The sequence below is a fragment of the Lissotriton vulgaris genome, unplaced genomic scaffold, assembly GCF_964263255.1.
Source record: "Lissotriton vulgaris unplaced genomic scaffold, aLisVul1.2 SCAFFOLD_1218, whole genome shotgun sequence".
Lineage (NCBI taxonomy): Eukaryota > Metazoa > Chordata > Amphibia > Caudata > Salamandridae > Lissotriton > Lissotriton vulgaris.
The window spans coordinates 155,433-714,135 of NW_028251336.1; the positions used below are offsets into that span (position 1 = coordinate 155,433).

At 46.6% G+C, this 558,703-nt stretch overlaps 1 protein-coding gene across 4 annotated transcripts; it reads right to left on the bottom strand.

Annotated features, from left to right (window-relative positions):
- Window positions 1–19,045: 19,045 nt before the first annotated feature.
- On the bottom strand, window positions 19,046–487,044 carry RANBP9 (RAN binding protein 9). Of its 4 annotated transcripts, none has more exons than XM_086950773.1 (15): window positions 485,362–487,044; window positions 463,961–463,996; window positions 462,207–462,318; window positions 306,493–306,545; window positions 241,244–241,411; window positions 189,216–189,238; window positions 131,707–131,891; window positions 129,571–129,683; window positions 123,386–123,494; window positions 119,306–119,496; window positions 88,607–88,757; window positions 83,524–83,645; window positions 48,976–49,127; window positions 35,519–35,630; window positions 19,046–20,201 (listed from the first exon to the last, which is right to left on the bottom strand). In XM_086950773.1, exons 1-15 carry the CDS (start codon window positions 485,732–485,734, stop codon window positions 20,071–20,073), a joined length of 2,031 nt encoding a protein of 676 aa, XP_086806899.1. In that variant the 5' UTR covers window positions 485,735–487,044; the 3' UTR covers window positions 19,046–20,070. The 4 variants fall into 4 exon arrangements, with proteins under 4 accessions (XP_086806899.1, XP_086806900.1, XP_086806902.1 ...); XM_086950774.1 differs by having other exon boundaries at window positions 83,524–83,642; window positions 485,362–485,874; XM_086950776.1 differs by lacking the exon at window positions 463,961–463,996 and having other exon boundaries at window positions 83,524–83,642; window positions 485,362–487,036.
- Between the last annotated feature and the right edge of the window lie 71,659 nt (window positions 487,045–558,703).

Sequence of the window (558,703 nt, forward strand, 5' to 3'; positions counted from 1 at the left end):
GGGGCTGGGCCGGCCCTGATTTGACTCACGCAACGCACTTTGCTACGACAGTAGCCTTGACCGCCCGACCTGAGCACGGAAGGTCCACGTTGGTGATACTGGCACAGATCATTGGTGAGCACAAAGACACGTGGCGGCAGAGTTCCTACACCGCCACGAGGGCTGGTTGAGCAGACAAAAAACGCCACGGGAGTGACGACTGTGAACTGGGAAGCGCGGCGAGGGGGCACTGCGGACAAGGACCCCGGCATCGGCGGAGAGCAGTGCTCGGGGCCCGGGGAGGAGTGAGCTGCTGTTGCTGGGACATTGCATTGTTCACTGACTGAGTACACCCCGGCAGGGACCGTGCTGGTGCCATTTTGTCTTGCCTTCCCTTCCCTGAAGGGACTGGGTGACTACTGCCTACTGGTATCACTAGCTCGCACCCGGGCTGAGAGGGGGGGGGGGGGGGGAGGCACGGCATTGACTTTACACGCTCTGCTCTCCTGGGCGCTGGTGCTGTGGGACGGGTGGTCCCTGACACTTCTGGTGCGGCATACCCTCTGAAGATCTACAAGTCAGATATATCGCAGGCGGCGAGGCCTCTGAGGGCTTCCTGGACAGAGGGGAGGAGATCGTTGGACTGATCAGTGGGGGACATTACTCCGTCTGCGGTCCCGGAGATCCCATAGTGACTCGTTATCTGGAGACTTCGGTGAGTGAGGGTCTCCCTGGCTGAGTGCTGCCCACCAATCCTCCGCGATGTCCAACACACTGCGCAAGGGGCGTCCAGGGAAGGATGGTGCCTCTAAATCCTCGCAGCAACCGCATCTCCAGGGGCCAGTGGCTCGTCGAGGCAGTCGGACGACGAGGCACCTGCGACCAAGGACTTTATGTCTGAACTCTTTGCCTCCATCAAGGAAGACATTTCTGAACTCCGCGCACAATTGGCATTGGACCTCCGGGAGGTGCGGAGAGATGTGGATGGAATTGGCGAGAGGGTGGCGACACTAGAGGACCATGATCTGAGCGTAGCTAACGATGTGCACCAGCTGCAGCAAGATATCATCCGTCTCCCAGAACAGAACTTGGATTTGCAGACCCACACGGAGGACTTGGAAAATCGGTCCCGAAGGAACAACATCCGCATCCGAGCAGTGCCGTGGGATGGTGAGGCGGGGGACCTACGTGGCTACGTTCAGGCACTGTTTTTGCAGATTCTGGACAAGGAGGATGTGCAGGAAATTAAGATGGACAGAGTACATAGAGTGGGGCTGCCCAGGCGAGGAGGCCCCCCCCCCCCCCCCCCCCCCTGACATCCTCGCTTGTGTGCACGATTTCCAAGTGAAGGAACGCATCCTACGTAAAGCCAGAGCTATCACATCACTGCAATTCAGGGACCATCGTCCGCAGCTATACCAGGATCTGGCCGCTTCAACGCTGCAGAAGAGAAGGGAGTTCCGCCCAGTGACCTCCTACCTGCGGGAACGCAACATCCCCTACTCCTGGGGTCACCCCTTCCGGATCATCTTCCGATGGCAGAATCGGCTGGCACAGATTCGCTCGCTCCAGGTGGCGAAGGACCTCTTGGGGCTGAACGACGTCGAGCCCTCTCAGGGGGCGAGCACATCCCCATCGCGGAGACGCCGTCGCTCTTCCTCCTGGCACAGAGTAGGAGCATCCCCGGACCGGCGGCGGCCGGACCGCAACACTAGCCTGCAGGAAAGAGGTAACGCAGTGGCTTCGGTGGCCTCGGCGACTTTGGCAGATTCTCAACAAAGTTCCGGAGCGGCATGACACCTGCCCTGAGGGCGGATCGGCGCCGGAGGGGCATCGGCCCTTCGGTCCTGGGGGTATGGATGTACTTTGGGAGGAGACACCCCGGACCATGGCTTTGGGGGGTCACTGAGTTGGTGCTCCTGCCCCGACTCCAGTTCGAAGGGTCATCTGCGAACTGTGGCCTGCTGGAACTGATGATTATCATTTTCAAATTTAGTGTTTTGAGTTTTTTCTTCCTGTTGTTTTCTACTTTGCTGGGGGGGTCGGGAGTTGGGGGGCTTGGGGCAAAGGGTGCGGGGGGGTTCCATGGTGGTGACGAGGGGGATTTGGTAAATGTTTGGCTGGTGTTGTGTGCGAATGTTCCAGATGGCCGTGGTCCGGGAGGGGTCCTTGCCAAGGCAGTTACAAGCTGGTGGAGGTCTGGGGGATGTCTGGGGAGAAGCATGGTTGGCCCACTGACATTGGCCCCGACGGGAGGGCACCTGAGCACGGGGGTGGGGAATCAAGAGATGGCTGCTGAGAGTTCTAGGGTTTTACTGTCCTATGCCAGTTAGCATAGGGACTTGGAATGTCAAGGGCATGAATTCACCACAGAAGAGGCAAAAGGTATGGAAATATGTAACTGACCATCAGCTGGACATTGTGGGATTACAAGAAACTCATTTAGCACGGAAGGATGAGTTACGCTTGCGGCATAGGGCATTTCCCATTATATATAGATCTTCTGCCACCACGAAACAAAGAGGAGTAGCCCTCATGTTCCGCGCGGCACTGCATTTCCAACCTGTAGAGGTGCGCAATGATAAGGATGGCCGATGGCTGATAGTGAAGGGGCTCGTTCAGGGGCGGCTGTGCACCTTTGTGGTAGTGTATCTCCCCAACTCTGGTCAAAATACATTTCTACAAAGCTTGCTACAAAAAGTTGGGGATTTTGCGGAAGGGCACCTGTTTCTGTTGGGGGACTTTAATTTGGTGTGGGATAAAGGGTTGGATAGCTCTGGGGGTCACAGGGCTGACACGGGGGTGTTTTCTACTTCATCACAGCAGGTGGTAGGGGAGCTGGGGCTGATTGATGGGTGGCGGTTTTTTCATCCTACCTCAAGGGACTACACTTTTTTCTCCCATGTACACCACTCCTACTCCCGACTAGATCACATTTTCATCGGCCAGGCTCTTCGAGGAGATGTCCTGGATGCCACCATTCTTCCACTACGAGTCTCAGATCACAGTTTGCTGGTGCTTAACCTCCGCTGGTCATCTGGTGCAGGTCAGCGGAAGTGGTACTTCCTGGCCTCGGTGATCAGGGATGATACCTCCAATAAGGCGCTGCGAGTTGCCATTAGGAATTTTTTTTAGCTTAACCCCCCGTCGGATACAACAGTCTCTAACACTTGGGACGCCTTTAAGGCATCAATCAGGGGCACGTGTCTAGGCCTCAATGCGCAGCTCAACAGATTGCAACGGAAGGACCGCGAGGCCTTAGAGGCTGAGGTGGTCGTCCTCGAGCAGGCCCACAAGCTTAACCCTTCGAGAGTGAACCTCCGACCATTAACAGCGGTGAGGGGGAAGCTGAGGGCTCACTACAACAACAGGGCCGAACTCACGCTCTTGAGACTGGGGCGACAATCCTACTCCTGTGGGAACAAGGTGGGTAGGCACCTGGCGCGCCAGTTGCGCGATAGGAGGGAACGCGAATATATAGGGGGAATTAGAGATGCAGCGGGCGTACTGCAGCATCGAGATGAAACGAAGGCGGACATTTTTGACGCTACTATGCTGACCTTTACACAGGGGATAGTCTTGGAGCGGAAGCCCAAAGGGAATATTTGCGGCGCCTGCCCCTACCCCAGATATCTAAAGAGTGGAATGAATTGTTGGAGGCACCGATCACTAGGGAGGAGGTCCTTGACGCTATTAAAAATTTGAAACTACACAAGGCTCCGGGGCCAGATGGATATACCGCTGTATTCTACAAATCGTACGCTACCGAGATATGTGATTTCCTAGTGACCCTTTTTAACGACATGGCGGTGTCCGGATCTTCTACGGGTTCCCTGGCGGAGGCAGTGATCACAGTACTGCCGAAGCCTGGGAAGGATCTCGCGCACTGTGCCTCGTTCCGCCCCATAGCGTTGCTCGACATTGACGCTAAACTATACTCAGCAATCTTGGCGCACAGGATACAAGATCTAATGCCGGCGATCATACACCCTGATCAATCCGGATTCATCAAAGGGCGCCAGACCCACGATAACACTCGTAGGGTGGTTCATTTAATTGAAAAGGCGGACAGGTTCCGCATCCCGGCAGTCCTTGTGGGTCTGGACGCAGAAAAGGCCTTCGACCGGGTTGATTGGGGCTTCCTGTTTAACACACTGACGGCCTTTGGGTTTTCCGAAAAATTTATCACCATGGTGAGGGCGAATTTTTGGAGCCCCAGGTCGCGTGTGGTGGTGAATGGACAGATGTCGGCATTTTTTCCGCACTCTAGGGGCACCAGGCAGGGCTGCCCCCTTTCCCCCCTACTGTTCACGCTAAGCATCGAGCCTTTGGCGATGGCGGTGAGAGAACATGAGGGGGTTCGAGGCTTACCATTCTCAGGTGAACAACATAAGATCACGCTATTCGCGGACGATGTTCTATTTTCTGTAGCGGATCCAGAACGTTCATTGCCTTGCATTAGGGAGCTCTTGCTGGAATACGAAGAGGTGGCTGGCTTCAGGGTGAACTATAGCAAATCATATATTTTGAATCTGACCCTCTCGCAGACAGAGGTGGACCACGTCCGGCCGCTAACGCCTTTGGCATGGGCCGCTGGCTCAATTGTCTACCTGGGAGTTCACTTGACCCCAACGGTGGGCAAACTGTTCTCGGCCAACTTCCCACCTCTTCTGGCGAAGACCCGAGCTGAATTGGAGAGGTGGAAACCCAAATTTTTGTCATGGTTGGGCAGGATTCATGCAATTAAGATGGTCCTTCTTCCTAAATATTTGTACTTATTCCAGGCTTTGCCCATTCCGCTAGATAGTGGTTATTTTCGTCAGCTCAAGACACAGATTCTGAGATTTGTTTGGCAAGGAGGCCGGGCCTGTCTGTCATTCGCGGTTCTGCGCCGGCCTAGATCAGAGGGAGGGGTGGGGCTTCCGGACCTGCAGCTTTACTACAAGGCAGCCCAACTGAGGGTTCTGGTGGAGTGGTCGCAGCAATTGTCAGAAAAACATTGACTGCACATGGACCGGAGCGTGGCTGGAAGGTCAATATGGGACCTGGCCTGGAAGCCAAAGAAGGACCGACCACTGAATGTTTACATCAGTACCCCCACGGGTACCACATTGAAGGTTTGGGACACCTTGGCCATGGATGAGAGTTGGACAACGTTCCCCTCGCCATTTACTCCCTTACACTTCAATCCGGCTTTTCCACCGGCGCTTAGGGAGGGGGCTTTTGATGCGTGGAGGGAAGGTGGCTGTAGGGCCTTGACCCATCTGTTTCATGGAACGGACCCCCTTACCTTTGCTAACTGTGTGCGGGACTATCGGGTACCTCTCTCCGATCGATATCGTCATGTACAGTTGTTGCACTGGGCCACATCGCCAGGAATACTGGAGGCGGCTACGAGACCTCCAACGCCGTTCGAAGGGTTTTTGCTGCGGACGTCTGCCATGAAGGGCGTTATCTCCTTCCTATATCAACTGTTGCTTAAATCAGCAGTGTCGCCTAGGCCACGCTATATTGAACAATGGGAGGAGCTGGTGGGGAGAGATATCACCGATATTGAATGGTCGGCGCTTTGGCGGGATATGACCAAATTTAATCACTCGCTTCATCTGAGAGAAGCTCATCTCAAGACCCTCACACAATGGTTGTGCCCAACCAGACTCCACCGCATATTCCCAGCGACTTCCGATAAATGCTGGCGGGGATGTGGATTCTTAGGGGACTTTCGCCATATCTGGTGGGACTGCCCAGTGATCCGGCCTTATTGGGAGGAAATTCTCTCCCATATCAAGGACATTCTTCAATATCCTATAGAGGATTCCATAGCCTCAGTATTGTTGGGCCTTCGAGACCCTGGCCTTGAACATCAAACCCAAGCTGACAAAAAAATTCTGTGGCTTTGCCTAAGGGCGGCCAAACTTACGTTGGCCGCGACATGGAAGCGGAGGGAGGCACCAGCAATCTCTCTGTGGCACGCAAGACTATGGAAGCTTCTAAGCTTGGAAAGAATGGCAGACATTTTCCTCGGTAATTTCAGGAACTTTAAGCTCATATGGGGACCCTTGGTTGCCTTCCTCTCGAAGGGGTTACCATCAGCTGTTTGTCCGGCCTCCCTGCGATCTCTACATCTCTTTCAAGTCTAGGGTGGCCCTATGAATGAGTGTGGTATGTGAGTGTCACCACCATGGGGGGGAGGGGGGGGAGGGAGGAGGGAGGAAGGGGAGTTATACTTTTTTGGTTTATGGGTTCCTGAGGTGCACGATACTGTCAGCTGGCACGTCCGACTTAGCCACACAGGACTGTGGGCCTGATCGCTTTTGAACTTATTTATCTGCATTGTGTGGCACCGATGGTGGGTTGCCTGAGCTCGTGATTTACAAATCCTTGATTATACTCCGTGCTGTCGGACTGGACTTAATTCTGCACTGTGTGGTCACCATCCTCTAGACTTTGAATTATGCCTCCTGCGTGGGGAAATGTGCGGCACCTCAGTGCTCATTCTTGTGTTCCTTCTTGTTCTCTGCAAAATAAAAATTTTACCAAAAAAAAGTGTAATTTTTAACAAGGCGCTTCACCGTAGTACATCACCAGAATGATATCACATGTTAGGTGATACTTATTAAGTGAACGTTTTTAAGCATAAAAACTTACTTGAAACATTCAGCCACCCACTTACAACAACAAAATGAATGAACTAAGAGGGCATGTCAGTTGCCATGTGCACTGGGTGGTGGACTGTGTCAGACTCTGGCTAGTTGTCCCACAGGGATTGTAGGAACTGCATCTGTGGCCACGAAAGGACTGGGGAGCCTGTTGGCCTTGGGTGGCTGGGAAGGAGTGAACACAGCTTTGTAGCCCCTAACGTAGCCACGGAAGAGGCAACATGCAGTGTAGGGATGGCAGGGGGCCATGAAGAGGCCCAAAGACCTGGCACGAGTCTGGCTGTCCTTATAGTGCTCCAGAGCTGATTCTGCATTATAGCAAAAAAAGGAAGGCGCCATCAATGGGCATGTCCATGAAGGAAGACAGGACATCCCCTGAAAAGTCAGTGGAGTTCATCCAGGTGTTGCATCTAAGTGTCACTGACGAAACAATCGCTCTATCACTATGCAGTCAATAGTGAACTATGCTGCATATCTGCCATGCGAAATAACCTGAGACAGTTTGGCTCAGGCCTCCTTTGAGAGCACTAGCAGCACTTGCGCAACAGATTCCAAAACTGTGGTGGTGTATTGGCCCAAGAGGCAGGCTCAGTGTGGGAGTGGGACCAAGAATGACACTTCACGCGCTCGCCAATTAATTGGTTTGGCGCAGTGAAGTCGAAGACTCCTTATCTTTTTTGTGAGATTTCCCAGAGAACAAATTCAAGTGTGATGGGCATCTGGATTGACTACACGAACAGGCTTGGGACCTGGAGCATCCTGAAGAAGACCAGCTTCGGACAACGAGGAGCTTCGGGGAGTGAGTGAGTGAATGAATGGATGAATAAAACCGCTACTCAGAGAAGGGTGTCCTGGCGCTGAAAGTCTCAATCAGACCGTATGCTGCTCCACAGGGCAGGAGACCCGGGTTAGTTCCAGAAAAGCCAGGTTTTGAGCATTTTCCTGAAGGTGGTTACATCGGACAATTGCCCGAGTGTCAGAGGTAAGAGATTCCAGGCACGTGCACCCTGCACCTGGAAGGAGCAGCTTCCTGTGCGGGCGCGGCAGATCTTAGGCATGGAAGCCAGATTCAGTGTAGAAGACCTCAAGGTTTTAGGAGGCACATTATATGTGACTCTCCTTCTGAGGTACTGTGAACCGGTTCCCTGCAGGGCCTTGAAGACAAGAACTAAGGCCTTTAAACAAACTCTCTATTTTACAGGAAGCCAATGTGAAGAGGCGAGATGAAATGTGAGTCCTGGATTTGAGCAGGACCAGCCGTGCAGCTGCGTTCAGAACCATCTGTAAGCAGTTAAGCAGATATTCGGAAAGACCTAGATACAAGACGTTGACATAGTCCAGTCTGGAGACAATCAGAGCTTGAACAACAGTCTTCCTATGATCAAGAGGTAGGAGGGGGAGGAATTTCCTCATCATCCGTAAGAGGCCAAAACAGGAACCAGCAACTGACTGGACCTGCTCTTTCATTGACAAGGCGTTATCTATCTTAACCCAGATTTTTGACCATACTAACAGAGGAGAGGGGTGGTGACATATCTGATGGCCACCACCGTTTCCACTTATCCGTGGGTGGAGAGCCGAACAAGATGACCGCAGATTTCTCAGGGTTACATTTAAGCTGGTTCAACCTCAGCCAGGAAAAAACCTTCGAATGACATAGGTTGATCTTTTAACCTTCGAAGTCTTTTCCCTTGTCGCAAGTGAACAGAATCTGCATGTCATCTGCGTAAGAGATCCCTTTAGCGCCGTACGCTTCTGCGAGAGCCAGGGGAGACATGTAAAGGTTGAAAAGAGTGGGACTCAGTATGGAGTCTTGAGGGACCCATACCAGTACTCACATACCCACTCACTCTGCCACAGAGGAAGTGGCAGTCCCCAGGGCCCGTGCATAATTATAAACCACTGCCCCTGGGATTTGGCCCCCTTGGGGCTTCCTAAAACAGATGCGCGTGAACCAGCGTGACTCCCTCCCATGCCCGCCCAATTTCCACCCGCAAATTCGGGGCAAAATTGAATTAAAAAAAAAAAGCTTTTAACCCCTGGCAGAGTTCCTTTGGGACTCTCCCACCATATCTAACAAAACATAGCGTGTATTTGTAAAGCACATGTTCACCTGGAGGTATGTTGGCGTTGAATAACAGATGTTTATTGTTACCAAACTCAATGATACTCATTTTATTGACCGCAGATGGATCTAAGGCCGAGTGGACCCGCTGTGATTTGAACCTGTGACCATGAGATCGAACACAGTCCCTGCAGTTGAAGCATTAATCCACTGAGCCACCAGACCCATGGGATCCGTTTTTTCCTACCCTGCCTCCTTTACTTTCTATTTTTAAATTTTTTGTGAGACTCATCTTCAAGACGAGTCCCAAGATAGCGGCCAACCCTTCCTGGTTGAAGTGTTGGCACCCAATCAAAGTTCAGCAAGGAGACTGTGGATCTGCGAATTCACTGAAAGGATCCGCCTCCCCAGAAATCTATAAATTTTAACCTTAAATAGCTCTAAAACTACTGAATGAATTTACACCAAATCACAAAAGCACGCTTTCTGCCTAATTTGGTTTAATTCCGTTCAGCGGTTCGGGCTGTAGTTGTGTTCAAAATCCCTATGGGAAAACGCATTTTGGGACCTCCTTTTTTCTTGGTGGATCACCCCAAAACTTTCAACACGCAGCTGAACTCACTAAAGTAACAGTTTTGCAAAAATGTGTGTGAAGATTCGTTAAGTGGTGTCAAAATTATTGGCAAAAAAAAATGCTCTTCCTATGGGGAAAAACAACAACAAAAAAATATATTTAAAGAGAGATTTGTTGCTCAGCACTATTGGAAGTGTGAGTAAATAAAGGATTGTGACATTGAACTGATATATACATTTATGATGGCAGAAAAAGAGCTCAGTGGGAGAAAGCTGCCTTGGACGTATTTTGTGGTGCAACAGTGAATGTTAGAGCACGCCAATAAAGAACAGGAGCTGCAAGAACAACACAGGTGGTCATTAGAGAAAGCTCAAATTGCGGAATCAATAAAATGGTGGGAGAAGACATCGCTGACGAGATATTTCGAATTCAAAAGGATACCACTTGGTTGCGTATTTTTGTGATGCTCACATTTGAAGATATGGATGCTGATCTGTTTGAGGAATGGAAATCTCATAGGGAAGGTTGCTCCTTTAGACTCATGGAAAGATGTTTAACTCATGCAAGGCGTTGTATGTAAGAGCAAACAGCAATTGTAGATCTACTCATGAAAGTGGAAGAGGCCGCTAAAGAACCGGAGGAAGTTAAGACACTCAAGAAAATGGAGGAACGTGTTGAGAAACATGAGGAGGAGGCGTGTATGCGCAAGGCTCACAAATTCAACAGGGATAATTTGGATTACCAATTTGGGTGGATCTACGCTTTTAGAAAAAAAAATACAAGCCTTTCAGAGCCAAAGCGAGATTAAATACAATGGGTTGCAAAACAATGGAGGTCATTGATACAGAAGAGAGCTCTGAACCAGGGTCCTCTGTGGATGAAGGACCTAGAGAGAAACTGGATTTTTAGGGAGGAGATGAGGCTTCTGAGGATGGTGACTTCCCAGCGAGGCAGGGGCAGAATCACGACGAGGCAATGGAAAATAAGGAGGGGTCAAGTGATAAGGAAAGGTGAAAGAGACGAAAGAACCACAGGATTGACGTTTCTTAATGGAATAGAAGGGGATTAGACTAACACTTAACATCTCAGGCATTCCCTTCACACCAGCCCAACTAAAGATTCTGAATTATGGTCTGAGTTTCTGCCCCTCAGTAGGACCAGATTGTGTCAATTTGAGGATAGAGGCCAACAAATTTGTCAGGAAACTAAAATTGCATAAACATTTTGTAATGAAAGGCCCCGAGAAAACGTCAACACTGGATGTCCTGCAGCAACCTCTGTGCACTTTTCTATTGTATGCATTCCAGATATATTAGAGATGAATAGCCTGGATATGGGAGGCTTGACCAGTGGCCCTGGGGGGGGGGGTCATCAAATGTTGGTTATATCCCCACACTCAATTAGATGAGGTTCACAACAGATTGTACTATTGATAGTGGACTGAAACCTGGAAGTAGATTGATACCGCGACTGCCAATTGGGAATCTGGTAGATGTGTTGCATGAACTTTTAATAGATCCCATCAACAAATTCCGAGTAGTAGAACGACGTAGGGACCAGAATAACTTTACAGCAAAAAATTGCTGTGAGTTACATGCATTGAGGAAGAATACATCTATAATCCTCAAGTCCTCAGATAAAGGAGGCAATGTTATTTTAAACACCAGCCAATATACTAGAGAGATGTACAGGCAGCTGAGGGTGAAGGACCACCATCAAGGACTTAAAAGCAACCCCATCCATGATCATCAGAGGGAATATCATGCCAAGCTCAGTGGATGGGCTGAACAGGAGCTATCACATGAAGAACATCTATACTTGATCATCCCAGGACACCTGTCATCTACTGTCTCCTGAAGGTGCACAGGACCTTTGAAATCCTCTGGGAAGGGCGAATGTGATAATGATGGGGTCTTTATTAGAGAGCAGTTCCAGGTTCTTGGATCTATTTCTACGCCATTATCTCACCAAACATGCATCGTACATACAGGATACCAATGATTTTTTATGTAAAGTCAACAATATTCCCTGGCGGACTGGGTACATAATTGTAACTATGGATGTGTGGTCTTTGTATACATCCATCTCCCATTATTATGGCTTAGAGGCATGCCATAAATTTTTTAGATCTAAATTGCTGGCACTTCTACAACATACCACAATGCTCCTCATGATGCTCTTGTTTGGTCTAACCCACAATGTCTTTCTTTTTTTTGGGGGGGGAAATATTTTTATTTGCATTTTCAAACAGTGCGATACATTGTTCAGCAAAGATACAGAGTAAATTGAGCACAGTAGTCCTTCAGCAGAAACCATTATGATTATGTCACAAGTATAATTACATCTCAATCCATCAATCGCAACATGGGCTGTTAGTAAGTGCATTATGTCCAACGCTTCAATCGGAATCAGAGCTGGAACTACCATCATGTGAGGGTGGCTCACAAATGTCCCCTCTATATTTATTCTATGCCCCCCAAATCCTACTCCATTTTTTGGGAATACCTCTATTGCAAAACACTGTCCATTCTGAAATCATCGCTGCATCCATATCATGTTTCCAAGCCGCTAGCGTAGGTGTCTCCATCCCACCCCATTTCTGCACTATATTCCTCTTTGCCATCAGCATACCCAATGTCATCCAATCCTGTCCTGAACGTGTGAGGTAATTGGGTTCCCATATATTCAAAAGGCAATGTCTAGGGTCTGGCAGTATGGAAACTTCTTCCGATTGAGACATGGTTCGCATCACTTGAACCCAGTAGTTTGCAATTCTCGGGCAGTCCCGTATTGTGTGATAGAAGGTCCCCCCCTTCACCACATCCCAGCAGGCAGCATGGGTGTGCTATTCTTTTCATCTTATGCAGTGTGTCTCTAGTGTAATATGATCTATGTAATATGCGTAGTTGCACCAAGCGGAGACGCGAGGAGATGCCCACTTCTTTCGGAGACGCAATCGCCTCTTGCCACTCCGAGTCATCAATGTCCCCACAATCATGCCACCATTTGTCCTGTAAGCAATGTCTTTCTCCTCCAGAAGCAAGGCACAGCGATGGGGGCAGCATTGGCCCCCATGTATGCGAACATCTATATCGGCTCGAGGAAGAAAAAAGTTGCAAGGATGGAATGTACTGCGCACCACACCAGTAAGATCGCGATGTGGGGGCTCTTCCTTGACGATCGTTTTATCCTGTGGGATGGAGGCATCGTTGATTTAATATGTTGCAACTCTAAATACTAATCCTTACAACATACAGTTGACTGTTAAATGGAGCACAGGTGAAATTTATTTTTTGCATGTTAAACTATAAGTGGTAGGTGATTTCATCCAAACTAATGATTTTTGGAAAAAAAGACGGCCTGTAATTCCATTCTGCATGGCAATGGTGGCCATCCGCGCTCCTTGAAATTGAGTATACCCTACAGTCAGCTTCTTAGGGTACATAGGATTTGCTCTTTGGATGAATCATTTGAAACAGAAGCCAAGTTGATGATTGCACGGTTCTCTGATAGAGGATATCCAGCCAGTCTGCCCAAAGAAGCTAAACAGAGGGTTCTTAAGAAAAATATGGAGCAATTGCTGTTCATGAACTCTCAGGTTATATCCACAACTACACCGGAGGTCAAGAGTAACCAGGATCAAATGATGCGTTTTTTTCACGAGCTACAACTTGTAATATAGGTCTATTAGTTCCCATATCAAGCTTAACTGGCACATCTTGAAACATGACGAACATTTGAAAGATACAATAGGACAGTACCCCAAGATTATGTATCGTAAGGCACCTTCCTTGGGAGATATGTTAAAAAGATATATGTTATCAGGAACAAGAGTGGTTGACCAGGCCAACTTATGGGTTTAAGAATTGTGCCCTTTGTACAGAGTATAAGACATTTGAAGGCACACTATACAAGATCAAGGAAACAATTACATGTGATATAGAGTTTGTTTGTCTATGTACTGGAATGTGGTTGTGGAATGTGTTAAGTTGGTAGTACCATTAACAGGCAGAGATCAAGGATTTTGCCACACAATAGGGCCATCAAGCATCAGGACCAAGCATATTCCATCGATAAACACTTTTGGCCGTGCACCAAGGCAATTTAAAATCTTTGCAATATTATGGTATTAGGCACATTAAGATCCACTCACAGAGGCAACAGGGAATTTGAGCTACGTCAATGCAAATCACGAATGATTATTTTCTTGGGCAGCCGAAAACCTTGGGAACAGACCTATATGGGCACATTACAATCTCTGTTTATTTTTTGCCTGAGTATTTTATTGGAAGAGCATTGTAGGACCCTCTGTGATCTGGGCACATGGAGATAATGGTCTAGTATAAACCATTTTTAATTTGCACATTTCCTAGTATTGAGCAACATTTGCACATAAATATTTTGGTATGTATGTTGGAAGGGACACTAACAAGCCTGTGACACAGTATCTTGCAATATAACTTCAGACATGACCAATTCAGCCAGTGTTTAGTTGCAAGCTCTGCGATATAGGATTGTTTATTTTGATTCTTCTCTTACCCCTAGTATGTGCAGCATGGATTTTTATGCAATATTTTTGCAATATTGACTTTTATGAATTGAGAATATTATACTTCGAAGCATGTGCGCATGCATTTTAGTAACATCTGAATGTCTTTATGATTAAGGGAGGCCGTGGTTCGCGAAGGAGCGCTACGCGTAGCTACGCAAAGTGCACTACGTGAGCTACGTGTAGCACTACGTGAGCTACGTGTAGCACTACGCGAACTGCGTAGTAGCATGTTCGCACTGTGCAAGATGTCATTTTCAATGATTGCACAGTGCGGACAAGCATCAGGCACTGTGCAATCATTGAAAACGGCATCTTGCACCGTGCGAGCTATACTTTTCGGCCGCTGGAGTAGATTTTTACTCGAGCTGCAGCTTTCTCAAAGCGGACTGGTAGTTTCTCTTCGCGAGCATGCGCGACCACTCGCAATGAGAAACCTGACCTCTCCACGTTGAGAATCTCGCCGGGAGGTTTATTTTCCATGCTCACGATCGCCAACTTGATGTTGCTGATCGCGAACAAGGAAAAAGTCTTGCGAGGATGTAATTTTGCTTGCTCACGGTCGCCAACTTGACGTTGAGGACCGCGAGCAAGCAATAATTGACCGCTGCACTATGCTACGCTGCACTACGCTACGCATGTTTGCACTGTGCTATGTGCAATTCACGTAGTGCGAAGTTGCACAAATTACGCAAGTGTAGCGTAGTGCTTTGCCCCAGGGTTATTTATGATTATAAAAGTGTACAATGGTTTTGTACTTCCATTTTATATGTATATATGAGTGTGAGAAGTTTACATCTACTTGCTCATGCAATACTGATGAATTGACAGAAACGCACTCGCATTAACACTTTAGTAACAATTAAAGAGAAATGAAACAGTATTGTGTTTACAAATGGCATTTGCCCTTTATAATAACTGTGGTTCAGTAGAGGGACAGGTATGAGCATCATCTGACAAGTATACGATTATCATGGTAAGCAGGGTTTGATGCATTTGCACTTTATCTATACACATGTGATTGCACCTTATTTATGTCTTAGATTATGCATTTATACTTTAGAATGTGGGAATGTGAATATAAGAACAGTATCCGACAAGCATCAGCACTTTATGCGTAGTAATAAGAGATATTGCGGTATATCACCCTTAGACAAGCTCTTGCAATTTATGAGGTTCAGTGCAATAATATTGTGATGTTATTATGAGAGTAGCTGGTTATCACATAGAGATACGCGTAATTGGTTGTACCAGCGTTTAGAGCGCCTGTGCTGAAGACACCCGTTTTACACCATCAATATTGAAATTGAGAAACAATAATTGTGATATTGATATATTGGTATGTGCAATGAAATAAGTGTGTACAAAACCTGCAGGAATAGTGATATGTCTGATCAACAAAATTGGTGCCTACAAGGATGTCCATTTGTCCAACATACTGAATAAGCAGATGCAAAATTTAAATGTACACTGAAATTTGAAAAGAAGTGTTTAATACATTTGAAATGGTCACAAATACCTTAGTTGAAAACAGGATTTGACTATGGAGATTTTGCTACTGCATGCAACAAGTAACATTTTCAATATTGCTGCTTATGTGAGATATTCTATTAAGATAGGTGGTCTAGTTGCTGTGGACAGGAAGTGAGTAAGGAGGATGTGACGGTCCTCTTTTCCTTTTTAAACATAATGATTGTGGGTCATGGGGATACCTGGTTGAAGGCGTAAGCCGAAACGTGTTGCCATTCCATACTCTGTGTTGCTACTAAATGAAAATTACAAAATAAATATTGAATGAGCACCTGAACTTTGAGTGGCACCTTTGTTGGAGTTGTAATTACGGTAAAGTGCGGGCGAATCATCCAAAAGTGGTGGTTTCATGAAGAAATATAGTTGTGTGTGTATATATATATATATATATATATATATACACACACACTAAATAACTAAAGGGTGGTAAGGTGGGTTTAGGAGTGGTTGGTGGTAAAGAGTGGTAAGGGTAATTTTAGGGTTTAGGGGTTAATAGTGGAGTGGAAGAAAGGTTGGTAAGGATAATTCTAGGGTTTAGGAGTGGGTAGTCGTGAAGGGTGGTGTGGGTAATTTCATGGTTTAGGGGTGTGTACTGGTAAGGGTAATTTTAGGGTTTAGGGATGGGCAATGGTAAAGTTGGTAAGGATAATTTTAGGGTTTAGGGATGGGCAATGGTAAAGGCAATTTTAGGGTTTAAAGGTGGGTAGTGGAAAGACAGGTTAGTAGTAAAATGTAAACAAAAAAAGAAAAGGGAGTTACGCTCAATAAAATAACTGTGTGTGTGTATATATATATATATATACTTATATATATATATATATATATATACATACATATATATACATACATATATATATAAAAAACTCCAATTACGTTATTTTCAAAACAAAAGAACTGAGCCCAAATCCATAGTGCGTGGTGAAATTAATTTATTTCAGTCATCGGCAAATCCTTGCCCGACGCCTTTTGGAGCTAGGCTCCCTTGTCACGGGTCAACTCCGTTTGTTTCAATAAAGTATGAATACACATGAAAAAAGTGAAAAAATATATATATATATTTACCCTAAATATACTTACCATGAATGCTTGGTAAAGGAATATGCTTGGTAAAGTCATTTATGCCACATTACCCACTAAACATGCATAGAGACATGAGGCAGATGGGACATTGAGATACTGCTTATACAGGCTCTATCGCCAGCAGTCTACAACATGTATTATTTTCTATTGGGTTCCTAATAATCCAGTTCATGAGGGGTTTATTAAGAACATGGGTGTTTGAAAAAAAAACAATACATGGTCTTCCTTACAGGACGGGTCCAAAGCAAACTAGGAAAGATAGATTTTTATTTTTTCTTACAAAAAAGCACATTTAGCTTTCTGTTCATTGTGAAAGAAGCACATATTATGAAAACAAAACAATATGCATACCCATAGTCAAGCAGCAAATTGGCCAGGGATGTTTGTTGGCATGCTATAAAGTTAAAAGCATGCTCTCTTGACTGGATAAATGACCTACAAATCTTAGTAGTTTTTAAAACACAACAGCTTCTGGAATCCCAATGGAAGCAATGCTGTGGCAGCTAGTGAAGCACACCCTGAAAAAGGTAACCACTAAACAAAATATACACTTTTAAGCATAAAAATGTGTCTCAAACACAGGCAAAACCAAAATAGCTTCTAGAAAAAGTGACTGAAAAATTCACAAAACGTGTTACAGAAGCCATAGAGAGAACGGTGGATTGGGGGAATGCAAGGAGAGACCGCTTTAAAACATGCAGTCTCAATAAGTGCTTCACAACAAACGAAAAAAAGTTCCCAAAAAGTGAGCAGTCATGGAAGAATAAAAGAAGCCAATCAGGGAGGTGGGAAAAAGGCTATGCTTCGTTGGAGGGACTTACTCAAGCTAGACAACCTTAAACAAATAAAGCCAGTGAGCAGAAAGCATGTAAATGTGAGAATGCATTTCCAGGTCAGCTTCTAGCCAGCCCCCAATATGTCTCTGCAACCAGACGGCTGTGCTGTCAGGTAGGCTTCAGCCTATAAGGCTATGAGAATGTGTTCAACTCAACCACAATCACCGGTTTGGATTCAAACTGGCAAGAAACACCAAAACTGCACTCACCAACAAGTGAGAGAAAAGCTACTTCTCTCCTTGGATGAAGCCTACAAAATAGTCATGATCCTCCTAGACTTGTCACACTGCATCAAATCACTCCACATTAGCCACAGCCAAAAAGTCAGTTGAATATTCTACTGCCCTAATCCCATGCCTCAAAGATATATCCCTTCTCGTGGCCCACATTCATCCTTTGGCAGACCTCCTTGGCAGCAACATGCAAACTTCCAAAAACTCCCACTTTGAAAATGGACTGTAGAATCCAACAAATATTTACATTTATCTGGACCCGTCTTCCACTGTTTAATGAATGGAAATATTGAGTACAATGAGCAATTGCTCACCTGGCCAACAGTCTGCTGAACTGCCACACAACCCCACCAAAAATGAGGAACTTGGGAATTCTCTTTAACACCAACTTTGCCATTGCTATACTACATCAACACTGTGACAAACATTGTGAACATTCAGCTCTCACGTCTCTTAATATGTCTCCCACTTCTCAAAACTGTACAATAAATTGAGCAAACTAGATGCCTCATCATCGAAAGTATCAACTGCTGTGAACTCATTTACTTTAATCTCCCCACAAAAGGTATTGCCATGCACTACAAAAACTAGCAGCGAGTATGTATTGGATCACCTTTTCAATAGTTATGTTAAAAGTTAGGAAAGCATCATCCGGCGATGGTTATCTGGTTTGCACATCATCTTTATATATTGGGGTTATCTTTGCTAAAGTGAAGACAACACTGCCAAATACCGTGTCCCTTTGTATCTTTGCTTTATGAAAAGTTGGCCATATGCTACACTATACTGATGTTAAACACTTGTACGTAGATCTACTGCCATTTCCCTTTAATATACTGTCGAAGTAAGAATGTATAGTTTGTACACCTTATTTCCTTTCATCAATTGGTGGCACTGCTCTCAATACTAGAACTTCACTCTATCTCAAACGTTTAGATGTCAATGCCTTAAAAGAGCAAAATTGTGAATGTTGATTTATTATCTGACTGGTCACGTGATGAAGAGTCAAGCAAATGCTTCGTCTTGGTTGGCCTATATGGCTTTGTAGTGTAATGCTTTTGAAAGGTGAGGGAAATAGGTTATATGTTATTTCACAAAACTATTGTTTCAGTGTCTGAGGCACCACAAACTCTTATTTTGATCTGTTGTGGATACAACATCCAGTGTTTCAGAATTTGTAAAATATTGTCTTATAGCCTTGTATAATGTGCAGACCAGACTTTATTGTGATCCCCAAGTAAACACAGAGTTGAGCTATCCAATGTATTGGCCAATTTAAGGAGAATGTCAAGGAACTACTTTAATATCGTAAAATACCCAAATGGACTAAATATCCGAAAATAAGGATTTTCACATAACTTGAAATGAGGTACTTACTCTAGAACACAAAGCTGCAACAAAATAATAACAGAACTGTATTATGCTTGGAACCATGACCCAACAACAACATGACACTGAGTAAACATTTATGCTTTTCATAATAACAAATATCTGTTTTAAGGACAATGGGGATAACAACAAACTTTTCATCAGGCTTCAGTGCCGCTAGAAGTAAATCTTTAATGGCTGGTTAATTATGGTATCATTACATTTTTATTGCAATATAGTACTCATTGAAGCACTTTTAAAAATGCAAGGTGTACAAAGATTAAATTAAGACACTGTAAATTGACTAAATATTTGGTTTTTATATAAATAAAGGTCATAAATCACACATTGTGTTGACATGTAATACTGTTATAATACAACAGTCAAACTGACAGGTACAACAGACGTAGTCTGCTGTTTAACAGGAAACAATAGTTGAAAAGACCATGTTAAAAACATAACTAGTGTGAATGACAGGTATGGGGATTGTAAGTAGCAATGAACGTTGTCACTCAGCTCCTGAGTAGTTCAAGTTTTACAGTACACATTTAGAAAAAAAGATTTCTTCCCAGCAACAATACATATCCAAATTGTCTGATGTTTTGTTTATACGGGAATGCAAATTACACTGACTGAACAATGTAATAATGATAGGATGGAAACTTGTCCAGCTTGAAGTTTACGTCACCCACATGCTAACAGAACACTTACACACACTTTTTATATACCACTTCCAGATCATGGAAGGGTTGTTTTGCTTGGTTTTTGTACTGTTTTTGTTTCCTGCAAGACTACAAGGTATGTTTTGGTTGTTTCAGTAATTTAGTTCACCTCTTCTACTAGGAACATTGTTCAGAGGGAAATGGTTTCAAATATTCAGATCAATAAAGGCAGTTTATTTCCATTCATATGTGCTAAATTCACAAAACAAATGCCTTCTTTTGCCCACCATAACAATTTGCATTACTTTCTAGGTATCGAACAATTCCTCCTATCACTGGAAAGGTGGAAAATCATTTGCATCATGCTGTAAACTAGGAAGCAGTAGTAAAGTGACTGCAAAGACCTGTCAACCCCAGTACATAACAAATAATTAAAATAAAAAAAAATCCAAATTCCAATCAGCAGAGCTGGTCTACGTGTTCAATCTCTGTACTGAAAATCCAATGCCACAAGCTGAGCTTTCTGGATGCATAGCTAGTGCAGATAGTCGTCTACTGTGGCAAAAGCACAGGAACCACTGCCTGATCGGGCCATCAGTCCAAGACATTGTGTTGCTTGTCCCATTGCCAGGGCAAGAGGAGGCTGCTTTGGCAGATTGTGGGTCTCTGCAAAAAATGATAAAGAAAAACACCAAAATCGGTTACACAGTGGTGTGCATAAAACTATGAAAATACGCATTTATGGGAAAACAATCACTATACTTAGCCAATTTACACAAAGTACCATAACAAACATGTCCAACGGATTAACTGACTTAAGAACCATTTAATAGGAGTGTGGCCCTCCCTTTGAAAAAGCCAACAAATATGATACAAATGGAGGAGAAAGCGTAGGCTCTAATTATAAAGTACAAGTGCTGTAAAAATGTAGAGCGCTCTTAAAGCATAAGGCATAAAGTGCTGTTAAAGTATAAGATAGATTCAAAGTAGAACAATATTAAGTAGCCCATTTTGGAAACTGAATACTAAAATAAAATGTCAGAAAGATATGGATTGTACTACATCGTAACATGGACAGACTGCATAATGTGAGATGCCAACTTAAAAAATAAAATTTCACAACCCTTTCCCCAGCAGAGAACAATGTGTGGCAATATTTATATATAATTATAACATTTATCAACTTGTAGCTAACGAATAGCAGTACCAAGTATTTTACTGGAACCTTTTAAAAGGAGTAGTTTTTTTTCTGTAACTCCAGTTCTGTAGTAGGGGTATCTCTGTTATAGTCATAATCTAGTGAATAGTCCCGCCCATGTGCGTGGACCCCGGAGCAATCAAAAATAATCTCTCAAAGTGTCGAAAAAATGCAGAACTGCACAGACACTTAAGAGAGAATTTAAAGACATATAATGCAGCCTATAAACAGGCTACACTTTCCAGTACTTCAACTAGAAATTCCACCAAAAAATCCACAAACAGCAAAGCCTGTCCAGATTTCCCTTGCCTTCAGCAAAAACCCCTCTGGAATGATAGAGAGGAAGACATGGACAGACAAGCCCCATAGGCTGCCATTATGTGGCTCAGAACAGGATACTGTGCCTTTAAGAGAACTTTCCAGAACTTCACAGTATCCCAGAATGCCCTGCAGGTCCCTTTTACTTTCAGTTCTTTTTGAAGGCGTAACACGCCAGACCTGTAGCATTCCTTACATGAATATCTCTCCACCGGCGAACGAGGGTGGGCGCTTATGACTATAACAGAGATACCCCTACTACAGAACTGGAGTTACAGAAAAGAAACTACTCCTTCTGTAGTAGGGGATCTCTGTGTATAGTCATAATCTAGTGAATAGAATGGCAAGCCCATCCCCACACCAAAGCGGCGGTGGAGAAAAGAAACCAACACCACTATTGTGCGAACAAATTCCGCAGCGAAGCCTGTCCAACCTGAGCATCCGCCCTGGCATCAGTGTCCAGACAGTAATGCTTAGCAAAGGTATGAACCGACTTCCAAGTGGCGGCCTTACAAATTTCTGCAATCGGCACATTACGGAGCAAGGCTGTCGTGGCCTCCTTGCCCCTGGTGGAATGAGCCTTAGGCCTACCTCCTAAGGTCTTATTAGCTTTCTGGCAACACAGTTGTATGCAGGACACAATCCACCTAGAGATGGACTGCTTAGAGGTCGCAAGACCCGTCCTGACCGATCCATAATTGATAAACAATTGGTCTGACCTACGAATACCTTTGGTCTTATCCAGATAAAATTTCAACACCCTCCTAACATCCAGGGAATGTAAAGACCTTTCCGCTGGAGATGAAGGGTTCTGAAATAACGTAGGCAAAGTTATTGTCTGGTTGACAAGAAAATCAGAAATAACCTTGGGAAGAAATTTAGGGTGAGTACGCATAACAACCTTAGCAGCATGAAATACAGTATAAGGTTCATTACAACACAACGCCTGAATTTCACTCACCCTGCGGGCCGATGTAATGGCCACGAGGAACGCCGCCTTCCAGGACAGGTGCTGCAACTAAGCCTTATGAATGGAATCAAAAGGCTCCTTCATCAAACTGGACAGCACCACATTCAATTCCCATGAAGGCGAAGGAAGCCTGACAGGCGGGAACACTTTCTTCAAGCCTTCCAAAAAGTATTTGATCACAGGGATCTGGAAGAAGGAAGTCTGTGAAGGGCCTTTCCTGTAGGCAGTCAATGCAGCGAGATGAACCTTAATCGAATGAACATTAAGGCCAGACCGCGCCAAATGCAGAAGGTAAGGAAGGATGACATCTTCCTTGCACGTCGTTGGGTCAAAGTTCCTGGACACACACCAGATACAAAACCTCTTCCACTTGTAAGCATAAGAAGTCCGAGTGGAAGGTCTCTTAGACTCCTTCAGTATGTCCATGCAATCTTCGGGCAGATTCAAATGGCCATATTGCACTATCTCAGGAGCCATGCCGCCAAACTCAAGGAGGAGAGGTTGGGGTGCAACATCTGCCCCCCGAACTTCGTGAGAAGGTCCGGCCTGCACGGCAGCCGTATGTGTGGAAGGAGAGACCGGTGTAGAAGGTCCGTGAACCACCACTGTCTGGGCCATTCCGGGGCAATCAGGATCATCCGTGCCCTGGACCGGGACAGCTTGATTAGCACCGCTGGAATCAGGGGAATGGGCGGAAAAGCGTAAACAAAGCTGTTCAACCAGTTGATCCAGAGTGCATTCCCCAGCGTCCCTTGCTGGTAGTACCTGGAGGCGAAGTTTCGGCATTTGCTGTTTTCGGCGGTGGCGAACAGATCTACGTCTGGAGTCCCCCACCTTTCGAAGACTTCTCCTAGTACGTCGTCGTTTATGACCCATTCGTGGTTTTCCTGAATCAGTCTGCTCAGTGCGTCTGCCTGAACATTCTGCACACCTGGTAGATGGGTAGCTGTTATCTTCAATCCTCTTGCCAGAAGCCAGCGCCAGATCGTCTGCGCCTCCCGAGACAGGGTGCGCGATCTCGACCCCCCCTGCTTGTTGAGGTAATACATCGTGGTCGTATTGTCCGTCTGTACAAGCAGAGAGTTGGTCTGGAAGGACGGATGAAAGGCCTTCAGTGCCAAGCGAACAGCTCTGAGTTCCAGGAAATTGATGTGATTAGTGGACTCCATCGGAGACCACGTTCCTTGAATCTGTAAGTCTCCCGAATGCGCTCCCCAGCCTTGGAGAGAAGCATCCGTCATGATAGTCTGAGTAGGAATGTCCTTGTGGAAGGGAACCCCTCTGAGGAGATTCTCAGCTGAACACCACCATTCCAGAGACTGAAGAGCATGCAGAGACAGTCGTATCTTGTCGTCCCAAGATCCTTTCCTCTGGTCCCATTGGTCCTCCAAGCACTCCTGCAGAGGTCTCATGTGTAGTCGTGCATGAGGCGTGAGGAAGATACAAGAGGCCATCGACCCCAGTAGAGAAGACACCGTCCTCACTGTTGTAGATGGAGCGGTCATAAGAGCCTGAGCCTTCCGAAGGATCGATTGCCGTTGCTCCTCCGAAGGAGACACGCTTGCTGACAGCGTATTGATGGTGGCTCCCAAGTATTGAATGCAGTGGACCGGGATCGGGACAGACTTTGACATGTTGATGTGCAACCCCAACTTGTTCAAGAGAACGCACGTCATCTGGAAGTCTGCCTGAGCTTCCGAGAAGGAGGAGGCCTTGATCAACCAATCGTCCAGGTACGGGTAGACAAACACCTTGTTCTTCCTGAGGTGTGCCGCTACCACTGCCATGCACTTCGAGAATGTCCTGGGCGCAGATTTCAGCCCGAATGGCAGCACTGTGTATTGATAATGGTTGGTGCCTACTTGAAATCGCAGAAACTTCCTGTGTTTGTACGCGATGGGCACGTGGAAGTACGCATCCTGTAGGTCTATGGCACAAAGCCAGTCCCCCTGTTGCAACTGAGGAAATATCTGATGCAACGACAGCATGCAAAACTTTTCTCTGCAAATCCACTTGTTTGCCTGCCGCAAGTCCAGAATGGGCCTGAACTTGTTCTTGTCCTTCTTGCGAACCAGGAAGAACCGGGAGTACAGACCTCTTCCTCTTTGAGACAGAGGTACGTCTTCTATCCTTAACAGGATATCGGCCTCCGCGTGGAGCTCGCGCAGTTGATACTGCGAGCTGACCGGAGGGATCGCTGGAGGAGGGCTGAAGAACCGAAGACTGTATCCATTGCAAACAATATTTAGCACGTACTTGTCCAGAGTAATTTTTTCTCCACTCTGCCAGAAAAAATTGAACGCTTCCCCCCACCGGAGCGGGTAACGGATGAAGGGGAAGTAACCGCTCAGGGTCGAGACCCGGCCGGGCCCTTGTTCGCGGTAGAGGACTGTTGTCCCCCTCTACCCTTCTGACGTTTCTGGAAGGGTCTCCGGAACTGCTGCTGTTGTTGCTGCTGCTGTCCCGAAGACTGCCCCCGTCCTCTTCCTTGTGGGCCGTAGCGCCTCTGGAAAGGCCTGAAGGATTTCTTCTCTTTGGGCTTCTCCAAGCCCACAGCAGTCAGGGTCTCCGCCTCCGCCTTCATGCGGGCCATCGCATCATCTGCGTGTTTTCTGAACAGGGTCTCCCCGGAAAAGGGCAGATTGGCCACCCGCTGCTGTGCCTCCGGCTTGAGTGACGTGAGCCGTAGCCAGGCATGCCGCCGCTGATTGATTCCATGGCAGTAACCATGTGCGGCCAACAGGGAGGCGTCCGCCGCTGCACTGATCACATGGTTAGATACCAGCATCCCTTCCTTGAGGATCTCCTGGAAGTCCTCCCTCTTGTCTCTCGGTAGCAGTTCCACGAACTGTTGTAGGAAGTCCCACAGCGCCCGGTCGTAGCGGTCCAGCAGACCTGTATCGCTGGCAGCCTTCATGGCTGCGGAAGCGGTCCCACACGCTTTACTTCCCGCCGAGTCGATCCATCAACTCTCTTTATCTGGCGGCACGGTGGATGACGGGGAGGTAGAATACAATTTCCTGGCCGCCGTCACTATCTCTGAATTCGGTACCGGATCCATTCTCAGAAAGGCAGGGTCCGAATCCGGGGCCCTGTACTTCTTTAGAAGCCGGGACGGAGTGGCCTTCACCACCGCTGGCGTGAGGAACAGCTCCTCCGCAGGTTCCTTCAATCCAGGTACCAGAGGCAGAAGAGGACGAGACAAGTGCTTTTTGTGAAGAGTCTCGAATATCACGGACGTCGTAGGTGTTGGCGCCGTCACCGTGATACCCAACTTCGCAGCCCCCCACAGGAGTACTTCCTGGAATGTGGCAATGTCGTCCACTGGAGAAATCCTGGTCTCAGGGGAGTCCGATAAGGTCGGCGAGTAGGAATGGGTCCTGGAAGAGTCCGTGCGGGACCTGGACCCCCGCCTCCTATGGCGACGCCTTGATCTGGTGGAGGATCTATGACGACTCCTTGATCTACCTCTCCGTCGGGAGCGTGAACGGGACCTCCTCGGCAGAGGACGATCCACCGGGTCCACAGGAACGGGTGACTTGGTTTTGGACGGAGCCTTCGTTCTAGGTGTACCCTTGGGAGGCAACGGAAACTTAGGTAATGAAGTCGACCTCGGTGGAACCGGAGGTGGCTTCTAAGGCAACCCTGACCCAGGCTGCGGTGAAGGCAACGGAAGCGGAGTAGGTGTCCTCGGAGGGGGACCCCTCGGTAACGGAGGGGGGGGGGGGAGTCACCTTCCCCGACGGGGTATACACCTCGGAATACACCGAGTGAGGCGAACCCCCTTCTCTTCCAGCCTTGGACGCAGGCGAACCTCCCACAGTGTCAGGTCTCTTTCCACCTCTTTTCGGCGTCGAAGAACGGCGACCAGACGGCGAGCGTCGGCCCCTGGACGTTGAGCGTCTCTTCCTCGGCGTCGAACACCTTCGCCTCGACAGCGACCTTTTGCGCCTCGACGGCGAATTCCTGTGCCTCGACGGCGATCTCCTGTGCCTCGACGGCGACCTCCCGTGCCTCGGCGGCGACCTCCCGTGCCTCGACGGCGACCTCCCGTGCCTCGACGGCGACCTCCCGTGCCTCGACGGCGACCTCCCGTGCCTCGACGGCGACCTCCCGTGCCTCGACGGCGACCTTGACGGCGGGGACCTCATCGACGACGTCCGCCTCCTCTTCACCGACGGCGAACGGCGGTATCGCTGCGACGAGGACGACGATTAAACAGTCACCGGGGACTTCGAAGGTCTTGTGACATCCCTCGACGCCGAGCATCGTCGTCGTTTTGTCTCCGACGATGGGGAACTGACCGCAGTCATTCCTCTCGACGCCATAGTGGGCGCAATGGACCCAGGCGGAGAATGGAGACGTTTGCTGGTCTTCCTGCCCCTGGGGAGCCCCCAGAGGCCTCAGCATGGGCCGAAGAAGCCCCTTCAGACCCACCTTGTGCCTTCAGTCTTCTTTCCTCGAGACCCTGAAGTCTGATCTTCTTCCTTTCCCTCAGGGTCCTTCCAGAGAAGCCTTGGCAGATAACACACTCCTCTGGAACATGGGAAGCTGGAAGGCAAAGGATACACACCTCATGGTGGTCCGACCTGGCCTTTTTCCTGGAGCACTCCGGGCATTTGTCGAATAATGCAGGCATATTCGACAAAAAACAGAGTGAGAAACCAAGAAGAAAAGCCCCACAGTACAATAAAGTACTAAATCTGTTAAAAATTGTGAAAAAACACCAAATAAGTCCCAAAAAGGGGGAGCTCAATGCTCCAGGGTCCTGCTAGCAGGAGCCGGAAAAAAGAACTGAAAGTAAAAGGGACCTGCAGGGCATTCTGGGATACTGTGAAGTTCTGGAAAGTTCTCTTAAAGGCACAGTATCCTGTTCTGAGCCACATAATGGCAGCCTATGGGGCTTGTCTGTCCATGTCTTCCTCTCTATCATTCCAGAGGGGTTTTTGCTGAAGGCAAGGGAAATCTGGACAGGCTTTGCTGTTTGTGGATTTTTTGGTGGAATTTCTAGTTTAAGTACTGGACAGTGTAGCCTGTTTATAGGCTGCATTATATGTCTTTAAATTCTCTCTTAAGTGTCTGTGCAGTTCTGCATTTTTTCGACACTTTGAGATATTATTTTTGATTGCTCCGGGGTCCACGCACATGGGCGGGACTATTCACTAGATTATGACTATACACAGAGATCCCCTACTACAGAAACAAAGTTCTTGCTGTTTGAAAAAGATGCTTCATATTTGGTATATATATTTTTTTGGGTGGGCAAAATAACTTTGTCAAATATATTATGACATGGGGGCGTGGCTACAGCAGCCAACATGGCGGATGCAGCTTAGCTGAGCTCCGTCCCGCTGCTGCAATCATCCGCCGCTTTATCCTTCCTCCCCCTCGCCTAGCAGCAATCTGACCCTGTGGGGTGTAGCAGAGGGGTATTGCCGGCATCGGTGGGATTCCCGGTCCAACTACGGGCCCGGAATGCAGATTCCCAGCCGAGTGAAGTTTGCGGCCTGCAGCAACGAGGGACGCCGGGACCTCGAGTTCGGAGGCATCCGGCAAGGCGTGTGCGCGGCAGAGGCCTCGCTGGCTCGGCTCAGGCGGTGCGGCTGAGTGACTGGAGATCGCGGCAGGGAGCCCACAGGGAGCCCACATGTGTGTGACACTGCCTGGCCAGGACTTGCTTAGCAGACTGCTGGAAGCGGGGGCGGCCGGTTACCAGGAGGGACGCGGACGCGGCGATCCCCCCCCCCCCCCGACCATCGGAGACTGCCGATTGAGGTGCGGAGAGGCGAGCAGACTCCCTAGCGGCCACGTCGGACCTGGGCTGACGGGTGAGCCTTTGACTGCCGGGAGACGTGGCGGGGGGTGCCCTGGGCCGGACCTGATTACTAGCTCATGTTGGAGGGCAGCTGGGCCCTGCTGGCGCCTTGTACCCAGGGCGTCCTCCTGAACTCAGGCTGCCCCATTGACACTGGGACTTACTAATGCCGAGTTGGACTACATAGGAGCTACGGCCTCCTAGCAAACGGCGTGGACCAGAGGTTGTGGGTGCTTCCACGGCATGGTACTAGAAGAGCTTGGAAATGAAACTGCAGACTGGGCCCTGATTACGGATAGGCCGACACTCGGCACCAAGTGGTCAGTGCTTTACGTGTAGCAGGTCTCGGAAGGCGATATCTGGAGGAGGGCAGGGCCCGAGCGGCGAAAACGCGCGGCCGCACAAGTCACAGGACGCCTCCCGCCGACGACCGAACATGACCAGAGGCAGGAACGGGAGTGGCGCCTCAAAGCAAGGTACCATTGATAAATTCACTGGCCCGAGTGGGAATTCCGGGGCCGTTGGGAGCCAGCAGACCCAGGGTCCAGACAATGCAGCTCTATTGGCTGCGATCACCCAGTCCAGGGACCCACTGGACGCCAAGATAAGGGCTGTGGGAGCGGATGTTACTCTGCTGCGGCAGGACTAATGGAATGCGGTGGCCCGTATTATAGACGCGGAGGCTCGAATCACTGGAGTGGAGGAGGACATGGTGACACTCAAAAAGAAAGTAGCCAATATGGAGGGTATTCAGAGGGGCCTGGCACTCCGGGCCGAGGATGCCGAGGGACGAGCTCGGCGCAATAACCTACGCTTTGTTGGCTTTCCGGAGGACTGCGAAAAGGGTAATATGGAGGCGTTCCTCACGGAGTGGCTGGAGAGCTGGCTCCCGCCGGAGTCCCTGTCCCGCTGCTTTGTCACCGAGCGGACCCACAGAGCACTGACCCAAAAACCTCCAGTTGGCGAGAGCCCACGGCCGGTCATAGCTATGCTCCTTAACTACCATGATCGCGACACGGTACTGAAACAGGCCCGGCTGAAGGAACCTCTAATGTATGACAATCAGCGGATCATATTTCCGGATTATACGAAATTGGTACAGCAGCAACGGCAGTCCTTCACGGCAGCCAAGGCCCGCCTGAGAAACCTCAAAATACAGTATGCTCTACTTTATCCGGCTCGTCTGCGAGTGGTCTTCCAGTCACGTACTCAATTTTTCAACTCTCCTGAGGAAGTGTTTGCTTGGACTGATGAAACGGTGCGGATACGACCACATACCCCGCCGGCCAGAGACTCGGGCTCATCATTCTCGACGGCGCTGCCGCGGACCCCCAGGCGCTCACGGAGCAGAAGCAACTGGAGGGCTCGTTCTTCGAAACGCTCCCCTTCCAAGGGAGGGACCTTGGGCGACGCTCCGACATTGAATGCTCCGAAGGTGGATCCATGACAAGTAAGGAACTCTGGCTTGCCTCTCGGTGTTGTGTCCTGCACCGGGGTTCTAGGCACTTGACTGATGTTGCTGATCCAGCTGGAGATGAGGTATGCCTTCGGGGCACCATTGTGCTGGGACTCACTGCAGACTGATTAGCAAGGGATGCTGCAAAAGGTGGGGAGGGATGAACTAAGAGGCGGGCACATGCCTCAAGTTAAGAGTGTTTTGATCTCCTAGAAGACTATTAGGGGTGTTTTGGGGTTGTTGATGGGGCTCCGTTGGCATGGACACCCCAAGGCCTCCCGTTGGGGGCTGGGGACGCTCTATCCCGCGACAGGTACTTCAATGTTGATGAGGTATGGGGTGGGGGGTGGACGGGGGTCTGGAGACCAGTTGGGGTTCTGTGTGTTGAGTGGGGTGGACTTGGGGCGGGAGGAGCAGGGGGGTGCTGGGTTGGGAGGGTGGGGGAGTGATGAGTGGCTGTGCACAAGGTTGTCTCGACCGATGTTATTGGCGTGTCCTGGCCCGGAATGTCCGTTGCAACTTGCTTACTACCCGTACACCTTGATGGCGGTTGATAACCCTGAGCAGAGGCCCACTGGGGCCACAATGAAAGTGATGAGTTGGAATGTAAGGGGTATGCTCGATAAGATCAAGCGGGGAGCGGTATTACGGCTGGGGAAGAGAGAGAGAGTGGATGTCCTCTTACTTCAAGAAACGCACTTGCTGGGTAACAAAACGCTAGGCCTGCAGCGTTATGGCTATGATCAGGTCTATCATACGGGATTTGTAAGGGGATCTCAAGGAGTAGCAGTCCTAATACACCGTAGGCTTTCCTTCACACACACAAAGCAATGGAATGACCCGCAAGGCAGATATGTGTTCAAACAAGGAATGATAGGCACTGAGACACTGATTGTTGGAAGCGTCTATGTCCCACCCCCACTCCAATGGGCATTGATTGAGAAATTGTTTGATGTGTGGGCTGAAATTCCGGAGGGGATGGCTGTCATTGGAGGGGACTGGAATGATGTTATGTGCAGCGCGATGGACAGGTGCTGCCCCAGGGGTGTTCCCATAATCGATACCCCCACCAGACTGGGCGATATGGCACGTGGCATGGGTTGGGTGGACACATGGAGTTATCTTCATACACACGAACGGGAATACACCTATGTTTCGTTGGTCCACCACTCGTTCTCGAGGCTGGACTACGTCTTCGTCCCTACGGCCGCGGCGTGGAGAGTCACCTCGGCAACCATCCTGCCGCGAGGTCTCTCGGACCACTCTCCGGTTACGATAGACATTACTTTGGACAAGAAGAGACAGCCATTTCGGTGGCGCCTCTCGACCTGGAATCTGCAGCGTGGGGCCTATCAACAGCAAATGGGAACGGCTATTGCCCACTACTGGGAGGATATTATAGGCACAGTGCGGGATGCGAGGACAGTTTGGGAGGCCCTTAAACCCACCTTGCTCGGCGTAGATATAGCCTGGTGTGCGGCAGCGCGCCGACAGCGGAAAGAAGAGCTGATAAAGGCGGCTGCAACAGTGGAACAGTTAGAGACTCAGAGCAGGTTGGAGTGTCAGGGAGAGGAGGTGGGGCAGTTACTCTTGGCGCAGCAATCGTACGCATCCCTACTGTTGGATGAGGCTCAGCAAATCTGGCTAGCTACAAGGAGTAGGATATATCAATGGGGTGACAAGTCCTGTACTATGCTTCACCGGCTCTGTCAGAACGCACCTTATGCGGGTACACTGCCGGGCCTTAAAGATGACACAGGGGCCTCAATCTCGGACCCGAAGGAGTTAGCGGATAGCTTTGCCAGATACCTTGCAGCCCAATACGCCCCCCAGGACTCTCTCCAGGTTCCAGATATAGACAAATTTGTAGCCGACCTTCCACCCCGTGCACTGCCGGATGCTATACGGGAACTATGGGAGGCTCCCTTATCAGACGAGGAATTGGGCACAGCCTTGGGAGAGCTCAATACTGGTAAAGCGCCCGGACCGAATGGGTTCCCGAGTGAATTTTTTAAAAGATACCATCTTCAACTGGGGCCTCACTACGGGTTGGCCTTGGAGGCGGCGAGGGAGGATGGCCTCTTGCCGGCGGACTGGAGGCATGCCGAGATAGTGGTGTTTTGCAAACCTGGGCGGCCCCCAGACCGCCACGAGTCCTATCGCCCGATCTCTCTCTTAAATGTTGAGGCCAAAATCTTGGCCAAGGCCCTTGCGAACAAGCTACTCCTGTATATCACAGACCTAGTCCATCCGGACCAGGCCGGCTTTATGCCTAAAAGGGCGACAAGACAACATTAGGCACGCGCAAGCAGCGATAGAGATGATGGTTAGAACGGGAGATTAGGCGGCGCTACTCCTTGCAGATATTGATAAGGCCTTTGACTCTGAGCTGGGCCTATCTGTTCACGTTTCTCCCACGGCTGAATTTTGGGCCACATTTTCTGTCGTATATTCGACTGTTGTACACAGACTTAACGGCCACAGTGAGAGTGGCCGGGGAGACATCGAGGACCTTTCCAATAGGGAGGGGTACCAGGCAGGGGTGCCCTCTGTCGCCGTACCTGTTCGCCCTGGCGATGGAGCCATTGGCAGCATGGGTCAGAATAGACGCGCAGCTACGGGGCTTTGAATGGGACGCCGGGCCATCAGACAGAATCGTGTTATTTGCGGATGACGTTCTGTTCTTCCTCACGAATGTGAACCGATCAGGACCTCGAGTCCTCGAAATCATGAGAATCTTTGGAGAGGTGTCTGGGTTGTATTTAAATTTGCAGAAGTCCACGTTATGGACGCTGGGAGATCGCTCCGGGATTGGGGCGTGGGCCTCGGTGCTGCAGGTGGCGACTGAGGGCCTCAAGTATTTAGGAGTGTTTTTGACCATCTCGCCGACCATCGCCTGGGAAAGCAATATCGTTCCAGCGTCGACTAGAGTCCAGCAGGAGATGAAGTGCTGATCCCGTATGCCCCTTAATATCTATTCAGAAAAGGGGGTAGTGATGGTGATGAGTATCTGAATTAAACACAACACTCATACCCAGTCAACAGATCAGGGCTTGATCCATCACCGTTTTTTAGCTCACTGCACCATCCCAGCTCAGAACCTGGCTACATGCAAATTAATCTGTCCCTGGCCCAGTGCATCATGGGAACAGGGCAGACCAAACTACCAAGCCAATTCTTTTACTGGGAAGGAAACAAGCTTCCGGGGACCGGTTTCTGGCATTACAGCCGTCTTCGGCCCGGCTTGCTTGAAACCTGATGGTGCAATGAGCAAGGGACTCACATCTGAGTATACCCTTCCACGCTTATGGTGGACAAAACGATTCAGAAAAGGGGGTGGTGATGGACAGAGTATCTGAATTAAACAGAACACTCGTACCCAGTCAACAGATCAGGGCTTGATCCATCACCGTCTTTTAGCTCACTGCACCATCCCAGCTCAGAACCTGGCTACATGCAAATTAGCCTGTCCCTGGCCCAGTGCATCATGGGAACAGGGCAGACCAAACTACCAAGCCAATTCTTTTACTGGGAAGGAAACAAGCTTCCGGGGACCGGTTTCATCACCACCCCCTTTTCTGAATCGTTTTTGGCCACTATAGGTGTGGCAGGGTATACTCAGACATGAGTCCCTTGCTCACTGCACCATCAGGATTCAAGCAAGTCGGGCCGACGATGGCTGAAATGCCAGAAACCGGTCCCCGGAAGCTTGTTTCCTTCCCAGTATAAGAATTGGCTTGGTAGTTTGGTTTGCCCTGTTCCCATCATGCACTGGGACAGGAACAGACTAATTTGCATGTAGCCAGGTTCTGAGCTGGGATGGTGCAGTGAGCTAAAAAACGGTGATGGATCAAGCCCTGATCTATGGACTGGGTAAGAGTGGTCTGCTTAATTCAGACACTCTGTTCATCACCACCCCCTTTTCTGAATCGTTTTTGGCCACTATAGGTGTGGCAGGGTATACTCAGACATGAGTCCCTTGCTCACTGCACCATCAGGATTCAAGCAAGCCGGGCCGACGACGGCTGAAATGCCAGAAACCGGTCCCCGGAAGCTTGTTTCCTTCCCAGTATAAGAATTGGCTTGGTAGTTTGGTTTGCCCTGTTCTCATCATGCACTGGGACAGGAACAGACTAATTTGCATGTAGCCAGGTTCTGAGCTGGGATGGTGCAGTGAGCTAAAAAACGGTGATGGATCAAGCCCTGATCTATGGACTGGGTAAGAGTGGTCTGCTTAATTCAGACACTCTGTTCATCACCACCCCCTTTTCTGAATCCTTAATATCTATGGCAGGTCTGCTATCTTCAAGATGGTTGCCCTTCCTCGCCTGCTCAACTACAGAGCCACCCGTACCCGATCCAGTCGCAGTGGTTTAAACAAGTTAACACCACTTTAAGCTTCTTTTTTTGGGCCGGCGGGACGTCGAGAGTGGCGTTGCGCACATGCTTCCTGTCTACCTATTGTGGGGGCTTGGCGACATCAGACATACTGTCATACTATCAGGCGGCACATCTTGTGGTCCTCAATGATTGGTGGTATGGCGACCGGGGAGACATGGCGACCGGGGAGACCCGGCCTATGCCCTGGAGAGATATTTGATGGACCCGAACACTACCCACACGATCTTGTACTCAGCACGGTTAAGAAAGGGGCTGCCGAGCGCCACGCAGATAGTTTTTCAGGTCTGGAGACAGGCACTGCGTTGCATGGGTTGGTGGGGAATACTGACAAGGGAGACCCCACTTTGGCACAATGGGCAGCTGCCGGCGCTGGCGTCACTGCGGGGTTTCGCTGGATGGGACTCGATAGGAATCTCCACGCTGGGTCATGTTATGAAGGGCACGGTACTGAAGTCATTTCAGGAACTCAGCGAAGAATTCAGTATGCCCCGCACGCAATTCTTTAGATACTTACAATTTAGGCATGCCCTCGCGCCCAGGTTGGTAGGCCTAACTGCCCTGCCGCAGTTCAGCCCGATAGAGGCAAAGGTGTTTATGGGAGATCTAGAGGACAAGAAATATCTTGCATATACCAGACTATAGTTACACATTGCTCTTCCGACTTGCAGGCCCTGCGGGACCAGTGGGTGCAAGATATTGGGGACCTGGATGAAGACGACTGGCGCGAAGCCCTTGAGTCCCCCAGAGGGGCTGCCATAGCGGTCCGATTACGCCCAATACAATTTAAGTACCTGCACCGCGCCTACTATACCAGAGAGATTGTGGAAGGCGGGCCTGATTGACTCCCCAGTATGCTTGCGATGTGGAAGTGAGAGGAGAGACCTGCTGCACACAGTGTGGGGTTGTGGTGGCCTGGAGAGGTTTTGGGCTGGAATATGGACCGGTTTGTCGGAAGTACTAGGCTGGGACCTCCCCCGTACTCCAAAGCTGGGGTTGTTGCACGTCTTGGAAGGGGTGGGAGGCAATATCTATAAGAGACATTTGCTCCTACGGGGCCTCACAGTCGCGAAAAGAGACATTGCACAGACCTGGAAGGACCCCAGGGCTCCTACAGTGGTTAGATGGAAAAAGGGCCAAGACTTTTGCATGGGGCTGGAACGTCCGGTGTTCGAAGCTAGAGGCTGCCCCCGGAAACACTACAAGATATGGAAAAGGTGGGCGGACTACAGGGGCCTGTGGCTTGAGCCCCCAGCACCCGAAGGAACTGTGGAGGAGCAGTTGTGATGGACATATGGAGGCCATAATGTACACACTGTTTTGTATAGGATTACTCAATGCGGAATTGGTGAGACGTTGTGCACAGGGGAGGGCGGAAGGGGGGATGGTGGGGTGGGAAGGGAGTTTCTTTTCATAACTATGCATCGCTATTCATTGATGTAATGTACTTGCTACAGCCTCTCCGGGATTCGGGGTGCTGTGTCTTCTGTGCGATTCATAAATAAAAAAGTGTTCTAAAAAATATATATATATTAGGACATCAGCTGTACCAAAGACAAATGAAAGTAGACTGTGAAGTTTAAGACACATAGTATAATAACCATTAGCTGCTGCGACCAGAAGAAAGGTATTTTGAGGGAAGGTCACTGGAATTAAAGACACACATAGGGACGTTATTTGAGATTGAAGCAGTTTGTACTATTAGAAAGTGTTAAATGTTTTTCTTGTAGGTAACAACTTTCCTGAGCAAATAATATTTTACCACTATAGATCAATCAACAGCAAGAAAATCAGCATGATGGGCAGCAAAGTACACTGGGCAACTTACCTAGTATTGCACTGTTCAGTGTTGAGCACACAGGTTCTCTCTGTATTGCTTCAAGCTGGAATCCAACTGGGCTGTTCCAAGGATCAGAGTACGCAAGTAAACTGAATGCATCCTTTTTGTCAGAGATTTGAGAACAAAGAGAAGGAGGCAAGAATGAGAAAATGTAAAATGTTAAGGATCTAAAATATTTCAGATTTGACTTAAAGTCTTTAAAATACATACATAGCATTAGGCTGAAACAAGCATCAATTACGGGTTAGGAAATCAAGCATAGATCCTAAATGTATTTAACTACTGTATAGTCACATGCGTAAATTGCAAGTAACACTTGGAGCATACATATACCCGGGGCTTTCGTAAATTTACTAAACAATTGTAAATATAGGCAATACCTGTTCATCACAGATTGATCTATGAACTGAGCTAAAAGAAGAAAGATGGCTCAGGACCTCAGACAGCACTTAAAAAGTAGTCACTATTCAAGTTTTCAGGCTGATTTCAACGAGACATATATGCAATTAAAAGTAGACAGAACCTGAAACGCACACCTTGACCACACTCACTAATCACTCCTCCTTTGATATACTGAAGGCCAGAAACTATTTCTCTCGGGTCACAGCAACGTATGTAAATATAACAATAGGTCAGTACAGCTGCCAAAGAGCATGTTAAAACTGATACATCTGTTTTCCTCAGCATGTGCTTTTAATGCACTTAGAATCCGACCCGACCCTTAAGTTTACATTTAAGAAAATGCTGGTTAATTTTGATACAGCATTAAAAGAGCGGAATGGGACACAACCCACGGCAGTGTATGGGGTCTCTTCACCAAATCATGCATTTTTGGTGAAAAAAAAAATGGCATGAAAGATATGGGCAGATTGTTTAGGTTGAACCTAGGCAGTGTGCATGCGCTGCTCTGTGAGGCATGGTGTATTCCCTCTGTGGACTTTGGCCATGCCCATTGCTTGTAATTCGTTCCTTGTATTGCCCATTATAAAATCTTTCTGTTCTATGGTCCCTTTGCCCCGCCTTTTGGCTGTTTGTTTCCGCCCTGGCGACTGACCCAGTTACATGGATCAGTTCACTTTTAACCACTTACGCACGTTTTCTACACAACTTTTTTATTTTGCCTCAGCTCGCGTGCCTTCTCTCCACCACCTCCAGCACATTGCTGCCTTTCATGGTTGTGTCAGCACCCAATGTCGGCCAGTGCGCATCTGTGGGACTAATGAGGGGAAAGAGTAACCAGTGCCACTTGTTTCTTTCTTTGAATTGCTCTCACCCAGTTTGCGATCTTGTACACATTCATTGCCAGCGTCCTCGAACAAGGCGGTGGGCGGACGTTTTGAAAGGGGCCTCCATTACGGTAAGCGGTGTGCTGTATGTGCTTGGAGCATGCGGCGCTCTGCACCTTTATTCCACAGTTGTTTCAGTTTACACGCACATTTGTCTTTGAAACCTTGTAAGGTTATAGCAATGCGCACTAAATGTCTGCAGCCCCTCTCCTCCCTTTCAGAATCTATTTCTCTGTCTTTGTTTCTCCCACGCCGTCTGTCCTGCGTGGCACTTAAAGTATGTGCATAATACAATTCACAGGAACCCCTGAAGGTCCACAGTGCCAAGAACCATGGGGACATATTGCCCCAAACTAACCCCCGAGCACACAGGCCGCAGTATGGTCTATCTTGTATTCTGCTGGCTCGGGCTGCAACACGCATGCTTTTCACCCAACCAATTTCTGGGACTTTAATTGTAGTCCAATACAGCAATGGTTTCCCCTGCCCGTTTCGCTTTCCCAATGCGGTTTACAACCCCATGCCCTCCCTCGTTGCTGCTTCACTCATCCTCCCCCGTGTCCATCCCTCTTCCCACCACCTATACCCCTTTGCCCCCCCAAAGTCATTGCTTGTTTTGGTTACGTCTAATTTGATCCATAACAGTTTCTGTGCATGTGTCGGTTACCTGGCTCTTGCCAGGTGGGTACTGTTCAACCATGCAGGCGAACAGTATCTTGGCAGTCAGGAATGGAAAGTGAGGAATTGGAATGGCCACTTGTGAATTATGAAAACAAGGAAGGGCCATGTGGGATGAGCAGAATACAACGTGTCCTTGCCGATACCTGTCAAGGCCCGTTCAGTTAAGCCACTGATTCAATTAGTTAAGAGGACAGACTTGCGAATCTCTGAATAACCAATGGGGAGTGCTTTCTGAACGCTGGCCTCTGTGTTTTACAATTGTGAGTATGTTCGTAAGGCCTTAACACCGGAACAAGATAATTTAAAAGGCACACACAGATCTATGTATTTTTGTTTTGCTCAGACTCATGGGTTTCCCATATTTAATTCATAAACAGGTCTGTTCTCATTCGGATAAGATCAACTTCACAGAGAGATTATGCGCTGCCTGAGATCCAGTGTTTGGTGGGTTTGACCCTTTGACTACTGCTTGTGAGGGATTCGCAAAGTAGTGGGGTCCCTGCAGAGGTCCTAAAGGAAATGAACATTTATCATAAAATACCACATGGTATCTTTCATGATTGTAGTATGGGTCATCTTCTTGGGAGGTCGCTAGCATTATCTCTTCAGAGGAAAAAGCTGCCACAAACGGTGCTGAAGCAGACCTTACTTAACTCTACTTGCCTCATAAGCATATCATAGGTCAAAGTATTGAGTTTGCCTCGCTACTTACAACCTTCACTCTCACATCAGTTAGCCTCCTTCTGAGTTCACAAGGTGACTGACAGATCTCCATGTTGTGCCACACACTATGCTATATTAAGCCATGCCATAATTTGATATTCGATTTTCAAGTCATGCACATGAAGGTATAGGAGTGGTTGCATTACATGGTTTTGTAACTTTATGGCTCGTTGGTAAAATATTTATTTCACTAAAACATTTCTTCCATATAAAGAGCAAAAGATCAACCTCTGCTTCATCATGTTTTGCTTTTCCTGCTCTCCGTTCCCTGGTTTGAATCACCTTGCGACCTTCCAGCTTTTTTTTCCCCAGCGATTCACTACCAACTGCTTATAGGGGAGAGTAGTTGGCCTAACGGCTAGGGCGGTCAACCTCTATTCTGGGGAAGTGGGTTCGAGTCTTGGCAATGACGCTGGACATCCTGTGATTCTGGGCAAATCACTTAATCTCCTCGTGCCTAACAAAAACGAATGTGTCCTCATGAAATGCAAATGGTGCTATGTGAAGCGCACTGATACCCGATCCGGGTCAAGTTCGCGCTATATAAAACTCTTTAAAAAGTAAAAAAATTGCTTTTCCTGCTGCCCACTCCAGCACTGCCTACGAGACTTAGAAACAACAAATGAATACTGGGGCCAGGGGTGTTACCGACCATGCGACAACTACAGGATGCATTTATTTCGTATGTGTGGTTGGCTAGAAACCCTTAGTGTCACACTCCATTGGTCATGTGTTCCACCCAGTATTCAATTGTCGTTTCTAAGTCTTGTGTGCCTGTTTCTGTTTTCTCTATATAAGTGGTCCTGATGAGGCGCAGATGACCCTTAAGGCGACGCAGGCGCGAAACATGTAGACCCATGACTTTGATACCTGGGGAAAGTATGCCGCAAGAACAAGATTTTTTAATATTAAATCTGCTAAGGGTATACAAATAAGACATCCACTGCATGTCTACTCTTTTTAACTCAATTATCACTTGGCACGCACTTCTTCACCCTCATTGGACCCTGACCCCAAACACCTGCATGCACCATCCGGTTGTCCTAAAAGATCTCCAATCAAGAGACCCTTCGGGGGACCCTAGGGAATTGCAGCGCTGGCCATACGAGGAGCACGCGCCTGATGATAGACAATACACCTGAAGCGGAAGCCGGGAGATAGACTTAGTATTACTTGCTTGCGATTACTGCTTGTATTATACTGCTATTTTTAAAAATCGCCGTTTTTTAACGCCTCACGCTAATCTTCCTGAGCTTGTGCAAACGCTCCCCTGACTTCACTTACCAAGGGATCGCTTCCCTCCTATGACTCCTGACCTCCTCCCCGGGCCGATTCACGGGCCCAGCAGGTCTCAGACTCCCCTCCTCCCCAGGCGCAGACAGCGGCCGCCATCTTGGGTGAGGGATAGGACAGCGCGCTAGTGCTCAGGCCGATTTGGGGCCAGAGCACTATAAAATGGATCTCACTTCCCGTCCGCCCAGCGGGCGCGCCAGAGGCAAGCCCGTCCGGGCTCCGCCGGACTCAGGGCGAGAACCTATGCCTGATCTTACCGATAGCCCCATTCTCTACTCCAGAAGTGAGCTCCTTGCCTTGAGACCACGCAAGAATAGACATTGTCACTATGTGTATAAATATGAGCACACATACACGCCCTGCGATCTGGGCGGCGCAGACCCGTCGGGAACGACGCATCATCTCCCAGCCACTAGGGACCTTCGCATGGCTTTACTTAATTGTAGGTCCCTCCCGAAACACTCTTGAGCTTAACTTTCTGCTACAGGATCATGACCTGGACATCCTGTTTCTCACAGAAACATGGCTATCCACCAACTCTGAGGCCGACATAGTTTGCGCCCTGCCCACAGGATACCTTATCCACTCGCAGATCAGACCCTCGGGTAAACGAGGTGGATTGGCCATTCTGTATAAAAACCACTTAACTTGCAGGATGAAGGACGGCGGAATTTCAGATTTCGAAAATTGCCACTTCCATTTCCAGCTTTCTGCCACCACCTCCTTCACAGGCCTCCTGGTATATCGTCCCCCAGGGAACTCTGGTCACTTTACCAGCTCTCTCCTAGAAACAGTCACCGTCCTAGCCTCTTCCGCGCCAAACTTCACCATTTTAGGTGATCTGAACCTCCATTTCAACGAACCCTCAGATAAAGTAGCCACTGACTTGCTCCTTGATCTCTCATCTTATGAGATCCACCTCATGAACACAGGAGCCACACACTACAAAGGTCACCTTCTAGACCCGATACTCTCCAATATCAGGTCACTTCAAACCAGTCCCCCGTCTCCCCTCCCCTTGACAGACCACTTTCTCCTGACCTTCACTTAGCAGGTCGAACTCAAAACGGTACACACGCTCAGTACTCCCACTCTTGACAGAATGTGGTCTAAACTCTCAGTGGAGAAGTGGACTGACATCCTAGAACACTCCCACCCACCCCCCGCTTCGGACCCTGTTGTTGCTGACACCAATTTCAAAAACTGGCTCTCCAAATCATTGGACTTAGTCCTACCAAAAAAAACCCTGAGTAAAAAGCAGGTCAGAATTGGTTCTGCACCCTGGTTCACTCCCGAGCTCAGAATCCTAAGGCAAGGCTGCAAGAGGCTTGAGCATATCTGGAGAAAAAACGGGGACATGGCCAACAAAGATACTTACCGCAAATCTATCAGAGCGTACAAAGTAGCCCTCAGAAAGGCCAAAACAACATTCTATGATCACAGAATTAAAAACGCCTCTAACTCAACGAGAGAAACCTACAAGATAGTGAAAGAACTTTTGAAGATCCCTGAGCCCCCGTTACCCCAAGACTCCTTAGGTTCTAAATGCAACGAACTAGCCACCTATTTCGACCAGAAAATAAAAAATATAATTTCCACCCTTCCTCAAACGAAGAGCCCCTCTCGCCATGAGACTTTGCCCCTAGACTGGATTTCTCAGCTGAATGCCTTCAATTTAATCTCTGAGGCGGATTTCCTTAAAATCTTATCCAGCATTAAAAGTGGCTCCCCCAGCGACCTTGTTCTGATGCGTTTCCTGAAACAGATAGCTGCCTCCATTTCCACCCCGGCAACTGAGCTCATCAACCTTTCCCTTTCCCAGGGCACTGTGCCTCCCAGCTGGAAAGGGGCCATTGTCAAGGCCCTTTTAAAGAAACCCCATCTCGACCCTCGAGAGCTGGCTAACTTTAGACCTATCTCCCTTCTCCCTGGACTGCGTAAAATCGCAGAAAAAGTGGTGAACCACCAACTTTCCCACTTCTTGGAGTCCAATGATCGGTTGCGTGTTTCCCAAACCGGATTCCGCCCAGGCCAGGGCACCGACACTGCTCTCCTCCCCGTCAACGAGGAGGCTAGGCGCATTCTGGATTCAGGAGGATCAGTGGCAGTGATCCTCCTTGACCTGAGTTGATACGGTTAACCACTGTATCCTTATCCAGCGCCTGGCCGCAGCCGGAATACGAGGGTCCGTTCTGGCCTGGCTTTCATCCCACCTCTCTAACCACACCTTTCAAGTCTGGGAAGGCAACTCTCAATCTGCCTTAATCCCCCTCAAGTGTGGGGTGCCACAGGGCTCTTCCTTGAGCCCCACATTGTTCAATGTGTACATGGCCCCCCTGGAGGATGTGGTTATCCCTTTTGGGATCAAAATAGTTAGCTACCCCGACGATACCCAACTGGTCGTTTCACTTTCTCAACTTAGCCAATGTCCTGACAATTTCCACCAATGCCTGACAAATATCCATGCTTGGATGTGTGACTCCTCACTCAAGCTTAATGGATCAAAAACAGAAATTATGATTTTAGACCAAAAATCTCCCTCTCTACCCTCTTCCATCTGGCCGGCCTGTCTAGGGGACCCACCCACCACAAAAAAGGAAATCAAAAGCCTGGGGGTTTGGCTTGAGCAGGACCTTTCGCTCAAGACACAAGCAAAAAAGACTGCAGGTATTTGCTCCGGTCTTCTCCGCTCCGCTCGCAAAATCCTCCCCCTCCTCCCGCAGCATTCTAGAAGGCTACTGATTAAGGGTCTAGTTCTCTCTAGACTAGACTTCAGCAATGCAATCTTCCTGGGTGCCCCGGAAGCCACAATCAACAAGCTTTAACAAACCCAAAATGCCGCTGCTAGGCTCTTAATGGGTATCCCCCTCAGGTCATCAGCCAAACCTGCTCTCAAAGCGCTTCATTGGCTCCCTGTGCGAGAGAGGATCATCTTCAAATCACTATGCATTGCTCACAAAATCCTGTAAGGTAAAGGACCCCCGATTATGAGAAGCCTAGTCACCTCCTACAAACCCAATAGACCCTGGCGGTCTGACAACGGGTTTCTGGCCACAGTGCCTAGAGTCAAGAAATCTCGCACCGGCGGCCGACGTTTATTGGTGAAGGCGGCCTCCCACTGGAACTCGCTGCCACTGCAACTACGTGCGGAATCCAAGCATCTCCGCTTTCGGAAATCATTGAAAACCTTCCTCTTCCTCAAATAATTTTGCTCCCCGCCCTTCCACAGAGTCTTGCTCTATCTTAGCGCTGGGATGCCTCATGGTAACCACGCGCTCTACAAAAACGCCATACAATACAATACAATACAATACGATGATGAAGCATGACACCCCTTGGGGTGTGTGAGGGCAACAGAGGACAAAATGCGTCTTTTTCACTTCTATGATGGGTCCCTTTCACCTACGATACCTTTTTGTTTTTTATTCTCCTTCTGTTTCTTTTTAAATATAAGGGTGACTATTTGCATCCTTATGCATGGGTGACTGTTTGCACCCTGCATTTAGGAACAGTGTCCTTTGTTGGTTTCGATATTGACACAAGGAGCATGGACACTGGACCTTATTTAACTCCTGGGTCCCCCCTCTCTCTTCTTTTTGAGAATTATGCACGGCGGTTCAGCAGAGGACCCTAATAGTTCCTCTTTTTTTCTTTTTTCCGCTTTCTACAGGCATACAAGGCACGATTCTACTAACAGTGGATATTGTTTTTGGAGTCCGCCTCGGTAATTTGCTGTGGCGGTACTTTGTCATTTAACTCCACTTGTATTTGACTAGATGAATGAGGAAGGAGGCATTAGGGAATGCACAGTTTGCAACCCTAGTGATACATTTTCTTAGCCCCGCTCTAACACCTCTTTAGTGACTATATATAGTGTCTTTTTAGTAACAGGATCAATGTACTCCTAAAATCACGCACTAACATTACCCACCTATTCTGTATAAACAATACGGGACTTTGCCTAGGAATAGTTTATAGTGAATTGCTTCTACGAATCCCCGTTTATGGAGCCATGTATGTTGGCGCGCGAGCAAGGCTAACAATGTTGTGCCGGTTAATCTATTTTGTGTCCATCACTGAGGACATACAGCCCGATTTGTGAAACAAAATTGCGCTCGCAAAGGGCCAGGGCGAGTGCGATTTTTGCATTTGGATTCATCATCCCAAATGCAAAAATCGCTATTAGCGAAATCGCATATTTGCGAGGAATTGGATTTAAGGAATCTCTAATAGAGATTCCTTAAATGCAATTCATCAACCAATTGCAATTCGCAATATTTGGTCGCTATTTACCACGAAGTCTGACTTCGTGGTAAATTGCGAAAAAATTGAAAAAAGCACTTTAGTGCATTTTTCTCTTTTGCATGTTACACACACACACATGTCCTTTGGCACCCTTGAAATCGCTATTCTATTTGCGATTAGCTAATTGCTAATTGCAAATAAGGAATACTCCCCATTCATTCCTATGGGCCTTTAGGCCCATAGGAATGAATGGGGAGTATTCCTTATTTGCGATTAGCAATTTGCTAATCGCAAATAGGAATGTGTAGGAATCTCATTTTATTTTGCGATTCCTACATGAATCCCGTTTTGCGAGTCTGTAATAGCGATTCCTCATGAATCGCTATTAAAGACTCGCAAAACGGGTCTTTGATGAACCTGGCTGATAGTGGTGAACTTAAGATTTGGCCATAATGCTAAGAGGCCATACCATTACCCGTAGCGCAGGTCATGGAGAATAGTTTCCCTACAATTGCACATGCGCATTGGAGCCCTGCTCTCGCACATGCTCTCCGACATCCCGGAAAGAGGTTACGCCCAGACTTGTGACAAAACTTTATTGATACCAGCGTCCTTGTCAATTTTTACTTACTACTGGCTGACACATGGATGGGGTAGGTGAAAAGGAGGCAACACTCCGGGGATCACGTGAGTTTATTCAAAACCCTGAGCAGGGACTGGGATAGTGCGGTACAGGTACTCCATGCTCTGTTTTTATGGTTGTACATTCCTGTTTACTTTTCAGTGTTCTTTTGACCGGTATTGTGCGGGCATCCAGTGCTCTCGCCTGATGAGATACCTCTCAGCAATGCGAGGTAAGCACTCTGGAAGGCCCAATTGTCTTTTTGGCACCGACTGATTAATGAGGCCTACCTTACACTACAGTATCAGGGGCGCTAGTTTTGTGGACATCTATGGGGCCATGAGTGTTACCGACAACGCAACGACTACATGATACACTTATTTCGTATGTGTGGTTGGCTAGAAACCCTTAGTGTCACACTCCATTGGTCATGCGTTCCACCTAGTATTCAATTGTCGTTTCTAAGTCTTGTGAGCCTGTTTCTGTTTTCTCTTTATAAGTGATGTGCACACAGCGGTGGCACATGATGTGGCATCAAGTTGTTACTGATTTTCATACCTGTGGTTTATTATGTTTTTCTTTCCTAGGTATCAATCAGGAGCGGTATCCACCATGCAACTGTAGCCAGACTATAGGTATACAGGTTCACTGCCCGCCCTGATTGATTTAGAGGGTTTTTAACGTTTACTTAACGTGCACTCAAATTTTATTTCTTTGGTCCTGATGAAGCGCCGACAGCCATTAAGGCGACGCAGACGCGAAACATGTAGACCCATGACTTTCTTGATACCTAGGGAAAGTATGCCGCAGGGACAAGATATTTTTAATAGTAAATCTGCTAAGGGTATACAAATAAGACATCAGCTGCATGTCTACCCTTTTTAACTCAATTATCACTTGGCACGCACTTCTTCACCCTCATTGGACCCTGACCCCACACACCCGCATGCACCATCCGGCTGTCCTAAAAGATCTCCGATAAGGAGACCCTTAGGGTAACCCGTAGGGAATTTAAGCACTGGCCCTACGAGGAGCACACGCCCGATGATGAAGCATGACACCGCTTGGGGTGTAAGAGGGCAACAGAGGACAAAATGTGTCTTTTTCACTTCTTTGGTGGGTCCCTTTCACCTAGGATACCTTTTTGTTTTGTATTCTCTTTCTGTTTCTTTTTAAATGTACCCTTATGCATGGGTGACTGTTTGCACCCTGCATTTAGGAACAGTATCCTTTGTTGGTTTCGATATTGACACAAGGAGCATGGACACTGGACCTTAATTAGCTCCTGGGACCCCCCCCCCCCCCCCCCCTCTCTTCTTTTTGGGACAAAATCACAGTCATCGTCTTTGGTCTAAAGTTCAAGCAGCAGTCATGATTTTTTGTGAGTAAGCAGTTGAAACAAAAAATATCAATTATTTGGAAGTATGAACTCCTACAACGTAAGCAGCAAAATCCAACAAGCACCGGCAAAACCAATAGGTCTGGCACTGGCAAGCCTATGCACCAAAAAAGTAAAATAAGTAAAAATCCTGCCACTTAAATATGGCCATTGTATGCTTGCAATAGGAAAATGCATGTAAAAAAAAACAATAAATTGTGCAGCTGTTTTACTAGTGGTGTTTTTTTTAACTGACCTTTCAGTTGTGCCATGCATTTTACTATTCTTTTTTTAAGGAGAAAAGAATAAATCACCACCCAAAAAAGTCCTCAGTTCGCAAGCAGCTAAGCTACAGTTAGTGTCGCTTAAACACTTAATAACATACTTTAAAAAGGAGTGTAGGCAAAATAAATAACCAGTACCTAAAGTGAATATAAAAAATAAATAAAATAACAATGCACATTTGAACTAGCTTTGTCATTGAAAAAAAGGAATTACTTTCAAGAGGATGTGATGTGGACAGGCTTTGAGCAGTTACTGAAAGTGAAGGGAAGCACTGGGTAATGTGGGCTGACCCATGGCCAATGCTTACTATAGATTATTCTTTGTTTTAAAAAGACAATAGTACGGCGGGGCAGCAAATGCTGATTTGAAGGGCAGACCTAACAAAAACAAGCGACCAAAGAACGTGAATATTGTGATATCTACAATCTAAAATGAACTAATATTTTAATGAGCTTAACAATATTGCTATTTCTGAAGTTAGTGACAGTTAAGTTGGTACCCAAACTGCTTTATGGGGTTATGGCCTATTGGTATCAATTAAAACGATTCTAAGATCAGGTACAGTGTAAATGTATTAAAAATATATACCGTTTTAGTCAGTCAATACATTTGGAACACCTCTGGCACTGGGTTTTCCCTGAATATCCCTGTTGGCTGATGAAGCCTTTGTTGTGTATAAGGCAAATAGAACCAATGGCAAATCTTTGAAGAGACTCAGTCTACGAGACAGAGAGCTAATGGAAATATGCTCCACAGGCAAACATTTGATCACTTGTTAGAGGAATGAAGCATTCGCAAACATACAGCCCAGATGTAAATATATTGGGATGATCATGTTAGTCTTGAATAGAAGTGTGCCATCTATGATGGCAAATCATTAAAATGATTCAGTGCACAAACCAATCTATGAACCCCACGGGGCCAACACAAAAGGGATGTGTTTCTGCACATCCATTTTCTATAACTTCACACAAGTGATTTTAGACTTTTATGGAGAAGGTACAACTTATTCTTACTGTAGAATACTTAGATTTAAAAAAATAAAATCTTCACATCTAATGGTTAAAGATCTGCGGATTGAATGTAAAAAATGGTTAACTAATATATTTTTCTGCCCTTAAAAACATACAGCCCTGAATGGTGTTAAATGCCCTCGATATGCAAGTTGTGTTTTGGCACCTAACGTTTTGAACTGAAAGACAACCTAGCTTGATAGGAAAGTATGAGAGGGGTACGCAATGGGCAAACTAAACAAAGAAAGAAGGAATAGGTCACTTTGGCTGTAATAAATTCTAATAACAATAAGGATCCTTTTGGAAGATTCGTGATAAGATACAGTCTTAGTGAGCAACAGATTTAGTTTTTTGGATCGATAGGGTCTGAGATGGCACTTAACAGATTTTTGGAATAACCGAATCACTTGATTCTTCAAAATAATTATTTTAAAATAAGTGGCTGTCTCAGTGAGGAACAGTGTTTGAGTACTCTGCATTGACAGTTCTTGAAACTGTCCCTGAGGAAATGTGTGCTCCTTATAATATAGTAACTGAGAATAGTAACTCTCAGGTTGGTGGAATTTGATTCACAAGTATATTTTAAGAATGTTGTTTTTTTACATTCCATTAGTTTGTATTAACGTTTGCAAGTCAAAATACATGGGCTATTATTAAAAAAAGATTACTAAAATAGCTTTCCCAATGTAATGCCAAATGACAAAAATGTCTCAAGAGTACTGCCAAATATGTAGGACCTGTTTTCTTAAAATTGACTTAATTAAGTTTCAGGTTATTATAAAACCGAGTTGATGTATTTAGAGTCAAGAATTTCTCTATTGAGGTAAGCGAAGCACCCGAGAGATCACATTTATATTTTGTGAATTATAAACAATCGATTACCACCTTTCTTTTGACGGTTTAAAAAAATATTATTGAAAGCAATATTTAAATCCTGCCTGGAGTGTTAGGATAACTGTAAATGAGAAAAAATATATTTTTTATTTAACTATAGTGCACCATACTACAGAAGAAGAGACATGATAGAAATGTGTCTTGCTGTTTTTAAATTCACACTAACACTTGATTTATGGCCATCGTTTCCATCGTTCAGCAGGGTGTTCAGCATGGATCCAAGCGGGCGGGATCTATTCTAGACTTTAAGGACAAATTCAGACAACATAAATTAATCCCTCGAAGATTATTACATTTATTTTGCGTGTGGTAACTCTCAATCTACTATGGATCCAACATTGCTGGACCTATTTTGGTCACCCCTGTATTACGAACGTAAGTTTTTTTTTTAGCTTCAGGCACAACAATCCATATACCAGGCAAAAACACAGCCAAGAAACAAAACATGGCCAGCACAATTTGCTCAAAAACTACTATGGTGAATTCCAACAACCACTGGAGAAAGCAGAACATCTGTGATCATGTTCGATTTTAAGGCTATGTTTGGGAAGATAAAACACACATTTGTTACATACAACAGAAAAAACTAATACCTGGCCAAAACCTGTAACACTAAATTGCAACAAGATAGTAGGTGTGGAATGGTCAGTTTGGAGTTTTTTAAAAATCCTTTTTGACAAGGCAATTTTCTGTCATAGCTAAATTAGTTGGGCTACGCTGGAAGAATATTATAAATAAGCACATGAATAGTGAAAAAATGGCCATGTAATTATTAATTATTTGTATTAACACAGCTATTCAGCGGCTCTGAGGCCCTGATCCACCTCTTCGCAAACTACTCTAGCAGAGGTTTTTGGGCTATCCTTCACTAAAACCAGAATACACCTCTCTGAAATAAATCTTCACTGATCTTGTCAATCCGCAGAGGACACAGTGACCATTTTATGGCCATTCTGGTTTATTGAATGGTAATAATCAGAAACAGTGCAAAGATCTCATTAACATATCTAGAAACATTTAAGCACCTTTAACATTTTTTTATTGGCAGAGTTTTTGCCACACTCTTTTCTTAGCTGTTCACTCATGGCCTGTAGCTCTCTTCCATAGTGGATCATTCGTTCGATCGCCGCTTGGCTTCCTCCACAAAGCTGGCGTCTCAACTGGCTGGAGTCTACTTCTGCAAAAGTAAGATTTTTTTCATCAGTAATAAAACTTTTAATAAAGAGTAAAACGGTATGATGCATTGGCAACCCAATGTCACCAACCCAATGATCTACCCTACAGGACGTTTTGCCTAAACGTAAGTTGCAGAATTTCCAGAAGTCACAAAACAATATAAACTAGCAATATGCTGAGAATAAATATCACTTTATTTTCTTTTTCAAAGCAACTAATAGCTATATGTAGGTGTGGTTTTGCCCATCTTTATACCAGTGAGTAATGACACTCATTGCAGTATGGCAAAAAAGAAAAGAGTTCTATCCAATACTTTGGTACTCGTACTCCATCCAACAATGGTGTGAAGGAATATGCTACTTACCAGTATGCATCTGTTCTTGGCATGTAGGGCTGCTGACATTCATATCTGTGCATAGATCGCCGCCTAGTGTTGGGTCCGGATGATTGCACGTTGTTGTCCTGGAAGAGTCTTCGAAGTATCACGAGATAGGTGGCTCCTCCCTTGGATTACAGTGCGCATGGGCATCCTCTCCATCCTCAGATTGTTTTTCGCCATTGTGGCAGAGATGGTGTATAGTACAGTAAGAGATGTCCATGCGAAGAGTGAATGCTGCGGCTGCGACAGGCACCGGGGAGGTGGGTGGGCGATATGAATGTCAGCAGCCCTACATGCCAAGAACAGATGCATACTGGTAAGTAGCATATTCCGTTCGAGGCATGTGGGCTGCTGAATTCATATCTGTGCATAGAATGTATAGCGGTATCTCCCTTAGCGGTGGCTACCTGTGTCAGTCGCAGCAGTCTGGAAGAGAGTTTTGAGAACAGCCTGTCCTACAGCAGCTTGCTGTTTTGAATGTACATCTACACAATAGTGTTTTGTAAATGTATGTGTGGTTGTCCATGTGGCTGCTTTACAAATTTTGTGTAAAGGAATATTACCCAGGAAAACCATGGATGCCCCTAGCTTGCGTGTGGAATGCGCCCTAGGGGGAACTGTTAAGGTGCGTTTGGCTTTTAAATAACATATTTGGATGCATTTAACGATCCATTTGGCTATACCTGATTTTGAAATAGGGTTTCCTTTGTGTTGCGGTGAGAAAGCAACAAACAACTGTTTTGTCTTTCGAAATGCCTTAGTTCTGTCTATATAGTATAGCAGAGCTCTTTTGACATCTAGAGTATGCAGGGCCTTTTCAGCTACTGTCTGTGGATTTTGAAAGAACACTGGCAGGTCTATGGTTAGATTTATGTGGAAATGGGATACCACCTTTGGCATGAATTTAGGGTTTGTTCTGAGAACTATCCTATTTGCGTGTATTTGGATGAATGGCTCTTGAATAGTTAGTGCTTGCAGCTCGCTAACTCTTCGAAGCGAAGTGATGGCAATAAGGAAAGCTACCTTCCAAGTAAGAAATTGTATTTCGCATGAGTGTAGTGGTTCGAAAGGTGGTCCCATAAGTCTGGTTAAAACAACGTTCAGATTCCAGACTGGTGAAGGTGGGTGTCTTGGAGGAATTACGCATTTTAGTCCTTCCATAAACACCTTAATTGCTGGCACCCTAAATAGTGAAAGGTGTTGCCTGTTTTGAAGATATGCTGCTAACGCAGCTAAATGTATTCTGATGGATGAATAGGCTAAATTGCAGCGTTGTAGATGCAAGAGATAGCAAATGATGTTTTGAGTTGAAGCATCAAGTGGGTTTATATCATTTTTACTGCAGTAAATGACGAAACGTTTCCACTTAGCTGCATATCACGCCCTGGTAGTGGGTTTTCTTGCCTCCTTGATAATGTTCATACAGTCTGGAGGCAAGTTCAGGTATCCAAACTCTAGGATTTCAGGAGCCAGATCGCCAGGTTCAGCTGTTGCGGATCTGGATGTTGGATTTCTCCATGGCTCTGAGTTAGGAGATCTGGGGTGAGTCTCAGTCTTTGATGAGGCACCACTGACAGTTCTAGGAACGTTGTGTACCATGGTTGCCTCGCCCATGTGGGAGCAACTAGGATTAGCGTCAGTGAATGTTGACGTAGTTTGCGTGCCACTAGCGGTATTAATGGAGCTGGGGGAAAAGCGTACGCAAATTTGCCTGACCAGTTCATCCATATCGCATTGCCTTGCGACTGTGGATGTGGGAACCTGGTGGCAAAGTACTGGCATTTAGCGTTTTCGCTTGTGGCAAACATATCTATCTCCGGGTGTCCCCACTTCCGAAAGAATGGTTGGAGCACTTTGGGGTGAATCTCCCATTCGTGCATTTGTTGACTGTGCCTGCTGAGCAGGTCGGCTACTTGATTGTCCTTGCCGGGGAGGTGCTCTGTCATGAGAAACACGTTCCTCTGAATGGCCCATTTCCACATTGCTTGAGCTAGGTGTGACAGCTGTGGTGAGTGTGTTTCTCCCTGTTTTTGAATATAATACATAGCTGTCATGTTGTCCGTCCGGATCAACACAGTTTTGTTGCATAAGTGTGTCTTGAACGATTTTAGGGCTAGACAAATTGCCATCAACTCCAGAAGGTTTATGTGCATCTTCTTTTGTTGTACAGTTCAGAGTTCCCGGACTGTGTAATTTAGGACATGGGCTCCCCAACCTAGTAGGGATGCGTCCGCGGTTAACACTATTTGTGGGACAGGCTCTTGGAACAGTCGATCTTTGCAAAGGTTTTGTGGATTCCACCAATGCAGAGAGTTGTATGCACGACTGGTCACCAACACTAGGTCCTGTAATTGCCCCTGAGCCGGATTCCACTGCCTTGCTAGGCACTCTTGGCGCGGACGCATATGTAGCCTGGCATGAGGGACTATGAATATGCATGAGGCCATCATGCCTATTAGTTGCATAAACACTCGAGCTGGTAATGAGTGTTGTGGTCTGAACTTTTGTCCGAACTTTGTCTGAACTTTGTCTGAACTTTTGCATCTCGTTGATCCGTGCTGCGTTGGGATGTGCTTTTGCTGCCAGTGTATCTATTGTTGCTCCTAGGTACTGTTGGACATGGGAGGGTTGCAGATGCGATTTTGGGTAGTTCAACGAGAAGCCCAAACTGTGCAGGAGATGGATGGTTTTTGACATGTGGTTGGCACACTGCTTGGCCAATGGCGAGTGTATTAGCCAATCGTCCAGATGTGGGTACACATGGAGGTGTTGCCTTCTGAGATGTGCTGCCACTGTAGCTAGACATTTGGTGAAGACGCGTGGAGCTGTTGTGACACCAAATGGTAGGACTTTGAACTGGTAGTGCTGTCCTTGAATGGTGAACCCGAGATACTTTCTGTGAGAAGGGTGTATTGGTATATGAAAGTATGCGTCTTTAAGGTCCAGAGTTGCTAGGAAGTCTCCCTTGCGAAGCAATGGTAAGACTTGCTGGAGAGTGAGCATATGAAAATGCTCCGACAAAATGTACAGGTTGAGGGGCCTGAGGTCCAATATTGGTCTGAGAGACCCGTCCTTCTTTGGAATTAGGAAGTATAGGGAGTATACTCCTGTTCCCGGATGTTGTAGTGGGACTGGTTCTATGGCCCCCTTTTGCAGCATACGGACGACCTCTTGCTGTAGCATTGTTATATGTTCCTGTGACATTGGACGGTGCACGGGTGGTATGTTGGGAGGTGTTGAAGTGAGTTCGAGGCAATAGCCATGTTGGATAATTTGCCTGACCCACTTGTCTGTAGTGATATTTAACCAGACTGGCAGAAAATGTGGTCGTCTTTCCCCGACCGGTGTTATATGGTCTGGGGGTAGTGCCAAGAAGTCACTGTTTGGTGTTAGTGGAGGATCTATTTGCATTGCCTCCATGACCCCTTCCTTTGGTGTTATTGCCCCTGTATCCACCCCTGTTGGTGTTTTTGTTGTACGTGGATTGCGTGTTGGTTTTGTAGGTGGAGGATTGCTGTAATGTATTACTTCTGGCTCCTCCTCTATAATTGGAGCGACGAAAGGAGCCCCGGTGTTGTTGGGACTGGAGAGCTCCCATGGACTTCGCTGTTTCCGCATCCTTTTTCATTTTGTCCAGAATTGAATCAACTGCTGGAACAAATAAAAAGTCTGGGTTGATGGGCTGATTAAGAATAGTGGATTGGACTTAATTCTTAAACCAGGATATGCGAAGCCATGCGTGGCGCCTTAGCAGCACACTTGTATTGATGGATCTGGCAGCTGTATCAGCCGCGTCTAGGGCACATTTAATTGAGGCATTGGTAATGAGCTTCCCTTCTTGTATTAGTTCATCTGCCTGCTGTTTATAAGGGTCAGGTAAGTGTTGGAGAATTTCTTCTAAGCTGTCATAATGTGCCCTGTCATATCTGGCCAGCAAGGCCTGTGTATTGGCAATTCTCCAAGAGTTTGCTGCTTGAGCTGCTACTCTTTTGCCTGATGCCTCGAAGATACTAAGCACACAACAAAACTCTCACGAAAATACTTTAAGTTGCACAATTTACACAAATGCCCGAGGGGCACGAAAAACCATATACTATGAAGGTGGAATGCGAAATTACTAGCAGGTAAGTACTGGACTAATAGGCTTTGGAATCGCTAGGACTACGTTACTGAACCTTCAGATTACTAGTAGGAGGCCTAGGGGACTCGGGTGCAGAGTGTGCACTCTCACGCGGGATGCGGGACAAAGTCTATGGAGGCTAGTAAAGGCAAAGTTAGTGTTCTTGGGCGAACCCGATAAGGTAGGTTGAACACGAAAGTGGATCTGGACCCTTGGATAGTGAGGCTATGCTGGGGCACCGAAATGCCGAAGTTACCTAGCCCAGGGGCTGCGGCTGCATAGGTCTGAAAAGACGTCGGGAATCCTCGTTGACGAACCAGGAGCCTGAAAGGAGGAGTTGCTGGCAGGCGACCAGTGAAGATTGTTCGGTGGATCCAAGCCTGGATCGAAGATGGAAGGCACCTGAAAGCAGAGGGGATCAAGTTCTTAACCACTAGCCAGTGATCAGATGGGCACCAGGATGGCACCGGATGGTAGTCACCTCGACCAGGTGAGTGGGCGACGCTGGGCTCTGCAGTCTCACGGACCAGGAGGCGTTGTCGGCGACCAGGATGGAGGTGCGAGCTGTCCCACGAAGGTTGATGCGGTCGACGTCGCTGGACCCAGGATTGGGGCAACAAGTCTTGGCAAATTCAAGCCCACGGGGTGGACCCAAAATGGCGTCTGGAGTGGACCAGGAGGGTCCGGGGTGCTCCTCTTTTGGAAGGGAGCAAGAGCCAGTCTGGAGCAACCAGACCAGCAGCGTTGTTGTCGTCGGGAAGTGTTGGACAGGCCACGTGAAAGGCTTGCTCCCGCCCGCACGACCAGGCCCGAGCCTGGCTCTTCAGGTGTTACACGCAACAACCACCCGTTTCCCGTCTCTTATGGGACCCCTGCCCCTGGACATCTCCCCATCATGGGCCGATTCCCTACCGGCCCTCTCGCCCGGCCTGGGCGCCATCTTGGACACAGCACCACGTGGCCGCGTGGCCTCCGATCGACCCTAACCCTGGGCCTGGCCAGGCCCCGACATCCCGGCACCACCATCCACCCAGGAGGTGAGCGGACTACTTGGCAGGTCAATGGGAGAAAGAGGTGTCGATGGCTCTCCCCCGCCAGGTGCCGATCGCCCCAGCTCCCCGAGGCGCTGGCTCCACCCCCCTGCTGGGTGTCTGGACTCCCTCATCCTGGACCTCCCGACCTCCAAGTGCGAGAGTCCGGACATCAAAGGGCGCCAGACCTATAACTGGGGCAGCTCCAGAGCAGGAAGGGAGTTGTATCCTGGAGTCGAGAGACGCAGTGAAGAACTCATCCTTGACGGACTACTGGCGCCGCCGTAGCCCTGCCTTGCGAACTATCGACCTGCCTGCTGGCGCTGCCGCAACCTTCTGAAACCTTCATCGTCGTCGGGACCTGCTGGCGTGGCCGCGGACCGTTTGTAACCACCACCTTCATCGGGACCTGCTGGCTCCGCCGCGGCCCGATCATCTAGAACGCAGAGCTCGAGGATTGTGAGCTATTTCATCTACCAGATTGGTAACGAGACTGTCCCGCTACCCTTTTCCCAACCAAGAGACTAGCATAGAGGGGACCCCTGAGTCCAGACCTCCTTGTACCATTTCACCGTACTTGAAGAATTGCTTATAAAGTAACGTTGAACCTTATCCTTGTTCGGTGTACATCTGTGGGGGGGAAGTTACTTGTCTGTACGATCGCTGGAGACGGCTCTCCCCGGAGACCTCTCCCCTTGTCCTCGGCCGACCCTCCCGGTCCGTCTAACATTGGTGGCCAGCGGCGCGATCCGAATCTACGCGTAATCGTACAGAGAGTAGCTCACCCCACGACAAAACCACAATGTCAACCAAAGAAAGCGGATCCACCGAGAAATTCCAGATGGAGAAATTGGAAGAATACAGCCATCGTGAGTTGAAACAATTCTGCATTGAACTAGGTATTGCTACCACCGGTCTGAGTACTAAAGACGATTTCAAGCACGCCATTGAGTCATGGGCAGAAACCGGGGCTGTCAGACCCCCGGACCAAAATGTCGCAGCAGCAGAGAAAAACACCACGGCTCCCGAGGAGCAAAGAACGGGTCTCTCGCAAGATGAGATCCAAGAACGAGAAAGAAACTGACTACACGAGCTAGAAATGGCCCGGCTCAAAATGGATGGCGAACTCAAATTAGCCGAACAAAAACTGAACCTGGAACACCTGCGGCTCCGGGAAGAACGGGAAGAGAAACAGAGACAAAGAGAGCTCGCAGAGAAGAGACTGGCGTATGAACACGAGCGCAAACTAGCTGAGATAGACTTACGCAAGCAGAACAAAGAATTAGGGGTGCCCGAGCAACCGCGCACCCCGGGGGCAACAGAAAAGAAGGTACACATCCCCAAGGATGTCGTTCGAGAATATTTCCGAGATGACGACATACAGCAGTGGTTCAAGGCCTATGAGATCGCTATGACCTCCCACCGGATCGATCGCAGCGACTGGGGAGCCGGTCTATGGGGGAGGTTCGTCAATGAGGGCCGCGATGCCCTGCTGCAGCTTCCCGACCATCTGATGACCTCCTATGACCACATGAAAGCTACCCTCCTCACCCGCTATGGGCTCACACCCGAAATGTACCGCCAGAGGTTCCGAGACTGCACCCGGATCCCGGGTACAACTTGGGTGGAATACGTGAACTATTTCAGCCGAGCCTTCGAGGGTTGGATCAAGGGAAGCAACGTAACGACCTACGAGCAACTCTTCAATCTCATGGTATGGGAGCATCTATCAAACAACTGCTTCGTCGAGCTCAGGCAGCACCTCCTCGACAGCAAATTGACTGATCCGCGGCAGCTCGCCGCCGAGGCTGACCGGTGGGAAATTACCCGAGTGGGCCGAAATGGGTCACATGAACAGATCCGGAACAACCACGGTCAGCACCGTCCCCGAGGAGGAGGAGGGGGCCAGGGGCGAGGAAGAGACAACGCCCCGGCCGCTCCCGCTACCAGCACCCCACCCCCGGCCAACCGGGGCAACACCCCGGCGCGGCCGGGATACAGAGCCAATGTCACATGTCACCGATGCCAGCGAGTCGGCCACTACGCAAACGACCCGAATTGTCCACAGAGCCAGACTCCGAGACCCCGCCAGATGGCTGCCGCCGCCCTGGGGGAAGAACAAATCTCCGAAGAACACGAGGAATGTGAGCAAGAACACCAAGAATGGGAACCCGCCGCCATGGTTCTAGCGTGCCTAGGGGGAAAAGACATGGTCCCGCGGGTCCCCCTACCCGCCAACACCCGGAAGTACAGTCAGTGGGTGAACATTAATGGACGCCGGGCCGAAGCCCTACGTGACACCGGGGCCAGTGTAACGGCCGTCCGCTGTCACCTGGTGACCCCAGAACAGATCCTGCCGAACGTTCTCTGCCCTGTCCGTTCAGCCGACAATTCGGAGAGTCTATGTCGGATGGCCTGCGTCCCCTTCGAGTGGGGAGGAGTCTCCGGCATGTTGAAAGTGACGGTCCGAGATGATGCCCCCGTAGACTGTCTCCTGGGAAATGATCTTGAGAGTTCCCCGTGGGCCGCCGTAGAGAGGAGAGAGCACCTGGGGATGTTGGGCAGCCCGGACTGGGCGTGCGTAACCACCCGGTCCATGGCTGCCCGTGCCACCCCCCGACCCGAAGAACATGAATGGCCGGCACCTCCTCCCCCGGTCGCTCCAGTAGAAGACACCGACCGTGCCGTCCCCCCAGAGCAAACTCCCGAGGGACTCGTTCAGCCTCAGGACCTTCCCGGCCTGGCTCAGTGGCGTCAGGAGGGGGGGCCCACCCAGGAACAGTTTCGCCACGAGCAGAAGACCTGTCCCTCCCTCGAGGGACTCCGCCAACAAGCCCTCGCCCAGAGTGCAGGGGATACCTCCGGAACCCATTGGGTCTATTGGGACAATGACCTGTTGTACAGCGAACAGAGAATCGCAGAGTTAGGGGCCAGTCGAGTGCTAGTGGTGCCCCTACGTTTTAGAGACTTCTTGCTAAACCTGGCCCACGATGTCCCCCTGGCTGGCCACCTGGGTCAGGACAAAACCTACTGTCGCCTGGTGACCCACTTTTTCTGGCCCAAGATGAGGAACGACGTACTCCAGCACTGCCGGTCTTGCCCCACGTGCCAGGCCAGCGGGAAGAGCGGCCGCAAGCTTAAAGCACCTCTGCAACCTTTCCCGGTGGTCACCACCCCGTTCGAGAGGGTGGGGATAGACATTGTGGGGCCCCTGGACCCCCGTACAGCACAAGGGCATCGGTTCATCCTGGTACTGGTGGACCACGCCACTCGCTACCCCGAGGCTGTTCCCCTGCGAACTGTGACCGCCCCGGTAGTCGGCCGGGCCTTGATGGGGATCTTCTCCCGGGTGGGCTTCCCCCGAGAAGTCGTCAGCGACCGGGGCACAAACTTTATTTCAAAATACATGAAGTCCCTCTGGCAACAGTGTGGGGTCACCTACCGATTCACGACCCCCTATCACCCTCAAGGAAACGGACTGGTTGAGCGGTTCAACCGCACGCTCAAAGGGATGATTGGGGGGTTGGAAGAGCCCCTCCGTCGCCAGTGGGATGTGCTACTGCCGTGCCTCCTCTTTGCCTACCGAGAAGTCCCCCAGAAGTCCCTCGGCTTCAGCCCGTTCGAACTCTTGTATGGACACCCTGTGCGCGGGCCGCTCAGCCTAGTCAAAGAAGGCTGGGAAATGCCCCCTCTAAAGAACCCTCCAGATGTTTTCAAGTACCTCCTAACCCTCCGCAACCAGACCAGACGGTTCCGAGAGATGGCAAAAGCAAACTTGGAGGCCAGTCAGGAAGACATGAAACGGTGGTACGATCAAAATGCCTCCTCCATCGAATTTGAACCCGGCCAACAAGTGTGGGTAATGTCTCCCACCGAGCCATGCGCCCTGCAAGACAAATGGACGGGGCCCTTCAAAGTAGTCGAGCGCAAGAGCCCTGTCACCTATCTCATCGATATGGAATCTTCACGGAACCCTCTCCGGGTCCTCCACGCCAATAGACTGAAACCCCACTTTGTGCGCTCAGAGCTCAGCCTCCTGATGGCAACAGACAGCGGAGCCGAGGAGGACCCCGAACCACTTCCTGACCTCCTACGGACTGGGGAGAAGGACGGCTCCGTGGACGGGGTCCGACTCTCGGAGGCCCTAAACCCCGGAACAGCGCCAAGGCTGCCGAGACCTCCTGCTGCAGTTCGCCACCCTGTTCTCCCTCACCCCAGGGGTCACCCCCTGGTGCTTACACGACGTGGACACTGGAGAGAGTCCCCCTGTCCGCCATTGGGCCTACCGCGTACCAGATCGGGTACGGGCCTGCATCCAAGAGGAGGTGGCCAAGATGCTCACGCTCGGGGTCATCGAGCCCTCAGACAGCCCCTGGGCCAGCCCAGTGGTACTGGTCCCCAAAGCGGCCGCCCCCGGCACCACGCCCGAGCTCCGGTTCTGCGTCGACTACCGGGGCTTGAATGCGGTCACCAGAACAGACGCACACCCCATTCCCCGAGCAGATGAACTAATCGACCGCCTGGGAGCTGCCCGCTACCTCAGCATCTTCGACCTGACAGCGGGCTACTGGCAGATCGGTCTCACACCCCGGGCCCAAGAACGATCTGCCTTCTCCACCCCTGATGGCCACTACCACTTCAAGGTCATGCCATTCGGCATGAAGAATGCCCCAGCAACATTTCAGCGGCTAGTAAACCAGGTCCTGGCGGGACTCGAAGAATTCAGCGCCGCCTACCTGGACGATATCGCTGTGTACAGCCACCACTGGTCCGACCACCTCCACCACCTCCACCACCTCCGAGAGGTGCTACAGGCCCTCCAACGAGCTGGCCTCACGATCAAGGCCAGCAAATGCCAAATTGGCCAGGGGTCCGTGACCTATCTCGGGCACCAGGTGGGAAGCGGTCTGGTGGCCCCTCTGCAACTCAAGATCGCTGCCATCCAGGCTTGGCAGCCCCCCATCACCCAGACCGAGGTCCGCGCCTTCTTGGGACTCACAGGCTACTACCGGCGGTTCGTGAGGGACTATGGCAGCATTGTGGGGCCCCTCACGGAACTCACATCCAAAAACCAACCAAAGAAGGTCAACTGGACCCCCGACTGTCAAGCGGCCTTCGAGAAGCTGAAGGCCGCCATGTGCTCCGCCCCAGTGCTCCAGGCCCCCGACTACAGTCAGGAATTTATCGTCCAAACGGACGCCTCCGACCATGGCATTGGGGCAGTCCTTTCCCAGCTGAACCCCGAAGGACTTGACCAGCCAGTGGCTTTCATCAGCAGACGGCTCCTGGCCCGAGAACAACGCTGGAGCACCATCGAGAGGGAGGCCTTCGCCGTGGTGTGGGCCCTCAAAAAGCTCCGGCCTTATCTCTTCGGCACCCACTTCCGGGTACAGACCGATCATCGGCCCCTGCAGTGGCTAATGCAGATGCGGGGGGAAAACCCGAAACTCTTGCGTTGGTCCATCTCCCTGCAGGGGATGGACTTCACTGTGGAACATCGACCCGGGCAAGACCACGCCAACGCAGATGGCCTGTCACGCTTTTTCCGCCTCGACGAAGAGAGTCCCCAAGAGGATGGGTGACTCTCCCCGCCTTCAGCTGGGGGGGACGCATGTTGGACAGGCCACGTGAAAGGCTTGCTCCCGCCCGCACGACCAGGCCTGAGCCTGGCTCTTCAGGTGTTACACGCAACAACCACCCGTTTCCCGTCTCTTATGGGACCCCTGTCCCTGGACATCTCCCCATCATGGGCCAATTCCCTACCGGCCCTCTCGCCCGGCCTGGGCGCCATCTTGGACACAGCACCACGAGGCCGCGTGGCCTCCGATCGACCTTCTGAAACCTTCATCGTCGTCGGGACCTGCTGGCGTGGCCGCGAACCGTTTGTAACCACCACCTTCATCGGGCCCTGCTGGCTCTGCCGCGGACCGTCGCTACCTTCAACCATCCCGGGACCTGCTGGCTCCGCCGCGGCCCGATCATCTAGAACGCCGAGCTCGAGGATTGTGAGCTATTTCATCTACCAGATTGGTAACGAGACTGTCCCGCTACCCTTTTCCCAACCAAGAGACTAGCATAGAGGGGACCCCTGAGTCCAGACCTCCTTGTACCATTTCACCGTACTTGAAGAATTGCTTATAAAGTAACGTTGAACCTTATCCTTGTGTGGTGTACATCTGTGGGGGGGAAGTTACTTGTCTGTACGATCGCTGGAGACGGCTCTCCCCGGAGACCTCTCCCCTTGTCCTCGGCCGACCCTCCCGGTCCGTCTAACAGGAAGGCCACAAGCCAGCGGGCTAGTAGCCAGACAACGCGGTGAGCAGCCAAAAAGCAGAAGGGCCCCACGCAGATCTCGTGGATGCTGGGAGGCTGGACTTCGGTGCTGGAGCTGCTCAGGGTCGGGGCTTCTCGGACCCCAAAGCACTCACCAGAGGATCCCTCGGCGGTCGTGCTGGATAGAAGTCGTGCAGTTCTGATGATGGCCGGTCCCTCGAGGTCTCGTCACACCTACGGTTCTCAGCTTAGCTGTAGAGGTAGGTAGAGGTCAGAGGTGCCAGGGAAGCCGGGTCTCGTCGAGCTGGTCAGTCGGATTCCGGAGGAAGGACGTGCAGCAAACCGCAGAGTTCTTAGATGGTGCCTGCGGATGCAGGGTGACTACTCCTTAGTCACAAGGGAGAAATCTTGAGAAGAGTCGAGAGTTCCTTTCGCAGAAAGTAGTTTCTTGATTCAAAGATGATCTAATTTGGAAGGGTCCCCGCTCCTGCCTTTATCCTAAAGAAAGGGGTGGGTACGCGACTAGGTCCTGCCCTAGGGGTGGGACCAGGAAGGGGGGTGGTTACACCCCTCTCCCATGCCGGACTTTCCCCAGGCCAGGGGCTGGTGTGCCCCTGGAACTGGTTCTAGCCGGCAGATGCGTAGTGAGCACCGGGGTGCCACTTGCAGTCACCTTCCTGTAAAGCCCTGCCTACCCAAGATACACAAAACCCTGTCTGGGATGGTGCTAGCACCGCCCCTGACAGGAAACCCTTTGTCCAAGCTCCCCTCGCTGGAAGGACTCCCAGCTGCAGGGGGTCAGACTCGTGTCTGTGGTGGCAGCATCCATTTTGTGATGCTGAGGCTTGAGTTAACTTTAACCGGGGTTCACAGTTACACACATGTCGTGTCCCTCTAGAAGGGTGGAATGCTAACCCCGTCGCCAGTATTGGCGAGGGGTTAGTATTCCAATTCGTATGACACCTTACTCGACATGTTTTGATAAAGCGATACCAAAGATAGCATTTAACCGCGAGGATTATAATACACTTAAGAGTATATGGTATGCGTTATCATGGAACAGCTATTAGGACTTGGTTCCGCAAGCTGCAAACGGGCTCAGCTCATGCCAGAGCACCATCTCACACGATTCCAAGCACTCTGCCTTCAGGATTGTCAAGGCCTGCCATAGGAGTGACTGATAGGAATCTGTGTGTCCATTTTTAGGGTTAGATATAGGTATACTATATCTAAAGCAAAGGGTGATTACGCCACCTTGCCCCAGCTGTCGTGCAGCCAGTTGTGTCAGATTTAGATGGCCATCCAGGGGTGGCATAATACATGCTTCAGCCCCTGGTAGGCCCTGGGTACACCTATGCCCTGAGTTACAGGGTCTGATAAGGTGGCCCAGTACCAATTGGATAATGCACCTAAGGTACACGTGTCAATTTAGTGAGAGAACAGCAGGGCTGTGGGTCTGATTGGCAGGCCCACAGCCAGAGAAAGTCGTAAACCAGTGAAACAAAAGGAAAAAATCTGGGTGATCATAGGATTGCAGACCCTACTCTCCTACACTCATCCCACAGACTAGCCGGCCATTGCATCTGGTTTCCACACAGTGCCAACTGTCCGATTCCAATGTTTGTTACCTACATGTCACAGCGCGAGCCATGACATCAGTGTCCACGCGCTACACACCCGCATGGACAAGATACTACACATGAGACTAGAATTGATGCAAACTTTGACACTACGTCGATACTATTGAACTGTTCAAATTATAGGCTGATTAACACTGTAAAAAGAGCTAGGATTTCTAGATCCAGAAATGCAATTTTTTTATTACCAAGTAAAAAATTCTGTACAATATGTAAATAATTTATCAATAGTATACACATTTTTAAAACAGACATACTGTTGTTGCACCTGAAGGGAATACATGTTAAAATTTTGGAGCTCTTACGAGCATTGTTCCCTAATAGCATCTTTGCTTGTGGAAGGCCTAAGTGTACAACTTGGGAAGAAAAGAATATTAAGGCTATGTTACACTTATGCAATTTTAAAAACATAAAAGTATGTTTTTTCAGTTGATCAAGTAGGAATAGATCTATTAATATTAATGTTGACTTATTTTGCATAAAGGGACAAATAGTTCTGACTCCCCTTCCACCTTTTCACACCCTGTATTTTTTTTAAATGGTTAACAATAATGCCAGACCCCGTTCATGGGGACAAAAGGGGAGACCGGGGCTTCATGGTATGAACTATGGAGCTTAAGGTTGTTTGCCACTGGTGTCCTGTGTCTGCCCTACTATGGACCTGCAAACTGCTGCAAGTGCAACACTTTAAACACCTGATTCTCAGGGAAGTGATCATATGGCTTTCAGAGAGATATCATGGGTGACACGAGGACCAACGCTGCTGGTTAGCCCAGCAGGCACTTATCTTCAGCAGCTACGTCATCAAAGGCTTGATGCAGATGGGCGCTCAGCAGCAGCATTTGCAGACTCCATAAGTTATTCAGTAGGTGTGAGTCTTCTGCACTTGTGGCTTCTGGCCAAACCATAACTTCTGCGACCAGAAATTCTCCATTCCTGCATTGGGCAGTATCAACACCTGTCTCTGGGGTACCAGCGGGATGCAGGATAACATGCTGATGCTTTGGTCCAGTTCACAACAAGAACTGCTCAGGAGTTCAGTGGACTCCACAACACAAGTCACTTCTGGCTTTTCTACTTCTCTCAGTAAGCTTCTTCAGGGTGTTCCGCATTCCAGAAACACACTGGGATTCTCATCCTAGGCAGTTTCTCTACCTGTAAGGCCATGCACCCTTTTTTACCTCTCTCAGCAGACAGGCAGGCTTCAAGGTGATGCACAGAAGAACAATAGTTACTTTACCTGTAATCTGTGGTTCTCCAGTATTGGTGTCTTTCATAGATTTGGTAGGTTGCAGTCCTATAGAATATAGGGCTGTCTCCCAGGGCACTGGGTGTGTGCTGTGCTATCCAGCTATTGTTCCAATAAACACAATGATATTCAATATTTGCTGCAAAATTTCATTTATTCTTTCAATATCTCCTTATTCAATGTTCCAATCACATTTTGTTTTCCTTGTATGTCATCCTGAAAAAATGCTTTCTTGTTGTACATCACAAGTATATTCCTCTCTCCAATGCATTTCGGCGACATTTTCGCCTTCATCAGGGAAACATTCTTAGCTGCAATCGTTATCGCTGGACGCTCCTTTCTGTGTCTTCTGTTCGGCGATTACGCTTAATCGCCGAACAGAAGATGCCATGATGGTGGTGGACGACCTACTGGAGGGAACATTTTGAAAAGACCTTTAAAGAATTGTTGTATAATTCCTGAAGAATAAAGAGAAGTGGTCCCATCTTGTCGGTATCTTGAAATCGCTGCCAGGAAAACCTTTAGGGTTGCATGAGACAATCCCGATTTTGCCAGATGTAAGAAAAAAGGTAAGATTTGCTCTGGCTTAGCCAAAAAAGGATGAATTCCAGCCGAACGACACCAGATACAAAAACGTTTCCATTTGAGACTGTACGTCTTTATAGGAGCAGGTGCTCTTTCTTGTACTTCCTTGCAATCTGCAGGAATGTTTAGGTGGGCGAACTCAAGGTATTCAGGCGTCAGGCCGCTAACCTCAGAGATGTCGGGTCCGGATGGCAAATCTGACCGTCCTGGATGGAGAGTAGGTTCGGAGTTGGACGCAACTGAATTGGCTCGGACTCCGATAGGAGGAGCTCAGTGAACCAATATTGGCGAGGCCATCTGGGGGCAATAAGAATCAGCCGACACTGTTCTTTCTTCATTTTCCGCAGGACTCTGGGAACTAACGGTATCGGTGGAAAAGCGTAAGCATATATTTGAGACCAGTTGATAGAAAACACATTCCCCTGAGAGTCTTTGTGGGGATGCCAACTTGCAAAGAACCGGCATTTGCTGTTCTTCTTGGTCGCAAAGAGGTCCAGATCTGGATGACCCCACTGCCGAAAGATCCAATCCACCATCTGTTGATGAAGCTCCCACCCGTGAGTGGACACTGTTGTCCTGCTGAGAGTGTCTGCAAGAACGTTCTCTGTTCCCGGTACATGAACCGCCAGAAGATTGATTCTGTGTCGTATTGCCCATGCCCATAGCTCCTGGGCTTCCTGAGACAAAAGAGCTGATCTTGTCCCTCCCTGTTTGTTGACATAGTACATACTTGTTGTATTGTCCGTGCAAACCAATACAGTGGCTCCTTGAATGATTGCTCGAAATGATTTGAGGGCAAGGAAGATGGCTCTCAGCTCCAACAGATTGATGTGCCAACGTTTCAGCTGAGGGCTCAATTTGCCGCCGATTGTCAGCCCCTGAAGATAAGCTCCCCAGCCTTCGAGGGATGGGTCTGTGGTGATCGTAAAGTTTGGTGCGTCCTGAAGGAACACGCAGCCCTGTTGCAGATTCCTTCTTTGTATCCACCAGAGAAGGGAACCCCAAATGCGAGGGGTGATCTGGATGAGGTCCTCGAATGAACCCGAGATCTACAGCCATTGTAAGGGGAGTTCTTCTTGAAGAGGCCACATTCTGAGACGGCAATTCGGTATCAACGGAATGCAAGACGATACCATCCCCAGAAAGGATTTGAACCGTCGGACTGAAAATGACTTTTTTGAAAGTAGATTCCGAGCCATGTCCTGTGTTCCGACTTGTCTTTCGTCCGACACAAAGGCTTGGAGCAGCTGGGTGTCTAGGGTCGCTCCCAAGAAAGCTCGTCTTCGGGATGGCACCAACTGGGACTTGCAGACATTGATGGAAAGGCCCAGAGATTGAAAGAGCTAGACACTGCTGTAAATGGTTGTCTGTGTCTGTGTAAGAACTGTCCTTGAAAAGGCAGTCCAAATATGGAAATATTTGTATTCCCTCCAGCCGGAGGTGTGCTGCTACCGGAGCCAGGACCTTTGTAAATACCCTGGGTGCGAGCGCAGCCCAAAGGGAAGGACCTTGAATTGATAATCCCTGCCAGCCACTCTGAATCGCAGGAACTTTCTGTGTCGAGGTAAGATGGGGATGTGGAAATGCGCATCTTGGAGATCCAAGGTAGCCATGTAGTCTCCAGCCGATAGAAGATGCAGTATTTCCTGTAGCGACAACATTCTGAACGTTCGCTTCTTCAGATATTTGTTTAGAGCACGGAGATCCAGAATGGGACGCCATTCTCCGGACTTCTTTACCAGAAAAAATCTGGAGTAGAATCCTGTTCCCCTCAGAGTTTGAGGAACCTTCTCGATTGCTCCTTTCTTCACCGTCAAATTGATTTGGGCAAACAGCTCCTTTAGATGAGCTGGAGATGGTCCCTTTGGGGAAACATTTGGAGGAAACTGTTCGAATTCGAGGGCATGGCCCTTGGCCACAATGTCCAGGACCCACCTGTCCGATGTTATCAATGACCATTTTGAGTAGAATTTTGATATTTGTCGTCCAATTTTTACATGAGATTGGGACAGTAGCGGTGGCAGGTGATGAGGCTCATTATCGTTTATCCTTTCCGCGGGAGGCCGGTTTCCTCTTGTTCTGGGAATATTTATTGTTTCGTTGACCTTAGTATTGATAACGCTGAGTTTGGTAGCGTTGATTCCCCTGCCTGTAGGAGGCCTGTTGCGCATATCCGCCTCTGTTAGAGGACGATCCACGTCCTCTTGCACCTCGAAAGGGCGGCTTACGAAATTGCAGGGTGCCCAAGGATTTAGCAGTTTCTGTATCCTTTTTGATTGTCTGCAGGGCTTCTTCCACTTGTGGACCAAACAGAAACTCTCAGTCATAAGGCATATCCAATACCTTTGTTTGCACTTCTTGCTGGAACGAAGTGGAGTGCAGCCAACCTTGCCTACGCAGGACAGCAGCACCTGCCAATTGCCTGAAACCAGTTGAGGCCACACCAACAGCAGAATCAATCATCTCAGCAGAGATCCTTTCACCTTCCTGCAGGATTTTTTGCGCTTCAGACTTAGAAGGTTCTGGAAGTAGGTTTATGTATGGTGAGATATACGACCACATTTGCTGGTCATATCTGCCCATGATTGCCAATGAGTTAGCAGCTCAGACTGTGGTAGCTGCCATCGTTGATACACGGTTACCAATGGCATCCAGGCGCCTGCAGTCTCTATCCGGTGGGGCTGCGATTGGAGATGAAGGGTTCCTAGATTTCTTTTGTGCAGCTTGAACGATGACTGAATCCAGTTTCGGTTGTCCTATAAGGCAAGCAGGGGACTTTTCAGGAGCATTATACTTTTTACCAATCCTTGGCAGGACCGGAGGTATGGAAGCTGGGGTAGACATGACTTTAATACCCTCCTTCAAGATGAAATCTATGATAGGTATAGACTTTTGATTGCTTCCTTGGCTGGTCTTTAAAATCATATAGGAAGTATTCCTGTTATGTATGCTCCTTGTGAATGTGGAAGCGCTTTGTAGCCCGCTCCATTAGAAGGTGGAATCCACCCACATCCACTGGAGGTGAATCCGAAGTAGCCGGTGGTGAAGGAAAAGGAGTTTGAACCTGGTAATCATCCCACTCCAACATCAAGGACCTGTCATCGACTTCTCCTTCTTCGCCCGAAGAATGTTGTTCGTCCGGCTGATTGGACGATGCAGGTGGAGGAGATCTTGGAGGTTAGAAGTGAGGTATAGGCGCCTCTACCACAGGTGTAGGAGGTACAGAGCCTGTTGACTCCGATGGCGGAAAACGCCTGTAATAGTCATCCAGCATGCATTGAAGGTTGGTAAGCAATGCTATTGGCACCTGAGCTGATGGGACATTTCAGAAAAAGAACTAGGGGAGTTAGAGGGAAAATAGCTTGGCTCGCCCTCCAGTCATTAAAGTCAGAAAAAAGGTTTCTGTTTCCAGATACCCAAGAGCCTAGCTAAAGGAAAGGACAGCCACTGTCCAATGTGGTTGGCTGTTGGAAGTAGTGTCTAATGTGTAACAAAGGAAAAATTGTTCCTTTTTTAGGTGTCCCCTCACTCACCGGGGTTGCCCCACGGTGACATGCTTCATCATTGGGGCCATCCCAGTCCTCTACGGGCTGGGGCGTGCTGCGACTTGCGGAGTTACGTAGGAGCACTTAAATGGACTATGTGTGGTGCATGTGTATTTGTGGGGAGTGGACTATGTGATGAGATTAAAAATTACCTGCCCAGTAGGTTACTAATACACTTTATTCTGGCCTCTAGGTGGTAGTATTAAAAACGGGGTAGGGAGATAGGCTATCCTAAACTTAATGTGTCCAGATGTTCCTATCCACTCCTAAGTCGACATGTTTCGTGCATACCCCAAGCACTTCTTCGGGACTACACAGGGACCAGCCCTGTGTTCGCCACTCCTTACTCTATCAGTGAGAGATTTTTAAAAAGGGTTTTAAACTGCAGCAAACTCTATTAAGTGCATGCATTTATACCTGCGTATTTTGTTCCCAAAAACACGTGGTTCTTTCTTTTGAGACCTAACTGGGCCCCATGGAGTCGGAGGGGTATCGGTATCCTCGCAACTTTGTGCTCCGGTTACCTCCTGTTTTTAGGCACCTACTGTTTCTCCCTCCGGTCCGGATGTTGAAGCATGTCACCGTGGGGCAACCCCGGTGAGTGAGGGGACACCTAAAAAAGGAACAATTTTTCCTTTGTTACACATTAGACACTACTTCCAACAGCCAACCACATTGGACAGTGGCTGTCCTTTCCTTTAGCTAGGCTCTTGGGTATCTGGAAACAGAAACCTTTTTTCTGACTCTGATGGGACATTTGTCACAGGCGATGTGACTTGCTCAGGCGAATGCTGATCTTCTTGGTCGTCATCCTGATACTTAATGTTTAATTCGGAAGGACTTGTCGCCGTTCCAAATGTTTCCTCAATGACAGAGTCCTCTTCACTGTCATCAGAATCCAGTAACTTCTCTGGAACCTGTAGGGGTATTTTTTGCGGTGAAATATGCAGAGGAGATAAAGGTTTTAAGGTAGAACTGCGTCTCTGAAGTAAAGACGCTTTTGGTGTCAACAGAAAAGCCGTAGACATCGACCACACTTGTAAAGTGGTACAGGAAGATAGCTGTGGTGTCGACGGGGGCCCCGCCAAAGGGCTCGTTGACCTGATTTTGGTGGTAAACGACGACGAGGTAGTCGTCGACGGTAGAGTTATCGTCGTCGCCGATGGTGTCTTTGTCGACGATGGTGTCTTTGTCGACGGAGTGGTAGTCATAGACGAGCTCGTCGACAATGGTTTCTTTGTAGACTGAAAAACAAGCGTCGGCGATGATGTCGTCTACGGTATCGTCGACGGGATCTTAAGTTTAGCTGTCGACGAGGCGCCGACGACGGCAGAAGATGAAGACTCTGCCGTCGACGAGATAGGTCTAACAGTAATAAAGAGCATCGTCGGCGATCAAGATGCTGTCGACATATTCATCTCAGGTTTAGGAGAGGAAAAAGTTACAGTGGACGTAGCGTCGACGGAGGTCTTCGTCGACGAAAGAGTTGACAACGGCATCGTCGACGACAGGGTCTGTTTCTGAGGTAAAGTCTTCTCAGAAGATGTTTGAGGTAATTTCTTTGTAGATTTTCTCGGGGGCCTAGATGCCTTAATCGGGGGGAGTAGCCTTAGATGTGGAGTGCTCAGACCCCTTAGTAGGTTGTTGCTTCCTCACATCCTTTGTCCCAGGAGAAGATAAAACCTCATCAGCAGCTCTCTTCCTAGAGGCTGAATTAGACCCAGAGGCAATACTGCCTACCTCAGAAGCAGGATAGTCCGTATCCTTGAGCTTTTGTAGCCACAAAAGCAGGCGGCCCTCTTTGTCCCTGAGGGTCTTCTGAGGGAAGGTCCTACAAATCTTGCAGTCCTTCCCTTGATGTTCAGGATACAGGCAGATGCACTTCTTGTGGGGATCTTCTTTAAACAGACTGAGCTTACCACAAGAGTCACAAGGCCTGAATAAAGATTTCTTGGAAGAAAACATCTTCAAAACTAGATTCCACAAGGAAAATAGAGAAGTACTGAGCAGAGCTCAGGGAGACTCCCTTCACACGACGTGCGGTAGAAAATCTGAGAGCCTGAGCCTCTGGGGAGAACCTTCTGGTGGGTGCGGTCGCCTGATTGGCTGCAGTTTGGTCTATACAAAATGACTAGGATAGTCATGAGTGTAGAAGTTTTTTCTCCTGTAGCTTGGGCTACTTTACTTCCTGGTTGGGAATTACTGTTTTTTACTATGTTATTATGACATATTATTGCTTTTTTATGTACCGTGGGACTGCCACTCCGACGACGGGGAATGATTCAGGCATGTGAATCTATGAAAGACACCCCTAATACTGGAGAATCTCAACTCCTTCAGCAAGAAGGGAAGACTTCATGTGATACCCCCATACCTCCGGAAGACTGGTTGTCATGCAGACATCAGTCCTGTTCACACAGCAGTCCTACGAATAATCTGCAGAACACTCATTACCTTGTCATGAAGAACAAAGTGGGATGGTTTGGAACCAACTGTTATACTCATTATCCTGACAGGGAATGCAATGTTTTTGTCTAAGATTTTAGAATGGCTTGGGTTGCATCTCTTTCAATTTATTTTTCTGGCTCCAGCTTAGATGAACAAGTTGCTTACCTTTGGTAAAACTCTTTCTGGTGGAGGATACATTATCTCACCGCAGATTCCTCACCTTAGAATTCTCCCAGGGCACCAAACGTGATCCGGAAAGCTTTCGAAAGCAATGCCTCTGTTTGCTGCCTCCATACCACCCCAAAAGTGACTACGCTGAGACATATATACATGCCAACCCTACATCAGTTTCATGATTCTCCCTTACCTCATCCTCTGGCACAGAAAGTGAACAACTGGTAGCAATAGTATGCAGTTTCCTAACTTGGGACCTTTTCAGATGTTAAAAAAAGAGACAACTCCACGGAACAGGGAGGTGGGAAGGCAGTGAGGAATCTATAGTGACAGTATCCACCAAAAAGAGTGTTACCGAAGGAAAGTAACTCATTGTTTTGAGGGATACTTCTAACCTAAGATTCCTCACCATACAATAGACACCAAAGCAGTACCTCCAGAGGTAGAAGGTGTTGAGTGGACCCAGATCAAAAAATCGAGCAGGATGAGTAGGTGAAATGTCCTTCATGCCAGGCACATGTTGCAGCCTGGCAGATATTAAGGACAGGTACTCCACATGCCAAAGCAGTGGTAACGGTCTTAGCACTGGCAGAATGGGCAGTCAGACCTTCCAGCAGCTGCTTCTTAGCCTGTGCATAGGAGACCTAAACGCAGATAGCAGATGTGATCTTAATCCAGCCCAACAGGGTCCTCTTTTGTACAACCTTCCCTTTCTTTGCCCCCGAGAACCCAACAAAAAGCTGGTCATCCACACAGTGTTCCCTAGTATGATCAATTAAAAAAAAGCTTAATCCCCTTTTGGGAACAGCCAATGAAGATTCTCCTTCTCTTTCGAGTGTTTGATAGCAATGACTGCCACTGTGAAGGTGACATGTTTCCTGTTCCTGTTTGCTTACGTCTGATTCCTGGACAGGGAGAGGAACGGTTGGAAATGAGGAGAAAGGCAGGCAAGTGGAGCCAGGGACACTTCCAAGAAAGAACCACAATCGTTCTAATCCCGTTAACCCCTCTGCAACAATCACAGACATCCCTCATGCTTAGTTCCCGTTTAGTCCCTGGCAGCCGGCATCAGGCACCAGCCATACAACTTCTGAGAAATCCTGACTCGGTGACCGGCCAAAAGTCTTGGGTGCTCTGGCAAGACCCACATGTGTGTAAGGACCCAGGGTGCGGCAGTGGGTGGCAAACGCGGGGAAGCGGCAAGCAGTCACTGCAACCCGGCTAATCAAGAGCTGGTGGGACCAATCAGAGGGCACACCTGGAGGAGTAGGCAGTTGGGCGAGTCCACCCAGATCAGCAGACCCTCTGCATTCTTCTCCCCGGGTGAACACACAGCGGGACAACAGTCTATTGGTTACAGACCATAGTCAACACCCTGGTCTGACTTTCTTTTCACTGCCAGAACTTGCACAAGTTATCACACTCTTAATGGCAGTGCAAAAGGGGGTGGTGATGGACGGAGCATCTGAATCAAACACTCTCACCCAGTCAAAAGATCTGGGTTAAATCATCACCGTTCTTTAGCCCACTCTGCCACCCCAAATCGGTCCTCGGAAGCTTGTTTCCGGTCCAGGGAAGACATGGCTTGGCAGTTCGGGCTGGACTGTTCCCACGAGGCACAGGGTCAGACTGATTTGCATATAGCCATGTCTGAACTGGGGTGGCAGAGTGGGCTAAAGAACGGTAATGTATTAAACCCAGATCTTTTGACTGGGTGTGAGTGTTTGATTGATTCAGATGCTCCGTCCATTACCACCCCCTTTTGTACCGCTTTTGGCCGCCATAAGTGTGGCAGGGTATACTCCGACGTGAGTCCCTTGCTCACTTTGCCACTGGATTCAAGCAAGCCGGGCTGAAGACGGCTGGAATGCCAGAAACCGGTCCTCGGAAGCTTGTTTCCGGTCCAGGGAAGACATGGCTTGGCAGTTCGGGCTGGACTGTTCCCACGAGAAACAGGGTCAGACTGATTTGCATATAGCCATGTCTGAACTGGGGTGGCAGAATGGGCTAAAGAACGGTGATGGATTAAACCCAGATCTTTTGACTGGGTGCGAGTGTTTGATTGATTCAGATGCTCCGTCCATTACCACCCCCTTTTGTAACACTCTTAATGGAAGCATTAACAAAAAGAAGCGGGTTACTCAGTCAAAATTAGCCACCGATGGGAGCGAAGGGAAAGGTCACTCATCCCAGGAGCCCCCCAGAACTTCCGTGAGCGGCTGCAAGATAGGCCAGGCCCACTTACCTTCACCCTCAAAAGACTCCAAAAGTCCCTGAAGCAGGCTGCATCTCTGAGAAGCAATCCCACAAAAGTAAAGGCGAACCCACATGCGGAGGTAGATGAAGATGTGAAAAAACAACATGGTGGACAACAGAAAGTCCGCAACTATAATGTATAACTGCGAAGGACAACAAGTCCGGAACATAAGAGCATGGACAATTCACCACAAGACGTCACCCAAAGTAGTCGTAACCCCAAAAAGAGACCTATAGAATGTGGCAGAGCCAATAGATTTGAACCAATGGGTCGCAGGGGTGGCAAGATGACGGAGAAGGGGAGAGCGGGGGTGGGAAAAAACATGACTAGATCAAACACCGTACCCAGGCACAGGGTTTGAAAAGATACATGACATACAAGCAGACAAATCCAGAGAATGGGCGGAGTAGAGCAATGAAAACAGAATGCAGCATTCTGTGTTGGAGTAAAGTGAAAATGTCACCCTGCAGAAGGGTCAAGCCACCCGGAGGGAGGAGAGTATAGAAAGCTCAAGCTGAAAAGGTCCTCGCAGAAAAAGGACGGGCGGCGTTAAGGAATCTGCGGCTAGACTGTGTCTCTACCAGGTACACCGTTACCGAAGGTAAGTAACTCGTTCATCTGATAGAGACATCTAGTCGCAAGTTCCTTAACTTAGACTAGCTACCAAAGCCATACCCATAGAGGAGGCAGGTCTGCGACTGAGCCCCATGAAGTTCCTGAGGGAACATAACCGTCAACAAGGTGACGAAACACGGTGGGGACCGCAAGCCTGAGCAGCCACACCAGACCCTGAAGCTCAGAAAAGAGCAGAAACCCTTGGGAGGCAAAGGCACCACAAGCCGTCCAAGAACAGCATGAAACTCCAGAGGTATACCGGGTGGGAGAACTACATATATATCGGTGTAAAAAGGAAAGGTCATGACTTCGGAAAGAAGTGGAACTGAACCTAGGGTCTGATGGATCCGCAGGATCCAGCGTGCTGACTGCAAAGTAAACCCCAAGAGAGGGCAATTGGTATGACAGAGTCAGCACATACCGGCCAATATGCACAACAGTGGAAGAAGCACTGTTGAAACCTGCACCATCTAAAATACGTGGGACAGCATTGGCAGGATGCCAACCCATGGCCAGAAAGTGCCGGCAGGACTAGAAATAGAAGACACACCAGTACATAGTCAGTCTGTGACAAGACATGTGAAAGGGCTGACGGCAACCAGCAGAAGCGTCCAAAATAGGAATACAGTAAGAACGATAGTCAAGTGGAAGACCGGAACATACATACGAATACTGTGTGGGCGCTAGAACAACACAAAGTATAGGAAAGACCCTCCTGTAGGGTAGCGTGGACAGCCTAGATGCAAGAGACGGAATAGCAAGAAGGTAACCGGCAAAAATGGGCACCAGGCAAGCTGGACACCCACATAAGAGCTCATAGTACGAGCAGACCGGGTCAAAGTTCATGGACACCGCATAAAAATTTTTGCCTGCACGAGTCTGCTGTGTAAGAGCAAAGAACAGATATATAGAAAGAAGAAAAACGCTTTAAAAAATCAAGCGTAACCCAATAAAAGACAAGGGCACACAAAAAGTTATGTGGAAGCAGAAAGGGACAGGACAACGTCCAGGCCTGTAAGCGACTGGGAAGAACAATGGACCCCCGCAAGACAGATGAGGAGATGTAATCACACACAATAGTGTAAACAGTCAGGACCAACCAAAAGGTCCAGGGACCCAAGAAGCGAGTATCCTGAAGAGAACACTCCCCTTGAGAATGTTATAGTATGAACCCAAAGCAGAAGTGTGGGAAACACCTGTGTGGAAGCAGCAGGGAATGCGGAAAAACTCCAGTTGGGAAAGTACCCAAAAAATGAGGGCATAAGGCAATGTACAACAGAGATGTACATGGCAAAGCAGCGACCATGAAAGACAAGCCCAGTAAGGGCTGACCATAGAAGCAACAACGCAAACACCCTATGATAGCAAAGATACCAAGGTGCACTCCAAGTTTGCGCCAACAGTGAAAAGCGTGCAGCACAGCAGCTTTTCCATGGCTCAAAAATAGGACAGGGAGTCAGTCGTGAAAGAACTGCACCTGAACTGAACAGAACAAGTGCCCCAAGAGACAGTGGCTGGCAAATGAAGAGCACCCATCATGGACAAGAGGATCACTGCAATGCTGAAAAAAGACCCATCAAGGCAGGCGAGGCAGAGACTGCACGGTAAGGAACCCAAACCGAGGCTTAGAAGTACTACAGACAACTGGAACCAACTGGAACGGAAAGTGCAGTAGAGCGATGCTAACATTAGAATTGCAGAACAGCAGAAAAAGAAGACAGCCTGACCCACAGAAGGATGTCTGTGAGAAAGACTTCATTGGAGCACACCAAAGCTAAGGCAGCTACCCAATAGCCAGCAAATACCCCACATAGGGGAAGCCTCTTGGGCAAAGCACACATTCAGAGGACTGAAAGGAAGACAGAACCAGCCATTTGGCGGTACTGAACAAATACTGAGATGGTGAAAAAACCGCCTACACTATCCGGTACTATGCAAGAACACTGGACATTTTTGAAAATTAAACCAACAAGGCAACATCGCCTATGCAGAAGAAAAAGATACAATAAAGCATAAAGTCGTGCCGCAAGAGTTACGGTAGTCCAGACATGAGGCGGGAGACCGCTGAATCTACGTGGCTTTCAAAAAGGTCCGCCCCCCCCCCCCCCCCCTCTTTCAGGAGAGAAACAACCCTCTCTGAGGTCAGACAATGCCTGCTGCAAAGGAAGGTGGTCACACCTCCTCCAGCAGGATGGCTAGTGATTTAGCATATCAAGGCCAGGGGTTTCAAAGCCCCTGCCGCCTTTGATAAGCAACCCTTGCTTCCTCCAGACCTGGGAGAGGCCAACCTCAGCCCTGAGGCCCATTTGGCACCAGGATGGGTGGGAAATTAGCTTTGCAGTAGGCGTGTTGCACCACCAGGCTAGTCACGTCCCCTAAGGTGGGCTACCTGATGTGCTCCATGAAACTAGCATTCCACCACCTTGTTTTTGGTGGAATTAGGAACTATGGAACAGGCTTATTGTAGGAAAGTGCCCCTTTTTGACATGGTCACTCCCACTTTTTGCCAGGAATCCTAGGCAATTTTGAATGTAAGTGTCCTGGGTCCCTGCTAACCAGGACCCTAGTCCCAGATCGCTTTCCCAAAATTGTACAATTGTTCCACCAATTGGCAAGAAATTTGAAACCCCTGTAAGTCCCTAGTAAATGGTACCCAAGGTACCTAGAGCATGGCTACCAAGAGGGTCCCTAAGGGCTGCTGCTTGTATTGTGCCACCCTTAGGTTCTCCTCACCAAACACAAAGACTACCACCGTAGGCTGCGTGTCTTGGTGCAAATAAAAGTGAAAACACGACATCGCACACAGGTCTGTGTGCCATGCTTACAGACACTGCATACAGTATATGTAAGTCACCCCTTCAGTTGACCGTCCAGCCTTAGGCAGGGTGCACTATACTGCATGTGTGGACATATTTGCCTGAGCGGATATGCCCCAGTGCTGGCCAGTTCAATTCCTGCCAGTACAAGTGACCAGGGCAGCCATTTTTTAATTTTTATAAAACAGGGCAGCCATTTTAAGTACATGTGCTGGACACTGGTAAAAATGAGTTCCTCAGCTACATGATGACTTCACCCACTATGATTACAGTGATGGATTTATGAATCCATGCAACCAGAGGGTTAGAGGTGCCTCCTGAAAACCTACCAACAACTAGTGTGCTGGCTGACTGGTCTTAGCCAGCCTGCCACCACAGACTAGTTTCTGACCCCCCAGGAGTGAAGGACTTTGCTCTCAGGAACAGAGACCTCTCGGGCAGAGGGCATTTACATCCCCTCCCACAGAATGACCTGTGAATTGGCATTTCAAGGCAGGGAGCTTCAAAGAGCCCACTGCCTTTGGTATGCAAAACTGACTTCCCTCACAGGAGAACAGCCCCCCCCCCCCCACCTATGTCCAGGGCCCATTTGGCACCTGGACAGGCGAAAACATTAGTAGTTAGAGAGGCGTGTAGAGTTGGCTACCTGAAGTGAATATAAAAATCAGAAGTTGGCTATCTTTGTGATGGCAAATCTAGGAACTCTGGAACAGGGTTATGCCTACTTCCTACAGAAGTGGTCATATAGGGGGTGTGGTGACCCCAGGGGTAGGTAGTCCATTGGATACTAGCCTACACTCCCCAATGCCCCATAATTTAGTATTATGGGTAGCCCCAGGCACCAGAAAATCAGATCCTACCAACCTAAAAGAAGAAGGACCGAATAGCTGCATAAAGCAAGAACTGTGGAAGAAGTAACTGCCTTGGCACCAACCCTGCTGGGCTGTTTGCTGTTCCCGCCAATTGTGCCAAAGTCGACTCATGTTGCAAGCTGCTGTGCCTCCAAAAGCCTAGAAGGACTGCTAGCACTTCTGCCAAGACTTAGTACCTCCAGTGGAGCAATGGAGCTGTTCCCCTGCACCTTGCAAGTACCAAAGAAGGAACTGTAAACCTAACACTGGCTAGCACCACTGCACCCGTCGCTCCAAGCTCGAGTTGAAGTGGGTTATTGTTGCCAGCGTGGTTTCCTCAGCCCTCCAGAGAGGAAGCCCACCTTGGGTTTGCCAGGAGGGGACTCCTCAATGCTGTCTGCAGACTCTGTGTGCAGCCCCCTACCCCCACCTGGACCGCAAGTGACTCGGCTGTGCAGAACCAGACACCTCTGCACCCTTTGTCCCGGACCTGTGTGGAAGTGGAACGAACGTGACCTCGACGATTGTGAGGCCTGAACCCCTGTTGGTTCAGTACAAGATTTGGTGGCGGTGATGTTCAGCCCTAACACAAACAAACTTTGGTGCTTGCAATTGGCTCAGGTACCTCGAGTATTGGTGCAGGGGGCACCTGGGGGTCCTGGCGTCTCCAAATTTGACAAGGGGACGAATCTGACTCGTGGTGCACAAAGACCTCATGCTGGGGTGCCTCTCTCTGGTGACACCGGGGTGGGGGGTTGGGGGAATGGGGGAGGGGTTCGACAGAACGGTTTACCGACCAGCTGCAGTTGGTGCCTGGTCGTGCAGGAGAGTGGCTCCTCCACTCCAAGGGAGATGTTGCTGGGTCACGGAATTGCTGGGTCGACCTCCAAGCATTTAGGGATCTGTTCCGTCGAGGGACTCCGAGAGAGGCTAGCTCCAGCCAGAGAGTCGCCCTGCTGCGTTTCTTTTCCCTCTTCTGCAGGAACTCCCCAACCTGCTGGACAAAACACCTCTGCACCCAAGCTCCCCAGTACAGGATCACTTAAACCCACGGTGTCTCTGTGGTTCTGAGACCCTCAACAGCTGAGCCCCCTCCCTCCCTTTTGTTCTGCCAGACTGGCCCCCCCAGTTCCTCCTTGCAGTCTTTTCTCACTGGTACATTTCACCATTGACTTCAGGGTGTAGCGTTCAAGGCTGCCACCACAGAAAGCACATCTGCACCCGGACACCCTCGGGCAGGTAAACTTGAACTCTTGGTGCTTTCATGGACCTTGGCCCCTATTTACCTTAACCCCTCGCGTGCGGCAGGAATTCCAGCCCTGTGCTGGACATTCCAATTGCGGGCGTGGTCGTGACGGAACCATTCCGTCATCAGCACAGCCCAACCGTGACTCATGACGGAATGGTTCCGTTATGAGCATGGAAGGGCTTAAGTCTAGAAGAATAGTCCTGTAAGTCGTCTGCAGTGTCCATGCAGGGAATGTTTCTCTCATAGGATAACATTACTGCGTTCGAGGCTCATGCCTCAAATCTGACAGTTGTCATTTTCTACTGGTGTTACTGTAAAATTAGATAACGTCTAACCTACTTACCTGATTCCACTAATCTTGGTGTCAAAATTTATATATAAAAAAATATTTTTCTAAATTGGTCTCGAGTTTCTTCTTGAGTGTGTTTCTCATTTCTTGACTCTGTGTGTTCAACAAATGCTGAACTCTACCTTCCGAGAAGCGTAAACTGCTAACCCACACAACCACAAAGACAGCATCTGGGATTATTAATTTAAGCCCTGCAAGCCATTAAGGGTGGTCTGAACTTTCTACATAGTATACCCCAATTTTGGTACACTGCATATAATGCCAGCTTCCAATAAAGGCCTAACCCAAAGCGGCCACAAGAGATTTGGGCAGAGAGAAGAGTCAAGCATAAAGTCAGTAGTCTGACGGGTGGAAAAACAATGAAAAAAGAAAAGAATTAAGATGAACAGCAAAACATGCATATGACTAGAATATTGGTCTTGCACTGTAGCTTTCAGAAGTGAATGGTCTAGAGTAGCAGTTCTCCAGGGATCCCTGGGGGTGATGCCTACTCAGGAGGTCTTCAACTGGTTTGAAAATTAAATAATATTAACAAATTAATAAAGTGCATATAAAGAAAAACAATCCACAAATGGGAAGAAATTTAAGGGCAAAAATGAAGCTGGTGTCCTCGGACTGATTTGTGGGAGCAGTGCAAGTGCATCACACAGAATATAGTATGTGTGTGGCCTCATTTGATTTCTAGATCCAACCTTCCTAATAAAATGAACATTTAAAAAATATATTTTTTGTGACTTCAAAATTTCCCCATTTGTGTATTTGGTTGATGAATGTATGTTTCTGCATTTTTATGAGTTTTGTTTTGAGGTTCAAATCATCAAATTTGCTTAGGCCCCAGTCCCCTGCTAATTACTGACTCGGGGAAGGGGGGTCCCCAAATTCAATTTTGTTTCGTTTTGTTTCAGTGAGGGTTCTTGGATTGCAGTAAAGATTATGTGGGGTCCAGAGAAGTCAAAAGGCTAAGAACTACTGACCTAGAGAACCTCTTATCCATCCATCCCTCCCTGAAAAAGACCTTCAACTCTCCAGCCCACGAGAGGTGTTTCTGTGAGCCAATTGGCTAGTAAGTTGCACATACATAATTCTGAATCTTCAACTTTCATATGCTACTTACAATTCTTCAGCCAAAGTAACAAATATAAACACATTTTAAAAAATGTATGCTACATAGCTCCCAAGTGCCCTGTTTTTGCCGGGACACTTCTGGTAAATTAGAGACTTTCCCGGGTAATTCACTATCCTGGGACGGTCCCAGCAATGTAAGATGGTCTACGATTTGACCATCAAATACACCTCAGCCAATCCTGGTGCGACGTGCAGAATTCCTAGGTTTTGATTGGCTGCGTCTTTCGCGGGGGTGCCGCATTAGTGGGCTTGGCTTGGGTGGATCTACGTAGTTAGTCTGGTGGCTCGGTGGTGACAGGCGTCCTTACCCGGGCGGGCTAGGCTGCTACGGTTGCTATTCTCTTTTCCGTCAGAGTATCGCACTGCTGCCCATTGCCTTTAAGACAGAGGACGAGTGAGAAAGTGGGAGGCCTGGCACCGGCTTAATGTGTAAGGCCACAGGGACGGATAGACAGGAAGGACCATGCACAGGTTTCTGCTGAGGGACATAAAGCAGCAGAACAAAGAAACCCTTAAGGAAGAGTGGCCAGCGGAGTAGATCGGCTGCCAGGGACAGCCCTCACCAGTTCAGCGCACCAGAGGTAAGGACACCAGATTTGAACCCTCAGCAAGTTCCATCTACGTGCCACTTTATGAGGCAGACAGCAGCTCATGGGCAGCAAACTGTGCAGCTGCTGCCCGGTGCCTACCAAAATTAAACAAGCATTTACAATGCAACGGTCTAGCCTTTGCAAAAGTTAGAGCTATCGGCATTGTAAATGACAACATTTTTATTTATGTGTTGGCTTTGAAAACAGATAAATAAATGGCATTGTCATTTACAATGCCAATAGCCTAATCTCTCGCAAATGCGACACCTATTGCATTTGCACACACACACACACACACACACACACCAAGTGTTCTCATATTTTTGGCACACATTTAAGGAGATGTGTATGTCGTTAAACGAGATTAAAATCGGATTACGGTAAAAGTGAATTAACTTGCATGCCAAAATGACTGAACATAGCTAATAAATATTCACGATCCTGGGCTCGTTCAGGCACCGGAGGTCAGGACAAGATACGCTAAAGACGGAGACTTTTTAGGTAGGGTTCGGGGAGACCTGCGCACGTGACGGACTGCCCTCGGTGGCTCAGGTACCGGGAGACGCAGCAGCATTGAGACGTGTACAGCGGGTCCGGGACTGGACCCAAAGAAGCGTTTTCAGGACCGCAGGTGACATGGGCTGACCGTAGCCAGAGACCAGTGACGTGGGCAGATTGACGAGAATGGTCCTGATGGCAACAGCCATAAACGGAAACAATGCGGCGCGTTAGTCATCCTGTAAATCCTAAATAGGAGTTGTGGGGTTAGGTGGTGTCTTAATAACCCGGGGTGTGGTATTTCATGACCTGGGGGCGTGAGATCTCGCCCACAGTTGGCAAGGGAGGGCTGCAAAGATGGTAAAGTTCATGGTGCAGACTTCGGTGTGTGTGTGGGTGGGGGCGGGGTGGCAGAAGAGACAGACCTGGTGGCCGCGCTCTCGGCATGGCTAGGATGAGCAGCACTCCCGGTCCGACAGGAGCCAGACGGCAGCATTGTATTGCTGTGGCTAAGAAATAACAGCAGCTCCAGGCATTTACGGATGACAACCACGGGCAAATAGCGAGCATTTGTTTTTCATAAGTGTCTAAAACCGCGCCGCGGCCTTCTCTGCGCATTGAAAATCATAGGTGTTAATAATATTACCCAGTGTAAGGTACCTCACAGGCTCCGAAGTTTGGAAGCCAGGACTGGTCATCAGACATCCGTCTCTGAACTCACTGAGCCGTGTCACCGAGATGACTGCTTCTCCGTAAACATCAAATATTACCAGAGCGTATTCGGTATCACAACTTACACGGGGGGAGGCGGCGGCCTGCGCGCTCTCCTACACCGGGGCGGGGAGACTTCCCTACTTCACACTCCTACTCGCTGTCCTCCTCCTCCCTCCCCTAAACGCCTCTTACACTTGGTGGCTCCCCGACGCCATCTTGGAACCAGCGTGAGGGAGGCTACAGCACAATGAGCCAGAGACTCGGGCCAAACCAACGGGCGCAGCGGAGAGAGGGGGGATCCGGCAGTTTCCAGCGCAAAATAAATAAATAATTCCGTCTCAATGTCCTCACATGGCCCTGGAACAGACGTCACAGAAGAAGCAGCACAGGCCATGCGAGGTGGGGAGCTAACTGTGGGAGCTATAAGAGAGAGGTTCCCTCTGCGCCTCACTCCCCTACTCTTTGGCTAATTGTTTCTTTTACAGATCTCTCCACAGCCTTTCTCGTCATTAAAAAAACGTCAGGGGGGGTTGCGGGGCTGCGGAGGAGAGCGGACACGTCCATCCTGGCACACACACGTAAGGAATGACAAAAACATGACTTGCAAAAAAAAAAAAAAAAAAAAAAAACACCGCATGACGTTCAAAAAGGGGCGGAGCTTAAAAAAACAGCGGAACGCCCACGAATCTGCTCCAAGATTTATTTACATATTTCTCTTCCAATTGCTAGCCTCCATTTATGGAGCTAGCCAATGGAGGAAAGAGGCGGGTTAAAGCCCCGTACTGACTAACAAAAAATTTCGCCTGCACGACACTGCTTGCGCAGTGAACGCCAGGCGAAACCTAAAAAGAAGAGGAGCAGCGGGGGACCGCTGGCCACTACAGCAGGCAGTAACTGCCCGGATGCAGAATGTAGGTCACCAGGGGGATGCAGTGTGTAGTTTAAACTCCAGCAGGCCAGGATGCAGGGATCCCCTTTCAACGCTGAAAGGTAACCCCCAGTGTCAGTTTCAACCAGGGCACTCCACACAAAGCGGCTATGTTCCATAACATGGACATCGATGACATCAAAACATGTCATTTGTTGTGCAGTTTCTTGCATTTTGCAAGCCATGTCCCTTTGCTGGAGTAAAGCCCAGAGCATAGTCCATAGCAAACACCCTTAAAATATACTGCCTCCTAGTATCTGTGACATGTGACTCCAACACCTTGTAATCCTCATTGTTGTATTTATATAACATTTCCTAGACTGCTTTACACATGTATGATTCACTGTCTCTATGCAATGCATCTGTGACATTAAGTGCTCTGACACCGTGTACTAGTATGAGCAGCATTATAAAATACATAAATATTTGTGACAGACTATGGAGAGATGAGGGGCACTGTTCAGTGGTTGTGAAGGAAGCCGTTGAGAACGAGGTCATGGGGCACAAAAAAAAGACTGTTGCACTGGGCGCCATCTGCTGGCTCTGAGAAGTGAGTAAGTAATGCCTCTCACTGTGTTTTTTGAGATTGATAGTTTGTCCAGTTGGGAAGGTGTTATTGGTCTTGACTGTATGTTTCGGTATGAACTTTATCAGCACATTGCTAATTTTACAATGCAAGTGACAATCTGTAAGTATTTTAAGTAGGAGTTCAATCATGCTAATTATGTGGGTGGAGCTTTGGGGCAGAGGGTGTAGTAAATTTTCAAGTAAGTAAGTGATAGCTGTGATGTAACATGTCCCCGGAAATTATTTTCAAATGTTGGCAACTATGATGCTACCCAACATAATCACCTTTATCTATAGGTACTCCCCACATTTGTTTTGCACCTTGATGTAAGAAATATGCAACATATTTGCTTTAAAACAAATGAGGAAAAAATATAAAATAGTTAACAGTACAGACCCATTTCCGTGTCACATTCTTCCATTTCGTGGTCGTGCTTGGAGCTCCCGTTCAAGAATCCATGGGAGGTGGGCTCAGCCACACCATTGGAGTAATGATCGGTTTCCATATCTACGTCACTGCTGAGAAAGAAAGAATTGTAATGTTACTTAGGAGATCAGTTTCCCGTTCATCCGCACACCAGCGAACGCTCTCATTAACCCGCATCCTCATTTCAATTGCCGCTCCCACTCCCAATACAAAATGAAACAGGATGATGGTAGCTTCAAAGTTTGAGTAAAGGTTCTGTACACAAATTTAAATATATACTTTGGATAAAAAGGCATAAATACCCAACTGAAAGAGTAAAGTACTAATAGTTGACATTTGAGATTTCTGCACTTCACAAATTACAATTCCAGCAAGGCCAAACCAGCCTTTTAACCTTCAGCGGTTGGTAAACGGGTTAGTAGTGACTGGGGTAACATTAACACCTTTTTTCTTAAAGCACTTAGGAATGGCGAAAACTGTGGTATTAAGTGCCATTTCAAAACAAACTAATATTTTGATAGTGCTTGCAGGTAAAGAAACATTTTCCTTCCTGCAGTAGTGTCCATATGAAAGTGGGAGGAGAACCTCTACAGACAAAAAAGCAGGGGGTGGTGGGACCAATGTGCGAAAAGTCCAATGTCTTCCTAACCTGGTTTAAACTTTATTTACAATCCTATTACATCAGGCACAGCATATACTGCTATGTGTATCAAACCCAAAGCATGTGTAGAGTTGCTGGAGAAGTTTAACCTGGTATCAGGACTAGTCACTGTCAAAGTCTCCTTTCCTCCAACACAATATTGATGCAATGGCTACCTTTCCTATTAGAGTTGCTATTTACTACTTCCAATGCTTAATGTATCATGGTCAAAACAATACTATTGCTCCTATGTTTTTCACATGTTGATGAGCATTTCGAAATCGTTATCCACACCAAAGGATTTCCTTCTTAGACTCTTTGACTGGAATGGATGCACTCTCAAGGCCTCGGCATAGAAATTGAAATTATCATACGAGGAAGGCAGAGTGGAGGTGCCATTCCTTGACTAGTTAGGAGGGAGACTGTCTTTCACGGACTGATGAGGTCTCAGGTAGGTCCACTGACACAAGTGGTCTAGAAGATCAGAACCTTCTGACTGTGATAACTGTAGTCAGTACGAGAGGTCTTCCTGCTCCAATATTAAATATACATGTACTTTGAAGAAAACTAACCATTACATGGGCTGATAAGCTATACCAATGGTTCCCAAACTTTTGAATTCTGAGGACCCCCATTGACTCACCAGTGGAAGACAGGGACCCCCCAGCAATTTGTACAATTTAAATTTCACACATTAAAAGAGTAATTCGAAAAAAAGAAACGCATGTGCACACAAAACAAATACTCAAATTACTAAGGATTTTATTATTTTATATTGAAAGAGTATGCAAAAAACGGAACGTTTTAATAGGAAGGTTGGTGCTGCATCTCTGAGATTACCTTTTAAATGGTTACTTTTATTTTGCAGTACAAGGCTCCTGCTCCTGCCAGGGCCAGAGTGGAAACCCACAGCAGCCCTGGCAAATGTTTTCCGACCAGTCCCCATACAGTGCACACCAAGTGCAGTGAGTGAGGGTGACCACTACAAAGGGGGCTTTGGGAGGATCTCCCACAAAAACATTTAGGATACAATGGTGCATTCTACAGCACATTTATCATTATATATTGAATTGCATTAGCTTTTTAGAGAATAGTAAATGATGACCTTACTATGCACCAGGATACAACAACCTTTGTTGGGGTTCTTCAATGATTCCCTTATGATCACCCTACAGCAGTGCCTCTCATTTCTCCATAGCACATCGGTCACATGTATTTGTTTTATAGCATCTCTAATACCATTGTAGGATGTCAGAGCACTTTACATCACATACATAAAGAGACAATGAATAATACTTGTAAATCAGTGGAGAGAAAATGTTACATAAGGCAAAGGTGACTATAAGGTATAGGATTCACATGTCATTCATAATGGTAAGCATTTTTAAAGAGTGCTTGGTCTGGAAAAGCACAAACTCAGGATTCAGAACCTAACAGTAGTTAGCATTGACTTTAACAATAAAAATGTATTTCCACCCAAATAAACCCCTTAGCAGCATCAGGATAATGAAAGACTGGGAAACAATATGTTACTAATTTGTACCATGCAGTGTGTAAGCAGCTCTTTGATGACAGTTTATAGGTCACTGTGCTAGATTATGATTGTCTCTTATGAGCTGAAGAGTAACAAAAGAATCTCTATGACAAAAGAAGTAATGCACGGACCTATGCACATAAAATACTGTTTTTTCAAATGCACGGTACGCGTTCTTTGCAGCAGGCATATTAACCCTCTGTGCTACATTAGATAAGTCAAACCTGCCACTGAACAAAGCTCTCATCTCTTTCCAGCAGGTACACTAATCACTGGTGTTATCTTGACACTTTTATTGTTGCTCAAAAACTGCTAATTCTATGAGGAATTTTTGAGTGCTTTTAAAACTGCAGCCTGAGGACCCCCCCCCCGCGGAATGTGTCAGGGACCCCAGTTTGGGAAACACTGAGCTATACTACACACCTTAATTACCTGTGTTATATCTCGAACATTTTCTACGGGAAAGTAGGGTTGGTTTACCAAGTCTTACAGGTCCAGCAGGTTCTGTCAGGGTGGGTAAAGTGCATATTGACAGTAAATTCAAACCCTAGAGATCTTTTCTGAAACAGTTTGGCTACAATAGCTATAACCTTCTGAGTTCTGCAGTTCAGCAGGTAAAGCTCAGGAGGCCTACAGGGACTTCTAAGTTTCTCCGAAGTTCCATAAAGCGAACTAGATACTTCATGCCCTAACACTGGAGGTAGGCCTGCTTCGATTGCATACTGAGATATAGCCTGCCTCTGCTATCCTTAAAGCTGGGAGCAGTGGGAAGAGAACATGAGAAGGTGCATCTAAGATGGTGAGTGGAATGAGGCATACACGTACCCAAGACTACCTGCCCTTAATATCCATTGCATTATAAATGTCTGATGATAGACCACCTGTTAGCTGTACACTGTAGACTTCCCAATAAATCAGCACAATGACGTAGATGTGTCTTTAACGCACAGGATTCTTGGCATATATGGAGGCAGTGCAGTGTTCTGTTTTTATTTTGAAGGGAAATCCCAGAGTGGGCAGTATTTTATACTACCTCCTTTGGGCATTTAATAAATGGAGTTTAGGAACAATCCTGGTATAACAAAAGCGAAGATTCAGTGACGCTTACTGGAGGATGCCTTCTAGCGTTTTTTTCGCCCAATTACTGGTACTGGAACAAGGATATGACAATCTTCTGTTAAAGACAGTAGGTGGAACCTGCACAAAATACTGACCATTCAAAAGTAGGCAGCTTTAGGGGATGTTTATGAATTGCAGGGAAATGTAGGGATGACAGATCATAAATTGATAATGACAGGCACCTTCTAGTAAGAGGCTTTACCCTGGGTATATGAATATACATCCTTACCTTACTCAATGCCATTATCAGGATGGCATTCACACTACTGACAACAGAAAGGCACAGTATGTGCAGTCTTATGACTTGTGATTCTCACCTAAACAGGTGAGGCAAAAGTTATAAAATGACTAATAATTAATTCCTCCAAACAAATTCTCAAATTGCAAAAATGTGTTATTAGGTGAGTTTTGTAACAAACCAGACCAGAGGCAACTATAAAATGAATTTCAAATTCATAAAAAAATAAAATAAACAGAAAGGAGACACAAAACAAAACTAAAGAAGAGAAATAGGAGGCAGCTAAAGTAAAAACAAAAAAACACCACAATTTAAAAAGAATAAAAATAATTTCATTAGCCTCTTCGCTGCGGCCGGAATTCCCCCGCTGTGCTAAGGAATTAGACGTGTGTCCGGGTTCGGACGGCAACTGCCCATCCTCCTCACACGCCCACTGTGACATCAGATGGCCGGGGGGCGTCCGACGCACGGAAGAGGTTAATGCAAGTTTGGTTAGCAAAATAAAGCTAATGAAAATGTTTAAAAAAAGAATAACGAGCGACTGGTGGAACAATGAACATGTGGTGGTGATCAGGAAGATCAACAGCATTAATTATTAGTTAATGAAGAGATGTGGGTCATTTAGCCTGATAACAAATTTCATGATTACGAATTGGTGAATATTGGATCTTTAAAAGAATTGGTAAATAAAGGATTGAAAAAGCATTGGATTCTCTTAAAAGTGGTATACAACCTTTACATTTTTTATTTTTTTTAAATACATAATCGCTGAGTTTTGGAAGGATAAATGTGATGCTGGAATTAAAAGAGAGCATAAGCAGCTTTTTGTAGGATATTACTGTGGTATTAGCTTGCGAGGATATTCGATTAAGCCATGAAGAAGCATCAGTTCAGTTTAAGCGGCGAAAAGTGTCGGCTTCACAACATCAAAGAAATCAATTATTGCACTTGATATGAATGGAAAGAGACTCAAATGAAATACGGGTTGTTTTTCAAATGTTTTGTCAACCAGGTGGGTTGAGTCCAGAGGGCCATTATTGTTATTTTTTTTTAAATGTTTTACTAGTTAAAAGAACAACAATTAAAAATACAATTTAGCGCGCATATATATGGCAAAAATAGCCTCAGGGTACCACTTTGATGTAAAAAAAAAGCTAAATAGCCACTAGTGAACATGTGGGAGTATTCTGAGCAGGTGCAAAAGATGATCAAACACATGAGGACATGTCCTAGAAAAGACTTTTTACAGATATCTGGATTTTTCTAGAATAAGAGACCCTGGAGAAGAAAATAAAATGAAGATTAATGCATCTTTTATTTAACCAATTTGCCATCTGTTTATCTTCTACAAGTACAAGTTACTCTTAAGAATTTACAATTAGAATGTGCGAAAGGCTCCTCACTGTTGACCTTTTAACTTCATATCACAAATATCAAAGGTGTGCTGCGGCCTAACATTTTAGCTTCCGTCATGAAGTAATAAAAAAAAAAAGACAACAGGGATTCATTGCACACTACCCACCTGGTGAAGCTGTTGGTGGCTTGCTGAGATCGTGTCACGTTTATACTGTTGAGCTCCGGCACATTTAGAATGGTAGATTGATGTTTAATATGACAGTAAGACTGGTGTGCTTTGTTTGATAGCACACCATTACTGCAAGTGCTTTCAAAACCTGGGGAGAGAGAGAAGCAGTCTTAGATACTTAAGTGGATGTAATAAAGAGCAATTCAATATTTCTTTCCAGCGGTGCAAAAATACATTTTTTGTAAATGGGGGTAAATAATACAAAAAAAATAAATAAATAACAAATATGCTTTTAAGTTGCAGGATATTTATCAAAATGTTTCTATTCATGCCTGTGAACTGGTTTCATCATGCCAGAATTTTTTTTTCAAAGTTTCCTATATATCATTGCTGTTGTACCTTTTAAACTGACAGCAGCAAAGGCTGAAATGTGGCTAGCAGTCGTGGGGGACTAAAGGTCTTAAGCAGTTTCATAAATTTGCAAGATATTTTAGAACATTAAAAAAAATCCAAAATCATAAGTAGTTACTTTAACCAGGAAGTATTACAGACACGAAAAAACGACGTTTGCAGTCATAGTTCTTATTAGATGCAATCATAAAGATAGTGTGATTTATGCAATATGCCTTTCTTATTAGGGCATTATGGTTAGGGAATTTACACAGGATTACCACATTTGACCACATAGCAGATTTCCCAGCATGTTTATATTTCAGAAAGCTATTGTTGGTGTCCAACAGTTTAAGCTTCCCAACGATGATTTTGAAAAGTATACAGCAACGGATGCAGCACAAGCCATACGTATCCCAGCCATATGCCAATACACATCTGGGATACCGTATACCACACATTGATGGTGAGGATGTAGAAAGATTTGACCCTAGCTCTTTACAGTGCATGTTTTCAGATACATGCGAGGAAACCGCTTGTTTTATGCTAAGCATTCTACAGCCTGAGGCATAGTAGGTAGAAATAGAAAATATTTGAGGGGCCAATAAAAATGAAATAAGGATATCAGGGATAACTCTTGATAAGTTCAGGGTTCTAGCAAGGGACGAACAGAACCTCTGATACTAATTTAAAGTGTGTGCTTAAAAATACGCGTCACTTTGTGCACTAATATACATGTTACCATGTCAACTTATGTGAAACCATAGGTGTAGTTAGTTGTATCCAGGAGGATGTTGAAATTGTAACAAAGGCAGCACATCCCCTCTGATGTGCGTTATTTTTGTATGCTTCCAGAAATAGATGTTTTGAAATTGTGATCATTTGCAATTCCACAAACCTTCTTTACGGTTTCAAAGGATTGCTGGCATTTGTGTAATTAGGATGAGTGCAAGAGACCAACTCCTAAACAATTGCCCCGTCATCTATATTTCCAGAAATATGCTACAATCTTTAAGGTGTGCTACTGTCTTTAAGGCAAAATAGCTATTGCGTTCCTTATGCCAAGTGAATAATGGGACAGAAGCAATAAAAAGTTAGTCACTATGTACAGAACTCAGGTGTACCTTTCATTGGGGTAGCAGGAGAATATATACATTTTGTACCATTATTTTGAGCATCAATGATGTTGCCTGTTGTCCACTACAGTTGTAGCATGACAAACAGTTTTATTTTATCACCATTATTATTTTTTGAAAATGGGTATTTTGATTTTCATGTGAATGAACAGTAACATCACTTTCGGAACACATATACAAGTGTAACATATAGGGATTCAGAGTAGTGTTTAGGTTTTGGAAAGGCACAGCATAGGTTTATCTAAGTGCTCATGATTATTATTTATACCCGTTTAATATCAGGGATGAACAAGGACAAGTTACACAAGAAATTCTGTTGGTGAAAGAGGGCAAAATGTTTTTTTTTAGAAACCTCAATCATTTCAGAAATGTAAATATGTTGGTAGTGCCATTTACAGATATAAATTCCTCATTTACCACTTTCTTTGAAATGTCTTAAAAGAAAAAAATCACATCTTGCATCAGATTAAAAAAATCTTAAATTAACGAGAAACCCACACTCTATTTATTTTTTAAAATTACAATGGCATGAAGGAAAAGAACATGCATGTATCAGTAACTTGGCATAGATTATAGTCTATAGATTAACACATTTTAATGTTTCTTGTTCCATAGGGGTTGAACCCTCCTGAGGCTACTAGAGACTCTGAGATCTTTTCAGATTCAACTTCTTTGTAATATTTTGTCTGGTTTGAAGTCGGACACAATTGCCACCCGTACTTTAGCAGCACCTCCAATTGTAATTGCAGCCAATTCACATCCATCATTTTTGTTGTGGCACCTTTTCACTGCGTGAACTTAATTTCTAGCAATACTTCTGTTTCATCCACATAATAGTCATAACTGACCCATGACTTCTCACCAGGATACTCATCGGTCCAGAAGACCGAGATGGTGCAAAGGAGAGGGCTGCATTTACAAATGGTTGGACAAGAAAAGCATCACAATGATCTAATGTTCTCTGTTGGTCACGGAAAATATTGGGAACAGATCTTTTTTGAGAAGCAACATTGTGCTTTTCATCTCTACAGGAAGATGGGTGTGTGTACTTTTATAAAGAGACAGATTCAATAAGACCAATACTAGTAATTTGTTGTACCACCATGCACTACAAAACATGGTATTTTACGAGGCAGCTGTTAACTGGACTGTCTACAGCAAAAACACACAGTGCAGCATACCCACCGCTGTTCTCTCCATAAAGCTGGCTCTGGTCAGAGTGGGAGCCAAAAAGCTTATGTAATGTCTGTGCGTGACTGCACAGCAGTGGAATTGTGTCCAAGTCAGACGGGGTCAGCAAGGGCTGTGGTACATCAAGATCTGGGGATTTACTCCAGCACCAGTGGCGTCGGTTCAGCGTTGATGTTTCAGGAGCCGGCACAGCTTTCAGCACCAGTTCAACATGCAACCCGAAAAAGGACTGAAGCAATTCAGATGGCAGGACGGTGAACCAATCGGAGGTAACTAAAGTGGAGATACTTGGGGCAAGAAGTTGCATCTGATGGAGCCAGAAGTGTTCCAAAAGAGTGTAGCATGGCTTCACGGAAGGCCTACACCTGCTACAACATCGCCAAAGAACCTGAAAACTCTAGGTGCATGGGGACCAGAGTTAGAATCGACTTCCTGGTGGAATGGGAGTGAGAACTAAATGCACAGGGAAACCCTCACACCTTCTCTGAAGATCAAGTGTCCCGTTTGGTCTTCTTGTATTTTTTCTTTGACTAACCTGAAGACTTCAACCACGAGGAAGATTTGCCTCGGGAACGATTTTAGTTATGGATGTTCGCTTTTTGCCTGGAGCAACACTAACGCAGAGACTTCTGGTGTTTCACAATGTTGAACTTTGCGTCATGCTCCGAGATGGCCTTAGGGTTCACCTGAGCACAGTCGCAGGCCATGGGGTCGAGTGAAGAACCTAAACATCAGAGTAACCGCTCATCGTAATCTGTCACAGATATGTTTGAGACAGTCGCAACAAGTTTCAATTCTGCAGTTTTAGGGGGCCCTTGCACGCTGGAAGGTTTTTCTGAATAAAATTCTCTTTGACGAGTAAATAAAGGAGAAGCTGTGTTCAGCTAGCATAGCTAACACTTATATGCAGCTCTGTTTGTCACTTCCGGAGTGGAATAGTTTCAAGGCGGAGTCTCACAGCACCATAAACCAGCACGCAGGAGCCCTGATTTTGAGCTTTCCCGATCCAGTCTGGCGCCTGGGGGAAATTCACAAGGCAAGGAATCTACGGTTAGAAGTATCCATTAGAATACAACATTGTGGAATTTTTACAAGTGTTTCAGGCCTTGCAATGGGTGTGGGAAGTGCTAATTACTAATACAATACAGCATTAAGAGAAGTAAATGTATCTAGAGTTAAGGGCCTAAGATGCCTGGGCCCAAAGCCCCAAGATGTGTATGGAGCGAATTACATGGGAGATGACAGCTGTATATCATTAAAAAAACACTAAAAAACGTAGACTTAAAGTGAAGTTATGGATAAGACAAACACATTTAAAACACTCTAAAATCAACCAGCCACAGCAGCCTGGAGGTTTGCCCACTGCGCCCTAATTAGCACCTGCTCTAGATACCGATATGACCTGTCCATGAACTGCCGAACAAAAATATCATCATGCAAGTAAGCCACACAGAACGTGTCCAGACTTTGATACATGTAGTTGACAAGGCTTTGAGAGGTGTCAGGAGTATTCTTCAAATAGAAGGTCACTGGTAGAAGCCTTCTGGGGTCTAGAATCCCACCATTCTTAGAGCATGTTGTCAAGGCAATCTGGCTGTAGCCACTGGTGAGACTGAAATTACTGGCGTACTTCGCTGTGCAAGTCTTGAACACTAGCTGACTCACTTTGGGCGGTAAGAGGAGGTGGATGGCAGTGAGATGGGGCCTGCGTGTGGTCTGAGAATGTGCCTTGATGCTACTCTGCAAAGCGCCAACAGGGCGAAGTTTCATCTGATCCAATATAAAATTCTGCACAGAGTGTACTTGGACACTGCCAAGTTATTCGAAATGGGTAAAGTACAAACCCCTATGTGTCTGTAATCTATTGATACAGAAGGCTCCTTCTATCACAAAATGTGGGAATCCCCAAAAATCTAAACATTTTGGCGCAGGATTGTACAAGTGCGGAGTGAAGTCTTAGAAAAGGTAATCCTACATAATTCCCAGTTTGTGCTGCTGGGTGTTCTTGGGAGATAGCTCTCCCCAGGAAGAAGATGCTATTTGGTTTGCTAGGCCTAGTGGCTGCTAAAGGGATACTGCATATCTATGGGGGCCACACGTGTTACCTACGAAGAAAAACTGGAGATGGATGCATAAATGGGAGCTGAGAAAGTTATATATAAGAACAGAGGCTTTCCTCAAATTTCAACAACTATGAGGATAAAGAATTTTATGACCTGGGCACGAGGATGCCCCTGGGCATCATGAGTAGGACAATGAACAGAAATGGACAAAAGGCTCAGACCAAACTGAGAGCTGAAGGGATCGATGGAGTATCCAGATCATCTTAGGCATTTGTTATGGTTGAAGGGGGTGTGTGCACGTGTGTTCGCTCAACAGGGGTACCCAAAGAATAGCCGGACAAGCACATCACTATTTAGTATATTCGCTATGTTGCATGCAGATTATATTCCATATGAATATGTATACATCTCGTCAACCATTTATTGTTTAAATGTAAAATTACATAAAAACAGATGTAAAAATAAAAGAAAGGACAGTGAAAGGACCAGAAGCGTAACCGGTTGTGATGAAGGTGGCCCTGTGTGAATGTAACTAAGTACGCTAGTGATGGCTCTAAAGTCTACTCCGGTGGTTTATGCATGCAGGCCATTACAAGTCAGAAGATGTGGATGAAATCTTTGCACCTTTCATGTGTCAAGTGAAGGAAGAAACTGGGTTGGAAAAAGAGCATGCATTAATGCAGAGCTGACCCTTGCTCCAATAGCGCCTGGGCGGAAAGAAATGTGCTACTCTTGCTAGTAAATAAAATGAGACAGCAGTCCTTTTCACAGGTTAGCCCCTAGTTGGCTACATCAAGGCTTTGACTTGCCTCTGAACTAGCGGTCAAAGTGCATTTAAAAAAATATGACAAATGGGATCCTAAGTCCAATGGGGTGTGGTCATTGAACGTGGGGTGGGATAAAAGGCATGGCTAAAAAGAACAAAATGTTCTTTAACTATTTTGTTGGGCTTTCACCTTCAAGTGACTGCATGAGAAATAACATACAACTTAAATGAAAGACAAATGCAAGTTAAACTATTCAGTTAGATAGATCTTTTATGTTGTAAAACCGCTATTGGTTAATGCGATCACTGCAGATATCTGTGCGTGTAAACAGAGAGCCGCATAATTGAATTGTGTTTGGTGCAGTGGGGAATAGTGATGTGTGTTTTTACCAGCACTGTGAATATGCACATCATTTTATTAAACCTGCATAGAGTACAAGATAGGCTGCCACATAGTGCACAAAAAGATTTAGGTTTAAGGCAAAAAAAAAAACAAAAAAAAAGTGCTTCCTAAATATGGATCGGAGTAACATGCAGACCTAGTGCAAACGTTTCTTATGACTGTCCATAAAAAGCATACACTCCACAGCTCATCAGGTCACCTTTGAATACCTCTCAAAGAATACTCTTCAAGTGACTGAATCAATTAACGCCAATGCTTTAAGAGGAGGTGGATAGCAGTGAGATGGGGCAAATGGGCATCAGTCATGGTATTACAGCCTGGTAGTCCACAAGGAAGTGGAGACCTCCAACTCTTTGACGGAGGTGGGAAAAAGATGCGGGTGTCCCTGCATGTGGTCTGAGAATGTGCCTTGATGCTACTCTGCAAAGCGCCAACAGGGCGAGATTTCATCTGATCCAATATAAAATTCTGCACAGAGTGTACTTGGACACTGCCAAGTTATTCGAAATGGGTAAAGTACAAACCCCTATGTGTCTGTGATCTATTGATACAGAAGGCTCCTATCACAAAATGTGGGAATCCCCCAAAATCCAAACATTTTGGCGCAGGATTGTACAAGTGCGGAGTGAAGTCTTAGAAAAGGTAATCCTACATAATTCCCAGTTTGTGCTGCTGGGTATTCTGTGGACATAGCCCTTTCCAGGAAGAAGTTGCTATTTGGTTTGCTAGGCCTAGTGGCTGCCAAAGGGATACTGCATATCTCTGGGGGCCACACGTGTTACTTACGAAGAAAAACTGGAGATGGATGCATAAATGGGACCTGAGAAAGTTATATATAAGAACAGAGGCTGTCCTCAAATTTCATCAACTATGAGGATAAAGAATTTTATGACCTGGGCACGAGGATGCCCCTGGGCATCATGAGTCGGACAATGAACAGAAATGGACAAAAGGCTCAGACCAAACTGAGAGCTGAAGGGATCGATGGAGTATCCAGATCATCTTAGGCATGTGTTATGGTTGAAGGGGGTGTGTGCACGTGTGTTCGCTCAACAGGGGTACCCAAAGAATAGCGGGACAAGCACCCCACTATTTAGTATATTCGCTATGTTGCATGCGGATTATATTCCATATGAATATGTATGCATCTCGTCAACCATTTATAGTTTAAATGTAAAATGACATAAAAACAGATGTAAAAATGAAGGTGGCCATGTGTGAATGTAACTAACTATGCTAGTGATGGCTCTAAAGTCTACTCAGGTGGTTTATGCATGCAGGCCATGACAAGTCAGAAGATGTGGATGAAATGTTCGCGCCTTTCATGTGTCAAGTGAATGAAGAAACTGGGTTGGAAAAAGAGCATGCATTAATGCAGAGCTGACCCTTGCTCCAATAGCGCCTGGGCGGAAAGAAATGTGCTACTCTTTCTAGTGCTGGTAAATAAAATGAGACAGCAGCCCTTTTCACAGGTTAGCCCCTAGTTGGCTACATCAAGGCTTTGACTTGCCTCTGAACTAGCGGTCGAAGTGCATTTAAAAAAAGTATGAGAAATGTGATCCTAAGTCCAATGGGGTGTGGTCATTGAACGTGGGGGTGGGATCAAAGGCATGGCAAAAAGAAAATGTTCTTTAACTATTTTGTTGGGCTTTCACCTTCAAGTGACTGCGAGAGAAATAACATACACCTTAAATGAAAGACAAATGCAAGTTAAACTACTCGGTTAGATATCAGATCTTTTATGTTGTGAAACCTCTATTGGTTAATGCGATCACTGCAGATATCTGTGCGTGTAAACAGAGAGCCGCATAATTGAATTGTGTTTGGTGCAGTGGGGAATAGTGATGTGTGTTTTTACCAGCACTGTGAATATGCACATCATTTTATTAAACTTGCATAGAGTATAAGATAGGCTGCCACATAGTGCACAAAAAGATTTAGGTTTAAGGCAAAAAAACAAACAAAACAAGCATTTACAATGCAATGGTTTCGCCTTTTGAAAAGTTTGAGCTATTGGCATTGTAAATGACAATTTTTACTTATGTGTTGGTTTTGAAAATAAATAAATAAATGGCATTGTCATTTACAATGCCAATAGCTTAATCTCTCGCAAATGCGAGACCTATAGCATTTGCAATGCAATAGGTCGCGTATTTACGCGAGTTTGAGCTAATGATATTGCAGATAACAATGCGTTGTATTTATGTTTCAAAAACCAAAACATAAATAAAAGGTCTCTCACACTGCTGTCTCTCACACACTGCTGTTTCTCACACACTGCTGCCTCCCACACACCATGCTCTCCCACACACCATGCTCTCCCACACACCATGCTCTCCCACACACCATGCTCTCCCTAGAAGACTCACACTGCTGCCTCTCACACACCATGCTCTCCCACACACCATGCTCTCCCTAGAAGACTCACACTGCTTTGTGCTGGATAGTGAGAGTTGATAGCCTTTACCTATAGGAACTGGTTACTTCTAGATAGGGAGCAGATGTAGCGATCTGATAGGTCTGCTTGCGCAGTTAATTGTTGGCTACAGAAAACTGTAAGGAGGGGGGGGGTGGAGATGGTATGGCCAGAGTGTATAATCATGGCACTTAAAGTACTGGACAAACTGTGATTGAGTTAGTGTCGACGGGAAGCATGAATCGGGCAGAGCAATTATTTTTGTGCAGAGCGGGACATCACGCAACCCACCCCTGCAAACGACACCATGCACAATTAAGCTATTTTACGTTTTTGCTACAAAAAAGAGGGGCCTGCCATCTACATGTTAATAGCTGGTTTGTATGTAATAGGAGCATGTAGAAAACACTTAGTTTATTTTGTTAGTCTCCTGAAAAAATGCCTTGTATCCCAAAGACATGATCACCAGTGTCACAATTTTGAGAAAGGCATAACCTTATACAGCCATAACCAACAAACTTATAAAACATCATTATCAGCAAACAAAACACCAACTATCCTTACACTTCTTTTACTTACCATAATACAAAAAGAACGATAGGATCTTGTAAACCAGGGAGACGAGGTGTAAAACCCGATTTGTACTGGGAGGCCAAACCAGCTGCAGAAAACCCAACATACGGCTATACATCACGTAATACAGATATTCATAATCTAACAGGCATATTTCGAAACAAATACCATTTTAATGCAGATGACTACTACTTGTATCTAGTGCATGTGGCGTTGTTAACTTTTCAACTAGGAAGGAAATACGCAGTAGCACAGGCCTGTACAGTTTAATCGGATGCCTTTCAGTTTGGAGCACGCTCATTGTACAAATCTGGACCGTTAACCTGTCCCTATTTGGCGAAGCAAAATGAATTCAGCAGGTGGTCTAGCCCTGGCCTGAAGGTAACAGGGTAGAAGCTCGGGATGAAGCACAGTACAGAGTTACACCACAAATCACTTCAGCACTTCCAACAATAAGCATTTGCTATGCAATAGCTCTCGCATTTGCGAGAACTGGAGCTATTGGCAGTGTAAATAACAATGCTTTTTATGTATATATTTTAAAAACCTGCAAACTACGCGTAAACACGCACTTTATACTTCTAGTTGTTGCTTAGAAAACGAAAGGCTGCCAACAGATGTGCCTCTTTTACTGCCAGCCTTGCTCCTTGTAAACCAGGACTAGAATTACAAAGTGTGTGTTTTGTGTGTTTTGAAAATCTTCAAATGGTGCATGAAGGTATTTTCATTTACAATGCCAATAGCTCAAAGTCTTGTTGCTGCACTACTATCGGTCTCACCTCATGCCCTCTCACACACTCACACTCTCAGAAACCACTTTCCCAAACAGACTTATATATGAACTGCTTCTAAAGTTATCAAACATTCCCATGCACACTTCTCTCAAACGCACACACCCAATTTATACTCACACATTTCTCTTGCACATGCTGTCACACACCTCTCCCTTCTAACGCACAGCTTCACCCTACAGCCACTCTTGCTAAAGCGCTCACGCACACTATCAGCTTGCCCTATTTGATACTTTCCATCACCGGTGACCCTCGACATTTTGAAAAGGTGAACGAAAATTAAACCATTTTCATTCTTCATTCCCCCCCCTTAAATATGTTGATTTGTGCAACCCTCAACTTTGGGAAGAATTTCATGTTAAAGAACAGTAGATGATGCCGTGCTCAGTCTAATGTGCAGCATGGCTAAATTCTAATAAGGTCCCAAAAGCGAGACCAATTGCATTACAAATGATTGTTCATAAAGGAGTAATTCCTTAAAATTATACCGGTGAAGAAAAAGATACCAAATTAAAAAAAAATTTAGACAAGTAAATACTACTGCATGCATTGCATTCCAAGCATATGCACATAGGGTGATAAAAACAAATTCAGGTTGAAGACGAATAGGTACTGGATTTGATCTCCAGCACCAGGTACTGAAAGGAAGCGCAGGTGTCACTTGATAATCAATTCTCAGAGTTAGTGCAAGCCTGCCCGAGACCATACCTTTGTAAATAAGGCTAAAAACAAATGTCAAAAGGTGGGAGGGCAACAGATGTACACGAGTTTATGGGGAGTAATATTTCCAAGGTTCCAACAAGAACAAGAGATTTCAACTTCGGACTGCTTATCACCGCTATCTTTAATGTAGCATTAGCTGCTTATCAGAGGGGCTGGAGTAGTGAAGTGAGAGGGGGGATCCCTCCACTTTTTGAACAGGCGTAGGGATATGATAAAGTTGAATCAATAAAGGGAATGCATGCCATCAGGCTCTATCACAAGCTGAGACACAAGCCAAGGAGAGGCTTGCAGGAGATGAGACAATGACACCCAAACCAAGGGGAGGCATGCACAATACTGTGATCCACAACGGGAGAGGCATGCATGGCACCACAACTCAAGGACAGGAGTGCCCACTTACATGACCCAACTCAAGTGAGACATGCACTTCATCAGGACGCCGAGGGGAGTCACACGCCACCACAACCAACTAAGTGGACGCACAGACACCACCAGGACCGATGCCAAAGGACCACTAAGCCGCAACAACTAAGTGAACGGGTTCAGTGGACAACTCCAGACACCACATCTGCCATCCCATTCACAAATCCGTACCCCTTCAGTGTTGTCCTTAGGTCTACCATCCACAATCCCGGTCCAGAAACCTCGCTCCGTTAACAGCCTTGCATGACTATCTCAATCAACCCTAAATACGTACAATTCATCCGGGGGCCCGACCCCATCGAGAAGCATTAGTCTAGATCCCAGGATTCCCTTCCTAGATATACTTAAATACACACGGTAGTCCCCCACCCACTTCAATCAAAATTACACACGCAATAGCCATGTCTGTTGGTCCCCCACGACCTCCGAGGCCCCGAATCCCTTTATCAGCTCCCCTTGGCCTCTGGTGGCCCCCTCACAACATTCTATGGGTCACTCACCGGCCAGAGGTCCCTCTTCCCCACTGGACTCACCGGGCCCTCCACCCGCCTCCATATCCGGGGCCGCGCTCCGCTCCACGGGGGGGGGGGGCGCTTCTCCAGAATATTGGCTCCGGGGTGGAGGCGCAGGAGTGAGAAGAGGGGGTCCGCCGAGTGGGACGGGCAGGGGTGCCGAGTCGATGTGGGTCCGGGAGGCCACCCTCCTCCGGAACCTGGGGGCAGACGTACTGACGGGCTGCTAGGGGAGGGGTGGAGACTTACAAGGGGGCTATGGGCCGGTGCATGAGGGGGCGCGTGCAACCAGTACACCCAAGCGCGCGACAGTGAGCGGGGCGATCGCCACGCTCCCGATCCGCGGCGAAGAAGCGGTACGGCAGGAAAGTGCAGTGCGACATAGCGGCGACCTTTAAGAGTTCCCAAATCATTTGATTTCTTATGACCAAAAAAAAGTGCTAGTCCATTATTAGAAACGTTTAGATCCCTAAATAGTAATATAACATAACTATATCGTAGTTCATAATGGCAAGCTAGCTAGTGAAGCAGACAGCGGGAGGGGGGGCGGGAACGGGCAAATGGACAGCGGGAGGGGGGGGCGGGAACGGGCAAACGGACAGCGGGAGGGGGGCGGTAAAGGCACGGACAGGACAGCGGGGGGGGGGGGGGGGGGGGGAACGATCAAAGCACTTACCTGGACTTCCTCCGGCGGCGGTCAGCCGCAGAATGACCAACCGTAACATGGACTACAAAAAAAAAAAAACCCCGCCCACCGCCGCACTGACGTGACAAAAGGGGCCGGATGAGAAAAATTCTTAGAAACGCCCACGAGTCGCCTCGCAGAATGACGGACGCCTCTGTTTTCCAATGGCTAGCCTCCATTTATGGAGCTAGCCAATGGGAAACAGAGGCGGGACTTTTGTCCATACTGCAAAACAAAAGTTTTCGCCTGTGCGAAACGCTGCTTGCGCAGCTTTCGGCAGGCGAAACCCAAAAGTGCTTCCAAAATATGGATCGGAGTAACATGCAGACCTAGTGCAAACGTTTCTTATGACTGTCCATAAAAAGCATGCACTCCACAGCTCATCCGGTCACCTTTGAATACCTCTCAAAGAATACTCTTCAAGTGACTCAATCAATTAAAGCCAATGCCCGCTTCCAAGCAGCCTTAACACTTACAGATTAACCAAATACGCACATTTACATTTTTTCAGGCTGCAGACACCCTGACTAAAAGGCTTGTTTCTTGTTCAGCCGTCTGTCCTTTCCTCAGTTTCGCAGCACTGGAAACTCTCAATCCTTGCATTTCAGCTGAGACATCTCAAATGTCTGAAATCGGTTGCCTTTTAACAAAGTAGTGGGAACTGTTTTTGCCAAATTAAAAAAGTATGGCCAAGTTGTGACCCTCAGATAGGGTGACCAGAATTTTAAAGCAAAAAAACGTGACATTTCCCAAAAATAGAATGACAACAATTTTACTTCAACACAGTGCACAGAATGACAGTGATCCTTAGCAGAAAGTTACAGAAAAGCCATAAAATGCCATTTTTAAAGCCAGTTGCATGCATTAACTTGCTTTCCTATACCAGCTGCTAACTATCCCTGCTTTGCGAAACATAAAAAAATACCTCTCACTCTTTTCAGCCGACCCTCTAAAACAGGGGTCTCCAAACCGGTCCTGGAGGGCCGGATCCATGCCGGATTTTTTAAATAACTACATGTATCTCAATGGGGATATCCAAAAAATCTGGCATGGATCCGGCCCTCCAGGGCCGGTTTGGGGACACCTGCTCTAAAACAAGCATTTACAATGCAACAGTTTCGCCTTTGGAAAAGTTAGAGCTATTGGCATTGTAAATGACAAAATTTGTATTTATGTGTTGGTTTGGAAAACATAAATAAATGGCATTGTCATTTACATTGCCAATAGCTTAATCTCTCGCAAATGTGAGACCTATTGTACACTACGGACGAGCTCAGCAGACAGCAATCACTACCACACACACACACACACACCCAGAGCTATACACACACACACACACCCAGAGCCAGCCACACACACCCAGAGCCAGCCAAACACACACACACAGAGCCACACACACACACAGAGCCACAACACACACACACCCAGAGCCACAACACACACACACACACCCCCAGAGCCACAACACACACACACACACCCAGAGCCACAACACACACACACACACCCAGAGCCACAACACACACACACACCGAGCCACAACACACACACACACCGAGCCACAACACACACACACACACACACCGAGCCACAACACACACACCGAGCCACAACACACACACCGAGCCACACACACACACACACCGAGCCACACACACCCCAGCCACACACACACACACCCCCAGAGCCACACACACACACACCCCCAGAGCCACACACACACACACACCCAGAGCCACACCCACCCACCCAGAGCCACACCCACCCACCCAGAGCCACACCCACCCAGAGCCACACCCACCCAGAGCCACACCCACCCACCCAGAGCCCCGCACACACTCAGGAGAGCAAGCACAGCGAGGGGGCAAGGAAGCAAGCACAGCCAGGGAAGCAAGCACAGCCAGGGGGCAGGGAAGCAAGCACAGCCAGGGGGCAGGGAAGCAAGCACAGCCAGGGGGCAGGGAAGCAAGCACAGCCAGGGGGCGGGGATGCAAGCACAGCGAGGGGGCAGGGATGCAAGCACAGCGAGGGGGCAGGGAAGCAAGCACAGCGAGGGGGCAGGGAAGCAAGCACAGCGAGGGGGCAGGGAAGCAAGCACAGCGAGGGGGTAGGGAAGCAAGCACAGCGAGGGGGCAGGGAAGCAAGCACAGCGAGGGGGCAGGGAAGCAAGCACAGCGAGGGGCAGGGAAGCAAGCACAGCGGGTGGAGCTGTGTGTAGGAGAAAAATGCGAAAAGAAGGCGTGAAAGAAAGGAGGGGGAGAAGGATGGGTGGATGAAAGGAAAGATGAAAAGTGTATGGAATGATGGAGAGAAGGAAAAAGGGAATGTAGGCTGGAGAGAAGGATGATGAATGTAATGATGAGAGATAGTGGGATGGAGAGAAAGAAAGACAGAACAGAAGGTTGAAAGAAGGATTCAAGGGTGGATGGAATCAAGAATGGGTGGAAGGAGGCATGAATGGGTGGCCGAAGAGCAGCCAAGAGGATGGAAAGCGAATATGCTACTTACCAGTATGCATCTGTTGTTGGCATGTAGGGCTGCTGACATTCATATCTGTGCATAGATCGCCGCCTAGTGTTAGGTCCGGATGATTGCACATTGTTGTCCTGGAAGAGTCTTCGAAGTATCATGAGATAGGTGGCTCCTCCCCTGTACTACAGTGCGCATGGGCATCCTCTCCATCCTCAGATTATTTTTCGCCATTGTGGCAGAAATGGAGTGCGATACAGTGAGCGATGTCCATGCTAGATAGTAATTCTGAATGCTACAGCTGCTACAGGCGCCGGGGAGGAGGGTGAGCGATATGAATGTCAGCAGCCCTACATGCCAAGAAGAGATGCATACTGGTAAGTAGCATATTCGGTTCGAGGCATGTGGGCTGCTAAATTCATATCTGTGCATAGATTGCATAGCAGTCCCCCCTGTTAGCGGCGGCTCCCCGTGCCAGCTGCAGCAGTCTGAAAAAGAGTTTTGAGAACAGCCTGTCCTACAGCTGCCTGCTGTTTAGAATGCACATCTACGCAGTAGTGTTTTGTAAATGTATGTGTGGTGGACCAAGTGGCTGCCTTACATATCTCTTCTAAAGGAATATTCCCCTGGAAAGCCATGGACGCTCCTAACTTACGTGTGGAGTGTGCTCGTGGTGGAATGGTTAGTGTGCGTTTAGCCTTGGCATAGCAAATCTGTATACATTTAACGATCCACCTGGCTATCCCTGCCTTGGAAATGGGGTTGCCTTTGTGTTGTGGAGAAAAGGCAACGAAAACCTGTTTTGTTTTTCTGAAATCCTTTGTTCTGTCTATATAGTACATTAGAGCCCTTTTGACATCAACGTGTGTAGGGATCTCTCTGCGACATTTTCCGGATTGGGAAAGAAAACTGGCAGTTCTATGGTCTGGTTCATGTGGAACTGTGAAATCACTTTAGGCATAAATGTAGGGTTGGTGCGTAGTACCACCCTATTTGCGTGGACCTGGATGAATGGCTCTTGGATGGTAAGTGCCTGGAGTTCACTAACTCTCCTCAGCGAGTTAATGGCCAGTAGGAAAGCAACTTTCCAAGTTAGAAATTGAAGCTCACAAGAGTGCAGAGGTTCAAAAGGTGGTCCCATTAGCCTGGTGAGGACTACATTCAGGTTCCAGACTGGTGACGGTGGGTGTCTGGGAGGGATCACTCTTTTAAGTCCTTCCAGAAAAGCTTTAATGGCAGGCACTCTGAATAAGGAGAGGTGCTGCCTGTTCTGAAGATAGGCTGCTATGGTGGATAAATGTATGCGAATGGAACTGTACACTAGATTACATCTGTATAAATGCAACAAATAACAGAAGATGTTCTGAATAGATGCATCCAGTGGGTTAATGTCATTGTTGGTACAATATATGACAAAACTTTGCCCTTTAGCCGCACAGCATGCTCTGGTTGTGGGCCGTCTTGCCTCCTTGATGATATTCATACATTCCGGCGGCAAGTTGAGGTAGCCAAATTCTAGGACTTCAGGAGCCAGATCGCTAGGTTGAGCTGTTGCGGATCTGGATGCTGAATGTCTCCATGGTTCTGCGTCAAAAGCCTGGGTGTGAGGCGTAGCCGTTGATGCGGTACCACGGATAGTTCCAGAAACGTCGTGTACCATGGTTGGCGTGCCCACATTGGAGCAACCAGGATGAGGGTCATCGAGTGTTGCGGTAGTTTGCGTGCCACCAGCGGTATCAAAGGTGCTGGGGGAAAAGCGTACGCAAATTTGCCTGACCAGTTCATCCATATCGCATTGCCGTGCGACTGTGGGTGTGGGAACCTGCTTGCGAAGTTTTGGCATTTTGCGTTTTCCCTTGTGGCGAACAGGTCTATCTGTGGATGACCCCATTGCTGGAAGTACGGTTGGAGTACTGATGGATGTATCTCCCACTCCTGCATCTGGTGGCTGTGCCTGCTGAGCAGGTCTGCCATCTGGTTGTCCTTGCCTGGGAGGTGTTCTGCCATGAGGAACATGTTCCTCTGAATGGCCCTGTGAGAAGTTGGCCTGATATATGATGTTTCCAATTCTGGAATCACCTTGTATCAGTCCAAACAATCCCTTATGGTGTCTGGTTGTAAGTCAACCTTATTAGACAAGCTATCCTAGGGGTAGCATGGACTAAGCAGCCTTAAAGGCTTAACTTAAGAGGTCGTGTTAAGCGAGCTGTTTTACCACATACAATCCTGTAATATCAAATGAAAGGACACCACACACGTATATATTATAAAAATATATGTGTTTATTTCTAAATTAATCCCCAGTACTCTTTATGAGCAAAGGGGCACAAGCGTTAAATCAAAAGCACAGTATAACATACAAAGTTGCACAGTTATGGATGAGGGTGGGTGGCCACTCAAACCATATATTAAACAAGCATTAGAAATGCAATCGGGCTCGGATTTATTGGAGTTTGAGCTAATGGCATTGTAAATGCCAATGTATTGTTGCTATGTGTTATGGAGTGTGTTCATGTGATGTGTACTGCCAGTGATCTCCTTGTGAGTGTGAGAATATTGCACCGTTACTGCCTGTGATGTCCTTCTTGTGAGTGTGAGAAGCTTGCACCTCTGCTGCCTGTGGTCTCCTTGTGAGTGTAAGAAGCTTGCACTGCTGCTGCCTGTGATGTCGTTCTTGTGAGTGGGAGAAGATTGCACCTCAGCTGCCTGTGGTCTCCTTGTGAGTGTAAGAAGCTTGCACAGCTGCTGCCTGTGATGTCCTACTCACTACTCTACTCACTACTCTACTCACTACTCACTACTCTACTCACTACTCTGCATTCACTACTCTACTCACTACTCTACTCACTACTCACTACTCTACTCACTACTCTGCATTCACTACTCTACTCACCTCACTACTCTGCACTCACTACTCTACTCTACTCACTACTCTACTCACTACTCACTACTCTTTTGCAGTAACATTTTACAGTAGATTTAGAATTCCAAACAATTCGAATTTTGAACACTGATTACCACAAGTGTATTTATTTTGATTACATTTCAGTGGGTTGGTACCTTTGAACTGGGCATCTTTTAGCAAGCAAGTCATACACTTAGTCCTATTAAATATAATTTGCTATGAATTCTTTTTGTGTTTTGATGTGTTCTTTTTGTTGAGCAGCCAAGTGTTTCCTTTACTAAAATGAAAATAGTTGGGTGTAAATAGAGCAGTGCCTAAGCATGGCTTAAAAACCTCCATAATTCAGTGTATAAAATCGAAAACCTATACTGCATTCCCTCAGCAAACACAAATCAAAATAAACAGCAGATGTGAACATTTATCTTAATTCTTAGAGGTCAGGAGTTTATCGTGTTTAGAAAAAAATTACGATGTTTAATTTTCTAATGGTTAAAACAAAAATATGTTATTCCTGTGTTGTGAGTAGATATAATATTATATTTAGTTTCAGAAATATGTGGTCTATCAGGGTTTGGAGATGGGGGGGATTATTATGACCAATCAAATCCGAACTCATCAGTTAAATGATATTTGCTGAGAACACTTGAATGCTACCATGGGTTTTACTAGGTATCTATTGCCAGAACTAAAGCACAAATAAAACACGTTAGTGTTCATCCGCTATGCAAGTATACAGTTGTATAACAGGGTTGAGTTTATATAATCTTAATTACAACTAAGCAACGCTCGTGTGCTTTTGGATTCCATATATTCAGATTCCTGATTCTCAAAGGAGGATCTGCAAACTGTGTACGCCTACAATATAAGCTGCAGCACTTTAATTATTCAGCTTCAGTTCTGCTCTGTGGCGTGGGTCGAGACATTCTGTATTGTACCTTTTATATATATCACTTACTACACTTATATGGGGCGCTGAAGCGCCTGTTAATGCTACACTGTGCGGGGTGGGTGGTTTGTATATTCTGCTTCTTTTGAGCCTATGTGGGAAACATTTTTGTCCAGTGCCTGAGAGGTCCTTTTAACATGTCTTGCACGTGATGGTGGAAAAAAGTGTGAGAGATAAAGCATGCATAGTATAAAATGACTTGACGTCCCTTTTAGGAACTGTTAAAGCAACTATGCACTCCATACGTGTCCTATCCAGAAGTAAAGCAAGCACAGAGGCACTGTTAATAAGGCATAGGTTAGTCTGAGGGGGGGGGGGGGGGGCTGTACGGGGAATATACTTAAACCTGCATTACACCATCCTACTGGGCAGTGGTCTCTAAGGCACGTGAAGTACTTCATCCAAGGGGTACGCCTTATTGTAATCCAGCTAGTCATTAGAGCAGTCTCAGCTCCTCGGAGGCTCCATGCAAGGGCCTCTGTGCCACCCCATGGTTTAAGGCCTCCTTGGTGGACTCACTATTTGATGTGCAGTCACGCATCGAATCTGCCACCTCCGGGCAGCCAGCAACCACTGGAGTATGCAGCACACACAGCATGCATTGGGAGGCCCTGTATGGCACTCTCCTGGCCCAGGCTAGCCCAAGGCCCTGGCTCCAAGTCAGCAGAGCGGGAGGGTTGCGGTCATCATCTTGCCGCACTGGGTCGATTCTTGAGCCCCTGTGAGCGCTGCGATGCTCCAGCAGTGGGTCGCCACGTGTGCTGCAGCAGCAATACCCCCTTCCAGGCACTAGCTAGCATCTGCAGGGCCACTAATGTCGGTGGGCCCAGTCAGAGCATAGAGACCTGCTCAAAATAACATCTCGACTCCTTCCCACACTTTTCAATATTTAGTAACTAGATTTTTTTTTTAGCCACTAAGCCTTGATTGTATAGGCTGCTTATGTGAGCACAGAGATGAGAAAAAAACTACACACAGAATGACATACACATCACCCCGGCTCTGAAAATGGTCCCCTTACACTGTTTATAAAGAGTCTCCCTCAGACCACTTGTCCTAAAATGCCCTTCCTGGAATATGTCATTTATAGCGCATTGAAGACAGGCGCGCCTACAATGCAGAAACTCGTGGTAAGGTGGAGTCCCCTTTCCGAGAGCTGGTTTATGTTCTGTATGGAGAGCGTGATTCGTCGGAGCGCGCTCTGAGGACAGGCACATTATAAATGAAGGTTGTAAAACCGTCCTAATAGGTTTCCTTGGCAGCCCTATTTTACTTCCTTAATCCTGCACAACCTATCACAGATATAAGAAGCAGCCGTTCTTGTTCTTTGCACATTCTGTTAATTCTTGCTGTGTTGTGTTCGTGTTGTGTGTCTGGGTGGGCGCTTCACTCTTTTTCTACGCGCTTCCCTTTGTTTTCGTTTTTAAGGCGATGAACAAAGACGAGAGCTGTGTCGACTGCGCTCCGTGTCGCTGTTAATTAAGGAAGGCAATTTGTTGACAGATCCCAAGCGTGGACACGGGGTGTGCGTTCGACAAGACGCCGCCCTCTTTACAGACTGAGAGTGTCCGCTCAAGTTTAAGGTGCAGGGAAAGTGCTGGTTCCTTCAGGAGAAAATGCCTGGTTTTCTGCTTGGGACTAATATGCAGTCACAACATACCCTTGCCCTGCCTGGTATAACAAGCATTGGAAAGGGCATTAGATCTGCTCTCCACAAAAAAAAAAGCAGCACTGAAAGCGATCGCTTTCGCGATCGCTATTGTAAAAAATTTATTAGAACAGGAACAATATTGAGACTATGAAAGCAGTCTTACGCTTGAAGCCTGCAGACTAGGCACTGGCCACGCTGCACGAGTGAGCATATATATTTATTTGTATTCTGGTCTGAAATATGGTGATGAGTGAGGCTGATGAAGCCCTTTCCCGGCCTGGCATGCAGCAGCTGCGCGCTGAGCGCTGCTGAATGTTGAACGCGCCCGGCCATCTGCATTCACTTACGGAGGCACCCTGACAGCTCCTAATTATAATTATTAATGTACTTCTTTGCGCGAGCACGAACGAAATATGCCCAAAATGGCGGAACAAAACTACATTTACCCTATCACTTCAAGCCTATTAAAACGACAGCACAACGAACACGAATCACTGGCCAGATGACAGAACACGCAAAGGAATGTGTGGAATTTGTCTCGGCAAAAGCCCTAGGAGATACTTTTTTTTCTTCTTTAACATTAGTTCTCGAAACTCCTCCCACTTTACAGTGGGGAGGAGTCCGAGCCCTAAAAAGTGGTATAAGAGAATCCAATCGAACAGTGGTTAGGCCTAGGGAATCGCTGGGAGCAGTCAGGACTATCAATGCTGAAGTCGGGAAAAGCCCGCGGGATTCGGGTGCAGCACGTAAAGTGCGGCTTGCACCAATGCAAAGTCAATGGTGCGTAAAAGTTACACAAAGTTAGTTTAAAGATACTTCCGCTGAACCTAGAGGAACAAAACTTAAGATACAGACCCTAGAGGTGTGTACCAGTGTAGGGACACCGGCGTTGCAATGTTACCTCACCCACAGGAAGTGGGTGCACAGGGTCGAAGTGGCGTCGGGTTTTGACACGCAGGCTCTTGGTGCTTGGAACTGAAGATGCTGCAGGCGATGGGAAGCAGAAGTGTCCGGTGTGATCCAAGAGTGGATCGAAGTCGAAAAGTATCTGAAAGCAGAGGGGACAGAGTCTGGGTCACTCAGCAGTGACTAGGGTGGAACCAGGACGGAACCAGGCAATGTCGGGCGCAATCAGATGGTTGTCGAGGAGCTTCTCTCCGCTGTCACGTGGGCTCTGGGGCATCTGCGACGTCCAGGAGCAGGTCACGATCTGTCCCACGCAGGCTCTCGCCGTCAGCGCCGTCGGCTTCAAGATTGCAGCAAACAGCACTTGGCAAAAGCAATCCACGCGGAACCGGGAGATTGCTTCTCACTCAGACCAGGAGGGTCAGAGCGGGGGCTCCTTTTCACAGGAGCTGGTGCAAATCTGGAGCAACCAGAAAAGCAAGTCTGTTTAAGGTTTTCGTCGGCACAGGGGCCACAAGCCAGCTGGCAAGTGACCGGGCCAACGCGTCGAGCCAACACCAGCAGAAGGGCCACACGCAGCACTCGTCGAGTGTGGAGGGGGTAGCTTCGGTGCAGGAGCAGCTCAGGGTTGGGGCTTCTCAAACCCCGGTGCACAGCTTCGAGGGTCACTCGTGGGCTGCGCAGTCAGCGTCTCGTGGCCTTTTCAAGATGGCGTGCCCCACGCTTTCGGTCGCCTCCACGGGCCTCAGCTCTGCAGGGACTGTGGATCGGGCTGGAGGAAGGCAGGCAAGCTTGATCTCGTCGATCTCTGTCGCTCGAGTTCCGGCGGGAACTGCAACAAAGCAAGGGTCGAGGTGCTGGATGGTGCCTGTTTGCACAGGGTGGTCACTCCTTGACCACAAGGGAGATTCTTCAGTCTTCTACGTTGAATAGGATGTCGAAGGGTCCAGAGTTTCGTTTCTTATGTTTCTTCAGGATAATCTGAGTTGCATTGGCACTGCTCCCACTCTTATTCGAATCTGGTGGGCTGGATTACCTGCTAGGTCCCCTCCTATGGGTGGGACCCAGGAAGGGGGTGGATACACCCCTTTCCTTTGATCCAGGCCGCGCTGGGACTGGGGCTGGTGTGCCCCAGAACAGGTTTGGCCGGATTATGCAAGGGGCAGCCTTGTGCTCCCCAGGCAGTGTCTGGTTTCTATGAAACCTCCCTGCTACAATCCACTATCTCCTGTCTGGGGTGGTGTAACACCGCCCTGCGACAGGAAACCCTTTGTCCAGGCCACCATTTGCTGAGTTTCGGTCAGCAGCAGGAGGCCAGACCCGTGTCTGTGGCAGAGGCATCCATTTTGTGGATCTGAGGCTCTTTTAAAATCAACCGCGTTTCAGTAAAGTAACATGTCTTCTCCCTCTAGAAGGGTGGAATGCTACCCCCGTCGCCAGAACTGGCGAGGGGGTAGTATTCCAATTCGTATGACACCTTACACGACATGGTTTGATAAAGCCAAACCAAAGTTGCTATATAACCGCGAGGATTATAAGGCACTTAATAGTATATGGTATGGCATTATCCCGGATCAGCTTAGGGAGTTGTTCCCGACAGCTGCAGACAGGCTCAGCTCATGCCAGAGCTCCATCTCACATTAAACCACGCACTCTGCCTCCAGGATTGATAAGGCCTTCCATAGGAGTGACTCACAGGTTTATATGTGTACAGATATAGGTTTAGACATAGGCATACTATATCTAAGCAAGGGGTGATTACACCACCTTGCCCCAGCTGAGTGATCAGCCAGTTGTGTCAATTTTGGATAGCCAGCCAGGGGTGGCAAAAAGATATGCTGCAGCCCCTGGTAGGCTTTGGGTGGCACCTATGCCCTGGGCACATATAGTGCACTATACAGGGGCTGATAAGGTGACCCAAGCCAATTTAGTTATGCACCTAGGGTACATGGAATCCATTTTACAGAGAGAGCAGATGGCCTGGGGCCCTGATTAGCAGGGAACCAGGCCAACTAAGTCGAAAACCAGCTAAACACAAGCAAAAAATCTGGGGTAACCATAGTCAGGTAGCCACCTTCCTACAGGCCCACTTCCACATGCTCTGAGCCAGGTGAGACAACTGTGGAGAGTGTGTTCCTCCCTGCTTCTGTATGTAGTACATGGCAGTCATGTTGTCCGTCCGGATCAAAACGACTTTGTTGCACAGATGTACTTTGAAAGCTTTCATTGCCATGAAGATTGCCATCAGCTCTAGAAGGTTTATGTGCATCTTCTTCTGCTGTGTCGTCCATAGTCCCTGCACTGTGTAATGGAGTACATGAGCTCCCCATCCCTAGAGAGACGCGTCCGTTGTCCGTATTATCTGTGGTACAGGCTCTTGGAACGGTCGGCCCTTGCAAAGGTTTTGTGGATTCCACCAATGCAGAGAGTTGTATGCCCGACCGCTCACCAACACTAGGTCTTTCAACTGCCCTTGAGCCTGGTTCCACTGACGTGCCAAGCACTCCTGAAGCGGGCGCATATGTAGTCTCGCGTGCGGGACTATGAAGATGCAGGAGGCCATCATGTCTATCAACTGCATGAACACTCGCGCCTGAAGGGAGCGTTGAGGTCTGAATTTTGGTATCAGCAATTGCATGCTGTTTATTCTAACTGAATTTGGCTAAGCTGTGGCTGCCAGAGTGTCTATTGTCGCACCCAGGTACTGCCGTACGTGGGCGGGTTGAAGATGTGACTTTGTGTAATTCAGTGAGAATCCCAGATCGTGAAGGAGGTGAATGGTGTGGGACATGTGGGTGGCGCACAGCGGGGCTGACTTTGCTTGAATAAGCCAGTCGTCCAGATAAGGGTAGACATGTATGTGCTGTCTCCTGAGGTGTGCCGCCACTGTCGCCAGACACTTGGTGAATACTCTGGGCGCCGTCGTCACTCCGAAGGGGAGGACTTTGAACTGGTAGTGTTGATCCTGAATGGTGAACCTGAGATACTTTCTGTGTGAGGGGTGTATGGGTATGTGGAAGTACGCATCTTTGAGATCCAGTGTTGCGAGGAAATCTCCCTGACTTAAAAGCGGTAGGACTTGCTGTAAGGTGAGCATGTGAAAATGCTCCGACAGAATGTATTGGTTCAGGGGTCTTAGGTCGAGTTTGGGCCTGAGAGACCCGTCCTTTTTTGTAATTAAGAAGTACAAAGAGTACACCCCGACCTTTGTTCCGCTAGAGGCACGAGCTCTATGGCTCCTTTTTGCAGCATACTGACGACCTCTTGCTGCAATAAGTAAGTGCTCTGCGGACATAGGACGGTGTCTTGGAGGTATGTTGGGTGGAGTGGCTGTAAGCTCTAGACAATACCCGTACTGTACAATATCTCTTACCCACCTGTCTGTGGTGATGGATTTCCATACAGACAGGAACTGTTGTAGCCTCCCCCCGACAGGTGTTAGATGGTCGGGGGGCAGTGACAAGGCGTCACTGTTTGGTATTGGCAGAGGATCTGGAGTTGTTGTTTCCTCTTCCTCTGCCCTTGATGTTATTTCCTCTATAGCCACCTCTGGGATTCTTATTGTAGGTGGATTGTGTACCTCCCTTGTTATACTGCGTTTGTTGGGTGTTTTGGCCCCTTGACGGTCCTCTGTTATTGGATCGACGAAAGGAACCACCCCGAAACTGCTGCGACTGCAGAGCCCCCATGGATTTTGCAGTTTCCGTGTCCTTTTTTTTATCTTTTCTAGGGTGGCATCAACTTCTGGGCCAAACAAGAAGTCAGTGTTAACTGGCTGATTAAGAATGGTGGTCTGTATTTCAGGTTTGAAACCAGATATTCTCAACCAAGCATGTCGCCTTAGCATGACGCTAGTGTTTATAGCCCTAGCTGCAGTGTCAGCTGTGTCTAGTGCACACTTGATGGAAGCGTTGGAGATCAGCTTCCCTTCCTGAACCAACAGCTCTGATCCTTCCTTGAATTGTTCTGGGAGGTGCTGCAATAATGTCTCTAGATTATCGTAGTGGGCCCTATCATATCTGGCGAGAAGCGCCTGAGTATTAGCAATGCGCCAGATGTTTGCAGCCTGTGCTGCCACTCTTTTGACAGATGTTTCCAGTATCTTTGATTCCTTATCAGGCGGAGGCGCATCTCCAGTTTGCGAGTTTGCCCTCTTCCTTGCATTGGCAACTACCATAGACTCTAAAGGCAATTGTCCTTTAATATAGGCAGGATCCACGGGTGCCGGCCTATACTTCTTTTCTATCCTTGGTTTAACTACCCTTGCTCTAGTATTTTCTTTGAAAATGTCCTTGGCGTGTTTAAGAACACCCATGAGCATTGGTAGTGTCTTTACACTTTTTTCGGAAGTTGAGAATGTGTCCACAAGGAAGTCCACTTCCACAGTATCACTATGAAGTTCAACGTCATGATTTAACGCAGCTCTTTCAATCAGAGCGTTGAAAGCTGTAGTGTCTTCAGTCGGAGACGTTTTGACATTGTAGACCGTAGTATCAGGGTCATGTTGCGGGTCTCCTAGGTAAGCAGGGTCTGCCCATGTTTGGTTCAGATCATCACGATCAGTGTCCATCACATCGCCATCACCTTGAGTATCATCGTCACCTGCCCCTGCATCTGAGTATGTAGGGGAAAAGGATTGAGGCTCATGCTCATATGTCTGCAAGTGTTCGACCATCACTAGTGACGCAGGTGATCCCCTCTTCTTTAGAGGAATCCTGAAAGACTCCATGGGTGTGTCAGGGACTATTCTCCTTTTGTAGAGAGACAGTCTTCCTGTTTCCGAGTCTATGAACTGTCTCGGTTCCCGTTCCTCGGTCTCATTTGTAGGCCTTTGGGTCAATGCGGGTTTTTTTATGATGCCGATGCACTGTTTCGGCTCGAACATCTTCGGCCGCACAGCCGGTGGTAAACCGTATTTTATTGGCGCCGACGTTGCGAGCGCGGTGACCAACTTGGTAGTGGTGGCTGTCTTCGGTCCAGCCGTCGAAGCCTTGCCTCTGATTCTGTGAATCGACTCCGCGACGTGTAGGGCCATGACTTGAGCCTTATGCGCTGCAAGGCACCGCGTCGGCCTCTGACGTGGAACCGACGTTTGTCTCCGGTCCCGTCATAGATGGAGGATTGGTGCTCCGTTTCGATTCTAGCTGCGTAGCGGCTCCCTTCGGCACCGACGTCTTTGACTCGACGACCTTCACCTTGGCCTTCGGCGCCCCGCTACTCGAGTCGAGGGCCTTCTGGAAGCTCCCTGCATTGAAGTCCCTCATCTGTTTCGTCGGCCCCGAGGGCTTCGAGGCCTTGGCGCCGACTAGAGCCAGTTGCACTTTCGGTTTCCTTTTCGACTGTGCTGGCTTCGGTTTCGTTTTGCTGAGATCAACCAAAGTTGGTTTCGAAACCGATGGCTCAATTAAAATGTTCGAAGCCAGGGCTTTTTGCGGGGCTGTTGAACTTGAAGGTAGATCTTGGGTAAGGCCATGTGGCGATCCCTTGACCTGAGCCGTATTGATATTATGTCCATTGGCCCCCGTATCGACGGTTGGGCCTAGCTCATCTGAGCTATCTTCCTCGGCCCCAAGGGCCTGAACGTCGACGTCTCCTACCTAGTCGATGACTTCATAATTCTCCTCTTCTTCCAGATATTCCTCCTCATCGGCCTCATAGTCGGATCCATGCGTGGATCCCTACTCCGATGGTTCATTTTGGTCCTGGATCTCGATGACTTCTTCGTCTTCGGTCCCGAAGATATTATCTGGTTCCAGCGCTGGCCTCTTCGATTCCAGTCGAGCCGCGCGTCAGGTCCGAAGAGTTTTCTTTGATCTAAACCGGGCACAGGCCATACATTGGTCTTCATTGTGGTCCGGTGACGAGCATTTGTTGCACACAGGGTGGACGTCGTTGTGTGCATATTTGGCGTTACAAAGCGGACACCTTTTGAAAAGGCCTCGACTCTCCATCGTCGATGAAACTCAATGCGAGAGGTGAAGGAAGCCGTCCGATAGTTGATGTCCTGTAGATAAATGTTATCGATACCGATCGAAACTATACTGACGCTCGCGAAAGCCTTTTGGCTTTGAAAAAAAAGTTTCCTAACTTGAGCTAAGATTTGAACATCCGAACCCAATGGCGGAAAAAAACAATCTGAGGATGGAGAGGATGCCCATGCGCACTGTAGTCCAGGGGAGGAGCCACCTATCTCGTGATACTTCGAAGACTCTTCCAGGACAACAATGTGCAATCATCCGTACCAAACACTAGGCGGCGATCTATGCACAGATATGAATTCAGCAGCCCACATGCCGCGAACATTGATAAACAGATATTATGTCAGCTGCATTTTTAAAGCACGCTAATCACCCGTAAAAGTACTCTGGCACTGTAGCATATGAGTGAGTCTGGCCCTGGTAGGCTTCCTTGAAGAACCAATTTTGCGCTCATAGTGGAACTCAAGAAGGGAGAAGGAGGCTCTGATGTGTTGTGACAGGTTGTTACATGCTTTAGGAGCCATGTATGGGAAGGCAAAGCCTGATCTGCATTTGTGTATGATGGGGTGTGTGCTAGTGAGAGTGGGTAGAGCACATGTATGAGAGATAGGTGGAATTGGATGTAGTTGTTCAAATAGGGAAGGCCTATATTTTGGAGCACTTTGTAGGCGTGGGTGAGGTGCTTAAAGTGTGAAGCACACAAAGAGTATTAGGAGTCAGTAGAGCTGCTTAAAGTGGTGTGTGTTATGGGCTCGGCATTGGAGATTAAGGACTGGTCTGGCAGCTGAGGACTTTATGGTCTGAAGTCTTATGAAATGGTTGGTTATTCCTGAGGACAGACGGCCTCATAGTCCGGTCTGCTGGTGAGGAGGGCTTGGGTGCCCATTTTCCTGGTGCTGCCTGAAAACCACTTGGGTGTACATGTCCAGAGTGTTGTCTATGATGAGATGAGGTTTCTTGCTTGCGGGTTGGGTGGGTCTGAGGTCTAAAAGCCACCAGGTGGAGTCCACATTTACAAAGCAGGTGTAATAAGCATGATTCTGCAACTCTGTTCTCAGCACTCTCAGGAAGTGAAGGGGCAGGCCCGCTCGCCTCACTGCCGCTCTGGGTGGGAGTGAGGGGGGGGGTCATATTACCGGCCCAGGGCAGCTGCTACTCAACCTGGAGGGCCGCGAGCGGTGGGTGCAGAGCACGGTACCGGCTGGCAGGGCCCTGTCCTGCGAGAAAGGTTCACAGGGCTCAGCCGCAGATGGATTTAAAGCCCCTCCACTCCTCCCGTGCATCACTGCGCTCCCCCTCCACTCTACTCACCGGCCTACCCACCCCTCCTCTCCTACAGACGCAGGCTCTTAACCGGCCTTTCTCGCCCGCAGAGCTCCGGTACCCCAAGCTCGGTTCGAAATTCTCCGCTCCGCCACCCCATTGGATGCTGGTCACGTGACCGAGGCATAAACAGTGCCACTGGTCAAACGGTAGAAAGAGAAAGCGGCCCACGTGAATCAAGCGGCCATCTTTCAATGTACAGCAGATCAAGTGAAAAGTGCGCACAAAAACACAAACAAACCCCAAACCTGCAGGTAGTGATGTCAATTAAACACCTACTTCAACAAGTTCAACCTTTAACTTAGTGCTGCCAGTGTAAGAAGAAAATGAAGCAAGCATTGATGAAAAAAATGTAGACTGTGACTTTTGCGAAATATGCTTTGTACTTTTCTTCTTTATCCATTGCACGGCAGGTCTCACTTTCGCATCCAGATGGAGAGGGAGGGTCTCGAGGGTTGAGAAGTCTATGAGGATGTCACCTTCTCATCAAGAACACGTGACCCAATGAAAACCCGGGTAGGCCGAGGACAAGACTGCTTGCAGCATAAAGCAAGCATTTACAAGTGGGGCCGGAGACACGGACAGCGGGAGGGGGGCGGGAACGGGCACACGGACAGCGGGAGGGGGATGCGGGAACGGGCACACGGACAGCGGGAGGGGGGCGGGAACGGGCACACGGACAGCGGGAGGGGAGCACTCACCTGGACTTCTTCCGGCGGCGGGCGGGCGGCCTAGGGGAATGACCCAAAAAAAACGTTTAAAAAATAAAATAAACCACCGCCCACCGCCGCAATGACGTTCACAAAGGGGCGGAGAGCGAAAAAATCGCCGGAATGCCCACAAATCTGCTCGGGCAATGACTAGCCTCCATTTTGGAGCTAGCCAATGGAACAGAGAGGCGGGACAAAGCCCCATACTGCTTCTCAAAAGATTTCGCCTGCGCGAACGCTGCTGTGCAGCGGACGCCAGGCGAAATCTAAAAAAACGGGACATGAACTTAATTTCCTGAAATCTGCCGGGACAGCTGCCGAAAATACGGGACTGTTCGGGCAAATCAGGGACGCCTGGTCACCCTACCCTCAGATCCCTCCCACTTCTACCTATGCTCTGAACACACATCTCGGCACTTCCCCAGGTCACCAGAGTCAGCCACAACTTTGCTCCGTCAGAATGGTTCCAAGTTGTTTGTTGAGGAGGGGGTGTTGATGTGTGGTGGAAGGAGTTGAGAGGTAGATGGAGGGCCAAGATAAGGGGGCTAATGTGGTACTAAAAAAAAAAAAAAACTACTTATAGAACCACTAAAAGCACTTTAAACCGAATTGCTGGAGCCAAGGTAGGTGGTGTTGCTGTTTGCAGGACCTGCATGCAGACCATGCTTTTCACCCCTCTGAAGATTGGAGCCCTGAGCCTGGGCCCAGCTCACCCATGCCAAAAGCTGGCCCTGCATTCATGGATAATAGGAAAAAGGCTTCTGTTAAAAACATTCAAAGGGAGATGACACTTAAGAAGCAGAAGAATTAATGTGAAAGATTATTGAGGAGGCCACACAGGACAGTAAACCAAGTCGGCCCACGGCCATGGAAATCGCTTATTTGGGAGTACCCGACTGCAAAGAAGGAAGCCGTAAATACCACCACAACTACTACAGGTGCAACCTGACCCAGGAGAAAATGCATGGTGCACCCCATATTTGCAACTTTGATGAGAGAGGATCCTGCACCCAGCACAATGGTTGTCTTATTAGTGCATATTCAAATATGGAACTGAGGATATAATGGCTAAGACAAATAACACTGAGTAGAAGCAAATGTTTACGGTCCTACTAAAACTTGGAAATAAACTGAGGTGCAATTATTTTCTAATCTTCTTCAAAGCCAGGCCGGACAGGAGACCAACATCAGAGCTGGAAAAAATGTTGGAAACTGCTCTGCACAAGAGGAAGCTGCCAGTAAAATATGGCCATAGGGCATGGATGTCTAGGAAATGACATCTCAACCTACTCTGAAAGCAGCCTGAGCCTGCAGCCCACCAGGAAAATGCAGAGTGGCAGAATGAGCCCCGTTTCAAAAGATTCCAGGAATCTGTCAGAACAGTAGTTTAAAACATGTGAATTGAGGTATAGTCGTACATGAGAAATAAATAATTTGTGTACCTGAAACAAGATTAAGAGCAAAATAATAACTCAATATTTCTCTTTGCCTTCGTCGCCTTTTGAAAAAAAGGCACCCTTTTGGGATAGAAACATATCCCTCCATCACCTTAACATTGCAAATATAACATTTTAATTGGCTGTGTATAAACTGTGCATCATTTTTCTACTACGCAGTATATTTTAAGACATACTCATCTCCCATTCCCCAGGTTATTCATACATCTGTCCATCCTCTCGATCAAAAGAAGAAGAAGAAAAAAGATTACAAAATGCAGACTCTTTTAGAGATCATACCAGGAAAGTGAGTGTTGCTTCCTTTGCTGGTTGCTAGACAGTGGATGTTTATCCCGTGGCTTGGGCTCATACTGGGACTATTGAAGGGCCGCGGACTGCCCGGGTAACTATCTTGTGATTTAGGACTGCGGCCTCCTAGACATCTTACTTCGCTGTCAGTGCCATTCACCATTTCTATGAACTGTCGAACTCTAGAAGGATTGAAAAGGGAGAATTACAGACAAACAGTTCCTTCACATGGACCATAAGTACGTACATGACACATACTTTGTTCTCAATTAACAAGAATAAGCCTTTTTCTCATTGTAAAGTCAGACAAGCTGGTGTTCAGAATGGAAAATCTTGGCTACTAAAAAGTGGGATTCTACAGTATTAATCTTAGCATGAATGTTCCTCAGAGCCTAGCAAAACAGTGGACAAACTACACAAAACCTGCCCGCCCACCCACCTCAAAGGAGTGCTAGCAATTCTGCAAATAAAAAATGAAAGGATCTTAACCACCATCCCTGATTTTGCCACAGAGCGGAATTGGCAGTAAATAAACTAGCATCAAGAGTAAGTAACCGTGCATTCCCAATCATGCTTCTTCCTTAAATTATGATAAAACAGCACATTTATTCACAGCACATACTAACTGGAAAGCCAGGAGAACTGGGAACACAATAGTGAGTCAAAAAAGGTGATTCGATACCAAGTAAAGAGGCTCTACATCAATGGCTGATCCACTTCCGTGTCTGTTGCTTATTGGGTGCAACAAATCACCCTGACAGGGTTTCCCTCTAGACCCAAGACTCCTAGTGGGGGCACACCATTTGAGTTTCTCTATAGATGTTGTGGTACATTCCCATAGAAGGAGTTGTGGACTAAACAAAGAACTTTAAAATGTGATTGCTTTTTTATGGGCAGCCAGTGGAGGCCTCCGAGGATGGGTTCATAGGAATACTGAGGTGGAAGATGACAGACTAACGGTGCCACTGCATTGTGGACCACCTAAAGTTTTGCGAACAGTCCTTCATTCATAGAAGCCATTAGCACATTCCCCTAGTCCAGGTGACTAATTATAAGGGCCTGGACAAGGGATTTTCTCGATTGGAGCGGTAGACACTGAAATATTTTTCTCAAAGGGCGCATAATTCTAAAAAAAGAGCCAGTGATGTAGTTTGCATGTTTCTTCATGGAAAGGTTCTCTTTCGCCCACCATGATTTCCAGGTTTCTCACCACTACCTTCGGAGTTAGGCCTACACCTAAGCTATGAGGCCACCAGTCCTCAGACAAAAATTGAGTGCAGCCAGACTGGAAACAATAGTCACTGGTAAATGTGCTGAAGCAACTCCATATGACCGCTCTGCAAATTTGATCAACTGGGATATTTGCAAGAGAGCAGCAGTAGCTACTTTAGTTTGTGTGGAAAGGGCTCAAGGAGTTTAACTGTTGCCAAAACAGTTTTTATAGCACTATAGGTGTCCTCATCTTTTCACGTGGTAATCTTTCTGTTGGAATGGGTTTGAAGGAAAAGATAGGACAACAATGATTCGGTTTGAATAGAAATAGGACAATCTTTGCGAAGAGGGGAAAAGCTGTATTGGTAAGCAGGAGTGGAAGACTGGATTGGTTGTGGTCATTTATTTATGGCACGTAAAAGAATACGTTGTAAGTGGATGACAAATTATGAAGAATCTACTGAAGTACTTTGGAAGTGAAGGACGTATTAAGTTCTGAAGACAAGTTGCTAATCAAAGGCGGATTTGTAGTACCACACTCGGAGTTCAGAAAAAAAGTTTTAGGTTGGGTTAGTAAAAACTAAAAGGATATTCAAGGATTAGCATTGGAAGCCAGAAGTAAAAGAAAGGGGTGTGAAGAAGGTGCTAGGAGATTGTGTAATTTGGGAAAACTCGGATAAATCGCACCTGACATTCAGACCTCGGCTTTGTCTCATCAATAGCCCAAATATGCCTTAAGAGAAAGTAGAAATAGATATTATAGGTCTTGTTTGGTATAAAGCAAAAGGAACACGTACATCTCTGCTATGGTTGATTTTAAATATCCAGGGGTTGAAATTGCAGAACGGGTGGATGAAAGGGTGGTTGCAAAGATCATGGACAGATTCTTTCTTAGGGAAGGTTTGCCAAAAAATAAATGAGGAGCCGTAATAAGCAACAATTTATTTCAGAAATTGCACAAAGTTTCTTTAAAAGGAATGGCATTACACATAAGACCACCTTGGTTTATCATCCCAAAAACTGTGAGTGAGGAGAGGGGTTAGAAAGTTGAAAAAGAGAAACAATTTAGAGTGGAAATGCGAGGTGTTCAAGATGCTTTGGGCTCTTAGTTTTAAGCTAAATTGTGTCACAGGGTTCAGTCCTTTTGTGCTCATGAAAGACATATTGCATTTTCCGGAGGGTACTTTGGGTTGGGTGCCAACGATGAGGTAAGGGAAGTGGTCATACCTGAAAGGGGAGTATATTGCGAGTTCTTGAGATGTTTATAAAAAGGGATTATGATACTGAACATGATGCGAAAGAAGTTGACCTCAATGTATGAAAATGGGTTAGGGTCAAAATGAGTAAAATGATGAAAAGAAAAAAGCCTAGGTTTTTAGAACCCTTGAGGGTAGAAAAATTAAACACTACAATTCCGCATTATTGAGTGATGGTAAAACGTGGCACTTGGGATGGTTGTTTAGGTGTAGTAAATTATGGTTACCATACATCCAGGCATGAGTCTGTACAAGTGGCTGGATGAGGAGAAGAAATGTGAAAAAGGAAAACAGTGTCCATGAAAAGGTTGAAATTCCAAGTACAGGAAAAGGAGAAATAAATTCAACTTGGTCATGTGATCAATCAGCCAAAGATCTGCCGAATTATATTTGTGATTGAAGACACACCTTACGTGTATAATCTTACTGCTTTTTTCTTTTCTTTAATATGTACTCCACTGACAGTCTTAATATTTCTCCAGAATAGATTTTTTTTTTGATTGGCCATGCAATTATTCGATTCTTGTTTTTTTGGTTTATTATAAGAAAGGAAAATACGTGTAGAGTTGGGTTAGGTATGGCTAACGCCACTTCCAACATAATAATTTTCTATGTTCTAAGCAGTGGCTCGGGGAAGTCCGTCGAAGCAATTGTTTGGTGTCTGCAACATCACGATCCATCAGTGCTGCAATACAGCTTTTAAGTGACACTATATTTGAAGTGTATTGGCTATCACTACACTGATGAAGGAATGAATTATTCCAAAACTTGTGGAACACTGGGTATTAGAAAAACACTTTCAAGTACATTTCTGTAACATATTGGTGAGAATTCACAATTAAATTGGATTTGAAAATAATGTTCATGGGTATGTGCCCTTTTATTATAAATGGGAATTCCAGACATAGGGCTCTATTACGATGTCACGAGGATGCAACCGTATCGGTATGGTAACTGCCCGACCATTGTTCGGCGGTTCCGCATATCTAGTTATAATTTGAGCGGCTCCTATTTCCCTCTGGGAGCTTGTGCGGCGGCGTAAACCGGCCGTAGCACAAGCTCCCATTGAGAAATGGGAGTTTGTGTGAATCCCTGAACCGTGTGGCAGGCACCATGACACGGTGCACGGATTCACAGGGGGGCACCATGGGGGCCCCCAACCAGAGGCCGCAGGGAGAAAGGGGCCCTGTTAGGGGCCCCAAAGTCACTTTCTGACAGGCTTTCCATGCTGGAAAGCACAGCACGAAAAGCCTGTGGGAAACGGATATCGTAATCCCGACTGCAGAAACTCCCTCCATAGGGATTTCGTGCAGGTCTCAGACTGGCTGACGGGCTCCTTGAACCAGTCTGAATCCAGCCAGAATGATTGGCTGGTTTCACTTTTTACCGCCACAATCCTAATACGGCGGTCGAAAGTGAAAATGACGATGAGACTTGGAAAGCCTCCAACCTGAGGTCTGAGGCTTTCCGGGTCTCATCGTAATCGGGCTCATAATATTGAATACAAAGGGGACAAAAATGGATTAGTTGTTTAGGGGTAAAAAAGAACAAAATACAAATATCTATTTTACAAATAGGTGCAGTTGACAAGCAAATTACTTACTTTAGTGTGAAGAAAAGATTAGGGTTTCTTTCTAGTAAAGTTGGGTACAATTGCTGTGTCGTTTCAATGGCTTCTCCCATTCTTCCTGCTAACACCAGTTTCTGAATTCCTGTTGGTCAGCACATTAGAAAATAAGCTTAATGATCAAATCAAAAGGGCACCACTTGCATAAAAAACACCCTATTGATTTTAACCTAAACTGACATATACAGCACATAAACCTTACACACTGTATCAAACAAACTGTACTTGAAACTTGACCTTCAAAATGATTTTTAGCAAAGTTTGGTTGAACATTTTCTCTTCAAGACAAGCTTATTAAAATCAGATTTTTGGAAAGCGTTTTTGTTATATGGATGTGGGTTAAAATATAATGTGAAAAGATAAAACAGTAAAAGGGGCAATTTCACAAGACTGAACTAATGAAAAGCAAGTTTCAATATTTATTTTGAGAAAATCTAATTTTAGAGTACCTTTTCTGTGACCAAAGTTCCAGGCAAACATACTTACTACAGTTAGTATACGTACATTTAGTGTACCTAGAGGGACTGTAAATGTATGTACATTAAAAATATATTATGAATTAAATATCAATAGCGTTTTAGTCCACATACAGGTATATGACTGGCTTGGAAGTTGTGCAGCTGCTAGAAATGTCAAGGAAGATTTTTTTATGCTCTAAACTATTGTATTCCAAACCAGCTTTTTGCTTACTACCTTTTCACAGCAACTATGTAATATCAGGCTTGCCATTATGGAACTTTAGTCTTAAACAAAACTGTCTTTGTAACTATGATCATGCTCAACTGGATAGATTTCAATGATTTGCAAAATAGCTTCCTCACATAAGTAAGGTAGACAACAAGGGGAGGGTCTTCTTTATCCACCAAAAGAGTTTAATCAGGCACCATTCATTCTAAATTGTATGTTGCATTTCCATTTGATTCCCTTTTTATGGCTCTAAGATTGAGACAAGACTAATGGAAGGCAGACAACTAAAACATGGATAAATACATGCTCTTTACAGTGATACTCCTTCCTCTGTGTTGTCAAAATAAGATTTTGGAGCAATCATACTAGCAGTCTGTAGAGAAATTACATATTTTAATTATCATAACTAAATATGCTTCCCTTTATTTAAAAAAAATGGAAAAATACAAACACTATACTTCTTTTGGGTTTTTCCATGCTGTTAATCAGGACCGCCTGGGCACTAGCTGTGCAGATTTTGAGCATGAGAATTGCAGTTAATATGCAATATGTTTGCCTACTGAAGATCAAATAGCTGTTTAGGCTACGAAGCAATTCCTTTCTGGTGAGCGTATTGTTTTAATGTCTTAGAGTCCTTAGGCAGACTAAACTCTTCAAGATATCCAAGTGTGAGTGCATATTAATCAGTGAAATGAATTTCCAAAAATTATGTTTTGGAACTTCTTTTCCTTAGCACACTAAAATCCTAAAAATATGGAACTGAGAGTATACATTCATCAGTTAATAACTGTTAAATAATGAAAGTTGCTACATACATTTTCTTAATCAAAGAAAAATTAACATGGATACATATCTATCAGATGTGAAAAATGAAATATGGGAAAATAAAGACAGAATGTAAAAAAAATCATAAAACAACAAGCCCTATTCGTAATCAATGTTTATGCATGTTATGTCATTAGAACACCCTAACACAAAATATGTGTGAGTGTAAATGTACAGAAAACTTCCACATCTTCAGTTGTAAACGTGAAAGGATGAGGAGTTACAAACTGGGGAACCACGTTTGTTTCTCGGCATCGACTCAACATCCTGTGATTTAGGGCACATCACAATCTAATTTTATCTAACAAAATGTGGATTTGACCTTTTGTAATGTAACTGGTGCTCATGTAATGTGCACCAATACCTTAGGATCCACGATACATAAAATAAAACTGCAATTCAAATTGCCCTCTCTGTAGCACCTAGACAGGTGACATATTCAAGGGGAACACATTTCTATCTTCAAGTTTAACCAGGAACATTTATATAAAGGCAACATTAAAACAGGACATGCTCTTCACAAAGTCATCCAAAAAGAACAGGTTCCCCTTTTGCTTCACCCTCTCCAATGAGGTCACAACTGAAAGAAGAGTACTCTTTCATTGTAAGTCAGCAAAATAATTTTAATATCTTAATCAACTTGAAACAATGAGTTTGAAAGTTTGGCCTTATAGCTCTTTCTTACCAAAGGCTTGTAGAAAGTACAAATATGGAAATATTAAAACAGAGAAAATAAAAAGTATTGCCTGCACCTCAGTCACTAGGTTTTCTGTAGGAATCTGCACAACTTATATTTTAGTTGTTGACAAAGAAGATTACAAAAATGTAACCCAAAAAGTAGGATCTAGTGTCCCCACTCAAGGAGAAATTCCTGTGCAAGGGCACTCCTTTTGGCAACCGAATCAATAGCTAGAGGAAAGAAATAAAACATTTTGTGTAGCATTCTGAGGATCAGAAAGCAAGTGACGCTGAGTAGACTGACTTGGTTCTCCACACAGAGTTCTTGGTCTAAAAAGACTTCTAGGTTCCTTGCATATTTGGCGGGAATTGGCATGAGGCTCAGGTCAGCTCAATACCACAAGAGAGGACCAAGTGGAAGATAACCTCCTAAACATGAGGACTTCAGTTTTTTTGCAGTTCAGTTTCAAATAGTGAGATTACATTCAAGTGGAACTAGACAGTATACAGGAACGAAATTTTACTTGTGTTTCAGCATGGTTATTGGAGATAGAAATTATGATTTGGGAAAATACCAGTCTGTTAAATCCAACGGATTTGATCAACGCAGCAAAAAGAGCAACGTAAATGGTAAAAAGTATCAGACCTGGGGAGCACTCATGAGGGATAACGTAAGAGGTGCGGACAGCTGAAGGCCAATATCGCACAAAAATTCATAATGCTCAAGGTTCGCTCGGAATGGGAGGCAGATCTAGGACACCGTATAACAGAAGATCAGTGGGGTAAATTCTGCGCAGTAACAAAGGTCGTCTCTCTTAACAGCAGGCACAAACTGATGTATTTTAAGTTCTTACGCAGAATCTATATTACCCCTGCTAGGGCTCACAGACTAGATCCGACCAGACCACATACTTGTCGCAAGTGCGCTGCCTCACATGCCGATTTTGCACACCTCACATGGACCTGTCCCAAACTCCGAACATACTGGGAAGATGTGCACAGCACACTAGGGGCCATGATTAAGCTGACCCTTTCCCCCATACCGGAAGTGGCACTTTTGGGATACACAGTGAACTTCCCCAAAACTATTAGATGTTTTACATCCCTCTGTGTGCTCCTTGCCAAAAGAGAAAATGGTCCATTGTGGGGCCGCAAATCAGCTCTTACCCTTCAGGGCTGGCTGCGCAGCCTGCGTACTGTAATACCAACTGCGAGGTGTCTGCCAGTATTCGGTCAAGCTCTTACCGACCTAAAGATATTTGGGGTCCCTACAGATCATATGTTCAAACCACTCAGCAAGCTTCTATTTCTCAATAGGAGCAGGGTTAAGTCCCAGAGGGTGTGGGATGAGGGGCTCCTCTCCCTATAACACCTGTACTTCTCATTCTTTGTACTCTCGCAAGGTGTGGTTTTTGCTGACACTATGGCTTTTTGTCTATGGTCTCAACAAGGGACTAGAGTTTAGCCAACAGTTGCTGTTGCCACGATATACAGATGGGGGTGGACCTGTGGGACTTTGTATTCTTTACACCGGGTTTCTACATCATCGATCTCATGCAACTTATGTCATGTTGGTTTTGTAATGATAATATTGTGTACCTTCTCAGTAGTCTTTCTGATGTAAAATCACTGAGAGTGAATGTGTACTCCTGAACTGCCTTGCTCCCTGCCGAAACTATAAATAAAGTTTAAAAAATGTTTTTTCATAATGCTGGAAAAACTACAATCCAAACATCAAACTCCTCTCTTCAATAAAGTCACTGGTGCTCTTGAAAGTCCGGTATTGAAGCCAATAACCAAGAGTGACACCAATGTCTGATTAGGGGAAGACATAGCCATGGTTTGAATTTCTTTCAATGGTACAGATGTAACTGTGAGCCAGAACTCACTTTGGAAACCCAATGTATCTAAAACTTCAGGACTGAAGTCCCTGGGTTTACCAGCCACTTCCAAGATTTACTAGTGGCTGGGGAATCCACTGCACACACTGGCATCAGAATTCCTGCTAGAACTGGACAGTCAAATTCAGGTCCACAGACTGACGATCAAGAAAGATTAAAATGTTTCTGGTGATCTTCCTTAGTCAACGAAAGGGAACCATTGTCAGAGTTGTGAAAGTAAACCTTCCCTTGGCCCTTCTAGTGCTAGAGTTAAGGGAGAAAAGCATAATGCAAATATGCAGTTGATTGGGGATTATGAAGGTTAACCAGCTCTTTTGAAGAAACACAATAAGGCACCACCATAACCCAGATGCTGCTCTTTTCCTGTCCAACTGTACTGCATAATCTTGTGGCTCTTGTGGAATCTAAGTACCATGAGAAGTTCTTCATAAAGATTCTCCAGTCAACTTTCCTTATCTGTATATTCCTTGTACCAGGTAGACTTCTCCTGCCAAATTCAGAGCAGCACCTTTTTATTCAAGCTAAAACATTCCCTTAATCTTGGAGCAGAGCATCTTCCCATTGTAGCCCAGATTGTGAATGCAAACAGACTTCGAAAGAGATTCAGGTTTCACTTTAATATTTTTATTGCTCTTCTTTTTATGCGTATCGTCACCTACGTGGACGATACCCAACTGGTGGTCTCTCTAGACCACTCTGAGGGATCGTCCCACACCTTAGGCCCCTGTCTGGAGGCTGTTGCCAGATGGATGCAATCTTCCTGCCTAAAACTTAACGGGGAGAAGACAGATGTCATCCTATTGGGCAATCCTTCTCCCTCTGTTCTTGCATCCATCTGGCCACCATGTTTGGGCCTGCCCCCGTCCCAAAGTCCCAAATAAAAAGCCTCGGGATCTGGTTCGATAAAGCTTTGGACTTTTCAGTCCAAGCCACAAAGACCGCCGCCACCTGCTTTGGGCTTATGAGGATGTTGCGGAAAGTGCTCCCTCTGCTCCCATTCCAGGCAAGGAGGATCCTGGTCCAGGCCCTCATACTCTCCCGCCTGGATTACGGGAATGCCCTCTACATGGGAGCTCCGACCTTTGCCACCCAGAAGCTCCAAGTCACACAAAATAGTGCGGCCCGCCTACTCTATAACCTCCCTCTCTGGCAGTCAGCGAGGAATGCCCTAAGGGAGCTTCACTGGCTCCCTATAGTGGCAAGAGTACAATTTAAGGCTATGTGTATCCTACACAAAGCCTTTCACCGCACAGGTCCCGCCATTCTGTATCCCTTGGCTACTCCCTACGTCCCGTCCCGTTCCCTCCGCTCCTGCACCCTCTGGCTGGCCACTCCTGCCAGAGTCAGGAAAGCTCGATGGGGAGGCCGCTCTTTCTCCCATACTGCGGCCAAACTCTGGAACACCCTCCCTCTATCCCTCCGAGGCAACAGTAACCACCTGTCCTTCAGGAAAGCCTTGAAAACACACTTGTATGCCAAATTCTGCTGACCTGCCCTGAGCCTGCGTTAAGCAAATTCAGTCACAAGCGCTACGAGGCCTCCGGGTAGTTTAGCGCTATACAAGTGCAATTTTCATTTCATTCATTTCATTTTATAGTTCGTTTTTAATAGTTTATCAAATGCATTCAATATATTGAAATAAAACCCATTAAAAAAAAAAATCGTGATTTCCAACTGGGTAATACCATAGCATCAAGATGACGATAAGATGTGTACTTCAGAAGTAAGCAAGCAACAGTTAGACATGAAAAGAACCTTATCTTGCCTTATAAACTCAAATACACGGGTCCTTGTGCAAATGGTTGACTATTATCACAGTAAAAAGAAAAAAGGGTGTAAAAAACAATTGGACGAGTACAGTTTTTGGAAGTATCTGCAACCTCAAACATTGCCATATCACTTATACAGCAACCGCTGCTTAAAGTTTTCCACTTTACTCAGATGAAGAACAGATATAAAGGAAATGGCTTGTGTCTCGAACATCGGATAGAGGCTCAATATTCAAATAAATCAACATATTAATAAAACTCACCTACCACTTGGAAATTTGAACATTCACTCTAGACTTACTTTGTCTATTTTTTATGGAAGCTAATTCTTCTTGCACAGTCTGGTCTGTAGATCTAGCAAAGGCTTCTGCTGTTGCACAGTACCCATGATGAACTAAATATGACGAAACCATCCTAAAAAACACAAACATTACTTAAGTGGCAACATATAACAACAGAAATATTAAAATTGTATCACAGCAAAAAAAAAAGGAAAAAAAAAGGGCAATTTAGAAGGCATATGAAGACTGACTTACAGAGACTTATATGGGCAGGGCTGGAGGCTCTGATAACGCGACATTCCCCTGTCGTCTTTGTCAGATTAGACCACGGTGATTTGCAGAGTGTGTGCCGATTTTCTCAGCATTCATGCTTATGGCTTTGGTTGAAAAAGTGCAATTCTTTTCTAATTTGTATCTCTGTGTTTTTATTTGACTTTCAGGGCATTTTCCTTACTTTTAAATATGACTTGCGTGTGTGACTGAATTTCATTTGCTTTTTAGAGTACTTTTGCATTGCTTTAAGCCAAGGTATACTGAGATGTCCTGTTCTTTGTCTCTCACGTGGCTTGGAAGTCGTCTGGTTTGTCTTCGGGGAGACAGCAGAGACTCGTTTGGGGAAGTGCAGCAGCCAGAGACGCCTACAAATAGCTACCATGCTCAACAATTCTGTTGTAGCAGAGCACTGCCAGCTGGGCGGCTTACATTTGGACTGAGGCTGCAGCAAGTAGAGCAACTACAGTCTCACGTACCAGCTCAAGGCTGCAGTTGATTACTATCCCACCAAATGGTCCTTGATGTGATAAAAGAATAACCGAGTTGAGGGACAGCTTGTCTTTCGAAACTGAAAACGGTCAGTATTTTAGGGGAATTTCCATGCCACCATTCTTCTTTCATTTATTCGAATCCCATCCTTCTTGGAAATTGTCCCGCTATTTTTAAAGTGAGAGCAGATTAAACCACTGCGCCTTGTGTGCGACCTTAGTTGACAAGGGCATGCTCAACATTGATTGAGTAGAAAGGATAATAAGTTCCAGTATTCCAACTACTTCACATATAGATGGGGGAAGTAAGGAAAGACTGACGTCAGCAGGGTAGCTGTAGAGACCACCAGGTAAACTCTGATGGTTTATTTCTGTGCTGCAATTTCACATATATGCTGGCAGTTAGGTAATATAACACGACAGCCCACCATAATCTAAACATCTCTGGTGGGGGCAGAGGGGAACAAAAGAAAAATATAAAAAAGAAAAACCCTTTTCTGTTAATAAAATGCTACAATATGAGGCAGAAGTACACAGGATGCATGGAAAGGAACTTTCTTCAAAAGAGTGCACCAAGGAATACAGAGAACAGAAAGAAATCACTGAAAGAAATTCCTTAATTTCTAACTCCGATCAGAAATCTACAAATGTTCTTAGGTAAGAAAATATCACCAGGTAGTAGCCAATGGTCTCAAATGATGCACAAATGGTGGCAATACCTAGATACTAGACAATGGCACTTGTGGAAACTGCCAAGGTATGCATACCACCGGCACCTCTGTTTTGAATGCCTTTTTAACAGGGTGAATTCTAGGGTGATAACACCGGAGAGCTCCGTAGAGAAATTAAAACTCATTAAAGAAAATAATTTCATGGTGATTTGTTCTTAAGGCTGTGTTTAAATCAATCACAACTTCTAGCCACTCGTACGTAATATAAGCAGAGATAGTAGTACACCTCTAAAACACATTTAGGAGAAGAGTTTGAAAAAAAGATATATAAAAAAAAAAAAAAAAGAATCGTGAAACTCATTAGATTTCCCTTAATTTTGGTTACTCCGAGACCGGGTTAATGAAATTACATACAAGGTGTCTCAATACAGACTCTGTATAAAGTCATTACTTCTAGTCCAAACGTCTGGAATGTTTGGCAGGTAATCCCTGAATACCCTGGAACAAGCAGTTCCTCTTAAAGCTCACATTCCAATAAAGTAGATAGTGAAAATTGTTGCAAATATTTATCTGACAGCTAATTTATACACAATAACCCTCAAAGTGACATCATTAAAATAACCCCGATGTTCGTGCATTTTGAAAATATATTTTTTTTTACTAAAACCCACTTTCCCTGTCACACTTTAGCCATCCATCACACCTAAAAACAAGACAGTCTCACTTTTGTATCATTGTCTGCCATTCGCCTTCACGATCCCCGAGAGGAAATCTGTCAATCTGGGCCTGGATTTTGGTTCTCCATTCTCGCATGTAGTCTTCAATGTCAAATACAAATGGATGTTGACCAAAGTTTGCATCTACCACTTCACCTGGTGTCTGAAGCCCCACGGTGGGATACAGATTTGGCTGCAAGAAAGATGGGATGTTGGTTACTAGCTGTCAGCAAAAGGATTACACAATTACAGTAAAGAATTATAAAAAAAAAGGACTGCCAGGTCAGATACTGCGCGATCACAAACCAAAGTCAGCATATATTTGAAGCAAGCGAATAACGGTAAAAGATGAGCATTTTACACACCTCTGTACAGAGTAATCAAAAACCATGGACAAGAAACACGCTTGTCTTTTGTACACTGATGTATTTGCTCACTTATGGCGTAACAGAAGCTGGCACCTCCTTCGTATTTATTATCTATGGAGATTCTCTAGGGAATGTAAAATAAATCTCAGGCAGAAGCTTAAACTTTACAAGTGTAAACCCTGCATTCAAAAACAAGGTACTTAACTTGGGTAACGCTCTTCCTGGTGGATAATCAATCTAATTGTAGATTCCTAATCTTATGAATATCTCCCAAATGCCAAATTAGTGCCAGCGACATTTTTTGCAGTGCTTCCATGCGCCGGTATGAGGCTTTGTGCAGCTCCACACTGTCTACATACCAGGCCTGGAAATTACGGAGAAGCCCTGCATATAAGCACCACCCCAGCGTCTTTATTTTGTCTTCTTCCTTTCTGCACCCTTAGACTGCAGTGTAAAACAATTACTGGTGACAGTGTGCTGATCTCTAACTTGGAAACTTTTTAGATGCTGAAGAAGCCATTCCACAGAACAAGGAGGCTTGAGGGCAGTAAGGAATCTGTGGTTACATGGAGTATCCACCAGAAACAGTGTTACCGTAGATAACTAACTAAATCTTATTTATTTTTATTTATCTATTTATTTAGATTTATACAGCGCCTTATCACCCAGAGGTCTCTAAGTGCTTGTCCAATGGTACATATTAGATGATCCCGGGGCAGAAGCACTAGGACGAGCCCCAAGCCTCCTGGAAGAGCACGGTTTTAAGCATCTTCCTGAAGGGTAGGAGGTTCGATTCCGTGCGCAGGTATATTGGTAAATTATTCCAAGCCGCTGGAATCGCATAGGAAAAAGCACGCCCTCCCATGGCAGATAATCTGAAACGGGGGCAGACCAGAAGGCTAGCATCTGTCGAACGGAGTGTCCTACTGGGAGCATATGGAACTAAGCGCTCCTTGATGTACCTTGGTGCTTGTCCATATAGGGCCTTTTGTGTAATACAAAGGCCCTTGAACATTATTCTTTGCCTAATTGGCAACCAGTGGATCTCGCGTAACAAAGGTGTAACATGTGCCCGTCTCGGTTTTTTAAAGACCAATCTAGCTGCATCATTCATGACTATTTGTAGCCTAGTCAGCAGTTGTTGAGAGAGGCCAGCATATAGCGAATTACCATAACCTAGACGCGACAAGTTCATAGCCGATACCGCGAGTTTAAGGGTGGCAGAAGTCAGAAGGCGACATATTCTCCGCAGTGGTCTCAAAAGGCCTACACACGTGCTGGTTCTGGGAAGGATCCCAATTCCTTAGGGCAAAATAAATCTTTCCAGGGGCTGGATGTTATGGCAATCGGCAGCACCTCTGTTTTGTCCGGATTTATCTTTAAGGAATTGGCGGACATTCAATTAACCGTATATTTCAGGATATTTTGCAATCTGACATGTGCCGATGACGAGTTATCGATTTGGATGACAATTTGAGTGTCATCTGCATAATTATAAATGCGGCAATCTATCTGATTTAGTGCCGAAATCAAAGGTTGCAAATAAACGTTAAAAAGAAGAGGTGAAAGTGCCGAACCCTGGGGGACTCCACAAGTAATGCCGACTGGTGATGAAACCAAATCTGCCAATTGTACTCTTTGGGAGCGATTTTGAAGAAATTAAGTTAACCAGGCGTGAGCAGTTCCCTGGATGCCGAAATCCCCCAACCGCGACAATTGTTCATGATTAACCGTGTCAAATGCCGCGGAGAGGTCTAACAGCAACAGGGCACCCGGGATCTTTTTATCTGCTCTGCATCGCAATTCATCAAGCAAGGAAAGCATAACCAATTCCGTGCTATGATGAGCCCTAAAGCCGGCCTGGTTCTTTTCTAGCAACTGATTTTTTTCGAGATGGCAGGAAAGATGTGTAAGAACATGTTGTTCAAGTATTTTATGACCTCAGATTCCTCACCTTTTGAACAGCTAGCAAAGGTGCACTGTCCACAGAGTGGACTCAGACCAAAATGTTCTGCAGATACAAGCGGGCGAAGTGTGCCTACTGCGGTCTTTGACTGTCAAGGCAGTAGTGCTTAGTGAACGCAAGCACGGATATCCATGTCATACCTTGGCCAATGGCAGGGCAGGCACCCACTGGACCAAAGGAATCGCAACAGCCTTGGCCTTGGTAGAATGGGTTATTAGACCCTCAGAGTACTGTTCCTGGGCCACTGCACAGGAGATCTTTATGCAGGACTATCCACCTCAACAGAACATCTTCCGCACAGTCTTCTCTGTCGTCACTCCAGAAAACCCACCCAAAGAGTTGATTGTTGTCTCGAGTGATCAATATAAAAAACCAAAGCCCTTTTGGGGCTCATCCAAAGGAACCTCCCCTTTACTTTCAGGTGGGTGTGGGAGCGAAAAAAGCTGGTAGAGTAATCGATTGCCCAACATGGAAAAGAGTCACAATCTTTAATAAGAAGGTAAACATCACACTGAAGAGATGTGTTGACCATTAGGAGAGTTGGTTCCATATGTAAAGTAATTGTTACATGCACTCTGTTCGACAATAAAGAGTGTTTTCCTGATGTTACTTTTGCTGTACTGGAGTAAGAAACTCGAATTTGACCTTCACACTCTTTTAATACATGTGTGAATACACATTTATCAGTTGTTGGAACTCCTTTCAGAGGGCCACAGGGCCCAACCGTAGGAGTTGAAGCCTTTTACTCCTGATTACCCAGGTCCTACTCCGAGCCTACTGTGGATCTTGTATATACTTAATAAGGACAACCCTATATGCCCATTGGATTGGTGTCATCATATATTATCCAAACACAGGCACGTGAGACTCATTCAGAAGTGAACATCTTGTCTGTACGTTAGAGGAATACACAATCGAAATAACAAGATTTCATGTCTACTTAATTACACAGAAGAACCAGCAATTGACAAAGTTAGTTTCTACCACAAATGTATTAAGTCAATACATATACAGTACAATAAAATACAATCTAACACAATGTCATATAGGTGAGTATAATGCAGACGAAGCAGTGCTCATATAGGAGAGACGACCAGCGCAACGCATGCGTCACATCGCATGCGTTTACGTCGTATGGCGTCACAACGCACGCGACGTTAGAACGCGTGTGTTTACTACACACGCCACTACATCGGAGGCGCCATTACATCGCGGGCGCTTACAACGGACACGAGAGACAACGCAGGAACCACGAGACAGGTAAGCCCGTAGTGTTTTAGACTTTTAGGTAGTTGGTGGGGAGTGAAGTGGAGGGGCAGGGTTTTATCCTTTAGGGCTTGTGTAGTGGATGGGCAGGGTTTTAGGCTTTAGGGCTTAGGGTTAATAGTAGTATATGGTTGTGTTTTAGGGGTTAGGACCGGATACAGTAGTTTTTTTAGAAATTTGGGTTAGGGCTTTAAGGGCTTAGGGTTAAGGGGATAATATGGTAGTGTTATGGACATTTGGGTAAGGGCATTTAAGGGCTTAGAGTTAAGGGTCGGATATGGTAGTGTTTTAGGCTTTAGGGTTAGGGTTAAGGGGCATGTAGGGTAATGTTTTAAGGTTTAGGGTTAAGGGTCGTAAATGAGACACTATTTAGGCTTGGGGGGGATCGATGTGTCTTTGCTACGTTGCTTACAGCATAGTTTAGGAGGTAGTGGTCAGGGGGAATGCGCATGGGGTACAAATCAAGAGTTTTTGAAGTATGCGGGGTGGTGGTATGCGGTGTGAATGTCTTTTGCATGCTTTACAATTAGGATGCATCGTGATGGGCTGCGTTGTAATTACGTGCGATGTAAAGGGACATGCGATCTAAATTCGGCGATGTGAGTGCATGCGATGTTACAGTTTGCGATGTGCCATCATACATCCTCATATAGTGACTATTTACAAAAAGCCACTCTAACGCCCACTTCAGGGGTAGCAAGCGCTATATAAATTCAAACCTTTTTTCCCTTCTCTATCCCTCCACTATCCTTCTCAATCCAAATAATCTGGCTAACATATCCACCACTAAAATTGCTTTCATATTTTTAGGTCGAGCTCGACCTGCATTCAATGCGAAGCATTGATTACTGTGTCTGCTCGACAACTATTGTCAGCCGTATTTGGGAATGTGGACACGAGAGTGGCAAGAGCGCAGATTTGACCTCGTGGGCGCGCACGGCGCCGTGCCCATCTCCCATCTCCTGCCTCGGAAGCTCCAACACCACACACGCATGAGCGAGAACCTACCCCCGCCGTCGCATACACACACACGCGCACACACACACTGCATACATACACGCCCCCCCTCGGAAGCTCCAACACCACACACGCAGGCGCATACACAGAGACACACACACGAGCGCCCATGCACGCACCCATACATACATACAGAGAACCCACCCGGGCGTCGCATACACACGCGCACACACAGCACACACACAAGCGCACCAAGACCCCCCACCGCCCCCCCTACAAGTAAGGATTGATAACGTTGGGCGCGTGCACTTCTGACTCAGACAGCACAGTATGGCAGCGCGCACACATCCCCCTCACACCCCACTCACCAGGTTCTTCGTTCGTGTCCCTCGTTTTACTTCTGCCTTCCTTCACCGCACACCGCCTGGTTGTTATGTATTGTCTCGTCTCTTTGCGGCCTTCCTGCCTCTCCACTTTCAGTCTTCCCGTTCCTACCCCTTTCTCCGCCCTAGCTCCTCCTCCTCGTGTCTCTCCTCCCTCTTGCCTCTCTTTTCCCTCCTCCTCCCCCTCCCTGCCGTTGCCGTGCTGCAGGCCTTGTCGTGCCCCACTGTCACCTGTCGGGCCGGTGCTGCCGGTCGCCCCGCTGCAGGCAGTAAGAGGGCGCAGGACAGTCCCGTCACCTCAGGCGTGAGCCCCCGTCCCCCATCCAGTGCCGGCGCTTGGATGGGGGCACCGGGCCTCGCACCCGGAGGCTCAGAAGTCGGCCAAGTGAGTGAGTGCCTTTGGGAGAGCAGTCGCTAGGCGCGCGCACCCCGTTGACAGCGCGCAGATGTCGGTAGTCAGGACTAAGCACTTTGTGGTGGCGGGGTCACTGGCCCGAGAAATGAGGACTCCCTCCCAGAAAGGTGACCTGCACTGCTTGTTATGTATGCATTAGTAATAACTAATGATGACAAGGCAGATCATCTGGCAGGGAGGTGTCCTGTACCAGGCTCTTGCTTATGTTTTGGTTACTGTCACGTCATCTCAGCTTTGGTTTCTGTCTTTCTTTTGGGTTCTAGTTAATGTGTCTAAAACCCAGTGAGTTTGAAATAGTTCCTGCTCCTAACCCCCTCGCTGACGTCCCAACTTTTCAAAACTATAATAAAGGTCATTTCTCCTTGAAGCGAGGGCAGTGCTTCATTGTTCACTGGGCATCATTTCTGTGCACCTCATGTTAGTTCTAGGTTTTGTACCACCTAGCCGAGTTAAGGCCTTCTCGCTTGTAGACTGGGGGTCTATCGTTTTTGTGGGTTCTGGGACACCTTCCTTGTGGATTCTGAGTACTTTCCTTTGTTTACCATTTTAGTGAGTTCTGTGGCAACCCGTTTATTGAGTCAAGTTGTTCCAAACACTTTACTAGTGGGGTATAGTTTCTATGCCCCCTACCTGTGCATTCAGGCTTCATGTTGCCAAAGTGGGGTTTGGCTTCTCTGGACCCCATCCCTATAGGCTTTTACACGCTATACGCATGCTGCATAGGACGCCAAACAGAAATGACACAGTTTACCGATCCGTAAAGGCCAATTTCCATATACTATCGGAGGGCCACATGTGAAAACTTGTATTTGCAAATGGAATTTGATTAAGCCCTGAAGAAGTCCCATGGGGCACGTAAATACAACACATATTGCATTACAAATGCTATAGGTGTCACATTTGCGAAAGTTAAAACTATTGGCATTGGAAATGCCAAAGCTATTAATTTAGCTGTTTTAAAAACAAACACATAAATAAAATAATTGTCATTTACAATACCAATAGCTCAAACTTTCCTAATGCGAGACCTATTGCATTGCAAATGCTTGTTAATATACTAATTCACCACTATAAGTAGAGTTCTACTCGCAGAAAAAGCGCTTCAACACCCCTTCAGGGGTAGGAAGTGTATATAAAGGCAAACCATTTTTCCCTTCTCTATCCCTCCACTATCCTCAATCCAAATAATCTGACTAACATATCCACTGTAGGAGAGTAGGATCTGCTTACTATGGTGTTTCACTGTTTTTCGACTTTAGTCTGGCTGGTACCCTGCTATTCAGGACCCCAGCCTAGCTGCTTCCTCTCTAAAATGATTGCATGTACTTTAGATTGGTTACTGGGTTACCCTTGTGAGTCCCTAGTATATGGTACCTTTGGTACCAAGCGCATAGGTACCCCAGAGGCCTACCAGGGGCTGAAGCATGTATTATGCCTCCACGGGAAGCCTTCCAAAATGGCACCACAGGTCTGCTACTGCAGCCTGGGTAAGGTGGTGCATGCACCCCTTACTAAGATATAGGCTACCTATATCTACCTTTAATCACCGACACATATAAACCTATAAGTCACTCCAATGGCAGGCCTTATCAATCCTGAAGGCAGAGTGCTTGGTTTTGTGTGTGAGAGAGTGCCAAGCATGAGCTGGGCCCCTCTGCAGCGTTCGGAGCCTATTCTCTGAGGCTGTTCTGTGATGCAGCCAGACCATATACTCAAGTGCATTATAACCTCGCAATAAATGCCAACTTTGGAATGGCTGGATGGAAACAAGGTGTCAAACACTTTGGAATCCTACCCTTCCCCCTGCCAGTCCTGGCGGCAGGGGGTAGAACTCCACCCTTCTAAAGTGAGAGACATGTACACACTGGTCTAACCGGTAATAGTCTAAAAGAGCCCTGGCATCACAAAATGGATGTGCGCGTATCAAGAGAGAGAGAGGACTAGAAAGCTAGTCAGAGTCCCCGTAGTTTATATGTGTTATCAAAAGAGACTAGCTTAAATATGACCAATATTGTTAGGACTCTGATTAGATTTGTCATGGGCACCTCTTTGGTGAGTTCATGAAGCCCTCACCCACCAACCTGGTTGGTGGCATACTTCATCGTAGGGCCGACCCAGTGACACCTAATGTGTCCCGGGTGTGCTGCGACGCCTGATTACAGCGGAGCTGGTATTTTACTGAGAGTGCAGTGTGAGGTGTAACGTGAAGTGTGAGTTAAAACGACTTGGCGAGGGTCCCAGTACCCGAGGGTAAATTACATTTTAATAACTGGGCCCCCGTCAGCGGTTAAAATAAGGCTTGGGGATGTTTAAGGAAGGCGAGTTACTACCTCCTACATCCATCAGTTGGTCGACATGTTTCAGCCAGTGCCTTAAACTAAATCTGGCTTTACTCAGGACCTTTTTAAAATAGAGTGTAGTGCAGGATAAAAAGGAGTGTAATCCAGGCTATGTGTTACACTCACTAAGGTGTTTCTCTAAGTGCGAGAGGGGATTCCTTTCTCATATATGCGCTTAGATTTTGCAGCCTGCCTTGTACCTGTTGCACCGTCCTCGCTTCCTCTAGACAATTATTGGGGTTTCAACCTCCCCTTCTTTTAGTCCGTTTCTGGACACCAAATGTGATTTAGGGACTGGGTTTTTGAAGTTTTATGTTGGGGTTCTGCTTCTTTTGAAGTACATACTTCTCTCCCTCCTGAAAAGCGTTTGGTCATAGCAGGAGAGACTTCGAAGTCGACAGTCCCACCTGGATGTTAGCCACAGTTTTATTTGAATCTAAAGGTTAATCTCAGGTTCCCAGCGCAACGCCACTCTTTAGGACTCCCTTTTCAGCTCCATCTCCTTTCCGAGATGTGACAAGGCCCCTTCCTTGTGACCTCTCACTGAATCAAAGAGCATCCTTTAAGGTGTACATGGGGAGCATCGCTGTACCTCCTACAGTGTGTCCCGCTCAGCTCACAGGAAAGCAGCAATACACACATTTAACTGGGGCATTTCTCTACTTCCTCATGTGTTCACCACACAGGTCTGGGCTTCTCAAAATAGAACCCAGGGTCCTGCATGTAGTGTACCATTACAGGCACACTTGCACTCAAGTGTATGGACCCAGCAACCGCACTATCCAGCACTGTTACCTCCATGTATTGTGCCAACACATACACAATCAGCATACACTTTCACTCTACACACACTTATCTGCACTGTAACCTTTCTGTGCTGCCTCTTGTAGGCACACATGCAGCTAGCACATACATTCACCATGCACACACTGAACACTACACCCTTCATGTACTGTACCCCTTGCTAGTATACATAAATCCAGTACATGCACTCACCATGCACGCACTGCCTAGCGCTACATCTCATGTACAGTACTCCTCACAGGCACACATACACCCAGTACATGCGCTCACCAATGCACAATCTGTGGATCGTAATGGCGACCCGGGAATACGCGCAGGTTTAACACATACAAAAGGAACATTGTAATTTATTTACGAACTACCCGTCCGAATTAGTTGGTGAAAGTGTTAACTGCAATCGTGTTCACGGAGGTTACTATGATTGGTTAAAGCTGGGAAACTAAGATAGACTGCGATCCGGAAGAAGCACAATATTGAACTTTATGAAGGCGGAACCTTTATTGCCCTAATCCTGATGGTGCCTGAAATCTAGAAAGGCTGAAATGCGTCAACAGTTTGTTGAAGGCACCTTTGCAAAATTTTGAATACATAAAATGAACTGAAAAAAGGAGTACAAGAATAATAGAGGCTAAAAGGATTGTACCTCTGATGCTCCAATTTCTTTATGGTGACCTTTTCGTAAGGAATGTCTTTTTGGTTATACTTGATTTAGAAAGCTTCCTTTTGATAAAAATAAGGGCAGAGAATCCTAAAAAGGTTCAAGGATACTTATGTTTGTTTGTATATAAATATTGTTTTTATATTGTGTATATATGTATGAGTTGTGTGTGTGTATATATATATATATATATATATATATATATATATATATATATATATATATATATATATATCCACAAAATCCTCTCGATTAGTCAAGGATGACGAGCCACACCATCAGGTACTTCAAAGGTTGTTTATTTAGGGCATAAACGACGCGTTTCGAGCTCACGGGCTCTTGGTCACATGACCTGCATTTTTTTCACTCCAGTATATATACTGTTGCATTATCATGGAAAGGGAAGAAAGATCTCCGTGTTTACAAACATCACACGGAGATCTCTTAAAAGAAATGCGTTTTGATTCAGCACAAACAGAAACTCAATGAGTATCTAAATTAATGCATTTTCCCCATTGTTTGGTTTAAAGAAAAAATATGTGTTTAGTAAATAATAACATAACATTTCAAATTAACAATGTCACGTTTTCAAATGCTTATTCAGGGTGTAGTACCCATAGTATATTTTCCAAGGGTAGAAAGAAGAACAGGTTGTAAAGCTAGGAGAGATTATAACAAGAGGAGGTGAAATATATAGTTTAGAGAAGGGATATAAACATATCTATACTGACCAAGATCACTCGGGTGTAGTACCCTCTGTATCGATATCTCGTGTATACCCATCTCATTTCAGACATGTTATCGTAAGTGAAGAAAAGAGCTATGTTCTATGTCTAGTCAACATTGTCAGCTGGTGATATATATATACACAAAAACAGTAACAAATGATATATAATCAATTTTTGGGAAAAAATGGTTTATTATACGAAATATATAAACCAATCAGCTGGAAAATTCTTTCTGTATTGCCACTGGTTGAAGGAGTTTAAAGAAACCTTAGACTTATTTCGAAAAGAATAATCCTAATTAGGAAGAGATAATTACCTGTATCCTTTTCCTGAAATTATTTGAGTTATTGTTACTTAGGCATCCCGTTTATTATTTTATTTATACACCAATGCACAAAAGGCACAGCACTGCTTTATCCTTGTATTGTACCCTTCCTGGGCACACATACGACTAGTGCACAGTTGCCACTTGTGCACTGTGTAGCACTTCACATCTGGGTGGCTCAAATGGTTAGAGCGGCAGACCCTGATGCAGAGGTCTGGTCCGGGACCAGGGTTCAATACCCGCCTCGGCGGGTCTTGGGCTCTATTTCCTCGGACCTGATAATTCTCGCCTCAGTGCCTATTCTAATCATGGGTCCCACTCTGCAACTCTGGGCAATAGCTTGCTTAATCTCCACAACGGCCCCAGCAGCCCTGGGATGCCTGGCTTCACCTTGGGTGTGCCCAGGAGTGGACATTCCACAGGGAAAAACCAGGAAGGGTTCCTAAGCGGTATATGGACAGCGCCGGGACACCTCCGTTGGAGGTAGCTGTGCGCTTTACAAATGGCATTTACATCTACCAGATGAAGGCCAAGGATGAGATAAGCACACAGCAACAAAACTTTAAACAGTGAGTGAGCTGGTAGGCCTTGCTCCAGTGACAAAAAGGGCCTGTTCACTCCCACAGATCACTACACAGTTGGCTTCCACCACTGCGCTTGTGCTGCTTAGAGCCCGGTGAAGGTGGTAGCCGTCCACCACAATGAGGGTAGTGCTTTGGGAGACCCTCCCGCTATTGTAATGTAAGGTGGATTTGTAGAGTGCTGCTCCCGTAAAAATCAGCCCTTATTTAATTCAATACAGAATGACATATAGATAAACATGACAACTTTGGATGTGGGTCAGGTCAACAAGAATCGAGAATTAACTAAGAAGTTAGTAAACATTATCTCACTAATTGCAAAATTAAAATTACCACAAATGTGAAAATATAGGCGCCCAAACTCACTTTACTACTTACAATGTGTTAAGCATGGAAAGGTGCTGTCTGGTAAATTGAATACATTTCTTTAAGAACAAATACTCCAAAAAACAAAATGAATAGATGACAAAAGTCAATGGAATAAAGTTTGAGGGAGAAAGCTCCAAAAGCAAAGTGGTCCTGTTAGAAACCTTATTACGAGACTGCTGTAAGAAACTGGACTATTATTTGGGGTCAGTGACGACCGACCTCGAGGATTAATCGCAGCCATTGTCAGGGTGAACCCTCAAGTCACTAAATTAACTTGACCTCAACCCCCTGGTAACTATGGTACAGAGCAGACAGGCTCAATTTAGGCCACTGTATAATGTATTTATGCATTACTAAAACAGTAATAAAGTCAAAATGCAGGACAATAAAAATCTCAAACTGAATTAGAAAAACAGAGTACAAATTGATAAACAAAATGACACCAAATAGACAAAAATCAAATTATGGGGAACCAACGGTCTGTATATTTTTTGGTTTTAAATAGAAATAGCACCAACAACCACAAAGTGGCTGTGATAGTCAATGGTTCTGTTAGACCTAGAGGCAATTTGAGGTTAATCGTAATGGAGTGCGGGTCTGATACATCAACCAGGTTTGTCCTGTCCACCACAAGAGTACACTTATAAAGCACCGCAGGTCCTCAGGAGGGCAGTTCTGTCCATGTCTAGGTGCCACTAGTCAGCTGAGCTATTGCAGGAAAGGTCTCTGGTAGCTTACTGCATTCCTGTAGCTTTAGCAGGAGGTCAGCCTTTCGACCCTTGGAGTCCAAGTCTTTGCTGTGAGTACACAAGAGAGCAGTTCCAGTCCATCAGGGCTCCTCTCTGGTAACAGAGAGCAGGTCCAATCCTCTTCTGTTCTTCCTCAGGTCCAGGAGTGTTCTGAAGTGGATGCCTAGAAAACCACATTTATGCCTGGCACGAGCAAGTGGTTGGGGTAACTCATGGAGAGCTTAAGCAAAAAGGAAAACGTAGTTCCCTAAATTGTGAGCTCTGGAAGACTATCAGAGGAATGGTGAAGAGGCTATGTCTTGGAGGAGGGACAAACAGAAGCTGAGACAACGATCCATCCATCAAAAAATAAGCAAGCAGATGGGAGTGGAAATGAAGCCAACCTATAGCGAGCAGCAATAGGTGGGCTAGAAGCCCCCGTCTGTCTTGGTAAGCCCATAATAGGTATTTTGCAACCAAACAGCTCTGCTGACTGGTACACTCGACTTAACAAGAGGTTACTCTGTAGTGATGACCAAGAACTTAAATACTACAGAAAATACATGTCTTGTCATTCCAATATACACATTGAAGCCTAGCTCACTAGTCACCACTTCTCAAAGAGTTTAGGCAGGGCTCTGCCTCCTCTAAAGCTCGCTGCCACCATCCTATCAACATTAGCAGACTGAAACACGCCACCTTTTGGGGGCCATTCTGAAAGATTTTAAAACTTCATTTCGATTTTTTTTTATAAGAGTGCAATAGGCAGCATTTTAATTTTAACCACACCTTAAATCTCTTGATCAAGCTTGTGAGCTGTAGAGCGGAAGTCTAACAAAAATGAAATCTATCTCTTTAGAAGTACCAATAGACTGAGTAACTTTTGGAACAGATAATTCTTCAGACTATATTGGTGGCAAATCTCAAAACATCCATTTTATCGCATTCACAACATTATTTAGCACACCCCAGTTGTGCATATATGCTTCTACACTACAAGGTATGAAACTACTGTGCAGTCAATTTTTGACTTGACAAACTTAATAAAACATCCTGGAAAAATGACGACTTCAGTAAGTATTGTATTTCTCTGAAAACACCCAACTTGGCAATCAGTTTTCTGGCACCACTGCCCAGACCAACTGACTGCCAAGCAGTTCCACTTACAAATATTACACAGAACCTTGATCATCAGAAAGACAGGGCGAACCATCTAACATTTGCAAGGTGAACATTTGTTTTGTGAACCTTTTTCATTCTCCTTTCCCGACCGTTTTTGGTTGGGTTATGCAACACAGTGCATTTGTGTCCAAACTGATCTCTCTTCAATAACTCACCCATTGATATTCCACAAAATTGCAGCCCATTATCCATAACAATTTAAGAAGTGAAGGGGGCGAGAGCAGTGGACTTTATGGAAACGTGGTTCAGGGAACACATCGCTCCTGATGGTCTGTCCTCGTACTTCTGCGTAGAAAGGGCGCACCGGATTCAGACTGGCACACCGAAAGTAGGAGAACCTGCGCCCTCTGATTGTCAAGATTCTGAATTACAGGAACAGATAAATGCTACTCCAAAAAGCAAGGGAAAAGGCGAACATCCAATTTGAAAACCACAGGATTTCACTGTACCCAGACTACACGATCATGGTGCAGTGCCAACGGACCTCTTTCCAAGCAGAAAAGAAAAAATTACGATCAGCACAACTCAAATACGCCCTATTGTTCCCTGCCAGCTTCAAAGTCATGCACAATAAGAAATCTTATTTCTTTGACAGTCCCAATGATGTGGAAGAATGGCTCGAGGTAATGGACATAGGACACAGTCAGGAGAGTCTGTCTGGTTCGGCGAGATCTAACCCTGTACAGTCACAACACCAGCTCCCCAGAGGCTGGGGATGAGGCTCGAGGAATTCGGTTAGTTTGGGTCAGACTCCAGCTCAGAAGATGGCGGACAAGGCGGAGGCATTGGCGGTCGCCGGATCCTTCAGAGAAGACAACACGAAGATCTCGTCAGACTTGGAGCACAGCACTATACACTCTGAACATAGCATCACCCTTTTCCCCTCGGCGACCCCCCAAACCGGAGATGGCCTGTTTGACACCTGAGAGACGGTCATAAAATATCCAACCCGCAGGTAGGGTGAAGTGTTCAACATGTGTTGGAGCACTTAGTGTTTTGTAAAATACCCCTCACACACCAACAGGCCCCTTGGTGCCATGCTTCATCATCGGGGTCTTCGCACCCCTCTAACGGGATGCGGCGTGCTGCGACCTACGACTACGTGGGAGCACTTATAGTTAATGACTATATGTGGTGCATGTGTATTGGGTGTATTTACAAGTGAGTGGTGAGACGTGGTGAAGATTTAAAAAGTACCTGGCACGTGAGTATACTGGAAAAATGTATTCTTAACTCTGGCTGGTACTATTAAAAAAGGTGCAGTGTGAGGTCAGATCTGTTGTATTAATGAACAGGACCTCTGGTGTGCGTCGACATGTTTCGGAGGTAAAGCTCCTTCTTCAGGACGGGGGCACCACTTCCCCACCTTACTCACGTATTTCTAGATAATATCAAAATGTATTATAAAAAAGTGAAATCTAAGGCTAAAATGTGCCTACAGCGGTCTGCTACAAGCTCAATGACTTATGAAGCTTGCTTGCTTGATGAGCAATAGGAACGTCTGGGGTGTTGCTATTTTTGCAATAGGATCGCTCACACACCAAGGGGCCTGTTGGAGTGTGAGGGGTATTTTACAAAACACTAAGTGCTCCACCACATGTTGAACACTTCACCCTACCTGCGGGTTGGATTCTCTTTGTTTATTCAAGTATCTCTGTGGAGCAAGAATCCATTTCCCATTTGCTCTACCTCCCCCCTCTTGTTTTTTTGTATGGTCATAAAATATCGCCACACTAGGATTGCGTGGGGCTGACTGCTTGAGCATGGTCACGATACCGAATATTGAACAGTATCCTTTTTCCTGTTTCTTGCATGGGTTGGGTTGAGTGTATTACAATGTATATACTGTTCGTATTATGATCCGTTCTGTCCTGATCAGGTATTACTTACACATTGGTTATTAATATGGACCGAAGCGATATTACATGCCTGAAACTACACACAGGTATTTATAGTCAGAATAATATAGCAGCCTTATTGTACTGTATATGGTAACCCTACCTATAGTGCGCACTGACAAGTATAACTTGAGAGAAAGAATGACACCCCCCCATCCCCCTTGGGGCCCAGTAGAGCCGCCAGAGTTCTACACCTATATAGACAGTATGGTTGGCGAAGCCCATCCCCCATGAAGCGCATGCACCGTTCTATGGTTCTCGTATGTTTCTGTTTACAGTTTGGCTCAGCATTGTTTGTTGGCTGCGCCGTGTATGGTTAGTTTGCAAAGGATGGGGCTTTCCTGGTCTGTACAAACTCATGGGCTCCGTACTGCACGGAGGACAATACAAGTAGTGAACATATGTCTAGTAAACAAACCAGCTGAGGCTCATACAACCTATTGACATGGAATGTACGAGGGCTGGGGGCTGTGACCAAACGACATAGAATACATGCATACTTTCTTAGGAGACGGGCACAGATTGTGTTTTTACACGAGTCACAACTGATGGGGGCAGAGGCAGGGAAAACTCAGAAAAAGTGAAGAGGCCAAATATTTACCACTAATTATTCAATTCAGCCTTTGCTAGGGGGCGACCATATGGATACGCCATGGAGTCCCATTTGTGGAAATTGAGAGGTGGGTGGATGATAAAGGGCGGTATAGACTTCTGAAGGGCACGTTAGATGGTCTGCCCGTGGTCCTTGGCTGTATATATGCACCGAATTTTGACCAAGATAAATATTTCTCTGATCTGGGCAGAGCCCTGGTGTGATGGGATACTATTCCCTGGATCTTGGGTGGAGACTGCAACATGATACTGAACGTGGACTTAGACAGATCCCACCCTCCATTGAACGGGGCCAGCACACACAAACAGGCGGAACTACTGAACACTTGGATGTAGGGCTGGGACCTTGTAGATACGTGGCAAAAGTTACATCCTACACATAAGGAATATTCTTTTTACTCCCCAGTCCATCAGCTTCACACCAGGCTTGATAGATTTCTCTATTCACACCCATTAGTCGCACAAATACACCAATCAACATATTTGGCCAAAACATTCTCAGATCATAATCCCCTAGAGGCTACTCTAAAGTGGGGCAGGGTCCCGACCCCGGTGCCGACCTGGAAATTATGGCCACAATTTTTTAAAGACGCTCCCTTTCGGAACACTTTACTAGATGTCGTCAATAATTACTTTACAGACAACTGGAATACAGCATCTTCCAATCTCATTGATTGGGATGCGTTTAAAGTGGTGGTCCGTGGTTCAACAATTAGTGCTACCATAGGGGCTCGCCAAGAGATACATAAAATACTTACAGATACGGATGCACTGAGGACCGAGTTAGAACCAGCCGCATTAACAGATGCCGAGAAACGGGACTCTCTCCATGAGGCCTGTATTAAACACGCAAAGACCCTGGAAACACTTAGACTTATGGATTACTGAGCGTATACGCAACTGAAACACCCGGATGCTGACAAATGCAGTACGTTGCTGGCCCGGATATTGAGGAATAACTGAGTCCCCTTTGATCACCTGCATTCGTTCACCACAGAGGGGACTGATTCACAGTCAAGGTGAGATTAATGATGCATTTTGTAATTATCTCACTACCTTATATGCGGCACCACAGCACGTGGACAATGGTCTCATGGAGGCCTTCTTTGATGGCCTGCGGTTCCCCAAGATCACAGAGGCCATGCGAAAAGACCTTATCAGTCCCATCATCCAACAGGAAGTAAAAGCAGTGATGAAGGGCCTTAACCACAATAAAACCCCAGGACTAGACGGCCTACCTGTGGAATTTTATGCGACTTATTCGGATGTCTTGACACCTAAATTAACAGAACTATATAAAACAGCTTGGTAGATTGCCACAATCCACGATGCAAGCTATGGTGGTGGCACTCCCCAAACCAGGATGAGATGTCACAGAGATGTCTAATTATAGGCCACTATCTTTACTGGCCACCGAATAAAAAATTCTCAGTAAGACCCTAGCAAACCGACTGGCCCCGGGCTCTCCCCACTCTAATACACAGTGACCAATACGGGTTTCTCCCTGCGCGTAGCACCTCAATCAATACTAGGAGACTTCATCATGTAATGAGGTCTATTCCCAACGAATATGTCAGGGCGGGATGTCTAGAGTTAGATCTACATCAGGCATTTGACTCCATAACATGGGAGTACATGTTCCACAGCCCTGTCGCGTTTTGGTCTCCCTCTGGATTTCTTGCGGTGGGTGCACCTACTCTATACTGACCCTACAGCACGGGCACGTACCAGGAGGTATACATCTACGGAATACGCAATACAAAGAGGCACTAGGCAGGGGTGCCCACTCTCCCCCTTCTGTTTGTCCTCGCAGTGGAACCGCTGGCTACAGCCTTGAAGCGGTGATCTGAAGTTTTGGGTATTCCCATACTGAATGATACACATCTTATCTCAATAAATGCGGACAACATCCTCATATATTTGCGAGCCCTAGAGGGCAGGCGAACCCGCTTCCTACGATATTCTCCACCTTCGAGACTATATCAGGGTTGGCTACTAACGCCGGGAAGTCCCATGCCTTTCATTTCCAAGAAGGCCTTCGTCCAGAAATAATACAATTCGGTACTCATCAGATACCGGTAGCACAGGATACCTTTAAGTACCTGGGTATCCAAGTCTATAGGACTCCTGCGGAAGAACTAGAAGGCAACTTTGTGAAGGCCATCGCCTTGTTGCGCCCTAGTATTTCCTTCTTGACATCCCTGCCACTGTCCGTGATGGGGAGGATAGCCATCTCCAAGATGGTGATGTTGCCCTGCCTATTATACTTTTTTGTAAATGTGCCCCTGGTGGTGCCTCAGTCTACATTTCGCTTATTAGACACACTCTTGATAGAAGGAATATGGGGCGGTGGTAGGCGCAGGGTGGCGCTCAAGAAATTGCAGCTAAAATCAAACAGGGGAGGGCTAGGAGTCCCTGATTTCCGAGCATAATATTATACTTCCCAATTGCAATGGTTGTCTTTCTGGACAGCAGACAGGAACTTGCAAGAAATAAACTATACTACACAGGATCTGGAAAGGGGTACACTACATAGCATGCTGCTTCCGAGGGCGAAAGTGCCATCGGACGGGCCACCGCTAAAAAAGCACTGCAGTACACATCGGGTGCGATCCTCTAAGCGTCCAATATCCCACTATTGGGGCTGCCGGGGGTCTCACGATGGCTAGGTTGCAGGCTTGGGAGGCCTTGCGAGTAGCGGAGGTGGGCTCCTTCTTCGATGATGGAGTGCTTATGGATCCTGGTATATTTGTAAGGACCACTGGGCCTTCCGAACGCCTTTATCTACTGCACGCAATGATAGTACATTACATCAATACCACATGGGTACCCCTGCGTAATGAGCCTCCACAGCATGACATGGTGCATCTGCTTTATTACATGGGGAGATGTGGCCACCTAGTTAAATGGCTATATACCAGCATCCGCTCGCAGGCCTCTATCAGCCTTACAGACCTCCGTGGGAAATGGGCAGACACTACGGATATGGGAATTACTGATAAGGCCTGGGGGGGGCGTTGGAACATCCCAAGCGTGTCTCCCAGAAGGCAAAACTCAAGTTTATACAGTATATGGTAGTACATAGAGCCTGAAACGGATACACTGCATGTTCCTCAAAGCCCAGAGCCACTGTCCAAGATGTGGGGATGAGGAGGCCGGTTTTGTACATATGCTATGGGCTTGCCCACGTCTCAAGGATTACTGGGGACACATTTGCAATGTACTGGGGGACATCACACACCTTCCAATGTCAGACAACATATTGGAGTGCTTATTGGGTCAACACAGGCGCACCAAAGCCCAGAAAGTACAGTTGAGATTTCTAGACCTAGCGCTTATACTGGCGATCAGGGCAATTACTACGAGATGGAAATCTCCAAGGAGCCCCCCACTACATATATGGAGAGAGAAGATAATCAGATGGGGTAACGTGGAAAGAGCCGCACTTAGGAGAGAGGAGGCAAGGGGTTTGCGGCAGAGTCCCATCTCCATGGACTGGGCTGTTATGTTCGAAGACTTCACCAATTGGATTTCTCACTTTCATTTTTTGATTCGCTACCCTGAGCCACTATGTCACTCGTCACATCACCAGAGAAAATCAGAGTAGACTATGAGGAAAGGGCCTAGTACACTGAAGGTATAGGCTGACACTCATGATACCGTATGAATGTGAGACTGTATAGACGATAACACACTGACAGACCAGGAAGGGGGAGGGGGAGGTGGGAGTTAACATAGATTAGGGGTGAGAAAATACATATTTCTGTCACAACACGTTTATGACATTAGTCGTTAATATGGATGAATCCACAGGCGTATTTACTGCATTGTACGTTTAATGTTGTAGAACTGATGGATACAAAGATTGAAGTATGCACACTGATTTAAAGTGAATGATGGGTCATGTTACACCACAACGAAAAAAGTAAAATGCCAAGAACGTTTATTATGATGTAATACACCCTGAATAAAGGCTCAAAGTTGGTTATAAAAAAAAATCCATAATAATTCCACAGGGAAACCTTATTGCTACAAATAACCTCCAATAAATTAATTAATGTTCTTGGTTGCAACAGCATCACCCAAACTCAATCTCCACACACTTCGAAAGATAATCTAGAAGGACTAACACAAACAGACGTTTTCCAATAATGTTCATTTTAATCACGGACTACTCACCCACCATTGACACACACACGTACTTCTGGTACAGTTAATCTAGTAATCTCATCACTGACTGAAGTGGCACATTATATTTCTGCTGTTTCTTGCCCACTTCTATACCACCCATCAGGCTTTGACCAGCATCTCAACTTCAAAATACATCTTTGGACAGTCCCACAAACTAGGTTGGTCACGCTATTACCTAAGTGGCCAATGTGAGCCAAACTTATCTATCTGTCCTAACAGCAGAAACAGTTGACCTCATCCCTTCGCCTCCATGATAACAGCACCATCACTAGGTTAACCCTGTAACACAAAATGTATGACTGTTTGCAATTCCAAACTCATTGGAACCTCTTTCTACTACTGCTCAGCGACAATACTTAACAGTCCCTATGCTGTACTGCAGCAAGTCAGACCCCTCCCACAACTATTTCAAAGAATCTTTCCCATTAATGTTCTACCAGCCAAGACAAAGCACAATACCTAACCAGAAAAGTTTAAGTGCCACCATTATTCCCAGCTTCACCATACAAATAAACTTTGAGAATGGCCTCTTATTGTCCTGTCAATTCAGTTATTAATTAATTGCTTTTTTCGCAATTTGAGTACTTGTCTCCCAATTTCACACAAGGCTGGTTCATGATTTAAAAATAAGTCTCAATGTGTTAAGGAAGCGGTCCATTTTTGCCACTAATACTGAAATAGTTACAAAGAACCACTAGTCTCTGCCTTGCAGTCCCGTTGAGGTTTCACAAAGCTTGCACTGTGAGGAATACTTCTCTGCGCTCACTGGAGCTCTAATTACCTGTCCTATAGGTCCGCGGTGATTGAAAAAAAAAATGCTATCACCTTTACTCCATGGAAAGAACTCCATGCAACCATTACTAGTCTGATGTTTTTTTGTCGTCTTAATAAGGAACCAATCACGTCCATTCAGAGAGGTATTTCTATCAGGTCATAAGAGACTAAACATAAAAATACGTTGCCTAGCCCTAGCTTTCTTTCAGAAAAAGTCGTGACCAGGAATCTTTCCAGTACGCTTCAAACCCGGATTTGCTTTTCTTAGCATCACGCTTTTATTTATTTGCAGACTGCTACTTTTGGCAGGATTAGGCACTGGTGAACCCGTCTGCTAATTTGTTTTCTCGGTCTTTATCTGCAGCTGTCTTGTTTCTTTGGTTCTTGGCGATAGGAAACAAAATACTTTAAAGGAAACCTATCTCTCCAAACCTTGCTGTGAAAAAACTGCAATGGAAATGTCAACTAGCTTATGTCAGAGTATTCTGGCAAAGAATGGGAATAACAAATTAACACAAGCGGTGTCACTTATATAATTTCAGTGCAGGAAATATGGCACTGAATCAATATTTAAGTAATTAAAGGGGAACACACAAATGAAAAAAAAATTGCTATTGCTGCAATGCGCTTGCAGGTGGCTGACAGATTACTGCACTAGAGGCGTATGGGGTCATGGATGGGAGGTTTTACTTCCCACTCGGCGGCAAAGAGCACATGCTTGTTGCAGAGCCTAACAGTAAAAGAATGGAGTGTCTATCTAGCTTGATGAAAGCAAATTGTGGCTCCTTGTAATGGGTGTATTAGCAGTGGCGGATCCTTCGCTAACGCAGTGGAGCATTGCCCCACTGCTCTGGGAGCAGTGTAAAAGGAAAAATAAAATGATTTTATTTTTAGTATCAGCCAGGTAAGGAGTAGGCAGGCCCCCATGACGTCAAGGGAAGAGTGGTTGATGCACCTCAAGTGCGCCTGACTGTTTGGCCAGTCGTCTTGGTACGGCCAAACTGTCATGCGCACCTAGCATATTCTCCACCGGGCTGTAAAGCACAGCCTGGGTGGAGAACATACACCGGCTGTTAGGTTAGTCCGCGTCTGAGCGCTGAACCACAGCGCTCAGACCAATTAAAAGGCTGCTGTTGTGGTGACAGCAGCGTCGTGATTGGCTTAGGGGAGCCTGGGTGCTTCCTGGAAGGGGAGCGGAGGAGAGATGACATGGGAGACAGCATGCAGAGGTAAGTGATTTTTTCTCTCTTTTTTATGCCTCTTTGGTCAGTTTTAGGTACTTCCTTAAGCACGGTCACTTTCCTTCGTCGTGTAGCCAATGTTCACTTCCCCTGCCAGCCCACAGCTTTATTAGTATTTTCCCATGCTTTCAGTGAGCCTGCAGTGGCACCAGTAAGCGTTTTCAGTCTTTGTTATGTATGTAAATGTTGGGTTCTATGAGCGCTCTTTTCCAGTCTTTTTGCTGGCTTACTGTGTGGGCTGAACCCCACTCTTTAATGACGTGAAGTTGTCAGGGCCAGTAGCATACCCTTACATCTGGGAGACTAATCCTTCCTCTTTGTAACATGATCACTAGTGAGTCTGCAGGGCTATAAGAGGCTCATTACTATGGTTAGTGAGAGAACATATACGTTAGTATTCCAAATTGTGGGTAACCATGGACTAAGCAGTGGCCTTAGAGCATTATGGACATCCAAACACAATTGAATTTTAATTAAAAAAAAATAAAACTGATTCTGCTTTTGAGTACTACAGTCTGTTTTAAATGGTGTGTAACATAGGGCCCAAACGTGGTAGTATAATTTAAGATGCTTTTTTCCGGTTAGAACGCCAAATATGACAAGCAGTAAAGGATGCATCCTGTCTTGATCCATCAAGCAACTCCTCTGAAAGTTCCACGACCCACATGGATCTAGAACAGCAAGAGGAGTGCGCTCCAAGGAATGTCACATATTGATAAAAACAAAAACAGAATACAAAAGAAAACAACATAAGCAAATACATATGCAAAACATAACATATCTTCCCCTCTTTACACTACTCATTCTAAAGAGAAAATAAGAATAGTCAACCTTAGGGAATGGAAAAATGTAATTCACCTCAATCGGACTACTTCATCTTCCATCCATCTTATCTTCACACACCTAGTCCAACATTCATATAGGCTTAGCTCATGTCCTTCTACTATGGCTAGAACATTCCTTCCTAAACTGTCACCCTCTGATTGCATATCTACACCATTTCTTTCCTTTTGCATAACCAAACCATTCACATTCCTGCTGCTGTCCCGTTCCAGGTCTTCCACTATATTTTCCAAACCATTATTCTCATTGTCAAAACATCCATCATGCAATTCTTGATCATCACTACTTCTTCAGTATAATTGGCGGGCCTCCTTCAGAACTGCAATTCTTCTAAAGTTCCATACTTTACCATCGCTCAATTGAACGGCATTATGTAAAACTTTAGACACCATTTATGGTTCAGAGATTTGGCTTTCGCCTTTCTTCACCTTGCATGGTTTTTAAACTTATACCCACATTCCTTCACCAACTCCCACACCCTCTGAACCTCTTGTAATCAAACATTTCTTTAGAGCTCTATTGCTGGTCAATGATCATTTTTCTCACTCATTCCACTGAAACAATAATGTCTGATGCTTGCAACAACCATTTAAGATTTTATTTAGTCCTTGCTCCTCTTCCTCTCATTACCTCAAATGAAGACACCTCTGAAGCCTTATATAACTTTTAAAAATGTAGATCTTTCAGTCCTCACCATTCTTTACTGACAGTTGTATCACATTCTTCAAAACTGTTAAACTTCTCAATCATTCCGTTTCTGCTCGGATCATACAAAGAAATGGTTCTATGTTTCACTCCTACCTTCTCAAAATGATTACTTACCAAAGTAGACATAAATTATATCCTACTGTCACTAATTATTTGAATGGTTAACCCTTCATCCATAAACACCTTGTCAATTAACTTCAAAACTTCCACTGAGTCTACATTCGCCACAAAGTTAATCACGGGCCACCTAGAGAACACAGCTATGAGTGCGATAATATATTTTGATGAGTACTAATTGGACCCATAACGTCAATGGGCACCATACAATGTCCATACCAGGACACCAATACCATTTTTTACCTTTTGCTTTGTCTTTACAATGCCACTGTGACCTTCATGGCACAATCTCTTTAAAAACAAGCATTGGAAATGCAATAGGGCTCGCATTAGGAAAGTTTGAGCTATTGGTGTTATAAATGAATTATTTTTATTTATGTTTTTTTTTTAAATAGCTAAATTAATAGCTTTATCATTTACAATGCCAATAGTTATAACTTTCGCAAATGTGACACCTATAGCATTTGCAATGCAACATGTTTTGTATTTACGTGACTTAGATGTATTGATATTACAAATAACAATGGCTTTTAATTTTTTTAAATAATTAATACTTAATTATTTATTTAATTTGTAATGGCAATCGCTTAAACTTTTGTAAATAAGATTTGTGAAGATTATGTTCAGTGTTTTTTATTGTGACGAAAATCCACGAACAGAAGTGAAATATTAACATCTTTTTGTGATTTGTAATAAAGCGTGAAAGCTTGAAAAATTGAAAGAACATATTTGAACCAGTGATGCTGTGGTTGCGCTGAGTGGTGTGTGCATCGGTGTAGCTGTTTGGTGGGTGCATTGGTGGAGCTTAGTTGGAGCATAGTTGGAGCATCAGTGGAGCTGTATGGTGGGTGCCACGGCGGAGCTGTGTGGTGGGTGCCACGGCGGAGCTGTGTGGTGGGTGCCACGGCGGAGCTGTGTGGTGGGTGCCACGGCTGAGCTGTGTGGTGGGTGCCACGGCTGAGCTGTGTGGTGGGTGCCACGGCTGAGCTGTGTGGTGGGTGCCACGGCTGAGCTGTGTGGTGGGTGCCACGGCTGAGCTGTGTGGTGGGTGCCACGGCTGAGCTGTGTGGTGGGTGCCACGGCTGAGCTGTGTGGTGGGTGCCACGGCTGAGCTGTGTGGTGGGTGCCACGGCTGAGCTGTGTGGTGGGTGCCACGGCTGAGCTGTGTGGTGGGTGCCACGGCTGGGCTGTGTGGTGGGTGCATTGGTGGAGCTGTGTGGTGGGTGCATTGGTGGAGCTTAGTTGGAGCATCGGCAGAGCTGTGTGGTGGGTGCCTCGGCGGAGCTGTGTGGTGGGTGCCTCGGCGGAGCTGTGTGGTGGGTGCCTCGGCGGAGCTGTGTGGTGGGTGCCTCGGCGGAGCTGTGTGGTGGGTGCATCGGCGGAGCTGTGTGGTGGGTGCATCGGTGGAGCTGTGTCGGTGGAGCTGTGTGGTGGCTGCATCGCTGGAGCTGTGTGATGGGTGCATCGCTGGAGCTGTGTAGGTGGAGCTGTGTGGTGGGTGTATCGGTGGAGCTGTGTCGGTGGAGCTGTGTGGTGGGTGCATCAGTGGAGCTGTGTTGTGGGTGCATCGGTGGAGCTGTGTAGGTGGAGCTGTGTGGTGGGTGAATCGGTGGAGCTGTGTCGGTGGAGCATCGGTGGAGTTGGGTGGAGGGTGCATCGGTGGAGCTGTGTAGGTGGAGCTGTGTGGTGGGTGCATCGCTGGAGCTGTGTAGGTGGAGCTGTGTGGTGGGTGCACCGGTGGAGCTGTGTGGTGGGTGCATCGGTGGAGCTGTGTAGTTGGAGCTGTATGGTGGGTGCATCGGTGGAGCTGTGTGGTGGGTGCATCGGTGGAGCTGTGTGGTGGGTGCATCGGTGGAGCTGTGTAGGTGGAGCTGTGTGGAGGGTGCATCGGTGGAGCTGTGTGGTGGGTGCATGGGTGGAGCTGTGTGGTGGGTGCATCGGTGGAGTTGTGTGGTGGGTGCATCGGTGGAGCTGTGTGGTGGGTGCATCGGTGGAGCTGTGTGGTGGGTGCATCGGTGGAGCTGTGTGGTGGGTGCATCGGTGGAGCTGTGTGGTGGGTGCATCGGTGGAGCTGTGTGGTGGGTGCATCGGTGGAGCTGTGTGGTGGGTGCATCGGTGGAGCTGTGTGGTGGGTGCATCGGTGGAGCTGTGTGGTGGGTGCATCGGTGGAGCTGTGTGGTGGGTGCATCGGTGGAGCTGTGTGGTGGGGCATCTGTGGAGCTGTGTGGTTGGGGCATGTGTGGTGGGGGCATGTGTGGTGGGTGCATCGGTGAAGGTGTGTGGTGGGTGCATCGGTGGAGGTGTGTGGTGGGTGCATTGGTGGAGCTGTGTGGTGGGTGCAGCTGTGGAGCTGTGTGGTGGGTGCAGCTGTGCAGCTGTGGAGCTGTGTGGTGGGTGCAGCTGTGGAGCTGTGTGGTGGGTGCATCTGTGGAGCTGTGTAGTGGGTGCCTTGGTAGAGCTGTGTGGTGGGTGCCTCGGTGGAGCTGTGTGGTGGGTGCCTCGGTGGAGCTGTGTGGTGGGTGCCTCGGGGGAGCTGTGTGGTGGTTGCATCGGTGGAGCTGTGTGGTGGTTGCATCGGGGGAGCTGTGTGGTGGTTGCATCGGGGGAGCTGTGTGGTGGTTGCATCGGGGGAGCTGTGTGGTGGTTGCATCGGGGGAGCTGTGTGGTGGTTGCATCGGGGGAGCTGTGTGGTGGTTGCATCGGTGGAGCTGTGTGGTGGTTGCATCGGTGGAGCTGTGTGGTGGTTGCATCGGTGGAGCTGTGTGGTGGGTGCATCAGTGGAGCTGTGTAGGTAGATCTGTGTGGTGGGTGCATCGGTGGAGCTGTGTCGGTGGAGCTGTGTGGTGGGTGCATCGGTGGAGTTGAGTGGTGGGTGCATCGGTGGAGCTGTGTAGGTGGAGCTGTGTGGTGGGTGCATCGGTGGAGCTGTGTGGTGGGTGCATCAGTGGAGCTGTGTGGTGGGTGCCTCGGTGGAGCTGTGTAGGTGATGCTGTGTGGTGGGTGCATCGGTGGAGCTGTGTCAGTGGAGCTGTGTGGTGGGTGCATCGGTGGAGTTGGGTGGTGGGTGCATCGGTGGAGCTGTGTCGGAGGAGCTGTGTGGTGGCTGCATCGGTGGAGCTGTGTGGTGGCTGCATCGGTGGAGCTGTGTGGTGGCTGCATCGGTGGAGCTGTGTGGTGGCTGCATCGGTGGAGCTGTGTGGTGGCTGCATCGGTGGAGCTGTGTGGTGGCTGCATCGGTGGAGCTGTGTGGTGGGTGCATCGGTGGAGCTGTGTCGGTGGAGCTGTGTGGTGGGTGCATCGGTGGAGCTGTGTCGGTGGAGCTGTGTGGTGGGTGCATCAGTGGAGCTGTGTTGTGGGTGCATCGGCGGAGCTGTGTGGTGGGTGCATCGGCGGAGCTGTGTGGTGGGTGCATCGGCGGAGCTGTGTGGTGGGTGCATCGGTGGAGCTGTGTCGGTGGAGCTGTGTGGTGGCTGCATCGCTGGAGCTGTGTGATGGGTGCATCGCTGGAGCTGTGTAGGTGGAGCTGTGTGGTGGCTGCATCGGTGGAGCTGTGTGGTGGGTGCATCGGTGGAGCTGTGTGGTGGGTGCATCGGCGGAGCTGTGTGGTGGGTGCATCGGCGGAGCTGTGTGGTGGGTGCATCGGCGGAGCTGTGTGGTGGGTGCATCGGTGGAGCTGTGTCGGTGGAGCTGTGTGGTGGCTGCATCGCTGGAGCTGTGTGATGGGTGCATTGCTGGAGCTGTGTAGGTGGAGCTGTGTGGTGGGTGTATCGGTGGAGCTGTGTCGGTGGAGCTGTGTGGTGGGTGCATCAGTGGAGCTGTGTTGTGGGTGCATCAGTGGAGCTGTGTCGGTGGAGCTGTGTGGTGGGTGCATCGGTGGAGCTGTGTAGGTGGAGCTGTGTGGTGGGTGCGTCGGTGGAGCTGTGTCGGTGGAGCTGTGTGGTGGGTGCATCGGTGGAGCTGTGTGGTGGATGCATCGGTGGAGCTGTGTGGTGGGTGCATCGGTGGAGCTGTGTGGTGGGTGCATCGGTGGAGCTGTGTGGTGGGTGCATCGGTGGAGCTGTGTGGTGTCTGCATCGCTGGAGCTGTGTGATGGGTGCATCGCTGCAGCTGTGTAGGTGGAGCTGTGTGGTGGGTGCATCGGTGGAGCTGTGTGGTGGGTGCATCGGTGAAGCTGTGTGGTGGGTGCATCGGTGGAGCTGTGTCGGTGGAGCTGTGTGGTGGGTGTGTCGGTGGAGCTGTGTCGGTGGAGCTGTGTGGTGGGTGCATCGGTGGAGTTGGGTGGTGGGTGCATCGGTGGAGGTGTGTGGTGGGTGCATCGGTGGAGGTGTGTTGTGGGTGCATCGGTGGAGGTGTGTGCATCAGTGGAGGTGTGTGGTGGGTGCATCGGTGGAGCTGTGTGGTGGGTGCATCGGTGGAGCTGTGTGGTGGGTGCATCTGTGGAGCTGTGTGGTGGGTGCATCGGTGGAGCTGTGTGGTGGGTGCAGCTGTGGAGCTGTGTGGTGGGTGCAGCTGTGGAGCTGTGTGGTGGGTGCAGCTGTGGAGCTGTGTGGTGGGTGCAGCTGTGGAGCTGTGTGGTGGGTGCCTCGGTGGAGCTGTGTGGTGGGTGCCTCGGTGGAGCTGTGTGGTGGGTGCCTCGGTGGAGCTGTGTGGTGGGTGCCTCGGTGGAGCTGTGTGGTGGGTGCCTCGGTGGAGCTGTGTGATGGGTGCCTCAGTGGAGCTGTGTGGTGGTTGCATCGGTGGAGCTGTGTGGTGGTTGCATCGGTGGAGCTGTGTGGTGGTTGCATCAGTGGAGCTGTGTAGGTAGATCTGTGTGGTGGGTGCATCGGTGGAGCTGTGTGGTGGGTGCATCGGTGGAGTTGGGTGGTGGGTGCATCGGTGGAGTTGGGTGGTGGGTGCATCGGTGGAGCTGTGTAGGTGGAGCTGTGTGGTGGGTGCATCGGTGGAGCTGTGTCGGTGGAGCTGTGTGGTGGGTGCATCAGTGGAGCTGTGTGGTGGGTGCCTCGGTGGAGCTGTGTAGGTGATGCTGTGTGGTGGGTGCATCGGTGGAGCTGTGTAGGTGATGCTGTGTGGTGGGTGCATCGGTGGAGCTGTGTCGGTGGAGCTGTGTGGTGGGTGCATCGGTGGAGTTGGGTGGTGGGTGCATCGGTGGAGCTGTGTCGGTGGAGCTGTGTGGTGGGTGCATCAGTGGAGCTGTGTGGTGGGTGCATAAGTGGAGCTGTGTGGTGGGTGCATCGGTGGAGCTGTGTCGGAGGAGCTGTGTGGTGGCTGCATCGGTGGAGCTGTGTGGTGGGTGCATATGTGGAGCTGTGTGGTGGGTGCATCTGTGGAGCTGTGTGGTGGGTGCATCTGTGGAGCTGTGTGGTGGGTGCATCTGTGGAGCTGTGTGGTGGGTGCCTCGGTGGAGCTGTGTGGTGGGTGCCTCGGTGGAGCTGTGTGGTGGGTGCCTCGGTGGAGCGGTGTGGTGGGTGCATCGGTGGAGCTGTGTGGTGGGTGCATCGGTGGAGCTGTGTAGGTGGAGTTGGGTGGTGGGTGCATCGGTGGAGCTGTGTGGTGGGTGCATCAGTGGAGCTGTGTGGTGGGTGCCTCGGTGGAGCTGTGTGGTGGGTGCCTTGGTGGAGCTGTGTAGGTGAAGCTGTGTGGTGGGAGCCTTAACGGAAATTACAACTCTCAAAACAAAAAAAATCTATCCTTTAACGATGCTGGATAAATTATGACAAGTGCTTGCTACTGTTCCAACAGATACATGCAGAAAAATATGTAGGACGTTATTCTGGAAGGAAAACTATATCACAGAAAAGAAAAGAGTACGAACCGTAAATGAGAGAGGTTTGTTTGTTAACATCTGCATTGGGAGAAGGTTTTGTTAAACCTGTCGGTGTTTAATTAATACCGAAGCTACACTATATTTTAAGGAATGACGAATTTTAAAGGTCTGCTTAGAAAATGATAAGTAGCAGGGCAAAATAAATCGCAACAATGTGTGCAGAAAGGAAAGAAAATATATATGAATGTTGTCTGGGCACGGCATTAGCACATGGCAACATAACTGCGCCTTAGCTAGCTACTACACAGTGCACTCAGTACTTAAACCAAAACTCCGAAAAGCCCTCTTAAGAAGCATGGAATTCGTGGTCCTGGATACAGCATGCATTCCATGTTTCTTTTCAAGCAGAGCATAAACAGTTGTTGCAGCAAGGGGCGGGAAGATTAGGAGACGAAACTGAAAATACGGCCGGCAGGCAGTGAATAATTAGGAGGTGACAAATGACCTGGGACGGCTGCCTTTGATATGGTAATGCGAGGCAGGCAGGCAGATGGCTGGTGGCATTGTGCACGCGCTTTTTAGGGCTTGCGCTTGCGCAATGACCTAAAAAGCACATGCACTCAAAGGAATCGCCAGTGGAATCGCCAGTGGTGGTTAAACACTGGATAAGCCCCTATAGAGCTTCCAGCTGTGCGCATGCGCACAGCAGGCGAGCCCTAAAAATATATATTTTTATTGATGACATGAAGACGAGATTTACAGTAAATAAGGAACAGAGCTCATCATACAGAGAAAAAAAAATAAAAAATAAAGCAAAAGACTGACCTTTGTGACAATCAACACAAGTTAAAGCACTTTGATACAGCAAGCACAAGGTAAATAGTCTTATATAAAGGGCAAAAATGGCTCATATTCAAATGAAAAGCATACCTTCAGACAAACGAGCAAGCAATTTCCTTGGCAAATTCCTAGACAAATTCTCCCCATATTTTATTCACTCTACATAATGCTCTTACACCCCTGATTTTAGCTAATGCACATTCCATATTGTATGTATCTGTTATAATTGCCCACCACTCTGCCGTTAAAGGTGGATCTCGAGCGATCCATGCTCTAGCAATTGTAAGCCTAGCACAAGCCAGTATAATACTAATTATTTCTCTTAAGTTGGCGTCGCAAGATTGTGGGCCCAATAATACATCTGTGACAGTAAATGAAATAGATCTCTTAAGTTTAAGTGACACAATTCTTTCCAAACCTCTCAAAAAGGTTAATAATGATGGGCCCGAAAAAACACATGCATTAAATCAGCTGCATATAGATCGCATTTTGGGCATCTAACTGGATCACTCCTTGAGTTACTTACTGCCCATTTCGAGATACGTGCAGGGGTGTAATAGAGACAGCAGATAGTTATATATGACTGCAGCCTTAGACTAGATGAGTGAACTGATTTTCGGATAATGTGCAGTGCGAAAGATATAATATTAGGGGTGATGTTAGCCTCCAATTTTTTGCTCCAACATATGCTAGCTTCCTACAATCCCCATCTTTCTGGGAGTTAAAGCCTTCATAAGTGGAGCTAATCAGTGATTTATTTTTAGCTAAATTAATACATTCCCATCTGCTAGAGTCCGATAATACAGTAATATTGAGGCGGCGAATAAGATAGTCTCGTATTGGATAGTATTTCAAGCGCATATTTTCCGTAACTTTATAGAGAAGTTGAAGTATCTCAAATGATAAGAACCCAATATTATCATATAAATCCCCAAGATTTGTACTACCCAGTTGTGTCCATGATCTCCCCCCCCCCCCCCTTCGTGAAAAATTCCTGGGAGAGCTGGATTATCCCATAAAGGGAGTCTGGGATGGTATAACGGCATTTGAAATTTGCTAGTAAAAGCTCTCCAAAGATAAACTATACCTCTTGCAGTCTTAAATCTAACCCTCTTGAAATAATTTGGATCAGATATACGATATAAAAACATTTTGGATTCTGTTCCCAACATAAATGTATAATAAGAAAGTGGCTTTTTATAGGAGAGTATTATACTCCGAATGCGCCCTATAAAGGTCGACCAGAAGTATGCTTTAAAATCAGTAAAGTCAAGACCACCTTTATCATATGATAGTTTATTTAAATCAATTGCTCGGCGTGCTTTTTTATAGCCCCATATAAAGCTGCTTAATATGCCATCTAGACGTTTAAAAAAAAGATTGTTAATGCGGAATGGAATTGATCGAAATAAGTAAATACATTTGGGGAGGATCTTCATTTTAATTAGTTTGATCTTGCCAATTAAACTCAGTGGTACCTTATGCCATTTTTTTCAAACAGTAGCTGTGTCTTAACAGTGGTTCATAATTCAGTGTAGTTATCTCTTCCGGACAAGCAGAAATCTTTACACCAAGATAGGTAGCTGTTTTGCATACACCCTGAATTTGATCCTTTGATATATAATTCATAATAATTTGCATCTTATTAGGGTTTAGCTTGTATCCAGAGACTAAACCAAACCTCCTGGCCTCCGTAATAATCCCTATCATTGCTTCATCAATATTTGTCGAGTAAACCGCGATATCATCCGCATATACGGTCATTTTGAGGGTGTTCAAACCAGATGAAAATGGTACTATACGTGGATTCTTTTGTATTGCAACTAAAAACGGTTCAATGGATAAAGCAAATAATAAAGATGACAATGGACACCCTTGACGGGTGCCCCGCAGAATGGAAAATGTGTCTGACGCATCCCTGCATAGCAAACTTTTGCCCTTGAATTATAATACAAGGCCTTAATCCACTTCAGAAATGAGCCTTTGATGCCAAATCTATCCAATACAACCCAAAGGTAATCCCACCCCACTCGGTCAAATGCTTTCTCGGCATCATGTAGTATCATGCCGAGTGGGGTGGAATTTACCCTGGCAACATCAAAAGCAGTAAAAGCCATATTAATATGAGTCGTAGTATCCCTACTGGGTATGAACCCATGTTGTTGTGGAGAGACCAAGGCATATATTATGGGGGCAAGTCGATTAGCAATTATTTTAGCGAATATCTTCGCATCAGTATTTATTAAAGAAATCGGTCGGTAAGACCCACACTCGTCTGAAGTTTTATCCTTCTTCAGAAAAAAAATTATTTGAGTGATATTCCATGACTCAGGGGCTTTTCCCTCTTGTCCAATAAATCTAACCACTTGGCTGAATATAGGAACTACTTCCTCAATCCAGAGTTTATAAAGCTCGACCGGAATCGAGTCCTCCCCTGACGATTTACCCGGAGGTAAAGCAGCAATTGCAGATCTAATTTCTGCTGGAGTAATTTCTTTACTTAACGTATCAGCTTGCTCCGTATCAATATAGTTCACTTCATTATTCTGTAGATACGTATAAATATCGTCAAGACCTGGTCGGCTTTCGGGAGTGTATAGTTCCTTATAATATCTAGCAAATTGTTCTAATATTTTAGAGGGATTATTATATGTCACATTGATTGGGCTTTTAATAGCCCTAACAAGTGTTTTAGCCTTATTTTCTGCTACCTTATAGGCTAATATCTTTTCAACTGTTTCATCACCTTCATATTGAGAAAGACAATATTTATTTAGTTGTGCAATGCTCTTTTCTCTCAATGCCTGTTTTAAATCAGATTTAAGGCCAATTAAAGCATAGGTTAGTTCTTCTTCTGTATTAGATCCTTGTAACAGCACTGTTGCTAACTGTTTTTCCACATATAATATTTTTGCGAAGTATTATCAGTATCCCTTTTATTTATAGAGTTCTGTTTAAAAATCTACTGTTGAGTAAAGCCCCTGATGCTGGCCTTACATGAATCCCAAATCATATTATATGAAGTTGAACCTATATTAATTTCCAAGAAATCTTTTATGAGGGCCTTAAGTTTCAATATAAAATCTGTATTAAGCAGTAGATGTTGTGGAAATGAGAAACGGTGGGGATTAATGTTCTTAGTTTGTATTTTAAAAGAGAGTATGATAGGGTTGTGATCTGATGTGACCCGCGGGCATATTTCCATATTGCTTGTTTCCAGAATATCGTTAGATACCCATGCCATATCGATGCGGGGACATAATTTATGTGCCGCAGAATAATACGTATAGCCAGCAACATCAGGGTGTAATACCCTCCAGGCATCTCTGATATTATGGATACGCCCAATTTCTAAAAAATCTGCCCTAGTTTTCCGCATCCTCCTAAATGCCCCCGTCTAGTAGTATCAATATCATAATCCATGATACAGTTAAAATCACCAAATATAAGAAGCTCCCCCTCCCATTCAAGAAGTTCAATATTTATCTTATCCATAACCAAGGGGTCATCTGTATTTGAGCCAAAGACCACACAAAACGAATATTTCCTGTTTTCTATAATTAGTTGGGCAATAGCCCATCTCCCGTTTTTATCTGTCGAGATTTTAATTGTCTCAGCCTTGAAAATTTTATTCTGTAGAATAGCAACTCCCCTAATTGACATATTTAGATCAGAACTAACAACAATGTTGTATCCTAATTCTTTAAGTACATTACGATCCTTGTGGCATATATGTGTCTCAGACAATAAAGCTATATGCGGCCTATACATCCTTAGCTCCTCAAAAACGAAACTTTGTTTATTATTATCTAGCCCTGCAACATTCAAAGCAAGACACCTTAGTTTGTCAATAATAATCTTTCGGATCTCCGTCCGCCCCCTGCGCGTTAAACAAAGAAAGAAACATAAGCAGAACATTTCGCCCCTAAGTTTCTTTTTAAAAACTCGTCTCATGTCAATTTTTCTAATTTTACCCACTCACAAAACTCCCGAACCCCTAAACCCTCCTCCCACCCCATTCGAAACCATCCCAACCCCCATCACCCTCCCTCTGATTCTTCGTAGAGGAGGAATCCTCTCTCTAACCAGTTGCCGTTGGTTTGGGCAATGCTAAAAGTTACAGCAGTTCCACCCCCTCTCTCCCGTAAAAGAAATACCAGGGAGAAGACAAAGTCCCCTCTCCATTATCTTCAATGCAGTTATGTTCAGCACAGAAAAACATGGAGGAAAAAAAAAATTAAAAAAAGAAATTCCCTTCATTGGCCATTGTCCTAAAGTAATTTTCTATCACCAAAAAGAAAGCAGGGCAAAGAAAAGAAAAGACGAGAGAAAATCCCGATGTCAGTAGTTTATATAAAACTACCAGCTACATCATTTGTAGAGTCTTGACATTCTAAATCATCATATATATATATGCCCACACCCTTTTATGCTACTCTGCCGATTTCTCGGCATATTCTCTCCGCCACTTTTCAACCATTTTTTCCGTTTCTATTTCATCGGAAATAAAAAAGGTGTGACCATTCTTAAAAAAATGTTGGCGCGCAGGTTCTTGCAGGAAAGCTTGATCACCCATAGCCTTAATTGGGTCTATAAATTGTCGTAACTTCCAGCGCGTCTCCATGGTAATTTTACTCAAGTCTGATCTGACAAAAAAAGTTTGAGACTCTTTGGTGACTGACTTTTTAGGTCGTGCTTTCAGTGACACCGCCTGCCTTAACAGAAAATTATCCATATAAATCAAAAAGGGCCGGGGGTATTGGTTATCTTTGTTACGTTGAACTATCGGTAGTCTGTGAACCCTTTGTAGCTGCGAGTCCCAGTCCCAGTCTGATAGGTCCGGAATTGTTTTTGGGAAGAGCTGCACCATATATGCTCTCGGATCTCCACCCTCAGCCCCTTCTGGAATACCGAAGACTCGTAGGTTTTGTCTCCTTTGACGATTTTCCAAATCCTCAATTTTATTTTGCAGACTTGCAATCTGAGTCTCATGTTTGTTCACACATATCGGTGTACGATTAGAGAGTTCCTCCGTTTCTACGACCCTTTGTTGTAGCTCTGTTACCTCTTGCGTAACACCCCCTAGTTTGTTTTCCAAAATATTTATGGACTGCTGCATTTTATCATTATATGCACGCATCTGCATATAGTGTTTTTGAGATTCGATTCTCTGTTCATTGAGAAGTTGTACAATCATATTAAGAGATGCATCTTCTTTAGTGGCCACAGTCTTGCTTACACTCTGGGGTTGGGCTTCTGGTTGCATCTGGCATGTATTTGGGCTATTCATATCCTCAGGCATATTATTAGTATCTAATGTAGTCTGAGGGCAACTTTGATCAGGTGTGTTTGGCATACCTTTCTCAGGTGTATTTGTACTCATGACAGCCGTTGTACCATCGTCTTTACCCCACCTTTGGCCTGCACCCATTTTCGTAGAGGGCTGTTGTCAGCTATAGTCTTTGCTTTTATCCCGCTTTGCGTTGTTTTTTTTAAAAAAATTTTGTTTTTAGATTTTCCTTTTGTTTTTTGTCGCAGAGCCCTTATTCAAATTATGAGTTTTCCCGGGGGTGGCTTCATCCGCATCTTCAAAATCTTCATTAAACTCAGAGTCAGTTTGTGAGTCATCCCCAACAACAACTTTATCTATAGCTATGCCCAGTTCCTCCCCCAGCTTGGGCGTCATACTTAAAGCAGAGTTATTTGGGAAAAGTTGTTAGTAGTTAGTACGGATAGATGAGAATGATACATCCGGACAAATAATCAAATCACCCCCACAGCCAATTTCTGATAGAGCAGTGTGAACTTTAGGTGCAGACGGTGCTGGCGTTGTATTTGTTACATCCTCAAACTGTGATACATTGTCCATGACTCCTTCTGTACCTCCATCAACCTCTACTCCTTTCACCACAACCTGTATCAATATGCTAGTCTATTTCCACTGAATTTTTAACAGGGATTTGAGTTTGGGTAGGGAGTGAGGCATGAGCAGTGTTGTAAGACATCTTTAAAGGCTGCATCACTACCCTGCGGCAAAATTGGGCTTACAGTATTGCAGTTAATAGGCATGTGTCTTCACGCTACCAGTTTTATTGCGCAGATCTGGGACTGTCTTAGAAAGCAGAAGCGTTGGAGGTTTAATCAAAGGCAAACCTGTCTTTTCGTATGCAATTGTTTCATAAGCACAGCTATTAGCTTCTTCGGCTACCACATTCTTACCAGCTCTCGTCTATCTTGCCGGGTTTTTAGGTGCCATCACACTAATTGTAGAGCGTTGTATCCTTGTCTGTATAATTTGCTTCGTACGAGTCTCTCCAGGGCAAGAGACTGGGTAGATTACAATAGAAGCCTGCAAGGACGATTCCAAATAGCTTGTAATCTTTTGCAGAAGACGGGTGTTTCGCTCGTATTAATAGCCACATACAAGTCGCTTTAGATCGCAGTATCCGAGGGTTTCCCCCCCTCCCCGGAATAAAGGCACAGGATAAAAAAAAGCATTAACACCACTAATTTTTATCCTTCAAACCGCCTCTGTGCAATCTCTGAAGCTTCAGAGTCAGAGCCGAAATTTTGCCAAGAAGCGCTCACTCCGCAGCTGTGTTGCTCACCATACAATTTACCAATGTAGCAATATGTTCACAAAGCCTGTGTAGATCTCTCAGCTTTTCTTATTATTCCTCATAATCCATTGTTGCCATAGCAGTGCAACAAAATATCAGCAAGTACGGCAAGTAATGGTAATTGTCGGCAAATGTCTTAGAAAATCGACTTTTCATACAGGCTCTTTTTGTCTCCCTGTATTTTCATGCTCTGCTGGGTCAGATCTTCCGTTGCAGTCGTCTCCTGCGTTGTCCTCTCCCAGCACTGCTCCCCCTGGTCTCAGCAAGGCGTCTCAATCCTGCAGCCGCAGACGCGCTCACACACCCAGCTGTGAGCCCACAGCCCTCCGCACTCCACCCGGCTCCATTCGTGCTGCCTGCCTCCACAGCTAGCTCTGCAGCTCTCCAGCTCTCAATGCCATGCCGTGATTATCCGCAGAGCTATTCCACCCGGAGCCTGGGTCTACGCTCGGCAGCACGCACCTCGCCTCGTCCCAGCTCATTGCGCTTACGCGCACTGCAACAGTACAATGGCGGCTCTCAGCTCAGCGGCGTTCGCTCTGCTCCGGTCCCCGGTCAGAACCCAGTGCCACTTCCAAGTAAGTTTCTTGTTTTGTATTTGTATTTAATTTTCTCAGCTCAAAGTGCTCCGCATGATCCGCATACTCCATATTCCCGGGATAGAAAAGGTCCTGCTGCAACTCCGCGGCGGCCTCAGTCCGCCATCTTGTTCCTCCCCTTCTCGGCACAATCTCAGTGTGGTTGGTGGGACAATTCTATCACCCCTGTGTACAAATCCTTTAACCACAGATAACTCACTCCTAATTTTCTAAAACTATTTCAACTCTTTGGAAATAACAGATTTCTTGGGCCATTTGTTCCACCAAACCTTTAAACTGTTATAACACTACATCATTAGCGTATGTCATTTTCCACTCCTCTTCCCTCAAACTTGACACACCTTTATCATGAATTAAAGCAATCTGAAATTCATTCCATTCATTCTTATCACATTCCTGGATGTCCAATTAATAAAAATTCAGCTATTACATTTTTCCCTGTACATATTCTGTTCTATATAGGAAGAATCTGTTTTTCAATAGCAAAGAATTTCTTCTCCCCGAGATAAAGCATGAAGTGTATGTGACCATAGTTTCTTTGCCCTTAACATTTTTATGAGACAAACTCCCCTCCCACCCCCAATTCTTTGTTGCTTACATTAACACTGAGAATGTTCTCTAGATCTGGAGCAAAGCATTTCGAAACGGGAGCTTCAATAATAGTTTTTTTATGTCCTCAAACTCCTTTTTGCCCTCTTCAGTGCACAAAAATGTCATTTTGTCTTTCAAGAGTTGCCTTAAATTTGACACTTTTTTTGAAAACCCCTTCACAAATATTAAGTAAAATTCGACCAGACCAAAAATGACCATCTCATCCTTGCTCGTAGGATGTGGTGCATTTTGAATAGCTTTAACCAAAGTTGGTTTAGAAACTCCACTTTCTTCACATAAAACATATCCTAGATAGGTTACTGACTGCACAGCGCATTTGCATATAGACAGTTCCCTTATTAGCTAAGGTACTCAAAACATCCTCCTGCACCTTATCATGCTCCTGCCTATCTTTGCCAAAAATCAAAATGTCCTCTTGGAAATACCTTATATTTTTGAGTTTCCCAAACAACTGGTGCATAAGTCTCAAATACAGCCGCAGCCGATGCCAAACCGGACAACATTTTGTTAAACTGGAAAACACCCTGTCGGGGTGATTAAGGCGGTATATAGATCCCACTCTTCTTTTAACTGGATCTTAAAGTATGCTGCTTACAAATCAATTTAAGAGAAACATTTAGCATCTTTAACGAAGCTTAACGTCTCCGAAATTTTGGGAGGGGAGATTATCCACAACAATATTGCTATTCATATAATGCATGTCAATACATAACCTACTTAGTCTTGCAAATACAACAAGAAAAATCCATTCAGAGGGTTCAGTACGTGGGGAACAAAGTTTGTGTAGCAGAGAACAGGGGCAGGGGGTGGGGACCACAAGCCCCAGCAGACTGTACGGCAGGACGCGGTCACTGAGTACCCTGTAGATGCTCTACAAACCCCACTGCACGGGGAAGGAAGTCTGTGTAGCCCGGAACAGAGGGGCACCACAAGCCACAGCAGACTCTGCAGCAGGCCACCGCCGTTGTGCGCCCAGAGACGCTTTAGGAGTCCCATGGCTGCTCCCACTGCGCAGCATGCGTACGGGCGAAGATTGGGCTTAGATGGGCCCGTTTTAGCCATCCTAGGCTGTAAGAGACCGGGCTGGGTCATCCTCCTTGGTTCCCCAACCAGATATTTTTTTCTTTTCTTGCTCCCAAGGCACACATAGAAGATCAGTATGGGTAAAAGGAAAGATATACCCCAGAACAAGGCAAGCAATTTAACGCTGGATGGGTATATTAGGAAAGCTGCTAGGGTTTTTAACAAGGTGACAATGTGTAGAATACCTTCTCAGCTACCACTGCTACTGTAGCCTTGGTTAACTCTGATCTAGTCATTCCTAGGGTGCAACTTGCTAACTAGTCTATGGGCAATGCCTTAGCGGTCCAATTACCCCAGGGCACAAAGTCCATAGAGTGGAAGCAGTGCAGCAGACTTCAAGCGTAGAGAAATCCTGTGAGGAGGGTCCCCTGACCAAAAGAACAAGCACTGGCGTTGCCAATAGGTCTCGCAGTAGGAAAGTTGGAGCTATTACAATTGCAAATAACAATGCCTTTTATTTTTGTTTTCATTTTAAAAACATAAAGGGCTTTGTCATGTACAAAACCAATAGCTCCAACTTTCCTACTGTGAGACCTATTGTGCACTGCACAGTGTGGGTGAAAGTGGCGCTGCATGTGTGAGTGGGTGTGAGTGGGTGAGAGTGGCGTTGCGTGGGTGAGAGTGGCGCTGCGTGGGTGAGAGTGGCGCTGCGTGGGTGTGAGGGGCGCTGCGTGGGTGTGAGGGGCGCTGCGTGGGTGTGAGGGGCGCTGCGTGGGTGTGAGGGGCGCTGCGTGGGTGTGAGGGGCGCTGCGTGGGTGTGAGGGGCGCTGCGTGGGTGTGAGGGGCGCTGCGTGGGTGTGAGGGGCGCTGCGTGGGTGTGAGGGGCGCTGCGTGGATCTGAGGGGCGCTGCGTGGGTGTGAGGGGCGCTGCGTGGGTGTGAGGGGCGCTGCGTGGGTGTGAGGGGCGCTGCGTGGGTGTGAGTGGCGCTGCGTGGGTGTGAGTGGCGCGGTGTGAGTGGCGCCGCGTGGGTGTGAGTGGCGCCGCGTGGGTGTGAGTGGCGCCGCGTGGGTGTGAGTGGCGCCGCGTGGGTGTGAGTGGCGCCGCGTGGGTGTGAGTGGCGCCGCGTGGGTGTGAGTGGCGCCGCGTGGGTGTGAGTGGCGCCGCGTGGGTGTGAGTGGCGCCGCGTGGGTGTGAGTGGCGCCGCGTGGGTGTGAGTGGCGCCGCGTGGGTGAGTGGCGCCGCGTGGGTGAGTGGCGCCGCGTGGGTGAGTGGCGCCGCGTGGGTGAGTGGCGCCGCGTGGGTGAGTGGCGCCGCGTGGGTGAGTGGCGCTGCGTGTGTGAGAGGCGCCGCGTGTGTGAGTGGCGCTGCGTGTGTGAGTGGCGTTGCTTGGGTGAGCGTGGGCTTGCGTGGGTGTGAGTGGCGTTGAGTGTCTGAAAGTGGTGCTGTGTGGGTGAAAGTGGCACTGCGTGGGTGTGAGTGGCTTTGCGTGAGTGAGTGGCGTTGCGTGGGTGAGTGTGGTGTTGCGTGGATGATAGTGGGCTTGCCTGGGTGTGAGTGGCGTTGCGTGTCTGTAAGTGTTGCTGTGTGGGTGAAAGTGGCACAGAGCCTTTGATGTGGCCTGGCGCAGGAGAAATGCTGCTGCTGCTAATTAAATATAAAAAGTGTTTAGGGACTCACGGCTGCCGAGAGTAACAAGGCAGTGCTGGGAGGGGGGCTGCACACCAACTGAAGTGCTCTGGTTGCACGGCCTGCGGCCGGCCGTGTGAAGTGATAAGCCTTTGAAGTACACAGGCATGCTGTGACGGAGGTGTGAGAGGTCTGGCAGGGAACAGATGGCCTGGCTGTGAAGCAGGGGGCGGGGCAGCGCTAGGGAAGCCTGTGGGAGGGTGATTGATGCCTTTGATGTGGGGAGGGAGGAGAGCCTTTTGCGAGCCTGCAGGAGAAATGCTGCCGATGCGCGTGCATGTTTAATCACGTGATTCACGTGAACTTAAAGAAAACCGCGGCTGAAAGCCCGTGGTTTGAAGAGGATTTTGCCGACTTGAATTCTCCCCATTTCCCATTCCTGCGGAATGGTAAAGGCGAGACCTAAAAAGGGATAATGGGCCCAAAGTAAAAGAACCTGGACTTGGTGCTAAGCCAGAGGGAGCAGTAGGTCATTGTTTATCTAGGGATTTTATTAGATCTATCCAAGACATTGTGACAATTGCACATACCAATCTGCTAGAGACCATTAAGCAAATGTTGAATTAGATAATCTTGTCTGTTAACAAGCGTTTAAACTTTATTGAAAAAAATATTTGTAATATAAGATCTGAAAGGGTTAATAATGGACCAACTTCTCACGATAATTCCCAGTTAGTTTGTGCTTCTGCAAACCTTTTAGCTCCAAACTCTGCGGTAAGTTGTAGTACCACTTTGTCTACCAATATTGTGATACCTTCTACTTCTGTCCCTGAATTTTCTTCTATGACATCTATGCACATGGGAAGGCAACCACGGACCCCAATATTGGCTCCAGTAACAAAGGTGAAACAGACTTACTGCGACCCTGTAACAACTAATCTATCCCCAGCCTGCTGCCCTTACGTAGCAGTAGTGGTTAATGTAGCATTGTTGAACCCAGGCGAGAATTGATCTTCTGAATTCCTAAAGAATAAAGTTGTGAATTGGCTCGATAAGAATCATGTTTTACCAGGAAAGTGGGGTGGGTAGGGCCTTTATGGAAGACCTTAAAAGATGATTGTATTATCATTAGCTTAAAACACCCAGACCTCGTAGGAGTAATCCTAGCAAGGTCTATGCCTAATTCCCACTTCTCCAGTAATACTGAATTACTTCCATTGGGTTTCTTCTATCGCCATTCACGTCATGTAGCAACAGGGCCTAATGACATAATGAATAGCTACCAGGTGGACAGAGGTTTACCAGATTCTTCCACCACTAGCCACATCTAACAGGTTCCAAGCAGTGGCTTCACTACATGACAACGACTGACTTGAAAAAGGTATGGTAGGGAGAGGTATGACATAAGAGCTGAATTTAACAAGATCGAGACGGTGGCCGGGCTGCTGGAACCCAATACAATCTGTCTAAATGACTTGGAGGATATCACTGGGGTAAAGTACCTATGTCCCAGTCCAGCCACAGATGTTGAACCCTGTGGTTCCAATGTCCCATCTTGTCTCGAAAGTCCAATGGTTAGCACTAATAAGGGATCTGAGGATTGTTATTTATTTGCTACTTCAAATCTATGTGGGCTGCAGAACACGGTGGACAAGTTAAAATGGTCTACTGTTACAAGTGGGCAGAATAATATAGGACGCCAAGAAACTTGGTTTGTGACTCCATTACATGTCGAGGGGTCTCGTCCCATTTTTGGATTCTATTACTTCCTCTATAGGAAGGGCAAAAGGAGGTTTACAATTCCCAATAACTTCCCTGTAATGGTTACATGATCATCAGCTGGACCGCATACCCAGATGCTCTGGTTAACTACTAAAAGGGGACCTGAAGTGGTATTGGTCAATTTTTAAAGCAACATTTTGGGCTCTACCCGTAGCTCTTTTGCCCGTACTTTAGATGCTGCCCTGGAAGCTTTTATACGTCCAAGTATTTCCGATTTTATTGTAATTTGGGCAGGAGAGTTTAACATCCAGTGTTGCTCTTTACCTGCATCACATATTTGTGGATATTCAAACTGGAATGGAGATAATTTGTTGCATTTCTGTCATAATGATTATGACAATACGTTGAATTTACTCATTTTTAAACATGATCTCCTTCTGCTTGAGAGCGAAAGTGGTTGGAATGAGGTACGGATCCCCTCTTTTACTGGTAGCAGTCTATGGCCGCTAGAAACAAATTTGGTTCCCCCTTGTGTTATTACATCTATACTTAGCAACCATAACCCAAATGTAATACCTCTCTCGTTCTGGGGCCATAAAGGAGTAGATCCAATAACAGCTACTTACATCCTTTCAGTTAGGTTAACTGGGACCAGAATTAAATAGGCGGGAGTTGACCATAACAGGTTTTTAGAGGAAATTATAAGGAGAAACCCAACAGAGATTAGCTATTGCCTGGGGGAGGTTGTAATCCAGGGACATATGCTAAAATAGTTTTTAAAGCATTCTCGGTTGTGCGAATATCCTCCTGACAAGAAACCCTAGACATGCACCGGCTAAACGTGGGGGGATGGTTTGTACTCAGACCACTCAACAACTGCGAGCGGCTTAACACTGCTCTCCTAGAGATACTGTGTTAATCAAGACTTTCCGCAATAATTATAAGCAGGTACCTGCTTAGAGGAAAAGGTTTTTACAATAAGAGGCATGGTCCAACTTGAGACGAGCTGCAGAGACAAGAGATAGTAAGTACGCTTTTTTGGGATACGATTAAGCCACTTGTTAAATCTTATAAGATCCCAGAGCTTAACTCTTTTGCAGCCTGTAATGCATGGGTGAGACATTTTTCAAAAAATTATAATGATAATTTAAAGGTGGGCAGAGAAATGGGGACTGAATGAACTTGTAGCTGGCATTCAATCCCACTTAATATTTCTATTGACAAAGTCATCTGCACTATAAATTCTAGTACTAATGGAAGGGCCCCTGGACCCGATGGGGTCCTAGATGTTTTTAAGGCATCCAAAGAACTATGGGGGCCTATTTAATTAGGGTATACAATGCAGCTGCCAAAAGTTCCCCAGTCAGGGTCCATGTCAATAATCATCCCCATTTTTCAAAAAAGGTAACAAATCAGATCCAAAATGCTCCAGGGCTGATCTCCAAAATTGATGAGTAGGTTTTTGTTATAGAGGCTGGAGAAATGGGCCCGGGAGAATTCTATTCTTTCCCCAGCCACATATGGGTTTGGGAGGGGCCTCGGGACAACAAAACAATGCGTTAATTTAGGCCTGGTAATAGGGAAATATATCAGGGCTAAGCCAGGGTCTTTATAACTTTGCTTTGTAGATATTAGCAGAGCATTCGACCAGGTCAATAATTCTATTCTGTGGTCAACCCTGACTAGCCAAGGTCCTCCCATGGTGATTGATTATTTCATGCCATGCTTTTTTGAGAATCTATCGATCAAAGTCAGTTATGGTCCACGAGGTGAATGTTCACTTGATTTTAGTGTAGGAAAAGGTATTCGACTGGTATCCGTACTTGTCCAATTACTGTTTTCCCTTTTTATCAATGGAGTCGACGAAGCCTTGCAGGTGCTTCAGGCAGATGTTCTCCTCATTTCTGTGCGCCCTATTTCGGTGGTGTTATACACCGATGGTGCCATATTAATATCTAGGACCCCCAATGGATTGTAGAAATTGATAGAAGCCTTCTGGGGTTTAGGAAATCTTAAAATATGCTTTTCAATAAATCAAAGACTTTCACAATGATATGTGGGAAACAACCAAATAAATGTAGGCACTTTTATATCGAAGGCTCCTTAATTAACAGAGTGGACACATTTTGCTATCTGGGGGTCCAGATCCCAAGAAAATGGATGCAACAGACTGCAAATGCTATAACTTAAAATGAGCAGGGATTGTGAGGGGATTTTTAATTTTTTTTTATCTAAACTGGGTCAGCGCCCTATTAAAGAAATTATTGAGATATATAAGGCTAAAGTATTACCTGCTCCCATATTTGGGGCTGGACTGTTGGGGTACACTTCTAGCAAATCCCTTCAAGTCGAAAACAATACCTTTTTAAAACGGCTACTCTGTCTGCCTGTTTCAGCCCCATCCTTGGTTGTGCATAAAGAGGTGGGGTTGTTTTATTTGTAGGATTTTCTTTAAATGAAACCATTGTCGCTCTTTGGCTCTCCATCTGGATGCAAGAAGAAACTTGTTTCCCAAACTGATTAACCTGAATTATTTTTTTATTGGATTATGCTTTTCGCATTCTCTGGCTGGCCTATTCAGTGTACACGTTTAAGTCGATGTTTAATTTGGCAGTGGGGGAGAAGCCATCCCAGGTATTAGCATTAACCAAGAATCAAATTAAGGTCGCTTTTTTTCTGCATAGGTCTGAAGCTAGACTTCGTGTAGAGTCAAAGAAAATAATGGTTGCCATGTATATGTACTTGGAGAAAAGGGAAGGATGTCAGGAGTATTTGATGTATGTTAAAAACAATCAACATCGGTATGCCCCAACTAGACTTAGATGTGGTATGGTGCATCATTTGGCTGCATTTCTGAAGATGAATACTTATAACTCTGACAAAACCCCGTTGTCCCTGTGATGGAATGAGTAAGCAGAGCACACAGCACTTAATTTTATTCTGTAAGTTTTATAAGGAGTTGCAATATCAATATTCGAAACATCTTTATATTATGCAGAATATAAGAAACTATAAAGATGCACTGAGTTTTCTGCTGGCACAAAATGCTCAATTTGCGTGTTTTAGTGTTGCCCTTTTTATTTTAAAAGCTATTTATTTAAGGATATGTATGTGCTAGATTCTGTCCAGGACTTATGATTGTATATGTTCGGTGAGGATTTTACTGTTTTATGAATTATACTGCTTGAATGGTTTTCTAATTGTATGTACCTTTATGGTAGTTTCTACTCGCCAAATAAAGTTCTTGAAATGAATATGTTCTACACCATTTACCATATTTTGCAAAAAAAATTCTACCTACTCCCTGAGTAATATTGGAATGTTTCTCATCTTATGCACCTTGGGACAGGCAACAGTTCTTAAAACAATGCAATGTTCAAGGTTCATTACCTTGCCAATTTTCCCACTGTAAACCCTGGGGAACCTTCTTAACAATTTAGTCCCAATAGATTCACTCTCATCCACTATCATAACAGGTTTAGGGTTACTGGGATTCAAAATAAAACGATAAAACGTAAATCACCCTGATTTGCCACCCTCACACTGAGGCACCTTTTTCGCATTGTATACTTTTCCACAAGGTTTCCTGTACTTAAACCTTAAAACCAAAAGGTCTGTAGTCTACCATATCTATTTTTCCCCTGAAATATCTGCTTCTAATAACTTGTCCCCCAACCTCTTAGCAAACTTAGTATTCTATACTTCCTCATTCACAATAGTATGCGGAGATCCCGAATCAGAGTACATCTGTACAGTTATGCCTCTGATGGTCAATAAATGTAAGGGTTTCCTTTAGTTGCTTCCTAGTCTTTCATTAATATTTAAAATGAATGACTACTTCGACCAAAAACATTGTTCAACATCATTGTTAATTTCTTTATTCAAATACTTTCTTGACTTTGCCCTCTTCATCGCTAAATCTTCCTTCATCTACATATTTTACTTTTCTTTTTCTTGCACACTTTGGCGAAGTGACCAATTACCTCACATGCCAAACATTTCTGTCTGGCAACAGGGCAACATTTACTTGAGGCTAAATGTGCTCCACTATGACAATGATAACACCTTAGGCCCTCCTTAGTAATAAGACTCATGCCTAATTTAATGCTCTCTTTAGTTTACTGAATACCTTGGCCTTACTTATTACCTCCTCTTGGGAATATTTTAACTGTGCTTTCAATAACTTAGCACTGCGGCTGGATAATTCCGCTTTCCTTACTATCGCAAATGTTTCCTTAAGGTCAGCATCTCCAATGATTCACAACCTGCCCTGAATGGCTGGATCACGAGTGTGCATAGCTACCTGATCTCTGAAGTCATTCTTGCAAATGTTCAAACTTGCACTCCCCAGTTACTTTCTTCAATGCGGCATCATATTCATCAATTGTCTCACTCCCTTCCGGATATATGGATATATAGATATATATATATATATATATATATATATATATAGATATATATAGATATATATCTATATATATATATGAAAGAATTCCGTCTGAAAGAAGGAAGCAGGACCCCAGGGGGACGGGTTGGAAAGACTTTAATGCAGCAGATTTCAAGCCGGTGGCGGCGAATGCATTTCGGACCAATTTCCTTCATCAGCGCCCTGCACCGGCTCCAACTGGCACAGAGTAAGTCTTGCTGTTGATTGAAAGTTCAAAATGAGTCCGCTCCTCCCTTTTAAAGCAATGTTGCTCACCTGTTGAAGTTTTTTCCTCATGTCTAGAAACTGCAACACCCATAATGCCTTGTGGTCGCACCATGGGTAAGTGGAAATAACGGGGAGGGGAGTAGTGAGTTCTAGTTGCGGTACCCAGAAATTCACAGGCTTGATGGTACCAAATGCCGATTTCTGCCACACCAGTCTTCCCTCGAGTCCCCTGTACCGTCACAGCCACCAGAGAAAAGAGTCAATTAGGCAGGGGTTCGAGTGCGTACTGCAAGTGACCCACGAGAGATAAATCTTTCAACTGCTGGCCTTATCTCCTTTCCCATGGGCGGGTTTCCAGGTATACTCCGTTTCCCGGAGAAGAAGGTTGCGCCGTGAGGCATGCCAGTTGTTGCCTGAACCCTGAATCGTGGCGGGGAGTCCTGAACTGCGCTGCTGGCCAACGCAGAAATTATGAGAAAGAATTCCGTCTGAAAGAAGGAAGCAGGACCCCAGGGGGACGGGTTGGAAAAACTTTAATGCAGCAGATTTCAAGCCGGTGGCGGCGAATGCATTTCGGACCAATTTCCTTCATCAGCGCCCTGCACCGGACCCAACTGGCACTGAGTAAGTCTTGCTGTTGATTGAAAGTTCAAAATGAGTCTGCTCCTCCCTTTTAAAGCAATGTTGCTCACCTGTTGCAGTCTTTTCTTCATGTCTAGAAACTGCAACACCCATAATGCCTTGTGGTCGCACCATGGGTAAGTGGAAATAACGGGGAGGGGAGTAGTGAGTTCTAGTTGCGGTACCCAGAAATTCACAGGCTCGATGGTACCAAATGCCGATTTCTGCCACAATAGTCTTCCCTCGAGTCCCCTATATATCTTACATTCCCAATACAAACATTTGGTGCAAAGTAGCTCTCACAATATTTCAAAGCTTCATCAAAAACATTTACATCGGGGCGTGGCCGAGCGAGAAGCGAGATGGCCGCTTAGTCTGCGAGCTCCGCTCGCCACGGCATGAATCCTTTCATTATCCTGCCTTCCCCTGCTTGCACAAGCTCGGGGCCGACCTGATGCGGCGTCGGAAGACTCGGAGATTGGCTGGCTGCAACTCCGGAGTTTGGACGTGTCCGGCAACCCTCCTTTTTGATCCTTTTCGCCCAGACCGAGACTGAGCCCGCCCGCTGTCCGAGGGGCCGGAGGTTGATGCCGGCTGCTGAGGTCACTCGAGGACGCGGCTCTGCAGGCCAGGACGCCCGTAGCTCGGAATTGCGGGAGGCAACATCGGAACTGCTCAGGCGGCCGTGATTGACGAGCGCTGCCCAGGATGCGGCCGCATGCACTGGAGATTCCGCACCATCGGCCAGTAAGACTGTTCCTTTGTTCTTGGGCTGCTTGTGTGGGCCGGCTGGACGGGCGGGGGTCGCCATTTTAGATCGGGTGTAACGCTGCAAGCACTCGTGGACTTGGGGCAGACCTGTGCTTCTTTCGTGGACCCCAGTGACACGGAGATCGGCAATCTTGTATGCGGCTGGCGGGTCTGTCCCTGGTGATGTGACCTCAGGCAGCACAGCGCGACCACTGCCTGCGCTTTCTATCAGGCGCCCACAGACAGAGTGACCTGCTTGAGGCCACCGCGAAATGGCGGTTCGCTTGTGACAGCTTAGTGTGGAGGCTGTCCGTTTGGTGGCTCTCTTACTAGCTCCTTGACCAGGTGAAACTGTGTGGGCTGCTGGCGCCGGTTGGGGAAGACGCTACACTGATTGCAAGAGAGTCTGTGCCGGCCGTGCGCGATGGAACCCACGGTTCGGGACCTTATTGTTGCCTTGGGCTCCCTCCACTTTGCCTGGGTAAGAGAAGTCAGGGAACTTGGTCGGAAACTGGACGCCATTCTTACCCCATCGACGGATGAGGGCTTCGACGGTCCGAGAGAGAGTGCTGCTGCTAGTGACTCCCCACTGGCAACGGATGCTACTGCCGTGTAACTACCGATGGTTCCGCGGGGGGCCCTGCCTAGTGTTGGGGACGAGTTAAAGTCGACCGACCGCGTGAATGCGGCGTTGGGGCCTGACACTGGAAAGCAGACAGATTGCCTTCTTGACACTGTTCCTTTGCCCATCCAATCCACGTTGCTTTTATTGTGTCGCGATTTGGGAGATTGGCCCGGAACCTTACTGTTGCGCCTACATGTCTGGAATTGCTGTCTTCTCGGCCCCCTGATGCTGGAGTCTCCCACGGAGTTGGTTCTGCCTTGTTTGCCTGGCTACTCTGACTGTCTGAGGTTGTACTGCACTGCTAACTATCAGTGGCCACGTATTGATGGCAGGGTCAAAATGGGCCAGGGGTGAACTCTTCTTCCTTGGTTTGCAGGACGGATGCCCGATCTACTATTGTGATGAAGACGCTTTTCTTATCTGTGATACGACGCCACTATTGCTTGTTGGTTTGTTGGTCTATTTGTGCTCGAACCTGAGCTACTTGGTGTGAGTGGGGGGAGGGCGGGGATTTGGTATTAGTGACTTTCCCCCGTTTCTTCCCTTTCATTGGGACACTTTTGGGGCGACGGGCACGTTAGTTGGGGGGTGGGCCATAGCCTCTTCGACGTGCAGGGTGGGGGGTTGGAGGGGTGGGGATCTTGGGTTTATCTATTCTTTGCTCTATGGCCTTCTCTTGCCTACGTCTTTCTTTCTAAATTTCGGGTTTTCGTTTTGAGGGCGACAGGCACGCTGCTAGGGGGGGGTAGGCCGTAGCCTCTGCAGGGGTGCAGGGTGGGGGGGTTGGGGGTTGGGGTTCTTGTTTTGTTTTCCCTTAGTTACTATGGGCCCTTTTTCTTCCTTTCTTTTCTCTTGCGTCTTCTTTCTTTTTCTTTCTTTCTCTTATTTCCTTTGGATCGATACGCTGGGTTAGTTGGATGCCTCTCGTTGTTCTCCGCTTCTTGCGGTCCTGTGGGAGGTACCAGGGTTGTTTTACGTACCGGGATGGGCGATGACTGGTGTGTTGCTTGCATGGCCCACGCTTACCCATTGATAGTCTTTAGCACCGATATTCCGAAAATGCTTGCTGTTCAACAGCTCTGTTGTATGTATTGCCCACCCGGTACTCCCTGCTAGACTGTGCGGCTTTTGATCCTTCATATTCTATAACTTTTAAAAATGAACCTTAATTCCTCCTGGTACTCAGTGGACGCTCTGGTTATAGTGTAACTTGACTTGCTTGCTATTTTTATCGGTGTGCTATTGAGTTACCGTAAATTTGCTAATGTGCTCTATATCGTAGCCGAGGCCGGCCAGGTGGTTGTAGGCCCGTAACTGTTTGCCGAAATTGCACAATAAAGGTTTTAAAAAAAAAAAAACATTTACATCCCCAACACGACACTTTGGTCACCTGTTCATAAACTTTTAACACTTCCGGTCCACTCACCACTCGTACCGCGCATTGCCCAATACAAATTTCGCCCTCCGGGTTTAAGTATTTAGGTATTTATGTTTCGCGTGATCCAGCGGTCAGGTATCAGCGCAACCTGCTCCCCCCGCTTCTTCGCTTAAAAGCGGACGTGAAAGCTTGGAGCAGACTGCCGCTGTCCATGGTGGGCAGAGCAGCTTTATTTAAAATGATGTCCCTCCCCAGATTTTTGTATGTGCTTCAAAACACTCTGGATTTAGTGCCTTCCAGCTACTTCCATGAGATTGGTGCCTCCAAAGAAAATTGCTGTGGGCCGGACGTCCCCGGATTGCCTTAGCTAAGCTTACACTGCCGTGGTACGATGGCGGTATAGCGTTACCTGATATCAGACGTTATTACTGGGCCTCACAACTAAGCTCAATCAATCATGCGATGTATGGCCCAGCTTCTAACCCGGCTTTTGCTATGGACAAATGGTTGCTGCCGGGCGGGGGCTACAACAGGGCGCTTTATTCTAAACGGTCGGATGCAGCGTTGACAGGGCCCACCAAGGTGGCGTGCGGGTCTGGTACAACGCTAATGCTGCTATGGGCTGGTCGGACACTCTCACTCGAGCGACCCCACTCTATGCTGCCGAGAGGTTAGGCAATTTGTGGATTACCAAGGGTTTCGACAGATGGGACCTCATTGGTATTAGTAGGGTGGGGGACCTTTGGCGGAAGGACAAGATGAAGTCTTTTGAGGAGCTGAAACTTGAATACAAACTTAGCGATAGAGAATACTTTCGGTACCTGCAGGTCCGACACGCCCTTTCCTCTGTTTTTCCGACCGGCGCGCTCGTTCCAGAATCCTCACCCCTGGAAGACAGAGTACTCGATGGCCATGTCCCGGACAGTACGATCTCCCTTATATATAAAAAACGGATAAATGACCGCGCGGATCTTCTTTTACAGCTCCGTACGGCCTGGACCAGCGATGGACTGGAACTTGATGATGAGGACTGGCAGGCAGCGATATCCTCTCCGAAGGAGGTGGCAATTCCGGCCCGTCTGAGATTGGTGCAGTTGAAAATTCTACACCGAGTGTACATGACGGGTCCTCGCTTGTTACGTATGGGATATGCTTCGGATGGTTTGTGTAAGAGCGGGTGTGGAAAGGTGGGTACATTCCTTCATATTTTATGGGAGTGTCCGACGGTGGTGTCTTTTTGTAATCGTGTGCATGGTGTTATGGAAGAAGTGACGGGGGTCTCGCTTTTGCCTGAGGCCGAAGGTGTCTACTGAATGTGTGGGAGCCCAATGATTATAATATAGCCCAGACGCAGTGGCACACATTGGGTAATATGGTCGCCAAGCGTGACATTGCGCGATTATGGGGATCGTCAAAGGCACCAAGTTTGTCGGCCTGGTCTAGAAACATGGACTGGTGCGTGTTTCGTGAAAAAACAGTCTACATTGCCCGGGGCAGGCCCAGAAAGTGGGGGAGGGTGTGGAATCAGTGGAATCAATATTGTGGTGAAATTTGTACTCCCCCCTTTTGTGCCTCCACCGGAGGGGTTGCACCCCCCTTAGCGTGATGTTCCTTCTATTCTGGATTATTGTTCAAATATTGCTGGCTTGCTCTCTCTCCCCTTTCCCCCTCCCGTACGCTCTTCCTATAACTTTCAGCTTCACTTGTTACTACGTGACAGTTGTAATGTGGTGCTCCCTCCCCAGAAGGATTACTTGTGTACCAGCCTTGCATTCAGCCTCAGCAGTTGTTTTTTCTTTCAATTTATGATTTGTTGGCTTTCAAAAAACACCAAAAAAAAAGACCTCAAAGACCTCATTTCTCCTGTGATACAATGTATGGCTATGACATGTTTGTTTAATTGCCGCCGGGCCCTAGGGTTGTCGGCTGAAGTGCTGTGTAACTCATTCATTTCTGATACTTGAAACTGTTGACAGCTGACCCTATGTGGCTGTATGATTGCTGATGTATAACCATGTTTATCAATAAAGGTTAAAAAAAAAAAATAAACACTTCCAGTCCACTGAATGTAAGAAAATCCTTTTTTTGCATTCCAGAAGCATTTTACCCTCTTCTTCAATTGTTTCTAGCACATTGACAAAATAAGCTTTCCATTCATCCCGTTTCATGCACGGATGTCCTCCTGAAGGCCAAAATGCTTGTGAGGGTAGGAGCGAATAATTTTGTGTTCAAATGTTGTTAACATTCAAATGCAACTGCCACTACACTCACAGGATACACAGTGTCCACTCTTCACCACTAGTAATGGGACTAGTTCAACGAATCCTGACATAATTGCCCCTACAACAGGATGAAGTGTCCATTCTTCACCCCTGGCAGTGAGATTAGTTTACTGATCCCCGTTTGCAATTTCCCCCCCAAACAGCAATAAACGATGAAAGGGGCATCATAATGTTACTAGTTACTTGAGGTACTGCCCAAAACTGCTCGTCTCGAAGTACTAACCATATATACCAACTATGTAAATAACATTGCTTAAATCGTCAGTCATACTTCCTGAGGAAAATACCCGACAAGATTCATTCAAAATGGCGGCACACTGATCACGTAGCATGACCTTGCCCCTTGACCTTGTTCTGAAACATGCAGTTCGCGCTGTGTTCAAATGCTGTGTTACAAAGCGTGATGATGTGGCTGCATCCTTCTAGCCCTAACGTAGATCCAGATTGTTTGCAGTGCGTAAAAGACTTTGTGCAGTGTAAAACATCTGAAGAATGCAGTTTCGGAAAATGCACTCAACCGCGACCAACTGCCATGAAGAACTGACAGTGGTAAGGCAATGTATATTTGATTAAGCATACACTTCCTCACAAGTGCGTTTACCAGATACCGGCCACAGGTTTCATAGCTGCCAAGTACCATAATGTACAATTACAGTTCGTATGCAAAATCCACAGGAAAGAATATTTTCGTCCTTTTTCTCGTAACAGTACCATCATTTTTTTTACGTGGGTTCTCTGGTGTTCCAGCCAACTCGTCACCAAATTGTAACAGAGTCCACACGTGGAAGTATAATTTAAGATGCTTTATTCCGGTTGGAACACCAAATATAACTGAAGCAGTAAAGTCTGCATCTTGCCTTGATCCTCCCTTCAATCAATGCCTCCCTAAAGTTCCACGACGCACAGGGATTTAGAGCATCATGAGGTGCGCGCTCCAAGGAATGTCACAAACTGATATATACTGATATAATATAAACGAAAACAATATATATTTCAAAAGAAAACATAAGCAAATTCATTTCGGAAACATAAAATGGTGACATCCCAAAACAATACTCTATAGTAATTTAGTTGATCTTTAGCATGAAAAAGATATCCTGTAAGAAACATTTTATTAAGTACGTTATTCTCTTGGCAATCACATTCTAGTGACTAAAACCTATTCTATATTCAGCGATTTCATTTAGTCCAACAGCTGGGAGGCCACTCCTTTTCCGTGCAAACTGCCTTGCTGTGGAAATTGTACTCATTGCCCTCCAGCGGAGTGAGAAGATCTGTCAGCAAAGCCAAAAAACCTGCCCATTTCTTCAATTATTTTACTGAGAGGTCAGTCCGGGTTTGGTCCCTTCCCCTATTTTGCAGCCATGAAAATGAATGCTCGATAACAATAGCATAACATCATTTGCATCAAGCTATAATGTCAGAATCAAAATAGACTTCTAGCCTGTGACTATAGAGACACATTACAAACAACTGCATAAAATGAACCCAAAATAAATACCAGTGGAAACAGATCAATCTAAGAATTTCCTTCAATCTAAAATAAAATATAGCATCCTTGCTGAGAAGTGTGGTCACTGAGTAAGAAACTACAACAGTCATATCTAAAAATGCTGGTAATATCCCTTTAAAAGCACAGGATCTTACTGAAAAGTGGCAGTGCTGGTACATAAAATGTAGAGCAACCCAGTTTACAAGCAAGCCTTGTCAAAACTTAATTTGCACGGGTGGGAATTTGTGTAATTTTTGGAATTTCATGTTATGCTTGTTAAGAAATTCCCCAAATTATGCCATTCTGCCAATTTAAGTAATTACGCACCGTTCTCTATAAACTTTTATTACAAAATATGGCATCTGTGGTAACAATTTACCACAAACGCACAATAACGAACATAACGAGAGCAGCTGTTTGTGGTGCTTTCGTTTGTTTGCACTATTTTTTTTGCGCCAAGTGTATTCTTGTGTCAACAATTGACACGAGGATCAGTTTTGAGATAAAATCTAGTGCGAAATGACAGATTTGCAGCTGGTATAATTATACAACTTTGCCTAAATTTCACATAAATATGACAAAAAAAAACAAATAACGCAAATTTGACGTACCCCTGCTTACAAGAACTTACTACTTTTCAAACAGTCCACCAGTGAAAGGTAGGTTCTAAACTTAAAGTTATTCTATCAAGGATATTCTACGCATATGTAACTATAAAACTATATAGACAACAGATCTTCATAGTCAAATGCACGAAAGCATTTACTACTAAAAAAAAAACAACAACAAAAAAACAACCTTTGGCCTCATCAATGCGTATTTTAAATGCTCGGGTCCCCAAGGAGAACTCTACCTCCGAAATACCCTACGAACAGTCCACACTGTTCCAGCAGTTCTGTTTTTCTGGTAGGCCTCCATTAAGCCAGATTAAAGGCAGCACTGTTGAGGTACGTAAGCTCCCCAGTGGTATAAAAGGATAGGGATAAATGTACACCTAAATGCGGCCAGACATTCAGTTGCCATGCAGACTGTATTCTTTTCATGGGCTGGCGATGATCCTGCATTAATTGAAGGACTCCTACCACAAGCTACAAAAAAGTGGTTTGGAAAAACACAAAATATTTGCAAAACACTGAAGCAGTCCAGATGGCAACATCGTATCGCCTGCAGCAACCCGGTTGGCATAGCTCATACGTAGAATTTGAAGAGAAGACTACAAACTTTCCAGTTAAGGCAAGTAACAATGGGGTAAACAGAAATTGCAAGGTCTTAGGCCGCTGTGGGAAGACCATTTAAATAACTGGTTGTTGGAATGTTGTGTTTCAAGTGCACATAAAGACATGCTGTGATTTTGGCCTGACGGTCTGGCAGCAGCGTCTTAAACAAAGCGTTAACTATACCCAATAAGTTGGTAGGGCGAAAACATATTTATTGATGCCATATGCTGGCAAAGAAATTACCACTATGTGTTTTCATTTATTAAATGTTTATTATTACCCTGCACTACGACGCTCATAGCAATATATATACACAACAGGGAACAATTAGTAAATAACAAACCTGACATGTCAAAATAAAAGTAAGGCTCATCAAAAATATACTCTGAATACCTAAAAGTAGCATCTATGCAAGCCACACAAGAAACGTGTGGAAAAAATTGTAAACAACAAACCGTAAGAAGACTAAGAATACTGGGAAAAAACATAAGGTCATGCGTAAATGGATCAAATAACGGAGGTTATTTTGAGTGTACCATTGTGAGACCATATGAGTTGAGACCCAAATCTTTGGACTAAATCAAAGACCTATGTACACACACAAATAAAGAAAAATTCAAGACTATATTAGAAAGATATATATATATATATATATATATATATATATATATATATATATATATATATATATATATATATATATATAGTTACGGGTGCTCCAATCACATGGGTAACTAGCGGGCGCAGTGCTCAACTGATAGTTCCGTGTAAAAAGTCATAAAGTAACAAGGGAACATGATAACAACAACAACCATCCAATGGCTTCCACATCTTAATGAGTCAGTGGTTAAGTAGGGAATTGCCCTAAACCAATGGACTCCTTAACGTTTAGGTTGCAGGTCGAATTGGTTTTATAGGTCGACGTTTCAACACCAGTAGGATATTTAAGGTGTCATCATCAGGACGAGAACATGCTAGCAACCTTGTTGAGACAAGAATGTGAAACCTAAATGGAAGTGGGTGGTTGGTTTGAGGACTGCTAAAAATCAGCAGATGCATACCTCAAAGAAATGAGGAACTGTAGATCGGAAAACTTGATTTAAGTAATCTTCCGATCATGTGAAGTAAAAACTCTGTGGCATCTAAAATAATCAGTATAAAGGCTGTGTAAGATCGTGCGAGAACCCAAAATGCCTAATAATGCATCATACTAAGAATTAAATAACAGTTGTAGCTTGAAGTGCGTGAGTAAAGTAGCAGGCTGGAAAAATGCGCTTCTGAAGAAATACATTGCATCTGGAAAGCAACTCTGGTTCTGCAAGGAATACCTTCAAGATAGAGGTCTAAAAATCTTTCATTAATGATTGGTAAGAGCCGTATGCTTAAAACTCGGGGACAAAGAGGTTGTACATCCCTGATGAAGTATATGTACGCACCATGGCACAAGTCTGTTTTCCATAACTCTGTGTAAGAAGATGTGTTTACGTTGCAGAAATTCTGAATGCATATAGTTTAGGAAATAATTAAGGTGAGTTTTTTTTCTACATTCATGGGGTAAGAATTGAATGAAACATCCGTATTTCAAATGACCCTCTACTCCAAATCCTGAACAGCAGCATATAATGGTACATTATCCCATATTTTCGACGCCAGTCATGCTGGACTTATTCAAGAGTCAGATAAGTGTAGAAAATACACTGCAATTGTCCAGAAATATCCACAAACCAATGACTGACAGTGTTCACGCATTTGAGATTTATTTTTCTAACCACTAAAATATCATTTTCAAGAAAGAAAACTAGGTATTGCACTAAGCTCACAGAGACAAAGAAGCCATTCATGTTACAATAAAAAGGGAAAAACTAGAACGGTAGATAACAAATTCCAGCGAAAATCTAAGGACAAACCAAACAGCCAACTTTCAGTTAAACTGAATGACCCTATTTCTCTTAACAATCACTTGTAACAGAAAGCTTCACATGCAGGCAAAATATATGGGTCTTCTCAGTTGAAATCATCTGCTTCTGGCGCCATCAAACACCACCTTAAGTAATACATGGTTGGACATCGGTCAGACATCAAATACGGCAATAATGTGCTAAATACCACTCTAGATCAACGCATTTGTTTGCCACAAACCAGCATTCATCAGAACGGAAGGGGAGAGCTTGAACAGTGTGAAGACATAACCATTAAAAACACAGTTCATAAATTAGAAAAAATAAACACAGTTCTTACCGGTAGGTCAGTGAAAGCGATTCCTGCAATGAAGGGGAAAAAAAGTGTTAATGAGCAGATCCGTTTTTCACTAAGTACACAAGCATTACAGTAAGCAGCATTCACGGACTTCTGTACCCTAATTGGATTTATATAAAGACTACAAGCTTTAGCTTTCCAACATCTTTATTTACAAAGGACACTGCAGGAAGTGCAAATAACATTGAAAAGTAGAAAGTAAATCCCAATGAGGGTATGCAAATAAATATCCACTTTGACTGCTTTTCTCAGCATGCCAATCATAGTTTCTTTGCTGCTGGCTGCAGCTGTGAGTTAAGCACGAATCAATGTTCTCATATAAAACAATTTCTACGTTTATTTGTTGGATTGGTCTAATACTTCTATCTTAAGTTATTAGATCCTTCCAGCTCAACTAACTATTTTTATGCCACACAAACGCCCACCAGACAAGGACACGATGTTTAGGGTTTTAGAAATCTGATGTACAACTGCGTTTTCTCCAAAGGAGATACACTTCTTCCTTTCTAAAAACAAGCATTTGCAATGCAATAGGTCTTGCATTTGCGAAACTCTTGTAAATGCGAGACCTATTGCATTTCAGACATCCTCTCCATAGCGAGAACTCGCCAAAGGCTGGCATGCCATTGCATGATCGCTGGAGTTCTGTGTTTTTCCAAGCCGCCACGATAGCCATCTTCGAGGCACATAGGAATGTCGCAGGGTGTCTGTCTCATGAGGGCCCTCCCTTAATCCTATGAGAACAAACCCTATAGTGTCCATGTTCAGGTAGCCCAGTAAATCTTTAAGTTGGTGCAATATTTCCTTCCATAAGATTCTGATATGTGGGCAATCCCACCAGATATGGTAAAAATCTCCCACAACCACATCCCCTCCCAGCATAAGTCAGAGGTGGTAAAACTTTTGTTTAGTTTAGTATGGCATAAATACCAGTCAAATAGTATTTTATAGTGGGAACAATTATATTTCTCAATTTCTTTTCCATTGGTTGCGCCATTTTGCATCAGGAATGGTGGTCCTCAGAATGTGCTCCCAGAATGTTATGTATAGTGGCTTCAAGGAACTAAGTGTAGTGATTAGCAAGGAGTAAAGGAGGGAGATGGTCCCTCTGGAGCTACCCGCCCAGCGAGTGAAATGGTTTAATGGGGATTAGGTCTCTGGTGGCTGCGAGTCGAACTTCAGGTTGTAGTGCCCAATGGCTCAGCAGTGTGTAATGGTAGTATTCTACGGGGGGCAAGATTAATATTTCTTTGACAGTCGTCAAACGTCAGGATATCCCAATTGTGAAAAAGATCCAATAATGTAAGGCAGCCCCCTTCCCTCCAGGCGTCGAAGGGACTATGCGTGAGAGCTGAAGTGAATGCTCAATTGTAGTGTAATGGTGTGTAAGGTGAGGGAAATGTAGTCCACCTTGGTGTTTAATCACCTTGTTCCATATTTTTAACGGTGTTCTGTTTGTTGTGCTAAGTTGAGCGCTGGGGGGCAGGTTTGTTTTCGACTTCCAGAGCACACACAAAACCACACTTCTCACTGTTGAGGTGGAGCCAGCGTTTATTTGAATCACGAAGGGACCATTCCGGGAAAACACATACTTGTGCAGCCTTGTAGTAGAGAGAGTGAAATCTGGGAGTGCAAGGCCGTCAGACTCCTTTGTTCATTCTGAAAAGGTGGACTGAATTAGGGATTATGACGCCTCGGGAAAATCCACATTAATATGTTCCCTAGCTGGTCAGCGGTGCTGCACGGTAAAAAGAGACACCTATCTCCCTAAAGTGTGGCCTAGTCCAACAAAGCAGCACAAAGTCCACAGCACAAACCCAAAACACACTTGTGGAGTATATCAGTACACAGTGGACAATAAATCAAGTTTGTTGCGTTCCTCTTTTCTTTATTCTTTTCCTCTAGAGCGCTGTATTAGATTCTCAGCCACCCGGCATGTGTTTCGTCGCCATGTGGGAAAATATTCGTACTGGAGGATGCTGAGGGTTACACCGAGGGACAGACGGCGGAATCCTTTCTTCGGAAATACTGGCTTGGATACTTGTTGGAAGCTGTGCGTTTCTGGTACCAGAGGACGCTGGGAGAGACACACAGGGATGGGCGACTGTTTCCCTTCTCCGAAACGGGCCAATGTCCATATCCAATATCTCGGGACACTGCTGAAACGAGGCCTATTTCCATAAAAGCCCTCATTTATTTAACTGTGCACTTCACTTCACGAAACGCGTGGAAGCACGGGGAACAACATATATGGTTTATCTAGATATCTTTTGGGATGGAATTTATCTAGATATCTTTTGGGATGGAATTATCACCAAATGTAAACCTTGAGAAAGTCGCTGGAACATTTTCCCACGTGGTGACTGAACGCGTGTTGGTTGGTTAGGAATCTAATACAACGCTCAAGAGGAAAAAGAATAAAGAGAAGAGGAACCCAACAAAATTGCTTTATTGTCAACTGTGTACTGATATACTCAACAAGTGTATTTTGGGCGTGTGCGGAGAACTGTGTATGCGCCAGACTCCTTTGGCAGTCATAATATCTTGAATGGAAGCCGAGTTCTAGTATTCTGCAAGAGGAAGCGTGTAATCACAGTATGCAGTGATGGGCAGAAGTCTCTGTCTAGATCTATAGGGAGGCACTGCAAAAGATATAGCAACATAGGAAGCACGGGCATTTGTACAGCCTGTATCCTCCCCAACCAAGAAAGATATATTGGAGCCCACCTTTTTAGATCCATCTTTAGTTGCGATAGGAGGGGCAGGAAGTTTGCTCGATAGAGATCGGCAATGATTGGTGTTATCTTAATGCCCAAGTAGGTGATGTCCTTTTTGGCCCTGAGGAATGGTGTCATGAGCGCTAGTGTGTCTAGGTCCACGGTTGTCATGTCACATTAAGTATGTAAGATTTAATCAAATTAACTTTGAAGACCCGGTACGTCCTCTATACTCCGCAGCTTCCCATGGAGTGCTACTAATGAGGGCTCCAAATTAGTACGTGTTAAAAGCACATCATCAGCAAATAGTCAAATCTTATGTTCCACTGAGACAAACAATATCCTCTGGATTTTGGATGCAGCTCTAATATGTGCCGAAAAAGGCTCTATACTGAGAGCAAATAATAGCGGGCACAAAAGGCATCCCTGTCGTGTCCCACGCTCCAACTGAAAGCGTTCGGACCCCACCACATTCATCAGAACCCAAACTTTAGGTGCTGCATAGTTGGCATATATCATTGTTATAAATTGGTCACAAAAGCATTTTGAAGTTTTTATTAAAATGGGCTGTGAGGCCATCCGGCCCGGTGATTTGGGGAGTCTAGGTTGCAATTGCCAACCGCAGTTCATCTTCACTAATGGGCTCTCCGAGAATTTTATTTTGTAAAGGGGACACTTGGGGAAAGCTGCAAAGAATCAAGGTAAGATGATTGGAGACAAATATTCTTATGTTAAACAATGTATAATTCTTTATAAAAATTGACCAAATATGTGGGCCTTCTCCATGTCTGAGCTCGTAAAGTTCGCCTAATGTCCCCTATGTAGTACTGTTATCTTTCGACCCAGAGCGGTCTTGCCAAATGGGGGCCTACTTTATTCCCCCTGTTCATAGGATGTATGTTTTAAACGAAGTAGAGTGAGTTCCGCCTTGTTGTTTTTGATGGCGTTGAGTTTGCCCCACAGTGCTTTGACCTTACGCTGGATAGGTAGTGTTGGGTGCTCCTTATGTGTCTGTTCAAGAGCCTGCAGTTTGATTCCAAGGGCTAGTCGATTATTTGCCCTCTGCTTATTGAGCTCTGCTGTCAGGGAGATGCACCTTTCCCTCCGAGCTGCCTTAAAGGCATCCCATGTATTGGAGGGTGTTGTGTCAGTGGGTGCGTTAAGTAGAAAGTATTCCTTGATAGCTTTCTGCAGATCATCTCAGGAAAGGCAATCTTGGGTAAGGGATTTAAAAAAAAAAACTGCGGTAGTGGTGCCCCCCGACCCAGTCTAATGTGACACACACTGGAACGTAATCGGAAAAAGTGACAGATGGATTTCACTACCTGTAGGTCCTGCACTCTCAATTGGCTATTCAAGGTGTAGTCCAATGTGGAATAGGTACGATGGGAGTGGGACAAGAAGGAGTAGTCACAGGAGGCTGGATGAAGTGCTCTCCAAGCGTCTACCAGTCCTAGTGTCTGAATTGCTTGTTTCAATGCTCTAAAGAAGTTCGCTGTGACCGATGTGTGGATGTGTACTGTTGATATTAGCATGCCAAGTGTGGTTAAAATCTCCGATCACTACAATCTCTCCCAAGCACCAAGAATGAGCGAAGAGGCGGATGTTGGTCAGTATTGGGGACATAAAGATAGGCAACGGTGGTGGGCCGACCATGTAGAAGACCCTTGACCATTATAACCCTCCCTTCCTCATTAACTTTGTGACCCTGTTGGCTGAAATTGTAGCGATGAGTGTAACATTAGTGCCACTCCATTATGTTTAGAGATAGATCAGGATTAAAAATGTTGTGGGTAGGCTTTAAGTTTCAGTCTGTGGTCCTCTTATGCGTTTATCGGGTGAATATTTCCATAATTTGTGGCACTTAGCAGGGGAGTTCAAGCCCATAACGTTCCAGGGGAGTGTCACAATTACCATGGTTTTAATCCTAATCACAGGCTGTGCATAGCTGGCCTGTGATACTGGCGGGAGGTAGTGTCCTACTAAGGTTGGTTAACTGGGCTGGAACCCCTCACAGACCATTGTCTGAGATGACTGGTGCCTCAGTCTTGCTCCCCAAACGGCTCAAGACAACTTGCTTGTGTGAAACCCAGACCCCCACCAATGTTAAACCTGAACTGAAAGAATGGCGGGAAAACAGGTCCCAATTTCAAAAGGATCTGCGTTTTATTAGGTGAATGGTCTATAACAGCCAACGCATCAGATCATGCAGCTTGTGCAGTTAGGGTACGGGCTATGATTAGCATTAGCAAGGACAACAAGAGCATTACAACATTTTAAAACTTATAAAGTCAATAGGTGGGGAGGTAGCTGACGCCCCTGATGCGATGATCTCCTTAGCACGCTTTCGACCATTTACTGATGGCCAATCACCAGGGGATCTGCCAGCGGCTGTCCTATCCATTATGATCCGTTGTTGTAAGGGTATCATGGGGACCAGAGTCCAAAGGGAGCTATCCCGAGCCCCAAGAACTCATGCTTTTTTTTAATGGCGGGGCGACGTGGAGAGAGCCAGGTGCCAGAAGTCTATGATTGGTCAGTGTGCTCCCGAGAAGTCCCCGGGACTCCATCGTCCGTCTGTGCCTCTGGGGCCGGAATGCCCATAAGTGTCATGGCCTCAGAAATTTCAATCACATGGCACAGCTTATTCTGTAGATTAAAGGCAAGGACACACTGGTATGTCCATCGATGCCGGATATGGTCTTGCCTCAATTTATCTGTCCCTTGCCTAGATTGCTGGCGCCTGGAGAGTGTGGCAGGGGCGACGTCCTGGAATAATGCACATGTTGCACCAGGAAAATCAATAGTCTCCACCCCACTGCCGCTCTTTGATTTTGAAGGACTGAACTTCAAAAGAACATCTTGAGGTAGCCCGATAATTTTATGCCAACACCGTGGACTCTGTCCAGCTTCATTTTCACTGCAGTCTCCCCCAGGAGTTACGCAAATCGGCCCGTAACGAAGACCTCCAGATCGGGGGCCTCCGCCCCCTCCGCCAGATCACGAATTTGTATCTTGCTGCGTCGTGACCTGTTCTCCAAGTCTTCTTACTTCATAAAAGATGCCTCGAATTGCACACACAATGTTTGCGTTGATTCTCCTTTTGGGCAGTCTGGGTATCTAATTAAGTAGACTTCGTCTCCAGGTCCAGCACTCTGGTCCCAACTGAATCCACATCTCGTTGCAGCGTTGTCAGCTTAATTAACATGGAGGTCTGACCTCAATGTGTTGAGTGAAGGTTAGGTCTGCTTTCAAATCTTCTTGAAGCTCATTTTTGAAATTCCCGTTGGAAGACAGCAGATTGTACCTTGTAAGCGACAAAGCAGTGTTCTCAGACTCTTCAGGCGTGATTATCTTTTCTTCAGCAGGAGCTGGAGGCCTTGCTTGATTGTTGTCTTTTGGGCGGCATAAGGCCTGTGGCATTCACCAGCAGGGAAGTGACTGTTCCGTGCCACTTTGTGTTGTATTGGAGGCTGTTGCTATGTGGCACACTAAAGGATGTCCGCCGAGGCCAGGAGATCTTCGAGAGCTCAAGTGGAGTGGTATCACCTCCGCTACGCCTTCCCCGTGAAGGCACCAACCAGGTCGTCATGGTAATCCCTCAGGCCACCAATCCAGCTCCGCACTCACCCCCAGTAAGGAGGAGGGGCTGTGCCTATGTGTCAAAAGTCCAGATATCCGTCCATGGTGTTTTCCAAGACAGTCTTAGGTAGCCACTCAGTCTATACAGGCTCCACCTAAATTGCATATTTTAAACAGACTCCATCAGAGTCTCATGCGGTCTTATACATAGGCCTCAGGACACTATTTAGCCTGGTAAAGTTCCTTCAGGAGGCCGTGATTTGGAGGCTCCACATTCAGCAGTGCATATTCAGACAGTTATTCATAGTGCTTTCACTAGTGTTGTGTCGGTGCTGGCCTTGAGTAGCGAGAGAGATGCAGAGGGAGGCAGTGGTACTTATCGGCCCACACAGGAGGACTACGAGGCTTCCTGCTGCGCCATCTCGTAGTCAGGCATGTCCAGGAATAGAGACCTGGGATGGTCTTGCTGCGCCATCTCGTAGTCAGGCATGTCCAGGAATAGAGACCTGGAATGGTGGTAGGCCCTCAGTCTCCATCAGCATCAAATCAGTGACTTCTCCTCCGTGGAGACCACATCTCGAGACGTCCCTAGCAAAATCTCGTGGCTTCTAGGCCATCTCCTCAGCGGCCACACCATCTTGGAGCCAGGCATGCAGTTCGGCAATTTCACAGCTCGGGGTGGGGGAAAGAGGCGTGCGAGGGAACTGGAGGGTGCCACCGGTACTCACCGGTGACCAAAGTACTCACTGGGTGACCGAACACCCCTTCATGCTCCCCTGCTGCAATGCTACGATGCTTCCTCCCGGTGTGCAAATGGCAGCTGTTGCGATGCCACTGCCAATGGCATAGGCCCAGTCACGGGCTCAGAGTTTTGCCCGAACCCTGTACTGGTGCATCCTCTGGTCTCAAGGAGTCACCGTCCCGCAAGTGCAAAGTGGGTGCCTTGAATGAGCTTTAGGGTCCGGTGACGAAATCAGGCCCCGGCTCACCACTCAGGGGCCCGGCTACCCATCCTCAAAGTTGTGGCAGCTGCAATTGGATCCGCCACCATCAGCACTCAAAAACCACACCCGGGCGCAGCAGGAGTGTTCCTTCAGTCAGTCATCACAGGTGAGGCAGGGAAAGGGGCTCTGCAGTATATATTTACCAAACTGTGCAAGTGGATGCAACCGAGCCACAGCGGGTTAATCCGCTCGGCTATCTTGGGTGGCCACGCCGCCTCAGATTTTTAATGCCCAACTTCCCTGTATGAGCTCTCCATTCCGTGTGGAAAGCATAGTTAGTAATGGTCATGTAGGGGTTTGGATGTTGGAACGGCTTGCCTACGTTGTTGTTTTCTGTGATCTACCATTCCAATACGTCTTGAATGTTTCCCACTACAACCACTACATGCTCCCAGCTCACCAGACAATTGACTCTGGAGGTATTCCTGCATTAGTCTCATGATGATTTTGGAATAAGGAATTAGAAGTAATGTAATGTAATGTAACCAGTTTTGTATAGCGCATGGTTACCCGGAGGCATCCCAGCGAGGTACCAGAGTGAAGCTCAAGAGGGGAAAAAGAAAACAGAGGGTCAAATGGGAAAAAGGAAGGTTTTCAAGAGCTTCCGAAAACACAAATGGCAGGGTTCCACACGGAGTTTGAAAGGGAGGTAATTCCATAAGGAGGCCGCATTCACGGAGAAGCGGCGGCCTCCTGTGTGTGCTTTCTTGAATCTTGGCACTCTCGCCAAGCATTCATTATCATAGCGCAGAGGCCTATTAGCCTTGTAGGGCGTCACTTGGCTCTTCATAATAGGGGGTCCTTTACCTTGAAGAAGTTTATGGGTGATACATAAAGATTTAAACTTAATCCTTTCACGTATGGGGAGCCAGTGGAGCGATTTGAGTGCTGGTTTTGCTGACATCCTAGCTGAAGTACCCATCAATAGCCTAGCTGCGGCATTTTGAGTCTGTTGTAGCTTATTGATGGTGGCTTCAGGGGCCCCCAGAAAAATCGCATTGCTATTATCTAGTCTGGACAAAACTAGTCCTTGTACTAGTAGCTTCCTGGAATGCTGTGGGAGGAGAGAGAGAGGACTTTCCGGACAGACCGAAGCAAGTTCCTGCCGTTTTTTTTGCTTGTGTTTTAAACGATAGGTCCTGCTCCAGCCAGACCCCTAAGCTTTTAATTTCTTTTTTTGGGCTGGGGGATCCCCCAGACAAGCAGGCCAGATGGTGGTGGAAATTGGAGTCGCCTTGTGATCAAGTAACAATTTCAGTTTTCGACCCGTTTAATTTAAGAAAGGATTCACACATCCAGGCATGTATTTTCGTCAAGCATAAACGAAGATTGTCAGGGCATTGATCAAGTTGGGATAGTGAGACGACAAGTTGGGTGTCGTCTGCATAACTTAAAATTTTAATCCCAAACGGGACGACCACATCCTCCAGGGGGGCCATATACACATTAAACAATGTGAGGCTTAAAGATGAGCCCTGCGGCACACCGCACTGGATGGGGATTAAGGCAGATCGTGAGTTGCCTTCCCAGACTTGAAAGGTGCGATTATTCAGGAATGATGTTAACCATGTCAGTGCAGACCCCCTTATTCCCATCTCAGACAGGCGCTGGATAAGGATACGGTGATTAACCGTATCGAAGGCTGTACTAAGATACAAGACACCACCAAACCCATTAGTTTCAACACAGTCCTCGCTGTCAGAGACTGCTCTCTCTGCTATAGGAGAGCCAGCTGTGCTAATGTGAAAAAAATGGTTCTCTATTGGAAACACCTTGGCCTTCCTTCAATCTAGTTTTGGTCCCGGAAACACCTCTTCCCTCTCAGTGGTAGGTAGATTTTTTTTAAAGTTCGCCAAGAACTTTAGTCTGTGCAGCATATGGATGTTCTTTTCGCATTGCGTCAGTGAGCTCGCCTATACAAGACAGCAGACCATCTAGAGGTACACATTTAGTCCCGGTCTCCTCAAGTGAGCTGCTACTACTGCAAAAATGTTATTACATGAGGAACAGACTTATTCCCAAAAGGAAGCACTTCGAAATGATAATTAAAATGGTCTACCACAAAACTGAGATACTTCTTGCCTGCTCTTCACTGGGACCGATGTATGTGAACCTAACCAAACACAAAAACTGAAAAAGAAGTGAGGGTTTTTAAGGGACAAGGATGGGAGGCTTTAAGGGTTTTTATAACATTCAGGGATGGGGGGGTGGTATAGCGGTGTGAGGGGTTTTAAGGGTTCAAGGATGTTAAGAGTTTCGGTGTAGAAAGGGTTTTTAGGGTGCAAGAAGGGGCAGAGTTTACGGGTAGCAAGGGCTTTTAGGATTCAAAGATGGAAGAGTTTAGGGCTAGAAAGGGATTTTGGGGTTCAGGGATGATTGGAGCTTATGGGTTAGGGTTTTTGAGTGGTAGGGGTTGTTAAGAATCCAGGATTCCTTAGGTTTATGGGTCAGAGATGGGTGTAATTTAGGCACTGTGATGGGTTTGCAGAGGCCAGAGATGAACAGTGTTTAGCAGCTGTGAGGGGGTCAAACAGCTTGGATTTTTGGAGGGGTCTGGTGTAAGCCTATTAAAAACATCCCAAGGAATTCATAGACAATGGAGAAGATAAAGATCCTAAATAATGTGCCTCCAAAAATTGTTTTCTGAAAGTAAGACCTATAACCATGGTGTTTAAACCTTTGGAAAAAAACACTAAGGATGAAAAAAACCTTATATGAATTTGTTTCTATGAAATTGTAAATATCATTCAGGCCTCAAATTTCCATTAAACAGTTTCGATGAAATGGTTTTGCAGTAGTGGCATTTTCATATGAAATCACATACAACTCATTAATGTGTGTAGGTGGGCACCCTTTAGGTCTATAACTGCCATGCAGACCCATTTTTAGGAGTGGAATGACGCCTTTAAGTGTAGCCATCTTCAATTTCTGGCTCTTGATGAACTTGGTTAGGAACCGGATGTGTAGCATAGGGCTCAGTGCTGGATACTGCTTTGGAATTGGAAAGCATACTCCCAGACTGTGTACCTTCTGTGGTTACTTTTTCAATTGTTTGTTTTTTAAGATGCCCTTGAACTCCTGCTTCACATGGATTAGTTCCATCCCTATTATATCTCCCCTCTTCTGCTTTATATTTGGTGGTTTGTCTATTGGTTCTATGTGACAATCCTGTTTTATGATGCTGAGACCCAATCTGCCGGAGGTGATTTTCTTCCACTCTTGGAGGGAACTGCAAATTCTGCTGCAGCTGGTGTTTTATTGGGGGCATTTACTTGAGAGCTATTTAGAAGCTGGGCCTGACCTTTGAGGTTTGTCCTCTTCCTCTCCTTTTACCACAAAAAGGCTGCCATGGCATAAAGGTATGTTGCCACGGAGCAGTATGAGTGTGTGGGCTAGACTGAACTGCATTGTTAACGTGGCCTGCAGTGTACTGATTGGAAACAACCTCTTCCTGTATTACTTATGAGAGAAGTGGCTCCTTTTGAAATTGCAACACTCCCAATGCTTTTGTTGTATGGCTGTCCTTCTTAAGTGCTGAAGGGATTCATCCACTGTTGCTCCAAATAAAGTCTCTCCGGTAAAAAGCATGCTGATGACCTAAAGCTGTACTTCCTGCTTGAACCCAACACTCTTAACCTGCCAAGTCTCCTCAGAATGGTACCTGTGCACATCTGCCTGTTTGCAGTGTCGGTTGCGTCTGCTGATGACTAAGCCAGTACTGGTTATGGTCTTTCCCTTCTAAATCACAGTTTTATGCCTCTTTTTGTAATTTTTGGGAAGTGTTCCATGACCTTTTTTGATCTCCTTATAATGCTGGCATCCATAGGTAGGGGATTTGGATGTGTCTATCTGTCAATGTTGGGACTGCTCTTTCCATTTTACACCCCACCATCTCCATCCTCTTGCTTTCTTTGTTTGGTGGTGGGCCAGTAGAAGACAGGGCATTTGCCCTTTGCCAGATGTGCACACTACTAAGTAATAAACCACAATGTTGTTCCTAGTTAAACTGGGTCTTTTGTGGGATGTTTATATTTCTTATCCACTCCGGGAATCAGTGCTTTGGAAGAAATTGCTGCTCAAAAGGCCTTCATCCCTTGGTCTAGGATTCTGGGCAGCGTGGGCTGGTATTGCTTTCTTTCTTTGTGAAGGGAGAAGGGTTTCCAGTAAGAAACTGGACTATGCTAGTTCTTATTTCAGCTGCACCACATATCTGTCAGTTTTTCTTTTATTAGCCCTTTGTAGGGGGCGATGTCCCCTCGAGGGAAAGCCTTGAGTGTACAAGTTCAAACCCTCCTCTGTATGGAGATACTGCCAATCTTCTTCTGCTGACTGCCCTTTGTCATATTGTTCTTGCTTCTCAGGGAAGAGTTTCAGCTCTTCCTCTAGGAGGTTCAGGTATTGTAGGTGATTCCAGTTCTATCTTAACATTCTCAAGCTCCCTGTTGTCCTGTGTCCTCAATGGAATTCAGAATCTCTTGAGAGATTTGTCAAACTATCTTTTTTCTCGAGGGGTGCTGCCATTTCAGCTTGAAGCTTATGGGAGAACTAAGCTAAATCTAATCCGATCCCGTGACAAAATAATTTTGTGGTCTGGGTTTAATGACACAAATCTTACTGAGAAAACAAAGACTGCTGTATTTTTGCAAATTCAGTGGAAGGTTTCCAAAAGGCAAAATCTCCTGTGATTTTTCTTTCACCTTTGGAATAGGTTTCTGACTTTTTAGGGGTTTATTAAAAATAGAATAAGCACTTCTGAAAAACTGTCTGTCTATTTCTAGGACTACTCCTAGTGCTAACATTTTATTTGTACAGAATGTTAAATATCATGAAGATAAGTGTATTAAAACCTTTGCCTTTATTTCTCTTTTCCTGAGGGGACATCGCTTTCTCTGTACGAATATAAAATGAAAATGAAATGAATTTTTTATTTATAACGTGCACTAATACCGGAAGGTGCCAGGGAGCAAATGCTCTCTTTGACCGAAAGAAAAGAAGCCAAACTGCAGAAAATACAGACTGCAGGATTTAGGGGACCATACTTTTTAAACAGCCAAGTTTTTAGCAGTTTGTGAAAGGAAAGAAGGTTAGATTCCTTCTTCAGTGCCAGTGGCAAAGAGTTCCACAGTCTGGTTGAGCCCGTCTCAAAGCTTCTAGCCACCCAAGAAGCAGTTTTGGCACTTGAAATTACAAGATTAAAAGATGATTAAGATCGGAGCTGCCTTTCGGGACCGTACCACACAAATATGTGTTTAAAATAGGCGTGGCTGAGATGGCTACCTTACCTAGGAGGAAGCAAAACCTCTTGGCTTCCCGCTCAGAGTCCCCTACCCCGGCCGTTTCTTAGCATAATTTCCCCGGTTGTGCGTGGAACTTGGCGGGGAGATGCGGAGATATGGGGAGCCGCGGAGAGACGGGGAGCCACACTGATGGGCAGTTTGGGGCTGCGAGAGGCACCTGTAAGATCACCACAGCGGTCCGCAGCTACGAAATGGTAACCAGGCGGCACGGGCACTGAGGACACGACTGGGCCCAGCGGGAGGCTCCTAGGGCCGTGGACGCTCCCCGCTGCCCGTCGATCTTCAGCCAAGGTGTTCTGATAGAGAGCAGCAGCAGCGTCAGAGCGAGAGACAGTGGGATGAACGAGGCGCCGGTGCCGGGCCCTGGGGGAAGTAAGTCGCAGACTAGTCTCTCCCTGGGGTCATTTGTGCAGGGATAGGACCAGGCAGGGGAAGCGGTGGGTTTAGGAGGTGGGTATAAGAGCGCAGGGGAGGAAGGGAACTTCCTCTTCCTGCGCCCGGCACCATCGGGTCGGGAACGTTTTTGTTAGGGATAGGGAAAGTTTTTTTTGGGGGGGGAGGCCCTGGGATAGTCAGTTCTCCTGAGTGAAGAGGTCCTTGCAGTGTTGGGGGGGGGGGGGGGGGGGGGGGGGGAAGGGTGGTGGTGGAGGGTGGGGGGGGGGCTCTGATCCTTCGCTCGTGGCTACACAAGGCAGGCAGGAGGGGAAAAGGCGGAGGGTGCTAAGGGGCAAAGGGAGGACGCTCCCATTGACCTCTCGACAGGCTCCAGGGTGGGCACCCCAGCCCCAGTGGTGGGTGGGGGGGTGGCCCCACAGACTCAGTTGTCGGTTGGTCAGAAGGAGGTGGGAGACCCAGGGTTGGGGAGGCCCCGGGCTTGGTTTTTAATGCCTGGAGTGGGTTTTCAGGGCTACTGCCCGCCCCCTCCCCTCCCGCGTTGGGAGGCTTTGGCTTGAGAAGACAGGATGATGAAACATAGGCTCCTGGTTCAGCTCAACGAGGCCCGGCGGGCGGAGCAACAGGTGACCAAAACCGGTGCGGTGTAGGAGGACGATGTGGAGGGCCCATCGACTCCTACTTCGGAGGAGGAGAGGTGGGCGGAACAGGAGGCGGCAGGTAGGGCAGCTAGGAGCAGAAAAGGTGGTGTGGCACAGGGACCGGAGCGGCAGTGTCAGACAGGGACGGCCAAGACGGCTTTGAGGCCCGATGGTGCCGGGGCCCACTCAAGTTTGAGCGACCTGGGGGGTAAGGGGGGCACCAAGCCAGCAGGTGTCGGCAGAGGTCGGGGTGGTCCGGTGGGGCGCAAGACGGCCCCGGGACGCGCTCGGAAGCAGCAGGGAGGTCCGCGGCGGCCTTCCCTCAAACACGGGCAACGCCGGCGGGGGTGTCTGGGGGACGGGATGCGAGTCTTTTGAGGTGCAAAGGCGTGAAGAGGGCAGTGAAAGAGGTGTTGTGGACGCTTGGTGATGTGGATCCGGTGGGCGAGTTGGACTATGATGAAGTGAATGAGGAGCTTGAAGACGGGGAGGTGAGGGATGACGACTGGACGGGGGGGGGGGGGGTGAAGGACAACCGTGGCGTTAGTGTCTTGCAGGTTTCTAGGACCCCCAAGAGCATGGAGTGGACGGAGGCTGCCAAGGTTGCTATCCCCAGTGGACGGCCGGGGGAGCTGAACTCATCACTATCAGGTGAGGGATCTTGGTGGGCGGCCTGGGATGGGGGGGCCAAAGGGGAGTAAGAAAAAGGCGTTTTGGTCAGAGGGTGTGGGGGATGGGTCTGTCCGGGTTTCAGAGGAGATGCCAAAAGGGGGGTTAACGCTGGAGGACAAACCGGTAGATGGTAAGTCGGTGGTGACCACGGGGATACAGACTGACAAGCCGGAGGGGAAAGAGGACAAAGGGACAAGTCCCATGACAAACACCAAAAGAAGCTCCCCTACATGGGGCTGGCCATGCCGCTAGGGTCTCACTTGTCCGACTAAATCAAGAATAGGATTTGGAAACACGAGTATTTCGACGTGTTCAAATTACTGCACAGGGAAATTGCCTGTTGTGGGCGATCGGGAAGAAGAGAATTGCCCTGAGGCAATTCTCCCACACCACAGGGTCGGGATCTCCATGGGGGTGCGGGCGGACTTGAGGACTTGGCTGACTTTGACGGATTTCGAAGTGTCCTTGGACTTTGGTGGGGAGAGCGCGGTTTGGCAATGTCAAATTTACTCTGATGCAGCAGGGGCAGCTGGCTTTGGGATTTTCTGGGATGGCAGGTGGTGTGCAGAGAACTGGCTTGCCCATTGGGTGACACAAGGGAGGAGCATTGCCTTTTTGGAATTCATTCCTTTGCTGGTGGCACTGGAGGTGTGGGGTCTGGAGTTTCAGAATAGGTCAGTGCTTTTTCATGTAGACAACATGACTGTGGTGGAGTTGGTGAACCGCCAGAGGGCCAGGGATCTGAGAGTGCTGAGGTTGCTGCGGAGTTTTATGTTGAAATGCTTGCGTTTGAATGTGATCTTTAGAGCCAAGCATGTCCCTGGAGCGAATAATGACATTGCGGATGCTTGGTCTCGTTCACAGTGGCAGCGGTTCCGGGGTTTGGCACCTGGAGCGGATCAGTGCAAGACCGAGCTGCCGGTCAGCATCTGGGCCTTGGGGAGTGAGAGTTGTAGGGTTCGTTTAGCGGAGGGCCCTAGGCCCGCATGTGAGGAGCCGCAATGACTGACGCAGACACCAGATGAGGGTAGTGGGAATCGCCTCGAGCCCGTGCGCTCGGCCCCATTTATTTGCAGCGTCATGTGACGCCATGACGTCTGTGGTGGGTGGGTGTCAAGTACGTTACATCACACTGGAACACTAGAACGTGTCCATGCTAGGACACTACATCCCTCCCATTTTTTAATTGCAAAAACCCACATTCAGAAATCAACCTGTGGGGAAAACAACATGTATCAGGACGCAGTCAAGTGTTCAGCTTCCGCAGTGTCTTTCGATCCGCCGCTGCTTGGAATTACAGATGATGTTCAATCTGTTGCGGGGAACATCAGTTCACAGTGGCACCGGTTTGTGGTGCTCGATGGAAACAGTCTGTTGACGACTCTGCAACCAAATTTTCCTCACAGTCCTTCTTTTGCTCACTTCCATGGCAACGGGTGCAGTTAGAGTTCTTGTGGTTCGCCGGGGAATGATGCACGATTTCCGGCCTTGGCCTTAGTTTTATTTGTAGTCTGTGTCCTACTTGGCAAAAGGCAGATCCATTGCAAGGCATCCCTCTCACTAGGATGACCCCTCTCGTCGGTGTTCCCCTGCCACGGGATATCCTTGAGGTCCTCTTCTCGGATTCGCGCTGGGCTGGATGTGTCCACATCAGTTGTTCCTGCGCCGCCGTCAGTGGGGGTATGGAAGAGACGATGTGTCTCACCTCAGATTCCGCAGCCTCGTCCCAAGGTAGCTGTTGGTTTCTGTCTTTGCTTGCGATGTCTTCGCCCTCCCCGGACCTTCCGGATGGGCGTCGGAGGACCGTCTCTCGTCGCGGGGACTGCGTCCCGGAGGCCTCTGCCCCTGAGTCACCACGGCTGGCATGTGTCCAGTGTCCGTGTGACCCCAAAGGTGGATGTCACTAACGGTCTCGCTTGCTCCTCTCCGCAGATCCTGGGTGTGCGGACACATCGTCTGTCAGCTGGTCTTCTTTGCCACTGGTGTTCTTCCGTCCTTCGTGTTCCTCGCACCGTTGTCCTGGCACTTGTCACCTACTTCTCTTCGGGAGTGAGTGGTCTTCGTCTTCCTGCACTCCTCTCTGTCTTTCCTTAGTTGTTTCCCTGTGAGGACGTTGCTTCGCACTGACTTCTCCTTCTACTCTTAATTGTGGCAACAGGCCACATGGATATGCTTCCTTCCTTTTCACGGTGGCAAACGTGCCACTCAGACCTCTCCTTTTCTTCCTTCCTTTTCACGGTGGCAAACGTGCCACTCAGATCCTTCCTTTTCACGGTGGCAGACGTGCCACTCAGGTCTCTCCTTTTCCTCCTTCCTTTTCACGGTGGCAAACGTGCCACTCAGATCTCTCCTTTTCTTCCTTCCTTTTCACGGTGGCAAACGTGCCACTCAGATCCTTCCTTTTTGCGGTGGCAAACGTGCCACTCAGATCTCTCCTTTTCTTCGTTCCTTTTCGCGGTGGCAGACGTGCCACTCGGGTCTCTCCTTTCCTTCCTTCTGCATCGCGACATCACTTGGACCGATCTTGGTGTCTTCTCTTCTGACCTGGGTCCTCCATGCAGTGCGCGCACCCCGCATGTGTACCCCTGGTCTTGTCCCCGTCGGGGACACTTTCTCCTTCTTCCTCAGCAGCCAGAGTTGGTGTCACGAACCTTCTTGTCTTGATGCTTTCTTTTCTTGATGCTTGTTGGTGACGTTCAGGGGTCCATGTTTGTAGACCTGTTCATGGTTGAACGTCCTGGACCGATTGGTGGTCCACTTCTGCCGATGCCGGGCAGGTTGCTTTCGGTCGTCCTGTCGGACTTTGCGCTACAACAGTTCCTGGGGGACCCGTTGTGGGTCAGCACTTGATGGGCGATCATCCTGCGGATCGGCCCCTGGGAGGCGCCATGGATCTGTCGCGGGTCGGCACTTGATGGGCGATCGTTCGCGAAGATTGTTCTGCGCGATGGCGCTGCATGCATTCTTCTTTCTGCTTGCGGTGGCTGTGCGTCGCCACGTGGCGCGTTGTTTGCGCACTTACTGTTCAGGGTTCTGGGACGCCTGTTGCAGGACGTTGGGTACTTGCTGCTTTGGCTGTCGTCAGGTACTTGATGCTTTGGACCGTTGGCGGGAGTAGTTGATGCTGCGGTGAGCGCCTGTGGCCACCAGGCGTCGCTGCTCTCTCCGTCCTTTGATCGCGGCAGTCGTTTCCCCAGACGTTCTTCTGGTGCTTGGCAGTCGTTTCCTCCAGACGTCAGGGCTTGGATGCTTTGTGAGGCATTGGTGCCTCTTTCCCACGTTGCGTTGGAAGTGGCAGCCGCCGACTCCTTGCTGGTGTGGGTGGGGGTCATTTGCGCTGTTGCGCAGTTACTTGCTGCGTGAGGTTGGATGCTTGCTTGCTGCGGGAGTTTAGATGCTTCCCTTGGGGGCGCTACTCAGTCGGATGCCCCTTGATGCTGTTGATTGAGCTTGCGTGGTCCAATGCTTGTTTAGGTATTGGAGGATGTTAGTGCACTCTTGCTTTTGGCCACTGGGTGGCAGTGTTGCTGGATCTTGTACCAGCCTGTCTTGGGGCTCCTGTCTTCCCCTGATGTGCACTCTACTGCCTCAGGCTGGGGCTGGAGTTGCTGCTGCTGGGAACCTGCCTCAGACTGTCCTCTCGGTGAGTCTCTTTCCTCTTCACTTTTGGGGGCAGAAAGGCATAGGCGCCTCACAGTTGATTGCTTGCTGCAGAGGGGCACAAGGGGCACATGTTCATGTTCCTGCCGGGTGCACCGGCACTTTCACTTTTTGTAGGTGTTATTGGCAGCCAGTGTCCCTGGGGCACAGTCAGTTAATTTCGGCGGCGTTGGCCGCTTACAGGCACTTGTTCCTCCCATTGAGCACACAAGGTGAGGGCTCCTCTAATCATCAGCGGCACTGGCCGCGTGTAGGCGCTTCCTTCTTACCCCTCCCCGCTCGCTGCAGCCTCGGCAGTCCTCGCGAGGGGGGGGGGGGGGGGGGTGTTGATGCTGATTCCCTCCGGCGAGGAGCGCGTCGCTCCGGTCACTTCTCCCTGGGCAGAGGCGGGCTTGAGGCAGGCCGCGGGTAGGCTCCGCCGGCTCTGCTTACTTACGCGCCGGTAACGATCCGGCCCTGCAGGCTCCCGCTCTCCGGTTTCCCGCCGTAGCAGCCCTTCCTCACACCCGCTGCGCGGCGGAGACTTGCCATTTACCTCGCAGGCCGCGGGTAGGCTCCGCTGGTTCTGCAGTGTCTCTCCTCGCGGGGGGGGGGGGGGGGGGGGGGGGGTGATGTCGTCGGCAGGCCGCCGGTAGGCTCCGCTGGTTCTTGATCACGTCGCGAGGGGGGTCGGGAGGCGGTTAGCTACTCCGCTCCCTCCCCCTCGTTATTGACGGGTGTTGCGGGTCCGGCCGCACTTCTTCACGCCGCCATTCCTCTCTATGTGCCCCTGCCGCTTCCAAGCACACACGCGGCGGGGGCGGGGGACGACTCGGGCAGGCCGCGGGTAGGCTCCGCTGGCGCTGCTTATTTATCACCACAGTTTATGGCGGGCACTTCGCCCGTGGGGCTCACCTTCGGCCGGCGGGCCAGATGCTCCGTCGCGGTCGCGGCGGGTGGGCTCCACCCGGCCCGTGTACCTCTCCGATGGGGGTTTTCAGCCTCGCGGCCGTCGCAGGTGGGCTCTGGGCGGTCCGCAGTTGCTTGGTGGCGGTCGACGCGGGTAGGCTCCGGTCGGCTTGCTGTGGGGCGCCGACGTGCCTACCGGCTTCACGGCGCGTCGCGCCTCACCACAGGGGATGCCCTCTATGCGGGCAGCTCTCATCCCCTCTTTTTATTCTCGATCAGCCGAGGGTAGTGGCACGCATGGGCAACACTACCGGCCTCGTCGCCATTGTAGGGTTCGTTTAGCGGAGGGCCCTAGGCCCGCATGTGAGGAGCCGCAATGACTGACGCAGACACCAGATGAGGGTAGTGGGAATCGCCTCGAGCCCGTGCGCTCTGCCCCATTTATTTGCAGCGTCATGTGACGCCATGACGTCTGTGGTGGGTGGGTGTCAAGTACGTTACATCACACTGGAACACTAGAACGTGTCCATGCTAGGACACTACAAGAGTGATGGGCCCGGTGGAACATTCTATTGCCGATACCACAAGGACATACTGGCTAGCTTGGACGGAGTTTGGCTCGTGTATGGGATGGCATCAGGACTCTGGGTTGGGAGATCGGGCAGCTGTGGAGCGGGGTGTCCGGCTCTTTGTTTTGTGTTGCAATGACAAGGGACTGACTGCTGCAACAATATCTGGGAAACTGGCAGGAGTGGAGTTTTAATGTAGCCTGTTTTTGGGGTTTGATCCTACCAAAGATGTGATTTTAAGTAGGATGCTCCGAGGTTGGGGTAGGGAGAGACAACAGGGGGGAGGGATGTTGAGGGAGGCAGTTACGTTTGAGTTGTTGGTTTTGCAGGAATGTTGTTACGACTCTTTTGAGGTACGGCTTTTTAGGTTGTGCATGGTCTGGATGTTTTTTGGAGCCTTTCGGGTGTCGGAATTGTTGAGCACAAGGGCTATGGGTGGCAGGAGGTACGATGAGATCAGTTTGGATGGTGTGCGGCTGGGGATTTGGTTGGGGATGGTCTAAGACGGATCAGTTGGGCCGGGGCAAGTGGGTATGGTTGGGTGAGTCGGGGGGGATGGTGTGTGTGACCAGTGACTGAATGGCAGTGGTTTCTGGCAGCTTCGCAGGAGAGGCGGGGTGAGATATTCTGTCATGAGTCTGGTGCAAGAGAGTCGTCTAGCCAGTTGTTGGCGGTGTTGCGTATGGCTTTGCAGCGTCTTGGGCTTCGGCAGATTGGGAGGTGAAAGTCTAGGTGCTGCGAGCGCTATGTGCGAAAGTGAGGGGATTTGGGGGGGATGAACTGTTGTTGGACGTTTCTGTGTTTGGTTTGTTTTAACATATTTCTCTTTTCGTAGGTTGCGTGGGTGGACCGGGGGCCGAGACGGTCACTTGAATAGTGGGGCATTCCTTTGTGCATTGGGCGTCCAAATATGCGGAGCAGCAGGTGTACGGCCGTAACCTGGGACTCAAGGGACAACAGCATGAGGTGCACTGGTGGGGTAAAGGGGGGGATGCGATGGGGGGCACTATTGCCTTGGCTCGCAAAGATGGTTCTCCAAAAAGGTTGCCCGGACATACTGATAATACATTTGCAGCTGATGCTGAGGGATTTGGAGGTGCTCAAAACGAGGCTTGCAGGGACTTGCATTGCCTGGACTGAGTTTGTCCACAGGAAAGAACGGAGGGGAACTATGAAACACGGGGCTATTGAGAAGGCCCGGAGGAAGCTCAACAGAGCGATTAGACTGTTTTGTGGGCACAAGGAAATTAAGGTGATTTCCCACAGGGGACTGCGACTGGAAGAACCTTTACTGTTCAGGGACGATGGAGTGCATCTTTCACGCTTGGGGAATGCGTATTATATGATGGAAAGGAGGGATGTGGTCAGTAAGCTGTATAACGAGGCGATTTGGTGTTGCAGGCCGGTGTGAGTGGAAAGTGGCATGAAAGATGCAATGTGTGGATCCAGAGGGGCGGGGGGGGGGGGGATTGGGCAGGTAACGAATAGTTTCTTACCTGTCGGTGTAGTTTTGCAGCTTGAAGATCTTTCTGGATTCACTATGCTGTGCATATTCCGCGGTCTTGTGGTTGGGTCCGGATTCGTAGTCTTTTCTTTGTTTTTTTTTTTTGTAGCCCTTGTGGGCGTCGGCGTCACACCTCCTCGGGTGCATTTCCGGTGACGTTGGCATGCTTCCTGCGGAAGCTCCCACTCTTGGGCGCCATCTTCGGATTCTTTTTTCTGTATTTCTTTCTTTTCCGAAGCAATGGCAATGTTCTAATCAGGTGATAATTTCTTTACCACTTGTCCTTATATTCTCTTACTTCTTCTCCTTTTTTTTTTTTTTTTTTTGACCACCTCTTCTCTCTCCAGCCTCATCTTTCTGGCGGAGGTGGGTGGGTTCGCTAGTGAATCCAGAAAGATCTTCAAGCTGCAAAACTACACCGACAGGTAAGAAACTATTCGTTTTGCAGCGTGAATCTTTCTGGATTCACTATGCTGTGCATAGATTTCGTAGCGGTTTCTCATTTCCGTGGCGGCTGGGTGGAAGATGAGCTCTGGTTTCTGAATATATGCTGGAGCACCCTTTGTCCGACTTGTGCTTCTTTGTTCATCTGAACATCCACGCAATAGTGCTTCGTGAATGTGTGCACCGAAGCCCATGTTGCCGCCAGGCATATGTCTTGTATGGGTGTATTGGCCAGGAAGGCTATTGTAGCCCCCTTTTTTCTAGTGGAGTGGGCTCGTGCCCCCTCTGCCAGTTGTTCTCCTGCCCTTTTGTGGCAGAGATGGATTGTTTGCGCGATCCATCGTGCAATAGTGGTCTTAGTCACTGCCTTGCCCATGTAACTGTTGGCGAACGACACAAAGAACTGTTTGGTTTTCCTGTGTCCTTTTGTCCTTTCAATGTAATGCATGACCGCCCTTCTGGCGTCCAGGGTGTGCAGAGCTCGCTCTGCGCTAGTGGTTGGTTTTTGGAAAAAACTTGGAATCTGTATGGACTGGTTCATATGGAACTTGGACACCACCTTCGGCATGAAGTGTGGGTCGGTCCTCATCACCACCCTGTCATTGTGTATTTTTAAGTAGGGCTCCTGTAGTGTTAGCGCTTGCAGCTCGCTCACTCTGCGTAAGGACGTAATAGCAACCAGGAAAGCGGTTTTCATAGTTAGCATCTTCAAGGAGGCCTTGTGAAGCGGCTCGAAGGGCTCCTTCATGAGTTCCGTCAGGACTACGTTTAGGTTCCATGCCGGTGGTGGCACCCGCTTGGGTGGTGCAATCCTTTTTGCTCCTTCCAGGAACCTCTTTACAACTTGTGATGTGAAGAAGCTTCTGCCCATCTCACCCCTTGTGTATGCCACTATAGCCGCCAGGTGAACTCTTAAGGAGGACGAGCTGAGATTTTTCTCCAGCAAGTGTGTCAGGTACTTCAGTACCGTGGAGTCCTTTCTCATTTTATTGTGGAGTCTCTCCCTCCTGGACCACATCGTGAATCTTTTCCACTTTGCGACATAGCACTTCCTTGTGCTGGGCCTTCGTGCCTCCCGAAGGACCCTGAGGGTGCTCTCTGGCAGTCTCAAATGTGCGAACTCTATGTCCTCAGGAGCCATGCTACCAGGCTCATGCTCTCCGGTTCTGGGTGCAGCACCTCTCCGTTCTGCATGGAGAGCAGGTCTTTTCTTCTGCCGAACCTGTGGGGTGCACACTGCGCCATCTCCATGATTTGCGAGTACCATGTCTGCCTCGCCCACTGTGGCGCGACCAGTATCCGGGTCATGGTGCTCGCTCTGCACTTGCTCAGTACTCTGTGTATCAGTGGTATCGGGGGAAAAGCGTACGCAAATTTCCCGGACCAATCTATCCATAGGGCATTCCCAAGGGACCCTTCTTCGTGTTGTCTGGATGCGAAGTTTCGGCATTTCGCATTCTGGCGTGTTGCAAACAGGTCCACTGATGGCGTTCCCCACCTGTTGAACAGCCTCCTCGTCTCCTGAGCATTGAGCTCCCACTCGTGGGATGCCGAGGTCTGTCTGCTCAGCCAGTCTGCCTGAATGTTCTCCTTCCCTGGTAGGTGTATGGCTAGCAGGTCTATCTGGAGAGGGATGGCCCACCTCCATATCTCCTGCGCCAGCGTCGAGAGCGTTGTCGACTGTGTTCCACCCTGTTTGTTTATGTAGAACATCGCCGTAGTGTTGTCTGTCTGTAGCAACACCCTTTGCCTGTACAGTCTTGTCTGGAAGGCTTTCAGTGCAAGGAAGATTGTCTTCAATTCGAGGTAATTGATGTGCTTTGTCGCAACTGCCGTCGTCCAAAGACCCCTCACTTTGAGTTCCTCCATGTGAGCGCCCCATCCCTTCAGGGATGCGTCCGTGGTGATGGTCACTGTCAGAGTTGGGAGTGTTAGAGGCAGTCCCCTTGTTAAGTTCTCCAAGGTCCACCATGTCATCTTCTTCTGCACTGCGTACGTCACCACCACAAGATCCTCCCAACTGCCAGAAGCCTGTGACCATTGTTCCCGGAGCCATTCTTGCATGGGTCTCATGTGGAGCCGCACATTCGGCATTAGATGGATGCACGATGCCATCATCCCCATGATCTTGCTCGCAGTCCTCACTGTCCGAGCTTGTCCCTTCCGGTAGAGGCGAGGTTCCTTGACCAGTGCCCTTGCTCTCTTCTCGCTGGGGAACACTTTGCCCTGTAAAGTGTTGATCTCTGCCCCCAGGAAGATCTTCACTTGCTCCGGCTCCATCGATGATTTCTTCCAATGGACGGAGAACCCCAGGTTTATGAGCGTGCTCGTCACTGTATGTGCATGCTGCTTGCACTTCTGGTACGAGTTTGCTTTCACCAGCCAGTCGTCCATGTAAGGGTATACGTGTATCCCCTGTCTTCGTAAGTGCGCTGCGACTGCCGCGAGGCACTTCGTGAATACCCTCGGTGCTGATTTCAGTCCGAAGGCCAGCGTTGTGAACTGATAGTGGCCCCCTCCGATTGCGAACCTGAGCATATGCTTGTGCTTCTCGTTCATCGGTATGTGTAAGTAGGCGTCCTTGAGGTCTATCGTGACCATGAAGTCTCCGACCTGCAATTGTGGCAGCACCTCCTGCAGAGAGGTCATTTTGAACTTTTGTGTTCTTATGAATTTGTTGAGGAACCTTAGATCTAGGATGGGTCTCATCTTGTCGTCGACCTTTGGTACTAGGAAGTACGTTGAGTATATTCCCTTGTTCCTTTCCCTGAAGGGAACTCTTTCTATGGCCTGTTTTGTAGAAGTTCTTGCACTTCTTCCTGAAGCCTCGCCAGCTGTTCTCTTGCTGGTGGCTTTCCCCTTGGTTTTCTGTTTGTTGGCTTTCTCTCCAACTCCAAGCAGTATCCGAATTGGATGATGTTTAGGATCCATTTGTCTGATGTGATTTCTCTCCATTCTTGGAGATAGAACTTTAATCTTCCTCCCACTGGTGTCATGTGGTCGTAGGTGTTTAGATTGTCCTGACCCCTTCGTACGTGGTGCCCCCTGGGATCCTTTCTGTAGTCGGGCACCCGGAGGTCTCTGAAGTCACTTCGAGGTGGGCTGCTGCCCCCCTCTTCTATTCTGGCCACGTCCATTCCTCCCTCGAAAGGACTGACCTCTTGGCTGGTACTGCCAGGACTGCTTCTGGTGACCTTGCTGAGCCTGCGAGTCTGCCTGGTGCGTCTGCTGGAAGGCCTGGTGCAATGTACCTGGCTGGTTTCCACCTCTCCAGCCGGGCCTCCGTGCCGGGGTGCCTCTCCTGTTGCCTCTGAACTGTAATGCCCCCATGGATCTTGCCGTCTCGTTATCTTTTTTGAGTTGGCATAGTTACTCGTCAACTGTTGCGTTTCGCCGTTGAACGGTGTGTTCAGGATACTGTGTTGTACCTCGGGTTTGAACCCTGAGATCCTGAGCCAGGCGTGCCTCCTTTCCGTGACACCCATCATCATGAGCCTGCTGGCGGTGTCTGCCCCGTCCAGGGCCGTCTTAAGGCAAGAATTTGCCGCGTTCTTCCCTTCTTCGATCAATTTTTCGGCCTTCTGCCTGGCATCCTGGGGTAGGTCCTTCACCCACTGTCCCAGCCCCTCCATGATCTGATACATGTGCCTGTTTAACAGGGCGTTGGAATTAGCCATTCGCAAGTGGGTCGCGGCATTTCGCTCGATCTTCTCCCCACCATATCCATCCTCTCGCTCTCCTTATCCGGTGGTGGGCCCGAGGTAGTGGATACGCTCGCCCTCTTCCTAGCTGTGGCCATGATAATGGAGTCGGCGGAGACCTCGCCTCGAATGTAGGCCGGGTCCTTCGAGGAGTGTTTGTATTTTTTCTCTGTTCTGGGAGTTACCGCCTTGCATGTTGCGGGCTCTTTGAACGCTTCCTGTCCCTGAGCCAAGACGCTCTCGAGCATTGGCAGGAACTGGCTTCTTGTTTGTGTTGGGAGCAATGTCTCTAGCAGGAAGTCTGCTTTCTGCTTTTCCTCGTCGAGCTTTAGCTTGAATGCAGTTGCGGCAGATTGTATCGCCGAGTTGTATGCCCCGATGTCGTCCGGCGGCGAGGGTCTCGAGGGGTATGAGTCGACCGCCTCTTCCGGGCTCTCGGTGTTGACGTCTAGGTAATCCTCCTCGCGTGGGTCAGAGGTGGCCGACTCGGCGTCCAACCTATTGCCCTCATCGTCCTCATAGCTGTAATCCTCGTAGGGATTCTCTTCACCTTCCTGGTCATCGACCATCTCGTCGCTAGGCACATGGTCGTCGACATGTTCTTCTTCCTCCTCGACCAGATCTAGCACGACGTGCTTGGTCTTGTGTGGAATCGTGAAGGCACTCATCTCGGCGGCGACATCTTTTCTCCGCTGCAAAAGGCTTGCCATCTCGGCTTCTAGCCGACGCCTCTTCCTTTCCATCTCGGCCGAGTTTTCGGCTTCGGAACGTTCGGCCCCTCTCTTCGTCGTCTGGTTCGGCGGCGAGATTTTCGGCGTCGCGGCTTGGACGTCGAACTGGCTTTCGGGTCCTTGGACGGTGCCGAGGCTTTAGGGTCTTTTTCCCTCGACGTCGATCGGTCCCTTTCGGCGACGATCTTCGACGCTTTCTGCTGCTCAACAGCTTTCGGCGCCAGGGACTCCTTCTCCGAGGATCCGCTGGGCCTGCTTGTGGTCGCGGACGGCAGATGTCGCTGCGTCGGCGCCTTCGGGCTCTTGGCCTCGTACTTTCGAGACTCAGAGTCTCTCGTGCTCTTGTGGGACGTCGAGTCTCCTACCTTATCAGGCGTCTTCTTGTAATCGGTCTCTACGACCGTGTAGCTGTCGTCTTCGGCGGCAGCGTTGTCCTCCTCCTCCGAGGACATCCCCAGCTCGTACAGCGATGGCGTCGGGGATTTTCCTTAGAGGGCGGCGTGTGCTACCCTCTGTCTCTTTCTCACACGAAGGGTCTTCTGGGCGAAGACGGCGCAGGCGTTGCAGTCCTCGCTTCTGTGTTCTACCGGTAGGCAAAGGTTGCAAACCGGGTGCTGGTCCTTCTGGGCGTACTTGTGTCTGCAGTTCGGGCAGAACTTGAACGGCGTGTTGTCCATCCTCGTGCGTTCAGGCCTCCCTGACCGCGTGGACGTCGACGATCGTCGAAGTTCGAGGTTTTCACCTTCTTTTCTCCTCGTCAATGTTCTGTGAAGTCTTCCTTAGTCTTCTTCTTCCAATATCTACTCCAACTTCCACTCTTTTCAGTACTTTCTCCAAAAATGTCTGGAGCCCAACGGGAACGATCCAGACCCGACCGTGGAAAAAAGAATCTGAAGATGGCGCCCAAGAGTGGGAGCTTCCGCAGGAAGCATGCCGACGTCACCGGAAATGCACCCGAGGAGGTGTGACGCCGACGCCCACAAGGGCTACAAAAAAAAAAAAAAAAAACAAAGAAAAGACTACGAATCCGGACCCAACCACAACACCGCGGAATATGCACAGCATACTGAATCCAGAAAGATTCACGCTGCAAAACCGCCCTACAGGGGGTTCCCTGGTCGGCGATTCTTTGGAGGAGTAGGGGGGTCAAGAGCGGGCGCACCCATTCCTCAGGGGGGGGGGGGGGGAGACTGAATGAGGTGGAAGATGGAGGCAGGAATGGTATGCCAGAGGATATTGGGGTAGGATGCTAGGTGATTGGTGGACATGGATGAGAGACGGAAAAGGTACGGAGTGTTTGGAGGCGTGAGTCGGAATGGGTGAAGTACGTGAAACAAGGTTGTTTTGGTGTGGGGGTTTGCTGTGAATATTGTTGTTATTATTGGTTTATATGTTTAGTTACAGCCTGGTCCACATAAATGGACTTTTAGGCTTTAACATCTGCGTGGTCTATTTATTGCGCAATGGCTGGGGCTGGCAGAGTGCCCCGCTGCGGAAGGCGCGAAAATCGAGGCTGGGATGACGGGGCCTACAAGAACGAATCTGGCTGCCACCTCTACTGGGTCTGACGAGAGGGACCCCGTTGCCCGGCCCCGGTGAGCGCCCCCCAGGCACAGAGGTGAGGAGCCGATATTGGTAACCGCCTGGGGGGGGCAAGTGCAGGAACCGCGATGGCAGCAGAAGGGGGCGAGAGCTCAAGGAGGCCGCGGGACGGCGGGGAGCGGCCGGAGAGCAACACTGCATTGGCGGAGGGATAGAGCGGGAGCGAAGATCCAAGACAGAGGCCCCCTGAGTGATTGCCCGCCCGGGTCCGGCGCCCCAAGAGAGCCCACGTCATTCCGGGCGCAGAGTCTCTTTTTCAAGCGCCAAGAGCCTCAGACGTAGGGGCCCCGAACCCTGGGGTCAGTAGAAGGTCCACCAGCAAACCCCATACTTTTCCCCGCTTTCCATGCAAGGCGCCCACACAGAAGGGGTGTGTGCCCCCACTCACACCGTGTGCAGAGACAGGGGCTAATCAGCCCAGGGGCACCAGAAGGATCAGTCAGCTGGCCTCTTTCACAGGCACCAGGAGTTCTAGAGGCGGAGGTATCCGTCCTCAGAAGTTGATAACAGGCCCAACAGCAAACCCTACACCTCTGCCCGCTTCAAACGCTTGGCGCCTGTTCAGCGCAGGGCGTGCGACCCGTGCTTACATCGTGCGCAAAGACAGGGGCTCACCTGCATACAAAGCTAAGCCATCAGCAGGATCAGGTCGATGAGCTCTGCGGTCAGAGGGAGAGTGGTGCTGGTTAACGGAAGGACGACACTGCGCCCGCGAGCAGTTCGGGGCTTGGACGAAGGCATAGTGAGTGACCAGCTGCACGAAAGTATGGGCGAAACTGTTGGACGGCGCTCCTGAAGTGAGACAATCGGACAAGAGACTCTTGCGCCAGAGTGTATTAGCCGCTTATTAGGGCCTCTGTGGGACAATAAAATGGCTGGCATGAGGAAGAAAGAGGAGAGAACTCTCAAGGAAATGCTCACCAAATCCCCAACAACAGTGGACAAAGGGGGCCCACCCCAACCGGCTTCTCAGTCTCAACCGGACCAGTCATCTAAAGACACGCCCATCACCAGGGAGTTTCTGGAAACGCTGTTCAATACACTCCGCAAGGATTTCCAGTCACTAAAGCAGGAGGTGGCAGGCAAAGTTAGAGAAATCCGCCGAGATGTGGATGAACTGCGGGAGAGGGTTGCAGCTATTGAGGATGGCGAGCACTCCAAAAGAGAGGAAACCGAGTCCCTGCAACAAGAAATCATCCGCTTAAAGGACCAAAAAGTGGACCTTCAAGCGCACGCGGAGGACCTGGACAATAGGTCTTGACGCAACAACATCCGAGTCAGAGGGGTTCTGCTGCGGGAAGAGGGGTCGAATGTGGCGGGCTACCTCCAGGGCCTCTTCAGAGACATCGTTGGTGAGACCTCTGATTTTGAGATCCGCATAGACCGTGCGCATCGGGTGGGGTTGGGGAAGCGGGCACCAGCCCCACCACCGGACATTCTAGCCTTCCTGCCGGACTTTGTGCTGAAAGAACGTATCCTGCGGGAGACCCGGAAGAAACAACCTATCTAGTACCAAGATCTAGCCTCCATAACACTGCAAAAGAGAAAAGCCTTTATGGAAGTGACATCCTATTTAAAAGATAAAGGGGTGCCGTACTCATGGGGCCATCACTTCCACCAAATTTTCAAATGGAATGGCAAGCTGCAACAGATGAGATCACTCCAAGAGACTCGTGAACTTTTGGGCTTAGCGAGTCGCAGCCAGGAGTCCTCCCCTACTCCATCACAACAGCCATCGGGAAATGGTTGGCAGACAGTGGGACGCAGACGTTCTCCCTAACCCGACATAAAGCCGGACCCAGCGGCGTTATCCGAGGAGAGAGCATTGGCCCTGGAAGAGATGAAGTGAGATACTTCAACTCGTGAGTGAATGTGCAGACTCCAACGGGGATTTCACAGTACGGCGACATGGCTTCCCCGGGGCAGGGGGTGAAAGGGGGAGCCGGGGTCGACCAGGCTACACGTGGACCCTTCACTCTTTTTTCTTCCCAAGTGCCGGCACTTTTGGACGGCAGGCGCTGGACAATGATGGTTTGTTGGGTCTGTTTTGTTGGGGTTGGGGGGGGGGGGGTTGGAAGGGCTCAGGCGGGGGCGAGTGGTAGGGGGTGTGGAGGGGGAAAGGTTAAAGCAGGGAAGGGGTGAATGGGGGGCACGGGAGGGGAGGAACCGTTGTCGTCCGGGGGTGGGGGGGGGGGGGGGCAATCAGGGCATCTGTAGCGGCAGAGAACCCAGGGAAACGCGGTTTCACCCCATCCTGACACTATGTCGAGACCTACCTTGAAGGTTGTTACCCTCAATGTCAAGGGGCTTAATAACACCATAGAGCTATCCTGTCCTACCTTGAGAACTCCGGGGCCTCCATATGTCTTATACAGGAAACACGTTTGCTGTCTAGAGACTGGCACAGGATGGGATCCTGTGCTTTTCCTCATCAATACTATTCTTCCACTACGGATAAGAGGGCGGGGGTCGCCATACTGGTTGCTAAACACTTCCAGGGTACAGTGGGGGAGATTAATGGCGGACTACTGGCGCATACTGTGAGGGTGGCCGGCATGACTCTGGTTGTAGGGTCTCTCTATGTTCCTAATAAGGGTCAGGAACCCTTTCTCAAGAGTGCACTGTCTGAAGTCTTACAAACTCAGGATGAATAGGTTCTCATTGGCGGGGATCTCAACCTCGTTATGAACTCAGATCTGGCCACCGCTATGGCTCGACAGGGGGCGATCTCACCCGAGGGGAGGAACTCTCTGAGTCAGAGAGGGCTTTTGGATGTCTGGCGGGAGGCCCATCCCAAGAGAGCACACTACTCATTTTACTCACACGTACATCATACATACGCCAGGTTAGATTATTTTATTAGTTCCTCAGAACTTTACACACTAGTAGACGAGATGGACACCCACCAACACATCTAAAGGAAAGTGGAGGCTATGGGAATCACTACTAAATAGGAAAGGGGTGATTCAGCAGCTTAACAAATGTATTGCCGACTATCTCTTGACTAACGATCAGCCCGACACATCTCTCCCTGCGCTATGGGGGGCTCTTAAAGCGGTCGTGAAAGAGGAACTGATCGCGCTCTCGGCAGTGGAAACTAGGGAGCAGACAGAAAAAAGAGAAACGCTCACGGCCAAAGTCACGGAACTTGAAAGAGTACACAGCCGCACCAGAGCCCCCAGGATATGGCGGCAACTGAAGGCGGCCAGGGCACAACTCGCAGGCCTAGATCTGGACCGAGCGGAGTATCTGGCCCTGCGGCTCAAGCAAACCTACTATGTACTATACAGGGCACCTCCTCACGAGCAAACTTAGAGCTCGCATCCAGCAAACCAAAGTCACTGCCATCAGCGATGCCCGGGGCGAGACAGTGGTGACCGACGACCAGATAGCAGAAACATTTAGGGATTTCTACACCTCTCTCTATGGCAGAGACCCGACCATTGTCACGGCCGGCAAGGCCTACCTCAGTCAGGTGGCGACCACGGCCCTCAACACCTCTGGGGCAGCATCTCTAGACACACCCATTAGGATCGAGGAGGTGATCGGAGCAATCTCCCGGATCAAACCCGTGAAATCCCCGGGGCCAGATGGCTTCTACAAAACATTCTGCCCGATCTTAGCACTGATTTTAACCAGACTCTTCAATTCCAGGGGCCGGGCTCAATACCACCAGATTTGTTGGAGGCAGACATAATTGTGCTGCCTAAACCGGGGAAAGACGTTACTCACTGCTCAGCGTACAGACCTATCTCCCAACTCAACTTAGACCTAAAACTTTTTACGGGGTCCTCGCTTCCAGACTGGGTCCACGGCTGCCTGGCATCATAGAGCCTGATCAATCCGGCTTTATCCCGAACCGCCAATGCAGCGACAACACCAAACGCCTCATGCATCTAATCGACAAGGCACACTACAACCAGATGGACGCCATGCTACTGCCGATCAATGCCAAAAAGGCGTTTGACAGGGTAGATTGGGGGTTCCTAGACAAGCCGCTGGCACACTTAGGCATAGGGGAACGCTTCAGGGCCTGGGTCGCAAGCTGCTATGACAAACCAAGGGCATCGATCAGAGTGAAGGGTTCGAACTTACGCCCATTCGACATCTGGCAGGGGACGAGGCAGTGGTGCCCACTGTCGCCGTTCCTCTTCGCGCTATACGTACAACCCCTTGCCCAGAGAATCTGGGATAACGCCGACATCGTGGGGGTTCCCTTTGGAGGGGAGCACCACACCATCAGTCTGTACGCGGATGACATACTGGCGGCGCTAGACACACCTAAACGGCCAGGGACAGCTTTCCTGCGCGAGTTAGATGCCTTCGGTGCAGTGTTGGGCTTTAAAATTAAATCCATGCTTCTTCCCCTGAGGAGCAATGACCCCATGCCGGCAATTTAACTTCCAGAATATGGGGATCTGTACCCTTTGATCCCATACTTGGGAATTACTTGAACCCTGTCCACAGAGCAGACGGTTTCCTTGAATTATGGGATACTTACTTCTCAAATTCAGGGAGATGTGAGACGATGGCAACATCACCCGTTGTCACTTCTGGGCAGCATTGCAGCAATAAACATGTCCATATTACCTAAAAATCTATATGTCTTCCAAACCATTCCCGTTGGACCACCCCTAGGAACACACCTAAGGCTACAAGACGCCATACAACAATTCATATGGGCCGGGAAGAGGCGGGGGATGTGTAGGAATTTGTCTCATCGGCCTCCTGATGAGGCGGGGGGCTAGGGATCCCTAACCTCCTACAATACTATCAGGCAGCCCAACTCCGGTACTTAGTGGAAATGAGCCGGCCTGAATCAGAGAAGAGATGGTTCTTTCAAGACCGAGCAATGGCACAGACACGCTCTCTGGAGGATACCCTTCCTGAGGCGAACAGATAGGCCGAAATATCTTAATAGATCCCCTATAACCCTCACGGCTGGGTTTGGGATGCAGTAGCGTGTAAGAGGGGGCTCACCTCGTTCCCCTCGCCGCTGACACCTTTATCTCTACCACGCGGAATTTGAACCTTGGATAGACAGACTAGCATTCTCACAATGGCGCGACTGTGTGCAAATCCGCAGGCCACTTATTCGACCTCGACTGTTTTCTTCGACTCAGACCTCACGCATTTCTATGATCTCCCCAACCCAAACAGATACCAATATTTCCAACTCAGACATTGGCTGATGCACCCAGAGGTATGCCCACTCATAGGTAGGAAAATGATGGCTTACGAAAAATGGCTAGTTACTAAAGAAACGGACCGGAAGCTGATCTTTGAGCTCTACCGGATGATCGGTCCGCAGACCCCTAAACTGCACTCAGCCAGTCAGAAACGCTGGGCGGTAGAACTGGGCAGAGTTCTTTCTGATCAGGAATGGCTGGCCATATACTACAGGGCAAACCACACCGCAAGGAATACAGCAAGTACGGAAGCAGCGGTTAAAGTTGCAACCTGAATAAGGGTAATCCTGACCGTAGACCTACCTGCTGGAGGGGATGCGACAAAGAGGGAACACTGACTCACCTGCTATGTAGTTACTGGGAGATGGAGGGGTACTGGACGGAGGTTCTCAACACAATCGACAAACACTTCGACACGGAAATCCCTAGATTCCCAGGATACACACTCTTGGGACTACCCAATAAATATAATTTCCCTCTGAAATCAGTCCGGGGAAAACAGATGGGACTAGCAATGGGGACGGCAGTGCAACATATTCCGTCGCTATGGGGTACACGGACCCGACCGACTTACACAGGGTGGATCCACAGATTGTGGTTTATAGCGGGCATGGAGCGCATCCAGGTTTCCCTCACCCAATCCCTGTCCTCTTTTGCTACTACTTGGCAGCCGTTGTTTGCAATATTGGCGACAGAATTCAATGAAGTCACATGCCCGAAATATCTCCGCCTCCTGAGACTTACAGACTCTTCACCTTTAGATCCAATCCATAGCGAGCTCTGCCCACACTTGGAATATTTTGGACACACCGGTTACGGAGGGGGGTGGGAGGGGAGGGGTTTGTTGGGTCTCAGGTTCTTTAGTCAAAATGAGTTTATGTTTGGAGTACCTGACGGGGGCCTTTGCCCCGTCGGGCAATCTTGGACATTTGCTGCACAGACGGACTTTACCATCGCTTTACGAAGCTGATCTGTGAGCGGGCAGAGGCGGGTGGTGGGCCCCCACACCTATACAGAATTACAAGAAGCTTGAACTGTGTTTTCTTTATTGTCTAAAACTCAAAAGAAAGTTAACACAAAAAATAGGCAGGTCCAAGCCCATGCAAACTTTAAAATCAAAGCATAGGGACTTGAATTCAATTTGCCTTCTAACTGGCAGCTATTGTAGAGGTAGAGCGAGGGATATACGTTGATATTTTAGGACGGCAAGCAGAAGGCGTGCCACAACATTTTGGAGAACCTGTAGTTTGTTTAAAAAGCTAGAATGCATATTGACAGAGTGCACTACAATAGTCAATCTTAGCTAAAATATAGCGGAAATTACAGGTTTCTGCAGATCAGAAGGAATGAAAGGTAGAACTTTCCTAAGGGTTTTGATCAAGGAAAAACAGGAGGTGGTGATGGCGTTTACTTGGCCTTCAAAAGAAAGATTACAGTCAAAGCAGACTTCTAAATTTTTTATCTTAGTGACAGGCTCAGGAATATCTCCCATTTCCTGCGGTCACCAGTTAGGCATCACCACTGTAAAGCCAAATTACTTTATTAGAGTGGCCAGAGGGGTGACAAAGATTAAACCGTGTCAGACTTAACAATGAACCCTGCGGAACCCCACAGGGGAAAGAAAAAGAGGTGATTCTGAACCCATCAAGCTCCACCAATTGCAAAAAGAAAAGATTTATGAAGTTTAAGTGCTCTACCCCCGATACCCAAGGCAGAAAGTCGATCGATGAGAAGACCGTGCTTGACAGTGTCAACAGCCGCGGAGAGGTCCAATAGGGCCAAAGCTGTCTTCCTACCTTTGTCCAGAATATCCCTGACCTCCTCCGAGACCTTAATCAGTGCCCGCTCGGTGCTTTGTTGGCTTCAAATACCATATTGTGTGCCCTCAAGGAGATTGTTGTCTTTAATGAATTGTTAAAGTTCGATGTTTATGGCTTTCTCTGCAAGCTTAGCAGGAAAAGGCAGCCGAGTAATCAGCATATAATTGTTAGGGTCCCTGCCATCCAAATTGGGTTTCTTCAACAAGGGAAGAATGGGAGCTCTTTTCCACTCTAGGAAAATAACCTTCGGAGAACATCTTATTGAAGTTGCCTTTGAGGTAATTGGCCGTAACCTCAGGTGCTAAGTGAATAAACTTTGGGGGACAGGGGTCCCAAGGAGAACCAGATTTTGTCTGACAGAAGAGTCGGAATAAATGAGTCAGTAATGGGATTAAAAGTCTCAAGAATAGGGGTATTGTCTGCTAAAGTGTCTCTGAAATGTATCCCCCCATAAATAGTGGGGTGGCATGGCCAAGATGGCGGTGTGAGCGGACGTGTCTCCGAGAGCTCCCGCCGCCGGCCGTCTTCATAGCACCGTTGCAGCACTTCAATCCCCCGTCAGTGGGCCCCATCGGAGAGCGCTTACCGCCTGGAGAGGTCTGCGCCCGGAGGAGAGAACCGAGCGAGAGGTGTCGCCGTGAGCGAGGCCGGGTTGGGCCTAGCAGAGAGGAGCCGCGGAGCATGACCTTGGACCCCGGCGAGGCAGCCCAACTAGGTGGCGCCTCGGGCGGCAGCAGACTACGCGAGAGCCGACAACAGGGCAACGGTTCCGGCCCGCGCGTTAACAGCGCGAGGCCCCTGGGACGACACTGTCCGGGGGCTACTGCGGACCCGCGAACGCACGATTGGGTGGTAGGGGCCGAGATCTCCGACGGCGGACGGGCGGGCGGCCAAGCGCAGTGGGCCCGACCGCGGAGCACGGCGGACAGAACACAGAACCTGAGACCCCAGGGACTGAGGTGAGGAGCAGCGGGGAAGAATCGCACCCGAGTGGCGGCTGAGATAGTCGGCACGTCGACCAGGCCTGGAGGGTTTCGGAAGCGCCGAGGTAGAGCCTGCAGGGGAATCGAACAGCGGCGCCGGATTCGCACTGAAGGGGCTGATGCGACCTGTGGCGCCTGGAGCTTGCGTCCGCCATTTTGGGCATCACGCTGGTCGCCTTCGCGAGCGCAGAACTACCCCTTGTGTGGCGTCCTGGAAGCCCTGCTAGGCCCCAACACTGCGAGCAGCACACGGAGGCACTCAGTGGGCAAATAGAGGCCAGCGTCCGGACAGGAGCAGCCGAACACCAGTGATTAGTGTCCCGGTCCAGCTGCGGAAGCCCTAGGGTTTGGGCAGTGACAGAGGAGTCTCCTCGGCACCGGAGTGGGGGCAGGCGGGTTCCTGGCGCGGCCCTAGGTGAGCTCCCCGGAATATCGGATTGACCCGTCGGGCTTCCTTGCACCCTCATTGTCTGAGCCCACGTTGTCAAGCAGCACTGGTGGTGTCCGGGCCGGGGAGGCCCCGAGTGACATGTCCTCGGGGAGAGTCCGGAAGGACAGGACCATCAAGGCTTTCTTCACCCCCAACACAATGGGGAAGCGGACGGACACCGCCACGTCCAGTCAACGGGCCGGCTTGGAAAAGAAGACCACGGACTCTCCACCCTCGGGAAAGGCGGACATTGAGGAGACTATCACTAAGACCTTTCTAGAATCCCTCTTCCCTGGCCTGCAAGAGGACATCCACGCGTTGAAGAGGGAACTACAGGAGGAAATACGGGAAGTCCGACGCGACACTGATGCCATAGGAGAAAGGGTGGCGGACCTAGAGACCAAAAGCGACGGGCGAGATGTAGAAATAGAGGCGCTGCGGCAAGAAATAGCCCGTATTCACGACCAACAGGTGAACCTCCAGTCTCACGCCGAGGACCTGGAGAACCGCTCCCGGCGGCACAACATCCGGATTCGGGGAGTGAAGCAGTCTCCCGACACAGACTACCTCTTCCACTTCACCCAGGGCCTCTTCAACCACATCTTGGGCCGAGCGGCGGACTCAACGCTTCGGTTGGACAGGGCCCATAGGACGGGCCCGCCCAGGGCGGCCTCGACCCAACCGGCCGACATCTTGGTCTGCGTACAGGACTTCCGTACGAAGGAGGAGGAGATCCTTAGCAAAGCACGCCAGATGGGAACCATCTCATATGGTGCCCACTCACCGACTCTATATCAAGACCTCGCCGCCATCACCCTGGAGAAACGACGGCCATTCAGACCGATCACGGCAGAACTGCGATGGCGCGACATCCCATATAGTTGGGGTCACCCCTTTCGCCTGGTATTTAAGCTGGACAACAAGGTTCACCAGTTGCGGTCTTTCAGGGACGCATGCAAATTGTTAGGCCTCGAGGAACCGACGGAGGATGACTATTTGCCTGGAGGGGGAGCAAATGGCACGGACGGCCCTGGACAGTGGAAACAGCAACGGCGACGGTGCAGGCCGAGGCGCCTGGCCGCTCAGGAGATCGAAGATGGTCGTCGTGCTGCGGTAGAAACTGTAGCGCTGGGACTGGCAACCTGCGACAGCGGATAACCACCGATGAGGCGGCACGAGGGCCTTTGATGAGAAAGTGGGGATTGGGGCCGATTGAGTCGGGGGCGGAGGTATTGGACTCCGACACATTCCCCCGGAGGTGACCCTGCCTCCTCGTCTACAACTGTGGACATCGGACAGGACTATTTTTTGTATCCTTCAATTTGGGGACAGGGGAGGGTGGGTGGACCCCTTGGTCGATGGAGGTGTGGGGAGAGATTGTTTTACTTCTTTTGGCCAGTCGGGAAAAGGGGGTTTCTGGGCTGGGAGAGACATTTCCCATTCATCTTAGGATGAAGGACTATCAAAGTTGGTATCTTGGGTTTGCGGGGGGTGGGGGGCTGTCAAGGGTTTTGTTTACTGTGGGGAGGGAGGTGTTGTTGGTAGGGGGGGGGGGGGACTCCGGATCCGAGTGAATGTTGGAATGAAAGGGTGCAGTAAATTGCGAAGATCTGAGGGTCCTGGGTGGCCGGGGCAGCTGCGAGACGTGGCATGGCTGATGTTTCGGCCACTGGAAGTTCTCAGAGCGCGTGTGGGGAATGACTCCTTATGAAATATAAAGTGTTATCCAGAAACTGATAACATTCAAGGGCATGACTCCTTATGCCTGCGACTGAGTTCAGTGTGCTCACGTTGAAAGTGCGTGGGCTTAACAATCCGGTCAAGAGGCGGGCGGTACTGTCCCTGCTAGAGAATTCATAAGCGGATATCCAGGAAACGCATTTGCTAACTAAGGATTGTCATAGGCTTAAATCCCGTCACTTTCCGACACAACTTTTCTCATCCACGACCACAAAGACTGCTGGGGTGGCGATCCTGGTGTCAAAGAGATTTAAAGGGAAGCTGTTGCACCGGGGGACAGAGATTAGAGGGCGACTCCTATCCTGCAGGTTCTCACTGGGAACTCACACCTTCACTGTGATTGCGGTTTATGCTCCAAATGAGGGGCAGGAGAAGTTCTTCCACCAAGTGCTTACTGAAGCAGCGGCCGCACCTGATACACGTTCTGGTTGGGGGGGGGACCTCAATTTAGTTTTTGACAACCTACTTGACAGGTCAGCGCAGCGATCCACGCAGGCAGGTACTTTATCTGAGGGGGGACGGAACAGATTGACAGAACTGGGTATGTCGGACTTGTGGAGCTCCCTCCACCCGGGCGACCGGGACTACAACTATTACTCCAACGCCCACAAAACCTATGCGCGCCTAGATTATTTTCTAACATCTACTTCATTTAGAGCGCTGGCGTCAAGCGTTGAGATAGGGGCGGCAGCACTTTCCGATCATGCACCACTCACAGCGGTGTTTACCTTTCCACCGGTGGGGCGCAGCGCCCGTTGTTGGAGACTGAGGGACATGCTGCTGCACAGACAGGGGGTTGTGGCCAAAATCAAGGAAGCTATAGCTAAATACCTGGTACACAACAAACCGACAGACACTTCACATGCAACACATTGGGCAGCACTCAAGGCAGTCATACGGGGCGAGTTCATTGCAATCGCGGCAGCAGAAAATACGGAGAGGGCCCGTAAGAGGGACGAGCTCTCCTCCCGCACAAAGGAATTGGAGCAGGTACACCAGAGGACAGGGGCGCCACGGGTATGGAAACAGTTGCGTGTGGCACGTCAACAGTTAGCAGCACTAGATCAAGATAGTGCAGAATACGTGGCACTACAGGTACGACATGCATACTACACAGGAGGCGACAGATGCGGGAGGTTGCTGGGTCGGGCACTCCGCGAGCAGCAGCAGCGACACTCTGTGCAGGAAATACACACACAGGATGGGGTCACAGTGACAGAGGACGGAGCTATAGCGCAAGCATTCAGTGACTTTTATACTACATTATACGAGGGTGCTGCTCTGGATCCAGCGGACGGGGCGGCCTTCCAGGACTCTGTGTCCCTACCGGCTTTATCGACAGAACAATCAGAACTCCTTGACAGGGAGATCCGTCCTGAAGAAGTCATTGCCGCGATTGCCCGCCTCAAGCTGGCCAAGGCGCCGGGACCGGATAGCTTTACCGCTGCCTTTTACAAAACGTTCTGCCCCCAGGTTGCACCATTGTTGACTGCCCTCTTTAATTCCTTCTCAGAACCCGGCGCCATCCCAAGAGATCTGATGAGTGCCATGATTTCGGTCATTCCCAAACCGGGGAAGGACCGGACGCAATGCGGGGCCTACAGCTCTATCTCGTTACTTAACGTAGACCTGAAGCTTTACACCAGTATACTGTCGAAGCGGCTGGGTCCACTCATGCCGGGTCTGATCGATCCGGACCAGGCCGGCTTTATCCCGGAGCGACAGACGGTCGACAACACAAAAAGGGCGTTCCACTTAGTGGAACGGGCCTCCAGGTTGCCGGGAGAATTCATGATGTTGGCAATTGATGCGGAGAAGGCCTTCGACCGTGTTCACTGGCCGTACTTGGAACAGGTGCTCATCAAGGCAGGGTTAGGCGCGAAATTCAGTACATGGTTTCTGAACTGCTACACCTTCCCCACAGCGGCGGTTCGGGTGAATGGCTGCTCATCGCCCACATTCCCCATCGAACTCGGAACTCAGCAGGGGTGCCCGCTCTCACCCCTGCTCTTCGCGCTGTACATGGAACCCCTGGCGCAGGCCATGCGATCGCATACGACCATTAAGGGGATTAAATTCGGGGCTTATATTCACACGATCAGCTTATACGCTGATGACGTCCTGCTTTCTTTTGCGTCCCCTGCGGCATTCCTGCCGGCCGGGGCGGCCATCCTGGAGGCGTTTGCGAAGGCCTCTGGCTTTAAGGTTAACATGACGAAATCAGTAGCCCTTGACTTTTCCCTGGAGGCACAAACGCGGGCCTCCCTGGAAGCACAATTCCACTTCCAATGGGCGGACGGTGCAGTCCCCTACCTGGGCATACAATTGGCAGCCACGCTACCAGAAACGGTGCGTCTCAACTACGCTAACCTTAGTCGCACTATCCGCGCGGAGGTCGGGCGGTGGCGGCACCTCCCACTATCTTGGCTGGGCCGAGTGGCAGCAGCAAAAATGACAATCCTCCCACAAGTTTTATACGTTTTTCGGGCTATCCCGCTCCGTCCCCCGGAGGGATGGCTTCGCCGCACGCAATCGGAGCTGGCTCAGTTTGTGTGGAACGGGAAACGGCCCAGGCTCAAGCTGAGGCTAGCGATGCTTCCCCCGGAGAGCGATGGGCTGGGCCTGCCGGATTTGCGGCTCCATTACCAGGCGACCCAACTCAGGACCCTAGTGGAATGGAGCAAATGGGAATCTGAGCGACATTGGTTGTTCCAGGACCAAGCAGTCGCGGGGCGTCCACTCCAGGAGGTGCCTTTCTTGCGGCGACAACACCGGCCCCCTAACCTATACGCCTCCATCACGAGGGTACCGGTAGAGGTCTGGGATCGAACATGCATCCTGCGCGACCTGACGACCTTCCCGTCTCCCCTCACACCCCTGTTGGAGAATCCCGACTTCGGCCCGGGTAGGGATATCCAGGCTTTTGCACGGTGGCGCCCAGCAGGATGCCGATGCCTCTTTCACATGTATTTAGGTGAGGGAGTGATGCCTTTCGAGGAATTCCGGAAGACATATGACCACCCGGAGGCAACACGTAAGCTCAGTAAATATGAATACTGGCTTTTCGCGCACCACAGATAAGAGACTCATTTCAGACATATACCGACTCCTCCAGGACAGATACTCGCGTGTTTATAATGCAGGACGGGCTAGATGGGAGAAGGAACTAGGGCGGACTCTGCGCAACAAAGAATGGGAGGATATTTACTACCGCGCCAGACACTCGGCCTATCACATGGGGTTGACTGACACATTTACCAAATTAGTAACCTATTGGTATTACACGCCAGAGCGCTTGCACAAGATGGGCCACATGGGGGACGCACTATGCTGGCGAGGCTGCGGCGAAGGGGGCACTCTGACACACCTTTTGTGGGATTGCAGTCATATACAGAGTTATTAGAAATTGATTCTGGATGAAGTTGATGCCCACTTTGAGACTGAGATCCCGCGATTTCCGGCCTATGTTCTACTGGGGCTCCCTAACTCTCTCACCTATCCTCTAAGAGCCCGTAGGGGTCGGTTGATAGCGATAGCGCTGGGCTTTGCTGTACAGGCCCTGTTAGCTCCGTGGCGATCCACGCAAGTCCCCACCCTTCAGAACTGGCTGTGGCGACTCTGGTCTATCCTTGGTATGGAAAAACTCTTTGGTGAAAGCGGGGGAAGGGGCGAAATATGCGGAGCTGTGGCAGCCCTTTCTATCCCTGCTAGCCACCGAATTCCGAGAAGTGACCTGTCCTAGGTATTTAAGGTTGCTTCGCTTGTCACAGGTGAATGACGACTCAGGATGAACGTATGGGGGATGAGTGTGGTGTTGGAAGAAGGATCCGGAGGGTGGGAGTGGGGTGGGGGTTTGGGGACTTGGTTAAGGGGATGAGTTACAGTTCGATGTTTTTTTTTCCTTTTGTGGCTCAATGAGCGCTGAATAAACTCTGCTAGTTGAGCTCGTGGCTCCCGAGGACTACAAGACATTGTGACTTTTGCTTAGGATGGAGCTCGGCGGATATTGCTATGCATTGGACGCATTGTTATCTGTAAAATACCATGATATTTCCCAGCTGTATGTAAGAGCCCTTTCTTTTTTGTTTTAGTTTCTTTTTTACGCAAATAAAAAGATTTAATACTAAAATAGTGGAGGTAATCCCCTCCGTGGACGTCCCCTCTGCCAAAAGAGAGGAGGAAAATGTGTCGTACACTGCTTTAACTTTGGCCTGAAAAAAACCTGCTAATAGATCACAGGTTTATTGGTCAACTTCGGTGTTTTTGGGTTCAAGAAGCTTACTCAGCTTTTTTACTGTTGCAAAAAGTTCTTTAGGGATATTGAGAGGCCTTGATTTTGGCCATAAAGTAGCAAGTTTTGGCAATAGAGACCTTTGTTTTATAGTCCTGAATTGCCTTTTTATAGGAATTTTATCATTGCAGTCATATTGAGTATGCCATTTCCTCTCAAGAATACGGCAGACTTGTTTCTGAGTTCCAATACTGTTGTCTAACCAAGGCTCAGACAAAGCACTCCTTTTATTATTCATAGTTTTTGAAGGCGCTTAAAAGATTCAGAATAGCAGTAACCCATTAATGATAAGTATTTGGTAGCCTCATCCAGATCAGCTGGTATTTCAGGTTTAGAGCAAGATAAATGTGCCCTGAAAGTCTCGCGGGTGATTTTATGCCAAGGGTGGCTTGGCGTTTTAATAGAATGGAACGCACGATACCAGATTCAATTTCCGGAGGAATAAGAAACATAACGGCTGAATGGTCTGACCAAGCCAATGGAAGAATGGATGACATTTTGAGATAGGGATTGTCCGAGAAGAGGCCATCCAAGGAGTGGCCGGAGATGTGCTTAGGACCTTAGACTATCTGTGCAAGGCCTGCACTTTCCAAAAGCTCAATGAAGATGGAGGTTTCTCTAACTAAGGTGTCTTCACGGTGTAGGTTAAAATCCCCTAAAAGGGTAAAATCAGAGAAATGAACTTTAATGTCCAGCAGTTGGCAGCTATTATTAAAAAAAATGCTCTAGAGCCAGGGGGTTTATAGAATAAACCCCATTAAAAGAATAATGGTTGGTTATAACAATTTTGAAAGCTAATCCCTCGTAATTCGATACGGCCCATAGAGGCTCAAAGGACGCTTTCAGATGATCCTGGTAAATGATCGCTAGCCCCCACCCCTATTTTTTGGGGGGACAATCCAATCTAAAGATGGCAAACCCAGGAGAAGCCATGATGAGGTCAGGGTCCGACCCATCATCTGCCCATATCTTTGTGATAAACGCCGTGTCCAGTGCATGATAATCAAGAAAATCAGCAAAAGCAGAGGCGTTTTTTTACCAATGATTTAGCATTTATGAGCATGGCTTTATAAGTCTTTTGCTCTGTATTTGAAATGGTAGTGTCGGACGTTGCAGGTGTTCAATCTTCCATTTTTGTGTTGGTCAAGGTAAGCTGACATTGTGGGCAGGTTCTGAGGTTTAGCGAATCTGATGGAGCTAGCATGAGTACTGGAAACTGCTTAAAGTAATCCCTATAAGCAAGCAATTCACCTTCACGCAAGCTGCGCAGACGCACTCCCTGTCCATTTAAATATCCCTCCAATCCTAGCGTGACAAAATGAGAGGGCGTGGACAAATTCTGACACTAATAGCATGTGGCTGGAAAATAGTTGGACAACAGAAGAGAACAAACCGGTGTCCAGCACCCCCCTTACTTAACCAGGCTCACCGGTTAAGGTAAGTTGCATGTAATTTAAAATAAAACTAAAAAAACTGTGAGAAAAGCGAACTCATACAACAATAAAAAGGGGTCTTAACCCACTGATTCAACCAGGCACCATTTCAGATGGCAGTGATGCTATGTTTTGAGGATACACAGCTACCTTCCTTTTTTTCTTACACAGAAACACACAAATATTTGTTAAAAAATGGACCGTGGGATCAAAAACGGACAACTGCATTGCTGTTTTAAGGGATTCAGAACACTGCAGCACACGCCAGGCCTTGCCTGTGGCAATTTCAAAACTAGGTGTGGCTATGAATTTTATTAAAGGCATAGGTGAGACCATTTTAAATTAGCTACCTATGCTTGAATATTGCTATGACCCCTCTACCGCCAATGCAATCTTTACTAATTTGCTCCAATTTAGGTTTGATTTACCAGGCACTCCGTCACAATGTTCTGACAGGATCTTAGCGAAGCGAGACTCACAGGTTTGAGAAACTATGATTGTGTTGTTTCGAATAATTGATCCAGTAGTAGCCTAGCTCCCCACCTTTGATGTAAATGAGTTTCTCTACTGTGTTATCAAAATAAAACTTCCACAATGGTAAGATATTAACCTTTGAAGGTGCATGCTTCAAAAAAATCTCCAGAAGGGGCTTTTAAATCAAGGGCTGCAACACTGGCTTTGAAGATCCTTGTACTGCTCAACTTAGTAAAACACGTGTCAATCATAATTTGAACACTGCGTCAGTATATCAGATTTCTAGGGCTGTTATAAAAAGATGTTGGTTTCACTAAACATCTTTTTACACCTGGTCTGACAGCTTGTGCTGTTGCTTGAGAAATATTTTGTTAATTTAAGGGGGGTGGAGGAGGGGGTTAGACCCGGAACATTGCCGATCATTGACTGGATTCGTTGTCACTTTTATTTCCATGCTTTTGTTTGGTTATCACGTGGCTATTTTAATTCCTCTTTGTGCGTTTGCCCCTCCCGTGGTGCAAAGCCAAAGCACAGCTTTCATTCCCGCTGGGTCCTTCTGCTGCTCACATTTTGAAAGCTGCCCTAGTTTATTGTTCTGTGCACTCTATAACGCTGCATTAGTTTGCAGGTCATCTATTTCCTTCTTGCTCCCTCTCCTGTTTCAAACCCACTTAACAGTGGCACAGACAGTAGCTACAAAACATTGACAAAGTCAATAGATATCACATGAGCGAGACCCGTTGGCTTTGCCAGTGCTTGTTTACACAGGTTTGATTTTACGAATATGTAGGTGATAGGTTGTCGAGGCTAAACTACAGTAATTCTTATTGATATAGATTTCCTTACCCTAATATGTTGCTATACAGTGTTTCTTTACATTGAGATTTAAATGTACATGTTATGAGTATATTATGTAATTTATATTTGTTTTCTCAATCAACTATACTAATTCCAATTTCTTTTTTCAATTTGCACATCTCCCTTTCTGTACTATGGGGCATGTCTAATAACCAGTAACGGGATTCATTTTTATCGAAACTGCCCTCAATATGGACATTATGAAGTGCCCACTGCTGATGACCAACAATTTTAGATGACAGTAAAAATATTATAATTATTTTTTCACCTTTTTTTTTGTCCCTCGTTTTCATTTTTGTACTCAGTCTTGATTTTCCTTTGTCGTCTTCAGATTCATAATTATTAACATCTTTATCATGTTATTCTCACTAAACTTGTGGCATGTGTTGTTAGGCTACAAAACGCTCATTTAATTCTAATGTTAACATTATTAGCTCTCATACATTTTCATATGCTTCATTAATAACGCAGGTTCTCTCTCGGTGGAGCTACGCGGGCATCCAAGATGGTCGCGTGAGCAGAGAGCTCCCGAGACCCGCGCCGCCCTTCTTGGTCTATCCTTCTGAAATCCTGGTCACTTCGATGGGCTTTTGAAGTACTACTCTTGCTGATGCTGCTGCACTTTTGGGGGCAGAGATTGGACTTCGGGAACCCTATTTACATCGTCCTAAACTTTCTGGCCTAGCTCCGGACGGGGCCGGGGACTCTGCTGCTTTGGATGGCCGAGCAGTAATGCAACAACAACGGCTGCCTGGCATCTGCTCAACCGATGGTGTGTCACTTTCACTTTCGGTTTCTCTTCCATACTTGAACTGACTGCCTATGATCTGCTCTGCACTCCTGGTTTTGGTGGTCTAACTAGCTGCATGCCTTCACCACGGCACCGGCTCAGTGGTCTGTGATTTTCGTGAGGCTGCGACTTTCGAAGTCCGGGAGGACACTGCCATTCTATCGCACCCGAGAGGACCCAACGGGGTGCTGATTTCAATATGGCGACGAAACCCGAGCTGGAGAAGCGCAGGAAAGTCACCAATCGTGGGGGATCGATCCAATCCAATGTGATCGATCGCTATACCCAGCCGAGAGGATCCCCCAGTGCTGCCAGCCGCAGTTTAGAGGACCCGAGGGCGGACATGTCGGCCTCATCGGAGGTGTCACTTCAAGACCTACTGGCTGCCATTACAGGACTCAAGGCTGATATGGGTCAGCAATACGAGGCCATTGTGTCCAAGATAGAAACGGTGGCGGTCGATGTTACCCTTATTCGAGACGACTTGGCTAAGACTAACGAGAGGGTCAAGGCATTGGACCTTAAAGCTACCAGTCTGGTGACGGATATGGCGGAAGCACAGTCTGAGATTGGGAATCTGCGATCGTCGCAGGACTTGCTGACCAGACGTATGGAGGAGTATGACAACAGGGCCCGCCGGAACAACATCCGCCTGGTCGGGGTACCGGAGGACAGTGGTGCTGCCTCGATCGACTTGCTGGTCGAGGAATTAATTGTTGCCAAACTAGCTCCCGCAGGCCTCAGTAAGTTTTTTGCGGTTGAGCGTGCCTACCGTTTCCCGGGTGGACAGGTTAAGCCGGGGGGACCCCCGAGGCCTATTATTGCTAGGCTGTTTCACTTTCGGGACAGGGACGCCATTCTTCAGGCCGCTCGCAAGCACGGCCCGCTGAAGTTCGAGAACAGCTCCATCTCTATTTACCCTGACTTTACTCCTCAAGTACAGCGGCAACGGTCCGGATTCCTGGGAGTGAAACGTCGCCTGAGAGATTTGGGACTTAAACACGCGATGCTGTTCCCTGCTCGCCTACGTATCGAATACAGGGAACGTGCTTTCTTCTTTGATCAACCGGACAGTGCCAGTGACTGGTTGGACTCTTTGCCAAAAGACGATGCTGAGAGCGGAGGCCCCGGAGGCGCGGACGGAGGCGCAACGGCACAGGAATGACTTTGGGTCCTGAGGTCCGATTTTGGATTGTAACTTTGCAGAGTAACTCTTACTATATGCTTTCATCTTTAGGCCTGGGGTGGGGCGGGTTGGGGTAGTCTCTCCCTTCCTCCTCGGGGGTTCTTTGTGTAGATTCAGATGGGGCGACAGGCACACTGCAGTTTGGGGTATGTATGTATGTATGTATTGGCATTTATATAGCGCACTACTTACCCGTAGGGTCCCAAGGCGCTTCGACCGCTGCGAAACCCTTCCTGGCTTCCCTGAGAGATGGTCCCTTGATGGGTATCTCCAGGGTGAGACCAGGCATCCCCGGCGGTCTGGTGGGGCCGTTAGTGAAGTTGAGGCAAGCTAATGCCCAGAGTTGCCGAGTGTGATCGCTGATCAAAGTGGGCACCGAGGCGAGAGAATTATCGAGTCCGCTGATCCTGGTCCAGAAACCTGCCGCGCCGGGAATCGAACCCTGGTCCCGGGCCGTCCTCTGCTCTCGGGTCTGCCGCCTCTAACCAGTGAGCCACTCAGCAGGGGTGCAGGGTGGGGGGTGTTGTAACGGGTTCTTGGTTGGGGGGTGGGAGGTGGGGATTTGGTTATGTTTTGTGTTCAATGTTTTCTGTTTCACATGGTACTGTATCGCTTGTATGCATCCTTGCTCTGAGGTTCCGGGAGGGGGTGGTTTGGGAATCTTTCTGGGATGGGGGGGGGGGGGGGGGGGGGGGGGGGACCTGAAAGTTCTATCCTGGAACGTTAATGGTTTGGGAGACAGGATCAAACGTGGTATTGTGTTGCAATTTATAAGACGTCATTCCCCCGATGTTGTATTACTCCAGGAAACCCATTTGATTGGCAATGCCTGTAAAGCCCTTGATCGCCGAGGTTATCGACTTGTTGCTCACGCTGGTTTTACATCCGGCTCCCGAGGGGTTGGTATAATGGTGAAATCCTCCTTAGCACTTGAAATAAACTATGTCACCCTCGACGATCGGGGTAGCTATGCTGCTGTCTCAGGGAGGTGGGAGGGGAAGCTGATTGTAATTGTTGCTGTTTATGTTCCCCCGGGACTGCAGTCTACCACTTATGCTGACCTTGGTAAGACTCTTCTAGGGCTTCCAGATGGACTCCTCATCGTAGGTGGGGATTTCAATTCGGTAATGTCGGGCGAGTGTGACCGGCTGCCCCCTAGAGTTCTGCTGTTGTCACAGATGTGGCTGACTGACTTGACGGAAACCTTCGGGCTGGTAGATGTTTGGCGGATGCTACACCCCTCACAAACTCAGTACACTTTTCACTCTGGTGCTCATGGCAGCCTCTCAAGGATTGATTATTTCCTTATGTTAACCGCTGATTTATCCTTGGTGTGTGAAATCAGTCATCTCCCTAGGGGTATTTCTGACCATTCCCCCTTGTTACTTTGGGTTTCGGTGGGAAGTCTTTCCGGAAGCAGAGTTCCCCCTATTCCACCCTGGCACTTTAGGAACCCTCAGCTCCGCTCGGATTTGGTTAAGGCGATCGATTGTTACTTTGATGAGAATGTGGGTTCGGTTGCTTCCCCTACGATTTTGTGGGAGGCCTTTAAAACTGTTATACGCGGTTCTGCGCTATCCCTTATTGCAGCTGATAGGAAGGCTAGGAGGGAGGCTGTGGTGGCCCTTGAGACCGAAATAACTACGCTCGAAAGTGAGCTGGGTGGAGATGATACGCCTGCACTTCTACACTCCTTAGAATTGAAGCAAGCAGATTATAGAGCCCTTGTGACTGATGCTGCTAAGGTGATGCGTATGAATCAGCTAGGCCGTTTGTATGATGTGGGTGACAAGGCTAGTTAACTCCTGGCGTGGCTGGACAAGGCTGAAAGAATGAACCGAGTGGTGCCCGTTATCACCCGTGAGAATGGTGACTGTGTGACAGACCCCGGGGAGATTGTTGAATGTTTTGTGGATCATTTCCGAACTGTGTACAGTTCAGTGTGTGACCGTGATGAGGCTGACTCCCGTTTACTTTTGCGCGACATTGCCCTACCCAGTGTCTCAGAGGAGGACAGATTGGCTCTGGAGGCTCCTATTACAGTGGATGAGATCGCTCTGGCCATCAGGTCCTTGCGGTCGGGCAAAGTGATGGGGCCCAGTGGTTTGCCTATCAAGCTCTATAAACTCCGACCGGACAAAATGGCTGCCCATTTGCGCACTATGTTTCTTGATGCATTTGAGGCGGGCGTCCTTCCGTCTGAACAGCGCTTGGCTACCATAGTGGTCGTTTATAAGGATGGCAAGCCTCGTGACCGCTGCACCTCTTATCGCCCCATCTCATTGCTTAACGCCGAGCCTAAAATTCTGGCCAAAGTCCTGGCTAATCGTTTATTGTCTGTGATCTGCGACCTGATCCATCCGGATCAGTCCGGCTTCATACCCCATCGCAACACAGCTCTTAATCTTCGTAGACTCCACAGCGTTCTCGCGAGAGCTGGGACCCTCACTGAGCCTGCGGTGGTGGCCTCCCTGGACGCTACAATGGCTTTCGACACCATAGAGTGGCCATATTTGTGGGCGGCCCTTTCCAAGTTCGGGTTTGGCCCTGGTTTCATTGCATGGGTGCGGCTCCTATATGAACAACCGTTAGCCCAAGTCGTGGTGAACGGTAGAGGCTCCGATCCGTTTCTACTGGGACGTGGCACCCGTCAGGGGTGCCCGCTCTCCCCACTTCTTTTTGCATTGGCATTGGAACCCCTTGCAGCGTGGCTTAGATGGGAGCCCTCGATTAAAGGAATCCGGTGGGCACCGGATCTGGAGGACCGCGTCTCGCTTTACGCGGACGATATCCTTCTCTATTTCACCTCACCCCAGAAGTCTTTTAACGTACTCTTTGACGTTCTCACCTCCTTTGGTAAGAACTCCGGGCTTGTTATCAACTGGACCAAGTCATGTGTCTATGTTATAGCAGGGGTGTTGCCTCCACTGCCTCATAGGTTTCCTATCCAGGTGGCAGGAGACGGTTTTAAATACTTGGGGATTTTTATTTCCATGAACTACTCAGTGCGATACGATCGTAATCTTTATGCTCCCCTCCGTCGCCTCAAGCAGGATGTACGGCGGTGGCGTGAATTGCCCTTGTCTCCATTGGGTTGAGCGGCACTTTTTAAAATGATGTCGCTTCCCCGGTTCCTATATGCCTTGCAGAACTTTTCTCCTGTCCCCGCTCGCTATTTCCGTGAGATTGAAGGCCTACAGAGGCAATTGATTTGGGACGGACGAGCCTGTATCGCCCTATCAAAACTGACGCTTCCCTGGTATGATGGCGGTATTGCTCTGCCTGACATCAGACGATATTACTGGGCCTCACAACTAAGTGCAATTAATCATGTGACGTATTCCCCGGGACCCGCTCCCGCTTTCGCTATGGATAGATTCCTGTTGCTGGGCGGCAACTTCAATAGAGCTCTGTATTCGAAGTCATCACTCCGTCTCTTGACTGGTCCCACGAAATGTGCAGTGCGTGCCTGGAAGAATGCGACTATGGCTACGGGTTGGGGTGGTAGATTGACGCGTATGACCCCGCTGTATGATTCTGAACGGCTGGGGAACCTGTGGCGGACGAAAGGGTTTGATAGATGGGATATGATTGGGATTAGCAAGGTGGAGGATCTTTGGGCCAGAGGAACAGTGAAATCCTTTGAGGCTTTGAAGGTAGAATATCAATTAGATGACAAGGAGTATTTCCGTTATCTTCAGGTGCGGCATGCCCTGTTCTCTGCCTTTCCCCCTGGGACTGACATCCCCCAGTCGTCCCCGTTGGAAGATCGTATTCTCGACGGCCATGTCCCGGACAGCACGATTTCCTTGATTTATAAAAAACTTATTAACAATAGGGTGGACCTTCTGGTGAAGCTTTGGGCCTCCTGGGTGGCGGATGGGCTCGAACTGGATGACGAAGACTGGCAAATGGCTATTTCTTCCCCTAAAGAGGTGGCTATTCCGGCTCGGCTCCGTTTTGTGCAACTGAAGATCCTCCATCGAGTTTATGTGACTGGTATGCGTCTGGTACGAATGGGGCTCGCGACAGATGGATTGTTTAGGCGTGGCTGTGGTATGAATGGTACTTTTCTTCATATTTTGTGGGAATGCCCGGTTATTTCTGCTTTCTGGTCTAGGATCCACGATGTGATGGGGCGTGTTACTGGGGTCCCCCTGCTTCCTGAGGCGAGGCGCTGCCTGCTTAATGTGTGGGAGCCTACGGACTGTACGGCCGCTCAGACCTTCTGGATCACCCTGGGCAACATGGTTGCCAAGAGGGACATAGCGCAGCTCTGGGGCTCCCACAGGCCGCCTGGACTCAGTGCCTGGAAAGATAACATGGATTGGTGCATGTTTCGGGAGAAGACGGTGTATGAGGCTCGGGGTCGTCCTAGGAAGTGGGGTAGAGTCTGGGCGCAATGGAACGAATACCGGGGTGACATTTGTACCCCGCCGCTTGATTATGCCGACGCCATTCCCTCCTCCCCATAGTTGACGTTCCTTTCATTAGCTTCCATTCTTGATCCCCTTTCATCGTTCCCCTCCCCTGATGGACTTGCCTCCATACTTATATATTGTGTCCCGCTTTTCCTTCCCTCCCATGAACTTGCTACTGCTTTACCATGTGTTTGTTGTTGTTGTTTGTTAAACTTCGACAAAAGTATAAAATTGAACCTTCAGTATCCTCTAATTGCTGTTTTATGCACTACACCATAATGATGCGCTAAGCGGCCTTTTCCGCAGTATAATGTGAGGTACTTTTTGCTCCTTTTGTCATAGCGGCCGGCCCGACGGGGTTGTAGGCAGACGCTGTGTAATGTGCATTTGATTAATAAAGGTTTTCAAAAAAAATAACGCAGGTTCTCGTGAAGTGCAGCATAATTGGACAGCAGCAGAGTAGTGTACACAGAATCGGACTATATAGTAAAAACATAGAGAGTCTACAGCCTAACTGTACGGACAAAAAACAGAAGATTAAATTAAGTATTAGTCCAAGTCATTCAACGTCTTCAGGATCCGAATAGATGACAATGTAGTTCTTTGAAGCATCGTTGATGGTATTAAGGCTCCAGAGTTATTTTTTTCCCTCTACTGATGTTTGGGAGAATATATGATTATTAGGCGAATATGTAAGTGCTACTAGGAATTTCGAAACCAAATGTATACAAATGACGGTGCTTTGTCACCTGTGTAGGTCACCAATGGATACAGTTTAAAAACACAATTAACATCTTACGGATATACTGATAAATCATACATGTACTCGTAAGAAAGGCCTTTAGTCCAGGCAGATCTTAACACACATTAAAAAAATGAACGCAACTCACATTGCTTTAAAACATGCCACTCTTTCATGGCCTGCGCTGTTTTTAACAATACACATACCCCCACAATGGTTCCCATTAAGCTCACAGAACCCCTCCGTACCTAAACTGTGTCCATTCTTTGTGTAGAAGCAGGTATTATTGATGAGGTTTACGCAGCACCCGATGACGTCGCCAGTTGTAAACGTGGGGCCGTATGGCTGGCCCGTTCCAGAGGAACAGAATGAATGTCCATCATCTCCATGGTAGCCATATGAATGCTTATCCCAACCTAAAACGCATAGAGGAAGGCAAACTTAGCGTCAGACACAAGATGTATTTTCTGCAAGTACACAAGATGCATTTTCTGCAAGTACACAAGATGCATTTTCTGCAAGTACACAAGATGCATTTTCTGCAAGTACACAAGATGTATTTTCTGCAAGTACACAAGATGTATTTTCTGCAAGTGCAGCGAATTACTAAATGTCAGTCAATTGAATTCAGTAGCACGTGGCAGAATTAGTTACAAATCCGATTTTGTGTATGCCCTCTTCTATTAAGGCGTGTTAAAACAATCGTCCCCCGCACAAAAGAAGCCTAGAACTTTCTGCAGCTGTAAATTAGTGCCCGGTCTGGCCGCGCTTCAGGTTCACTTCAGCGCCCACACATCACCTTCAAGCATGCACACAAAAGCTGCTTAGCTTAATGCTTCTGCCGGTTTTAATCTATTTACTTCATATTCTATTTGCAGACAGAGGAAAATGCAGCAAATTCCAAGAAAGGCAACAATTGAAAAGACAACCATCTAGGAGCAGACCAAGAGATGTTATTTAATTAAATAAAATGCTCTTCCATCCTAAATCGGTGTCGTCATTAAACATGTTCTAGCCAGGGGTGTAGCCGGTAGTACAAGAGCTCCCAAACATAGCCTGTTAATCTTTAAAATCATCCAGCATAAGGAGCACAGATCGAGAGCTAAGCGGTCCAGACTGCTGAGGGAAGCAACTTAACCCTTTCAGAGCTACTAGTGAAACAAGCATTAGAAATGCAATAGGTCTCGCAGCATTAGAGTTAGTGCATTTAGAATTGTTTATGGGTTTTTTTTGTAAATCTTTAGCATTTTTGTTCCCTGTAGCCAATGCTAAAGAAAAAAGCCATAAACAATTCTAAAAGCTCTAACTCAAATGCTCTGAGACCTATTGCACTGTGTGAGGGTGAGGAGTTGAGGGTGAGTGAGGGTGAGGGTGTGTGAGGGTGAATGAGGGTGAGTGAGGGGTTGAGGGTGAGTGAGGGGTTGAGGCTGAGTGAGAGTGAGGGTGAGAGTGTGAGTGCGGGCGAAGGTGAGTGAGGCTGAGTGAGGTTGAGTGTGAGTTAGGGTGAGGGTTTGCGGGTGGGTGAGGGTGAGGCTTTGAGGGTGAGTGAGGATGAGTGAGGATGAGTGAGGATGAGTGAGGATGAGTGAGGATGAGTGAGGATGAGTGAGGATGAGTGAGGATGAGTGAGGGTGAGTGAGGTGTTGAGGGTGAGTGAGGGTGAGTGAGGTGTTGAGGGTGAGTGAGGGTGAGTGAGGTGTTGAGGGTGAGTGAGGGTGAGTGAGGGTGAGTGAGGGTGAGTGAGGGTGAGTGAGGGTGAGTGAGGGTGAGTGAGGGTGAGTGAGGGTGAGTGAGGGTGAGTGAGGGTGAGTGAGGGTGAGTGAGGGTGAGTGAGGGTGAGTGAGGGTGAGTGAGGGTGAGTGAGGTGTTGAGGGTGAGTGAGGTGTTGAGGGTGAGTGAGGGTGAGTGAGGTGTTGAGGGTGAGTGAGGTGTTGAGGGTGAGTGAGGGTGAGTGAGGGTGAGTGAGGGTGAGTGAGGGTGAGTGAGGGTGAGTGAGGGTGAGTGAGGTGTTGAGGGTGAGTGAGGGTGAGTGTGAGTGAGGGTGAGGGTGAGTGTGAGTGAGGGTGAGTGAGGGTGAGTGTGAGTGAGGGTGAGGGTGAGGGTGAATGTGAGTGAGGGTGAGTGAGGGTGACGGTGAGTGAGGGGTTGAGGGTGAGGGGTTGAGGGTGAGGGGTTGAGGGTGAGTGAGTGAGGGTGAGGGGTTGAGGGTGACGGATTGCGGGTGAGGGGTTGAGGGTGAGGTGTTGAGGGTGAGGGGTTGAGGATGAGGGGTTGAGGATGAGGGGTTGAGGATGAGGGGTTGAGGGTGAGTGAGGTTGAGGGTGGTTGAGTGAGGATGAGTGAGAGTGAGGGTGAGTGAGGTGTTGAGGGTGAGGTGTTGAGGGTGAGGTGTTGAGGTTGAGTGAGGGTGAGTGAGTGTGACGTGTTGAGGGTGAGTGAGGATGAGTGAGAGTGAGGATGAGTGAGGTGTTGAGGGTGAGTGAGGTGTTGAGGGTGAGGCGTTGAGGGTGAGGCGGTGAGGGTGAGTGAGGGTGAGTGAGAGTGAGGGTGAGTGAGAGTGAGGGTGAGTGAGGGTGAGTGAGGGGTTGAGGGTGAGTGAGGGGTTGAGGGTGAGTGAGGGGTTGAGGGTGAGTGAGGGTGAGGGTGGGTGAGGGGTTGAGGGTGGGTGAGGGGTTGAGGGTGGGTGAGGGGTTGAGGGTGGGTGAGGGTGAGGGGTTGAGGGTGGGCAGGATGAGTGAGGGGTTGAGGGTGAGGGTGAGTGAGGGTGAGTGAGAGTGAGTGAGGGTGAGTGAGTGAGAGTGAGTGAGAGTGAGTGAGAGTGAGGGTGAGTGAGGGGTTGAGGGTGAGGGGTTGAGGGTGAGTGAGTGAGGTTGAGGGTGAGGGATTGAGGGTGAGGTGTTGAGGATGAGGTGTTGAGGGTGAGTGAGGTTGAGGGTGGTTGAGTGAGGATGAGTGAGAGTGAGGGTGAGTGAGGTGTTGAGGGTGAGGTGTTGAGGGTGAGTGAGTGAGGGTGATGTGTTGAGGGTGAGTGAGGGTGAGTGAGTGTGAGGTGTTGAGGGTGAGTGAGGATGAGTGAGAGTGAGGGTGAGTGAGGGGTTGAGGGTGAGGCGTTGAGGGTGAGGCGTTGAGGGTGATTGAGGGTGAGGGTGAGTGAGGGTGAGTGAGGGTGAGGTGTTGAGGGTGAGTGAGGATGAGTGAGAGTGAGTGAGGGGTTGAGGGTGAGTGAGGGGTTGAGGGTGAGTGAGGGGTTGAGGGTGAGTGAGGGGTTGAGGGTGAGTGAGGGTGAGGGTGGGTGAGGGGTTGAGGGTGGGTGAGGGGTTGAGGGTGGGTGAGGGGTTGAGGGTGGTTGAGGGTGAGGGGTTGAGGGTGGGCAGGATGAGTGAGGGGTTGTGAGTGAGGGTGAGTGAGGGTGAGGGATTGAGGGTGAGGGGTTGAGGGTGAGGGGTTGAGGGTGAGGGGTTGAGGGAGAGCAGGGGGCATGAACACTACCAGGGTGGTGAAGTAAGAGCCTGGACATAAGGTTGTGTGTCAATTCTGGGGCATCTGGGTGAGTAGGCAATTGGTAGGGGAGCAAGGGCGGCCAGGTGGGGGGAAGGGGTGAAACACAGAGTGGCGAAGAAGCTCACGGTGGCTGTGCAGTAAGCGGGAAGAACAGAATGAAGAGAGTAGCCTCAACGAAGGTCTCTGTTATATAGTTGAACTCATAATATAGAGCGCGTGTGGAACAGACATGAAGTCCATACTAGTCGCTAAAAAATCGGAATAGGTGCTCAGTGAACTGTTGCGCAATCCAGGTAAAAAAAAATCTCGGAAAAGTGTAGTGAAAGACTCGACGTGAAACAGTTGGCTTATCTATTGGTAATACGTGTGGGTGTGGCCCACGTGCTCAAAGATTGTTAGTCCTATACATCATTGCTTGAGTCATGCTGGTACGTGCTCCCCATATAAATAAACGCGAGTTGTTATGCAATAATCATGATCTTACCGCGTACCGGTCAGTGTAGTGATAGATGTTGTTAGTGCTATGCCTCATTGCTTGAGTCATATTGGTTCGTACTCCCCATATAAATAAACGCGAGTTGTTGTGCAATAATCGTGATCTTACCGCGTATCGGTCGGTAGCGATAATGACTTCGGCGTTTGGTCTTGGTGTCGGCATGCGCGTTTGATCGTGAAGATCTGGTGACTGCACCATATGCGCTTACGAAGTGACTAGACCCGAAAAGGGACTAACAGCGGTGGCGGCCATCTTGGGGCAGTGTCGAACAAAGGAATAAAGGATGTTTTATGCGACGGCCATTTTGTAGTGGTTAAGAATGTTGAAGATGTCAGCGTATTACGCGGAATGGGTTGAAAAATAAAGTACGAAAAAACTGAGGAAGGATAAGAAGCGTAGTGAAAAAGGTGTTTGCAGTTTAGTGGCTGGGATTCGAGGCAGATTTACTCCGAGCAGAGTCCTCAGTCACATTGCACCTGTCGGTTACTGCGTTAAGAAGACCCTGGCCAGGTTAGCATTCCTCCCAGGTGGGGCTATTAGCGGCGGTGTTTGAATTGGAAAGGAGGGGGGCACGTTAAAGTAAGGAAAAAAAGGCGAGAATGAATGATTAGGTACTTCTGGACGTTTTCTCCTTCAACAGTTGAGGACGGTCTATTCACGTCTACAATCAAGAGGTCTCAAACCAACCCAAATGTGGTCTCTTAAAGGGCCAGAGGTTTGAATAAAACCAGACTGTCCGGTATGGTTCTGAAGGGGCCAACTGCTGGCGAAAAGATTTGAATTTTAAAAAAAATGTTAAAACCCAATGGAACGATAATAGCGCTTCTCAAATTTCGTGCGTGAGCGGAATAAAAGCGACTCGCCTTTTATTACAAGAAGCGCGTAAATAATGTTCGAACCATTGAGATACTAGGAGTTTTTTTTGTGGGGGGTACTAAAAGTAAGGATTGCATCACTAGTACCAGTTCACTTGAAATGATAAATAATGTTTTAAATTAGGATTGCAAACGTCTAAAACCAACACTCGTTTTTACACGTGTAAAAAAAAATACCAAAAAAAACCAGACGACACCTTTGGATGAGAAACCCACAGAAAATGTTATATCATGGATTTTTACAGTTAGGTCTGCCAAAAAGAAGCCGGAGGGAAGAGAGGGGAGGGGGGAGGAGAAATGCGACACGGCGGGAAGGGGAGGGGGCGGAACGGGGGCGGAGAGGGGAGAGAGAGTAGGCAAGGCGACACGGCGGGAGGGGGCGGAACGGGGGAGGGGGCGGAGAGGGGAGAGGTGCGAGTAAAATAAACAAAAAAAAAGAAGCCGGAGGGAAGAGAGGGGAGGGGGGAGGAGAAATGCGACACGAAGGGGAGGGGGCGGAAGAGTAGGCAAGGCGACACGGCGGGAGGGGGCGGAGCGGGTAAACAAACACGGACGTGCACGCGCCCGTGACTTTTAAGGTCAATGCGCATGCGCATAAGCTTAATGCGCATGCGCATTGACCTTAAAAGTCACGGGCACTGCAAGGAATCGCCACGATTCCTTGCAGTGTTGCCAAAGAGTGGATAACTCGCAATACTCTCGCCTTGCTCGATGCGCATGCGCATCGACAGGCGAGACCTAACCACTGAGCAGATGCCTTCCAGTAGGCTCTGCTCTCCTTGCAGTTCAAAATGGAGAACAAGGCCTCCACTGAGAGCAAAGGCGCGCGACTCCAGGCTCTACCGAGCAGAACCAAGTGGACGAGGGCCTCTGGAGAGGTGAGCAGTGGACAGGACCGAGCAGGGGCCCCACCTTCACGAGCCTTGACTGAAGATGGCACCCAGTGGGCGAACCACTGCTGCCTACACCGAGCTGACGTGTGCTGGTTACGCCACAAGAACCATGAGGTGACTGGGCAGTCACAGATGGAGAAGAGCTGTGCTGAAGGAGGAGTGGCATGGATGCCCACTGCCTACCTACATGTTTCCATACTTTCACATCAACAGAGGACAGTCTGAAGTGCTGACGAGGATGCAGGCGGAGGCAAGGAGTATGCACGGTTTAAGTGTTAGCCGCATTCAAATAAAGCACTGGTACATGTATTGTCAGCATCCTGAACTTTGCTGCGACTTTACATTTATATGATTAAAGTATCTGAGATACTCTACCTGATATAGGCAGGGAGAAGAGGTGGATTACACACCAAAAGGCCTTGTGGTAGTCTCACAGATACACCTGAAGTATTAGAGAAATAATTCTATAGCCAATTTAGCATCAGGGTAGCTTCAGAGAGGCCCTATTTGAGATGACTGCCGCACCCCCTTTATAGTATAACTGGGTTCATTCAAATGAGGAGATAACACACCAGGAGACATAATAGACTCTGGCAAAAAATCTATACATACGGAGGCAGGATTTCAGCACACCATGTGATGAAAGGAATGGGGAGTTTGAACGAGTAGATCAGATATCGGAGTAGAAGGGTGGTAAAATGACTAATAAAACTATCAAATAGCTTCGTGGGGGGCCTGAGCAACCAAAGGAGATAAGAGGAACCTATGAGATAGGCCTTGACGGGGACCTGCATAAATGAACCATTTTTCTTATTCTTCTGAGTGGAAAAGGCGCGGTCTTACGAGGTTGTGTCAGTGCTTTTGTTAAGCAGATGTAATAGTATTGTTTCTCTGCTGTTTATTTGGATATGGCTCGCATTCGGTCTCAGCTGATTGGCAAATACCTGGCTTTCGTCCTTGGTCAATTCATGAAGCTCCCTGATCCACTGTTCCTCTGTGTGGGGTTCTTAGCCTACCATTCCTGCCCTACAAGCCTTTTAGACACTAAGAATAAGTCTACAAATCTGCTTTAAAACCGGTTTCTTGGGAAGAGGAAGTATGGCTAGAAGGTATGGCTTTGGGAGATTTCTATTTGGATATTAGTTAATTTCTGATTGACCTGTGTGATAGGAGCACAAAAGGTCTGGAGTCCTGGGGATGTCCATAACATATGTAGGAGTCCAGTATTCTTTGCTTTACACCGTGAGCAGCTGTCTGGAACCACCTGAACTATCCTGTGCAGCTAATGAGAAGTTAAGTAGTTACGATAAATTAAGCTTTTTTGAATTAGTTAAAAACGTGCGTTCTTAGAGTCAGTTGATGGGTAACGCAGGATTAACTTCCATTCTTGGTCGGAGTGGTCTGCGTTAAAGTCAGTCTGCCAGGCCTCTCTTAGTATAATGAAGTCAGCTAATTTGAGTTAGTAGAGAATATAGTGAAGGCTTTTTTCCCCTAGCACTGCCAACCTCGAAGAGCGTTTCCAAAACCACACGAGTCAAGGGAGGGTCAGTGTGGCAGGATCATGAGGCATACCATTTTTAGGACGCATGACCGGCCTGCCAGCATTTGATATTTATGCTGTAGCGTCTGCAATATATGTAGCGCTGTTTCACTTTACAAACTGTCCATGGCGGCAATTCCTGCCTCCACCCATGTCAGTGTTCAGTTCAAGTTAAGTCAAAAATAAGTTTATTATGACCAATTGGTCTTTAAACTACACACATCATCATAACACAGGTAAAAATACAACTATAAAATGATTTTCTTTCCTTAAAGAAACCTAAAACCAAATTTCATTATCTTCTCATAAAAGTTTGTTTTTGTATTAACATACTATAAGACAAGACCACATACTTCATAGTTCAATACATAAAATAATTTGCCTCCGATTATCCCTCCTTGATCACCCCTTCCCCTTTCCTTATTGCATGAGAAGTCTTTTTGCTTCTTGTACAAACTTCGCCAAGGCAATCACAATGTCAAGGAACTGCATGTCCATGAGGAGCTTAATTGCTAGCGTCCTTGTGCTTATTCCATAGTAAAAAAAAAATTCCCTTAAAAACTTCCGACGTACCGGTAGCAATTTTTGGCAATCCATTATAAAATGGATACTGGAACATTTTAAATCTAATCCGCATGTACATTTACCACAGTTATCCATTAATACATTTTTTATTCTTTCATTTGAGCGGGCGGGATTGATCCCTATTCTAACTTTCAATAATTCCAATATCAACGCATAATTCAGTACAGTATCTAGATAAGGATACCAATTGTCATTACTCCAGGTATTTTGCATAAAATGCACAGACTCCTTTAAATTCAAATAATCCAGGTCAATCTGCCTAGATTTTTAATTTCCCAGGATTTTAAAAACATTCTTCCGTTCATCAATACATAATGACCGTGCTCAGTTCTATCATCCTAAACTCGGATTTTATCCACAGTGGCACTGCTGGCGCATACACTAACTCTGTTTTTACTTCGTGCAAAACTCTGCGCCAACATCAGTTGGCCACTTCCGGTGATGTAGAACAAGTTAATTAACTGTGGTAATGCTCTTTTTGGTGAAAACTATCTGACCTCAGAGTCCTCACCTTGCAAACATATCTAGGCGCCACACTGGATACAGAAGATTTTAACTTCAATGCCCCTGCACGATGCTAGGTGGTGCTGTGTGGCCTTATTCTGGCCCGGAAAGGAGGATGGACCCGCACAGAAGTGCCACTGTGGTGTGCCAATGTCAGTTTATTTCTCAACTCTGTCTGCGACCCCGGACATGTAGCTTAACAACAATCCGAGATACCACTATGCAGAAGACCACTAGACAGAACGGGGAAGTGGGTGGGCAGTGAGGAATCTGCAGTTATAGTACCGATAAGAATGAACGCTACTGAAGAGAAGTAACGTGTTCTTCTCTAAAGGATACTTCTAACCGCAGATTCCTCACTTTAAGAATATAACACATCAAAGCAGTACCTCCCAAAGTGGTAGGTTTGTGGAATGGCTCAAATTAAAAAGTCCTGCAAGACCAAAGGGGCAAAATGTCCATCCTGTCTGACCTGGCTAACATTTACTGGAGCGATCTGTATAAATTACCAAAAAAACTACATGGACTAACAACCATGGGTAGGGCAAGATTGTCCATAAATGTGATTCTTAAGAACTACCTCCATGTGGATTGCACATGAAGTATTTGGTGCAAACAAGCTTTGTCGTAATACAAGGAAGAAAGAAGACATGTTGTACAACATTTAGGTTTGGATTTATTGTTTAGGTGTAATGGTGACAGATTGGAGATTATTTTAAAAGTGCTCCAAGTATTTGTTAGGTGAAGTGGAAAATACTACATGGACAATAATATAAAAAAAAAATTTTTTTTTATTTCAAATCGTTTTTATTGAAGTAATAAAACAAAGCAAAAGACATTACATTAAATCTTCCATCAAAAGTGAATTAATACAGATGTCAGACCAATACAGAAACTACAAATGATAAAAATAAAGAGAATAAAGAGAAGAATCACTCTTGCTTGTCACATGGTTATTGATCAAGTTGTTAAACACTTGACGTGTGGATGAATGGGGATAGTTCTGACATAGCAACTAGGATCACACCCATATATCTAAGGTACTACTACAAGGTCATATTGCTTCAAGGCGGTTCAAAGTGGAGGGATGAATTGTCTAGTGACTTCCATAATTTCTTATTGGATGGACACCACGTAGAGGACTGTAACGCCTGATTCGTGGCACCTCTCAGGAAAGACAGCCATTCCTGCCAAATTTTGAAATTTACTTCCTTAGCACATTTCCACTTGCACAAAATAACCTTACATGCCAGTGTCAACATTAAATCCAAAAGCTGGCGATCATGCTCATTTGTTAATCGCGGTTCCAACCCCCCTAGAATGACATATACAAATTCCTTCATTGGCTTTATCTTAAACACATGATGAATGCATACAAATATTTTCTCCCAATATTCTTTCAGCAGGGGACAGTTGAATAGCATGTGAGGAAGATCACCAGTCCCTGATTGGCAATTCCAGCACTCCGGAGAATCACGTAATTTGCATTTAAATAGCTTTTCCGGAGTCCAGAACGACCTATTTATGAGCATATACTTCGTCTGGAATAGGATGGGTGATACTTTGTGGGCAAGTGCTGACTTATGAATCTATTCCCAATCCCACTCTATTCCTGTGGAGTTAGGTTCCGCTTCCCATTTCGCTTCCACTTTTTTGTGAGATTTGCTGGGCAGTGGTAGCAACAGTTTATACACCTTGGAAACGAAGTGACCTGAGTGCATGATGCGTGGGAGATGTGTTATCAACCACGGAGTGTAGGGTGTGAAATTACGGTTGGTTAATGTCGCCTTAACTTTTAGAAAATTATAGAAGTCTATCGGGGCCAGGTCAAACTTCGTTTGTAGGCTTGAGAACGGGATTGGTTCGCTGTTGTCATACAAGTCTCCGGCCAGGTTAATACCTTTTTCGGACCATGACTCCCAGAAGAGTTCCACACCCGTGTGTTTAAGGTAGGGGTTTCTCCATAATGACATGCATGATGATTTAGAGAATGTCAATTTGGTTTTATGCGTTTGGTCAAGTCTAAGTAGGGCCCTTCTGGTATTTAACAATATGTATCTGGAGTGAGGGAGGTGTGACAGATCCATGGTGATTAAAGACTCAAGAGGAGCCTTGCCCACTATTGATCTCTCAATGTCAATCCACACAGGAGTGTAAGTTGGTGATTTCATTAACCATTGAGCACCTTGCTTACACAGAAAGGCTGTCTGATAGTTTCTGAACGACGGTAGTCCCAGGCCACCTTTATCTTTTGCCAGTTGTAATTTCTTTAGAGATATCCTGGCTTTCTTGCCCCGCCACAGGAAGTTACCAAACAGCTGGTCTATTTTTAAGACAAAATTATTAGAGAACGTCATAGGGAGCATACTGGCCATGTAGTTAACTAATGGTGTTGACATCATTTTGAGAGTTTCTGCCCTGCCCCACCATGAGAGAAACTTTGGGGACCAACTTTCTAGAAGAGTAGATACTTTTTTCAAAGTCGATTCTTCATTTATTTTTAGAGTGGAGACTAAATCCTTATCGAAGTCCAACCCCAGGTACTTAAAGCATTTGGGCTGCCATGTAAGACCAGAATCCCCCAAGATCCCCTTATCCCCTATGTAATTTAGCAGCTTGACCTCCGTCTTGTCTTTATTGAGCTTATAGCCCGAAACCCTCGAAAAGTCTTCAATGTCCGACATGAGTGCAGACACTGCCTCATCCGCCCTTTCAGACAGGACAAGCACATCATCTGCATATGCTGTCAATTTAACGGTGCAGTCTCCAAAGGGTATACCTGCAATTTTAGGATCTTCCCTTATATGATGTAAGAATGGTTCAATTGCCAACAAAAATAACGAGGGTGATAAAGGGCACCCCTGCCTCGTACCTTGCTTTAAGCAAAAGGAAGATGAGAACGATCCACCAGCTCTAACTCGCGCCGAGGGGCAGCAATAAAGTGACATCACTAGCCGTGTAAATGTTTCCCCCAAATTAAATTTATTGAGGACTGCTTTGAGAAAGACCCAATCAACCTTATCGAAGGCCTTTTCGGCGTCTAACGTTATTGCTACTGTAGGGGTTTCTAGAAGTTTAGATTTCTCCAACACATGCGCCAAAATCCGTGTGTTATCACTGGACAACCTATGCTTTAGGAAGCCCGCTTGAGATGGATGGACTAATTGTGGGAGCACCTTTTGAAGACGTGCGGAAAGTATCATTGCTAGAATCTTACAGTCAATATTAATTAGCGAAATTGGCCTGTAGTTTTTTGGGAGCGATGGGTCTTTCCCTTCCTTCGGGAGTACTGCAATTGTTGCCTCCGCCAGGGTGCCTTTTACCTCACCAGAGCTATTTATTTCTTGGAATAGGTTTATCAAGGGCCCAGTTAACATAGTTGGGAATGTTTTATAGAATTTTGCTGTAAAGCCATCTGGGCCTGGTGCCTTCCCTGTTTTCAATTTTTTAATCGCGCTCTCCACTTCTTCAGTACTGATTGGGCCATTTAGACTAATCTGGTCTTCAGCGGTCAGCCTTGGGAGGTCACACATCCAAATAACTCTTAATTTTATCTTCCTCCACCTTTGTATTTTTTGCATACAGGTCCTCATAGAACACTCTAAATACCTCAGCTATCTTGTCTGGATCAGAATGTGAGTTCCCTGAGGCGTCCTTAAGGATGTTAATACAGTTTTTTTGCACTTTAAATTTCAAATATGAAGCGAGACTCTTTCCTGCTTTATTGGATTCACAAATCTTAAACCTCTTTCCTTTGTCTAGCCAAACTCCCGCCCTTTCACTTATTAACTTATTGTGTTCATATTTCTTATTTGCCAGAGCATAAAGAGTCATATCGTCTCTTAACCTTAAATGCTTACTTTCAAGATCTCTAATTTCACTTTCAAGGGTTTCTAATTTCGCGTTATAATTTTTATTCATGGCAGACCTAATCTTGATACATACTCCCCGTATTGTACTTTTCATAGCATCCCATCTAATAAGATCAGATGTGTCCCCTTCTTTATTAATTTGCAGGTAAGAGACAATGGCAGCTTGTATTGTAGATCTGTGTTGAGCGTCGCTTAATATCTCATCATTCAGGCGCCAAGACGTCTGACGGGGAGATGATTTGGCATTTGCAATGGACAGGGAAATACAAGAATGATCCGACATCACACGAGGCTCTATGTTGGTAGACTCTATTCTGGGTACCCCGTTCTGTGTTATGAGGATGTAGTCAATCCTGGAGTATGAGTCATGCGGTGTAGAATAAAAGGTATAATCCCTCCCTGTAGGATTCTGGAGCCTCCACGCATCCACTAAATGAAAGCGTTCACACAGATTATTGAAGGCTCTATGAGATTTGTTTGGTTTGAAAGGGCAGTGGGAGTCCCTATCTAGCGTTGCGTCTTTTGGAAGATTAAAATCACCACCCACTATGTGAACAGCGCTATCTGGGATATTTTCCATATGTTTATTTAAGCCCTCCCAAAACTTAAGGTCACTGGTGTTATGGGCATATATGTTCGTAACATAAAATTCCGTATTTTCTTTGCTTAGTCTGGCCGTAACCCACCTCCCGTCCGAGCTAGCCTCATGAGATAAAACCTCCACCTTTGATTTCTTCGCGACAAGAATCAACACCCCATTCTTTTTGTGAACAGATTCTGCACCCACAACTTCGTTGTAAAACTTGTTCCTCAAGTGATAAAACAGCTTAGCTTCCAGCTTCGTCTCTTGTAGCAATACAATATCGCCTTTCAACCTACGCACAAAATCTAAGATTTTTTGTCTTTTGATCGGTTGGTTCAAACCTTTAACATTGAGTGACAATATCTTCATCTTGTCCATATTACATACTCCCATCGGAGTATTCACCGCGTTATGTGTGAACAGTTAAAGAATGCTTCATCTGGAGAAAGACACGCATCACACTTAACCAATTACAAAATGCTGGACTTCCATCTCCCCGAGACTTCGAGAGGACATATGAGTGAACATAGAGGCTATAACCCACACCACCATCAGGTGTCAGTGCAATAGTGAAAGTGCAAGCAAGAAGAAGAAAAAGAAAAAAAAGAAAAAGAAAAAGAAAAAGAAGAAACAGAAAGAGAAGAAAAAGAATCAAACATAAAAGATATGCAACACATACCCGAACCCCCAATCCCCTCGTCCCTCCACCCTCCCCACCCCACCTGTATTTCGTAGGCATGGTGATTGGAGAGAGAGTACGGTGCAGCCTCCCCGTGCCTAGACATATTCATATACTTTTGGAGCATATAAGATTTATAACATTTTACTGAAAACTTGTGAGTTGTTTCTAACTATCACGACCATAATAAATCATGTACCAAGTCACCTTGCACGTATGAAGGAATTCAAGGACTGCAATATTAGAGATAAACGAAACAAGGTATTACCTTTTTGTTTGAATCAATACCAACTGGTAAAGTTATAAAACCTAAGTAGTGAGGCATGCGAAAAAGTATTAAACTTATTAAACGAAGTAGCTCAAGGTAGAAGAATACAAATGTATAGACATGGATACCAAGTCAGAACCTTAAACCTGGGCCTTAACCATGGGCCCTCAAAGTATCCTGAAAAATGTGTATAAATGTGTGAAGTGTGTATAATACGGATACATATATGGAGATATGAACTCCGAATCAAAAAGCCCTAAACTTTGGCCATAATCTTTGCTTCAAAGCACCATATTCGTTTTACACAATAGCTGAACATATTCATTTGTTCTGCTAAACAACCAGGAATTGAATACCAATGGAAAATGCGTGTTGCAGAATGCCCTTCATTTATAACCTGAGGCTGAAGCCTGGTCAGCGGAGCTTTCAGGATTATTCGTCTCCATGTCCAATTCCTCAGGGCCATCCAGCATACGTTTCAATTTCAGTGGGTCTGAAAAAATGTGTGGAGAGCCCTGAATAATCACTCGATACCTTGCCGGACCAATGAATCCATATTGGAAGCCCCTTTTCTTCAGTTGCGGTCGAAGCGCCAAGAATGCCTTCCTGACGTCCACTGTCTCTTTACTGTAGTCTTGAGATATATAGACCTTAGCAGATTTCCATAAGATGTGATTGTTTTTACGCATGAAGGTAAGAATCTGTTCTACATGCTGGTACCTGAGCGGTTTGCAAACAATAGCTCTGGGACCCTTTTGATCCTTTGAGATCCTTGCCGGGACTCTATGGGCTCTATCAAATTCTAGTGGGTGTGTAAACGTCATGTTTGTAGCTTGGGTAAACCAGGACTCAAGAAAAGCCACGCAGCTCCCCAGTTGGTCCTCTGAACCTTCCGGAATTCCAAAAATGCGTAGGTTCCCCCTTCGATTACGGTCTTCCAATTCAGCGAGTTTCCGAGTTGTTTGATCCGCTGCTATGCACAAGCGTTTAACTGCGTTGCAGGTCTTCACTTCCATATCCTCAAGTTTGCTAATCCTCGTTTCTGCTTCTAAAAGTTTTGCATTGGTGTCGCGATTGTCTTGCCTGATTGCTGCCACCTCTTCTTTTGTCGCTTTCGCCAGATCCCTGACTTCATCAAGTCTGCTAAGTATTAAATCTATTGGATCCGGGTTATCCTTCCTTCCTTTGCCTGGTGAGGGCAGATCGGACTTAAGTCTCTTTAGGCTTTTTGCTAGCTCTTTGTCTGACATGTTTGCTCGTGATGTAGACTGACTGACGTAGACTGACTGGCCGTGGGCAGTGATTCACCTGATTTGTGATTTGATTCACCTGATTTGTGTCTGTCCGCCGTGGCGCACTTTCTTTTCCAGGCTCCGGAGAGTGCCCTATTTGTTCCTATTTGTTCCTCAGAAGACCACTGAGAAAGCCGTGATAGCCAGGAATCGGCAATCAATGATGCAGTCCATTAGTTTGAGTAGGTTGATCACTGTGCTGAAGGCGCCATTCTTAACTCACGGTGAGAGTTTGCGTCGCCACTTTGCTTAAAATAGGCAATATGTGTGGAGTGGCAATCTCACTCAATCGCATTGCAGTGACACATCGTGTGGTAGGCGCAATCTCAGATCATACATTTAGAAGCTACACTTTCCTGCAGTCTTTACCAGTCTTTACCCGCCTTTACCAGCTTCTGCCCATTGTAGAACAACAACTAATTATTCCTTCATGTTGAGCCAGCACCCAGCCATCATAGCATATGAAATTGTGGCAGCCCTGATGTCTCAGCAGTGTCAAAGTATTCGGGTTAATTTGGAAACATGGTCAGACTACACATACGAGATCAGAATCAATCCTCAGGGGCCAAAATCATCCCAGAAAAGCACATTTCTGCTTGTCATCAAGACACCGATTTTAATGTTCCAATGAGAACAATGATCAGGCGTTTTCCATGCACAATCGTTTTTATCTCCTTTACCCAGTGAAAACGCTCATCTCATGTGGCCAGAATCAATCTGTATGCCTGCAGATCTTTGGAAATTCGTTACGCCGCCATTTTGTGTGGTGCGAGCGGTGGCCGCTTTCTGTGCACTTTTGTTGTGCCTGCCAAGCGTTTCAGGCGTTTCCTTTACTCACTGTTTCTCCCGCTGCCCTTTCCGTGCATCTGCCAGACCGGTTACCGCCGGAGTCCTTCAAAGCCTGCTCTCATATCGAGCAGACCCTCGTTCTCTGTCTGCCGGCGTCCTCGGTGGTTTGCTGGGCGGACACGTAGCCTTCCTCCCGCCGTCCTTCACCAGCAGCGCCGGAGCGGAGCTGCAAATCCCGCAAAACCGGACTTCACCTTCACGCAGCTCGTCGACCGAGCGCTCTTTGTGACCCGCTCACATTCCGCCGTCCAGTTCTTTTATTTTCCCGGCGCTGGAGAGGTTTGTATGCTCCAGTTTTTAAACGTTCCCTCCGGCACGAGCAGAGAGACTCAGAGCGCCGCCATCTCCCTCGGCGTCCAAACCACGCCCCCAATAATATAAAAATTATTAAATAAAATGTTGGATTTGATTGCTGCTGATGTTCCAGTGTTAAATTATTTCAATGTGACAAAAAGTAAATTTTGCAATTGAACCCCATAGGGTACCATGTTATTGTTTTGATAGGCCTGGCTGTCAAGGCAGTAGTGCTTTGCGAACTTGTGTACCGATGGCGTGCCCAAATCACAGACTTACAGATGTCAAGGACAGGCACTCCACGTGACAGCAAAGTTGTAGCAGCCTTGGCCCGGGTGGAATGGGCCTGCAATCCCTCCTGGAGCTGCTTCTTGGTCTGATCATAATGCAGAGAACTACCCACCCCAACACAGGCATTTTTTGCACTGCCTTGACCGTCTTTACCCCAGAGTACCACACAAACAGTCGATCAGCCGACAGATGGTCTTTGTGCGATTAATTTAAGCTTAAAGCTCTGTCGGGGTCCAACCATTAGAGTCTCTCCTTTTTCAAGGGGTAAGGCAGAGCAAATAATGTGGGAAGCATAATGGATTGCCCAAAGAGAAAAGCAATCAGGAAGTTTGGTAAAAAGGCCACTCTGGTCCTCAACACCACTTTACCTGTGGAAAAAGGTGGTGTAAGGCCACTGCAGTGAGAGCTGGGAATTCGCTTATACGGTGAGCCAAACTCCCCACAGAGCAAACAGTCTACAGTCAGGAGATGTAATTGACCAGTTGTGCACTGGTTCGAATAGCATGCATGAGTAAAGTGAGGACCAAATTAAGATATCATACTATCATCACAAAAGGTGCTGGAGAAAATAAATGAATCACACCTTTTAAAATCTTATTACAGGTGATATGTACAAGGACAGTTAATCCCGTCCGGTAAATGTAAAAGGGCCAACAAATAACCTTTAATGAAGCCCAATTCAAGAACTTGCTGAGACAGTAATAAAACGAACAGAAGGACATCCACCATTTGGCATGCAATGGATCTGTACTGCGGCTGCCACACTAAGCTACAAAGTTGTCCCAGCACCAGGTATAGAGAGACTGAGTAGAAGGATCCCTGGCAGCTACAATGACATCGAAAAGTGAACGCAGTTAACTGTTTATGATCAATATCAATGCATGGAGGTTGCGATTGGCAGGTTCGGGTGTTGCACCCTGCCCTGCTGCTGCGACAGATTATCCTCCTGAAGCTGTAGCCTAATCAGAGGACAAATGCACATGCCCAGAAGGTCCAGGTACCACACTTTCCTTGCCAGATCTGGAGCCACTAGGATGACTTGGGCCCTGTTCCGGATCTTCTTCAAAACTCGAGAGACAATAGCGAAAAGGCTTACTGGAGTCGTGTGCTCTACCCTCCAGCGCACATATGTTTTAATATTGCACATTCGACTGTGGTGAAATGATCTAGCTAGGGCTTTACTCATTGCTGGAAGATGTCTTGTAGCCCCTTGGGATTTAACTACCATACCTGATTTGCCCAGTGCCACCCGCAGAGTTCACCCACTTTACCGTCAATGATACTGCAAGTTGGTTCACGACCAGGGAGATGCCCTAGCCCTCCAGCAAGCTCGAGTGATGAACTGCCTCCAGACACAGGACCCAGAACCCTACCCCACTCTTCTTGCTGTAGAACCACATGGTGGTGGCGTTGTCCATGAGAACTTGAATTAGCCTCCCTCTGATGGTAGGAAGACTTTCAGCACCAGAAAGATGGCCGGCAACATGAACAGACTGATGTGGATAAAGAGACCACCTCTCTCAGATGACTTCTTCATCCCATCAATGACATCTGTCACCAACGTCAAGTGTGGGTGATGCAGCGAGAGGAGGTCAATTGTGGTTGAGCCACCACTGCAGGTGTTCTGCAGTCTACTCTGAAACCTGATGGAATCAGTCGGGTTCCCCTGGTGCTGGGCCCACTAAGACTTCAGGTTCCTCGGCATAGCTTACATTTACCATCTGGCCTAGTTGACAAGCAGGATGCCTAGACTCCCAGAACCCCGCGGTGCAGACATCCTGGGGTGGGCCCCAAATGCGGTCCTCCGCGACCACGTCTCTTGATGCTGAGTTCGAGGTGTGGGGTGGGGGTGGGGGTGGGGGTGGGGGTGGGGGGGTGGGGAAGTGGGAAATAAGAGGTCGCTCTTCTCACCTCTTCCTCCGCTCGATGGGCGATTCAAGGTATTCCTCTCCACATCTCCGGGTGTCACAGAATCGCCAAGGCAATTTTGGCCCACTGCTCCATCTGCATCTTGAGTATCTCCAGCTGTCGGGTCCTTCATCTATGGACGGCCGGGCAGCGATTGTGGAAGGCACGTCTTGCAGCATACTTCCCCGGAGGCCTCAGTCAACTCCCGCCTCTATTCCTGCGCTGGGGTTGATATATACTCTCCAATGCAAGGCAACCAGGGAGGGGGGTCCTCTCATCCTCAGCCCCTCTCGACTGAGTGTGGGCTCCAGCTCGCTGGCTTTGTTCGGCCGGGTCTGGCGCCCACTCCACCCTATAGTGCCGCCGTTGGAGTCAAGAGGCCCTTCTCCCTTACTCTTCAACTCCTTGCTTCCGGTGGTGTGGGCCGGGGTATGGGCCACCTCCCTCTGCGGCCCTCCAGCTGCCGATCTCTGTTGCAGCACACCAACGTGTTGGGCACTGGGGTCACCCCTTCTTCACACCGACCCAAGCCATCTCCACCTCTTTGGTGGACCCCCGGAAGCTCCTCCCATACTGCGACTCTGCTTGTGTCTCGGTGGGGGGATGAGGCCCAGTTCGCTCGGTATCGCCGTGCCAGTCCCTCTCACCTGAGCACTGGCTTGGGCCTGAAGTCTCGCACTACACCAGAGGCCCAGCTTCTCCACTGCACCAGCCCGGCGGGCAGCGGGTTGCCTCCCCCTCTCACGAGACCTCTCCGTCTCTACGGGGGCCCCCAGGCAGCCACCCACGTCGAGGCTCATAACTTGTATTTGGCGCTTGCATCCTGGTATGGCTCTCTCCCGCTGTGTTCCGTGGGGAGTGGCAGGAGTGTCAGGTTGCGTCTTCTTTCCATGGCACAAGGGGTTTCCCCCAGGCTCAGCATCCCTATCTGCCATCTTGGGCAGCCTTGCGTCGTCCCCACCCTGTCTCATTTTCTTCTTCACCGCACTGCTCGTTCTCATTTTTGCCGGTGCTTAAGGTGCCCACTGGGTATGGGGGGGGAATCGATAGCCCCTAAGGTGGGCAGTAGATGGCGATTTGAAGGGCAGTATATCGCTCAGGATTAGATTCGGGCTGCCAGAGCTCTGCCAGATGCTGCTATTCGGCGATGTTCCTGGCGACGCCCTCGAACCTGCACTTCTTGGAGCAAGATAGGGTAGTGGAAATGATGAAAGATGCTCTGATGTGGGCGGGAGTTGTGATGGGTCCAAAAGGAATGGCAGGCTGCAGCCTTGCTGAACGATCAGCAGGACTGACCTGTCAGATGTTATCATTTGCCATCCGTGCCATAAGGATCCATGGAGGTCCCTCCTCAGGACTGTCTATGTCTCCTGAATCTGCCTCTGGTTCCACTATGATGCAACCAGACTTCCATTTGGCACCAAAATACACACTGGTCCCTTTGACATCAGCACTGACAACGATGACACCATCTCAGCAGGATATGCAAATGCTACTTACCAGTATGCATCTGTTCTTGGCATGTAGGGCTGCTGACATTCATATCTGTGCATAGATCGCCGCCTAGTGTTGGGTCCGGATGATTGCACATTGTTGTCCTGGAAGAGTCTTCGAAGTATCACGAGATAGGTGGCTCCTCCCCTGGACTACAGTGCGCATGGGCATCGCCTCCATCCCCAGATTGTTTTTAGCCATTGGCAGAGATGGAGTGAAGTATGTGAGTGATGACCATGCTATGAGCATATACATATATACATATGAATGAAATACTGCAGCTGCTACAGGCGCCGGGGAGGAGGGTGGGCGATATGAATGTCAGCAGCCCTACATGCCAAGAACAGATGCATACTGGTAAGTAGCATTTGCAGTTCGAGGCATGTGGGCTGCTGAATTCATATCTGTGCATAGAATACATAGCAGTCCCTCCATTAGCGGTGGCCGCCCGTGCCAGCTGCAGCAGTCTGAAAAAGTGTTTTGAGAACAGCCTGACCAACAGCTGCCTGCTGTTTGGAATGCACGTCTACACAGTAGTGTTTAGTGAAAGTATGTGTGGTAGACCATGTGGCTGCTCTACAGATATCTTCTAAGGGAATGTTACCTAGGAAAGCCATAGAGGCCCCCAACTTCCTGGTGGAGTGGGCCCTTGGTGGGATAGTGAGAGTGCGCTTAGCTTTAGCGTAACAGATCTGAATGCATTTCACTATCCACCTAGCGATCCCAGCTTTGGAGATAGCGTTTCCCTTGTGATGTGTGGCAAAAGCAACAAAAAGCTGCTTGGTTTTGCGAAAATCTTTTGTCCTGTCTACATAGTACATCAAGGCTCTCTTAACATCAAGGGTGTGGAGCATCCGCTCCGCCAGCGTTTCTGGGTTTTGGAAAAACACCGGCAACTCAATTGTCTGGTTTATGTGGAATTGAGATACTACCTTGGGTAGGAATTTAGGGTTAGTGCGGAGCACCACCCTGTTAGCATGTACTTGGAAGAAAGGTTCTTGGATGGTGAGCGCCTGCAGCTCGCTAACCCTCCGTAGCGATGTAATTGCTACTAAGAACGCAACCTTCCAAGTCAAAAACTGAAGCTCACAAGAGTGCAGTGGCTCGAAGGGAGGACCCATCAGCCTTGTAAGAACCACATTGAGGTTCCATTCTGGAGCTGGTGGGGTCCTTGGTGGAATGACTCTTTTGAGTCCTTCCAGAAAGGCCTTGATAGCAGGGACCTTAAAGAGTGACAGGTGTTGCCTATTCTGGAGGTATGCTGCCATAGCAGACAGGTGAATGCGGATGGAAGAGTACGCCAGATTGCATTGATACAGATGGAACAGGTAACAAATGATGTTTTGAATGGAAGCATCCAGCGGGTCAATATCGTGGTTAACACAGTAGATGACAAACCTCTTCCATTTAGCCGCATAACAAGCTCTCGTAGTGGGCTTCCTTGCTTCCCGAATGATGTCCATGCAATCGGGAGGAAGATTGAGGTAGCCAAACTCTAGGACTTCAGGAGCCAGATCGCCAGGTTGAGCTGTTGCGGATCTGGGTGCTGAATGTCGCCATGGCTCTGCGTCAGAAGGCTGGGAGTGAGATGAAGCCTTTGATGCGGTACCACGGACAGTTCTAGAAACGTGGTGTACCATGGTTGGCGAGCCCACGTCGGAGCAACCAGGATGAGAGTCATCGAGTGCTGCCGGAGCTTGCGTGCCACCAGCGGTATCAGAGGTGCTGTGGGAAAAGCGTACGCAAATCTGCCTGACCAGTTCATCCACATCGCATTGCCCTGTGATTGCGGGTGTGGGAATCTGGCGGCGAAGCTTTGGCATTTTGCGTTCTCCTTTGTGGCGAACAGGTCTATCTCTGGATGACCCCACCTTTGGAAGTACGGTCGGAGTACTGATGGATGTATCTCCCACTCGTGCATTTGATGACTGTGCCTGCTGAGCAGGTCCGCCATCTGGTTGTCTTTGCCCGGGAGATGCTCCGCCATGAGGAAGATGTTCCTCTGAATGGCCCACTTCCACATGCTCTGAGCCAGATGAGACAGCTGCGGAGAGTGTGTGCCTCCCTGCTTCTGAATGTAGTACATGGCCGTCATGTTGTCCGTCCGGATCAACACGACTTTGTTGCACAGATGTACTTTGAACGCCTTTAAGGCCATGAAGATTGCCATCAGTTCCAACACATTGATGTGTATCTTCCTTTGCTGTAGTGTCCAGAGTCCCTGCACTGTGTACTGGAGTACATGCGCTCCCCATCCCTGGAGAGAGGCGTCCGTTGTCAGGATAATCTGTGGCACAGGCTCTTGGAATGGTCGGCCCTTGCAAAGGTTTTGTGGATTCCACCAATGCAGAGAGTTGTATGCCCGACCGCTCACCAACACTAGGTCTGTCAGTTGCCCATGAGCCTGAGTCCACTGACGTGCTAGGCACTCCTGAAGCGGACGCATTTGTAGTCTCGCGTGCGGGACAATGGAGATGCAGGAGGCCATCATGCCTATCAACTGCATGAACACCTTCGCTGGAAGCGAGTGCTGAGGTCTGAATCGTTGGATCAGCGTCTGGATACTGGCGATTCTCACTGAACTTGGCTGCGCAGTGGCCGCCAGAGTGTTGATTGTCGCGCCCAGATACTGTCGCACGTGGGCGGGCTGGAGATGGGACTTTGGGTAGTTCAGAGAGAATCCCAGATCGTGCAGGAGATGAATGGTGCGTGACACGTGGTCGACGCACTGCTGTTCTGTCTTTGCTTGAATGAGCCAGTCGTCCAAGTAGGGGTAGACGTGGACGTTCTGGCGACGGAGATGCGCCGCCACAGTCGCTAGGCACTTTGTAAACACCCTCGGCGCCGTGGTGACCCCGAACGGCAGAACCCTGAACTGGTAATGCTGTTCCAGAATCGTGAATCTGAGATACTTCCTGTGGGAAGGATGCAGGGGGATATGAAAATAGGCATCTTTCAGATCCAGCGTAGCCAGGAAGTCCCTTTGCTGAAGCAGGGGAAGCACTTGCTGTAACGTGAGCATATGGAAGTGCTCCGAGAGGATGTACCAGTTTAGGGGCCTGAGGTCCAGGATGGGCCTGAGGGATCCGTCCTTTTTGGGGATCAGAAAATACAGGGAGTAAACCCCTGTTCCCCGCTCTTGCAATGGAACGAGCTCTATCGCCCCTTTTTGCAGCATGACTAGAGCTTCTTGCTGCAACAAGGTCAAGTGCTCGCCGGACATAGGACGGCTCCTTGGGGGTATGTTTGGTGGAATGGAAGTAAGTTCCAGACAGTACCCGTACTGGATAAGAGACTTGACCCACCTGTCCGTGGTGATGGATTTCCACGCTGGCAGGAACTGCTGGAGTCTCCCTCCGACCGGTGTTGTATGGTCGGGGGGCAGTGACAAGGCGTCACTGCTTGTTGGCGGTGGCGGACCTGGAGCTGTTGTTTCCACGTCCCCTGCCCTTGACGTTATTGCCTCTGTAACCACCTCTACCCTTGTTGTTGTACGAGGTTTGGGCGTTACTTTTGTAATACTGGGTGGACTGCGATGCCTGACCCCTTGAGGTGCCTCTGGAGGTGGAGCGGCGAAAGGAACCACCCGAAACTGCTGACTTTGTAGGGCCCCCATAGACTTGGCAGTTTCCGTATCTTTTTTCATTTTTTCCAGTGTCGCATCCACCTCAGGGCCAAACAGGGGGTCAGGATTAACTGTTTGATTCAGTATTGTAGTTTGGATGTCGGGTTTGAACCCTGAAATTCTAAGCCAGGCATGCTGTCTAAGCAACACACTGGTATTGATCGCCCTGGAGGCTGTTTCTGCCACATCCAGTGCACATTTTATGGATGCATTTGTAATGAGCTTTCCTTCCTGAATCAGCATTTCTCCTGCCTCCTTGTACTGGTCAGGTAAGTGTTGCAGTATTGCCTCTAAGGTGTCATAATGAGCCCTATCATAGCGTGCAAGTAGGGCTTGTGTGTTAGATATTCTCCAGATATTAGCTGCCTGTGCAGCAATCCGTTTGCCTGAGGCCTCAAAGATCTTGGACTCTTTGTCTGGGGGAGGAGCGTCACCAGTAGTTTGTGAGTTCGCCCTCTTCCGAGCGTTGGAAACAACCAATGAGTCCAATGGCAAGTGTCCCTTGATATATGTTGGATCCGAGGGCGCTGCCTTATATTTCCTGTCGATGCGAGGGTTGACCACACGCGCCCGGGTGGGCTCCTTGAAGACCTCCGTTGCATGTTTAAGCACCCCTTTAAGCATCGGCAGCGTTTTGACTGACTTTTCAGCTACTGAGAAAGTGTCAAATAAGAAGTCCACATCCACGGGGTCCGAGTGCAGCTCGACGTCGTGGTTAGCCGCAGCTCTCTCGATCAGAGCGTTAAAGGCCGCCGAGTCCTCCGTCGGGGACGTTTTGGCTGCAAAAAGTTGCGCGTCTTGGCCCGACTGCGGGTCCTCTGGGTCGCCTCCGGCGGACCAAGGTTCGTGCTCCTCCTCCAGATCAGAGTACGCCGGATAGTTGTACTCGGCGTCTTCCTCGTCCACATCGCCTGCGGCGGAATGCGTCGGCGAGTGTCCTAGGGCTTGTGGGGACACAGGTTCCACCAGAGCCGAAGAGTCCGCAGAGTCCCTTTTGTTTTTGAGAGGGATCTTAAAATGTTCCAACGCCGGCTCCGTAGTGATTTTCCTCTTAAGGAGAGACAGTTTCCCGGTGTTGGCGTCAATGGTTACCTCACGACGTTCCTCTTCAGCAAGCGGCTGGAGCCGAAGCTTCGACACCACCAAGGCAGCTTTCGGTGTCAATACCTCCTTCGAGGTTCCGCCCTGTTTCGGCGCGAAGGCCTTCGGCGCCGACTTGGGTGGTAGGGTAAAACGGATAGGCGTTTGCTCCTTCGCAGGCTTAGGCGTGAGCTTAGGCGGTACAGTGTCCTGAGCGGGAACCACACTGTCCTTCCGTATCCGCTGCAGGGATTCCGCTACCTTCTTCGTCAAGGCCGGAGAGGGCTTGACCGGCTCGAGCGACCTCTCGGCATCGAGAGCCTGATCGCCTGCAGGCACTTTCTTCGAGGCCGACGCCCCATGCCTATGCGCGTCGTCGCCCTGACGCTTCTTCGGAGCCGTCTTCGGGTCCACGACCCCTTTCGGAGCCGACGCAGCCGCGTCGGACGACTTCGCCTTCGGCGCCGACCCCGAGTGTTTCGGGTCGGCCATCTTGGCGTGGCTCTTCAAGTCGGCCATCTTGAATTTCTTGGAAGTTGACGCCTCCAGAACCTTCTGCACCAGCGTAACTTTCACTTTCGGTTTCGCATCCGAGGGTGCGTGGCCAGACGGCTTCACTTTCGTTTTCTTCAACGTTGGTGGCTTCTCATAAATGTCCGTGACCGGGCCCGGAGGCGGGGACGTAGGACTCATAAGTAGATCTTGGGTAAGGCCCGAAGGCGATCCCTCGACCTGGCCCGTATGAAGGGGAATAACCCCTGAGTCTGATTGGGGATGCTCCGCCTCCGAGCTATCCCCCACAGTGGCAAAAGCCAGATCGCCGTCCCCTACCTCGTCGGCGACTTCGTCAAAGTTCTCCTCACCCGCGTCGTAGGTCTCCTCCTCGGACGCGGGACTAGAGTCCGAACCTTGCACATCGTCTTCGCCTTCAACAAATTCCTGGAATATGTCGTCTGGTGGGGGCGCCGCAGTAGCCGATAACTTAGCCTGGAGCCTATTGGCCCGGCGAATCTTCAGAGTCTTCTTGCACCGGAATTTCGAACACGCCATGCAGCTGTCTTCGTCGTGATCCGGTGACAAGCATGTATTGCACACAGGGTGCACGTCGAGGTGTGAATATTTGGAGTTACACACCGGGCACTTCTTAAACGGTGTTCGCTCCATAGCAGAAGTGTAGTGTAGGCCCGTCCGCGCCGAAAGCACGTGGAAGGGCAGCAAGAGATCGGAGCTGAGAGTCAGACAAGAAACCCGTACGCAACTATACCGACGCTCAGCCTAAAGACCTTTTGGTCTCGAGTAGAAGTAGAACAACTATCGGTTCCGACAGAGGGAACCGAAACACATCCGAACCCAATGGCGGAAAAAAACAATCTGGGGATGGAGGCGATGCCCATGCGCACTGTAGTCCAGGGGAGGAGCCACCTATCTCGTGATACTTCGAAGACTCTTCCAGGACAACAATGTGCAATCATCCGGACCCAACACTAGGCGGCGATCTATGCACAGATATGAATTCAGCAGCCCACATGCCTCGAACACTCTGTTCCTATAGTCCTATTTAACTCCAATCTGAATTCATCTTGGCCACGACACCAAGCCAACACATCTATCCCCACTTTAATCAGACTCCAATAGCATGCCTTTTCCTCAGAGTAACACCCCAGCGCACCAATTATGTTTTGGTTCATCCTCTGAGCAGAGCCAACCGCTGTTGGAAAGGACAATGGAAATGAAGGGGATTACTTTCTTCAACATTATGAGGATAACACATTTCTACATGGACTTGCAGGCAGCCCAGTGGGTTTGACATTTACCTGGACTCTTGGTTGTCCCCCCAGCCCCCTGCCCCTCCCCCACCCACCCCTTTCCGGTCCACCAACAGAAAAGAGTGGCAATTCCTATAGAAGGCCAACAATGTAAGGGAGCTTTATAGGGTCCTTTCAAAGTTACCATCCATTTTTTTAATGCAAGACCCTTATCCCCAAGTATTTAAAAGTATAACACCTTGGCACTAGCCGGGGCGCTCCTCTGCCATCTCCAGCAAGACTAGACAAAAGTTGGATTTATTCATTTATAACCTTGAGTTCATTCCAAAAACCTCCAATACCTATAAGACACCCTACAAATGAGTTTACACATATTAAATATTTATTAGCATATCATCAGCATATAGGGTGCATTAGTCTGCCTATGTGTATGCCATAACACAGGACCTTCCCACTGATAATCAATTCAAGAGACTCTATTGCTAGAAAGCACAAAATTTGGGAACAGGGACAAACCTGGTACTTGCCTGTGCCTAACAGGATTGGAGCCGACATTACCTTGCTTGTCTTCACTCTGCCAAACGGTCCAGTATATAATAACCTAAACCACTGAAGCATTTCAGGTCTGTCTCGTGTTCTTTACTACCAGAAATAAATATTCCCATTACAAGTTGAAGGCCTTCTCCATGTTAATGACTGGTTCGATGGAGCTGAAATTCCTCACATGGAATAACCTTTTTATACTTAATGCGTATTCCCATCTCCTTTACTTTCCTTTAAAGTCTCAGTCATGAGTTTACATCTGGTTTTCGTCACAATTCATTTAGCGTGCCGCAAAAACCAATTGACAAGCGATCTGTGACCGGGCACACCCAGTACTAGTCAAACCCCCCCAAAACACTGTTATTGGATTTTCTGCATATGTAGATCTGTTTCGCCTCATAAGTCTCCAGTATGAACAGGTAATTCCTCTCCCTTTTTTGGCTATCAACTATCCAAATCCTTCCAAGTGTGTGATTATGCATCCTTCCTTTTAAAGTGGTGTGGTTGTCCTATTGGGGAATTGGATTAAGGCAGGTAGCGGCTAATCAAGATGAAAGTCTCATTATCCTGAGCACAGATACCTACTCTTGTTGCTCTGGTCAGTTTTAGCATCAATTGTAGCTACTTACCCTCAAGAGCCCAGGAGGTATTACATAAAGGTTGAAGGTCAATGTAGCATGCATTTCTACCTGTGTTGAAAGCTTTTATTCGATATACAAGATATCTTGAAAGCGAATTACATACAATAAAAAAACATTTCAAGACATGCAGCTAGTCAATACATACATCATTAAAAAGTTAAGAACCGGGTAAGCTCCCGAATAAATTAATTAAGAGTACAATTAAACAGAAATTGACAGCCTCTTGCAGCGAATCAACCAGAATTGTTTTAAAAATTTGGAGACACCACAGACAATAACGGGGGAGGTATCTGACATTAAAATGCGAAGGGCTACCAGGTGACTGCGTGGTCCCATGTTGGAAAAAAGGGGCTTGAGCCAGTACTTCCTTGGACTTAGATAGTCCGGGCACTCAAACATAATGTGAGCCACCGTTTCAGGTCTAGTGGGGCAATGGGCACAAAACGGAGACAGAGAAGCACCAGATTCCCAATCGGAGCTTTAATATCGAAATGGAAGAGTGCCCACTCTAAATTTAAAATACAGTGCCCTGTCGGCTGGGAGGGTGATAAAATCAAAGTAGGACTCGTATCTTGTCATGTCCTTTAGGAGCAAAAAAGATCTCGTGGAATTACAATGGGAAGAGTTCATGATTAGCTGACCCGCAGCCCAATCCCAATAGAGTTTCTTCAAGACTTCTTTTGGGGGTGACGTTTTTGCGCTCCAATGTTCACCAAGGCTAAGGTCGTATAACAGTTTCTTTGTGTCTCTCAGCCATTTGATTTTGGCCCAGCCGCCCATATTCATTATCTCAGTTAAACCATTTGCATAGGATTTCAGTTCCTCCACCCTCCAGATCCGGGACCACAATAAGAGCGGACGTAAATGTGCTTGGTTTTTAATGCTCTTGCAGCCCGTATCTAATAGTACGGGAACTGTTGGTGTACTTCGGGGGAGACAAAGGAGGTCCTTCAGGAACCTATTCTCAGCTTTTTCCAATGAGTCCAGGTTTTCATGTCCCCATAACTCCGCCCCATATAGGGCCGACGAAACACCTTTAGCCTTGTATATTTCGAGGACTGGTGCTATTCTATGTCTGGGTGACTCCCGAAATTCTCTCAACAGGGCGCCACCCACTCTCTTGAGACTTAGAAGCATTTTGTCTATGTGCATGGACCAGCTCATGCTATCTGTTAAACGAAGGCCCAGATAATCAAATTGGGAAACTCTCTCCAGAGGTATAGAGTTGAGAACAGGAGGACTTCCGAGCTTCCTCGGGGTTGTAGAATTAAGTACTTCGTTTTGTCTACATTAATGACAAGACCTCGAGCGACACAAAAGTCCTGGAAGCGGTTGAGTAGTTTCTGCAATCCTTGGGGGGTTTTCAAAATTAGAAGAGTGTCGTCCGCAAAAAGCAGAGTCGGCACTCGTACACCCCCCAAACAAGGGGCGTCAGCCGGTTCCTTCTGAAGATAGTCAACCACCCCGTTAACATATAACGAAAACAGGGTGGGGGCCAACACACACCCTTGTCTCACACCCCTTAACACTGGGATCTTCTCCGTGGTCTCACCGTTGCTCCCCCACCGTCCCTGAGCGAAGTTGCCTTCATGCAGCTTTATAAGCAGAGATAACCTATAGGGAGGCATCCCCAGGTTGTGTAAAACCTCCCACAACCGCCCCCGTGGAACTAGGTCAAAGGCAGTCTTCAAGTCAATAAAGGCTAGGTAAAGACTGCCCTTGCCCAGTTCCACCACCTTCCAGTTAATAAGGGCCAGCCTAAACGCCTGCTCCACGGTTCCTGTTCCTGTACGGAACCCAGCTTGGTAGTCGGAGAGTATTCTATTTTCGTCGACCCAGTGCAGAATACGCCCCAGGAGCACCTTACCCGCCACTTTCTGCGAAGAGTCAATGAGACTAATGGGCCTGTAGTTCCCAGGGCTATTCCTGCAACCTTTTTTGAAGATGGGGACTACCACTGCCCCTTTCCAGGAATCAGGGTCCGGCCCACCCTTCATAATATCGTTAAGTACTGCTGATATTATTTTCCCCCACTCCATTGGGTAAGCCTTCAACAGGTCTCTAGGTAGGCCATTTCGGTCCTGCCGCCTTCCGGGGTGCCACCCACTGAATAACATTCTCAACCTCCTGAGGGGTAAACAGGTCTAGGATAGCTGGCTCAGGGGAGGGTGCTAGAGGAACAATTTCAAAGGGAGCCCCTTCTCCAAGGGAATAAAGTGCCCCAAAATGATTGGCCCAACTCTGGGAGGGGATATTACAAGTCCTTAGGGTGTCATCGGGCTTGCTACGCTTCCCCACAAGTAGCCAGAACCCTCTTGAGTCTTTATTTCTACTAGCTACTAGCAGGTCCTCCCAAAAGTTTTCCTCCAATTCCCTCTTTGCAAGAGAGATTGACCTAGAGTACAATCTCCTTGCCTCTTTCACTCTGGATGGGGAATTGGATTTTACCGCTTCTACCAGCCTTGTTTTTAACACTCTACATGTGTGGGTATACCATCCCTTAGCTTGGGTTTGCTTTGTTTTTCCCTCCCAACTACTTGATGGAACAGTAAATAAACTTGTTAGAGCCTCTATCAAGATTCGGAACTCCCCACAGGCTGTACCCACTCCCCCCAGGGATGAGTCTAAACTTTGTTGGGCTTTAGATAAGACAAGCATTACCTGTTCAACCCTCTCCTTGGAAAGTGAAAGTTTTTCCCACTTTAGGCTCCTCCCGCAGGGGGTAACTTGCGGTTCACCGAGACCTACCAGACGAGAGGTGGATGCACCCTCCCTTCCTAATGCCCACCAACACCCCAATGTAAGAGAGAGTAGATTATGGTCACTCTCTATGGTGGGAACCACGACCATATCTTTTAACTCACTCCATAAACCCACATCTAGCATGATATAATCAATCTGCGATGTGTGGTTTGGTCTGTTATATGTATAGGCCCCCCCCCCCTTGTCTGATTTGGTCCTGCCGTTCACCGCCCGTAGCTCGAACTCAATAGAAAGGGAGTATACTTGGAGGGACACCTGCGACCACCTTCTGATTGGTTGTATCTCTAAGCCCGGAATCCCTCTGACACTATCCAACTCTTCCTGGTCCAGGGAAACATCCGAGCCCAAGGGCTCGAATGTACAGTTAATGTCACCTGCGACCATAGTGCAAGACTTGTGGGGAGTTGCTTTTAGAAGACCCTCCAGTATTTTAATAGTTGCTGACTGGCTACCCCCTTTGGTGCTACGTGCATATATATTGAAAATATTCAGCACGGCTCGATTCCGGGAGTCTTTCAAGATGATGTTTTGAATGTCAGGGCAACCCGTTTGACACTCCACTATCCTACAGTTTAAAGACGCTGACACCCATATTAAAAGACCACCCGAAGGGCGTCCTTTCCTAGAAGGCGAGCATATAGCCGGGACAGAGCTGGTTGAGTAACCTGCTCTGTGCACAGGATCCATGCTCCAGGTCTCCTGGAAGATGCATATGGCATATTCCTCTATCAAAGCATTCCAGTCTGGCAATTGTAGCTTCCTAGTAATTCCAGCCACATTCCAGCTGGAGACCCTGAGATCAGGGTCCACTATAGCCGCAGCACAGCTGCTCGCAGGAACAGGACAGGGGGACAAGCCCGCCAGAGGACCATCAGATCCCAGATAAAGGCTAAAGGTTTGGGGTCTACTAGCTCCCACTATGTCATTTGATGTGAGCGGCAATTCCTCCAGGGGAGAGGAATTGGGCGTCTGTTTCGGGTCGATAATTACACTGTTCAGTTCCTCCCCTAACAGCCCATCAGCTCCCTCAGGTCAACACCCCCCAAGATTCCAATGGGAGCAACAGACCAGCCGACCTGGGGGTAAGACAGAGGATCCGCTGGCCAACATACACCCATACTTTGACAAGGAGGATTAACACTCACGCCCAGTTTTTGTGGTTTAAACACGGGCCTGGGGTAAAAATAAGACAAATCCACTGCTTGTATACCCTCGCTAGTTCCCTCTTGGCCCGAAGCACAGATTAGTCCTGCCACCCTAGGGTCCTGAAAGTTGACAATGCAGTCGCCTCCAGATGCTTCTTACTTTTGCCCACCCAATCCACTCTACGAACAGCTAATATCAGCCCGTCCACACTGGGGGGTAAGGTTTTTTTTGACATTAGCCAATGAATACACTTGTTTTTTAACATCTGGTGTGTTTCTGTTTGGTTTTCCTTCAATGGGGGAACTTTTACCAAAACAGCCACCTAAGGATAACAATCAGGGGGAAGGTTTGCCGACTGCCACCTTTGTGGCTTCCTCTGGGGACCGACTACAGGTGGCGCAAGAGTTGTCTTGTTCTTGTCGGGGATAGGTGCAGGGCTAGGGCTAATGCCCTTTACTTTCTCTGCCCCCTCCACGGCTTGGTTGCCCTTAGACGTACCCACTTTAACACTTTCCTTGGGCTGAGATGGCTTTTGGGGTTGAGTTTTAGAAGGGTCAGGGAATTTTTGTTTGGATTTTGGGTGGCATCCTGCTGTGGACACAGAAGGAACTGTGGATAAGGGTGCAGCTGTTTTCCCCCCCCCCACTGAAAGTGCAATAAATTGAGCCAACGTCTGGACCTGTGCTACAGGGAGTGATTTCCCTACCTCCCCCGCCGTATTATTCTCGCTCACTCTAGTCTGCAATTTAATCAGATTTTTGAGCGAGCAAAAGTTATCAAGTGTTTGCTCTAGCTTATCCAATCTTTTGCCCAATCCCTCAACTGTACTTAACAGGGGGGCTAAAAGGCTGGTGAGCTTTTTGATAATAATGTTGGAATAATCAGGGACTGCCATGCTCGGTGTATTACTATTAGGGTTTGGGAAGCAGCGCCCCACTTCAGGTGTTGGGCTTGGGAGGTTCCCCTCTGTTGGTACATCCTCTGTGGCGGGGGTTGGAAGGGAATGTGATCTTGGCCCCTGCCCTCTGCGTTCTTGCTTCTTGGAGCGTTTAGAAAGGGTGACGTACTTCCCCTTCTGACAGCAACCACCCCTCTTCCCCTTATCGTGTGCGGGCAGGACCAAGGATCTAGCGGGCTCAACTACTTCCTCCACAATATCCTGGTTAATTGGAGAGGGTACCACGCTAGTGGTCGGAGGCTGCGTACTGTTTGGGGGCGAGACCCCGGACTCCTCGAAAACCTCCTCAGCCTCGTAGACCTCCGGCCCCGGCAGTAACACTGCCAGTTTCTCAAGCCTATCAACGCTGTCCCCTATTGTTGAGATCCGAGACTTCTGAGGATTACCCGCTGTTGGGGGACCAGGAACGTTATTAGGGGACGGGGACATTGCCAGGGATGCGGCCCCTAGGGAAGAGCGCCTAGTGGGGAGATATACATCAGAAAGGCGTTTTTCTGTCATCACTATTTCTTTTTCGATTACCGCCGCTACTCTAGTAATAAAACGGTCCATGGTGCCGATCATGGTAGGCGCAGTAGGGCCAGCACCACCTCCCTCACTCCTCAGAGACTTCCCTGACCTGGTAGACATCGCAGGGTTGTTTATCTCAAGTATGGTCTCAAAAGTCACACTATCAGCACGCTGGCGGAAAGGGACGTGGCCCAGCCCAGCCTTGACAGCCCCGGACTGCCACAGACTGCCCGGCCTTTGCTCGGGCTTCGCTCGGCGTCCCGCTAGCGTCCCGCTGAGCGTCCTGCACGTTGTTAATAAGGGGCGTTGCAGGCGGGGTGGGCGTGTCTGTCAGGGGGCGCGGCCGTGCACACCTGTGCAGAGCAGGGACTCCTGGTCTTGCGAGTCCCTGCTGACGCGCTCCCTCTGGCGACTTTGAAGTACCTCCTCCTCCTCCTCCGGGCGTCCACCTGGAAGTCAGCTGGCAGCCGCCCCTCACCGTGGGCTGCGCAGCGGCACCCGCGGAGCGGGTGCTGCAAGTCGTGATCTCGGCAGCAGCAGCACGGTGGATCCCGATCCGGGCAAGGGCAGGCTCCTCAACTCGCAGGTCAGGTCAGTGGCGGCGTTGGTAGGGACCCGCAGGCAGCACCTCCCTCGGCAACAGTTCAGCAATTCAAAGTGTCTCACCATTTCTACCTAAACCAAAGAGTGCGCGCGTCAACTATCCATTAGATTGCTTTCTGCTATGGTAGGTAGTCTGCAGTCATAGGTGTAATTTTTATCAGTGAGATCATATCTTCATCCTCATTGCTGCAGCCATTAGACAATTCTTGTGCATTTGTATCTGAGCTCTTACGCTGCAAGCGCTCCCTTTATACCATCACCCTTTCTAGTGTTTTGCGTCAGTTTGTTCGCAGTCCAGAGTACTGTTTTGTTAGGGTGCAGGATAGAGTCGATGTTCTATTGCCCATTTGTCAGCCTATTCTCTGGCTTCCTCGGGATCCATGAAGATTAGTCTATCGGGGAACGTCAGCATAAATTTCACGTTCAGTCATCAAAGGGCTTGCTTGCTCTCGGTCTCGTAGTTCCCTGTCCTTAAGGTGATGAGCAACATTTAGTCTCGGTGGGGCCTCCGGGGCTGGGGGTTTTGGCTGGCAGGAGGTGTGCATGCTCCACTGAAAGGACCAGACGGGAGGTTACGGGCTCTTTAAAAAGTGAGTCAATGTTTGAGCTAGAATTGGGGGACGTCTGTCCTTTCTGAAAGTCCTATAGTCCAAGGGGTATTCCTTCTTGAGCGGCCATCAGCATCTTCTGCTCTGTATTTCATAAAACAAATGTGTTAGGTCATATCTTACCTGTGCCTGCAGGTTTCTCTCGGCTGGCTGACCTCTGGTATACCCAGCTCGTTATACACAATTCTGTCCCCAAATTTGTGTTGGGCCAGTTTCCACAGGGACACATCAGTGGCCACTGTGTCTATTTTGTTCTCAAGAGCCTCCCGGGATTCTTTAAAGGTATTTAGTTTGGAATACAATTTATCTGGCTGTTGCTTGCCCTGGTATTGTGTTCTGTCTTTTAATTGTGCCATCCAGCTGGTGTGCCATTGTTTTTTTTTTTTTAAACCTTTATTTGGAGACAAGCAGGTACAAGGGAAGTGCACATACAAAACATACAATCACATTCGGCCATTACAGTGGTACGTCAGTGCCTAGAAAGCATACAAAAGATAAACAAGGATACACGAGGAAGTACAGGGCAGGGCATCGATCAATACAAGGAGCAACAACGAAATGTGCAATAGACATTAAAAGCCAATGGTCCAGCATGGGCAGGCGAGCCAATAAGACAATGCGATATGAATACAGTACATTAGCGGAGAACACGTGAGCCAGAGGGGGCACAAGTATGAGGAACACAGGGAATAAGGGTGCCGCATAGGGATACAATCTGGATTCCCGATAAAATGCCAGCCCGAAGGGAGACTCCCACCCCCCAATAGCTCGCAGGTAAAGGAGACAGTCAGCCCCCCCCCCCGATATCGGAAGAACAGCAGGGGACGCGTAAAATCCCAGCCCATCACGTTGTCATCAACCTATCCCCTCACGGTCCTCAGGTTCAGAATCAGAGTCCCGCGCAGCCCTGGTCAGGAGGTACACCTGGAGCGGACTCCAAAAGTCCTTTGGTCTGCATCGAACAGGCATCAAGTCAGAATAGACATTATACTGATCCTGACAGTAAATGAGGTCAGTCACCCAGTCTTGAAAGCGCGGAACCCTACCACGACCCCAGCAACAAGCAACCCTACGCTTAGCCAGCAACAGGGCCACGTCAACAAACCTACGGTGGGAGGCAGGTACATCCTTAGAGAAGCCAAGCAACATCACTAAGGGGTCAAACACCACCCCGTCCTCCGCCATAACCTGCAGGGCTTCATGAACCTGAGTCCAATATTCCAAAACCCCCGCACAGCTCCAAGCCAAATGCAAAAAGTCAGCGCCTTCCGCCCGGCACCTAGCACACCTGTCATCCTCCGCCAAATGAAACCGCAGTTTCCTCGCCGGGGTATAGTAGTACCTCTGTACAAATTTGTAATGGATAATTTTAAGGCGACAACTAGAAGAGACATTACCCGTGAGCCCGCAACAATATTTCCACTGCTCGTCTGTAATAGGAGCACCCAATTCGGCAACCCACTGCTCGCGCACCCGATTGGCCGGGACCGATCGCTGTCGGCGAATAGCCCCATATAACTTCGACACCAGGTGTCGCCCATCTGAAACCAGCAGCACGTGGAGGGGGAGGGTAACCCCAGGCTCCGAAGGGTAGTCCGGTAGCAGAGCACGCATGCCCTGCCGCAGGCGGACAAAGTAAAACAGGTCTAGAGGGGAGCAGGCAGACGAACCGAAGAAATGAGCCTGCGTACGGAAGGCACCGTCATGAAACAAGTCGCCCCACGTGAGGATACCTAGCCGCTTGCACATTCGCTGAAACCCCGTTTCCAACAACAGCGATAGGTCCGGATGATAAGACAGAGGCAAGGCCGGCGAGTAGAGAAAGGAAACACCTAGCAAATGAGCCATCCGCTTCCAAGCATCCACCGTGCACGTCACCGTCGTGAGGGGTGTTTCCACATCTGATACCTTGCCCAAAACCATCCCCTCCAGTGGGAGCGGGTGGGCGACCCAATGCTCAGCAGCAATCTGGGGCATGAACGGCGTGGGGCGCATCCAGTGATAGGCATAATGCGCCTGAGCGCTGAGATAATAAAGTTCAAAGTCAGGGACGTCGAAACCGCCATCAGCATAAGGCAACGTAAGGGTAGCCCAGGCCACCCGTGGCTGCTTGCCCCCCCAGAACAACCGCAGAAGCTCGGAACGAAGTCTACGAAAGAAATAAGCACCAGGATGATATGGGAGGTTTTGAAAGAGATAAAGAAAGCGGGGCAGAACTACCATCTTGATAAGAGACGCCCTACCGGCCATGGAGAGGGGCAAAGACATCCACCTGGTGACATCATCCGCCAGTTTAGTAATGGCCACACCATAGTTGAGCCGAACCGCGTCTCCCTTGTCCAAGGATATGACAATACCGAGATATCGCAATTCCGAGTCACACCATTCCAGAGGGTAGTCAAGGGGAAACCTGGCCACCGCAGCTGTGAGGGGGAAAAATTGAGATTTCCGCCAGTTGATATGAACCCCGGAGACCCCTCCAAAAGCGACCAGCTCCCGCAGGAGCGAATTAAGGTTGTTCTCAGGGTCCTTGACATAGAGTGTGACATCATCGGCGTATAAAGAAATGCCGACCTGCCGCTGAAGACAATTAAAGGCACTCTGCTGATGAAACTGACGTATCCTACAGGCTAGCGGCTCGATGGCGATAGCAAACAAGAGGGGTGAGAGGGGGCAACCCTGTCGGGTCCCTCTCGTGAGAGGGAACGAGGGGGACAGCACCCCATTCACTACTACCCTCGCCATCGGATCAGTATATAAAAGCTTAACCCAAGAGATGAAAATCCTGGGGAAACCCATCCGACAAAGGACATCAATAAGGTAGCCCCACTCGACAGAGTCAAACGCCTTAGTGGCATCAAGAAAGATAGCGGCAACCGGGACAGTGGGGTCAATGGTCGACACAAGCGAAAACAAAGTGCGAAGATTGTGAGAGGTAGCGCGGCCGGGCACAAATCCCGACTGATCTGGCAACACGATAACGGGCATGAGTTCGGCTAATCTCACCGCCAAGACCTTCGCGAGAATTTTAACATTGCAGTTGAGTAATGAGAGGGGCCTGTAGGAGCCCACATCCAGTGGATCCTTACCCGGCTTGAGCAGCGACGTGATGGCGACCTCCCGCATGGAGCCCGGTAGGCGTCCCTCCTCCAGAGACTCCTCAAACACCTCGCGGAGCACAGGGGCCATGATGTCAACATAACACTTATAGAATTCAGCAGGAAGGCCATCCAACCCGGCGGCCTTCCCATTAGAAAGAGACATGATGGCATTCCTGACCTCCTCCTCCTCTAGGGGCCTGCCTAAGAACTCCCGATGACCATCCGATAGCCAGCAAAGCGCCAACTCATCGAGGAAGCCACCGTAACGAGTCTCACCCGTCTGCTGTGTCGTGTAAAGGTGTGCATAGTGATCAATAAAAGTACGCTGAATCTCCGAAGTGTCTCGACAGCGAGTGCCATCCGGAGACACCAATTCCAACACGTCCGACCCATGCCTAGGATGTCTAGTAAGGGCAGCGAGGACCTTACCGGGTCGCTCCCCCTCGCAGTAACGCCTCGACGTCCAGTATTTCCCCCTATGCTTAGCCTCTCGAGCAGCCTCCTCCTCGTACTCTGAGAGCTTAGTGCGGAACTGTGCCAAAAGAGCGGGGTCCGAATTCACCTGCATCCTGCGCTCCAAGTCTCGCAGATCAGCCTCCAAACTCTCGAGGGTCCGAACAATCAGACGGAGTACTCCACAACTTTTAGAAATAGTGACCCCCCGGATCGTGACCTTGAACGCCTCCCAAATGACCTCAATGCTTTCCACAGAGCCCTTATTTCTAGGGAAGAACGCCTCCACCTCCGCACCGAGTTCCTCCTTGAACACCGGGTCAAGCAAAGCAGTCGGAAACAAGCGCCAAGGCGGGCGCGGCCTGTGTAACCCGGGGACGGACAAGTCAACCTTCACCGGACAGTGATCTGAATACGTCCGAGCCAAATGTGTAGCCCCCCTTAGGCCAGCTATCAGCCCTCTAGAGAGAAATACATAGTCCAGTCTCGCCCACGAGCGAGCATGTGTGGTGTAGTGAGTGCCCTCCTTAGTGGCAGGGTGGGTGTACCTCCAGCTGTCAACCATCCCAGCCTCCTCCACTATCCCCCGCAGCACATCCCTAGCCTGTACATTGTACTGAGGGCTACCCTCCGATCTGTCCAACTGGGCCTGAAATGCAAAATTAAAATCCCCCCCCCACACAATGTGAGTAGCATCCACTGCTAGGACATGCCCCCACAGAGTGACAAAAAAGATAGGCGTATCAACATTGGGAGCATAGCAATTAACAAACAGTATAGTGTTCTGCCCAAGCCGTCCCCACAGCAGCACATAGCGCCCCTTAGGGTCCCCCATAGATCCAAGTTCCTGAAATGCAAGCGACCTTTTAACAAGGATGACAACCCCACGGGCATAAGAAGAATATGAAGCAAACCCCCTGGCCGCAGCCCACCTTCCGCCGAAAGTGGGGGAGGGAGCGGGGCGCAGATGCGTCTCCTGGAGAAAAGCAACACGAATAGCATGCCTGTCCAAGTACTGGATCACACTGCGACACTTCCTGGCATCATTAAGGCCCCGTACATTCCAGGACAAAATCGAGATCTGATCTACAACAGCAGTCGACATCACATAGTGTAAGGGCCCCACGGGACCCTACAACCAAATACAGGGCATCCAACTACCAGCAACAGCCAACGATAGGTCCACGCCCCAGGGCACGGACAGACCCCCACATACACTCCACACATTTCCCAGTCATCTCCAAAACAACCAAACAAAAACACAACTCCCCCCCAACCGACCCATCCATGCAGCAAGCACCCAGGACAGACGACGCGCCACGCGCCGCCAAGCCATCCCACACGGCCCGCAACTCGCACACGTGCTACGCTCGCAGAGTGCGCCCCGGCAGGCGGCAGCCTAAAATGGCGGCCGTCGCACACGGGCCCAAAATGGACGGGAGCACGGATCCCAGAACCAATTCCGCAAGATAGGAAGGTGGAACAGCCTGGACAGCGGGCGCCACGACACTTCCGTGCACTCAAACAACAGCAGCAGCTATCAAAGCGAACCAGAAGTCCCAGGCAAACAGACATGGACAGCATCACCCCCCCCCCCCATCCACCCACCTGACACCACCCCAACTATCAGGCCACGTACACCCCCCCCCCCATCCCGCAACACACATCCAGTCAACCAACATAGGACTAGAATCCAAACAAAAGGTAAACATGGGGCACACCCTCCGGGGAACCTTCCAGAGGTGCACGACGCCACTCCCTCACGCCACGCCAGTGCCCGCGCCAACGAGTATCAAGCGGCACCAGGCGCAGCGCGGGGGGGGTGGGTGCCCAGAGCGCGACATCCCATAACACCATCCTGCGGTGCCACCCCAACCCCACAGAAACAGCAAAACGCACTCACTCATCACAATACAGACACGACCCACGCATCAGCAAAAAAAAAAAAAAATCAAAAACGGACAATAGCTAGGCCGCAAATACTGAGAAGGAGGCCAGCAGGTCTCAATGCAAAAGATACACGTCCACATTACTCCAAAAACCGGGAAGAAAATAGACAAAGTCCAAAGTCACCAGAATCAGGCGACCTCCTCCTCAGCCGGCGAATGTTCACCCTCCGGATCTCGATCGTCACCACGATCCGCAGCAGCGCGTTCGCGCTGGAGGCGCTTCGCAAAATCCTCAGCATGCTGTGGGTTGGTGAAAAAGTGTTTTTTAGCCTGATGCGTCACTCTAAGTTTAGCCGGGTAAAGCAAGGCGTAGTCCACTTGAAGGTCCCGAAGCTTCCTTTTCACCCCCAAGAACTTCCGACGTTGGTCCTGCACCATCGGTGTGAAGTCGGGGTACATGGTGATAGACACCCCTTCGAAGGAGAGAGCCCTGTTAGTGCGGGCAGCCTGAAGAGCAGCATCGCGATCACGATAATTCAAGAGGCGCGCAATGATGGGACGCGGTGCAGCCCCAGAGGCCGGACGAGGTCCCAATGTCCGATGCGCTCTCTCGACGATGAACTGGGACGAGAAAACTTCCGTCCCAATGGCGCCCACCAGTAGCCTCTCCACATAAGTCTCCATTTTGCCCACATTCGTGGACTCCGGTACACCTACAATGCGCACGTTGTTGCGCCTACTCCTCGCTTCCAACTCTTCGTTCTTGGCGGCGATAACACGCAAGATATTGTCCATTCTCGCCAGTTGGGTGGTATGGGTGGCCGCCGTGTCATCGTGGTCCGAAATGCGCTGTTCTGCCGCCGTCAAGCGCTCCTCATGCACGTCCAATTTCTCAACGACCGCATCCATGCGCGACGATATCTTGTCCACTTTGTCCACTATAGTGGCGAACCCCTGCCTCATCTCCTGCATCATTTGGGCGAAGTCCGGTGGAGGTGGGTGCGGGACACTCTCAGCGACATTCGGGGGGGGGGACCGCGAAGGCCCAGCTTCCTGGAGCAAACGCGTCCCACGCCTGGCCCCTCCAGAGTCAAAGGACAATTTGGACTGTTTAGTGTCCGGCTTCCCCATAACGGTGGCACAGTAGGGGAACGAGGCAAATGGGAGTCAGGATACAGGTCGGACAAGGGACCCGGCCAAGCGGAAAGCAGCTCGAATCGTGGGGGCACGAGCAGGCCAGCACGCCCCGCCACTCCCAACGACGAGCAATGGCCGTCTTCGTTCCCAGCCCAAGATGGCAAACCCTCAGAATCCAAGTAGAAAACCGTTGCGCCTCCGTGGGCGATGGTATCTGGACAGGCAGATGGGTGAGCCGAGAGATAAGTCCGACAACAAGGAAGAGCCAAGCGTCTCGCCCGACCAGCGATCGGGCCTGGCGGAGAAGGGCGGAGCTAGGCCTACACCCCACGTGCAGAGCCCCGGACTGGCATGAACAGTGACGCCGGGCAAGAGGGCATCAGACTTCCAGAGCGCGAGTCGGAGAAACTTGGGACCCTCGTAACTTCGGCCAGCAACCTTCGAATGGCTCAGGAGTTGGACCGTGGGTGGACAGTCGAGATCCCAACCGAACCGTGGGGTCAGGTCAGGGCGCAGCGATGGTAATCAGGATACCTAGACGGATAATAGCTCCGGGCAGCGGGAGCCTCACGACAGTGCGGCCATTCCGCAGTGCGCCCTCTAGCGCCCCTGGTGTGCCATTGTTGGCTTTGTATTCTGACTGCCTAGGAATATTAGATCTCATCGGCTCTAGTCAATGATGTTTTTTAAAGGAGTAAGCAGTCCTCCAAAGAGTCAACGAACGTTAGGCGTGGCTAGCAGCCAAGCATGGCGGCTGTCCCTTAGCCGGCATAATCCTGATGCACATGGCCTAAACACTGCAGGAACGCCATAAAATGTGTGAGGATACGTAGCGGGTGAGCAGAGAAGACTCGAAGCCGTTGGGAAGATGGAATAATGGGCAGAGCCGAAGTTGTGTATCTGGAGGCCTAATGGCGCAGCAGAATACCAAGCGCGAAGAGCTGGACTGAAACCGAGGCAAGTGATCACAGCGCTCGTGTGGCGGTGTGGCTGCGGCGAGAGGACACGGCCGCGAGATCAGGATTGCCCTGCGGCCGGGCGGAATTGTGAGGAGACGCGGCAGCAGGTGCCGCGAAGAGGACACAACATGGGAGGCGTACCTGCGCGACGAGACCAGCAACTACGCGAGGCCGGGGATGAGGTGCAGCCTACTCTCTGATAAAGTGGAAAGACGCGCAAGTAGAATGATGCAGGTGGCGCCACCCAGGTGGTCCCGGCACTAAGCAGAAATATACACACTGTAGGTACGGGCGGAAAGTGGAGCGGGATCAAGTACTCGCACCGAGACCCCTGACTGAAACGTGTGGGTGATTTGTAACCCTGATTGAGCAGCGCTGGGCACTGCAAGACAAATGGCGGCAGTGAGCCCCTGAATGTGGATGTAACCGAGACTGCATTGCTTGCAGGAGTACAAAGAGCGGAATACCCCCTGTGGCACCACTCAAGGGAGTGCATATTGATAAATAGACAAGGCTTTATTGAGGACAGCTCCAGTGGGACCTACATGCACTACTGTGGTGGGGCAGTCGGTGAACGGCCTGCAGCGGACACTGGTGAGCCCGAGAAACATGCGGTCCCCGGGCTGACGGGACCTACCACGTTCTTGCTGCCTGCTGTGGAGGGCACACACTGTGCATGACGTTGCGGGCAGAGATCTGGATCCATAACGTAAGGGATTACAGCTACAGCCTGCTCACTGTGGATACACTGTGGCTCCCCGCCCTGTTGTGCGACAAAGCGGGTGTAATGCAAGACATACCATGCAGTAAGAGACAGAGTGCAAGACGATAGGCCGAGTGGCACTGAGTGGAGTGAGACAAGTGAGCGGGCAGAAGAGGAGCATTAGTGATCCCAGAGAGTGACACGTCAACTTGCGTCCATTGCACACGAGCTGCCTGCTGTTGGAGTGCTCTGCATGATGGGACGTAAGGGAGTGAAGCAACAAGACCAGGGCAAACAGGACTCTGTCCAGGATACGGTGGCTCTTGCGATTCACAAAATAGGGATGGAGAGTACCTCACAGACAGTAGCACCTACACCTGTAGATAAGCTGAATCTCATACTGCAGGAAGTATGCGAATCAAGGAAGGCGATGGAGTTCTAATTTGGAGTTCTAACTACGGGCCTTAACTTACTCAGAGCGGACCACGCAAAACTTGTGGATAAAGTGAAAGATAATGCGGCGGCATTGGAGGAGGTGGTCCAGCGTCAGTCGAAGGCTGACACCAAAATCATACAGCTGCAGGATCAAGGGGCTACCTTGCTAGACAAGGTGGAAGATGCAGAAGGAAGGGCCCAACGCAATAACATTTGTGTCATTGGACTGCCTGAAAAAATTGAAGGAAACAACGCAACAAGATATATGGAGCAGTGGTTCCGAGACCATGTCACCCATGAAGGACTCTCCACTCAATATTGCATAGAGAGAGCACACAGGTTACCTACTGGCCATCCGATACCAGGAGCCCCGCCTCGACCTCTAATTGGGAAATTACTGAACTTCAGCGAAAGAGACGTTCTCCTGCAAAAAGCTTGCGAGTCATCTCCGATACATTTTGAGAACACAAAAATCTCCCTATACCCAGACTACACAATGTTGGTCCAAAGGCAGCGCTCCTCCTTCATAGCAATAAAGAAGAAAGTTCGAGAATTAAATCTGAAATATGCACTGCTCTTTCCGGCACACCTAAAAATCTTACACAACCAAAAGTCCTATTTCTTTGAAAGCCCTGGATATGTGGAAGATTGGCTAGAGGTGGTGGAACTAACTAGCGCTGCACTGCACTGCACTGCCTACCTCTCAACTCACTGCTAAGAGCAAAGCGAGCTCTGGGAGGTCCAATGGGTTAGGTAACCAACGAACACAACGGACTCCTGCACAACAATACCTCACCACGCAACAGAACAAATCAATACTTATAGCTACAGCCATGTTTACGCATACTTCGGGAGTGTAAGCTAAGACCTCCTCACAGGAAGAAGTAACGCACGAATCGGACTCGGAGGGCAGTGTCGCTCTGTTCCCATCTGCGACCCCGCAAGTCATTAAAGACTTATATGGCGGACTGTACCCGCAAGTATATGTTATGTAACTACACAATGGGTATTTGTGAAATGTATACAGTACTGAAGGTACATGTACAATGTTTATGTGGAGAAGTGTGGCTCAGGGGTTAGAGGCGGCAGACCCGGAATCTGAGATCGGCCCTGGACCAGGGTTCAATTCCCCGCCTCGGCGGGTCTTGGGCTTACAAATTCCACGGACTCGATAATTCTCGCTCCGGTGCCTTCTCGACTCACGGGTTCACACTCTGCGACTCTGGGCAATAGCTTGCTTAATCTCCACAACGGCCCCTCGCGGCGGGATGCCTGGCTTTCACCTTGTGGATACCCTGCCGGGGTTATCTCACAGGGGAATACCAGGACGGGTTCCCTAAGCAAGCGCCGGGAAACCCACTGCGGGTAGCTGTGCGCTATATAAGCTCAAATACATTTCACATTTATAATGATTAGGCCTAGGTTCCGTAGAAGCTCAACTGAATTGTTGTTAGAAGAGTACACCACATGAAAGGAGCTAGCGATGTCCCCCACATGGCAAAGGAGCTATGCATGACCATTGAGTGCTTGTTTCAGTTAAGTTGTATGGTCCGGTATAGTGGATGACCAGACAGAGTATTGGGATGTTAAGGGAGAGGGAAAGTCTGCGGTATGGAAATGGAGCACTAGGGTCTTTTCTTTATGCGTCACACGCATCTACCTAAAGCTACATACTAGTTGCAATGTCTGCACAGGGTAAATACACTATATTAACTTAGAATATACGGGGTATGGGAATGGTACAGAAGCGACATAGGATACATGCGCAGCTACAGCGTCGTAGAGCACAAATAGTATATTTACAAGAGTCTCATATCATAAGCAGTGAAGTAGTGAAATTATGCAAGAAATGGAGGGGACACATTTTTTCCACCTCTTACTCCAGTTATGCAAGAGGAACCACTATTTGGGTACGGCATGGAGTACCATTTATAACCCTGTAGCAGAGGGTGGACAAACTAGGAAGATAAATATTTGTAAAGGGTACATTAGATGGGCAGTCTGTAATACTGGGCACGGTATATGCTCCGAACTTAGAGCAAGATAAGTATTGGGACATAGTGAACGGGGCACTGGCGGGATGGGAGTCACAATCATGGATACTGGGGGGGGGGTGAGACTGCAATGTGGTAATGAACGTGGCCCTAGATAGGTCACATCCGATACTACATGGAGCAAGTGTGTTAAAAAAAGCTGAGGCATTGGATAGATGGGCACAAGGATGGGAGTTATGTGACGTCTGGAGGATGAGACACCCCACACACAGGGAATACTCCTATTATTCTGCAGTGCATGACTTACACACCAGAATAAACAGGATATACTGCTCAACCAGGATAGCAATGCAAACGCTTAATGCCACGTACCTACCGAAAACCTTGTTTGATCATAACCCAATGGAGATAACAATGGCATGAGGGAGGGGGCCCACACCGGTTCAGAAGTGGCGGTTATGGCTACAGCTGCTGGAAGACTCAGTATTCCGTAGTGACATCTCAGAGACCATTGACCATTATTTTGCAGAGAATAGTAACACGGCGACGAACAGACTCAGAGTGGGACGCTTTTAAAGCAGTGATTCGGGGGAAAGCGATAAGCCCGACAGTGGGCGTCTGACAGAAACTCCATATGGCTTTGATAGAGGTGGAAGATAGCATAGGTAAATTGGAACAGGAGGCTGTAACAAACGATGACCAAAAGAGACCATTGCAGGAAGCGAGAATAAGACATGCAGAACTTCTAGAGTCTCTGCGGGTCATAGACTATCAAGCATACACGAGGACAGCACACGCTGAAGCAGTTAGATCTGGGGCTCTACTTGCTAAATTAATCCAAGATGCGCCCACCCCCACACAGTGGTAATACATGAAATTGCAAGAGCGGATAGGACAACAGTTGATACACATGCAGATATCAACACTGCCTTTCAACACTATTACACCGCATTATACAGTGCAACAGGCCGTAACACGGAATCCCAAACATAAGCCTTCCTTTCTCACCGGACATACCCAGAACTCACAGCCGCAGCTCAGAAAGATCTAACAGGATCCATTACCCAATCCGAGATTAGAGTAGCCTGAAGGGACTTCCAGGGAATAAAACCCCTGGCATAGACTGGCTCCCTATAGAATTCTATAGTACATACGCAGAATCCCAAGTACCTCAATTGGAGAGGTTATATAAAACAGCATGGGAGAAGGGATCTTTGCCAAGTACAATGGCAATGGCGCAAGCGTTAGTAACATCCCTTCCAAAGGCTGGGCGAGATCCCACAGATATGGCCAACTACAGACAGTTGTCCCTCCCAAGCACGGAATATAAAATTCTAAGCAAGGTGCTGGCGAATAGGTTATTGCCATCCCTGTCCAAATTAATCCACATTGACCAAACCGTGTCTTGCCATCCCGTAGCACATAGTTAAATATTAGGAAGTTACACCACCTAATGACGAAAGCTCCGAGCCGATACCCACACGTGGGGTGTCTTTCCTTAGATTTAAGGCAAGCCTTTGACTCCATTAATTGGGAGTATATGTTTCAGGCACTGGCGAAATTTGGGATCCCAGAGGGGTATATCACTTGGTTGCGTCTGCAATATAAGGCCCCTCCGCACGAGCTCCACTGGTAGGCACATCTCAGAGGAATACTCCATACATAAAGGGACGAGGCAGGGCTGTCCTCTATTTCTCTTATTTTTTTACTGGCACTGGAACCATTAGCCCTAACACAGAGAAAAGAATTCGCAGATTGGGGCATACTGTTGGGAAACACATTACACTTCAGTTTGTATCTACAGGACCTCAATATGCCACTGGCCTCAATATACGACACGTTCCGTCGCTTTGAAATTATGTCTGGATTGGTTATCTATGTGGGGAAATCACATGCTTTCTTTTTCACAGAACAAGCAGACACCGAAAGTATAGGATTTGGAGATGCCCAACTAGCGGTGGCCCGACTACTTTTAAATAACTAGGCATACAACTTTATAGGATGCATGAGATATGCTAGATGGCAATCTGCACAAAATAATCCGGGCTCTGCGGTCCAGTACAGTTTTCTGGACGGCATTGCCACTATCTGTTACGGGAAGGGTGGCCCTTGCAAAAATGGTGGTGCTGCCGAGGCTCTTGTACTATTTCACTTATTTACCATTAAATTGTACTGCAGGCCACGTTCATACTGCTAAACACGATGCTTACTGAACTTATTTGGGGGGATGGTAGAAGACGGATAAGCTTGAAGAAGCAGCAAACAGGCACACAAATGGGAGGTGTGGGTGTCCCAGACTTGCGAGCGTACTACTATGCAAGCCAATTGCAGTGTCTGTCATATTGGACGGTAGGATGCAACCTAAAGGAAATAGGGTTCACGGAGACAGACATTGACAACGATGCACTATATATGCTATTATTGCCTGGTAGCAGGCCCCCCGAGAGACCTTCCCCCACTGTTGGCCACGGCGCTCAGATGCTGGAAGGCGGCGCTACAATACACACAAACACCTCCGGCATATGCAGGCAACAATCCTGTTGGGGATCCCACTAACAGGAGGCAAACTTACGAAACACAAGCTGAAGCCCTGGTTGTAAGCAGGGGTTAGTACGGTGTCAAATCTATTTGGGGATGGAATATTACTAGACCATGATACCTTTGTCAATGAAACTGTTGTCCCAGCACACTTGTACATATTACACGCTGCACTGTTGATACATAAAAATGCACTGGGCGCCGCAATGACAAGAACCCCCTACCAATGACCTGGTCAAGATGATATATTATATGGGAAGAGGCAGACACCTTATCTCAAGCAACTGGTGACCACCCACACCCACTGCGCCGGCCACACGCTTGACCCAGTCTTCTCCTCCAGCAAGGACATCTCCTTCAGCCACACCACCAGGCTCCACTGGACAGACCACAGCTGCATCCACTTCAGCTTCAGAAGGACCACCAATAACCACCACCCGCAACCGGTTCCCCGCAGAAGCTGGAACAAGATCACCACCAACCAGCTCACCACATCCCTGAGCCAGAACCCTCCCGCCAGATCAGCGAACCCCAACCAAGCCGCCAACAACCTCACAAGGTGGATCACCAACTGCGCAGACGACATTGCCCCACTGAAGACCCCCCATCAGACTCGGCAGCAATAAAGCATCCTGGTTCACCGATGAACTCAAGAGCTCCAAGAAGAACTGCCGGGCCCTCGAGAAAGCCTGGCGCAGAGACCCGACTACAGACAACATGACCACCCTCAAGCACGCCACCCGAAAACGCTACCAGTTGATCCACAACACCAAGAAAACCGCATTCAAGGAACGACTAGACAACGCCCACAACAGCAAGGAACTCTTCAACATCGTCAAAGAGCTCTCGAACCCTAGCGCCGAAAACAACGACATCACCCCTTCGCAAGACCTCTGCAACTCGCTCGCCTCGTTCTTCCATAGCAAGATCGCAGATATACACAACAGCTTCAGCACACTGCCAACGCACCCTACGACCATACCAACGCCCCCCACCACCACCACCCTCCGCGTCTGGACCCCGGTCAACACCGAAAACACCATCCGCACGATGAACTCCATCCACTCCGGATCACCAACCGACCCCTGCCCTCCCCATGTCTTCAACAAGGCCGACTCCGTCATCGCACCCCATCTCCGGAACATCATCAACGCCTCCTCCGACACCGCCACCTTCCCAGAGAGCTGGAAGCACACCGAACGCCCTACTGAAGAAACCATCAGCGGACCCCACAGACCTCAAAAACTACTGCCCCATCTCACTCCTTTTTCCTGCCAAAGTCATTGAGAAGACCATCAACAAACAGCTGGCCGCCTTCCTCGAGACGAATGGATCCCTCGACCACTCGCAGTTCGGCTTCCGGTCCAACCACAGCACCGAGACCGCCCTCATTGCAGCCACCGACGACATCCGAGCCCTGGTCGACAACAGGGAAACAGCGGCCCTCATCCTCCTGGACCTCTCCGCAGCGTTCGACACGGTCTGCCACCGCACCCTAGTGCAGCGCCTCAACAACCTCGGAATCCAGGAGAAGGCACTGGAGTGGATCATCTCCTTCCTCGCCGGAAGAACACAGAGTCCGCCTCCCCCCGTTCAGATCAGAGGCCACCGAAGTCATCTGCGGCGTACCACAAGGATCATCGCTCAGCCCCAAGCTGTTCAACATCTACATGAGCCCCCTCGCGGCCATCGCACGCCAACACAACCTCAACATCATCTCCTATGCCGACGACACCCAGCTGATCCTCTCCCTCACCAACTACCCCGCCACCGCCAGGACCAACCTACACGAAGAGATGAAAGACGTAGCAGAGTGGATGATGAACAGCCGCCTAAAACTGAACTCAGATAAGACGGAAGTCCTCATCCTGAGATCATCACCCTTCGCCTGGGACGACTCATGGTGGCTCACCGCTCTGGGCAGCGCACCCAAACCAACGGACCACACACGCAACCTGGGCTTCATCCTGGACTCCTCCCTCTCGATGACCAGACAAGTCAAAGCCGTCTCTTCGTCATACTTCAACATCCTACGCATGCTACGTAAGATCTTCCGGTGGATCGCCACCGAAACCAGGAAGATGGTCACCCAGGCCCTCGTCACCAGCCGACTGGACTACGGGAACTCCCTCTACGCCGGTACCACAGCCAAACTTCAGAAAAGACTACAGCGCATTCCGAACGCCTCAGCGCGACTCATCCTGGACATCCCCCGACACAGCCACAACTCCGGACACCTGAGAGACCTGCACTGGCTCCCCCTCAGCAAGAGAATCACCTTCCGACTCCTCACCCACGCACACAAAGCTCTCCACAACAGAGGCCCCAGATACCTCAACGACCGCCTGACCTTCTACACTCCCACCCGCCAGCTACGATCGACCAGCCACGCCCTCGCCGCCGTTCCCCGCATCCGCAGAGCCACAACGGGAGGAAGATCCTTCTCCTACCTGGCTGCCAAGACGTGGAACTCCCTCCCCATCCACCTCCGCCTGACCCAAGACCTCCTCTCCTTCAGGAAGCAACTCGAGACCTGGCTGTTCGAGCAGTAGCGGACCCCCCTCCCCCAAGCACCTTGAGACCCTCCGGGTGAGTAGCGCGCTATACAAATGCTGTGATTGATTATCAGATGGCTCTATACAGGCATCAGTTGGCATACGAAAGTCGCTCTAGACACACTAAGGACTACATGGGAGGGGCACATAGAAATGGACATAACAGATAAAGAATGGGAAAGGATACTGGAACACCCAAGGAAGACATGGAGGAACACGAAATTCAAATACATATAGACAATGGTATTGCACTGAGCTTATCTTACTTCCCATAAATTAGATAGAATGTACCCCCAAACTCAACACTATTACCCGAGACGCTTATTGGAGGGAGCGCACCAACTCCACATGTTATGGACCTGTCCAAAGGTGAGGGGATACTGGGACACTGTCAGGCAAAAAACAGGGGAAGCGGCAAACCGGGAATCACAGAACTCAATGGAAGAATGCATTTTAGGAATTCACAATAAAGTGTTCAAACAAAGTGCCCAACCGCTTTATAACCCTAGCACTCATCTTAGCTATACGTAATATAACTATGAGATGGAAATCACGGAAACCCCCAGATGTATTGACCTGGCTCACTAAATTACTGCAGTGGGGCACTGCTGAGAGTGTGGCACTGCGTAGAGAAGGAGTAGTTTATTTTCTGTAACTCCAGTTCTGTAGTAGGGGTATCTCTGTTATAGTCAATCTAGTGAATAGTTCTCCCGCCCATGTGCGTGGACCCCGGAGCAATCAAAAATAATCTCTTAAAGTGTCGAAAAAATGCAGAACTGCACAGACACTTAAGAGAGAATTTAAAGACATATAATGCAGCCTATAAATAGGCTACACTGTCCAGTACTTCAACTAGAATTCCACCAAAAATCCACAAAACAGCAAAGCTTGTCCAGATTTCCCTTGCCTTCAGCAAAACCCCCTCTGGAATGATAGAGAAGAAGACATGGACAGACAAGCCCCATAGGCTGCCATTATGTGGCTCAGAACAGAATACTGTGCCTTTAAGAGAACTTTCCAGAACTTCACAGTATCCCAGAATGCCCTGCAGGTCCCTCTTTCTTTCAGTTCTTTTTGAAGGTGTAACACGCCAGACCTGTAGCATTCCTTACATGAATATCTGTCTCCACCGGGGAGGAGGGCGGGCACTTATGACTAACAGAGATACCCCTACTACGGAACTGGAGTTACAGAAAAGAAACTACTCCTTCTGTAGTAGGGGATCTCTGTGTATAGTCAATCTAGTGAATAGAATGGCAAGCCCATCCCCACACCAAAGCGGCGGTGGAGAGAAGAAACCAACACCACTATTGTGCGAACAAATTCCGCAGCGAAGCCTGTCCAACCTGAGCATCCGCCCTGCCATCAGTGTCCAGACAGTAATGCTTAGCAAAGGTATGAACCGACTTCCAAATGGCGGCCTTGCAAATTTCTGCAATCGGCACATTACGGAGCAAGGCTGTCGTGGCAGCTTTGCCCCTGGTGGAATGAGCCTTAGGCCTACCTCCTAAGGTCTTATTAGCTTTCTGGTAACACAGTTGTATGCAGGACACAATCCACCTAGAGATGGACTGCTTAGAGGTCGCAAGACCCGTCCTGACCGATCCATAATTGATAAACAATTGGTCTGACCTACGAATACCTTTGGTCTTATCCAGATAAAATTTCAACACCCTCCTAACATCCAGGGAATGTAGAGACCTTTCCGCTGGAGATGAAGGGTTCTGAAAAAACGTAGGCAAAGTTATAGTCTGGTTGACATGAAAATCAGAAATAACCTTGGGAAGAAATTTGGGGTGAGTACGCATAACAACCTTAGCAGCATGAAATACAGTATAAGGTTCATTACAACACAACGCCTGAATTTCACTCACCCTGCGGGCCGATGTAATGGCCACAAGGAACACCGTCTTCCAGGACAGGTGCTGCAACGAAGCCTTATGAATGGGTTCAAAAGGCTCCTTCATCAAACTGGACAGCACCACATTCAATTCCCATGAAGGCGAAGGAAGCCTGACAGGAGGGAACACTTTCTTCAAGCCTTCCAAAAAGTCTTTGATCACGGGGATCCGGAAGAAGGAGGTCTGTGAAGGGCTTTTCCTGTGGGCAGTCAATGCAGCGAGATGAACCTTAATGGAATGAACATTAAGGCCAGACCGCGCCAAATGCAGAAGGTAAGGAAGGATGACATCTTCCTTGCACGTCGTTGGGTCAAAGTTCTTGGACACACACCAGATACAAAACCTCTTCCACTTGTAAGCATAAGAAGTCCGAGTGGAAGGTCGCTTAGACTCCTTCAGTATGTCCATGCAAACTTCGGCCAGATTCAAATGGCCATATTGCACTATCTCAGGAGCCATGCCGCCAAACTCAAGGACGAGAGGTTGGGGTGCAACATCTGCCCCCCGAACTTCGTGAGAAGGTCCGGCCTGCACAGCAGCCGTATGTGCGGAAGGAGAGACCGGTGTAGAAGGTCCGTGAACCACCACTGCCTGGGCCATTCCGGGGCAATCAGGATCATCCGTGCCCTGGACCAGGACAGCTTGATTAGCACTGCTGGAATCAGGGGAATGGGCGGAAAAGCGTAAACAAAGCTGTTCGACCAGTTGATCCAGAGTGCATTCCCCAGCGTCCCTTGCTGGTAGTACCTGGAGGCGAAGTCTCGGCATTTGCTGTTTTCGGCGGTGGCGAACAGATCTACGTCTGGAGTCCCCCACCTTTGGAAAACTTCTCCTAGTACGTCGTCGTTTATGACCCTTTCGTGGTTTTTCTGAATCAGTCTGCTCAGTGCGTCTGCCTGAACATTCTGCACACCTGGTAGATGGGTAGCAGTTATCGTCAATCCTCTGGCCAGAAGCCAGCGCCAGATCGTCTGCGCCTCCCGAGACAGGGTGCGCGATCTCGACCCCCCTGCTTGTTGAGGTAATACATCGTGGTCGTATAGTCCGTCTGTACAAGCAGAGAGTTGGTCTGGAAGGACGGATGAAAGGCCTTCAGTGCCAAGTGAACAGCTCTGAGTTCCAGGAAATTGATGTGATACGTGGACTCCATCTGAGACCACGTTCCTTGAATCTGTAAGTCTCCCGAATGCGCTCCCCAGCCTTGGAGAGAAGCATCCGTCACGATAGTCTGAGTAGGAATGTCCTTGTGGAAGGGAACCCCTCTGAGGAGATTCTCCGCTGAACACCACCACTCCAGAGACTGAAGAGCATGCAGAGACAGTCGTATCTTGTCGTCCCAGGATCCTTTCCTCTGGTCCCATTGGTCCTCCAAGCACTCCTGCAGAGGTCTCATGTGTAGTCGTGCATGAGGAGTGAGGAAGATACAAGAGGCCATCGACCCCAGTAGAGAAGACACCGTCCTCACTGTTATAGATGGAGCGGTCATAAGAGCCTGAGCCTTCCGAAGGATCGATCGCCGTCGCCCCTCCGAAGGAGACACGCTTGCTGACAAGTACTGAACGCACTGGACCGGGACCGGGACAGACTTGGACATGTTGATGTGCAACCCCAACTTGTTCAAGAGAACGCACGTCTTCTGGAAGTCTGCTTGAGCTTCCGAGAAGGAGGAGGCCTTGATCAACCAATCGTCCAGGTACGGGTAGACAAACACCTTGTTCTTCCTGAGGTGTGCCGCTACCACTGCCATGCACTTCGAGAATGTCCTGGGCGCAGATTTCAGCCCGAATGGCAGCACTGTGTATTGATAATGGTTGGTGCCTACTTGAAATCGCAGAAACTTCCTGTGTTTGTACGCGATGGGCACGTGGAAGTACGCATCCTGTAGGTCTATGGCACAAAGCCAGTCCCCCTGTTGCAACTGAGGAAAAATCTGATGCAACGACAGCATGCGAAACTTTTCTCTGCAAATCCACTTGTTTGCCTGCCGCAAGTCCAGAATGGGCCTGAACTCGTTCTTGTCCTTCTTGCGAACCAGAAAAAAACGGCAGTACAGACCTCTTCCTCTTTGAGACAGAGGTACGTCTTCTATCGCCCTGTTCCTTAACAGGATATCGGCCTCCGCCTGGAGCTTGCGCAGTTGATACTGCGAGATGACCGGAGGGATCGCTGGAGGAGGGCTGATGAACCGAAGACTGTATCCATTGCAAACAATATTCAGCACCCACTTGTCCTGAGTAATTTTTCTCCACTCTGCCAGAAAAAATTGAACGCTTCCCCCCCACCGGAGCGGGTAACGGATGAAGGGGAAGTAACCGCTCAAGATCGAGACCCGGCCGGGCCCATGTTCACGGTAGAGGACTGTTGTCCCCCTCTACCCTTCTGACTTTTCTGGAAGGGTCTCAGGAACTGCTGCTGTTGTTGCTGCTGCTGTCCCGAAGACTGCCCCCGTCCTCTTCCCTGTGCGCCGTAGCGCCTCTGGAAAGGCCTGAAGGATTTCTTCTCTTTGGGCTTCTCCAAGCCCACAGCCGTCAGGGTCTCCGCCTTCATGCGGGCCATCTCATCATCTGCGTGTTTTCCGAATAGGGTCTCTCCGGAAAAGGGCAGATTGGCCACCTGCTGCTGGGCCTCCGGCTTGAGTGACGTGAGCCGTAGCCAGGCATGCCGCCGCTGATTGATTTCCTGGCAGAAACCGCCGCTGCACTGATCACCTGGTTTGATACCAGCATCCCTTCCTTGAGGATCTCCTGGAAGTCCTCCCTCTTGCCTCTCGGTAGCAGTTCCACAAACTGTTGAAGGGAGTCCCACAGCGCCCGGTCGTAAGGGCCCAGCAGAGCTGTATCGCTGGCAGCTTTAATGGCTGCGGAAGCGGTCCCACGCGCTTTCCTTCCCACTGAGTCGATCCATCGACTCTTTATCTGGCGGCACGGTGGATGACGGGGAGGTAGAATGCAATTTCCTGGCCGCCGTCACAATCACTGAATCCGGTACCAGATCCATTCTCAAAAAGGCAGGGTCCGAATCCGAGGCCCTGTACTTCTTTAGAAGCTGGGACGGAGCGGCCTTCATCACCGCTGGCGTGAGGAACAGCTCTTCCGCAGGTTCCTTCAATCCAGGTACCAGAGGCAGAAGAGGACGAGACAAGTGCTTCTTGTGAAGCGTCTCGAATATCACGGACGTCGTAGGTGTTGGAGCCGTCACCGTGATACCCAACTTCGCAGCTCCCCTCAGGAGTACTTCCTGGAATGTGGCAATGTCGTCTACTGGCGAAATCCTGGTCTCAGGGGAGACCGATAACGTCGGCGTGTAGGAACGGGTCCTGGAAGAGCCCGTGCGGGACCTAGACCCCCGCCTCCTATGGCGGCGCCTCGATCTGGTGGAGGATCTATGATGACTTCTTGATGTTCCTCTCCGTCCGGAACGTGAACGGGACCTCCTCGGCCGAGGACGATCAACCGGGTCCACCGGAACGGGTGACTTGGATTTGGACGGAGCCTTCGGTCTAGGTGTACCCTTGGGAGGCGTCGGAAGCTTAGGTAACGAAGTCGACCTCGGTGGAACCGGAGGTGGCTTCTCAGGCAACCCTGACCCAGGTTGCGGTGGAGGCAACGGAGGTGGAGTAGGCGTCCTCGGAGGGGGACCCCTCGGTAACGGAGGAGGGGGAGTCACCTTTCCCGACGGGGTATACACCTCTGAATACACCGAGTGAGGCGAACCCCCTTCTCTTCCAGCCTGGGAAGTAGACGAACCTCCCACGGCGTCAGGCCTCCTTCCACCTCTTTTCAGCGATGAAGAACGGCGACCAGACGGCGAGCGCCGGCCCCTGGACGTCGAGCGTCTCTTCCTCGGCGTCGAACGCCTTAGCCTCGACGGCGACCTCCTGTGCCTCGACGGCAACCTCCTGTGCCTCGACGGCAACCTCCTGTGCCTCGACGGCAACCTCCTGTGCCTCGACGGCAACCTCCTGTGCCTCGACGGCAACCTCCTGTGCCTCGACGGCAACCTCCTGTGCCTCGACGGCAACCTCCTGTGCCTCGACGGCAACCTCCTGTGCCTCGACGGCAACCTCCTGTGCCTCGACGGCAACCTCCTGTGCCTCAACGGCAACCTCCTGTGCCTCAACGGCAACCTCCTGTGCCTCAACGGCAACCTCCTGTGCCTCAACGGCAACCTCCTGTGCCTCAACGGCAACCTCCTGTGCCTCAACGGCAACCTCCTGTGCCTCAACGGCAACCTCCTGTGCCTCAACGGCAACCTCCTGTGCCTCAACGGCAACCTCCTGTGCCTCAACGGCAACCTCCTGTGCCTCAACGGCAACCTCCTGTGCCTCAACGGCAACCTCCTGTGCCTCGCCGGCAACCTCCTGTGCCTCGCCGGCAACCTCCTGTGCCTCGCCGGCAACCTCCTGTGCCTCGCCGGCGAACTCCTGTGCCTCGCCGGCGAACTCCTGTGCCTCGCCGGCGAACTCCTGTGCCTCGCCGGCGAACTCCTGTGCCTCGCCGGCGAACTCCTGTGCCTCGACGGCGAACTCCTGTGCCTCGACGGCGAACTCCTGTGCCTCGACGGCGAACTCCTGTGCCTCGACGGCAAACTCCTGTGCCTCGACGGCAAACTCCTGTGCCTCGACGGCGAACTCCTGTGCCTCGACGGCGAACTCCTGTGCCTCGACGGCAAACTCCTGTGCCTCGACGGCGAACTCCTGTGCCTCGACGGCGAACTCCTGTGCCTCGACGGCGAACTCCTGTGCCTCGACGGCGGACTCCTGTGCCTCGACAGCGACCTTGACGGCGCGGACCTCATCGACGACGTCCGCCTAATATTCGCCGGCGGCGAAATCGCCTCGACGGCGAGCGCCTACGTCTGGCTCGTCGACGCCGATCGCTAGACGGCGACGCCGACGAGGACGACGAAGAAGAAACAGTCAACGGGGACTTCGAAGGTCTTGTGATATCCCTCGACGCCGAGCGTCGACGTCGTCTCGTCTCCGACGATGGGGAACAGACCGCAGTCATTCCTCTCGACACCGTAGTGGGCGCAATGGACCCAGGCGGAGAATGGTGACGTTTGCTGGTCTCCCTGCCCCTGGGGAGCCCCCCAGAGGCCTCAGCATGGGCAGAAGAAGCCCCTTCAGACCCACTTGTGCCTTCAGTCTTCTTTCCTCGAGACCCTGAAGTCTGATCTTCTTCCTTTCCCTCAGGGTCCTTCCAGAGAAGCCTTGGCAGATAACACACTCCTCTGGAACATGGGAAGCTGGAAGGCAGAGGATACACACCTCATGGTGGTCCGACCTGGCCTTTTTCCTGGAGCACTTCGGGCATTTGTCGAATAATGCAGGCATATTTGACAAAAAACAGAGTGAAAAAACCAAGAAGAAAAGCCCCACAGTACAATAAAGTACTAAGTCTGTGAAAAATAGTGAAAAAACACCAAATAAGTTCCAAAAAGGGAGAGTTCAATGCTCCAGGGTCCTGCTAGCAGGAGCCGGAAAAAAGAACTGAAAGTAAGAGGGACCTGCAGGGCATTCTGGGATACTGTGAAGTTCTGGAAAGTTCTCTTAAAGGCACAGTATCCTGTTCAGAGCCACATAATGGCAGCCTATGGGGCTTGTCTGTCTATGTCTTCCTCTTCATCATTCCAGAGGGGTTTTTGCTGAAGGCAAGGGAAATCTGGACAGGCTTTGCTGTTTTGTGGATTTTTGGTGGAATTCTAGTTGAAGTACTGGACAGTGTAGCCTGTTTATAGGCTGCATTATATGTCTTTAAATTCTCTCTTAAGTGTCTCTGCAGTTCTGCATTTTTTCGACACTTTAAGAGATTATTTTTGATTGCTCCGGGGTCCACGCACATGGGCGGGAGGACTATTCACTAGATTAGGACTATACACAGAGATCCCCTACTACAGAAATAAGGAGCCTGCGAAAAACACCAATAGCACTGGAGTGGGATGGGATGCTGGAAGCCATAAAATCGGCAGATTCAGATTAAGATTCTAAGCAAGAAATACAACTGACTGAGCAGAAGGGTAATTAAGTCTAGTTAACAATGCATAAGACAGGGAGATGTATTATAAACACACATGGATTTGACATGTACATAGACCGGAAGATGCAAAAGGCGCAAGAATTAGACGTACATGTGAGACTGGGGAGGATTGGGAGGGGGGAGTTGGGGGGACTGTTTTTTTGTATTAAAGTGATAATGCACTACCATCACTCGGGATAGCTATCCCAAAAGAAATGTGTCTAGCTACAATTATTATGTAGACTGATTCTGAATAGTTACATTACAGCAGGAAATGTCGTAAATATGTACAATTGATATCAATAAAAGAGTACTGATGCTACAAATATGTAATGAGATGGTATGATATATAAATTTCAAAAACAAATAAAGTATGTTTTAAAAAAAATTGGTTCCTGTCTGTGTGTGGTACAAAAGGGTGACTCACCTCTGAAAAAGCAAACTTTTTCAAGGAGGGACATGCCAGCCCACACATTCTACTTTCCGTTTCCTCTCCCTGAAAACTATTCTATTGGGATAATGGGAGAGCGGCTGCCTGCCAATTCCTTGATTAGTCTAGGTATCACTGTGTTCAAGTGAAACCCACCTATGCGCTCTCTGAGTTGCTGCCAGTCATTGGAGCAACAAAGCAAAGGATGAGTTCATTCTGAACTGGATGTAACTAAACCAACTTAAAAGTACATTTCGAACTGTTCTGAACTGCCAGTCTTGACTTAAGAGATAAAGGAAAACTTGGACAACAAGAAGATGCATTTTTCCAGGACCTAAGGACAGCTTGAAAATCTCAAAAGGGCAGACTTCTGGCTGGCTAAGGCTTCCTATTTTGGCCACCAGAGGAGGATAAACACTGGGTATGTTGAGCTATTATTTTAAAGATAATCTGGAAACCAGGGTGTCCCAGTATCACACTGCTTTTGAGCTATAACACCTCAGGCTGAATCAGTACTTATTCATGGATCAGACAGGTATCATGGATCTAGGAACTTTAAATATGCAGGAAATTAAGCAAAAACTACAAATTGGTAAAAAGTTTAGATTTAGCTTACCAAAACAAAAATAGTCTTCTACTCCTGAAAAGTGTGTTTCACTACCACGTTGCTTCTCTCTCTCCAGACTGTGTCCAAAATTGGCATCATGTGCGCATTATTGCCTCATATGACCTGATGAGAAGCGGAGAGCTTAAGCATCTGCATCAAGAGCCGGACTGCACCTGCCAGAAGGAGCCAAAACTGATCCCCAGGAAGGAAAAGGAAGGCAATGCCAGTGGCAAGCACCAGCCAAATAAACTGGATGCCATATTCGACACCGTTAAAGATTCCTAGAGAGGGTTCTTGGAAAGAAAATAGACACCCTGGCCACTGATTTGTCCCTGTGGAAACCCAAACACCAGAAACTGGCTGACAGAATTGGTGCCAACGAAGACTCGCACAAGGCCTAGCTAACTTGAAAATCTGCATGGAAGATGTTCCAAAAGCCAGAGGAGCCCGGAGTAGCCACAATATCACAGCAGCCCAGGAGAAACCAAGAACCTAGAACTCCAACATCTCAGCTGTGGAGCTACATTGTCTTTGACAAACAGGTATTTCTGCACTGTGCCTGATGGATCTCCTACCTGAAGAGCACAAATGTGGCCCACATTCCAGTACTAACAAAACCAGTAGGTAATACATCTTCATACCCCTGGTGTGGGTACTAGTTCTGGAAAATGTGTTCCTTGTTCCAGAACGGTTTGTGCAGGAGTGCACGATTCCAAGGAGGAACACATTACCAGGGTCAAACCACGACCAAATAAAGTGGATGCCATACGCTGTGCCTTTAAAGACCCCAGGGAAGCTCTTGAGAACAAAATTGACACTGTGGCCATGAATTTATTCTGTGGAGACAGAACAACCACAATTAGCTAACCAAATTGAGGATAATGACTGTGATCGATATCTGGAAAACTTGAACATGGCTTACCCCCTTTAAAATGATTCAGTGACTGAAACCCATCTGAGATCAGACATGCCCACACAGGAAAAATACCATCCAGCAATGACAACTGCAATGTAACAAAAGTAGAATGTGACATGATCAAAAGAAATTGGCTGACAGAACTGGAGACAAAAGCTAGCTAGATCCCAGAAAGACTTCCATAAGGCCTAGTTAAAGCGGGAATATGCATGCAGGATATTCCAAAAGCCTAATGTGTCCAGTGGACCCACACTATCCCAGGAGAACTAAGAACCAGAACTCCAAAATCGCAGTTGTGGAACTACATTATCTTTGACAAGCAGGTAGGCATGCACTGTCCCTGACCGAGCTCTTGCTCGTAATGCACACCTCTGGCCCACTTTCCAGTCCGAAAAGGATCAGGAGGTAGCATGTCTCCACATCCCTGGTGTGGGTGTTCCTGGCTAGAGAAGGTTTTCCTAAATCCAGAACTGTTGAAATATTTTCCCAGCCTGTACAGTACCAGACATATTGATGTTTCCATGTGTTGCTGGAATATATATACTTCTCCACAGTTCCTAGCACTAACTGGTAAACAGAGGAAGGAGCCCATGTCACTAAAACGAGAGACTGCACCACTAAACCTTTAGGGTGGACTTCTGACTGTATGGGTGGTGGGCTTTTAATTTTCGGCATTTTTAGAATCTCTTTTTGGTGCTGGAAATACAGCAGGTGTGTTAGGCCTGAGACTCAAGAGTGGAACACTACAAGGAATTGGTAAAAAACACCACAGGGACTTGGTCCCAAAGCACATCTGCATCTCACACAAACCATGCACCTCCAGCTTTGGCAAGCTAAATACATGAACGTATGGGAAAAAATGTAATCTACCACAGGTGCAGTCAGAAGGCTTTATATGATAACGTATCTGAGAGGTAGAATTTCCAAACCAGAAAAGGATAAACATTAAAAAATAGTGCTACCATTTTATATGCCTGACCGGCTTATTTAAATGCCTCATATTGCCGGAGATAGTGGTACGCTTGCAAAAGCCCCCAAGAGCCTGAATGTCAGTTTAGATGTCTTAGCATAAAAAAAATGGCCCAGATAAAGTACTGATTACTGCGGAAATGCTCAAGAGTTGAAACTTTCTGTGATGTTGTGACTGTGGCTTTATACAATCAGGGTTGCTGATACGAGTATCTTGTTGAAAAAGCAAGGCTCGTTCAACCCCAGGATACTTTACAGCATGACCTTCGACCAAGCACATAAAGGAAATCACCTGACTCAATAATGGTTAAGGTATTCTGGTCTTAAGTTAACTGGACCTCAGAACTCTGGCCTCCCTATTAATCTGTAGTTGCAAACAGGAGTGGCTGTAACTCTTCCTCCAACATATTTTGGGTCTATCCTTTTCTAGCTTATCAGCCAGAAGCCACAGACTGTAAGTTGCAGATTTCGTATCCTTGCCAATATTTAGTACAAACCTACACAATGCCTCGGTTTGCATGTTCTTGATACATGGAAGAAAGGTAGCTACGATGATTTTTTTGTAAGCTTTGCCTTGGCAAAACGCATGAAAACCCATTGCTGTCAATGGATACTACATGTTAGTGAAAACCTGATTTTTGTTGGAAAAGATCATAAGTGGAGAGGTTACCCTGAAAGAGTTAGAATACTGAAGGCTATATTATAAAATAATCTTTGTCCCATGAACATAGGCTAGTGCCTGTAATTTTTCCAACCCCACTGAGAAGTTGAAACTAAGCAATGCTTGAAAAGTAAACAAAAGAAAAACTGGGATTACAAACAATTTCGAGATAACGCACCAGGATGCAATATATATCCAACTTTCTCAACCGTCACTACTACCAAATCTCACTGTTTGTAAAGAATGAATATTCCTACAGCTTCTGCTATAATCATGTTGGCACTGCAGGACATTTGGCAGACAACTCTAATAAGGGCTCAGAATAAGAATGTTGTAATGTTTCAGATGACAGGTGCTTTTACACTGGGTAGACACTGCAAACTTCACACTCACAAAACAAAAACCTCTTCCATGCTTCTGTGAAAGGAGCATGATGTAAATGATAGACCCAAATAACAGTCAATCTTTATTCGGTGCCAGATTTGAGTTGTTTGGGGATAACTTTCACGAAACACTTGCCAACGGAAATGCTTGGATAATCGAGGACTGATGCATTGGTGAAAAGGGCAGTAAAATTGGTAGGGAATGCATTAGCTAGCATTCATATTCTGGCTCCCATAATGTTATGCGGCCTGCCAAAAATATGGTTTTATTAATACCAAGAATAATATTAAATATTTATTTGATGCTAATAGTTATGATGGAGCCTTGTGATGATTTGCAAGACCTGACACTTTTGCCTTTCTTGGGGTTTGTTTTACAGGACTCAATCGATATCCTCCTTCAAGTCCCTACAAACTCTTAACCCGACCATTTCCTAAAATGTTGAAAGTCCTTATTTCATTATAGCCTTATCTAGGGGAGGCCAGCATCCTGAAAGCATACTGTTTTATGACACCACCTTGTAATATAGCCCTGTAGGAGGATACCCTTCTGGCCTCATGAGTCTGAGGCGGTACCCACAGTTGTAAGAGACAGCATGCGCATCATATTGTGCACTTCAAGATCTAATGCAATGCAGAATTTCCAAGAATCAGATGAGTAAACATGATTTTACTCTTTAGGGGTTTGAGCAATAATATCATGGGCCAATCGAAATGGAGAACAGAGAATTGTTGAAGGCTTTTGAGGGATCTTGAGGAGTATCAACGTAGAGGTCAGAAGAGTTTATGTAGAAGCACAGCTCTTCCATGGTGCCTTTACAGTGTTAGTCCTTAATCCCCTATGGTAGTTACCATTTCTCCCTTTGTGTCCATACACCCGTGAAGAAAATCAAGTTTTAGCACACACAAACAAATACAGAAAAAAGTGGAAAAAGAGACAAAACTCCCACACATCTCCAATGTACCCAAATTAATGTCATTTGGGAAGAAGAGCTCAAAGTGTTTGCCTTCAGAGGCAACTGTCCAGGTAACCATATGGTAGAGAGAGTGCCCACTGAATGAGCATGTGTGAGCCTTGAAGTTTAAACACGGACTACTGATGACTCACAGCCCGTCCACAGGGAATAATTCAATCATGTGACTTTATGAAAGATCCACATCTGGAGAAACAGTGTCTCCAATTTTTCATAATACATGATGGAAAACTGAGTGGCATCACACGCCTACATAGAAGAAAAATGTCCCTGATATACAGTGAAAATCATAAAACATCTGAAATGACAAAATGGTTTTACTAAGGAAGATTCAGTGAAAACCTAGATAGATACAGAGCCCTGTGTTATGTGATCTTTCTGAAAAGCAGCCAAAATATGGAAGGAGAACCATCTGTCACAGTACTAGTCAATGAAGTTTCGTTGGTTTTTTGAAGCAACACTAGAATTATTTCCTCTTTGTGAGGCACAGTTCACTTTGATTTTTTGATCTTTTGGAAGGGAGAAAATAAAATTGAGTTTGAAATGCTAAGGTGCGCTATATATTTTTAAACCCATTGTAATATGCTTGCAAGTTGTTTCCAATATACATACTTTTTATTAATGGAAACAAAAAAATAGAAAGAAATGGGCAAATATTTTTTTTTATGTTTGGGGATTTGATTGTCTTATGCTAAAAGAAAAAGGTGCTTTGGGACCTGACTAAAAGTTTATGAATGTTAATGAAGTCCCGCAAAGTAAAACACAGCTGTTCCCTTCCCCCCTCCCTTTGAGGGCGGCCTGTCCAGTCAATGGAGGTTTCTTTTGGAAGTTGATGGTTTTTACTCTCCTCGAACTGAACAGCTATGCAAATCAGATTTAAGGTCACACTTTAATCAAGACTCTCATCCCAGATAGTCAGTGCTCATTATTCGGCCTTGATATAGTTTAATTTCTATAGAGTGTTGCAACACTTGTTGTGGATACTGTCCACCATCAACCAAACAAGCTAGAGCCGGGCAATTCGAACCAGAGGCTGGAGTGTAAAAAACGATTATTTTAAATGGCAGTCCAAGTCAGAGAATGGATTAAGTCAGAGTTTCTAGGACTGGTTTACAAAATTGAATTCATTTTAAATTAAAATTAATAAAGTGTGCGTAAATAAGAATATTTGGAGAATTTTAAAACTTTCTTTTTGATTAAAACAGATAAATATCTGAGCATTTGTTTGGTGTTTTTGTGTATTGTGTTGAGGTTCAATTCACAGAGATAGCTTGGGGGGGGGGCTCTGGTTTCCAATAACGAATGTGTGTGGGTCCACGGATTCCAGTAATAACTCAGCGTGGGTCCACAGCAGTCAAAAGGAGACGAACCGCTAGATTAAACACAGCGTTGCCGCCAATACAACCTGCTAGATGCCTGTAGAGGATCAGATGGGCTATCATTATACCATTACTGATGGTCTGATTTAAGAGTACTGAATCGTCTCCGGTGAGGACTTTCCAGAGATACATTTAGTACCATATAATTCTAAAAGCGCACACAAATAAACTGCTCCAAAACTCCAATGGGACATACAAAATAAGCATGAGAAAACATGATGGAAGTACATGATCATGAAATAACTCATTTTCCTATGCCAAGGGGTGGATATTATTTTCTTTATTAATTAAAAAAACAACTTTTCTTTTTATTCAAATATTAATTTTTAGTCAACACTCTTCTAATTAATACTCTGCACATTTTAGAGTGAAAAGTTTCAACCTACTTCTAAGATGCAAAGTGTTTGTTGCAAAGCTTCTTCCAATAATTACTACATACCCACGGTCAAGGCTTTGAAATGCGATAATGTTTACCTCGTTATGCATTACTGCTTACATTGGCTGTCACCCTGGCTCCTGGTCCAGTGCAGAGGCCGGATTTCTGAGCCCTGGTTTTAAAAGCATTTGATGACCGAATGTTTCACTGTGCTCCATATGTTTACACATTCCCTTGGGTTTGACGAGTCAAAGATGAACATGGGCAAGTGCAATAGGTTCTCTTAACTCTCTCTGCCGTGCACCCTTCCCCTCGCCGCGAACGTCAAGTAATTTAAACCATCTGTGACGACTGCTCACGTGCTCCAACTGATGAGGATTATTTACAGAAAAGGGACTTTGTTACAGCACAAGAACATGATGCCAACAAGGAAGCTCAGGAAAGCATTGTAAGGCTCCAAGTGAAAAGTTGCAATAGTTCATCGGACGACAGCGCAGCGGCATCTGCCACAAAGGAGTAGCAATTTACGAGGTCTCATCGAACAAAGACAAATTTGAAGAAAAAAAAATAAAAATAGGAAGGGTGTTGGTAAATTGACACTCATCGTTCTCAATCCGAATTGAACGCTTGTCTTTATTCCAAGTAATCTTATCAAATACGTTCTAGGCAACGAAACCACGTGTTTAAGAAGCCACAGTAATTATCTGCTCTTCCTTAACATTTTCATTTTCACAAGATTAAGGTTTCGCTGGATGTTACTGGTTCTGTGTCGCAGAGCTGGCGGTGCGGGGGGGTCAGCTTTCAGACGAGTAGAGGACGAGTGCCAGAAAAAGAAAAAAACACCATACACACTTTACAAAGCCTAGTCTCAAATAACAAGGGCGCCAGTTGCATACAATTAAAAACGGCAGCATACAGGAATGCATTAAAAGAAACAAATAACTTAACGTTACCTGGAAGTCTATTCATGTTGACACCTTGTGCAGAAAGCCCAATTCCCATGTAACTGCAAAAAATAAATATCACAAAAGTTAAACGACTTTTACTAAGTACAAAAAAGTAAACCTCCTTTCAAAATTACTTTGAGAAACTATTAAAAGTACAGTTCACAACATTTAATTAAATATGAATTTCTTTCCCCTTTGCCTCATTTAATCCAACATCAGGCAAACTATAACCCAAGGAAACGGCCTTTACTACACAGGTTGAGCCACGAGTGCCGTTTCAAAGCTAGCGGAACAATGCTTGCCTGAACCACACATATGCCTGAACCACGAGGGGAGTCGTTTATATGGGCTGGTTTTAGGGCTCAGACAGGGATCAGGGTCGTTTTTAAGGTTGGGGGACAGATTTAGGGCTCGTGGGGGGGAGGGGCCGTTTTAGGGGTCAGTGCGGGGGGGGGCTAGGGTCAGGGTAGTTTTTTAGTAGGGATTTAGGGCTCAGTTCGAGGGTGGGGGTTCGAGCAGTTTTTAGGTCGGGCCGTGCTTTAGGGTTCAGGGCGGGGGTATGGCAGGAAGAGGTGAGGCCCAGCAGCCAGGGTGCCTGACTCCGGACCACAGGGTTCACGGTTCGATCCCCGGTGCCTGAGGCAGGTTAGCCTAGCACCATGTGACTCTGGGCAATAGCTCACTTAATCATCCCGACGGCCCCCAGTGCCGGGACACCTCTCCGGAGGTAGCTGTGCGCTTTACAAATGCTGGTATTCATGTATTTATTTATTTTTGAGGGATGGGGTCAAGGTGCGGGGGCTGGGGTCGGGGTAGTTTTTTGGGCAAGGGCGGACTTTTACGGCTCAGGGTGGGGAGTCGGGTAGTTTTAAGAGCTGGGGCTGATTGCGGGGCTGGAGTTTCAGGTGTTGGGGCACAGGGCTGAGGGGCCGGGGTGAGCACTTTCCACGCATATCCCTTTAGCAATCATGCCTGTCCAACGAAATTCGTTGTAAAGGCATGCATGGTAAAAGCATGGGTGGTAAAGACGCAGTCGTGGTACAGAACGCATTGTTTAGGTATGCATGGTTTCAGTGGTGGCTCCTCCACTAAGGCAGAGGAGCTTATGCAGCTTTGCATGAGCGGTCTGGGGCAGGGGAGGAATGGTAGCACCTTCCTAAGTGCGCAATGATGCTTGGCCGGCAATCTCGGCCCGCCCAAAACAGTCTTGCGGACTTCGCATGTTCTCCATGCAGGCTGCCTTAGCCTGCATTTAGAACATGCCAGTCAGCGTCTGAGCGCGGAGCAGCGTTAGGATTGGCTGACTGGAAGCCTGGGTGTGCTTCCTGTTGTTCAGGTCAGCGAGGGAGGACTATGGAGGAGAGATGCGGCAAGGAAGCGGCAAGCAGGTACGTTTATTTATTTATTTTTGTTGCCTGCTTCCCCTGCGCCCTCCGCCCCCTCCTGCCCCTGCCCCACCCCCTACCTTCGCTCCGTGCTGGCTGATGCTTTTTGGCTTATGCATGCGTGGTTGCATTATACAACCCACAAGGATACAAAGTCACTATGCAAACCAGCCGAAGCTGCAGTGATTAGCACAAATTTGTAGTGCTTCTATAGCACCCACATGCTGCGGTTATTCAAAACAAGAGTCAGGATGGTAAGGTATATCTATCAAAGACAGGCATGAAACAGTGAAAGTTGATATAAACTGTGGAGTCTAGACACAACTACCAAAGGTTTCAGAAAAGCAAGGTAATTAAGAATTGCCAAAAAGCATCAAAAACAGCATGTGGTGTGTATGGATTTGAAAAGGGTATGTTACTGAATCGGGGTAACAGCAATGGTTCCCCCTCAAAAGGCAAGTGATTGATTTCTGTGGCCAAATTTCTACTCAGTAGGCACTTATTAATCACGTTTTTAATGTGTTCTCAGGAAGGTAGGATGACTGCCCAAAAGTAACTGCAAAGTTTTCGACGTTCACCCAAAAATAATATTCGCTCGGCGCTCCATTAGGCATCAGGGCTGGAGATCTGAAAGAAGTCAGAATGTGCTTTGTCAGCCCAAGCGGAGCACACCGGCTTTGAACTCACTGTCCACTTGTGCATCTTTGCCAGCCAGGATAGAGGCACAAGTTCTCAAATCAGTGTAGTCACAATACGTGGATTGTTCCTCTTCAACAAATTCAAATGCAACCTCCGATTCACGACCAAAAAACTAGGACATATTTTTTAATGGTCTCCCAGAACAATTCTAGACTACAGGCAGGCTGATGATTGGGCTCCAATTGTAAAATCCTCAACTGGTTAACCATTAAAATAAACACACCGTTATGTTTCTACCATCGGAGCCTGGCAGCACTGAGTCCCTCCTTGGTATCTTGTGGTAAATATTTGATTTACCGTCCTAATTTCTATGCAGGTAAGTACTTTAACAAAAATAACTCAATCGGAAAGAAAGAGGCAGAGTTCTTAGGGGTTTTATTCCTTAAAAAGGAATGGTCATGGTACCAGATCGGATATCATGTTCCTGCCACCACTGGGGTGCAGGAAGGGATAGAGCAATATTTTATTGACAATACATAGCTTATATACTTAAATCATACAATAGAAACCAATACAGTAGGCGTTACAGCTGAGAGAAACAAGATAAGAGCACACACGTGGTAATGATACGTAATTAGAAGGCGTGAACTAGGCGTGAACATAGAGGTGTGTGCTAGAAACGTCACATGTAAGTGTCACGAGTAGGTGGGTACTTAGCAGAATTTGGCAATGTCAGCAGAAATCTGAGGCCTGGATGCGCGCGCAGCTGCATGACGCGTGAATGACGTGGAACTGGAGGGTGCAGGGGACTTGACATTTACACTTGCGGAAAGAGACAGAAGTCTGGCATGTCAGATCAACTCGTACCTATATCATATCTGATATCTAATGTTTGGGAACCATATTATCTAGAGGAAAAGGTCTCTTGGGCAGAGGCTATTCTATACTGACTGTGAGTGCGTGTATAAGCGTCTAAGTGTCTGCATGAGATGCGAGGGGGCATGGGCCTACCATGGTAACAGAGGCTATGAATTACTTGCACGGAGACAGTGAGGCCGGGCCCTTTGCTCTGCAGCTGGAAGATGTTTACTTGAACTAGTAGGCAGGAATGTATGTTTGAGGAGCGGAACAGATAATTCGAAGGTTGAATACAGTGTTGGCAGGCAGCAGGCTGAGCCGCACAGGGAGTAAGGCAGAGGTCACGGGTACAGAGGCAGCCCAGGCTGAGGCGTTCAGAATCAGAAGGCAGGAAAAGGCTCGATGGCAGAATTCAGGGCCTACTTCGCCAGAGCTGAAAAACGTGTAAAGTACACCACAAAGAGACGTTGGCATGGCATACTTAGGAACAGAATATTCAACCCATTCAGGGTGGATCTGAAAGAGGACATGTTAACGTTGGACGCAAATGTATTTGCGTCTTCATAGCTGGCACAGGAGGGAAGTTACATGCACTTTAAGCTGGTACATGGAGACGGTGGGGTACACGTTAGGGAACATTTCTTGACCATAAAATTTATATTTCCTCAATCTAATGCAATTCTATCATATACCTAATACAATTCTATCATATACCTAATGCAATTCTATCATATACCCCTTAAAGAACCGTAAGTTTTACCGAAAACCTGCTTTAGAGATTTCAGTTCGACAGGTGATAATCTCTTGTTTGAGACCTACTCTAGGCTTTGGAATTTGCCACCATACATTTTGATAACTCCTTTTCATTATTGTTTTTATAAAGGCTCAGAAAAGGTCTTTTGGCCAATAATGTCTACTTCCCTCTTCCTTCAATTCTCTCTCCTTGGGATGCACCTTGAGATTATTCAGTTTGCAGAATGCAGAAGCTTTTCACAGTGACAGCACAGTACGAATACGGAGTCCATTTAGCCGCCAGCTATTCTACTACTTAAGGAGACACTTCTGAAACATCAGTAATCCATTAATGTGTTTTAAAAGAAATTTCACTTGGTATTTATGAAATTAAGGAACTGATTTAAACAGAAGCTCTTACACTGATGGGAGGAGTTTGCCAAGACTCAAAGATAAATCCTAACCGAACCAGTTTGCATTAAGGCATTGAAATTTTTGGTTTTTGGAATTCATTAATTTGATGATTTCAGGAAAAAAATAAACAGTTTAAGTAATGTATCTTAAAAATCGATGCAGACACAAACAAGTACTGAAAAACAAGATATCTAAACTTGTCAAGCTGCGAAATGGTTATTATTTTCCCTTAGTTTTGCTACAAGCTTATTCCAGAAAACAAATAAAGAGAAAACACGCCACCTCCATGAGGTGACCATATGCTTGCAATAAAAAATGTGAATGATAAAAAATAGCTATGGCTTGTAAATACAACAGAACAGTATGAGTGCTTCCTAGCACACATGTGTATTTATAACAGATATACACACTGCACAGTTTCAAAACACAACATAGAAAATATAATTTTACTGCTGCAAGAAAAGGCAGTATTGGCTTTGAATTACTGCAACCTGATGACCGAGTCTGGTTCACAAAAGCATTTAAGAGTTAGGGAAGCAGTGCTATAGAACCGTTCTATTACATGCTCTTGTGAATTGGCACCAAAACATCAAACTCCTTTACTATAAGTGCAAAGAAAGCAAAATCCTTTCTATATGGACTATGTGTGTGTTCATATTACCTGAATATTCCCATTAAATTCCCATTTTAGGTGACCTCTAGCCAATTCATAAACACATCTACGAGTGTTTAAAAGAGCACTCAGGGAGTACTACTTTACATACTCTAAAATACCTTTGAAAATAGGCTGTATCGTTTAAAAACACACGCATGACTAAAAGAAATAAAAATAGGGTAAAGAATTCAAAGAAAAACTACAACGACCAAGTAAATTATTGTCCCGCCAGCCCTTCCTCCCAAGTGCACTTGTTTTTAGGTACATGGTTAGGTAATCAGGTAAGATGTCCTCGTTTTCAGAGCATTCACTGCCCTATGTTGTATCCTTTGGTGGGTTGAACCAAACGTAAACATCAAATGAACAGACCACTGGATTTAATGGGCTGACACAAAGCACTTTAAAATATGTACACATTTATACATTTTTTTTTAAATATGACAGTTTTGTTACGTGCATTGGCAACACAATATCAAGCCGTCTCTAAGCCAGACCTAAAAAGTGGATGAATGCCTTGATATCCGGGAGAGTCTAGAATTGGAAACGAGGTAGCCCTGAAAACATTAAGAAGCACAAATCCAATCTCTTGCCACCTCTGACCTACATTTGAGACGAAGTATCATTCATCAGCAAAGTCCGGACAGTAAAGTGTTAATTACTAGGGCCCAATCTCTGGTTCAGGCATGGTTTAAAAACTTCATTATTTTAGATAGAAGTTTAGTTTGTGTCAGAATGCACTGGTATGGTTATGTGCCCTCTGTTATTGTTGCATAGACAACCTCTACTTGAGAAAGTTCTTAACACAAAATTGTAAAGCTTAATACAATTTGATAGAGACAATATAAATGATCAGATACTTTCATTTACACAATTTGCAAAACTTCAGTTTAACGTTTGCCAAATAAAATCAGCTATAGACAACCGTCCAAATGAAGACTACATAGGGTTTCAGACAGTTAAGCAACATCAAATTCATGAATCTACACGTCGGTGCTCACATCAAGAACTAAGTACAGCCACTCTCTTCTACTGGCTGAAAGCTGAACTACATTTCTCAATAGACCAAAGCACATTTAAACCATTTAGTGCTATGGTTAACCCCTTAAGTGCTGCGCACATTCACCGGCCGACGGCACCACTACCTCCGTAGTGGTGCCGTCGGCCGTTGAACGTTCGAACTGCACCTGCGCAATGGAACGTCCAGCACTGGAGCTGGACGTTCCATAGCAGCTATGAGGTTAAGTTTACACAGCGCAGCAGGTTTCCAGGCATCGTACTTGGTCGTTCGGAATTGGGAACACGTCGGTCGGATAACCCCATATTGACGAAGGCACGCCATTCGCGAGCAGACTGCGGGCGGTCTTGCATCCCGGGTGAAAGCTTTATCGGAAAAGAGAAGCCAAATTTTGCAACGTCACTCCACTTGCAATCACGACCAAATTTAGACTTCAGAAAAAAGTATCTACAATATAACCCCGGCAAAGTGCTGAGAGACCGAAATCATATCAAAGTCTCAACGGGCGTCTGCAATGTGAGGTGCTCCAATTGATCATCTAACTCGAGATCAAGTATCGGAGGGATTTAGAAATGCCCGGTACTAGCATAATAATGAGATATTTCTTATATTGTGGGAATGTATAAATTTTAATCCTGATGGAGGTGCTGGCTCGTAAACCAAGTTGCCAAAACCGAAACGCGTTGATGCCCTTGTATATTGGGGTACACTAAATCATTGGACTATACAACGTCTCCAATTTAAAGATACTCATACAAATTTGGAGTTTGATTTACTTAAGTCGGACTACAGTATCCCGTTCTATTTTTAACCAATGTGTCGTTTCCCACTGTGTGAATATTACCTGCATGTATATTAGGATATATTGTTTATCCCTTTTATTGTGATCCTTTTTAATGGTATAATAAATTGTGTACTTTTTTTATAATTTCTGACTATTTTTACATCATCTTAGTTGTTGCTCAAATTGAAAGTATGAACTCAATAGTGTGTGGTATAGGTGCAAGTCTTTTTGCCTGCTTATGATCTGTCCAAAGGGGACATTATATTTTGACATACTGTCTTTTGGAACCCTACCCCTTTGGCTATTGGGGTCCCTCTCTTTAATTAGAAACACGCCGGTCGGAAACAAGGGCTCCGGATAGGTTTAGATAAAGCCAAATCCGATTGGGAGCCCTTAGTCTTATTAAATACAATGTAAGTGAAACTATGGGAGGGACGCTTCAATGACTTTTTACCTTTACATTTTTTGGGATAAAATATTTGACAACTATTGGCAACATTAGGAATAGTACCAAAGTATAGTCAGCTTCATCTTCCCTAACATGAAACTCCCTCCTTCTTGAATATTCTGAAACCTCAGGGAAGGCTAGGAAATCATGTGCCTCAAACACCTCGTGAAACAGGTGTACTGAAAAGGTGAATCATGAAGAAGCTGTAGAGACAGAAATAGAACTTTAGCATTCTAATAATCTATGGCTGTGTCTAACGCAACTATAATGGACAACTACAAATCTCGATGGTGCAAAGACCACAACTACTAAGGTTGGTGGACCTTTCCTACCGCAAGCTACGCTTATAGAACATGAATGCCCTAACTTCCAATTGCACCTATAGCCTAGCCGAGTACCACAGGGGAGCACCTAACCCTACAGACATCAATTATTTCTTCTCAATATGCAGATTCTGTCACTTCACTAGAGTGATGTGGGTCAGGTCTGGAAATAAATGTAAGCATTTAAGGGTAAAAATTCACCTCTCTTTTTTGCCGCAGCCATGTTCTCAAACTATGGGAGTCCAACTACATAAGCAGTGTATCAATCCCATTACCTGCTGCCAGAAGGGCCTTTGCTGGGATGCCATAAGCTCTCACCATCTGCACTGCTATATTTGCAGCCCTTTAATCTGCTAAAAAAAAAATTAAAAAAAATTTAAAAAAACAAAATCGGTGCACCTCCGTTTGAGGTATCTCTCCTATTATGAATCTTCAGGTCTTTTGCGACATTTTCCAGACGTTCTACCTTAAAGGTGGACAATTGAGGTGTAAGCACAGTCAAAGTTCCCGGAACTCTGGGACCTAAAGTCATTGTCCAGCGTATCGTCTCTTCTGACAACATTCTTCTATTCAAGATCACCATATCCATTTCAATATTTTTCATCCCGCCTCTAAATTCCTTCAGTGCCCCCTTCATGGCGAATACCTAATTCTCAATTCACTGCAGGCATTATGCAAATCTCTTACTACCTCTGAGGCGAATATCTCTCTATGGTAAAGTATAAGTACATTTTGAAAAGTTTATTTAGCCTGAAAAATTAATTTTAGATATATATTATAATGTAGCACAAAATAACATTTTTTACAGCATTACTAGCTTAAATTAAAATATATTTTGGAATACTTTAAATGGAATTTTAAGAAAATCTGAAAACAAGTCTTAAAATAAATTCCCATTTGAGGACAAAAATATAAATTATGCATCATTATTAAAACAGCATAAAATCAGGTAAAAGTAACTTTTAATAAAAATGTTACATTTTTAAATCCAAAATGGGCTATTAAAATGTTCAAATACATGTAAACATTTTCTTTTTTAAATAATTGTTTTTAACATTAAATTACCTTTATTTATATATTTACTATTTTAAATATTTTAATTTAACATGCTTTCCTATGGGGTTTAAATTCAAGTCCCTACTATTATTATTTTCAATGAAGGGTGCTGCAGTACCTGTGGTAGGCCATGTGTGATGCCAGACTTACTCCAGCTTTGAGCTGGCGTACATTTACAGCAGTTTAGGATCCTTTTAGGCTGTAGTAACTTTAGAAGCGTAGTTTGTGGATTGGAATGGGGTTACTCTTTTGTGGGTGGGTGCATGTCCCTCATTAACCCTCCTCTTAAAACTTCAGACTTCTTGCAAAAAGAGAACGAGGCACAGAGATTTCTCTGGCTCTGCCCCAAAGATCTGGAGCTCTCTCCCACCGGAAGTTCCCAGAATCTCCTCCAGGGCTGCCTTCAAAAATGAAGTAGAAATAATCCTAATGAACAAGTTCTTGGAGATGGCTCATCTGTTTTCTCAATGCCCCGCGGATAACGTTATTTTTGGTGCAACAACTGTAAAGCTCAGGGTTATCTGATATACTCAATTGTAATGTTTGTTCTCCTCCTAGTACATTATGGTATTAGCTAAATAGGATATTCTCTGTTACCCCCTTTGCCATTTTCCCTTTACTATGTCCTTCCCTTCCAAAATGTGAAGCACTCGGATACCCTTCGGGGTCATGTTTGCGCTATACAAAACTTTATAAATAAATAAATGCAGCTCCTACCCTAGCTACGTGTATCTAGTGTGTATCACAGACACTCCCTCCCAACCATGTCCTCCTCCTCCTCCTCCTCCTCTCGTTCATCTGACACTATAGAGCACTTCTCCTTCTAGCCCATACAGTGCATTCCCTGCACTGCTCTTGTATCACTACTTAGTGAACACTAAAAACATTTATCCGGGCTTTCTGTAATCAGCGCATGCTGCTGTTTCCTCTTCTGTCGCTCCTATGTGGGCAATATTGAGAGTTTATCCTAGATGCCTGTAAATGGTGATGCCAGGGTAATCTCACGTGCCGGGATCCGCTCCTCTGTTCCTGATGGATTGAACAGCACTACAGAACATCTATCCTGGATTTTGTATCTGTTACAGTAGGATATCTTTTATGTCCTATTTGTTTGGGAGGATACCATACAAGTACAGGTGCACTGAACCTAAGAAATTGTGTGACCATCATTGTGCTTGAGATGCATAGGCCGGAATCCCTAGAGCTGTACTTCGCCGAAATGTTTACTCATAAATTTTGTTCCCCGAAAAACAAGGGAATCAAAACTCCATTCAGCCAAGAAATAACTGCTTGCCTACTGGTATGGATATGTAGTTGCAGAAAGAGTGGTCCAAGTAACATCATTCTTAGTTCTAAAACTGCTGGACATGTGCAAAAGATGTGGGTAGCCATCTCTTGCTTATATCCACATAGGCAACTGCTAGGATTTGACAAATGGCTCTTCCACAACGGAATGAGATCTTTCGTTTCGAATTGACTAAAGCAAAACAGTATAAACTTGCGTTTTAGTGCAGATGAGAAAAGAGTTTAAGTATGCTTGGGGCTTTAGATGCTGGTTGTTTTGATGACTAGCCAAGCGTGATGTTTTCTCGCAAATTAGTTCTTGTCTTGCAGTTGCGACAGGACTTTTGCTGCTATATTGCTTAGACAAAAGCAAGATGCTCTTACGATTAGGATGTTATGCTATGTTACTTTATTTTTGTATAGCGCAAATCACCACTGGTGTCTAAGCGCTTTAAAAGAAAGGAACAAAACGGATAGCCACTGGTGATCCGCCACCAACTAAGCTGGCAGTTTAGATAGAGGCTGTTGTCTTTTTAAACACATGGGTCTTCAGAGACTTCCTGAAGGATAATAGCACCGATTCCCCTTGTAAGATTTCTGGTAGCTCGTTCCAGATTTGAGGAAGGAGGACCAACCGAGCTCTACCACCCTTGGATTGGAGTTTAAATCTCGATGGGACAAGCTTACAGGCCTTGAAGGAGCGAAAAGGCTCTGCCTGGGGTGTACTTTACCAGTCTATCTTTAATGTATTTAGGAGCCTCTCCATAAAGGGCTTTGTGGGCTATACAAAGGCACTTAAATTGCATTCGGTGTTGAATGGGCAACCAGTGCAATTTATGTAGAAGGGGGGTAGCTCGTGTTCTCCTCGGTAGGGAGAAGATGTGCCTGGCTGCATCATTTTGAACTACCTGCAATTTCCTGGGGAGCTTCCGAGGGAGGCCTAGATAAAGAGCATTGCCATAGTCCAGCCGGGAAATAACTGTGGCAGACACAATGAATTGTAATGCCGGGACAGAGAGGATGGGAACAAGTTTCTGCAGTTGCCTAAGTAGGCCTATACAGGTGCCTACTACTGCGGAGACTTGGGGGGCCATGGACAGATCTGAATCAATTTTCAGTCCTAGGCTTTTTACTACTCTCCCTGGGGTTGGAACCTCCCCCAATTCGGGGGGGCCAGAAAAGCTCACACCAGGGGCTGTTTTGTGTTGCGATGATAAGCACCTCGGTTTTATCCGGGTTAACCTTCAAGAGGTTATTTGCCATCCAGTTAACCGTAAACCTGAGAAGAATTTTTACTGAGTCTTGAGCCTGGCTGGTGTTATCAAGTTGGACCAGCAGTTGAGTGTCGTCCTCGTAATGAAAGACTTGGCAGTTTCTTCGAGTTATCTCTTCCACTAAGGGCTGCAGATAGATATAAATTAAAAGGGGGGACAATGCAGAGCCTTGGGGCACGCCACAAGTTACTGGGCTGGCAGATGATAGTTGATCTCCCATTTGCACTCTGAGTTCGGCCGGTTAGAAAGGAGTTTAGCCATTTAAATGCTTGCCCCTTTATCCCCAGATTCGACACACGGATCAGCAAGATGGAATGGCTGACCGTGTCGAATGCTGCTGACAGATCTAGGAGAATCAAGGTGCATGGCTGTTTGTCGGCCCTGATTCTCAGGTCGTCAACAACGGAGGCCATCAGTGCTATGGTGTGATCTGAAACCTGCCTGTCTTCCAGATAGCTAGCTAGGGTGTTCAGGACCTGTTTTTCCAGGATTTACACTAAAAATGGAAGCTGAGAGATGGGCCTATAGTTTTTTAAAACTTTTATATCCGCCCCTGCTTTTTTCAGGAGGGGGATGACCCTAGCTTCCTTCAAGTTCATTGGCAAATATCCTGAGTCTAGCGACTCATTGAGTAAATCCAGCAGCTGCTTTTCCAAACCCGGTAGGGCCATTTAAAATATGCTCGGAGGACAAGGGTCCATTCTAGAGCCGGATTTGATCTGGTTGGCTATTGCCATCAGACTCACTGCGTCCAAGCAGGGAAAACTATTCAGATTCCTACTCAGGCAGGGAGGGCTGGGTGGATCTAATACACTGAGATCAGTCGAGATTGTAGTGATATCCAGGATGAAATCCCGGACTTTCTGGAGGAAAAACTCCTGGAAAGTATCACAGTTCGGGAGGTAGATTGTTGGAGCTCTGCCCCCCATCTGCGTAAGTTCCTTCAGAATAGCAAAGATCTATTTTTGTTTGTTACCGGCCCAGCCGATTCTGCCCTCATAAAAGGCTGCCTTCCTGAGTAGGATATCGGATTTATATTTAGACAAAAGAGCATTATAAGTGTCAAGGTCCACTAGCTTGTAGTTGAGTCTCCACCTCCTCTCTGCTTGATGGAGAAGTTGTTTTTCCTCCATTAGAGTGGCATCAAACCAAGGGGCTCCTTTTCCTTTCACTCTAACCCTCTCTATCCGTTCAGGGGCTAGTACATCAATTGCTACCTGAAGCCCAGATATTAATGCTACACTTTTTTGATCCAGGTTACCCTCACACATGACTGGGAGAGGAATTGAACGAAGCGTAGAGACTAAAGATTCAGCTTCCACTTTCTTCCAGGATATAACCTTCCTCCACAAGGGTGCTGTCGATAGAGGAGGTCAGTCACATGGTACCCAGCATCTTATCAAGAAATGATCAGCCCATACACAGGGACTGATATCTGTAATCTCCACCCGAGGTAAAGAGGACCAGATCGATATCCAAAGTATGGCTCTTAATAGGAGTGGGGCCATTTACCAATTGTAGCAGGTCCAAAGAGGTCAAATTTGTTTCGAACACAGCCTCTACAGAATCTCTGGGTAACTTATCCCAGAGATAATTAAAATCCCCTACCACAAGGAGATGTTTATATCTTGATCCGAGATCTGTTAGGAGCTCCAGAAAGACATTGTTAAAGTCTGGGGAGCATTTAGGTGGACAATACACTACCAGCATCACAATACAGGAGGATTTTTATTCCCAGAAGCTCCGCACTGTCACAGTTTTCTGCTACAATTTGTGTCACCATGAGATTCTTTTTGAATATGGGCGCAACTCCCCCACCCCTAGAGTCCCCAGGTCGGTTATGCCATAGCGCATCAAATTCTATTGGCAGTGCTGCCAGAATATCTGGGGTGGATGTGTCCCCCAACCATGTTTCCCTAAGAGCTAAACTATCAATATCCCCTTCGAGAAGAAGGGAGAACACTTCAAGATGATGTTTTTGCAGTGAACGCGTATTGAGCACTGCTACCTTCAGGCCATTTATCGTATTCACAAGAGAATGTCTCTGAGCCAATGTAGTTCCCTTTCCTTCCTGAGTAAAATCCCTCAACAATGACTCCTCTCGTAGCCTGGCTAGCGCAGTTCCCTCTAACACCTCATTGCCTGTCTTCAGAGCTATAGGTGTCTCAGCTGTATAAATATGTTGTTGAACAGGGGTCCTGGCCTCCGGGCCCGGCAGGGCGCAGACGGGCTTGCCTCTCATAGGCGCCTCCGGCGCGCCAGTGGTGCACCCGCTGCGCGCGCTCTGCACGTTTGCATCCCTGATCTTTAAATAGTGTTGGTGCTGTATTCCCTGCAACACTAGTGCGCTAACCAAGTTGGCGTCTTGGAAGCGTGTAGGATTCCCTGGTCCCTCACCTTAAATGGCGGTCGGGAGCAGAGGGGACGCGAGGACTCACCACAATGGTGAGTTGAGCAACTCAATTTTAAGTGTAGGCAATGCGGGCAGGAGCGGGCAAACAAGCGGAATGTAAGCCTTAGATGAGACACTAAATTAGGCAGCAATTTAAAAAAGTTACGAGCTAAAATTAAAAATATTAAAACGACCTAATTCATCAATAGAAAAAGTGCAAAGTGCAGAGAGCAGCGTTTCAGTGTGCAAGGCGCGGCATTTCAAATGGTATCAGCGTGTTGCAATTCTAATGTCAGCGCGCTTGCAACCCTGGTCCCTAAATAATGATAGCCCATGCTTCTTTGATACCTAGTGCTTCTATAGCCGACCACAGATAAGCTCCCAAGCCATTTTTGCCTTTTTTCTCATCTGAACCTCAATTTCATACCAGCACAAACTGTTCAAAGACCCACTTTGAGATGCATGAAGAGACAAGTATAACTTGACAAAGGCATTCATACTTTGCAGCTCTGGATTCACCAGACCAAATTCCAGACAAACTTGAGCAGGAGAGGTCGACAGGGGATAACGAAAGAAAGATTTATAAACGTTCATTTGTAGTGAATTCAACATGGCCACATCATTTACATGCATGGTTTCCAGGCCATATGCTACTGTCGGAAGGAGCTGAGCTGCCATGACTGTTAGCAGTGGTGGTATGATGGACAACTAAGTTTCATTTGCAACTGCTTAAATGAGAAGGTTAGAGTGTGTGCTTTGGCCCGTAACGTGGCAAGATGTTGGTTAAAGGTCAGCTGGTGTTTTATTTGGAGAAGAGAGCACGAAACATGTTGACCTAGTTCCTTTTACACCTTTTTCACCAGAGCACCCGTCCTGTGAGCAGCGGCTAGTTACAGAAGCGCCCCTTTTATTTGAATCATAGGGACTCTCCAGGACATACACCTTTTTAATTGACCATTCGGACCCTTGATTAAAAGCAGGTTCTGGGCACCGTTTGGTCATTTTAAACTCACTCAACTTCTCTAGGCCCTCACAACCACAAGCACAACTGCAGCACCTCCTAAAAAAGATCTACGCTAAAGAGCCACCCTGCGGGGCCCGTGAGGGACAGCAACGCCCCATGATGATACATAACACTTGCAAGGGTGTCTGAGGGCACTCTAGATGAAAGGAGGTTTTCCCTTTCTGCACCGGACACCAACCAACCAAGAGAGCGACTCACACGCATTGTTTTTATTTCTAGAACCTCTTTATCTTTTGTAACCAAATTAGGTTGCTCCTTCTCTCTACTCTAGAGGAACTGTTACCACTTCAGTGTGGACACATATCTGAGGGAGCATTGGTACTGGACCTCGTTTTTCTAATTATGCTCCCTGTCCCCCTTCTTTTTTGTGTTCGAGTTTTATTTGGAGATCCAGGTAGTTGTAGGAGGATACAACTTCTATGTGTTTGCTCTTGAGGAACCGGTTAGGTGACTTGTTCTTTGGGTCAACTAAGTGAACCACCTTTGTTTTACGTAGGTTCAGCTCGGGACCTTGTTGCTCTATGTATCCTGTCAGTGTGTTTATTGACCTTTGTAGCCCGAAGGGTGTTTGACTCAGTAGGTCTATATCATCAGCATAATGCAGGTGCTCAATTTTCTCTGCTGCCAGTCTATGGGAAAGCCCTCAACTTGTGACTAGTGACAGTGGAGGTCTGCCAGATAGAGGGTGAATTAACAGGCGGCTCATACGCACCCGTTTCAGTCCATTTTTAGTTTGAATCTTGGATGTTACCCTGCAGCCGTTCAGACCTTAACCTGGACCCATATATCACTATATAGTGAAGTGTTTGAATTTAACAATTTTTCGGGTAGGCCCCTTTCTGCCAGTTTAGCTTAGAGACCGCAACCGGGAACTCTGTGGAAAGCTGATGTAAGATTATTGGAACGTGAATAAAGGGCTCATTTGCAGTAATGCCTTTTCTGCTAGAATGAGGAGAGCTGACAGGTTAGTAATTGTCCCATACCTGTCCAGAATCTCGTTTGTGCTTTAGATATAAATTGTTTCTCATTAGCACATGACTGAAGAGCTTAGAGTACGCAGGAAGCATATAGTATGGCTTCGATATCCATTAGAGCTATTAGCCTACATTTTAGAGGAGATGATTGACTGCCACTCTTATATAATCGATTGAGTATACTTCCTTTCCATGAGGGCATGTGATACTGGAACTGTAGCTATTAAAAAGAGGTGTTGAGTAAGTGTCCCAGAAATGATCATACTAGATGAGAGCATTTGGAAGACCGTTAGGGCTAGTAGCCCCCTCTGACTTAAATTTTTTTAGTATCATCTCCAGATACTTAACATCTATTAAGGGTTCTTCACGGTCAGTGTGGGGTGTATTAGCAGTTGTAACTTCTGTGTCGGCTGTGGATACGATGATCTACTGAGTTCTCTGACTTCTTGTGGTCCCCTGGCAGCCTCTGATAAGGACTTTACCAGGTTTAATTTAGTTGGGCTGTTCTCACTGGTCATCGGACTGACTGGAGAGGAGTACATTGCACGGATTGGGACACTCTGACCTTTATGGTAATTCTTGCATTTCGGTGACCAACCTGACCAGTCTTTTTATCATACTCCAAAATCCTTTGCTGTTCGGTAGCATATTAACCAATAAGAGCTTGTTCCATAGGTCTCCCTGATAAGTTTTTTTTTTTTTGCTTTCCAGCATACTTTGTTGTAAGCGGTCCTCATCTGTTGGAGGTATGTTTTACTGAGTACTTTTCCCAGGTTTACTTGCAATGTGCGTCTTCTAACTTCTCTTGCAAATTTGCTTTTTAGTTTGCACAGCTCTTTCGTGTACCAACTATGTCTTTGCTGATGGGCGACTGGGCATCTTTGCATGTTGAAGTGGGGTGTTGGTTGAGTTGGAAATATAATGTGCCCAATTATGCATCTTTGTGTGACCTCTTAAACAAATATTTCTAAGGGTGTGGACCAAAGCCATTATTTCTTCCGTGTCTGAACCATGCCATCTTTTTGTATTGCAACAATTAGGAAGTGAACATAGGCTGTTTGTTGTGGGTGAATTTAAAGGTGCGAATTAGATTTTAAATGCTTGAGGGAAGTGGTCACTTTCGGGCTAAAGAACGATCTGGAATGACTTGACCAGAAAAAAATGGTCATTTATTAGCATCTAGTTGATAATTGAACGAGTCCTGCCACTGAGGAAGATTATGGTTGAAGACTTATCCTCCTTAAAATTGCCATCTAAAATTTTTAAACCATGGGTTTCCAGTTTTTGACATAGGTAAGAGGCTGAGTCATGGCATATTAAGTTATTTTTTTTCACAGTGGGCACAAATTCAGGGTAAGCAGGTTTTGTAATAGTCTTATGTTGAAATCCCCTGTGTCTATGAAATGGGAGTTCTGATGTATGTTTTACAAAGACTTTATTAGTTCTATGAAGGTTGTAGACCTCTCTACCTTCTTGCATGGCTGGATATATATGTTTTAAAATGAAAAGCGCCTTTGGATGTTTCTTGGGACTTTTATTACTACTTTAGATGCCAGGCGCCACTAGACTCCTTGGTCCATGTTTTCTTGTGACATTTGTGTTTTGTTGAAATATATGTGGAAAGGCTCCCAGAGGATGCCCATAGCGTGAGGTCCTCACTGCAGGTATGTCATGTTTCGTATACCCCATTACTGGGATTGGTTTTAAGCTCCATGTTTACTGTAATATTAGTATGACAAAATTGCGGAGGTAGACCATTTTACCAAATCCATGTACATTCGAAGAGCAGATTTTGATGTGATTGTGCTTGGACGGAGCTGATGTTCATCAGGTACCAACTGCGATTTAAAGCTTGAGGGAGCCAAGACCATTCATGAGATTTCTCAACAATGGGAATGATTGGGCATACCTTGGGTGCCCTTTCTCTGTAGGTTTCATTATCCTAAGCTTTGGCAGGTTTGTCATCTACCCTCCTTGACACGATCCCCTTGTTGAAATAGGTCCTGATGGTGGGATACTTGGTTTACCATTTCGCTTGAGAGTAAGAGGAAAGAGAATGGAAATCAATGAGAAGGCAAGTGGTAAACCATGGAAGTTGAGAGGGAGAACCTGGCCAGAAGGACAGCATTAGGGTCAGAGGCCGCAAATCAGGCAGCAGATCATTTCAAGTATGGTCAAATCGCTGCCCCTGCCAATATCCGTAGGCTCAGAAGTAGACATTTGTTAGAGACAACCTCCACCATTCAGGAAGAATGGGCCAGTGTTCACCCGGTTTTGTGGCTCACTGTCAGCATTTCCTCAATGTTAAAGTCTACAGTAAGGCCAAAGGAACTAGGACAACTGATTTCCACATCACCTTTTCCCTTAGTGACTGCTTTAAAAAAAAAAAAAAAAAAAAAAAAAAAAAAAGATCAGACGCAATTTCACACAAGTTGAGAGTTGGATGTGACAAAATGACTTTCACTGTACCAGGTGCTACTGCTGAGGTATTCTCCTTAGGCTTAGGGAAGGAGAGATGAGGATTGAATATCATTGGGTAGTGTTGGCCAGCTCCTCACCAGGAACTCCTTCAGCCTGAAAAAACGTGTCAATCTTGTACATCAAGGCAGGGCTGCCAGTGTCTGCTGCTCTATGTCAACATTTATCTTCAACACCTACCATATACCACCCTTCGATCACCGTCTTTTCGGTTCAACTTGGGCCTAAGCTTCACAATACTATGCCATACATGATCTTCACTCATCATAAAGAAGCCACATGCTATTACCACTTAAGCATACTCATACCAACTTGGGTCACCTAACTCTCTTGGTGCCCTTCACCACAAGACTGAGAGACAAACAATGGCCCTTATTACCATGTGATTGTAGAGGTAGCCACAATCATCTTAGATTTTAATAGCCTTTAAATGGGAAAATGTATTTATTGACTTGTGGAAGTGACCGAGAAGATTCTTCTACAAATAAGTTATATATGAAGCATCAGCTCCTTGAGTGGACATAAATCTCAAAAGTAGTCACGATGAAGATATACTATAATGCAGAAAGAAAGACACAGAAAGACGTCCTAATGGTCTAACGTTAGTCTATAATGACAAGATACGTTTTCAAGATAACTATGACCTTAAATCACATTTATAATTATTGTATGCAACTGTAGCTCAATAGGCGATCCAAACGTCTGGCATGGTTCTTCTGTCCTTTGTGGATCAATGCTAAGCACCACTGAAATACAGTAAAAAAAAAAAGTCCAAGGAGTTGAAGTTTCATAAAAATATGCAGCTTCAGAAAGTGACAAAACAGCACCAGATCATTATTATGTGGTTTCTTCACACGCGAAGCAGTACTGGCCTCGAATCTACTTTAATTGGGTAACTTAAAGAACATATGATTACATTTACCCTTTGTACGCCCACTGATTCTATTAACAGAAATAGATAAATAGGAATCGTCACACAAAAAAATGTGCCCTCGCCACCGTCCCCCGCATCCGAAGAGTGACCGCCGGCAGCAGATCATTCTCCCACCTCGCCGCCAAGATGTGGATCACCCTTTCCACCCGCCTACGGCAGACTGAAGACCTCCTAACCTTTAGGAGACTCCTCAAGACCTGTAGCAGCGCTTCCACCCCCGACCCCCCTCAGCGCCTTGAGACCCTCAAAAGGTATGTAGTGCACTTTACGATTGATTGATTGATTGATTGTGTTGCTGGGGGAGTTCTAGATACTACTTATCAGTAGAGTGTAAGCAAAAGCAGGTAAAGTGACTACCGACATTCACGCACTCAGTGCACTGCCGGATGAGCAGAGGAGTACATTTGCAACCTCCTGAGCTACACTGAAGACCACACTTCTGGCCTGGCTGTAGGTATCACAGAAGTGAAATGTCAGCTAGGTTTAAAACAAAAAGGGTTGGCTTAAAACAGCCAGGCTTTCGTGCTAATCCTTCCTATTTTACTCAAATGCTCCCTTTTCTCTTGAAGATATGTCTGTATCTCACGTGATAACTTGTTGATGCGGGACGGTGTTCATTTTGCACAATAGCATTAACAATACAGATACTGTCTGGAGACAAATGCCATTTCGAAAACAACAGCTAAAACTTAAACTTGTCTGCATTCCTTGTGATCTGCATTAAAACACTGCATTCTGTTTTACAGGAAAGGAATCTATTGTTAGAAGAACAAGAAACAACTTGAATCCTTTTCCTCTTCCAATGGTGTTTGGCACAGCAGGGATTTTCACATTTTTGCAATTGGATTTCTGGAAGCGAAACCGGCTTGACGAAAACAACGAATAACATGACAGAACACACATCAATTTAGTCAGCAAAACCAGAGCAGTCACTAAAGCAAACATCTCATCCTCAGCTCAACTGCAACTTAAATGGAAAAAAGCCATTCCAAATAGGGAGAGTGAGGCGATCAATAAAATTAAGGAATGCTAGATAAACCACCCCTGAAAATCTAACCCTAGATTCTGAATAAAGGCATTGTGGTATGAAGCTATTGAACTGCGTCTGAGGCTAAGCTGGGATAAACCCGATGCTGCTCCGTAACCCCCTGCAACCTGCTGATCTGCAAAACTGAGCAATAAGTTATCAAGGTGCATGTCTACATTATGACACCCGATAAAATATGTTTGCAGTGGCGGGTGCAATGTGAAACTTTTTGGAAAATTGTGATCATACAAGTAAAGAGAATTTTTATTTAGTAAGTATAAGCATCTTAAAAATTCATTTGGGCCTAGTTTTTAGACATGATACATTTGATGACCTTGTTTTCAAGGACGAAGGAATTAGAAGTATTATTTTACGCCAAGGATCCTTTTTAGGTCGAGCTGACGTAGCATTCATGCGAAAGCATGAATGCTGTCAGCAAGACAACTAATGCTATCCGTATTTGGGAAAGTGGACAGCAGAGTGCCACGCGCTTTCCCAGTGTCGGATTTCACCGCGGGAGCGAGCGCGCTTGCGCAGACCGCAGGGCGTGCATGCAAACACGGCGCGCACACAGGCAGGCCCCATCCCCTACACACACACACACACACACGCGCACGCACACACACACACACACACACACGCACACACACACACATGCAGGCACACACATGCAGGCACACAGCCCCCCCCCCCGCCCCCTCCCCTCTTACCTCACCGGAGTCGGGCTCGCACCATCTGCCAAGGGAGCCCCGCAGAACACTCGAGCTCCTCTACAAAGAAGCAGAGCTTTCCCCACAGTCTCCCCGCTGGTCTTCACCCGGGCCCCCTCCTGGGACCCGGGACTTCATGCGGCACTTCTCGTCTCCGGGCTCGCGCTCGCCAAAACGAAACTGCACAGTGGCGCGCATGCGCAGGCAGCCCCCGCCCTCCCACTCATCATCGGCTGCAGAGTGGCGCTCGGCTGATTCTGGTTTTCCTTTGCATTGAGCACACCCAAAACACCACCCCCATGCCTGTCATAAGCAACTGCTTCTTTGCGATGCTCTTGTTTTCGCTCACTCCCCCGGCCCCCACCCGGCTTGTTTTCATTTCGCGGCCGATTTTTGTTTCGCCGCTATTGCTACCCTTGACTGACCCTCTTACATGCACTAGAGCTCTCTTGTTTTATTTTTGCTTGCTCGCATGCACACAACTCCCGGTCACGGCCGCATGTCTTTTGACGATGTTGCAGAGGGTCCCGATGCTGTACAGCACCACCAAAAGCATTTGGCAGAGCCAGTAGGTTCCAAAGTCGATAACAATTAATGCTTGCTCTAATTCGTGTCTCTCACAATCTCTGCGTCCCCCCATGGCCCACTCTTAGTACCTGCCTCTGACCATCAGCCCTTCATTCGTACGTGCCTCTCCTGCTCGGGCAGCCATTTCAGCTCCATTCCCCAATCGCCGCGCTCATTCTCCCCATTCTGTTGATGTTTACATGTTTCCCCTTCTTTTCATGCTCTACTCCCTTTTTTAAGCAGATTTATATAGCGCGAACTCGACCCCAAGGTATTGAAGCGCTTTACGTGAGCACCGGTTACGTTACACAAGGACTTCTTTTCATGTTTTCTCCTCAATATCCCCCGTCTCTCCCTGTCCCTTTACCCCTTACTCTCTCATACCCAAGCCCTCACAACCTTCTTTCTCTCTCTTTCTCCCCCTCCCCCACCTCCTCCGTGCCCCCATTTATTTGTCCTTACCCCCTCTGATTCTGTATGCCTCCCCGAAGCTCAGGAGACCTTCCCGCCTCTGCTTTTGTGCTGCCCCCGGGGCCTGCTTCCCAGCCCTGTCTCCTGGATGTGTTTTGTTTACTGCTGTCTGTATTTGCGGAGTCGGGACGAAGGCCCTCCCCGGGGGTACATTCCCCACAAGCATCATGGCCACGCAGCGCCGGAATTGTGTGGCTGTTTATTTTTCTTATGGATGATGCATAGGTGCTTTCATTCCGCCCAGTCGCTGAGCGCAAGCCGGAGAGGTTTCGGCATCGCCGAGTGGCGTTTCCAGTGCCTTGAAGACACTATCTCCTGGTTGCCCTGTTTTGGGACCTGGAATATACGGAGTTCGGACTCATGGAGGTGGCTGTAAATCCATAGACTACGGGCTACTGCTTAAGACGCAGCAGTTCACGGCTTGTCCCGCGGCTCCTTGAGTATTTACAATGTGAGGACCCCTGGGCTGACGCATTGGTTCTATGCTACCCTCTAGTGCTCACAATGCTCCGCATGGAATCGCAATTATCATTATACAAGGTATTGCTCCCTGCATTCCGTAGAGAGAGTACTGAATGACCAGGTATTCTGAAAACTTTGCAACCCACTGACAGGCACCATGTGAAACTCGCTTTGCTGTGTCTGCTGCTCTCACCCTTTCCCTTGCAGCGGCCTGTGAGCAACACCGTGAGTCACCTCCCTCGCAGCCCCCCCTCCACGCCACTGTTTATATTTAACTATGGCGGGCCGTGCACTGCCCTTCCCCTGCTATCATCTCCCACAGCATGCCCCTGTTTATTGTTTACGGCGGCTAGTAGTGCTGTTAATGGGACAGTCCCAGCAGTTTATGGCACTGCGTGAAAGCTTACACAGTGCTTTGATAAATCACGCAAGTACAAAACATGTTGCATTACAAATGCTATAGGTGTCACATTTGCAAAAGGTAAAAGTATTGGCATTGTAAATGACAAAGCTATTAATTTGGCTATTTTCAAAACCAACACATAAATAAAAAAAATGTCATTTACAATACCAATAGCTCAAACTATCCTAATGCGAGACCTATTGCATTGCAAATGCTTGTTGTGTTTGGTGGTATTTCTTCAATATCTGTATCCCCGAGTCCCTCTCAAATCAAAGTCAAAGTTACAAGTAGGGTATAACAGCTTGTGAACATTGTCTTATAAATGTGTATGCTCCTAATTAAAATGCCCACAATTTCTTTTACGAAGTATTGACGGCAGCGACCCCCTTTTTGGGTGGGGACATTGTCCTATTGGGAGATGTTAGTTGTGTAATGGATGGGATGCTGGACCGCAAACCTGCTCAGGGCTAACACTAAGCCTGGCATGACTGGGGCCTTGATGGACGTGATGAGGGAAATGGGACTTAGGGACGCATGGCGGATTAGACACCCAGACACTAGGACATTCTCCTGTGACCAACACATTTAGCAGGTTAGATCAGTTCCTATTATCGGCATCTCTGATGACCAGAGTTGAGGAGATCGTTTACCTTCCGAGGCATATCTCGGACCATTCCCCAATGCTCATGACCTTGGGCATTGCTAGGACCAGGGCGGCAATCCACCACGTGGCGAATGAGGTACTCACTGATCCACCTTTTGCCGGGAAACCAGAAGAAGAGATCTCTAATTACTTTGAGACGAACTGGGGCTCGGCGTCCTCAAGAGGTGTAGAGTGGGAGGCAATGAAAGTGGTAGTCCGTTTTTTTTATTTCAGGGCGACCCACGGGGTCCGACAGCAGCTCGAGAGGGACATTAGAGTTCTAGAGAGGAGGTTAACCGAGCTGGAAGCTGTGTTACCTAGGCTCCTAACCGATTGAATGAGTGGCAGAACGAACGAGAGGACCTGCTGGTGGCCCTATGCAGAATTTAAAAATGTCATTATACTGCGTACTGACAGTGATGGCATGCGGAGGGGACCAATCTGGGACACTACTTGCCAGACTGATTCTTAATGAGACACAGGTGTCCCCCATCGTGCAGATGAAGACAGTGGAGGGCTGCAAGGTGTATAGCCGTTAAAGAATTTAGGATACTCTGGCAAGTCATATGGCTGGAGTGTATACGGGACGCCCTACACCATAACCGGGTGATTTGATGGGGTTCCTTACCGCGCTGAATTTACCACGCTTAGATAGAGAGTATTAAATCCTTGAGATCTGTAAAGAGCCCGGTAAGTGATGGCATACCGGCTGAGCTTTGAAAAAAGTTTGCACCTATCCTAGCGGACTGCCACCTTGAGGTATACAACGAGGCATTGCAAACCTGTGCGCTCTCACCATCCATCAATGATGCCACGGGGGTTATGACCCCAAGGCGGATAGGGACACCCAACTCCCGGCGTCATATAGGCCCATTTCCTTATTAGATATTGATATGAAAGTTCTTAGGGGTATTATGCCTACTAGATTGCAACCGCATATGCAACATTTAAACTATCCCGATCAAGTGGGATTCATTCCCAAACGCAGCACGGCCCACAATCTGAGGCGGCATGCCCAGGTGCGGCACTCACCTGTGTCAATTCAGGAAGACTGTGCCCTGGCGCTGTTAGATATCGAACAAGCATTCGATTCAGTTGGATGGATGCATTTATGGGAGGTACTCCGGAAGATGGGCATTTGGACACAATTCTTGAAGTGGGTGCAGTTATTATACTTGGAGCCCAGTGCTAGGATTAGAACAGGGAGGTTGGTGTTGCAGTCCTTTCGGCTACAGCGTGGCACAAGACTAGGATGCCCACTGTCACCGTTCCTTTTTGTTATGTCAATGGAACCTCTCGCAGCAGGTTTACAGAAGGAGATGGAAACCTTTGGGATTCCACTTGGAGAGACTAATCATGTGGTGTCGATGTATGCAGACGACACCTTGGTATATATCCGAAATCCTGCCCATTGTTGAACGCCCTGGCGAGATTCGGACACGTGTTTGGGCTGCGAATTAACTCAGGGAAATCTAAACTAATCCCAATGAGGGGGGACTAGCTGAGCTCCCAGACATGGGATTGCCATAGGTGGGGCTCCCATGGGTAAGGACCGCACCACGGTATCTCGGGGTCCGACTGGCGGGCAAAGCAGAGGAATATTTGATGCTTAACATCTGGAAAGTAATTAAGGGTTTGCGGGGGTCGGTGCGCTTTAGGCGAGAGCTAAAACTGTCCCTAATGGGGTGGATTGCGCGGACTAAAATGGTGGCCCTGCCCAAATGTCTTTATGTAATGTAGCACTCCCTTTTTAGGATTCTCCAACACTTCTCTATAGCGTTGGATAGGATACTTCTAGATTTATTATGGGTACCCAAACGCAAACGGGTTTGCGCCGCCCAAAATGATGCAATGGGTCCGAGACGTGAAAGAATGGGCGACAGCCGAAGTGATTCGTATGCAACAAACTAGACATGACGAGAAGATAGAGAATGGCATTCAGGCCTGGAGAGTGATGCTGGGAGGGTTAACAAATGAGGGGGTAGGCAGTGGAACGCAAGAGGTGGTCGCGGGGAACGCAAGGAATGGTAGTGGGCCGTATGATAACTAGGAGAAGGGTTGGACCGTTAATCATGATACTGTAGATAGTGCTACAACGTGGACAGCCCGGGAGGGGGGATAGAATCACAGTGTAGAGATGTACACCAGACATGGCGGGTAGGGTATGTTTTAGTTGTGGGCGGGGGATGGGTGCAGGGAATTTCAATAGTGGTTTGTTTTCAAAGTCTCTGAGGTATGGACAAAGATATAAAACCCCAAGCGGGATGAAGTGCAGTAAGAGAAGACTACAGGATAGGGGTTCAAGTCTGTAGTAACAGCTTAAAGCTTGTGCATGAATGTACCTCACCCACTTAATCCTCTGTACACCAAACTTTGATGTTTCTAAATGTGTGACTATGAGGCTATGTATAGTGTTTTTCTACTGTCTATTTCAAATACCAAAAAGATATATTAAAAAACTAAAAAACAGCTTGAGAACATGTGATATTTTCTTATGTGTTTAACCTTGGTCAAAATTGCTGGAGAGTGGTGTCCTATTCAACTTTGGCATCAACTAGATGGGGTGCAAATATTCAAACTGATGCCTTCGTAGGCTAACTTTTATAATTTCGGTATTCGAGCATAAATGTGGAAACACATCCCCCAAAATATGCTTAGTGAGAGGAAAACTGGAAATAGATAGTAGCCTATCAAAGACAAGACCAGAAGGTAACATACTTGTTACTTTAACACAAGCAAAGACAACCAGAGGTTCAACAAGCAATCTGATGGAGCATCACCCTGTCCTAGAAGAGATTAATCTTTAACCAGATGTGCCCTCTTCCAGTTCAATGTCCACAATTATTGTCTGATCGCCATAATAAAGGTGACTGGATCCTTTTGCACAACTCTTCCTGTATGGTTCTAGCTGATTTCAAACCGAAGCACTGTTTTAATAAGGGCCCACCATGTACTGGGGTTAATACTTTCAAATGTCAATCACATCACTTCAATGATGTCAATAAATTCAGCCAAAAGGATACATTTTAGAAAAGATGGCCACCAACATATCAAACAAACTCTATGACATTAATTGAAGGAGCATCACATGTAGTTTGGGAGCATGTCAGTGTATGCTTCCAGCCATTCCCCTAAAGATCAACAGAGAAGCGGGTCAAGCGGGGCATCTAACTCTCCTTACAATAAAACGGTTGACAAAAGACAGGAAATAGATTTTGAAAGTACTGCTAATTTGCCTAAAGCCATTTGACAAGGCAATGCTCTTTCAAAATTAGAATTAAAGAAAAGGTTACTCAGTAAAGAAACATTCCCTAATCTATTGTATCTAATGACAAAGGTCGTGATTAAATGAAGTGATCCAGTGCTCAGCTTTTCCCAAGGCTGAACTGCAGGACAGGCTTTAGGTGTGACCAGCGCTTCTGCATTATTTAACAACTGCGAAAGTAGGGCCAAGATCCAACACCAGAAATAGGCACTTCCCTATCAACAGCTCCTTCGAGGGCTGTGTCCTGACTTCTGACAGTCAACAGTTAAGCAACTGTGAACTTTTTTTACAAAGTCCTTTAGAACAAAAACGTAGTTTAAAGGGGAAGTTTGTCAATGGGAAACAAATATGTTGTTTAATTTACGCTGCATTCAAAGCATATTTCTGTTCCTGAGGATGTGCAAGAACCAGGAACATGTGACCCTTCGCAATTAGACGTAGTGGTGAGTCATACCCGTTGAACCTGCTGCCCGCCAAACAGGTTTAAACCAAATATTTAAATCCAAATCGAGACGCCATTAAGGTGAGGGCATTCATGCAAACATTGTAATTTGAGGGATTTGCATTAGGCCTTACTGACATATGCAAAAAAAAGGCAACCTTTATGCAGGTCAGTTTTAGAATTAAATTGATTATGTTATCTGATGGTTATGAATTATGTCTGCAGTGCAACATGTATTGTAATTGATATATTTGTAGATGTTTCATTATCGTGTCTGTATCTAATTTGATTGTTAGACTTTGAAGAGGTCTTTTATGGGTTTTAAAGTGAACCGAATACATTTATTTGACATTACTACCTTTTTGCACCGCAGACATGTTCGAAAAGGAATATGCTACTTACCAGTATGCATCTGTTCTTGGCATAGAGGGCTGCAGAGTGGTACATTATGAATAGATCGCCATCTGGTGTTGGGCTCGGATGATTGCACTTGTTTTTCTCTTGGAGAGTCTTTTGTAGATTGGTGACTCCTCCTTTGGATGCTAGTGCGCATGGGCATCGGCTCCATCCTTAGATTGTTTTGCCATAGTAGGGTTAGATGGAGTAGTATGATAGAATACAGATAGAAATGCCCATGTAAGTGTATCTAAATAAGATCGTGTTGGAAAAGACACAGGTTTCCGGGGAGGCTGGGAGGGCATGTACCACTCTGCAGCCCTCTATGCCAAGAACAGATGCATACTGGTAAGTAGCATATTCCGTTCGAGGCATATGGGCTGCAGATGGTACATTACGAATAGACTATACAGCAGTTCTCTCCATAGCGGTTGTCACCCGTGTCTGTTGCAACAGTCTGAAATAACGTCCTTAATACAGCTTGACCCACTCTAGCTTGTTGTGTTGTGTGCACATCTACACAATAGTGTTTTGTGAAGGTATGCGGTGTAACCCAGGTAGCTGCTTTGCATATGTCATCTAGTGGAATGTTTCCTAAGAATGCCATAGATGCTCCTAGTTTACGTGTAGAGTGAGCTCTAGGAGGAACAGTTAATGTCCTCTTTGCTTTTAAGTAGCATATTAGTATACATTTTACAATCCATCTGGCAATGCCTGCTTTAGAGATGGGATTGCCCTTATGTGTAGGAGAAAACGCCACAAATAGCTGTTTTGTCTTTCTGAAAGTTTGTGTTCTTTCTATGTAGTACAATATTGCCCTTCTGACATCTAATGTATGTAGGGCCCTTTCCGCTACCGTCTGTGGCTTTGGAAAGAAGACCGGTAGTTCCACTGACTGATTGATGTGGAATGCTGAAATTACTTTAGGCAAGAATTTTGGGTTTGTTCTAGAACCACTTTGTTTTGGTGTAACTGCATGAATGGTTCTTGAATTGTAAACGCTTGCAATTCACTTACTCTTCTGAGTGAAGTGATAGCTATGAGAAAGGCCACCTTCCATGTGAGTAATTGTATTTCACACCTATGCATAGGTTCAAAGGGTGGTCCCATTAGTCTGGTAAGTACTATGTTCAGATTCCAGACTGGGGAAGGTGGTAGTCTTGGTGGAATGACTCTTTTGAGTCCCTCCATGAAAGCTTTAATTGCTGGTACTTTAAACAGGGAAAGATGTTGCCTGTTTTGTAGGTACGCCGCTATAGCTGCGAGATGAACTCTGATAGAGGTATATGCTAAGTTACATTGCTGCAAGTGTAGTAAATAGCAAATAATCTGTTTAGTTGATGCGTCCAGAGGGTTGATGTGATTACTGTTACAGTATACAGCAAACCTTTTCCATTTTGCTGCATAGCATGCTCTGGTGGTAGGACGTCTTGCTTGTTTAATGATTTCCATACAGTCTGGAGGTAAATCTAAGTATCCAAACTCTATGACCTCAGGGGCCAGATCGCTAGGTTCAATTGTTTGGGATCTGGGTGCATTATTTCTCCATGGTTCTGTGTAAGGTGCATGGGTAATAATCTCAGCTTTTGATGTGGCACCTGTGAGAGTTGCAGTAGCGTGGTGAACCACGGCTTGGGCTTCCCCAAGTGGGTGCTACTAGTATCATTGTCATTGAATGCTGTTGCAGTTTCCGAACCACTAATGGAATTAGTGGGAGAGGGGGAAAAGCGTAAGCAAATTTGTTGGACCAATTTATCCATAGTGCATTGCCCTGGGACCGGTGGTGTGGGTACCTGGATGCGAAGTTTTGGCATTTTGCGTTCTGCTGAGTGGCAAACAGATCTATCTCTGGTTGCCCCATCTTTGGAAGAATGGCTGCAGTATCTGGTTGTGCAGTTCCCATTCGTGTACTTGTTCTGACTCTCTGCTTAGGATGTCTGCTATCTGATTTTGAACTCCTGGTAGGTGTTCTGCTAACAGATAGATTTTTTGAGGAATGGCCCATCTCCAAATGTCCTGTGCTAGTTTGGATAGTTGGAGAGAGTGTGTCCCCCCTGTTTTTGAATATAATACATTGCAGCCGTGTTGTCTGTTCTGATCAGGACTGCCTTGTTGGTTATTTGCATTTGGAAAGCTTTTAATGCTAGAAATACTGCCAGTAGTTCCAAGTAATTGATGTGCAGTCTCTTTTGTTGCACACTCCATTTCCCCTGCACTGTGTATTTGTCCATATGTGCTCCCCATCCGGTGAGCGATGAGTCTGCTGTTAGTATCACTTGTGGAATCGGTTCTAGGAACGACCGTCCCTTGGAAATATTTGTTGTGTTCCACCACTTCAGAGAGCGATGCGCACGGTCGTCTACCAACACCAGATCTGTAATCTGACCTTGAGCCGGATTCCACTGTGTTGCTAGACATTCCTGTAGTGGACGCATTTGTAGTCTGGCATATGGTATTAGCAGTATGCAGAAGGACATCATGCCTAACAGCTGCATAAACACTCTTACTGGTAGTGAGTGTTGTGGTTGAAATCTTTATACCAGCGTGACCATTGTCTGTATCCTGATTGGATTGGGGTATGCTTTGGCTCTTTCTGTGTCTATAGTAGCTCCTAGGTATTGTTGAATCTTGTTTGGTTGTAGGTGGGATTTTTTGTAGTTCACCGTAAACCCTAGGTGGTGCAGCAATTGAATGATCTTCTGTGTGTTGTGAAGACATTCTTCTTGTGACTAGGCCTTTATTAGCCAATCGTCCAAGTAAGGGAAGACATGTATTTGTTGTCTTCTTAGGTGTGCTGCAACCACTGCTAGGCATTTTGTGAACACTCTTGGTGCCGTTGTGACCCCAAACGGAAGGACTTTGAACTGATAATGTTGTCCTTCTACTACAAACCTTAGATATTTCCTGTGGGCTTTGTGAATTGGGATGTGAAAGTAAGCGTCTTTTAGATCCAGTGTAGAAAGAAAGTCCCCTTTCTTCAGTAAAGGAAGTATTTTTTGGAGCGTGACCATGTGGACATTTTCCGAGTGTATGTATGCATTGAGAGGTCTGAGGTCTAAGATTGGCCTTAGAGCCTGTCTTTTTTGGGGATTAGGAAGTATAGAGAGTATACACTATCCCTTGTTGATGTTTTGGAACCTTCTCTATGGCATGCTTTTCTAACAGTGATAGTACTTCTTGTTTTAACAATGTCAGATGGTCTTGACACATTGGACGCGGTCAGGGGGGGATGTTTGGTGGGGTAGCTGTGAGTTCTAGGCAATAACCATGTTGGATAATTTGTCTCACCCACTTGTCTGATGTGATGTTTTCCCAGACAGGTAGGAACTGTGATAGACGTCCCCCGACCGGTGTTATGTGGTCTGGGGGGGAGTTGTATTAAGTCACTGTTTTGGGGTTGGGGAGTTGCGGTTATTATTCCCGCAACCTCTACCCTTGTTGTTGTTCCCTCTGTAACTGCCTCTTGAATAACCTCTGCGTGATGTTGGTGTAAAAGAGGTAGATTGCTGACTTGTTCCTGTACTTTTTGAGCCCCCTCTATAGGTGGATCTATGAAAGGAACCCCTTTGGGTTGGCTGTTGTAATGCTCCCATTGACTTAGCCGTTTCTGTGTCCTTTTTCATCTTTTCTAAAGTCTCATCTGTACCCAAGCCGAAAAGTGTCTATTGAACCAACCTTTTGATCAAAAAAGATGTTTGTACTTCTTGTTTGAACCCTGAGACCCTAAGCCATGCATGTCTTCTTATCATGATACTGGTATTGATGGATCTTGCTGCAGTGTCTGCCGCATCTAAGGTGCACTTAATGGAAGTGTTAGTTATTATTTTTCCTTCCTGTATAAGCTGATCTGCTCTTTTTTGATGTTCCTTAGGAAGATGTGTGATGAACTTTTCTAACTCATCATAATACACCCTATCATAGCGTGCAAGTAGCGCTTGTGTATTGGCTATGCGCCAGCTGTTTGCCGCTTGTGATGCTACTCTTTTTCCTGATGCATCTATTAATTTTGACTCCTTATGGTGGAGGGGATTCTCCTGTAGATAATGAGTTCGCTCTTTTACGAGCGTTTGTAACTACAAGCGAGTCCAGCGGTACCTGTCCCTTGATAAATATTGGGTCCTTTGGAGCTGCCTTACATTTTTTATCAATTCTTGGGTTTAACACTCTAGCCCTCACTGGGTCTTTGAATATGTCCGCTGTGTGACTGAGAAGACCCTTCAGCATGGGTAGAGTGCCTGATGTTCTTTGTGCAGTAGGTAGTGTTTCTAATAGGAAATCCTCTACTTGAGGTTCTGTATGTAGATCTACCTTATGATATTTTGCTGCTCTATTAATTAGCTGTACAAAACCTGTGTTATCAGGTGGTGAAGGCTTTGAGGGATATAACTCTGGGTCGTTGTCCTCATCTGACCCTGCGTCATAATTCTCCCATGGGTCTTCCTCATCTGGGATGGTGTCATCATTCCCATGAGGTTCTCCCTCCCCTGTATCACTGTCTACATCTGTCTGAGGTGTAGATGGTCTTGGTGTAGAAGGTGGAGGAATAGTTGGCATAGTGTGAGGAATAGGAGAAGAGGGTATGGCTCTAGGCCGAGGAGAAGTAGGAGGAGATGTATTAGTCCCCATTGTTCTCTTCTTAGTAGGAATAGCTTTGTCATCTAGCTGTTCATTCTTCCTCTTTTTTGGTGATTTTGTCACTACTTTGCCAGTTTGTGGATCGATAAACAAAGTCTTTTGTTTTGGATCTGTTTGCTGCTCCCCGTGTCGGTACCGAAGTTTTTGGTTCTGAAAGGTGCCATTGCTTTCGATCGTCAATGTTCGGTGTTTTCGGCACCGAGGATCTGCTCGATTCCGATTTTTTCGGTGTCGAGTGAGTCTTTGACGTCGAAGCATGTTTCGGTTTCGACATGGAATGTTTCGATGCCGAGCTTTCCCTTGCATGGAGCTTCGGTGTCGAAGTCGATGTCTACCGTTTCTCGGATCCGACATAGTGGGAGACCGAGAGTTTCTGTTTCTGTTTCTGTTTCGTTGCCGGGCCCGAAGGCGGGGCGTCAGAAACTTTTTTCGGCGGTTTGACCGGGCTCGAAGGCGGGGTCGTTACCGCACGGGGTCGGTTTTTTGGTAAAGGGACGTCGTCACTCACGGTTTGTTGAACGTCGAATTCCTCGACATCCGACTCGTCCACTTCCGACCCCGACTGTTCTTTATGTTCCTCTTCTTCTTCAAAGTGCTGGTCTTCGAACAGCTCCGGGATTGCCTCCGACTGCATTCTCGAAACCTCGTGTCTTCGAGCTCAATGGTTTCTAATTGTAGACTTGGAGGAGAATGGTGCGCAGGCTTCGCAGTCCCTGGATTCGTGTTCAGGTGATAGACAGAGATTGCACACCTCGTGTAGGTCCTTGTGTGGGAACTTAGCACCACACGTTGGACATTTCTTAAATGGAGTCCTTTCCATGGACTCCGGGCTTGACTACGTTGAGAAAGGCCTCTCGTTCGTCGACGTAGAGTAAAGTTTTCCTTTGATGTTGGAGTCGAAACGCGTCGGAATGGAAATGCAATCACGTTCGATAACAATACCGTCGAATTGGAAAGGGAATATGCGCCGAAATATCACTTCCTCCCGAAGTCGATCTGGAGCGCTTCGAGCCTCATCCGAACCCGATGGCGGAAAAAAAACAATCTAAGGATGGAGCCGATGCCCATGCGCACTAGCAACCAAAGGAGGAGTCACCAATCTACAAAAGACTCTCCAAGAGAACAACAAGTGCAATCTTCCGAGCCCAACACCAGATGGCGATCTATTCATAATGTACCATCTGCAGCCCATATGCCTCGAACGTTTGTTTACAATGTGCCTTGAAACATTGCTATGTGATTCAACACAGAAAAACAAACATCAACATGATCAGTTTGCCTGTGTCCTAAGGGCACAGTGCAGCTCAAAATGCAGGCCGCTTTCCTAATAGGAAGGCAAAGCAACCCAGAATGTTTCTGTTTCAGAAATCCTCTTTAGAGATGCAGACAAGTGCACTGCACTATCAAAAATCAATAGCAACAAGCCTTGACCAAGCCAAATTGTTTTGGCGACTGCTCAGTGAAAAGTGTTCAACTGTACCACTAACCACCCAAATAGGCGAAGCTTAACCACCAAGCAGTTTAAGCTCTCCAACACATACGATGAACACGTGCAGCGCAGCCAGTGCCAGCAACAGGTGCAATACTCCCTAAGCCACGTGATCACAGCTGTATTTCAATTTGTGCACCAAGTGCAGTGGTACCGGAGTACAGAGGAATGAGGGGCCCACTGAACTAAGATTATTGCTGTATAATACATGGGATTCTGTAATCCCTGTGTTAAAGTCATTCTCTAATTTCTTTATAATCTGCGACTTGTGAAGCAACGAAAACGAAGCATTGCTTTCCTTTCTTCTGCTCTGTTTTAATAACTTACGACAAGCAGAGAGAGTATGTTTATTTTTTGCACTCCTTAGATAAAGAAAAGCTAGAATCTATTTGCAAGTAAGCCTTGTATTGAACGGCTTCTAATATCTGTTGGCAACAAATATCAAACAGGTTTTTGATATGGTTAATTTTGCACTAGAGGTTTTATTTTTAATCTTCATGTTTATGAACATTCTCGCTCTTTTATATGAAAGACCTACATGCCCCCCGATTGCATCTCTCACGGAAATGTTTCGATTGGCAATCCACTATCCCCATCAGACGGCAATCCTTCAAATATTTAGGTATATGGGTTGCTCTGCTCCCCGACCTAGCCTGGGCACTCAACGAGACTCCTCCGGTCTCTAAAACTAAACTGGGCTTGCAGAAATAGCAAAAACTACCACTAAATCTGCTGGGGAGAATAGCACTATTTAAAATGATAATCCTCCCTGCTTTCTTTACGTCATTCAGAACACTCCATTCCATGTCCCCCGAGCCTGTTTCAAAGGAATAGACAGCCTAATTACAAGGTTTCTCTGAAATGGTCTGCAGCCGCGTATGGCGCTCCCATACTGCCAGATCTCACCCTTTGATGGAGGAATGGGTCTAACAAACCTGTACTTATAATATCTTGCAACCTGCCTCCTGGTATTACACGATTGGTTTAACGGGGGGTGGTCTGACCCTGCTTACAGAACTGAACTTAAAGACTTAGGCCTCTCACAAATTCAGGCTATGATGTATGGATCGCCCATTCCCCAGGATCTTCCCACGGTGACTCGAGCAGTCCTGTTAGCCTGGAATGCCTCCCTACGACACATCCACTGGAAAGACAAACTGACTCCGCAAACCACCTCTATGGCAGGGCACATGACTGCGGGAGGTGGGGGGCCTGGAAGGTTTTAGAGCCAGGGATCTCATCGGTATTTCACACCTTGGAGACGTTTGGGCCAGCGACTATATCTGCTCGTTAGCGGATCTGCAAACCAGACATTCACTTAACTCATCCCAGTTTTATAGATATTTGCAACTTCGCCATGCCCTGGAAACACATTTAAAATCTGGCACATCACAGCCCCCTTGAAGCTCCAATCACAGGGGGGGCTGTTTCACGTATATATTGCTCCCTAACTAACAGTCCTACTTCCCTTGACCCATTGAAAGATCAATGGGAGGCATGGTTGGGCCCTCTGGAGGAGGAGGAATGGAGAGATGCCCTGATGACCTCCAGGACTATAACGGTCTCAGCTATGCTTTACCTACTACCTACATGCCTGTTACCTCACCCAAGCCCATCTACACAGAGAAGGCCTAATCTCATACCCCCATAGGTGAGGGTTTGAAAAGTTTCAGCACTCCGTCTGGCATCTCCTTGCGTTTGCTTTGTTCGCCTTAAGTTGGCAGGGTATGCCCAGAAGTGAGTCCCTTGCTCACTTTGCCACTGGATTCAAGCTAGCCTGGCTGAAGAGGGCTGTTAGCCTGAAACCGGTCCCAGGATGCTTGTTTCCGGCACAGGGAAGACATGGCTTGGCAGTTCGGGTTGGACTGTTCCCACGAGGCACAGGGCCAAGACTGATTTGCATATAGCTGTGTCTGAACTGGGGTGGCAAAGTGAGCTAAAGAAGGATGATGGATTCAACCCAGATCTGTGACGGGGGGGGGGGGGGGGGGGGGGGGTGAGTGTTTGACAATTTTAAGCAAACTGTCCATCATCTCCTTGTGTTTACTCTAATCCCATGCCCAGCATGCAGAAGATGCAGAGCCGAACCCGCAGATTTCTTTCACATGGTATGGTCCTGCTCACGTATAACCTATTGCTGGGCTTCCCGGGAAACAGAACTCAAAGGGGTACTGGGATGGGAGGTCCCACACAACTCCCTAAATATAATACTGGGTGTCACAGACGGGTTAGACGGATCAAGAGCAGACAAAACATTTTCTTGGGACCACTCTTGTAGTGGCTAAACGTGACATAGCAATGGGATGGAAGAATCCCACTCCACCCACCATATCTAAATGGCGCAAAGGGGTGGACTGGTGCGCTGTGCAAGAACTTCCATTGTACGAGGCCAGGGAATGCCCGGTCAAACATCAAAGGGTATGGGGTAAATGGGAATGTTTGACTAGTTAACCACCTTGTCTTCCCAGGTCTCATTCTAGAACACCGCTGAGGATAGTGAATCAATAATGTATAATGTCACAATACTGTTTTGCTTGTCGAATGTCACATGGTGTGGTGCTGCTGTACTGTTTTTACTTATGTTTTTAGTATTTGCAAAATCAATAAAATTGACAATCAAAAAAAAAGACTTGCACGACACAGTTTTAAGTGGTTTGTGGGAAAGGTGAGGTTGTAACCATGTATTATATGGGATAAAGTACCCCCGGCATACATGATAAGGATATTGCAAATCACCTCAGAGTTCCATAACCTTATAAAGAAACTCAGTCTACTTCCTCGTTCCTCTGTATGGTTATGGAACTCCTCGGTTACTTGCAATATCCTTATAATGTACGTCAGGGGGTACTTTATCCTTTATATAATTCAAACAGCAGCCAGACTGGCCTTTTTTATCCTTCCACTAGGTTCATGACACACTGACTTCACTACTGCACGTGGTATAGCCAGAGTATGTTTAGAGAGCATTTTTACCCAAAGGACAATTTAAGGCTATTGACAAACAACAGATACTTATTGTTACCCATCTTACTGTACTCACTTTATCTCAGACTGGCTGACTGGACCTGCTGTGTTTTGAACATGTAACCAAAGGGTCAAACAGACACCTTCAGGGGGTGAAATGAAAATAAAGAAATTAAAATACATTTTATAAAGCGCTCAAATGTCCTAGGGCGTCTTGGCGCTGGTAGCACAGCAGAAGAGGTTTATGGCCATAAAAGCCGGGGACATGGATTAAAAAGCCAGGTCTTAAGGTTCTTCATAAAGATTAACAAGGAAGAGCTGGTCTTTAAGTCGATGGGCAGAGCATTTCATCGTTTGGTTGTACCACAAGGAAAATGCTACTTACCAGTATGCATATGTTCTTGGCATGTAGAGCTGTAGATTTGTGTACTGTAGCATAGGTCGCCATCTGGTGTTGGGCTCGGATGTTTGCAGTTTGTTATTGTAGATGTTTTGTAGTCACGAGATAGGTGACTCCTCCTTTCTGACCTTAGTCACTGTAGGTTGACTGCTGAGGAGTTCTAGCAGTAGTTCTCTAGTTAGTTTATCTTTAAAATAATTAGGGCCATCTCCATGTAGGGCTTTATAGGAGATGCACAGCGCCTTAAAGTCTCTTTTCTTATTGGCTGGCAGCCAGTGAAGCTCCACTAGAGCCTTGGCAATGGAGCTATGTCCAGGTATTCCTAGTAATATACGAGCTGCCAAATTCTGTAAGATTTGAAATTTGCTAAGAACAGTTCGGGAAGGATGAGCACTGCCGACTTCCCCCATCCAGCGAGGCCCTTAATTCCTCTGTCCTCAAAACAACAACCAAGGGCTTTGACTCACCTACAGTAAAGCGGAGTCTATAAATATAATCAACAAAGAGGATGACAATACTGTGTGCAATTCCAACCAAACCTTTTCGTTTATAAAGCTAACAAAAATCAATTATTAGCCATATATTGGAATTTATCCATCGATATTTCTTTTATAGAACATTATTTGATCAACACAACCACAATGAAAACTTTTTTTATATATATATGTGAAAAACAATCAAAGAGTTGATTTGAAAATACGACATATACTACATAAATAGACGGACAATTGAGACATAAATTCACCCTCTCTTGACAAACATTCGTCCTCCAGTCATACTTACACTCCTTTCAACTTACAACATACCAAACATATAACACAATAGACAACACGGGAAACAGAATAGTCAATGACTTAATCCAACGACTGTTCGAAAACATGAAAGAAAGAATTTTTCTCTGAATACTTAATTGTATATATTAGCGTTTAATACGATTGCTATATATTATTTTGACAGAGACCCAAACAAACAAGGTCAAACCTTGTTTGACCATTCTGTTTCCCGTGTTGTCTATTGTGTTATATGTTTGGTATGTTGTAAGTTGAAAGGAGTGTAAGTATGACTGGAGGACGAATGTTTGTCAAGAGAGGGTGAATTTATGGCTCAATTGTCCGTCTATTTATGTAGTATATGTCGTTTTTTCAAATCAACTCTTTGATTGTTTTTCACATATATATATATAAAAAAAGTTTTCATTGTGGTTGTGTTGATCAAAACATTTTCTATAAAAGTAATAAATATTGATGGATAAATTCCAATATATGGATAATAATTGATTTTTGTTAGCTTTATAAACGAAAAGGTTTGGTTGCACTTAATTCCTCTGTGGCAGTGATTAGTGCCTGTTCCGTACTGTGTGGGAATAGAAACCCATGCTGTGAGTGATCCAAAAGACCATGGTTTCCAAGAACGCAGTAAGTTCTTTAGAGACTGCCTTTTCCGCAATTTTGGCTATATAGGGAAGCCTAGAGATAGGGCGATAATTACCAGCATTGAGAGGGTCGAGCTGGAGTTTCTTCAACAGTGGGAGTACAGCGGCAACTTTCAAATTCGGCGGAAAAAAGCCCTACCTAAACATTTAATTAATAAGTGGAGGTAATACACCCATTACGTTCCAGAGACCGTGTGTAAGATATCTGGAGGGCGGGGATCCGATGGAGATCGAGCGGATATTAAGAATTAAGTCAGTAGCAACGAAAAAGCTGAAAAGGGTGGAAAAGTAAGATTGGCAGTGCTGAAAGCTGGAGTAAGCAAGTATGTCAGCCCCGGTTCACGCCCTTTGATGATTTTCACGGCTGTAGAAACTCTGTATGAGGAGCTAGTGAAGGATTCCAAAATATGAAGAACTTTGTTTTGAAATGCAAGTGCAATCTCTTCACAGAGCAGCGGACTGCTTTCACCTATCTTTTGATCAGAGTAGTTAGACAGTTTTTTTAACTGTAGAATACAATTCTTTACTGATGTTTTTTGCTGCATTAATTTTCAGAAGCAGATTTTTCCCACATAATCTGAGCCTTGTATTCCGCAATTTTTTGTTAAGATTTATCTTTTTCGAAAGGGTCATACTTCAGTCTTCAAAGACACTCCTGGCATCTAAAGGACTGTTTCAATTCCCTTAAGTTTGAGGAAAAACAGGGTTGTGAAGGTGATAATCTACTCTTATTACTGGGCTTTTTGAATGGGACAAACAGGTCTAAGGCTGAAGTAAGCCATACACTATAATTGCCTATATCTTGTTCTAGATTACCGTTCAGTTTGGCGGAGGAGGGGAAGATATTTAACATACTGTCTAGCTCAGCGGGGCCAATTTTATGCAAGGGACGAAAGTATTGAGGTAACCTGGGATTCCAATAATTGACATCCTTAGCAACAGTGAACAAATGAAAAAAACACTGCTAAATGATCACACCAGGTCAACGGTACAGATTCTAAAAAAGTTAATTCAGGGTTATCTGTAAAAATTCCATCCAGAGTATGACCAGCTAAATGGGAAGCAACTGTTAAGTTGGGCCCAATCTACTCATCATATCTATCAGTTTGCATGTATTCCTAATTTTCAGAGTTTTCCAAATGAAAATTCAAATCACCAAGTACTGTAAAATCATCAAAATTAAACATCGCTTCCAAAATCTGTCACACAGTTTCCGGAAAATTTTCTCCCGGACCTGGGGCCGGTATATTAGCAGTACACTGAATGAACCGTGGCCATTGTAACAACACTTGAACAGCATAGCCTCCAGATCATTGGACGCCCAAACCTTTAGAGAAGTACACTTAAGTTTTTTTTTTTTTTTTTTTAAACAAGGGATAACCCCCCCCCTTTTCCCAGTTCTGTCTATCCTCAGAAGAGCAAAGTCATATGGGATGGCGTGCACTAAACCTGGTCCAGAGCCACCATCAGCCCAAGTCTCAGTGACAAACATCAGCTCTAAGTTGTGCGACTGTATAAATTCAAAAATGTCCAATTTATTTTTTATTAGAGTTCTAGCATTAATAAGTGCACAGCGCAGACCGTTATTAGTGGCTCTCTCCATATCACCTAGTCTTAAAGCTTTCTCAGTTATTTCCATCAATTGTGGTTTTCTGGAGAAGTCACAGCAGTTGCAAGACCATTCATGCTCCAAGTCCAACAGGACTTTTACCGCATTACATTGAACCATACCCACCTGACTCCAGGCCAGGATTGCTTCTCGCGAAAACCTACGGGGAGTCTCTAACTCCGGTTGCTGGCGGGCAGCAGAGCTCACGCTGAGCGCAGTCTAGTCACAGGAAGGCACAGACGGGCTTGCCTTTGGAGCCCCAGTGGTGCACCCGCAGCCCCATCTGTTTAAAAGCCTGAGGTGAGAGGACGCAGGAGGAGCGGTGGACTAGCCCGCTCCCTCCTTAGTATGAAAGCGGAAGTGAGGGCGCTTCACCTATCAACCTCCGCTCGAACGAGAACACCTGCAATGTTCCTGGAAGACAAAGCAGTGCCCGAGTAAGTCCCCTTTCCCCCCCTTTTTCCACTAACCCCAATGGTAGAAAAGAAAAAAAAGTTACAATTAGATAGAAAGATACCCTAACAATAGAAACAAAGAAACAACAATTCTGCCTAAAATCCGACGCATTTAAAATATAATCTGCTTCTGGTAAGGCTTGTATTACCTGCTGCGCGCCTGCAGCCTGATTTGTTTAAAGCCCGAGGTGAGATGACGTAGAAGGAGCGGTAGACTAGCCCGCTTCCTCCTTACTCCTCAGTATGAAAGCTGAAGTGAGGATGCTTCGTCTGTCAACATCCGCTCAAACGGGAACACCCGCTGCAGACCAGGAAGACAGAGCAGTGCCCGCGTAAGTCCCCTTTCCCCCTTGATCTACTAACCCCAATGGTAGAAAAGTAAAAAAGTTAAAATTAGATAGAAAGATACCCAACAGTAGATTCAACGAAACAACAATTCGGCCTAAAATCTGACGCATTTAAAATACCCTCGGCTTCACGTAAAGCTTGTATTACATGCTGCGCACCCACAGCCTCATCTATTTTAAAGCCAGAGGTGAGATGACGAAGATGGAGCGGTAGACTAGCCCGCTTCATTCTTACTCCTTATTATGAAAGCGGACGTGATAATCAAGCCACCAGATACTAACACATGTAGCAGAAATACAAAGTTCCTTTCAGGATACCAGCTATGGATAGAGCAGCAGTGTATTCCTTTCAAGCAAGTCAACCACCAAATTCGAAGGCACTCTATTTACCAACCTCTGAAGGATGAAAGGTTGAGTTGGTAATGTGAAAAGTCAAACCCATGACCTGCAAGTCACACCGATATCAGGGCAAGCAATCACTATACTGGCTTGCCTATTGAATGGTTTATAAAGCGAACACACACACAGTAAAAATTAAAATCCTTATTTACAGGTTCAGTACAAAAACGCTGTTAAATCCGAGTACAGACTCGCATTAAGTCAAGTGCTGTCCAGTGAAAAGAGTTTTTGAACAGTTAAAACCACGAATTGACGAGTAGCGATCAATGAAAATGGTTTACAACCAAGTGTTTTTCCAATAAGTATCGTTAAAAAATGCTATAATTGTCACTAGGAGAAGATTACTCATACATTGCTAAGCATATCTTATAATGTATAGAGTTGTGTGTCAATAAAAAAATAGTTTTTATTTAACATTGGAAACCAGTGGTTTTGTCAACTTAATGATTGAATAACTATTTAAAGACTAGTGATGGCACTGTTGGGATTCGTACCTGTGAAGTGCTGCACACACAGATAACTGAAGCCAACACTCAGCTGGCAGAGCAACAGGAATTCTAGCAAGTACATATCACTGCAGCTTCTCTACAATTAAACAGCATTATATTAAAATAAATAGTCATGACTGAGTTCAACAAGGCAACCCTTCGCCATTCCAAGCTGCCCACCATTTTCAACTAGATACAGATCTTGTTTGAGCAGTGGATGTTTTTCATGCACAGTTCACTCACACCACCTCTGGGGTAGATGCTAGAGCAAACTCAAAACCGGGTATTGAAGGTATACATAGGGAGTGCTTAATTTGAGTCAGTGGATGCAGGTGAGCCCCACTAGTATTTTTTTTTGTGGACCGGCACTTACTTTATTCATCTTTAGACTTGGACCCAGAACAAGAGCAAGAAAGGCAGGAAAGGAGGAAGGAAAGAGGAAGCAAATTATGGAACAACATTGACCGAGGAGGAAAGCAAGGATGAAAAAGAAGCTGCAAGAGTGCGATAGGGAGGCAGGGATCAGGAAGATTAGGGTGGGGATGATAAAGCAATGAGATGGAATCAAGACTATGGAACGTGGTATTCAGCAACTTCAACATTCTGCATTTTGGTCTCCGGAAAGAATTTGGACACCAGCACTTCTTTTTCAAATGAATCACTGAAAGAGAGTCAGGGGTTGTGGGAGATCACCTTTCGCTTGTGCTATCCTTGGCAATGGCCTGGTCTCCATTGCAAGACAGCAAATCAGGCATTTTCATAAATAGAATGTATGTGTGAGACAGATTTGGAGGCTATCCCCATAAAATAAATGCACATATATTGAATCGAAATGGTTTACAAAACTTTACATAATGTGTGGTATAGTGAAGACATTACACTTGAGTGAGTATAAAGTCTATATTAGCGACCAGGCACAAAGTAGGACCATATCAGCAGAACCGCTAACAGACCGCTCCCAGCTGTGTGAACCAAATTTCCTAGGAAACCATCATTGTGGAGTCATCATGCTAACATTCTACACACAGTCATCTAACAGCCTCAAACTACACACCTCCCCCTTATATATATTGTTTAATATAATTACCAACCAAACACAATGAAATAATGAACCTACAATAAAAACTGAGAAATGTAGACAATGTGTAACCACTAGGAAAAATATGGGAGAAAAAAACATAACTAAACAACACTAATCACAAATATAGTCATCCAAAACAGAAGGAGGTTTGGTGTCTCTTCTCAATCTACCAATAACACTCTTATTATCCATATCTTTCTCAACACTTTCATAATTCCCTGCAACCATCAACTAATTATGTTTCTCAGAGAATCCAACAGAATTATTGTCTGAGATTACATCACTTGCACCATTCATTATCACACTTTTGAATTCCTTGGTTTGTGGGCTGTTCTATCCCAAGTTCTGTCTTCAACCCTTTGTTGTTTCAATTTCCTACACTATTTTGTCTACATAGTGCTACTCTCTTTAGGTTCCAGCATTTTCCATTTTTTATCCTTAGAGTTTTTCCTCAACTCGAGAATGCGTTGTGGCTCATAAAACGTACTTCGTTTTTTGGAACAAATCCAGTTGTTTTCTTTAAATCCTTACCCATTGTTATACCTTGAGATTAGCTTGTTTAGTATTGTACTTAGCATTATAATATTCTTTATGTTTTTTATGACTGAGTAAAAGATTGTTTTAACCTCTAAAGACCACAAATTCACATTTCCTACACTTTTTAACCAGTTGGGATTCCATTTAGATCTGAGCTTTCTCCATCTCAGGAGTTAAAACTGAGAACATTTAGTAGCATCAACTTCTGGAACTCTATGGGACCATATAGTTTTAGAAACTTGAATTTCCCAAGGGATGCCATTCCTGCAAGCCAATTCAATAGCCCCCTTCAAAACTCTATTATAACGTTTCCCCATTCCATTTCCACTGGGATTATATAACGAGGTTGTTCTATGTTTAATTCCAAATTTTTTCAAATATTGCTCCATCACATCTGAAGTGAATTGCACCCCATTGTCACTGATAATAGTAGCAGGGGTACCTTCATTTAAAAATAAATTGTCAACAGATCTTTATTACAGTATCAGTATCCAATTTCTTAATGATTTTCACAATAGGCCATTTGGAAAAAACATCATTTTTTTATTTTTATTGTTGAGAATTCGTTGCACAGTTACTAGTATACAAAAAAAGTGCTTATAATATTCAATTTTAACATCAAACAATCAGTCAATAAAATGTATTTCAGATATAGCACTGAGGGTATTGCTTAAAACAAATATTGTACATTTCTCCTTGGTTGCTTAAATTATCCCTTGGCTAACTTCCTATGGACTTCCAGCGCTTCTCAAGCTTTTTATATGAACCTGATCTTAAAGCATAACATCTCTCCAGTTCTCTAACTTTATACAGTTTTTTCTGCCAGCTATGAAAAGTAGGTATGTACTCGCTTCACCAATTCTGAAGAATTAGTGATCTCGCCACTAAGGCGAGCATATATAGACCTTCCTCTTGTGCGTTGCTCACAGTTCTAATTGGGGAACACCCAAGGGTTGCAATGTATCTATCGATGACTATCATGTGTCCTAGCTTATATCTAGAGTATTTCTCTATTTCGTCCCAAAATTGCTTAATCTTTGGGCAATCCCAAACAATGAGAGTCCATGTACCTCCCTCTTCAGCAGAACCCCGAAAACATCTATCCTCTATCTGGGGATATACACTACACAGAAAGGTAGGTGTCCTATATAATAGCCATTTGGTATAAAATTGCATTCTCATACAATTGGTGCCTTTTAATAGTGTAGTGTTAAATTTGTTGATTCTGTTCCAGACCACACTTGAAATCTGTAGGCCTTCTTCTGCTTGCCATTTAACTCAAGCTTTTACATATGAAAAAGCTGGAAAAACATCCATGAGAGAAATTATGCACCTCCCAGAACTCCCTACAGGTCCCATAATGTCAACATCGACACAATCCCAAGGAGAATCTGGACCAAAAAAAAACACTCATAGGAAGTCTTAACTTGTTCAGAGTTTTATCAGCAAAAATGCATAACCTGCACTCCCTTACCATTCTTTCCACGTCAATGTCCATACCAGGCCACTAATAAACACTTTTCACATTTCATTTGATCTTAATAATCCTCAAATGTCCTTCATGACACAAATTATTTTCCCTCTTAAGTTTTGGGCGAAACCAATCTTTCTCCTCTCACGACGTTACCATCATTACACATCAACCCATCTCTGACCGCCCAAAACCACTGGAGTTCTTTCACCTCAACCTTTCGTGGCCAACCTTTATTTCTGAACTCAGCTACTTTCATCAAATTCACATCCTTGTTATATTCCACATTCCATTCTTCTTTGGTGAAAGCTTCAACTCATGGTCCCATAGGCAAGCAACTTGGAACTCATCCATTAAAACATCTTGGGTGTTCCAGTCTGAATACGTAACCGTGAAAGAAAATCCACCACAGCATTTTGCTTTCCAGGTAAATATTCTAGTTTGCAAATATAATCTAGTAACCTAATAGAAATTCTTATCAACCTGGATGAAACATTGTTCATAACCACCTGGGTCAATACCTTAACTAAAGGTTTGTGTTCACATTTAATCGTTACTTCTTTACCCTAAACAAATGAACGGAAATGTTAAAGTGCCTAGGCACACGCCAAACACCTCTCTTTCAATCACTGCTGATTTTCCTTCAGCAGAAGATAGTTATCTTAACGCATGAATAATTATTCTTTCATTACCACTTTTATCAAACTGAGATATAACTGCATCAATACCAATACTACTGGCATTCTTGGTGATTGTATTCTCTCCTAAAGGATCAAATCCTTGCAATGCCTGAGCTAATGCAATAGCATTCTTGACGCCAAAAAACTCATTTTCGCAATCCACCTACCACTCAAATTATGCCCTTTTTTAAAGTAACTGTCTAATGTGGAAAGTGTTAGTAGAAAAATTCCCGACAAATTTGGAAAAGAATTCAACAAGTCCCAGAGAGGATTTAACTTCCTCTTTGCTTTTAGGGCTTTGGGCATCTGCAATAGATTCCGCTAGCTTAGCCTTGGGCTGAATACCTGCCACACTGATCTCACAACATAAATATGTCACCTTCGTCGCATAAAATTTGCACTTTGCATATTCAACCGACAACCCATACATGTTCAACAATGACAGAAAGTGTTTGAGTTTATCATTATAGTCACTACTATCCTTACCCATTACAAGGATATCATCTAGAAAAATCAACACAGGGTCCAATTTCCCCAATATATTGTACTTTAAACACTGGAAAATGGCGGCCGCAGAGGCCAACCCAAACGGCATTCCAGTGAATTGGAAACAACCCACATATGAAATGAAAGCTGTAAATTTCTTTCTATCCTCACACAAAGTAATTTGGTGGTACGCTTGGGTTAAATCAATGGTAGAAAAAAATTCAAGCCTCTAGTTATGGTCATCATCTTGCTGATCTTGCATAGTGGAAATTGGTCAACCAATATCGAATAGTTTCTTACCTGTCGGTGTAGTTTTGCAGCTTGATGATCTTTCTGGATTCACTATGCTGTGCATATTCCGCGGTCTTGTGGTTGGGTCCGGATTCGTAGTCTTTTCTCTCTTTTTTTTTTTTTTTTTTTTTTTGTGGCCCAGGTGGGCGTCGGCGTCACCCTTCCTTGGGTGTATTTCCGGTGACGTCGGCATGCTTCCTGCGGAAGCTCCCATCCCTGGGCGCCATCTTCGGATTCTTTTTTTCGTGTTTCCTTCGTTTCCGAAGTGATGGCAATGTTCTATGTAGGTGATTTTTCCTTAACCGCCTTGTATGTAAAATCCATTTTATCTCTTCATCTTCTTTTTTTTTTTTTTTTTTGACCACCCCTTTTCTCTCCAGCCTCATCTTTCTGGCGGAGGTGGGTGGGTTCGCTAGTGAATCCAGAAAGATCATCAAGCTGCAAAACTACACCGACAGGTAAGAAACTATTCGTTTTGCAGCGTGAATCTTTCTGGATTCACTATGCTGTGCATAGATTTTGTAGCGGTTTCTCATTTCCGTGGCGGCTGGGTGGAAGATGAGTTCTGGTGTCTGAATATGTGCTGGAGCACCTTTTGTCCGACTTGCGCTTCCTTGTTCATCTGCACATCCACGCAGTAGTGTTTTGTGAACGTGTGCACTGAAGCCCATGTTGCCGCCAGGCATAGGTCTTGTATGGGCGTGTTAGCCAGGAAGGCTATTGTGGCCCCCTTCTTCCTAGTGGAGTGTGCACGCACTCCCTCGTCTAGTTCCTGTCCTGCCCTGTTGTGGCAGAGCTGAATCGTCTGTGCTATCCATCGTGCAATAGTGTTCTTCGTTACTGCTTTGCCCATGTAACTGTTGGCGAATGACACAAAGAACTGCTTCGTTTTTCTGTGCTCCTTTGTCCTTTCAATGTAATGCATGACCGCCCTTCTGGCGTCTAAGGTGTGCAGAGCTCGCTCAGCGCTATTGGTTGGTTTTTGGAAAAAACTCGGTATCTGTATGGACTGGTTCACGTGGAACCTGGAGACCACCTTCGGCATGAAGTGTGGGTCCGTCCTCATCACAACCCTATCACTATGTATTTGTATGTAGGGTTCCTGTAGCGTCAGCGCTTGTAGTTCGCTTACCCTGCGTAATGACGTTATAGCAACTAGGAAGGCTGTTTTCATGGTTAGCATCTTTAAGGAGGCCCTGTGCAGTGGTTCAAAGGGCTCCTTCATGAGTTCCGTGAGAACTACGTTCAAGTTCCATGCTGGTGGTGGCACCCGCTTGGGCGGTGCGATCCTCTTCGCTCCTTCCAGGAACCTCTTGACAACCTGGGATGTGAAGAAGCTCCTGCCCATCTCACCCCTTGTGTAGGCTACTATAGCCGCTAAGTGAACCCTCAAGGAGGATGAACTGAGTTTTTTGTCCAGCAAGTGTGTCAGGTATCGCAGCACTGTGGAGTCTTTCTTCATTTTCTTGTGAAGTTGTTCACGTTTGCACCACATCGTGTATCTTTTCCATTTTGCGACATAGCACCGCCGTGTGCTCGGCCTCCGTGCCTCCCGAAGGACCCTGAGGGTGCTCTCTGGCAGTCTCAAATGTGCAAACTCTATGTCCTCAGGAGCCATGCTACTAGGCTCATGGTCTCTGGCTCTGGGTGCAGCACCTCTCCGTTCTGCATGGAGAGCAGGTCCTTTCTTCTGCCGAATCTGTGGGGTGCACTCTGTGACATCTCCATGATCTGCGAGTACCATGTCTGCCTCGCCCACTGTGGCGCGACCAGTATCAGGGTCATCTTGCTCGCTCTGCACTTGCTCAGTACTCGGTGTATCAGTGGTATCGGGGGAAAAGCGTAGGCAAATGTCCCGGACCAATCTATCCATAGGGCATTCCCAAGGGACCCCTTTTCGGGTAGTCTGGATGCGAAGTACTGGCATTTCGCATTCTGGCGTGTTGCAAACAGGTCCACTGATGGCGTTCCCCACCTGTTGAATAACCACCTCGTTTCCTGAGCATTGAGCTCCCACTCGTGGGATGCCGATGTCTGTCTGCTCAGCCAGTCTGCCTGAATGTTCTCCTTCCCTGGTAGGTGTATGGCTAGCAGGTCTATCTGTAGAGGGATGGCCCATCTCCATATCTCCTGTGCCAGTGTTGAAAGCGTTGTTGACTGTGTTCCACCCTGCTTGTTGATGTAGAACATCGCCGTGGTGTTGTCTGTCTGCAGTAACACCCCTTGCTTGTACAGTCTTGTCTGGAAGGCTTTCAGTGCAAGGAAGATTGTCTTCAATTCTAGGTAATTGATATGCTTTGTCGCATCTGCTGGCGTCCACAGTCCTCTCACTTCGAGCTCCTCCATGTGAGCGCCCCATCCCTTCAGGGATGCGTCTGTGGTGATGGTCACTGTCGGAGTTGGGGGTGTTAGAGGCTTTCCCCTTGTTAGGTTCTCCATGGTCCACCATGTCATCTCCCTTTGCACTGCGTGCGTCACCACCACAAGATCCTCCCAACTGCCTGACGCCTGTGACCACTGTTCCTGGAGCCATTCCTGCATGGGTCTCATGTGTAGCCGCACATTCGGCACCAGGTGGATGCATGATGCCATCATCCCCATGATCTTGCTCGCCGTCCTCGCTGTCCGAGCTTGCCCCTTCCGGTAGAGGCGAGTTTCCTTGACCAGCGCCCTTGCTCTCTTCTCGCTGGGGAACACCTTGGCCTGCACGGTGTTGATCACTGCCCCCAGGAAGGTCTTCACTTGCTCCGGTTCCATTGACGATTTTTCCCAATGGACGGAGAACCCCAGGTTTATGAGCGTGCTCGTCACTGTCTGTGCGTGGTGTTTGCACCTTTGGTACGAACTCGCCTTCACCAACCAGTCGTCTAGATAAGGGTATACGTGTATCCCCTGTCTTCGTAGGTGTGCAGCAACTGCTGCGAGGCACTTCGTGAATACCCTTGGTGCTGATTTGAGTCCGAAGGCCAGCGTTGTGAACTGGTAGTGGCCTCCCCCGATTGTGAACCTGAGCATATGTTTGTGCTTTTTGTTCATCTGTATGTGCAAGTAGGCGTCCTTGAGGTCTATCGTGACCATGAAGTCTCCGACCTGCAGTTGCGGTAGCACCTCCTGCAGGGAGGTCATTTTGAATTTCTGTGTTCTTATGAATTTGTTGAGGAACCTAAGGTCTAGGATGGGCCTCATCTTGTCGTCTACCTTTGGTACCAGGAAGTACGTCGAGTAGACTCCCTTGTTCCTTTCCTTGAATGGGACTCGCTCTATGGCCTGCTTTTGCAGAAGTTCCTTTACCTCTTCCTGAAGCCTCGCCAGCTGGTCTCCTGCTGGCGGTCTTCCCCTTGGTTTCCTGCTTGTTGGCCTTTTCTCCAATTCCAGGCAATACCCGAATTGGATGATGTTTAGGATCCATTTGTCTGATGTGATTTCTCTCCATTCCTGGAGGTAAAATTGCAATCTTCCTCCCACTGGTGTCATGTGGTCGTAGGTGTTTTGATTGTCCCGACCCCTTGGTACGTGGTGCCCCCCTGGGTCCTTTCTGTGGCTGGGCACCCAGAGTTCTGTGGAGTCACTTCGAGGAGGGCTGCTGCCCCCTCTCCTATTCTGGCCACGTCCGCTTCTTCCTCGAAAGGACTGACCTCTTGGTTGGTACTGCCAGGACTGTTTCTGCTGACCTTGCTGTCCCTGTGAGTCTGCCTGGTGCGTTTGCTGGAAAACCTGGTGTGATGTACCTGGTTGGTTTCCACCTCTCCCGCCGGGCCTCCGTGACGGGGTGCCTCTTCTGTTGCCTCTGAACTGCAACGCCCCCATAGACCTTGCCGTCTCATTATCTTTCTTGAGCTGGCTGAGTTTCTCGTCCACAGTTGCCCCGAAGAGCGTGTCGCCGTTGAACGGTGTGTTGAGGATACTGTGTTGCACCTCTGGTTTGAACCCTGAAATCCTGAGCCAGGCGTGTCTCCTTTCCGTGACACCCATCATCATCAGCCTGCTGGCGGTGTCTGCCCCGTCCAGGGCCGTCTTAAGGCAAGAATTTGCCGCATTTTTCCACTCTTCGACCAACATCTCGGCCTTCTGCCTGGCCTCCTGGGGTAGGTCCTTCACCAAGTGCCCCAGGCCGTCCATGATCTGGTACATGTGCCTGTTTAGAAGAGCGTTGGAGTTAGCCATGCGCCAGTGGGTCGCAGCATTCCGTTCGATCCTTCTGCCCACCAGATCCATCCTCTTGCTCTCCTTATCCGGTGGTGGGCCCGAGGTAGTGGATACGTTGGCCCTCTTCCTAGCCGTGGCCGTGATAATGGAGTCTGCGGAGACCTCGCCTCGAATGTAGGCCGGGTCCTTCGTGGAGTGTTTGTATTTTTTCTCTGTTCTAGGGGTTACCGCCTTGCATGTTGCAGGCTCCTTGAATGCTTCTTGTCCTTGAGCCAAGACGCTCTCGAGCATTGGGAGGAACTGGCTCCTTGTCTGTGTTGGGAGCAAAGTCTCGAGCAGGAAGTCTGCTTTCTGCTTCTCCTCGTCGAGCTTTAACCTAAATGCCGCTGCGGCAGATTGTATCGCCGAATTGTATGCCCCGATGTCGTCAGGCGGCGAGGGCCTCGAGGGGTATGTGTCGACCGCCTCCTCCGGGCTCTCGGTGTCGATATCCAGGTAATCCTCCTCGATGGGGTCAGAGGTGACCGACTCGGCGTCCAACCTACTGCCCTCCTCCTCGTCATAGCCGTAATCCTCGTAGGGATTCTCCTCATCTCCCTGGTCGTCGACCATCTCGGCGGCCGGGCCATGTCCGTCGCCGAGTTCTTCTTCCTCTTCGACCAGATCTAGCACCACGTGCTTGGTCTTGTGTGGAATTGTAAAGGTACTCATCTCAGCGTCGAAATCCTTCTTCCGCTGCAAGATGCTCGCCATCTCGGCCTCCAAACGCCGTCTTTTCTTTTCCCTTTCGGCCGCGTTCTCGGCCTCGGAACGCTCGGCCCCTCTCTTCGTCACCTGGCTCGGCGGCGAGACTCTCGGCGTCGAAGGTTTGGACGTCGAACTTGGTTTCGGGTCCTTGGACGTCGTCAAAGCTTTCGGGTCTTTCTCCCTCGACGCCGATCGGTCCCTTTCGGAGACGATCTTCGGCGCCTTCTGCTGCTCAACAGCCCGGCCCCTTTCGGAGGCGATCTTCGGAGCCTTCTGCTGTTCTACAGCTCTCGGCGCCAGGGACTCCTTCTCTGAGGATCCGCTGGGCCTGTGTGCGGTCGCGGACTGCAGATGTCGCTGCGTCGGCGCCTTCGGGGTCTGGCCCTCGTTCTTTCGAGACTCAGGGTCTCTCGTGCTCTTGTGGGACGTCGAGTCTCCTACCTTATCAGGCGTCTTCTTGGAATCGGTCTCTACGACCGTGTAGCTGTCGTGTTCGGCGGCAGCGTTGTCCTCTTCCTCTGAGGACATCCCCAGGTCGTACAGCGAAGGCGTCGGGGCTTTTCCTCCGAGGGTGGCGTGTGCTACCCTCTGGCTCTTCCTCACACGAAGGGTCTTCGCGGCGAAGACGGAGCAGGCGTTGCAGTCTTCGGTTCTGTGGTCCACCGGTAGGCAAAGGTTGCACACCGGGTGCTGATCTTTCTGCGCGTACTTGTGTCTGCAATTCGGGCAGAACTTGAACGGCGTGTTGTCCATCCTCGAGCGTTTCAGGCTTCCCTGACCGCGTGGACGTCGATGATCGTCGAAGTTCTCGACGTTCTCTCCTCCTTCTCTCTTCGCCAATGGTCTGCGAAGTCTTCCTTGGTCTTCTTCTTTTAATTTCTTCTCGAACTTCTCGCTTTGCAGTACTTTCTCCAAAAATGTCTGGAGCCCAACGGGAACGATCCAGACCCGACCGCGGAAAAAAGAATCTGAAGATGGCGCCCAGGGATGGGAGCTTCCGCAGGAAGCATGCCGACGTCACCGGAAATACACCCAAGGAAGGGTGACGCCGACGCCCACCTGGGCCACAAAAAAAAAAAAAAAAGAGAGAAAAGACTACGAATCCGGACCCAACCACAAGACCGCGGAATATGCACAGCATAGTGAATCCAGAAAGATTCACGCTGCAAAAGTTACCATTAAGGTGGTGAACATCAACACACAATCTGATCTTTCCATTGGCTTTCCTTGCAACAACCAAAGGAGATATCCACTCAGATGATTCCACAGGTTTTACTACACCATCTTTAACCAATCTTCCCAATTCCTTTTCCACTTCATCTCTTATAGACATAGGTACACTTCTAAGTTTATGAATCTTGGGAGAAGCATTTTGTTTAAACATATGTTTGAATCCTCCCAACCATCCCACTTTACCAGTAAAAACTTTTGGAAATTCATCATTCATTCTTTTGCCTACACGTTCACCTTCATCATCTGCTTACACCTATTCTATACCATTTGGATTTAAAATAATGATGACATTTCTCTGATCCCTCAATCCCAAAACGGAGGGACCTTTCTTTGAAACATATATTTTAACCAAAGCCTTCCTGTTCCTGAATCTGAAAATATAATTCCTATACCCAAATAGCTCTATGGGTTCCCCAATGTAACTTTCAGGAGCAATGTCTGTATCGCAAAGATTTGAACCAAACTTCCCTACAAATTTGTTTATCCATATTGACTATGGTATATAAGGTGAACATGAATCCATAGAAATACGAATTTTTACTCCCCCATTGACAGAGCACATCGATTTACCATGGTTGTCACCACTAGTAATGTAGGACTACCTTCTCTCTTATGTTCATAACACCAACATCCTCATCATCTTCACTAGAACCATCTGTTGCACCTTCCTCTATGCATTTAACTTTATCATTTCTTACAATTTTTGTGTTACACACACACACACAACTGAAATGTCCCACTTGCCCATAGTTACTGCACTTTTGTTTAATAGCTCGACAATTCCCATCATTGGCCAAATGATATCTACTGTCGCACCTAAAACATTTGAACTCTCTTATTTTTAACAGCATCCTTTTTTTGTAAACCCTAACTTAACTTAAACATCTTGGGTTTGTTGGTCAATACTCTAGCAACAGTCTCCTGCTGTTCAACCTTCTGATTATACTTCTTAAGTGCTTTTGCACACCTACAACACATTTTGGCTTTTCTTACAACTGATGGTACGTCTTTCAAAGGACTTTCCCCATTAATCCACAATCTTTCTTGAATCGAAGCGTCATGAGCATGCAAGACCACTTGTTCTCTCACTAAATCTTCCTGTATGACACCAAAATTACTCGTTTTTTCAGAGCAGTTACATATTCATCTATGGAGTCATGTATTCCTAGTTTCCTTTGAAAACATTTGTAATAAGTATTTCCAAAGCACACTTTAGGAGGGAAATAATTATCCAGCTGCCTGATGACCTCATTAAAAACTTCCTCATCTCCAGAATAACTTCTATATTTAACGGATTGTAAATTCTCAAACCTTCAGGACCTAACGAATGAGGCAACAAGCTCTTTTTCCTTTCAGCAGATAGTTTGTTAGCATGGTCAATTGTAGAAATGGAATTCAAAAAAATATTCTTTCCACTGTAGCCACGGAACTGGAGGATTTCCAGGGACGCATAAGAATTCTTTGGGTGGATTCACTGTAATTTTTTGTGTAGAAGTTGCCATTTTAAAATACCTAAAAATTAGATATATAGTCTTGTAAGAACTGCTCCTACTATCACCATAAACTAAGGTACTGCAGCCAAATTAGAGGAAAAAAACAAAAAATACTAATAGGCTCTTATGGTGTGCAAATGATGTGTGAATCAGCAAAATACAGATTCTGAACCACACATCAGTTGTGCGAATCAACGCTCACAAAATCTGTGGCAGCTGTGCGAGTCAATATTCTTGTAGGATGCAGTGAATCACACAACTGCTATGTGAATCAGCGTGAAGAAAAATGCGCTCTGGCTATGCAAGTCAGCATGCAAAAATAACATGGGTTCGCACTGGAGAAACTTTAGCTGTGGTAGTCAGCAAGCAATGGTGAGTGAGGACAATTGCTGTGCGAATCAGCGTGAAGAACACTACTTTAGCTGTGCAAGTCAGCTGGCAATATAATACGGGATGGAACTGGAGAAAACTGAACTCATTTGAGAATAATGCGTGGGCCGTACGGTTTCTTTAAAACGCTCCTAGATATATCTGAGCAAGTGTAGTTGTTACTTAGCAACGCAGCAAGTAAACCGGCGCATGTAGAGTTGAATGGCAACACAGTTCGAGTGAGTGCAGATTGAGTGTGGCAACAGTGTAGCCCGTGAGGCTGATGCGATGATGATCAGTTGCCTGGAAACACAACTCCGCAAGCAAAAAAAAAAAAAAGTCAAAGCACTTGCAGAGATAATTTAAGGAGGTGAAATCACTTCCCTCACATGATCACGATGCGTCCTCCAATGGAGGACGCTCAGAGGTCGTGGTTACCGCAACTGAAGAACAGGAGCTGACAGGACCACTTCAAAGTAACTGCAGCCGAAGAAGCTGAACCCAACGAGGATGAAGGTTGCAGGAAATGCATGGAGATCGCTGCCTAGTCGCTAGATCATCGCCATAAAACTGTAGTGTAGGCCCTAGACTTGAGTGAGTATAAAGTCTTTATTAGCAAACAGGCACAAAGTAGGACAGTCAGCTGAACAGAACTACATCCAACTGACCGCTCCGAGCTGCGCAAACCTAATCTCATAGGAGACTATTATTGTGGAGTCATCATGCTAACATTCTACACATCAGTGAGAATAAGACAATCAGAATGAATATAGACCAAAATTGAAATCTATATTTTTGCTGTCCAGCCGGACGGAGTTTAATAGTATAAATATTTATATATATGACAAGGGATGGAAAACAATTACCAAGCAGGACACAGCCTGTGTCCTGCTATCGCATATGATATGCATATAAGGCAGAAGGGAGAAAGGGCAGTCTGTGAATACTTCAATTTTGTGACAGACAGTGGTAAAAAACACTTTGTGTGATCTTTTCCAATACAAAATATAAAAATCATCCAGTGTCTGTTGTCGACGACGTTTCGATCCCTGTTAGTTATGGGATCATCATCAGGACTTCTAATTACATGCCTCGATGTCAGCCGAATTGGCAGGGTCTTCAAATTTTAAAATTACTGAAGTATACAGGGACCGTCTTTATTTCTTGCAGATGTAAACAGGTCCTGAAAAACTGTTTTAGAGTAACAAGCATATAAGGACCGTTTTAATTTTCCAGATGAATACTCGTTCCGCCGTATTCACTCATCCGACTTGACAGATCCCCATTGTGGTGGAGCCTGTTCTCCTTGCCGGTTTCACAGAGTATCAACAGGACCGGCAACAGACCCTTTCCTTGGGACCTGTTTTCCATCTGAAAAATGAAAACGGTCCTTATATGCTTCAGTTACTCTAAAACAGTTTTTCAGGACCTGTTTACATCTGCAAGAAATAAAGACGGTCCCTATATACTTCAGTTATTTTAAAATTTGAAGACCCTGCCAATTCAGCTGACATCAAAGCATGTAATTATAAGTCCCGATGATGATCCCATAACTAACAGGGATCGAAACGTCGTCGACAATAGACACTGGATGATTTTTATATTTTGTATTGAAAAAGATCACGCAAAGTGTTTTTTACTACCGTCTGTCACAAAATTGAAGTATTCACAGACTGCCCTTTCTCCCTTATACGTATGTCATATGTGATAGCAGGACACAGGCTGTGTCCCGCTTGGTAATTGTTTTCCATCCCTTGTCATAAATATAAATATTTATACTATTAAACTCTGTCCGGCTGGACAGCAAAAATATAGATTTCAATTTTGGTCTATATTCATTCTGATTGTCATATTCTCACTAATGTTTGGGACCATTGTCTTTTGAAACATTACACTCCCAAAGGTCCCAGACCAATTGCTACTTTTGGGTTCCCTTGTTCTCTGTAACAACATTCTACACATCAGGATCTAAAAGCCTGACACTACAAGTGATCATCCTAAAAATGTGGCCTGCCTGAATTTATGTTGAGTGCCCCGGGAAAAGATGCTTCATTGATCAGGAAAAGAAATCAGGAAATTCTGATGAAAGCCACTTCAAAGAGGAGACTGCCTAGGTGTATTCATGTAACTGAATAAGAATCACTATGACCGAAAGCCTGGAAGTGACGAGAAAGGATATATTACTTCTGTAATCTTCATCGTAATTCACTTCTACCACCTTTATACACCACCATAAAATTTCTCTGCTCGCCAATGGCGGTTTCCCCATACACCACAACATAAAAATTCCAGCATGGCTGCACACTGTGTAAAATAACAGGGATACATTTTATAAGTCTAGGGCACAAGTCGGGCTGGACAAGAGTGGAGGGAGCCTTCACACTATTTTGAGAGAGTGGACACCTCCCTCCTAACCGGAGGACTACGGAGCATTGGCACTATATGCTAACACTGTATCTTGCTGCATACATTTTCAGAGTGGCCTTGCAGCTTTCAGTGTCCTCTTTACATCTGAAACAGATACATGGGAGGGGCTGCAGAGAGATCTGCCCACCACTTCACAATTAGCGCTGAACATTATGGGAATTACTTCAAACAGCTGAGGGCTGCGAAACTGTACTTCGATTAAACATACACGAGCTTGAATCAAATGGATTAAAGCCAGAAGCAAAGTAGGTTTTAAAAAAAATAATAATAACATCAAGCAGGGTTTTGCTGACAAGTGAAATCATAGGTTATACATGTATATACCAAGTACAACCCGTTTATTTTGAAGTATTGTCTTCCAACTCATTTTTAAGCCCAATTAAACATGTGCATTTACAAAATATAAATGTGATTTACAAACTAAATACAATTGAGATATAAAAAGTCCTTTTAACATTTGTTTTTATAATTATTTTATCTCCGGTTTACTGCCTTGCCCTCGTGAGCCCTGGAATCCATTTCAGGGGGCTAATCAAGAAGCATTTATAGTTCACATTATATTGTTAATTAGGATATGTCCATTCCCATTAACGTGAAGTGTATTAAGAGAGAGTGTCGTCACTTCCTGTGATATTACTTCAGCCTAAGTCCCCTGCAGGTAATGTATGCTAATTGGCCGGTTCACAACTTAATAATAGGGATGTGTGACCTGCTCTAGTCACAACCTTTCGAAATGGAAATTCTCAACAGGGCCACCAATTTAGGTTTAAAAGACTCCAAGCACACATTCAGAGTAATATCAGCCGAAGGTAGTGTCGTTTATTTTTCACATTCAACCGCATAACATTTTTTTCTGCTGCATGTTTTAATCCGCTTTGCAGTTTAAGTTATTTTGTATTATCCATGCTCCACTTATAACCTGTGATCCTTGGCAAAAGGAACAGATATAGACAGTTGCTCAACATCCCACAAAGATCCAGTGATTCAAAAATTGCAGCGGGTTAATTGACAAAGGGATGATGTAAAGGAGTTTCTAGAGGTGCACCCACAACAAATTTTAGATCAGGGGTCTCCAACCCTTTTTGTAATAAGAGCAACTTAGGTTCAGTGAAAATCATACCAAGCCGCTATTATTATTATTAGTGTGGTAATAGCGATCAAACAGACCTACATGATTACGTTATTGGCCACTCCATGCAGATGACCAGCAGTGATTACCTCAGTTCATCAGGCAAGGTTGCCAGCAGTAATGTGAAAAGGACTATCAATTTTGAATGCATGTCCATTTTTAACAAAGGACAGCAATAACTGCAATGTCCTTAGCATAAATTTAATAATTTTAGTGATGTTTCCACAACACCTCAAGATTTATCACCCAAATAGCTGCTGTCAATCTACTTTGGAAATCAGCTATTTGTCTACAAACATCATCCACAAGTTCTGAAAATATACATATTGTAGTCTATAATACATGCTTTTCAATTTTGAATTCTGGGATACATATATTAATTCAACCAAAATCTTCTACAATAATGGGCTGTACTGCACACAAGTAAGCAACTTGCAGGTAGCTGGAGAGCTGCCAGTAGCTCACGGAGTACTAGTTGGATAAGTTATAGAGTGTCTCCTTACCGGTGACCAGTATAAAATAAGAACATGCTTCATTCCTGAAAAGTTTGTTTGTGTGCCCTGTATCGGCCTTCAAATACCTGAACCAGAAATGAGGACATGAACATGCTATTAAACATGTAGCAAGGGGTGCTGTGCTGTACTGTAGCTTTTTTACCACTTTCATGACCAAATATAGATAAGGTTTCAATTTAGCGAAAAGGTCAGCTTGCTTGCTAATAACATTCCAGACGTTTTAACAGTTTGGGACAAAATTAAAGATAAATGAACCAAAAAAATAGTAATTCAGGTAGGAATGTGCTGGTGAATAATAGCCAAAAGCCAGTACAGGCCTCAAGCATTCACATCTGCATTCCCAAAGTGTAAAGTGAACTCAAAGAACAGGGTGAAGATTCCTGTGCGGACGAAAAACACTAAATTCAAAGTGAAATCAGAACTCTAGAGCTAAATGTCCGCTGAAGGCTCCATCTTTAAAATGCTTACCACAAAAATAACACAAATCATTTCACACAAAACAAGCCAAACCGGCCAACGAAAATAAATAAACATCTTTTAAGCAATGAGCTATTTGGAGAGGTCATACTAAGAACTAACTTCTCTCTCCAGTATGGCGCTGAGGCAATGCACTTCGACTCTCAGACTCCTGCTGACAAAGGATATTTAAAGAGCTAAAACTATAGTCATGGGACATGCTCCGTCCCAATTATTAGTAAAGTTTATAAAGATGCTCACAATAGTAAAGTATGATCATCAATAAAGGTTGCTAAGCCAGCACAGTTTAGACCAATAGCTTACAATATCCAAACCGTGTCTGCGGATATTTATTTAGTTTGAGCATTTCCCACAGAAATGCCACGCCCAGATTTCAGTACAAGCTACCATAACTCAATGGCAATATCCTGAAGGCACATAAGAGGGATGGAGAGTGAGATAAAAGAGTACAAATTATAATCACTCAAGTTTATCAAGTGATTGGTGGTCATGATGAGTTCAAAGGAAAAGGTTTCACAGCCTTCCATTTTCAAGGTCAACATTAAAGATTTTGTTGAATGTGACGGCTCTTAAGACAAGAGGTAGGGCATTCAATGAAAACTTTGCAAATAGCGAAAAATATTTTAACTAGGATGAAGTAGATGGTGATGGATATGGTGGAGAGGTTGGGTACAAAGGAGGGTACAAATGTGCAGTCTAGAGGGGATGTTCTGGTAAGTGTAAAGGCATAGACTTTTAGTACATTTCCAAACCAGGTGTTGGGACAGGAATGACCATTGCATGATGCACAGTCATGTTTCCAGTCTTCTGTATCTTCCTTGATCATTGCCCAGCGTGGGTACTGACAGCCAGGTGCAGAAAGCTCATACCTCTTAGTGTCTGTGTTGTGGGAAATTCATCCTACAACGGCCCCAACAGCGCTAGGATGCCTGGCTTCACCTTGGGGGTGCCCAGGAGTGGGCACTTCACAGGGAAAGGCCAGGAAGGGTTCCACTGCAGTATGTGTACAGCGCCTTGAGACCCCTTCGGGGGTGATTCGTGCACTATATAAGCACTACATTTACATCCTGGAGACTACTATGAGGTGAAGGACATCACTATGCATTAAGGGTGTCTCTGGAGAGCAGCTTGGAGAGGACACTTGAAAGTGCCACCACCCCAAACCGGTTCTGAAAGTGCGGATAAAGAATCATTATCCTCTGTCACCTAGGACTCTACAAAGGTGGGAACCACTGACACACTTGCATTACCAGGTCCCGGTTTTCTTTGACCAAGGAAGAGAGTTGCACAGTTCCGCTGTGCAACCAGAGTTAGTGTCTTCCCAACATCCAGCATCTCAAAGGTTAGGGGCAATAAGCTCTCTGAAGATCAGGCCAGAAGCCTGCATATACAAGACATCCCATTCTCGGCCTGGAACAAAGTTGTGAACAAGCAAATGCATTTAACCACTTTTGAATAAGATATTGGGAGTCTTCTGCATAATCCGTTTACAGAGGCACTGGACAAATCATACAGCCTGGGGAAGGCACCGCCATATTTTCAACTTGCACTCTGCCCAGGCCCGCAAGAAAATTATCTATACGAGACTAATTGCCCTGCCTATTGCAGACTCCAACCCCGACCCTGCCTGGGCCAACCAAGAGGAAGCTATTCCCGGCAGGCTATGTAAATATCGCAAAGAATCCTAGCTTCACCTATTGTGTTGTTGCCCCAAACTGGCAGAGGAACGGCATCGCCTTCTTCCCTTGTCTCGGCTGAAAGCGCTGCAGAGCGGCATCTGCCCTGTACTTCTTAAAAATACCCCCAGGGGCGTGGTCTCGCTGGCAAAGCAGTTGGACGCATGATGAGGGAGCTCCGGCCAGCTGCTGCTAATTAAAGCAATTTTAGCGGAGCTGGGGGCCTAGTGACACCAACCCTGGGGGTGCTACGCTAGCAGACGGTCAGGGGCACCTTTTGCGGAGCCGAGGGCTGCTCGGAAGTGGCGGCTGAGACGCCGCAATACATCAGCCTGCAGATCGGAGCTCCTACCATTTCACGGCCCCCGGTCCGGGAGTCCCCTGGTGTGCGGTGAGAGCGGTTCCTGTGCACTCAAGGACCCCCCTGGACCTGCATGGCTTTGGAGTGGACAGCGGAGCAGCGGGTGCGCCTGCACCAGAGTGGAGGGCACTTGGGATCGCCCCTGAGCGGGCGAACGGACACTGCAGGCTGCCTCTCCCCGCCTGGCAAGGCTTTCATCGGAGCTGACAGGCAACGGCGGCTCCCAGATCTCGGCAGGGGATGGCGGAGACAGCCACAATAGTGTGAGTGGGTCCATTGGCTTCAGGGGCCCGTCGCGGTGGTGTGCGCCATTTTGCCTGGGACAATTGAGAGGAGCCCGCGCTTGTGAGTAGCTGGTGCTGTGGGTCCTGTGGGGGGCCCGAGGAGTGAACACTCAAACTGCCCTGTGTAACTCCTCCGCCCTCTGCATGTCAGGGAACATCGCCTCGGGCCCTATCTACCCCCCTGGAGCCAGCGTGGGGCGGTTAGAAGAATTGGAGGCACACTGGAGATAGACTGGCCTGGAAGTGGCGCCTTCCCTGATTGACTTGCTGCTGGGCCTCAGTAACTCGGACACGCACAGTGTTACTGCTGAGCCTGAAGCAACACACCCCAATCCCCATAAACTGACGCAAAGCAAGTGCACTTGACGCCCGGACACACTCTCGTGCTACCCTTTGACCACCCACTGGCTCCTACGGCTGCCACTGTTGAAGGCCATACATATACAAGGGATGACTCGCACTAAAGTGGGAAAAAGACAACAGCGGCCCCCAAAGACAATCCTGTTGCCGCTATGTGGGGCAAGGCGGGCGCATCGACCCCTGCGGAGGTGGCTTCACAGACTGGAGGGGATTCGCCGCCTGTCACACAAGCTTTCATGGCCTCATTCAGGTTAGAACTTAAGAATGAAATACTCTCTGCGCACTGAGGTTCATTCCTGTGTCCGGGAGCTTAAGGAGGTTGTAGACCTTGGAGAAAGAGTGAACGGCTGGAAAAGACCGTAGATGCCCGAACTGAGGACCAGGAACAACTCTGGAAGTGCCTGGCCACCTTGGAGGAACAGCACATAGGGTTGCAACTGAAGCAGAAAGACCTGGAAAATCAGAGCTGCCGGAACAACGTCCGCATCTGGGAGGACGGGAAGGACATCATGACCTACGAGGCACAGCTCCTGCATGAGCTCTGGGTGGGGGTGGGGGGGGGGGGGGGCGGGGGGATCTCAGGTCCCACGGGCAGGCCGGGTGTTCTCCCGGACATTCTAACCAGGGTCCACTTCTTTACAGAAAAGGAGGCTATACTCAGGGCGGCTCGCGCCAAGCCGGGCCTCGTCTACAATGGGTTCAAGATTCAGATTTTTCAAGACCTCGCACCCAACACCCTTCGAAGACGCCGAGATTTTAAACCTGTGACTGATAAATTGCGAAGTATGGACATCTCCTACCAGAGGGGCCACCCGTTCCCCCTCATCTTCCAGTGGGAATCCAAGTGCTGGGTGATAAGGTCCTATAAAGAGGCAGCGCAACTTCTTTGCCTCTCCTCAACGCCGCCTGCCAGTCCCACACGTCTTCCGCCTCTCACACGGGTGCCTGCCAAGCCATCATGGTCTACTGTGCGCCGTCATAGACGCTCGCCGCCTCCCAATGAACACAACCTCACAAGCCAAGAACAACATCATTCAACCCATCTAGATGATTCCGCGAGTGGCTGACAACCTACCCCCTATCTGTTCTTGAGAGAGTGACATCTCTGGGATCACCTGAGCCCTGTGTTCTAGGCTGACCCGTGACTGGAACAGAACACTGTGGCCCGGTTGGCCAATGTTGGTTACTTATTTTTTGTCTCTACATATCTCTGCTTGTCTCCATCTCTCTTTTCCCACTTTCTTTTTCCCTCTGGTTGTGGCGGACGGGAATCTTCCTTTCAATGGTACCCTTCCTTAGGCAGGAGTGATGAGCCCAGGCACCTTCTCCCCCTTACCCCAGCTTGCTCTCTACAGTGGCATGATGGACTAACTCGTGTCTGGACACAACTATTGCTGTCCCCTGCCCTCTGAAGATTGTATCCCTTAATGTTAAGGGACTTAACTCTCCCAACAAACGGCAACAAACATGGCGCTACCTCTTACAACACAATCCAGACATCATCCGCCTCCAAGAAACCCACCTTTTAAAAGCAGATATTCCTCACATTGCTCACCCTGAATATCCTCTCCAATTCTGGGCTACGGCACCCACGAAAACGAACGGAGTGGCAATCCTTTGCAGATCTGGCATCAGGCAGGGGGAATCCAGGGTCTACCGTAGCTCGGGTGGCCGCTTAATCGGGTATGGATTGGACAACACCTCTTTACACTGTGTAATGTGTATGCACCTAACCAGATGCAGGACTCCTATCTCCGGTCGACTCTGCCGGAGCATGTGCCACAGGACGATCCGCCCGCTGATCCTAGCAAGGGACCTTTTATCTGGCATGGGATCCTAAGATAGACTGTAGTGAAGCATCCTCGCCCAGGACGGGGGGCATGTCCTCGGCCCTCAGGAGACAAATAGCGGACCTTGGTTTGCTGGACTCCTGGCGATCCCAATCCCCTGAGGTGCGAGATTTATCGTATTATTCACACGTCCATTGTTCGTACTTGCGCATTGATTATATTTTTCTCTCCCACGCCCTGATCAGGGACACGCGTTTAGCTTCCATGTCCGCCAACTCGCTCTCCGATCATGCTCATGTTGAACTTCTCCTGCGGGATCCGGCTGCCTGCCCCTCCCGTACTCCGCGATGGCGTCTGCCGCCGGATATCTTGCGAGACCCAGTAGATGTGGAAAGCATAGGACTGCCATTGCTCTTATATCGCGATTAATGATATTCCCGAAACGCCCTTACCTGTAGTGTGTGATAAACAATAATGAAAATCATGAAATAAAAAGAAGATACTATGAAAATGGTTTGAAAGTGTTTTCTTCACTTAAGGGAACACGAAAAAGTGTGTGCCGATAAGGGATGACACCAGAGTTTCTCTGGTTTCACTGAGAAAGCATAGGACTGCCATTGCTCTTATATCGCGATTAATGATATTCCCGAAACGCCCTTACCTGTAGTGTGGGCTGCCTTTAAGGGTAAGATCCCCAGCCACATCACATCCCTGACAATTGCGCGGGCACGCGAGGCCAGTCTCTTGGAGGATAACCTTTCCAAGGATATCAAAAACCTAGAGATACAGGACCAGGCACGCCCCACGCTCGCATGTAAGCAACACCTTGCAAATCTTAGGGGATAACTCCGCTCCCTCCGCACCAAAAAGGCTGAGAGAGCCCTGTTAGCGTTAAAACAACAACAGTTTGAGGGGGGGGGGGGGGGGGGGGACAAAGTGGGCAGATTGCTGGCGAAACACCTGCGAGCGCACACTGCGAAGGTCCACATAGCTAACATCCAGCTCCCTGATGGAAAGAGGGCCACCACAGAAAGGGCCAAGCGCGAGGTCTTCCAGGCCTATTACTCAGCCCTCTGCATGGCAGACGAGTCATCCCAGGAACAGATCAACGGCATCCTAGGCCAATGCCCCTGGACCCCACTTCACCCCCAACACGCCAAACAACTGGAGGAACTCCTCACGGCAGAGGAGCTGGTAGCAGCATTTAAGGACCTTCCTCTTGGGAAGTCACCGGGCCTGGATGGCCTTCCGTTGGCCTTCTATCGCCTGTTTCTAGCGCAATTCCAACCCTACCTCCTCCTTCAACTCTTTCTCTGACACTGAAGGGCCAACGCCCTCCATGGGCATGGCAGAAATAGCCCTTATTCCCAAGCCGGGGAAGGATCCCACGTTGTGCGCATCCTTCCATCCAATAGCCCTTTTGAATATGGATCTTAAAATCTATACCAAAATACTGGCCAAGCGCTTGGACCCCCACATGCCTGGCCTTGTAAAGCCTGACCAGGTCGGCTTCATAAGGAATCGACAAAAAGCAGACGACGTACATAGAATTGCACATCTTGTGGGGAAGGCGCAGCACTGGAACATACCTTTGTGCCTTCTATCGCTGCACGCGAAGAAGGCATTCGATCTGGTTGACTGGTCCTTCCTCCAGGCAGTGCTGCAGAAAATAAGATTGGGCCGGAACATGATAGCTAGGATCATGGCACCCTATCTCTCCCCGCAGGCCCGGGTGGGGGTCAACGGACAGCTCACGGACCCTATCTCGATTAACAGGGGTACACGGCAGGGCTGCCCCCTGTCCACTCTGTTTGCCCTCGTGGTAGAGCCTCTAGCCGCAATGATTAGGCAAGCTGCAGACATACATGGCCTCTTCCTTGGGGGTCGGCAGAACAAGGTGGCGCTCTTTGCGGACGACCTCATCCTCACACGGTCTCGCCAGCATACATCCCTCCCGGCGCTCCACTCCCTGTTGAAGTCCTTTGAGCGGGCCTCTGGTCTTAAAATAAATCATGGAAAGTCTTGGGCTCTGAATCTTACAATTCCTGAGGAGGAGATACCAGCCCTGCAAACACTCGCCCCCTATCAGTGGGCCGCTAACCACATTCGATATCTAGGGCTTCAGCTGACTCCCTCCCTCGATACGTGGACCCAAACAAATTGGCGGGAATGCAGGAGGGCTGTTTTGGAGGATCTGAGGGGGTGGAAATCCCTGACCCTTCTCCTGGCTGGGCCGCCTCAACGCTATAAAAATGTTGATACATCCAAAAATACTGTATTTGTTTCAATGCCTCCAATCCCCTATCTCGCAGCATCAGATACAGAGCCTTCAGCTGGATCTCACAAGTTTCATATGGGGCGGGGGTAGACCACACTTCTCCCACAAAGTTCTCATGCTAGCGCGGGATAGAGAAGGACTAGCATGCCCCAACCTCCTGGAGTACTATTGGGCCTCCCACCTTCAGTTCGTTTCGGAATGGACAACGACTGAGAGTGAAAAGATCTGGTTCCATATGGACAGGGCGATAACCGGACGAATCATCTGGGATCTTTCTTGGCTTCACCAAACCGCGCGCTCTCGCAGCGTTTATATTGTCGTAACCACAAAGACGGTGCTGGATATATGGGACAAAGTGGCCGTACACAAGGGACTCAGGTCCTTCCCCTCCCTACACCCCCATTGCAGGCAACCCGCTATTTCCTCCGGCCCTTAACCAGCAAGCATTTTCAAAATGGCCGAAAGGTGGATGCAGAAAGGTGTTCCAGCTCCCGGCGGGAGCAGGGATGCAGTATGCACAGCTGCAATATTGGTTGTCCTCGCCCAAGATGCAGCTGGCGGCCACTCATCCATTCACCCCCTTTGAGAAACTGGTTGGTCCCTGCGATGAATCAAGGGGCCTTATCTCCCGGACGTACTAGATCCTGCAGCACCCCGCTAGTAACCATTCAACCATATCAGCGCCAATGGCAATTAACGTCCCCTACTGAAATCGCACCTGCGCAGTGGAGTCGCCTGTGGCGAGACACACCAAAGGTCTATCGCAGTATATCTCAACGATAAACTGCGTAAAAGATCATGAGGCAGTGGTACTACACTTCTTCTCAATTGCCCAGGATAATCCCCACATACCCCCCAGTGTGCTGGAGATGTTAGAATGCTTCTAGGGACTTCATTCACATTTGGTGAGCATGTCCTCTCCTGATCCTGCTCTGGAAGGAAGTTCTTAGTCACATTGAGGTGGTTCTGGGCTTCTCTCTGCCTGAATCCATAGCCACGCTCTTCTTATGCTCGGAGCCGCTAAGCAACTCATAGCATTACATTGCAAGAAAGCTGAGCGGCCCCCCCAATTGCTGCCTGGTTTGTGCGCCTGTGGCATGTAGTGACTATGGAACTTTTCACAGCACGATTGCAGTCCCACGACACCCGCTTCACCACAATCTGGAATCCACTAGTCACATATCTTTGTAAAGTAGAGCATGCACGTTTCCTACCCCAGAAACTCGCCTATTTGAGGACGCTGTAAACCCGACTGACCCTAACAGATTACTTACACAACCAAGATAGCCCTGCTCATAATCCCGCATGACACGTACACAGACTCCTGGCCCGAGTAGCATACAACACTGGCTTACTTTTGCATTACCCCCGCCCGCACACTCCCCAACATCGTTGCTACAACATAGCTTCCCGGATGCAGGGGCCCTTCTCACCCTTAATCCTTTTCCTCCCTATAGCCAAGGCTGCTCTTCACTACCTTCTTTCTGTAGAACAGACAATACTGGTAGGGCCGACTCGGCTTTTTTAGTAGAAATGCAACGCATCAGGAAAGGCAACAGGGCACTGCCACCAAGAAACGTACAAGACCCAAAACCCACAGGGGCAGGCGGAGCAAACAACGAAGATTACCGCAAGAAACTGAGGTCAGGGACCATGAGGAATTAAGCACTGCTAATCAAGAGGTACAGGTCATTAATCTCTCCTCTTTTCCATTAACCACAGATATGATTTCCTTGCTTAGTAAAGGCCTGAGCTTTAATCCCTAATCTACAGGAGACATTAGCCAAACTAAAATTGATGTGTTCAAGTTTGTTCGTAACCTGAAACTAAAAAAACACTTTGCAGGAGAAAATAATACTAACAAACAGTTTAAGAATATTCCTAAATTTTTTGATGCTGATCAATTGACAATAAAAGATGTGCAATCAACACATTTGCTTCTTTCCTTGGCAGAACGTGAGGAGAGTCCTTATGACATGGAGAGGCTTCTAGAAGAGCTTGATGTAGAGACTGATTATGGTTTGGCCAGTGGCTTAAAATCCAAATCGAAATGGACCCCCACGCTACCTGGGGGTAATGCTATTGATAATTTCCATAGACACATCCTAGAGGATCTTAACAAGGTTAACATCAAAAATTTGGATTCAACTTTCAAATATAAAGACAACCTCACTAAGGGTGAACGTATTGCACTTTCAATTTTGAGTAACAACTCTGATATCTTCATCAGAGAAGCTGATAAAGGGGGCAACATCGTGGTGATGAATCTCCTTGATTACAATCAAGAGATTCTTAACCAGTTGAGCGACGAATCTTGCTATTCACAGTTGACACACAACCCAATGGGTCCTCTGACTATGCTAATTAATGATAAACTTCTTCATTGGAAGCAATCTGGCCTTTTGAACAATTATGAGTACCTCTACCTTAAAGTATCCAGACCATCCTTTCCCTGGTTAGACACACTACCCAAGATACATAAAGATCTACCCTTCCCCCCTGGCAGACCTATAGTCTCGGGGATAGGAGGACCAACAGAAAGGTTAGCTGAATATGTGGACCTTTTCTTGGGACCACTTGTGAGGAACTTGCCCTCCTATATACAAGATTCAAAGCATATACTTAGCATAATGACAGACATGGAGTGGCAACAGGGCACCACCTTGGTAACTATGGATGTGGTGTCCTTGTATACCAGCATCAATCCCAATCTTAGTATGGAAGCCATGAACAAGATTTTATCCAACAGACCAGCCTCACTATGGGCACACACGAATATGCTGCTATCAATGATGGACCTCATCCTCACCAATAACTTTTTCATGTTCGACCGGAAATGGTACCAACAGAAAAGAGGGGTGGCTATGGGTTCAAAACTTTCCCCATCCTTTGCCAACCTCTTCATGGGGGCACTGGAGACAGACTTGATCTGGGGAACAAAAGGATCACAATATATCGACTCCATCATCTTTTGGGGTCGGTATATTGACAATTGTATATTACTGTGGTCTGGTTCTGAAGAATTACTACATAACTTTTTTGAATACCTTAACACTAACTCTTCGGAGATCAGGTTCACAATGCAACACAGCAAAAGGAGCATAGAGTTTCTGGACTTGGAATTTTATGTTAATAATAACACATTACACAGCAGACTCTACAGAAAACCTACCCCTTGCAATGCTATTCTACATGCATCCAGTTCACATCCATTGCATCAAATACGTTCTATCCCCTATGGTGAATTTCTTCGAGCAAGACGCAATTGTAGTGATCCAACTGAATTCAACAATTGCATTGTAGACATGAGTGATAGGTTCTTAAGGAGAGGATATTATGAGGAAACTGTGAATAGAGCCAAAAAGAAAATAAGAAAAATTAAGAGACCGGACAGTCTCAAGAAAACGAACAGAACCCAAGTCCTCCACTAACAGTGTGAGACTCATAACTGAATACAGCGCAGTACACAACACTGTGAGAAAAAGTTTTATCAAACACTGGAATCTTTTAAAAACGGACCCCACAGCGAAAGGATTGATTCCAGATAAGCCATCAATCACATATAGAAAAGGACAAACACTGAGGAATAGATGACTAAACTCAGCACCGGTTTCTTTAGGTGTGGTTTTTGTTCCATGTGCAGATGGGGTAAACATGGAACTAAAACATTTACAGCTTTTGATAAAGCTACCTACAACATCAAACATAACATCACCTGTATGACCAAATTTGTTGTCTACATTATAGAGTGTCAATGTGGCAAATATTATGTAGGTAGCACCATCAGGTCTCTCAAAGATAGGATGGCAGAACATATGAGGGCCATACAGAAAAGAGACCTGAAATATCCGGTGGCACTACATATTGCGGACTGTCAGCCCATGGAGGATGAGGCCAAAGTGCGTTTCTATGGTATTGATGTTATTCCACTAAATATTAGAGGTGGAAATCGTGAACTCACTCTGAGACGCAAGGAAGCAATGTGGATATTGTGCTTAAATTGCATTGAACACAAGCTCAACTATGATCCTGAGATCCAATTTTTCCTAGGTGATTAAAGCATCAATTGACACAGTATCATTAGGGTGCACTGTTGGAACCGGCCTGGTGGTGTGGTCCCACTCCTATCGCATGGCGAGCCCTGGACGACATCGACCCCAGGCCCTCGGGCTGAAGATACCCCCTCCAACCTTCACAAGAGCCGCCACTCCTGGCGACACCGGCTCTCCCCCACCAGAACATGGCGACCCCTACTCGCCCCACGCTGCTGGTCCGATCCCTGTCCCGGGCCACCCTCTCAGGCCCGACTCATTCTTCGGCCTTCCCCGTCCGGGCCCCATGGCCTCTGCCCGACCTCGGCCGCGGCCCCAACAAAGCCCTGACATGGAGGCACCAAGATCTGACCAGGTGGTAAAACGGCCACTTGACGGATCAAGGAGGAGGGGAGTTTCGATGGCCCCCCCAGCCGTCCCCGTACGCCTGGTTTCGATCGCCCACCGGCCTCCCTGGGCGCTGGCTCCACCCTCCTGCTGGGTGTCTGGACACTCTCATCCCGGCCCCTCTGACCCCCAGGTGCGAGGGTCCAGACATCAAAGGACTCCAGACCTATATCTGGGGCAGCCCTGGAATGGGTCAGTAGTTGTATCCTGGAGTCGAGAGACCCGAGAAGAACTCACCTACTTCGACCGCTGAAACCATCTTTGGAGCCCTGCTGGCGCTGCCGCGGCCCAACCTCGCTGAAACCATCCTTTGAGCCCTGCTGGCGCTGCCGCGGCCCAACCTCGCTGAAATCATCTTTGGAGCCCTGTTGGCGCTGCCGCGGCCCAACCTCGCTGAAACCATCTTTGGAGCCCTGCTGGCGCTGCCGCGGCCCACCCTCGCTGAAACCACCTCCGGAGCCCTGCTGGCACTGCCGCGGCCCGACCCTAAGGAACCCCCAGCTCGAGGATTGAGAGCTGAGATTAGGGTACCCCTGTACCAGGCTGGTACCAAGACTGTCCCGCTACCCCCTTCCCGCCGTTACTAAAGACCTTAAGGATCCCTCGATCCCTTTGTACTTGTATTGCTGAGATAACCTGCCTTAAGTACTGATAAAGACGTTAAGAATATATCCTTGTGTGGTGTCCATCTGTAGTGGTGTGATTGCTCGCCTGTACGATCCTAGGAGAGGAAACTCGCGAGGAGGCCTCTCGACCGCGCTCGGCCAGTTCCAGAAGGAGAGGTGGGTCTCGGGGTGGTCGGCCAGACAGCCTCTGCCTCCCCCCCTAAGATCGCCTTTCTAACATGCACTATATAGAAAGGCTCTATGTTGACACATACTTGATAGAACCTTTAACTATCATCAACTACCGCTGTTCAGCATTCAGAAATAATTTGCTGTTTTATATTTTCCTTTAGGAAGTTGTGGTAAATTATAGGAATCATACTGAATTGCATCATGTTGTACAAAAGAATTGTTGTTCTATGAATGTACAAATCACCCTATACTCTTTTTAACCACTATTGTAATGTAATACATGACACCATATACTTTCGGAAGACTATAATGAACCATGTGACACCCCATATCTCCTGAGGAATTGCAGAATTTATTGTATGTTCTACATGTTTTATTCTGATTTATACAGTCACATGGAGTGGGGTGTCTTCTTAGTGTCTTCTATGACACATTGGTGCGGCCAAGTACTATTGTCAAACTCGCGACTCAGCGATAAATATCAACAACAAAAAACGTCTCCAGTTTTATCACCGTTGATACGTTTTAAACTATCCCCCGAGATAACCGATCTCTAATAATAGGCGAAGACCTCTCACGCGTTTATTTTATTTTTATCAAAGGTAGCCGTGAGATTCCATCTCGGGCACCTCAAGATTACATTTGTGGCCGGTATTATCATTCTGGTTCACGCTCTAGTCTCTCAGTATTGGGAACTATATAATCCCACTCCATTTCCGGTCACGTGTCCGTATTTCGAAAACGGCGACTGGGAACCACAGGAGGAGGGATACCACGCCTAAAATGAGTTTCTCTTTTGATGAAACATGGCGAGAACCAACTAGTAATTGTTTACGTTCTCAACCACGTCTTGGACCGGTTTTAATGCTGCATTTTGGACTTTATCGTTGGATTCTCCGGTATCAAGTAGCACCCACTAGAACCGGAACCTGACTTAGCATCCCCTCCCGGTCAGAGGCTTGATGCACACTGATAAAGGTATCTTAAATCGATCTTTCTAGTTTTATCCTGATCTACAAACATTTGACACACTAAGAAATTAAAACACACAGCCTTTTGAATACATTTTTATATATATTTTTTCTTGTCCTAGCACCATCGATAATACCAGTCTTAACTGTACTGCTCGCGAGTACTGAATTGATGGGATACTCACCACGTTGAGATTATTACGAACTTACTTCGTTTACTACTCCCAGCTACGGTGAGTGGTGATTTATAGGGCTTTCATGTCAGTTTCTTGACAGAGTTCTGAATATCGTGAACACTTTAATTGGAGATATTTCTGACACACACAGGCCCCTTTTGTTTTTACTTCTTCTATAGGAAGGAACCACCACACCTGGAACCTCCTTAGAGAACGGAAGCATTAATTCCTCTATTCTCCTACAATACCCGTACCTTCTAAATTCGAGTAGGATCACCTGTACTTCCACGGTGAGAGGTTACGTTATACACTTAGGTCTGCATGTAATGGCAGACATATGGATTATTTTTAAAGTGATCACCAAGGATAAACACTAATAGGTGATTTCCCTGGTGCATCTTCTCCCTTCCTTGCCACCCCCACCTACTTATCCTTGCCCTCGTTGGTCTTTTTCTCTACTGCAGTAATCAGACAGTATAGACACCCTGATCGAGACCTATAGGATATTAGGTCGTGTCTTAAGGTATGCGAATCTCCGAACGTGCTAATAATTTGATCAACCTTTTTGTCTAAAGTAGGGCTTGCATGCACGCACTTAACAGCACATTGTCAATAACGACTCCCAAGGTGCATGTCACGTCGCAACACTAGACTTTCTGTGGTGCTCCTTTCTTCGTTTATGCAGCTAATTCCATGTCTGCGAAAACCTATAACTCTTTAACACCACATAAAGTTTTGTTAACAATAGGTTTGAAATGGAGAACTCGATGTATAATTTAATTTTTGCTGGATAACAATGTCTTCTGTTCTCCATACTACCACGTTTATAACGGACTTTTGAGCATCTTTAAAGGATGATCCAAGTGATTTGTCTATTCTGTCTTCTTTGCTCTGACACTGTAGTCACTATAAATACCGATCAGTGCACCTAGTGTTAAAGAGTTAGAAATGCTCACAAATGTGTAAATATGAACCTGAATAGTATAAGTGTTCCTACTGTGCTTCTTTCCCAGCCCCGAGAAGTCGCAGTGATCTGTTCCCACGCGACGAAACAAGTGTCGGCTGGTTGTGGAACCAAAAAACCTACATCTATTTCCCAAAGATACTGAACTGGATTGCAATTGTCTTAATTGAGCTCTACACTTAGAATGTTTTTGTAATTTTGCCTACTCTGTGGTTATACTGTGATTTGTGTGTGCGAGGGCATTGCAGTTATTAACTATTCATGGAGGACCACTTTAAAGGTTTCCGGGAGGATTTTCAATACTTGAAGAATGAACCTTAAATGGACCTCTACACTTTCATCATAGATCTGAGAGGCTTAGGCTAAAGAGTGTTCGTTCTGGAGGATCAGTCGATAACAGGTCAGTCAGAAGATCAGGAATTCTTTGAACAAGTTCTGACCAATGTAGAGTAACAAAGTACAATCCAAGCTAAGCCAGAAGATATAGAAAAATGACATAGAAAAAACAAGAAAATAAGAGACAAGAGTATGATGAAATGGAGAGCTAGAAGGGTCGGGGTGAGCACAGAACGAAGGTAGGAATGATTAACCGTCAGCACCAACAGTGGACATGCGATTGTGAAAATTGGGCTCTGAAAACAGGACGGGCACAGCCGTGGGCCACAGTGCAGAAACGCAGTTAAATCTTAACGTGAGAGAAGTGCAGACACACTTTGCACCGGTGAAACTAGACATGAGATTGGGAGTGGGGCTGGGCCGGGCGGTGCTGCTCTGCACATCATGGAAAACAACAGTTTATCATGGCGGGGGAGGAAGAGGCAGACTGCGGGAAGAGGGCAGGGAGGGAGACGGCTGTTCGTAAAAGATGGAGACAGAAAGAGGAGACTGTGAGAAGAAAAGGCGGGCAGAGACAGGAGAATGATGTGAGCGTGGGGACTGGTGATAGATATCAGGGTGACAGGAGGGAGAGGGCGTGAGGGAAGGGACTGCGGGTCACGAGAGCTTTCTGTGCCGGGGAGGAAGAGGAGATAAACGAAGAGGGAGGAGATAAGACCGAGAGCAGCAGGGGGAGGGAATGGGATGGAGAGACGTGGGAGGAAAGAAAAAGAACGAAAGCCGGAGGAGGGAGGGGTAGAGAGGGAAGCAAAGAAATGTGGCTGGCGAGAGGGGGAGGGAAAAAGAGATAAGAAGAGGGAGCTAAAGTGTGCATTAAAGTAGAGAGAGTCCGAATACTGTAGAAAAAAAGCTCTTGGCATTGCTGTGGGGAGGGGGGGAGGAGAAATGCGAGAAAGCTGCCATGTTAAAAAAACGCGAGACACGGCCTGGCGGCTGTGTAAAGTGAGAAACTCCGAGCTATTTCTGTTCTTTCTTTTTTTACTTTGTTTATATCAGATTATCCAAGTAATGTTATTATTTCTTCCGCAAAGTGTTTACAGGCGCAGAATGGAATTTAATAACAAGTTAAAAAAAAAACAAGCATCAGAGAGCATAAAAGGAGACACGGCCTGGCGTCCGTGAAACTGAAAGTACGGCCGGCCGGCCGTGAATAATTAGGGGATGAGAAATGTGCTGGGAGGAGAAATGCAGAGCGCACTCTGAGAAGCTTGTGGTAGGGAGGCTGGGCTGCCTTTGATGTGGTAATGCGAGGCAGGCAGACAGGCGGCTGGAGGTATTGTGCACGCGCTTTTTAGGGCTTGCGCTTGCGCAATGACCTAAAAATCGCACATGTACTGCATGGAATCGCCAGTGGTTAAACTCTGGATAAGCCACTATAGAGCTTCGCCAGCTATGCGCAAGCGCATCAGCAGGCGAGTCCTAACAAGGTAACAATAAGAGGGACCCATGTCTGTTGAATCTTTGGGAACCATCACACTTGAGTAGCAAGGAGAAAATATGGGCAACTTTGGGTCAGATGGTCACCAAGTTAAATGTCGCTAGAATGTGGGCGGGACAGGAGGTTCCAACTGTAAACGCATCGAAGAAATATATGGATTGGTGCATGTTTAGGGAAGAAACAGTGTATGTCTCCAGGGGATGGCCAAAAAAATGGGCACGAATATGGGGCAAATGGAATGCATACAGAGGTGATATCTGTGCTCCACTTCTTCCCCCACTCCCTCCCTTGAAGAATCTGAATCTGTTGCAAACTGTATTACAGGAACTACGTGTTAACACATTTTTACACATGGTAAGCACACTCCAAGAACAGATGATGGTATACTCCTGGTTAAGCAAATCTGATATGTGTAATGTTGATATAGTGTCATCAGTAAAAAGATTTAAAAAAATTTAAAAAACAATAAGCGGGACGCCATTGGGAATCCAAGGGTCAAACACGGAGTATTTTATAAAACACATCTTCGCCCTCTGTTTGAATAAGGATCAACAATAGAACTGGAGAGAATACACACTTGGCCCAGCCAAAGGTTCCAACAAATTTGTGGACTTCATCACAAAAGGTACAGATTTCAAACAAAGGAACACATTATAGAAGCATCACAAAACAAAGGAACACATTATGGAAGCATCACAAAAGAAAGAAACATTGTTTCTAAAGGTCGCAAAATCAATCTGTTGCATGACGTAACAGCATTAACCCACCAGAAACATATCCTTTAAGAGTTGGTGACTTCCTTGAAATAAACGATTTACCTTATAAAGAGGAACCCTGATTCAGACTGTTGCTCACCTGGTAAGGAATCAACAGCAACTGAGAACAGTGAAGGAAATTCCTACAATTGCTGGAAAGCCCACTAGTGGAGAGAGAAAATGGTGAATGTAACCATGCAAACAAGTCATCCCAGCTACAAAGGGACAGATGAAACTGGTGACTAGAGAAATCAGAGGGATACCCTCTTAAGCAGGAACAGCAAAGATAAAAACAAATAACACTCTTTCGTTCTCCGAAAAAAAAAGCTGAACTACGTAGGGCCCCACAAATGTAGTAAGGTCAGATATGAATGGCTTTAACATGGATGTACCGGATCAGAAACATTGCCAGTAACAGTTAGGAGAGAGAGAGGATTATGTGATTTTGTAGGTAGACTACCCGACTAGAACGATCAGGACGATCAGGACGAGGACATGTTGGAGTCAGAGTACTCAGACTTTGGAAGTAGAAGGCTTACAATTTTTGTTGTTATAAAGATTTAAGAAAGAAGGGGATGGGGATTCTGGGTGGGGAGCAGCAGGAATATCGAATAGGCATAAATTAAAAGAAATAGCAGCAAGCATGAAAACAGCAAATGGTTAAGCTTATCAATTCGAATGTACGAGTTTTGAACTCTTCACAAAAATGTTTAGTAGTCCTGAGTCAGCTCACACCCTGAATAGCGAGATCTGTACTTTACAGGAATCCACTAAAGAAGAGAGGCAGACTCACATAATTAAGAGAGATTGTTCTCTCTATAATACCTAGCTCCAAAGGTCAATAAATCAAGAGGAATAGCAGTATTTTAAGGCTAGTAGTCCTGACCGAGGTAGCTGGTCAATGGGGTAGAGGGGATAGGAGACTACTAGAATTCAAAGGTAAACAGGAACAATATACCTGCAAGTTTGTCTCCCTCTATGCTGGCAAATAATCCTGTATTTAGAAGCCAGTAAAGGACTTATTCCAGGGAACCCAGGGTGACATTATCGGGGTACCTGCATATTGTGATGGATGGGCTTAAAGACAGATCGGTGTAGACGGTTGGCCAGATAGGATCTCTTTCAGCAGAAACCTTAGCATGGCTTCAACTGGTGGGTAACAACCTTAGACTACATCCATTTCTTATTATCTACTAAAATATTTGCACAAACGGACCACTTTCCAACAATTTGCTTTGTGTCCCCTAGAGTAGAGTCAGAGATTAGGCACATAACAAGTCTGATCATGCCCCAATAACCTTGGCATTGCTCCGACCTCCTGTAAACAAATTAATGGAATGTGGTGAATGATAAACTCCTTGTTACATAACATAGATGTATTTGATAGAGGCGACCAGCAATGCCATTACAGATGATCTAGCAGAGAATGTTGGTAAAGAAACAGCATGGAGGATTACATGAGACGCCCTAAAAGTGATCGTGCAAAGGCATTTTATAGTGCACGCTGTTAAACAAAATAACACAAAAGAAAAGTGATACCTCTCAGTAACTTAACAAAAAGGTTTGGAATACATACAAAAAAAACAATTCACAAAATGTATGGCACGAGCTGAAAGCAGTAATGGCATAAGTAACAGCACTTAAAGTGAAGGCTGAATACTTGCTTCTGAAAACAAAACCAACGCTTCTTCTATGGAAGCAATACAGCAGTAGAGCAGGCCTACCCCTGAAGAGCTGCCAAAATAAAACAGGACTACAGATAAAATCCAAAACAAGGAAGTGATCAAAAATATGGACCAGGAAAATACTGAATCATTATATGGATTATAAAAAAAGCTCTTTTCCATTGAAAAGGTTTCTAATACATATATAGCAAAATATCTTGCAGGCGCTTCAATTACCAAACAAAATAAAGCCCAAATAAGCGAAATCCCTAGTAAAATTAATAGAAGTATGTGAGGTGACATGGACTATAGGCAAGGTTAAAATCAACAAACCCCTCCACGAGGGAGGAGCTTCGCGGGCAACCAAGATGGCCGCGTGAGCTCGGAGCTCCGAAGACCCTCCGATCCTCCGTATTAATCCTGTCACATATCCTCATTGATGTTCGTGGAATATTGAAGGCGAACCGACGCCGACACGGGACCCGTTGTCCGATTTCAAATCCGACGTTTCTGGGCGCAGTTACACCGTGTGGAAGTTTGCGGACTGCAGTGGGACCAATATTCGAGCCGGGGCTGGTGGGTGCGACACAGCCAGACGGAGGTGACTAGGCACGGGTCTGGCCGCTCCGGCTCACAACGGAGCTAGCGTAGTGGCAGAGTGAGCGCATACCAGACGGACTGCGAGACAACTAATCCCGGACGCGGGTACACCGGTGAGGCCAGGTGTGTGGACGGACGAGGTGGCCCGGTGACCAACTATGGCTGGCAAAGGTGGCTCCGACAAACCACAGCCTCGGGTCAACAGGAAGACTACGTACTCGCAGTCCAACAACATGGAGCGCTACGCTCAGCCGAAGGGCTCGCCTGGTGCCTCCACAAGACCCAAGGACCTGCATCGGGAAGTGTCGCCTGAGGTTCAAGAACCCACGCTCCGCGACATAATGGGCGCCATTGAAGGCATGAAGGCATGAAGGCCGAGATGCACCAACAGCACGAAGTGATGGCGCACAAGGTGGACACTCTGGCGATTGACGTTAACCTGATCAGAGCAGACTTGGGCAAAACAAATGAGCGAGTCAAGTCGCTAGACATCAAGACTTCTAACCTAACTACGGGCATCTCGGACCTGCAAACCGAGGTCCGGAACTTGAAGTCGGCCAACAACCTTTTTGCGAGGAGGCTTGAGGATTATGAGGATCGGGCCAGGCGCAGAACGTCCGCATTATTGGTGTGCCGGAGGGGGCCGAGGATTCGGCTGTGGACCTTTTCGTTGAAGACCTGGTCCAGAACCATCTAGCCCCTAAAGGGCTTAGTAAGTTCTTCTCAGTGGAACGGGCGCACAGGATGCCTGGGGGCCGGCCGAAGGAAGGTGCCCCTCCGAGACCTATCATCGCCCGCGTGTTTAACTTTAGGGACCGTGACTCCATTTTACAGGCCTCAAGGAGCGGTGGGCCTCTGCAGTTCCAGAACGCTGCCATTAACTTCTTTCCTGACTTCACTCAGTCCGTGCAGAAACTGAGACAAAGCTTCATGGGAGTGAAACGGCGATTGCGGGACATGGGCATGAAGTATGCTATGCTGTTTCCTGCAAAACTGAGGATCGAACATGGCGGCCGGGCTCTGTTTTTTGACTTGCCGGAGGTGGTGTCGGACTGGCTTGACACCTTGCCCCAGCGGCGTGAAGACACCGAGGAACGGTCAGAAGAAGCTACTGGCGGCCCCGACCGGTAGGAGTGATGACTGGCTACAGGACTTTCTTTGGACAATGGGTCTACCATCAGCTGTTTGGTTTGGTAATCCTGTACTCATAAGGGGGCTTCCCCTGTATTTTTCTATTTGAAGATTTGGGGGGGGGATAGGGTTACCTCCTTTCTCCTCGGGGGCTTCTCGTAGATTAGTTTTTTTAGGGGCGACAGGCACACTGCGAGTTGGGTGGGCTTTTTAGTCTGATGCAGGGGTGCAGGGTGGGGGGCAGACGGGTTCTTTGTTTTCGTTCTTGGGTTGAATTTTTTTGGCAAGGCAACTGGTTGAATGATTCTGTTCCTGTAATGGCGGCGCCCGTCGAGGGTGGGATGGGTGTGGATTTCGATGATGGGGGGTAGGAAATTGAATGTTTTAAGCTGGAATGTCAACGGGCTGGGGGACCGTATCAAGAGGGGTATTGTACTGCAAATGTTTAAGAGGTGTGTGCCGGATGTAATACTATTGCAGGAAACGCATTTGGTAGGGAACACGTGCCACGCACTTAATAGAAAGGGCTTCAAAATGGTGGCACACTCAGGGTTCTCCTCGGGGTCCCGGGGGGTGGGGATTATGGTGCGCGCGACCCTCCCCTTGGAGATCGACTCGAAAGTGGTCGATGAGCGAGGACGCTACGTCGCCGTCACGGGAAGATGGGAGGGGCGTACCCTGGCTCTAGTTTCGATCTATGTCCCCCCTGGGTTACAGACGGACACCTTCAAAGATCTTGGGGACGTCATTTTAGGTCTTCCCGAGGGGCTGCTTCTTGTGGGAGGCGACTTCAACGCAGTAGGTTCAGGGACATTGGATCGGTACCCATCCAGAGACCTCCGAGGTGCGCAGACCTGGCTTCCCGACTTTCGACACCTTAGGACTTGTTGACTGCTGGAGGCTTCTGCATCCTACCCAGCACCAATACTCGTTTCACTCAGGGGCTCACGGTAGCCTCTCCAGGATTGATTATGTCCTGACATTGGCGGCCCACGCATCGGCGGTCTCAGAGGCCAGATTGATGGCGAGGGGCATCTCAGATCACTCTCCGGTCTGGGTGTTCTTCGATTTTGACGTTGGAGCGGCCGAGAGGGTGGCACCGATTAACCCGTGGTACTTTCGTGATCCCAAGACTCGTGGACTCCTGGCCAAAGCCATGGAGCTCTACTTCTCCGAAAACACGGGCTCGGTTGCCTCCGCTGTCTCCTTATAGGAGGCATTCAAGACTGTCCTGAGGGGGGAGGAGTTCTCCCTCATTGCTGAGGTGCGGAGACGCAGAGACGTGGATGTGGTGACTATCGAGTCCTCCATAGCGGTGATAGACTCCCAGTTGGAGGCCGGCCCAACGCCGGAACTCCTACACGCTCTCTCACTCAAACAGTCGCAGTACCGAGCTACTGTTACGGAGGCGGCGAAGGCCATGGGTAGGGAGCAGCAGGGGCGAATCTATGAGGTTGGAGACAAGGCCGGTAAGCTCATTGCCTAGCTTGATAAGAAGGAAAGGGCCAGCCGCGTTGTCCCGGAGATATTGGGGGGGATGGCACGGCTGTCACCGACCCTAGCGCTATTGCTCTGGCCTTTGCTGAATACTTTTCATCCGTTTATGCCTCGGCCTCCGAGATGTCGGAAGAGGACTCTGGCGCCTTGTTGCAAGGCATAGAGGTCCCGTGCCCGTCGGACACTGAGAAAGAGGACATGGATAGAGACATCGCGGTGGACGAGATTGCTCAGGCGATACGCTCCCTGCGATCTGGCAAGGCTCCTGGCCCCAACGGTATCCCAGTGGAGCTGTATAAGATTAAACCGGACCTCGTTGCTTCGTCATTGCGGGCTATGTTTCTTGAAGCGCGGGAGTCAGGTGCAATTCCCCCCCGATCAGAGGCTGGCCACCATTGTGGTCATTCATAAGGAAAGGAAGCCCAGAGATTTGTGTCGGTCGTACCGTCCTATCTCGTTACTGAACGCCGAGCCCAAGATCTTGGCTAAAGTGCTAGCCAACCGACTGGTTGGAGCGATTGGCGATTTGGTGCACCCGGACCAGTCTGGCTTTATTCCACACCGTAACACCGCCCTCAATTTGAGAAGACTTCACGGAGCCCTCGCGAGGGTCCGCACCCTTCAGGAGCCGGCCATCTTGGCGTCCTTGGATGCCACGATGGCCTTCGACTCCCTCGAGTGGCCATATTTGTGGGCGGTGTTAGAGAAGTTTGGGTTTGGTCCGGGGTTCATAGGATGGGTCAAGCTTCTATATGCCACCCCGCTTGCCAAGGTGGCGGTTAACGGCCGCGCATCGGCTCAATTTGCCCTTGGCAGGGGCACCAGGCAGGGATGCCTCTGTCCCCCCTTTTGTTTGCATTGGCACTGGAACCACTGGCGGCGTGGTTGAGAGGGCATACGGACGTCAGGGGAATCAAGTGGTCCCCAGGCTTTGAGGATAGGGTGTCTCTGTACACAGATGACATTCTCCTGTACCTCACCTCGCCGTGTATGTCCCTTATTGTTGTGTGCGATGTCCTGCGTACCTTCGGTAGACATTCTGGACTCGTCATTAATTGGTCGAAGTCTCATTTATATGTCCTGAGGGGTGAGGTCCCGAAACTCCCGCGAGACTGTAACATACAGGTCGCGAGGCAGGGGTTCAAATACCTGGGCATCTACATTTCTGCTGACCCAACGGTACGTTACGCGAACAACTTGCTTCCCCCTCTTGTGCGCCTTCGGTGTGACGTGGAGGGGTGGCGGAAGTTGCCGCTTTCCTTGCTTGGACGGGCGGCCTTGTTCAAGATGATGTCCCTGCCCCGGTTTCTATACGTGCTTCAGAACACCCAGGATCTGGTCCCGTCGGGATATTTTAGAGAGGTTGAAGGTCTCCAGCGGGCCCTGCTCTGGGATGGTAGGCCGCGCATCGCTATTACTAAACTGACTCTCCCGTGGTATGACAGAGGGATTGCTCTGCCTGACATCCGCAGGTATTATTGGGCGTCTCAACTGGTAGCCATTAATCATGGCTTCTACGGACCAGCCGTAAATCCGGGCTTTGCCATGGACCGGTGGCTCCTGGGTGATGGGAAATATTACAGGGCTCTGTACTCTAGGTCTCTGGATGGAAGAATGACAGGTCCCACTAAGACATCGGTCCACATCTGGAGGGCGGTGACAAAGGCACAGGGATGGAAAGGCAAACTCACAATGGTGACTCCACTCTATGACTCCGATCTGCTGGGTAACTTGTGGCATACCAGGGGATTTGACCGCTGGGACTTGATAGGCATCTCCAGGGTGGAAGACATGATCACTAAGGGACAGGTCAAGCCCTTCGAGGTGCTGCAGAGAGAATTTCAGTTGGGGGAAAGGGAGTTCTTCAGGTACGCTCAGTTAAAACACGCCCTCCTGGCAGTTATGCCGGAAGGTGAAAAGATCCCTGAATCTTCCCCGCTGGAGGACAGGTTACTGGACGGCTACATGCCCGACAGCGCTATCTCACTGACCTATAAGACACTGATTAACGTTCGTACGGACCTTCTTCTGGGGGTGCGAGACCAGTGGACCCGTGATGGGATTGAGTTGGACGACAAGGATTGGCAGTGTGCGGTCTCGTCTCCGAAGGAGGTGGCAATTCCGGCCAGACTGAGACTTGTACAACTGAAAATCCTGCATAGGGTCTACGTTACTGGCCCCGACTGGTCCACATGGGTCACTCGGAGGATGGTCTCTGTCGACGGGGGTGTGGTTCCCTAGCGACCTTTATGGATATCATATGGGAATGTTGGGCGGTGGCTGCATATTGGAGGCGTATACACATAGTGATGGGTGAAGTGACTGGAGTTGACTTACCCGCTGAAGCCTGGCGCTGTCTGTTAAATGTGTGGGGCCCCACGGATTACACCAGTTCACAAACTCAATGGGTCACCCTAGGCAACATGGTGGCTAAGAAGGACATTGCACAGAAATGGGGAGCGGCTCTGCCTCCCACAGTAGAGATGTGGAAGGCCAACATGGACTGGTGCATGTTCCGGGAGAAAACTGTGTATGTTGCCAGAGGTAGGCCCAAAAAATGAATAAGATTTGGGGGCCCTGGAATGAGTATAGAGGTGATATTTGCCTCCCGCCAGACATAGCGCCCTTGGAGGAGCGACTGTCCCCTTAGCCCTTAAGTCCAGCTGACTAACTGATACACAATGTCCTGTCTCCTCCCCCCCCCCCCGATGTCCGTGCATGTGACCTGTGCATGTATCCTATTCCACATATAGGCCCATCCTGCCTTGAAATGGGGCGATGCCATTTTCACTTCCTTTGCCTTGCCCACTTGCACCGTTGTAGGTGCTTTTCCGTTATTACACTGTTTCTTTTCTTTTCATATTCTAAAATAAACTTCATGTGATTCTGGACTGTATTCTGTGTGCACCATTTATATTACGTAAAGTCTTGCTGCCTAGCCTCCGGGATGTATGGCTGAATAGCTGTGTACTACTGTGTCGTAAATAAAGGTTTTCCAAAAAAGAAAAAAAAAAAAACCCTGTACAGATTGATTCACACCCATTTTGCAAACATTTGCAAGGCAACTCTCTCCAACAATGGCCAATCCTTACAATACCTTTATGTGGTTATCAGTTATAGCAAAATCTATGTATTAGGCTACAACAGTAGCTACCTAAAACTAAGTAAAGACAGGTTTGTGTGCAGGTCATATAGCTGTATATTACTACTAAATGTAGATGTTAAGCTGTTACCAGTACAGAACAGTTGGAGAGCAATATAAACAGAACACTCCTAGTCAAGAGTGGAAGACCATAATAGAATAGCCCAAGTGGGTATCCCACAACTCCGGACTCAAATTCATACAATACATGACAACACAGCATGCATACCTCACACCACATTTGGTTGCTCTCCATTTTCCCCAACACTACAGCAGCGTGTCCCAGGTGCCCTGAACAAGATGCCGATTTGCTTCACATGCTCTGGGCCTGCCCCACCCTGCTCCAATATTGGTGTCAGGTCTTGTGGGCCCTGGATAGGGTAATGGGGGCACATGGTGGAAAGTTGCCTACTAGGTCTCTACACACGGAAACAAGGGTTACGGAGTCCAGCTCAAATTTTCAGCTCTAGCATTTATTTAGGGCAAACTCTGCATCACCCAGGGTATTGGCATGGAAAGAAGAAGTAGAACACTGGGGATTAGCACCGGGAAGAGAGCGACGGAGCCAACGCAAAAGACCTATAGCAATGAGCTGGGACCTTTTACCAGAGTCCTTCGAGGCTTCAGACACCTAGTGACATACCACGATTATACCCGCACAAACTGGTTATGTATGGGCTAGTTCTTGCCCACGTAGCCCTCCTCATTACTACAAAGTTACGAAAACGATGGGTTCCAATAACCTCTTCCCGATGTCCGCCATCCCACGAACTCAAACAAATGGGTACCCTAAACCCCCACCCCATTACTAAGCACTAATGCCTAAGCAGGTCTTTCATGAAAGCAGAGTCTACTGGTCACACCCGTTGCCAGGGAGGGGGGTGGGGGGAGGCTAATGTCAATTGTTATGTTCCTAAAGCCAGGTTAAACTATTAAAGGTAACCACAACTGTATCCACATGGTACCTGTCACTATGCACTCTCTGTTGTACAAGACGCTGACTCTCACTCATTTCAAATACATTGTTTTTAAACATGACCCAAAGAAATCACTGATGTTGTATATGTATGTTATTACATGGAATGAAGAATTTAGAGAAACCCAATAAACTTTATTACAAAAAAAAATGTAGATCTCAAGCTGTGCACAAGGATACTAGCAAATGGACTGCAAACGGTAATAGCATGTCTCATAGAACCAGACTACACTGGTTTTGTTCCAGGAAGAACGCAGCGATAATACTAAAGCACTGATGAATTTAATAGACAATGTGCGCAGGACACAGAAGAAGTCCATGCTGTTATCACTTGATGCAAAGAAGGCCTTTGATCAGGTCTTATGGAAATTGCTGGACAGAAGACAATGTAAATGGTCTGTCTAGGTTCTAGATCAGGGGTCACCAACCTTTTATGTGTTGAGAGCTACTTATTTTCAATGGCACATATTGAGAGCTACTAATAATATTAGTGTTGTATAATCTGAATGTGGCTATATATATTTATATAAATTCAATAAAAGGAAAAGCTTTCTAATTTAATAAGCTGGGCTGCACACAGCTGAGCTACTCAGAGGTAGCTGGAGAGCTATAGTAGCTCACAAGCTACTGGTTGGAGACCCCTGTCCTAGATTTATAGCCGGCATGTCTAGCTGCTATATGAATCCCACAGCAAGGGTCGGGGCTAATAAAAAAGAGTCGCTGCTAAACTCGTTAGCCTTAGGGTGGTCTTCCCCCAAGCCTTTTGCCTTCTCCCCTCCTATTTATGTGGAGTTTGTTTTTGTTGGCCTTAGGACTGTGCACTTTCCCACTGCTAAGTAGTGCTAAATTGCTTGAGCTCGCTCCTTAAAATAAGGTAAAATTGGCTTTTCACTTGATTGGCATTTTTAATTTACTTATAAGTTCCTAGTACAGAGGTAAATCCTATACCCCAGGCTCGTAAATCAAATGCTACTACGTGGGCCCTTCAGTCCTTATTTTACCATCCACATAGACAGCCCCTTATAACAGGACACAGGTCTGCCATTGAAGCCCATATTCAATTTTAAACTGTCAATTTGACTTGGCAACAAAAAAACAAAAAAACTTAGCAAAGCCTTAAACTCCCTTTTTATTACATACAAGTTGCCCCCAAGTAAGACCCTAAACAGAACAAAGGGCAGGGTGCATTGTATTTAAAAATGTGGACATGTATTTTTAAGTTTTACATGTCCTGCTAGTGAAAAACTCCTAAATGTGTTTTTCACTACTGTGAGGCCTACCTCTCCCTTAGGATAACATTGAGTTACCTTATTATATCCCATAAGTGATAACTTTTGTTTGGGGGCAGGAAGGAATATCATGTTTCATGTCTGAGGAATTGTAAACCTTCTCTAATAGTAAAGTCTGAATAAAAGTCACAATTCGGAAAATGCCCCTTTTACACAATTGGCATTTTCTTGTCCTAATAAATCCCTAAGAGGACAGTAATGGAGGTTCTACCTCAGTACATCCTAGCACAGGCACTGGACAGGCACACTCACACTCACACAGTACTACACACTAGCCTATTGGGCTCCCACACAGACTGGGACCAGGGCAGGAAATTCCAGACACTTCTGTATGAGGGAAAACTCGAGAATTTCCTCCAAAGGGGGCACCAAGGAAAAAAATAAGACCCTCAGATCCACTCTTCAGTACACTCTTTGACGTGTGGATTCTACAGAAGAAGGACTATTCTGCTGCTTGAAGCCTGCCCTGCTGTTTGAGAAAGGAGACTGGGAGTGCACCCTTCATCCCAAGCTGAAGTGACTCCAAGAGTCAATTGACGGACCTTCTTTTCTGAACTACAGGGACACAACAAGCTCCAGAGGCCTCTTTGCAACTGCCCAGCTTACCTGCTGCAACTGGATCTGCCTAAGCCTTGCTGGCCTCTGCTGAAGTGAGTTCCTGATCCACAAGAGGTGCATCCCAGACTGTGGACCCTTGGTGTGGCATTAGCTGAGCTCCTCATTGAAGAAAAAAAAAAAAAGAAATCCTGAAGTTTTGGGCTTTTTGTGACTGCAAACAGGTCAGTTTCTGCAAATATGTTGTCGACTGCGCTGCTAGCCAACACTAAGCTCTGGTGAACTTGACTCTTCGCGCCACAGAGATCGCCAGCGATGACTGGCAAAACAAGATCTGCACTTCATGCTACAGCATCCCCAACTTGTGGTGACAGCCAATATGAATCTCCAGCAATGGCCATCTGCAATGCCCAATGGCATCTTCATGCTACATCGACGACCAACCACGACTCCTAGCCTGCTCTTCACGCTACAGCGACGTCCATCCATGACCAGCTCCGTGCTCCTCATGGCCTCCTCTACCGTGAATGGAACTCTTCGCGCTTGATTTTAGAAGGTTAACTTTTTCAGTGGGACAAACATAGTTCCTGTATTGGCCAGCACTTCATCGCTGTCTGCCGGAATTTGTGACTTTCACTCGGTCTCGCATGATAAGATATCCGAAAGTGGAGCTTTGAAATTTTAGGCGCTATACTTACCTAAAATCTGTAAATTGCATATCCCCGGTTCGGATTGGATTTTTGTCGTTTTGGTGTCAAATAATTTATTAAATTTTCCTAAATTTTCTAAATTGGAATGGGATTTTTCTTGTGTTGTGTTTTCATTTTATCACCACTTATGTGCTTCATAAATACTTCACACATTGCCTCTAAGTTAAGACTAACTGCTTTTATGTCGAGCTCCAAGAGGGTTAAGCACAGGTTAATCTAATTACTTTTTGTGGGTCACCCAGACAGAAATCGTGGCCGTTGCGAAAGTAGGGTTTCACCGCCCTCAATTAACAACCCAAATTCTCACAGGCACTGGGATTTAGATGGGTCAAGACATCTATAAATTAATAATGTATATTGATGACATAATATTAACGATGGCACAGTCAGAAACCTATATCCCTGCCTTGATGTAAGAATTGTGGTTCAGATTTTCATATTTTGAGTCGCAGGATTCAAGTATATCGAGTTCCGGCTCTCCCCCGATTGCTCTATCAACTGCAAAATCACCCTTACCCGATCTCGCCCCAGTGGTTCCCACAAGTAAATTCAGCATTGGGACAGTATTTGTGGGCCGGGGGAATGGTGCGGGTAGCGCTGCGCACCTATTTCCTATCCACCTATGATGGGGGTCTGGCAACCTCCGATATATTGTCGTACTATCAACCCTCTCAACTTTTAGTTCTAAATGAATGATGGTATGGAGATAGGGGGGATCCGGCATATGCTCTGGAGAGACATCTTATGGGATCCACTACGCTACATACGGTCCTCTATGCACCGCGGCTGCGAAGGGGACTGCCCCCGGCCACCCAGGTAGTTTTTCAAGTTTGGAGACAGGCTCCAAGCTGACGCAAGAGACCCCGCTGTGGCGCAACAGCCGTCTGCCTGCTCTGGCGTCCCTCCAAGGCTTTGGGGGCTGGGATGCCATCGGCATCTCGTCTTTGGGAGATGTGATGTCAGGGACGATACCCAAATCCTTCCAAGATTTGCGAGAGGAGTATGATATGCCCCAGTCCCAGTTTTTTTAGGTACCTACAGTTCCGCCATGCCATCAGGCCGAGTCTTGAGGGTCTGGATTCCCTACCGGAGTTTAGCCCAATGGAGGCCAAAGTCTTTATGGGGGAATCTAGTTGACAAAAAGATATCCCCGGATTTATCGCACGCTGGTAATACATTGTTCGACGACGCTTCAGAAGCTTCGGGAGTCGTGGGAGCGTGATAGCTTCGGGAGTCGTGGGAGCGTGATGTAGGGGGGGCTTGAAGAGGAGGATTGAAGAGGAGGATTGGAGGGAGGCGCTGAAGGCCCCAAGAGGCGCGGCAATAGCGATCAGATTGCGATTGATCCAATTTAAATACCAGCACAGAGTGTACTTTACAAGGGAAAGATTGTGGCGGGCTGGCCTCATTGCATCCCCAGACTGTCTCAGGTGTGGTAAAGAGAAGGGGACATTGATGCATACGGTTTGGAGCTGGTGTTGCACTGGTTGGATTCTGGACTGGGGTGTGGAACTGTATGGCCGAGGTGTTGGGGTGGGAACTTCCTCGCACACCACATTTAGGATTACTACACGTCCTGAAAGGGGTGGGGGGTAACATATATAAGAGGCATCTACTGCTGTTGGGCCTTACCCTCGCCAAAAGGGATATAGCCAAGGCGTGGAAGGACCCCCGCCCTCCCTCAGTTTCGGTGTGGAAGTAGGGCCTTGATTTCTGTATGGGGCTGGAACAGCCAATCTTTGTGGCCCAAGGGTGCCCACGAAAACAATATAAGATATGGAAGCAGTGGGCAGAGTATCGGGCCTCTGGCTGGAGCTCGCGATGGACCGGGAGATGGATCAGGAGATGGGATAGGCGGGTCAGGAAGAAGGGGTACACATGATTTTGGTCGGTGATTGTGTTAGAGAAACCGGGAGGTGCTGTTGTGCGATCGGGGTTGGTGGGATCCGGGTAGGGGGTGTTGGGGGGGGGGGGGGGGCTGGGGGGGAGAGGGAGGGGGGGGAGAGGGAAGGAGGGGTGTTTGGTCAGTTTAATGAAACATTGAACTCTAAAATGTTGTATAGATTGCCAATTTTGTGATGCTTTATATTGATGCGCATTTAACTTCGGTGTGCGAGCTGCTGCCTTTACTGTGCGATCTATCAATAAAATCTGTTTAAAAAAAAAATCTAGAGCCGTTCCAGTGATCTGCTCAATCTGTCCCATTCCTATGTATGCACATAGCACCAACACTGAAGCGAACATCCCAAAGAATTAGAAACCACTTATTCAAACAATTTTATTGGAAATGCAGTAATGGCACATGGGGGAGGAGCTATCATGGTTGGAGAGCATAGCCCAGATTACTTCTTTCCCTGCATATATTATATGCATTTATAACACTTCCACTCCCAGTTAAGTGTCCACCATACATAAACTGCAGAACTTTAGAAAGTATTTTGTTTGTGCAGAGAAGAAAAATAGAATAGCAGCTACCACACTTCAAAAGCCTGCTAAAGATGGAGCGGTAGGACTTCCAAAAATTAACAAAATACTATCAGGACTCACAACTGAGATATATGGTCATATGAGGAGACCCGGAATCAAAAAAACACTGGCGTTTCAAAGACCAGACAATAGCTGGTGTATACACAGGGCAAGTGCCCTGTATGCCCTAAAAAGACAGAGCATGGGGACTTTATTCTTCCCCCGCCACAAGCAGGGGCGTAGTTTGGTCAATAAGATTGGGGGTTGTGAGCTTCAGATTTTCCGACAATGAGGCTAGCATATAATGTTTAACTACATTATAGGACAATCAGAGTGCATGAGAGGGGCCTAAGGGGCAGTGGAAAGGGAGAGAAGTGCGGATTGGTAGGGCTACTAAGAGAGAAAGCACAATATTTTGTAAAATAACCAATACTCTGAGTACTTTCAAACCAAAGAGGGGAGAGTGTGTGCACGTTTTTGTCTGTGTGTATGTAAACATTCTTGGTGAAATCCGACTAACATCTCACAAAATCAGACTGAAAGTACATGTACCTAACTATATATTTTCAGAAAATACAATAATTAGGGCAAGGGGTAGAGGGGGGGGGTGTAACAACCCCTGCTGAAACTACACTCCTGGTCACAAGGACAATGCTGGAAATATGGGACAGAGTGGCAAAGAAATGGAAGCTCACACCTTTCCCATCTCCACTGATATTATCCGATAACCATTCTAGGTAATCCCAAATTTGTTTACAGCCCTGCTTTCTCCAGAGTTTACATTTTCTATTGTCTCTTGCTGTGTCAAATAGGTGACATGCTTGACAGACTAGAGATTTGGTCATTCCTAATATACGCGCTTGGTGTTACATCCCAGAAACCAAGGGGTACAGCTACACCAAAATTAGACACTGTTTTTATTTTTATTCTAAGCTTCAACAAATGTCTTGTAGATCTCTCACCAAATATTAGCTAGCAGTGGTGGCTTTTAAGGGAAAACAATCAGAAGTTGAATTCTGGCATATACAAACTGCTAATGAAAGGGCAAAAAAGGAAAGCCTCATATCAGAAGAGACGGGAATATAAAGAGATACAGCAGAACTCATCCTTCTACTAGAAGGGCTAGTATACAAGAAATACTTTTTAAAGTAACAGCATAAAGCATCCCACAGAAAAAATGGGAATGGGATAAACGGAACTCAAAAACGTTTTAAAGACGATGAGATTATGATTGTATCATATTCATTTGCTATAGTAATGTCCAAAGCTCCAAACATACTGGAAAGAAGTCCTAAACGCTGTGAATGACATATTTCAAACCCACGTCCCTACATTCCCGGCATATATCATCCTGGACTTGATCACCCCGTAACTATAACAGTTACACTCAAAAGGGGGAAAGATTATGTCACTAGTATTATTTGCAGTTAAGCAGTCAATCACAGCACCGAGGGAGAGCTAAAGGTCAGTGGACACAAGGGACTGGCTGTGCAAGCTTTAGAACATTCTGGGAATAGAACTGTAAGCAGCCACATTTGGATGGCTAAAAACTATGAAATACAATGAGCCACATTCCAGAAGTATGTTTCTAAGAAAATGAGGGAGCTCACTTGTCCTGAAACTTAGGAGAGAAGCAAGAGCTTCAGTGGCAAATTAGCCAAGTAGAGAGGGGAAGGACTAATAGAATGTCTACAGTAATGTTAGCCTCTGAACGGCAACTCTACACATAGGGTGCCAGGAAGAGGTGAAATAAATGGGTGGTTGTAAGGATTTTGAGTACAAATTTCTTTAAGGGGGTGGAAAAAACTCCATGTCGGCCATAGGAATCAGGCAAGCCCATATGTACTATATAGCTATCTCAATAAAAACAAAGTTAAACCATAGAAAGCCAAACAATATCTTGGCAGTAAACTTAGATACTTTAAACTACCACAGTTTTAGCTGTAGATGAAGTGTATCAACAGCGTGGCCTGAGTGAATCTTTTCCATTTTTCCCCATAGCATTTGCGTGTGCTGGGCCTTCTTGCCTCTCGCAGCACCCTCAGGGTGCTCTCTGGTAGTTTTAGATGTGCGAACTCCAAGTCCTCAGGAGCCAGGCTGAGAGGTTGAGGCTCTCCGGCTCTGGGTGTAGAACTTCTCAGTTTTCCATGGAGAGTAGGTCTCTTCTTTTTGAGAACTTGTGGGGGGGCCCCTGCGCCATCTCCATTATCTGAGAGTACCAGGTCTGCCTGGCCCATAGTGGTGCCACCAGTATCAGCGTCATGTTGCTTGTCCTGCATTTGTTGAGAACCCTGGGGATCAGTGGTATCGGGGGAAAAGCCTAGGCAAATGTCTTTGACCAGCTTATCCATAGGGCATTCCCCTGCGATAGTGCTTCTGGTTGCCTGGATGCAAAGTATTGGCATTTTGCATTCCGGCGTCTTGCAAATAGGTCTATTGTCGGAGTGCCCCACTTCCTGAAAAGTTTCTCTGTCTCCTGTATATTGAGTTCCCACTCGTGGGATGCTGAAGTCTGCCTGCTGAGCCAATCCGCTTCTACATTGTCCTTCCCTGGCAGGTGTATGGCTATCAGGTCTATTTTGAGTGGTATTGCCCATCTCCAGATTTCCTGTGCCAAGCTTGACAGGGGGAATGATTGAGTTCCCCCTTGTTTGTTTATGTAAAACAACGTTGTGGTGTTGTCTGTTTGTATCAGCAGCTTCTGGCTGTACAGGTGTTTCTGGAAGGCCCTGAGTGCTAGCAACAATGTTTTCAGCTCCAGGTAGTTGATGTGTCTGACCGCATCTGTCGGGCTCCACAGGCCCCTCACTCTGAACTTGTTCATGTGTGCGCCCCACCCCTTCTGGGATGCGTCTGTGGTAATGGTCACTGTTAAGTCCTATGGTGTTAGAGGTTTCCCTACTGTTATCCTTTCCTTGGTCCACCACCTTATTTCTTCCTACACCCTGTGCGTTACAACCACTAGATCCTCCCAACTTCCTGTAGCTTGTGACTATTGCTGTTGTAGCCACTCTTGGAGTGGTCTCATCTGTAGACGTACATTGGGGACCAGGAGTATGCATGACGCCATCATCCCCAAGATCTTCCTCACTGTCAGAGCTCGCCCCTTCTGGTAGTGACGTTTCTCCCTCAGTAGGCTGAGTGTTCTCTTTTCGCTGGGTGACACCCTGCATTGGACGGTGTTGATTTGAGCACCCAAGAAGATCTTCACCTGCTCCGATTCCATTGAGCATTTTCCCCAGTGTATGGAGAATCCCAGGCCTGTTAGCGTTCTCGTGACCTGCAGTGCGTGATCTTTGCATGTCCTGTAAGAGCTTGCCTTTACGAGCCAGTCGTCGATGGTATGCTCCAGGCAACAGACGTGGTGCTGGACTCGAGAGACTCGTTCCTGAGGTGCCGCAGTGGCCCTGGCACAGCTAGTGACAACACTGGCTTTGAATGATCCCTACGATCTGCCTGTTTCACTGTGAGCATTGAGATTCCCTGTGGGGCTGCCCGGAGGAGAGACTTCTACGCCTCCAGGGACAGATGATGATGGAACCGATGAAGCCTGAACTGTAAACTGCTAACAGTTCGGCCATAGCCCCCAACTTTGAACAGGGAGTGGGACTGGAGGATAACGATAGATCATGATTGACTATTCTGCACTTATGGCATATGGACGGAAGAGAACTATGAAAGGCAAGTAGACACGGAGGAGGCTTGAACACTTTTAGCCTTGCATCTTCACCCAAGACCTTACCTCTAGCAGAGCATAACGTTTAAATGCTTTGATTTCAACTGGATTTAAGCTTTAGAGAATGGGACGGCAGAAGTTGGCTCCCGACTGGCCAGTTGTAGGGTAGGAGGTTTTAGTTCATTGGGAGGGAGAGTTGGTTAAGAGTTCTGTTTCTAAAGGTTCGAATAACTGGGGAATTAAATGTTGCTCTTTTACACTATGGTCCCAGCTGCTTATCCCAACTTGCCTTCTTGGGAGTCATGCTGGTGACTAGAATGGTCAGAGGGGCTACTAATACCTACAGATGGCAGGCCACACAACTGAACATATCTCCTGAAATGTCTTGGGTATTGCCCAATTTGAGAAGCGTAGGAGAGTACATGCCTGTCTGAAATGTTATAATGTGTCTATTGCATCTTTACAAAAAAACATGTATGGGGATTTGCATTCCTTGTCTCCAGAAACGATGGCGGGGACAAATGTATGCTACCTCATACTCTGGTTATGCTTGGGTTGTGCCGATATGGATGGCCCGAGGTGTACAATTTTACCACAGAGGTCATGTTCTAGACCCAGAGCGTTGTACAGAATACTACATGGAGCCCTAAACAGCCAGGAAGTATGTCTGGTGAGCATTTATGCAACAAATAACGGCTTCCCTGACTTTTATGGCAGAATCGCAGCAGCTGCCGCACCTCATCTCGCTATTGACATTATTATTATGGGAGACTGTAATTATGTCCTAAATGGTATCATGGACCGAGACCCACCCAGACTTCATGCTAAACCCCATCTGACCACAGCACTGTGTGACATGATACGAGAATTTGTCCTGCTCGACATATGGAGGGACAGACATCTGTTGGAAAAGGTGTTCTCCTGTTATACTCCTGCAGTGGGGGCTCGTAACCAGTTGGACTTGTGTCTGGTCTCCAGTGATATGGCACAACTGGTGTCCAAGATCTTGTACCTTGCCCACTGTCTATCAGAACACTCCCCTGTTCTTCTGAGTTTTGGGAAGGAGAAGACACCCGGCGATACTGCTTTAGTGCCTGAGAGTGAAAGTGCCGACTAACCCTCCGTTTGTGGCAACAGTCAGCGACATAACACACTACTTCTCCGAGAACTGGGGTACTTCGGGAAGCAGGACCATGGACAGACTGGCGTGAGACCCGTAAAATTTTATTGGATGACTGGCGTAGACTAGAGAAACATACATATACTGTGTTTCGCCGAACGCCTGCATGGAGAACAAGATAAAACTGGAGCGATTCTGGCCCGATAGGTCAGGCAGAACAGTCCCTGAACTCTGATCCGGACAATGCGCGATCACAAGGGACACCTAGTTTGTATGCAGTGGTCCATCAATGGGGTATTTCAATCCCATTTAAGTAAAACCTACGCTAGGCAAAAGGCAGGTCAGGCAGGTCGTGTTGAAGACTACTTGGCAGAAATCCTACTCTCACACCTCGACTTAGACAACAGCGACACCTTAGATGGGCCTATCACAAGCTGCAAGATTCTATGCGATACAAGGGTAAAAAATGGCAAAACGCCAGCAAGTGATGGTCTTCCCGCAGAGTTTCAATGCAGGTACAGTAGTCAAACTCCTGGAGTTCTACGAAGAGGCTTTCCAGAAAGGGAACCTCTTGTCCACAATGCGCAAAGCCTAATAATGATGGTACAAAAGCCAGGATAGGGCCAGAAAGTAGCCTCTGCATATAGACCTATTTCCCCCTTAAATGTTGATGTTAAGCTCCTCAGTGGAATACTAGTGGCAAGTCTCCTCCCCTTTCTTCAATCCCTCATCCACACTGAGCTATCAGGAATTATCCTGTAGAGAAGTACTCTGCATTATCTGGGATTGCTTTCTCATTTATATCATTCTCAAAATCTGCTTAACGATGCCTATGCCTTAGCATTGTTAGACATCGAACACGCGTTGGACTGGAACTAACTCTAGTACATATTGAGGAAAGAGGGGATATGTTCTAAATACATATAATGGGTTCAGCTGCCTCTGGAGCAACGGAGGTCTGGAGGTTCCCAACCTGGAACTCTATTACATGGAAGCACATTTGCAATATGCAGTTCACTGGCTTGACCCCCGAGGACACGTGGGAGAAGAACCTTCAGCAGGACTCTCATGCTGAGCATTAATTGCCCATGTTGTTAATGAATGGGTCTCAGGTTCCACCGTATACGCCTAACTCATACGCCGGGTGTCAAAGATGTGGGAGGAGGGGCAATCAGAAGGGTGCTTCGAGGTGCACCTCATACCCCGAACCTGCCACTGTGGGCTCTATAGTCGTCCCTGAAGATAGCAGAATCAATGTCAATGCAGAGATGGAAAGATGGAGGTTGCAACACTTTAGGAGACCTGCATCCTTGGGAGCAATTCGTCACACAGGTCGAGGCAATGGAATCCTTTGCTCCGGGCGTGGGACAATATTTACAATGTGCTAAGATCTCTGTTACAGAGCATGAGCTCTGACCAACATTCCTCAGTGCCCCTTTGTGCTCCAACACCCTGGCAACACTGTTGTAAATGGCGGGCCGTAGGTTGATTTCTCATATTTATAGGACAATGCGCAATGGCGTCTCGGACACGCCCCTTCCCAATCAGACCAAAGGGGATAAAATACTAGACGAACCAGTGTCAGATACAGACTGGGTAAGGATACATGAGGGGTTATGGACAGTTAGCTCCAATGCCAGATTTAAATTGATCCAATATAAATGATGTCCACCAAACATCTCTTTCCCCAACAACATTGCAAGCTATATACAACGCCCAGTCAGATACTTGCTCCCGCTGTGGTAGCCTAACAGCAGATTTTATACATATAGTGCTGTCTTGTTTGGTTCTATCCTCCGATTGGCAGAGGGATTTAGACAACCTGAACAGGGCTAACGTTTGGCACATACAACTGGAGTTACGACTGGTGTTATTGGGACTGTTTCCCTTCCCCTCCAATAAGAAACTGAGCAGGAAGTGTGCCCTACTTGGATTATTAGCACAATGCCAGAAAGCTATAAAATGGCTGGGTGTGGAGCCCCCAAGTTATGTGAATTGGCTAAGGGATGCCTTCGAGTGGGCAACTGTTGCCGAAATCCAGATGAAACATGTTCGTGAAGATGAAAAACCGGAAGACTATTTAAGGGTGTGGACGTCCATGTTGTCTTACTTGAAAGAGTCCCCAACAGATGTATCACCTGGGGAACCTCTATGTCAATGTACTTTGATCTCAATGACGGATTTGCCCTTACATTGCTATTAGTCGCTGAATTGTCAATGAAGCTAGGCAAAAGAGCATGGGGGATGGAGGGTAGTTGGAGATTGTTTATGTGGTCTTGTTGCAGTTTATGCACTAAAGTTGAAAAGTAACTTAGATGAGGATTACCATTGTCAATTGTATCCTGTGAAACTTCAATAAAGATCATATAAAAAATAAACTGCGCAAGGGCTGTCTAGTAGGCTCAACCTAAAAAGGTCTCAGTGCATCGCATCAGTCCTTTCATCACTAGGTTGGCTTCCCAGAAACTGTTGATTGGTTTATAAGACTGCATAATGGTCAGTGAGAGCAAAACAATCAAGCCTTAATATTTATCCTAAAAGATTCCTGGAAGAAACAGAACAATAAGAAGTCAGGTGGACACTCCCAGATTCTGGAAGTCGTTCAGTTTCCAACAATCAGATTCTGATAATACATAGGGGATCTGGAATGGTCTCCTGACAAAATATCTGACAAGCCATGATAACTTCTTCTTTTAACAGGCATTGGCAAAGCCAATAGGACTGGCTCATGGATGAAAGCACCTTTTATGTCACTGACAGGTTTAGGCACTCAATAAGTCAACTTCCATGTACTCAGTCACTCATTTTTGCATGCATGTATTGTATTGTATTTATTATTTGTAACGCGCAACTGTCACCCTACGGGTATCCTGGCGCCCAAACAAGAAGTAATCAGATGGATGCATGCACCCACTGACTCATTCTTGCATTCACCCTCTGACACAACCGCAATAAAACATACACAAACTCAACAACATATGCAAGAAAAAACATGCTGTGGTTTTAAAGCATTGCGCATATGTCTGCAATAACAAAACTAAACATAGCAGCACGTGTTCATCTTTCAGAGATCTATCATTGTTTTGAAGGTCCAGCATGGCCGCCACAGTCAGAAACCAATGTATTGGCATCTTGCAATGGTAAAAGAATGACACATTATGGACAGCATATCAAAAAGAATAACCGCTGGATATTACACAAATTTATCAGAGATGAAATCATAACACTTATCTATTCTGACAATTGAAGTTCAAAGAGAGCAATTAAATACAAAATGTTTTTATTTTATATAAAGAAAGAAACACAAACAGAATAAGCCCATCATATGCTCCCATAGAGAGATTCACAATAACCTCATTACACATCCCTTATTAAAAGATACGTAAATAGACTACAAATCACTTAATTCGGGCAAAGAGGTCAGCAACTGGAGGGAAACACACACTCTCGTAATAATGAACCCCTCCTATTTTGATAACCATAAAATGCCATGCCAAGCCTCTAAAATGCTGATGACATTTCGGTACTATGCAAATCATTTCAAGGGACGATTGTCAGGTCTTAACGAGGGTTAAACAATTAATAGGGTACTGAAACAAAACGCAATAACTTCTTCAAAGGCCTCTATAGTGGCCACAGAAGTGGCCCAAATTTCATTGAGCTTACAACATCAAATGGAGCAACACTTACTGTTATGGCTGCCTCAATCTTTAATAGTATTGCTTGAGTTGAAAGGAACTCAACTTTTATTCAGTTGAAAATAGTCTAATTCCCAGGTCTTCATCCCAGATGTTCCATCATTAATACTTTCTCACAGCCTCATCAAAACGTTTCACTCAGCGAAAAACACTATAGGCAACAGCATTTCATAATGATCTCCTGGTTTAGAGGAAGTGACCACGTGGGATGCGCCACACTGCAGATGAAATGACCAGCATGCAACCAGTTAGCACTGCCTGGAGAGCTGTAGTGTACTCTAAAAAATTCAAATGGTTGAGGCACACGTGATTAGAAAATGCAGTCTTTCACAGGTTAAGAAAGCCAGTAACTGATGTGGACATAACCATTAACGAATGCAGTACTCTGTCATGAATGGAAGCAGAGTGTTAATGACACTCAGACCGACCAATGCACAACGGAGGGGACGCAAAGGCACTTTATCTATCTATTGAATATATATTACACATATATACATATATATATACACACACACACACACACACACACATACATACATATATAAATAATTTCATTATTTTTTCATTATAAGGTCCAGGCACACAGCTAAGAAGATATTCTACCAAGAATTATTAGAGTGCAAATCTTCTCCCCTTCTGCTTTGGCAGATTCAGCAACAGACAAAAAATTGTTCCCTACAAAGCTAATCTATGACATTTCAAGTAACAAAATGTCTATCTTTAGGCTTTAATACATAGTACTAACAATCTACTCTTAAATTCCTACTGACTTTAAAATATACTTTTTTCAATCAATATGTGAGGCCTACTCCCTTCTTCATATTTTTTCATAATAAACAAATCAGGCCTATAACCTTTATCATTGGCTTGTCACTATAACTAACTCAGACCTTCTGTCTTGGTCATAAGCCTTCTCACAGTGCAACCATCAGGTATACTGTAATAAAATTACAAATACATGCAAAATACAGCTGTCAAAATAATTTAAAATCCTTACTAATCAAGCTCAATATGATTACTGTAGTACAATCCATCCATCCCCATGGTTTCTACAGATGGATCACCAAATTGCTTGCCTATGACGGTAATTTTTGAGATTCCTTGTACAAAGCGCCTGCCTACAGGCTTTAGCTCAGTGTAATATCAATCCACCCGTAAAACACCTGTTGCCTTTAAAATATGTTTTTCACAATAACTAATGCCTACTTACTTTGTCATAACTTTTCATTCTGAACAGATCATATCTAAAGAGTCTGACATTACTTTTCCGAGTGAACTGATAACCTCTACACTTCACAAATGGCTTGACACTTTATACAAACCAGGCCTAATGAAGTGTGCATAAACTGGCAACCATCAGGCATACATTTATCAGATTCAAATGTGGTCAGAATTACAGTAGGCAAAACAACATAGAACCTCTCCCAATAGGGTCCAACAAGAATTAGCACATGAAATTCTACTCCCAGGGTTTTTGGAACAGGTGACCAAAACCATTGCCTACATGGGTAATATGTGAGGTTACATGCAACCCAAACCTTTCTACGACCTGTAACAATCTGATAACAATTCCCTGTTAAAGGTCTATTGGATTTAAACATATACTTTACACAATACATATGCCAGGCCTACTGCCGTTGTAACAACTTTGCACAATCAGCAGACCAAACCTATGGCAATGCACATAATATGTCCCTGCACACCAGTCAAGCCTACAGCGGTTATCAATCGCTTGTCACATTAACCAACTCAAGCCCATGAATTGAGCTTTCCCATGAAGCAACCATCGGGCATAGAGTCACAAAATTGTAAACGTGTACAAAACTACAGTCAGTAAAGCAAACAACGCTCACTCCTAACTGGGTTTAGGAAGGATTCTCATAGTGAAAATCTTCTATACCCATAGCTAGTCAGCAAGAGTAACCAACAACAAAACCATTGCCTACAAAGGTAATCTGTGAGAATCCAAGTAACACTAAGCCAATCGAAGTAACAAAAACCTATCTGTAGCCTTTAATTTAGAGTAATAACAATCCACCCTTAAATGCCTATTGGTTTGAATATATTCTTTTTACAATCAATATGCCAGACCTTCTAACTTTTCAAAATAAACAAAATCAGGCCATTAGGATTTATCGGTGGCTTGTCAACATAAACTCAAGCACACTGTACTGAGCATAAGCGTTTCACACGGCAACCATCCAGCATACAGTCATGAAAGTACAAGCATTTACAATGCAATGGTCTCGCATTATTAAAGGAAGAGCTATTGGCATTGCTCATGACCTTTTTTTGTTTTTTTTTTAAATCATAAATAAATGGCATTGTTATTTACATTGCCAATAGCGTAATCGTTAAATAAATGGCATTGTCGTTCACAATGCCAATAGCTTAATCGCTCGCAAATGCATGACCTATTGCATTTACACCCACACAGAGCCACACATACAGAGCACTCTGCACTCTGCACTCTGCACTCTGCACTCTGCACTCTGCACTCTGCACTCTGCACTCTGCACTCTGCACTCTGCACTCTGCACTCACAAAGCACCAGAATGGTTCCATAACACGAGAGAGAATCACGCCCCACCAATTTGGAAATCATTGTAGGGTGAACACAGTTTAGCTGTCTGTCACAGTTCTAGTCTCGAAGCTGCAGCGGGTGCAGAATATGGCAGCCAAGTTGGCCCTTTCTCGACCACGGTCTGCCTCTTCTTCTCTTGCGCTTTCGGATCTTCATTGGCTCCCTGTCCAAGAACGGATCTGTTATAAATCTTCCTCTTTGGTCTTCAGAGCTCTGCATGGGCTGGGGCCAGTGATGTTGCAAGATCTATTTTCCTGGTACTCTACCGCTAGGCCTCTGAGATCTTCCTCGGCGTTCCTGGTGACAATTCCCAGGATAAAAAGGGTGAGGATGGGTGGTCGCTCTTTCAACTTTGCGGCCGCCAAACTATTGAACTCCTTACCGATGTCTTTAAGGTGCAAACAGGACCTTTTGTCCTTTAAAAAGGATCTCAAAAGTTACTTCTTCCCGAGAGCAGTGTAGTGTTTAACATCTGCAGGTAATGTTTTAGTCGAAGCGCCAGGATACCCTTTTGAGTGACAGCTGCGCTCTAAAAGTGTGATTACAATTACAATTCTTTAGGCAGTGTGAATAACTTCGAAGTAGCCCTTTTTCAATAATAAGGATCGTCGCAATCCCAAACAGGTCTTCTTGGGCTGTGGGAAAAAGCACATCGCCTTATACAGATCTCAAAATAGACCATAACTTCTTGGGGACTTAAACTTCCATGCAAATGCTATTCTCAGTAAAACTAGATTTCAGAATCAAATAGTCTCGAAGTTTATCATACGCCTCAAGCATACTCAAGTTTGAAGGTTTTGTGGGGAGAGATGACATTGCTTAATTCTGAAGCATTAATAGGGGGCTTTTATACAGTGGCCAGTCACTGCTGACTCTGACCCGCGGATTGCCGTGTGTTGCGTTGACGGATTAAACTCTCTTCCGGATTCCAGGAACGCTAGGTCTTACCTGCGCGATCCCAGGCCTGGTCTTTCTAGGGATGGGCTCAGGAGGTCATCTTTCTAATAACACGACCCGGCTGGAGCAGCGGGGAGGGCTGAGAAGCTGAGAGTAATCGGTGCTTCAGAACACAGACCCCATATGCTGCAATGCAGGTTTTCTATGAGCATTTACAGTCACGGTCACGGTCACGACTCCCACGGCTTTCGTTTTCACTGTTAACAGAACATATTTCGTTTACTAGCAGAGTTAAGGGAGAACACAGAGGGACTCTGTTCGACAAATGGAGGGGACACAATTTGCATGCAACCATGCAAAATTGGCATCCCGTTTACAATATACAAGATGCTGCTGTGATTTGAGGCCCTGTTGCACAGCACCAACATTCACCAGAAATAGGACTTCCTTCATGTAGAAACATGTAGAATGGCCGAGCTGGATTTTTCCTTACAATGCAATATGTTGGTGTAATCCGGGGCGTAAAGTACAGCTAGTGCTACCCCTGTGGTATAGGGTTTCCTCAAATCCTCCAGTGGGTCCCTGTCCCCTATGGAAGGCCTATATTTATCTGTGAGATATGGGAGACTCAGGGGCCCTCTTTAAATTCTGCCTGTTAGCCCCATCCTTTTGCCTTACGTCATTGAGCGTAATGTGTTGTGCAATTAGTAGAGCACAAGGCGACTCTATGCGGAGCATGGGACCTTCGTCTAGAGCTAGATATACCTCAATATTGCCCGGAAAATACATTCTTGTCGGAGGAGCAAGTGTGTCACCGCGCAGGATGTGACGCAGAGATATAGGAGGGTGGGGTTCAGAAACGGTAGCATATGGGAGGGTCTTGAAGGGTGCAGGTCCATTAGTGCAGCAGGAGCAGTGGCGCCAGGGTTCCGGACCCGAGGGGCCCACTGAACCTTGATTATCTCTCCATTTTAATACTCAAACAGCAGCCAGTGAGACAATTTCCTTGCTCGCTCTAGGGCCTATGACTCGTTAGTATTTCGCGTGCCCACGGTTTATGGGGAGTCTGATTATAATAATAAATGTTTCTATCACTGGCGGTGATAACCGCGGGGTACCCACCTTAACTATCTAGTTCTCGCAGTGTTAATGTGTCCCTCAAACTCGTTAGTGTTAAAGGATGATGTCAGCATTTTGGGCCTGCACCTGTGTTGAAGGATCAGTCCTGTAGGATAAGTCAAGTGTCCTCCAACGATTCTTGTGGTACTCGTCCGGGGACTCCCTCTCTCGCTCTCACACAGAATGGCGCCCCGCCTCCCACTCACAGCTGCCCAACTCCCCGCGAGAGGCACTGTGCCCCCTCCAGCTCTCCTCAGCCTCCTGTGACGAGGACGGTGACTCATTCCTCTGTGGCTGTGACTGTGCCCTTCCTTTCCTCGGACTCTCCTTTGAAGGGGGCGGGGCATCCTCTTCCTATGCTGATTATGCATCTACCTCCGCTATGATAGGGACTATGATGTCCCCCCCCCAAATATCCTTCTCCACGACCTCTGCTGTGATTGGGAAGTGGCTCCTGCTCTCCCTGGAGCCACTGCCCCCTCTCCCATGACCCTTCCCTGGGACAGGGACGATGATCCCCCATCTCCACAGCCCTGGAGCGGAGACGCCTCTGCCTCGCTCTCCCCTCTACCTCCCGTGTGTACGTGATCCGCTGCAAGTCTCTGCAGCTTCCTCTTCCGTGCGTCACGGTGCGGGCGGAGGTGGCAGCAGCTGATAGATGGGAGCGGGGGATGCCCTGCTCGCCTTCCCCTCTCAATGTCACTCTCCTGCCTCCGTGCATTGGCTGCGGGAATCACACTCTGCTGTAGGAAGCTGGAACGTTCCCTTCCGCCCGCAGACATAAGAGCACCCAGGCGCCATGGACAGCAATGGCGATGCACGGCCGCTCGGTTACAATCCATATCAGTGGGCGGTATTATTAATTTAGGTGATGCAGCGCGCTCCTGCATCCAGAGCCTGCTCTTGCCCGTCCGTCTTTTCATTACTTCCCGTGTTTTTCTTCATCTCAGAGAGATGACATACATCCTGGTGACCTTGACGGATGGCGAGAGTGACCTTCACTTCTTGCGGGTTTCTTTGCGTTTCACTCCAAAGAGAGGAGGGCGGGATTTATATTATGTTACCGTAGATTTCTAGAATAGGGCCAGATAATATACGAGGAAGACAAACAAAGGTTTAAAAGCAGTGTGGCTTCAAGGGAACAGAAGCAGCCTCCCCCCTGAGGAAGGCAGTTTACATGAATGATTGTATTTTAACTAAAGTATACAACAAGAGCTCTATTGAGTGCCAGGTGGGGGGCGGGAAAAAGACATGGCGGGGAGGACAGCGAGACGATCTCATCAGCGGGAGGGGAACAAAGACACGGACAGCGGGAGGGGGCGGGAAAAAAGACGGCGAGAGCGAGAGCAGCCTACCTCAACCTTACCAGCAGCAAAATGGCGGCCTCAAGTTTCTGAAATTTTTCGGATTCGGGGGTGTGTTTTGCTGTCCTGAGTGACGGGTGACGTCACTGGCTAAAGAACAGCAAAATGTACGCCCCCGAATCCGAAAAAGACGGAGCTTCTTTGGAGGGACGGCTCTCTCCTCCAATGGCTGGCCTCCGTTTAGGAAGCCAGCCAATGGAGGAGAGACAGGGCAGGGAGGCGGGTTCTAAAGCCCTACTAAGTAACATTAAATCTCCGGACCGGAAGCTGCGCTTTGCGCAGCTTATAGGTCCCTCGACCTAAAAAAGGTATACACATTTCTATCTGGAAAAGTGAAATGAAATTGCTCCTAAGAAAGATGAACAAGGATTATAGTAGCACCAGGTATTCTATTCCCACGGTTTGTTTTGAGGAGATCACAAACATCAAAACGGCTGCCTACAACAATAATCTGTGAAATTCAATGTTACAAAATACCTGTCTAAACGATTTAGCACAGTGTAATAACAATCCATCCTAACAAGCCTATTGTCTTTAATCCATGTTTTTCACAATACATAGGCATGACCTACTGGCTTTGTTATAACGTTTCATGATAAACTGATCAAATCTATGAAATCTGCCAGGACTTTTCCCGAAGAACCCTTTAACATGCTTTACACGTTATCATACACCAGTCTATTCAAGTGCACATAAACTGGCAACCATCAGTTATAAATTTACAAATGTATAGAAAAACACAGGTTGCAAAACAATATGCAAACCCTCTCAACTGAGGCCCAACAATAATAAACAGTAGTGAAAACCCTTAAACTGGTGTAATTCAACTATGTTCAATTCAACTATGTTCACAGAACATAGTTAATGCTCGCCTGTTTGCAAGTCATGTACCCTGAGACACTGCTGGTATATTCACGATGCAGTCAGGGAGAGGCAGCGCTTGGTCATAAGGACTGGTCGTTTGGCATTCTAGAGCGATGGTAGGAGGAGGTCACTGAGTGAATAAGGAACAAGCATTTACAATGCAATGGTTTTGCCTTTGTTAAAGTTAGAGCGATTGGCATTGCTCTTGACATTATATTTTTATTTATGGGTTTTTTTAACATAAATAAATGGCATTGTCATTTACAATGCCACTAGCTTTATCTCTCGCAAATGACACACACCAACACCCACAGAGAGCCCCCCCAACACACACAAACCCCCCCCACACACACACCCACACAGAGCCCCCCCACACACAGCCACACAAAGCCCCCCACACACACCCACACAGAGCCCCCCCACACACACACCTTCTGGCCCATTATCTTTTCTCCTCATCAAAATAACTGCCACACCCCTTTCTTTGTTCTGAAAATGTTAGGTAGCAAGCCATTTCAAATCTAGGGGGCTGTGGCCTAAAGAGAACTTTCTGAGGGCATGGAAAGAACAGCAGTCTCCTTTTTCATGGATGAGCATCCCCTAGCTCGGTTCTTATGCTCCACCTGTCTTTTTTTGATACTTCCTCCATTCTTTCCATAGTGTCAACAGTGGGTCAATATGCTTTGTCCTTTCTTTCCATAGCATCATGGCCGCTGTTGGATTCGATACCAAGTACAATGCAACGGTTTTGCCTTTGACAAAGTTAGAGCTATTGGCACTTTAAATGACAAATTGTTTATTTATGTGTTAGTTTTGAAAACAGATAAATAAATGGCATGGTCATTTACAATGCCAATAGCTTAATCTTTTGCAAATGCGAGACCTATTGCATTTGCACCCACACCCCCACACACACACACAGCCACACGCACACAGAGCCACACACAGAGCCCACCCCCACACACACACAGCCCTACACACAAACAGCATCACACACACAATCACACACACACACACACAGCATCACACACACCGTGCCGCAACCGCTATCAGTTCGCCGTGCAGGACACTACCGTCATGAGGCTTCCGCTCTATGGCAGCCTTTCTACACGGAGCCACATTCCACCTAATTTTTGCCTCACCTTCACCGTTCACGCAACCTGGTCTTGACACCCTCCGGACCTGGCGCGCCATTTCCTTATCCCTGATTGTCATCAGCCCTGAAGAGTCACATCCTCAACACGGTGTGATGAAACACGTGTCGGCTAATTGTACTTTCTTATGTACTGATCATAACTGAACCATAAACACACTTCTAAAGTTGCTGGATCTCAACCTCATTTTTTTAACATTATCTATCCCTTTGGGCTCTTACTGAAGAGCCAACTAACTTGTAAACTTGTGCACAGGATTTGTTTACAATCTGCTCTCAGCCTGCACCAGTCACTAGGTCCATCAGGGCCAGGGAATCTTTGTCCAAGGTGTTATCTAAATGGAAATTAAAATCACTTAAAATGGTGAAGTCTGGAGAATTTACTTTGTGTTCCAAAAGCTGGCTCATAGTTTGCATAAAATTATTTCTTGAACCAGGCGGCCTGTACATTTGCAGCCCATTAAAAGAAAACACGTGGCTGGCTGCTATTTTAAATTGGAGAGCACTTCAGCTTCTGTGTCTTTGGGAATAACTTTAAAAGATGTTTTCAGATGATCTCTGTAAATTATTGCCAGACCTCCTCCCTGTCTGACTACAGGATACTTCCTGACTATTGCGAACCCTGGTGGGATAGCTATCACCAGATCTGGGCCAGAGGTTTCATCTGCCCAGGTTTCCGTGACAAAAATAAGGTCATGGGCATGGAAATTCATTTTAAAAAGCCAACATTCATGCTTATGTTTAACCAATGACCGCGCATTTAGTAATGCACATGACAATCCTCGAGTAGGCTTTGTAATCTTGGGGCCACTCTGATCCCTCCTTACTCCTTCTGGAGGCGCTTTCTGGCTATCCAAAGAATACTCCTCTAAAAGACGCTTATATTTTATGTCAGTGAGCTTCAACTTACAAATCGAACATGTCTTGTTTCCAGTGTTATGAAAACCTTCCAAAGTTGGCTCAGAACATTTATAACTCAGATCGGATAGTTCCAGGACCTCACCTCTGGAGTATGAGTGTCTGCTCGCCATTCCTAATATGAAACCGGCAGCATGGCTGACGCTGTGCGCGAGCCGAGCGCGGACAGACGTAGACGGGCTTGCCATAGGTGCACCCGCTGCGCGTGTCCACATCAGGGGTGTTTATGTACTCTTCCCCGTGGGATGTACAGAGCAGCGAGAGCGCTGACCATCTCAAAAGGGCGGTCGAAAACGCTCTGCTCAACTGATACTGGCTTATTTCACTCTCTCCACTCAATCGCCATTAGTTGGGAGCTGTGGTGGACCGGAGAGCGGTGAGACCTGAGAGCAGAGTTAAGATTATTAAAAAGAGGTTAAAATAAATCTAAAATACTACGTAATACTTTGCGAGTGCTACGCAGTTCAAACAAGTAAAATTAATATAACAATCAATACAGTATAAAAGACTGTGCAAATCGCAGCATAGGTGCAAAACAATGCAGAAATCTCAATAGCGTGCTACAAGAGTGCTTTCTATCGCTGCACGTCGCCTCAGCTGTGTTTATGTACTCTTCCCCGTGTGATGTACAGAACAGCTAGAGTGCTGACCGTCTCAAAATGGCAGCCAAAAACGCTCTTCTCAACTGATACTGCCTTATCCCACTCTCGCCACTCAATCGGCATTAGTTGGGAGCCGTGGTGGACCGGAGAGCAGTGAGAACTGATAGCAGCGTTAAAATTGTTAAAGGAGCAGTGAGAACTGATAGCAGCGTTAAAATTGTTAAAAAGAGGTTAAAATAAATCTAAAATACTCAGTAATATTTTGTGAGTGCCACACAGTTAAAACAAGTAAAATTGATATAACAATCAAGACTGTGCAAATCCCAGCGTAGGTGCAAAACAATGCAGAAATCACATTAGCGTGCTACAAGAGTGCTTTCTATTGCTGCGTGTCCGCGTCACGGGTGTTTATGTAATCTTCCGTGGGATGTACAGAACAGGTAGAGCAAGACTGTGCAAATTGCAGCATAGGTGCAAAACAATGCTGAAATCACATTAGCGTGCTACCTACCTTTACCTTTACGGTTAGTCCGTAGTTCTCTCATGCCACTGTGGATGCAGATCTCTCCAGCGTATTGCTTGTTTACGGCATGACTGGCATGCCCGGCGTGTTCAGATCTAAGAAACCAAGAAACAAGCGGGAGGGGGCGGGAAAGGGGGAGGAGAGACGCTGACGACGGAAGGCGGGTGCCGGCAATGCCGGACCAGACTCGGGGGCGTTCCCGGCGTCGCGTGACGTCGGCAAAAGCCAAAGAATGTCGGGAACGCCCCCGTGTCTGGTCCGGCATTGACGGACAGGCCCCTCATCCAATGGCTAGGCTCCATTTACGGAGCCAGCCAATGAATGACGAGGGCCGACCCAAAGCACACTACAGTTCTCATCAGGTTTTCGCCTGCGCGAAAAAGATGCGCAGAGCGCATCTTTTTGGCGAGGCAAAACCTAAAAAAGGGCTTGCCTACAGTTTGTTTGGTGGGGATCAGGTCTAGAACTAAAATCAACAGACCCATTACCTAATTTAGAGAACTGCTCATCACTGGCACCCCGGATTCAAGGATGTGGAAAACCGACCTGTATAAATTTGCCGAAGCTGAACTGGATGCTAACTCCTGCCCAAATAGGGATATGCCCAAGTAAAAACAGATGTGGGAACCGTTCCTCTGGGCTATAAAGCCCAAATCAGATGTTAAACCACACTAGAGGACCTCTTCAACTCAATAGACACCTATGTTGATAATAAGACAAGCGTAAAACATGTGCAATTCAAAGGACTTCCTATATATGTCTGGAACAACAGTAATATGCGGTCATGAATCATGATTTCTACTGAAAAGGTTTTATAATTGAATCATAACATACCGACTTTGATGGCCTAATGCTATTGGGGAGTTGTGACCCGGATGGGAGGATAGTTGGCAAGTTGTTTTATGTTACTGCATTTTTAGTACAAGTTTATCCGCTATTGGCGCCCTAGGGGCTGGATTGGTGCCAGTTTTTGATGAACTATCATTGATAATATGCGTACCTGCTTTCTATATTGCATATTGGACTAAGCAAATGACAGAGCAAAGAGAAGAAAAAAAACAAGGATTCTTGCAGAGCAAACTTTTTATACCCGGTTTATCACATAGGGTAACCAAAGCCATTGCGAACTGCGATAATCTGAGATTCCACGTAACAAAATACCTTTCTGTAGGCTTTAACAAAGAGTAATAACAATCCACACTTTAATGCCTATTGACTTAACATATACCTTTCAGAATACGCCAGGCCTGGTGCCTTTAGCATAACAGATCAGGCCTCTAGCCTATATCACTGGCTTGCCATTATTAACAACTCAGTTCTGCTGTATCAAGAATAAACTGTGCCACAAGCTAAAAAGTGAAATGCTAGCAGCCTTTTTCGTGGAAGTAAACAATTCAGCCCAATCACATTCTGTACTGTGGATAACCAAAATGTGGTAGGAGCTTAAGCCCCTCTTTTAGTAGGACTCCAAAAGCTCTTTTTTGTAGATCACATAATGGTCAAGCGACAATTGCACTGTCAAGCCAGACCTAGAAATCCATGTAGATTAGTATTGCCCTAGGCGTCCCAAACTGCTCTCAAACTGACCTCTGAAGTCTAAAGTTAATGATAGAAGGGCAGGAGGCTGGAACTGCAATACATGCCACATGACTTCGCTCCTTCCAACTGTGCTGCTGCCACCACCATAAATCATCACGTTCTCTAAGATTTTAACAGCATTATAACGTAATTTGTGTGCTAATGAAAGTTCAAATTCAGGCAGCATACTGCTGCAGGTTCAAGTAGATGGATAAATAAACAAAAAAATAACAGTTGCGAAGAGGGAAGCACTTTTTCCCCCGGTGGAAGCACACAACGTCTGCCCAATCAAAACATGTCCTGGCTACCAACATGTGAGAGGTGCCAAAGCACCTCTCTGTAGTACTCCTAAAAGCTCCTTTTTAGGTTGTTCACAGAATGTCTGAAAACAGCTGCGGTGTCCAGTCAGACCTAAAATTACCTCAAATAGAACTTTTTAAAAGACCTTTCATAATCTGTATGTATCTATCGTTTCTCTTACCCCAGAGCCTATACTAAAATAAATATAACTTTCTCCTGTTCTACAACCTGCCTACGCTTGTGCCTTGTTATTTTATGTCATTGCCAAATCCACTCTGCCTACTGCGGGTCCTTGAGATATTGGGGTCTTGATGGACAAAGGGTGTGCCTACCCATTTTCTGCTTCCCTTGGGCAGGATTATATTACATAAGGGGCGACAGATACTTGAGTGAACCCTGGTGCACCTATAGCGCCAGCGCGGTCTTAATAAGGTGTTCCCTGTTTTGCATGTGGCTTTGCCATATTATGAGCATGGGTTCAGAGGCAAAGAGCCCATCAGGAGACACACTGATTGTTCACCACAAAGAGGTGGCACGAAGTAAGCCTGCCCCCGTGACCCAGAGATCAGCCTATCAAGAGAGGAAGGCGGTCTCAAACACCTTCAGACATCCCACTGCAGGCTGGTGTAGTTGCACATTGCATCCACCAGCAGGGAGATCTCTGCCCCTTCCCTCTGTAGTGTAGGTGGGTGCCACCTGCTCAGTGAAATAAGGAGCGACTGTTTCAACTACTCGGTCTTTCAATAATACGCTGCCTCTAGAGAATCCGCAAGTTCAAATCTCCACTGGGGGCAGTCCATTATCAATGACAAGGTGCACTGTGTCTGTCCGAGCCCAGCGCACCACTTTTAAGGTGCTCTGCAGCGCAAACGGGGAGAGAAAATCCAATTTGCAATTTGGCCCCTGGTACCTTAAGTGCAGGCAGCGCTTAATTTGTAAAAGAGTAAGAACAAGGGTCTAAAGTTTTGCTTGGAAGACTGCAACAGATGCTACAGAACGTCAGATGCCAAATACCACGGCTGTCTAATCTTCATGCCTTGCTTCTCTTATTCAGCACCATGCACTTCCAGCCCTCTTATTTGACTCTTGCAGGTTCTTTTCATCCCGGTTTTCTCCCTTTGCCATTGTTTTTCCATCTATATCTTCCTCCTCCTTTTGACTTTTCTTTCTCTTGTTCTGGATCAAAGTCAAAATGATGACAAATAAGGCCTGAGCCCCATAAATGTGTGCTGGTAGGCCCCAAATTAGGCACAGAGTGAATGTCTCATGGGTCCAGTTTACAGCACCAATCATGGGTTCACGTTACCTTTTCCCTCGCTGTCTAGCAAGTCTTAGGTCAGGGAGGTGGTGCCTTGTTAAGTCTCAGGAAATGTATGTCACAACCTTGGTCAAGCAGATTAAGTAGACAAAGGAAACAAGGCACTGCTTATTAGAAGGCAATCAAGCTGCTCTGTGTCATTTTTATTGTGACAGCTCTACTTGCATTCTCTGTGGACCCCTGCAACCAGACGTATGTGTGAGGAAAGCAAGGAGGATCTACTCACAGATTTTTTTGTTCAGGTGGCTAGCCACAAGTTTCAACCATAAACAGATATTTAACAGATAAGGGTGCCTACAGTGGTTACCTCGCAGATGTGACTGTGTCCTGTGTTTCGCTGAGGGGTTCTCTGCCATTTGCCGGCCCTGAAGTCGGGACCCGTGACCCTTGAGCCCGTGTGCTCTCACCTGCACTCTTCTACGTGGAAACGGAACTCTGCCGAGCCCATGTGCTCCAACTCAGGGTTTTGCCCTGCAGCTGAGGGAGTCTAGGCAGACAGCGGGAGCGGGACTGCGAGGCCCAGAGGTGCTTGCGCCTGGTCACCGCTCGCACCTGGTGCCTCTTTCCGCCCCCTCCTCCTCCTACTTAGCCCAGCCTCCAAACGCGTACGCGGGACGCGCGCGAACGGAGGCGCGGGCGAAGCCCGGGCAAAGGGCCGGCCGTTTTAGGCCGTTAGAGGCCGGTAGAGACCGGACCGGGCCACCCCTCTGACGACGTGCTCCTCACGGCCCCTGTGTGTTCGATTGCATTATGGCAACCAGGGTCTCCAGGAGTAAAGCTGCACAACAGTGTTCTAGCACATTGGAAAAAAAATTCCCCAAGGCCAGTGCTCTGGCCAACAAAGCTCAACCAGTGCTGGACACTCACCCCGAGGTGGGTCCAGAAAACCTGCCACTGGATTCCACGGATTCTTCAATTGATGCTAGTACCCCAGTTCTCTTGGATGCCACCCACCTGTCACTCATGGACAGCATTGACCAGACTATTGAGTCAGTCCTACAACAACTGAGGACCCCGTCAAACCTCCAGAGGGACATAGTTTCACCACGCCTCTCTGGGGTCGTAGCTCCCTCCTCTAATGCGGATTGCACGGAAACTGAGTCGCAGGATGTGGGCCAGACTTTTGTTCCAACAGAACCCGCCAGTAGTATAGGGGACCAACCACCGAAAAGGAAAAGGTCAAGGAAATTAAAAGGGGCAAAGAGGGCCAAAGTCGACTCAAACAAGCAAAACCTGGATGCCAGCACAGACTTCTCGGCCTCGCCTGAGGTCATCTCCCCAGGAATTAGGTCGGACCACTCTGGCCCCTCATCAGCTATGGCCTTACCAGCGTGTTCAGGGCCATTTATATTTGGTGGGGCACCTTCTAATAATAATACAGATATGCTCATTAGTTCACTTACGGTCATTTTTAAGAACTTGTTGAACCCTCTGTCTGTAAAACTGGACGCCATAGGAGGCTAGACTGATGGCCTTAGAAAACACTCACAAAAGAAATAGTCTTGGTCCGGGTCCAAATGTTCCAAGAGCCCCTCGGGAGATTCCTGGGAACAGACCTCCGACTCCAGCAACGACTTCCCAGGTCTCAAACGTGGTACCAGTCCAGTCAGGGGACTTGCTTAGCAACAATAGTGCTTCTGCCCCACAAACGCACCCATTGTCATCCCAAACGTCAAGGCCCCCTGTCCCTGCTCCTAGAAGATCTAAGCAACCTGCACCCCCCCAATTAACGAGAGAGGAGAACTCTGCCAACGGTCGCACCGGCCACCGTACTAGCCCTAATGCTAGGCGCAGGGTGGTCAACTTGCCCCCCGAGGCAGTACCCTACACGGCGATTATGGTGGGAGTGCCTGAGCTCACCGGTGACACAAGGGAGCCGCAGGACTCACTACGTAATAAGGTAATTAGCTGGCTCAATATCAACAGGCCCCTCCCTCCGAACTTAAAAGGCGATGTTTTGATGGTCAGGAGGATTCCATGGATTGGTTTTACCCCTAAGAACAGGGCGGGGGATTGCATCATTGTTAGCTTTAAAAACCCACAGGTTGCCCCCTATATTTGTAACTGGCTTGTAAGGCCTGATAAGTCCACCATTGAACTAGTGTCTCTCTCACACTTCTATCCAAATGTTTGTAATTTTGAGGTGGGGAGGGATCAGGGGTGGACTAGAGTGGGCTTTGCTGTAGATGGCTCTCGATATAGGCCTAAGCATTATGCACTCCCCGTTCCTGGTAACTTTATCCTCCATAATAGATTTTCCTGTCTTGATCAGGTGGACTGACCACAAAAGGGGGATATTCATCAGAGTCCAGAAACATCTGTTTGCGGGGTCCCAGGCAGGGGGGAAGTGAGAGCTGCTCCTGTAACTGACAACAGGGTGCAGGACCGCGTCAAAGAACGAAGGGTTATCCTGGAAAGCATCCCGGGTCAAGAAGGGTCTTCACTTGGCATCCCGACTGGTCTCAGCTTGCAATTAGCGGAGGTGGATGTATCATCTATCACTCCGGCTACTACAAATGGCCCGCGAGACCCTGACCCCCCCACGGTTACCGCTCTACTCCCCTCTGGAGGGCCAGGATCACTACCACAAGGTCAGGGGTTGAGAATTCTCTCCTGGAATGTGGCAGGGATCACAAGTAAGGAAGGCACACCGGATTGGGATCTCCTGATAAGTAGTGGCGATATCCTCCTTTTCCAGGAGACATGGGCGAGGGAACCACAGACCAGAAGGGGGTTTGAAATTTTTGAAATCCCAGCAAAGTGGAGTGGGAGGGGGAGGCCGTCGGGAGGCTTGGCGATCTGGATAGCGAGTCACATTGGATGTCAGGCGGAAAGGATGGACACTTTTTCGCAGGACATCCAGTGCGTGCTGCTTACATGGCCTGGTAAAACATCATGGGCCATTGTTAATGTCTACTCGCGACCAGTTGCCGCGCCCAACGAATCCCCCACCCTAAATGAATTGTCCTCCTTCCTAGGTCAATTGTCAGGTGACCACAAGATAGTGATGGGAGGGGACTTTAACTGTCACTTTGAACCCCTAGAAGGACTAAAGGAGGGTGCCCTTACTGCCTAGGATGATTATTGGGGGGTCCCACCTTCGTCTTCGCCTCACCCCAAAGCCTGGTCCCCGTTGGCAGTTCAACTCATGTCCCTTACCTTGAACTTCGCATTGAGGGCGTGCAATGGCCGTACCCCTTCTGATACCCCCTCATTGTGCACTTTCAACAGAAAGGACCATGAGTCAAGGCTGTACTATATATTGGTAGACATCACCATGTGGCCAAAAGTCATCGACTTTAGGGTACTACCAAGGTCGGATAGTGACCATAATGCTCTCCAATTGGAGATCCAGTATCCGCTGCCCCCAGCAGGGTCGTCCATCGATGCTTGCAGAGAGGACCAGGGGGATTTGCTTCTCTCTACAAACAGGCGCCGTGTTAAATGGGGAAAGTTGCTCAACACGGAAGATGCCATTAACAAGTTATATGGCCTGACACTCCCTAGGTTCAAGGAGGTGGATGCTCTCATAAATGAACCAAGACCTCCGGACTATAATGATAGACTAGCCAGCATTCACCAGGGACTAGTGAGGGACCTTGCAGAGGTTTTCCATCCGGTGGTACAAATCCGAAGGAAAAAGACTCGTACCCCCACCTGGTATACCTCCTCCTGTAGGAAAATTAAATCCAAGCTAATTGCTACCATCAAGGAGGGCTCCAATAAGGGTAAGGTTCGAGACCTCAGGAGGGAGTACAAAGTAGCAATGGCCAATGCAAGGGCGGAGTGGGATTGGAATCACTGGCATGACCTGTCTGAAGCCCTAAAAGCTAAAGATTCTAGGAAATTCTGGGCCCTGGTAAATAACGGGATGGGGGAACTTAAATCAGCAGTCGAACCCAACATCGCCCCCTCTGTTTGGGAGGCCCATTTTGGGGCACTCTACCAAGATACTACCCTATGGCCCGATGGAGTGGTGGCTGTGCCCACCAATACATTGGATACGGTCCTGGAATTCTCCCTAGGTGAGGTGGTGTCTGCTCTGGAGCGCTTAGCACTGGGAAAGGCGCCGGGGCTGGATAAGCTACCGGGTGATCTTTTTAGGCATCACCCTGACATCTGGGGTCCGTACCTAATTCTTTTTAACGCCATCTTGGGAGGCATGGCGGTCCCCTGTTCTTGGCTGGGGGCAGAGATTGTGCCGATATATAAGAAAGGGTCTCCTCTGCTCCCGGCCAACTACAGGCCGATCAGCCTGATAGATGTACCCCAAAAGCTTTTTGCGCGCCTCATTCTTAACCATCTCCTAGATTGGGTGGAGGACAACGACATCATGAGCCCCCTCCAGGCTGGCTTTAGAAAAAACACGTCGACCATGGATCAGATTTTCCGCCTCGTCCTCCTTTATTGGAAGACGGTGAAGTTAGAGGGGGGGAAGGCTGTACATGGTCTTCGTGGATCTGAGGTCAGCCTTTGACCTAGTCCCGCGCAGGAAACTTTGGGAGGTCCTGGAAAAGTTAGGAGTACCCCCCAGCTACTCAGTATTATAACTAGGCTGCATGAGAACAACTATGCGCAGGTTAGGTGTGGGAGGGATGGCAAGCTCTCGTCCAGGTTTCCTGTCCGTCGAGGGGTGAGGCAGGGCTGTGTCCTGGCACCGACCCTGTTCTGTCTTTTTATTAATAGCGTTATATCACATCTAGATAACGTTAAGGACAATGACGCCCCAAATTTGGCAGGCAGGAGGGTTCCGGCAATCTTGTTTGCTGATGATACCCTCCTGCTTTCCAAATCCCCCATGGGGATTCAGAGGATCCTGAATGGATTTGGTCTCTTCTGTCGACTGCACGGGTTGGAGGTGAACACAGAGAAGACTAAGTTCATGATCTTTAACGCACCTAACAAAGGCAGACCTAATCCCACCCTGGGTACTGTTAGCCTTGAGAGGGTTTCCACCTTCATATATCTGGGGGTAACACTTCAGGAAAATTTATCATGGGACCGCCAGATAGCCAGATCAAGGGTTAAACTCTCCCAGTTGTCGGGTGCAATTTTGAAGGTGGCAAATACCTCCACCTTTAAGCCCGGCCCTTGAAACATATAGGACTCAAGCCAAGGCAGCGGCAATGTATGGCAGTGAGCTATGGGGGTACAAAGCAGGCAAAGATTTGGCAGCAGTGGAAAATAGCTTTTTAAGGCGCCTACTAGGTCTTCCGAAAGGCACGCCACTCCTGCCATTAAGATTAGACATGGGTCTTCCTCCTATTGCTGAAGAGCTTGTGTCAAAGCCAGTGAAGTTTTGGCACAGGCTATGGTCCACTAACAAACTACATCATTATAGACAGGACCATATCCATGTCATGTGCCTGAATCGCAACAACAAAATCCCCTGGCTTGCTTTCGTAAAGAATGAACTGCTCAGTATGAACTTGTCAGAGCTATGGGATGATCCTGCTCGAGGATGCCAAAGGATCTCACGCAAAGCCCTGACCCAAATTTACAAGGACAGGAGCCTCTCACTCATGATGGATGTACAAAACAGCGGCACCCTAACTGTGCGATTCTTGGAATCCAAAAATTCTTATGTATTTGAACCTTTTATGGATTTTATTTTTCCTGTACTGGCGAGGAAATAGTTTGTGCAATGGAGGCTAGGCACACTCCCTACCAAAACCTTTACCTGTAAATGGACCAAGGGGGGGTGACAAAATGTGTCCATGTTGCAATATCCATGAGGAAGATGACCTCCACATCATGTTTGTATGCCCTGCCTATCAGACCCAGGAAATATTGGATAGCGCCGCTCTGTAGAAACCTGGGGTTCAGGAAGTACATACAGGCATACAGAGTAATGAAAACTAGCACTTTGGGCCACATTGTGTTTGCCATATCCAAATTCTTAATGGCGGTGTGGATAATTAGAAAGAAAATAGCCCTCTGAATCATGGTACTGTTTTGCACTCCCTATTCCTCGCTGGATGACATGAGAAGAGATCCCTTTAAAATGTTTTTTTTTTAAATTGTATTTTAAATGTATGTATTGTATTTTTATTGCATCTTTTATGGTCTATATGGCCGAAATAAAGAATTTTTGGATTGGATTGGTTACCTCCAGGGGACCCATTGTGGGTGCGAAGACCTTTCAGCACCAGCACCTACTTACAATTGGGAGCAATGAACTTTACATAATTTTTTTTATTTTTTTTTTTATTTTATTCTTTCCACACTTCCATAACAAGATTAACATTTGAAAATATACATTTTTCATCACCATGATTACATAGTTTTCATTACAATACATATTTTAACAAACTGAGTCTACTTTTAGAATTCTTCAAATAGAAAAAAAAATGTATATTAAAAATTGTAAATAAACAAAGCAAACACTCCTACACCATAATTAGTCACAATATGCTTTTCAATTGTTCATATAGCCCCGAAATTGCTCCCAAATCATTAGTCCCATTTTCTGTTTCCTTGCTCCTTTTAACGAATATAGACTAAATTCCAAGCTTGATATTCTAAATAACTTAGCCCTTCATACCTCAAATCTCGGAGGCTCTTGAGACAACCATTCCCCTGCTATACTTAAACGAGCTATGGTCATTGCAACAAATAAAAAGTATCTAAATTTATACAAACTACCCTCCTTTGAAATCTCATGACCCAACCCTAACATCATTAACGCGGGGGTTATCTTAACAAGCATCTCTATTATTTGAGATAGAAATCTCTCTATAGCTTGTATAAAAGGAAGTAGTTTAACACACGTATAAAAAATATGGTCTATATCCCCATCTGATGCAGCACATCGAAAACATTTCCCATCGTATCTGGTGCCCCACTTTTTCATTCGCGCAGGCGTATAGTACAACCTAAACACAGTTTTAAAGAATTGTACTTGTAGATTTGCAGACATTAAAGTTTCCTTAGCTCTAACAATAGCATCTTCCATTGATATTTCTATTTCATTCTCACCCAGAGTTTCAGTCCAATAAATCATATGTTTTCCCAAATCGTCATCCTTTCTTGAATTTAGAATTTTATATAATCCCCCTATCCTACTAGGACTCTTTACAGCCTCCATCAAAGGGTTAGATATCAATTTTAGGTTTTTTTTAACTAAGAAATCCGTAATTTGTATATATTTGAAAAACTGTGTTTGTGGTACACCACAATCTTGTGATATCAAAACAAATTGTTAAGGAGCACCAGATTGGTCGTAGAGATCTCCTAGAGTGTTAATCCCTTTACTTTGCCAAAACCTCATGACACTATCTCTACATATAGCTGTAAGCAATTTGGTTGCATTTAATGGGGTATAATAGGTTATGGATCCTAAGTTAATTAATTTGCGTACTTTTTTCCAACTTTTAATAACTGCTTCTATTGTCTTGAACTTCGTTCTTTTGTAATAGCTCCATTCTATTTCCATGAACAAGCTCCGGTTTGCAGCCATTCCCAAAGTTAAATGATATATAGATATATTAAAACTCGATGTAGTTGAATTAATTTCAACTTCACCTCCTATCAGTAAACAGTACATCTTTTGCAGAAAACAAACATAATAATATAATAAAAAATCAGGGACCGAGAGTCCCCCTCTATCTTTTGGTAGTGTCATGAGCCGCATGGCTCTCCGTGGTTTACCCGGAGTCCAAATAAATCTAGCACACAGTGCCTGTAGTTGTTGAATTTGAGCCGGTTTAATTTCTAATGGTAAGGATCTGAATAAATATAAAACCCTTGGTAATACAATCATTTTTATTATGTTGGTTCGACCAATTAAAGTGAAATGTAACCGCCCCCACTTTTCTAAAGACTCCACTATATTTCTATAGAGCGGGGCCCAATTAGCGGTTACCACTTCTGACATAGCTGCTCTTATCTTGACCCCCAGGTAGGTTGCTTCGACTACTACTCTAGGGTCGTTAACTTGGACCGAATGTGAACACACCATCTGCGTTTTTGCAGTATTCAACTTATAGCCCGATAGTTGACCAAATATCTTGGCTAATCGCTCAATTTCTACCAATGCTCAAGCCGGGTCATCTGAAGTCACTGCTATGTCTTCCGCAAAAGCAAAAACAATATGGGGAATATTACGTACAAAAAAGAGTTTAATAGCTTCACTGTTAATAAGCAAATCGATTAAAGGATTTATGTATAAAGCAAAAAGAAGCGGAGAACAGGGGAAATCCTGCCTTGTCCTCCTAGTTATCTGCAATGAATCAGAGATCGCTCCCATAGATGCTATCCTAGCCGTTGGTGCCACATATAACCTTTGTAGTGCGATCATAAATTTTCTAGGGAATCCCATAGTCTCCATTACCTTCCATAAATAGTTCCATTCCACGCGATCGAACGCTTTTTCAGCATCGTGTAATATTAGCCCTAAACTGTGTTTTTCTACTTCTGCTATATCCAGCAACGTAATGACTTTATTGATATGTGCCACTGTTCCTCTCCCTGGAATAAAGCCGTGTTGGGTCTCGGACACTAATGCTGTTATTACTTTTGTCATTCGATTTGCTAATATTTTTGAATAGATCTTTCCATCGCAATTTAATAATGATATTGGGCGATATGAATCCGGTATGTCAGCCGCTTTTCCTTTCTTACTAAAGACAACTATAATGGCCTCCTCCCACGTTGTTGGTATTTCTCCATTTTGTGCAGCCCTAATTGTTTCAAATAGTATCTCCTTAAGTTCCTTAAAAAAAAGTTTGTATATTTCTCCGGTAATTGGTCAGGGCCTGCTGCTTTACCCATTGGTACCGTTTTAATTGCCCTAACTACCTCTTCCTCTGATAAGGGTGCCTCTAATAACGCCACCGCAAGTGGGTCTAATTTAGCTACTATGCCTAGAGTGTTAATATCCAATTCTTGTAAATTAGTTTGTTCTGTCTTGTATAGTGTTGAATAAAAGTCATGAAAGATGGTCAGTATGGCTTGGGATCCAGTTCTTAAATTACCTGTTTTGTCTTTCAGAAAAGGTATATGGCGACTGGAATCCTTCATACGTAATCTTAGAGCTAAGGGTCGTCCTATGGCTTCACCATATTCATGACAAATCTTACGTTGGGCTAAATATTTTCTTGCACTCTCACTATCCCATATACCCAGTACTTGTGCCCTTTTCTTTACGACCTCTAGTTCTAATGTTTTCACATCCCCCTTAATAGCTATCCCCCTTGTTAGGTTATCTTCTGCCTCTTGTAGTTCCCAATATAACCTTTCCATCTTCATTTTTTGTTTTCTTTGTTGGGCTAAACCAAAACTTAAGACCTCCCCCCTAAAACAAGCCTTGAATGTATCCCAAACAATCATGATTGGGGCCGAGTTTAGATTATTTTTTAAGAATTCTCTTATCCATTCTTTCATATATTTTACAAACTCAACATTATAACATAATTTACGATCAAAAGTAAATTTCCTGATTGTAAAAGAATCACCCCATCCAGAAATTGATAACACAATGGGCGAGTGGTCAGATGAAATGTTAGGGTAGATCTGCATTTTTACTTTAGCTAAATGGGGCACTTCTACAAAGAAATAGTCTAACCTTACTTTTTTTTGATGCGGGTAGGAATGAAAAGTGTAACTTGGATCCGTCGAAAACAGGGTACTCCATACATCCGCCAAACCATAATCTTTTAGTAAATTAAAAAGAGCCCTGCAGACCTGCGGCTTCCGTCCTTTATAAACCTTTACACCCCATCAAACTCTTCTTTTACTAAGTTAATATTCATGTCTCCACAAATAATCACGGGGGTGACCCAGGTCGCCAAATTTTGATGCACTTGTTCCAAAACCCCGGGATCATCTATATTAGATCCATAAATATTACATATTGTAAAGTTCCCATAATGTCTCCCACATTAGACCATCGCCCACCTACCCTGTATATCTGCTGCTGTGCGTCGTATCGTTACCAGATCCTTTTTTGCTAGAATAGCTACACCCCGCGTCATACCTGATTGTTGGGAAGAAACTAGAATATTAAACCCAAATTCTCTTAACACTTGGTGCTTACTCCAAGGGAGGGGAGTCTTGTAAACAGACCACATCTGGAGCAACATGGCGTAGTTCAGACGCTACTCTTAGTTTGTTGAAATTATTTAGACCAGGTAAATCTAACAAGCAAATTCGTAAATCTTTAATTATAGGCATAACAAATAATTAAAAACCCCACTGATGTACATCCATTAAATCTTAACAAGACCCTATAATAATTTTGTCCTGCATTTTTTACTAAACATATCCTTTATTAATACTCAAATTCGCCATCTTGAAAGGAGTGTGGAATTTTTACCCCCTTTTAACCCCTCCACCAAGACCCTCCACCTACCCTTCCCTCCCTCTTCCCAAATACCCCCTTGCTCTCCCCCCGCCCTACCCATTAACGATGTTTTCGGACTTATGGTCCTATAGATGTAACTGACAATTTCCCCCCCCCCCCCCCCATGCCGCTAGTATACGTATCGTTATACACCTAAAGAGAAACAAAAGAAGGAATCTTTCCCTAATGCTGGGAATATCAATAACATAGTATATTAACTATGAATTGACGATTAGACATTATAAAAAGCACAAAATACAAAAACAAGGGAGCAGAGAGAATAGTACTATCCTTTAAGTTCTCAGTTAATTTACCAATTTACCAAACCTATCGAGCCCACCCTATCTTGCCTTTTCCTACCCTTCAGTTGATATTTATCCAGTTGGACTAGTTATCTTACTCAAGTATTCCTTTGCCTGCCCCGCATTAGTAAAAAAATGTGTACTCTCCTTGTAAATGATCTTCAATTTTGCAGGATTCAGGAGGAACACTTGAGCCCCCTTAGCCCGAAATGGAGTTATTAATTGTCGCAATTGCCATCGATTATCAACAGTACATTTACAAAAGTCAGGAGTTACAAAAAATTAAAATCCTGGGCCGGGGCACTTCTTCAAAAACAAAAAAGGTTTCTGTTTCCAGATACCTGAGAGCCTTGCTAGAAGAAATACAGCCAACACTCACTGGGGTTGACTGTTGGAATTGTGTATAATGTATAAAAAGGAAAAATTGTTCCTTTTTTAGGTGTCCCCTCACTCACCGGGGTTGCCCCACGGTGACATGCTTCATCATTGGGGCCATCCCAGTCCTCTACGGGCTGGGGCGTGCTACGACTTGCGAGGTTACGTAGGAGCACTTAAATGGACTATGTGTGGTGCATGTGTATTGGTGGGGAGTGGACTATGTGATGTGGGTTAAAAATACCTGCCCAGTAGGTTTTTAATAAACTTTATTCTGACCTCTAGGTGGTAATATTAAAAACGGGGTAGGGAGATAGGCTGCCCTAAACTTAATGTGTCCAGATGTACCTATCAACTCCTAAGTCGACATGTTTCGTGCATACCCCAAGCACTTCTTCGGGACTACACAGGGACCAGCCCTGTGTTCGCCACTCCTTAACTCTTTCACTGAGATATTTACAAAAAGGGCTTTCAACTGCAGCAAACTTTGCTAAGTGCATGCATTTATACCTACGTATTTTGTTCCAAACAAACACGTGGTTCTTTTCACGAGACCTAACTGGGCCCCATGGAGTCGGAGGGGTATCGGTATCCTAGCAACTTTGTGCTCTGGTTACCTCCTGCATTCAGGCACCTACTTTGTCTCCCTCCGGTCCGGATGTTGAGACAAAGTAGGTGCCTGAATGCAGGAGTCCCGAAGAAGTGCTTGGGGTATGCACGAAACATGTCGACTTAGGAGTTGATAGGTACATCTGGACACATTAAGTTTAGGGCAGCCTATCTCCCTACCCCGTTTTTAATATTACCACCTAGAGGTCAGAATAAAGTTTATTAAAAACCTACTGGGCAGGTATTTTTAACCCACATCACATAGTCCACTCCCCACCAATACACATGCACCACACATAGTCCATTTAAGTGCTCCTACGTAACCTCGCAAGTCGTAGCACGCCCCAGCCCGTAGAGGACTGGGATGGCCCCAATGATGAAGCATGTCACCGTGGGGCAACCCCGGTGAGTGAGGGGACACCTAAAAAAGGAACAATTTTTCCTTTTTATACATTATACACAATTCCAACAGTCAACCCCAGTGAGTGTTGGCTGTATTTCTTCTAGCAAGGCTCTCAGGTATCTGGAAACAGAAACCTTTTTTGTTTTTGACTTAAATTATTGGAGGGCGAGCCTAGCTAACAACCCTCTAACTCCCTTCCCCATTTCCGGGGCACTTCTTGTAAGGCCTTGCCAGCCTGAATACCTCTTCTCGGGCAAGAAAACTGTTAAATGAAATTAGTAAGGCCCTTGGTCTGCCTGAGTTTCTTTCACCTTGACCAATCGGTTTCAAATTAAATGGAAAGCGATGTGCTCGCTCAACCTCTCTGTCCCAGTCCCATTTTGTGAGTTCCGGAAAGGCCTCTTTGAACAGGTTGACTACAAATTTGTGGGGATTTTGGCCTTCCTTGCCTTCAGGAACTTGTAGGACTCGCAAATTATTACGTCGAGCTCGGTTTTCAAAGTCAGAGAGTGTCCTCCTTTAACTCTTGTAACCCCTCAGTGACTCCTTTCTGTTGTTCTGCTGCATCTTCCAAGCTAGAGATGCGATTCTTAGCCTCATTAAACCGGTTAGCAGTGTCGGTTTGTGATTTTACAAGCCTTTGGACTGAGTTCTGGAGTTTACGGCACATACTCTGAACTCTCTGGCTCTCTTCTCTAGTCTCATCCCGCAACGCAATTATAGATTCATAAATCAAAGCTAATGAGATTTCAGATTTCCCTCCAGCAGTAGTCTCATCAGTCTCTACTTCATTCCTTGTGCTGTCTGAGGTTTCAATATTTAGATTTCGAACAGTGGAGGGACTATCCTCTGCAAGATCAATGGAATCTTCCTGACAAACTGCTAGCAAGGCTCCCTCCTTCCATACTCATTTGCAGTGCGTATTGTGAGACTAAATCTTCACAGGATGAGGGCAGTGAGGTTTCCGACATGGAGAATCTGGTGATTTCTATTCTATCAACCTGAGCCTGCTCTTGCTCTCGTTCTTTCCCACCAGTTTCACAGGTAGTCGTCGTGTCGCCCATTTCTATAGGAATCTCTATAGTGGTATCCCTACCACTTGCCCCCTTAGCACGCTCCTTCTCTATCGCTGCTGCCACTGCAAAGATGGTAGGAATCACCACAGTTTTTTCTGCTCCTGTTGTATTCACATTAGCATTTGCATTTGCCTTTGCATTTAACTGTGAGCTTTCAGTTTTCCGTGATTCCACTGGTGTTTTGGGTTGATTTTTCTTATTCATATTTGTTTTAGCCCCTTATTTAGACACACCACTCTCTCCCTGGTGATCTGCAGCTTTCTGTCTCCCCCTTGTACCTTTAGGTGGCATGTCCTTGCTTTGTTTTTTTTTTCTCTCTCAAAGTTTTGCAAAGTTTATGTAAAATTCTGGCTATAAACAGCTCACTCCCAACTTGCTTTTTTCGTTTTTCTACTTACAGTGGCACTTAAACTCACCGATGTTGCTTTCTCACTGGCATCTCTCCGCCCGATGTAGTTGAGGTTTTAAATCCTCTGCTTACAATTCTAACGAGGCACAATGAAAATCACACGGTGTTTTTCCTGGCCGTTTCTCTCGCCGTCTGCCCCCGTCGCTTTGTTGGAGCCCCCACGGCCGATAACCGCTTTGCTCCTCAGGTTCGCCCATTCAGCCACAGGTGTGCACAGCCCGGCTGGGGAGCGTCGAAGGTGGGCGCCGCAGTGCAGTGAACACTGGCGTCCTCACCGAGTCCGGTAAGTTTCACAAAGTGTTCGGGGGATGTTTGCCACCGTGATGTCCAAAGAAAAAAGTTTTTTATCCAGTCCGCACACAATTCAAACCAGTCTTTTCATAACCGAGCTACGACGCTTTTTGCCGGTCAGATCCTTCCGACTGCAGCGGTTAGCAGGGGATGCGAGGAGTGGTCAGCTTACACGTCCACCCTCGCGGACGCCATCTTGCCTCTATGTCATTACCGAACTTTACATAATTTTATGCCCTTAATCTGATCTTTCCTGAACTATGGTCACCCCCATTAGACTCGTTGTCGACCAATTAACAGGACACTGAGGTAGAACATTTACTACTATGGGACCTCAGGGATTAGTCCGTCTCGAGCAGAGGGTTCATTCCTCAGGATTACTGACCAAGGGCCTCTCACAGAAGAATGTGTGAACTTCAGCAATGTTCTCTGCTCCCTCCGCGTTCCCTTTCCTTAGTGAACTTGTTGCTGGGGATCTCACCTAAGGCTGCTTGATCTGCAGCAGTCAAAGCCCTTTCTGCTTCCTTTGGTAATCCTTGGCTCGTCCCATCTGCGACACCTCCACAGGCAGCTTGTCATTTTCCTCCTAAGGGACATTTACTTGAAGTGCTCAGGTAACCTTTCAGATTCGGCCAGTCGCATTTAAAATGGATGTCCTGACATGTCCTGGTCAAGCATTTATTCTGATCAGACAGCAAGAGCGTCTTATAACAAGCACAGGGAAGGTTACTCTGGAGCCGGAAATAAATTAGAGTTTCCTATTTATGACCTCCGTTTAACCCACAGCTGATGCCAATCCGTATTTCTGTTACACTAGTCACAAATCCACACTAACGTTTTTAATGTAATCATATTTTTGCAACGAAGGAGCGTGGCATCCCTTTTTTCCTCCGAAAATTAACTTGTGCTCACTTATAAGGTACATACTCTGCCCAGAACCACTTCCTGGTGCATCCCAGTTTTGGCAGAACAAGGCTACTGAAGCCCAGGCTCAAAGTGCTTTACACCACTCATGCATTAAGGCAGAGGTCTTCAAACGTTTTGATGCCGAGACCCCCATGTAAAACCTTTTTAGGCGTAAGGACCCCCTTCCGACAAAAGATTCTAGAAACTGTTACTCCTCATCATAAACAACTATCGACAACCATAAAAGCGCCTGTTAGACCTCATCACATCCATCCATCCATCATTCATCCACCCACACTTCCACACATCCATCCATCCTTCATCCATCCACCCTTTCATCCTTCCATCCATACATCCATCCATCCTTTACCTATCCACCCGTCCATCCACACATCCACCTTTTCACACATCCATCCATCATTCATCCATGCAACCTTTTATCCATCCATACATCCATCATCCATCCACCCTTTCATCCTTCCATTCATACATCCATCCTTTACCTATCCACCCGTCCATCCACCCACCCATCATTCTTCCACCCACCTTTTCACACATCCATACATCATTCATCCATGCAACCTTTTATCCATCCATCCATATATCCATCCTTCATCCATCCATCCTTTCATCCATACATCCATCCTTCATCCATCCACCCTTTCATTATTCCATCCATATATCCATCCACCCTTTCATCCATACATCCATCCTTCATCCACCCACCCTTTCATCCATCCATCCACCCATCCATCATTCATCCCCCACCTTTTCACACATCCATCCATCCATCATTCATCCATGCAACCTTTTATCCATCCATACATCCTTCATCCATCCTCCTTTTCATCCTTCCATCCATACATCCATCCTTTACCTATCCACCCGTCCATCCATCCACCCATCATTCTTCCACCCACCTTTTCACACATCCATCCATCATTCATCCATGCAACCTTTTATACATCCATACATCCATCCTTCATCCATCCATCCATCCATCCACTTTCATCCTTCCATCCTTCCTTCCATCGTTCCATCCATCCACCCTTACATCCATCCATTCACCCATCACTCATCCACCCACCTTTTCACAAATCCATCCATCATTCATCCATGCAACCTTTTATCCATCCATACATCCATCCCTCATCCATCTACCCTTTCATCCTTCCATCCACCCTTTCATCCATCCATCCTCCATCCACCCACCTTTTCACACATCCATCCTTCCTTCATCCATCCATCCATCCACTATTTCATCTTTACATCCATCCACTCATCATTCATCCACCCACCTTTTGACACATCCGTCCACCCTTTCATCCTTCCATCCGTGCATCCATACAGCCATCCACCCTTTCATCCATCCATCCACCCATCATTCATTCACCCACCTTGTCTGTGCCTCTCTCATGGGGAGTCAGTATCTCTCTACTTAGTCTTCCTCTCTCATGGGAGGGCATCGCTGTGCCTCCCTGCTTGGGGGGGGGGGGGGGTGGGGGGGGGGGGGAGTGGCAGCCGGCTGTGAAAACATCTCACCATGAAGAACAGACTCTCAGCCACATTTCTCCTGCACAGGCGCCAGGTATGAGGGCTCGTGGGACTTGAACCAATGATATAATTGTAATGTCCTTCTGCTGTTTACTGTGTATTTGTAAAGCGCTCTGATACCTACGGGTTAAACTAGCGCTATATAAAACGTTAAAAGTAAAAATAAACCCACAGCTAAGTCCATTGAACTAAAAGGGCTACAGCCTCTCTCCCCGTCCCCCCCCCCCCCCACCCCCCCCCCCCCCCCCCTGTATGTCAGCGTAGATGAAACAGCTTGGACACACACAAAGGCACACCAGAGTACTATCACAGGTCTTTAAAAGACCTTTACTTGTTAACGAGGCTTTGATGTTTTTCACACCTCGGTGTGAATTAGGCGGCCTCCGCCTTGAGCACCCTCGATCAGCCCGACGCCAGGAACTGCACTCTGGCAGAATCTGCGACCCCCTTCCCAGGACTCCACGACCCCCCTGGGGGTCGCGCCCCACAGATTGAAGACCTCTGCATTAAGGTGAAGAGGAGGTCAGAACTGCATCCTCTGCAACCAGACCATACTAAATACTGATAAGATCTCCCCTTTTGTGGCGTTCATGCATTTGCATCCGGCAGAAGCAAGCACAGCTTTGTCAAAAGAAGCATTCTACTAATAATATGTGAATCCTCATTCAAAATAGCTCCGAAGAGTTCATTCGGGCATAAGCGGGGTTCTACGCCTGATTTAACATTACCAGCTGTGCTCCAACTTTGCACTGAACTTGCAGTTTTTCTCCTTGCACAATACTTTGCAAAATGAGTGCAAGTAAAATCTACCAAATTTGGTGGTGTACGGGTCGAGGAAAAAACCTGCAGCATTACCGTATTACTCCCTTTCTGACATGCTGTAGTCGGAATGGATAAAAAAACACAGAAACACGCACTGCTACGTTTCCACAAGCAGCTTTACCACGACCAACTGACACTCAGTGTGGGTCTGAGGGCTTCGTGAGGTGCAGCCCGGTTAACTGCAAAATGTAGGGTAACTTCTGTTATTGCACACATGGCAATAATGAGGATTGTGACATATATCAAACATGACATGATTTATCGGCGGGAAATGTCTGGTCCTTACTGGAACATGTGGCGTTGGGGGCAACAAGCAAAAACCTGCATGCTATTCCGCATAACTCGCTACACCCGACTCTGAGGAATCAGATTTCATCAGACGAATAAACGTCACACCAATTACCGGGGCACTGGTACTGAGGGCCTTAGTGTCCAGCTTTGAAAACATTCAGACTTTTAAAAAAAATCCAGAAATGCCTCTTCTCCCGCCCCTCCCTGACAGTTCAAGCTACAATAAAAATAATTAAGTATCAACATAAAGGCGGGGGCACATTAATTATGAAAAAAACGTTATATTATTTGATACTGGGGGCCTGTCTTGTCTCGTCACATATAATGCAATGCAAAAACTAGAGGTACCGTTCTATTTTTGGGGTTTCCATTGACCTAATGCAATTCAAGTAAATCACTCTCTCCCATCTATATTTACTTCCACATAGGTTACACAGCAGGGATAAATAATATATTAAAAACTGTATGTTTTATATGCAGGTTGCTTTACACAAGGTTCCATACATATCTTGCATACAAAATAAATGTGCCACCTCATCAAGTCAAAACGGACATCAAGGCTACCCCTTGTGCAAAAACTGTAACCTGAGAAAGCGGGATTTGAGTGGGGCCTCTGCACTACTTCTCCCACAGCTGATTAAACCGCAAAATTGAAGCCAGATGGCAAATGTCACAGGATGCAGAGAAAAACAGCATCAGCACTGTTTATGACAGGAGGGGGATGGAAGGTGGAGAGCAGACGGATGGGTTGCTAGGATTTGGAGAAGCAGGTGTGAAAGCGGCCACACTTTCCAAACACCTATGAACACCCCCAGAAACCAGCATTAGCAAAGCTAAAAGTCGCCTTTGGGGTCTATTGGATTTGCCAATGGTTTTTAGCAAGCCTACCCAGCATTACTAACGAGTAAACGAAAAAAGGTGCTATGACATGGCACGTCATTTTGTAGGCATAAGTAACACAGAACAATGGGGGGTGGAAGGTTAGCAACAAGGAGGGCAATGGTGAAGAAGGAAGCAATAGGGGAAGGGTTCAAGCAACCCTGCAACAAAAGGGAACAGTAGAAGGTCACAAGTAATGGGCCCATGCTCCAGGGAAGGGAAACTGTTTTACACACTTCACCAATATTGCTTCATCCAAAAGGTAACAACAATGGCATTGCCTCCCTCAACAAACTCATGTTGCAAATGGAAAATATTGCTTATTTCTATCTCCACATGTCTAAAGAGTGACCTTGTATCACCTGACATAACCTACGGCCAAACATCTTAACACTTTCAACACCAAATCCTTTGTCTCATTAGCCGAGCTTTCCAGTATTAGTTCTCAATAATCCCTCTATTGATTCTCTTATAGTGCAATGTCTATCATGCGCCGCTAAAATTCTCATGTCCGTTGGGCTCCTACGGGGCCACACTAGCACTTTTTAGGACTGGTCTTCGAGACAGCTTTACTGTCTCACACAATTACTATTTTTGCCAACAAAGTGCATCCCTAATATAAATATATAAAGGGGCTTTTGGTGAGCCAGCCTCATTCATTTGCCTGTTAAATTGCAAATTGTTAAGTTTACATTTTGCTTCAGCCCACAGCAAGGGTCTATAGGTCAACCCACTTTACTATGAGCGATGGAACAAAGTCTTACCCACTGTTCATATTTGCCTAAGAATAATTCCCTTCTCTTAGCCTGCAAAGTAGATTAAAGTTGTACTTTTTAAATTCTATTTTTTGGATTAACTTGAAATACAGGCCATTTATATTGTATGTACTTCTTTTTAAAGTTTATGGTATAAAGTGTTTAATTTACTTTGTAAAATGTAGCTGCCCGAGTACTTAATTAGTGATCTTTTATTCCCTCGATCACAAATAATAATAAAATACATGCCACAACTGAAAGTCTTACTGTTTAAAAAATATCACTTGTAATAAAACAGCCGCTTCAGTTAAGGATTTTTTAATTTAACATTTTATTGGGAAGATAAAGGCCACATTTAGGTGATTCTTTGAGCCAAAGGAAAATCCCTGGACTGTGTGCTAATTGCTCTATAGCTCCTATCTTCATACACAACAATCATTCAGACATTACAGTTATCATACAATGTCAAGCCAACACGAAAATATGACGTTTACAGTCTTTATGTTTTTATTAAAATCTTTGTATCCAAGGTTAAAAATCAGACCCATGTCTGCAGTACATAAAAAACAAATTTGTTATACACTTTTGTCAACTCTAATACATGAGAACATATACATGTGCAAATTTACAAATAAAAAAGTACATTGATAAGAGAAAAAAGGCAAAAGACGATCATAAAAGTTACACAAAATATAATCCGCTAAATTCCACACAAATTTTTTCTTATATAATAGCTCTCAGAGACCAAAACAACCCCTTTCCACCATAGGTAATACGTTTTCCCTATTCTTGTTTTGATATGACCCAGTATCCTCTTGTAAATATGATACACAACAATACAAATGGTAGTCAAGATCACAGTATCCAAAATCCAGGTATATCTGTTCTCTGTTTGGGATCTGGCTGGGTTCTATTTTATTGTGCGTCAACGCGTTTCTGTGTTCTCACTGATATGTATACACCTTCTTCAGGACCGCAGTATACGTGGGGTTCATCAATATTATATATCCTTTTCTGTGTGTAAAACAATAGGATACAGTTAGAGGAGGTCTATTTTTTCTTAACTCTACCCTTCAGTTTAGGCCCTGGTACCCATTACACTGACCATTCTAGCCCTGAAATCCTCTATGTGACCATTCCTCTTTTCCCGGGACATCTATGTTGCCCATTAGGCCATTGCCTGTTTAAGGAGACATTTTTCTAACATCATTTAGTGATGTTGCGACTAAAAGATCCGCATAGATACAACAATGCCTGACATCACAATTAAGAAAAGGCTCCCAGGTATCCCTCCGTTATATTTAAGTGTTGGATTCTTGTTATTTCACACCTACATACATCCATTCGCATTCATTCACACACTTTACTCACTTTGCAAGGAAGGGTAAGAGTGTTAACTTCCTTCCAGGAAGGTATATCCTTTTCTTAATCGGTCTCCCCCGTAATGATAAGACAGGTAGAGCTTCCTGTGGGGTCAGATTACACTTTCTTAGATAAGTGGGTTTCTAGATCCCCGACGTTACATTTGTGCTTGGATTTGGTTGTTACCTTTTATTGTTCAGGGCGTCAAAATAGTTCTCTTTTCTGAACAAGAGTGAGAATCCTATTTTGCACCTCTATCGAATAGTGGTATGCTTCTTGTCTTTTGATGCTGGAGGTACATGAGAAAAGAGATAAAAGGGGAATTGCATCATTTCTTATGCATTTACTCTCATTCTATGTTATCAGGTGCATTCGTTTTTTAGGCATTTATTTACCTTTTCTTATTTTTAGAGGGTGCCTTGTAATTTTCTTATTTGAGTTTCGTTCATGCGCTATCTTGATCTTGATATCAGTTAAAATTATTTCTGTGAACAATGGGTAAAAGTGTGTTATTGCAATATCCCTCTCTTGTTTTAGCATTCATGACATTTTTTGACATTTTTTCCCATAGAATAGCTCCTACCTTAGGTAGATTAAAAATCATAACATCGAGGTATAGCGTTTTTCCTTCTGCGTGCCAGCGAACCGGATATGTTCTGTAAAGGAATGACAATAATGTCCTCCATTATTCTATCTCCCTTTCTGCATCTCTTTTGCTTTACATTTTTATCCCATCATTATGGATTCCATGGGCATTTTGCTGTTCTTAATTTAAATACATGGGCAGTGAGTGATATTTACGTCACTCTTAGCCCTGTGGGGATTTCAAAAAATATGATCTGATAGATGTACTGCAAGGTAAACCCCCCTATTGAGTATTGTTTATCTCCCCGCTCGAGACCTTGATGTGTCTCCCTTATTATTTAGCCCCCGTTGTCTAAACTGCCTAGTGAGACAAAGATGGAGGCGTTCTAAACCTACTAAATAAACCAACATCGAAAAATGAGAACTTTAAGAAAATCCACATCTGTAATGATTATTCAATCTCTACAAAATATGGCTAAATATTAGCACAAATATCGCCTCCTAATAGCGACTCTTTGATGTTTTAAGATGGCGGTGTTCATAACTAGCGTTTAGTCGGGATATGTGCAATTTATAATATCTCCCGAAAAAAGTAACTTCATTAGAAAACTAACCAACTACAAATAAATAAATAACTTAAATAAGGAAACACACGCAATAAATGCATCCTTTACATATAATATGGAAGGGAAATAATACAAAATCGTCCCCCAGTAGCGACCTTACAGAAAGGGGACACAGTCCAAGATGGCGGTGTCCAAAAACAACCGATAGTGGTGATGTGCGCCTGCGCGCAATAACCACACACACCGGGAAACAATATCGGAGATCAGCGCGCGCTACAAATAGAGCAGGATAAACCTCCCAAACTATACAGCGGAATGGGCCCCCAGGGGCACTTGGCAAAGCCAATGTCCCCCTGGGGGATTTCGCGCGAGGGACGACCTCACGCGACCTGATTGGGTGGTGGGAGGGGTTTAGGGTCAAGTGAGGGGTGGGGAGGGAGGGCGACGTCACTCTGAGCGAGTGAGGTGAACGGTGGAGTCGCTTTTTGAGGCGCCCTGTTTACTTCTTGTCAGAGCTGTCAGTCGCTGTTGCGAGTGATTTTTTCGACAGAATTTCAGTCAGTTGCTGAAGCATGTCGTCGGAGGCGATTGCCCTTGAGGCAGTGCGAGCTTTGGTGGCGGTAGGGAGGAGCGACTTGCTGAGGCCCGGCGCTTTCGATGACACAGCTGTGGTGAAGCGTCCACGTCGCTTGGCAGCGGAAGGTGTGTCTCGAGCGGTGGCGGCTTGTCAGTCAGCGCGCAGCGACCGTCAGGAGGAGGACAGCGTCGTGAGGACGCCAGCGGCGAGGGCCAGGAGAGCGCGCTCGACGAGCCGAGGAGGCCGGGGTAAGAAGCAGCCGCCCCCGCGCTCGTCGTCAGCCCCAAGTGAGTTCAGGGGGGGCCGCAGTGTCAGTGTGGCACCCCTTCGACGTAGAGCTGGCAGGCGAGGAGGCAGCGCTGGTGGTAGTTTTGACACGCGCGTGTCTCAGGTCCAGCTGTTTGAAGGAGAGGCTGACAGGGAGTTTGAAGCGCAGAGAGCGTCGACGTCCCAGGAGCCTTGCGAGGCTGCGCCACGTCCTAGCATGAGGGCCACCTCAGGTCTACCTGGGAGGGCAGCAGGGCAGCAGGCGAGTGGAAAGAAAATTGAAATTGCGCCAGATTTAGAGGCTGCCAGGCGGAGTCCAATGTTAGTGGACTATTCCAGCGATAGCGAGGCTGAGGAGTATGAGCTTTCTGGAGTTGAGGAAGGCGAGGAGGTCGAGGGAGGCGCATCTGACGTCGATGAGCAACACCAGCTGGTTGAGTTCGAGGACTGCCAGAACATTCTTGTTCCCCGGCCTAGGGGCCCCCCGAGACAATTGGTGGAGGAGGATTTTAATGTTGATTTAACACATGATTTTCAGTTTTTGCAGGAGGAACAGGGGTTGGGTGGTGTGCGATGGAAACAGCCGGCAAGGCAGTTCAAGGGTGGGAGGTGGGGGGGCAGGGGTGACAAGGGGGAGGGCAGGCAGGCGCAAGAAGACACTTCAATGTTTCCAAATGCCAGGCCCCCGCCTGGGTGTCCTGAGGTGATTCATAGCATGGGGTCTGCGATTTCTCAAGGCCAATGGGTGTGGGTGGAACATACAGAGCTGCCTGGGTCAGGCAGGGCGGGTACTTCAGCTTCTCAGGTGGCAGGTAAGTATGGTGTGGGTCCTCGCTCGAGCGGCGAGTACCTTCCTGGAGCTGCTGGTATGGTACCAGATGAGCAGTTCTGCTATCCACAGGCGGCGCCGCAGAGCGCGGTGTTTCGGGGGGGGGGCGAGTTTGGGAGGCGGATCTGGTGCGGATTTAACATCAGCGACTGGGCGCTTTGCACGGAGGCCCGAGTCTGATTTTCAAGGTGCTGTTACTAACTTGGCGTCTGGCAATAGGCCAGGTAGGAGTTTGGTAAGGTCGGAAGGTGAACAACACCTCGAAAATGAGTTTGGTGATTATGATAAAGAGAATGTTTATGGGACAAGAGGTGGTCTGTCTCATGGTGGTAGAGCTGGGGTTGGGAGGGGGGAGATGAGATTAACTTCTGCCAGTGTGTTACAGAGTTCTGGAGCGGATCTCTCACCGGCACACGGGATGCAAGGCGGACGTCATCGGCGTGACGGTCTGGAGGACTTTCGGCAACGGGCTGCGCAGTTACCAGCAGGTAAGACGGACTGGTGGGCTGCTTGGACACGGCCGTTGGCGGGTGTCTCAGGTGGGGCGCCTGCAGAGGGTGGTCCAGTGAGGGTGGAGGTTGGGGACGGCTTGGGTTCACAGCAAAGTAAACATGTAAAGGCAGTGTCAGGGGATGGGGGGAGGCCGGGATATGAAAGCCCAGGTTCATCGGTAACTAGTTCGGAACAGAGCGAATTGCCGAAAGTGAGTGGTACGAGATTGCCTTACATGGGAGTATCAATGCCATTGGGCATACATTTGTCAACCAGAACTAGGCAGCGTATTTGGGATCATGAATATGTAGATGTGTTTCGGCTCCTTCATAGGGAATTGCAAGCAAAGGAAGGTTCTAAGGAGGAGGAGGCTGAATTGTCCCGCCGTCCCAAAGTTCCTAAAACAATAGAAAACTGGACAGCGGCCTTTTTGATTTATGCCAGCGTATACAGTGAACGGTACCCTGAGAGGGCGGTTTCGCTTTTCAAATATTTAGATGTCATACGAAAAGCACATTTGCAGGCAGGGGGTTACGCTTGGCTGAACTATGATGAGGAGTTTCGGGCGCGAATGAGTTTATTCCACGATAAGCCATGGGGGGAGGTTGATCAGGAGTTGTGGTTGCAGTGGATGACAGGTCATTCTTCTGCCAACACGATCCACACAGCCAGTGGTTTGCCGATTCCTTACCGGCCCTTTTCTCAGCGTCCCGCCACACAAGGGGCAATTGGCGTCGGACGTGGACAGTTGCCCACAACTGGAGCATGTTGGAGCTTCAACAGAGGTTCCTGCGTGCGCCAGTATTGTAAATTTAAACATGAATGCTCCCAGTGTGGTGGCAGACATGCTGTCTTCCAATGCTTCCCCAACCAACACCCGGGAGATCACGGTAGGGGCCAGAGGGGGGGGAGAGGATCTGTGCCGCCTCTTATGCCAAAAGGCGCCTACTCCAATTAGGTTACAGGCCATGTTGAGCGCATTGGAAACGTACCCGGATTTGGAAGTAGCGGCCAAGTTGTTTTGGGGGTTTAGACTCGGCTTTAGGATTGGTTATCAAGGCCCTAGAGTTTCACGTTGGGCTGATAACTTGAAGTCAGCTAAGGAGATGCCGTCGGTGGTGGAAGGGAAGTTACTGAAAGAAGTGGAATTAGGCAGAGTAGTTGGCCCTTTCAAATTTTGTCCCTTGCCAAACCTAATTGTGTCACCACTTGGTGTTATCCCGAAGAAGGCAAAGGGTGAGTTCCGCCTGATACATCATCTGTCTTGGCCGGAGGGGCTTTCAGTTAACGACTTCATTTCCACTTCCGATTCAGCAGTGGCATATGCGTCGGTGGATGACGCTTTGGAATTGGTGCGCAAGGCAGGGGTAGGAGCTGACCTCGCAAAATGTGACATACAGGCCGCTTTCCGCCTTTTGCCTATTCATCCAGCTGATTTTAGTTTGCTGGGTATGTACTTTGCAGGAGAATATTACGTGGACCGGGTGTTACCCATGGGCTGTGCTATCTCTTGCTCCTTGTTTGAAACATTTAGTACATTTTTGGAATGGTGTGTAGTCCAGCGCTCAGATCACGCAGCTGTATGCCATTACCTGGATGATTTTTTGTTTGTGGGCAAAGCGGAGACGGAGCAATGTACTAAAGTCTTGGCTTGTTTCCAGGACTTGGCGAAAGAGTTTGGTGTGCCTTTGGCGGAGGACAAAACGGAAGGCCCAACGCCTAGGTTGACCTTCCTGGGCATAGAAATAGACACAATGGAGATGGTGGCCCGTTTGCCCAGAACAAAAGTACAAGAGATCAGGTCTTTTTTGCATGAAATCCTGGGAGCTAAAAAAGTGCAGCTGAGGCAAGTCCAGAGGCTTCTGGGCTATTTGAATTTTGCTTGTCGAGTTGTCAGGGCAGGCAGGACATTTTGCAGGCGGCTGGGCTTTGCGATGGCTGGGGCGTACTTGCCGCATCACCACATACGTTTGACAGCAAAAATCAAGGAGGATTTGAGCATTTGGCTACGATTTTTGGACGATTTCAATGGCGTGTCCATCAATTTTGTGTCTGAGGACACGGTCTGGCCAGTGCAGATATTCTCGGACGCGGCTGGGGCCTTAGGTTTCGGCGTGTTCTGGGACGGAAGGTGGTGTGCAGAGCAGTGGCCGGCACAGTGGTTGCAGCAGGGCCGCAGCATTGCTTTTTTAGAATTCTTTCCCTTGTTGGTGGCGCTGCAGATTTGGGGCGAAGAGTTCAGAGACCGCTGCGTGTTGTTTCACATCGACAACATGGCGGTGGTTTTTCTGGTGAACGGGCAGCGGGCAAAGGATTTAAAGGTGTTGCAATTGTTACGGGCCTTCATGTTGCGTGTTCTGCAGCTGAATATTGTGTTTAAAGCCCAACACATCCCTGGTGTCAACAATTCAATTGCCGACGCTTTGTCTCGTTGCCAGTGGCAGAGGTTTCGGGAGTTGGCGCCTGGAGCGGACCAATGCAGAACACCGATTCCGCCGAACATGTGGGACCTGGGGAATTGAGGATGGCAGAGTTTGCGGAGCAGTCCTTATCTGAATCCACGCGTCGCAGCTATCAGCTAGCATGGTCTGGTTTTTTGATTTACACCGCACAGCACGGCAGGGATGGCTCGGCGGTGCGGGATGAGAAGTTTATGTGGTGTTTTGTTCTGAGTTTGATAGACAAAGGTTTGTCGCCTTCCACCATTTCGGGCAAGTTGGCGGGCATTTCATTTTATAGTCAGCTAGAATTGGGGTGTGAGGTGCAGAAAGGTTTTCGTTTACAGAAAATGCTGAAGGGTTTTGGGAGGTCCTTTGGGCAGGCAAAGAAGTTGAGGGACCCCATTACTTTCAACTTGTTACAAAAATTGTTGGGGGTGTTGCCCTCCTGTTGTTATGATGAGTGGGAATGGTTTCGGTTTAAGTTATGCATGATATGGTTGTTTTTCGGTGCATTTCGGATATCAGAATTATTGGGGTTACGTAATCAGGAAGGGATCCGGTCATCTGATATTGCTCTTTTGGGCAGCGGTGTGTTGCAAATCACATTGAGAAGGTCAAAAACAGACCAGGCAGGAAAAGGGATGTTGGTGCGCCTGGGCAGGAGTGGGGTGAAGGGTTGCTGCCCTGTTGGGGAGTGGGAGGCATTTATGGCTTCAGGGGTGTTTCGAGAGGGTGGGATATTTTGCCATAAAAACAAAACACAGTTAACTTGTTTTCAATTTCTAGCGGTTTTACGGAAGGCATTGACTTTCGTGGGTGAAAATTCGCACTGTTTTGGGACGCATTCGTTCCGAATAGGTGCGGCTACAGAAGCGGCAAGGTTGGGTTGGGGGGCAGAAGATTTGCAGCGAATTGGTAGATGGAAATCGAATTGTTGTTTTAAATATGTTCGGTTGTAAAAAAAAAAAGTTACTCATTGTAGAAGTCAGGTAGTTAATGTTACTTTTTCCATCACAGGTCGAGTGGCGGATTTTCCTCGAAAAAAGAGGACATGGATTGTCGGCCATTCTATAGTAAAGTGGGCTGCGAACTTTGCCGAACAGCAGCTGTGTGGGAGAGGGCTGGGACTATATGGCAATGACCATGAGGTGATTTGGAAGGGCTTAGGGGGAATGAAATGGGGAGAGTTGTTTTCGGTACTGAACAAAATGGCTGAAGTGTGGGGCATTCCAGATCTGTTGATCCTACATTTGGGGGAAAATGACTTGGTGGAGTGTTCAGGTCTTGCTTTAATCAAACAGATGAAGCTGGATTTGGCTGTGATTAAGGACAGATGGCAAGGGGCCAGGCTTGTGTGGACAGAATTTCTGTACAGGAGCCAGTGGAGGGGTGCCAGGGTTCATGCCGCGGTTGAGAGGGCCCGCAAGAAAGTTAACAAAGCATTGAAGACATACTGCGTGGCAATGGGAATTACGGTCATTGCCCATGAGCATTTTAATGGTGAAATGATGCACTTGTTAAGGGAAGACGGGGTTCATCTATCACAAATGGGGCAGTCATACTACTTGATGGAGCTCAGAGATACTTTGGCCAACCTCTGGTGTGTCGATTTGTGGTGCTCCAAACCAAAGTAAGGAAGGGAAGAAGTTGGGGAAATAAAGTTTTTCCTTCTCTGTCATTAGGTATTGTCTTGAGCGGACTATTTTTCTACATTAGGGGAGGGTTTTCTGAGGGTGGGGCAGGAAAACTCAAGGGTTTTCCTGGGTGGCGTGTGTGATGGGGATTGGATAATCTAGAGCGGATTCATCCTTTCTCTAAGGGGGAGGGCTTGGGAGGGTAGGTGGGGGAAGAGATGGAAAAAGAAGAAGGAAAACTCAAGGATGGTATCAAAACAAGTTATGTTATCGGAAAAGAAAGAATTGGAAAAAGGAAATGGTTATATAAAGGTTTGGAGAAATAAATAAAGATAAAGTTTGTTGGAAAAGTTATGTTGCGGGTCTGTCTTTAGCTGTCCTGGTAATAAAGGTGACCTTTTATACTATATTCAGAGTTGTGTGAGAGTCCTTATTTGCGCGATGGGCCCCCAGGGGCACTTGGCAAAGCCAATGTCCCCCTGGGGGATTTCGCGCGAGGGACGACCTCACGCGACCTGATTGGGTGGTGGGAGGGGTTTAGGGTCAAGTGAGGGGTGGGGAGGGAGGGCGACGTCACTCTGAGCGAGTGAGGTGAACGGTGGAGTCGCTTTTTGACCCACCCACCCGCCCTGATTTCAACAAATCAAGGGTTGGTGTTTTTTGTTGTGTCTGTGGTGTCTTTACGTTGTCAAAAAAAAAAAAAAAAAAAAAGCTGCAAAGAAAGGTTTTCGCAGTTTGATCATAAAGTCGTGCAGACATGCCTACCTCTTGAGTCAGGTCAAAGTGTCAGGATGTCACCTCAGGACAACTCAGGCAGACTCTTTTGTTGTCTCGTCGGCGTGTGTGATGGGGATTGGATAATCTAGAGCGGATTCATCCTTTCTCTAAGGGGGAGGGCTTGGGAGGGTAGGTGGGGGAAGAGATGGAAAAAGAAGAAGGAAAACTCAAGGATGGTATCAAAACAAGTTATGTTATCGGAAAAGAAAGAATTGGAAAAAGGAAATGGTTATATAAAGGTTTGGAGAAATAAATAAAGATAAAGTTTGTTGGAAAAGTTATGTTGCGGGTCTGTCTTTGGCTGTCCTGGTAATAAAGGTGACCTTTTATACTATATTCAGAGTTGTGTGAGAGTCCTTATTTGCGCGAAGACGAGGTAGACGCGCGGATCATCCGATATTCCAGTGAGTAAGATTTGGGTCCAGGGGAAAAGGCTGGTGGTAGAGAAAACCGGAGAAGCTGTTAGAACAAAAAAGCGGCGAAATTGCAATGTCACTGTCAGATGGTCTCTTTCCCAGGGTGTATTCAGATATCCATGGTACGCTCAAAAGAGGGAAAAGAAATAAATGTTTTCTTTGCAAATAGCTTAAACTGTTTTTTTTAAAAATTGGTCCCATTGTCTCACTAGGCAGTTTAGACAACGGGGGGCTAAATAATAAGGGAGACACATCAAGGTCTCGAGCAGGGAGATAAACAATACTCAATAGGGGGGTTTACCTTGCAGTACATCTGTCAGATCATATTTTTTGAAATCCCCACAGGGCTAAGAGTGACGTAAATATCACTCACTGCCCATGTATTTAAATTAAGAACAGCAAAATGCCCGCGGAATCCATAATGATGGGATAAAAATGTAAAGCAAAAGAGATGCAGAAAGGGAGATAGAATAATGGAGGACATCATTGTCATTCCTTTACAGAACATATCCGGTTCGCTGGCACGCAGAAGGAAAAACGCTATACCTCGATGTTATGATTTCTAATCTACCTAAGGTAGGAGCTATTCTATGGGAAAAAATGTCAAAAAATGTCATGAATGCTAAAACAAGAGAGGGATATTGCAATAACACACTTTTACCCATTGTTCACAGAAATAATTTTAACTGATATCAAGATCAAGATAGCGCATGAACGAAACTCAAATAAGAAAATTACAAGGCACCCTCTAAAAATAAGAAAAGGTAAATAAATGCCTAAAAAACGAATGCACCTGATAACATAGAATGAGAGTAAATGCATAAGAAATGATGCAATTCTCCTTTTATCTCTTTTCTCATGTACCTCCAGCATCAAAAGACAAGAAGCATACCACTATTCGATAGAGGTGCAAAATAGGATTCTCACTCTTGTTCAGAAAAGAGAACTATTTTGACGCCCTGAACAATAAAAGGTAACAACCAAATCCAAGCACAAATGTAACGTCAGGGATCTAGAAACCCACTTATCTAAGAAAGTGTAATCTGACCCCACAGGAAGCTCTACCTGTCTTATCATTACGGGGGAGACCGATTAAGAAAAGGATATACCTTCCTGGAAGGAAGTTAACACTCTTACCCTTCCTTGCAAAGTGAGTAAAGTGTGTGAATGAATGCGAATGGATGTATGTAGGTGTGAAATAACAAGAATCCAACACTTAAATATAACGGAGGGATACCTGGGAGCCTTTTCTTAATTGTGATGTCAGGCATTGTTGTATCTATGCGGATCTTTTAGTCGCAACATCACTAAATGATGTTAGAAAAATGTCTCCTTAAACAGGCAATGGCCTAATGGGCAACATAGATGTCCCGGGAAAAGAGGAATGGTCACATAGAGGATTTTAGGGCTAGAATGGTCAGTGTAATGGGTACCAGGGCCTAAACTGAAGGGTAGAGTAAAGAAAAAATAGACCTCCTCTAACTGTATCCTATTGTTTTACACACAGAAAAGGATATATAATATTGATGAACCCCACGTATACTGCGGTCCTGAAGAAGGTGTATACATATCAGTGAGAACACCGAAACGCGTCGACGCACAATAAAATAGAACCCAGCCAGATCCCAAACAGGGAACAGATATACCTGGATTTTGGATACTGTGATCTTGACTACCATTTGTATTGTTGTGTATCATATTTACTAGAGGATACTGGGTCATGTCAAAACAAGAATAGGGAAAACGTATTACCTATGGTGGAAAGGGGTTGTTTTGGTCTCTGAGAGCTATTATATAAGAAAAAATTTGTGTGGAACTTAGCGGATTATATTTTGTGTAACTTTTATGATCGTCTTTTGCCTTTTTTCTCTTATCAATGTAATTTTTTATTTGTAAATTTGCACATGTATATGTTCTCATGTATTAGAGTTGACAAAAGTGTATAACAAATTTGTTTTTTATGTACTGCAGACATAGGTCTGATTTTTAACCTTGGATACAAAGATTTTAATAAAAACATATAGACTGTAAACGTCATATTTTCGTGTTGGCTTGACATTGTATGATAACTGTAATGTCTGAATGATTGTTGTGTATGAAGATAGGAGCTATAGAGCAATTAGCACACAGTCCAGGGATTTTCCTTTGGCTCAATTTGTCGATAGTACCCTGTTCCCTGGAACTCAGTAGGGTCTTCTCTTTTTTGTGAAATCACATTTAGGTGATGGCATCTTTTCTTTTTTCAATTTTTATGGCATAAGCTCACAATTAAATGAAAATAACCCCCACACCAGCTTGCCAAGGCCAGATGTACTTGACTTGTCAATGATTGTTTCATACAGCTTTTCAGTAAACTATAAAACTGTGATCCCACCGTTTATACACCGGTACACTCTCAAGCTTCAAGTGTAGCACAGAATAAAGCCCAGTTGATCATGGAAGTTGACCGTTTCTGTAACATCCGCCTTCTATCCATCACTTTTAATTTCAGTTCCATGGTACACTAGCACTTCTGATTAAGCCACTTCCCCTACACTTTAAAGCCTTTTTTAGGTCTCGCCTGTCGATGCGCATGCGCATCGAGCAAGCGAGACTATGGGGGCTTATCCACTCTTTATCCAACTTGCAAGGAATCGTGGCGATTCCTTGCAGTGCCCGTGACTTTTAAGCTCAATGCGCATGCGCATTGAGCTTAAAAGCGCGTGCACATCAGTTCCCTCAGCCGCACTCCAGGCCCCCGCTCCGCCCCCTCCCCTGCCCGCCGTGTCGCATTTCTCCTCCCCCCTCCCCTTATCTGCCTTCCCTCCGTCTGTTCCCTCTCCCCGCTCCGCCCCCTCCCGCCGTGTCGCATTTCTCCTCCCCCCTCCCCTTATCTGCCTTCGCTCCGTCTGTTCCCTCTCCCCGCTCCGCCCCCTCCCCTGCCCTAAGCTACCATGTTTGCCACCTGCCTAACATCAACATTTACGATCTTGGTCTGTTCCGGGAGCTCAGAGACTCCTCATTATACCATCACTACCCAACCCCCTTGCAAGAAGTGCTGGAACTGTATCCTAAATAATTAATGTTGCATTCTATTTTAAGTTAACAGGGGCGACTGCTCCCCAGACACTTCCGCCAAGTTCTCGCTGCAGCTTGCAATATGTCACTTCACTTTTAAACAAACACTAGCAAAGCCAATAGCTTTTGCCTATTCAGAATATATTGGCTTTGTCAATGTTTTTTTAGACATGTTACACAGCGGCACGAGCCGCTATGCAGCATGTCAAAGTAAAAAAAAAACAATGACACGCCCAGCGTTGATTGCGCAGATTGTACATATTTTAACGACAGCAGATTCCATAGAGAGCACAATGGCTTGCGAGTCATTGTTTTTTAAACTTTGACACCTGCGCAGCTGGGGTTTTCACATAAACAGGACCAGGCTCCATCAATTTCTAAGGGGCTGTCGTTAGTCAAAGATCGGTCTCTACACGCAACATAATTCACCCGAGCACCACTGACTTTGAACTCCTGTCTAGAGACATCATTCCGAGTGATGACTTTCAAGCCCAGCTGACTCATAACTTTGCAAACCTACAACTTAAATAATTACGGTCTTTTAACTAAATTGAGGAACATTTTAAATGTAAGTGTCTCACAAAATGTAAGAAAATATCAATTGAATGATCTTGCTCTTATTTTAAATTGTCTGAAGTGCAAACCAATTACAACTGTGGATAACCAACGTCACAGCATCGGTGTCCGCGTGGCACCTTCCCCATATACTGGAAGTTATTTTTTTTATCCAGAGAATGCAATGAGCACACTAGCCCTGGGCTTATTCATGCATACATGCAAATTAAGCTTATTTTTCAGAAGTGTTTCAAAGTGTCCAGTTTTACGCCACTATATCCCTTTTATCATTCACAATTCTGACCGTAATCTCTCTATTTTGTGTGGTCAGTTTAGAGTGCCTCAGGAGTTCTGCAGAACACCTGGGTACTCAGGGAAAAAATCTATGTCCCACCTGCTTTCAAGGAATGCCTTCTGAGTCAGTAGACTGGGCTTTCAGGCCTTCTTGCCCAATTGTATGCACCTGCCCACAGCCTTTGCAAGGCCATCAAACTAATGGTATGTACTGTGCTACAAATTCTGGCTCGGGTATCATGGGAGAACGTGTGTTACAGGGAGTTAACTAGTTTAAACACCAAGTGAAGCCCTTCGGATGTGGTCAGCATTTCTTGACTGAACAGCAGTGAATTACACGTTGATGCTACTGTTTCTTCATATAAAAGTCTCCTCCATTCCCATAAAGTGTTCATAGTGACTGCCATACCTGAATGCTGGGAGAGTCACTTCATCCACAGAGGAGCCCTTTTCTGACGTCCCAATCGTGAGGTCATAACCTTCTTTGTAAGGGCACTCGGAAAACACTGCACCTGCAAGAGGGGAAGAGGCTCTGGCTCACCCTCACTCACCCTCACCCACCCTCACTCACCCTCACTCACCCTCAACCCCTCACCGCCTCACCCTCACTCACCCTCAACCCCTCACCCTCACTCACCCTCAACCCCTCACCCTCAACCCCTCACTCACCTTCAACCCCTCAGCCTCACCCTCACTCTCACTCACCCTCACTCACCCTCAAACCCTCAGCCTCACCCTCACTCACCCTCACTCACCCTCAACCCTCACCCTCACTCACCCTCAACCCCTCACCCTCACTCACCCTCAACCACTCACCCTCGACCCCTCCCCCTCACCCTCACTCACCGTCACTCACCCTCAACCTCACTCACCCTCACAACACATATTGTGTTACAATAGGTGTCACATTTGCGAAAGATAAAAATATTGGCATTGTAAATAACAAAGCTATTAATTCGCTATTTCCAAAACAAGCACATAAATAACAAATGTCTCCTTTACAATACCAATAGCTCAAACTTTCCTAATGCGCGACCTATTGCATTGCTGTGCTTCTCTCCCCTGCTGCACTCTCCTGCTCTCTAGAGATGTGGCCTAACGACCAGAGCTGCCATCTAAGTCACGTAAATACAAAACATGTTGCATTCCAAATGCTATAGGTGTCACATTCGCGAAAGTTATAACTATTGGCATTGTAAATGACAAAGCCATCAATTTAGCAATTTTAAAAACCAACAAATAAATAAAATATGTCATTTACAAGACCAATAACTCCAACTCTTCTAATGCGAGACCTATTGCATTTCCAATGCTTGTTTCATTACAGCCATCGAGTATCAATTACAGGGGGAAAAAACACAATACACAATTTAAAGCTCCTTCAATAGATACATACGGATGGAAAACAATGGAACCCAAATCTATCTAACTTCCTTACTTCAGGGTCTACTGCACAATACCATATGGCCTGTGCAGCACTCATGTGAATCTTCATGGAACAGAAGACAACAATGTACAGAATACCACAGCACAGTTAATACAAAGACTAAAACCTGAACAGCAATGTACTAAAAACAAGATTAGACCAAGAGTATCACAGACAGACATTGGCAGCTGGACAGAACCACAGGGGGTAAGGTAGCCACAAATTAGAATGGAGATGAGAGAACTCGAAATCTGAAGGGTGAAACCAACCTTTTTGAAAGGTCGGACATTTCAAGGCCATGAAGTGGCTACAATCAGGATGCGTCCACACAGGAAAAGGCCAACATGAAAACCAACTATAGATTACGAGCCGTAATATAAAGAGCAGCAGGTTTTCAGCCCAAAAGCCAATAACAAAGAAACCGGAGACACTGTCCACAAACAAATAACTCGACTCTGTTTCCAGCTGAATTGTCGTTAACAGAGTTTAAGTTCCTCTGTCTTTTCACTGACTTTTTGAACTCGGTCATTAATTGTGACCCAATCAGTCCAAAGTGAACGTGGCTTCATGAGTATACCATCCTCTCCGAGGAAACTTTTTGTCAGACCCACACATTTCCTAGATAACAGACCTCGCCTACTCAACTTCTTAAATACTTGAATGCCTGGCTTCCAGACTGCATACCAATCAAAATCGCCCACAACCTACTCGCATCAACCAATAATTCAACCTTATTTTAAGAAGATGAAAAAATATGCTGCAGGGCTGATACCCCAAAATACCATGATGGGACATATATTTATGTATTTATTTTAAGACTGGGCTCAAGGCAAAGTGATAAGTAATGCAATAAGCGAACAGAAATTCTAGGGCTCGGTACAAGATGTACGGTTGCGTTTAGAAGATCAGCTATCTAGGGGAATACACCTGAAGTACCTGAACAATGTGGCAAGTTCACATGGTAGAGTAAGATGGCTTTTTGAGAGGTTTAAAGAACAGTCAAATTAGATTCTCTTTAAGTTATACACATTAATAAGACCTGATCTGGAATATTTTCTACAATTATCGAGGCCACATCACCAAAGTGGTAAACATTTGTAATTGGAAAGAAACAAAAAAAAAACAGTAGGTCAAGATATGTGCATCAAGACTAGGTAGGGAAGGGCAGACTAGATAGGCCTAGGTGTCCCGATCAGATTAAATGTTTTTTTTTTTTATTCATCATCATCAAAATAAGACATTTCGTTATTCAATTGCTTCCACCAATTTATACATCACCGTCTTGTATAAATGAAGAAAATACATAAGAGGAAATTATACAATATATCTCTACATGATTAAACAGCGTACATTGATAGCTAACCAGATTATCCGATTACACCTAGGCGACAGAAAAGAAGAGAGAGAGAAGAGAGGAAAAGGGAGATGAGAGAGAGGAGAAGCCAGGAAAGGATATAGTCCTCTAACCATTTTCGAGCCTATGCTTCCAATCAGCTATAGGGGCGCATATCCGTTTCCCCAATTGCTTTATCTTCCAGCCCTTTTTATCATAAATCGCTTTCTCTACTACGTATACCGCTAGTAACTGTGATAGCCATTGTTGGAATATTGGCGGATTTGGATCTTTCCACATTGTTGCAATACATAGTTAGAGTTATTGCTAAGTTATTGTTATTGCTAAGTATACAAATTCATATTGAGGTATTTCTACGCCGTCCCTGGTTACCCCTAGAACCATAACTTCATTAGATATACTGATTTTGATCCCTAATGCTCTATCAAAAAATTTCTCTATTGAATTTTTAAATGGGTCCAGGGCTGGACATGCCGCAAACATATGTATAGTGTCTGCCTGCGTTGCTTAGCATCTAGGACAGACTACCCCCATTGTTCCGCCCCATTGAGCAATTCTATGTGGTGTATAATAGAGCTCAAACATGGTCTTATATTGCTGAGCTTGTAGACTGGCTACTCTTAACACTGAGTTTAAAAGCTGGAACGATTTTTCAACCTCATTACCAGATAAGTTTAACTTGGTATTCCATTTTACTACAACCCTTCCACAATCGTCCTCCTTAAACTGACTCAGTTCCCCGTAGATCTGGGACATCGAGCAGCCCTTCTTATCTCTTAAAAATTCCATAATTTCCTCTCTCTTATAATTAATGTCCCCTCCCTGTTTTTTTACCAATGCTGATCTTATTTGTAAATACTTAAAAAAGTCTCTACGATCTAAGTTATATAACTGCTGTAAATGGTCGAATGTCATAAGGCCCGTCATATCTATGAGGTCCCCAATAGTTTTTACTCCCAGTGTATCCCATCTCTTCATTACTTGGTCATGAAATATCACCGGTAGAAGTTGATTCTTGAATAAAGGCGTATAATAGTTCATCCTCCCCATTTTTATTTTCTTCCTGAGAGTAGACCAGATTGATATTGCTGGCCCAAGGGTCTTGAACGTAACTTTTTTATAGTAGCTAGCTTCGTTAAATGTAAGGAGCCACTTATTAGAACCCTTAATTAATAACTCATATGTCAGGGACACTTTCCCCCCCTCTCCACTGGTCCTCCATACTCCCGCCCACTAGCCCTCTAATATACTGCAAGACAGTCGCCCATAATAAGCCTTGAAGTCGGGAGCCGCAAGACCTCCTCGTTCCCTTGGTAGTGACAGGAATTTTAATGCTCGCCGTGTTCTATCCTTGGCCCAGATAAAGTGATTTGTGACTCCCTCTATTTCGCTGAACCAATTATTATTACATTTCAGCGGGATGGTTCGAAACAGATATAGTATTTTAGGCAAAAATGTCATTTTTATGAAGTTACAACGACCAATTATTGTTAAATGCAAATTGTTTGATCTAAGTCCCTTTTAACTTTTTTAATCATCGGCCCCAGATTAATTTCGACTACCTTAGAGAGATCTGAAGTTATTTTTATCCCTAGGTAGACTGCTGAGTCTGTTATTCTTTGATCTACCATTGTTACCTTTTTATTAATCACAATTTGGGCTTTGCTCTGGTTTAATTTATAGCCCGAGAGCGCCCCGTATAAATTTGCTTCTTTTTCTATTTCCAATAATGCAGCGGCCGGGTCAGCAGATGTTATAGCTAGATCGTCGGCATAACCTAAGATTTTTGTTTCGAATCCATTCAACGCGATTGGTACAATGTTTTCATTTAGCTCTATCTTTCTAATAAAGGCGTCTATGTAAAAGGCAAAGAGCAGCGGGAAGCAGGGGCACCCTTGCCTAGTTCCCCGACAATATTTATAATCCCGCTCTGCTCTCCCATTACCATAAGTCTTATCGTTGGGTTCTTATATAAGGCACTGAGAGCCTTGATGAAGACATCACCTATATTTGCCTTTGCTAATGCAGTCCAAAGGAAACCCCACGAGACCCTATCAAATGCTTTTTCGGCATCTAGCAATATTAAAGCCATAGGGTCTCGTGAGGCTGCCGTCCCATCAAACAGTGTGCACACTCTTCTGATATGGTCTGCAGTTCCCCTACCGGGGATAAACCCATGTTGTCTGGGGGATATAATTTTGCCTATGACCGAGCTTAATCGGTTGGCTAAAATCTTAGAATAAATCTTCGTATCGCTGTTCATCAAACTTATAGGCCTATAAGAATCAGGATCAGTTGAAGGTTTATTCTATTTCAGGAATACCACCATAGTGGCCTCCCCCAAAGACTCTGGAGGTGCCGCTCCTTTCTGTGTAGACACCATAAGCTGGTAGATGTCCTCTGCTAAACTAGGTAAACATTTTTTATAAAATTCCAGCGGGATGAGATCGGGGCCCACAGCTTTTCCAGCAGGTAGATCTTTGATTTCTGCCTGTATTTCTTCTATCGTGAAATCCATTTCCAGCCCTGCTTTATCCGCCACTGTCAGCTTCTCTACTTGTGCTCTTTCTAAATAACTTTCTATTTCGCCGCTATCGGCATTGTTGTCAGGATTATATAAGTTCTGATAGAAATCTTGGAAGATTGAGCAAATCCCCCTTGGTGTTGTGGCTGAAAGCCCTGCCCCTGAAATGATCTGTGAGATTTCCCCTTTAGTAGCCGCCTGTCTGGTTCTGATAGCTAATATACGACCTATCTGTTCGCTGAACTCATATTGGTCCTGCTTCCATGCCAGATATTTTCCTGCTGCTTTAACTGCGAGTGCCTCGCCTACAACTGCCTTTGCTATACCCAGTATTTGTAGTATCCCTGCTACATCATGCTTAGCCCTGATTGCTTCAGTTAATTCCTCTTCGATGACAGCAATTGTTTTTAACTTGCTCTCTATTTCCTCCTTCTCTTTCTTGTTTCTTTTTAATCGAGAAGCTGATAGTTTCCCCCCTTATGCCAGCCTTCATAGCATCCCAGACTATTGTGGGAGAAGCAGAGCCTCTATTTGTTTTTTAAAATTCTTTTAGCCAGCTGCCCATCTGGGTCACATACTTGGGGTCGTGTAGCAAGGCTCTCTCTAAGGTCCAATTAAATTTTTCTTTTTGATAATTTGTGATAGAGATATCTCGGACCAATGGATTATGATCCGACATCACCCGCGGTAACTTTCTAACTTTGGTAATAGATATCAGTGCAGATAAAATCAGAAAATAGTCCAATCTAGCTAGGGATTTATGTGGCGCTGAGTAATACGTGCTCCCCCTCCACCAGTATTTTGCTGCTCCCATAAATCAATGAGTCCATTATCCTGCATCATTTGTATTAGAGCCCTATGACTTCTCTTTTTTCGGCCCAGAAACCTGGCCGGATCATTTTTCCACAGTCCATGGAGACCGTTAATATTCAGATCACCACAAACTAGGATAGGCATAGGCCAATTTGTCATTACCGCATTGACATGGTGTAGGGTCTCCGGGTCGTCTACTGTGGGAGCATAGATAGAGCAGAGAGTGAAGCTAAAACCACATGCCTTGCATTAGATCATGGCCCATCAACCATATGGGTCTGCCTTTTGTTTTTTTGCTATCACCATCCTACCCAGTGCCGGTATAGCCACTCCCTGCATCCTAGACCCTTGTGTTGTACATAATAACTGATACCCAAGCTGTTCTTATGTGTATTTCTGCTTGAGAAGCAAAACAATGCAATAGTATTTACTTCAGCTAATCGTTACTTCGAACGTGGACATCACAATCACCTTACATAGCTCTGAGGATCAAATTACTAGGATTGGTACTTGAACAGTACATCTGCCAGCCTATGAAATAACAGGTCGAATTAACAGTCACAATCTCTGTAAAGGCCAGGGTTGAAGTAATGATCACTGGTAGTAAAGGTGGATGAGGTGATAGCAAATGTGTCAGAACAAGAATCACAAACAATGCCTCAAATGTTTACATTTGGCCAGATTGATGGAAAGATGCCACTCAAAGCTAATGCGAGACTACACTGTGGAGCAGACCTACACCGATTCAGCATCAAATATGGTGAGCGTTCTTTGTCAGGATTGGGTATAGCTTATTAGTGCAATCAGTTATGCAAATCCCTCAAGTACCTGCAGGCACAGGTCATAGCCTTTTCAAAAGGCTAGCAAATTCACTGGCCTTGAAGTTGTACACAAAAAGCAATTTTTACTACCAGAGACAAACAAGCATTGGCAAAGTTGATTGGGCTCACCTTTGCAAGTGCTACTGCTTTAGTAGTTCGTTTTAGCCATGTTGTACACTAGTGTGGCTGCTGTTCAGCTAAAAGTTCGTGGGGTAGGGTAGATTGGAGTGGTGTAGATTGGGGTAGAGTGGAATAGGGTAGATTGGAGTGGGGTAGGTTCCGGTAGAGTGGAATGCGGTAGTCTGGCGTAGCGTGGTGTTGGGTAGATTTGGGTATAGTGGAATTGGAAAGATTGTAGATCGGGTTACATTTGAAGTAGACTGGAGTGGGGTAGATTGGGTTCGATTGTAGCAGAGTTGAGTGGGCCAGACTGGAGTCAGGTTGGGTAGGGTTGAGTGGGGTAGAATGGGTGGGTAGACTTAGTAGAGTTAGGTAGATTAGAGCTGAGGAGGTAGAGCCGAGCGGGGTGGGTTAGAGCCGAGCAGAGTGGGTTAGAGCCGAGCAGAGTGGGTTAGAGCCGAGCAGAGTGGGTTAGAGCCGAGCAGAGTGGGTTAGAGCCGAGCAGAGTGGGTTAGAGCCGAGCAGAGTGGGTTAGAGCCGAGCAGAGTGGGTTAGAGCCGAGCAGAGTGGGTTAGAGCCGAGCAGAGTGGGTTAGAGCCGAGCAGAGTGGGTTAGAGCCGAGCAGAGTGGGTTAGAGCCAAGCAGAGTGGGTTAGAGCCGAGCAGAGTGGGGTAGAGCCGAGCGGAGTGGGGTAGAGCCGAGCGGAGTGGGGTAGAGCCGAGCGGAGTGGGGTAGAGCCGAGCGGAGTGGGGTAGAGCCGAGCGGAGTGGGGTAGAGCCGAGCGGAGTGGGGTAGAGCCGAGCGGAGTGGGGTAGAGCCGAGCGGAGTGGGGTAGAGCCGAGCGGAGTGGGGTAGAGCCGAGCGGAGTGGGGTAGAGCCGAGCGGAGTGGGGTAGAGCCGAGCGGAGTGGGGTAGAGCCGAGCGGAGTGGGGTAGAGCCGAGCGGAGTGGGGTAGAGCCGAGCGGAGTGGGGTAGAGCCGAGCGGAGTGGGGTAGAGCCGAGCGGAGTGGGGTAGAGCCGAGCGGAGTGGGTTAGAGCCGAGCGGAGTGGGTTAGAGCAGAGCGGAGTGGGTTAGAGCAGAGCGGAGTGGGTTAGAGCAGAGCGGAGTGGGTTAGAGCAGAGCGGAGTGGGTTAGAGCAGAGCGGAGTGGGTTAGAGCAGAGCGGAGTGGGTTAGAGCAGAGCGGAGTGGGTTAGAGCAGAGCGGAGTGGGTTAGAGCAGAGCGGAGTGGGTTAGAGCAGAGCGGAGTGGGTTAGAGCAGAGCGGAGTGGGTTAGAGCAGAGCGGAGTGGGTTAGAGCAGAGCGGAGTGGGTTAGAGCGGAGTGGGTTAAATTGGAGTTGAACGGGGTAGAGTGGAGCAGACTGGGGTACAGGGTACATTGGAGTGGGTTAGACTAGAGTGGAGTGGGGTAGATTGGAATGGATTAGACTGGAGTGGGGTAGATTGGAGTAGAGTGAGGTAGACTGTGGTAGATCGGAGGTGGGGTAGATTGGGGTGGAGTGGGGAAGATTTGAGAGGAGTTGGGTACATTGGAGTGAAGTAGACTGGAGTGGGGTAGAGTTGGATAGATTAAAATGGAGTTGGGTAGACTGGAATGGAGTGGGGTAGAGTGGAATAGGATGGATGGGATGGTGTACTTTGTAGTGGAGTAGTGCATAATGGAGTGAGGTAGGAAGAGTGCAGTACATTGGAGTGGAATGGGGTAGACTGAGTGGAGTGGCGTAGGGAGGATTGAGTGGAGTAGATTTTAGGGACATGAAGTGAGGCAGATTGGAGTGCAGTAGATGGGGTAGATTGGAGTGGGGTAAGTGGATGGGGTGTGAAGTGGAGGGGTGTGGAGTGGAGTGATGTGTCAGAGTGTCCTAGCGTGGAGGGACTTGAAGTGGCATGTCATAGAATGGAGTGTCATAGAATGAAGTGGCATGGCATAGAATAGAGTGGAGTAAAGTGTTGTTGAGTGGTGTAGAGTGTAGTGTTGTAGAGTGGAGTGGAGTGGCGTAGGGTGGAGTATTCATGGTGTGGTAGCACGGTGCCATCATGGACAACTCATTTCCAATTGAAATGAGCCTTACATTTGCACAGATCTACAGTTTTACTGCACACAAATGATAATGTGTGGAAATGTCATCATCTAGTGTATTGATAGGTTTTGATCGTAGACAAAAATATATATTTCCACCACACTTCAGAATTACAAAACATTAGCTTAATTTCTACCTTCCTAATTCTGAAATATCAGCATAGTTCATTTTTGTTGTGTGCTAGAAAAAACATCCTACAGCCTTTCGTCTCACATGGATACTCAGTAGGATGGATTGTCACAAAATTCTCTCAATTTGAAGTTAGCAAATGAAAGGTGAACACCAAGCTCCCTCAGAAGACAGAGCCTGACAGTTGACCTTTGTCTTTCAATGCACAGCAAATGTGAACAGGTAAAAACATAATGTAAAGGACTGTTTGCAGAAAGTGAGTGTTCGGAAGGATACAGTAAACAAAGTATACTCACAGGAGGGACCAATTCAAGCTGGACTGCCTAAAACAAATGAAGCCAGCAAATAGAAAGAAAGCAAACATGAGTTACAAACCACAAAGCCAATAGTAGGCAATGGGTGAAATGCATTCTGAGGGAAGCTTTCAGAATGCCCACAGGAAGTTGTAAGCAAACCAAAATGAGCCATAATGAAAAGAGCAGCATGTTGACAATCACCGCATTTTACAAAGCAACCAGCAAAAAACGAGATATCCAACAATCAAGAAGAGCACTCTTGTAAACTGATACAACACAAACTAAACGCCAGAGTATAAGCAAAGAGAAACATTTCAAGACCTCCCTTTTTTTTTAGAAGGGGTAGGTAAATCAATAACATAGTACATGTATGGGACAACCAGCACAGGCTTGCATGACATGTCACATCCGCCATGGACATGGCAGTCTAATGCTACATCACTATGTCAACTCATTGTTACTTTTTGGTATTCTCCTTCCAGGATTTGAAGTTGGAAATTGCAGGATGTACAACACACATTATTAAGAGAGGCAAGTCGAATTTTCAGTAATTCTAAAAGTATTCCCTCCGACCCATTAAGACAGTGGTCTAAGATAATGTCTCATGGGACTAAAAGATGCATTGTTTCAAAACTAAGTTGCTTATTTCTCCCGCACTCTGGAATGCTTCGAGGGAGATTTAAAGATGAAAGTTACTTGCAATAATTTGATTATATATGGAATATTTTTTTTATTTATTTTTTTAGATTTATGACAACCCTGAGTTTGCTTCCCCATAAACTGACAGGTTAACATTTACTTATGGCGCAGTATTCATCAAAGTATTATTGTTCCTTTGTATATTAATAAGTTATGATGAGACAGACAACTGATCTCGTATACATGTGACCGTGGTACTCTATTGTTCTTTCTTCTTTATTTTTTTGTTTATCTTCATGTGTATCATTAGTACTTTGAGTATGTATGATGTTACCTAAATGTATAGCCTATTCTCTAAAAAACAAAAAAGCAAAGAATATAAAGTAAATTAAAAGAAACATTTATAATGCAAACTTCAAAATCTCTCTTGAAAAAATGAAAAGACGTTCTTTCGTTTTGAATATGTCATACATTGTGGCAACCTTTTTTTTATCCTTTTTACTTCATATGTTATTTTAGGACATCAATTGGTAAGCTGCTCTGTGTCACATAGGTCCCCAGGTTGGAAACTATTCTAATAGTAGTCCAGTTGGGACTTCCACGTGGTTCTCAAGACCACCCCCCTCAAATCTCAAAATCCCTAAGAGGGAAGAGAGAAGAGTCTGAGACAAACCATCAGGGCAGCCAAGACAAAAGAAAATAACTACCGACCATCTGGTGCCATGTAGGATTTCAAAATCTACGCTTAACATGCTTTTAATAGTCAGGGGAATGGTGATAAAGGAAGTTACTACGAAAACATGGTCTTGTCTGAAAATGCCCAATAAAGACTATCCTACGATGCAACTTCTGGAAAGAGTGCACTGGTTTCTACAGGACCTACCACTACCCAAAGTTTTTGATATTTGAAACAATTGTTTCCGATTTCTCTTTTGACTCTGGATGTGTTAATCTGCAAGGCGCTGCATCTTTAACATAGGGAGCTTGGTGTGTCCTCTGTAAAACTACTTGCCATTTCACTACAAAACAACTCACTGAGGTGAGCACCTGCCTGTAACTGCCAGGTCACAGGTTCAGATGCCAAAACAGCAAACTAAGCTTTAAATCCTAAAAAGGTAACGAAAAGGAGTACTGTTGAATTACAGTTATACTTGTCTTTCAAGCACCAAAAGACAACATGTTTATGGTATGCATATATTGAACAGTCAAGTATAGATGCAAATGACGACCTACATCAGCCTGAGCACCTAAGGAAAAGTCCTATTTACATATTTTTTAGTCTTTTGGGTTTAACCATTAATACTCAAAATGCTATTTGTGTTCATGAAATAGCAGACTGCAGGTGAGCCACACTGCACAAGCTCGTTTCCAACGCTTCATCGTGCTTCCTCAAAATTCCCAATGAGCTTTACAACATCCAGGCTCGGCCAACCTTACTACGCAATACAAAGAAATGCAACATGGCTGGACTGCAGTCTGTTGTTGCCTGACCATGGACCCATGTATAGTACTAAATATACCACCTGGGAAGAAAGCTCCATTCTGAATAGAAATGAAGCCTTGATAGGTTCGGAGCATTTTACACCCTAGAATTCTGCAGTGTTGCAGCTGAGCCTGCGACACACAAAGCTTCCGTTCCCCAAAACCCGCAGCCCTGCATTGCTGGACTTGCAGAATTGTACATCGCACAATGAGACACCGAACAAAGCTTGCACGTTTTTGTTAAGTCAGTGCTTTTGGTTACAAAAGGTCACAGTGTTATGGAATATAAGAAAAGAAAAAGATGAACGCTTGGAGAGTGGAATGGATTCACAGGTATTAATGCAACAGTGATAGGTGCAAATCACTGCACCGCTGCCACACTTACCCATCTCTTCCTTTGCTGACAATTTTGACCTCAAAGTAGTAGATCCCACAGGCAGCGGGGATTGGATGTGTAGCCCGCACCGATGCGGCATCCTTTGGAGTCTTTCCATGACCTGAAAAACAAAAAATAAAATAAAAGTGTGAAAAACAAATCTCAAGCACACTGGATCGCTCAAGTGTAATATAATCACCCCGCTTATATATATATATAAACTTGATGTGTTGCTATTTTCATTTTCATAGTGAAAGAAAGGTTAAAAGCCTTTTTTTTAACGATACTGAGGTACGTCACTAATAGGTATGGCTTTTTGACTGATTCATAAAAAGCCTTCTCACGTCACTGCTGCACATTTAGCTTCGCCTCTAAGCAGATATGACAAAGGCATAGATTAATGCCGTCTGGTCTGTCAGGGTATTATACTGGAATCAAACGGAGGCGCCCCTCTGCACTACTGAATTCAGCTCCACACTGCACAGCAAACGGCACACAATGTTCAGAGCTAGAGAAGAGAGCGCTAAACTGTAGAATGAATAAAGGAAAACTAACCTAGGCATGCACGGGCTCTCACCAACCGTTTAACGAGAGATCAAATATGCAGAAATAGCTTCTCGGATCCGCAATGATTTCCTAGGCGCCCCCTGGCACGGCATCCGTAAACTCAGTAATTCTCTCTTCCCATTAACGGCAGTAATGGAGTCCCTCCTGAGGGCAGTGTGCACCTGGTCCCACACATTTTAGAATTCGTATTTTAATATTGTAGTCCGACTCCCCAACAAGGGGCACACGAGCACAACGAGCGCACATTAACACTGTAAAACTGGAGGAACACCGAGAGGGCTAGTAAACATTTGAAACATTACACATTATCACCCTCTCCTGATATGTGCGCAGACAGGCATACCCAACCCTTTGCATCAAGCCGCACTAATCTGACAACAACTGCTGTGAAGGTTGCAAAGCTGTGCCCTTCTCCAGTAACATGCCATTTTCAGTCCGGTTCTGAGAATTAGTTGTGTTAGTCCTCCAGAAGTAAGCCTTTAGCAGAAGGTGGGAACAGTGATACCTCAGAACAGGAACGTGCCCTGCCATCCTCCAATAGTAACCAATATACAAAATGTCCCCCACTCTCCATGTTACTCCTCATCTCAATGAAAATCTACTCGTGTCTCTCTGAGCACCTACACACAATCAACATCATGGTTCACTTGCTAAGAAGATTATAATTCAATACATAAAAAATGTACAATACCATATGAATTTTACGTAGGCTTGATAAATCAGAAGTGATCTAACTGACCGAGTGTTTCGTGACAGATACTTCTGCAACACCCCCTCACCTGCTCCCTCTCCATTTTTCACCAGCTCCGCCCCTTCTCCTGCCAAAAATGCAACATTAAATCACAAAGTCCTTCTTGGTATAGCACACCCTGCTCTTTGATTTATTATGCACTGTAAATCAGATTGGTTTAGGTACTGTCTGCAATCAGTAGGAGCCATGCAGAACTAACTACAGAACATAAAACACTGGCACACCATTCTGAATCAGCGACATAGAAAGATAAGTAGGAAACCACAATGTTGAGCCGGAAATACAGCACGGCCAATAAGTTACCAACCCAAGTCCTCAAAAGTCTACTCTCCTAGCTAACAACAGTTTTCATCAAAATCACCCAGTTCTGCTGCCAACACATCCATCTACTGACTACTGTTCCACCCTCCAATGATCAGTTTAGAATTTGTTTTATTAGCTTTACCCTTTCCCATGATTTTTCCGCTCCTAATTTCTGAACCTAAAAAAAAAACAAAGCATGTATAAAACTCTTGACAAAAAATAAAAACATTCAGCACAGAAAGATTGGGGGAGGCTTCAACAAATATATTTGTTAAGAGTATGGGTTCCTCTTTGAAGCACGTATCTATTTCTCCCTGTTAAACTACAGTTACATTCTTATAAAATAAAAACAGATGTGAAATATTTTAAGATTTGGACAGGGAATCTCCTCAGTGTTTTCAGAGGTCACGTCCTTTGCAAAGAACCTCTGCAAGAGCTCAAGATACAAAATGGAGCATCATTAGGTTATACAGGCTGTGTTTGTCCAAGTGAAAAAGATTCACAGCCAAAGCATGTTCTTTTTTCAAATGCACAGATTTCTGCTTTATTCCTCAAAACGCGGAGAGAAATTTACTATAAAGAAAATTCGATCCTCAGCAGAAAATAAATTATGACTAGGTTTGTAAAGCTCTTATTCAACATCTTTAGCCGTGCCCTCATTCATCCCCCACGCTGCATGCCCGTGCACCATCACCGTTTATTTACCCTGGCAGCCTCACTAATGCAGGTAAGTCTGCGTTACATGGAACCTCAGCTGGTTCAACAAAATAATGGCTTTCTAGTTTTGTGTACACATAAAAAAGCACAACAAATTGGTCCCTGTGTCAATGTCGGCTTACTCATAGCTTCACTCTGTACCACACAGCAGTAGGGGGCTTGTCACAGCTTCCTATCCACTATTTAAGACTGAATTACTGTAGAAAAGGTATGTGTTATTATGATGTCGTGGTTCACTATAGAAAAAGGGCATGTTTCTGCAATATATTTTAGGCACTGGCAGAATTGCTGATGAGCCCCTTATGATTCGCATACTGCTTGCTCTAGCCCCCCCACCCCCCACTTCCTTTATGCAGCTCAGCACTTCACGTGAGCTAACATGGGCACACATGAAACACAGAAATGCAGTGTTATTGTAAGAGAAAGTGTGTGTGTGTGTGTTTGTTGTAAAGACTATGTCCCCACATGGATAAACCTATGCCGGACAGACCATCCAATCAGTGGTTATCTGTGCCAGATGTGTATTGCAGGACAAAGGCTTCTTCAGGCTGTGCAGTTTTCCCTGGACCTCTAACGCGCAAAGCGATCCGAGGAGTCTGGTAGAACCAGTACTTTAGTTGAGCAGCTGCTCGCATGTACTGAAAGGGAGAGTACCTGCACTTCTCAGCAGGGATGCAATACTTTTAGTATGAGAGTACCAGTGCTTCTCAGTAGCAAACAGGTACTCTGGGACAGTGAGCACCTACACTTTTAGATTTCCATTTCAAGCATTTGGTAGAACCAGAGCGGACAATAAATACAATACACTAACTGGCAAGCTGTGCAAGTCAAAGTCGGACCTCAGCATAGATGTTTGCACAATTTGAGGCTCCCACCCCATGTATAATCTTCCTTGTTGGCACCCGCTTCTTGCCACACACTCCTGGCCCCTTTCATCTATCTGACTAGCCAACTTCACCTTTTTACCAAGGGTTCTGATGGAACCTCATCCAGCTTCCTAGTAAAAGGACCGTTCTGAGCTGTAGTTCAGAAGTTCATTAAAGTGAACAGATGTTCCTCTGTGCACTGCAATCAAAAACAACAAGTATATGGTGTAATGGAGTACCTGCTCCAATCACTCATTTAGCTGCAATTGCAACTGTAGGATTCATAGAGCGTGTTAAACCAAAAGGCATCAAAGAGCCGAACCGGAGGAGACTGTATAAAGGTGAGGACAAAACGCACAGAAAACCTCTCCCAACCCACAACTAAAAGGAAGGACTAGTTCGATGTTTTCACTTGCCTACGAAAGCTTAGGTACGAGTTTAAACTGCGGATGTGTTCCAGGAGAGAGTTCCACAACCTGGCAGCTGCCACTGTGAAAGTCCGTTCCCCCGCCTGGCTTTCCTACACCTGGGTACTATCACCTTGCTTCGTCCTGCTGATCTCAAAGGCCTCCATGGAGCACACCAACAAGGCCGTCCTAAGGTAAGTTGACCTCTATGAATGGCAAGACTTGTCAGCCAAGCAGAGGCTTTTAAAGGACACAAGCTTCTGCACTGGCAGCTAATGTAGGGATGTCAATCCAACCATGACTGAAAAATATTTTAGGAATCCCAGGACCAAACATGCTGCTGCATTTTGGATGATTTGGAGCTTATTTAGAAAGTACTAGTTGGCATTTAGATAAAGGGCATTGCAGTAGTCCAGGCGAGATGTAATAAGCGCAATGACTACTGACACCTTCAGCTCTTTCGGTAGAAGAGGCAGGATTTTCTTCAAGATCTTAATGATCCAGGAGCAGAAGTTCACCGTTTTAATAACCTGGGCATCGAAAGTCAAGTTGTTATCAAACAGTTGGTCAAAATCGAGCTATCCATTCTAAAGACAACACTCTCTGTTTTCTCCCCGTTCATTTTCAGCCACTTATCTCTCTTCCAAATGCTGATTTCCGTCATGCAAGCCCTAAACCGGTCAGCCACCTTTTCTCAGTATTCGTAGATGGTAATGATCTGGGTGTCATCTGCATAGGACACATTGAAACGAAGGCCAGAGGGGCGACATACAAATTAAATAGGGTTGGGCTTAGGGAGGACCCTCGAGGAATCCCACAAGGGAGTCGGAATGGTTTAGCTCTGAACCCTCCACCGCGAACTGTAAGCATCCTAAACCAGAAAGAAGGATTCCAACAAATTAAGTGCCCTATCCTCCAGCACGACCTGATGCAGCATTTGCACCAACAGATAGAGATACGGTGTCAAAGGTTGCGGGGAGGTCTAGCAATACCAGAAAAGCCCCCCCTCCCCGGTCAACTTGCCTGCTGAGGGCATCAGCAGTCGGTATAAGCACCGATTCAATGTTGTGATAACTCCTGAACCCGTTTTGAGAAAGGTCCAGGAGTTCTTGATGCAGGAGATTCTGGGCCAATTCCTGTCTAACATGCTTCTCCAGGATTTTCGCTGGAGCAGGCAGCAGGGAGTTTGGGGAAAATGGTTTTAAATCGATAGGATCCCCCAAAGGCTTCTTCATCAGAGGGATAACAACTGCCTCCTTCCAGCCCTGCGGGTACACACCGGACTCCAAAACCAGGGATTAAACCTTCTCCAAGGCCTCCGCAATGAGGTCAGGGACCAACTGCAGGAACCTGAGCAGAGATGGGTGTTCTGGTGATCCTGCGGTGGATCCTCCTAACAGAGTAGTCATAGACAACGGCGAGAGAACCTGGCTAAACCCCTGGAGACGCACTGTTACCACACTTAAAAGCGCTGCCATCATCCCTGCGCATTGGGAGCCTCTAATGAGCCTTTTTTTTGTTTCCCCTGTGACTGGTGAGGCAGGGTGTGCAGGTGGCGGTGAGAGGACGAGGAGGAGGGCTGCTTGTTCCCCCAAGTAACGAGCACCCCTGAGTCTACACCCGGGCTTTGGACTACAGCCCCCAGGGTGCATTGCTGCTTCTCCACCTGTTGCGAGTCAGGGCGGCGCACTGTTACCACGCTTAAAAGCACTGCCATCATCCCTGCGCATTGGGAGCCTCTATTGAGCCTTTTTTTTGTTTGCCCTGTGACTGGCGAGGCGGGCTGTGCAGGTGGCGGTGAGAGGACGAGGACTGCCTGTTCCCCCAAGTAATGAGCACCCCAGCGTCTACACCCGGGCTTTGGACTACAGCCCCCAGGGTGCATTACTGCTTCTCCACCTGTTGCGAGTCAGAGAGACGTGCTGTTACCACGCTGAAAAGCGCTGCCATCATCCCTGCGCATTCTGAGCCTCTATTGAGCCTGTTTTTTGTTTGCCCTGTGACTGGCGAGGCGGGGTGTGCAGGTGGCGGTGAGAGGACGAGGGCTGCCTGTTTCCCCAAGTAACGAACACCCCAGCGTCTACACCCAGGGTTTGGACTACAGCCCCCAGGGTGCATCGCTGCTTCTCCACCTGTTGCGAGTCAGGGATAAGCGCTGTTACCACGCTTAAAAGCCACTCCTCTTCCTCTGTGGCGCGGGACGAAGCTGTGACTAAGCCCAGGACAAAGGGCGGGCCTGTCTGTGCCTGTCCGTGACTGGGAGCGACTGGACTGGGCCATACCCCCTAAGACTCTGGTATTTGTATTGTTAGTACAGCAGAGTTGGGTGTTTGTACACCGAATAGACTTGGGTGGGTTTGAACTACTAAATATTGTGTATTAATTTGGACTGCAGTCGCGACACAAATATGAAAAACTCTTAGTCACCTTTCCCGAGTCACCTAAGGATAATGGCAAGTACTGTGCGAACTAGGTCATCCAAAACGGGTAAAACTATCTCCCCCCACTTCCGACCTCTGGCAAAGCAAAAGGGTACTCTTTTCACCACATCTAATCAACCCATCGCAATAGATAAAATGCTTCAAAAAGCCATTGGTGCGGTGCCATGCGAAATTGAGCGCACCGAAAGGTGTTTATCGCTCACTCCGCAAATTGACCCCACTCCTATGCCCCAAGAGACTGAGACATACACCATTCTTAATTCCCTTTGTGATTCTTTAGCGTTGCCTGTCCAGGAGATTCCCTGTGTACAGTAACCGAGTACAGAAGCTCAACGCAAAATCAAAGTCAAGGGTAAGGCACCTCTTACAAAAAAAAACAAAGGGGGTCATCTTGAGGAAAATTAAACACAAGGGGGCCAAATTAGGTAAAAATCATTTTGCCCCGAGTGAAGATAATAATTGGAGAGTAGGGGAGGATATAGAGCACGTACCACGATCGCAGGCACCCCCTAGTTGGGCGTGCCAACTAATCTCCGACCTACAATCACATATTGACCAACTAATAAATTCACAGGTGAAAACAATCTAGAGTTGGATAGATAAAGTAGTAGTCACCCTTTTGAAAACAGGGGGGGGGGGGGGGACACAGGAAGTACCACACTTCCCCCCCCCTCTCCTCTACCCCCCCCCCAAGTTGCTAAATCTCCGGGTATTGAGGCCACTCCTGAGAATCTGCCTCCGCCCCCAGTTAGACTACCATCTGCTGTCCAAATAGCCCCCTTGATAGGCCCAGCATTGCCCTCGGCTCCACAGCCCAATCAAATAACAAGTGCTCCTTTTAGAAGTTTTTCTAGTACTGTCGAGGTGAACACTGTACAGACAAAAACTACCGCCAGGGTCCTAACTCCAAGCAGTCCCTTCGAGTGCTTCAGTCTATGGGTCCAACTAGAGGGATACCATATAAGGAAAGCAACAACCAATTACCCTGCATTAATCTGCCCCCGAGTCATCCCCCTATGTTGTTATATTAGCACGGATACCTGAGCTGAAGCCAGATCGTTCAGAATCTTTTGTTGAATTAAAGAACAAAATAACGTTCTGGCTAAACAGGAACAGACCGCTCTCGGGGAAAGACCAGGGGGAAATCTGGTTTGTTCGAAGGGTTAGCTGGCTTGGGAATAGGTGCAAGGACATTCCAGAGGATTGTGTGGTTATAAATTTTAGGGATTACAGAGTGGTTGACTACAAACTCAAGTGGGGGTCTTTTAATCAATCGAGCCCCCTTAGGCTACTGCCCCTGGGTTACTTCTACCTGATGGGTAAACCGACCTATAGTGGAGGCCCAGATCACCTGAGGTGGAAGGTCTACTCATTTGGTGGGTTAGGTCTCTGTCACCCAACGTTAGATGTTCTCCCTGACAAGCATGGTACATTGTGCCTGAGGAATAGATTTGATCCTCTGTTAAAATTGGAGGAGCTTGATTGACTGGAGATTAATCATGCTTTCCCCCAGAGGCCCCCATATGAGGAGGGCTGTCTTACAAACCACCCTTGGGCCATACCCTCTTCTCTGTATCCCGCCCTTAATGTGTTCGCTGGTTGTGACGAAAGTATTTCTGGGAGTTCTCAATTCTGTTATGAGAATGACCCCCAGGTTCCATCTAATACAAATGAGGTTGTTTCTACTAAGGATCACACTGGCTTGAGCCAGTTTGACCCCCTACCAGCTCCTCTAGTTCCTTGGAATTGTTTCAGTTTTCAGGGTGGGACAGCTGAGAGAGACGAATTACAAGGGCCGGTTTATCCTTGCCCTTTAAAACCCTACCGAATCAACACAATTTCACCATGGCTTCATGGAATATTGCAGGTCTCTCTCTAAGGCTTGGCTCTGCCGATTGAGCAGAGTTTATTGTGATGTGTGACATTTGGCTCTTCCAAGAGACCTGGGCTTTAACGTCCATTTTCTTCCCAGGTTATCGTAATTATTCAAAGCACGCGATTCCTGGGAATAGGGGTAGGCCATCAGGAGGCTTGACTGTCTGGGTTAGACAGGATAGGATTGTTCAGGAAGTCAACCTGGAGAGTCCAGATATTTTGGTTTTAAAGCTTAAAAAAAAGGGAATTCTTGATCTTCTCTTGATTAATGTCTATGCTAGAGGGGCTCCAGGTGGTAAAGTTTTGCCAGCAATGGTAGATTTAGAATGTTTTTTTAGGAACTCTTCGTATATTAAGTAATGTTATTTTAGCAGGAGATTTTAATTGTACATTCGAGCCCTTAGACACTGAAGATGCCGATTTAGGAAGGGAGGACGACACCAAGTGGGATATTCCCCAGCTTTCAATCCCACCTGTAAAGAAATGGACCGATGCAGCTTTGCATCTCAAGGGTCTCTGTTTAGCTAAAAGCCTCAGGGCTGTAAATGGGAGAGCGATCTCGCTCCGGGTCCAGATTGTGTCCCGGCTGATCTTTTCTTATCGGACCCTGATACTTGGGCTTATATACTATTTCTGGCTAATGCAGTGGCAAATGGAGCACCCCCGCCAAAAACATGGGCGGGAGCGGAGATTATCCCAATTTTCAAAAAAGGGGACCGCTCCCTTCCTAATAATTACAGGCCCATTAGCCTGATCGAAAGTATCCAGAAAGTGGTGGCAAGACTGGTCCTGGGTAGACTTTAATCTTTGATTGAGGACAATACTATTTTGACACCTTTACAGGCCAGCTTTCGCCCCCATACTGGTATAGTTGATCGGCCTTTAGGTTTGCGGCTATTCATTGGAAGGTTGTAACTCTGGGAGGGGGGGGGGGGGTCGCTTTACGCTGCTTTCATGGACTTAAAGATAGCTTTCAACCTGGTCCCTCAGGCCAAACTAGAGCAGGCCCTCCGCTCGATGGGACTATCTTAAGCACTTTTGAATATCATGGTTAGGCTGCACCACGCAAATTATTCCCAGGTTCGATGAGGGAAGCAAGGAAATGTGACGAGCAAGTTTAAGGTTGGAATGAGAGTCAGGCAGGGGTGTGTTCTGGTCCCTACACTTTTTTCTCTGTTTATCAACATAGTTACACAGTACTTTGACAAACAACCAACAGAGGCACCTAGAATTGCGGGTTGGCACATTCCCCTTCTGATGTTCGCAGACGAGACTCTGTTGTTGTCGAGAACTCAAAGGGGACTGCAGGACGCCCTTAACTGTTTTGAGGCTTTTTGTTGTGACCAGGATCTAGTTATCTATCAAAACAATCAAAATCTAAGCCTATTGCTCCCGCATTACAAATTTATAACATCAAGGTGGGGGCTTCAATTCTATATGGTGCGGAACTCTGGGGCTTCAGTGATTTCTCACCCTTAGCCGTGGCACATAATAACTTACTCCGAGCGCTTCTGGGGCTTCCCAATTCTACACCATTGCTACCCCTGTATCTCGACACGGGAAGTAGGAACATTAGGGGCCAGGCTCGATTTCGCCCTATAGCCTATTGGCGCAGACTCTGGACGACTCCCGAGCTGGCACAGTATGCACAGGCCTTGAGTGAAGTCAAGTCCATGAACACCTCTGACAAGATCTTGTGGTTCAGGGAGCTCAAGTCAACTTTAGTAGCCATGGGCATGAGGAACTTCCCTTCTAAGAAGATATTAAAAGCAGCTTACTGGAACCATATAGAGCAACGGCGACTATCCCAGAGTAATCATTCCATAATTATTGGATTCTTAGAGTTCAAGAGGACTTCGTCTTTAGAGCCATATTGGGATATTATTAGAAGCACTCTGGAAAGAAAACTGTACCATCAGTTTAGGGTGGGTCCCTTACCTTTGGGGTTCCATATGCTTAGTTGGAATCGGGGGTGTGGAGGTCATTGCCCGTTTTGCCCACAGGTGTTGGAAACAACTGCACACTTCTTTTTCATATGCCCATCCTATAGAAACCCCAGACTAAAATGGTTGAACCCTATCTGCAAAAATTTGAGTTTCAGGGTAGCCATGGCAGCCCTGAGGGTTCTTAGGACTGACACGGAACAAACTATTGTGATAGCAGTGGCAAAGTTCCTGGGATGGGCCTGGGTGATAAGAGCTAATAAGCTGGGATTTTCTCAGTAGCTCTCTCTTCAAAGGCCCCTCCTTTTCCTTCCTTCTAAGGAAAGCTGCGGTCTTGTATATATTTTAAATGTTGCTCTCCTGTTTTAACGGTTTTTATTCTGTCTTATACTGCTGGTTTCTTTTGTTTTAAATATTGTTACAAACTTTTTTTATGCCAATGTATTTTATGATTTTTCTAAAAATCGAAATAAAGACTTTGTACAAGAACATGGACTCAGGTTTCACATGAATGCAGATGACAATCCGTTGCTATTCAAATTTGGGGTAAACTGGCTAAAATGTTTGACAATAACAAGCAAACATATTAGGCATGCACACTTGAAAAGGACTGAAGAACACTCAGAAGAAAGAAGACTACAGTGGTCAGTGTGGGAACAAGGACCTGTCAATCTTATTCTGATGTACTAAGGAATTGGGCCTAAGTTCATGTCTGGTGGTGATAATAAAAACTAGATTTTGAACTCGATGCTGCATGGCGTTTGTCTATCAAGATGCAAACAACATAAGAGCCATGCCCCATGACTCAGTATCACATATAAACCACCTCTGTCATAGCAGCAAATGTACAAAATACACAGGAAGCTGAGAGCCTGGCAGGTAGGATTTCTGATTATTCACCAACAGTCTTGGTCCTTGGGCCCCCCAACAGCAGGGAGGAGAGGAATCTAGCACTTAAATGTCAGTTGGCTTTCACATGGAGACTTCTCAGCCGTCCTTCAGTTGGAGATACAAAACTACTTCAACACAAACAATGGGTCAGTACAATCCTACTCTCCTCGAGGCATACAAAATCGTATAGGGGAGTGGAAAATACTTTCTTGAAGCCTGCGAAAAAACCTAGTAAGCAGAGAGGGTAGAACTGGAGAGCAGGAGTATGCAGTTTGAAAGGCAATGGGTCACAACTAAAGAGGCACAGACTCTTAGAAAATTGGAAATGGTTACCAACAATTACATAATAGGGCCATAGATGTTGTGCAAAAGTCAAGCTGATGAAACAGGCTACTGTTCTGGCTTACCAGGAAAGACAATGACCTGAAATGTGATGCACAGATTAAAGATCAGAGGCATATAATAACAGATGCTCTCGGGCTAGCCAGATAATTTTTTGAGTACTACATTCAAATATATACTGAACTACAAGTCCCGAAGCGCGAGTTAGCTCACCCTGTTGCCAGCCATCTGTCAGTTGTACCCTTGACTTCCTTGCAGAGAGCGAGAGGTGCTTCATCAGTCCTAGAGAAGGAACTGAGCAAGGCAAAAGGGAGGAATGGGGCGCAGGAGAAGTGAGGGGAATGAAGTTCGTGGGGGGGGGGGGAAGTCTGCGAAAAGCCCTGGCCCGAATGGCCTGCCACTGGATTGCCACCCAGATCAGAACAGTTTGATGCAGGAACAAAACACAAGACATAGCATAAGATGGCCAAAAAGCACTGCCACGACCGCAAGAAATCCAGCATCAATGCACCCTAATGTTAATTTATTTCAATATGGAATTTTACTTCTTGCAATGGGACTTCTTCTGCAGATCCTTCACAAAATTTATTTTGGTTCAATCCTTATGAACTTACCTGCATGCTCTATTCATCCCCATGGGACCAAGCATGGATCAATAACATTATGTCCAACCCCTTCTCTGTTGAGAGAGGCACTTGCGAGCGTTATCCACTGTTGTCTCTCCTTTTCGTCATCACAACGGCACCCATTGCAAGATGGCTAATAGGAAGGATGCAGGCTGGTCCAGGGCTTACAATCGGGTGGTGACCTAGAAGACAGTGTCTCTCTATGCAGATGCAATGTTATGTTCCTGTGATTCCCTCACTGGATACAAGAGAAACAAACGCATGAGCATACTTCATTTTTACCGCCAAGCCTCAGGCCTAGGAATAACCTGGGCCTAATCAATGCTTATACCAATTAAAGGAAGCAATGTTCCCTTCTACCTAGACCTTAAAATAAAATACTAATGATGTCCTTTAAATATTTAGGGATAACTCAAAATTCCAAATAGTGTTTCAAGCACAATCTAGTACTCCTATTGGCCTCCTTATGGCTAGACTTCAAAAATTGGAAGGCACTACCCCTTTTTACAATTAAGTCAAACTGCCCAACACAAAATGATGGTGCTCCCAAAGTTGCTCTATAAATCGCACAACTTCCTCTTTGACATTCCAAATCATGACTTTTCAGTGATTAAAGCGGAGGAATAGGCACCTGGTCTGAGTGGGAATGCCTCAAGAATCATCTACGACAAATACACCAAATCAACTTACGATGGACACTTGGCAACGGCTGATATGCAGCTATGCTACTGGGAGGAAAAACTCCTGGTACTTAATAAGTGGCTGCTTAATGATCAAGAAGATCCAGCAATAAACTAGAACTACAACTACTCAAAGAGTTGACTCCCCACAAAGTAGTTTTGGATGCATTGCAGAGGCTTTGCGTTTGACTGAATGGCACTGCAAGCTAACAGGGGGGCACTATAATGCAAATCTATTCAGTTCCAAGCATGATTTCTCAAGGGCATCAAACTTAAAAGACATCTGGGAGGACAATCAAATTAAACCATATGACATCATAACGGGAAAAAAATATCGACCTCCGGAAAACCCAATTCTATAGTATTTACAAATCAGACATTCTCTTCTTGCCTGTTAATAGCCTAGGTTCAGGGAATCCCCACCACTCCTGAGTTCAACACTCTTGAAGCAAAGATAACACTAGAATTCCTGGGCAAACGTGCCACTTAGCATTGTACCAAACAATCATGAACACACCAGACTCCCTTAGACTACAGAAACAGCGAATGGGGTGGGGGTGTTTGGAGGAGGTTGGGGTGCTTCAGGACAAAGAGTGGACAGAAGCTAAAATGGACTCGCGAGAGATGGCAATCTCGGCACACCTTTGGCTGCCCTAATGTGACACACAGATATTATCTTATACCCCGTTGTCTACAAAAGATGGGCAAAAAGTCATTTCCACATCTGTCCTAAATATGGAGACTTGATCAGCATCTTTTTACATCAGATTTGGTCATGCCCCAAAATATCCAGATACTGAGGAAATTGGAAATATGCGGTCAATGGTGCTGTCAGGGCTAATGGAGCGGACCCCAAAGAGTGCTATTCTGGGCATAATGGAGGAATGGAAAAGCGCCAGACATGCAGGTTTCTTGGAATGAGATGTCAGATTGCAAAGGATGACATTCCACAATACTGGTTCTATACACAGAAACACTCATTGGCAGTGTGGTGTTGGGGCATGGACAGACGTACAGTCATGGAAAAAAATATGCATCTAGCACAGGGTTGACCCAATAAACACAGGAAAATATGAGGAGCTTGGCTAGAACATTTTGAACGTGAAGATGAGAGATTAGGTTAAAGAAGGAAGACTGGTAGGAACTCAATCGGTAATGTATTAAGGTGTGAATTAGAAACGATGATTAGAAGCAGCAGACATTGGGCGCATAGGTGCGAACTGGATAGGCGAGGTTGTAGGATCTCCGGCACAGAATAAGAAGAAGGGGGTAGTAACAATTATCAGCAAAAACTCCCAGCTAGCAGTGGTAGACTCACAAGCAGACACCCAAGGAAGGACACTGGTGACCACTCTTAGATGAGCGGGAGAAACATTCCATGTAGCGAACATATAAGGTCCCAACACCGAAGACAAATCCTTCTGGGAGGGGTAGGATCACAACTACACACCCTACCACTGGAAGACCTGCTGATAGTCGCGGGGGACATGAACCAGGTTCTCGACTCAGCGATCGACAAACACCCACACAGGCCAAGCCAATCAGCAAACAATCCCAACATCCTGAAGAATCTCTGCGCCAAACTCAGACTGAGAGACCCATGGCGCCTAAGCAACCCAGATGCCAGAGAATACACATTCTACTCCAACCCACACAACTCATACAGCCGAATAGATTATATCCTCATGTCAGAAACACACACCCACCTCATAGACCACACGGAGATAGGACCCAGATCAGTATCAGACCACTCGCACATAAGTCTAACCTTGGCGGGCAGGCACAACAAAAATCCAACCCGCAGATGGCGATTCGATGACAGCCTACTCCATCACGTCTCAGCGAAAGCCGAGATAGAGGAGGCAATAAAAGAATACCTGCTAATGAATGACGCACCAGAGACAAACAGGGAGGTACTATGGGACGCACTAAAGGCCACCGTACGAGGAGCAGTCATGACAGTCAAGGGCAGATTGAACAAATGAAGGAACAAAAAAATTGAAGACCTAGAAAATTAGATTAAAAAGCTGGATAACAGCCACATAGCCAGAATGGAAGATAAGAACACACCACGAACCTGACCAAACAGAAGTACGAACTCAATAGAATATTGAGTGAGCGAGCAGGGACTTGGATTAACAAATATATATCTAATAACCTCTGCACTGCAAACAAAGCGGGCAAAAATCTAGCATCCTACTTAAGAGGGAAACAGCGACAGCCCACGATAGGAGCCATCAAAGACAGACAGGGCAAGTCCATGACTGCAAACGAAGACATACTAGAGGTTTTCAGAGATTTCTATGAGGGGTTGTACACCAGGGATGGAACACTAAAGGAGGATGGGGGCAAAGAGCTGCTAGAAAGCATAACCACACCCACATTATCAGACCGTGAACGCGACATCCTAGAGCTGGACATAACGGAAGATGAGATAGACAAAGCCACGGCAAGCCTCAAGGACAATAAAGCACCAGGGCCAGATGGTTTCACAGCTGGCTTCTACAAACATTACCTGCACATTCTCAAACCCACAATGAAACAGGTATTCACAGAATGCGTCCATGCTGGACGCATGGCACCCTCGATGGCTGAGGCAAACATAATTGTCATACCAAAGGAGGGGAAGGATACAACTGAGGTGAAGAACTTCAGACCGATCTCCCTCATCAATGTAGACTGCAAGATCTACGCTAAAGTACTTGCTAATAGACTCAACGCATACCTACCCAAACTCATACACAACTCTCAAGTGGGCTACCTCAAAAACCGCATGTCCCACGACAACACGAGACTACTATGCCACATAATTAACCACTCCTCCAGGAGCAACAATGCTGCAGTCATGATAGCCCTAGACGCAGAGAAAGCTTTTGATAGGGTCGCATGGCCCTTCTTAGAGCACTGCATGGCGAAATTCGGTTTAGGATTAAACTACAGGAAGATGGTGATGGCCCTATACAGCAATCCCAAAGCGAGGGTGGTGGTCAACGGAGGCACATCGAATATACTCAACCTAGGCAGGGGTACGAGACAAGGCTGCCCACTCTCACCAGCCCTATTCCTTTTAGCCATTGAACCACTCCTTACGATGATTAGAACAAATGAAGATATAGTAGGGATACCAATAGGGGGAGAAACCTTTAAGTTAGCGGCGTATGCGGACGATGTTCTAATAGTCACAGAAGACCCGGAAAGATCCATTAAAGCACTGACTGACACTATTGACAAATACGCCCAAGTCTCGGGGTACAAACTCAACAAAGACAAATCAGAATGCAAACCCCTAAACATCCACACAACAAGAGAGGTACTAGGGACATCCGGATTAACATGGCAACAGAAGCCCATAAAATACCTGGGCATCCTTTTTGAGAGAGACCTAAGAACGACACTGGAACACAATGAACAGGCAACAATCCAGAAAATTAAGGATAAAGTGGAAGGGTGGTCGCCCAAATTCACAACATGGTGGGGAAGGGTAGAAGCGATAAAAATGATGCTAACACCTGTGGTCAACTACATGCTAACCATGCTCCCATTGACTAACACAGAAGATTTCCACAAGAGACTAGACAAGATACTGAACAACTTCCTGTGGAAAGGGAAAAAACCCAGAATAAGGCTACACAAGCTCAGGCTCTCAAAAGATCAGGGCGGTCTGAACATAACAAACTTCAAAAGATTCCAGGTAGCATGCATAGCTAGGCATGGACTACACTGGCTAGACCCAAGAAAGGAATATACCCCAGTATGGCTAACACTAGAGCGTGGACTATTAAAAGGCATGAACCCCATCACCCTCCTCACAGTCACCCGGCACCCAGCAGTCAAGGAGAACCCAGTCCTGAAGAACACGAAAACAGCTCTCCTGAGTGTCGACAAACTATTGACAACAAGCATAAGGGGCAGCCAACTCGAATCCATATGGCACAACCCGACATTGACATACAGAGATACGGTCCTAGACATGCACGAATGGTACAGACATGGCATCTCCACTGCCCGAGACCTTCAGAAACAGGGCGCGTACACAACATTCGACACCATCAAAGAAACACAACCAACAAAGCATAGAGCTCTACAACTTCCTGAAAATCAAAGTGGCCATCAGGAAGGCAAACCTCAACAGCCGTACGCCATCGCTCATACAACTCGCAGCCAGTCTCAACACACTAGGACACCAAGTAGCACACCTATACAAAGTCCTACGCCCCAAAAACTCCAAACTAAACGATAAGGTCACAAATTTCTGGGAGGCGGCAGCAGGAAGGGAGCTAAGCGAAGCAGAGAAAGCAGAGATCCTCCACTAGGAAAAAAATAACGGCAGCGCTCAACCAGACCAAATATTGGCTAGTGCACTAGGCATACTGGACACCGGCCCGCCTGGCCTCCCTGGGGATCCGGGACAGCGATACATGATGGAATTGCGACAAAGGGAAGGGAGACCTAGAACAACTTCTGCTCAGCTGCCCTAAGGTCAGGGAATTCTGGAACAGAATTGGAACACTTATCAATGAGATCACAGGAGTAGACATACGCATAGATTTACCAAACCTAGTCCTAGGCTTTACGTCTCCGTCAATCACAACGACAGAAGATCGTGACCTCATTGACCTATTGCTGACGGCGGCAGTCAAAACGGTCCTAAGTAATTGGAAAGACACCTCGAAAGCTGCGCCCCAAGCATGGCTCAACTGGGTCACGTTCTTAAGGGGGGCAGATAACATCACAGCGAAACACTCACCGAAAACCCATAGGCAGTCGAACATGTGGGGACCCCTAGACCACTACCTAACATCACATAAACCCCCATAGGCGCAGAATCCAGACAACAATAGAAGGGACACACTTTTTGCGGACCCAAGCACTCTCTCTCTCTCTCTCGACCTCTATCCTCCCCCTTCCTCACTATCGCCCGGGGCTTGGGAAAGAGATACCAACGAACAACGAAGCATCGCAAAGGAGGAGGCATAAGACAACGACCAACAGAACTTGGACAATCGAACTATTACCCCCCCACCCCAGCTTTTTTCTTTTCTTTCTTCTTTCTTCCTTCTCTGGTCTTCCACTCATGTATATCCCATGCTCCATGTAAATATATATTTTTTTACGCAATAAAAAATTACAGAAATTAAAAAAAGAAACGATGTAGCGGAATTGAAAGAGGACAGTTTACTGTCAATGCTGCATAAAACAAAGTATTTATAATTACATTTTTGAAAAACTTTTTTTAAATCCCTCAGTATCATCCTACTTGGTCAGAATCCTGCTGTAAAACGTATCTTGCTCGCACTAAAAATGGCCACATTGCTACAACAAGCACCCTGACCAGATCCAAGTTGGATTCTGGCAGTTCCCTGTACGACGGATTACTGCATGATAATTTTTCGTTCATCTGCTATGCAGCTGCCCTAGTCATAATCAATTAGTTTAAACCAAAGGGGTTACGTCCGTTATGGGTGCCTGGTAGGACATCTATACATTTTTTCAACAACAATTACCTGGCCACCAATTTCAATACTGCTAATTAATTCTACAGATTCAAAATACAATGCTGAGAGTCATTGCACTTCACTTTCATGATTGTATTGATTCAACTTAATTTGAACAACAATTCATCAATCTTAGTGCATTTGAGGAATACGCTTTTCATTCAGTTTATTATACAATCTCAAATTGTATAGAAACCATTTTACAAGAACATATTAAAAAAAATTAATTACCAAACAAAACACCATTGTGTTCACATCATCCAATTACACCAGTCCAAGATGTCAACAATTGCCTGGCAGAATTCAAATTTTGTATGGCGCTATGACAGGCAGACTGCGGGGAAAACTATTTTTTTCAAAAGTGCCCAACCTGGAAAGGGCAGTCGAGTCACTAGAGTCGGAGCTGCCTTAGAGGCAGATTGCCACCTACAAGAAACCTACATGGTGACGACAGAAAACAGCTACCAGGTCCGTCGAGCACTTGAAACCCTACCAGTCAATGGATGTTTCTCCAGTTGTCACTGCCATTTGTTACTCGCAGGATTTCTAAAATTAAACAGTGCCTGTTTTTATAGTAATTTCGCAGGTACTAGGGTTCCCTACACGAGTGGGCGTTTTTAATTCAAAGTGTGACAATTATTAACACTTCGGCAAAAAAAGTAAGAACATCTTAAAATGAATGCTCTCCCTCAAACCTATCCAATCAAACATAAGCCCAATTTAAAGGAAAGGAACGTTCCACAGTGAATCATCTATAAAAGCCACATGTGAAGAAGGGTACTCTATTTATACACCAAGGCGGCATTGGGATGGCTTAAATCCTTCCTAATAGACCGAAGCTTCCAGGTTCAGAGAGGCAATTCCCTCTCAGACAGCATTGCCCTAGAACAGGGGGTGCCTCAGGGCTCTGCCCTGAGCCCCACCTTGTTTAACCTTTATATGGCCCCGCTGGCGGAGGTGGTTCAATCGTACGGCATAAAATTAGTATCTTATGCCGACGATACCCAACTCCTCATCTCCCTATCCCAGGCACCCACCTTGGCTGCTGCTAATTTCAAAACGTGCATGCAGGAGCTTGCAGGCTGGATGAACCAACACTGCCTCAAGCTCAATGGTTCGAAAACAGAGGTGCTTGTGATTGGGGGTAACTCGGCCAGTTGGACCCTGGACTGGTGGCCTCCTTGTTTAGGTCCTATGCCTTCTCCGTGCAAGGAAGCAAAGAACCTGGGTGTATGGGTTGATCCCAGACTCTCCTATGACAGCCACGTCCAGAAGCTAGCAGGAAAGTGCTTTGGTGTATTGAAGACCTTAAATCGCACCCTGGACCTCCTTCCTTTAGAGGCCAGACGCACGATGACCCAAGCTTTAGTCACCTCCCGTATTGATTACGGTAATGTTTTACTCGTAGGAACCACTGAGAAGAACATTAAAAAACTTCAGGTTCTCCAGAACACGGCGGCCCGTCTGGTCCTTAGGCTTCCCAGAAGAGCGGCCTCCAAGCCTACACTAGTGGCTCTTCACTGGCTCCCTATAAAAAAGAGGATCTTGTTTAAAGCGCTCCTTATATGCTACAGGATTACCTCTCAGGTAGCCCCTGAATATCTGAAAGATCTCGCAATCCCCTATATGCCCAACAGAGAATTGCGCTCCAAGGGTACCGGGCTTCTGTGTGCCCCCCGGATAAACAAAGCCAGAATGGGAGGGCGCTCCTTTCGTGCGCTGGCGGCCAAGAATTGGAACCTTCTTCCTCCGCATATTAGATTGGCCGAGACAGAGACCTTATTTAGGAGACTTTTGAAAACTCACCTTTTCACCCTTTAGGTCGCTCACTTTTTTCCTGCTACTCTCTCCACAGCGCGGGGACACGCCGAGATGGCGTCACCAGGCGCTTTATAAAATCCTTTATTATTATTATTATTATTTACGTATTGTTTGGACACATGAAAGTAGCAGCTTGGCATCACCTCTCTGACTGAGGCGTTCCCCAGAACAGCTGCTTATGGAAAACCAGATGAAAACACTCAAATTTGCCCCCTAGATGCCTCCCTCGCTGCTCAGCTTACGAAATGTTCCCTAGAACTCTGCCAGTCCTCTTGTGGATGCATGTGACCATTCTTACCGGGTTACACATTACAAGAGTGGCTGGTTTTTAATGCGCATGATAAAAAAAAACGTTTAGAGGAGGCGCCTACAGCACCGAGGTACCTTCCAATTACGAGATAGAGGAGAAAGGAAGGGTCTGTTAAAGCTCACTTCTAAACTATTTACATTAAACCAAATTAATGTTCACCCCTTCTGTTACAGCAGTATATTGTGAAGCATAACAAGTTTATTTTTTGTTATGTGTCTGCTACAAGAATACCCAACCAACCACGTATACATTTTCTTGCATCAACGCAATTAAAACAACTATGGCAGTTACCAGAAGCAAATGTTTTCAAGAACCTGGTAAACCGATTGCTTAATGGGCGAATGCACTTGCTTCTGAGTTTTGCGAGTAGCCTACATGTCACAAAATATATTTCATCAACTGTTTCTCATCTTGTAAACTGTAAAATAGTACTGCGTTGGTTAGAAAAGTGAACGTGTTATTTATAGCGCTGCGAAGCCACAAAATCGTGGGAGAAGGTGTTTTATGGACGAGTCATCACTACATCAACAACTCGACTCAATGTAATACCTTTTTATGCAACAGGTTATTAGGATAATTTGCAGGCCATGTTTGTTTTAGCTCTGAACTGGATGGACTTCGCCACCTCCCCACTCCAGGAGCGTCTAACAGCTCTGAAACTAAATTGTTGATTTTGCTCCCCACCCAAAATTGGCTGAGCAGGTCCACTTCCGCATTGAGAGTCAGCTCTCCAGCCTGCTATGTCGTGCCACGGCTCGAATTATCTGCAAGATGCCGCCCATGGACGGCCCCTAGTCGTTTCACTACAAGCACCTTGCAAATACTGTAGCTCTATTCATCTTGGTATAAAAGTCTTCTATGTGCCACCTCAGCGTGAAACTACACATTCACAGACGACCCCATTTTTTTTTTAACCAAAGCCTGGCCTACCTATTAATATCACAGCCTCTAAATTGTGGATACTCTTTTCAATGTGACCCATTTACATGAATGCCCAACATAATTCAGATTAACACTGCCCGGGTTCTTCCTCCGACCCCTTACATTGTTGTAACCCCAACTTTCCCGGGATCAGAACAAAAATTACTTCATCACCTTCACCCATCCGTGTTGAGTCAACATACAGGAACCTGACGGTCTACTTCGACAATAAAATTGTCTGTGAAACGCCCTTCCACAAAATAACAACAGTTCCCTTTAAAGCAAGCACGAATCACAGTGGGTTTTCACAAAGATAAAATTATGATAAGGATTTTAAAGTGGAATGACAATGAAACCCAACGCCCCCCTCACCTGCCCAAACACCATGCTAAATTAGGGGGCATTAAGTGACTGGGTGAGGGTGCTGTAAATGGAGATGTTTAACTGGGTGGATATGTAAGTTTCAGGGGTCCTAAACAGAAAGTGTGGATACCCTAAGAAACACCTCCTGCAAGGACTTAGCCTTAAGTGGAGGTTGTCTTCCGGAGCTACACCATGAAATGTGTCTCAACACCTAATCGGGGGCTAACGTTTTGAAGACTGAAATTATGGGTATTCGAGTAACAGCTCTCTTGGGCCAAAGAAAATGGGGGCATTGTAGGGCTGCTTGTGAAGGTTTCTCCTATGGAGCTTACGTGAAAAGGTAGAGGGTTCTGCATTATTGTATAATAGCTTCACTTGGCGGATGTAAGGTATAGAGAGTGATTTTAGGTTCAAGCATCGGAGCTTCTTTTGTACATCCTATGAGGGTGCTCCAGTAGAGTCCCTTAAGGGGGTCCTGTCTAGCGGGTGATCAAAAGGTGTACTGCAACAAGGTATTTCCAAGAGACTCCATTTTAAATGGTGGGGGATTTAGGGCGATATGGGAAAGCCCGCTTAGTGCATCTTTTTATAGAGAAGCAAGTTATTTCAAAGTGCTGTGTTAGGACCTCTCCTCTGCATTTTGAATAATTAAGTTTTTAAGGGGTGAAGGGAGATTTTAGGGTGCCACAGCTGAGCCAATCAATGAGATCCTGTACAATGAGCATGACTGTAGAGGGCTAGGCAGTTCCTCTATAATGATCCTGAATAAGAAAGAGACTGATTGTAGGGTGCTGTGGGAGGGCCCATCCTAGTGAATCCTTATAAAGTGGTAGGTGATCTTAGAGTGCTTTGAAACAGATTATTGTGTGGTTTCTGAATAAAGTGATTTAATTTAGGATGCAAGCGCATGGTCCTCCTGTATATCTTGATTAAGGACATCATTTTAAGTTGCTTTAGTAAGGCCTCACCAGTGGTTAAGAAGTCAGAAATTCAATTATTTTCGGGTGTTGAGACAGAGCCACTCCTTGCAATGGTATTATAAGGAAAAATCATTTAAAAGTGATTTAACAAGGCCTCCCTAGAGAATACGGCACAGGAGGCGGTGTTTTAACAGGACTTATAATTTAGCTTGTATATAGGGTGCACCTGGCAGCCCTCTGAGAATCTTTATCAAATTCATACTTTTCATCGATTTTGCATGCCCTCTACAGTACATCCGGTATCAGGGCTGGTTTTAGGTTGTTGCCTTGCCAGGCCCACCTACGGCTCTTGTGAAAAAAGTGGGACATTTTAATAAATTGCTTAAGGGCCCTTAACGTTTGTAGCTTTATTATGAGAAAGTGAGTGATAGTGTATCAGGACTTCTCATGTATAATAAAAAGTTGGGTGATATCGAGAGTTTGGGGGCAAAACCATTATGTGAATCACGCTGTAGAAGCAGGGGCATCTTAGAGTGTTGTCAGGTAATTCGACGATTAATATATGTTTATCATGGTCTCTGAGTGGGTCACCGGAGCTTGAATGCTGTGGGGCAACGTCTACTGGGGAGGCTGAGCTTGATTTTAGGGTGTTTTGGCAAGGCCTCTCCTTGAGTCTTAAGCTAGGAAGATTGTGAATTTAGGGTGTTTTGACTGGACCTCTTTCGTGGACCTGCATGTGAAATATGTGCTATTCTGGGACCCTCTGCTAACTGGGTGGAGAGTGGGCCTGTGCTAGCCGTAGGAAGGAAGGGCTGCTTGGGGCTGTTGTTTCTGTCCGGGGCCCAGTGTGACAGTGGGGTGTATGCGGCCTGTGCCCAGTGGGGAAGGGGTGAGGAGTATAGGGATGAACCCCCCTTCTCTGTACCTTTATAGTGCACCCGTAGGTTGTTCTGCGAGAGGCCGATGTAGCTGAACTTGTCCTTGGGGCTCCAGGCTCGGGGCAGCGGCGTCTCCTGTTCATCCACGGCCGGGTAGAGGCGTCGGAGCCTGCGCTGCAGCTCCTTCTCCTGCTGGTTCAGGGCCGAGTCTCCGTGCGGGTGTGTGGGCAGCGGGGGCCCGGGGGCTGTCGGGGCGGGGGGCTCTGGGCCCAGGGCCGGGGGAGGCGGCGGAGGCGGGGGTGGAGGGGGGTGCAGCAGCAGCGGGGCGGCCGAGCTCGGGGACGAGAGCAGCGAAGAGGAAGAGGACGACGAGGAGACGGTGCCCGCGACCGGCGGCTGGGGGGGCTGAGGCCCGGACATGCTGCGCTAGGCCCGGGGAGAGGTTTCACGCGAGAGCCGAGGCTGCGTGAGGAGAGCAGGGCCCTGGCTGGCTGTTGTGCCGAGAGGAGGCGGACGCTGATCCCGGCTCAGGCGCCGCGAGTGTGCTGCACTGCGGCCTCTACCGCCTCTGCCGGCCTCGCACAGCGCAGACCCGTCGGCCCCACAGCGGCGCAGGCAGCAGCGTCTCCAGCACAGGCACAAACTACTGCCTCTGGCAGAGTGACTCCAGCGCGCAGGCTGCTCCCCCACTTCCCGTACCACAGTCACCACGCAGGCAGCCGTGTCTGTTAGCTATCACAACATACAATGAGTGATGTCTTCACAGCAGACAGTCACCCAACTCAGGCACCGGTGTGCGGCACAGCTGCAACTCAGGGAGCAGGCACTATATTTAGCACACACTCCGAGCAAACAGGCAGCAGCGCTTCAGGCACACAGGTAGTAGTGTCTCCAACATACAGTCAGCTGGCACAGCAGTATTTCGAAATCATTCAGGTCAGACAATGGCAGTGTTTAACAGCACACACCCGTAACAAACTGGCACAAACGCCCCAGGCACACAGTTAGTTTTGTCCCTCCAACGTACAATCACCTGGCACAGCAGTATTTCTAGATCTATCACGTCACGCAAAATGTAGTGTATAGAGCACAGGCAGACAGCAGTGTATTTAGCACAATATAATAGGCATCGGTATTTCTGGGTCATAAACACGCTACACAAAGCAGGGCCATCTACTCAACCCAAACAACAGAATCATTTAACATAACATGTACAGCACACAAAAGCAGCAGTATTCCCAACTAACGCTAAGTGCCCCAGCTCCCAGTCACGAATGCCCCGGCTAGCACAGCCTGTATAACGATGCCCCCTTCCTGTCTTGCCCCCGGCCTCTGGCTCGGCCTCCCTCCGAGCCTGACAGTGTCTGAGTCCGACGGCCTTTTTAGCCCTGGTCCCCTGGGTCTGTGACTGGGTCCCCCAAATCTCCCTCTGATATGGACGGCGGCTGTTGTCCCTGTCAGTGGCTGCCCTTTGACGGGCAGCTGAGAAAGGCGAACCCGGGGCTGCTCAGCTGCTCACGGGCCCGGCTCTTGTTTTCCTCCTCTGAGTCTGTCTCTCTATTTCTCCTCCTCCTGGCTGGATCCGGTGTTGTTGTTGTACAATCTCCCTCCCCACACTGCCTATGCTCTGTTTTTACCCCCACCCTTCACATCATTTCCTCATGATTCGCCATCCCCCAACTGGGCTCAACTGAAACGCATTTGTATGCTTTCCACCAAGCTAGTTTTTCATCTCCTACTTTACTTTCTTTGTATGTGTTTTTTTCATGCCATTACAGTACCTCCCCTTTCAGAAAACGACCAACCACACGCTAGACCAGTCAGACCAATCCAGATTCATATCCTTATTGTCAGGGCAGCACAGGGTCACCATGGAAAAGCATACTTTACTCCTAAAAATAAGCTTAGATCTTTGTTAAGTGTTACCTGTTTAATTTTTTTTCGATGCTGACGTTGGGTGGAATATTTAAACACCATTTGGCCGCTCATTAAAACGTATTTCGTGATTTTTAAACTAGTCATTTTATTCAGCAATGTTTAATAAAAAAAGAAAAACAATTCCAAACATAATAGGAAGTGAACTCCTAAAACTAAAAGTTACACCTTCCTACATCCGCTACATGCTCCACCCCGTTCAGTCCATAAAAGGAGCCCGAAGCCGACTGTCTTGTTTTTTTTGCAGCTGTGTCCTCGAGTATTTTATTCATTTCTGGCAATTTTTAAGGCGTATGTATTACAAAGGTCTCTAAGCGAATTGAAAAACAACGAAAACCTGACAAGTACACTGCATAAATGCAGTTTAAAAAAACATTTTTTTTTGCTTGAAAGAAAATAAGTCTGGTTTTTTTTAGGGTGTTATTTAAAACCTTGGCGCAAAGTGTTTTGTCCTACGAGTTTAGGAGATTGCTTCACCTCTTATGATAGTTTGCGAGTTATTGTAAATAAGGTTCGCTTTAGTTTTGTAATTAACTACCTGCTTTGAGTGGGTTGAAAAACATGCTAATCTGGTGCAAGATGGACTGCAATAGTTTGTAACTGCTAGGCTTTGTTACATTTCCCTTCTTTTCAATTTCTGGAAATGTTTGAAGTGAGAAAAATGCCTGGTAACTCCATGACTGTCAATTTATCACCTCTAATTACTAACAGATTAAACAAGCATTGGAAATGCAATAGGTCTCGCATTAGAAAAGTTGGATATATTGGTTTTGTAAATGACAATTTTTTTTATGTGTTGGTCTTGAAAATTGCAAAATTAATAGCTTTGTCATTTACAATGCCAATACTTTTAACTTTTGCAAATGTGACACCTATAGCATTTGTAATGCAACATGTTTTGTATGTACGTGACTTAGATGTATTCATATTACAAATACAAATGGCTTTTAATTTTTTTAAAGAATTAATACTTAAATAAAATTTCTTGTAATTTATAATAGCAATAGCTTAAAGTATTGTAAATAACTTTTGTGAAGAATATGTTCAGTGTATTTTATTGTGACGAAAATCCAAGAACAGAGGTGAAATATTAACATATTTTTTGTGACAATTGTAATAAAGCTTGAAACATTGAGAGAACATATTTGAACCAGTTGTTGTTGAATGGTTGCACAGAGTGATGCTGTGAGGGTGATAGATAGATAGAGTGAGTGGCGATAGGTAGATAGATAGAAAGATAGATAGATAGAGAGTGAGTGGCGATAGATAGATAGATAGATAGATAGATAGATAGATAGATAGATAGATAGATAGATAGATAGATAGATAGATATAGTGAGGGCGATGGATAGATAGATCGATAGATAGATAGACAGATAGAGTCCGATAGATAGAGTCTGATAGATAGATAGATAGATAGATAGATAGATAGATAGCGATAGATAGATAGAGTGAATGTGATAGATAGATTGATAGAGTGAGGGTCGATAGATAGATTGACAGAGTGAGGGGCGATAGATAGATGGAGTGTGGGCGATAGATAGATGGAGTGTGGGCGATAGATAGATGGAGTGAGGGCGATAGATAGATGGAGTGAGGGCGATAGATAAGAGTGAGGGCGATAGATAAGAGTGAGGGCGATAGATAAGAGTGAGGGCGATAGATAGATTGATAGAGTAAGGGGCGATAGATATAGTTAGGGGCGATAGAGTGAGGGGCGATAGAGTGAGGGAGATAGATAGATAGATAGATAGATAGATAGATAGATAGATAGATAGATAGATAGATAGATAGATAGATAGATAGAGTGAGGGCGATGGATAGATGGATAGATAGAGTGAGGGCGATAGATAGATAGAGTGAGGGCGATAGATAGATAGATAGATAGAGTGAGGGCGATAGATAGATAGATAGACAGATAGAGTGAGGGCGATAGATAGATAGAGGTCTGTTGTTCCTGTCTGTGAGATGCGCCCCCTGTTGGTCCTGTGTGTGTGAGTTGTGCCCCCTGTTCCTGCATGTGTGAGATGCGCCCCCTGTTGTTCCTGTCTGTGAGATGCTCCCTCTGTTGCTCCTGTCTGTGTGAGAAGCATCCTCTGTTCCTGTCTGTGTGAGATGTGGCCCCTGTTCCTGTCTGTGTGAGATGCGCCCTCTGTTGTACCTGTATGTAAGAAGCGCCCACTGTTGGTCCTGTCAAGTGTGGGAATGAATGAGAGAAAAGAGAGCAAGAGGTCAAAGAATAAAGGTGAGAGAGAGTGAATGAAGGGGAGTCAAAGAGAGAGAGAGAAATAAGGGGAGATAGAGTAAATGAAGGGAAGCAAAAGAGAGAGAGAGAGAGAGAATTATGGGAGGGAGAGAGAGAGAGAGAGAGAGAGAGAGAGAGAAAGAGAGAGAAGGGAGAGGGAGAGAGAGAGAGAGAGAGAGAGAGAGAGAACAAGTGATACAAAAAAAAGTAAGCCACGCACGAGTGATTAACGAATGCTGATATTTTTAAGCCCACAGCAAATGTTACTTTGCCCAGTGGGAGAAGATAAAACATTGTTTGTCAAAAATTGACAGAGTGCGTAAACCACAGAGTTAATGGCCAATAAAAATAAATCCAAGAGCGAGCCGTGCACGAGTGAATAAGTACTGCTGATATTTTTAAGCACACATCTAATGGTACTTTGCCCAGTGGTAGAATAAAAACAAATTGACAGAGTGTGCAAACCACAGTGTCAATGGGCAATAAAAAACCAGGAGCAAAACTCTGAACTGTACTCTATTACCTGTCAGCCTCATAAGCACGATGTTTTGTGCTCAAAGGACTCTGGATGTATGTATGGTAATTAGCATTTCCTGTTCACGGCTGGAGCAAAAATTCCTTTGACACCACAGATGTTCTCAAATCAACAATTATTTCAAGAGGGCCCTTTGAGTACAAAAAATCTTAATAAATTTACTTCTCTTTTCTGGGCCTGAAGTTTTAAATCTTACAGTGCTTCCTAGAGAGGCACTTACGCTTTACATATATAATGCACAATACTTCTCTGAGATCCTATTTTGCAATGGGTCAAACGGCTTCTAGTAGCTTAAAGCATAGACACAGAGTGAAAGTAGTACTAATACCTAACTTTGGCAAACAGAATAAAAGAGGCACACCTATTATTGCATCGCAAGGAACACTGCGGTGCACCAGCAGGCTGCAAGTAGGGTTCGCCAGCCCCAGGAGGTGAGGGGAAGGATCGGTCAATGTGCCTGCCACCTCGGGAGGAGGTCCGTGGGGCAATGAGCAGTGTTCCATGAGTGAGCAGTATTGCTCCCTGCACACGTGGGTAATAACACGGGAAGGAGGAAAGGATGCGGAAAATAAAATAAACCAGTAATCCCACTGGACAGACAAAACAAAAAGGAAACGAGCTGAGCTTGGGTAATGAGATCGCAGAAGTACAAACAAAGGAGCCTGATTAAAGCCAGCACGCCGTCTTTGAAAACAAGACAGAGGGAAGGCAGAGAAGGGGAGGGGGGAGGAGAAATGCAACACAGCGGGCAGGGGAGGGGGCCGAGCGGGGAGAGCGGCGATGAGGGAAGGCAGAGAAGGGGAGGGGGGAGGAGAAATGCGACACGGCGGGCAGGGGAGCGGGCCGAGCGGGGAGAGCGGCGATGAGGGTGTGAAGCAGCAGGGGCCTTTGAAGTGAAGCTAAGCTTCACTTCAAAGGTGCGGGAGGAGTGCTGCTGGGGAACAGATGGCGATTTGATGATGTGCACGCGCATTTTAGGTCAATGCGCTTGCGCATTGACCTAAAAGCGCACGGGCACAGCACCAAATTGCCAGTTGGGATACTAGTTGGGTAAAGTGTGTTTAAGACGCTATAGTCTCGCTCTACTCAATGCGCATGCGCATTGAGAGGCGAGACCTAAAAACAGGGGCCAAATCATATTGTAAGATGCAACACAGTCCCTGCACAAATAGACCTTGCACTTGATTTAGCACTCAATGCAAAATCAGCTCCTTTTGTGGTAATGGGGCCAGGTTCCACGTTCTAGATTAACTCTGGAACCCCTGGTCGATGGATAGTTGGTTCCTGCTTAAAAGTGTAGATGGTAGAAATACCAATTGCCAATCTTATACCACAATTTCAATGAACTATTATTCCCAAGAATCACCGACTCCCAATTCAAAGTTTAGGTAGTTTATTACAAAGCCAAGAACAACTGGACATACAGGTACCTCAAGATGAGGGTGTAAAATACATTGGAACTAATATAAATCCAAATCTACGGGTAAAGTTGAGTCTGTGAAGCATACACAGGATGACAACTTGTAGAATCAGGACACAGAATATAACTGCGCCTACTTCAAGAGTCTTTTTCATTGGAGGTTTGTAAGTAAAAAGCATTTATATATCCCTAGACTACCACTAACGTGACATCCCTACATAGCATTACCCAGGCAAGATCAGGAAAAAAGTGTCAACGTGTGACAACTTCCTAAGAAGTACACTCACGTTGAATGGGTCAAGTAGCACAAGGCTACATAGTTCGTTCTAAGATGCTCCTTCTTCTCTGCAGATCTCCCCAGAAGTTCCAGGACATTGTCCTTAACCCCAACACCAACTCATAGGACTCACCCATCATCACATCACCCGATTGTCCCATCCAGCTAGACACCTCCTCGTAGGTAACTTTCCAGGTGGTTGCAATGTTCCCAGCACTGGATCGATGACCTTGATTCCCAGGCCGTCTCCAGTGAGAAAGAACACCATTCCACATTATCAGAATCGCTTCTTCAAATGTATCCTCTCCTCCCTCCGTCTAACTCCTAAAACAAAAGCTTTATTCTATCTAACAAAGACAAATTCTTTCACCTGCAACAGAAATGTGAGTCTAGAGAGCCAGGGAAAATGCACATGAGGCCTACAAATTCGGCTAACATAAGAATCAACATGCAACTTTATTAATCGCATGTATACATGAGCATTATTGCTGTGCACGTTTAAATCAATGCATTACATAACAATGAACTGGTTTCTCATTAGTTACTTGTAAAATCACAACATTAAAGCTTTATCATGTAAGTCAAGGTTACAATGTTCATTTCTCCATGTTGTATAGAAATATCTCTATTACTTTACTTTACACGTTATTACATATTACAATCAAATGTTAACATGACAATGGATTATATGTGTGAGTGCAAACTACTCTTGATTATAATTAGGGCTCCCGGTTTTATGGTATTTATTTTTTTGCCATTTCTGTCTGTATTTATCCATATTTATTTTTTGGGCATTTTTTCTGTATTTATCCACATTTATTTTTGCCACAAGCAAAAGACGACGCTACAGCTAATATTTTTCCACATTTATTTAAATTGACAATGCACACTTGCGCTCACTTAAACTAGTGATTTGTTGTGGCTTTAGCAGTGCTTTAAATGGTCCGGTACTGAGTAATTTGAAAAGGAGAATACCTGTGCTTCTCAGTTCTGCTATAAATACACTTTAGGATACAGTACAAACACTTATCAGGAGCAAACATGTGCCAGCGCTTCTGTATTTACATCTAAAGCCAGTTAGAAAATGTTGCATTAAAAAAAAAAATAGATTGTATTTAGTCAGCCCCAGTTTTAAAATGAAAACAAAAGTGTTCATGTAACATGACAGGCCTGTTTACAGACCAACATTACTGATACCCCTGCATGTCCCTACATCCCTTGACATAATACTGCAGACAGACTTACATTACTAACAGCTGCATTTCACTTAACACACCAATCTTATGTACAAACGTATGTTATACACACATGCATGTCATTTAACATAACAAGCCTGTGTACAGGCTTAAGTTACTAACACAGGTGCCATAGTATGTCATAGTATGTCTTTTTCTTGGTCTGCCCAAATATGCGGTGCAACACTTACAGATCGTGCAGAATGCGGCTGCGAGATTGATAAAACGTGTCCCTTTCAGGCAGCATATCTCTCCGCATCTGCACGAGCTACACTGGTTGCCAGTGGCAAGCAGAATTAAGTTCAAGGTGCTTACCTTAGCTTTCAGAGCACTAAAAGGCACGTGTCCCAACTATCTAAAACTTCGACTTCCCCGTTACCACCAAAAACGAGAGCTGCGCTCAAACTTCTTGCTCAAGCTTACTACCCCGCGCGTGAGGAAAGCTAGACTTGGAGGCAGTTCCTTCTCTGCCGGCACGGCTAAACTATGGAATACCTTGCCCCCTACCATCCAATCTGCCACTACAGAAGTTAGCTTTAGGAAGCTCCTAAAAACTTGGCTCTTTATGCAATAATCTTGATCTTCCCCCTGACTACTCGCTCTTTGCTGTAGGACTCGCTAGCGCCGGGACACCTCACCAGAGGTAGCTGTTCGCGCTCTACAAGCATCTGTATTATTTGTATTATTATCATAGTGCAGTTTTATGTTACAAGCAATGCTGCATGCAAAACCTAGGGTCACCTATATAGCACTTCACCAATTATGCATCGAAGTCTTGAAATAACTGGTGTTACGATTACACAAGGCAATGCAAATATTTTTATCAACTTTGGGAGGATGAAAGTCAAGGCGGCGAGTCTGGACTTGAATCTCTGATTAAGGTTGCACACAGATTTTCCGAGCGGAAGCATGAGCTCACTAGTGAGTAGAAAAGCAATTAGAACAGCAGGAAAACACGCAAATGTGGGGGATTGACATATGCACACATTAAAGCCTTAAGAGGAAAAGCAAGAGGAAATAATAAAAAATAAAATCAACTTGGCCCTTGCAGATGGTCTTGAAACAGCTGACAAGTGCCTGCTAAAAACCATTGGCACAAATCTCGGCTAAAATTGCTTGTAGATTAGGGAGAGAAGAACGCCTGACCGTACAAAGGAGTTTTAATTCTCCATGGGGCTTCTAAAAATACCACTACCTTTCTCCGCTCGATTCACTGATTTAGGAGCTATACACAAATTGACCTACGTTGACTTCCTCTTGGTGAAACTAGACATCATGAACCTGCTCTGCTACCGCGGCCATTGCCAGAGAAGGTGATATACGGGGACATGCATTTTCTAAGTGAAAAACAGAATGACGTATCTCTTAGAATAATCCCTGAATTAACAATTAGTGCTGTATTGTAAAATTACATTTTTAATCCATAGGAAATGTCGAGAACGACATGGAAGCTGTTCATGAAATCTTATGTGATCGTATAGGAAACATTGTAACTGCTCATTTTATGGTGAAGGGTTTGTTAAAAATAATGTTTCAATTAAACATTCGGTTAATGCATTTTCTCCAAGGCCGACATCATGGGCATGCAGATTGTCACAGGGGAAAATATAAATTTTTCGCCTGCTGCAGCACTGTGAATTGAAGTGTTCAAAACGTGCACTGTATAGGGCCTGGGACAGGAGGAGTCAGGGGCGTTGGGGGGAGGCTACGGCATGGGGTGAAAGAACAATAAAGCCTGTTTAACAAGTAAATGGTCTTCAAAAGACCTGTGAAGTACTCTGGTTCGTGCGGCTGTGTGTGCACCCAAGAAGGGATTTCCAGCATTAGGAAAGGGGCCTGGCAAGATAACTCTGGATTCGAGCACAGCAGTTTTTTGCCGTTTTTACATATAAATACAGACAAAGGAAAAATTGTTTTCCGTCTGTATTTATATGTAAAAATCAGTTTAAACGGAAAACCGGGAGCCCTAATTATAATGCACCCTTACAAATTGAAGTGCTGGATCAGTACCCTCTCTGATGACTAGTGTCATCATCATCAATTGCATCGCCCTGTAGAAATAACCCACCTAAACAGAAATTGTAGCCAGTCTTCCCTGTCGAAACTTTTCTAAGTTCTTGATATTCTCAAAGTGACTGTCCTGTAGTCTCTCCATTCTCCTCTCACATTGCCTAAGATAATTCTCAACCTGCCTTGACTTATGCCACTTATAAGCTCTTATCCCTCCAATCACCAAGATCACACAGTTTACGAGCATTATCACTAGCTTCAAGATGTGACCGAGAAAATCTTTCCCAATGCTTGCAAACCAACTTCCAATCTTTTCAAATCCTTTACCGACTTTATCCTAAACTCCTTCTGTTGCCAGATCATGTACCTCATGGTGTATCTCAGTAATGTTTCTTATCTAGATCCTCAGATCCTTGCAATGATCTGGGATATAAGTGCAACACTGTTGAACCCTCAGCATTTTACAGACTACACCTTCTTCTGCTAACAACAAAGCTAAGACAAGAAGATTTAGCATCACCATAGCTCTTATCAACACCATCTTTCCATCTATAAGCAACAAAGACTGAGCTGTATTCGCTGACAATTTATCCACAATAGTTGATAACCTTCTAATCTTTATGTCATTCAGAACCACCCCCAAACTGGGTATCATTGCTCCAAATACATCTCCAACAATCTCTCCTGTACTTATACCACGTTCTCTCTATGGCGTGACATCCCATCTCAAGGTCCCACCTTTTCAATGTGGTATATCTTGAGAAACACAACAGCCACATAACATGTCCCGCACCAATTTAATGGCAATCAAACATACACATTTTTCCCCACACACAAAATACACATTTGGCACTACTTGTACTGCTTCCTGCAGGAGCTTCTTGGCAGTGGCTTCAATTGTGAAGATGTGATCACACCCACTCAGTGCCACAAAATCTTATTGTAATAGGGCTGTACCTGTCTAATGCAAAGTTTTCGTCGCTGCTCCAAGTCTAAAGCATTTGGACCATAACTCCCCACCGCCTTGTGTGCCAACTCCTCCTTGGTCCTTTCAAATTTTCCTTATCTATTGTTAAGCTTAACTGTTAATTGCCTATGCCTATCTTCTACTTGATCTACAAACTTCTTTTCTATATCAGTCAACATGCAAGTTAAACTATGCCGATGCGCGTAAGCTGTGTCTAATGTTACAGTAGGTATGAAATACTCCCCTATGCTCTCTTCCTGCTTATAATAATCATACTTATTTAGATGCATGTACGCTGGAACTTCCGAAAGCACCACATCACAATTAGAGAAGTACTATTCATAATGACCCTTGCCATAAAACTTACTAAGCAACAAGCTACATGTGATACCACATGTCAGAGGCAGGTGATGGTAACAAATCCCCTCCTTGACTGACGCAGGCAACTGCATGCACGCATAACAATCTCTCACATCGATTGTATTTACATACTCATACAATAACTTCGCATAAGTTTTCAACGTATAATCACCTTTCGAAAAATCTACATGCAGCATTATCAGCTTCTAATGTATCCTCTTTTGTGCTTGAATTGGTAGGTGTGGATGTGCCTTGTACTCCTACCCCATCAACTTCTGGTTTGTGTGAAATCTTTACAGACATGATAATAACTACTGCTGTAACTACAATGACTTCTACTATAAGTGTACCTATTATACACTTAGCTCTATGGTTCAAATTTCCAGACTCCATCTTTAACTAAGTTGAGTCGTCCAAGCAAGAGTATCAATGCAAAGTCTTTCTCTGGCTCTTACTGCTGGACATCAAATGTCATACACAGTTCCTTGAACTCAAGGAAACCGTTCACAATTTGTTGCACAATTATTTACTGTTCAAAGATTTCCTTAGCCCTTTTTCTTCTTCTACAGAAAGATCCCTCATTTTATTCTTCCACTCGGGCCCAGGTTATCTTCTGTAAAACAAAACTTTTTATCTACAGATCACAGTTCAATCAACAATCGCTTATAAATCAGAGCCAATTTAATCAGTGACACGCTGCAAAATCTCAAGACAAATTGCTGCAATCTTCTGAGCTGGTGGATAATACCCAAATATTGGAAATGAAAGATCTTGCAAAATCAAACTTTGCAAGCCACTCAAGATTGGAGGATTTGGTACAGTTACTGTCGACACTGTATTGGGTTCTATTGCAGGGACTAATAATTTGATATACATTTTCAGTTCTGAAGCTCTGCGAATCACTCGTTTAGGCCTCATCCTCCCGGACCTCACTGTTTGTGGCATCTGTGGTCAGATAATCCACTCCGGGGCAGTGTACCTCTGGCACAATACTCTTGCTCTACTCGACCTTCTCAAGCCCCCTTGTGCTTGCTCTGTGTCGCTCAGTTCTGACTCAGACATCTCAGATACATAGGGAAGATCTCTTTCAGGTGCAAGTCTCAAGTTCTGCCTTTTCTGTCTCACTGGCCACGACTCCCTTGCGACTTCTTCTCTCCTCCTCTGCACTCGTCCTTTTCCCACACGAGTCTTTTCAGCGGAGTCTAACTCTGTACCACTCGCAACGTTACCGTTTCCCTTAGAGTCACAACCTGGGTCTTGTGTAGCGTGAACCCCCTCAGCTTGTCCTGGTAGGTAACCAGCCTCGTTAAGAACCCCCGCAGCTTGGCTTGCCCTCTCCAGTGGCCTCGAAACCACGGCTGGATATTCTTCAGGGAGAGTAGCTGTTTCTTCCGAGAGTCCTGAAACTTTGCAGGTATGGGAGGCGTGTATCCAGTTCGGCAAGCCTCCACACTTTACAGCTGTATTCATCTCCAACATCACCTGGTACGGACTTCTCCAGCGAGCATCAATGTAGTTGAAAATCCAAAGCTCCATAGTCAATAACTTTCCTACTGTGTGACTATCACACCTGCTAGTTGGATATGCCTCCACCCATCGTGAAAAGACACGCACCACAACCAGAATGTACCTTAGCCCATTGTAGGCATCTCAGTCACGCTGAATTATGTTGAAAGGACACCCCCAACCTTCCAGTGTGCCTCAATGCAACCACAGTTTTCTTTCCAGCATTCATCTGTTGACACGTAACACATCTGTGACACACTGGTTCAGCAAATACACAAAATATTGGGTTAAACCAGTTTTGTCTGAACACTCGCACCATAGAATCTCTCCTAATATGAACTGCTCCATGAATTTGCCTCGCCATAGGGCTTAGTAAACAATCTGGAAACACAGCTCTACCATCCGTTGAAACCCAAATGCCATTATCTCTTTTCTCACAACCTGCTTTAATCCAACCTGCTTCCTCTTGGTCTGACATTTCTCTCTGTAGCCGCTTGACCTCGTCCCAAGTGTCCACTATGGCTAACATCATACTGAGCTTGGTTCTTTTTTGTGCTCTCCTGTGTAGTCCCATTAAAAATACAACCTTGTTCAGCACAAAAACGCGCAACTTCGTCAGCATACCTATTGCCCAATGTAATGAAGCCCCCCCTTCCCATGAGCAGCGCACTTAACCACAGCTATTTCTTTTGGTCGTTGCAAGGCCTCCAACAGTTGTCTCACTTATTCCCCATTTCTAATGGGAGATCATGATAATGTTAAGAAACTCCTCTGTGACCATAGTTGTCCGCAGTCATGAACCACACCAAACCCATACTGGCTATCGGTGTAGATGGTGACTCAAATTTGATCGGAAACAAGGCATGCACGTGTCAAAGCAATGATTTCAGCTACTTGTGTGGAGTGTATTCCCTGTAAACAAGCAGCTTCCAGAACTCCTGAAATGATACAGACAGCAAACACTGATGGGGGAAATACTGGCATCCTCCCAGGATCAAATTAATGAAACTCACCAGACATAGCAGGTTTGCTCAGAAACAGAGTGCAATGTATTTATTGGTACCAAAAGCATGCATCATTGCTAATTAGCAAGGAAGAAGTCAGATCTGCCGCCTTAGGGGCTCTCAGACCCTTCTTCCCAGAGTGACAAGTTTCTAGGTGTTATATACAGCATGGAATGCCATATCAGCTGAACTAGAATAAGGCAACAAGCCAAATATGGCTAACATGGATGTGCAATGTCTGCACTATGCAAATTATAAACGCCAGATATGGACAGACCTGAAAGGCTGGCTCGGCACTGTGTAAGCAACTTTCACAACCAGAATAAGAAATATCATGTAGTCAGGACAAGCAAGGTGAAGCTTGTCCAGTCAAGGTCGGATAGGAAGGCCTTTTGAGCTCTAGGCCTCGTGTTAATGTGATCTATCTAAGCATGATATCTTTTGAAGTGCATACACATGAATTTCTATGGATATTCATATATATTTTGTAACAATCCCCCCTTTTGGATAGACCTGTCCAACATTAGTGTAAAACCAAAACATATATATATATGTATATATGAAGGAAACATTAGTTACATATCTTTGGATGGCATTACACAGTGTTTGCATAAAATGCATATATTGTCACAGTGATACATCCTCATGAGATCATTATTATATCATCAGGCTGTTATGATACTGGTAGTAAGTGTCCAACAAATATTTTTCTCTGTGCAATGCATAGTGCTACAGTGTCACTTTAGTCACTCAGTTCCCGGGCACTTTTTTCAAGTGCCAGTAATTTAAAGGCACGCAGTGAGTGGTCGTCTGCTTCTCCTCCTTGTCCGCAGTCGTCTTGTTCAGGGGCGGTTTCATGGACCTGCCCTGCGTTGTCCTCTTCAGTCTATTTATCTGCAGGTGCAGACCATCACCTTTCTTTGAGACTGTGTTGTGTACTTCACTCAACAGCATCAGTTGATGTCACGTCCTTCTGACACTTTATGATGGGCCCCCATGGATCGTAGAAATGGTCTGGTCTGGTCTGTCCTCTTCTTGACTGCTGTGTTACGCAGGTCCTTTGGTGACAGATGGTCATCACTTTCTGGTACGTCCTCTCAGGCGTTGGGGCGCTGCCTTGCATTTTCTCCCCTCAATCCATTCCTGGCGTTCGTTCACCGTCTGTGGTCCAGTCTACCTAGAACTAAAAGAAACAGCTTTTATTTTTCTCGCAAGGACCATGTATCCATAATCGCTTTAGAAGTCTTTGCCACATTGCAGGCAGTACTCAAGTCAGGGCACCAGGCCATTTCAGGCCTGTTCCATCAGTTGCTTTTACTAATAATCTATTTTTTATTTTAATTTTTTTATTTTGGAGTTCATTTACACCTCCTGGGCTCAAGTTGAAGGGTGGTATGGGGTATGTATGTTATACTTTATTCCCCAAAACAACCTCTTTAGCATAAATGTAGTCACAGAGGCCTAGATGTATCAACATTACCTTTTTCGATTTCTTAATAGCGATTTTTAGAGAATCGCTATTAAGAAATCGCAAAATGTGATGTATCTAGGAAATTGCTATTTTTTAGCGATTTCTTATTATTCCTTATTTGCGAAATCGCAATTTGCGAGTTCGCAAATAAGGAATAATTTCCCATTCATTCCTATGGGCCAGGAGGCCCATCGGAATGATTGCGAAATAATTCCCAAATCGCGATTCGCAATTTGCTAATCGCAATTTGAGAATTATTTCAAGGGTGCAGGGGTGTCTCATGGACACCCTGCTGCACCCCTGAAACTTACATGTGTATGCATATGGTGCACATATATGCCCTATGGGCATGTATGTGTGTCACATGCCACCTTCAAAATTGCCAAATTGTGAATTTTGAAAGGATTTCGCAAATTAACACCTACCTCAAGTTGGTGTTAATTTGCGATTTCATAACCTGAATTCGCAATTTTAAAAAGCTTCATACATGGCATTTAAGGAATCGCAAAATTGCGATTCCTTAAATGCTTAAGCAAAATAAGGAATCGCACATTTTTGCGATTCCTTATTTTGCTAATTTTACATACATACCAAAAAGATCCAAAATGTCCTTTTGCGATTCGTTAAGGCCGAAATTCTGCGAATTCCAGCCTTAACGACTCGCAAAAGGCTTGATACATCTAGGCCTAAGTGATCTCCTTCTATCGCTATTTATGCCCTGGTGGGTCCCTAGCCTTGGAGAGATGGCTTTACTGAAGTACTGTGCCTCAGGTGCTGCACCATTCTTCCCTGTTGGATACACCTCCATTCATTTTGAAAACATATCCACCAACACCAGCAACTATTTAAATCCATTCACTGGGAAGCAACATGCATCTGTGCATTCATCCTCCCTTGTGCAATATTAGATGGTCCCTGCTCCAGTCTTGTAAGGGAAAGGAACATACTGCGTGGGGACACATGCATCTCCTCCTAGTAGGCCCATACTCTCTTCATTATTCGGCTCACATCATCATCAATCCTCCCTCTGTGTTCATCTGGTGTTGCAGACCATTGTGCTTCCTTTACACTAGCTTGGAACAATTGTCTCTGAATGAGCTGTATTTTTGGAATGCTTTGTTCAATAGTCCCATCTGCACTGGCTGTAACATGCTTTCATTTAATGCTGTGTCAGCAATGGCATCACCTTTGGCTAACTTAGTATTAGCTCCTGTGTAGACTTCACATTTTATTATTGCTATCCTGGTGTATAATAGTATTGCTTTTAACAAGATCCTTACTAAAGGACCATTTTTAATAAGCCGCCCTGCTTCTGTTAGGAATCTGTGATACTTCCACAGCTGGCCACAAATAAGAACTGCAAAGCATAATGTGAGTCAGTGTAAATGTTAACAGTTTTACCCTTGACTAGTATTCATGCTTTTGTCACAGCATACAGCTCATCTTATTGGGTAGATGTTCCAAGTGGCAGAGCTGCACTTCAACTATTGCTATAGAAAACCCTGCTCTGTAATCAGTGTCTGTCAGTCTGCTTGAGGAACCATCAGTGTACCACTCATGGTCTGTCTTTACTAATAGTGTCTAATCTTGGTGTGGTGCCGTTTTCTACAATCTCAACACCAACTTACTTAGGGGTCTTATCTGTTTCTAAGAGAATGGATCTCATCAGAATAACCTATCACATGTAATACTTTTGCCATATTAACAGGTGAGACAACATGGTGCCAATAATAACCCATGTGCCTGCCAGCAGAAAATGTTGTGTCGATCCAGACAACAACAACAACCATATAAAATGTGGCACCTAGACAATACAGGTATAGTCCAACACAATAAAAACCGTCCTCTCCACCATCACAGCTGCTGACCCCTAATCACTGCAGAAAGCAAAGTCACATAATTGTGTCCCACAGACCTTTCTTTTCCAGCTGTGTCAGCACACAATTGGCAACACCACTTCATTTGCAATGTTATTTTGCCCTGAAACAGAGATGGAAAGGCAGTTTGTAGTCAGGCAGTCCCCATGATGGTGCAGTATGCAACGTCCCTTTCAATTTCTTAAAACAGTTTGCAAGTTCATTAGTCATAGTATCTGCATTCATGGACCCATTGATGGCAGCAGTTCATTATCCCCAGGAAGGACATCTTTCCTTTCTTGGTGGGCAGGAGCTGAATGCCCTGAAACAATTCTATTATGTGAGGTGGCATGCAGCGTGTTCCTTGGAATATCACATAAACCAGGTAAGTCACCTCTTTTTGGCTGCACTGGTATTTTGACAATGAGGCTTCTCTTCTGGAGGTAGTTCAGCAGAGCTACAGTGTCTTTTTCACAACTGTCACAGGTCTTAAGTGATGGAGATGTCACAAGGAGGTCATCAGCCTACTGCAAGACAATGCTACCACCTTCCAGGCATAGGTGGTCCAAGTTTCTCTTTACTGCCTGCTCATTTACATTGGGACTCACAGTGAACGAAGTGTACTTGGCATCCCAGTATGACGGCAAAGAGGCTTTCACCCTGTAGATGGACTTTAATGCTAAAACCCACTGAGGAGAGAAAAATACTCTGCCTCTACAGGTATAAATAATAATATATAATATAGTAATGGTGTAGGGCTCAACAGGCTCTAAGGGAACCACAAGTTCATAAGGTAATCACTATATGGGGACAGCATGTTATCACCACCCTCTCTTTTTAAAATGTTATTTATTTTAAACATCACTTTATGGTTAGGGCATTTATCCAAAACCTCTCCGTTCCCTAGATCTATAACCTTATTGTAAGTTATGTGTACATCCATCCATTACCCTTTTCATATGTAAAAAACTGCAGTCTAACAGCATCATTCATCATCTCTCAACACATCCACACGTGCTCTACAGGGGGTGCGTACAACAGAGAATCCTTACTGAAGCTGCAAGCAGCAAGTGCCCTGTTCTAACCTATCCTTATGTCCTCAAATACCCTGCATTGTCTCTTAGACATGCATGGACCTCACAATCGTCCCCTTCAACATTTGGAATAGGCATCAAGGTAGCAGGATTTAACATAGAACATCGTTTCAAGGTAGGATTCTCAGAGGCCTAAATAACCTGCTCGTATTGGGTGAGCCGATTATTGGTCAAATGCTGTGTTTTGGTCCTTGTCATCAGGAGCTCAACTGAGTGCGGAACATAGACAGTAAGAGAATGACCCATACAATCCTTTCACATCTCTCAATGCTGACACCAGTTGCAGCAACGGATCTGAGAAATCCGAGGAACGCTGAAGCTACAGGATCTAATTTAGCTGACGAGTAAGCGACTGGTCTATGGACCCCCCCATGTGTCTGGGTGAGTACAGCCAATGCACAACCCTCCCACTCCCAACAAAAGAATGAAAAGGCCTTGTAATCAGGCATACCTAGAGCCGGAGCGCGACACAGACTTTCCCTCAGCTCCAAGAAGGCAACCAAACATCTGTTATCCCATGGTACCGGATCACTCGCATCTTTGTGTGTCAACCTCTGCAAAGGTTTTGCCTTCAATTGACGTAAATAATTAATTTACTCTCTTAATTTCTATGCAGGTAAGTACTTAATCAATGATAGCTCAATAAAAAGAAAGGAAACAGAGTCCGTGGTGTTAGAGTTTCTAAGGGTTTTATTCCTCATAAAGGAATCAGGATATCATGTTCTGACCACCGCAGGGGTGTCAGAAGGGATAGATGAGCGCGCAGCTGCATGACGTGTGATTGACGGGGTGCAGGGGTCTTGACATTTACACTGACGGAAAGAGACAGAAGTCTGGCATGTCAGATCAACTTGTACTTCTATCATATCTGATATCTGATGTTTAGGAACTATACTATCTGGGCGGAAAGGTCTCTAGGGTAGAAGCTATTCTATGCTAACTGTGGATGCGTGTATAAGCGCCTGAGTGTCTACATGTGAAGCGTGGGGGCACGGGGCCTTCCATGGAAGCATGGCAACGGAGGCTATGAATTACTTGCATTAAGACAGGTCGGCCTTTTGGCTCTGCAGCTGGAGAGGATGTTTACAGAATCTAGTAGGCAGGAATGTATTCTCGGGGAACGGAACAGATAACTCGAAGGTTATAGTCAGTCTTGGCAGAAAGCAGGCTTGAGCTGAGCACGAGGGGCCGCGCTGAATATAGGGCATAGTTCATGAGTACAGAGGTAGCCTGGGCAGAGCCAGGAGCCACAAAAGAGGTTCAGATGGCAGGAATTCAGGGCCTACTCTGGCTAGAGCAGGAAAAAGCGAAAAGTGTACTACAAAAAGACGTTGGCATAGCATACTTAGGAACGGACTATATAATCCATTCATGGTGCGTCTGAAAGAGGACAAGTTGACGGTGGACGCAAATGTATTTGCGTCTTCATAGCTGGCACAGGAGGGAAGTTACATGCACTTTAAGCTGGTACATGGAGTCGGTGGGGTACGCGCTAGGGAACACAACATGGCCAAAATTTAATTTTCCTCATTCCCTCCTTGTTCCCTACGGACCCTTCATGAAATATCGATCCTCATGAATCGATCAGTCTGTTCTTGTAACATCATTTGTTCTTCTTTCTTTCTGTTACGTTTTGAGTGAAAACTGGAATGTTCAATACAAGAAGTGGCACACAGTCCACAAATCGCTGGCCCACACTGTAGGCACAGACAGCAACTGAATACTAGGACTAGGCCAATGCCTAGGAAGGATAGGATTTTCCATCCCCAAGCTGTTAACGTTGTCCAGAACCAACCGGACCAAGTCCAGGTGCCTGGATTCTGATGTATCTGATTTGCAATTTTATGAAGACGGGTGATAGCTTGATATACAGATGGTGCATTCTGTGGAATGAAAACACAGCAGCTTGACCCGATGACCTTACAAGCTCCACCTCTATCTGCCAAGATGACGTCAATTACAAGACGGTTCTGAAGGACAACAACCCGCATAGCGGACTGCTCCTCTGTTAAGTTTCCTAAGGCGGAGGTAGTTTCATTTACTACAGCTTCAAGTGTTCTAGTTAATCTGCGTATTAATTTACTATTCTGGACAGGGCCTAAGAAGAAAAAGAATCCTTTATTAAAATCAGTGTACTGTTCCCATGCCGTTTCTGTGAAGTCGACAAGGGGGGCACCTCTTCTGGGTCTATTCTTTACTAGATTGCTATTTCTATGGTAATCAGAAGGAGCTAGAAAAACGGGTGGCAGAAGGAATGCAATGTAACAGGTACCATCCCAATCTGGAGGTAGACGAATGTATGCGGTATGACCACACACAAAGTAAGAATGACTGATAGCTTTGAAGGATGACTTTCCATCATCACTGAATTCGACCACAGTAGTGCATTTGCTATGACCTAAGTGTACGGAACCTTTTTTCTTGATACATAATTCACCAGTGACTGGCAGTACTGACATAATAGGTAGAACTGGTGCAGCTTCGGATTCGACGGTAAGAATCATAAGGCTAATTGTGTAATTACCTAATCCATATACTTCATTTTCTAGATCAGTTCCTATTCTAATGGGGAGTCCCTCCTTATCCGGGTGACAGACGTTTAGTAGGACCAAGTTCAGGTTTCCCCAAACCCAACCCCCATCGAAAACAGCAGTGTCGGGATCTAGAGAATTAATTATCTTAAACCATGCTCCGCAGGAGCCATTATGAGTGAACGGGTACGGAAAGAGAGGCAAGGCTCCCTTGTAGTTCTGGTAGGGAGGGAGTCGACCACATATCCAGCAATTTGTAGCATTGTTAGTTTGATGAGAATGATGTAACATACTAATGAATGTATTGTTGCGCAGCGCAAGTCTGTAGGAAAGCTCATGAGGAGGTAACTCACTAAAAGTGTGTTCAGCAGAGACATTGTAAGCAGATTGTTCACGCTTGAAGATAGGAAAGTATATGGGTAATAAGATGCTGGCAATAATTATTAGTATACTTAGAATAAACATAATTATTAGTGTCACTATGCAGTGACTACGAAGTGATTTGCAATATGTTCTTTTCTTTTCCTCTCTCTCTCTAACTCGATCTAGGGGATACATGTCAGAAACTATTTAACCGATTCACCTAGGGGAGGACTTAAACAATTAAACTGTCTGACTTGCTAGATCGTAACTTCATACGATATTGTTCTTGAGGAGTTTTTTCTCGTTTGCATTCGGAAAAGTCTTTCGTATCAGAGTCTTTGGTGGGGGTGGGTGTGTCTTGGTCCGGTTTCAGTCCTGGGAATGTTTTGATATGGCTTAGGTGAACCCACCCCTTTCTTCCTTCCAATTTGACTGCAGTCTTTGTTGTTAATAGAACGGTCTTCGGAGATTTCCAGCGGGGCTCCAACGGACTTTTCCTGTCGAAGTTGCGGATTAAAACAACGTCACCGGGGCGGACATCATGCTCCTTTACATCGGTGTTGTCAGGGAAGGCTGCGGCAACCTGTGAACGACATGATTGGAGTGCAGACATCAAGGAGGCAAGGTAATCTGTCAACATATTAGAATCAACATCGGTTATCTTTTTCGGAATGGGCGTCCCCCACATATTCGGTGGTCTGCCAAAGACCACTTCGTACGGAGATAGCCCTGATCTCGAATGGGCGACCATTCTCATATAGAATAGTGCCACCGGCAGGGCGACTATCCAGTCGACCCCTTTTTCCTGACATATTTTGGCAAGGCGAATCTTTAATGTCTGATTATGCCTTTCTACAAGGCCTGCTGCTTCTGGATGTCGGACACAATGGAACTTCCACTGGTATCCCAATAACAAGGAAACTTCTTTCATTAGGGCAGACGAGAATGGCTGACCGTTATCTGAGTACACAATACGAGGCAAGCCGTACCGTGGGAAAAATTCACGAACCAACTGTTTGGCAGTGGTCGGAGCAGTGTAATCTGGGACTGGGTAAGCTTCGGTCCAGCGGGACAGAGCACAGACAACTACGAGAACATATTTGAATCCTCGACAACGGTCCATCTGGATATAATCCATCTGGAGGACTTCAAAAGGGTGATCAGGAGGATGAAATCCACCTTGCTCTACAGGGACGCTTTTACCTGGATTGAACTGACAACAGATCATGCAAGTACGCACTTTCTGTTTTGCGGCTGCTCGTAAGTGTTTATTGTTCCAGAGATTTTGCAAACTGTCTAACATGGCTTTCTCTCCCAGGTGGGCAGGACTATGTGCTGTATTTATCATGACTTGAACCATAGAGTCAGGGAGAAACCATGTAGATTTTCCCTTCGTCATCCAACCCTGATCTGTCTGGATCCCTCCTAGTTCGATCCATTTCTTTATTTCGTCTGCAGTAGCATGTGTCTGAATGTCAATAACATCTAGTGTGGGATCTCTGACTGTCATGCAGTTTGTCGGATCTGTTGTCTTGATCGTGTCAGCTGTCTGAGTGTGAGTCAGTGCTGTATGTTTTGCTGTCTGATCTGCCAGGTCGTTACCCTGGGAAACAGAATCTGTGGCTTTAGTATGTGCTTTACACTTCATGACTGATATGGCTGAAGGCAGATGTATTGCTTCTAACAGTGCTTGAATGAGAGGACCGTGCTGAATCTTGGTACCATGAGAGGTCAGGAAACCTCGTTCCTGCCAGAGCATACCAAAGTCGTGTACGACTCCGAACGCATAACGGGAATCTGTGTATATGTTAACATTTCTGTTCTTTGCTAGAATACAGGCTTGGGTCAGAGCGATGAGCTCTGCCGCTTGAGCAGACAGTGTATCAATACGATGTGTTTCTTTAACTTCAGTTTCAGTGGTCACGGCATATGCGGCCACTAACTCTCCTGTACTTGTTCTCATGCATGAACCATCCACATAAAGTGTCAGGTCTGGATTTGTCAAAGGAACATCTGTTAAATCTCGTCTGGGCTTTGTTACTGCATTAATAATCTCTATACAATCATGTGGGGCTGGATCTGTCATAACTGTAGGTAACAATGTTGCTGGGTTCAAGATACTGCAGCGTCTGATTTCTATGTGTGGCTGGAATAATGTCAATTCATAACCTGTCAGTCGTGCTATAGTTAAGTGTTGAGTCTGGGTTCTGTTTAATAGAACCTCTACAGAATGTGGAACTTGTACTGTTAACTGATGACCTAAAACAATTGAATCGCTTTGTCTGATTGCTAACGCTGTTGCGGCTACTGACTTTAAGCATGCAGGGAGTGCCTGAGCTACTGAATCCAATGTACTTGAAAAATAAGCACAAGGCTTATGTGAACCTGCTTGATCTTGGGTGAGGACAGACAATGCTGTACCATCACGTTCTGTAACAAAAAGTGTAAACGGTTTGCTGTAACATGGTGTCGCTAAAACTGGTGCTTGGCATAAAGCTTTCTTTAATTCCTCAAAGGCTTGTGTGTGTTCCTGAGTCCAAGGAAGGACAGTCGAAGTCGCTGCCTCCTGTGTCGTTAACTGGATGAGTGGTTTAGCTAGAAATGCATATTGAGGAATCCATTGTCTGCAGTACGAGGTGAGGCCTATGAAGGCCCGCACTTCTTTTTGTGACTGGGGTCGGGACATGTTTACTATTAACTGAATGCGATCGGGAGTGAGCTGTCTCCCCACTTTGGACAGCAAGTGACCCAAGTACACAACTTGCTGAACACAGAATTGTAGCTTCGAAGGAGACACCTTGTGTCCCTTGTCGGCCAGAAAGTGCAAAACTATCAGAGATGCTTGTTCACATTCGGGCTCACTTCGTGCGGTGATCAGCAGATCATCGACGTACTGTAGTAAAGCTGTATTAACTGGCATTTGGATACAATCTAGTTGTCTTTTCAGTGCTTGACTATAGATGCTGGGGCTTTCTGTAAATCCTTGAGGTGCGCGGGAAAATTTGAAACTTCGTCCATTTAAACTGAATCCGAAGAGATATTGGCTCTCCGGGTCAATGGGTACACTGAAGAAGGCGTTCTTGAGATCGATTACAGTAAAGAACGTTGCTTCTGAATCAATAGCAGTTAACAAGGTGGAGATATCGGGGACCACAGGATACTGTGGTACAATACATTTGTTCAGTTCTCGAAGATCAATCACCAACCGATATACTGGCGGTGCATTGCGGTCTGTACGTTTAAGAATTGGAATGATAGGCGAATTACAGATATTGGAGTCGGTCTCTACGACCACTCCCTGGGCGATAAGCTCTTCAATGATTTTCAGTAAGGCCACTACAGCATCGGGTGGTAACTTGTATTGTCTGATTCTGGGTAGAACAACTCCTGTCTTGAGTGTAACACGGTATGGTGTGATATGCATACAACCTACATCAGCTGGGCCTTTTGCCCATAAGTGATCTGGTACATTTTTCAATCTGACATCAAAGTCACGTAGGACATAATGTCCCTTGAAATCCCGTAGAAAGAGTCTGACTCCCTCCGGGGAACAGCAAATTATCGCTCCTAGAGCCTTCAGTGTTTTAATTCCTAACAGATTTTCGGGACATGACTTCGTAAGTAACAAGTCTGTAACTCGGGATAATGGACCCACAGCTAGTGGTACTGGTTCTGATACTTCATTTACAATAGGCTGTCCTGAAAAACCAAGGGAAACATTCTGTGAGCCTGAGAGGGGTGCCCCTGGAACTTCATTGTGACTGATAGTAGTGCGACTTGCCCCTGTGTCAATTAAAAACTTTCTGTCTTTTCCTAATACGTGACTATGTACATAAGGACCTTCTTGATCTACAGGAATTTCAATAAGAGGCAAATCACTTTCCCTCCCTAGGCTGTTTCATGTGTAACGCTGATAGTCCGGATATGCCGACTGGGCATACTGGTACATCTGTTGTGAGACTTCTCTAGTTGCGGCAGTAGGCTGTGTCTGAGCATGCTGTGGCTGCGGTACTGCTACTGTCTGTACTGTATGGGACTGATCATGCATAGGCTGTGTATTCTGCATTGGCTGTTCGTTCTGCGAGGTCTGTTGATGACCCTGTTCATGTCTAGGCGGACGCGGTCTTTCTTTAGTTTTACCTGTCTCGATGTTATGTTTCAGGACTGGACATTCATGTACGTAGTGACCTGGCTGCTTGCAATAATTACATGTCCCTTTAACGGGAGCAGCAGAATGATTTGTCTGAGCCCCACCTTTTCTATGACCCTCGGCTGGAATTGTCTGAGCCACTAACATTTTCATTTTCGTGTCTTTCATGCGTTTCTGTTCCTGGTCCTGTTCTTCCCTAATTCTATTCTGGTGATATTGTAACATTTGTAACATCTGTGATGGCGTATTTGCCTGCCAAGTACTTTCAACCTTGTACACTCTATTTTTAACCAGTGGTAGGGCGTTCTCTACTAGTTTCGTTACAAAAAGGTGTGGATATGACTCGCTACTTGTTTTTAGGCCACTATTGATAATGAAACATTTCTCGAATCTCGAATAAAAGTCACTAGTATCTTCATCTTGTTTCTGTTTGCAGGACGAGATTGCGTCCCAATCTTCCTTTCTAGTTGTCAATAATCTTGGCAGAACCTGTACTATTAAACCTGGTAATGCTTTAGTCTTGTCCCCAAGGCCTACCCCTGGGACTCGTTTGCTTTCTTCGTCTTCTATCTCTGCCCATGCTATCTTTGACTCTCCCACTTCCCAATCCTTCTCCTTTAATTTCTCGTAAATGCCCGTAGGCAACAGTACTTTTAACATTTTCATAATATCATCATACGTGTAATCTCCCATCAATAACATGTCTTTAAGCTCTCTGTGAAAACCTGCAGGGTCTTTATCATGGCACGGAACTAATTTCTTCATTTCTAATAGTTCTAACTTAGTCAGTGGTGTGTGAACATACACACGTTTCAGACGTTGGTCCGCACCCATAACTGGATGTACTTCTCGTAAGGGATTCTGACTTTCAATGCCACTACCGCATTGCATGTGGTACATTTTTCTTTCTGGAGGCGGGGCGGGGACATATTCGGAGCTCAGGAAAGTGTTATACTTACGTCGTTGTTCTAGAATTATTTGTATTAATTTGGTACTAAAACCTCTCCATCTATCCATGATTAGTGCTTCTAATGTTTCGTGTAAGGGACCTGGATCAGAATGATGGTTTCTGAACTTGATAAGGAGGTGCTGAATCATGTATACACCTGCTATTTTCTGCTCTTCCGGGGAAAGGTTCAAGAATGTCTGCACTAACGTGTCATCGTTATATATATCTGCGTTTTCTGCCCACAACACGGCGGACCGGGCTAGTTCCTGTTCATCCATAGAATTGAGTATATGGTACCCTACTCGATCTCGAAGCCTTTTATCAGTTTCCTGGAACTGATGTTCAGAAGAATTCGGATTTGTTAAAGCGGAGAAAAGAACTCTCTTGCTCTCCGGACGGACACCTTTCCTAAGGTAGTTTCCCCTACCTACATACGCTATGGTATCTGTAGATTTTTCTGATGTTTCATCTTCATCTTCCTCCCCAGAGGAGGTTTTATCTGTATCTTCCTGATGTGCAGTTAATACTGCCTTTCTAATTTTCTGGGACATAGTGGCTATGCTATTCCCCTTGTCATGTTTTGCTTCTGCTATATTTTGGCCCCACTTGTTCAATGCGTCTAATTCACTCTGATCTGTCCCGGGCCTGTCTCGTTCTCTTATCACACAATTAATAAAGAATCGTAATATCTGTTTTTGGACGTCAACTTTCTGTTTATACATGGCAGCTTTGATACTGTCAGGGTCTTTCCCTGTCTGTACGAATTTGTATATTCTGTCGAGGGCTTCCTGCATTCCTACACAGCATAGCAAGCTATCGGTGGCAGATCTTAAGCGTAGTGATGCTAATACCATCAGATCGTCTGTTCCGGGTACTGGATCATATCTGCAGAATGACATCCTATCTTTGAGTGCGTCAAGCCGGGCTGAATAAGGAGACTGGAAAGGATTCTGTGTGTCCTTTAAATGTAATCTGTGTGTCGGTGGAGGGGTCTGTAGACCCGCCGTCGCACCTCCTGAGGCCGATGCTTGGGCATTATCTCTCCGCGGAGTCTGTATCTGAACTTGAATCTGTCTTTTAGTAAGATCAGGTAGTACTGGTTTCGGTAGATCCGTTTTAAGAACGGGGAGTGGCGGAGCTGGGGGAGCGGGAGAGGTCTGTTGCTGTACCGGTGGAACTGGATCTGGGGGCGTAGTGCCACCTCCATCCCTGTCAGTAGGCAGGGCACGAACAGGCAGATTGGTGTAAGCTGGTGCTACATCCTCTAGATATGAATTCAGGAATATGTCTTTAGTAGTTTTATGCATTACTTTAGTTGGGACTAATGGTGTCTGTAAGTTTTTCGGTATTTCTGATTCAGTTTCGGATGGGCCATCTGCTGCGAGGTACATACCGTTTACAAGATTATTTCGGGCACGGTCTATTTGTTCCGTTTTTACTCGGATCCCTTCAGTAACTAATTCGTTTTCTCGCTCTTTATCTGATTCTTTAAGTCTGTCTTCTCTACGGAGTGCTTTGTCCGCACGCTTACGTGATTCCTTACGCCAAAATTCTATGGCGTCCTTCTGAGACTGCCTAGCTTTCTTTTTCCATAATGCTTCTTCTACCCTCATGATGCACTCGGCATCCCACGTTCCGGTAACAGGCCATCTGTGTCTCTCGTCTAGGTGTTTGGTGTAATCGGCCCATAAATCTAGATATAATATGGCATCTATGCCGTGCTTTTGATACATAAAATTACCGGGAGTGTCCCTAGGGGGGATAGGAATTTCTTCCTCTAGTAACCCTTTCCTAGTTCCTATCTGTTTTAACTTGCTGAGGAACGGCATCTTGTTTACTTATTACTTGAACGCTAGATCTTTATTCCTTGATACGAGTTGCTAGTTGATACAAGAAATACAATAATACACAGAAAAACAGTCACATTCATACCACGACATTAATCACATGAAAACATTAAAGACATCGTTAACCACCCCCTACACTGAATGTACCGCTCAACGGTACGGATACACTGCTGTAACAGTGCAGAAATTCGGAATACTTTATATACTGCTAAACAGTACAGATACACTGCCTAAAAACAGTGCAGACCGGACTTGCGTACCCAAACCCGTCTAGATACGACCCAGCAATGGTACTCACCGGGAAGCACGGAAACAGAAGGCCTCGGAAAACTCGACTGGACTCGACTCGGAACTTCGGAAAACTTCGGAAAACTTCGGAAAACTTCGGAAAACTTCGGAAAACTGGTGGGCCTCTTCACACCTCGGACCTTGCTTCTTTCGGCTGGGCTCTGGTCGGGATCCTCCGCACTCCTCACCGCCTCGTCTGGGCACTGATCGCAGTCTTCGTCACCTCCGTGTGTCAGAGGGGGATGCAGGAAATCCTGCCAGTACACGTGTTGTCCGTCTAACTGATGGCAGGGGACACGGATTGCAACGCACCTTCCGGCGCGTGAGGTGGGGGAGGGGTCCCTATTCGGGCGCCAAAATGACGTAAATAATTAATTTACTCTCTTAATTTCTATGCAGGTAAGTACTTAATCAATGATAGCTCAATAAAAAGAAAGGAAACAGAGTCCGTGGTGTTAGAGTTTCTAAGGGTTTTATTCCTCATAAAGGAATCAGGATATCATGTTCTGACCACCGCAGGGGTGTCAGAAGGGATAGATGAGCGCGCAGCTGCATGACGTGTGATTGACGGGGTGCAGGGGTCTTGACATTTACACTGACGGAAAGAGACAGAAGTCTGGCATGTCAGATCAACTTGTACTTCTATCATATCTGATATCTGATGTTTAGGAACTATACTATCTGGGCGGAAAGGTCTCTAGGGTAGAAGCTATTCTATGCTAACTGTGGATGCGTGTATAAGCGCCTGAGTGTCTACATGTGAAGCGTGGGGGCACGGGGCCTTCCATGGAAGCATGGCAACGGAGGCTATGAATTACTTGCATTAAGACAGGTCGGCCTTTTGGCTCTGCAGCTGGAGAGGATGTTTACAGAATCTAGTAGGCAGGAATGTATTCTCGGGGAACGGAACAGATAACTCGAAGGTTATAGTCAGTCTTGGCAGAAAGCAGGCTTGAGCTGAGCACGAGGGGCCGCGCTGAATATAGGGCATAGTTCATGAGTACAGAGGTAGCCTGGGCAGAGCCAGGAGCCACAAAAGAGGTTCAGATGGCAGGAATTCAGGGCCTACTCTGGCTAGAGCAGGAAAAAGCGAAAAGTGTACTACAAAAAGACGTTGGCATAGCATACTTAGGAACGGACTATATAATCCATTCATGGTGCGTCTGAAAGAGGACAAGTTGACGGTGGACGCAAATGTATTTGCGTCTTCATAGCTGGCACAGGAGGGAAGTTACATGCACTTTAAGCTGGTACATGGAGTCGGTGGGGTACGCGCTAGGGAACACAACATGGCCAAAATTTAATTTTCCTCACAATGAGAAGTTGGGAATCCCCTGTCGACAGAAGTCAACCATTCCCAAGAACATCCTAACTTCCTTCTGCGTGGTAGGCACATTCATTTTCATGATCACCTCAATGCGGTCTGGTAACACCTTTCTCTTACCTTTCTCAATGCGATGACCCAAATACTGAACTTCAGGCAAACAGAACTGGAGTTTACTTGGTGATACCTTGCATCAGTTTTCAGCCAGGTGGTTTAACAGAGCGACAGTATCAACACTACAAGCGCCCTCAGTCTCCAAGGCAATCAGGAGGGCATCAATATACAGCATGAGTACTGAAGTCTGAGGCAGTACTAGACTCTCAAGCTTTTTCTTCAGAATCTGATTAAAGATTGATGGTCTCTCTGTATATCCTTGTGGTATACAACACCACGTTAACACACGATTTTACAACCGGAGAGCGAATAAAAATTGGCTTTCCTCCTGTAAGGGTATCGAAAAGAACGCCTGACAAAGATCAATCACAGTGAACCATTCAACCTCGCAAGGAATTTGGAATAGAATCACAGATGGATTCGGTACTACAGGACAACATGAAACTACGATCGTATTGACCTTTCGCAGGTCCTGCACGATCCTGTATTTTCCACTCGGCTTCTGCAGCCTGATTATGGGAGAATTGCTTGGGCTCCCCATGATTTCCTTCAGAATGACCTGCTCGATTACAGCTGTAAATCCTACGACTGTTTCCAGAGTCATATTATACTGAGGCATTCTCGTAAACTAGACATTCGGCTTGATCTGTATCTTAACCCTTTCCTTGCTGCCGTCGGCCATTGGCCGACGGCAGCACTACCTTCCCAGTGCTGCCGTCGGCCAATGGCCGACGCGACCCCGCCCGCACACGGAAACGCCCGCACCGTGGCGGATTTACCGCCGCGGTTAACTGGTTAACTGGCTCAACTCCTCGAATCAATCCTATCACTTCTCTCGTGAAGTCCCATATCACTGTAGAGACAGAGTCCCTCAAGTCATATGGCAGGTCTACCCCCGTCACCATGGGGAACAGCTCTATGCAGAGATTCTGATTCGCCACTTTAAATCTAATGGCATCATCATTAGTCTGCAATTCTACTCCTTTAGGCGTACAGTAGATGGCACAATTCAATTTACACAAAAGGTCTCGACCGAGCAAACACACTTAACTCGAATCTCATACCACAAACTGACGTTGATCCTAAAAGGTTCCTATTATCACAGGAATCCCGTCTGTCAATGGATTTGTCATTCTTTTATTAGCAACTCCTACAACTTGTATCGATTGTCCAGAGAGTGGTAGGTTTGGGACTACTCCAGCCCTCAGAGTACAACGGGTAGCACAAGTGTCAATCACAAATCTAATAGGATGACCGTCCACATCTGCCTCCACATATGGCCCTCTCTGGTCTACCTCTAAGACTGCACCAAGTGTTCATTCTTCCTCCCCTCTCAGGCACCGTCATTGTAACAGATCTGGATCTAATTTAGTCAAAAGTTTCGATATAGGACATCTGCTGGTACACTCAGTTTCCCCGGGGAATTCCCGGAGGTTGGGGAACCTGCACTTGCTGACTTGGGCCCGCTCCATTGATGGGTCCAGGTCTCGTCACAGTGTTTATAACCTCGGAGACCTGCACTATTTCCTCATTTTGCAACGGATTCACTGGTTTCAATCGACACTCGCACTTCCATGCCCAATTTTGTGACAATAATGACATGCTGTTGTCTTCTTTAGGGTGCCGACATCTACTCCTGCCTTGGGATCTAATCTTCTCCCTCTTCCCTGACCTGTGTGAGTCGACTCATTCTGAGTCCCTCCATGATTGTTTCCCTGCTTCCGACCCTACGTTCCTCCTCACGTCAGTGCTTGTTCTACCCTATCTGCGCTACTCATCTGGACCAGCATCAGTTTATCCTTTATCTTCTTATGCCTAGAATCCAACTCATCACTACAGTATCTGGCATACTGCAGGATCTCATCCACAGACTTGTTTTGCCAGCAGATCAAATGCTGTTGAATCATAAAGCTAATTTCTAGTCTCAATCCCAACACAAATTTGGATACTAACTGTTCCATATCTTTAGAGTCTAGAGTGTCTAACCCACTATACTGCTTGAAGGCTTGCAAAAGCCTTTCACAATAAGCATGTACTGTTTCCTTAGGCTCTTGTGTGGTTTGATCTATCTTAACTCAATCAATATCTTGTGGCAAGAGTTTAGACTGTAGCCATGTATGACCAACAGTGAAAGTGGGTGAAACTCATAAGTGTCTCTTGGATTCCAATCAAACTCTTGTAATGATCAATGATATCACCTGGTTATCCAACAGGGAAGGCGTGTCTCTTGATCACTGAGACAAGATACCATTCCCATTGGTAGAGTTGGGTTACGACCCTCAGTCACTCCCAGACCATGTGATCAAGATGTAGATGGGACCCAGTGCAGTGCAACAAAAAAAGAATCATAAGTGGTGAGTTAAAATAGGATAAAGGATCAAAAGGGAAGGAATTTTTATTCAAGCTTGCCCTTTTCCTAATTAAAAACAAGAACAGTGCAAAAAACGCAGTTTGAAACAAATAACCGCTTGTGAGCCAACATGTTTCAGCCTTCAGGGAAAAGGACCCCCGGCTTTCTTCAGGGCCTCTGTTCTAAATTTTAATACTACTGCAAGTGATATTTAAACAAAAAATCTTACAAATAGCTCAAAGTAATTTCAAAAGGATATATTCAACCGGAATTTGTAACTGTTCCTCCGTGTCAAATGGTGTGTCTTTCATCTAGAATAAACATAACAATAACACATGATGGACACCATGTTCTGATAAACGAGTCCTACTCAAAGTGCATACAACTACAAAAAACAAAAATCAAAACATTTTTATTCACTCACCCAGATTGACCGGGGACTAGACCTCCCCTCTCCTGGACCAGGCTCAGGAATATATGAGGCCCAGCTCTGTAGGGGTAAGGAATTATGAGCACAGTACAAAAAGGAGGAGTCTATTTACTACTTCTCTATCTTGTATCATTCCTATCTCTCATATCTTTTCCTTACTTCCAAAAATACCCACTCTCCTTGCTCCAGCGCCAAACAGGCTCAACCCACTAGAGAGAAGCCCCAGTGGCTACCGAGTTAGAAGAGACTAGATTACTTAGTTAGAACTCTTTTTAACTCTCTTCTATGACATTCATTGCGTTTGAAGCTGCAATAGGCTTAAAAACCTGCTTAAAACGAAGAAAATCCCGGGAGCGTTCAGTCAGTGGCAAAATGCCTCTCTTATCTGTCCGTCGTTACCTATGGCGGATCCTGAGTCAGGGGGAGGCAACAAGCGGCACAGGGAGGGCTAATTTATTGGTAGCTCAATGGTCTCTGCGCCCAATCATTGGCCTAGTTTGTTTTTAGATCGTCTTCGAAAAGAAGTGCAAATTTACTGCGAAGGATGTTGTTCGATCATTTAGGGAACACTGGCTATCTGTAAAGACTTACTTAGCATTTTTATGAGCTCTGTTATGAGACGAAGCAGCCTCCAAACAGCCGCAGCCCTTCTCGCGTAGTCTCACGAGATTCCTATGGTCTACAACGTGACGTCATGTCTCGAGGACTTGTAGTTCTCAGTCCGCAAAACAGGAACACTTGTGTCTGTAATATTCACTTACTCACACACTTGAATCGTATTTCAACTATAAAAAGACAAAACTAATACCAAGTCCCAGGTCATAAGATTCACATGCCGTATGTCGTTTATTATTTTGCTCCATGTGTTAGGAGCTTCGTAACTACTTTCTCCAAGAACCTGTGAAACAACTTTATACAGGCTCTGAGGACGAACAAACAAACTTTTTCATGACCAATGGTGAAGGACCATGTGTTATCGGGTCTCTATCTGGTTCAGCAGATTGTCAGTCAACACAAAGTTAACAAGCAGACCACAGATCACTAGGTACCACAATGTCAAAGAGTGTATTCAAATTAATCCACAACACTTTTGAGATTTTCACAAAACAATCAACTTGCTTACACAATTCAGCAGGTTCCTCCCGCAGCTGAGGAAAGGCATTTGTAATTGCTGCTAAATCACACCTGCTCCAAGGCACATGCACATACCCTCCACTCGGTACCGCTCGCAATGGGTAAGCCTCTACTCATGCTGTCGCCCCTCCCGGAGGTGGCATGTCTCCTATCCCTTCCTTTACACTCTTCTTCGACCATCTTTCTTACTACTTGTCAAGCATACTCCACACTACATATAACAATTTTGCCTTCACTGCAGCCTTGATCATCCCATGACTTGACACGCTACTCTGTTCTCCTCTCTCACTGCTCTGATTACTCTGACAATTTCCTGCTACTGTAGTCTGCGAGACATGCCAATCTCTGAAAACTCCCTGATCTGTGCCTAAGTCTGGTATCCTTCCCATGGGTCCTCTAACTGGAGCTTCCAATCTGCCAATGAAACTGACCGTACTGCACTAGATCCAACATGCACCCTCCAAGGGTCCTCGGTAGCTGGTAATGGAGTGTTCGCTTCCACGGGCACCAAAAATGGACCGTGTCCGTTCACAGTCACATTCCCTCCTAAGCTGATCCTGTCTCCCAATCCCGACTGTGGCTAACTACTGCTTTCCCCTCGACTTGGGTCATACACTGACACTATGGGTCCTATGGTGACCAGTACCGTAAGGGCTTCTGGTAACCGCATAGCAGCGTTAACTTCGCTCAACTCTTTACCCCCCGTTGTCCGTATCCCTGTTGACATTTTCCCACTATTGCATTAGGGTCTGTCTGCAGTGCTCTCATTCTCTCCATTCTCGCTGCATTTGCCAATTCCCGTCTTCCCTCTTCTGAATTGGGATTATATGGTGGAGAATGCTCTGTTAGTAATCTATCCAACAAGCTGTCATCGGTGTCACTGTCATTACCTCCCTTCCTATTCTGAGCGTCTCCATCTTTCACTAATAATGGGTATAACCTCTCTCCCTCAATGGTGTCTACTCTCCACCTCTTTAACTGTGCATCCCAACGTGCAACCTGGTATGCCCTCATCGCTTTCTTCATCCTTCCCTGACATTTCTCCCTGCTCTTTGCCTGTGCTGCTTGAATTCAAGGGTCCAGTGCCTCAAACTGTGTTGGTCTAGGTGGAGGTCGCAATGAAGACATCGGCCCTCTCAACTGATATAACACCTCCAATCAAAATGAACCATAACATGTAAAAGCCAAATCTCCCCCCTTTTCAGTAATCGTATGCCAATTTTGAAGCCAAACTATGGTATGGAGTCCAACATTCGTTGCCATGTAATTAGCTGGGGTAACCTCGTGCGGTGCTACCTCACCCACTCGTGTTACCACTTCTCTATCTCCCCTACAAAGATCTCGTAATACTCGAAAGCGTTGTATGATTAAACCAAATTCTTTTCCCCCAAATGTCCTCTTTTTCACTTGCTAATGACCACCAGCCTATCCCAGCGCAGTGTTACACCAACTGACCTATCGCAGCGTGGCATACCTCGACGTCACTGTTCCCCCTCACAGTGGTTCACCCACCTTCGCAAACTCGTTTTATGCATTCAAACTCTCAATCATAGGAAGAAGTAACTGTCTGCCTTGCAAATGACCGGACAGTTACATAAACAAGTAATGGTCTACCTTTCTTCACGATCGATAGGATTCGGTCACTCAGGAACATCCATACACCGTGACCTACGACCTGCGCTGGCCACTCGAATCGCTGTAGTCCACCTCTGTGCATGAGGCTTTCCACTCGATACTAACAAATCCACTCACACAAAGTTCCCTGTCTCAGATGGGTCTTCGATAGCGCTTCATGAATTCCCAACAAACCAATGGTCAGACAATTACAACAAATCGGTGTTTTCTACACCACAAATCTATCCCGGGATCTTAGGCTAGTCTTGAGCCTGACATCAAAACAAAACCAAAACAGATGGACCGCGCGCATTCGGCCCGAAACCACATTCACTCAACTCTCGTTCCAACTTCACAAGACACCACACAATCAAATAATTCCCACAATCTAACAAACAGCATTCCAATTCATACTCACTCCACTGTTCACCGCTGAACTCGCCGCACCGTCATTCTCCATTGGTCTCCGCCAAAGTCGGCTGTTCTCTGTTCGCATTCATTTGGGGTCTCTTTCTTTGGGGCTCTGAGGGTCTAGATCTTTTTAGATTTTCCCCTCACTTCAAGAGGAAATCATCCTACACTGCTACCAACTGATGCGGCCAGGTTCCACATTCTAGATTTACTCTGGAACCCCTAGTCGATGGATCATTGGTTCCTGGTTAAAAGTGTAGAGGAGGGAAAAACATTTGCCAATCTTATACCACAATTTCAATGAACTATGGCTCTGAAGAATCACCGACTCCCGATTAAAAGTTTAATTTGTTTATTACAAAGCCAAGAACAACTGGACATACAGGCACCTCAAGATGAGGGTGTAAAAATACATTGGAACTAATCCAAATCCAAATCTACGGATAATGTTGAGTCTGTGAAACCTACAAAGGACGGCCAGTTGTAGAATCAGGATACAATATATAAGTGCGCCTACATCGTGAGTCGTCTTCATTGGAGGTTTGTATGTAAAAAGCATTTGTCTGTCCCTACAGTTCCACTAATGTTACATCCCTACATAGAATTACCCAGTCAAGTTCAAGAAACAGGTGTCAGTGCGTGACAACTAAGAAGTACACTCATGTTGAATGGGTCAAGTAGCACAAGGCTACAGAGCTCTCGTTCTAAGATGCTTCTTCCTCTATGCAGATCTCCCCAGGAGTTCCCGGACACTGTCCCTAACCCCAACACCAACTCATTGGACACACCCATCATCTCATCACGCGATCGCCCCATCCAGCTAAGCACCTCCTCGTAGGTAACTTTCCAGGTGGTTGCGATGTTCCCGGTGCAGGCTGGATGACCTTGATTCCCAGGCCTTTTCCAGTGAGAAAGAACACCATCCCAGATTTTTAGCATCGCTTGTTCAAATGTATTCTATCCTCGCAAGGCCTAACTCCTAAAACAAAAGGGTTATTCTAACTAACAAAGACACATTTCTTCACTGCAACAGAAACGTGAGAAAGAAAAGATTCTGCATACACCTGAACTTTACGAACAACCAGTCTAGAGAGCCAGGGAAAATACACACGAGGCCTACAAATTCGGCTAACATAAGAATCAACATGGAACTTCATTAATCACACGTCTAAATGGGCATTATTTCTGTGCACGCTAAAATCAATGCATCACATAAACTTCATCATATAAGTCACAATTACAATGTTAATTTCTCCACATTGAATAGAAATATCTCTATTACTTCACTTTACACGTTATTACATTACATGTTCTAATAATCAAATGTTAACCGAACAATGGATTATATTGGTAGGTGAAAACTACTCGTGATTATAATGCACCCCTACAAATTAAAGAGCACAATTTCACTCTATAAGTGGCAAAAGATTGCAGAGTATTGCTTCTTGGACCCCAAACCTGGAGCAATCCACGGAGGAGCATTTATAGGCCTAGAATTACACCAGGTTCATGTGGGAAGAACAAAAAGACTGTTTTGCCTAGGTGATGGCACCAGCGGTGGAAGTGAATAAAGAAAAGGCAGGGTCAGTGAGTGGGGTATGGCTGGGGCAGAGATTTAGCTAAAAAGAACAACATATTCTCTAGTTTGTTGACATTTCACCTACAGGTAACTACATATAAATATAATGCGTACACCTTAAATGAAAGATAAATGCAAGTTACATTTTTTTCCTGGGAAATAAATGTTTCTGGTAGGAAAGCTTGTTTGGTTAATGCGATCACTTAGGATGTCTGTTAGTGTAATCAGACGATCACTGATTTAAACTGCTCGGTGCACTGATAAAATAGATTGACAATGATTGGCAACCCAATCTATCCTTGTGGGCTTGGGTAATAAAAATGATTGAGTAAGGATGCCTACAAGAGATTTTGTTTAACAAACGTTTTATTGATTACATCATTACTAGTGAATGCCCTAATAGTAGCTTCAAGAGAGTACATTTTCAACATAAATTCAAAAGTCTAAAGTGAATAAATCTAAACAAAGATGTGAGTATTCCATTTGTATACATTTATTATCAGATGCACAAAATTAAAGGTACAAACTTGTCTCATATAAAGAGGTGACAGAAAACCACAATCTTATGAAATAATTTGTCCTTGTCACCGATGTACTATAACCCATTTCAAATAATGACCTTAAAGGAAAATAGCCTATATACAGGACATGGATTTCCTATGCACAATATTTCTTCTGCAAAATGGAAAATGGGTTGATGCATTGACTTTTCGGTCATTTATGATGTCCACCTATAAGACCATCATCAGGACATAAAATTCACATGAAAAACAAAGACCCGTTGATAAGTAGATCAATCAAAATACTTGTTGGTTTTGTTGCATAGAGATATTTGGGCTGAATATCTTCATATGTTGTCACCTTTAGAGCGCAGTATCTGCAATCGTCGAGTTGTACTGATTCTCTCTGCACCACAATGTGTCACGTGTCTTTAATTGCTCTGTGCATCGCCGTGGAAGATCAGAGTATCTGTAGGGCATCCCGTCCACTCAGTCAGGGGAAATAGTGGCAGGAATTTATAGTGCTAAGAGGTCTAACCAACCCTGTGACAGAAAGCACTTCGAATGTGTTCTTAGTTTAAAAAATATATTACACACAGTGTAAGGTTGCACAGAGTGTAAATAGGCTGTTACAAAATATGCAAAAAGATTGCCTAAATGTGTACAATGCTTTCAAAAGTTATATTTTTACCTATACGATGCCTGTTCCTTGTGTAAACTTAGTTATAGGTTTCCTGAAAAAGGGACAATTTCCAGATGCTATCAAGTATAGCCTATACTGGCTCCAAAGCAGTCTTTAGAATAACTGATTAACCAATTGCACACATTTAAAAAAAAATGTAAGGAGCAGGTACTTTGGAGAGAAGGTTGACTTGTTTGTTCTTCACCTGCCTCACTTTTTTTTCTCACTTCACAGTTGAGAAGATGCTTTTTCTCCCTTTTCAACCCACGGGAACTCAAACATTCAAGAACAGATAATTTTTAATAAAAAAGTACATTAACTGTTTTATTTCCAACACATTTTATTGAGTTTATAACACCCAGAGGGCGAACCCCAAATAAATGGTATACAGACAAATGACGGATTGTAAATACACAATATACGGGAGGGGACTGTACCTGAGGATCTGTAAAATATTTGATCCAACATCCCACCCCTCTCGCCTCCGCCCAACCCTACACCACACTTACCACACTAACATATAGGTATGTCTACCACCATGGCCAATAAGCATATTAGATTGAAGAGTCAATAATGACTGTGAAAGGATGGGCAGGTCAATGCCCCGGTAATCAGCCCATTTGGTCCAGATCTTTTCATGCTTCTGTGGGCAGCCCCGTGCCTGAAACACCGCAACTTCAACCGACATACATTTATCTATGGCTGATTTCCAAACCGCCACCCCAGGGGGAGAGGAGGACTTCCAATGCGGTGCAATGTCTCGCTTGGCCAATGTGAGACCCAGAAATAGAAGATGTCTTTTATATCTGTTTCCCCCGATATCCTCCGTGCCATGAAGAAGGATTAGTCGAGGATCCGCCGGGAGGTCCCAGCCCAACACCGTACGTTAACTGTTTTGATCAAATTATTAAAGCTTGGGGATGTCGTTCACTTTCCCACACGAACCTCTGGATGGCACATGCAGCTTCTGGGACACACTTATCATGTACCGACATTGTGCTTGATTACGTTAGTCTTATTAGGGCATTCATACATACAATAGACTTGATTCAGGTAGGAGGCTCCCAATTTTTTGAGCCAATTACAGCTTTATTTTTGGTGTCTCCCATCTAAAATGTACTCTGTCTCAATATAAGCCAACGGAGAAAATACTTTCTCCCGATTTTCTTCCTCAAAATCTCTCAATGCCCAGTTTGAAAATGGCATGGATGGGCATGGTGTTTTGGCACCATCGACCATACTATTCAGTCAAAAACCACGAGAGAAACATGGTTTAGCCCAAACTATTGGCATCACTCCATTGGGCAAAAAAACCTTGCTTAACTAGATGGTAACACAGTTAAACACCAATTGGCATAACCAGCATAACTTATTAAATTTCTATAACAAAAAGAGGGCTATTCACAAAGGTTAACTGTCATTTGAGTAAACCTACACATATACTTTTACTTTTACACTTTAGACCAGTGTTTCCCAAACTGTGGTCCACCGCCCCCAGGGGTCCATGACACATTCCCAGGGGGTCCGCAGGCAGCAGTTTTAAAAGCACTGCAAAGTTCCTTCTATAATTAGCAGTTTTCAAGCAATAATCAAATTATCAAGATAATACCAGTGATTAATGTACCTGCTAAAAAGAGATTGTCCAGTGACAGCTTTGAGTTATCTAATGTAGCACAGGGGTTATTATACCTACTGCAAAGAACGTGTACCATGCATTTAAAAAAACAGTATTTTATGTGCATAGGTGAGTGAGTTACTGCTTTTGTCACAGAGACTCTTCTGTTACTGTGCACTTCATAAGTGACAACTGTAATCTAGTACAGTGACCTATAAACGTTCATCAAAGATCTGCTTGCAAACTGCATGGTACAAGTTAGTATCTTATGTTTTTTCCCAGTCTTTCATTATCTTGATGCTGCTAAAAAGGTTTATTTGGGTGGAAATACATTTGTATTGTTAAAGTCAATGCTAACCAATGTGTTATGTTCTGAACCCCAAGTTTGTGCTTCTCCAGACCAAGCAACCCTTAAAAATGCCTACCTGTATGAATGGCATGTGAATCCTACACCTTATAGTCCACTTTGCCTTATGTAAAAAAAAATACACAGATTTACACATATGATTCCTTGTATCTATATGTGTGTGATGTAAAGTGCTCTGATATCCTACAATGGTACCAGAGATGCTTTAAAACAAATGAAATACATGTGACAACCGGGGTTATGGAGAGATGAGAGGTACTGTTGGAGGGCGATAATAAGGGAACCATTGAAGAACCCCAACAAAGATTGTCATATTCTGGTGCATAGTAAGGACTTCATTTACTATTCGTTAAAAGCTAATACAATTCAATATATAATGATAAAGGTGTTTTAGACTGCACCATTGTTTCCTAAATTTCTTCGGGGGAGAACCTTCCAAAGCCCCCTTTGTAGTAGTCAGGCTCACTCACCGCACTTGGTGTGCACTGTATGGGGACTGGTCTGAAAACATTTGCCAGGGTTGCTTTGGGTTTCCAGTCTGGCCCTGGCAGGAGCAGGAGCCTAGTACTGCGAAATAAAATCAACCATTTAAAAGTTTGTCAGAGAGATGCAGCACCAACCTTCCCATTAATTATTTACATTTTTTACAAATTCTTTCAATATTAACTACTAACGGGGATATTTACAACAGAAGTGGTGGAGCTTGTCGTTAGCCTCCTTGGCTTAACGACATGCTCCGCCACTTCAGAAACGCAGGACTGTCCATATTTAAAAGAATATGGTACAGCCCTGCGTGCTCTCCCATGCTGGTGCTACACTTAACAGTGTAGCGACAATGTAGGCACCCTTACACCATAGTTCAAGGGCGTCTGCGTGCAGGGGGAGATTGTTTAAGTACAGGATACACAGAAACAATCTTGAAATGCAGTTTTGTCACTTCTATGTTTGCTGCTTAATGCAGCACACATGGAATTTACAAAATGCCATTTAAAAAAAAGATTGTTTATGTGCAGGAAGGGTCACCTTCCTGCACATAAACAATCCAACACATTTTGCTTTTTCCAACTGTGCTGCTCAAGGCAGCACAGATGGAAAAAGCAAAAACGAGGAGAAATAAAGCATTTCTCCTTGTTTAGCCAAGACCTGGTTTTTCCTGGTCTTAATTTTGGCGCTGCCTCCTATTTATGCTGCCCTTGTAAATAGGGGCAGCGTCAAAATCAATGGGTGTTGCGGTGGAATGCCCATCTCAACACCCACTGCCCACCCCTTTCACACTAAGCATTGCATGAAAGGGGGCCTGATTTACAAGGCAGTGTTAAGCCACTTTGACTTAACACTGCCTTGTAAATAAGGCGAAGCCTCTATCGCCACAGGATCGCCACAAAAAGTGACGTTCCCATGGCAATAGGGGCTTGTAAACATGCTCCTAAAATCCTTAGTAATTTAAATATTTGTTTTGTGTGCACATGTGTGTTTATTTTTTTTCGAATTACTGTTTTAATATTTGAAATTTAAATCATATAAATTGCTTGGGGGTCCCGGGCTTCCAGTGGTGACTCAATGGGGGTCCTCAGGAGTCAAAAGTTTGGGAACCACTGCTTTAGACTGTTCATCATTTACAAGTGTCAAGTTACTCAGAAGTGTAGATTTGCATGTCCCCGCCCCCTGGATTCAGGAAGAGGAGCTTCATTTATGAGTATAAAGTTATTACTTGTAACTTTCCACATGTAGGTGGAGGTCTCCACTACAAGGAAGGAGCTCCCTCACTGGGAAGGTATAGGGAAAAGTAAAAAAAAAGTTTATTAAAGTTAATGAAATGAATACAATATTTCAATGTTACATGATAATGTAAATTAGTTTAAAGTATTTATTTAAAATGTAGAACAAAATAAAAAGCTGCAGCATTATTAACTTCATTTTAAAATAAATATTTATTTATTTTGAATACATTAAATGAAACTTATTTTTCATAAAATTTAAATAAATAAACATTCCCACCTAATGTATACAATTTATATTTATTTACCATGTAGTAAAGTTACTTAAAGTTATGTTTAGAATTAATTTCAATTAATTGCAATAGTTTTAAAATAAAAATACACTAATAAATACATTTAAAAAGTCTATTAACATGTCTTATAATAAACTATTGATGTTTTATTTATATATTTTTCAAACATTAAATTACATTTATTTACAAGATAAAGTAAGTTGTTTTAATTTAACATTAGTTTTAGTGGGGGGCGTGGCCAACATGGCTGAGTAGCAGCATTTGCAGGAGCTCCAGCAGCCCGGTCGCTTTCTGACACTAAAAAGCAAGGCTACACATTCCTCCAATTAGCCTGGCATGGGAGAAATCTCCAGGAAGTACTCCCGAGGAGGCACTGGCTACTACCCGAAGAGGAGACGGAGCAAGGCTGCCCAAGATGGCGGAGGAAGAGGCCTAGTCCGCTCAACGAGAACAGCGGGCAAAGAAGGCCTGCGTAGGGTCGCTCATCCCTGGCCCCTACGCTAAGAGGGAAACACAAAGAGAACCCACGGAGGAAGTGGCCCCAGGCACTTTGAGGTACGGAAGAAATCATTAAGAGGTACACCCAGACCCGAAAATGCCACCCACGACAGCGGAGGAGGTGGCCTAAATGGTCTGAAACAAACAGCAGGCATGGCTGGCTCTTGTGAGCGAGGGGCGCTCACCCTTGTTCCCTGAAAACAGAATAAGACTTACAGAGGCAGCAGCCCCAGATGCTGAAAATTGCGGCGAACATCAAGAAACACCCAACGAAAATTCTCAAACACACATGCAGATGAGAGGGGCTGTGTGTGCACAGCACTGTTGGCCACGGTATCCTCCCAGCCCTCCCCCGAAGCAAACACCGAAACTCGGGAGAGTGGAGACAGGCACCCGAGAAGCAATGATGGACCTGCAAGAGGAGGGAGTGACTGTACGGATGGCAGAGAGCAACTCCTACCAACATGAGCCAAAAGTAAACATGGAGGTAGGAGGCCCTAGCAGATGGCCAGCCACGGATTGTAATTTGGAGACGCCAGAATGTTGAGCCCACTCCCGAAGAGGTCTGGCTTCTTGCCAGACCAGGAGAATCCTGAGACAATAGAGGCAAGATCAACCCTAAACAAGTGAATGGGGCGGCCGGAGCACAGGCGTCCTGTGTGCTCTCCCAAAGGAGATAGGGTTCAAAGAAAAGTACACACTGCAAAGTGCACGGGAAGCCCTAGTGAACCGACACTGCGCAGGGGAAAGCACCCTCAGCACCCAGATACCTGGGAGAAGCACAGAAAAGTGCTGGACCCATTAGAAGTAGACCCACCTCACCACACCTGACAGACCGGGCCCAGGACCAAATCAGTAGGAGATCGCCGACTGAGGGGGGAGCGAGATGTGAGGGAAAGGAGGATTTTGGAGTCACCCCCCCATGCCGGGAAACAATGAGAGAGCAGTGTGGTACAGTTGAGACACTTGCAGAACCACCTGAGAAAATGCAGTAGAGGTGACCCCTGGAAGAGGTGCCTTGGCTTCCCTCATTGCCGCAGCCTGTGAGACGCCTGTGGCATTTTGGACCGGACACAAACTGAGCCTCTCCCTGCCCCACACACTAGCCGCATAGGGCACGAAGGAGAATGAGCAGTACCAAAACAGAGAGGAGGCCTGGGGGTGGGGGCGAGCTTTAAAGTTCCTGAGCATACGGTCAAGGCTAATACTCACTTAAGTCCCCGCCAACACCTCAGGCCATGTCACCGTAATAGAGAGGAGAGACAGATTCCGGTGAAAGCAGCACTCCAAGTGGATATACCTCCAAACACCCATAATGGCGAGAGACAAAGAACCAAAATCGACCGAGCAGGGCAAGAATGAACAAATATACAAAAATACTGCCCCCACCGCCTGTGACAGAGGGGTACCCCCAACTTTGCCTTATAACACAACCCTCCTACAAGCGATACATGTCTCCAGTGAAGCAATTGAGGGGGAAATGGTGGAAATACGCTCAGAGGTGACCTTCTTGCGACAAGACATACGCAAAGTTTCAGAAAGAGCCACTCAAACAGAAAATGAGATTTCAGAGATGGAAGACACAACTCACAACTTGAAAAGGGAGGTCTCCTACCTGAGAGGGGCCCTGGAGAGTTATGACCTTAAAGGTGGACGATGTCAAGAACAGGAAACGCCAAAACAACCTATGCTTCATTGGATTCCCAGAAGGGACGGAGGGATCAGACCCTGGATCCTTCCTGACCACATGGCTTAGAGACTCTCTCCAGGCTGCCCAATTCTCCCCCTGCTTCATAATTGAATAATCGCTTAGGATGCCAAATATGTGACCGCCACCTGCCCCCCCCCCCCCACGGCCTCTAATCGCTTGATTTCTAAACTTCCTAGACCGCAACCTAATCCTTCGGAAGATGAGGTGAATCGGGGAAATTAGACATGGCAACGCAAAAATAATAATACTCCCCGACTACTCGCGAGAAGTGCAAAAGATGCAAAGAAAATTTGAACATTTGACTCAGTTAATGTGAAGTTGAGAACTCTCTGGAACCAATGTATGCTGCTCTTCCTGGCAAAATTCAAAGTTCTTTATCAAGGTAATTCCCACTTCTTTCAAAGTCCAGAGGAGGCCTGGAATTGGATCGAGGAGCACCCTCCTCTGAGACGAATGCTAGAGGACATGGGGTCAACACACAGGGACACTCAGAAAAGAACGGACCCAGGCGGCAGAAGGAGAAGAGGAGACGCATACCCACTGGAGCTCGTAGGCCATAAATGGGTACACCGTTCAGGAAGTTGCCTCACACAGAGAAAAGAACACTGCTTTCAGACTCCGAAGAAGACTCAGCATAAAGCAAAACCAGAAAGAGACAACCCAGCCAGCAAGACTCAACACTGACCCGTTGGACAAGGAATACTCGGCAGATGCAGATAGCAACCAACCATTTCTCCACAATATAAACCAGATAGAAATATCAGGCTCTGATACCCCCAACCAAGAGACCACACAACAGCGCACTCATGGGGTTGGCGAAGAAGGCTGAGATGCTGGACCAATCGGAGACAGAGAAATAGTACAACGGCCAAGAGAACCTCCATACATTAACACTCCAAGCTCTAATGAGCAAATAGACTGGTTCAGAATTCCTATCCTTTTTTCTCATTGACTATAACAAGTTGATCAAGGGGGTGGGAATACAGACCTCTCAGGCTATATCTACACCCCTGTTGTCGAGTTGACTGTTCAAGGGGTGAGCATGGGAAGTGGGAGAAAGTGGGGTGGGGGACATGTTGGGGGATCAAGACCACACTGAAACATGTAGGAACATGGATTTCTTGTCTTTAGTCTGTCAAAGGAGCAACAAGGCCATAGGTAGAGACAGGGGAAATGGAGGTCGATGTGAGACCTCCGAGCAATGGCAGGGAAGAGTTAGACATACATAATGGGTGAGAGAGGATACACCATGCTGACATGGAACGTAAACGGATTGAGGAACAAAGATAATAGGGGATTGGTCACCAGATACTTCAAGAGACTCAACCCCAACATCATTCTTTTACAGAAAACCGACTTGATAGGCGCATACTGCACTTTCCTTGGAAGAGGGGCCTACACCACACTAGCACATACAGGATTCTCCTCAGGAACTAGGGGAGTAGCCATATTAATTAAAAATACTCCTCCTTTCCACATAACCAAGACCTGGACAGACCCAAATGGTACGTTTGTCGCAGGCCAGGGGAATTGGGGCTGGAGAGAATTTACCTTGATCAGTGTCTATGCTTCCCCACGGCTACAAAGCTGAACATTACATGCGGTGGCTGCAGTCTTTCTGGTGTCTGGCCCCTCCATACACATTATTGGCCGCGATTTCAACAATGTGATATACTCACAAATTGACTCAACACACCCAAATACAGGGACATGCATGCCCACTCCGTTGAACTACTTCACAAACTCCCTGGGCCTGTCAGATCTTTGGTGCCGACATCATCCGACTGACCGCACCTACTCATAATTCTTAGGGGCCCAGAGGGTCTTCTCTAGACTTGACTATCTATTTGCCCCAGCTGGAATGGTACAGACAGTGGAGAAGGTGGAAAGCTGGCGTGGGGATATCTGACCACTCACCCCTGTGGTTGGCGGTGGAAGATGAGAGCGTAGACAATGGCAGGAAGGCTGGAGACTGAATGCCTGGGACTTACAGGATAACATGATTGCTAGGGAGATCCGAATGGATACAGAACTATACCTCTAAGGAAACGAGGCCTCAGTGTCCTCAGCAGCCATCCTATGGGAGGCATATAAGACAGTACTGCGGGACAGAGTGCAAAACATAATAGCTCGTAAGAGACAAGAAGAGACCCACCAAGTTGAGGCATTGGAGCAAATACTCCTGGAATTGGAAAAAGAGGTAAGACCAGGGGCTGACACACATCTACTGCACCAATGAGGAATTCCGAGCCCTGGTAGAACGGGAAGTAGAAATCCAACTCCAGGCCTCACAACAACGACTTTACGAAGCAGGTGATATAGTCGGGAAACTTCTGGCCTGGCTGGGTAGGAAAGAGAGGGAAACAAGATGGGTGGCCATGATACAGGAAAAAGAGGGAAAGAATGTTACAGCACCAGCTACTGTGGGGGAATTCGCCTTACACAGAACTCTACAAAGCCGGCCACTAGCAGATGACCTCTAAATACCAAATTATCTCAGCTCTGTAGATCCTCCCACCTTGCCCAGGAAGAACGACCAAATCTTGAAAAAGACCTTACCCTGACGGAAGTTCGAGAAGCAATCAATAGATAAAAATCAGGAAAAACCCCAGGCCCAAACGGGATCTCAGCAGAATTCTTTAAACGTAAAGCTAACCTACTAGACCCGCACCTCCTCAATATGTACTGTGCGGCACGGGACAAAGGGACACTCCCACCAGACCTATGCAATGCCACAGTGGCAGTTATTCATAAGCCAGGGACGCCCCCCATAGAGTGCGGGTCATATTGCCTAATTTATTTACTCAATATTGAAACTAAAATCTTGGCTTCTATCCTAGCCACTCGCCTGTTGTCAGTGATCACTTCTATATTCACCAAGATCAATCAGGCTTCATGCCTAAATGAGCTACGTGCTTTAATCTTAGGCATCTGGCCACTGGTTAGATACTGTGAAAAATAGGTCATCCCCACATGTGCTTCTTTCTGTGGACGCAAAGAAAGCCTTTGATGCTGTTCATTGACCATTCATGTGACAGGTTCTACGAAGGTACTAGACAGGGCTGCCCCCTGTTCCCCTTATTTCTCGCCCTGCTACTGGAGCCCTTAGCATGCTTGGTTAGAACACATCCTGATTTGAGGGGCTTCAGGGTCTAAACGGGACTCCTTAGAGATGAACAGATGTCGCTATATTGTATTGTATTGTATTGTATATTGGATTTATATAGCGCTTATCACCCAGGGGTCTCTAAGCACTTGCCTTGGGAACCCGTCCTGGCTTTTCCCTGTGAGATAGCCCCTACAGGGCATCCCCAAGGTGAAAGCCAGGCATCCCGCCGCGGGGGGCCGTTGTGGAGATTAAGCAAGCTTAATGCCCAGAGTTGCAGAGTGTGAACCCATGATTAGGTCAGGCACCGAAGCGAGAATTATCGAGTCCGTGGACCTTTGAGCTCAAGACCCTGCCGCGTCAGGAATTGAACCCTGGTCCCCGGTCTGACCTCTGCTTCAGGGTCTGCCTGCTCTAACCAGTGAGCCACACTTCTCCACGATGACAGCCTATTGTACGTCACTAACCCTGACAAGACACTTCCAGTAATACTGCAATTGTTCAAGGAATATGGCAGCCATGCGGGATACAACATAAATTGGGACAAATCAAGACTTTACTCAGCGGGGGGAACCATAGACACACATGAAATACCAAAGCGCCTTCATATAGTTCAGGATGGGTTCCGCTACGTAGGGCTCTACATCTCCACCAATGAAGTGGCATGCCTAAAATGCAACATCAAGAGGGTCCTTGCGGACCTTCGCGAGGATGTGGGATGGTGGAGGCAGCTTTCTCTGATACTGTTGGGCAGAGCCCCCATGTATAAAATGATTACACTAACCAAACTACTTTAAATATTGCAAAACACATACTGCAAGATTCCAGAGGTGATTTTCAAAACTATAAATGAGGAACTATGCTCAGTCTTATGGAATGGGGGTCACCTGAGAGTAGCGCTACAGAGGTTACAACGTAATCAATATAATGGTGCGATTGCATTGCCTTATATACAGTCTGGTAACCATCAACGAATGGGCTCATGCACCAGGATACCACTCTGTTTAGAAAGGTTCCAATTTCAGAGACACAAATATTTCCACTACATCTATGGGGGAAGTTGAACCCGTAATCTGCTGCCTGCCACACAGATTAAAGCCTGGAAGGGGGAAGAAAGACAAATGAAATGGGACAGAAAACTGACGAGGAAAACGCCACTATGGGAAGGAACGAGACTGGCAGAAATAAATGGGCTTCAGGGTTTCCGTCACTAGGATATGGTTGGTATCCCCAGACTGGGAAATATTCTAAAAGAAGGCAACAAGATCTCTTTTACCGTGCTTCAAACGAAATAGCGACTAAACAACACCCAAAGACACAAATATCTACAATTAGAACACATCTGGAGGGCAGAGAAAATAGACACCTCCAACTTCCCGAGTATGCACCACTAGAAGGTAAAATATTGCAAGAAGAGATAGCCAATAAAGCGGTCTCATGGACATACAAAAGCCTAATCAATAATATTCCAGATAAACTTAAATCCCTTAAGGGAAAATGGGAAGACATCGACTGGGAAGCGGCCTTGATACACCCAAGGGAGGTGGCAATTAAGCTGAGACTACGCCTGATACAGTTTAAAATCCTTCATAGAGTATATGCTGATAGGGCACAACTACATGCCATGGGGAGAGTGGAGACACCAACATATCTACACTGCAAAACAGAACATGGTACATAAGTACACAAACTTTGGGAATGCCAACATTTTAAAATCTACTGGTTCTGGATACTAAGAGAACTGAACGAGATACTAGGGGCACAACTCTCCATGGGTGCCTAAAAATACTACTATGTGTCCCCATGGAAATAGATCTGCCACGTCATAAACACATACTATGCAACCTAGAATTAATAGTCACCAATGGAACATAGCCAAATACTGAGGAGCCCCCACCCTACCCACACTATCAGAATGGAGAGTGAGCATGGACATATATCTGAATGCAGAAAAAGGTGACATATAAGGCAAGAGGATGCCCCAAAAAGTATGCTAGGATATGGAATCCCTGGTTGAACTACTACATCCTTGAAGTAGAAGAGGAGGTGATAGATGAAACCCACCCCCATACACAGGTTTAGAAGGCAAGAAGTAGAAAAGATCACTGACATTCCTTTCATTCCACGTAAACAATGACTGAGGGCGGGGTCTGGCGCTGAATGCTAATGAGTAAGGGAGGTTGGGATTGCAATGTATCTTCACATTACTGCTTCACTGTAAAACTGTCATTGGATTTCACAATGTACATCATTTTAAGTTCAAGGCCAACCTGCTACTGTATTGGCTGGTTTTATGTTAATAAAAACAGTTAAAAAAAAAAGAAACATTAGCTCCTATGGGATTTTATTTTAAGTCCCCATCTCCATAATTTTTTGTGGGAGTATGATGCAACACCAGTGGTTGGCCATGTGTGATGCTGAACTTACTCCAGATCTGAACTGGAGTACATTTATGACGATTTTGCATCCTTTTTAGGTCTCGCCTGAGACAGCGCATGCGCTGTCTCTTTGAGACATTTAGTAAGTGGCTTTTAAAAGTGCCACCAGAGGCTTTTGCTGGCCTACAGCTTGCGTTCACGAGCTCCTGCACATGCACAGCTGCCATCTGTGTTTTTATTGCTGTAATCAGGCTCCTCTGCTTGCACTACCCCCCTCCCTATTTCTCCTCCCTCCTGTTCAGCTTCATTTGTGTCTTCTAGCTGTGAATCATGCTCCTCTGCTCGCACTTCCCCTCACTTCTCCCCCTCCTCTTCGTCAGTCCCATTTGTGTCTTCTATCTCCCTTTTCCCCCTCCCTCCTGGTCAGCTTCATTTGTATCTTCTAGCTGTGAATCATGCTCCTCTGCTCACACTCCTCCTTCCTTCTCCCCCTTGTTCGTCAGTTTCATTTGTGTCTTCTATCACTGTGAAAGCTCCTGCTTCCTCCAGGCACACACACCATCATTCGTCAGTGCACGCTTTCACCAATCACGCACACCACCAGCCGTCAGTGCACGCTTCCACCAGGCACACAAACCAACAGCCGTCAGTGGACGCTACCACCAGGCACACACACCACCAGCCGTCAGTGCACGCTTCCACCAGGCACACACCACCAGCCATCAGTGCACGCTTCCACCGGGCACAGACACCAGCAGCCATCAGTGCACGCTTTCTCTGGGCACACACACTACCAGCCATCAGTGCAGGCTTTCAACGGGCACACACCACCAGCCATCAGTGCAAGCTTTCACCAGGCACACACAACCAGCCATCAGTGCACGCTTCCACCAGGCACACCCACCTCCAGCCGTCAGTGCACGCTTCCACCAAGCACACACACCACCAGCTGTCAGTGAACGCTTCCACCAGGCCCACACACCACCAGCCGTCAGTGCACGCTTCCACCAGGCACACACACCACCAGCCGTCATTGCACGCTTTCACCAGGCACACACACCACCAACCCTCAGTGCACACTTTCACCAGGCACACACACTACCAGCCATCACACACTACCAGCCGCCAGTGCACGCTTCCACTAGGCACACACACCACCAATCGTCAGTGCACGCTTGCACCAGGCACACACACACCACCTGCCGTCAGTGCACGCTTCCACCAGGCACACACACCATCAGCCATCAGTGCACAATTTCACCAGGCACACACACTACTAGCCGTCAGTGCACGCTTCCACCAGGCACACAGACCACCAGCCATCGGTGCACGCTTCCACCAGGCACACACACCACCAGCCATCAGTGCACGCTTCCACCAGGCACACACATCACCAGCCATCAGTGCACACTTCCACCAGGCACACACACCACCAGCCGTCAGTGCACGCTTCCACCAGGCACACACCACCAGCCGTCAGTGCAAGCGTCCACCAGGCACACACACCACCAGCCGCCAGTGCACACTTTCACCGGGCACACACACCACCAGCCATCAGTGCACGCTTTCTCTGGGCACACACACTACCAGCCATCAGTGCACACTTTCAATGGACACACACACCACCAGCCGTCAGTGCACACTTTCACCAGGCACACACACCACCAGCCATAAGTGCACACTTCCACCAGGCACACACATCACCAGCCATCAGTACACACTTCCACCAGGCACACACACCATCAGCCATCAGTGCACACTTTCACCAGGCACACACACTACCAGCCGTCACACACTACCAGCCGTCAGTTCATACTTCCACCAGGCACACACCACCAGCTGTCAGTGCACACTCCCACCAGGCACACACCACCAGCCCTCAGTGCACACTTTCACCAGGCACACACACACCACCTGCCGTCAGTGCACGCTTCCACCAGGCACACACACCATCAGCCGTCAGTGCACACTTTCACCAGGCACACACACCACCAGCTGTCAGTGCATGCTTCCATCAGGCACACACACCACCAGCCATCAGTGCACGCTTCCACCAGGCACACACATCACCAGCCATCAGTGCACACTTTCACCAGGCACACACCCCAGCCATCAGTGCAAGCTTCCACCAGGCACACACCAGCAGTCGTCAGTGCACCCTTTCACCGGGCACACACACCACCAGCCGTCAGTGCACGCTTTCTCCGGGCACACACACTACCAGCCATTAGTGCACACTTTCAACGGGCACACACACCACCAGCCATCAGTGCACGCTTTCACCAGACACACACACCACCAGCCATCAGTGCACGCTTCCACCAGGCACACACAAAACCAGCCATCAGTGCACGCTTCCACCAGGCACACACACCATCAGCCATCAGTGCACGCTTTCACCGGGCACACACACCACCAGACGTCAGTGCATGCTACCACCAGGCACACACATCACCAGCTGTCAGTGCACACTTTCACCAGGCACACACACCACCAGCCATCAGTTCACGCTTCCACCAGGCACACACCACCAGCCGTCAGTGCGCACACACCGCCATCCGTCAGTGCACGCTTTCACCAGGCACACACACCACCAGCCTTCAGTGCACGCTTTCACTGGGCACACACACTACCAGCCGTCAGTGCACACTTTCACTGGGCACACACACCACCAGCCATCAGTGCACGCTTTTACCGGGCACACACACCACCAGCCGTCAGTGCACACTTCCACCAGGCACACACACCATCAGTCATCAGTGCACACTTTCACCAGGTACACACACTACCAGCCGTCACACACTACCAGCCGTCAGTTCACACTTTCACCAGGCACACACACTACCAGCCGTCACACACTACCAGCCGTCGGTGCATGCTTCCACCAGGCACACACCACCAGCCATCAGTGCACGCTTTCACCAGGCACACACACACCACCAGCCGTCGTTGCACGCTTTAAACGGGCACACACACCACCAGCTGTCTGTGCATGCTTCCACTGGGCACACACACCACCAGCCGTCAGTGCACGCTTTCACCGGGCACACACACCACCAGCCGTCAGTGCATGCTTCCACCAGGCACACACACCACCAGCCGTCAGTGCACGCTTCCACCAGGCACACACACCATCAGTGCACACTTTCACCAGGCACACACACTAGCAGCCATTACACACTACCAGCCGTCAGTTCATACTTCCACCAGGCACACACCACCAGCCGTCAGTGCACGCTTCCACCAGGCACACACCACCAGCCGTCAGTGCACACTTCCACCAGGCACACACACCACCAGCCGTCAGTGCACGCTTCCACCAGGCACACACCACCAGCCGTCAGTGCACGCTTCCACCAGGCACACACACCACTAACCGTCAGTGCACGTTTTCACCAGGCACACACACCACCAGCCGTCATTGCATGCTTCCACCAGATACACACACCACCAGCCGTCCGTGCACGCTTTCACCAGGCACACACACCAAAAGCTGTCAGTGCACACTTTTACCAGGCACACACACTACCAGCCGTCACACACTACCAGCCGCCGGTGCACGCTTCCACCAGGCACACACACCACCAACCATCAGTGCACGCTTTCACCAGGCACACACACACCACCTGCCGTCAGTGCACGCTTTCACCAGGCACACACTCAGTCAGCCATCAGTGCACACTTACACCAGGCACACACACTACCAGCTGTCAGTGCACGCTTCCACCAGGCACACACACCACCAGCCATCAGTGCACGCTTCCACCAGGCACACACACCACCAGCCATCAGTGCACGCTTTCACCAGGCACACACATCACCAGCCATCAGTGCACACTTTCACCAGGCACACACACCACCAGCCGTCAGTGCACGCTTTCACCAGGCACACACCACCAGCCGTCAGTGCAAGCTTCCACCACGCACACACACCATGAGCCGTCAGTGCACGCTTATACTGGGCACACACACCACCAGGCGTCAGTGCATGCTTCCACCAGGCACACACATCATCAGCCGTCAGTGCACAATTCCACCAGGCACACACACCACCAGCCATCAGTGTACGCTTCCACCAGGCACACACCACCAGCCTTCAGTGCGCACACACCACCATCCGTCAGTGCACGCTTTTAACAGGCACACACACCACCAGCCTTCAGTGCACACTTTCACAGGGCACACACACTACCAGCCATCAGTGCACGCTTTTACCGGGCATACACACCACCAGCGGTCAGTGCACACTTTCAACGGGCACACACACCACCAGTGCACGCTTTCACCAGGCACACACACCACCAGCCGTCAGTGCACGCTTCCACCAGGCACACACACAACCAGCCGTCAGTGCATGCTTCCACCAGGCATTTCACACCACCAGCCATCAGTGCACGCTTTTACTGGGCACACACACCACCAGGCACACACATCACCAGCCGTCAGTGCACACTTCCACCAGGCACACACACCACCAGCCATCAGTGCACGCTTCCACCAGGCACACACCACCAGCCTTCAGTGCGCAGACACCACCATCCGTCAGTGCACGCTTTCAACAGGTACACACACCACCAGCCTTCAGTGCACACTTTCACTGGGCACACACACTACCAGCCATCAGTGCACACTTTCACTGGGCACACACACCACCAGCCGTCAGTGCACGCTTTCACCGGGCACACACACCACCAGCGGTCAGTGCATGCTTCCACCAGGCACCCACACCACCAGCCATCAGTGCACGCTTCCACCAGGCACACACACCATCAGTGCACACTTTCACCGGGCACACACACTACCAGCCGTCACACACTACCAGCTGTCAGTTCACACTTTCACCAGGCACACACACTACCAGCCGTCACACACTACCAGCCGTCGGTGCATGCTTCCACCAGGCACACACCACCAGCCGTCAGTGCACACTTTCACCAGGCACACACACACCACCAGCCGTCGGTGCACCACCAGCCGTCAGTGCACGCTTCCACCGGGCACACACACCAACAGCCGTCAGTGCAGCAGGCAGGCTCTTCTCAGGATTTGTTGGTGAATATGTGTTTGATGCCTGGGAGGGAGTGGGCCGAGTTCCCTTAAACCATGCTGAGTATGCAGGTGCAGTGCATGAACTCCTGTGTGAGTGAGTCATGCTGCCTGGGCATCACTCACTCCACGCTTGTAATTTGCGCCTGCGCCAGGCTTTTTTTCATTTGCAAAGTCCGGCGCATGCGCACAGCTAAGCAGCCCCTACACCCACGGGAATGACTGCTTCCTACAACCAGAATGGAAACAACATTCAGAGCAATGAAAACAAGTTAATTTGATGCAAAGGACTTTTAACAAAAACCATGTCCAGCTATTGTAGCACTGGCAACTTAAACAAAACAGCAACAAAAAACAAACAAGCATTGTCATAGCCAATAGGTCTCGCTTTTTGGACCCTATAAGTATTTAGTTATATGCAGCAGAATATCCTTGGTGCAACAACACCAACTGTTGCATGGCTAAACACTTATAAGGTCCCAAATGCGAGACCTATTGGCTATGCCAATGCTTGTTGGCTGTAGTAACTATAGAAGTGCAGTTTGTGAATTTCAATGAGCTTCTGTTGTGTAAATGGGTGCATTTCTCTCCCTTAACCCCTCCTTTAGCTTCCCAGAACACCTCCCCTAATTTACTCCTATAACATATACCCACGTATGCAGAGTCAGTCAGGGCTCAGATCCCCGCACATTAAGATATGAGAGGCAGAAGCACTGACCACTGCATATATATCAGTGAATAGGATTATATAGTACTCTAATATTACTGCTATAATATTGGTAAACACAATACACATGCATTTTGGGATTGGGCCCCAAAGTCTTAAAGTCATGTATTGATTATTAGTTTGGATGAAGAGTATATCTGGAGTGAGAGCCAGACCTCTGGGCGGGGCAGACAATGCTTGACTTTCGTTAGAATCCATAGTGGCAGTTGGCATACCTTCCTTAGCCCTTCCCTGGACTCGGGGATCCAAGAACCGGCCCACTGTTCATCATCAGGCTGTCCAACACACCTCTGCTCATTATCAGGGTCTGAGACCCTGCGGGTTCAGATATGTCCATGGAAATATTGAGGCATATCACCCTCATCTCTATTGAACTTCATTTGCTCCCATTGCCGGCTGCATCATTTACAAGGCCATCACGACTAGTGACCTTGCTTATTTTGCAGGCAAGCTCACCATCCCTTGTGGTTCTTGGCACACCGATACCCAGGACACCACCAGACGGTACACTAAGGCCCTGACTATGAGTTAGGCATACTGGTAAATATCGCATTCCAGGTTAAATAGCTAATGACTTTAATGCATCCTCTGATCATGAGTTAAAAAACTTGATATTTAGCACATGTGTTAAATACCACATCTGTAGTCTACGTACACTATTTAATGCATAGGCTATTTACCGCATGTGATATATACCACATGCGAAAAATAAAGTGGTAAATAATAACCAGATAGAAGAATGAGAGGTCATTAAATAACAGTGGAAAATACCACCCAAAAATACCTACAGTCAAAACAGGTAGTAAAAATTCCTGAAACTATAGGGAATTAAAGAAAAGCTGTAAAACAATACGAGAGAACAAAGACCAACACAAAATAATGCAAAACAAAAGCATAGTGCATGCTTTTTTTGCGCTTAAATAAACAAAATTTCATACACACATGCACACAGGGACCTACGTAAACAGCCATGGGCAAGTGAAGTTGTCACAGGTTGATTGCAGCAGCTCACACTTCCATTTTGCAGTACACCACCATGAATGCAGCACTGCTAAGCCACTATATCGAGCTATGACAGATCCTTGTCCTGCTACAACTAACTATGCAGCATGAGGATGGAAACTAGTCCACAAATCAATGACCTCAAATATCACTGCAATGCAGGACTCCTATGAGTCAGCTTAAGTTCCAGAGGATGCACTGCCTCGTTACATATACCGTACAAACCTAATTTTCTTCAATACGAATACCCTGGAGCTCAACATAGGAATCTACTGCCATCCCCTCTTCCTGGAAATGACAGTAGCGCTAGAATTCTTTGCAACAGGCACCATACTGCAGTCAGTAGGATTGGTGCATGGCATTTTTCAGTCAACCTTTAGCAAAACACTCTGCTAAATGATAGGTGATTTGCAAAGAGCGAGTAAGCAGCAAACACAGTTCCCCCAGCAAAGCAAACATCTATGCTACCGCAGGATTTCCTGACATCCTAGGGTCAGTTGACTCCTGTGAAGATTCGTGTGTATCATATGGCATGGCTGTGGGACCTTATCGTGGAATACACTTGGGGTCTAGACAGGCTTGTTTGTATCACCTTTGCTTAACCATGGGTAGCTGTGGCTTTAAGCAGCAAAGTTTGTCAAAGGAACTTAGGGTAAAGTATTCTTTTTTTTAAGTTCAAGTTTATTGAAGCCAAGCAAAAGAAACAGATAATACAGTGCATCAAGAATATAAAAAGTGATATGAAGACAATAAAAATGTAAAGTAAAGGTACAGCGAAATGGAATCAATAAACACGTATCTCTGAACTAAGAAAAAGGAAGGAAGGAGAGAATGAAAACGCATGAAGAATAATTAAATAAACAGCACATGCGGATATACCATTGTATGCAATAAGTGAGGCAATTATAAAGGTAAAACATGAACAATAAATATCAAATAGGAAGAAATATAAACGAAAAGTAATGCAAAAAAGACAACCAGTGATAATCAGGGTGGTTTACGGACTTCATCAGATGAGAGGTGGTGTGAGTGCTAATAGTGGAGGTATTTGTGGAAGAGAGAGTGGATAAATAAGATGTAAGAGGGATCCACAATAAATCTCTCCTCATAGCTAGGGAGATAGGTGTAACGTAAGTAGAGTCGAGTCTATGATTGAAACAAATAGCATTCCACCATGCGGAGTAAGTTAGTTTTGTGGAATTCTTCCAATTGGAGGTGATCAAGTGTAAGGCTACAGCCAAAAATAAGTCCAGCAGTTTAAAGTGAGAGGAGGATTTGGACAAATCTGGAGATAAGGAACCCAATAGAACATTAGGGGGGGAAAGGGAAGTTGTATGTTAAAAATAATGTTCAGTTGGGGCCAAATTGAGCGCCAAAAGGTGTCGACATTGGGGCAGAGAAATAACATATGGAGTAGGTCAGCAGTTGGACATGGGCAGGACCAGCACTTAGATGAGAGATCGGGAGAGAAGGAAGCTAGCTTAGTCGGGGAAAATAAATAAACGTTGATAAATGAAATAGAGGGTTTGAGTAGTATTGGCAGCTCTGGAGGTTTTATGAATTTTTAACCAAAGCTTATCCCATAAAGAGATTGGCAAGGATACCGACAAGTCTTGCTCTCAGGCCAATTCAGTTTTTGTTTTGAGGCGTTCAGGGGGGAGTAGGAGACAATTGTAAATACTAGAAGCTGAAGGAGAAGAGTCCAAAAGCAGGGAAAGAGTAGAGCAAAGGTGAGGCAGATCTGCTGAAGAAGGGAGAGATTGAAGATATTGAAGAAGAGCAGGAAGCAGAAGATCATATTGTTTCCTAAAAGAATTAGGCAGATGAACTGAGACTGAAGAACATTAAAAGAGAGGGGAATGTTGTTAAGAAGGAGTTGGGAAATCCATATTAAACCTTTGGAATGCCAAGATTTCCAGAAGAAAGAACGGTTCTTGATGCGGAGAAATTTGTTGTGCCAAATGCGTTGCTGAGAAAGAGATGCAAAAGAAGGGAATGAAGAGAGTAGCAATGGAGTCAAAAGATGACGTGAATGAGCAATGACAGGAGAGTGTAAAGAGGAAACATTCACTGAAAAAGCTAGAATCTCAGAGAAATCAAATGGCGAAATGAGAGATTTTTCCAAAGATAGCCAAACCGGAAGATGGGTAGGAGTTTCTGTAGACAGCCAGCGAGAGGCCTGCTTAAGGATAAAGGAGTAATGATAGGATTTAAAAACAGGAAACTTAAGACCTCCATTTGTTTTGTCTTTTTTAAGGGAGGATAAAGCAACTTGAGGAGGCTTATTCTTCCAGAGGAATTTCAACAGGACAGAGTCTAATCTCTTGAAGTAGTAACCAGGAATTCTGATGGGAATCATAGAAAGAGAATATAAAATAATGGGAGCGAGCATCATTTTAATTGATTCTAATCTACCCCACCGGGAAAGGAAGAGAGGATGCCATCTAGAGATAGAATCAGATAATTTTTTTGTTATATAATCAAAATTGGCTTTCAAGGTGTCCGAGATAGACGGGGAGAACCATAATCCTAAATATTTGACTTTGGTCGGTTGCCAAGAGAACCCAGTTTGATCAAAATAGTGACGAAGACACAAGACATTAAGGGGTAAAACTTCACACTTATCACGGTTAAGACGATAACTCGAGACCAGTGAAAAAGCATCAACCTGAGACAGAAAAGAAGGAATAGAAGATTCAGGGTTGGAACAATACAAAAGGATGTCATCTGCATAGACAGATAATTTGACTTGGTTAGGACCAGGGTTAAAGCCGGTGATTTGAGTGTCTTGTCGAACTCTTGTTAGGAAAGGTTCCAATGCTACGATAAACAATAAGGGGGATAAAGGACAACCTTGTCGTACCCCTCTGCAAAGAGAGAAGTAATCAGAAATCTTTCCATTAGCAAAGATAGATGCCTTAGGGCCAGAATACAAGAGGGAAATCAGGGAAATCAATTTAGGGGGAAAACCAATCCAAGTAAGGGCATGAAACATAAAATCCCAACTGATCCTATCAAATGCTTTTTCGGCATCTAAAGTAATTACAGCAAGAGGATAATGTGCGGAAGAAGCCTTGCTGAGAACGTTAAAGAAAACTCTAGAATTATCAGAGGATAAATGTCCCTTTACAAAGCCAGTTTGTTCGGGCCGATGAGGTCAGACAATACGGGGTCAATGCGTAGAGCAAGCAATTTGGCAAAGATCTTATAATCTGTATTTACAAGGGAAATGGGGCGATAATTCTTACAGAACGCAGGATCTTTATTATCCTTAGGGATCAGACAAATTATAGCATCTCGGAAAGTACCCTGGGAGGAATCATTAGCGATAAAAGAATTAAAAAGGAGGAGCATTTGAGGAAGGAGAAGTTTAGAAAAGTGATCGTAGAATTCAATGGTAAAGCCATCTGGGCCAGGAGCTTTACCACATCGAATCAAAGGACTGAAACTGTATGAGAAAGTTCTGCTAAGGTTACATCAGTCTCAAGCAAGGCAAAATCAATGTGGGAAGAAGAGGGGGGAGCAAGTGATTGAAAGTAAGAGGATAAATCTGAAGGAGAAGGGATAGATTCAGGAGTATAGAGTTGTTTATAAAAAGAGACAAATTCCTGCAAGATGTCAGCATCCTTGAAATGGGAAGTACCAGTAGAATCAGTTATGGAAGCAATCCGGGTCCTGTTTTGCCGAGTTTTCAAATAGTTAGCCAAGAGCTTTCCCATTTTGTTTTGGCCCCCATAGTAGCGAGTACTACATTTCAGAAGGTAAGAAGCTGCAGCATCAGTAGACAATTTATTAAAGGCGATTTTGGCTGTAATAAGATCTTTCAAGGAAGAGTCCGTGGGAGACTGGTAATAGGAATATTCTAACTTTTTAATTTTGGAAAGAAAAAGGGAGGATTGTTGTTCAAAACCCTTTTTTTTCTTTGAAACGTAATTAATTATAAAACCTCTAGCTGTCGCTTTAAAGGAATCCCATATCAAGGTAGGGGAAGATTCAGGTGTGGAATTATTAAGAAAAAAGTCTTCAACAAAGGAACTGAATTGGCCAGAGAATTTAGGGTCTGCAAGAAGGGAATTATTAAATCACCAACTGCCGGAGGAGGGAGAGAAGGGAATCAGGTCAAAATCAACACTAACTGGGGCATGATCAGATATTATGATGAAACCTATTTCTGAGGCAAGAACACATTGGGCAAGGGATTTAGAAAGGAAAAGATAGTCAATACGGGATTGTGTTTTATGAGGGGGGAGAAGTAACTAAACTCTTGGAGGTCGGGATGACAAAGCCTCCAAATATCTGTCAGAGAGTTACGTCGAATGGTAGAGGTGAATTGAGTGTGCATTTTGGACCTAACAAATTTAACTGGGGAATGTCTATCTAAAATAGGATCAAGGACTTGATTACAGTCACCACCAAAAATGACATAATTATCAAGAGATATTAAATTGTCCGAGATAAGTGGCCAAATCTTGTTACCAACAGGAACCTGGGCATAAACATTAAAGATAACAATAGGAATATTATCGACTAACAGCTTCACAATCACCCAGCGGCCGTCAGAATCAATGTCTTGATGAGTTACAGAAACAGTAAATTTTTTGTGAACTAAAATAACAACACCTTTCTTTTTCCCGGGGAGGAGAAAACATGACCAACCCACAGACGTTTTTATTTGGAAGCTTCAACGTCAGAAAGGTGGGTCTCTTGTAACATGGCAATGTCAGTTTTCAGCCTAGCCAAGTGAGACAAAACTCGTCTTTTAATAGGATTATTTAACCCTTTAACATTCCATGAGGTAACCTTGAATGTGATTCAAAAGAGTAAACAGGATTATACAAAAAGCATACAATGCAATTAACAAGCTTAAAACCAAACAATATTGCAAACGAGAGAAAATGGAATTGGAAAAAGAAAATGAAAGACGAAGGTTAAAGTATCAAGGAATGTAAAGAGTAAAGAAGAAAAGATATGAAGCATAGGAAGGAAGAGGAAAAGAACAATGAGGAAAGAGAGGAAAAAGAGGAAAAGAGGGAGTGAAAGAGAAAGAGAGGGCGGGAAAGGAACAGGGAAAAAGGACAAGAGCAAGAGAAAGTAAGAGAGGAGAACAAACAAATGAATACAAGAATCAAAAACATACCTACAAAGGGAGGATTCAAGGGAACAAGGGGTGGGTAAGAACCAGACGAGGAAACAGCACAACCGGGGCAAGCAAGACGGGGAACCGGACGGCATCAGGTGTCAGGTCCAAGATTCTTCGCAGAGGCAGAACTGATGCTGGCTCCCAATGCCCTATCCCCGGTGACGCCGCTTCACGAGCAACGGCACCAGAGACAGGGAAAGGGGAAGAGGACAGAAAAGAGAGACACTCCAACAACAACTGGCGCCCACTAGTCCTTCTATGTTCTACTGGTGGTCAGGACTACTCTTGGGTTCCTAATGCACAGAGGAAAGAGAGAAAGACAATGCAGCAACTCCAACTACACTTCCAGGGCATATAATAAACAAATCCAGTTTATCCTACCAGTTGTCTTTAGAGCCTTGCCCCTCTCTGTATGTGGTTGCGAATGGTTACCATGAAGTAGTGGAGATTACTGAAAAAGGGAGAACACCCCGTTAGTGACGGAACTAGAGGAAAGGTTCCCTGACACCACCCCCCGTACTCTCTCGCCTACCTTCTTCAATGATAACGTTGCTGTAAATGGGAGTCTGTTCACATGGGTGCTGAGTTAGCCATACAGTTTATGGAGACAGTCTTGAGCTCTTGATAGAAGCGCGCAAAAAGGAACCAGGAAGGAAAGAGGGGGAGGAAAGAGAGAGGGTAGCGCAATGGGGGAGCTCTGGGGAACTGGATTTATTTCCAGTCAATTGGAAAAGTCTTACTTGGTCCTCCGGTGGATGACAGCTTACTATCCTCTGATGTTTGCAGCCTTGTCCACACAGAAGAGATGGAACTGAGAGTCGAAGATAATTCTCCTCAGGAAAAGTTCTGAAAGTCTCTCTCACAAACTCCTTAGACTCTTGCTTGAACAGCTGTTAAGCGCAACCTGCTCTCGACGGACTTCTCTTCACTCAAACGTCGAATAAACGAGAACCGCTCACTGACTTGGTTCTCACCGCTTATAACCAGCTTCGACTCTGGACGAAGATATTCAGAAATGAAACTATGAATTGTTCTCTCAGGAAACACTAAAACTCGAAATTCCTGTGAGCGCCTTGAATTACGGCCACTCACGGTAAAGTCTATTTTGAAGTGCGCAGTTCTCAGCGCGCTCGCTCTTCAAGATAGCGAGAGACTAGAACGTCGCCGGTTTGTCACCACGGCAATGGCGGCGACCATCTTGAATTCCCCAGCTAATTCACATTGACCCAGAAGTTCACCATCCTTGGTTTCACCACAACCCTGGATGTCTTCTTGGAGCGGGAATGTCCTGTGTAGTATAGAGAACTGACTGAATGGTTCCTGACAGTACCCCCTCTCAAAGACCGAGACAGCGGTCCTGGCTTGGATGGGAACTGAGAGTGAAAGCGTTTGACTAACTGAGAAGCATGAACATCTTCAGCTTTTTCCCAGGAGCGATCCTCCGGACCATATCCCTTCCAATCAATTAGATAAAACAACTGATTGGAACGGATCTTGGAGTCCAGAATACCCTTGACCTCATATTCAGAATGTCCCTGAACAAGAAGTGGAGGAGGAGGCTTCTCTATCCTAACCAGAGGGGAAGTCTTTTTCAACAAGGACACATGGAAGACGGGGTGGATCTTCATGGTAGGAGGAAGTTTTAATTTCACAGTGACCGGACCTAGGACCTCTTCAACTAAGTATGGACCCACACAGCGAGGCTGAAACTTCCTATTCCCCTTAAGATGCAAATGTTTAGTGGATAACCACACTCTGTCACCTGCCTGATACTCTGGAGCGGGTTTACGGTGTCTATCTGCATATTGCTTGTACTTTTCTTTAGCCTGAATTAAGTTCTCTTCTGCAGATTTGTGAAGGGAAGACATGTCTTTCAACAACTCTTCTGCAGCTGGCACCCCCAAATCCTCCCGAACACAAAAAGGGTTAGGATGCCTACCATAATTGACATAGAAAGGAGAATAGCCTGTAGATGCACTTTTCGCGTTATTACATACGAACTCAGCCATCCACAGTTGATCAGCCCACTCTCCTCCCTGATCCATAAGAAACAGTCTTAAATATTGTTCAAGTTCCTGATTTTGACGTTCAGTATGACCGTCAGTCTCGGGGTGATAACTGGTAGAATATCTCGGTTCCACCCCTAAACCATGAAGAAAAGCCTTCCAGAAGTGGAAAACGAATTGAGCCCCCCGATCAGAAACCACTATCTTGGGAACTCCATGTAACTTCACTACGTACTCCCCAAATAATCTCGCTAACTTTTTTGCAGATGGGAGTCCAGACAGGGGGACAAAATGACACATCTTGCAGAAGGTATCCACAAAGACCAAAATGGTGTTAAACCCGTTGCTAAGGGGCAGATCTACAATAAGATCCATGGATACAGTATGCCACGGACAGGTAGGAGTTGGTAAGGGTTGCAACATGCCCTGTGGAACTTGTCGGGTAGCTTTGCTTCGGGCACATAGATCACAAGACAACACATACTGCTTGACAGAGGCAGACAGCTCAGGCCACCAAAAATAACGCTGAACCAGATCTAGAGTTTTCATGATGCCTTTATGTCCAGCTAATGGTTGATCATGGCACATCCTCAAGGCCTTTTCTTGCAATGACAGGGTTGGAAGATACAGCGCTTCTCTATGATATGGCAATTGTTGATGACACTTGCGTTCTGGGTCTTGAGCTACCCAAGCCTTGATTTCTTCTGCAGACAAACTTTTCCTGACTTCTTCTTGGAATCCATCCAAGGTGATTGTGCAGATAACTTGAGTCTCTGGAATAATTGGTTGAATTTCTACCAAATGCTGCGTTTCCACAGTATCAATACGCGACAATGCATCTGCCTTCCCATTCTTGCTACCTGGCCGATAAGTAATAACAAAATCAAAGTCAGAAAAATAGAGAGACCAGCGTAGCTGCCGGGGAGTTAGAGTCTTTGCCGTTTTCAAGAATTGCAGGTTCTTGTGATCCATGAACACAGTTACTTTATGTCGAGCTCCCAAAAGATAATGCCTCCAGTCTTCGAAGGCATTCTTTACGGCCAACAGCTCTTTTTCAGCAATTGTGTAATTGATTTCCGCTGCATTCAATTTTCGTGATCGAAAAGCCACAGGATGCAATTGCCCAGTATCTGGATGTCTCTGCAACAGGACCCCTCCAATCGCCTGATCTGAAGCGTCTGCTTCCACAAAGAAAGGTTCAGCTGGATCAGCATGACATAAAAGTGGAGCGGACGTAAAACTCTTCTTCAGGGTAACGAAGGCATTCTCGGCCTCACTGGACCACTGGAATTTCACCCCTTTCTTAAGAAGTCGAGTAATTGGAACAATCAATTGTGAAAAACAGGAGATGAATCGACGGTAAAAATTAGCAAAGCCCAGAAACCTCTGAATCTCCTTCACATCCCTGGGCGACGGCCAATCCTCTACAGCTCGCACTTTTCCCGGATCCATCATCACTCCCTGTGGAGATAGCACAAATCCTAGAAACTCCACTCGATTGGAACTGAATGTACATTTTTCCAATTTTACAAATAGATGATGAGTTTGTAAACGATGCAGCACCGTCCTCACATGTTCTGGATGTTCTTGAGGATCTTTAGAGAAAATTAAGATGTCATCTAGGTAAATTACCGCAATCTTGTCAATCAGATCTCCCATGACATCGTTAATAAAATGCTGGAACACAGCAGGGGCATTGCAAAGGCCGAAGGGCATCACGCAATATTCGAACAAACCGAACTTCGTTCGGAATGCGGTCTTCCATTCGTGTCCCTCCTTCATCTGCACCAAATGGTAGGCCCCGCGCAGGTCCAGTTTAGTAAAGATCTGGGCATCTTTGATCTGATCCAACAAGACCGAAATTAGAGGCAAAGGATATCAATTCTTGATGGTGGCTCGGTTTAATGCTCGATAGTCAATACAGGTCCTTAACGGTCCCTCTTCCTTCTTAGGAATAAAAAACAACGGCGAGGACACCCGGGATTGGGAGGGTCTAATGAAACCATTTGCCAGATAGCGAACCACCTACAGATATCTCTGAAAGAAGACCCATCTGTATCACTACCTATACGGTAGCTTCACAGCAGGTAACCAAAATTGTGAAAAAACATTGGAAAACACTGAATAGTGGAGGTTTGAACATCACCCAACCAATGTTCAGTCACCGGAAAGGGAAAAATCTAAAAGATCTAGTGGTACACACACGTCCAAGGAATATGGAAGGCCCCATCCGACGTTTACATCCGCTGCCACCGGGTCATCACCCGTGTTCTAATTGCAGCGTGTGCCACCTAACTGAAACTACAAAACAGGTGACATGTAATACAGGCCTCGTCTGGGATCTGAAAAACTTTTCAAATTGTAATACGTCAGGGGTCGTATACATGATCACATGTGTGTGCAATTTGCACTACATAGGAATGACAACCAGAAAGGTCAACACAAGAATGGTGGAACACCGCAGTAACTTTAGGTGCAAACATTCGAATACAAAAATGACCACACACTTTTTGGAAAAGGCACACACACCTAATGATATGCGTTGGGTAGTTTTGGAAATCCAACAGCCCCATGCTGACATGGAAAAGAAACTACTTGAAAAAGAACAACATTGGGTGTTCAGACTCCGCTCCCACATAGTGGGATTAAATGACGATATCCCGTGGGGGCAGTTTACTTAAATGTGAGATGTCTGTAACAGGAGAACTGAACTATAAAGAAAATGACTCATTGACTGTCCTATATGTAAAGGACTACCATCGACCCAAACTGTTCAGGACCTAAGATGGTCTAACTTGACTCCTAAAGTCATCTTTAGCAATCCTTAGAATTTATTTGAGAGACTAGAAATAACCAATAGGGCAGAACTGGTTATATTGGTCTGCTAAAAAATCCCCCCGTTTTCCTAAGTAGTTAAAGCTAGAAAGTAGCTTTTTTGCTTAAAAAATTAACATGCTAGCAAATAGTTTGATAATACGGCAAACACCCTATACAACACCCGGAATTATACCTAAAGTATGATTATGTTCGTATATCCGATTTATGAACGTTTCCAAATTATAAACTCGGAAACGGTACACCTAAGATGGCCACCACCCACACGTCATGCATCATGACGAAGGCCTGCACGCTCTAGTTTACGTATGGGCGTCCCCACGCTAGCGTAAGCAGACCGCGAACGGCACTTTCTTAAAAACAACCTGAAACCCTCAGTCCGATAACATCCGGACCGGAGGGACACAAGTAGGTGCCTAAATGTAGGAGGTATCCAGTGCACAAGTAAGTCAAAACGGGGCTGTGAATACCACCAATGGGTCAGTTCAACATTGCTAATCGGCCCGCATTTTCGGTTATTTACAAACTCCGCTTTTCTCTCACCAGAGTTGCTAGGATATCGAACCCCTCCGACTCCATGGGGCCCAGTTAGGTCTCTTGAAATGTATGTATGAGTGTGAATGACAGATGAATGCTTGGGTGTCACTAAGAAAGGTGCGTTCTTAATCACGTTACAATGCACGAAATGAATCACGTTTTGTGCATGAATACAACCACGGTCATCATGTCCGTTTATAGATCACAGAAAATCATCACGTTTTCTGCTTGCAAACTATGTGTGATAAGATATGGGGGTATTCACCCCGTGACTTTTTAAGTTGTTTTTTATCTTTCAGGAACCACGTGTTTTTTGGAACAAAATACGTAGGTATCTTTGCATGCACTTAATAGAGTTTGCTGCAGTTAAGAGTTAATACATTTTTTTTATAAATATCTCATTGAAGAGTTAAGGAGTGGCGAACACAGGGCTGGTCCCTGTGTAGTCCCGAAGAAGTGCTTGGGGTATGCACGAAACATGTCGACTATAGGAGTTGATAGGTACATCTGGACACATTAAGTTTAGGGCAGCCTATCTTTCCACCCCGTTTTTAATGTTACCACCTAGAGGCAAGAATAAAGTTTATTGAAAACCTACTGGGCAGGTATTTTTAACACACACCACATAGTCCACTCCCCACAATTACACATGCACCACACATAGCCTTAAAAAAGTGCTCCTACGTAACTTCGCAAGTCGCAGCACGCCCCAGCCCGTAGAGGACTGGGATGGCCCCAATGATGAAGCATGTCACAGTGGGGCAACCCCGGTGAGTGAGGGGACACCTAAAAAAGGAGCAATTCTCCCTTTTTTATACACAAAAACATTTTTCCACAGTCAACCCCAGTGTGTGCTGACTGCGATCTAGCAAGAACTGGATTTATTTCCAGTCAATTGGAAAAGCCTTACTTGGTCCTCCGGTGGATGACAGCTTACTATCCTCTGATGTTTGCAGCCTTGTCCACACAGAAGAGATGGAACTGAGAGTCGAAGATAATTCTCCTCAGGAAAAGTTCTGAAAGTCTCTCTCACAAACTCCTTAGACTCTTGCTTGAACAGCTGTTAAGAGCAACCTGCTCTCGACGGACTTCTCTTCACTCAAACGTCGAATAAACGAGAACCGCTCACTGACTTGGTTCTCACCGCTTATAACCAGCTTCGACTCTGGACGAAGATATTCAGAAATGAAACTATGGATTGTTCTCTCAGGAAACACTAAAACTCGAAATTCCTGTGAGCGCCTTGAATTACGGCCACTCACGGTAAAGTCTATTTTGAAGTGCGCAGTTCTCAGCGCGCTCGCTCTTCAAGATAGCGAGAGACTAGAACGTCGCCGGTTTGTCACCACGGCAATGGCGGCGACCATCTTGAATTCCCCAGCTAATTCACATTAACCCAGAAGTTCACCATCCTTGGTTTCACCACAACCCTGGATGTCTTCTTGGAGCGGGAATGTCCTGTGTAGTATAGAGAACTGACTGAATGGTTCCTGACATCAGGTCAGAGGAAGGAAGGAACTGTGGGAGTAAAGACAAGAACAAAAAGACAATAAATAAATAGATAAGGTACGAAAAATATGTAAATACCAATAACCAACCAACAGACTAACAAGGAAGGCAAGTCGACAATCAAAAAAGAGACATGTAATCAGCCAACATTAGAGGATGAGGAATCCATGTCGTCAGCATGATGAGCATTAATGAAGCTCTGAAGTGGAAGTGGGTCTTCATAAGTCGTTGTCCTGTTGTTGAAGGTGAGCTTAAAGAGGCATGGATGAAATAATCCATAACAAGCACCCATTGCACGTAGAGCAGGTCTCATATTCAGAAAGGCCTTTCTTCTGTTTGCAGTGGCCTTGGCATAATCCTGGGCAAAGAAGAGAGTGGAACCGGACCAAGTGACACGCTGCGAAGACTTAGCTGCAGATAGAACTTTTAATAAATCCGTGTACTCCAGAAAATACAGGATTACCCCTCTTGGCCTCTGTGAGGGGGAGGCAATTGAGGAAGGACGTCCCAATCTGTGTGCTCTTTGAATGTTAAGAACAGTGTCCTCAGGCATATGAAGGACTTTGAGGATAAAAGTTTTAAAGAAAGTGAGAGAGTCAGACCCCTCCTGTCCCTCAGCAAGACCATAAATACGGAGGTTATTATGCCTGTTACGATTTTCAAGTTCCTCAACCTGTCGCTGAAGAACATTGACTTGGGATTGAAGAGGAGAAATTTTCGCACAAGTATCTGTTACGGAAGAGATAGATTGTTCAACCGCAGTAACTCTGTTGTCGAGTTGAGTCCAAGTGTCAGTGAGGGCTTGCAACTTTGCATTGGTGTCTTCCATAAAGGGGCGTAAAGCCCTAATCTCCTCTAACAATATCTCCATTGAAACAGGTGAGGTGGATTTAGGCGCTGACGGAGGATTGTGTCTGAGACGCTTGGAGAAAGATTTTCCAGAGGCGGCTAGTGCAGGGTCTGAAGCCGCCATGTCGTCTGTCAAAGGTAGAGAGTCTTGTAAATGAGAGAACTCGGTAAAAATCTTCGAGTTTTTAATAAAGGTTTGCTTTGTTGATGGTTTCGCAACAAGTGAGCCTTAGGATCTGCCCATAAGAAGAGCAGCAAATACGTGGCCAAAAATAGCTTAAACAGTGTGAGGAGGGAGGAAGCGTAAAATGGCCGCCGCACTCTAGTCAGTCAGAGTAGGCACGGCCATATCCCTGAAAACAGGTGCGGAAAGCAAGCACATGTTCAACTAGATGGAGTAAATCAGGGAAAATGCTAATGATATATGATGGAAATCCACAGTCTTCCAAGGAAAGACACCAAAAATCGGTGCCACAGCGCAATTGGGGAAAAAACAAAATGGCGGTTGCGATGCAGCGGCAGTAGTAAAAACTCACATAGTCCAGAAAATCATTATTTCGCCGCTGAAGGGAGCCGCAAAAGTCAGGAAAGGAGGAGTAGCAGTTCCGATGTCCTCACATCCCGAAGTCGGCGCTGAAGCAGCACGAAAAGGTTGCAGCCGCCCGATAACGCCGAAGAGCTTCACTCGGGAGCCGCCATTCCCGTCGGACGCTAAGCCACGCCCCTCAGGGTAAAGTATTTAACAGCACCAAAAAACAAAATAAGAAAATCACACAATAAGAAAGAGACACATCAACAATTTATAAAAATAGAGTGCATTTTTATGGAAAGTTTTGAGACCTTGATGATCAAAATCCACCAGAGGGTTCAGAAGATACACATTTTTGAAGATATAAGTACTTTTTTGAATGTTTTAAAACAAATTTAAAACTCTTTTTATTTGGGTACATGACTTGTAAAATTATTGCATACAATGATTATCCTATGTACATGAAATTAATATTTACCAGTTTACTGTTCTAGCCACAGTCATATATTTCCGCTACATAAATATATTTGTCGAGTTATTCCGCATGCTTCACCTCGGTAAGAAATAAGTACTTTTTTTTTTTAAAACCCTTTATTTCCGGTATGCACAGTACACAGCGTCTGCCTACAACTCAACGGGCCGGCCGCTATGACAGATAGCATCACAACACTGTTTCTCGAAGCTCATAGTTCGTACATAGATCAGCAATTTCTCGGTGTATCAGGTGCATAGCACAGGATAAGCAAAAGGATGAAATAGGTTTTATTTTAAAATTTTGGTGTAGGAACAATTAACTAACAAACCACACCAACACATGGCAAAGAACGATTCCAGGGTCTCCAGCAGAGAGGGCAAGGGAACCAATCTCCATAGAATATTGAGACATATGGCTAGGGATGGGGGAGTGGCGAGCAGCTTGATATAGAAAAATCACCACAGATAGACGTCCGGAACGTCAACTACGGGGACAATATAACATCAATGGTATAGTCAAATGGGGGAGTGCAAATATTCCCACGATATTCATTCCACTGGGACCAAATCCTGCCCCATTTCTTAGGACGGCCCGAGCCAAATAGACCATCATCCCTGAACATGCACCAGTCCATGTTCTCCTTCCAAGCAGTTATCGTGGGTGGCCTATGGGAACCCCAGAGCTGAGCAATATCCCTCTTGGCAACCATGTTACCAAGAGTAACCCAAAAAGTCTGAGCCGCAGTACAATCCGTGGGCTCCCAGACGTTAAGCAGGCACCGCCGGGCCTAAGGCAAGAGAGAGACCCCGGTGACCCTTTCCATAATTGCATGCACTCTAGACCAAAAAGCAGACACCACAGGACATTCCCAAATGATATGTAAAAAGGTTCCACTCATACCACAGCCACGCTTACATAACCCATCAATCGAGTAACCCATCCGCACCAGTCGCGTACCAGTCATATATATTCGGTGAAGGATCTTCTACTGTACAAAACGAAGGCGAGCTGGAATGGCCACCTCCTTAGGGGAGGAGACGGCCATCTGCCAATCCTCGTCATCGAGTTCCAGGCCGTCGGCGGTCCACGAAGCCCTGAGTCGCACAAGGAGATCCGCCCTGTTATTAATAAGCTTTTTATAGATCAGAGATATTGTACTGTCTGGTACATGGCCATCTAGAATCCGATCCTCAAGCGGCGACGACTGGGGAATCTCCGTCCCCGGAGGGAAAATGGAGAGCAAGGCGTGCCGCACCTGAAGGCACCTACAGTGCTCCCTGTCACCAAGTTCGTATTCCACTTTAAGAGCTTCGAAGGACTTAACAGTACCCTTGGACCAGAGATCCTCCACCTTGCTGATGCCAATCGTGTCCCATTTATCAAATCCTTTCGTTCTCCACAAGCTACCCAAGCTATAGTCATACAGCGGCGTCATTCGTGTCAACCTGTCGCCCCATCCCGTAGCAGCACTTGCATCCCTCCACACTCGTACAGCACTTTTCGTGGGACCAGTCAGAGCGCGGAATGGCTTCTTGGAGTACAACGCCCTATTAAAATTCCCACCCGGCAGGAGGAGCTTGTCCATCGCAAAAGCAGGAGCAGGACCAGGGGAATAGGTTACATGATTAACCGCGCTCAACTGGGAGGCCCAGTAGTAGCGCCTGATATCTGGGAGGGCAATGCCACCATCGTACCACGGCAAAGTGAGTTTGGGTAAGGAGATATGAGCTCGCCCATCCCAAATCAATTGTCTCTGAAGGCTCTCAACCTTGCGGAAATACCCGGAGGGTATAGGATCAAAGAAATGTTGAAGTGTGTAGAAGAATCTAGGGAGCGACATCATCTTGAAAAGAGCCGCACGCCCCAACGGGGATAGGGGCAAGCGACGCCACCTCTGGACGTCCAGTTTAAGACGCCGGAGAGGAGCATACAAATTGCGGTCATAACGGACGGAGGAATCCAAGGAGACATGAATCCCCAAGGTACTTGAAACCAGTTTCAACCACTGGGATCAGGAATCTACGAGGCAACGGAGGGAGCTCCCCTGCCAGAACATAAAAGCAGGACTTGGTCCAGTTGATGACGAGATCCGAATTTTTCCCGAAGGAGGTGAGGACGTCAAAAAGCACATTGAGTGACTTCTGGGGTGAGATGAAATAAAGGGGAATGTCATCAGTATATAGCGAGACACGATCTTCAAGATCAGGGGCCCACCGAATGCCCCTGATCGAGGGCTCCCACCGAAGCCACTCTGCCAGCGGCTCCAGCGCTAGGGCAAAAAGCAATGGAGACAGCGGACAACCCTGTCGGGTGCCACGCCCAAGTGTAAACGAAGCAGACACCCTGCCATTTACCACCACCTGGGCCAATGGTTGTGCGTAAAGGAGTTTGACCCAGATCCTCGAGGCGCAATAAGTCCTCCCTCTTAGTCTTCTTATCGGCAGCAATCAGTGACAATCCAGAACCCCGTATGACAGTTCTAAAAGCCTCCCACAAGGATACAGAAGAGGAAACAGACCCCACATTTTCGTTAAAGTAACAATCAATAGCCTTAATAAGCTCGGAGCGTATCTTAGGATTTCTCAGGTGCCAAGGATGAATAGGGGCGACTCTGCCCTCGCTGCACAAACCCACCAAGACCCCGAGCAACAAGGGTGAGTGATCAGAAATGCCCCTAGGGAGATGGCGGATTTCTCGCACAGAAGGAGTGTGGGCGGACAGCATTAAGGAATAGTCAATCCTAGAAAGGCTACTGTGTGCTCCAGAGTGGAACGTATACTGCAACTGCGAGGGGTGTAGCAGCCTCCAAACATCCACCAGTCCAAAGGTCTCCAGCAATTCAGAAAGCCACAGCTGGGAAGCCGGCA

What these genes read in the sequence shown, in the direction of transcription:
- RANBP9 (XM_086950773.1), bottom strand. Translation starts at nt 485,734, where the DNA reads ATGTCCGGGCCTCAGCCCCCCCAGCCGCCGGTCGCGGGCACCGTCTCC. An exon ending in CCTACGGGTGCACTATAAAG is followed by an intron (nt 463,997 to 485,361) that starts GTACAGAGAAGG and finishes TTTTTTTTTTAG; the next exon opens with GTTCAGAAATTAGGAGCGGA. An exon ending in CCAATAAAAAAATGTTAAAG is followed by an intron (nt 35,631 to 48,975) that starts GTGCTTAAATGT and finishes TCTGACAAAAAG; the next exon opens with GATGCATTCAGTTTACTTGC.